The sequence below is a fragment of the Salminus brasiliensis genome, chromosome 1 (genome assembly GCF_030463535.1).
Source record: "Salminus brasiliensis chromosome 1, fSalBra1.hap2, whole genome shotgun sequence".
Lineage (NCBI taxonomy): Eukaryota > Metazoa > Chordata > Actinopteri > Characiformes > Bryconidae > Salminus > Salminus brasiliensis.
Genome location: NC_132878.1, coordinates 29,167,024 through 29,709,927, shown reverse-complemented (window position 1 = coordinate 29,709,927; position 542,904 = coordinate 29,167,024). Strand labels below are relative to the sequence as shown.

General features: G+C 40.9%; 24 protein-coding genes and 1 long non-coding RNA gene across 41 annotated transcripts; 14 read left to right on the top strand and 11 right to left on the bottom strand.

The window, feature by feature from the left end:
* Nucleotides 1–14,633: 14,633 nt before the first annotated feature.
* LOC140574648 (neoverrucotoxin subunit beta-like) lies at nucleotides 14,634–16,570 on the top strand. Its single transcript, XM_072694518.1, has 3 exons — nucleotides 14,634–14,736; nucleotides 14,816–16,458; nucleotides 16,544–16,570. Exons 1-3 carry the CDS (start codon nucleotides 14,643–14,645, stop codon nucleotides 16,568–16,570), a joined length of 1,764 nt encoding a protein of 587 aa, XP_072550619.1. The 5' UTR covers nucleotides 14,634–14,642.
* Nucleotides 16,571–19,939: 3,369 nt separating this feature from the next.
* On the top strand, nucleotides 19,940–20,647 carry LOC140558519 (verrucotoxin subunit beta-like). The gene is given in 3 exon segments (XM_072682734.1): nucleotides 19,940–20,033; nucleotides 20,036–20,105; nucleotides 20,107–20,647. Coding segments are annotated over 3 exon segments (705 nt in total).
* An 18-nt stretch (nucleotides 20,648–20,665) lies between these two features.
* Nucleotides 20,666–21,528, top strand: LOC140557458 (uncharacterized). Its single transcript, XM_072682339.1, has 2 exons — nucleotides 20,666–21,382; nucleotides 21,499–21,528. Exons 1-2 carry the CDS (start codon nucleotides 20,666–20,668, stop codon nucleotides 21,526–21,528), a joined length of 747 nt encoding a protein of 248 aa, XP_072538440.1.
* Nucleotides 21,529–22,258: 730 nt separating this feature from the next.
* On the bottom strand, nucleotides 22,259–27,475 carry LOC140553999 (uncharacterized). Of its 2 annotated transcripts, XR_011979582.1 has the most exons (4): nucleotides 27,143–27,473; nucleotides 26,564–26,732; nucleotides 25,541–26,440; nucleotides 22,259–22,824 (listed from the first exon to the last, which is right to left on the bottom strand). It is a non-coding gene; the product is annotated as an uncharacterized lncRNA (long non-coding RNA). The 2 variants fall into 2 exon arrangements; XR_011979579.1 differs by lacking the exon at nucleotides 22,259–22,824 and having other exon boundaries at nucleotides 25,044–26,440; nucleotides 27,143–27,475.
* Nucleotides 27,476–29,789: 2,314 nt separating this feature from the next.
* On the top strand, nucleotides 29,790–39,110 carry slc35a1 (solute carrier family 35 member A1). The gene is made up of 8 exons (XM_072676794.1): nucleotides 29,790–29,958; nucleotides 32,234–32,411; nucleotides 33,466–33,625; nucleotides 33,973–34,125; nucleotides 34,853–34,919; nucleotides 35,436–35,612; nucleotides 36,073–36,207; nucleotides 36,530–39,110. Exons 1-8 carry the CDS (start codon nucleotides 29,949–29,951, stop codon nucleotides 36,661–36,663), a joined length of 1,014 nt encoding a protein of 337 aa, XP_072532895.1. The 5' UTR covers nucleotides 29,790–29,948; the 3' UTR covers nucleotides 36,664–39,110.
* A 355-nt stretch (nucleotides 39,111–39,465) lies between these two features.
* On the bottom strand, nucleotides 39,466–52,961 carry rars2 (arginyl-tRNA synthetase 2, mitochondrial). Its single transcript, XM_072676782.1, has 20 exons — nucleotides 52,864–52,961; nucleotides 52,175–52,248; nucleotides 51,710–51,812; nucleotides 51,335–51,418; nucleotides 50,603–50,700; nucleotides 50,415–50,470; nucleotides 49,453–49,536; nucleotides 48,545–48,621; nucleotides 48,269–48,427; nucleotides 47,988–48,094; nucleotides 47,351–47,446; nucleotides 47,120–47,180; nucleotides 46,113–46,189; nucleotides 43,009–43,133; nucleotides 42,234–42,301; nucleotides 41,373–41,482; nucleotides 40,766–40,861; nucleotides 40,505–40,579; nucleotides 40,198–40,261; nucleotides 39,466–39,692 (listed from the first exon to the last, which is right to left on the bottom strand). The coding sequence occupies exons 1-20, from the start codon at nucleotides 52,897–52,899 to the stop codon at nucleotides 39,606–39,608; spliced, it is 1,737 nt and encodes a 578-aa protein (XP_072532883.1). The 5' UTR covers nucleotides 52,900–52,961; the 3' UTR covers nucleotides 39,466–39,605.
* Nucleotides 52,962–54,364: 1,403 nt separating this feature from the next.
* Nucleotides 54,365–59,516, bottom strand: akirin2 (akirin 2). The gene is made up of 5 exons (XM_072676772.1): nucleotides 59,026–59,516; nucleotides 56,725–56,865; nucleotides 55,461–55,610; nucleotides 55,211–55,282; nucleotides 54,365–55,112 (listed from the first exon to the last, which is right to left on the bottom strand). The coding sequence occupies exons 1-5, from the start codon at nucleotides 59,189–59,191 to the stop codon at nucleotides 55,102–55,104; spliced, it is 540 nt and encodes a 179-aa protein (XP_072532873.1). The 5' UTR covers nucleotides 59,192–59,516; the 3' UTR covers nucleotides 54,365–55,101.
* Nucleotides 59,517–63,527: 4,011 nt separating this feature from the next.
* On the top strand, nucleotides 63,528–82,802 carry syncrip (synaptotagmin binding, cytoplasmic RNA interacting protein). 7 transcript variants are annotated; one of them, XR_011979571.1, is made up of 13 exons: nucleotides 63,528–63,650; nucleotides 67,124–67,283; nucleotides 69,340–69,458; nucleotides 69,881–69,988; nucleotides 70,885–70,998; nucleotides 71,595–71,771; nucleotides 72,454–72,589; nucleotides 73,207–73,412; nucleotides 74,497–74,646; nucleotides 75,119–75,240; nucleotides 75,682–76,078; nucleotides 78,963–79,062; nucleotides 79,231–82,802. XR_011979571.1 is itself a non-coding variant. In XM_072676753.1 (12 exons), the coding sequence occupies exons 2-12, from the start codon at nucleotides 67,136–67,138 to the stop codon at nucleotides 79,002–79,004; spliced, it is 1,716 nt and encodes a 571-aa protein (XP_072532854.1). In that variant the 5' UTR covers nucleotides 63,528–63,650; nucleotides 67,124–67,135; the 3' UTR covers nucleotides 79,005–82,802. The 7 variants fall into 7 exon arrangements, 5 of the variants coding, with proteins under 5 accessions (XP_072532854.1, XP_072532843.1, XP_072532833.1 ...); XR_011979569.1 differs by having other exon boundaries at nucleotides 75,682–76,235; XM_072676753.1 differs by having other exon boundaries at nucleotides 78,966–82,802.
* Nucleotides 82,803–83,810: 1,008 nt separating this feature from the next.
* bub1 (BUB1 mitotic checkpoint serine/threonine kinase) lies at nucleotides 83,811–102,490 on the top strand. The gene is made up of 28 exons (XM_072681071.1): nucleotides 83,811–83,964; nucleotides 84,155–84,214; nucleotides 84,382–84,523; nucleotides 85,208–85,404; nucleotides 85,618–85,658; nucleotides 85,752–85,834; nucleotides 85,975–86,018; nucleotides 86,481–86,656; nucleotides 88,101–88,225; nucleotides 88,717–88,929; nucleotides 89,504–89,724; nucleotides 90,029–90,075; nucleotides 90,179–90,295; nucleotides 90,790–90,897; nucleotides 91,100–91,178; nucleotides 91,453–91,525; nucleotides 91,943–92,117; nucleotides 92,474–92,540; nucleotides 93,062–94,582; nucleotides 95,051–95,291; nucleotides 95,907–96,177; nucleotides 96,983–97,123; nucleotides 97,505–97,605; nucleotides 99,890–100,051; nucleotides 100,238–100,395; nucleotides 101,177–101,354; nucleotides 101,587–101,693; nucleotides 101,953–102,490. The coding sequence occupies exons 1-28, from the start codon at nucleotides 83,942–83,944 to the stop codon at nucleotides 102,146–102,148; spliced, it is 5,067 nt and encodes a 1,688-aa protein (XP_072537172.1). The 5' UTR covers nucleotides 83,811–83,941; the 3' UTR covers nucleotides 102,149–102,490.
* Nucleotides 102,491–173,463: 70,973 nt separating this feature from the next.
* LOC140574639 (5-hydroxytryptamine receptor 1E) lies at nucleotides 173,464–198,920 on the top strand. The gene is made up of 2 exons (XM_072694505.1): nucleotides 173,464–173,743; nucleotides 195,019–198,920. The coding sequence occupies exon 2, from the start codon at nucleotides 195,086–195,088 to the stop codon at nucleotides 196,196–196,198; it is 1,113 nt and encodes a 370-aa protein (XP_072550606.1). The 5' UTR covers nucleotides 173,464–173,743; nucleotides 195,019–195,085; the 3' UTR covers nucleotides 196,199–198,920.
* Nucleotides 198,921–200,639: 1,719 nt separating this feature from the next.
* znf292b (zinc finger protein 292b) lies at nucleotides 200,640–215,661 on the top strand. Its single transcript, XM_072676714.1, has 8 exons — nucleotides 200,640–200,826; nucleotides 203,725–203,879; nucleotides 204,318–204,396; nucleotides 204,481–204,616; nucleotides 204,963–205,168; nucleotides 207,620–207,756; nucleotides 208,007–208,148; nucleotides 208,232–215,661. Exons 1-8 carry the CDS (start codon nucleotides 200,653–200,655, stop codon nucleotides 215,111–215,113), a joined length of 7,911 nt encoding a protein of 2,636 aa, XP_072532815.1. The 5' UTR covers nucleotides 200,640–200,652; the 3' UTR covers nucleotides 215,114–215,661.
* Nucleotides 215,662–218,634: 2,973 nt separating this feature from the next.
* On the bottom strand, nucleotides 218,635–221,514 carry gjb7 (gap junction protein beta 7). The gene is made up of 3 exons (XM_072694493.1): nucleotides 221,296–221,514; nucleotides 219,977–220,395; nucleotides 218,635–218,776 (listed from the first exon to the last, which is right to left on the bottom strand). Exons 1-3 carry the CDS (start codon nucleotides 221,512–221,514, stop codon nucleotides 218,635–218,637), a joined length of 780 nt encoding a protein of 259 aa, XP_072550594.1.
* A 3,573-nt stretch (nucleotides 221,515–225,087) lies between these two features.
* smim8 (small integral membrane protein 8) lies at nucleotides 225,088–227,904 on the top strand. The gene is given in 4 exon segments (XM_072676709.1): nucleotides 225,088–225,117; nucleotides 225,120–225,153; nucleotides 225,257–225,369; nucleotides 227,370–227,904. Coding segments are annotated over 4 exon segments (336 nt in total). The 3' UTR covers nucleotides 227,529–227,904.
* A 2,733-nt stretch (nucleotides 227,905–230,637) lies between these two features.
* LOC140553890 (uncharacterized) lies at nucleotides 230,638–250,141 on the top strand. Its single transcript, XM_072676708.1, has 25 exons — nucleotides 230,638–230,706; nucleotides 232,691–232,756; nucleotides 233,206–233,329; nucleotides 233,454–233,553; nucleotides 236,342–236,464; nucleotides 236,736–236,852; nucleotides 239,495–239,655; nucleotides 240,110–240,256; nucleotides 240,523–240,625; nucleotides 240,756–240,881; nucleotides 241,156–241,335; nucleotides 241,948–242,192; nucleotides 242,544–242,978; nucleotides 243,214–243,571; nucleotides 243,770–243,936; nucleotides 244,267–244,363; nucleotides 244,446–244,801; nucleotides 245,099–246,641; nucleotides 247,622–247,744; nucleotides 248,058–248,186; nucleotides 248,319–248,511; nucleotides 248,726–248,850; nucleotides 249,031–249,221; nucleotides 249,328–249,461; nucleotides 249,891–250,141. The coding sequence occupies exons 1-25, from the start codon at nucleotides 230,688–230,690 to the stop codon at nucleotides 250,121–250,123; spliced, it is 5,595 nt and encodes a 1,864-aa protein (XP_072532809.1). The 5' UTR covers nucleotides 230,638–230,687; the 3' UTR covers nucleotides 250,124–250,141.
* Nucleotides 250,142–254,671: 4,530 nt separating this feature from the next.
* rpf2 (ribosome production factor 2 homolog) lies at nucleotides 254,672–264,034 on the top strand. Its single transcript, XM_072694488.1, has 10 exons — nucleotides 254,672–254,720; nucleotides 256,565–256,697; nucleotides 258,484–258,521; nucleotides 258,650–258,689; nucleotides 258,767–258,848; nucleotides 259,405–259,481; nucleotides 259,746–259,845; nucleotides 260,856–260,958; nucleotides 261,817–261,961; nucleotides 262,778–264,034. The coding sequence occupies exons 1-10, from the start codon at nucleotides 254,698–254,700 to the stop codon at nucleotides 262,961–262,963; spliced, it is 927 nt and encodes a 308-aa protein (XP_072550589.1). The 5' UTR covers nucleotides 254,672–254,697; the 3' UTR covers nucleotides 262,964–264,034.
* Nucleotides 264,035–274,443: 10,409 nt separating this feature from the next.
* On the top strand, nucleotides 274,444–312,748 carry slc16a10 (solute carrier family 16 member 10). Its single transcript, XM_072676706.1, has 6 exons — nucleotides 274,444–274,990; nucleotides 296,046–296,190; nucleotides 296,395–296,824; nucleotides 303,230–303,373; nucleotides 305,777–306,005; nucleotides 307,544–312,748. Exons 1-6 carry the CDS (start codon nucleotides 274,663–274,665, stop codon nucleotides 307,768–307,770), a joined length of 1,503 nt encoding a protein of 500 aa, XP_072532807.1. The 5' UTR covers nucleotides 274,444–274,662; the 3' UTR covers nucleotides 307,771–312,748.
* Nucleotides 312,749–315,881: 3,133 nt separating this feature from the next.
* On the top strand, nucleotides 315,882–325,368 carry mfsd4b (major facilitator superfamily domain containing 4B). The gene is made up of 5 exons (XM_072694487.1): nucleotides 315,882–316,313; nucleotides 320,076–320,244; nucleotides 320,688–320,804; nucleotides 321,668–322,591; nucleotides 322,819–325,368. Exons 1-5 carry the CDS (start codon nucleotides 316,131–316,133, stop codon nucleotides 323,196–323,198), a joined length of 1,773 nt encoding a protein of 590 aa, XP_072550588.1. The 5' UTR covers nucleotides 315,882–316,130; the 3' UTR covers nucleotides 323,199–325,368.
* Nucleotides 325,369–327,893: 2,525 nt separating this feature from the next.
* On the bottom strand, nucleotides 327,894–365,477 carry rev3l (REV3 like, DNA directed polymerase zeta catalytic subunit). 3 transcript variants are annotated; one of them, XM_072676703.1, is made up of 32 exons: nucleotides 363,898–365,477; nucleotides 355,839–356,028; nucleotides 354,608–354,682; nucleotides 354,313–354,473; nucleotides 353,078–353,192; nucleotides 351,399–351,493; nucleotides 350,672–350,776; nucleotides 349,972–350,056; nucleotides 349,151–349,317; nucleotides 347,541–347,669; nucleotides 346,493–346,721; nucleotides 345,767–345,909; nucleotides 341,752–345,649; nucleotides 340,705–341,627; nucleotides 340,058–340,146; nucleotides 339,206–339,331; nucleotides 337,896–338,088; nucleotides 337,077–337,188; nucleotides 336,659–336,774; nucleotides 335,798–335,916; nucleotides 335,044–335,162; nucleotides 334,823–334,964; nucleotides 334,388–334,632; nucleotides 334,156–334,264; nucleotides 333,635–333,841; nucleotides 332,894–333,003; nucleotides 332,661–332,775; nucleotides 331,922–332,059; nucleotides 331,348–331,538; nucleotides 330,279–330,525; nucleotides 329,541–329,759; nucleotides 327,894–328,905 (listed from the first exon to the last, which is right to left on the bottom strand). In XM_072676703.1, the coding sequence occupies exons 1-32, from the start codon at nucleotides 364,034–364,036 to the stop codon at nucleotides 328,765–328,767; spliced, it is 9,192 nt and encodes a 3,063-aa protein (XP_072532804.1). In that variant the 5' UTR covers nucleotides 364,037–365,477; the 3' UTR covers nucleotides 327,894–328,764. The 3 variants fall into 3 exon arrangements, with proteins under 3 accessions (XP_072532804.1, XP_072532805.1, XP_072532806.1); XM_072676704.1 differs by having other exon boundaries at nucleotides 349,172–349,317; XM_072676705.1 differs by lacking the exons at nucleotides 327,894–328,905; nucleotides 329,541–329,759; nucleotides 330,279–330,525 and having other exon boundaries at nucleotides 331,405–331,538; nucleotides 331,966–332,059.
* A 5,033-nt stretch (nucleotides 365,478–370,510) lies between these two features.
* Nucleotides 370,511–383,325, bottom strand: traf3ip2a (TRAF3 interacting protein 2a). Of its 2 annotated transcripts, none has more exons than XM_072676701.1 (11): nucleotides 383,265–383,325; nucleotides 380,231–380,332; nucleotides 379,387–379,680; nucleotides 377,006–377,242; nucleotides 376,272–376,356; nucleotides 375,981–376,150; nucleotides 375,122–375,210; nucleotides 374,923–374,991; nucleotides 374,451–374,555; nucleotides 373,974–374,048; nucleotides 370,511–373,611 (listed from the first exon to the last, which is right to left on the bottom strand). In XM_072676701.1, the coding sequence occupies exons 2-11, from the start codon at nucleotides 380,244–380,246 to the stop codon at nucleotides 373,447–373,449; spliced, it is 1,305 nt and encodes a 434-aa protein (XP_072532802.1). In that variant the 5' UTR covers nucleotides 380,247–380,332; nucleotides 383,265–383,325; the 3' UTR covers nucleotides 370,511–373,446. The 2 variants fall into 2 exon arrangements, with proteins under 2 accessions (XP_072532802.1, XP_072532803.1); XM_072676702.1 differs by having other exon boundaries at nucleotides 379,387–379,677.
* A 1,457-nt stretch (nucleotides 383,326–384,782) lies between these two features.
* LOC140570787 (probable G-protein coupled receptor 139) lies at nucleotides 384,783–388,763 on the bottom strand. Its single transcript, XM_072692639.1, has 3 exons — nucleotides 388,691–388,763; nucleotides 387,840–388,228; nucleotides 384,783–385,460 (listed from the first exon to the last, which is right to left on the bottom strand). Exons 1-3 carry the CDS (start codon nucleotides 388,761–388,763, stop codon nucleotides 384,783–384,785), a joined length of 1,140 nt encoding a protein of 379 aa, XP_072548740.1.
* A 6,059-nt stretch (nucleotides 388,764–394,822) lies between these two features.
* On the bottom strand, nucleotides 394,823–436,540 carry fynb (FYN proto-oncogene, Src family tyrosine kinase b). 5 transcript variants are annotated; one of them, XM_072676696.1, is made up of 13 exons: nucleotides 436,330–436,540; nucleotides 411,485–411,716; nucleotides 408,671–408,767; nucleotides 408,105–408,203; nucleotides 406,827–406,930; nucleotides 406,400–406,549; nucleotides 402,921–403,085; nucleotides 402,235–402,390; nucleotides 399,997–400,176; nucleotides 399,021–399,097; nucleotides 398,781–398,934; nucleotides 398,070–398,201; nucleotides 394,823–397,596 (listed from the first exon to the last, which is right to left on the bottom strand). In XM_072676696.1, exons 2-13 carry the CDS (start codon nucleotides 411,708–411,710, stop codon nucleotides 397,388–397,390), a joined length of 1,749 nt encoding a protein of 582 aa, XP_072532797.1. In that variant the 5' UTR covers nucleotides 411,711–411,716; nucleotides 436,330–436,540; the 3' UTR covers nucleotides 394,823–397,387. The 5 variants fall into 5 exon arrangements, with proteins under 5 accessions (XP_072532797.1, XP_072532798.1, XP_072532799.1 ...); XM_072676697.1 differs by having other exon boundaries at nucleotides 411,485–411,713; XM_072676698.1 differs by lacking the exon at nucleotides 436,330–436,540 and adding an exon at nucleotides 432,296–432,322.
* Nucleotides 436,541–447,305: 10,765 nt separating this feature from the next.
* On the bottom strand, nucleotides 447,306–457,905 carry LOC140574590 (organic cation transporter protein). Its single transcript, XM_072694479.1, has 9 exons — nucleotides 457,591–457,905; nucleotides 453,296–453,399; nucleotides 452,580–452,734; nucleotides 452,216–452,384; nucleotides 451,606–451,732; nucleotides 449,892–449,995; nucleotides 449,576–449,787; nucleotides 448,560–448,668; nucleotides 447,306–447,522 (listed from the first exon to the last, which is right to left on the bottom strand). Exons 1-9 carry the CDS (start codon nucleotides 457,903–457,905, stop codon nucleotides 447,306–447,308), a joined length of 1,512 nt encoding a protein of 503 aa, XP_072550580.1.
* Nucleotides 457,906–466,639: 8,734 nt separating this feature from the next.
* On the top strand, nucleotides 466,640–486,417 carry ccn6 (cellular communication network factor 6). The gene is made up of 5 exons (XM_072694465.1): nucleotides 466,640–466,684; nucleotides 472,973–473,210; nucleotides 474,134–474,361; nucleotides 475,437–475,630; nucleotides 485,998–486,417. Exons 1-5 carry the CDS (start codon nucleotides 466,640–466,642, stop codon nucleotides 486,277–486,279), a joined length of 987 nt encoding a protein of 328 aa, XP_072550566.1. The 3' UTR covers nucleotides 486,280–486,417.
* Nucleotides 486,418–488,948: 2,531 nt separating this feature from the next.
* On the bottom strand, nucleotides 488,949–498,009 carry tube1 (tubulin, epsilon 1). Of its 2 annotated transcripts, XM_072694450.1 has the most exons (12): nucleotides 497,864–498,009; nucleotides 493,700–493,773; nucleotides 493,258–493,310; nucleotides 493,036–493,096; nucleotides 492,630–492,745; nucleotides 492,429–492,550; nucleotides 491,933–492,120; nucleotides 491,243–491,415; nucleotides 490,906–491,046; nucleotides 490,573–490,713; nucleotides 490,305–490,479; nucleotides 488,949–489,522 (listed from the first exon to the last, which is right to left on the bottom strand). In XM_072694450.1, the coding sequence occupies exons 1-12, from the start codon at nucleotides 497,886–497,888 to the stop codon at nucleotides 489,364–489,366; spliced, it is 1,428 nt and encodes a 475-aa protein (XP_072550551.1). In that variant the 5' UTR covers nucleotides 497,889–498,009; the 3' UTR covers nucleotides 488,949–489,363. The 2 variants fall into 2 exon arrangements, with proteins under 2 accessions (XP_072550551.1, XP_072550543.1); XM_072694442.1 differs by lacking the exon at nucleotides 497,864–498,009 and having other exon boundaries at nucleotides 493,700–494,333.
* Nucleotides 498,010–498,680: 671 nt separating this feature from the next.
* Nucleotides 498,681–538,942, bottom strand: lama4 (laminin, alpha 4). 2 transcript variants are annotated; one of them, XM_072676694.1, is made up of 40 exons: nucleotides 538,740–538,942; nucleotides 529,964–530,065; nucleotides 528,904–529,031; nucleotides 528,384–528,464; nucleotides 527,898–528,112; nucleotides 525,827–525,927; nucleotides 525,555–525,735; nucleotides 522,820–522,903; nucleotides 521,727–521,878; nucleotides 521,274–521,384; nucleotides 520,781–520,892; nucleotides 520,491–520,655; nucleotides 520,208–520,401; nucleotides 519,518–519,634; nucleotides 519,267–519,415; nucleotides 518,926–519,067; nucleotides 518,517–518,610; nucleotides 518,235–518,351; nucleotides 517,395–517,580; nucleotides 517,001–517,140; nucleotides 516,229–516,393; nucleotides 515,079–515,224; nucleotides 514,838–515,000; nucleotides 514,314–514,447; nucleotides 511,872–512,043; nucleotides 511,644–511,775; nucleotides 511,186–511,328; nucleotides 510,470–510,599; nucleotides 510,080–510,217; nucleotides 509,199–509,332; nucleotides 506,415–506,570; nucleotides 505,627–505,765; nucleotides 505,351–505,544; nucleotides 504,982–505,171; nucleotides 504,216–504,371; nucleotides 502,608–502,776; nucleotides 502,126–502,256; nucleotides 501,358–501,451; nucleotides 500,483–500,611; nucleotides 498,681–499,867 (listed from the first exon to the last, which is right to left on the bottom strand). In XM_072676694.1, the coding sequence occupies exons 1-40, from the start codon at nucleotides 538,827–538,829 to the stop codon at nucleotides 499,722–499,724; spliced, it is 5,622 nt and encodes a 1,873-aa protein (XP_072532795.1). In that variant the 5' UTR covers nucleotides 538,830–538,942; the 3' UTR covers nucleotides 498,681–499,721. The 2 variants fall into 2 exon arrangements, with proteins under 2 accessions (XP_072532795.1, XP_072532796.1); XM_072676695.1 differs by having other exon boundaries at nucleotides 502,608–502,773.
* Between the last annotated feature and the right edge of the window lie 3,962 nt (nucleotides 538,943–542,904).

The following is a 542,904-nucleotide window of genomic DNA, read 5'->3' as shown; positions in this document are numbered from 1 at the left end:
CACTACCAGATGGGTTAAATGCAGAGGACACAGAGTGACAAATACGTGCACCTAGTTTAACTTTTTTTGACTTTTGGAAATCAGATCATTTTTTGGGAAAACTATTCACAGTAACAGACATTTTGACATTGGATGTCCAAACATTTGCATGTCATTGTGTATAAAATTGCAGTTCTATATCTATTTATATTGTTTGTTGATATTTAGATTTTTTTTTGATCATTTTTAGCCTACAGGAGTTTAGTCCTGCCCGTTCACCCAGCAGCAGTTTAACATCGCCCATTCACCCTCCTGCAGCTTAGCCTCAGTTCTTCACACTGTACTTACAAATAATTTTTCAGCCAAGATTGCTTTTTGGCACAGAACAGAGCTCATTTCCATATCAGTCGGCAGCAGCTCCACAGTAAACTGTGCCGTTAAAGATGAGCAACAGTCTGTGATTTTAGAGTTACTGCCTGCCTCTACCTGGGAGGGAAAGATAAAGTAAGCTAAGCTGTTCCAGGTGTGTAGTTTGTTGTGCTTACAAGGTAGGAATTGCTGGGGGGGTAGACAGCCCTCGGACTTCTGTGCTGTAGGTGCAGGGGAACAATCGGTGGTCTCTCCCGGGTAAATGGGGGCCGGTCAAGGGCCTTGTGTAGAGCAACAGCCAGAAAAACAGCAAGCAGCAGCAATGACACACAGGCCATTACCACTATAAACCACAGCTGCAAGTAAACTGGGGGACTTCCTGAATCGCCACCAAATCGCCCCCCTGCTGGAGTTGCCAGCGCCAGCTCTGGATGGGGAGAGAGAAATACGAAATAAACTTATAAATAAGTGAAGAAGTGTGTTCATTAGAAATAAGTCACTTCTACACTGAAAGGGGAACACATTATTAACTCTCTAACCATTTTACAGTCATGCTAAGAAATACATTTGCAAAAAATATCTGTAAAATTGTGTTCCTGGATCCTCATTTAATAACTTTTCAACTTTTCCACATGACCCAATCAGGAAAACAGTCAACTAGCAGGTCATTTTGACCAGTTAGGGTAATTCTAGGCATAAGCTAACAAGGATTACAGCAGATACTATGATACAGTGGGACTAGTACAGCATCAAGTTTACTGTACTAAATTAAACATGGACAAATATGTCCTTCCCTTCAATTATTGTCCTTGTCACACAAACATGTATCTCGTTATTTTTCACTTTTTGACATAATATGAATCTGATAGTTGTTCTTTACATGGGTATGGATCAAACTTTATAGGTTTTTCACCTCTTAGTGAAACGCCTAGTGTTCTTAAACTGAGCTCAGCTTTGATGGCTATGGCCCTAACTAAGAGAGAGAGAGAAATAATGAATACAACCAGCTTATATTTTATTACGAGCAATATTATATAATATATTATACACCAGCAATTCAGCCGGTTTGGTCATGATCTTGTGCAGTTTGTATGCATCAAATTCTGTTTACCCTAACAAGGCAACTCAACCAAGTGGTTACACATACAACATAGAAATACATTTTCTAATGTTTTTGTTCTTATACCAACTTGCAAATTAGCTTGACGTAGCCATGTGACTTTTTGATGTTTGCGCAAATTATGCCTGAGGCTGTGGGGTGGTACAAGCTGCAGTAAGGCTGTTTTGAGGAACATCAGCAGAGCAAATAGTAGTCAAAGAGCAACACTGCAGTCAAAGCTGCTCAGGTGTCAAACTGGCCCTGGCTGAGCTTTTCCAGCTTGAAGTGACCTTATTTAGATCATTAAGTGATTTGGAGATTAAACCCCTCCACTCTGTCCACAGCACCGACACTCTTTAAGCAGTTCACAAAGAGCTAGTGTGGTCACACACTGGCCGAGTGTATGAGTGTTGATGGACGTCAGAGGGGTCAGTATTCCTGTCCCTATCAGCCTTTAAATGTCGCTCATCTCCTATTTCACTGAGCAACAGCAGAGGGGCACTTCACGCTGTCTTCCTTGGAGATGTAATCACAAAGCTGGCGGCACTTTGTAACAAGATACACTCTTTCTCTCTCTCTCTCTCTCGCTCTCTCTCTCTCTCTTTCTCTGACCTACTTTGCAGTTTTACAGTCATGCAAGTACTGTTAGCATAATTGGTAAATGATATAGGTAACATACATTTTTAATAGAAAAAAGAAGTACAGAAGTTTTCTATTTTACAATTTTACATTTGGTTAAATTTGGTTCCTTAGCAAGTTGTACATTGCCCAGGTGCTTTTGTGGCCAGCAACAAGCTCATAGCAGACGTCTGGTTGGATATTTGACCACTCTTCTTGGCAGAGTTCAATTGAATATGCTAAACTTTAAGTACAGGCCACATATTTCAATAGAGTTGAAGATGAGGATCTGTGTGTGTGTTTGTGTGTGTGTTTGTTTGGAGTCTTTGGTCTGTTGCAACCCCTTAACAATCTGTCCAGGTTTTAACATCTGAGGTACACCGTGGCATTGATGTTCCAGGTCATGGCAGGCCTGTGCTTTGGTGCTTCTCGGATTGTTTCTGACCATGTGAATCAGTTTCCTCTCAGCAGAGGGGGGCATTTTATAGCAGTCTTCTATCAGACCTTTGCAAAGTGGCTATACCTTCCAATAAACTGCACCTACGTCTTTGAACTGATGATCTTGTCAGGAAGTTCAGGAAGTGTCAGGAAGTCAGGAGGTATTGACCTTGGCAAGGCACCTCATTATTATTTCTGTTCTATTAAGTTGGTGTAACTCATTCTGAGCCAGAAAAAGAACAGTTCAACAAAACCACTGAAAACCCAATACTGCCATTACGTTCATGTCCATGATGACTGTATGTAAACGTCCTACCAGAACTGTATATATGATATACACATATCAGATATGACATTAAAACCACTGACAAACTGAGTGAATGACATTGATTTTCTCATTACAGTGGCACTTCCCAAGGGGTAGGATTTCAACAACTAAACAGCTGTGGAGGCAAGTGAAGGATCAACTGCATATTAGGCAGTGGTTTTAAAGTTTTTGCTTCTTTGTGTTTATATAAAACATTAATATCTAGAATGAAGTTCATTGATAACATTAATATCCAGAATGAAGTTCATTAATAACATTAATATCCAGAATGAAGCTCTAATATCATTAATATCCAGAATGAAGTTCATTAATAACATTAATATCCAGAATAAAGCTCTAATAACTTTAATATTTAGAATGAAGTTCATTAATAACATTAATATCCAGAATGAAGTTCTAATAACATTAATATCCAGAATGAAGCTCTAATAACATTAATATCCAGAATTAAGTTCATTAATATCATTAATATCCAGAATGAAGCTTTAATAACATTAATATCCAGAATGAAGTTCATTAATAACATTAATAAACAGAATGAAGCTCTAATAACATTAATATCCAGAATGAAGTTCTAATAAAATTAATTTCCAGAATGAAGCTCTAATAACATTAATATCCAGAATGAAGCTCTAATAACATTAATATCCAGAATGAAGTTCATTAATAACATTAATATCCAGAATGAAGCTCTAATACCATTAATATCCAGAATGAAGTTCATTAATAACATTAATATCCAGAATGAAGTTCATTAATATCATTAATATCCAGAATGAAGTTCTAATAACATTAATATCCAGAATGAAGTTCATTAATAACATTAATATCCAGAATGAAGTTCATTAATAACATTAATATCCAGAATAAAGCTCTAATAACTTTAATATCCAGAATGAAGTTCATTAATATCATTAATATCCAGAATGAAGCTCTAATAACATTAATATCCAGAATGAAGCTCTGATAAAATTAATATCCAGAATGAAGCTCTAATAACATTAATATCCAGAATGAAGCTCTGATAAAATTTATATCCAGAATGAAGCTCTGATAAAATTAATATCCAGAATGAAACTCTAATAACATTAATATCCAGAATGAAGTTCTAATAACATTAATTTCCAGAATGAAGCTCTAATAACATTAATATCCAGAAAGAAGTTCTAATAACATTAATTTCCAGAATGAAGCTCTAATATCATTAATATCCAGAATGAAGTTCATTAATATCATTTATATCCAGAATGAAGCTCTAATAACATTAATATCCAGAATGAAGTTCATTAATAACATTAATATCCAGAATGAAGCTCTAATAACATTAATATCCAGAATGAAGTTCATTAATAACATTAATATCCAGAATGAAGCTCTAATAACATTAATATCCAGAATGAAGCTCTAATACCATTAATATCCAGAATGAAGTTCATTAATAACATTAATATCCAGAATGAAGTTCATTAATATCATTAATATCCAGAATGAAGTTCATTAATAACATTAATATACAGAATGAAGTTAATTAATAACATTAATATCCAGAATAAAGCTCTAATAACTTTAATATCCAGAATGAAGTTCATTAATATCATTAATATCCAGAATGAAGCTCTAATAACATTAATATCCAGAATGAAGCTCTGAAAAAATTAATATCCAGAATGAAGTTCATTAATAACATTAATATCCAGAATGAAGCTCTAATAACATTAATATCCAGAAGAAGCTCTAATAACGTTAATATCCAGAATGAAGCTCTGATAAAATTAATATCCAGAATGAAGTTCATTAATAACATTAATATCCAGAATGAAGCTCTAATAACATTAATATCCAGAAGAAGCTCTGATAAAATTAATATCCAGAATGAAACTCTAATAACATTAATATCCAAAAACTAAACTCTTATAATATCAATATCCAGTATGAAGTTCAGTAAATTTCAGAACCATGGCACCTTACACAATCAACTTTGAGGCAAAAAGGGTTATTTTCCTTAAAGTGTTTTCCGCATTGGTGTAAAACAATGAGTTTTTACAGCACTAAAAAGAGCTCACTATCGTTACATGTCAAAGAACCCTTTATCAGTACTACATAGAAGCCTTTTTACTCAGAGTGTAGTGTTTATATGTTTTACAATAATAATGACACAGTCACTGAAGTCCTTGTAACCCTAACTAAGAGAGAGAGATGGTACTCACCACTTGAGTCTTCCGTGGTTTGTGTTGTGAAGAGGGTACAGGGACCCCCGCAGTGTGTGTGGCATTAGAAAGAGCGAGAGAGAGAGAGCTGTTACTACATCAATATTTTACTGGACTGTGTCCACTGGCTGAGAGCGACACAGCAACACCCCTAACACTCAGAGCAAGAGAGGAGAGAGGAAACAGAGAAAACAGAGAGAAAGACTAAAGAGGACAAGCCAGAACGTCCAGGTGAGCATCAAACAGCAGCAGCCGTGTCCACTCAAGAGAACGAGAGAGTTTAAGTGTCACTCGTCCTCACACTAGCGATAAGTCTGTGTCGCCATGGTGACCAGAGGTGGTGAGGTATCACTTTACCTGTGAGGCAGAGAAGCCTCATAATGATACAACCCAGTCAGCCATGACACACACACACACACACACACACACAGGTAAGACTATTTCTCACATTAGGAACACAGGTTTTTTGAAGTTTATGTATACATTAGAAAAGTTTCAGGTGCAGTTCACTCCATGCTAGATTAGACTGGTCTAATTGCATTGCTTTGCTACACAAAAACCTATACATTTACATATTATTACATACACTATATGCCAAAATGTGGACGCCCTGTCTAAAGAATGCATTCAGCTACTTTTTACTTTGCTTGTCTAGTCGTTGTAGAGAAGTATTGCCTCTCAGGACCAGATGAACATGAACCTATTGGCACAATGCCAGGTGTGGGCTGGAAGGGAATAAAGCCCCCCAGCATTAAGCTGTGGAGCAGTGGAGCTCTGTTCTCTGGAATGATGATGGTGCTCCATCCAGTACTTTTGGGATGAGTTGGAGAGCTGGGGGTCCTTATTTATCACTGTTGTTGCTGAATGCAGTCAAATCTTCAGTCTTAGAAAGTCTTCCCTGGACAGTAGAGACAGTTACTCCAACAAAAGCAGGATGAACTCTTGTTTCAATGCCCTTGATTTGAGAAGAATACACATGTGGTGTATTTTTGTTCATATGGTGATAAAGCGTGTGCATGTCACATGTGCATGTCAGGATTAATAAGGCATGTTTTCCTACAAACATTATATTATTGTGATAAACTAAATTTGCAAGCAGGTTCACTCACACTATTTTCTTTACATTTGTTGACCCTTAGTGGCCAAGATACACTAAGGAAAGATAAGAAGTAAGAGCTACACATTCCTCATTTGTGCTGCACACATAGGAATTTGTCTTCTGCATTTAAACCATCTGTGCATTGATGCCACACATGCCCGGAGCGGTGGGCAGCCCTGGCTGAGGCACCCAGGGAGAAGGTGGGGGTTAGATGTCTTGCTGTCGGTTCAGTCGTGTCCTGTTGAGTCCAAGGCTGCTTCTCTAACCTTGATGCCACTGCTGCCTACCCATATGGGGAAATCAAAATGTGTTCCAATATCACTGATTGTTCAGTGGTAGGTGTAAAAACAGGTGTAAAAACTACCCCTTTTTTTTTTACATAACGATAGAAACCAGTCATTGTCTACCTCAGTTAAGGAGACGTGTCTGTTTTTTGGCTTGAGGTATATATGTGTGTGTATATGAATGTATAGCCTGTATAGGATATGTATGTGTTCTGTTCTTGAACCATGTATGTTAAGTGAAGCCCAGTCTCAAGGTGATTTTGTCATATAATATTAATTGCCTGTCAGTCTGTGTTAATAAACAGTGACAATCAGCTTTTTAACTAAGCCAGCGCTAACGTAGACATAACTGCTCAGACTGTAAATTTCTTGATGATTTCCTTCTCTGCTAACTAACAGAAACCATTTTAACTAATTGAGAATTTTAAAAATAGGTTTTGGTAATTTGATGATCTAGAATATGGTTCTCATACTGTGTGTGCGTGTGTGTGTGTGTGTGTGTGTGTGTGTGTGTGTGTGGAATGATGTTTCAGAAGACAAACTAGGCTATCAGGTAAGCTAGCATGTGAACCAATGTCTGAAAGAGTACATCTGTGAACTTATTTGTGAAGTTTCCATCTTTTCCACCACACTCTGCAGGTTTTTCAGTGCCTGAAGAAGCAAACCAGCCCCAGAGCATCACTGAGTCACCACCATGCTTCACTGTAGGCAGGGTTTTCTTTTCATTGTGTCCTTCAATCTTCCTCCTCCGCTGATCCACAGGCCGAAAAGTTCTAGCTTCGTTTCATCATTCCACAGACTAGTAACACTGCTGTTACTAAATCCAGTTCAGTAAAACTCTTGGTACCTGAAGGCTGATGACTGGAACGGGTCTGATAATTTATGTTCAATGTATGATGGCATATGGCCAGTAAGTAAGTGCTTTAAAAATATAAAGAACATACAGCAAGAGAGGACCAACCAACCTTTTCATACAGTATGCAGTGATGATTCAGTGAATTTAGGTGTAGCTGCTGATGCATGTCTGTATCCCATCTGATATCACATCACTGTAGTCCAGAATAGATGTCAGTGTTGCTTCAACAATCCTCTTTTATGTGTATTGGGAAACACATTTCAGTACAGGAAGCCGTTGTATATATCCACCATTAACACAGTGAATTAGATTAAATATTTTCCTTTTTACTTTAGTGTACTTTTACTGAAGTAAAAATGTAATCATACAACTCAACTTCAACACAACTATTAAAGTATTTATGAGTATTTATACTTTTACTTAAAATGTCCTTTGAATTATACAGACCATTTTGCAGTTTAAACCATTATTTTCAGTACAGTTTTTATTCATGATTTCTACTTTTACTTAAGTATGGGCCTTATGTCTGCACCTCTGATGTTAACTAAACTAAAGGAGGGGGGTGTATTTATTCAGACTACAGACTGCATTCATAAAGGATTGTAGGTAGATACTAGCAGAGGTTTTCTGTGTGTTAAATGCATGTGTGATAACTGCAAATGTGCTTGAAAAAATGTCCTACACATGTTTATGGTTCTGTTAGGTGCCACTGACATGGGGCTAGGCATGTTTTGGTTAGCTAGTGTATCCAGTGAGCATATCATGGGTACTGACTTGCCTGTTAAGTTTTTCGAGCTGTTCAGAGGTCTTCTTCAACCACAACATCACGTTGGTGTCAGTGTGGTTTCCCAGAAGAACTCGACAAAAATAAAACAGCAGGTTAGTGAACCCACCTGTTACAGCTGACTGTGAAAAGCTGAGAAGCTGGTATTCCCAAAAATAAGTGATGGGTTTATAATGGACATGGATGCCAGCGATAAATGATGGAGAGGAGAAGGAGGCTGGGAGAGCTTTGGCTTACTACATTTGACCTCTAATCTGTCTTGTTGGGGCTGTGGCGTGTCTTCTGTTATCTGTATAGTCTCCCGTTTGTTTAGCGTGCTGCCCATAACCTGACTTTTGAACAAAATATCAGAGTAACATATAACACACACATATATATAACAACCTGGTGCTGCGTCAAGCAATAACCATGTATTTCAGTGACCCTGCTGTATGCTACGTATCCTCAATGACCCAAAGTGGGTTATTATTAACCCATCACTTCTGGGTTTTCTTCAGGTACTCCCAGCTCCCACCAGTAGGTGGGATTGGCTAAGCTAAATTGCATCTAGCTTCTTCCCAAGTTGCCTATATGCAGCATTACAACAGGCCTCAGACCCACTTGGATAAACAGGGAACCGAAGAGTGTACACTAGCCAACTTGTCACAAGGCCTTAAATGCAAAGTAAAGGACAGTTCCACCAACTTGTCAATATTTGTTTTAATAATCTTTCTACATCTAACAACCCTCTATTAGATGTATGTAAGGCAATGTGTAAGGCAAATAACAACCTATTAGAGCCTAGCCTTCCATTCAGGCCACAAATGTCCCACAATTGTTATACACCACAGTACAAATTACAGCCAGATGAAGCAGTTCTACACATTTAGAAACATTGCAAGGTTGTTGTTTTTTTGCATTCCAAACTTTGCCTTACTAGCTGATTAGCACACAGAGGCTAATGCAACAGATAGCAAGTGCATTCTCCTTCTGCACTGTAGGTAAGCTGGAAACCTGGACCTGAACACCCTAAAGACAGTAGAGATGACTACCGAATTCATAAAGAACCGGAGGCACGAACACTGAAAGGAGGGGCTTTTTATGGCTCTTTCAGAAAGTAGGTTTTGGCTGACTTCCAGCAAAACTAACGACGCCACCTTTACTAGCTGAGAAAAACCACAAAGGATCCTTCAGTTGAATAAGTCATCCGTTTTCCTAGGAAAAGTTTTACTGTAAACATACAAAATGGAATGTGACTGTAGTTACAGTAAACACACACACACACACACACATATTGCTGCATGTGCCACTTTACTTCTGAGGCCAATGCCAGGGGCCTCTATCTATTTATTTATACAAAGACTTAAACTTCTACATTACTACACATTAGTATTGTACCATTTATTGCTTAGTGTTATTTAATATTAAATGTCCTGTACATATTGCACTTTTGCCAATAAAGCTGAACTTGACTTTGACTTTGATATGACTTTTCTATTGTATCACTCCATACAACAGGAATTATTTCATTTTTAAACAAACAAATAGAACACGATACTGTTGAGTTACCCTTTAAAATGGGTCCTGTAAAATCTATTCATACAAGTGCATCAAAAAATAAAGAATATCATGGACGTTTTTGTTCATAATTTAATTCACAAAGGTAACTGTTCTATTTGTTATATTCATTATACACAAAGTGACATAGTTCAAGCCTTTTTTGTTGTACTCTTGCTCAGTAGGGCTTATAACTGATGAAAATCTGAAATATAATCTGACATAAGGTCGCTGTAAGTGATTCTCCCGTTTGTTTCCTTCTTTACGCAGTTTTATGAGATACCGTTCTTAAATAAGCATTGTGTACATGCACATCATTTCACTGGCTAACATATTGTTGCTGAGGTTATTGTGTATAAGGCAAAGCATTCTTATTTCTCATATTGGTGACATGTTAAACTCATGTATTTAGACAATGTGTGTGTGTGTGTGTGTGTGTGTATGTGCACCAGTGTGAAGTCCTTGTTTTCTGGACCGGATGCCACAGTTAACCTTCACAGCCAAGAAAGGGCATGCAGAGTGCTTAAGGTGCGTGCCCACAAACTGTCACTACACTGTTCAGCCACTTAAGAAGTCAGTATTAATCAAATAGACTTTAAATGAAAACATTCAACTTATAAATATTCCTGTGATGCTTTTCTTTGCCTTTACATTAATCTAATAACCTGAAATTCTCCCTGTCTTTCAAAGGACTGCCAGGTGATTTATGCTGTCAACTGCAAACTGTGCTACATTGCTTCAAATTTCAAGTCATTCGAAGTAAAATAATTCCGGTTTCTGGACACCATCAATTTTAGGGCCTTTAGGTGGAAGTCAAATGTAGCACAACAGAGGCACAGCAGAGGATGAACTTCCTGTAGCTGCTGACAACATACAACTTGCCTAAGGAGCTAAAGTGTCACCTCTAACAGAGCCATCCTCTGCTCATCTATCACTGTCTGGTTTGGCTCTGCCACCCAGCATGACGAATCCGGCCTGCAAAGGATTGTCAGGACTGCATGTTGGTGAACCATCAGCACCACCCTGCTGTCCCTTGATTTGCTTACACCAGTATGTATCCTATCAACCCAGATGTGCACTGTAGGACCCACTGTAACCCAGAGGCAAATGCCTTACGTGTTCAGCATAGTCAGGCAATAACTGATTCAAACTGATTCTGATTCTGCATGTGTTTTGTCCCCTGATAGACTGGATGCTTTGGGAGGAACACTAAAAGACTAAGAGGAGAGGCTGCATTTGAACAGTAAGCTTTGGTTGACTTCCACCAAAAAAGGGCGCCACAGTTACCTACTGAATGTGAACGAATATTTGTCATCCTACTAGAATGCATCCGTTTTCCTAGGAATATTTTTTTTTATCTCAAATCTCATTAGTAAAACAGTTGTTTGTACTGGAAACTCTGTGGAAGACAAAAGCAGGAAGTGCAGCAGCTTGTCAGAAAGATGGAAAATCAACAAAGGAATTTAAACAGTTACTTACTTCTGAAAACGAGTTGGTGATCGTTTTTTGCGCTCTGCGTTGTAGTCGTGACATATATATATATATATATATATATATATATATATATATATATATATATTGACATATATATCTTTTTGTTGTATCTTTGATGAGTATGGCTTATAGCTCATAATCAGAAATCGGCTCAGCGGTTAGAGCTCTGGGCTATTGATGACAGGGTTGTGGGTTCGATACCTGAGCTCAGCAAGCTGCCACTGTTGGGCCCTTGAGCAAGGCCCTTCACCCTCTCTGCTCCCTGGGTGCTGGAGTTGGCTGCCCAGCACTCTGTGTGTGTACGTGTGCTCACTGCCCCTAGTTTACTAGTGTGTGTGTGTGTGTGTGTGTGTGTGTGTGTTCACCACCACAAATGGGTCAAATGGACACATTTCACTGTACATGTGTATACATTTGGAGTTTGAGTAAAGTACTATTCAAACAGTACAACTACAGTATATGTAGTTCAGCACACACAGTTACAATCATGGGGAGGACTGCTAACTTCACAGTTGTCCAGAAGATTATCATTGACACTCTCCACAAGTAGGGTAGGCCACAGAAGATGCTGAAAAGGCTGTATCGAAGCCTTTATAGCCTTTATATTAATGAAAGTTAATATGGTAGGAAAATATAGTAAGGAAAGGTGTATATAAATCAACAATGCTTCAACAACCCTATGAGCAATATCCACGCAGTAAAAAGCATGGTGGTGGTAGCATCATGTTGTGAAGGTGCTTTTGCAGATGAATTGGAATGGTCAGGGTTGAGGGGGAAAAGGAGCAGACAATTTCAGGCCAATTATTCAAGAAAACCTGTTGCAGTCTGCAAGTGACATAAGACTGGGGTGGTAGTTCAGCTTCTAACAGGACACTGACCCTAACCCTCCTACCCAAGCTACCAAAGTCAGCTTTCTGTCCATTTCAATCTCATAGAGTTTCAGCAGTTTTGCCAAAACTAATGAGCAACAATTATTTCAACAATCGACAATGTTGCTGCATACAGTTGGATCAAGATGCGTACTGTATCATCTGAAAGAAAGGCTGACACCCTTAATGCAATGCAAACAAATTCATTTAGTTGGAAGTTTACCTTTTCGGTCTTAAACACATTTAGATTATATCATGTAACGCCACTCCCAGTGCTGTCAAAAGGAGTGGTTCTGCAAAAAGCGAAGATATATATAAACTCAAGTTACTGCATTTCACCACATAAGGTGGGTGACAGTGGACCACAGCAGATACGGGTATGTGCATTTTTGTTACTTTATGCTCACACATATGTTTACAACTTTTACAATTTTTTCTGCTAAAATGTCTAGTATTTTTATTTGGAACTATAAACAGAGTCTGAAAGGAAAATTTCACATTGTGTCCTACATTTTATTTGAGTCTGGAAATATTGTATATAAGCAGCATTACACCAATCTTTCCTATGTAGAATAGAGAAAAGTTCAATTTAACATCATTTAAATACCTACAATATACTGACAAAAGTATTGGGACACCTGCCTATCCATTGTTTCTTCTGAATTCAAGGGTATTTAAAAGAGTTTCTCTTGCTTTTGTTGGAGTAACTGTCTCCACTGTCCACATTGCTGTGAGGATTTGATTGCATTGAGCAACAAGAGCGTTAGTGAGGTCAGGATGTTGGATGATCACCACTCCATTTCATCCCCAACTCCTCAACTCATCCCAGAAATATTGGATGGAGCCAGGGGAGTACTTAGACTGCAAAGAGACCTGGGGTTCTCGAGAAGAAATTTTGCTCTCTGAAAAATATACCAAATGTTTGTGAAATTCAAATGAAAGCAGACCTTTGCTATACTAGTGCAATTCTGCTAAAACTGTATAAATTACTACTACGTTGCACAAGTGAATTTAATATGAATACTTAACCAACACATCTAAACAGCAAATTCAAATACATGACTTCAACAGAACATACAAGCCTTTTTTGCACCATTCAGAGAAACAAACTGCAGTACTGTGCTAAACAGTGGCCTAGGTTTAATTTCAACTGGGGAGGCAGGATTGCACACTGCTCACACCAACCAACCTAACTCATCATATGGGTAGAATTTAGGTTAAATAAAACAGATTATGTTCCACAAGGAATAAATTATTTGTTTAATTTGTCAAACATCTCACCTTCAACATCTGAAGCGCCTCGCTTTTCTGACTGACTTATGCCTAGAAGCGTCCAGCTCCGGTCTGACCGCTCTGAATACCTACTAAGAAATAATGCAAAGATTATTTGTTTAATGTGTCAAACATCTCACCTTTAATCTCTGAAGTGGTGGTGGTTTCGCCGGTTTGGCAGTCAAAACAGTGCCTTTACACATGTAAACTGTTACTGACATATAATGATCGCTAAATTCTGTGTAGATACTTGGTGACTGTGTCTAATTGGCAAATTCACTATTTATATATTTTAATTGTTGTGATATGTCAGGTGATAGATATAAATTGTACATCAAACTTTAGTAGGGTTCTTCGTTTTCTCTGATTTGTGGGAGAGAATTTATGCAGTCTCTCATTTCCTTTCATGTATGTGAAAAGTATCCTGGGTGTTTTCAGTATCCCACACATTCCTAACTGTCCCACTGCAAATACATAGCCACTGCCTGGCATTAGGCATGGTGCCAATAGATTCATGTTTATCTGCTCCAGAGAGTCCTGTGCTATTGGAAGTACTTCTCTTAGGGGGATTGGATAAGCTATGTGTGTGCATTTACACATGTCAGCAAGGGTGCATTTCAAAGTAGATGAATGCATTCAGTAAAAGGGGTGTCCAAAAACATTTGGATATATAGTGCATGACAGCCTCGAGATCAGTTAGTAGGGATACACTCATTCTGTTCAGTCTGTTGAAGAAAATCCACACTTTTTACATACAGAGTGATGCATTAACATTTATTAAAAGTGGAAGCTGGGACTAATAAAGTAAAGGTGCACGTATTTGTCACTGTACAGTGTACACTGTACAGCGAAATGTGTCCTCCGCATTTAACCCATCTGGTAGTGAACACACTCACACACACACATGTGTTAGGGGCAGTGAGTACACACACACACCCAGAGCGGTGGGCAGCCAACTCCAGCGCCCAGGGAGCAGAGAGGGTAAAGGGCCTTGCTCAAAGGCCCAACAGTGGCAGCTTGCCGAGCCCAGGAATCGAACCCACAACCCTGTTATCGATATCCCGGCACTCTAACCGCTGAGCCACCACTGCCCCAATACCACCTGGATCATTTTTTTTTTAGTTTGGTGAATACATCAAATATTGGTCTGAAATATTTATCAAGTTCAGACATCTGTCTGCAGCCGATAATGTTTTTAATGATCTGCCAATACCTCCTGCCTACAAATGTCATTCTGATTTTTTGTGCATTGCTTTTACATATCTGAGAAAGTAGGCACGTCATTATCTCATACACTCAAGTGTAAATGATGGTATCTCTGTACTTAATTGCAGTAATGAAGTACATCAGTTTACTGTACATTTTCACCCATACCCCTTTTTTAGCACAATGTTCTTGAGACGTGGTGACATGAGCACTGAAAAGTCGATCGCTGTTGCAGCGGTTGGAAGACATCTTCATTTGGGGATGTTGTACGATTGCCGCAACGATTCCTACGTTCCAGGTAAGAGTCCGTTGTTGCCCCTGCCTAAGCACCAAAAACACTTCACAAGTATCTTTCTAATAAACTCTTCTTTCTTTAGGAGTCTACTTGTGGGACATGGAGAACATAGAGAAGAACAAGGTTGTGACCGAGAGGCCACAGACATTTGTTAACATATCTTTGTCTGACTCACTGGAAGAAAAAACGAAACTGCTACAGATAAGTTCCTCTCTGAGCGCCAGTTTACATGCAGGGTTAATAAAGACAGAGGGTTCGTCCAACTACTTAAATGACAGATCATGTTCTATGCGTGAGTGCAGAGCAACTATCCAGTACAGTGTTATGACCAAGACTGAGCATCTAAACTTGAGCCAGATGGGAAAGAAAAAGTCCATCCATAAATTAAGTGCCACCCATGTCATCACTGGAGTGGAATATGGGGCCGAAGCACTGATGGTGTTCAGCGATAAAGTGACAACCGAGCAACAGAAAAAAGCGGTTACGGCAAATATAAAATCTATGCTGAACAAGATTGGTATGTTTAGCGTCAGCGCTGAGGGGAAGGTTGAGATGACTGAAGAAGACAAGAAGAAAGTGCAGAACTTTGCTTGTACCTTTTACGGGGATTTTGATTTGGAAGAGAACCCAGCCAACTTTGAACAGGCGGTAAAAGTCTACAGAGACCTCCCCAAACTACTTGGCTCAAACAAAGAGAAAGCGGTACCCAAAAAGTTCTGGCTTGTCCCATTAAGAGAAATTATGTCCTCAGTTCCAAAGCTGAAGCATGAAATCAGCGAAAAGAACTGCATTAAAATCCAGGCTATAATGGAGCAGCTGGCCACTGCACAAATAAGAGCAAATGACCTGTCTAAAGAGAGTAACTCCATACAGGCCACAGATGTCATCAAGAATATGCAGACTTTCGGGACGAACCTTCAGAAATACACGCTAATGTTGAAGGAGAACCTCTTCTCACTCCTTCCTGAAATCCGAAAAGGAGCAGAGAAAGAGGAAAAGCTGGAGAAGATGTTCAAACTCCATGCAGAGTCACCCTTTTCGCACAGCGACATGGACAACTGGCTAAAAGAGAGGGAGACTGAGGTTAGCATCCTCAAATCGTACATAAAAGACATTAACGTACCAGATGTCCAGATCGTTTCTCCTGAAGACCTTGACAAAGTGCTGTATGATCCTAAGAATAAAAGTGTCTGGGCATTTGTGTTCACCTCTCTTGGAGGAGACGACCTTTACCTTTACTCCCTTAAGCTCTGCCTGCACTCGGAGAAGTTCACTAAAATGGAACGTATACCCTGTGATCTGCCAACATCTGTCAAAGCCAAATCTCAGCCTTGGTACAAATCTCCAGAAATCTCAAAGACCATGAGAGAGTCTCTTAAACTCTTTTGTAAAGGTGCTGCCGATCGCAACTTGTCCATCATCAGCTACATCAACTACCCTTACAATCGAGGTGCTGCTGTGAGACTGTATACGAACTGTCATTTGGACTACGTCAACTACCAAAACAAGTACGAGCCAGAGGTGGTAGACGTCAGCGAAAGCAGCATAACCTTGAGACATTCAGTAAAGGCAGCATCTCAAGCAATTTCATACAAGAAATTGGCTGATGGAGACAAGGCACAAGAGCAGACGCTGACGTGGCCAACTGGACAAGAAATCCTCGTGGTCTCAGACCTGCAGCCCAACAACAGCTATGAGTTTCGATTTGGCAAGCACAACTGGAAGGTAGATTTTAATCAGTTTTACCATTCTTGTGATTCTAAAGAAAAAGTCTTTATCTATATGACTAATCATGGTCTTTGCATTGCAGCTGACAGTTGCGACCAAACCCGCATGAAGCATAGGGGTCACCAAGTCAACATCCTTAAAAGCTGAGAGTGCAACTTCTATAAGCAGATATTCAACAGACGTGTGCTCTACACTCTCAGAAAAAAAACTTTCTGGGATGATGAACTCAAGGGTACATACTCAGTACCTTTAATTAGGGGACGCAACTGTAAAATATTCCTTTGCACTTATTTTCCTGTACCTTTAAGGGACACTATTGTGTCCTTAACACCAATGTACAACAATCTATCTGCACAGTACCTTTGCATAGGTGCTCCAGAGATTGCTCAGGTACTTCTGCATATTCATTTAGTATATCTGTAGTACAACTGTTTGGGCATTTTAACTGCACTGCATATATCTGTACATAGGAATCTCTCTAAGCTTGTTCTATTCTCTCCATATTTTACATTATTTTAGTTTTAGTTACTGTTGACTGTTGCTGTATTGTATGTATTTATGCATTCTTCCACCGCACCTAGATTTTCTTCTAGGTATTAATGAAGCATAAAATCATAATTCATCTGCAAATATTTATGGCATTTGGGAATTTGTTTAGGAATTTTGTTTGGAGGACCAGAGCATTAAGAGTTCATTGGTGTAAAAAGTGCATAAAGCAAATAAGCCAGCTGTGTGGGTAAGAGTAATACATTGCATGTTTCTTTATTTTGATTTCCATGAACCATGAACACAAACACACAACTCAAGGTACAAAGCAATTTACGTATATGTATATGTATATAATTTGGAGCTTAAATCGATTTTGACTCTCAATAAATGTGTTTTTGCTCAAATGCGTCTGTCTTTATGTCACCGAAAGACTTTAATGTTGCCTATATCTTAAAGATATTTCTGATATTTCTGACTTTGAATAATCATGCAATAATTTAAGCCTAATAAGCCTAGTATAAGCAAAATATCATTTTTAGTCAACATGTAACTGTCCTCATTGAATTGGTAGAAGTTGTGTGAAGAAGCACAGTGGACACAGCATCAATGCAGGTAATATAATAACTATAATAAAGATACTGCACTGTGAGGATCCCAAATATAAACCAAATGTACAAAAGTGTGAGGGCCAACTAAATCTCAACTGGAAGTCATTCCTCACTAATTCCAAACACGCACTTGGTCTCCTACCCCTAATGACTCACTGAGAACATGCCCATTTTCAGCTGCCCCATTTACTGATTCTTCTAAGCCCAAAATGAGTTTCCTAGCCATGTCTGTGCACCTGGAAACCCCATTTACTAAACTAAAGTCACTTCACCTGCAATGGAGACGCAAGCAACTGGCAGAAACATCCGCCTATGCTTTTGGGGACCTGCTTGGTTTGGCTGGATTTTGGTATGGATACATCCCAGAGACAGCCAGAACAATGTCTGGTCTTGTCCATGTCCTTCAGGGAACCTAACTTTTACTAAAATATTAATAGGCCCTACTGCTTTTGGGGTTCTAGAGAGTAGTATACACTTTTGTGCAGTCAGTGAATTAAACACAGGCTTTATACTGCAGATTCAAAGGCTGCATTCCTGTTGGACAGAATTTTCATTTGTTATCCCATGTCTGAATCACAGCCTGCCAAAGTGCTTGCACCTTTGTTTCTTAAAAATGAGTCTACTACAACTGAAATGTGACTGCAGGAATATATATATGCATGGACCATGTGCATATGCAATATATCATTTTTAATGATTCTATTTCTGATTTTGTATTACCATTGAATAACTTTTTTTGTTCCCTGTTCTTTAGGTTCTTAGACATTATGTGTTCTTTACCAGTTTAAAGGTTCTTCACACTTCACACTAAAGCTTGTTTACAGAGCTTTAATGCAGGCTCTGAAGATGTCTTGGCTCTTGTTCAGGAGGAACTCATAAGCCAGCTGGAACTCATAAGTCTGAGGTGGTAGGTGGCAGAACGGTTTAAAGACTAATGCAAACTGTACTTAACTTTAGTGTTCACAGATAATTATACCTTCATTCAGACCCAGCCCCACTGGAAGCAACAGAACAAAAGTGGAGGGCCCAACCTGCTGATGATCTTTTTTCCAGCGAATTACATGTTATTACAGGCCTCCTCTGCAAAAGCGCTAACAAAAGGCAAGGTGCAACACATCCTGGAAGAGACAAGCTGGAGAACTATATATATATATATATATATATATATATATATATATATATATATATATATATATATATATATATATATATATATGCATGGACCATAATGTACCCGTTAGAACATGATAGATGTTTCATTTACCTTGGAATTTTCTTTATAGTGTCTTTTGCTAGACTAATATAAGCTTCAGGCTCTGGGATGTCTGCACATGTCCACATTGCTACTATGTCTTTTCAAATACGTCAGGGTGTTATAACTGTGACTAGCTGTGTCGGTCACTTGAGGGTGCCTTAGACAATGCGCACTACAATGTTCATACTTGTTTACAAGGGAGAGTAGAGATGCCGACAGGTATGCACGCATGGTGGTTAGCTCTAGGTTGTAGCCTGTACATTCTGCCTACTGCTGATATCCTGGATTGTGATGAGTGGAGTGTGGGTGCTCCCCAGCCCAATAAATGGTCTCCCTTGCAGCGCACCTGCTGTATCTTGTGTGTTCCCTCTGGAGGACAAAGCAAGTACCTAACCACCCAGTAGCCTCTCTCTCTCCGGGAGCCTTTGCCCCACCAAGCCTCCATCACAGAGTGAAGCTGAGAAGACACTCTGTTTTTACTGCGGCTCTTTAATTAATTTTTAATTTCCTTTATTTTCTTTTTAAAATGTTCTAATATTTATATTATATAATATTATAATTATAATATTATATTATATATAATATTTATATTATATTCTAATAAATGTTTGGGGTTTAAGTATTATTATTATTAATATTATTTTATTATTATAGTATTATTTTTATTGGTTTAGTTATATTACCTCTAGGTCTCAGCTTTGTTAAATGTGCATTTAACCCTTTGAGACCCTGCATCCTCATATGGGAACATTACATTTCTGCTTTTCTGCACCATGATACTTCATTTTTAAAATGTTGACCCTTTGGCCTCATTAGGAAATGCAATAACGACTTCCTGTAAAAATACTAAGTTTAGTTTTTTTACTTGTTAGGTTCTACTAATTCCAAAAATGCACACCAAGCAAGTGCCAATAAATGCCAGACACTGTATTCGCATTATTCAGTGTATCCTATTTGAAAGTAACCTGAGGTTACTAAGTCCTGAGATAAAAAAAGGCCAGTATTGTTTATTGTGCCAAAATTGTTACTCTGAGATGCGTTTGATCTCTAAAATATGCACTGAAATTTGCTTTTGAATCTTGTTCCAGAATTTGGTTTACTGTAAGCACTTCTTAGAAACACTAACATGAATCCTGGAAAGTCAATCGCCATTGCAACAGTCGGAAGAAATCTTCAACTGGGCATGTTGTATGATTGTCGTGATGATTCCTTCATTTCAGGTAGGAGTCCAACATATCTTTGTCTGACTCACTGGAAGAAAAAAGAAAGATGCTACACATCAGTGCTTCTCTTAAGTTTTTTTGCTGGCTTAGTAAAGGTAGAGGGTTCGGCAAGCTACCCGAATGACAGATCGTCTTCCATGCATGAGTGCAGGGCAACTATCCAGTACAGTGTGACAACCATGTCTGAGCAGCTAAACTTGAGCCAAATGGGAAGCGTGACCTACAGTAAAATCAATCATCCTCACTTAAGTGCCACCCATGTCATTACTGATGTGGAATATGGAGCAGAAGCACTGATGGTGTTCAGTGAAATTGCTTCAGATGAACAACAGAAACAACAAATTGAAGGAAACATTCAAGCCATGCCGGATAAGATTGAATTATTTAAAATCAATGCTGAGGGAAAGGTTGAAATGACAAATGAAGAAAGGAAGAAAGTGCAGAACTTCACTTGTACCTTTCATGGTGATTTTGTATTAGAGGAGAACCCTGCCAGCTTTGAAGAAGCTGTGAAAGTGTACAAAGAGCTCCCCAAACTGCTTGGACCAAACAAGGAAAAAGTGGTACCCAAGAAAGTCTGGCTTGCCCCACTAAGGGAAGCAAAAAACTAGGAGACTTGTTTCAACTTCATGCAGTCACCTTTTGTCTACAGCAAAATGGATGGATGGTTAAAAGAAAGGGAAACAGAAGTTAGCATCATCAAGTCATACATAAATGAAGCATGCGCGAAAAAAAGTCTGATTCAGGTTGTAGCTCCTGAAGACTTTGATAAGGTGCTGTTCGATCCTCAGTATGAACAAGTGTGGGCATTTGTCCTCAACTCTCTTGGAGAAGATGACCCTTACCTGATTTCCCTTGGGCTTTGCCTGAAATCAGAAAAGTTTGCTAAAATGCAAAGTTTACCCTCTGATCTGACAGTGCCAGTCCGTCAAAAAGCTCAGCCTTGGTACAGATGTCCTAAAATCGAGCAGAACATGAGAGCATCTCTTGAAAAGTTTTTACAATGCGCCTCAGACACTAATTACCCTTTCATCATCAGCTACATCCACTACCCTTATAATGCAGGTGCCTCCGTGAGATGGTATAAAGGTGGTGTATTGTGCTGTGTAAACTACCTAAACATATTCGAGCCAGAGCTAGTGGACATTGGCGCAAACACAATGACCTTCAGAGCTCCAGTAAGTGGAGCTCCTCAAGCAATTTCATACTTGAAAGTAGCAGATGGAGACCAGGCACAGATGAAGAAAGTGATGTGGCCAAAAGAACAAGAACTCCTGGTGGTGTTGGACCTGCTGCCCAGCACTCAGTATGAGCTCTGGGTTGACACTGAAAAAGATCATATTAAGGTAGAGAAAATAAATTTATGTATCTTATTTTATTACATAAGTGACAACTGTCAGATTTGTTAGTAATAAAAATGCCCCATTTTTCAGAGTGACTAATCAAATGCTTTGCGTTGCAGATGTTCACAGTTGTGACCAAACCCAACTGAAACACTGGGCTAACCAAGGAAAGTGACAAGATGTGGCCTTAAGAAGAGCAACAGTTTTATGCAGGACAGGAAGGTTTTCTTATGATACTATTATTTTCTTTTTGGACTATTTTGCCTTCTTTTTTCGCATTCTCTGTGTCAAGTAACTGTCCTCTACAAAAAAGAACAGAAAAAAGCTTGGACGTCTTCCATGGGTTTTGAGGGATGGCGGGTCGAGCCGTACTTGAAGCTCGAAGAGCTCTTGGTACAGATCGGCTTTTGACCATTGCCATCAATTACAGAGAGGCTGGTCCATTCTTGGCTTTGTAGGCCAGCCAGGTCAGGGTGTTGAAGGCTTTGTGTTTCTGTAGATGGAGTGACCAGTGAGTTTTCAAAGGAGATGGCAAGGTCATTGTGAAGTCCAGCAGTTCTCGGGATGTACAGCAGCTCTGTTATGCTTGAGTTTAAGGTGGTGAGCCGCCATCCAAGAGGAGACATCAGCGAGACGAGAGATGCTGAGATGCGGGTAGAAACCTGTGTGTCAGACGGTGGGAAAGAAAGGATGAGTTGAGTGTCGTCAGTATAACAGTGGTAAGAGAATCCATGATTACTTTACCAAGAGAGCTAGTGTAGAGTGAGAAAAGAAGAGGACCAAGAACCAAGCCTTGTGGAACGCCAGTGGAGAGACTACAAGGAGCGGACTTGTTCCCCAACAATGTTACCTGGTCCCTGCAGGTACGATGCAATGAGAGACAGTTGGTTGTAAACGGAATGTTCTGTAGTTGCCGATGTCCAAGCTGTCCAGAGTTGGTTTCTTTAGGATAGGGACAACTCTGGCAGACTTGAAGGCGGATGGTACATGACCTGACAACAGAGAGCTGTTTATGATAAAAGAGATGAAAGGAAGGAGGTTTGGAGCAATTGTTTGGAATAGTGTGGATGGAACAGGGTCTAGTGGACAGGTGGTAGAATTGTTAGAGGTGAGAAAGTGTAGGAGGTCATCTGTGGAAAGAGGAGTGAAGCATGACAGAGAAGAGGGAGGAGGAGGAGCGTGTCTAAAGGGGACATAGAGGAAAGTATCGGTGGATCTTGTCAACCTTTTCTTCAAAAAAGGAGACAAAATCTTCCAGGGACAGGGTTGGAGAAAATGGTGAAAAGCTTGCGTGGTTCAGATGCAGATGCTTCCAGTTGTAGAATGATGCTTTTGCAGCAGCTACTTCCGTTCTAAACCTGGAGAGAAGAGACTGATAGGTGTCCACATCCTTTCAGCCATTCTTAGCTCTCTATGGTTGTTGCGGAGAACATCTATTTGCTGACCTAGATGAGAAAGGGCAGAGAAGGTGAGATGAGAGTGTTTGTAGCAGTTTCTAGAGGGAGAGGGAAGGATTCAAGATGTGGAAGAGTGGACAGGACGGTTTAGGCAAGAGCTGAGTGGAGTGACGCCGCCTCTCTCACTTTTGCCCTACTCCAGGACAGCCCAGCCCAGTTCACGGTGGGCCCAGCAGGACCCTGGCTGCTAATTTTTTGGATCTTCTTTATTTCTGAGCTAACTTAACCCGTGGCTTTCTGTGAGAAATTAAAAATTCCCTTCGGGGCTATTTCAGTTAAGCTGGACTGTGTCCCTCCTTTGGGCTTCCCCTCTGTGCCCTCTGCTGGCCACAATACGAATATACTGTCTTTCTATTTTAGAATTTCACACCTAATCAGTGTGCTACCTGGTGTTTCTGTGTAATTGTTTAACATCAAATTCATTTGTAAATTCTATTCTAAACGCCAAAGTAAAATTTACAGTCTTTTTCTTGTCAGTTTATCAGTGGATGCAAATTAAAACTAAAAAACTTCAAGTAAAAGGTTGCCTTTTGTGGCAAGTCAGAACAATTGAGAAATTTATTATAATGCCACTATCTACACCAGCTACGAATGAGCTAATATTAGTTCTATATAGTTACCTAGCTAGCTAGTATTAGTTATGCTCGAATGTGGTCTCGTTTAATGTACATGACTATCATTAATTTTAAATATGCTATTAATGTAATGTAGTATGCTGAGCTGAGGTATTGCTAACATGCTGATGTGCTACTTGGTTAGCTTAATTAAAGCACAGTTAGCTTCATTTCAAATGGGGTCATAATTGGATTAGTGATTTACATTGGATGCATTTAAGATACAAAACAGTTACATTGTTACATGATCGTTAAAGCATGAGCAGTGAGGGTTTTAGGGTTTGCATTTATCTGAGCTCAGGTTCCATTGTGTCACTAAAAGTACCTCATATATCTGTACAGATCTGGATATAAAGGAATGTATTGATACTTTTATTTGACTTCAGCTTTATCTGTTATTTTACTGTTGTGTTGTGTTGAATTCAGGGACACATTTAGTGATTTTCAGGCTTAAAAAACAGCAATGGCGCCCCCTATAGAACATTTTTAAAATCATTAATTCTGGCTCTCTCATACTGTATCTCGTAACATCCATCTGACTCTTAAATTTTGCTTTACATGTAGGGTAGGCAGACCTGGTGCACATGGCAACATTAACCCCTACTCACAATAAGTCATGCTGGTCAGGGAGATCACTTAAAATTTGGTTGTCATTTTTATCATCTTCATCAAAATCACAGTCACTGTTAACAGGTATTTCCTTATTGTCTTATTTGCCTTTTTACTGGACTGTTTTCACACCGCTGTGTCGTCTCAGACTGTAACATCATAGAATAGTTCATCACTATGACTGGGAGGGGGGCTACACTGACATCACTGACAGTTATCATAACAGAAGCAAACATTTAATAAAACAATATTTGTCAAATGTATTTGTACAGTTATGGTAAGAAATCTACCACTATTTACCACAATTAAACACTAAGCATAGCCCAGAATATCATGGAAATATTGGGCTTTCAGTATTTCTTTTATCTCTTCTTTTTCAGGAAGGGGGGGGGTGAGTATTAGACAAAAATTTGGTGTACATGTGTTTTTTTAATCAACATAGGGTCAAACACTTTTTTTTCCAAGATGTCTTTGAACATACCAAGGTCTCTTAGCTCCCTGTTCCTGTTTTATTGTCAACACATTTCCCAACACGGCCTCACACACTCTTGTTTGATTGCACTGCCTTGATATCACCTAAACCTCCACCACTCTGTAACCCACTCCGTCACTCCATGAGGGGTGTTCTTGCTGCTGAGTGCCCCCGAAATCCCATCGTAACTGATGTGGCAAATAAAACTAATCTGTAAATTAGACTATAGCTAAAGACTATTCTGACCCATTCATAACTCAAGTACATATTTTAGTGAAGTTCATGTGCACTGCCTCTATGCATGGCAACAGTACCTTTATAAATAAATAAAAACCTTTACACCATTTCATTTAATTCCAGGATTTACCACTAGAACGACTGAGGCGGTCATTTTGACCGTGTTGGAATTTTGAGATGTTTCTCGACCGCTACATCTTTAAAGCCTGTTCCAAAGTGAAGGACCCTTCAAGTACAGCCCAGAAAGAGCGATTATGAGGACACAACTGTCTATGTGCACGTACAGCGCGAATGGAACAAAATAACGACGGCAAACTGATGCTTTCTTTAGCATTGAGGCGGTTCTCCTAAAGTCAGTAAAAGAAAGTATACCAGACATGTTCTTTGAATGTAAAAAAGATTTACTCCCTGTGGAAAGATCTGTGCACATGCGTCTTTCTCCCCAGCAACCTTGCACATAGGGATGTCATTTGTTACTTCCCCAGTATGAACAACAATCAGGAACACATTTTTAACATCTTTGTTCTTGTCACTAAATTCTTTATATACAAATGTAATCTAAGGAAAACCGCTTTCAATTTCAGTATTTGTTTGGTCGAAATACAATGTGTTCGCAGTTGTTTTAAACTCAATAAATAAACTCTAAAAAAAAATCCTACAAATATTACATTCTTAAAACGTTATGAAGAAGTTGTATATACAGTTTTGTTTGTTACTGTTTATGTATGTGCAGCATGTACTGTCTTATAATTCATACAATAAAAAAACATACAGTTATACTCCTAAACTGTGCTCATCACTCCGGAGCTTCAAGACACAGCCATTAGCGCCATCTGGTGGCCAGAAGCACGAAGTGCTTTACTTATCTCATGAGGATGGGGTGCTTTTTTCCTTTCACAGCTTTTAAAACTGTGTCCCTGTGCATTAAAAACACGACGTTTCTTGTTTCAACTGATAAAACGAAATTGTTTGTTGTGTATATCTTACAAATCTCATTGCTGAGTCCATGGTAGGGCAGACTCCTCAGAAAAGTAGTGATGGCTGAATAATGTCATGTATTCAGAATAAATGAAGAATAATGAACACGCTATTGTACATCTACAGGTATTATACTCTAAACACCTGCCTACAATCTCCCGAGCATTTCCATTCGCAGCAGCTCGCTTCGCCTTGGTTTCGCTTTCGGTTTCTGTCTCTCCCTCCATCCTCCAATACTACTGAATCCGCGTCGGAATCAGGAGTCACGTGGTTGTGCGGCCAAACGTAGCTTCTGATGTCCGTGGTCACGTGATCAATGTAAAACGAATCAGGAATCGACACACTGGATCCAAGCATCCAAGCCGCGAAGCTTCAGATGATTCAAGCAAGCGTGACGTCACTGACAAAAACAAAAAACAAAACAAACATCGCCACGGAAATGGCGGGAAACGAGGCCTTCAGAGCAGAGTTCGGTTTAAAATGTGAGTTTTTTCACAAACATGAATTCAGCTCGGTTTCCGTTAAAGTGTAAAAAGGCTCGTTAATTAAAGAGCAGCCCAGCATTTCCGTGAAGAGACGAAGCTCCAGGAGGCTCATCGCAGCGGGCTGCAGTCTCCCCCACGAGGTCTCTCACAAGTCTCGCGCCGCAGTTGTAGGAGGCGGGCCTTTCTGGTGACGTCACCACGCAGCTTATCTATTAATATTATATCAATTAATATTATTATTAATATTATTATTATATTAATTATTAATCGATTCTGCGTAAATGTTCACTTTTCATTAGTTGTAAAGTTTCTAAACTGGTTTTAACGCTTACCTCAGTGATCCCGGCAGCTTCTAAATTCCATTAAAAAAAAGAAGAAGATGAACTTGCACACGACTGCAGCAGCATCCCTCTGCTGGGTGGATCGAGGGCAGGGGTGTCAAACTCATTTTCACAGAGGGCCACATCAGTATAACGGTTGCCCTCAAAGGGCCAGATGTAACTGTAAGACAGTATAAATATAGAATAAATGTAGAATAAATGTGAGTACTCCTTAATGTTAAATAACTTTATTTATTACTTATTCAGCTTATAAATATTTGCATAGATGTAAAAATACGTTTGCCTGTTGCTCTGTTAACATAACAGAAATCCTGTTAGTTTGTCAGGTTAAGAAACTCATATTACTCCATCAATCAACGATCAAACTGTCCAAGAGAACAAAGAGAAATATCATCAAACACATCTGAAGGTGTTGCCTGACTGCTGGGCTCTGAAGTCACAGAAGCGCCGATCAAACTCCTTCATTAACCGGATCAGTTTGGTAGCCAACTGAGCACATGAGAAACTGCCGGGAAATGAGGCTGAGGTGCTCTGACAAACAGGAAAGTGGGCAAGACTGTGCTGCTTCACCTGACACATCCATAGATCAGGTTTACGCTGGGAAGCGCTGATCATGTCGGACATCTGCGTGATGACTTGTTTGCGTCCCTGAAGCTTCTGACTCAGCTGATTCAGTAAAGTCACACAGCCAGTTCGGACATGGGGTTTCCTTTACCCTGCATTAAAAGAGCAATGCCTTCCCTAAGCTCAAAAAATCGTCTGAGGACTTTGCTCCTACTCAGCCACCGCAGCTTCGTATGGTCCGGCACGTCTCCGTGCTCCGAGAGAACAGCTCCTGCAAGAACAGCTGGAACTGACGGGCAACATAATCGGCATGCATTGTGGGAAATGTAGTTTAAGGTCAATGCGCGCTTTACAATTAGTGGCGGAATAATTAATAATTCAGTCTAAAAGCGTGCATTAACCATAAACTCACAATTCATGCCGATTATGTTACCCGTGAAGCGACGGCATTAAGCCACTAGATTGCAGTCAATCAGATCTTTTAAGCTCTTGCCTTAAATTTGCCTTAAATTTGACACATGTGATCTAGGGTTTTTGCTCCTGCTAGCCATGGTTGCCATTCCATCATAAGGTTGTCCGTCTCTGCTGTACCTGATGTTTATCAGCAACCAACCATCAAATCCATGTTCTCACTGACTACAGATCTAATAGTCAGGATGACTTTAACTGCTGGCCCATTTCTGTAGTAATTGCTCCCTGAAATGTTAGCAAAGAAATGCAGAATCAAGTTTTCCTGTCATTTTCTTCACAATCTTTTAGCTTTAAAATGATGATGTGAATTCAGTGTTTTATATATTCATTCATTCATTCATTCATTCATTCATTCATTTATTTATTTATTTATTTATTTATTTATTTATTATATATTCTAACTAAAGAACACTCTGTTGATTTGTTTTAAGGGCTCCAAAAGTGGCATTGCACAAACAACCTTTTTGGGTAATAAAGAACAATTTTAAGGTCCAAATTGTATTAGGCCTCAGAAACCGCTTATGTTGAGTTCATTGTTTCTGTGATAATATCATTGTCACAAACACAATTACATACATACTTACTTATTATTAGGCCTACAGCAGTGTAGCACCATCCACCCATGCTGAGCTTGTACAGTGTTTCAGCTCAGACTGCTTTTATGATAATTATAATAATGATAGCCAATCAGAAATAATTCTGAGGAATAAAAAAAATAATAATCATCATAATTTATGGTATGAGGTGTAGTCTCAAACAGACATAAATGGAGCTTTTAAGGATTGAAATAAAATACAAGAAACATGTAGAATTTGGGCTCTTTCAATGGGTTTTGCCTGTTTAGTTTAACAGAGTTTGCCGTGGTTCTTAAAGAATCTGAGAAGACAAGAGCAAAGTTTGATGAGGAGCAAGTGGATCGTCAAAAATGTTCCCCACCAAAGTGCCGCTACTGTACACACTGTGGGAAGAGTTTTTCCCAGATTGGAGACTTCAACGTTCACCTAAAAATTCACACCAGAAAGAAAACGCACCGCTGCTCAGTCTGCGGGAACAGCTTCAGAACTACTAATCAGCTCTCTGAGCACGTCTACACTCATGCTGAGGAGAAGCCTCATCGCTGCAGTCAGTGTGGGAAGGGATTTGTAAGACCTGTGTGGCTGTAAACCCATGAGAGAATTCATACTGGATAAAAGCCACATTGCTGCATTGAGTTCCGGAAAAGCTTTAAATCTACAGAAGAGTTAAAAATCCACTCACGCATTCACACTGGTCTCAAATCACACTTCTGCTTCTGGTGCGGGAAGGGTTTTGGCCGGAACGAACATTTAAAAAAAGCATGCTAATTCATACTGGAGAGAAACAGCATTTCTGCTCAGAGTGCGGGAAGAGATTTTCTGGAGCTGACCACTTTAAAAAACATCAGGAGATTCATACAAGGAACAGAGGAGGAAAAAGGTCTGCTCAGAGTGTGCAAAACATTTCAGCGACTTCAGTAACACATACACACACACACACACACACATCACATGAAATATGTTTTGTTTTGCTTTTTTCTGTATTTTTTTGTCTAAGAAGATAATAGATAAAAAGTTTTAGCTTTGTGCCTTTAAACATACAAACTTTTGTTATTTAATTTATGTGAGAGTCTGGGAAATACCTCGTATTTATATCATTTTGCCTGTTTCTGAAAGGAAGGGCAGTTACAAAAATAGTTCTCACATAGAAAAAAACTTTTATGATGTTTACTTCTTGATTTGCAAACTACAGGTTTGTGTTTTAAACTGGCCTAGAGACTTTTGTTTTGAAAACGCACTCATAGACTTGCTTGCACTGGGACTTCTATTCTTCAGCCTAAATAGACTATTTTAAAGAGTATCCTCAGAGCTTGACTTTGAAACAGTTTTAGTTGACCAGTGTCAACTAACCAGTTGACTTTTTTTTATGAAGTAGCAAGATTACCTGAGCTGACATTTGTGTAGAAACGTTATACTTTTTTTTAATTGCCGGAACAGATTAACAAATTAAACTGCAATATTAAATGATGCTGGCTGTAATGATAGCTACATTAAATAAATTAACTAAAATGTCTCCGTTAGCCAACCTGGTCTAAAATTAAAATATTTCCTACTTAATCGCGGGAGACTTTTATTTTGACCCGAGACTCTTATTTTGAAGGCTGAATTGTATTGCGCCGCTCTCGACATGACGGCTCTGTCTCTCGGCATCATTCTCCTACCGTCGCTTGTGTGAATTCGCCCGTTTTCAGCTCGACATGCTGACAGCTGCTGTACTCAACATAACATAAACAACAGACCTGACACCGTCGAGGGTACTACCAGCCATGGCGACCGGTAGGTAAACAACAGCAATAGCAGCTCATAAAAAAACAAGCGAGTTTGGCTCCTTGGTCGAGTCCTCGGTTCCACCTTAAGTGGCGCTGCTGAATGTGAATGTGCTTTAAGGTGGAATGGGAAAAAAATCCACTGGGAAGCCAAACGCAGCCTCCGGTCGAAAAGACGGGCGGGGCGTTTAGTTGCAGTGCAGCTGATCATTGTTGTCGTTGTTGAGGTTTAATCTGAAGAGCTCGGGGGTTTTAGGCTGACTCCGTAAATGCCCAGCGCACATGTCCACACATTGTGTTCGTCAGTGTAGCGAGCAGCATGTTAGCGAGCTGCTTCACTGCTGAGTGGTTGAAGAATGGCAGGGCAGGCATCATCAGACTGGCACTGGATCTGAATCAGTTCAGTCCTGGTCTGGGGTGTTTAATTACGTGCTGTTATTTAATATTTAATATCTTAGCTAGCACTAGCTGTGCGAGGGAAGATCAAAACACGACTCTGAGAGACCCTGTGAAGAGAGAGACTGGTGTATTTTGATTAGGGTGTCTTAACAAGTCTAACCCACCTCACCTGGCATTCTGGCTCAGACACTCTCACTGTTATTGACTGGATCTTATTGTTATTGTGATCCAGTGTGGAGTCATGGAGTTTGTTAATGATCTGATCAGTGCTTAATGACCAATGACCAACTGCACCATCCGCATAGTTAATCCTGTTTAATGGATACAGTGGAGAGCTTTTTTTGGAATAGATTAAAAAAAAAGCTGGTCAGCGTTATGACTGGTGTTTTTAATATTTTTATCATCTAGTCCACCCCTTGTTCAGGCTGAACCCAGAGAAATATCTGTCCATCTGTTTTTGCAAAAGGATGTTGGAGCTGGGCAATATGATGATATCTTATCATATGGTGATACACACTATGCTTTTCTAAGCATATGGAGGAGACTGTTAGTGCTTAATAAACACTGACCTGCTGCAGATTTCATTACTAACAGTGTAATTAGACTGGTTTAATTAGATGAAGAGCAGCAGATGTTGAATAAAAGTCACTGTACTCAGTAATGGAGAGTATCTGAACAGTAGTGTATCAGAATCTGTCTGTATTTTTACCATATCACCCAACCCTAGAAGACATTGCTATAGGAACATGAGAAGATGGCCAGAAGTGTGTTGTACTGGAATCTGATGCACTACAGATCATATTCCTCTTACTTTTACATTTACTCAACGGAATGTCTCAATCTGATCCTGTGACCTGATCCAGCTCTTATTTCCAGTTCCAATTGGATTCATAGTGTTGTAGCAACACACACTTTCATCCTCTCTTTCATCCACACTTTCATCATTAACAGCCCTCTGAAGTGCGGGAGGTCCTCAGAGGATAACAGGACAGTTTATAGTCTGCAGTGTGAAAGCATTCAAAACAGAGAGGTGCAGGCTCATACACTCATACACTGTTGTAGAAAACCAAATCATACCAAACCAAATACAGACTAAATAAGCCAGTCCAGACTGTCACATTATTTTTCTCTAGTATTCCAATGTCTCAATTGTCCTACATTTTTCAGTTTGTCCTGTACCTTTCTGTCCCTGTTTATCATTGGCCCTGACTATATTTAAAGATGGGAGAACCAGTTTGGGCTAGTCTAGAGTGATGACGCTCTTATGATCGGTATTAAACAGGTTCCTGTGAATGTGCATTTGGTCATCTTCCCTGTGGTGGGAGAGACACTCTCAATATTCCCATTGAATACTGCTTCAGGTCCATAGAAATAGCTGTTTTCAGGATGTGTTTGGTAAAGTCTCAGAATTCACTCCTATACTATGTGAATCTCTCTCCTGGTGGCTGTAATAGTCAACTAACAGTGAGAGATAGCCAGGCTAAACCTACAGCCAGGTAGCTTCACACACTGTAACTGTAACTAGCTAGAATCGCAAAGTACACAATCAGAGACACCCCCCCCCCCCCCCCCCCCCCACACACACACACACACACACACACAGCAGCTCAGTGTTTGAACACAGGTTGAGTAGGGATTATCAGACTGTTTAGTGACTGATACAGCTCACCCCTCACTTTGTTATAGGGCTATTTGCTTAAATGTTATAAATATCACACAGATGAAGTACATCCGTATAATATAATGTTATACTATTTATACAGTGTGTATATATATATAATGTATGTGTGTGTGTGTATGTATATTTATTTATTTATTCATTTATAATTATTTGGGTGTATATACGCCATAAATAACCAGCATGTTCCCCTGTGTTTGTGTGTCAGAGCCGGTGAGTGTAGTGTTTAAGCTGTACTGCCTGGTGGTAATGACTATGGTGGCTGCTGCATACACAGTGGCCCTAAGATACACCAGGACAGTGTCAGTCGACCTCTACTTCTCCACCACCGCTGTATGCCTCACAGAAGTCATCAAACTCTTTCTGAGCCTCGGAATGCTCACCAGGTAACACCAGCACACACCATAACCTCTCCACGTCTTCACACTACACTCTAGACACAGAAGCAGACCACCCTGTTACTCCAGCATTTCGTCTAAGGGCTTTGTACTCTTGTAGCCCAGCATTGGGCACAGTGAGCTTGGACGGTCTGATACAGTTGTAGTTGGAATTTTACATACGCTCTATCTAGGTTGTGCAATTTACCAGCTAAACCGCCCCTGGGCATTATTCCACAACAATTATGCTGAATATTTGCTGACATGCCTCACCTTAACTTCCCCAAACATCTTTTTTTTTTTCATCTAGCCTTTAAAAAAATAGGAAGCAGTGGCTTCTTCCTTGGTTTGACACCCTCTTGGTCCATGGCGACAAAAAACTTGACTGTAGACAGTGACATTGATGTTCTAGCAGCTTCTAGTTCATGACCGGTCTCTGCCTTATTGGTTCCTGACCGTGCCAGCTAATTTCCTCTTAGCTGAGGGTGACCACTTTGGTTTTGTTTCAGACGTTGTTTCAGACGTGGCTACGCCTTCCAAGTATAACTAATACTTCTGTTTGCAACAGCTTAGTGTTTGATGACCTTCGAGATAATTTTTTGTTTGTATAGAGACTGTATCTGTTTATTTATTTATACATTGTGTGTGTGTGTGTGTGTGTGTTAATGCCTTGTGAAAATAAACTCACAGCTGTCCACATTACAATTGGTTCATGTGAATCCTGTGTGCTGTTTTAAGAGTTTGTGCCTCGGCCTGTTTCGTTTTCTGTATTTAGCTTTAAACCCTTAAACTCTACTGGACAGTATGTGGGTCCACACTTTAGTTCCTCACTCTTATAACAACAAAACAAACTGAAGGAGTTGTCTGAATTGAGTAATTCAGAGTAGTGAAACTGAATAATTCATAGTAAATGTTAAATAATTTATAGTAGATAATGTGAATCATAGTAGGTACTAAGTAATTCACTCTAGCTGTTGAATAATTCACAGTAAATAAGTATTAAGAGTAGTTGAGTAATAACTGACAAATGATCCTGCAGTTTTTTCTTGTGCCTGTTCCCCAGAGAGTCGGGTGGATTCAGCAGATTGAGGAGTACGTTGATGGAGCACATCTTCAGGAGTCCTAACGAGCTGCTCAAGCTCAGTGTGCCATCTGTGGTTTATGCCATCCAGAACAATATGGCCTTTCTCGCCTTAAGCAATCTGGACGCAGCGGTGTACCAGGTACAAACTTTAATATCCTTTATTACAAAATCAAAAATATTTAAAAAAAAAATGTATAAAGTGTGTTAAAACAAGCTTAGAAAGCAGATGGAGATACAAATGCTTAGAAAAAATTAACAGATAGATTTATGTTTAGTCCTTTTACAGATATTGTTTTTAAAACTACTATCACAAGTACAAGTACTTAACCCCACAGTTCATTTGGGTGTCGTGTCCTGTAGTTCTGCTCAGCAATCCGGGGGAAAAATAGACTTTTTACTGCTGTAAAATGTAGCTGTCCCCCGGTAAAATGGTCTAATGACATCTCAGCTCTCTTTAATGCTGAAGTTCTCCTTTTCCACTGTCAGGTCACATACCAGCTGAAGATCCCCTGTACTGCGCTGTGTACAGTGCTGATGCTGAACCGCTCACTCAACCGCCTGCAGTGGTTCTCTGTCTTTATGCTGTGTGCGGGGGTTACTCTCGTCCAGTGGAAGCCTGCAGAGCTCACTAAAGTCCAGGTAAAAATCATTTTGAACGTAAACCACATGTGGCATTTCCCCATGCCATATTTAATATAGTAAATACTGAGTAATTCACAGTGGTGTTGGTAATGTTAGCAGCAGTTAGTTTAGGCTGTTGGAAATGTGCTGTGTTTTACAGTGTAATTTGGTGGCATGTTGATTCAGGCTTGTCTGTAAATGTACCCTCAGCAAACACACAAATTGTACGGCCACAGACAGGAGATAAGGAACGACACAAATATTTTTACAATGCAAGGTCCTACTCAGACACAAGGTTCTGCCCTTCACACATAAGAACTGTTTATCAGAATGTGGTGAAAATGCAGTGGAAGGTCAGAATTTGCTGAAACACTCAGCTATTTGAAGAGCCTGTATGCTGTGAATCTGAATTTCCTTCCCTTTTCCTAAAATAAGAGTGTGATGTAGTGCACACACACTGCCAATGGATCAGAACCCGGTCCATATAGATAACTTGACTGCAAAAACAGCCTGTTTTGAATTCTTTTTTTTGTGTCACAAAAAACATCTTTTACCAAACAAAAAATGTACCAAGAAGCACTGCTTACATGCACTGATGGCTTGAAGTCATTGAATTGAAGGCTCAGTTAAAACAAGAACAAAGGTCGTTTCTACACTATTTTACAGCACAATGTGTGTGAGCGGAACCGTTTACTGCAGCTGAAACATCCTGGAATTAATCTGTGCTATATAAATTTCTTCTCAGGTGGAGCAGAACCCATTCCTTGGTTTCGTGGCTGTTGCTGTAGCTGTGCTGTGTTCCGGGTTTGCAGGTGTGAACTGTGTTTTATTCTGTCAGGTTGAATCATGTCTTTTATACTGCAGACCAAAGTCTATCAGTTTGGAAACAGATAGAGTTTTTTAATCAGCCATAATAACTTTTTCTAAGAAACTCACCCTTACATGTCTTTTACTGTTGGCTAAAGTTACAATATAAATAGAGATAGAAAAGTCCAGAAAGTTCCAACAGAGCTGCCTAGGCAGTTGGAACAAAATGTTTCTGGACCTGAATTTTCCATCTCTTAATATAAAGACATTATTCATGGCCCGGACACTAACAGTAACTTTAAAAGAAATGATAACCCAAAATAATAGACAAACATATGGCCTGGAAAGCTGTAACTTGCTTAACTTGTCCATACATCAGTCAAAAGTATCTCTGTGTCTCTGTGTCTCTGTGTCTCTGTGTCTCTGTGTCTCTGTGTCTGTGTGTCTGTGTGTCTCTGTGTCTGTGTGTCTCTGTGTCTGTGTGTCTCTGTGTCTGTGTGTGTGTGTTTTGACCGTTCTAGGTGTGTACTTCGAGAAGGTGCTAAAGAGCTCTGATACGTCTCTGTGGGTGAGGAATATTCAGATGTACCTGTCAGGCATCATTGTGACGCTGGCAGGGGTCTATATGACTGATGGGCCGCAGGTGATGGAGAAAGGGTTCTTCTATGGATACACACCCTGGGTCTGCTTTGTCATCTGTGAGCACAAACACACTCACACACACACACACACACAGATTGATTTGTAAACCACATTAAATGGCCTTTAATGTCACTTTAAAGAAGTCATAGGAAGTCTGTAGCTGATCATCTGTACAGTTATTATAGATAAATATATTATAGATAATAAATAATGATATAAATTGAATTATTGTTACATTGCATGGGTTCCATTGTACATTGAAAGCAGATAACGCTTATAGTAATAATGAGCATATCGTCGCTGTCCAGTGGAAAAACACCAAAATGGAGAATTTACAGGAGAAGGCACAAATGCTCTTATCTTTGAGTGGATGTCGATGTAAAATAATAATTTATTCCAAGTAATTTAGAGAATTTCTATTAGTCCATTCATCCAGATTTGCTCCCACAGTATACAGAGCAGCTATAGGGTTCACACAATAGAGAAAATAAATGGAGGTGGGTGTGTGTTTTGCAGTTTTGGCGAGTGTTGGTGGTCTCTACACATCGGTGGTGGTGAAGTACACTGATAACATCATGAAGGGTTTCAGCGCTGCTGCAGCCATCGTTCTATCCACCATCGCTTCGGTCACGCTCTTTGGCCTGCAGATCAGTGAGTCCACCTATATCTACCGCAGGGTCACTCTTACAAACACACACATAAAGGTGGTCTAAATATGCCTAATGTCACTTTTATTCTTCATACTGATGTACTTGCACTGAGTGTCCACTTTAATAGAAACTTCTACATAGTACCTACTACACTGGGTAGGAGTGAAACAGTAGGGTGGGGTTTACTTGAACATGGAAACTGAGTAGTCTGATGTTCCTCAGTCTCTTCAGAAAGCCTCCGCTGGGCTCATCATGGTACATAATTCACAATCAGTCATAATCAAATTCCTACCTTTTTGACGTTTGCCTTTTCTCCTTTGCAGCTCTGACCTTCGCCTCAGGAGCGTTACTGGTGTGTGTGTCCATCTATCTGTACGGACTTCCTAAGCTGGACACCACCGTGCTGGCAAAAGCAGACAGCAACAAGACGGCTAAAGAGAAGCTCATTTCAGTGTGAGGACTCCTTAAACAGAGACAGTGCAATTTCTTGGACAGAGATTCCAGATTTCTTTTCTTTTTTTTCTTTTTTTTTCTTTCTTTTTTTTATAAAACAGCTGGATTTGTAGAAAAAGCACTGCTCTGGTCCTCCTGCGTGTACTGACCCTATGTGGAGAATATGAAGAGACATTTCACTAACGACGACTTTTCCTAAGGAGAAGGAGAACACATTTTCGTTTTTGTTTTCTCAGCTGCTTTTAAACAATCTGTTTTCAATTATTAAAGGAAAACTTCAACATTTTTCAGCTTAAATGAACAATTTGAGGCAAACTCGACAGTTGATCTCGGACCGCTAGAATCAGTCCGTTTGGTTTCTAATTTTTTAGAAATTAGAGATGGTAGGATTCTGTTGTAATGTAACAAACACTGGACTGACGGTCTCCTTCATCTCTAAAAACACTCAGCCAAAAACGTTTGTCTAACTTCCCTTTTCAAAACTCATCCAGATCTTTATTGGCTTGACAAATGAATGTGGTTTAGAACATGATTTCCTCCTATGACCACTAAAATGAACTTTCACAGAGCTGAGTGGTGGAGTAACCAGAAGCATACTCTAATCATTTCAAGCAGAGTTCAGTATTTGTTTACATTACTACCCTAGCATGTAAACTAAAGAAGCGCACCTCAGATATCAAACATGTCATCATTGCAGTAATTTTACTGCACTTAGGAAAGATTAGAAAACCTGCTCATGCCGAATCACTTCCATTAAAATTTCGACGGGCAGATGCTCACGCATCTTAAATCAGCAAGGTTTCTGCTCTTTGCCAATAGGGATGGACCATATGATGATATTTCATTAAACTGGTCAATTCCGGATCAATTAATAATCAATAATTTCATCCTGTTATGCTGGATTTGTGCAGCAAGTAAAGTAAAGTTACTCAGCCCTTTCAAATGCAAATTCACTGCTGTTTCAGAATGTAGTGTAATGTAGTAATCAGATGTAGAGGACAGGTACAGCAGATATCAGGCTGAAAAATGCTGGAGTATTCCTTCAGTGTTGCTGTTAGTGGCAACCAATACTGGCAACACAGCACTCATTAATGAAAGCCAAACCGGTGTTCATCACACTCGGATAAGCATGTTTTACTGTACAGCAGCAGACAGTCTCCAGTCTGCAATGAAGAGACTGGTGTGTTAAGTTTTCTGATGAACCACTGAATCCTGGAAGGTAAACAGACTCCTGGGCAAAGGGTTTTCCTCTGGATCTGATCACCATCAAGTTATGGTGTACTGTAATCTATCAAATGACTGGGTGAATCAGTGCATTAATGTTAGAATGCAAAAGAACGATAAAGAGCGCCTCCTAAATGTGCTTACTGGGTGTGTTAATTCAGCCTCAAATATTTAAAGAGCAAAGGAATGCACAGCGCTCACACACATGGTTCCATGTAAAATCAACTAACATGGTTGATCTCTGCCCCCAGATGCAATCAATGTTTGGTATCTGACTTTTGCTTAATACTATGTTAACAATAATACTTCTTAACACCTTAATTATAAAACACAGTGCGCTCTCTGTGACAACCCCCTAGTGACAATGGACTGGTTGTGTAAATCTGCCTCTAGAGGAGTTCCTGCACATGTTAATGCTGCACACAAAACAGATCTGCTCTTTCTTTTAGGTACCATGTTCATCTTGTTCTTGTTGGATGCACTATGTTTTTTGTGAGCCTGCTCGCAAGCTCATTCAGCGTGCAAGTTGGATCAGTAAACACTTACTGTTGTTTCTCATCAATCAGAGAAATGGTAAAATGAGTAGTGTATGCCTGCTTCCATATTCATGTGTTTTCTGATTCAGGCTGAAAAGAGTTTCTGTCACAAACAGAATCTCAATTGAATTGTTGAGCTTTATGGGATCACCTCCATTACTTATCAAGTAAACTGTGTTTGTTATTGACCACTTTTCACTTGTTTGGAGAATGGAGTGATTCTTGTTTGGCCTGTAATGAAGGTGATCTAAGCAAGCTGAACATTCAGTGATGTTTATTGTGTTTGAGTCTGAACCGCTGCTATGTAGAATAAAGCACATCAGTGGTGAGTGTGGGTATCGTTACTCTGATTTTAGAACAATGATAAGCTCTTACTGATCCAGACAACACTCTGACACTTTTGTATCCCATCTATTTGGCATGTTTTGGTTTTGTGCACCGTGTGCAGATTCCTTTGCTCTTTAATTCAATTTGGATTAGGAAAATGATCAGCAGCATATGTGACGCTGGATGGATTGGCCTGTATACAAAGCCTTATTGTTCATGTTTAGGATTTCAAAACTTCATTATAGATAAACTATGAATTTGGCTTCATCCCTTTTTTGCAGACGAATCTGTTTTTGTTTGTTTTTGTAAGTGTTGTCTACATGTGAAAACATTAAGCCATAAATACAAACAGTATTTTACAAGATCCAAGATCCCTGACTTTTTTTCAGGAAATACAATATGGTTACAGTGTGGGTTATTTACATACATAAACAATCCTTATAAATAATCTGAGGCCTTCATACTTTTATGTTTAGAACAAGACTATTCTTACAGTCCTATAAACAACTGACCTGGAGAACATCCAAATAAATTCTTCAGAGACACGTATGAGCATATGCTACGTTGGCCTAATACAAAACAAATAATACTCATTGACTAATGTCACTTCAACCAGCATCATACATGTCAGTATATTTACAGCTGGGAAATTAATTAAATAACAAGCTAAATAAGCCAGAACATAAACCAAACCAAAAGGATAGGAAAACTGGCCAAACTTGCTTCAAATTAGGCATTTTATTTTCTTAAAAAACACAGATTTGTTATTTTCAGCATCATTTAATGTTATAATTGTATCCTTTGTGAATATTATAAAACAAGTGACATTACAAGTGATATCAATCAATGAAATATACATTCACATTTTCTCTACTGGTGTGATGCCCAGAATCTTCATCCCATTGGCCAGGACTGAGCATGTGCAGGAGAAGAGGCGGAGTCTGGCCTGTCAGCAATTGGGTGATCAGGCATAAGAAAAGAGAGAAATAATAACATTAATATCCAGAATGAAGCTCTATTAACATTAATATCCAAAATGAAGTTCGTTAATAACATTAATATCCAAAATGAAGTTCGTTAATAACATTAATATCCAGAATGAAGCTCTAATAGCATTAATATCCAGAACAAAGCTTTAATAACATTAATATCCAGTGTGAATGAAGCTCATATAACAATAATGGTAGTGTATTATAGTGAAACACAGCAAGGGGCAAATAATGGTACTGTACCAATTACATAAGGATGTAATGGTAGTATAACACAGTCTAAGTATTTTTCAAGTGATGACAGTGTAACATTAGTGTAACCGCAACATAATGGTAGTGTAATGGTAATGTTAGTATAATGGTAGAGTAACAGTTCTGTAATGGCATTTGAATGGTAGTGTAAGTAATGTTAAGAGTGATGGTAGATTTATGGCAGTGTAATGATGGTGTATGTGTCGTTACCTGAGCCACTTCAGCAGAGCTTCCCTTCACCTGCAGTTCTCTGTGAGCAGACGACGCCAGGTGGCTTAAGGAACAGAAAGGCTTTGGTAAAGCTGAGCTTCAGATTTGGAATTAGGATACAGATGACTTTGTATGACTTTTTTTACTGACCAGTGGAGAGTAAAAATAAATAAATAAATAAACACACAAAGCTGTGTTTATACAGGAGTAAACAATGCCAGCGGGGCAGCTGTGCAATGTTCTGAAAGCAGAACTTATCACAGCATGTGGCTTATGAGGGGGTTGCTAACATGTGATGGGTTTGTACCTCAGAGTGGTGAGGAAGTTGACCAGGTGCCGTGGCTGCAGTTCCAACGCAGACTGAAGGAGAACCTCATCATACCTAAGACAGACAGACAGACAGACAGACAAGCAGATCAATACAACTGATGTTATTTAATATGCATATATACATACATGTGTATAACTTAATTAATTTACACATCTTATAGTAAACAACTGTCTATGGATGTAAAACAGTAAAGGAAGGGGACAAAGCTCCTGCCCCAGATACAGAGATCACGAGCACCTCAGAAGGTGCTGCAGGATAGAGATGCTCCTGTTGTCCTGAAGATGAGCTGGATTAAAGTGTGCGCGACTTCCACTTCCTTGCATCCTCAGCAAGCTGGAGCAAATCACACACACACACACACACATATATATATAGGCCATAAACACATTACAAATCATTAATAAGCAGTTAGCAGTCATAACACAAACTAACAGAACAGCGTACTGTCTCCTGCCAAATAGTGAGCCCATATCCATCCATTCTGTTAAAGCTCTGATCTTACTGCGTCTTCTCAGATGATCTGTGTCCATTTGTAGTGAGCTAACACTTATAAACACCAAAAAAAGGGCCATGGTGGATCACTACTTGGAAAGCAACAGGTCACTACTGCTCTTTTTTATTATTAGTAAGCAGTTATAATACATTACTAGTGTTATAACTGCTAAATAACATTTTGAAAGCGTTTATGACCTAATTATTGACCATTAATAAACACATTTACAAATATTCATTTTAAACTAAGGCATGACTATCACCGCACAAGGTAGAGGGGCCTGTGCTGCAGCAGTGTGTATGTGTACGTGTCTGTTTTATCTGTTAAGACAATAAATTTAGTAACTCTGACCTGCACAGGCGAGCATGTGTGTACTGCAGAAACACTCCAGTGTCTCCCTGAGCCTGCAGGACTTTCTGCCAGTCAAACTTATAATCTGAAATCAGCGGCCCCTTAAAATCCTGAAACACACACACACACACACACACACACATACAGATGGACGAGAACAAGCAGCATTGAACACGAGGCTGGCTTGAAGAATCCGAACATAAGTCAACAGTGAACCTCTTATTCAAACAGGCGTCTCCTCAGGGCTTCTTCACACAGGCCTGTATTCTGTTTGTACAAATGACCATATACGAGTCTGTCTGAGACAGTACTGTGTGCCTGGGTGTGTCTACATATGCTCATACAGGCATTGCAGGCAAAGACAAACATAATAGTACCAATATGACTGAAAATTAGATTATGGTTGTAGTAAAGTAACTGTTTGTACCTATATGATCAAACAGGAAGGTTTAATTAAATTGACTACAGCTTGCAGTGTACGCAAAAAAACCTGGAGGTCCCCATGCTCAACACATTATGATGATTTATCAGGATTAAAACCTTTCCACATTGACAAGAGTCCCTATTAAATATGTATATATTTTTAATTAGGAGGTCCTGAACACAGGGATCCCCTGTATTTCGCACCTTCGGTCAGAGTGTGAGGAAGTAAAGTATATTCATCTCTACAATCAGGGACCAAGATGTGGTAACGTTGATGTACTTATATGATCAAATAGAAAGGTATAGCACACTGGATGTACCTCTATGATCAGAATGTGATGATTGCACGGCAAAGAGAAGGCATGGTGGGATGGTCATGTGGACATGTGGACATATTAACACACGACTGGAGAGCGAGATATAGTAAACTGGACGTACCTGAATGATCAATGCACTGACTCCTATTTGCTCTGCTACGACCTCTGGATCACTCAGTTCTTTAGAGGCTGAAGAGAAGGAGAAAGGAGAGAGAAACGCAAAAATAACAGTGAGCTAGGTGATGTGTTTTTCACAGGAAAGATAAAAGATAAAACACCATAGTATAAATATGGAAGAAATGCACAGTGTAATTTACACTGGTGACAGTTGAATACAGTCATACACAAAGGTTTGGGTGTTAAGTGCCGAGTGTAAATAACTGAACAAATCCTCTACAGAAAGCAAACATAAATATGGCATTTTCCTGCACATTTTAGACACAGTTTCTGTTTATTAATTTATTTTGCAGAGCTAAATTAAGCTACCAAACGGTAATAATTCTTTAGAATGTGCAGAAGTGGACTAATGTAGAGCAGGGGTGGGCAATTCCAGCCCTAAAGGACCGGATTCTCTAACTGTTTTTTTGCTTTTCCTGTGTCAAGCACACCTGATCCAATTCTCCTGTTAATTGTTAGGTTTAGTAGGTCTGTTAAAGCAGGAAAATCAGCAAACTGTGCTGGACTCCGGCCCCTGTTGCCCACCCCCATTTAAGTGTAAACAATCAAACTTATTTACACTTACAAAATCAACACCACATGACATTTAACCAGGGGTAGACAAACTTTCATTAGACTGTGACATACTCTGTTTAAGTAATGTGTTTCTCTTGAGCAGTGTCTGTGTGTATATGTGTGTGTGTGTGTGTGTGTGTGTGTGTGTGTGTGTGTGTGTTTACTCTTGGCTTCCTGCATGTTCTGCAGCATCCTGTATCGAGCTTCATTAAGCACATCCTCCAACAGCACCACCTCACCCAGCCGTGAGCTCATCCCCACCACCAGCCCAAACGGCACGTGAACACACCTGTAACACACAATACACTGATCAACACATACACACACACACACACACACACACAAACACACACACAAACACACACTCCTAAACCTGACAACAACCCAAACAGGACATTGCCACAGCAGAACACACTCCTCAACAGACAAATAATGGTGATTTAATAACTAATAAATCTAGTACTACAAAAGAACAAAAGAACTACTTAGTACTAGACAGACCTGAGGCAGTACTAACCTAAATCTAGTACTTATGTAGATCTACAACAGATCTGAATTGGTACTAGTCAAAATATAGTGCTAGTATTACACAGCACTATTCTAACTCTTGTACAAAGTCATTATTAGTGGACTGTAGTAATCTAAATCTAGGACAGGTCTCAGACTTTACTCAACTGAAACTAGTACTAGTTTATCATTAGTACTACCACACAGTAAGAATGTGAATATAAGGGCAATATTATCTTAAATCTAGAGTACATAAAGTCATGGCTAAATGTTTATTTCCCTTGTTTGGATTGAAACAGCACAAAAACGCAGCAATCCAAATCTCATACTTTATCACACAGAACTCCAAAAATGAACTAGACAGAATTATTGGCACCCTCCAGTTTCTGGAGGGTGAAAAAAATAACTGAAATCATCTGCTTCCTGTAACCATGGATTATTTTAGGACTACTACTCTTTCACCAACTGCTCCAGGTCTAGGATACCTTCTCCAAACTGCTGTTTTGAGATCTCTACAAAGGTTAAGATACAGACTCAATGCTGGCCACTTCAGAACTCTCCAGCGACTCTAACACTATTTCTGGGCTATTTTTTGAAGTATACAGCAGGTTCACTGTCCTGCTGGAAGACCCATGACCTCCCCTTTCTTTGCGTTGTTACAATACATACAAAGGAAATAAAGCACCAGAGCACCAGAGCATTATTAACTGCAGCAGCGTTCTGGGGGACGAGGTGGTGCAGGAGGTGCCGATATTTCACTGTATTGTTATTATTGAACAAAATCTAATTCTAGAATTTGACTGCACAAATACAAATGTTCTGAGACAGTACTTAGTATAATAAGTACTTAGTACATAACAATACTTAGTAATAGTACTAGACGGTACCAACCTATACACTATACTATGAAAATCATTACAATTATAAGTGTTTAATAAAGTGCTATACACCTTTAATCTAACTCCAGGACAATAGTCAGTAATAGTTCAAATCCAGTGCAAGACTATAGCAATTTACATCTAAACCAATGAGTTGTACTTGCCAGTACGAGTATAGATCTGAATCCATGCCAGCATTTAAGACGTTTGTTTACACACTCGTATCCAGGGTGACATAGAAAACTTAATTTAGGGAGAATTCACTTTGGCATGCTGTGGTTTTGCTGTATTTTGCATTTCAACTCTTGTGTGTGTGTGTTTACGCGTGTTATTGAAAGCCAGGTGAGTGCACACACCTGTTCTTCAGGTAGGAGCTGGACTCGGAAGGTAATTTTGTGCCATTATTTAAGACAATATTAAATAAACACAGTTTAGTGTCATGCAGGCTGTTCTACCTTCAGTAAATAAAGGTGAGGTCATGAGATCTGGACTTTAGTTTTTTAAGAAATGATGAATGCAGTGCTGTGTGGTATCTCTTGGCCTGTGGTCCAAAGCAAAACAAGCATTTATTTTCTCTACTCTACATCTGGACTGTCAGACCACCACATCACAGTCAATACACATACTTTTTTATATGCACTTACTTTGAGGTCTCTACATTTACATTGACTCTTTGTGCAAACTGCAGTGCACAATTTTGCAGTAAAACACTAGGGCAAGGGCAAGATTTTCTGCTAAAGTGTTTCCATCTCTAATTCTGCACTGTGGGCTTCTCTGATGTGTTCATTACCTACTGATCAGAACATTATCTTCATTTGATCTGACGGTCCTCCATCAATGCAGTTAAATGAGAGATCCCATCTATCTGAGCTGTTTGTGAACTTTCCATTTAGAGCGACTGCAGCCTTTTCTGGACCTCTCTCTCTCAGTCTGTAAGAGCTGAAAAGTTGCTGTGTTCCTTTTAAACACACTCTGGTCTCCTCGTTTCAGCTGTACCTCTCCACTTTTCTGGCTGGGCTCGTTCTACTGCGTCCCAAACCACTACACTTTAGTCACTGCACTATGCACAATAATGGGGCACTGTCCTAATACACTGTTTTTTATGTGGGAGTGTACAGTTAGGACACAGCCTTTGTGTTTGGTTTAAGTGAGAAAAATCGGTTACTACATTTATGCATTATCATTTTTCTTAAGCATTATTATGTATTTCCTGACATTTTGTTTATTTGTTAATGTTCAACAGAAATTAAGTTTAGTTTAAATATGAATCTGTTCATTAAATATTATAGATAATTTGCATTACCAAAGACACAACCTCAAACTTTCTGAAGCATTCAGGCATTTGTCACAATTTGACGATGGTAGGATCTAGTGAATCCGTGGCTACTAACCTACTTTTATTTTTATCAAATTTCATATGTTTAGAAATTCCTATCTTTCCTTTCTATTTTGCTAATGTGACATTGTTGAATGTATTATTTATGCCTCTGGTTATTTGATTTAATATTTATTTTTATTTATATTTCTGTCTCTGATGCTTGAAAATGCTCGTCAACACTAAAAATGAGGACCATCTATAAATGTACTTCCGAGTTCAAGTAAAGGTTGATTGATTATCTGACCGATCAAAGTAACTGATCACAGACAGACAGAACCAGAAATAACATTTTGTACTAGCTAGTGACATACTAGTGGTATTAAATTCCAATGCATGTGGAAATTTGTCATGGCAGCACCTACTGGCGTCAGGCTTGGCTAGGGTTACAGCTGAGCTCAGCGTCCTCTAGTGGATCTCTCACTCAACTAATCTTACAGGTGAGTGTGTGACAATTTGCGGTTGGTCTATTAAGTCAATTTGGAGGCAAGTGTGTTTGTGTGTTTACTTCTCTGCCCAGTGATGACCCATCACACGCAGGATCTGGAACAGCTGCTGGAAATGGACCGACTGACTCTTATCTGTCTTATAACAGAGAAAAACAAGAGTGAAAGATTATTTTGCTTAACAGTGAAGTCACAATTATTCAGCCAGTTCACTTTATCACATTAATCAACAGTCTGTACGTTACAAGCCTGCATTCGAAGTACTGAAAATATCAACATTACACTGCTTTTTAGTCACACTGAGTGTACATAAACACTTTAATTATTACACCAAACTTTAATTATGTTCCCAGTGTTTGAGGTGGGAATATTAGGAAATAGTAAGTCTTCCATTATATGCTAACAGTTTAACCTCTCAATGCCCAACTGCCTGGCTGTAGTGTTGCTGGTAATTAAAGCCACAGTAGGTTTTTGCAGAGCCACCCAAAATCACAGTTTCATGCAAAGGTTTAGGCATTCTTGGCCAAATAACACATTATTTAATTCTTAATGTACAATTATTCTGTTTAAAAACACTTTTAAAAAATGAAATTAATTAATGTGGTTTGTGAAAAAGTTCTCATGCCTTAATCAAGATGACCCAAGAGCCTGCATGAACGTTTAACAGACAAAGAAGGTGGTGTACCGTTCCACTACACAAGCATAGTCTTTAAGAAACAATTATAAGAAAGAAACCTTACCAATGACAAAAATCCACAAAACGCAAAGTATGGAATCCAGTTCCGTAAATTTATGGAGTCAAAGCAGAACTCTTTGGCCACAATCATCAAAAGTACGTTGGGATAAAAATACTTTTTAATGAAAAGAACACTTTGCCAACTAAGAAGCATGAGGGTGGATCTATGCTTTGGGGTTGTGTAGCTACCAATCACATTACCAATATGGCACAGACATCTGTGAAATGGGCTAAAGCTGAAAAGGACTACCTAAAGAGACACAAACTGGGGCTTTTGGCACAGCCTTCACAGTCCTGTGACGTAAATTTTAATAAGATTCAGGTTTATCTTACCACATAAATCATCTCATCAAAGCTGAATCTCTCTTTCCGATCCAGCGCTGCAGCCACGTCCCTGAAATCACACCAATAAACACAATCATCCAGATACTAAACACATTCAGCCATAAACTGATAACTATTAACTTCTTTGTACTTTCTATATGCCGTCTGAAATCGAAACACACTTGCACTTGAAGGAATATACAAGTTACATACAGAGTGTGAGAGTGTGACGCTGCATACCTAGTGATGTAGAGTGATGTCCCGTCACTGCGCACTACAGTAGCGTATGATGAGAGGTCTCCCTCTGTAGACAGATCAATCACACCAGTCCCCTTCCTGTTTACATTGATATAAATGCCATGCAAGAGATGTTACTACTGTGCATATACATATACTGTATATATATGTGTATGTGTCCAAATGTTTGTGGACACCCCTCTAACGAATGCATTCAGCTACTTTAAGTTGCACCCACTGTTGACACACATGTGCAAATGCACACACACAGCTGGTCTAGTCCCTGTAAAAAAGTACTGCCAATCGAAATGGACTCTATGGAGCAGATGAACCTATTGGCACTATGCCTAATGCCCAGGCATGGGCTAGAGAGGTATATAGTGGCACTGTGTTCACTGAAATGATGGAGCTCCATCCAATACGTTTGGGACGATGATATATATATATATATATATATATATATATATATATATACACACACACATGTATATAAACATGTAATATACTGTTACATATATGTACTTACATACATGCTTTATATGGTATACATAAAGGACATATTACATATGTATAATACATATGGGATACATGTATGTTCTCACATTATGATAAGTGTGTGTGTGTGTGTGTGTGTACATACTCTGTGGTTTTCAGCAAGCCTTGTGATCGTAGGTCCTTTAATACTTCCAGGGATTGTCTCTGATGGAAGGATTCACCAGAGTAGTGATCAAAACTAACACCTAACCTCTAAAAGAGAGGGACAGAGAGGAACAGAGAGGGACAGAGTGTGTATTTTCTACATGTTGCATAAACAGATATGAGGGCTTTGCGGCTTTTTGGATTTTTAGATTCATATGTAATAATATTATTAGTCATTTCTTTCATTACTGTGTTTATTACAGTTAATGCAAATCAATCTACCTCATAAATTTTCTGGTACTCCTCAACTGTAATCTCTCTGAATTGTTTCCATAGCGACAGCGCCTGCTCGTCATGCTGCTCCAACTGTCTGAAAAACTCAGCTGCGGCCAACCGGACACTATCATCATGCTGCGCCTCCCTGTTCACCTGAACATACACCTGTAAAACACAAACACACACACACACACACACACACTTCAGTCTGGATTCTGTCTGTGAACCAAGAGCTCTTCAAAACTCTGCAAAGTGTTTTAGTGTGCGTGTTCACTCACACACCTCAAACAGGTGCTGCAGGGCATTCTCTCTGAGTTTCTCTTGCGAACCCAGCCGCAGAAACCCAGCCCCCAATAACCCTACATAGACACACGGAGGAATGAAGACTGTAGATAACTGGTCATTCCAATATTTCTGTATCATAGACCAACCTTCCATCCAATCAGGTTTAGTTTATTTACTGTAATTAAAAATAAATAATAATGATTCTAAGCTCAAACTCAGAAATAGTCCTACTGTAGAGCTCACTGAACCAGAGATACACAGACATACAGACACAGTATTAGCTCAGAGGAAAAGTACATCATTACAGCAGCAATAATGTTGCAGTGTGAATTATGTAAATATATTAGGAGGACCAATAAAAATGAGTACTTTGACAGGAACACACATGTGATGCTTTTAGAGCTTCATTATTATTAGAGCTAGATATGAATGATATTAGAGCTTCATTCTGGTTATTAATGATATTAGAGCTTCATTCTGGATATTGATGATATTAGAGCTTAATTCTGGATATTGATGTTATTAGAGCTTCATTCTGGATATTGATGTTATTAATGAACTTCATTCTGGATATTAATGTTATTAATGAACTTCATTCTGGATATTAATGTTATTAATGAACTTCATTCTGGATATTAATGATATTAGAACTTCATTCTGGATATTAATGTTATTAGAGTTTCATTCTGGATATTAATGTTATTAGAGCTTCATTCTGGATATTAATGATATTAGAGTTTCACTCTGGATATTAATGATATTAGAGTTTCATTCTGGATATTAATGTTATTAGAGCTTCACTCTGGATATTAATTATATTAGAGCTTCACTTTGAATTAATTAGCATTATGATGTTAAAAATTTACACACAAACTACAATTGGTATTATTTTTGAAAACACTCACCAAACTGCATGCCCCAGTCTCCGAGGTAATTGACCCGTATGACATCATTACCCAAAGCCTCCTTCAGGTTAGCAATGAAGTTTCCTGAACAATACCATGAAATCAGTGCCAAAACAGATACCAAAAAAGTGGGAGGTTTAGTTACAGATCCTGTGAACTGACTAAACAACTCAAGCATTATTTACAAAAGAAAAAAATCTACCTCTACTCACCACTGCAAGAACACCAACTTAAACCTGTACTGAACTTACACTACCAGTCAGTCCATCATACTACAGGCAAGTCCACCACCAAGAGTTTAATACCTCTAAAAGCTCCCTCACACACATATTATTAAAATGTATTTGCACATGGTTCAGATGGGGTATGGTAAATCCAAGGCAGAAACCACATGCTCTCAAACATGCTGCTGTGCTGCATTTGAAACTGAAAGAAGACAAAGTGTAACTAATGGGTTTAGGACCATAGGCCCTATCTTACACCCCCCAAGAAGTTTATTTTCACACCTACCACCGGCACCATTTAAATAGCAACCGTGCTCGCGAATATATCCAAGCCGTTTGGGGCGGTGGTCCAGAAATGAGGTGTGTTCTGGTAAATTTCTGGTATATTGCTGTCTTGGCAACAGAAAACACATGCTTTATATCACATTACGCCCAAACACTCATGATTAAGAGACTTAGTACATGCCGCTTTCCCGTTGTTGCGATAGCAAAGACTTGCTAAAAAAATGGGCCCTATATGTGTTCATAGCATGTAGTCACAGCAATATCTGGGTGTACAGCGAACCAGAATTTCCACCAAACCCCCACTCTGAATGTGTTCATCTCAAACACTGAATTAAGCAAGGAGAGCAAAGAGTGAGATCCTGCAACACCTTCAGAAAGGGACTTCAGTGGAATTCGCCTTTAAATGTGATAAAAAAACTGTGTACTCATGTTTACTACTTCATTTAGACTCACCAATGATGGTGGACCGGAGATGTCCAGCATGGAACTTTTTGGCGATGTTTGGTGAACTGTTGGTGAGGAGAACAGAAAACATGTTTGTTTGATGTTGAGAAGATTTGGAGGCAGTGCTTTATTTAGCTATTAGTTGTTCAGTGGTCTCTGTTTCTGACCGTATGACACTACAAACACAGCCGGGTTACCTGTACTCGACCAGTGTCCTCCCTTTCTGAAGGTTTTGGAGGATTTCACTCTTCACTCCAAAACTCTGGGGCTCTGCGTGCAGCTGCTCCAGCAGTTTCTACAGGAAAGACATTCTTATTAAAGATGTGCGACCAAATTAAGCAGCACACAACAAGTAATGATGGATACGCTGGTTATCTCTTTAACAGAAATAAACAGGAGTTTAGAAAATCTCCCCCTGTGAGATTCCAAATCCCACAGTTTCACTTTCAGTGAATGAAGCATGTGGATAAAGCCAGAAAGCATCAGCACCAGAGAGAGAAGCTCACTGATTAAGAGATATAAGAGAAATGTATTTATGGTTGTAACTTTATAACGTTGAACATCCTTGGTGTTAAATTTTGACAGGTAAGACATTAGAATTTTATTTATCTTTAATATTTAATCGGGAGAGTTCATTAAAATAGTGAACTTCTAAATAAGGGATTCATCTTTATTGTCTGCATTGTTAGCTAGCAAAACCATAAAATTACCGTAAGCTAAATTTCTAAGCTGACAGCTACATATAAGTGTTATTTTTAGTAACTGAGTGATTCATATCCCGAATAATCGTTCATGCATTTTAATAGTCGAAAGATTATTCCACCATTAAACTAGTCATTTGTCGCAGCCCTAGCGTTTAACACTGTTCATCCCTCCTCTATACAGAATGAGCCGTGTCTGCATGAACAGACTGAAAGACCTGTATTCACCTCTGCCAGCAGCAGTGAGTTTATCCTGAAGTTTATTACTCCACGACCAGCGACAACTTCCTCCACCACACCGTCCTCCTTCACCTACAGCAGATCAAACACAACACCATCTACAGTCACACAGCATACACAGCTTCCAGTCCGTGCACAACTTACTTTTACTTTTTATTAGTATTATTCTAGTATTATGACAGATTATTATTGAGATGATTATAACTGCTGATGTTATAGCTGTCATTACTGTTATTATTGTTGTTAGTAACAGTAGCAACAGTGAAGTTATGAAAACATGACAAATACAGTGTATAAAACTACACTGTGATTAAAACACTGCTCACTGCACACTGACCTGAACTAACAGTGGTCAGCTGTTACCTGTTTGGCCAGTCGCTCTGTCTGAGTCTGCAGATCCGGGTCAGGCGAGAGCGTTCCATTCTTCACCAGAGAGTTTACTGTCAAGCGGAGGCCAGGGATCACCCTGAAAGGTCAACGGTCAAACACACAACTGAGAGGCGTTCACTGTTAGACACACTAAAAGGTCCGTCACATTCTAGACACACCGGGTCCATGACCCTTTCTCTCTGTCTTTCTATTCTGGCTGTTTAAATGGCCAATGATGATTATGATGATGATGATCCCTGTGGGGTGTTTCACAGACCTGGATTTCTCAATAACTGGTGACATGGGCAACCTACTGGCGATCCAAGGAGGCTCCACCTCACAATTCATGCCATGTACATACTACATACTTTCAGAGTGGTCAGATTGCTGTACTGGTCACACTTATTCTCAGGGAATCTTGTTGTTGTAACTTGCTGTAACTCTTAACAGTCACTTAACTGTTTCTTTGATGCGGGGATGGCCGAGAGCAGGGGCACAAACACGTCTTCCTGTGCTCCACAGATCCTCGAGAGCTGCGGGAGGGACAGAGAAAAAAAACTTTTAGACTGAGAGTTCGTAGACTGACCCCTACGGCCCTACAAAGCGACCTTTGTTCTCACTGAGTGTCAAGCAAGCGATCTGATTGTCGGTGTGGTGACGACTAAAATGACCCACAGACAGTCAGTCAGTTTAAATGAGCAGACTTCTTTTTATTATGAGTTTTGATTATGAAGCACCTTCCCCAAACTCAAGGTCATTCACAAAACCTACTACAGAATGTGTAGTTCTAGAGCGTTGAGGTGCTCTTTTGTGATTATATAAGAAATCTTATAAAGTAAGCTAATTCATTCAAATCCTGGGATTCAGTGAGGGGACAGGTTTATCCCCTACATTTTGAGGTGCACTGTGGAACACACGAGGGCGCAGACTTCCTAGTGCACTACATTCAGCAGAGAACTCTCTACAGTAGGATGTCAGATACGAAGGGCTGAGCTGCACTTAGCTAGCTAGCTAGTTAGGTAGCTAGCTACACCACACAGTTCATTTAGGACACAGCCAGAGCCGCAGACTGACCCCTGACCACTACACCCGGTCATTGCGCTAAACTAGCTAACCCCCTCTTACCGCCGCGAGTACAGCGGTTTTACCTGCGCTGCAATGCTTCTTCTGAAGAAACACGCCATGAACACAAATACCCTCCTACAGCTTCAGTAACTTGCACTGTCACACAGCTCCAACTCCTCCATCTCTACACCACACACGCGCAGAGCCGCTGTGAAGCCCAGCGCGGTGAGCAGCAGCTGGCCTTCAAAATAAAAGTCTTTACAGCGCGCTCTCTCTCAATCTCTCTCTCTCTCTCTCTCTCTCTACATATAACATTCTATTATGATATCCATAATTATAAATATATTAACATTTTTTAAAAAAAGCATTGGGTTTCAAATGTAATAATATTTCTGACCAATTTAATTTTATTAAGTTTATTTTGTATCAATTTGCATCAATATAGATTGTACTTCTGTGGTTGTGTGTGTATACATAAGCATTTCACAACAGCTAAGAACATCCTTCAGATTTTAGAATTGATTTAATAATATTGGGCTTCTAACAATCATCTTACATTTGTTCTTGAGAAAAGTCCTCACAAAAAGATTCATTATGTGTTTATAAAGCTCTGCTTTAATAATGATGGATCCCATCATCCTCATAAACTGAGCAAACTCATGTATGTTGAGGAATTCATATGCTGGTGAATGTTAGAATCTCTCTGAAAACAGCTATTCTTAAACCCAAGCTGGAGCAGTTGGTTAATGAAGCCCATAGTTTTCACACATCTAAAGATTTTTTGGGTGTGATACAAAACATACTGTTTCTCTAAAGTGGTTTTAATGGTTTAGGGTTCAACTGGCTGCATTGGTGCGCTCAACAAACACACCCATTCAACTCATTTAATAAGTTTTGAGTTATGAAGTTCTTCTCGAAACATTGGCGAAACTGTCTGGATTGGCTACAACAAAATATAAATCAATGGACCCAACCTACAGAGTTAAGCTCCACCTTGAATCTAGCAGGCCTTTAGGAGCAACTGCACATTAGAGTCAGCTGTGTTGGATCTGAGCACTTCAGGGTGGTAGATCTCCAGGACCAGGATTAAGCAGCCCTGTAATATTACATTTTTGTGATTTGGTAGAATAGAAAAATTCACACTTGTGAACAATTGGCAGCAATTGTTTGTCAATATGGAGCAGAATCTTAAAGCAAAGGGAGACTCTATCCAGTATTGTTTAAAAATTGTTACATGAGTGTACATCCAAATGTTTGTGGACACTGTAAAGCAGCCTATGACCTACGGTCATGTGAGGAGAGCTAAAGGGGTATAGCACTGGGCTGTAGTCAAGTGGAATAAGTTGGAGTGGCAAAACTAACCAATCAACATCAGTATATGACTTAACCGTTGCCCTCACGCTCTGGACTGAACAAGCGTAAAGCTTTCCCAGAAAAGAGGGGAGAGGAAAGATGAGACACCCTCCAATCAATAACCCTGGATTACAAATGGACATGAAATTGTCCACATACTTTTGGCTGCAGAGTATTATGTAGTACACACATACACAAATACATTGGAGAGGAGGCAACCGTAACTGGTGTAAACAATTTATTTGTATATTTCTCAACATAAAAGTCCATTAAAGTACACAAGCTGTAAAACCATAATGCAGGAGGAAAAAAAACAAGAGAAAATAAAATAAATAAAACAATGGAGAGAAAAAAAAAAAAAAAAAAAAAAAGGAGAGTTCAATCTAAATATGCTGAGTGATTTGTACATGAGAAATCCTGAGGAGACCCCCAGATGCGTTTTTACAAAGCTAATAGGTCAGAGCTACGTGCCCTGCAGTGACCATACGGCCACCAAACACACATATGTGCGCGCGCATACACAGCCATGGTACAGTCAACTATACATGAGCAGTTTGTTTTTTTTCAAAAAATACAAAAAAATAAAAACAAAGAGGAAACCTTGTGTGATGTTAGAAAAGGCATCAAGAGGAAAAACCTAATAAATATCTGAGTAAATGAGAGAGGCCACGAATCTCAATTAGTTTTGCAAAAGACTGATGTAATTGGTGTTGACGGCAGGAAGCACTCCAAATAGCAGTCGGCTGCTGGGGGAGAAGGGGGTTTGGGGTGAAGGAGGGAGAGAAAGAGAGAGAGGGAGGGGTTTAAAATCACAGACAGAAGCCTGAGACACTCCGTGCCTGGTGGGAGTGAAGGGGACGGGGCTTCACTGGCAGCCCAAAAACCCTCACTGCATCGCCGCGGAGCCCAGATACATCCGCGGGCAACCAGGCCAAAGCAACAGCAGCAACCAGAACCACCTGACGCACTCACGACACATCTGCAGGGGGAGAAACACACCGGAGGGTTAAAGATCGTAAGGAGAAAGAGGTGGAGAATGAAGTAGAGAGTAGAGTGTATGCGTGTAGCAGAACTCACAGCTGGCCGGCTGCTCCCCAAACCGCCGCATTAACTGATCATGAGTGAACTTCACAAAAGCATCGTACTGTTCTACAGAGAAACAAACACAGAACACAGTCACACACCACATCTCTGCATTTTTACAGATATGTTATACACATGCTGCTACTACTATAATCAATTAACAGTGGAGAATGTATAAAGTGTGCGTTAAAACATTATTGAATTTATGTTTCAATTATTAATCTAAAATCAAAAATGTTTGTACCTGCAAGTTTAGTAGTAAGTATCTCATCATACTCCTCCCTCACTTTCTCCTCTCGCTCCTTCAGCAGTCGCTCACAGATCATTCCCACCTGTTTCAGAGTAAATAACGGCTGCTCTCTCCGGGGCGGAGACGACGATCCAGCAGATAAACCTGCACACAGTAAATAAAAGCTCGTCAGATACAAACATTTCTGTAAGGTACACTTTATGTGAAGTGAAAAATAATCTAAATTATTTGAGCGATTGAACAATGACTAATCAATATAGTCAGGAGCAGCGCTATTCATCAACTTCCACCTGAAAGCAAAGAGATTACTTTTTTTTTTTTTTTTTCTTTCAAATTTTACATAAAAGCTCCCCATAAACCCTTTCATCCTGAACTTGCGCCCCCTAGTGGCTGAATAATCCAGAACACACAATCAAGAGGTAAGGCCAATTAATGCTTCTGTGTCAAGTCAGTGCAGAGTCTATGGCGAAGCCTGTGCAAGTGGCCTATGCCATTGTGAGTGTTTTTACTTGTGCGTAGACGCATCTGCGTAGCTCAGCAGTCAAAAACACTAGTCTGGCGAGGGGGGAGGGGTCTTAACACCACTGTGTTGACCATGTTGGGAACGGAGCAGTTGTTGAAGTTGGAGAAAAACAGCAGTTTTGTTTTTAGTACAATTTCTTCCACGAAAGAGAGCAAGAGAAGACACCAGATGGAGAAGGCAGTCCGTATGGTCATTAAATCGAGGCAGAAGGAGGGTACATTTTCGGTGCCTCTCCAGCCACTGAGAGACATGGATGAGGAAATGGCTGTCGATTTTCATGAGCAAAATCCACTATCCATGTTTGTCAAACCACATTTTTATTTGAAAATATGGAAATCATATGTGGCAGAATTACGGCACAACCAAGCAGACATTTGCTGCAGGCTACGGTGTAGGGTACGAGTAAGGCCAACGCTGATGTTCTAGCCTATATGTCTACTGTGGTGAGCACATCTGTTTTACAAATTTCCCCCTGCCGTTACATACAAGAACCACTAACTAACTTCTGGAACCTCCTAAACCATTTTTCCAAAACTCTACATAATTCATTGTACCACAATTGCACCACTTAGTAGCCCCTTAGAGAGCACTATTTTTAACTCCTGATCATAAGCACCCACTACAGTAACATTTGAACACTGTCAAAATGAGAATAGCACTGTCCCTGCTAAGCCCCTAACAACAGTGAAGATGGTGCTACAGTTGAGGATGAACTACTACGATCAGTAGTGTTACCGTTCAGTGCAGTGTGTGCTGAGAGAGAGGTGCTAGGCTGCGACTCCAGAGGGCAGCAGGAGTCTGAGGGCTGGAAACTCTCCAGGTGTCGTCTCTTCTGCATCCGTTTGTACTCCTGCTTTATGTTAAACAGGATTTGCTCTGTGAAAGACACAAAAGAAGTCCCAATTTAAACAGATGCCTCAGAAAAAGCTGCATGAGTCCGTATCCTTTCATAAATCACTCTACTTAAACATCCTCTTTCATAACAACTGAATAACCTGTAGCGAGGTTAGCAGGTTCCAGCACTCAGGGAAACCACTGGAGTATTATTTTAAAAAGTCTGCAAATAATGAGGTACTATAAATCAGATTGGCTTAAAAAACAGGGTATTGACTGGAAAGATGTTATACTGATACGTTAAAGCAGTATGCACACATGTAAATATTGAAAACTGCATCTTCCTGCATTTGGATTCATCTTAATAAAGGTAATAAAAGGTAATATTTCTCTGGTGGATCTTATTTCTGTTTCAATAGTTCATAAACATCTACTCATCACCATAAAAATCTGGTATGGTTAGCAAAACAGAATGAATGGACCTTACTGGAACATTTCAAATAAAACTCCTCATAATGTTTTGTTTTTTGAACGTAGGTTTAGGTTACTCCACTATTTAGCACTGTGGTAAAATTTTAGTGTAAAGAATTAAGTAAATCACATTGAATCCCAAAACACATTGATTTGCAGAACAACTGAGGATCTGGATGGGTTTTGCGAGATCAACTGAGAGACGCATTTTTGGCATGTGTTTACAGAGATGAGATGATGTTAATTTTTTTGGAAACACTAGCCTAGCACCTCCCACTCCAACCTAAATCTGCCACTGGTGTCAAGAGATCAATCACACTTTTTCTGAGAACTGTTTCTTTAAGCAGCCAGAGTGTGGTTTTTAGTGTAGTGGCTTTGTTGCAAGCGGAAGAGTCCAGGTGTGTTTGTCAGAAAGCTCAGCTGGAGATGGCAGGCTAGAACATAAAGAGGTCAGCTTGACCACAGCAGGAAGTTCTGACAAACAAACCCCACAGGAAAACACACAAACTTCGGCAGACTGTCTACATTCTTGATCAGTGCATTTTCAGTGGTTAGACCGCCTGAAAAGCCAGGTGTAAACACACCCATGATTCATTGTAATCAGCTTTTGATTGGTTAACTCAAACCACATATTAAATTAAGACCTTTACCACAGTCAACCAAAACGCAAGTAGATCGTGCTTTTAATATCCGGACAGTAAATTCCTCAACTGGTCATGTCAATGAAACTCAAATACGTGTCAAATTGAACTGTTCAAACTTTAAAGTACAATATTTTAACATAACTGAAGTTCACTTCTAGTTAATGACTGCTGACTGTAGTCCTGAAGTGCCACTCTGCTGCATATCTCTTGTGCTTATCTGGCTTTTAAAGGGAAAATTAAAACAATTTGAAGTTCTCCACATAATAAAACGGCAAAAATGAGAATGTAAATCATTTAGATCAGTTTGGTGTGAAACACTCTGTTCTAGAGGATCTTACGGAGTCAGAATTGGTCATCTAAAAGCTCAGTTACCTGCACAGGACACAGTTTTGCGGTAGTTTTAAGAAAATTTGTAGGGTGGAGGGACAATGCAGGGCCTCCAAAGGATTTTCCAGCAATTTACCATCAAGGTTACATATAAAACGACACACGCTGATTCACATGTGGATTAATAAAATGGCTAAGTGTGCGTTGCAGTCAGGGCGATCCCTGTTGATCACCTCCACTGTAAAGAAATCTGAGTAGACAAGTTTCTTTACAATGAACACCAATTTCACCCCAAACCCTCTCTGTACAAACACTATGATAATTTAACTCCTGAATCATGTGGAAATTTTTGAAAAATGGTTGGTATTCTCCTTTTAGAGCTTCCAGAAGTTAGCTAGCTAGTTGGATCAGGTAGCCATGTAGCTAAAGACAGGGGAAACATCACGATCTCTAAGACAGATGTGCTCACCACAGAGGACATATCAGCTAGAACATTATCTAGAAAATGCTAGCTAGCTAACAACTACTTAAACTATTTATATATGTATAAAGTACAGGAAAGGACAGAAAGCTCACAGAACTGCAACGTTAGCTTCACTGCACTTATGCTATGTCCACTAAGGGAAGCACTGAGCTATAAGGAAGTGGCTTTGGCTAACACCGTGCTGCTTTCTCCCCTGCCGTAGCTAGCATAGTAGTCATTTATTAGATAGCTAGCTAGCTACATATTCTAGGTGCAGGTAAAAAGATTTAGTTGAACCTGTGCTGAGTCTGGACACTTCTCCAAACGGGCTGGGCTCCATCCGCAGGTACTTCTGCGGAGAGGAAGCCGGAGACACCGGGGCGCAGCGTCTCCGCTTGGGGGAAGCCGGGTTCAGCACTGGGTCCCAGTCCATAGTCCTTTTTAGGGTGGCTCCACACGCCATGGTCCTTCACACGAAGCAGCGACTCGAAATCAAAGTTATAATCCCCCACACACTGCGGATTACACCGTTGTAAATGTTTCTGAAAACGCTGTCGGAGCTCTGGGTCTTCGTCTTTTCTCTCTGTCCGGGTCTCTGGGGTGGGGACACAATTAACGTCGTTTTTGCAGCTCCCAGATCACCTACAGCGCTCAAAACCGCACCGAACGAAAAGTTAAACACCTTACAAACAGTCTGAGTTTCAATTATTGTGCGTTTGAATCTCCTAACACTCAGATTAACGTGGATTCTCTCGTGAGCGTAAACCTGCCCCCGCTAATTCCTACCAACCGGCCAGCGAATATGGCGAGGAAACAAAACATTGGAGCGAATGGGTTGATCCGCGCATGCGTAGAGTCCGCGGTGCTGGGTGGGATTTGTAGTTTCTTTACGGCCCCTTTCTCAACGCAACCGTGCATCGGCATTGTTGTTAAAAACTACACAACCCGTGTAACGCTTTGCTTTTCGGTTTAAATGGCTGGATTGGTGCTTTTGGCGTGTTGGTGAATTTAAAAAAAAAAAAGCTGAAAGTAAACAGCATACTTAGGAGCCTTAAAATCTTCTCCTAAAAGGGCTTTTAGAATATTTCTTTGGTATTTTAAATCTTTCTTAGCCTTTTAACATATCTGGCTGTATTTTATATTTTAAAGTAACGTTCATGCTCCATGTTTTGAAACGTTTTCCAGAATACTTTACACTGGGTTTCATTGAAAATATGTTTTCCTTCTTCCGAAAATCTAACAGGATCACTTTCAAGTGAATTAGATTCATTTCATTTTAATTCAGGATCACTTTCAAGTGAATTAGATTAATTTCATTTTAATTCAGAATCACTTTCACGCTGCGAATCTCCCGTTCTACCAAATCCTGTGGCTGAACAGGCCATGCTGTACATGGTCAGCAACTATACGTAAATAGTAGGTGGCATCCATATGACGATTAATTGGTATTAATGAGCCAGAACATCATATTATTAATAAAACATGTTTTTCATGACTTTTTTTTTTTGTTTCCATCTCTGTATATATATTTGTATATTTGTATTCTGTATTTTTTTTTTTTTGCTTATATTTCTATATTTTCATATTTTTCTATTTTTATTTTCTTCATTTTTATTTTATTTTTCTTTTGCACTTTTGCACTTTACTTCATTAAGTTAAGGTTTAGTTAAGTTTAAGTGTAGATTTTTATTGTATAGCTTGATGTGGGCAGACTGTCAAAAAAGCATTTCACTGCAAGTTATACTGTGTATGACTATGTATGTGACAAATAAAATTTGATTTGATTTGATTTAATTATTCCTCCCATTGTAACAAAAATAACTATGAAACACTAGAGGGCGCTCACATGGGAGGCTTTATTAAATGGGGTGAGTGGAGATAATAGAGCTAATGATATGAAATGGTATTGTGCTAAGATCATGGCAGCAGAGTTACATGTGCAGTATTGTGAAAAGAGCATTGTCACTGTGTGTTATTGCAAACAGTATTCAAATACACTGTGAAGCTTAGTGTGTATAACATGTTTATATATATATATATATATATATATATATATATATATATATATAGTGTATATGTATGTGTATATGTATGTATGTATATATATATATATATATATATATATATATAGGTACTAATAAATAGTCTTCACCCCATTGAATATTTTCCTCTTTTAGAGCTTTTATAAAAATGATTGTGGTTAATACAATTCCAAAATTATTATTTTTTTTTACATTTTTTGTTACATAATTCCTGGATTTACAAAAATTAACATATTAACATCAAAGTAAAAACAGATTTCTACAAAGCAATGTCGATTAAAGCCCCTTTAAAGAAGAGGTTCAGGCAATTGGTGCTAGTAGTCTTACAATTAGTGAAATGGAGATCAGCTGACTGCAGTGAATGTGTCTCATGTGATTGTGGTATAAAGACACCTGTCTGGAATCACTGTCAGTCACTGGTTAATCAGTATGCCTGGCTACTAAAACACCATGAAGACAAAAAGGACATGCCACACAACTCTGGGTTTCAGTTAAACCCATTATTAAGAAATAGAAGGAATATGACACTTGTAAATTGCCTAGGGCAGGTCTTCCTCACAAAGTGAGTGACAAGAAGGAGAGGGAGAGAGGCCAGCAAGGCACCTATCAAGGAGTTAAAATCTTCAGCAGCTGAGATGGGAATTCTACATGTGAGAGGCTCTAAAGTCAGCTGGAAAAGGATTCTTTGATCTCATGAGACCAAAATGGAGCTTTTTGGCCATCAGACTAGATGCTATATTTGGCGGACACAAACACTGCACATCCCACCAAACACATTATCCATGAAGCATGGTGGTGACAGCATCATGCTGGGGAGATGCTCTTCAGCAATAGGCCCCGGAAGGCTTGTGAAGGTAGAGGGTAAAATAAGTACAGTAAAATACAGGGAAATCCTGGAGGACAATCTGATTCAGTCTAAACGAGAACTACGACTTGGGAGAGGATTTATTTTCCAGTAGGTCAATAACCCAAAGCACACAGTGAAAGCTGCACAGAAATGGTTTAAATACGACAAGGAGAATGTTCTGGAGTGGCAGAGTAAAAGACCTCAATGTGGCTGGACTTGAAAAGGGCTGTAAAATGGAGTAAAATTGCAGCATCCAGATATGCAAGTCTGATTGAGCTCCATCCACACAGACTCAGTGCTGTGATTGAGGTAAAAGGTGCAGCTACTAAATACTGACAAATATTTATACCATTACGTATTTTACATTATTTGTTGTTTTTGTTTAACGGATACTTTGTGGAAATCTACTTTCATTTTCACACAGTTTTTGTGGAAATTCTTGTCAAAAAAGCCAAATTAAATTGACCATGGTTTCGTTTATTACTAAAATATATATTATAATATCTCAACCCATGTATTTTTTTCTTTTGTTTGACTTTTGGGGTGGAAATCGGTTGCATCACTGCAGTTTGTAAATGTAACTGATCAGCACAGTGAAGCTGAAGAAGCAAAATTTGGATGCCAAACATGTCTTAAAGTAAGTGGGAAAGTGTGTAAATTAGATTTTGCATTGAGCAATCTCTTTAATATACATCAGAGCTGCCACGATAAAACACTGTAAATTCGACAACATCAATACTTTAAGTGGACGCATTCGCTTTAACCTGATTTTCCCTGACTTTAGCTTTTTAGGTTTCTAAAATACTCTCCACTACACAGCTAGCTGCTTCATGAGGTCAGTTTCTGTCATTTAAAGCTACAGACACTTCAACTAATAGTGAGGACGGCTGAGAGGATCACCAGAGCCTCTCTCCCATCTATCATGAATATTTACACCGCCCTCTGCATCCGCAAAGCAACCAGCATTGTGGATGACCCCACGCACCCTTCACACAAACTGTTCTCCCTCCATAGGGAAGAAGGTACCACAGCATCCAGTCTAACGTGACAAGACTCTGCAACAGCTTCTTCTCACAAGCCATCAGACTTCTCAACTCCAGAGACTGAATAAATTGACTCCTCCATACACACACACTCATTCACCCAAGATGTGAATCCCAGACAATGTGAAAGCTCTGACTTGACTTGATCTCAAATGACTCATTATTCAAGCAGAGAATGGCATAAATACAATAGACCACACACACTTTAATAAGGGAAAGTGAAAATACCCCACTGCACTATTATGCTCACTATTATGCTAAAATTCTTGCTTGCCCACAGTTTTGCACTTATGTAAAGTACAAAAGGGATTTAAAATACTCTAATGCTCTAATTTTGGAGAAAAAAATAATTGTATCAGTTAATCGACGAAATAATCTATAGATTTAATGAATCAATAAAAAAAAATAGTTGTTAGAGGCAATCATATCCGCATGAAGCAAAACAGCCCCTTATTGGTACATTTTCCCCCTGAAAATAAATGATACATTTTGAACACTATGAATTATTGTTTTATTCTTCCATTCAAAAGAATAGAGGATGGGGTTTAGCCCTTAAATATTCAGTAAATAAATATTTATCATTTTAAGAATAGTAGTAGTGGTAGTGTTGTTACTACTAGTGTCATTACTACTTTTCAATCTTGTTATTGCATTGTTATTACTGTCATTATTATCATTAGTACCATTGTTATTAGTAATATTACCAGTATCAGCTTTACCTACATCAGCTTTAACAGTCGTGGTACTGTCATTAGTAGTGCTGTGGCCAGTATCGATGCCGCCCCTGCAGACCCCGCCCCTGCGCGCGTCCCCCAGCAGCCCCGTAGCAGCTCTCGCAGTCCAGCGTGAGCGGCACTCCGCCATTTTACACTATCTGATGAGGCGGAGCGGAGCGGCGGGGTTTCAGACCATTCTCCTGCTTTTACACACCTAAAACCCCCGGCTGACCCACACAAATACACGCTGCGCACCTTACACCACCATCACCAGGTAAATGCACGCTGTGTGCGTCGGCCCGAGCGCGCTTGTTGGTGCTCTTTCTGCCGGTGTTTTGAACAATGTGCAGAGTGGGCTGGACGCTCTGACCGGCTTTTTGAAAATGGACTCCGCTCTGAGGCTTCGCGGGGTTAGCCAGGCCCATGCGGGCGGCTAGACTCTCAGCGCTGCATAATGTGCACGTCGGTCCTGCAGAATACTGTGCTAGCTAACTGTTTTGTGTGCAGCATGGCTGGGGGCTTTGCAGAATACAGTAGCTAGCATTTAGCTAGCTAGCAGTTGGAGGTTAATGCAGCGCTAACTCCGCTATTCAACCACGTTCCCTTAACGCTAGCGGCAGAAATCCCCACTCGCCCCACTGCTCCGCATCTTAAACAGCTTCACTAATATGATCTGTACGTGCATATAAGACCTGCATGTGTTTTCTGTGTCCAGTCCCGTGGCCAGGTGTGATTTTTGACATGGAGCCCAGTGTGTGCAGCGGCTCTCATTGTGGCCTCGCACACTGCTCTCATGACTGGCTGCTTCTGAGCCGAATGACCGGGTCCACCTTAAAAGATGCCGGGGTCTAACGGACAGCCTGAGGATTTACAAACCGGCCAGTATTTTAAGGTGGACCAGACCAGAGGGGAACCTGCTACAAGCTTTTTAAAAATATATTTATTTTATTTTTTACACGTTACGTGTATTTGTTTAGCTAGCTATATCTAATCTAATCTTAATTGTGATTTTGAAAGAAGTGTCTAGTTTATTTGGTTTAATTTCTTTTGCTACTTGTTTCAAACTCAATATCTTATTATATATACATCTTTTTTATTCTTTCTTTCTTTATTTGTGCCGAAAGTAGTCACCATTGGACAGGCGGTACAGCCGTGTTTCACTTAGGCTAGCTAGCTGCTGCCTTTCCCACTGTCACTTTCCCACGAAGCTCCAGGCTGTGTTGTGTTAACGGGTCCATGTCCCACATGTGTCTTGTGATTAAACGTTGGGTTGAGGTGTGTGTGTGAGCCCTCTGAATCTGCTGGTGTACTGCAGGGTGTTGAAGGTGTGTGTTGGTGCTCGGTTTCTGTGCTGATGCCGTGTTGTTGAAGCTGGTCCTAAACGTCAAGCTACCTGCAGCTGAAACGTCCCCTCTCTCTTACCACGTGACTGAGGCTGTGCCAGGTATACCCCCCCCCCCCCAAAAAAAAAAAAAGAATAAAAAATACAGTGTTAATAAAGTTTGAGTCCAGTAGGAATCAGTCAGTCATCCGGGTTAAAGTACACAGAAACAGGCTTGACCTTTTAGTGATATGCATCTCTCAGTGTTTGGTTTTCTGAGGTTTAATGGCCTGAAACTGAAGTGTTGTGATAAATGGTCACAGTTCAGTTTCCAGTCAGCGCTGTTCATTATGGTGAGCGTTATTTATCCTGTGCAGTTGGATTTAGTGCAGCACTGTGTGTGAGAGAGAGAGAGAGAGAGAGCGAGAGAGCGAGCTTGTGGCACTTTTGATGCTGCTCCCAGTCTAGAGAGATGTAGTATACTGTGATCCATGATTTTAGGAGACTTCTTATTACACTGTTGTGTTCAGTGTATGATGGATAGGACCAAGGCTGACATGGAAATGACCAGTACTGACCGTATTTTGAATGGTTGTGCTTCTTAAACAGCAGAAACTCGTTCATTTCAAATATATAGGGGCAGATCTGGGGGCATGGTCTTTCAGTGCTCAGATGTTTGGGTTGGCTGATCGATATGGCAGATATGGTTAACATGGTACACTTTCGAGTACAGCTGGGCAATATGACGATATCATGTTCTGATAAATTTTGTCATTGTGATAATATGCTTTTCTAAGCATATGGAGGAGACTGTTAGTGCTTAATAAACACTGACCTGCTGCAGATTTCATTACTAACAGTGTAATTAGACTGGTTTAATTAGATGAAGAGCAGCAGATGTTGAATAAAAGATCACTGTACTCAGTAATGGAGAGTATCTGAACAGTAGTGTATCAGAATCTGTCACTACTGATGTTTTTAGTCTGTGATCACATGTATTGTGATAAATATCATGTATCACAAAAAAAAGGCTTTAAATATTGTGATGGAGTATTTTTACCATATCGCCCAGTCGTACTTTCAATGTGCACAGTATTTTGACAGGCAGAATGCACTAGGAGTGACTTAAAAAAAACAAGTTGATACATGGATGGATGGATGGATGGAGAGGTGGCTGGATGGATGCTTGTTTCCCAGAGGAAATTGCGTCATCACAGCAGCACAGAAATAAGACCCTGAACATTAGACATATTTTAAATTATTAATCAGAAAACTATATACAGATGGGATGTAAAACAGCACAAGGGGGTTTTATAAGGGCATAAAACCACTACTAGAAATCTGTGCTGGCAGGAAATGTGTGCAAAGGTGAGTTCACTAAAGCAGCAGGAGGTTTGTGTCCAATGTAGAGCAACAACAGTGGGTCTGTGCTGTTGGTGCTCTGTGAATGCAGGCAGCAGAATTCCTGGGTGATCATGCTGTTAGCTTGCACTGACGACAGGACATCAGACAAGTAAATTCAGAATTAAAAAAAAAATCATGATAAGCTCATGAAGAGAACTACTTAAATAGTCATATTGTACACTTATACAGTAATAAGAGTATGTGTTTTTTATGTAAATAAGTTCACATCCTCTACAGAAAGTCACTTCTGCACATTTTAAAACATCATTGCTGTTTTGTGGCTTAATTTAACATACTGCAAAGCATTAAATACATGTATTTTTTTCCATCTTTTGTTAATTTATTTCTATAAATGTATAATTCAGGCCTGTTTAGGATTTAGAACCGAAACAAAATTGCATTTGTCCAGGGGCGCCCAAACTTTTGCATATGACTGTATTTTGTTATTGGTTTCCTTTTTTGGTGGAAAAGCTCTCTGTGGGCTCCGGGTGATGCTGAGGTGTAATTAGAAAAGGCACAGATCTAAGTGATATCAGTCAGGCTCTAAATGTGATGTGATGATTGTGCATCATTGTCCACCCTGAAAGCAAGTGCTCGCTGATTAGCGTTAATCACATTTCCTCATGCTGGCTGGTGGCTTCCATTTCAGCATGTGTGATTGAGCCATTGCTTTATAAGGTTTAGTCAGATATCCTGCTGTGTGCGATACTGTTTTTTGGGTTTATTATTTTAATGTTTTAATATTGTTTGTGACACTTCTTATTTTGATCCTTTCACTGATTCACACATTTCTTCTGCTGTTTGACTCCTGGATGCAATGCTTGTTTTGCGGCGGTGTTTTTCAAATCATGTGTTTTGCTGAACTGTTGAAATGTCAGTGCATGCAGGTGAGGGTCTTTCTTTTTGCATGCACAGCTACCAGGAGCCCCTTTGGCAAGAGAAAAGTAAGCTGAGCATCACTTACTGTCCACTGTCCCTCCAAAAGTGTCCGACACTAATTTGGCTCCATTGCATTTGAACAGATATCTGGCGGCATGGCAACAGAACATGTAAATGGGAACGGTACGGAGGAACCGATGGACACGTCCGCTGCAGTTACCCACTCTGAACACTTCCAGCTTTTAATAGAGGCTGGGTTACCACAGAAAGTTGCTGAAAAGCTAGATGAAATTTACATAGCAGGTAAGAACGAGAAAAGCAAAGATACAAAATTCAAATTGACTTCTACTGTTTTTCTTTCTTCTGGATTTAGCCTTAACATTCATTGCATGTTAAACTGTATTTGATATTTCCTCTCTTCATTAAGTGTGCTATTGTTTTTTTTAAGGATTGAAGCAACTTTGTGTGGTTTCCAAATAAAAAAATGGGTACTGCAGCCCCCTAAATGACCCTAAACTGCAGGGGCTGAATGAAGGGCATCTGCTTTTACAATGAGTGAAAAACCATCCTGAGGATTAGAGTTTTATGGCTATAGACAAGGGGGAGGAGGGGGCTGTACTCCTTGATGACGTCCTGGGGGATTGATGCTTGCGTGAGAGTTGAGGGGGGGTGGAGGGCTGTTCGGTTTGGGCCGAAGCCAGCTGGGCATTTGCCGGAACAATAGTAGCAGCTGTCCTGAGGCAGGGACAGGTGATGTGTGTTAGGGGTGTGAAAACTGTAGGGGTGTAACAATTCAAAGCATTTTCATTTCAGTTTTACAGGGAGTTTCCACCCCTCCCTTTTTTAATTTATGGATTTGCTGCTCAAATCAGGGGTTGAGATGAATGCAGTCAGAGTGAGTTTGGTTTGAAATAGTTAAAACATATTTTAAAGCCAAAATCTTCTTCCCTGTGGACAGTGCTGCCTCATAGCTTCCCTAGAATGGAGTGTTTTACACCAAACCCACTCTGAATGACTGACTGACAACTGTTGTAATTATGCAGCGGATTTTGAAAAATCAGTGGAATTCCCCTTTAGTTAATTAATGGCTTTTAAATTGAAGCTAATTTTGGAGCCATGTTACACTAAATTTCTCTAAACTGTATACGTATGTTACACATTAACAGTGAATAAAATAACTAACTACTGCCAATGCATTCACTGAGATTACAGTAGAACAGCTTGCATTACACATGTATCAACCACAGAGCACATGCTGTTACAGATACACTTGTGTAATTACGTGACTCAAAGCTGAAGTTAATACATGTGTAATTACTTTAGCTGTTCTGCTGCAATCATTTTTAACGGTGAATAGATCGCCAGTAGTTACGTTGTTGCTTGTATTATTAATGTGTAGCTATGTGGTTATTAGAGACAAGTGGGGCCAGGTGTTTTACTGGAGAGGAAATTGACTAGAGGGCAGAAAAAATTCAGGCCTCTTGCTGCTGCTACTGTGTTTAGCTTTGCTCATTGTTTTAGAAGTGAGTCCTATATCGTCAGAAATCACTTAAGTGTATTAGAGATTACTGAACATCTCCACACACTTTGAGGAGAGGGGTGATTTAGCACCATGTTAATTGGTGGGGAGGAGCTTATGTTAGTTGTTGGCTACATTAGCCTTGTAGCAGAGTTGGGTTCAGTTTGGAATATCATCAAAGTTAGGTTAAGCAGCCATTAATTTACAGAAACACCGGTACTCCAGTGATGTACCTGGTGGATGGGCAGCTCATGTAACTTTGTATGTAATTTTGTAAATTTTTGTGATTGCAAGCTCACAAATTCCCAAAGTAACCGACTATTGGCTCTACTGAATGATGTGCAGTGCTTGAACCCTAATGAAAGTGGCTTACATTTGTCATGTGTAGACTCCCAGGATTCATATTTATCAATCAAGACACATTAATCCTCATTAACAGTCAGACTATAACAATACAGGCAGTTTAAGGGAGCACTCCTTCATGTGATCCACACACAATAATTCTGAAGGACTGTAGTGCACTACAGGAAGTATATCGAGGGATGTACATAGCCCTAGGTTAGCTGAAGTTCAATATTAAGAGTCTCAGCATCTCTAGTTTATAGATATATATGCGGTGGAGTGTGGGCTGTGTGAAAGACACGGTAAGTATCTCAGGCTTTGTGAAGTGTTTACTCCTCTGTCCGAAGTATGATACTGTTGAACTTTCTCTCTGAGTAACTGCAGTTACGCTGCTGGACCCTGATTAAAATCTGACCGGATGGAGGATTTTCACTGATTAGCGTCTGTGTTGGCGCTGGTGAGCAGACAGTGTGAGATTTGTTTCTGTTCTCTCTGCAGGCCTCGTAGCACATAGTGATCTCGATGAACGTGCCATCGAAGCCTTGAAGGAGTTCAATGAGGAAGGTGCACTGCAGGTTCTGTTACAGTTTAAAGAAAGCGACCTATCCCATGTGCAAGTAAGTGTGATTTGGTGAAAATGGCTGTTTGCCATTTACACTTTCAATTCAAGTCTGTGTACAAAGATTTTAGAAGTCTTTTTGGACCATTATGTCAGTCCTTTGAGACAGTGTAAACAATTCAGCAGCTTCAGGTTCTAAAGATTTATTGAACAAGCTTGAGGCTCACTAATGTTGTCTGTGTCTTTATGTTTTAAAAAGTTAAACAGACTGTTTTTGTTACTGTAACTTCAAGACCAGTATAAATGAGCTGTTCTGATGTTCTGGCTGTGCCTCATTGAAAGAGCACTTGAAAATTACAAATAAGGAATAATTACTCTTGTCAGTTGCAACACAGTGTTATTGGTATCTATATGCTATGCTGAATGTATTGTTGCTCACCTCTCTGTCTCTGTCTCTCTCTCTCTCTCTCTCTCTGTCAGAACAAAAGTGCCTTTCTCTGTGGAGTGATGAAGACGCATCGACAGAGAGAGAAGCAAGGGACCAAAGTTACAGATTCCAGCAAAGGACCAGATGAAGCAAAAATCAAAGTATGGCTGCATCACATTTAACCTTTTAATACACACTCTATATGGATTGCCGGCTTGGGCACAACTGATGTGACAATTTCATTTCCACCCACATTTTAGCTCCCATTTTTGCAATAATTAAACAGCTTTACTTGACTGATGTGATGGTCAGGTCTCAGTGGGCACACTTCTGCAGAAAAAAGTTCATTCCCTTTTATGTAGAGCTGGGCAGTATGACAATATTTTATCGTATTGTGATACATTTTGTTATGATGATAACAATATGCTTTTCTGAGCATATTGAGGAGACTGTTAGTGCTTAATAAACACTGATCAGCTGCAGGTTTCATTACTAACAGTGTGATTAGACTGGTTTAGTTAGATGAAGAGCAGCTGATGTTGAATAAAAGATCACTATTCAGTACGGAAGAGTATCTGAATAGTAGAGTCTGTTGGTATTAATGTTTTTAGTCTTACATGTATTGTGATAAATATTCTGTATCGCAAAAAAGTCTTAAAATATTGTGATATAGTATTTTTACCATATCGCCTGCTCTACTCTTATGTAATGTAAAAGCCATGGTTTATTTATTTTTTCTTTTCATCAGAGTAAATATATCTGTTGTCATTTGTGTGCTAGAGGTGAGCTTTGGATTAGTAATAATGATTGATTTGTGTTCAAAAGAATACCATATGAACCTATGAGCCAGTATGGAAGATTATCCTGCAGTTCTTTGCCTTTAAACTAAAGTATAATAGACCATATATTAAGCAAAACACGCCACTAAATATCAGCAGGATTTTTGCTGATAGTGAGAAGTGTATGGGTTGTCAATATCCAGCCACTTGAGATATTGATCTAGGCCTATGTTTTCAGACTGATGTGTATTTAAACTTGAATGTGCTGTAACACACAGGCTCTGCTTGAGAAAACCAGCTACACACTCGATGTGACGACAGGGCAGCGCAAATATGGTGGCCCTCCACCGGAGTCTGTCTACACCGGCGCCCAGCCCACAGTCGGCACAGAGGTAATGCACATCAGCAGGTTAAGGTTTCAAATAAGATAAGCACTCTTAAACTCTGTCAAAGCAGTCAATATTATTAAAAAATGTATATGAGACATTGTAGAGGTTTGAGCGCCTTAGAGTATAAGAGTCAATTCAGTATTTGTCTACGTATGTCTTGGGCATAGTTTTTTTTATATTGGTAGTTTTGAAAGCACGTGCTGTTTTTTTTTGTTTTATTGTCATGGTCCATATTTAGTTAGAAAGTCAGTTCCTGCAACCTCAGACTGGATGGTTTTTGCTGTTTTAGTGCTGCTATGGTTTGTTTTTTTTACTAGGATGTTGATTTTTGAATTTCAATACAGTCAAGTTATTTAGAAAATATTTAGTTTCTTAAGGTTTTCCAAGTGATGAAGTGTATACTGTCCTGGAGTAACTTGTGTTACGATGACAGTTAACCGCTAAGATCTGACTGGAAGGCCTTTTGCAGATTTCATAATCCAAAATGCTACTTAGTTATTAAAGTGTATTACTTTGGAATAAGTATAACTGAGGGTGTTCCTGCAGATGCACAGATATAGCCACTTTGTTTACTGTTAAAGTATTGTGTTTTTGTACAGATATTTGTGGGTAAAATCCCAAGGGACCTGTTTGAGGATGAGCTGGTGCCTCTTTTTGAAAAAGCCGGGCCCATCTGGGACCTGCGACTGATGATGGACCCGCTGAGTGGGCTGAACCGCGGATACGCCTTCGTCACTTTCTGCACTAAAGAGGCCGCGCAGGAGGCCGTAAAGCTGGTGAGTTTCTCTATAATAGGAATGCACTTTTTTTAGTCTGATGTATCAAAAAGGCTGGGTTGATATTAGTGTTCAGTCAGTTAGTCTGTCTGTACATGTGTGAATCAGTGTGTAAAACCTTACTTTCCTCCCACCATCTCATTTCTCATTCTCTTGGATCTCATGATTCAAACTTTGTTAATTTATTCTTTTTTGGACGGGCTCATAAATTCTGAAGCATTAGAATATGTACTTTAATGCAAACTGTTTATGAAAAGAATTGGTGGACAATGGGATTATCTGTAGAAACCAAAATACCAGCCATCCCCAGCGCAATACAATATTTGTATTTGTTAGTTTGACATTTTATTGTTCATTTTTGGTTAAAGAAACATGAATTTTGTCATTATTTATTCATATTATAAAATTAAAATATAAATATAGTGATATCTAGTTTGTGGTTAATAGAATTTCTGCCTTTTTTACTGTCTAGACAGTCCATAGTTCTGCACAATATTGACAGTAGTGGCATTGCAATAAGGTTTGGTGGGGTTTTTCCCTTTCTTCCCAGTGATATTAAAGATACAGGAATTGTCACCAGAATACATCAGAAATGAGAAATGAAAATTCTTGTTTTACACCTCTAAATGCTGTAATGGTGTTTAATGATTTGGTTGTTTTGTTTTTCCCCCACCTTCCTCAGTGTAACAATCATGAAATTCGACCAGGAAAGCAGATCGGTGTATGTATATCAGTGGCCAACAACAGACTCTTTGTGGGCTCTATCCCGAAGAGCAAGACGAAAGAACAGATCGTAGAAGAGTTTGCTAAAGTCACAGGTTGGTGAAAGAATTAGCTACTGGATAGTGTATAGTCCTGTCAGATCTACATCTCTTATCTTGTTGACGGAGCTAGCCCTTGTGCCTCCATCAAAGACATTCTTAACTTTCTAAGAAAATTTGTTTTGACATTGACACAATGCACCTATCAGCCATAACATTTAAAAGCACTTCCAGGTGATGTGAAAAACATTATTTTCATCTACAGGGTCATCTGTAAAGGGGTGGGATTTTTTAGGCAGCAAGTGAACGGTCAGTTCTTGAAGTTCTTGTGTTGAAAGCAGTAAAAATTAGCAAGCATAAGAATCTGATTGAATTTGACAAGTGCAAAATGATGGGTAGACTAGGTCAGAGCATCTCCTAAACTCATTGATGCGTGTTGGGAGTGAAATGGTAGTCCAGCTGGTCTGATCTCACAGAAGAGCTACAGTAGCACAAATTAGTGAAAAAGTTAATGCTGGCTACTGGAGTCTATGCATCGACTAGCCCTAATAAACATTTCCATACATAATAACTCCGCTGAGTTCAAACTAAAAGCTGTTACCAATATGATGCATTTTCATAACAGTGGGTGTGATGTAATATCATCTTTCTTTCTCCACTTGGTGTGCTTTCAGAGGGCCTGAATGACGTTATCCTGTACCACCAGCCCGACGACAAGAAGAAAAACCGAGGGTTCTGTTTCTTGGAGTATGAGGACCACAAGACTGCAGCACAGGCCCGGCGCCGGCTGATGAGTGGAAAGGTGAAGGTTTGGGGAAACGTTGTTACAGTGGAATGGGCTGACCCCATCGAGGACCCTGACCCAGAGGTCATGGCCAAGGTGAGAACTGACAAGCCTTTTCTAGTGTCTGCTTAATGTGTGTTACCGTGTTGTAAATATAGGTTGGAGATTTCCTTTAATGTCAAATAATATATGCTGTCAGAATAGCTTCATAAAAAGTTTACATTAACTAATGCACATTCTTTTTACTGTGCTGAACAAATCTACTAGAAACAGTATTTTTGTTAGCCTCAATTGTTTTATTTATGTATGTAATATGTCATTAAGCTGCATCTCTTCAGAAATGGTAGGTGGTAGTAGATCTCCAGTAGTGAGAGGTAGAGGACAACATATTTTCAGAAGCAGCATCGGAAAGTGGTGCAGAGTTAATGGAAGCGGGGTGTTGCCGAAACTTGAACAAGCCAATATTCATGTGCGGTAATGTTGGGACCTAGGATTGGAAAATACTGTATTGGAGGATGGTAGATGGTTTAAAAGAAGAACATCAGCATATAATTGTGCCTGGAACACATCAGATGTGAGAATGCAGAAGAATTTACATGTTATTCACTGAGATTTTATTCTAAGAATGACATTGCCTGAGCTTCAGGGGTTCTGTTTCTGAGCTTTTTACTGTCTAGTTTTCGGTGTTTGTTATTGCAGCCCATTTAGCCAGTTGAAGTGTAGCGTAACTGTATTTCTTGTTTTATTAGATTGATTAGAACTCCCTGAAATGAAGATGGGGTGTTTGAATTAGGGGTGGGCAATATGATGATATTTTATCAAAATTGTATTTCATTTTGTTATCATAAGACAAGTGAGCGTATTTTGGATATCATCAGCACTTATATAACACTGACATTTCATTACAGAGAGTGTAATTAGTGCTGTTTATTTAGATGATTTGCTGCAGATTTTGAACATAAAGCACTGTACTTTGTATGGGAGAGTATTTAAACAGCATTTTCTAAGAATTTGTTCGTATAGGTGCATTTTTGTATGTCTATCAAAATGTAATTTTTACCATATCACCTGAAGATGCTGATTTCTCTCTCATTGATAACATTATTGATCTAGTTCATGTTCTCGTATCTGAACATATCTGAGAGCTAATGCCTGCTACGATGTCCTGTCTCTTTTTCAGGTAAAGGTATTATTTGTCCGGAACCTGGCAAACAGTGTAACAGAAGAAATACTGGAGAAGGCCTTTAGCCAGTTTGGGAAGCTTGAACGAGTTAAGAAGCTGAAGGACTATGCTTTTATTCACTTTGAAGAGAGGGATGGTGCTGTCAAGGTAATGAGACCTCTGTGGACCCTGTTTTGATGTTTAAATCTTACGTGGTCAACACTCCAGACTTGTAGTCAAAACGGCAGTGCATTACAGCCATCAGTCGCCATTGAACACAAAATGTGACTATCTTGATGTGCTGTGGCCTCTGGATTAAGGGCAAGCTAAAATTAAGTATGTCATTGGCCGTAATTTCATCATATCAATAATTTCATTTTTCACATGCACATTATATCAGCCACTGATATTTTGTACGTCTGTTAGATATTATTACTTTTTTTTTTATATAAAAATTATGTGATGTTTTCCCCCAAAGACAATTTCATATAAATGTAACTCCTAATTAATAGGTAAATAATACATTGAAAAAGAATGTAAATTCTTTCCATTCAAGTCTTTAGTCAAAATGATTGTATGCTTTTATGTTCAGAAACTCCTACTCTAAAGTTTCTTTTTGTTTTTCCTTTCTGTTCTGCAGGCACTGGAGGAGATGAATGGAAAGGAATTGGAGGGTGAAAATATTGAGATTGTCTTTGCAAAGCCCCCTGACCAGAAAAGGAAAGAGCGCAAGGCCCAGAGGCAAGCAGCCAAAACGCAAATGTAAGTAAACAGTCAGTATTGAAACTTGGGTGTTTTGTTATTGGCACATTTGATCTGTTTGGTTGAGAAGTTGTTATTCTACACTGTTCAAGTGTTTGTTTGGTTCTCTGTATTGAGAATGATCATAGTTTACTTTTAAACAACCATTAATCCATTACTACTGACGGCTGTTCTGATTTGCTGACATGTATTTGTGACTGTCCTGGCTGAAAAAAGTACAAATTTAATATAGCCTGTAGGATGAAAATTGGGCATGTGTGTAGATGTGTATATTTATTTTAAATCACAAACTCAACAAGTAGCTATTTTTACAGCTTATTTTCAAGTTTTTGACCAAAGGGAATGTTTTGAAACATGATTAGCTTGATGTGTAAAATTGGCACTTGAAAAAAATTATTGTTTTACATGCATTTTGATTGTATGCTTTGTTCCACTCCACAGGTATGATGATTACTACTACTACGGCCCCCCCCATATGCCCCCGCCCACCAGGGGACGTGGAAGAGGTGGAGCCCGGGGAGGCTATGCCTATCCTCCCGACTATTATGGCTATGAAGACTACTACGACTACTATGGCTATGACTACCACAACTACCGGGGCGGTTATGACGACCCATACTTTGGCTATGAAGACTTCCAGCCGCCAGCGCCCCGGGGGGGGCGTGGAGGTGTGAGGGGTGGAGCCAGAGGGGGCGTGTCCCCAGCGCGAGGCAGAGGAGGGGCAGGCCCTCCACGGGGCAGGCCGGGATTTCCCCAGCGTGGAGGAGGCGGAGTTGGTCGTGGCCCGAGGGGAGGTGTCGGCGTTGGAAGAGGAGGGCCGGCGACGAGGGTCCGCGGGGTACGTGGTGCGCGGGGTGGACGCGGTGGAAATATAGGAGGCAAGCGCAAAGCTGATGGCTACAGCCAGCCCGATTCCAAACGGCGCCAGACCAATAATCAGAACTGGGGCTCGCAACCCATTGCTCAGCAGCCGCTGCAAGGTGGTGATCACTCTGGTAACTATGGTTACAAATCTGACAGCAACCAGGAGTTTTATCAGGATTCTTTTGGGCAACAGTGGAAGTAGAGGAAAAAAACGAAAAGAAAGTAGGGCTTTTGTTTTTTCTTTTTTATAAACTATATATATTAAACACTTTTTATAAAGACTTGATCTGATTAGGCCCCAAAACGTTTGTTAAGGATTCTCTCAATCTCCCCTTCCTTCCTTCCTTCCTTCCTTCCTTCCATTCCTTCTCTTTCTTTTTCTTTCTTGTTCCAATTTCTTCCTCTCCTTTCTTTTCCACATTACTATTCCCTCTGCCCCTCATTCTGTCACTTTTTCTTTCTCTCGAAGAGTTCTCTCCATATCCTGCTCTTACTTTCTTGCTTGTATAGCTCCTGTTTCACCACTTTCTCTCTGTGGTTTCTCTCCATTTATCCTTTCTCTCCCTCTTTGTCTTACTTGCTTCTTCTTTTTCTCTTGGTCCACCCCCCGCTCTCTGTCTCTCTCGCTCTCTCTGTCTGTCAAAATTGGCAAAATCTGGCGAGGTGTTTGTTTTCCTGTACATATTTTTAACAATCCGCTCTGGACAATAGTCACACTCCCATCTGCTATTTGCTGAACTGGTTTTGTTTTAATTTTTTTTATTTTAAAATTTGTTTTACAAGCAATTCCAGTTCATTTGAATCAGATTTGAAAATGAAGAAAAATTGCTTCATGTGCTGAATCTGTCTATTTGGCTGTAGTATCATGTATGTTCATAGTAAGTTTTGGTCTCCATGTTAAAGTAGGTAACAAAAACAAAAACAATGTCTCAAACGGTTTCAATCAAAAAGAAAAAAAAAATCCAAACAAAAAAAAAAATGCTATTTGTATGTTACAGAAGCTAATGCTAGTCAAATAGCGTGAGTTGTCTTTTTTTGGGGAAAAAAAAGAGGACTTTGGTCCTGTTTTTTTTGGCTTTACATTTTGGCTTGTACTCTTTGCTGTTTTGTCTGCTCAAATAAAACATACACGCACCCGTGTACAAAAACTTCAAATGTGTTTCAAATTCATGTTTCGGCAAATTGTCTTCAAATTGCTCACAAATTTCTAAAGCTGGAAGAAAAGGATGTAAAAAGGTTTGCTTATTTTTTAGCCCCACGTCTCTCACACTCTCTCTCTCTCTCTCTCTCTCTCTCTCTCGCTATCTCTCTCTGCATGTCCGTGGGTTATTGGATGTCAGCGTCCTCTTTTCGGTCCAACTTGCAGCCTTACCCAAAAGTTTGATCCCTTGTCAGAAGTTCTGCTAAATAAATTCACATCCTTTACAGAAACACACTTGTGCACACTTTAATAGACTTTAATACTTACTTTTTATTTCCAAATTTATTAAATTGGAAAGGGCAAAACTGCTTTATGTTAACACAGAAAACTGAAAATTAAAGTTTTGCTTTTAAATATTGCAGGAACGCAAAATTTGGTATTGGCATAAAGTACAATAGAGTGGAAAAAGTGTGATGATTTTCTTAACTTTGAGTGCTAAAATTTCAGTGTATAACATGGAAGAATTGGCTTAGTTTAACATTTTACAAAAATACAATAATAAAATAAAAGTTTCAGAGGATGCACTAAAATTTGTAGGGTGTGTTTTCAAGTGTGTTGGAGGATGTTAACTTATTTGCCAAACAAAATTATTTGAGCAGGAGTGCCCAAACACTTTGCACAGGACTATGTTCAGCAACATATTCATCAGTTCACTCCAAATTGCGAGTCTGTCGCTAATAAAGCAGCGTTGCTATTGGTTCTCTGAAAGCCTTTGACATTTGAAACCCCTTGTTTTGTTGGTGTTAGGAGGGGAAGGGACCTTTCCAAAGCACAGCCATAAAAGACAATAAAAGCTTATATCAGATAGACGACCCGTCTGTGTTTATCAGGACTGGAGGCTTAGGTGGTCTTGCATGTCTGTCCCAATTTGAAGCGCTGGTAGCAGGTGATTGCTGTGCATGACCAATGTTTTTCTTTGGTTTTTCATCAGTAAAATATTTTCCTCACTTTGTTAGTTAGATATGGTTAACCAGAAAACCTTCCAAAGTCCCCCCACCCCATTTTGATCACACACTAAAACAAATAATTAAAAAAAATAGCATTTCTGCTTGTCCACTGGGGGGCGCCTGATCTGCATGCCTCAATCAGTAGTGTGTCGGCAAGGAATGAATGCTCTTCACCTTTCTGCCCCTTGTCACTCGTTTTCTTAATCTTTACTGGGCTTGTTTCGCTCTGTGTTGATGTTCTGATGATGTGTATCAGGGGTCCTCAGTTTTGGCCCTTGTTTGGTGATATTTCCTGCTTTCTCACACCTGTTTCAGTTCAGCAGTTTGGTTGAGGGGGTGTGTTTGAGCTGGAAAATGAGACTTGAGCCTTTGTTATTTAAGTGCACGGCCAGAATTGATGATCCTTGTTGTTGCTGTCATATCAAAACCCGACCCAGTTTTATCCGCATTTTACTTTTGAATTGTTGTTTCTTCCATTTCTCTTATTTTTACTTAGTTGATTTTGTATTATAGCTTAAATGTATGGTTTACTTTATTCCTGTCCTTTTTCGCTGTTTAAAGAATTGTTAAATGATTATCATTTTTATTTAATTTTACAAAAATCCCAAAGATGGGTCATGAGGTTTTGTTATAACAGCGAGAGTATGTGTGTGTTTGTGTATCTGATGTGAATTTCTGTCTAATCAGTTTTCCTTTTGTTACCTGACTAGCAGGGGAAGGGTCTGGAGAGTGGTCCTGAAAAGTCCCTCTGAGAGTGGAGAGCCGCACCCAGCCATTTTCCTGCCGGACAGCATCCCCCGGAGGTCAGCGGTAAGGTCTAGAACACAGCGGTCCACTGCTATTCCTGCCTTATGGAGAGAGAAAACACAAGTTACTCCTAGACTGCCACTCAAGATCACAACAGCAGAGGCTTCACCTTTACTTTTACTATTTAATGCTGTTTTGTTTGTTTGTTTTTAACCATCTGATGTGTTCCAGTTCCCCAGCTCCCGACTGCCCCCCTTCCCCTCTCAAAGAAAACAGCCCGCTGTACAGAGTTCTGTGTAACTGAAGATGGCGCTGCTGTTTGCCCCAAGCGTTCTTATCCTTTATGTAAAAACAGAAGAATTTTTTGCACTTTTGTATGTTTTTGTAGTTGCTCAGAGGGTTTTTTAAACTGCAGCTGCATCATGGAATAAACATGTAAATGTTTTTTTTTGTTTTGTTTTGTTATTTTATTTCTTTTTTCCTTTTTTTTAAATAATGTTTTGCAGGTTTCTTAGGTTTAAAGCTCCTGGCCTGATTGGTCAGCCAGGAAAAACATGGTTCATTTAAGAACCTTTAGTTGCTTTTATTGTTGCTGTTATTGTTATTAAAGGAGCAGTTCACCCAAAAATGGAATTCGCCCACTTCAGCCCAAAGGTAGCTGAAACTTATTTGGTGTCTACAGTTTTGCTTCTTTAATTTTAGCACTGAAGGTTTGTAGTTAATGTAGCTAACAAGCTCATATCCCAGCAAATAGCCCTGGAGCTCCCGTACATGTTTTAACAGTGGTTCATACAGTGTCAGAAAGCCATAATAAACAAATCTGTTAGAGATGGCTGAACTGCACATGGTATAAAGTATTTTACTTCACATGATAGTACTTTCTAAATGAGCTGTTTCCGGTTGATTGCCCTGTATTGAGCCTGAGAAAGCAGTCCAGATTAAAACACTACTTTTTTTAAATGCATGAACAAATTATTTCAATTTAAAACAAGGAAAAGTGAGCTTCTCATGGAATGGCAAATGCTGTGATTTTGGGCATGCAGTCTGCACTACACTATTAGTTTTCATTACTTGTTAGCTACATAAGGCTTTTAGCTCCAGTGCTAATTGGTAAGGTATAAGCTTCTTTTTCTTTTTAGCTACACTAGCTGCATAGCTCCGGTGCTAATTTGTGTGGTATAGCTTAGTAGCTGCAGTGTGAAATTAAACACAAAAGCAAACTTCAGACACCAAACAGGACTTGACGGGCTTATTTGGCCAAGTCTGGTGAGCGGGTGAATTTGTGCAAACCAGATTTTTGAGTGAAGTGTTCCTTTAAAGGGTCTGTTAACTACCTCAGTGTGGAGGCGGGAGACTACCCTCTCTGTAATGTAAATAAACACACGGAGACTCTTAAAGAGCGCAGGGCTTTTCTACTCTATTTTATGCACAAAGGCAACAATGGAGCCAATCTACTTTAGTGTATTATAGTTTTATAATGCTGTTCCAATGATGCTGCGAGCAGGGTGTGTGTGAGAGAGCGCGTGTGTTTGTGTGTGTGAGAGAGAAAGTGAATGACACTCAGATGAGTCTAAACAAACCTTGCCTTTGTCTCCTCTCAGCTCTAAAAGCTGCCCCTCCTCCCAGAAGTGTGTAGTTACTGGTTGTGTTATAGTTTAGGAATGATATTTTCCCTTTTTTAGTAAAGCTTTGAACATAAAGGATAAAAATACTTTTTTGAGAAGCTTTAGCTGTTTTGTTTTTTTTTCTTTCCCCTAGATCAATGAGTCTTAATTTCTAATATAAATGACAGTCTTGGCCTGTTAATTTCATTATTTGGCTAAATTGATCAAATATTTTTGTTTGGTTGGTTTTTTTTGTTTGTTTACCAGGGTCTACTCGTGTAAACATGCGCAACATGACTGAAGCGCCGTCTGTTCTCAGCAACATGAGTTCGGCTGGTTACAGGCACAGAAAAGGCATCCAAAATTAACCCAAAGCCACAGTGGACCTCCCTGGGCCCTGCCCACTGATGTGTTGTTCTGTAGGTACTCTTGCTAGGTTGCACAGGCTTTATAGAATGCTGGAAAAAAACAAATCCCATTGAGCCCTATTGACAGACTGTAACACACACCTCAGTTTATATCACAATACCTACATTTAGAGTGTTATTAATATTCAACCCTAATGAGAGACTGTAACACACTCCTCAGTTTATATCACAATACCTACATTTAGAGTGTTATTAATATTCAACCCTAATGAGAGACTGTAACTCACACCTCAGTTTATATCACAATACCTACATTTAGAGTGTTATTAATATTCAACCCTAATGAGAGACCGTAACTCACACCTCAGTTTATATCACAATACCTACATTTAGTGTTATTAATATTCAACCCTAATGAGAGACTGTAACACACACCTCAGTTTATATCACAATACCTACATTTAGAGTGTTATTAATATTCAACCCTAATGAGAGACCGTAACTCACACCTCAGTTTATATCACAATACCTACATTTAGAGTGTTATTAATATTCAACCCTAATGAGAGACCGTAACTCACACCTCAGTTTATATCACAATACCTACATTTAGTGTTATTAATATTCAACTCTAATGAGAGACTGTAACACGCACCTGTGTTCTGTAGAGCTTCTCTGATCTCAACAGTAGCTATGGAAGAAAACCTTTGTGGATTGTGTGGAGAAGATAATTAGCTTTTCTCTTATTGGTTTGTCAGAATGAAATAGGCCCTGGCTGGTCAAACCATTTATTAGGAAAAAGATTTTATAATTTAAAATAAAGCTAAGCAGGGCTATTACAGTTAGCTAGATAACATAAGCTTAAACTCAAGCCTGTCCAGTAGGGTAAAAGCTGAAGGACATTTGTGGTCCCAAGCTTCAGGAATTTAGGTGCCGCCTACATGTTGTCAACTCATTTTCAAACGCTGAAAGTTCAACCTTATATACTGATATTGCTAACAGTGATCGGCCACTAGTAGACATTTGAGTGTTGCAAATTGGTGACTGTTCACTTTTATTAATTGTTAGGAACATTAGCATTGCTTGTCTAAGCAGTAAACTCTGCTGTTTTTCTGTGACTATATTTTTAATTGTCTGGACTAATTCCTGACCATCTGCAGTAAAGATGACCCACTATAAATTTTACCTAAAACTTAACTAAAAGAATACATCTGTTTTCTAGAACTACATCCGTTTGAATATTTTCCTTCCCGGTTTGTAGGGTTTCTTTAACATTTGAGAATTCTAATGCAGAGAGTACAGAAAAACAAACACACTTGCAGCCTATAGGCAGTTGCTTGAGCTGAAGCATCTGTCCATTGATTTCTATCATAAGTGAGTTTAGAGTTAGCTAGCAGGTTTTCACTTTGTTAAAGTGGCAGTCTGTGCTTATTGACTACGCTACAGATACAGCAGGTGGCGGTGTGGATGAAAAAGGCTGTCATATTCCTTTAACAGTGTCTGTAACCAGAAGGCTCATGAAGTCGCTTTGCTGAACAAAGGTGCCCTTTCTTAACATTTTAACACTATTTAGTGTGACACGCAGCGCCATGTTGAGCATGTTAGCGGTAACACCGTTAGCTAGCTCTTGCACAGCCTACACAGGGTTAAAGTGGTACGAAAGACTGGTTTAATTAACGATGCTGGTAGAACATGCTGACTGGACTTTGTACACAATGTTTCATCCCATCAGAACTTTGTTTTAAAGGATGTGTTTGGTTTTAAATGAACTATTGGTGCATAAATGTGTTTTTTGCATTGTTGCAAATAAAATGTTTTATACCGTAACAAACTGGTGTGATTTGGGACTCATTTGAAGCATGAAATGCTTGGGGGGGATTAAAGTCAGGGTGAAAGATAAGACTTCTGAGACTAGAAATGGTGACATAGGTATGGTGAACACTTTTTTGAAGACTAGCTCAAAGACAACTAATCAAATAATGCAAAGAAATGATTATAGTCATTTTAATGCAAAGAAGTTATACATTTAAACAACACAGGACTAATATTTGAACTTTGCGAGCACTGAAACATGGTGAAATAACCTGCACTGCCAGTCACAGCTATTATGTCTTGGCAGGTTCTCCACTAGTCTTTCACATTACTGTTGGGTGACTTTATGTCATTCATAGTCTGCAAATTCAGATGACTCAGCTTTGTTTGATGAAATGCCTGGAATAAAATAGCTACCATACACATAGTGATGCACCTTTAAGAAAAATAATGAAGTGGTCTCCTATGTTTTTTCCAGACGTGCAGCTTAAATGTGCAGGCAGACAGGCGCACTCATTTGCATATTGCGTACTGCTCTGCCAATTGAACGCAGACTAAGCCGCCGTTATGTAAATATACTCGCTTGAAACGCCCACCTGCCAGTTTTCGGATTATTAGATTAATATTAAGAATATTATTAAGAATAATAATAATATACTTGTTATATGTTTATTTGTATAAACCTAGTTCATTGAATCACATTAGTTTCCAATTTTCCTAGTCCACATTTTTTAACGAGCTTTTTGCAGAAAGGCTGTGTTATTCGTTTAAAAATGTTTAGTAAAATCTGAAAATCTGTGAATTAGTCAATGCTCTGAAGTGAAACAGTAATACTGGTGAAGAAAGGTTTATCGTTGAAAGGTCCGCTCCCATGTGAAGTGAGCCGGTTCTCAGTCTATGGTTGAGTTATGGTTTTCCTGTGTAGGGCTGGAGGGCGGGGCTCACTGTTCTCGAATTCGATTGGCGCGTTGGACCGGAGGCGCTCTGCGATTGGTCGGCGCGGGTGATTTGAAAACATTTGCTTCGTTGGAAGAGAAGAGAGCCGAGAGCCCGACGGACTTGCGACGTTTAGAGAGCTAACGATGTTAAAAAACAAGGGTTAAGTGAGAACTACGTGTTTAGGGTAACATTACGGACTGACAAGGAACAAAAGAAACAATGGATGTTAACTATTACTTGCAGTAAGTAACGTAAACCTGTTTGAGGCGGTGGCTAGTTAGTTAGCTAGCTAGGTGGATCGGAATATTTACGTAGCAACGTTTTTTCTCCATAGTCCTTCGCGAATTTGATGGGGTTATTTTCCTGATAGCTTATTGTTAAAACCCACCAACATGCTTATAACGTTACATTTCTTCAACTGTGATCTTGTAGGCAATTTGAAGCCAGTGTGAGCAGTTATGCTGGAGATGACCCTCTTGATCCATGGGATAAGTAAGTCATATCCACCTTAGTTTCTCCTTTTACCCAGAGACACTAATGTTTGACTAAAGCTGCAGTGTCAGTGGGCATCAGTGACACTGGGATGTTGTCCATATGGAGCTCTTTCATTCAGAAGATGTGTGTATCCAGGCTGATGAATCTGTTTTTATTTCTGTCAGGTTTGTGGAGTTTTTGGAGAGCAGGCTGCCAGCAGAGGAGAGGAGCAGTATGTGTGTGGTGCTGGAGAGGCTCGTTCAGACCTTTCTGCAGGATAAACGCTACCGCAATGATCCCAGATACATCAACCACTGCATCAAGTGTGTAAGTAGAGAGGGAGGAGGGTGGGCCCTGAGAACACTTTTTTTATTGTGTTTGTGAGAGTTAAAAGTTGGCATTGACTTGAAATCTGTGTTACTTATTGTCCATTTGTGTAGCTGTCTCTCATTCTCGCAATACTGTTGTCTGTCCATCTATCTGTCTTTCCAAGCAAGCGGATTGCTTGGAAAGCATCTCCTTCTGTTTAGCCACCTGCCTGTCTGTCCATCAGTCTGTTTTCGTCTGCCCGTCTTGCTTTCTATGTCTGATAATCTGTTTATATGTCCATTTTATCTATCTACCTTTCTGTCTATCTATTATGCCCTTCTGTGTATTTATTTATTCATCTGTCTGTCTATCTGTCTGTCTATCTATCTGGCTGTAGTTCACTGTCCGCTATCTACAGTCAGGTCCATGAGTATTTGGACTGACACACATTTGGGAATGTTGCCCCAATGCACCACCTCAATAGATTTGAGAGAGGGGCTCCAAGTCAAAAATGAGTAATTCATAAACTGTTAATGCAATACATTTGTTAAAGGTGAATTGTCATGGTCTGTTTGTCTACCTGCCTATATGTCTCAGTTTATCTATTTATTTATTTATTTATTTTTTCTATAGTTTATGGTATGTATTATGTAAAGTAAGTTGTGTGCGTGACCGCGTGTGCTCTGCTTGTTGTTCCTGCAGGCGGGGTATTACAGCGAGCCAATAAAGCTGTACAGTTATGTGCATGGTCGGGGTGTAGGGGCTCGGGCAGCGGGGCTGTATGTGGCCTGGGCTCAGCAGTTCGAAAACAAAGGCCAGTTCCTTCAGGCTGAGCAGGTCTACCAGAGAGCCATTGAGAACGAGGCAGAACCCATGGACACGATTCAGGAGCAGTACAGGTCAGTAACCTCAGCGTAAACCTCCTGCAGTCACTTGGGCATGTACTCGGTTGTGTTTACATCACCCTGTTGTAGAAACGGTTATTAATGCTCCTCAGTTAGCTGTGTGTGAGTGTAAGAGGGCTATTACTGTGGAGTCTGTTCAGAATGTATGTAATGAATACTTTTGTTGATACCTGAATACTGAATGAGTTTTTGTTTTTATTATTCCAGGCTGTTCCAGTTCAGAACAGGTAAAAGCCACACGGCGTCAGGTAAGAAACGACCATCGAGTAGATTAATACTGGTCTAATTAGAACCTGAGCACTCAAGTAAACTCTGTTTCTATCCCTGTATTTATGAATCAGATCATGTAAGGAATCCTCTACAGAATTCCCAGTTGATGAATCAGAATCCGCGGCACAGGGAGGCTCTCCAGCCGCACTGTAAGGTATGCAGTCACAGTGCTTTTCCTCTTGGTTGGGCTTTTTCTTTTTTTTCTTTCAGAAATGAGCTTTTTTTTCTTTCAGAAATGAGCTTTTTTTTCTTGTGGAACATGTTTTCATTGCTCCAAATATGTTGTTTTTGCAGGAGCCAGAAAACTCCCCACTTCCATCTGACCGAACCGTTCGCATGTAAGGAAATGCTACTTGTTCACGGATATTAAAAAAATGACCTCTTCTTATTCTGATTGGCTATTTTATAATGTGCCTCCTTACAACAACAAAAACTGATTGGGCAGGGCTAAACTGAACTGATGGATTTATGTTTAACATGGTCAAACAAACCCTTAAAAAAAACAACATGAAAAAACATAAACTACCTAGAATTTTAAGGAGCTCCACACCCAGGGCAGCAGTATGTATTATTGCTAATAAAGTCTATGGGTTGTTCTGTTTAATGGACACTAAGAAATGACCATTGAGAACTGATTTTTCTCAATGTCATGGTCAATAAAGCACTGTTTTAAAAATATAAATGTGAAACTTTTTAGCTGAAATTATTAAGTATCTGACTCCTAGAATCAGGCTCAATATATTCATCAGTTGAGCTCTAAAGAGCAGTACTAAAGAGTGTGTGTTTGTGTGTGTTCTCAGAATCTCTCGTTCGGAGAATAATCCAATGCCCAGTGGCAGCAGCAACGGTGCGGAGTGTGTGTCGATGTACTGCGTGAAGGAGCTGGAATGTGAAGGTTCTGAACTCTCCTTCGAAGAGCTCAGAGCACGAAGGTACTTCAGCAAACTTCAGCAGCAGGAGCTGCAGAAGAAACGGGGTGAGTTAAACGTTCTGTACATGCAGCAGGTTTTACTGGATGATGTAGAAACGCATAGTCACCCCGCCATTGATTCTTGCCATTGCCCCTGTATTTTATTTCCTCCTGAACTCCACTTATACTGATTCTACACCAATAGCTGCTTAACCCTCAGAATCATTGTGCCTGTAAAGACTGATCTATGTTAATGAGCTCTGTTCTGAGTCTTTGCTAGTAAAAATGTCATGGTCGACTCTTCATGCCAAATGTAATGAAAAAAAAAAATTCAATGCAAGACTGCTGACCGTTTAGGTGTCTTAATCTGTTGCACATAATACAGTACCAAGAGTTCAGAAGGTCCAGAGAACTGTCAGGTGGTGTATGGTAAGACCAAGAAACCACTGTTGAATATTTTAGGACTTTGAGCCCTCAGATGGCTCTGCCTGAGACCCCATTGTGTTGCTGTGATAAACATAGGCACTAGAGCTTGGGAGTACTACTGAAAACCATTGGCACTTATCCCAGTCCCCTGCCTCCTCAAGAAATGCAACCTAAAACTGAATTATGCAAGAAGAAGGCCTAAGCTTCATGTCCGAAGTACAAAAGACGAAAAGGACCAGCCAGACGTGTTGTAGCGTAGATATCCGAGGTTATAGGAGGTGCTTCAGTGCCCATGGCTGGAGTGACTTGCATATGTGTGAAGATACCATTGGCACAAAGGCGTATATTGGGATTATGGCGATGCCTATGCTGCCGTCAAGATGTTGCCTTTCCCTGGAAGGGAAATGCCAAGCCTCATTCTGCACGCACTACAACAGCACATCTTCGTAAATCTGCCTTCTATTTAAAATACATTGCAGCTTAAGTCTGCTGTTGGTTAAGAATGGGCAAGAAATCCACAATTAGTATTCTCGGTTCCAAGCTATTAAGTGTAATTAATAAGGAAGGTAAAGTATTAGTGTGGCGTAGGGCTGGGTGATATGAGAAATACTCTCTTGTACTGAATACAGTGATTTCTATTCAACATCTGTTGAACTTCATCTAATCACACTGTTAGTAATGAAACCTGCAGCTGATCAGTGTTTATTAAGCACCAACAGTATTCTTGATATACTTAGAAAAGCATAGTGTGTATCACAATATGATAAAATATCCTTGTATGTGCCACATGAGAGAGAGGCAATGTTCCATTAAATTCTAAATGTTTACGTTTACAAAATACATTAAGATTAGAAATGATTTGTCAGTTAAATGTTGGTGGTTGAGGAAAATGATGATTCCAGATTCTTGTTTTTATTGGGACAAGTAAGTTAGGTTTGGGTGTACATGGTTTGATTTTCTTTGGGACCTCACAAACAGTGTCGTTTAGGCTCTTCTTTAATGTGCTTCATACATATGTTGTATGTTACATGGTTGGCCCTTTTAAAAAGGGTCCTAATGGGATGGATGTGTGTTTTGTGTTCAGAGGAAGTGTTATGGAGGCATGAGGAAGATGAGGAGGAGGTGGTGAGGATGAAGAAGCTGCTGGAGGAGCTGAACAGCAAACTGAGTACAGAACAGCAGCAAGAGAAAAACACACACACTCAACAGGTAAAGTAACACATACTGTTACATGTTAAAAGCCAAGGAGTAAACAGCAAAGCACTTTTGTAGACATTCTGCTAAATGGCTTAAATTAAATGCCATGGCTTTAATGTTTTCCCTGCTATGACTTTCTCTGCTTCGCTGAATGTGGTGGGGTGAAAAGGGTCTATGGCTACCCTGTATTGTGCCTCATTGAGAAAGTAAGAGCTTAAACACACCTGAAAACTGTAACGAGTGGCTGAGGTTACACCCTTTTACTACTATTTTTGAGCTGCAGGTTTGTTTTGTTGGACAGATTTTTTTCACTTTTGCTGCTAGTATTATTTTGCAGCAGGAGCAACATGTTTACCAGAGGATGGGTTTATGAAACTGTATAAGGCTCAGACTGATTAGTTGGGTTACCTGTTGGCTATATTATCATTGTAGCTTTAGTTAAACTAAACTTGTTTGTCACTTCAATTTGATTGTGGACTTGTCTGTGTTTTTATTTCATTCAGGAGCTGAATGAGTCATGCAGCGTTCAAGACCCATTGGACCGGTCAGTAAGAACATCTCTAAGCCCAGCCATAGCCGAAGCTGCAGCTCCGGCTCCAGTGTTTGCGTCCGAACAGGCATCCTGTTCCTTCGTCGGGCTGCAGCAGCCGCCACCAGATCGTTCACTTCTTAATGGAAGGAAGTCCGAGTCCCACCTGCTGTGGCAGAGCACTCGGGTAGGAGGCATTTATCATGATAAATTATGTCGCAATACCTTACTTGTATGTTTTTTTGTGTACACATCAGTGTGTGATGGTTGTTCTCCGTGTGTGTGAAACAGTGAAGATTGGCATCACAAGCTTATTTAGGCCACTTTTAGAGAGCCTTTAAACAACAACCAGTGTACGGTGAATGGAGAACAATGTTCCCTTCAAGGGATGTGTTTTATGGAAGGATCCACTCCAGTAGACAAACTTGTTCAGATGTTTCCAGTAGAGAATTGTTCACAGTATTACTGAACGGAATCAGACTTCTGGCTCTAAAAGCTCCCTCACAGAAAGTTATTACACCATATGGTTAAAGTGCTAAAAAAATTTACCTTATAACATACTCTTTACAGATTTGCCACCATTTTGCCATCATAAACATTTTTGATAACATTGAAGACGTGGAGGTAGACTTGTAGACTTCTTTACAGGGGAGGTGATATAAATCACAGATCGGCATGTTTTTGTTTTTTTTATATATATAAAAACATTGAATGTCTGAGTAGCACAAGGTTGTATTTAGTGCCGTATCGCTCACCCTTAGGTCCCAGCTTCCAGACTGAGCCTCTCTCTGAGCTCTGCTTCAAGAACACAACTCGCGTACACCAGTGCGCTCAGCATTGCCACGGACAGAGCATTGGACTTGGACACGCACGCTCCAGCTCCACTACAGCCGGCAGACCAGAGGAACGTGAACGAATGTGAGAGCCAGGCTGAGCGTTCACTACTCGAAAGCTGCTCTCAGAAGCTGGCAGTGTTTGAACGGTGAGGATTTATTTATCAATTTTTAAGCGGCCTCATCTAACAAATTAACCCTAAAATAACAGCTTCAGAATCATGTTGATGCTCTGACCTGTAAATGGGAGCCACTCTGGGCCCAGCATGATGCTAACTGCACAATGTAACTCTTGTGAAGCGGGCTACTGTGTAATTCTGCATAACCATGACAATGCCTGTTGACTTGACCTACTGTGCTAAAATATGGTGTTAAAAGCTAAGCTTAAACTACTGTCTCGCATTATCTCAATTTGCTGTCCGTTTTGACTTTTCTGTTGCTGCTGTTTTTTAGAGATAGACCTGAACAAACCGAGACGGATGGAGACGCGAACACAGACGGTGAGTACAGAACTTTAATACTTCCTAGCACTCACTGTAAAAAAAACCCCACAGACTTGCTCATTCTTTATCTCCCTCTCACGCTCTCTCTCTGTTCTCTCAGCGTCTCACGGAGGTTTTAATCACTCTCATGTCACTCCTAACACCTCTCTGGGTCTGATTTCGGCGACTCCTTCACGTGCACTCCCCTCTCCTACTGTCAACACGCGAGAGGCTCTGGGTAAGCACATCATGTGTTTGCGCACACACACGCACTCTTATCTGACACCCTCACAGATTTCAGATCTTAGGCCTTGTGCTGCCGTGTTCAACTCGGCTCCTCCTTAATTTCATTAAAGAGTTGTGTTTTAAACTGGTACAAATCTTCATCAAAATAAAATCCATGAGAGGGTTTGTTTATATTCCAGTGCTGATGCCACTGGATCTGTTATTTATTTATTTTCCTTCCCCAAAATCAGGTGCAGAGCATTCTAAAAATAAACCTAGTCGTTAGTCTGCAACAGCTATATGCACGTTATCTACATACATTTTATATATATATCTTAATCATATTAGCATGTTAATTATAATGTGTATTATTGTATTGGGGGGTGTTGATTTTGTGTGTGGGAGGGTTGTTTGTTTTGTTGAGTGATTTAAAAGAATGGAGTAATTTTTTTTTTTTTTTTTTATATTTTTTATTAACTCTGACCCCACCTCTGTTTTTTGGTCTAGACGTGATCATGGACATGTTCCAGGCTCCAACGCTGCTGCAGGACTCTCTCTTCAACGCTACGAGCCAAGTTGCTGATGACAGCTTTGAGAAAAACTGCAGAGTGAATGGTGAGGGTGGTGCCCCCTATTGCCCCCTATCCACTTTCCTACCTGTTGAAGACTGGTTACTCCAGGGTGACTTGGAAAAACTGTACAGTCCACATTAAAGCCGGCCAGTCAAAGCAAGCCTGCTCTGTTTAGTTTTAGCACTGGAACTACCAGGCAAATGTAGCTAATTACCCTAAGTGCTGACTGCTGTGTCTTTTTGAAGGTTCTGTGCCCCCTTCAGCGAAAGCTCCGTCCTCTATGTCGTTTAGGATTTACCAGGATGAGAACGTAAAGATCGGAAGGTACTGGTTTCTTCCTTACCAATTTTTCAACCCCTCTGTATGCCTCAGAATTAAAGACTTTGCTATTAAGATATTAATATAATATAAAAAACTATAACTGCACCTAGGTGGAAGAGTGGGTTGGGCCAAACTGCTTAAATGTGCCTTTATCTGTGAACCTTGATGAAATTGGCCTAGTTTCTGTTTATGGATTGGGAGTTACTGATATAAAAGTTACTGAAATAAAAAGGTGAGGCAGATGATGGGACACTGGTGTGTTTGAATGTTTTTCCAGTGAGGAACAACTAGTGGAAAAGACCAAACCAGCAGCTCGAGCCCTGATGGAGATCCCAGTGTCTAAACCCAACGTAAGTGAACCAAAAATCTACTTTTACTATATCCAGAGAATCACACTGGTATAATCACTGTATCTCACTGGAGTTTGTGCTGTTGGGGCTGATCAGTATCTCTGTCCCAGCAACTGGTGTAGCATAGTGGGTATCGTCTTCCCGGTCCTAGCAAATCAACTACGCCGCACCAATGAGTCTCCTTGGGCAAAACTCTTAACACTACATTTACCTACCTGTGTAACATGATTTGGATGGACAAAAGCATCAGCCGCATGCAATTAATGTAGCATGCTAAAGTATGCACTATTTATACTATTTTATCTGTTCTTTATGCAGGATAACTGATCTATATATTATTGCATATATTATTTATTTTTATTTATATAAAAATATAAATAAAAACCGCATAATACAGTGTAACCTGTTTGTGTGTAGGTCACTCCTGTAGGCCCAGAGTCGCTGACGGACGAGAGTGCGATGTGGGGTCCTCGGTACGCTTCCATAACTGCCTGCCCGAACCATACCCGTGACTTTGCCTTGTCTGCCCACCTGGTATCCACTCCTCTCCACCCCACCGCCCCATACACTTGGGACACTGAGCTCAATCAGGGTACATACACACTTCAGTGTTATGTTCAGAAAATTACATGACAAACATGTTTATAAACAAAGACTGTAATAATTACATTACAGTCTTTGTTTTCTTTGTTTATAAATAAATAATAATTGGGTCTTTCACAAAGTGGGATTTCATGGTTTATTCAGGTAACTCGAATTGAGTTAATGATGAGTTGAGGGACATTCCTATTGGACAGTTCTTACTTTGAAGCTTAAGCTATCTGGCTTGCTGATGTCCTGTTTTGTGAAGTACACCCCAGGATGGTCTTTGTTACAGATCCCTGTAGTAATGTTAAGAGATATTGTTGGTCATTATAAATTTTGTTTGTGTGTCTTCCTGTTATATAGAAAATGCTGCCAGAGGTTTCAGTGGAACAGAGGAAAACCCCTACCAGCGCCAGCCTGCCAAACTGAGGTACCAAAATTAGAAATGTTTCTAGTTGTGTGTTTTTTTGTTTTTGTTTTTTTTTTGTTTAGTAAATAAGCAACAGATGATGTATGAAGGGGTCAAACTAGGCAAATGTCTCAGAGGCCATATGTGTTTCTTGTTTATTTTTCTTGGGCTGCATTTATAACTTGGTCAATTTTTTTTTGCACCTAGCCTTGATTTTCCTTTCAATTGAGCATGTCCATTCGGAATGCTTTGTAGTCTAGGACTAGGCTTAAGTCCTGTTTGGGAAACCTGCCCACTAGTGGTAGACAATATGGTAAAAAAAAAATGCTTTTTCTGACAATATCTTCTATAAGGTTGCATATAAGGTTTAATTATGTTACTACCATTTATTTATAATAATAAAATGTCATCTTATTGCCTACCTCTACAGCTCAACATGTAGCTATATATAACATTTTATTTAGTTAGTTATTTATTTATTCTGCTACCCTAGCTGTGCCTGTGACAGTGTTCTCATCTTTCCTCTGATTGGTCCTTCCCAGTCCGATCCTGGAGCAGAGTCCGTCTGAGGAGAAGCCGTGTGAAGGTGCGGAGTGCAGTCTGAGGGCTCAAGGCACCATCGTAGGAGAGGGAGTGAGTCTCCCTCAGAACAACCAGACGCTCTCACTGACCCACAACCAGACCAGCTGCAGCATCAGCAGGCATCCGCTGATCCCGCTGGCTTTTCACGATCAAACTGCCGAGGCAAGCCGGGCCCTTAACTCCAGCGCTAAACCCAGCTGGAGCATCTACCAAAGCCCAGAGAGAACCACTCAGACAGGTTCTAACACAGAACCCAACTCTAACAGCATGCAGTTTTTGAAACCTCACAAATCAGACCAGCTCAATTCCTCCAACCTACAGATTAATTCCAACTCCAGCACCAAACCAAGCTGGAATATCTACCAGAGCCCAGACAGAAGCAGTAAGACGGGTTCAGACAGAGAACTCCATTCAAGTAGCATGCATTTAGTAAGAGAACCCAAACATCAGATCAACTCAACAGACATGCAGGTTAGCTCCAGCTGCAGCACCAAACCCAGCTGGAACATCTACCAGAGCCCAGACAGAACCACTGAGGCCAGTTTCAACAGAGAACTCCATTCAAGCAGTGTGCTATCTATAAGAGAGCCTCAACAAAACCAGCCTAACACAAATGGCCTACAGGTGAACCCTGGCGGAAACCTCAGCTCAAACACAAAACCCAGCTGGAGCATCTACCAAAGCCCAGAAAGAGCCACCCAGACAGGTTGTAACACAGAACCCATACTGTCTGTTAAACAGCACAAAGCAGACAATCTCAATTTAACCAGCGTGCAGGCCAACTCCAGCACCACCACAAAACCCAGCTGGAGCATCTACCAAAGCCCAGAGAGAACCCAACCTACAGGTCTTAATAGGGAGCTCCTCTCAAACAGCATGCATTTAGTGGGAGAACCCAAACAAGACTGGTTTAACTCAGGTGGCTTGCAAATTAATTCAGACAGAACCCAGAGTTCTACCACCAAACTTAGCTGGAGTGTCTATCAAAGCCCAGAGAAAACCCCCCAGGCAGGTTCTAATGGAGAACCCAAATCTGACCAGCTCAACTCAACTGGCATGCAGTTTAACTCCAGCTGCAGCACCAAACCCAGCTGGAGTGTCTACCAGAGCCCAGAGAGAACCAGCCAGATGGGTTCAAACAGGGAGATCAAGGCAGACCTACAGGTTAACTCCAGCAATCTGCATTTAGTAGAAGAGCTAAAAACAGACCAACTCCACTCTTCCATAGACATGGAGTCTGATATTCTCCTGCCTAAGAGGTCTTTCCATCAGCGAAAATCAGAAAAACAGCAAAGCTTTGAGACGTTCCATGAGAACCAAGCTTTCTCGCACCAGTCCTGCATGCAGACATGCAGTCCAAAGCCTGAGCCCAAAGTAATCCAGGATATTCCCATGAGTCCAGAGTCGGGCCCGGGGTTTAGTTGGCTTAAGGTGGACAGTCCGGCTCAACTCTCTGAACCCGACCTGGATGTGATGGTCAGGTAAGGCTACCACTTGATGTACCTAATAATAATTATGGTTCTAATTTTGAATTATTTGATTTATTGACCAATCTGACCATTACTCTTCCTTTACTGCCAGTCTTGCATCAGTTTCTCATTTAATGGTGTAGTCCTAATTTTGAGTCTTGAGCCACTGTCCCCTTTGGATTACTTAAAAGCTCTGACCCAGATCTCTGTATAGCTGCTTTGTGACAACCATGCTACACATACATTTTTAATTGTTTGTTATATTTAAATGGTTTCCTAGTGCTCTATTGTAAGGTTTGGTAAAATAATTGTCAGTACAACAGCACGACCTAAGCTTTGTACCAAAGCAACCATTGCCACGAACACTGAGGTAGCAGTTGCTTAAAGTTCAAGCAGTTCTCATCTGTAACGGCACAACAACTTTGAATGTATTTGTATTATATTAAAGTAATGTTTAACTCTTTATAATCATCATCCTAGGTCATTGGTTAGGTCCCCAACGACTCGCAGAGAAACCTCTGGAGCTCAGGCTGCCAGCTCCAAACACAGCTGGAGTGTGTACCAGAGCCCAGAGAAGACATCTGAACTACGGCACATCCCGCAGAGCCCCGAACCCATGGAGGAATCGGATCAGGATCAGTTTTCATCGCTGGAACAGTCTGGAATTCTGCTCTCCAAGAGATCCTTTAACCGGCGGAAATCAGATAAGAGGGTTTTGGAGGTAAAGAGTGTGTGATTGGTGCCATCAGCACTTTTGGAACACTGGCATGGATAATAAAAAATACAGATTTAGAGCAGAGCCTGCAGAAACATATATATATATATCTCAGCATCCAACAGGGCCCAAATTTCTAAACAGTTAGGTCTTTTCCCTTCTTGATTTATTTGACTTAAAAACTTGTTTATGTAGCCTCGAAGCTTGCCACTTCTTTGTGGAGCAATTTGTGTTTATAGACCACTCTAAGTCATACCCTGATCTAAATCTGTCCACATTTACTGAGATGAGGTGGGAGATGATCTCTTATATTAGCCTACCAAACATGGATTGGCTGATTGGCTTGAGTCCTGGAATTGATGAGTGTTTATTGCCATATAGCAGCAGGATGAAGTCAGCCAATAAACTGATGTAGGACACAGCTGCATTTACCATCCATGCATTAAAACATGTCCATATTATGCTGGGGGGGGCGGTTTGTGTGTGTTGCATTGTGACCTTGTCTTGTCGAGTACCATGAATTTTTTTTTTTTTTTTTTTTTTTTTTTTTTTTTTTTTTTTTTTTTTTTTTTTTTTCCCCCCCCAAGTTTTATCTCTGTATCGTCCACCCTTATGTTGCAGGTCAGAGGTGTTCCACTTTTACAGAAATCCCTCTTGTCGAGTCCGAAGCGGTCCTCCAACCCGATCCAGGACATTCCCATGAGTCCAGAACCAACTTCAGGGCTTAACTGGCTCTGTACGGACAGTCCGGCCCGCATAACCGAGCCTGATCTAGACGTGCTGATGACTCCCCAGCAAATATCTAAACCAGTGACTGCTTCTGCCCAGCTGCTGCAGTGTGACGTTCCCATGAGCCCCCCTCAGGGATTCGTACCTGATTGCGCTCCCTCAGGTGCTGACAGCGTTAATCAATCAAACTGATTAGACTAATTAGTGTTTACTTCATTCAGTCAGATCGGTTGATCACGCCCTTGTGTTGCCGTACTGAAGGACTGAAGGAGAGGTTTAACCCCAACCCCCATTTACTATTAACAGCATTGATGTTCCTCCAGCTGTTTATGCCCTCCGCTGGTCATTAATGAGCCATTATAATCGAATACAAAGTATTCTACAAACTGAAGGTTTCTTTTATTTGTGGGAGTTTGGGGAGGGAATGAGCGTATGGTTCTCATTTGCGTTTGAGCTTTAATGCAAAAAGAAAAAGGAACCCTTGAGCTAATGGTCCAAATTGAACTTTTAATTTGCATAAATATTCTACTTATTTTGGACTTCTATATATGCAAATATACATGTTTGCATTCTTTTATAAAAATATAAATAATAAATCAATTGGAATTCGGATTGAAAAGCTTTTGATGTTTAGTTTTTGAAAGCAGTTAAAAAAGGGGGGTGGCTAAACATGTTGGTGTTAAACTGAAGTAAGAAACATTAATTGCTGGAGTCATTATTATAAAAGTGCAATATTGGAACCAAACCTGGGCTTTACTATCTCTCTAGCTTCAATCTAATATGCTAGCCTCAAATTAACACACATCACTATACAGTGTCATGTGCTGTATTATTACAGCCCTAATACATTAAATCCAAAAAGTACATTCTAATAATCAGCAAATCAAAACATTTGTGCTTGAGCAGCAAGAGATTTAATCTTTTAATGAAGATATAATCTCTTCTTTCCACCCTTTATTTCTCTGCAGTGTTGGTGTCGGACCCGTGGGATGAGGACCTGATAGCGTCTCAGCTCTCCAGCCTAAAGACTCCCCTCTCCTCGTACCCAAACCTCAGTGTCTGGAGCCGTTGCCTGCCCACTATCACCCCCAGGATGACCATACAGATGGGTAAACGCACACTTCACTTCTCTGCGGCAGGATTACCTTTTCTCGCTCTGTTTTAACTGCTCCAACATACCAAGTTTAGTTCAGCAATAGAGAAAACTAAAATACTGTAATACTTACAGTCTGTGAAACTGATACATGAACATTAAGGAGCAATATTAAGTGCTTTCTAATTCAGAACCTCACTGCCCCTTACTAGGGGTGATACCGTATGTATTTGCACCAAACAGTCATGGTATGGTTCTGTGCATGCAATTATTCAGAGAAACACTGCAAATGTGATGAATGAAAGTTGATTAACCATGTGTATCTTATGAATATTAAAGAGCACTTCTGGATTTGAGTGAATTTTAAACTGCTCCCTCCCTTCTCTCTGAATTTCAGCTGAGGAGTCTCTCCGAGTGGACTTTTTGCTGGGACAAGGTGCTTTTGCCACCGTTTATCAGGCCACCAACCTTACAACCTCTCAAAAACTCATCCTGAAGGTAAAAACTTCTCCAGTGTCTTGCACTTAAATCACATTACAGCGTTTAGGCCAAAGTACCGGAGCTATGCATCTTGAACTGGCAGGTTACACTCCAAGGCTAACTTGGCTAATGTGGATGGAAGCAATTAGCACTGGTGCTATGAAGCTATTGTAATGTAATGTATTGTAATTGTAATATTGTAAAAACAAGTAATGGGAATGTATTCCACACTTTTAGTACTTCTGCTACAGTGCCAATAAATCCAATATGTAATGGAAGCCTTTATCCCACCAGTTGGAGCTACAATGCTAAACTATCTAACAAAAGTAATGGAAGCCTAAACCTTATCAATTCGCACTAGAGTTACAAGTCTAATGAATCCAACAGGCAATGGAAGCTGGAATCATGGAATGGAATCATGCCTAAATAATCATGTACTTCAAGCTGTGTGAGTTTTAAGGCAATTCTACAGGAGTCTACAAAAGAATACTGATCTGGTTTCTAACAAATCTTTTCTCAGGGGTTCTTCATATACAGTGGGGAAAAAAAGTATTTAGTCAGTCACCAATTGTGCAAGTTCTCCCACTTAAAAAATGAGAGGCCTGTAATTGACATCATAGGTAGACCTCAACTATGAGAGACAAAATGAGAAAAAAAAATTCTGAAAATCACACTGTCTGATTTTTAAAGAATTTATTTGCAAATAATGGTGGAAAATAAGTATTTGGTCACCTACAAACAAGCAAGATTTCTGGCTGTCACAGACCTGTAACTTCTTTAAGAGGCTTCTCTGTCCTCCACTCATTACCTGTATTAATGGCACCTGTTTGAACTCGTTAACAGTATAAAAGACACCGTCCCACAACCTCAGTCACACTCCAAACCCCACTATGGTGAAGACCAAAGAGCTGTCAAAGGACACCAGAAACAAAATTGTAGACCTGCACCAGGCTGGGAAGACTGAATCTACAATAGGCAAGCAGCTTGGTGTGAAGAAATCTACTGTGGGAGCAATAATTAGAAAATGGGAGATCTACAAGACCACTGCTAATATCCCTCATTCAGGTGCTCCACGCAAGATCTCAGCCCGTGGGGTCAAAATGATCACAAGAACGGTGAGCAAAAATCCCAGAACCACACGGGGGGACCTAGTGAATGACCTGCAGAAAGTGCACTGCACAACTGCACAACTGCAGAAAGCTGGGACCAACGTTACAAAGGCTACCGTCAGTAACACACTACGCCGCCAGGGACTCAGATTTTGCAGTGCCAGACGTGTTCCCCTGCTTAAGCCAGTACGTATCTGGGCGTGTCTGAAGTTTGCTAGAGAGCATTTTGATGTTCCGGAAGAGTATTGGGAGAATGTCTTATGGTCAGATGAAACCAAAGTAGAATTGTTTGGTACAAACACAACTCGTTGTGTTTGGAGGAGAGTGAATGCTGAGTTGCATCCAAAGAACACCATACCAACTGTGAAGCATGGGGGTGGCAACATCATGCTTTGGGGCTGTTTCTCTGCAAAGGGACTAGAACGACTGGTCCGTGTACATGAAAAAATGATTGGGGCCATGTATTGTGAGATTTTGAGTGCAAACCTCCTTCCATCAGCAAGGGCATTGAAGATGAAACGTGGCTGGGTCTTTCAGCATGACGATGATCCCAAGCACACTGCCAGGGCAACAAAGGAGTGGCTTCGTAAGAAGCATTTCAAGGTCCTGGAGTGGCCTAGCCAGTCTCCAGATCTCAACCCCATAGAAAACCTTTGGAGGGAGTTGAAAGTCTGTGTTGCCCGCCGACAGCCCCAAAACATCACTGCTCTAGAGGAGATCTGCATGGAGGAATGGGCCAACATACCTGCAGCGGTGTGTGCCAACCTTGTGAAGACTTACAGAAAACGTTTGACCTCTTTCATTGCCGACAAAGGATATATAACAAAGTATTGAGATGAACTTTTGTTGTTGACCAAATACTTATTTTCCACCATTATTTGCAAATAAATTCTTTAAAAATCAGACAATGTGATTTTCAGAATTTTTTTTCTCATTTTGTCTCTCATAGTTGAGGTCTACCTATGATGTCAATTACAGGCCTCTCATCTTTTTAAGTGGGAGAACTTGCACAATTGGTGACTCACTAAATACTTTTTTTCCCCACTGTAGTGTAGAGATGTCTTAAAGAACATTATGTGAAACTGTCAGAAACCAGGAATGCGCAGTTGGCGTATCATATTTGAGCTGTTCCTGAAATTATGGCATTTCTCTGATATAAAAGTTTGATTCTCAATTGTGCTGCTGTCTTCCAGGTGCAGAAGCCAGCGAACCCATGGGAGTTTTACATCAACAGCCAGCTGAATGCTCGAGTGCAGCAGCGAGAGCGTCACCTGTTCAACAAGCTCCACTCTGCTCACCTGTTCACTAACGGCAGTGTGCTAGTGGGGGAACTGCACAACTGCGGAACTCTGCTGGTGAGCAAAGCAGTAACTTGCTTATTAATTGAGTAATTTCAGTCAGGTTAACATTTTCATATGTAGATCATAACCTTAACCTTCATTCTTTCAGTCTTTTCATTTCTCTTTTCAATTTGTTATGACCCCATTTATCATCCCAGTCACCCCTGACGTGTGTTTTATCTCCCTCTCTGCTGGGTCTAGAATGTGGTGAACCAGTATAAGAGCCGCAGTGAGAAGGTGATGCCCCAGCCGCTGGTGCTGTACTTCAGCGTGTGTATTCTGAAAATGGTGGAGCAGCTGCACCAAGCCAGCATTGTCCATGCTGACATCAAACCTGACAACTTCCTGCTCGGAGAGAGGTATGAGAAGAGACCACTTACTCCTGCGTAGCTGAACTAGATGATGCATGAAACAGTCTTGAACAATTTAACTTAAAATCTTCTTCTAAGTAATCTGAATAACCAGTTGCTATGCCTACCATGTGATCCCTGCCCTTCTCACTCAAAACATTTGCACATTTAAAGAACCTTTTTTGTGGAAGTCCTGTTTGCAAGTTTCAGGCTCCAGCATATGTACAGATGCAATCAGAATGATTTGGCCCAGAAAGTAAATTGGGTTCATTAGTAAAATGTAGAAACTTTATTCAACCCCTTCATGATGAACGTCATGGGCAACACAGAGGGCAACACTGTTGTTATGACCTGCTGCAAATGTGATGCATAGCCAGACACCTTCTAGCCAGCTTCTGCACCAGCATTTTAGACTGCGTTGCTGTTTAAAAATGAGCCACAGCCAATCAGAACAGTTCATTTTTAATGCTCTAAAATAGGCCATTACTTTTGACAGCCCTCTGTCAAGAACAGTAAAGGAGAATTCGACTTATCTAGTTCTGTCAGTTCTTTTCCCAAGGGTGTTAGCCAGTCAGAAACTGGCATTTGTCAATCATCAGTGAAAGCTGATTATATCATTGTACTTCCCTGCTCTTGATGAGCAGATAGAACCCAGACTGTGATCCGGAGAGTGCTGACTGGTGCACTGCTATAATGGAGCAGTGTTTACCTTCGGGAAGCAAACGCTTGGACTTTTGGTGAGGGAGGAAAACAGCCGTTGTTTTCTGACCTTACTCTCCCCTGTGTGCAGATTTCTGGAAAATGATGACTTGGATGCTGAGAGTATGGACCACGGCCTGGTTCTGATAGATTTTGGTCAAAGTATCGATATGACCCTGTTCCCAGAGGGCACAGCCTTCACTGCCCGCTGCATGACCTCTGGCTTCCAGTGCACAGAGATGCTCAGTGGTCGGCCATGGAACTACCAGGTAACCCAGTACACCTGTCCTGTTTAGACATGTGTTAATGGTAAACAGGTGTTTGTACAAATGTAGACTTGCAGATGATCCTGATGACCATTTAAATGTTCTACCTGTGCATTTACATGTGACCTCTTACACCTGTCTATATTCCATCTGGCCCTTCACACCTGACCTTTTACACTTGATGATTAACATCTGTCCAAACCCCTGTTGACCGTATGTGTGTTCTGGCCTGCAGACCGATTACTTTGGCATCGCCGGCACTGTGTACTGTATGATCTTCGGGTCATACATGCAGGTGAGAAACGAGGGCGGAGTTTGGAAAACTAACGGCATCTTCAAGAGGTGAGGGTTCATCTATGTTCTGACCTTACGTTCTTAAACCACACACATGTACACATGCATGCCTTGGAGCTCCACATGTCTCAGAAGAAGCACATGCTAGCCTTTAACCTAGCATGTGCTGGGGGGGGGAACCCACACATGCTTCACACAACTGACTTTGATGAATATAAACTGCTGAAGCAGAAGCTTCTCCCATTTCACTGTAAGTCAGGTCAGTATTGTGGGATGTACAGTATGATTGGTCTTTCTCCTCCTTCAGGAACCCTCACAGTGATCTGTGGCAGGAGTTTTTCCACACGCTACTGAACGTACCAGACTGTAACTCTGCACCCTGTCTGCGGAGTTTGCGCGAGCGTCTGTCATCTACACTGCAGGAGAACTACAGCAACAAACTGCGTGGCCTCAAAAACCGGCTGGTGGTGCAGATCCTGGAGAGCAGGAGCACTCGCAGATAGTTTTCCAGCCTCCGTTTGGCTGCATGTTTAAACTCTTCTTTTAACTGAAGGCCTTTTCCCTTCACCATCCTGCAGCATTTATGCCCAACACACCCAGCTCTGCTATTCAGGTACCCCTCAGTTACCTGAATAAGGTGGGTTCTAATAGAGCTGGGACTAGATCTCCAACCACTGAGGTCAGAATGATCTGCTTGAGCAGAGTTGCTGTTGCAAATAACATGGACACTCAGGATTTATCTGTTGTAGAAAAAAAAATCAACTAAAGCTTATTTGATCTTTTCTCAGTTTTACTGCTTTGAATTGAAACTGTGGAAAAAAGAGTGATTTTTGTAAAATTCAATAAATCTTTTATCACTGTTCTAGGTTGTCAAGTCATTTTGTGCCACTTTCATTGTTGTCCACTAGATGATGCTGATGCATGAACATATCCCTCCAATTTGATCAACTGTAGATAAAATTTGGAAGCGATTTGGAGTTTCAACTACTCGCACTGGCAAATCTGATCACATTCAAACAAGATTTGGGAATCTGTGGCGTTCATGGAGACATTCAGCACTTTTGTGTACTTGTCAGTTCAAGTCTAAGTGTGTCCTAGTTCTCTAAAGTGCAAAAGTGTAGTGATCCCACTAAACACACCCTTTTCCTAAATACCAGTGGTGGACAACATAATGGGAATAATGCAAAAATCCTCACTCCTCCTTGGCCATTTTTAGCAAAACTCACTATTTTTGTGGAGGTACTTCACAACACAGAAAATGTCCATTAGGTTTTTAATTAAGTGCAATGTCCTAGCATTGACCAGATCACCACTCACCCCCCCAAAGAAAGACCAATAGTGATTCCTTAACAGGTCAGTGCATATTTAACTTTTAAGTATTCTATATGTTTATGCTTGCTTACAAAAGTACTGTATGTACTGACAACTGTAAAACTTCCGTTATTTTAATTTTCTTATTTCTTACCCATTTTCTCCCCAACCCATTAGAGTAATGTGGGGGATTAGAGCCGTCTACCCACCCTAGCGAGAGCAAGGCCAATTGCGCTCTCTCTAGGCCCCAGTTGCCTATGGCTAGCAGCGTGATCAGGATACAAATCAGCGATCCTCTGATCAGTAACATCGCCTTAGTCCGCGGGACCACCTGGGGCCCAAACGTGCGTTATTAACCTCTAGGGATATCCTGTGTTTAGGTTGTTCAGTCATGTAATTCATACTTGTCTACAGCTTTTTGATCGGAGGTATGGTTTCAGCCCCTTGGAATGAATGAAGTGCAAATGTTTGTGTACTAATCTCATGACCTGACAATTTGCATATAGCGCATAACATAGAAGCCACATGGGGAACCACATCAACCAGTTGGCAACACCATAGCCATTACTTTAAATAGCAGAGCACATGTCTGAATTACCCTAGCAACTGCCATAGCACCACCTGAAGTTCAAGAGCAACTACAGTGACTGCCTAGCAACTGCCAGGATGTGGCAACTGTTCTGCGTTGCCCATTTCTAGTTCTAGATATTACTGGTTTGCAGGTGTCAGTGCAGTAATGTGAAAGGAAGCCTTCACCTCAGTGCTGTAACCGACCGCTGGGTCACTACCAAGGAACATTCAGCAAAGCAGCATTTCTCAGTTAACTTAAAGTGATAGCTGGGTTGAACATTAACCCCCTACCCTTCTAAAGACTGGTTCAGGTGAACCCTTCCCAGTGAGAACTGGCTGGGTTGAGTGATTGTTAAACACTGGCTCTGAATCACTGAGAGACAAATTTCTCACAGCAGCCAGTTTTCTCCTCCATGCAGTGAGAGTTCTGCTGCAGGTAAACAAAGCCTTCATAACTCACACATAATCACCAACAGGTGCTGACCTGAACAGCTCAGACCCTGCCACTTGCCAGGCAGCGCTGGGTGGGTGTGAGAAGTGGCCCAGCCAACTGTCTCCCATTCTCCATCTGTTTTTCCTGATGGGTCTCACCAGGTCGAATCTGGGGAAAAAAAAAAAAAAGACTAAGGCCACAAAACAGCCCAAAGACTCACATACTTGTTGACTTTTTAGAGAGAGTCAAGGATCTTGAAGTGTAGCTCGGCTCTGAATCTCTGTTTTATGTCTGGTCTGGTTTATTATGGCTTAAAATATAATAAAATAAAGACTTCTGAGAAAAGAATTCTGAGAAAAGGTCTTGCGGACAGATGAGACCATGATTAACCTGCTCTTGCCATCAACCTGTGAGTGATGGCAAGAGCAAGGTGTGGAGACCAAAGGAAACTGTCCACGATCCAAAGCATACCACTTCATCTGAGAAACATGGTGGTGGGATGTCTTATGGCTTATGGCTTTGACACACTACACGACTTGAGTCGTCAGGTCACTGTACGGTTGAAACTACACATTCTCTTGTAATTGTGAATGTTTAAGTCGCTGTGGTTTGCACACTACAAGACTGTTCAACGACTGTTCCAGGAAAAATCGTAGAGGAGTCTGTCCGCTCTTGTTTTGTCACGAAAACACACGTGAGAAGTGACGGAGGACATTGCGATACCATGCGTGAGAAAGGATTTTTATTCCGAAAAAAAGAATATAGGTGAAGGAGTGGGGTTGGGATGTGAGGCCAGTAAGGATTGTCTGTTCTGCAGAGAAAGCTGGAAGTGAAAACATAGGTATTATGGTTGAGTGTATGCCAATGTGTGCTGATAGAGACTATATTATACCCCTGCAATATACACACACACACACACACACTAACAGCCATGCAGATGCATGATATGGCTGGATTTTGGGAGTCCTCTCTCTTCTTCCTTGGCTCTCCTCTCTCCTTACGTTCTCATTGGCTGGAGTGCGACACCACAGTCACTGCCAGTCATAACCTGGTTGTGACACTTTTCACACTACAGGATTTCGACGACAGGTCCACATATTTAACATAGACTTTTCTTTAACAATTCACACATAGCAATCTAGAGACAAATTCTGAGCGCCAAGCAAACCCTGATTTACTTCAGAGCTGATGTTTATCTCGCCGACTTCCAAAACCTGTAGGCGAGCGGAAAATCAGGGCCAAAATCATGTAGTGTTAACTCGGCATTAAGCATGTATGGCTGCGACAGGTACTGGCACACTTATCTTTAAACTGAAGGCAGTAACACAATTCGTTTGAAGGTGTACAGGATCGTATCTGCTCAAGCTCCAGCTCCAAACCCTTTGGGCCATACTTCAAACAGCAAGATCCTAAGGATACTGCTCAGGCAACACCAGTGTTTTTCAAAGTAAGGAAATGGAAAGTTGCCAGTGGTTGGACATGCTGAAGAGAAAACGTAAGGGAAGAAGGCCCAAAACAAGCCAGAGCTGAAGATGGCTGCATTAGAGGCTTGGCAAAGCATCATCAACAGAGGAGATTCTTAGCACTTGGAGATGTCTATCAACCGCAGACATCAAGGGTAGTGTATAGAACAATGCTAACTCAAAGAACCATGCATTTGCTAGTTCTATGACCTGGTTAAATGATAAAAACCATTACCTTTTTAAAAGCACGAATGTTATAGATCAAAGAATCAAGTTAAAGAATGACTGTATGATATTACCCCCTTAACCAAGCAAAACACCATACAAGCATTCAAGCTGTTCTTTGATTTGTCATGGTGCTAGAACCACTCTGCATTCTAGGAGTCTGTTGTTTTAGTCAGATAAGCCCTTTTTCCTGGGTTTAGTGTATTCTGTTGTGTTGGTTTAGCTCCTGGCCTGCTTTTCCGTAGCCCACACCTCTCACTTTGGAGCTTTAGTGTTTCATTTTATACCAAAAATAGCAGAATAGAGCCGAATCGGACTTCAGTCTCTGCATGAAAAATGCTGGATGGACTCAGATGCTCGACCGTGGTTCTAGTTACTCAGCACATTTGAGCTGCTACTTCTACTTCTGACGTTTTTTTTTTAATATACTTTTTCTTATACTGCCATCCTTATTTCACTTCACCTCAGCAACAACACATTTTCATTGCTATCCTGGGTTGGTTTGGTATTAGAGGTAATACTAAGCCCTGGCCTGCAGGGGGCAGCAGAGAGAAACATTTGACCTTTACCAAAACAGTAAAGATGAGGCCTGGAGGCTAATGTGAGCAGTTGAAGGGTAATTAATAAATATAATAGCTCAGTCAAGAGGCTGTAAATATAAATGACACCTAATTTACCACAATCGGAGATTTCAGAACAGCACATTAGTTCTGCTGTGTAATAGAGCAGAAGGAACAGTTTAGAGGTGAAGCCTGATATAAACCATCTGTGCATCAGCAGCAGCAGCGGCAGCAGCTTTCTTCTCGACCATTGTGCTTGTCGCCTATTTAGATTTCATCATTGACTATTAATTCAAATGAAAAAAAAATGCCGCTAAGGGGTTTAGGGTTTAGCTCTGCTTCGTACTTCTGGCCATGTTTATAGAGAACAGCGAGTTCTACAGTGTCAGAAACCACATAAGCAAGTCTAGTAGAGACTACTGAACAACTCCACACACTTTGAGGAGTGTGTAATGAGTTAAGCATGCATTTAAAACCATGCTAAGTAGTGGTATTAGCTTTCACTGCTTGTTAGCCAGTGTGATGATTCAGTGGCGGGTGTGTAAAATGTGACATTGCTACACAGCAGACCCTGCAGTATTTTTATTCTTATTTATTTATGTATTTATTTTTTGCCCACGCTCCCAAAACCATGTGTGAAACACAGTATCGCCATGTCTCCCAAACGGCTCAAGCCTGCTCGAAACATACTCTAAAACTCTTCCTGCTTGATTTCAGGGGCAGTGGTGGCTCAGCGGTTAGAGCGCCAGGTTATCGATGACAGGGTTGTGGGTTCGATTCCTGGGCTTGGCTGCCACTGTTGGGCCCTTGAGCAAGGCCCTTTACCCTCTCTGCTTCCCGGGCGCTGAAGTTGGCTGCCCACTGCTCTGTGTGTGTACTCGCTGCCCCTAGCTCACTAGTGTGTGTGTGTGTGTGTGTGTGTGTGTGTGTGTGTGTGTGTGTGTGTGTGTGTGTTTACTTCCACAGATGGATTAAATGCGGAGGACATATTTTGCTGTATTTGTCACTGTACCGTGACAAATACGTGCGCCTTTACCTTCTCTCAACCTACAATCAAAGCTCTGGGTTATTGATGACAGGGTTGTGGGTTTGATACAAGTGTGTTTACTACCACAGGTGGGTCAAATTCGGAGGACACATTTCGCTGTACATTACGTGGCAAACAGGTAAGAGAAACATTGCGTTGATATCAGCACATACCAGTTCAGGGATACTACAGACACCACCTAGCACCACCCAATACACTATAGCTCCACAGCCCTAGCAAACATCCTGACGAGCAATATCGCACATAGCAACATCGTATCAACAACTTCAAATACTGTAGCAACCACCTAGTTACACCCAGACATGTATAAAATACTAGAGAACCAGACGTGCTCTTTCAAAAAAAGTGACTTGAGTAGAGGTAGAGGTGTTCTTTAAGCTCCAGACTTAAGTGGTACTAAAGTATTCAACATTGTACTGCAGTGCTGCAAGTAGTTTATTCTAAAATGTACTAAATAAGTACTGTGTTATTTAGTTCTTACAGAAAGCAGTCAAAAGTTTGAGTATCATTGTTTATATTATTTCTAATGCTTAGGCTTAAGGACCATGACAATTCCTCTGGCTGTGGTAGAAGGACAGGACTGTAGGAGACAGAGTTCATGAACATGAGTCTTCAGTTAACTCTCTAAACAAACTCGCCCAAAAGAGAGAAAGCTAAACAGACCTGACTCAACCTGCCACATTTCAAATGTTTCACATGTAGAAACCAGTGAGGAGAGCAGCTTAACCCACTGAGCTTCACTCTCTGTAAACTAAACTACAGCTAAAAGAGCTCAGGCCATTCGCTCACATATGAGTATTTGCAGGAGGTGAAGATGAGGTTTCTACTGGTGGATCTTCTTCTATCTGGAGATAAACTAACAGAGCTCCAGCATTAGTGTCCTCACTGCAGCAGAGGAGTGAGAGGAAGAGCGGCAGCATGCTCACTCACGGCTCGATCGCCTGTTCTGCTCAGTGTTGAGACGGCTTCATCAACCCTGGTGACAGCGCTGTGTACCGCTCTGGCCTGGTGATGATGTGGGTGTAATGATTCGTATCATTTTTAGAATTGTAGCAAGTAACCATGAAGTGAAAGTGGAGGTAGGAGAAAGAAATAATCCTCCAGTAGAGAACAGATACAGCCTTGTAGTACTGAAGTACAGCAGTGAAGTAGCTCTACTTCCTTACTGTACATCTCTGGTAACACCCTGTCAACAACCTCAAATACCACAGAAACAACATAGCAAACACTTAAAACATCATAGTAACAGTCCCACACCCAAGTAGCCTCTGCTTGATTAGGTATAATCCGGTGTTGTTTATGATACTACGGCTGAAACCCTGCGTTCTAGCTGCACCTTTTTTGTCTGTAAATAGCAGCTCAGAACTGAGAGAGGAGCAGCTAATGCTAAAGCACAGTCAACCAAAGACTTCAAACTTCCAAACAAGTCAGGGGTGATAAACTACATATGGTGTACAGTGAGCAATCAGACCGTGAGCGAATCAAACAGTTAGCAGGCATCATAGCTAATGACCTTGTAGCTTCTAAATAAAAGGTTTGGATGCTATAATAGAGTGACCAGACTCTTTTTCCTGGACATGCCCTCTTTTTGAACAATGCATCCAGCCAGGAGTTCAAAATTGCGTGAAATGTCCAGGAACTCGTACTGCTTTGTTTCTACAATGTCTTAATATTTGTTGTACGGACTGTTACAGCTGCATCTACACAGCCATTGCTCAAACTGCTTGAGAGAGAGAGAGAGAGAGAGAGAGAGAGCAGGAGATAGTTGACTGCAGTCTACAAAATGGTATACACCAGTGGAAATTGTTGCTGTTTTGCAAAAACCTTGGATCTCCAAATTTGCAACTGAAATAAGTTTCAGTGGAAGTCAGTGTAAAAACATTGTATTCCATGTAATTGTGGAGCTTTTCTATTGGCCCGTTCATCATGATTCAAATGATGTGGAAAAGAAAAGAGATGAACAGCAGAAATTCAATATTTTAGCACTGTAACGAAATCCACAAATCAATCATCAAACCAAGAGGAGCAAGTAGATTCTGAAATGTCTAAATCAATAATGAGAACTATGTCACTCACAGTTACAGCCTGTTGCACATAACAGGAGGACTGAAAGGTGTTCAGGGAAATAGTGGGGTTTTTCAGGGAGCTGACTCCCTATTCATATTTATTCATTGTTATGTATTTTTATATTGTCATACAAATAAAAACTGAAAGGAGATTATTTGGTCATATAGATCCCCTCGGAATATTAAACATTTTCCAAACATCTTCTGTGTGTTTACTGCACAACAACCGTTTGTTGTTTAGAGTTAAGAGCGTCGCTTTCTGTTGCTTCTGCCCCCTGGTGATGACGCTGCACAGAACCCCGTAAATGCTGCTATGGTTATTTATTTAATGATAGTATACTAATGTAGTTTCATGTTTTTGTAAAGGTATCTAAGTCCTCCCATCCTCACACACACACACACACACACACACACACACACACACACACACACACACACACACATTACTATCACCCCTCAACTTACACCTACTTAAAGCCCCACTGGTCACAACATTTTAACCAAGGTTTGTCCCCAGTGTCCTCTTTTATAAATCCCTTTTTCTAACATTAGGGCGTAGATCAAATCCTGTGTATATCCTCAGGCTAGGTTTTTAAGAGAGTTTTGTGAGCTCAGTGTGAGTAAACAATATAAGAAAGTGTCTAATTAACAAACACAGACACTACACAATGCAGCTAATCACGGCAGAACATGTGCGTGTGCCCGGAGGCCGCACTGAATGGTCTTTGTGGACGGCGGGCGTATATAAAAGGCCCGACACAAAGCCTTTGACACGTTCGCACGCAGCATGCGGGTCACTTTTGGCCCGTTTAAAAAAGACCTGATTGCGATTCCTCCTGATAAAAGAGCCGTGGATAAAAAAGACTGTCACAATGCATCCAGTTTGGTTTTAATTCGGTCCCTCCGGCTCCGTGGGACTGTTGCCTGGATACGAGTCAGAGAAATTCACGACTCTTTGATCAAAATTTGGTCCCTTTGAAGATCATCTCAAGTAGCTTCCCTCTAAAATTACACCTTTCACCTCTCTCTCCCCACATTTCTGCCTCATTCAGAGAGCGCAAGGGTTCAAAGACAGATCGGACGCCTGCTTTATGGGCTGGGCGCTGCCAGATGCTCCGAGCTAACCTTAATGACCCAGCACACGTTTCACATTTCTGCCTTATCACACCTCACCACTACTGAGTGTCCAGAGCCTCCTGTTCTGTTGGTCACTGTGTTTCTATGGAGATTATACAAAGCTATATTTACTCATTAAAAGGGCTGTTGGGATACTTTTGGAGACCTGTTGCGCTGTTCAAGTTTACATCTTCAAGTTTGTATGGTTTTCTCAATCTACTAGCAATGTACTAGTGCAAAAACATTAAAAAAACATTAAAAGTTCATTTTGTTCATAATTTAATTTAAAAAAGTTTAAAAAACTGTCATATATTTTATATTCATTACATGTAACGTAAAACATTTCAACCCTTTTTTTGTTGTACTTTTGATTAGTATGGCTTGCAGATCATGAAAACCCAGCATCAAAGAGAAAATATAAAATATTCTACAATATAGAAATATCCAACTTAATTAAGCACAGTAATATGATGGTCAGCAAACTGTTTGGTAGTAGTTCTGGCACTGTGGGCAGGTGCTAAGTCCTGCTGGAAAGAGAAATCAGCATCTCCATAAAGCCAGCAGATGGAAGCGTGGAGTGCTGTAAAATCCTGGTATACGCCTGTGTTGACTTTGGACTTGTTAAACACAGTGGACCAACACCAGCAGATGGAACCCCGAACCATTACAGACTGCAGAAACCTTACACTGGACTTTAGACACCTTGGGTTCTGTGCCTCTCCACTCTTCCTCCAGACTCTAGAACCGTGATTTCCATATGAAATACAAAAGAGGGCTTTGGAGCACTGAGCAACAGTCCAGTTCTTTTACTCCGTAGTCCAGGTAAGATGCTTCTGACCGTGCCTCTGCATTTAGGAGTGGCTTGATATTAGGAATGGGGTAATTATAGCCTCTTTGGACATCTGTGCGTGGTTCCACTCACCCCAGCTTCAGTCTAAGTTTTTGAATTTACTTTTCCTGACAGTCCTCTAAAGGCCGAGGTCATCACTGTTACTCATGCATCTTTTTCTACCACATTTCCCCTTCCAGCTAAACGTTCCGTTAATATGCTTTGATTCATCACTCTGTGAATAGCCAGCCTTTTCAGCAATGACCTTCTGTGGCTTATCCTCCTTGTGGAAGGCATCAAAGATTGTCTTCTGGGCAACTGTCAGGTCTTGTAATATGTTACTTTACATGTAATGAACATAAAATATATGAAAGTTTACCTTTGTGAATTCAATTATGAACAAAAATCTACCTTTGAACCATATTCTCATTTTCTGAGACCAATATATCTGACACTAATATATGTGTCATTTAATGTCATAAACACATTGCATTATTGGCTTATGTTAAAGGGTCCCCATTCTATATTTGTGTTGTATTTAAATTTCCCTTAACGTTCCTCATATAATATCTGTGTGAGTTTATGAACCAAAAAGTGTATTTAAGACTCTTTAACATTTAACACGAGCCCCCTAACATATGTCAATAATGCAATGTGTTTATGGCATTAAATGACACATATTAGTGTGTTAAAAAAAAATTATATGGTGAAAAAATGACATGTTTTCGGTACTGTCTTTAAGACCTATATGTAAATGAGCTATATTCTGATTGGCTTCCGGTTTCGTACCTGGTCCAGAAAGCAGTCCAGACTGAAACACTCGCTTATAACTTCAGGGTTAGAGTGGGTAGAGGTACAATAGCCTGAACTGGTGAGTGAATGGAAATGCTTTATGACATCACAGATATAATGAATAAAAAAATTGGGATGTTTTGCAGCTTAGTCTCCATACATGCTCTGGAGTGGCGCATGGAGTGCTGAGTAGTCCATATAGTGCACTCCTATTGGTTAAATGCTCACACCCTGTTCTTTTAAAAAACAGTCCATTATTGCATCACTTGGACCAACATGGAGTTCACCCTATTGTGATGTCACAAACAAAAACCCATATTCCCATATCTCCAAGTACTACTTTTTGAACGAGATACAGCACAGCCAATCAGAATAGAGCTCATTTATATCAGCCTTAAAGACAGTACCAAAAACAGACCCATGTCATTGTTTTTTAAGTAAAAAACTTGATGTTAATACTGTATCCTTTAAAATGTGTTTGCCCCAGTGCCCACAGTCTATCTTAAGCAGACACAAAATACATATTTGCACACTGTATATCCGCCTACTCAGTCGACAGTATATAATTAAAACTATAAGGAATGGGAGAGGGCAATTCTGGTCCTGGAGGGCCAGATTCCTGCACAGTTTTGTGCTTTTCCTGCTCGGGCACAGCTGATTCAACTCTCCTGGTAATTAGCAGGTTTAGTAGCTCTGTAGAAGCAGAGAAATCAGCGAACTGTGCTGGACTCTGGTCCCCGTTGCCCACCCCTGCTATAAGGAGTGATTCAGCTCACACTGCTTTTTGAAGGAGGCAAAAAACAGGGCAGCCCCTCAGATCAGAGTTCATTTACATATATTAGCCTTAAAGGCACAGTCTGATAAAAAGATAAAGGTGATGGAGTAAAAAAGGAATGGTGTACAAATAAATTATAATAAAAATATGTGGAGCTCATGGGTAAAATAAAATGCAAGAAAATGTATGTGAGGTCAAGAAGTGTGTGTGGGTGTGTGTGTTTGTGTGTTAGCGCCACTGCTCCACCAGGGAAGTCCAGGAAGATGCCTCTGTCCCTTAATGTCAATGAAGATTAGCTGTGGACAGAGCAGTCAGAGCTATGGTGTCACTCGAGGGAGTCAGACTCTACATGCTTGTCACGACTGGACCCTTAAAGCGATATTTCAGTTTAAAATGCAGTCAATCTACATCTGGTTTCTGTAGTTTGCTGACCGACTGACTAACTCATCTCTACAGTGTCTGTCCAAGCTTTATCATAACACACCCAATAATGTGCCTCCCTAAAATGGAGGTTCCCACTGGTTCTGCCTCCAAGTTTAACTCTATCCCTGTTTATGCCTATAGGTCAGTGTCAGTGAGGAGATATGACGAACTGTAGGGGGCGCTCTATAATGCTCTATAACGTTCATATGATTCACTCACTCATTCTGACAGACTGTAATACACTACAGGAAGTGTAGAGGACGCTCTATAATGCTCTATAACGTTCATATGATCCACTCACTCATTCTGACAGACTGTAATACACTACAGGAAGAGTAGGGGGAGCTCTGTAATGCTCTATAATGTTCATATGATCCCCACAGTCATTCTACAGTCTGTAATACACTACAGGAAGTGTAGGGGTGCTCTATACTGCTCTATAATGTTTATATGATCCACACACTCATTCTGACAGACTGTAATACACTACAGGAAGTGTAGGCAGTACTCTATACTGCTCTATAATGTTTATATGATCCACTCACTCATTCTGACAGACTGTAATACACTACAGGAAGTGTAGGGGGAGCTCTATAATGCTTTAAAATGTTCATATAATGCACATTCTGACAGACTGTAATATTCTTGTGTAGGGGGTGCTCGATAATGCTCTAGGTTAGTTGATTTCTTTTGCAGCCCTAGTTAATAGATATGAGGTGGAATGTTGGTTGTGTTAAACATGAGTATCTCCAGCTGTGCTTCAACATATGAAGGCTGCAGTGTTAAATCTGCTCCCTCATGCCTCAGGGTCGCTGCATGAGTTTTGTCTCAGTGTGTGATGCTGAGACTTTGACTCAAACTGTTGTTGTTGTTTTTGCTCTATTATGTAATTCATCCTGGACTTGGACAGGATTGCAAAAAAACCCTGCAGCAGCTGGACAAAGCTCTTCTGCAGCATTCCTGTACATAAAAACATACCGTTGAGTGCGAGCATGGAAGGTGAGCATTCACACTTGGGTATATCAGCTCAGATTGTTTTTTTCAACTGAGCCACAATATATGACAGCTAGTCAGAAAAAAGCTATGTCAGCCAGTCTTAAAGGCACAATCTGTTTAATTTTAAGTGATAAAAAGAGGCCTGTGTGAAAATGTAAAAACCACACAGACTTCATAACTGGAGCTCAGGGGAAAAAAGGAAACATGTAGGATATCATGAGTGTAATTATGTTTGAACAACAATAAGATAATTATTATTATACATGTTTCAGTGTACGGCTACATTTGTGTTTTTTTTTTTTTTTTCATCGCTCTACTCCGAAGATGCAGCTTTAGCCATTGTCTTGTTCTTCTCTCTCTTCTTTAATTTGAATGTTTTTTTCAGCAGCTGTCTTTAAGAGTCTTCGTTCCTGATGACACCAGGCTTCTACAGCATTTTTAGTCAAAGCGTGAAAAGCGTTGAATAATACAGCTCTGGTGGGCGTGTCTGAGAAATACGCAATACCAAAAGACCAAATTGTAAAACCAAAACGTACAATAAAAGGTAGACTTTGTGTGCTGTAGATGTAGATGTTGCGTCACCCCTGTCTCCCAGGGCAACAGCATTCCTTCTAGTTCTACGTGCTTTGCCTTTCTGTTTGTACAATGTAAACTACGCCCAATCAGCCATCCCTCCAAACCTTCACTGCCAACAGTTTTGTATAAAACCCATCATGGAGCCATATAAACGAACAGTACAGCCCTGTATGCCTATATTATAGCTACACTATATTGCCAAAGGTATTTGCTTGCCTGTCTTCGCGTTCTTATGAACTTGAGTGACATCCCATTCTTAATCCATAGGGTTAATATGATGTCGGGCCACCCTTTGCAGCTATAACAGCTTCAACTCTTCTGGGAAGGCTTTCCACAAGGTTTAGGAGGAATGTGTTTATGGGAATGTTTGACTATTCTTCCAGAAGCGCATTTGTGAGGTCAGACACTGATGTTGGACGAGAAGGCTTGGCTCGCAGTCTCCTCTCTAATTCATCCCAAAGGTGTTCTGTTGGGTTGAGGTCAGGACTCTGTGCAGGCCAGTAAGGTTCTTCTACACCAAACTCGCTTGTCCATGTCTTTATGGACCTTGCTTTGTGTACTAGTGGGCAGTCATGTTGGAACAAGCATTGCGCTGGGTGACGTAAGGCTTGGATGCAGCTGCTTGGCCATGAAAATCCATTCTATGAAGCTCTCTACACGCTGTTCTTGAACTAATCTGAGGCCACCTGAAGTTCGGAGGTCTGTAGCAATTGACTCTGCACGTGGCCTACCACTTCATGGCTGAGCTGCTGTCGTTCCCAATCGCTTCCACTTTGTTATAATCCCACTGACAGTTGACTGTGGAATATTTAGAACCAGAAAATTTCCATACTGGATTTGTTGCACTGGTGGCATCTTATCACTGTACCACGCCTAGGTGCTTGATTTTATACACCTGAGGCCATGGTATTAATTGGAACACCTGAATTCAATGATTTAACTGTGTGAGTGAATACTTCTGGCAATATAGTGTATATACACCCACATTACAGCAATATACAACCTCAGTACAACTATGTACACCCACATTGCAGCCATATATATCCATATTACAGCTATTTACACCCACATTAGAGCAACATACACCATAGCTACAGATATGTACACCCACATTACAGTCACACATACCCACATTAGATATATACACCCACATTACAGCCATATATACTCACATTACAGCTATATTCACCCACATGACAGCCATATGTACCAACATTACAGCGATATACACCTACATTACAGCAATGTACACCCTAATTACAGCTATATACACCCACAATACAGAGATATATACCCACGTATACAGCAACATACACCCTTGTTACAGCTACCTACAATACAGCTATATACCCCTACATTACAGCTATATACACCCCTGTTATAGCAATATACACCCTCAGTACATGTATATATTTTCACATTTCAGGTGTTGCCATTTACACCAACATTACTGCCATACATACCCACATTACTGCAGTGGGGGGAGGGTGGGGGTTATGAAAGGACTTTTACTGTAGGAGTTTCTTGCATGAGGGATTTGAGTTCGACAAGAGGCCAGTTTATTGAATTATTTGTCCAAGACGACCAAATTAGCCATCTGGAGGAGCGAGAGAAATTAGACCATTGGGACCGAACTGATGCTAAAGGAGGCTGGCACATGGTTTACCTACATTCATTTAATAAACACATTCTCTCTCCCCTCACTCTCTCTGTCTTGCTAATTCCTCATATCGCTCATTTTTACTAATGTTCTCCCCTCTTCCCTTAACCACCCCTCCCCACCCCCCACTCTCTCTCTCTGTGATGGTGTGTTATTTTTGGGCTAATTTGCAAGTTTAAGATTGGGGTCCGTTGGGAAAATGTGTTTTGGATCATTTCACATTAGAGCTGGTGTTTGCCACAAGCTGACAAACACAAAATAATAAACACACACACACATACACGCAGCATAAGGTTTGTACAGGGAGAGATGAAAGGAGGCGATGACCCTTCAAATGTTGCCATGCCCTGCTCCAGGAACAGCTGCAGCATTACGCTCTGGTCAGTCCAAGTTTAACAAATGTTATACGCAATTTCAAATTTCATCAGTTTCCATCCGCTACTGGAATATGAAGCAACTTTAGATTACATAGGTCATCATGATTGGGAGCAGCATTGAAGCTAAAGAAGATTAGCTTCTGCATTTGCTTTTAGCAGAGTCATTGTTACAGCCGCTCCAATCTTTTTATGGCTGTGTTGTTTGCAGTTCAGAGACGCCGGGCAGGACGAGCAGTAGTCCATCTACAGAGGGCCGAAATCTCAGTGCCACCCTAAAACGTTCACCATACATCCGGGAGTGCAAACACACCAGACAGTCCTGGCAGAGAAGTGCAGCGCCATTTTTCTGACGAGCTTTGGATTCAGCATTTTAGGCAAGTCATTTAAAGTTACTGGCCATCAGCAAGAGAATTACACGACTTACAACACAAATGAGATTGCACGGACTGTGCAGTTGGCATGTCCCTTTCCCTTGATACGTCATTGTTCATTCAAAAAAACTTTTCTATCATGCAGTCCGGCTTCAGCAATATTACAACATTTATTAATAATTTAGATCAAGCTTCGAATGTTCAGCCAAAAAAAAAAACATCCAAGTGCACAGCTATTAGCTTCACACTAATACACTACTAGATTTCCATAGTAAGGCTAGGACAAATTAACGTTATCACACAGGCGTTTTTCACTCGTGGCCTTAACTCAAGGCTGAGCTCTAACAGTCATTTAGTTTTTTTCCCTGATTCATATTTAATGATTCATAAATGTTTACTCTAATCTACATGTTGCTGTAAATATTTTAGTAAAATACACCAATAACAAAAATAATAAACTAATATATAAACTAAAAATATGATGTGAATATGATGATATGATTTATTAATATTAAGAATTAGTTTTAATATTAGTTAATGATAAAAAGCCTGTTTGTGAGGTTGTGCCTGCTGTAGAACTTTAGAGCGGTTAATTCCGCTCTAACAGTGCTAAAGAAAATTTCTGTTTCAGCATCTGCTTTCCTGCCTGAACCTGGAGCTGCTGATAGGAGGATTTGTAAGCGTTAGCAAAGGCAGGTCGTCTCAGTCCATCCTGGCATAGAAGGGAAGTTCTGACCGTTCTCTGAGTTTCATGATCCTCGAAATTGACCGTCATAAGCCAACTCTCATTATCTCACCCCTCTTTGGCCCTAATCTTTCATTTGGACCGCACCGCTCGCGTCACCTTCTGCAGCAGAAGGACATAGAGAAAGATTAGCTATTGACCAAAAACAGCAACAGAAAACAGTCCGTAAACAAGCTTGGCTGGACTTTAGAGCTTTAGGAAGCAGGACTGACTTGACCATGATCCGCTCTACACATAAGAGCTACGCGTTCTTTTGTAGTGACTGTTCTCTTGCACGTTCTGACCAGTTAGGCCAGGTGTACCCAGTGACCAAAAGGCCTGCTTCTGCGTAGACATTTATTCAAAAATTACCACCTTTATATTTGTGAAATATATTTCTTTATTTCATTACACTAATTATTATTGTTTTATATTTTTGCAGTGTGATATGGGTACTAATCTGGATTTAGAACTATCCATACCCTTCCCTTCACAAAACTGCTACCCAACTAGGACTTCTTACTCTGCCCAGCAGGCCCCAGACATCAGTTAGACATCAGAAAGATGTTGGACAAAACTCAACCTCAAACATTAGACAGACGTTGATTTTTAGTTGAAAATAAAAATCAGGCTGACCTCCAATGTTAGAAACAGATGTGGATTTTAAGTTGGTTGGGTTAACGGCAAAACCCAATGTTGGATTGACATCAAAACATAATGCTGGCTTAACGCCAACCTCCAACGTTGGACAGACGTTGATTTTTAGTTGTAAATCATGTTGCCGCCAAAACCTAATGCTGACTTGGTGTCTGGATGTTTGACAGATGTTGATTTTTAGTTGGAAATATTCCAAATTCTCAGTCTAACGTTGAAGGATGAGGTCAAGCCAGCTATAGGTTTTAACATCGCCCTGATTTTCTGTCCAACATTGAATTTTGTTGAAACTAAAAATCGTGTTGACGGTGCATTTTGGTTGGAAATAAGTGAAAAACAACCTTGAGTTGACATCGACCTCCAACAATAGATAGGCAGTGAAAGTGAAAATTGGATTTCTCTCTAAACCCAACAATAGCTGTCATGTTGAAAAAACATGTCATATTGGATGATGTCCTACCAAGGTTGAAAAGATCTAGTGTCAAACAGACCCAAAGCAAAATCTTACTGAATCTGAAATCTACAAATGTTTACAAAATGTTTACTGGATTAAATGACAAATGCAACAGGGAATCAGAATAATATTTTATAATAATATTTTACAAAACCTGCTGTCCAGAACCTGGACCCCGGTTTTTGAACCATCTAACAAAATTTTGTTTTTTTTTCTGACACCACCCCCCCACACCCTGTTTGGGACAGAGGGCGTCAGTCACTGCAATGTTTGCCTCTGTTTTCTAGCTTTGAATTCCAAAGAGCAAGCAGCTACCTACATTCTGACACAAAAAATGTGAATGCTAGCAGCTCTCTGTTTTAAAGACATTAAAGAATGTAAAAGACATCTATCCAACATATTTACACTAGAAATCAATTAAAAACAGTGCAATTAAAATCTGACATTTTTTGCAGGTAGCAGCCAGCTTGTTCACAGGTGACCACTGTGCTACTGTACTACGTGTTCACTAGTTTTTACAAAATCACCAAAATAGACACCAGGCAACACTGAGGTAGTGTGGGGAGATATGACCTCAAATCAATATCACAATTAACATCTTACCTCAATTATGATTAATAAACGATTATTTGAATGAACCATAGGCACAACATTGTTCTAGCATTGTTTGGTACAAGCTGCTCGGCTGGCTCTATGTTTGATTTCCCCTCCATGTTGCTTCTGTGTTGCAGACTGGAATTTTTACAATTCTGTTGGTAGAAGTTCATGTTGTGTGGATGTTAACATTATGACATTGAGCAGATGTTGGGATTTTGTCTCCATACCTTACAAATGTGTTTCAGTGTACTATGCCAAGATGACGTTTGGACGTTTTGGTCACGTGATACCATGATTTAAACCCAATAAAATATCAATGTCTAATTATGTTAGAATGTCATGTTGAGTTGACAGTAAGATTATGACGTTGACCAGACCTTGGGTTTTGATCACCATACCTCATGACTAAATGTCGTTTGCTTATGACTTTGGCTTACAACGTTTGGAGGACGCTGGATTTTGGCTACTCAACACCACAACCTAAACCCAACAACAAACCAACGTTAGCTGTTGACAGTTTGCTATGTCAGTTACCCAACATCACAATCTACTTTCAACCAGATATTAACGTCTAGCAGCTGAGTACATATCCTGTTGTGGCTCTCCGAGGACTAACCCTCTAGTTCTTCTTCCTAAGGCTGTCCTATTTCTTGCTCCCAGGATGGCTCCTGCTCTTGTTCCTGTTCCCCAGCTCCTCCAGTTCCTGTGCTCCAGAAGGCTTCTGTTTCCTGCTCGCCGGGCCACTCCAGTTCCATTGCACTGGAACGATGGACCTTCTGCCTGCTCTGGCTGGGCTTTTCACATCTTTCCAAGGCAGGTGCCGTCTCTTAGCCTCTCAGCCACTGCTCCGATCCACCACAAAATATTACACATTTTGTGAATTGCCAAACAAAAATGAGATCCAACCTTTTCCTCACCCCAAACTAATTAGAGCCAGTATCTCTTCTTTTTAAATGTTATCATGTAACCATGTGTTGTAAACATTCTTGCACTAGGAACTTGTTCATGCTGGTATTTCATTTATTTATTTTTTTGGTGTCCAAGAGTTTTATAAATAAGGAGATTTGTAAAATCTCTATCACAGATCATAAACCCATCTAAAACGGATAATCTCATCTAATCTAGTCTGTGTTTTACCACCTCAAAAACAGCAACAGATTATGACTCTACAAGATCTAGAAAACTCATCCATGTGTTTATCACCAGCAGATTACTGAATGATCTTCTTATGACCTCCCCTGAAACTGTATTGGACAGCTGCAGCTTATTCAGAATGCTGCTGCCATAATATTAACCAAGACATAGAGGTCTGAACACAGCACTCCAACTCTCAGGTCCTTCCACTCAGCGTCTACTATAGAATTAAAAATACTAATTTACTAATCTACTAGTCTGTTTACATTTACAGCATTTGACAGACACTCTTATTCAGAGAGCATAACTCTGACACTGTAGGTGCACTGTAGGTGCTACCACTGTAGGTACATTGCAGGCCTGTGCCTTGGTGGTTCCTATTTTTAACCTATTTTCTGTAAGGTGAGAGTGAAAATGTTGGATTTTCTTAGCTCTTAGACACTGTTTATACCTAGTCACTTCATGCATCTTGAGTGTGAGGATTACAGTAGCATAAAAAAGTATGTGAACCCTGACTTTTATGGTTTTCTGCATTAATTTGTCATAAAATGAGATCTCATGCAAGTCAATCATATCGACAAATATAATGTAATGCTTAAAATAATAAAACATAAAAATCTGATTATTCATGTCTTCATTGAGAACAACCATAAAAACATCATAGTACTAGTGGATAAAGCATGTGAACCCTTGAGTTAATGATCTCACAAGAGCTCATTGGAGTCAGGTGTTAGCATACCTGGAGTCTTCTTAAGAAAATGAGTTTGGAGGTGTGGACTAGAGCTATTTTGACTGAAAAAAGCATTCAAACCCGCTGCTTACTAAAAAGGACATTGCTGCACTCCTGAAGTTTGCTAAAGAGCACATTGACACTCCACAACGGTACTGGCAAAATATTATGTGGACAGATGAAACTAAGACTGAAGTATTTGGAAAGAAGATGCAGCACTTCGCTTGGCGTAAAAAAGGCACTGTACATCACCATGAAAATATCATCCCAACTGTAAGGTATGGTGGAGGGAACATCATGATTTGGCCACATCTCCCAATAACTCGTACCTCTGTACAGATTGTTTGAACTGATGATGGAATGTGCAGTTGTTTAGAAATGGTTACATGAGATATTATTGTGTAAATCTACAATCACCCTTTGTAGATGTGCACTGAAGTGCTTGGACTTTTGTAAATTATATTGGTCAATCCAGTGCTATCAAACGAACCATTTCTTTTTTTAAAGATCACAACGTTAGTGAATGATCAGAAAAGGTCTTTGTCTTGGCAAGTTGAAACTTTCAGCACCATGAATTAATAATAGCAGTGGTGTATGTATATATTAGTAAGCTCGTATGTATGATTTTGCTTATGTGTTTTTTTCAGAACCTTAGTCCTTCCATCCATTCAGTTACTTATCTGCTTCTTCCTGGTCAGGGTCACGGTGGTGCCCGGAAGCTACCTGATATCCTTGGGTGCAAGGCAGGAGTACCCCCTTGACAGAGTGCTAGTCCATTGTAGGGTACCCCACAGAGCCCCTCACTCACTCCTTGGGGCAAATTAGCATGGCCAGTTCACCTACTATTTTTGGGAGGCAGGAGAAAACCAGAGTACCCAGGGGAAACTCGCACGCACGCAGGGAGAACCCCCCCACCCCACCCCCCACACACAAGTTCTTATATTTTTTGAATGAGTGAGCATGTGTGTGTGATTGAAGGTGTGAGCATTACGACATGCAGTTAGCACTATGCTAACTGCTAACATAGGCTTCTGTTATGTGTTAGCTATATATTAGACCTGGAGCTTCAGTGTAAAATATACAGGAGCACCCAGCATTTCAGTGGTGAATGTGTAGCCTAGCTTATGGCACTCTCCACAATCATGTGAAACAATGAGCACCATGCCAGTCTGCTGCAGCACACGCTGATAAGAACATCTGTTTCTGGGTGCAGTAATACAGATATTTACGCTGCGTCTGAACTACATCTACAGCGACATCTGAGAAAATGAAAGTCACCTACTCAACAGCTAAAGCACGTATGCAGATGCAGAGTCCCTAACGTCATGAATAATTATGCTATCACAAGTTCATTAGGTCGCTGATTGTTTGTGTTCATGAACGGTCCCTGTTTTTATGGATGTAGAGGACGGATTTTACTCCACAGGCATGCAGTTGACTTTTTGCAGCACAACTGCTTTAAACACAAAACCTCAAACTGGACATTGATACTGCTTTCCTAAAAATATTACTGTAATCTAGGCACCTGGATTACTCCTGGGTGGTCTAAAAAGAGTGTGTCAGTGTTAGAGTGTGTGTGTGTGTGAGCGATCAGCAGAACAGACAGATGGTTCACTCTTCTTCCTGTCCAATCGTTAAGCAAAAACCAATCAGCTTCCAGCAATCCATCATTTAGGGTCACTGCCCATGACGTGATATCATCAATCAAAAACAGCAAAAATGATGACACTGCATCTCCACTAAGACAGATTAGTACATCATGAGTCATATGGGGTTTCACATGACAGTGTTCGATCAATGTATGTGTGTTTGTGTGTGTGTGTGATCTCTGTATGGCTGGTGACTCATTACAGCTGCGTCTCACACAGTGAACTACAGTGTTCCAGCTTTTTGAATGAGCCACAAAACAGGACATCCAATCAGAACAGAGCTAAAATAAAATACAAGAAAAATGTAAAGATATGGGTCCTGTTACATGTTTCCAGGAATTGGGGCGAAAGTTCCTATCAATCAAGGATGAGCTCCGGACAAATCAGAAATGACCTTCTGACCAATCAGGGATGAGATACAGATCAAATTGAGGAAAGTTTCTGGTCGACAATGGAAGGTTTCTGACCAATCGGGGATGAGCTTCTAATCAATCAGGGGTGAGTTTCCAGTCCATCAAGCATGAACTTCTGTCCAGTTGGGGGTGAGCTTCTGATCAGATGCTGTTAAGTTCTGACAAATCAGGAGTGTTCTCCTGACAAACTGATGGTGAGCTTCTGATCAATCTGGGGCAAGGTTCTGACCAGTTGGGGTGAACTTCAGATCAATCAGGGTAAGCATCTGACCAATCAGGGACGAGATTCAGGTCAAACTGGGGAAAGCTTCTGGGTGGGCTTTTGGCCTTTGGGGGGAGGGGGGAGGTCTTCTGACCTGTGGGAGAGGCTTCTGAGCAATCAGGGGGCAAACTTCAGATCAGTTGAAGGTGAGCTCCTAAGCAATTAGGGAGCGAGCGTCTGACCAATCAAGCGAAGCGCTTTGCTATAATTATGCCAAGGTTCAAATAATGGCAATGTTGATGATGATGCTTCTAGCCATCATAAAACCATGAGCCCGATTCATAAAACCCATAGTGCTTTTTCTTTTTATAGAACCAGGGACCCTCCACTAGGGGTAGATGGTGCAGAGTCTATAGGGGTTTATAGTTTATAGGGGTTGTTTACTCCTGGCAGTACCGTGTTTTTGGTGATCGGATCTTGTTTGGATTTCACTTGTCTGCATGAAAAGCCAGGTGTAAACACCCCTTTAGATGCGTTGTGATTACGGATTACGATCAGATCACCCAAACCACATTTAGAGGTGGTCAGAGATGTATCTTGACCATATTTAATGCCAGTATAATAGAATTTCCTTGCTATATACACAGAAAAGTAACATCGGATCTCATCCGATCACTCTGGGGACACATTTTAATGACAAGTATAAACAGAATCTGGTCAAAGTAGATCCATATACAAAACACATGTTACAGCCAGACGTAAACAGGTCCATACATTCTCATCTTGATCTAACTTCATAGCTACAGTTTAAAACGCGTCAAACATGTCTTGGCTGACTGACTACATTTGGGATGGGGGTTGTTGTTTTTTTTTTGCTGAATTAATAATTAAACACTTAATCAGGTGGATCAGTAAAGAACTGCTGAAACAGCATCCCACCCAGCTGCAGGCTTTAGTCTGTGTGTGTGTATGTGTGTTTTTGTGGACTGCAGAGTTTTCACTGGCCTGGCTTCAGCTGGTCTTGGGGCTGTAATGGTATTAGTTTGGCTAAAACTGAACATGCTGTGTTGTTTAACAGATGGTTTGAAAGACACTGCAGAGAGAAACACACCAGAGATTCTGGAGATCCTTGAAGATCAGTGACATGTAGTTGGGGGGTTCAATGTCACATGTAAGAATGAGCAAAGCAATCTCCAGAAGAGTGAGTCTGGATATAGTCACAAACCTAGAAAAACTCATTTCCAGAAAAACAGTGAGTGATTAAGTGATTAAGCAGCTTAAGCATTGCCCAGGTGGTTGCTAGAGCGTTGCTAGACTGCAGCTGTAATGGTATTAAATAGAGTTTGGCTGATGCTGAACATGGTGTGTTGTTTGACAGATGGTTTGAAAGGCACTGCAGAGAGAAACGCAACAGAGTTGGACCAGAGGGATGTGAACAGAACCCGCTGCTAGAGACGGATTCCTAATTTGCACTCCATATCGTCTACCTGAGAGCGTCATCCGTGCACTTTTTTTCTGTGTGTGAAACTGTGAAAGTGACTGAAATCACAACGTCACTAAACACCATATGGCAAGTTCCAGCAGTCTGATTTGAATGAGAACTAGTGTCTGTGTTACCTGAAAAAGGACAGTGTGATTATTAGCTTATGATTCCCAGTTTTTTTGCTCTGTGGCTCATTGGTTCAAAAAACACCATGATTTTGCACTTCCATCCAGAACTAGTGCATGGATCATTACACTAGGGGGTTGCTGTGATGTTGCAAAGTGGTTTATTCACTTATGATTCATTAAAATTGTAACATTTGGATTGAATTCATGACACTAGAAAAGTGAGTTATGAAGAGCGATTGTGCATCTTAAGCACTTCCAAGGTGGTTGCTAGGGTGTTGGTAAGTAAAAAGGTGCACGTATTTGTCACTGTACAGCGAAATGTGTCCTCCGCATTTGACCCATCTGGTAGTGAACACACACACACTCACACCCACGTGTGTTAGGGGCAGTGAGTACACACACCCAGAGCGGTGGGTAGCCAACTCCAGCACCCGGGGAGCAGAGAGGGTAAAGGGCCTTGCTCAAGGGCCCAACAGCTTGCCAAGCCCGGGAATCGAACCCACAACCCTGTTATCGATATCCCGAGCCACCACTGCCAGTGATTGGTAAGGGGGTTTCTAGGCAGCTGCTGAAGCTGACCATACACTTAAAGACTCAAAATACTTTTTGTAAGGTCCATCACTAAGGTCCGTCACTCCATCACATCTAAAGACAATTTCCCATTACTCACAGATTATGTTGCAAAGACTGAGAATCTTGCAGGGTCACTATTTGCAACATGGCAATTAGATTATTTCCCATCATGCTCCATCATGCTATCCTGACCACCTGATACCAAACGATCGAGATGGTGGGAAACTTTAGCAAAAGTCACATGATTTTATTCCGGCATTGGGAATTTGTCTGCGACAGTCATATGGCTTGGAAAAGTCATTTATTGTAGGGCTGTAAACTGCATTCCATGAAAAAAACTCAACCTCATTGCCGCAGGTCTTGGGTTGAAGTTCCTGTAGTGCTGACAAACGGGCTGAATGACTGATTGATCGATTGGCTGATTGATTACAGCTGTGGATCCCTCCACACTCTGCCAGAGCGTGCAAGAGTGTTGATGGGTGTAAATCCACAGGAGGAAGTCAGCGGGTTTTACTCATGTCATATCAGATTCTGTCAGGGTGTCAATGTGGAAAGACGACACACACACAAATAGACACACACCCCCGTTCAAACAGTGCCTGCTAATGCCTACTGGCAGGAGGTTTCCGCTGCATCATGACACAGCATAAAAGAGTCAGTCTCAGAAACAGTGCAGTGAACACTGTTCGAATAAAGGTACTGTTCAGTACATGACCTGACCCTCTCTTTTTCTGATACAGATCAAAGTACCTAAGAACATCATCTAAACAACTGAAGGCCTTTACTGAGCTCAGTGTTTAGGACTCACCCAGTAGAAAAACACTGGGCTGGACATAATAGCGACTTGCGATTTTCCATTGAGATGCGTTTTGGGACAGTGTGTTCTGGACAGATGACTCTAAGGTGGAGCCTTTGTGGGGCTGGTATGGACCCCATAATGTCTGGCGAAAACGTAACACTGCTTTTTAAAAATATGAACCGCCTACCAACTGTGAAGCATGGTGGTGGTAGTATGAAGGTTTGAGGATGCTTTGCTGCATCAGGACCTGAATGCCTTCAGTTATCACTAAAGAATCTCTAAACTCTGTTCTGTATCAAATAATTATTTAAGAATATCAGTTCATCTGTTTGTGAGCTGAATCTGAAGCACATTTGGCTCAGGCAACAAGACCATCATTTAAAGCACACCAGCAAGTCTACCTTACAATGGGTAACTATAAGACTTTTACTGAGCTGTCACTGAGCATTCTATATTTAGTGCATTTTAACATAGGAAACATCACATATGTTGTTTTTACTACAATTCCATTTACAAAGTCCACAGAAGTCTTCAAAAACAGGCAGCAACACAAGCTTAACCTGCAATTAATCTGGCAGATTATAATTCATTATAATGAACATGCCACGGACACCGACTCAAGTTTGCAATTATGTATCTTAAAATAGACTCAGCATGGCAAAACCAGACACATTTAACAGTGGCTAGATGATTTAGTCATGGGTTGCTCTGGTATAAAGATTATACTGTCAGAAACGGAGCTACAGATGGTTCCTGAGGTGTGCAATATCTGACCCAGAGGTGCTAATGAATATCTCCGGGTCTTTTTTTTTTTTACACAGAGGGTTACAAGACTTTGGAGGTAATTCAGTGGTGCTGTTTCTAATAAAGGAGCCAATGAGTGGAAACACAATGGAGGGGGTTCCAATAAGAGGGCCATCTAGGTGATGGGATGAGTGTGGTGGGGTTAAAGGTGTTGAGCTGGGTCTAGTTTGTATAGGTTGTGTGAGTGCAGTCTAGTATTGATTAGAGGTGGCTGTATGTGAAGCGTGAGGGTTACAACACTGAATGCTACTGATACATACACACACACACACAATCTGGGACAGCTGTCAAAAGCAGCAGCAGCTTAAAATGCACACACACACTTCCTCATTTACACACATACACAGAATGCTACTGAGCAGTCTTATCATTACCTTCATGCTACTGGACAGCTTTTTAATTGCTGTAATGTGTCAGCTCACATTCAGCAGCCTGGCTGCATTACAGATAATCAGCTTTTAGATGTAATCTAAGTGTTTTATTGAAATCCTCACTCTGCTTCAGCAGTGAGTTATTTATTTATTGGTGGCTTTTTGGCAGAAAATGGTGTCATAAATCTTGTAAACATTCTAAATGTCAAAGTGAGGATGAGAAGGAGGAATAAATGATGGGAGACAGTTTGAGAGTGTGCAGTTGTTTTATCACCATCTGGCCTCTGGAACACAGCGAGACACACCAAGCTTTTCAGAACACAGCTGTAGGCCGAACATTCAGCTTTACCACTGGAGTTTCTTATGGAAAGATATCCACAGATATTCAAGCACCTGGCCACTTTATTAGAACCCCCTACCTTGTGCTTTCACTGACTGACCACTTTATTAGAAACACCTACCTTGTGCTTCCACTCACTGGCCACTTTATTAGAAACACCTACCTTGTGCTTTCACTGACTGACCACTTTTTAAGAAACACCTACCTTGTGCTTCCACTCACTGGCCACTTTATCGGAAACACCATCCCTTGTGCTTCCACTCACTGGCCACTTTATTAGAAACACCTACCTTGTGCTTACACTCACTGGTCACTTTATTAGAAACACCTACCTTGTGCTTCCACTCATTGGCCACTTTATTAGAAACACCTACCTTGTGCTTCCACTCACTGGCCACTTTATTAGAAATACCTACCTTGTGCTTACACTCACTGGTCACTTTATTAGAAACACCTACCTTGTGCTTCCACTCACTGACCACTTTATTAGAAACACCTTCCTTGTACCTCCACTCACTCGCAAGTGGGTGGAGCCACAAGAGAGGGGTTTCTAATAAAGTGTCCAGGAAGATTCCACTGGTAAACACATTTTTGAGAACATTTTGTTTCCTCTACAATTTCTAGCGAAACAAGTGCATTTTAACAAGCTGAACACAAATATGGTTTTATGATGTCTGTATTAAGTACCACTTGCCAGAAAATTGTGATATTCATTAAGCATGGTCCTGTGTCTAGCAGCATACACTATGATGGCAATGTTGGCATCAGGATAGAATACTAAAAATGTTTTACTGCAGACTTTCTTTGTAATCACGGTCTGACGCTTCACGGATGAGAGTCCAACAATAGTCACCCAGCATAGACAGATTCCACTTGCCCTGATATCGTTTCTCCATCTTGGCAATGTCTTGATTAAACCTTTCTCCATGTTCGTCACTCACGGCGCCAAGGTTGTCTGGGAAGACGTCCAATTGGGAAAAATGTATCTTTGAACCTGTTCGACACGGTCAGGTGCTTTACAGTTGTCTAGGAAGTTACAAACTACATTCTTGAAGGCTGTCCACACAACATGTTCTGCACCCTGCAGAAGACCATCAAAGTGTCTATCTTCCATCACACCTCAGATTCGTGGACCAATGAAAACACCTTCTTTTATCTTGGCATCACTTATGCAGAGAAACCTCTGCCTGTTCATTGCCTTAAAGTTTTTCATAAGCCCAAGTTTGATGAGCAAAGGTGGAAGTAATATCTTTTGCAGAGAGGCCAGTCTTTTCTGATGTAATGTGAATCTCTTGCTTGATTGTCCCACTCGCAAAGAAAACAGCAATACTTGGTGGAACGAAGCTGCATGACCCAGTAGAACTGCAACTTCCTTAAGATCACTACACACGTTCTAGTTGCAGGTCGAGTACTGAATGTGGTTCAGCAGAAGTTGCATGTTCTCATCCTTTCTTCCATATGAGTACACAGTCAATATCAATATTGATATTAGTTCCTGCATTAGTGACCAGACTGAGTTTCTGGGTTTATTTTAACCAATGGAGTCTCTGCTACATGTTTTGGCCATTAAAAATGTGATTTTAACCAAAATAAACCCAAAAAGAACAAATTCGACATACACAAGATTATCTTTCAAAATTTCACAATGTTTGTAAAACAAACCTGTCCGTTTCTCAAAAACCGTACGTGATATGACAAATTCAAGGTTATTTCTGTGATCAGCATCAAAAAGTCCATTTGGAACACCAAGAATTGACAAAAACCTTGTAAATCAGTGTTATCTGTCTTCTCCCAGACTCAGTCTCATAACTGTTGGTTATGAGATTATAATCCCCTGAGTCCATTCGTCACTAACTCCTGTCCGTCTGTGCACTGGTAATAATATCATGGCTTTTGATTTGGAAGGATTTTGCTTATTGCTTCTCTGTTCCTCTATATTTCATCACCTCAGCCACCTCAGATTACTGTCACTCATCCAGTCTAATCAACCAATAGCAGGATAGAATTTCAACTGGATATGGGTCTAATCTCTCTCTGTCTTGATCTCTCTTTCCATTTCATTTCATTATGAAGCTCAACACAAACCATTATTACACCAAATGCTTATGAATTTACAGTCTAATGCCTGACACCGTTTCACTGTAGTTCTGAGAAGATGTGGTGTCTAAATGTGTATTTAAAATTGCATATCATTAAAATGATGGAGGGATATGTGCAGAGTCCCTCACAAAAAATAGGTTAATTTAAGTTATTGTAATTCATGTTATTTGTATACTTCTTTTACTACAACAACAAACAACAACAAGTTGAGTTTTTCAGTTTACTGTTTATGCACTTATCAGAAATATACCAACCAAAATTATACTTCAAATATACTTCAGTTGTGCTGCCAAGTATACAGAAAAGACACGTTTATTTAGGCCAAATATACAGAAAGGTTTATGAGATTTGTCTCAGTATGTATGTGTATGTGGTAAATATACTAGCATGTTTATGTACAGGTGTAAAATGCATGAATATGATGCTTTCATCAAATTCTTGCAAGTAAACCTTGATTGCATAAAATATATTTGTGTTGAAATAGACTTTTGTACTTTTTTCTTTAAGTGTAAGATATACTTTACTGTACTGTGTAATACTGTGCTTTATATATATATATATATATGTGTGTGTGTGTGTGTGTGTGTGTGTGTGTGTATTGTATGCAAAAGTCTGTTGTCTGTAAACTAGGATTTGGAATAGTTTTGAGTTGAACGTTTCTCATTATTTTACAGATCTTGGAGTCAACATAAAATTCTTGCATTTTTCCAGTTGCCGTTGGCGAATGGATAGTGATTGGCCCATGTAAGCTTAAAAACAACACACCCAACATATAAGATGCACTGATGTTGGATTTACTTGTTTCTCAACAAGTCTAGTAACTAAGTCAGCCATGCTGGTTCAATATATACAGTGGATTTATGTGTAGTATTCTACCTACTTGAGTAAAAAGCTTTCCTATTGGGTCCGGACACCACCTATTTGCATACTGGGCATATCTTTCCCCCTTCACTCACCATCTGTATGAAGTCATTCCTCCCAAGCTACCTTTCCCCTATGTATTTATTATATTCTATATACTGATGTAGCTGTTTGGTCTCAGTAGTTAAAGGATTTAGGAGCAAATCACCACTTTCTCTGCTGCTAAGTATAGCTTTATGCTGGCTGAATTCTGCAGTGATCACTCATGCACTAATGCAGAATTATTACTATTTATGACTGTTACTGCATGCCACTTCTAGTGAGAATAAAATCCAGGACTGGGAACTGGATTGAGTGTCTTAATGTAAATACATTTATATGTATATTTTTAATATATTTCTAATACATTCAGTGTATAAATGTGATGTAATCAGAATACTTGTGTAAATAAATGTGTTTTAATTTTACATTTACAATATGTAAAATATGGTTTTAAATACATATGCAGAGGTATTTTAAAATCTACCTACTTCCATTCCATTCAGCTTTTGTTCTGTTTCTGTACAGTTAAAATATAATTAATAATAATATATTTTACATTATTATATTTAATATTGCTCTTATATTTTGCCATCCAAACAATTTGTTTGAGTTTTTTATTTTATTTGAGGAAAACATATGTATTTAACTTTGAATATGGCTTAACATGTAGTCCACTGATAGTGTTTGTAATAGTTATCAAAATTTATACTATGAATAACTATGAATAGTATGGTAAGTTACTAGTGGTTTACAGGTAGTATACTTAAAATTGAACTTTCATAAACTAAAAAGTGGGACAGAAGTGTATAACTAGGTAACTATCAGCATACCTGTTCAATTTTAAAACCTAGATGTTATCTAGTTAGGCGGCATGGTGGCACCTCAGGCAGTGTGTGTGTCGCACAGCTCCAGAGGCCTGGGGTTGTGTGTTCCAGCTATTGTCTATTTGGTGTGCTTTCCCAGTGTCTGTGCAGGTTTCCACCAGGTATCCCAGCTTCCTCCCACCCTCTAAAAGTGCCTGAGGTAGGCGAATTAGCCATGCTAAATTGCCCTTAGGTATGAGTGCCCCAGGAATAAGTTGATAAGACGATGCATTAATATAAACTAGTTGTATATTTAAATGTTACTGCTCTTACACCTAAAGAATACTTAAAAATATACTTTTATAGACTAAAAAGTGGGCCAGAAGTAAGTAACTAGCACCAGCCAAGTCATAGTGTACTTCACAGAATAGTTGCAGTACAAAATATAGTATACTTTCATAAACCAAATGTACACTATCATAATCTTTACTTAAAAATATACTTTCATAAAAAAGTAGGCAGATTTAGTCTCAAGAAGCATATAAACAGCACACTTACAAGCATACTACTAGTACATACATAATACTACATAAAGTATTCTTCAGTATACTGCAGTTTTATTGAAATTCACATAATACAATGAACTTTGAGTAAACATTTTTTTTTTGTAAGTGGTGTTAAAATAATCAAATCAATGTAATTATATAGTGCTTTTTATAACCAATGTTGTGGAAAAAGTCACTTTACAGAAATCCATTAAACAAAAGATCAACAGAACATAAAACACAACACCCACAGTGAGCAAGTCGAAGGTGACTGTGGCAAGGAAAACTCCTTTAAAGCTGGAGGAACCAAGACACACAACAGGGGACAAGCTTAATTCACCGTAACAGAAATTAGTTCTGATTGGATTCATGGAGTACATAGAATATGAACATTATCAGAGTATGGGAAGCGACTCTGGCAGGTCTGACTATAACAGCCTAAATGAAAAGAGCCAGAAGGTAACACAGACACGGGAACACCGGCATCTATCCATTCCACTGTCCACGAACCTTAGTGATGACGTGGGACGACAGCACCAGCTTCTCAGTTTACCACAATGTTCTTTGTCCATGATCCCCTGCATCTGCAATTGTTATTTTAAGGGAAACATTAATTTGACTAAACAACTGAATGTCCTTCCTAACCTTAAGAATTAAGACTGTGCCTGAGTTCTGAACATTATCTGGAAAGTTATTCCAGAGTTGTGGGGCTTTATAAGAAAAGGCTCTTCCCCTTGTTAAAGACTTTTAAAATCTGGGAACTAATAAGAAGCCAGCACCCTGTGATCTAAGGGTTGATATGGTCAAATGTTTTCAGTTTAGTAAGGACCCTGGCTGCAGCATTTTGAACTAGTTTGAAGTTTATTGAGGTTCCTGCTGGAAAAGCCTGACAATAGTGTGTTGCAATAGTCTAGCTTTGAGGTGATAAAAGCATAAAATGCAGGAATAAGGCATTTCTTAGCTTTGCAATGGTATACAGAAATTGAAAAGCCGTCCTAGTAATATGTGTTGATTAAAGCTACTCCTCTTTGTTCAGATTTGCAACTGTTTTCATCATCATTGCATATAAACCTCAGAAAACACATGTAGGTTCACTGAAGGTTTTGCATGGTAAATAAAATGTTTAAATGGGGGTAAGCTGACTTCCTGAAGGTCACACACACACATGCACACACATACTGCTGCAATGCAGTAGGAAATTCAGAAAAGGTCAGACTGACAGAAAGTGATGAACGATTATGGACAATAGCCCTCTGTGTCTCCTATCTCTGTCTCCCTCTCTTTCTCAGTCACTCTCTGACTCTCAGTCTCTCTTTCTCTATTTCTTTCTCTGAGGTTCTGTTTAAAGTTAAGTCGTCACCCATCTAAACACCTTCCAGACCACACACACATATACACACATGCACACACACACACATATCCACACCCTAAGCTAGAAATGAGCCTCAAGTGTATGTGTATGACTGTGTGTGTGTCCCCTTCAGCTCTTTTCTATTACCTTGATGTCATTTAGCCCCACCAATACAGCTTACACCTATTTAGCCCCACCCCTTCCACTTATAGCTGGTTAGCCCCACCCATTTAGCACTGCCATAATGCTCTTTTCAGATTCTTTAGATTTACTTGTAAAGTCCTTTTCACAACTGGTGCTGTCACAGAGCAACTTTAAAATATGATAAATACATTAATATGATGCTTTCATTCAATGCTTGCAAGTACACTTTGATCACACCTTCTAATATACATACTAAGGTATATTAGTAATACTACTAATGTAGTATACTAATGTATCTACTAATTAATTACACCTAATAAACTATAGACCTTTATAGATTTTGAAATGTAGATTTTGAAATAACTTGAAATGTCACATAATATAAACTGAATCCTGAAATAAACATGAAATAAACTGTAATCCTTAAAGCTGTTTCTACCCAAATAAATAAAGTCTGTTGTAGGTAAAACTGGATATACCTACATACTACTCAACTGTTTGAGTTAGGTGAACATTTGTGAACAGAGCTTTTGAGCTGAATCAACTCAAAACAATTGAGTTTATTCAGTTTCCATTGTAGCTTCCAGGCCTTATTGATCCTAAGGTCACATAGGCAAGTTACCACTTTCTCTGCTGGTGAGTGTGGCTTCATGTTGATTAAATGCTGAAGTGAGCACACTGCTCAAATTTAACTACTTTGAGTTTGACTTCAAATCTGGACCTTAAAACCCTTGGCAGGTGTGACACTATGTGGCCAAAGTACTTTAAATTCTAGTGAGGGCAAAATCCAGGACTGGAAACTGGATTGTCTGACTTGTAAATATATTTAATGTATATTTTTTACTATATTTCTAATACAGTCAGCAATGCAGTTATAATACCTAAGTGTGTTTAAATTACACTTTAAATTTACAGTATGTAAAATATGGATTTTCAGTACTGTATTCAAAGTTTATCTAAGTATACTTAAAATATATCAGTTTTAAATTTTAAGTACATTTAACACAAACATACTTCTATTTTAGCACTCTTTAAGTTTTTAAGTGCATTGGTCATTAGTGTGGCTATAAGAATACTTTAGTGCACTGTAGCATAATGAAGTTTTACATACTTGAGTCAACTTTTTACTAGGGCAGGGCAGCACAATAACAGAAAGCAGGAACAGGTCATCTCAAAAATAGGAGAGAGACAGAAAGAAAAGAAAGACGATTGTGGCAAATTCAAATTCATATGAAAGGAGACTACAGGAGAAACTGATCCAAAAGAAAGGCAAGCAGCAGCACCCAGCCACAAACAGACTCATACCAGCACCAGCGCCAAGCGGATAGCAGGAGCAGGGGGTGGCTTAGGACGTGGAAGAGGGCGAAAGAAGGAAAAAATAGTCAGGTGGACAGTGATGTGGTAGTAGTATTAAACAGTGGTAAAAGAATAGAAAGATAACAATAATGAATCAAAGCATGGATGGTTAGTGACAACCTTTTGTATAGAAGTATGTTTTCCCCAACTTTTTTCCAAACTTGGGGAGCTTTACAAGAAAAAACACTTCCCCTCATTTTAATTGTAAAATTTGAGACAGTTGGCCAGCATGTTTTGAGCACAGTAAAGAAGTTGTAGGAATCAATGAGTGCGTTTTCATGCATTTAATAATCCCATAACTGCAGAAAATCAGATATTGTTAATTATCTGACCATCGCATTTACATGCACTTAAGTAATCAAATAATGGGAAATCTCTGACAAAACATCTACATTGCAACCTGTCAATAGTCTCACAGAAGCATGTGATGCAAACTTCAAACTTTCTGCCGTGGCTATTTGTAAACATGGACACACTGTACGGGCAAATATGGATCTTCATTTTTAATGGCTTCTAATAACATGCAATGCTGCCCTTCTTACATATTTCCCTATATTCCTGCGAAGATAGATATGAGCTTGTCTGAATGAGCATCTGTATACCCAGTTAAGTTTGCATACACACGCAGACTGAGAAACCTGAAAGAAATCAGAGCAAGCTTATACATGTACTTGTGAGCACTCTAGCCTTCTGAAATGTCATTCTGAATGAATTGGAACTTGCAGCCAAAAGGGCATTACAGTAGTCCATCTTAGTATAGTCTTCCTAATAAACTGCTTGGTCAGTGTAACTGTCTGGTGTGTCTGGATAGATTCCTGGAGTAGCACCTTCTCGATGTTGTCCGGGAGAACAGTGAAACCACGGCTGCTTAGGTGAAGTCCATCTCTTCGGTAGAAGGCTGGGCACTTCTGAAAGGTCTCACAGTGATCACATATAAAGGGGCAAATGTCTTCGTACCAATCCAGGAGCCAGCAATTGAGTACCATTACACTTGATCTAGCTTTACCTTCTGTAGGTGAGCATGGGGCCGGAGATGATGGCCCTCTGTAAATCTTAATCTCTATAACATTTGACGAATAGACAGGCCCTCTGGGCTCAGTGTCTGATCTACCTGTGAATTACACTATTATCAGTGCTGATGCTGCTGCTGGGGCTGCTGGGAACATTTGGGCTCCAAGGGAGCATCCCAGGGATCACAGGGTCACAGGCAGAGAAGAGAATAAAACCAAAACCCTCCTGAAGGAACCGTCTCCACAGTTATTACACACCCCTCACACCACCACCATTCAGCAGGAAATTAAACCCGCCAAAAGAGAAAGAGAGAGAGAGAGAGAGAGAGAGAGAGAGAGAGAGAAATGAAGGAATCTATTAATATAGAAATCAGAACATCAATTTTCTCAGACATTCAGCTTCCGAAAGGAAAAAAAAAATGTTCAGGGCTCATTTGAGAGAAATAAGTGTGAAGTGACAAGAGAGGGAGAGAGAGAATGTGAGATAGCAGAGACAGTGAAGGGGGAGAAAGAAACAGCAGAGAGAGATAAAAGTCGGATTAAACAGAGGACAAATTTGGAGAGAAAAATAGAAGCAAAGACAATGGAGGGTGAGCGGGAAAATAAAATGAAAATTGAGGGAGAAAGAGGAAGAGAGATGAAAGCAGAGAGTGAGCAGGCAAATGAGAGAGGGAGCTATAAAGAGACATATACTGAGTCAACAATCAGCTTTAGTTCCACTAGTTTATCTAACCTGCTTCCTCCAGCACACGGCACGACTCTACAACGCTGCCGAAACACAGCAACACCTGAATTAATCAGCGTCAATTTGCCAGTCATACTGGGCACACACTTGCTTTGCAGGGGCCCTGCCAAATATTTTGGGCCCCATAAAAAGATAATACACTGGGCCCCAAGACCCCACAATTGTGCCAAAATACTCAATTAACAATTTATTTTTTTGTCACAGGCCTGTCACAGAATCATCCTACCCATAATATAACCACCAGTGCTATTCAGTGCCGATTTATAACACTGTAAAAAACAAAACAAAACATGCCATTAAAATGACAATTTCACACTTTTTTATATCAGTCAGACAGTTCATTTTGACATTTTGTAGTAGTGTTTGAAAATGTAGTGCAGAATTTTGAGTGCGCTGTAATGCACCGTAATATATAGTGTACAAACAATGTACACTAAACAGACATGAAATTCCAATCATTTCAATTTGAAGGTGTCCAAAACCATTTATAACCTTGAAAAACTCTGTTCCTTATAATAGTGTTGCATATAGTTTCTAAGGTACAAGTATTTGTCACTGCACTCTGTCTGCATCCATGCTCAAGGGCCCAACAGTGGCAGCTTGCTGAGCCCAGGTATTGAACCCACAATCCTGTCATTAAGAGCCCAGAGCTCTAACCGCTGAGCCACCACTGCCCCATTGGGGGATAGGATTCCCTGTTGATTCCCTACACTGCTGATTATGTACACTGTTGGCCAAGTATGGTCAAGTACAATTCCATGAGGAACTTTTGGAGGTTCTTCGATTTGAAACCTCTTAAGGTGCTTTGAGGAAAAGAAAAGGCATTTTGAGAAAAAAAGGTACCTTGAAGGTTCCTTAATGCACCTCCACAGTTTGAAACTAAAGAACCTCCAAAAGTTCCTCAAGATATTTCTAGAACTCCCCACTGCTCCTGCCAAAAGAACTGACAGTCCGAACTTCAGGATATTCAACTAGAACTTGCTTGTGAACAGAGCTGACTCAACTGGTGGAGATGAGGGGAGACAGGGAGATAGGAGAAGGACTTAGAGAGAGTTGGTGAAAAAAGAGAGTGAGATAAATGAAAGAGAGTGTGAATGAGAAGAAATGGGAGGAGAGAGATATCCAAATAAATAAGCAAGAGATAAAAAGAGTGGTGAAGGAATGGAGAGACAGACAGAAGGAGAGGGTGAGCTTGTGGTGTTTAATGGCAGGGTTGTTTATCTGAATGTGTAATTGTTAATCAATATCTCCAGCAGGACAGCAGTAGACGGTCCTCTGCGTAAGACGATCCATACTGGGATTAATTTCTTATCAGATTGTAAACACTCAAATGAAGGAGAACTGGAAAGATTGTCCTCCAGCCTCATACTGCTGCCTTCATAATTAACCCTGTAAACTGCAGACGAATTGTTCAGAAACAAATAAAATGATGCTGTGTTTTTATTTGTTGCTATTGTAAGATGTGTGGTTCTGTGCTTTCCTGCTAAATCGGTGGAAACGGTGGAAATTCGCAACTGACAGAGGCATGCAGGCATGTACCTGTTGCCGTGGTGATTGAATTCCTGGTACAGCAGTGCCGTTCCTGCTGGTGTGCAGGGTGTTTTGAACACTGATGAAAGGGCTAACACACACTTTGCCACAGTCTTTAAGGGCGGTCTGTAGCGCTTCCGAGCACATTTACCACTTAAAGTCCGGTTTATTTGACCAGTGTGATCACGCCATACTGTTTCTGGGCATGCTAAAGGGTGTGAGCTCAGGTATAGTTCAGTTAGGCTCTTGCACAGTACTCATCTAGTGTGACTGTTAACTGTTCCTGAGCATGGAACTCAAACATGACATCAGTGATCCTGCCTCTGTTTAAATCTTCTGAACATTGCTGAACATTGCCAAAGATGTCAAAAGTATTCACATTGATTACTCAGGTAGAAGTTAAGATACTAGGTTTTAAAAAGACTTCTATACAAGTTGAAGTATTAACTGAAGCTTTATACTCAAGTAAATGTGTAAAAGTACTGGTTTCAAAACTACTTTAAGTATAAAAGTAAAAGTAATGTAAGCCACAGGGGCATATAGTGCACTACTCCACCTCCCCAAAAACATTTTTTCAAAAGCCATAATGACCAAAATGCTACACTGCTCAAAACAAATAAAGGGACACTCAAATAACACATCCTAGACCTGAATGAATGAAATATTCTCATTGAATACTTTGTTCTGTACAAAGTTGAAAAGTGCTGACAACAAAATCACACAAAAATCATCAATGGAAATGAATTTTTTTAACCAATGGAGGCCTGGATTTGGAGTCACACACAAAATTAAAGTGGAAAAACACACTACAGGCTGATCCAACTTTGATGTAATGTCCTTAAAACAAGTCAAAATGAGGCTCAGTATTGTGTGTGGCCTCCTCATGCCTGTATGACCTCCCTACATGCCTGGGCATGCTCCTGATGAGGATCTCCTCCCAGACCTGGACTAAAGCATCCGCCAACTCCTGGACAGTCTGTGGTGCAACATGGCGTTGGTGGATGGAGCGAGACATGATGTCCCAGATGTGCTCAATCGGATTCAGCTCTGGGGAACGGGCGGGCCAGTCCATAGCTTCAATGCCTTCATCTTGCAGGGATTGCTGACACACTCCAGCCACATGAGGTCTAGCATTGTCCTGCATTAGGAGGAACCCAGGACCAACTGCACCAGCATATGGTCTCACAAGGGGTCTGTGCGGCCCTCCAAAGAAATACCACCCCACACCATTACTGACTCACTGCCAAACCGGTCATGCTGAAGGATGTTGCAGGCAGCAGATCGCTCTCCACGGCGTCTCCAGACACGTCACGTCTGTCACTTGTGCTCAGTGTGAACCTGCTTTCATCTGTGAAGAGCACAGGGCGCCAGTGACCAATTTGCCAATTCTGGTGTTCTCTGGTAAATGCCAAGCGTCCTGCACGGTGTTGGGCTGTGAGCACAACCCCCATCTGTGGACGTCGGGCCCTCATACCATCCTCATGGAGTCAGTTTCTAACCGTTTGTGCAGACACATGCACATTGTGGCCTGCTGGAGGTCATTTTGCAGGGCTCTGGCAGTGCTCCTCCTGTTCCTCCTTGCACAAAGGCGGAGGTAGCGGTCCTGCTGCTGGGTTGTTGCCCTCCTACGGACTCCTCCATGTCTCCTGGTGTACTGACAGACACAGCAAACCTTCTTGCCACAGCTCGTATTGATGTGCCATCCTGGATGAGCTGCACTACCTGAGCCACTTGTGTGGGTTGTAGAGTACGTCTCATGCTACCATGAAGGTGAAAGCACCACCAACATTCAAAAGTGATCAAAAGATCAGCCAGAAAGCATAGGTATTGAGAAGTGGTCTGTGGTCCCCATCTGCAGAACCACTCCTTTATTGAGTGTGTCTTGCTAATTGCCAATAATTTCCACCTGTTGTCTATTCCATTTGCACAACAGCAAGTGAAATTGATTGTCAATCAGTGCTTCCTAAGTGGACAGTTTGATTTCACAGAAGTTTGATTTACTTGGAGTTATATTGTGTTGTTTAAGTGTTCCCTTTATTTTTTTGAGCAGTGTATATTAAAATGTTAATGTTGAAAATTGTTGGGATGCACTCAGCTGCCTGTTTCAGCTGTAGATCTGCCCATTGAAAATTAATTCATTTTAGTAATATCAAATATATTAAAGGATCATCTCTGTGCACTACTGAGCATTAACATGTGCTTCATGGAGGAAAAAATACAATGAGTAGTTGCCTATGGGTACTGTAATGGTGCAACAAGTCAGACTTCAGACGTATGTGATCAATAAGCTTTGTTGGAATGTAAATGTGGTGCTTAGTTGGGACATTTTGCCCGAGTTCTCTTGAGTCTCTGCCAACTGACATCTTCATACTTGACTACATACGTCTGCTGTGTCACACTTTTTTTCTTTATGGTGCAATTTATCTAGATAGGGTTTTTTGTTTAGTTTAGTTTGTTTTTTTTAACAAAGACCAGCCGGAATGAAAACAAACTGAACTGAAATAGGATTAACGAGGCTAGTTTTAAAATATAAGTAGTAGAAAGTACAGATAATTGTGGGAAAATGTAAGGAGTAGAAGTAAAACGGCTCAAAAATAATGACGCCAGTAAAGTATATATAACCAAAATTTCTACTTAAGTAAGGTAACAAAGTTTTTGTACTTTATTACTTGACATCTCTGAGCATTGCTATGTTTCATAACTGATAAATCTTTAAGGAGTGAGAGGGCCGTGTATTAGCACCTAAAACCACTCCAAATAAGCCACAAAGTAAATACAATCACATGCTCCATTGCACTGTGCAAGAGAGAATCACGAAAAGGGGCATTGTGTGTAAGTGCGCTCAGGTCCGGAACGTTAGGCACAATGTGAGGGCAGACTGAAGGGGGTGTAAGTGGGGACAGTTGTGCTTGGGAACGGTACAAGGCAACTGGGCATAGCATTAGTACACCCTAATTACACGCAAGGTAAAACTACAGCAGAGGGGTTTCTGATACAGTGGCTGGGGTTGTAAAACTTCAGTGCTGAAAATGTGTCCGTAGAAAATGAGGGAGCTGCTCACTCTATGATAACGTGGGAAACAGCTATTATACACAGAAAAGCATTTCATAACATAAAAAAACTTGAAACTTTATTATGACCACATGTGGAAAACACTACATGTAAACATATATATATAAAAAAAAACCTTTATTACGTTAAAATAACATTTGATCATATTGGAAACCATGTTACTACATGTGGAATGATGTAGACGAACATGTTATGTGCAAAATCAAGCATATTATTATTAGAAAAACATGGCATTGTTGGTGCACATGAAATGTGTGGTCAGTTTGTAGAAAAGCATTGCTATGTGTAATTACATGTGAGACATGCAATCAAGTGGCAACATTGCATGTAGAAAAATGTTATGTGTGAAATGTGTTAATGTGTTAGCATGTGTGCAAAGACTTATTACATGTGGAAAATGTTATGTGTAGTTATTAGTTATTATATTAATAGTACATGTGAAAATGTATTGCATTTATGGAAACATGTTATTACATGTGGAATAGTGTGATCACCTGTCACAAAACATTATTGCATTTATAGAAAACATGTTCATACATGTGGAATAGTGTGATCACCTGTTCAAAATGTATTGCAATTAGGGAAAACATGTTATTACATATGGAATAGTGTGATCACCCATAAACAACATTGAATGTAGGGAAAACTTGTTATTACATGTGGAATAGTGTGATCACCCATAAACAAATCATTGGAGTTAGGGAAAACATGTTATTACATGTGGTATAGTGTTTACCTGATGAAAAATGATTGCATTGAGGGAAAACATGTTATTACATGTGGAATCGTGTGATCACCCATAAACAAATCATTGGATGTGGGGGAAACATGTTATTACATGTGGAATCGTGTGATCACCCATAAACAAATCATTAGATGCAGAGAAAACATGTTATTACATGTGAAATCGTGTGATCACCCATAAACAAATCATTGGATGTAGGGAAAACATGTTATTACATGTGGAATCGTGTGATCACCCATAAACAAATCATTAGATGCAGAGGAAACATGTTATTACATGTCAAATAGTGTGATCACCCATTAACAAATCATTGGATGTAGGGAAAACATGTTATTACATGTGGAATCGTGTGATCACCCATAAACAAATCATTAGATGCAGAGAAAACATGTTATTACATGTCTAATAGTGTAATCACCCATAAACAAATCATTGGATGTAGGGAAAACGTGTTATTACATGTGGAATCATGTGATAACCCATAAACAAATCATTAGATGCAGAGAAAACATGTTATTACATGTCAAATAGTGTGATCACCCAGAAACAAATCATTGGATTTAAGAAAAACATGTTATTAAATGTGGCCTGTGAATAGTGAATAGTGTTTACCTGATGAAAAATGATTTTGTTTGGGGGAAGCATATTATTACATGTGGAAGAGTGTGATCACTCGTCAACAAATTATTGGATTTTGGGAAAACATGTTATTACATGTAGAATAGTACGATCATCTTTTTTTAAAAACATATTGCAATTAGGGAAAATGTATTATTACATGTAGAATAGTACGATCATCTATTCAAAACATATTGCAATTAGGGAAAATGTATTATTACATGTGAGATAGTGTAATCACCTGACAAGAAATTATTTCATTTAGGGAAAATATGTTATCACCCGTCAAAAACATACGTTAGTTAAAACGTGAACATGTGTATATAATATAATCACTGTGAAGTTTGAACTGGTTTGATAAGGCTAATTTGGTGTCTGATGGATTTATGATGGTGTTTCTAATGCAGTAATTGTCACTCAGAGCCATTAGGATCTGTTTGATAAGTGCTTTCTCCTGAACGCTTTCTGATGGTATGGCAGGCATCGTTAGCAGATAATTTGCATGGAATAAGAAAAGCAGCACAGATGCTAAAGGCCTGCTGTGGACAACTCTGTTTTAGCTTTACTTACTGGAATGCTGGCTGGAGTCGGGTTACCATGGAAATCCAACAAGAATTTCCTTTTTTTGATGAAAAGGTATTTACACCCACACATTAAATATCGCTAAAATGTTTCAGAGGATAAAGAAAAAGCTTTTTTGCAGCTAAGCAGTGTGACCTTGCGTGTGTCGGTGTCTGACACAGAGCTGTAGAGAGACGAGAAGTTAATGGAGGCTCATTCACATTCCCTCAGCACTGCTGATCTCTCTGCAGCTGAGCATGTGAGTGTGTGTGCTTTAGAGAGACGGTGTCGACACAGCTTTTCACATTTCACCTCACACTTTACACACAACAACCACTCCCTTGTAGCACAGCATTGCTGGTGTACAGGTAGAGAGTCCATCTGTTCATACAGTTAGCATTAGCCACAGTTTGTGCTGAGGATGATCTACCACCCCAAAAATACCTGCTCAGTGGTGGGCCTATTATTATCCCTTCAGTACCTCTGCCGTGAGGAGTGGGGTTGAGGAGATTAACAGATGAGTACAGTCTGTAACTGTACACCAATATGCACTGGGGGAGCATCAGTATAGAAAAGTCATGGTTCGGTTCATACCATGCTTCATTCCTACCCAGCTACATCATTATTTTGGTTGAGGTTGAAATTTTGATATCTGCATTACTTTGGATCAATGGTACAGTCTCAATGAAAGTTGGTGGTTCCTAACATTTGCAGCAATGACACTAAACATATATTGAGTTATAGTTGACCGGGAGGTCATGTGACATGGGACGTGTGCGCTCACTCTTGCAATTCAAAAGAGGGTTGATTGTGAACAGTTATGTGAGATTTGGACAGGAGAACAGTCTTTGATTGGCTGAGGTGGGCGATGCGACTGTGACGGGAACTATGGGTATTCTAGTTGGGCTGGTCGACGGAGGCGGAGGGAATACATGGCAGCGTGATACAGAGTAGGAAAGTTGTCAACTGGACTAACAAGACCAAAATATATATACACTTGTAAACTCATTGGTTATTTTTTTTACATTGAAAATATGGATAATTTGGTTCATGTAGGTCTGGTTAGATGTTTACGTAATCTGGTTTGGGTTTCAATCATATATTTGTAACAAAAGGTTGAGTAATTTTCCTTCCAGTTTTATGACAAACACCCTCCTCCAGTCCAGCCTGAACATGGTGGAGTGCCACTAGAGGTCACATTAATGGCCAGGGCTAATGCAGCACCAGCATGCCCCAACATCCTGGAGCTGTTGGAATGGTTTGACCAGCTGTCGCACTACATCATGATCCTGGAGTGGCATGCCAGGACCTAACAGCCTTCTGTGAGTACCACAGCGGTTGTTGGACTGAGAGTTTGGCTCATAAGGTGATGCTGCAGCTTGTGAATGTGCTGCACCAATTTAAGACACATGGAACGCCCCACTGGGATGTGAACCCTAAAAAACAGTCTGACATCAGTCCATCCGTCCATCCATCCATCCATCCATCCATCCGTCTATCTATCTATCTGTCTATCTATCTGTCTATCTATCGATCTATCTCTGTCTATCTATCTATCTGTCTGTCCGTCCGTCCGTCCGTCCATCCATCTATCTATCTATCTAGTTATCTTGTGGTTGTTTTAATTATATGACAGTCCTAATATATGTGATGGGAATCTTTCTTGACAACATCTAATTTTTACACCAGAAGTACTTAACTTTGGATGAACATACATTTTTAAGCATTTCTGAGAGTTCATTTATTATGATCTGTTCACATAATGTAAAGAGCAGCTTTGAAAGTTTTACAGTTTTTCTCAATTGCTTTGGCACATTTCTCTGATCAGAATTAAAATTCTCATAACTGTTAGTTCAACCTTCAAAAGATGTAGTCATTTGTGCACATCATTGTAGCAGTTCCTTCCAACAAATTGCAAATGCTTTTGGACATGCGTCAATTGCTTCCATTCAATTATCTGCTGTTTTATAACATTATCATTTACTCATAGTTATAATAGTAACCAATGATAAGTCACTTCTCCACAGTCACAAAGGGCTGAATCCCAATTGACAAGCATATATGAACCGAGCAGGACCATTTTGACGATACTGTGACCCAGAAATGGAAGGTCAGCACCACGGAAGAGGGGCGAGGATGCATGGAGGAAAGGGAAGGGGACAAAACAGGCAAAGCGGAACAAGAGGCCAAGTACATAAGCAGATTCCTGATGAAATTAGGGCTACAGTCGTGGACCATGTATTCAATCATTGTGAGGCCGCTTGAAGGGTGCAGCCAAATGTTGGGAGAACCACTGTAAATTGTTTTTTTTTAAACATTTCGTCAGGAGAACAGGTGTTTATATACTATTGTCACTGTGTCACTGTGTCATACATAAAGCTTACACAGGGACAACAACTTGTCACATTTTACATTTTACATTTGGACTTGCAGCTTAATTGCAGCACCGATACTGTATTGTAGTGTGAAGTAGTGTTACAGTAAAGATTTGCCATATTGCTTTTTTAGACACTCTTTACAGGGACATAATCCCTGAGAATGAGAGGGGTCTAAATGAAAGGATGCTGGTAGAATTATCTCCCTCCCTATCCCCCATTCCTTAATCCAATATGGGATATAAGTTCTTCTCTAGGAATGTAGGAATGTATATAACCGGCATCCACCAACCCAAATGGCCCTTTTGGTGGCCATGGATGCAACATATGATGACATCACAGCAGAGTGCTGCAGAGGGTGGCTTTGCCACTCGAGGAGATACTTTCCTCCTGCATTGCCAGGGATGACATTCGCTGTGATCTCGATGAAAATATGTGGCCAGACAGACAGGAACGTCTGGATGTGCAAGAAGGATTTACAGTGCTGTGTATGTTGTATGTTCCAATTCAGTTCCAATATGGACTGCAGTTGTGTTTCTTATGTCTGTGGTAAATTAGTTTGTACAGCTTTGGCACAATGCTTAGAATTGCAAACAGCATATGCAGTAAAAATGTGAAACGTATGAAAGCATACCTCACTAAATACATTTCACATTTTAAATGGGATTTCAGCTGGATGTGCTAAAAGTGTATAGTGCTGTTTTGAGCATTTTCAGGTGGTGTCACCATTATCTGACTATCTTCATTACCTATCATAAACAATGGTGTCAGGACTTTTTGTTTTGATGACACGGACACTTTCATTGACATGAATACTTGTTTTTGAGGAATGAACTATCCATTTTGAGCAAGTGACACGGTTTTGCAGGTTATCAACTAGTTTGTACTAATTGTTTTGAGAAATGCACTTACTGTTGTGTGCAATAGTGATGTGAAAAAATGCACCAAAGCCACTGAGAAAAACTGTAAAAAAAAAAGGGCAGATTAATGCAGTTTGAATCCGACAGCCAAGAGGAATATTTGTAATCAGTTTTTTCAGTCATTTCAGTAATTTCTTCCCACTCTTGGCTCCTGATTTCTTCGCTGGAAATGTGGCACATTGAGTTAATTAAGGCAATTAAACTGTGGGTGGTTCTGATTTCCCACTATGGATTCCCGGTTCCGCTGGTGGATCCGGTTCTGATGTGGTTTTCTTATTTGCAGAGAGAAGAATGACACCATCTCTTTACCATCATTCCTCCCTCCCTTTCTTTATGTGGCCTTTAGAAACCTATAAGAGCACTGACAGACTGCAATACACACACACACTCACACACACACACATACACTCACAGGTTCTTCCATTTCTCCAGGGTCAAGTCCATACACGTGTGTACTCATTGTCGCTTTTGACGATGGACATGGGTCAGCATGGGCACTCTGACTGGACAGCAGCTTCGCAGCCCCATACACAGCAGGGGATGCTACACTGTTTGTTGGGACATGTTCCTCCCGTATCTGTTATTAAGCGCTGCACTGTAGCCCTTCTGTTGATTCCACCCAGAGGGGATAGTGTTTGTTGCCGTTGTGCATTTTCAACGCTGAACTGGACGTGGGTTAGTCCACATGTTCAAAACACAGTGTAAAAGTGTATTAACCTTTAAGCTAAAGTTAGCCTGTGACCTGAAAGAAATATTTGCAAGGGTTAGTATTTTGCAGCCTGAATTAAATCTGTTAGCCAGAGCAGTTGGTAGGTGGTATTAGCTGGAGTTATTACCATTTGAGCCCTGTGGGCTTGCATTAGCCTATTCGTTCTACCTTAGCAAGTTAGCATGCATGATAGTTTAATCACATTCATAGCTACTTATTGGTTTTGTGGGTGCTCCCAAAGTTGTTTATTGAGGACTCTGATGTGCAGCTCATCAAATAACATTGGAAATCATTGAGAATGGAGAAGTAAGGGAAGTAAGATCAGGATGGGGTGCCAACACTGGCATTTTGTTTTTGCTTCACTCAAATTTGGTTTATACCAACAAAACCGTAGACAGAGCAGCCTATAGCAAGTTAGGTAATGCTGCTAACCCCAGTCAATAGTGGTGTAACATCATGCACTACAAAAGTTTTGCAATAACTTATATATTGTTTTGCGTAGAGTCTAGGTGCACTTACACAGTAACAGCACCACCCATTAGCCACATTAGCCTGTTGTAATTTGGGCAAGTTTGGGGAAAACAGGAGGCCCTCAGTAGGTAAAGAAAAGGGGAGTAGGGTTCACAGACAGAGAAAATACTCTTGACCAGTGTTTAGTTCTTTGTAAAGTTGGAGTGGCGTCTGCACACACTGTGGCGACTCATTTTCCAGCTCTATTGGAAAACTGAAGATGCTTCTTTTCTGAGGTGGAGTTGCTTTCAGTGCCATCCTGACCTACAGACTGAAATTTCCGTTAGCATGTGTTAAGCCGCAGTACCTCTAGGCTTTGGGTGATTGTCCTGCTTGAAGACCCATGGCCTCTGACGGAGACCCAACAGACACCGGACCCTATATTGCACTTTAAAAAGTCTCTTTTTTCTCAGAGTTTAAAATGCCTGCACACAGTCAAGTTTTCCAGTGCCAGAAGCAGCAAAACAACCTCAAAACATCTTTGAACCTCCATCATGTTTGACCAAACGGGCCATGTTCTTTTCTTTGAAGGCCTCATTTCATTTTTTGGAAACTGTACACCAATGTGCTTTACCAGAAAGTTCTATTTTTGGAATCTACCACAGGATGTACTCCCAAAAGGGTTTGGCTTCCTCAGGCAAGTTCTGTCTTGGTGTCAACAATGGGGTCCTCCAGGGTGTCCTACCATAGCGAATTTCATTCAGATGGCAAGCAGACATTTGGTTCATTGAGGCCACCATTTGAACTTACGACATTCCGTACAGTGGAAGCAGGAACATTTCGTTCTCTAGAGATGGACCTGTAGCCTGTTTGGACAGGCTAAACAAGTCAAAATGAGGCTCAGTATTGTGTGTGGCCTCCACATGCCTGTATGACCTCCCTACAACGCCTGGGCATGCTCCTGATGAGGATCTCCTCCCAGACCTGGACCAAAGCATCCGCCAACTCCTGGACAGTCTGTGGTGCAACGTGACGTTGGTGGATGGAGCGAGATGTGCTTAATCGGATTCAGGTCTGGGGAACGGACGGGCCAGTCCATAGCTTCAATGCCTTCATCTTGCAGGAACTGCTGACACATTCCAGCCACATGAGGTCTAGCACTGTCCTGCATTAGGAGGAACCCAGGGCCAACCGCACCAGCATATGGTCTCACAAGGGGTCTGAGGATCTCATCTCGGTACCTAATGGCAGTCAGGACAAACAGGACAAACCAATGGCAGACAATTGAGGATTCTCACAGCATTGTTGACTAATGGCTCTGATATGTGCAATTGATTTAGTAACATTGTGAAAATCAAGAGGGAAGTAAGATCAGGATGGGGGTCTGCCAGATTCAAATTAAAACCTTGGTTAAACTTGTAAATTGTCTTTGTTGGATCATTTGTGGACAGAGCTTATCAAGAAGGTGTTTGTAGCATCAGGATAATTGCGCTAACACCTCCCCAGCATTTCGCAAAACAATTCCGGCTCATTTTGAGCTTTGGAGGTATGAAACACTGCAAATTCCTCTGTATTGTTCCGAGATAAGAAGGCAAGTCTGGAGAACCTCCTAGACAGGCTTCAGTAAGTTTAATTGGAAAGTGTAGGCTGGAGTAATTTCCTATGGCACCACCTGGATGACTCCGACTCTCCATTACTTTTTCAACACACACACATACACACACACACACACACACACACACACACACACAGTCATTCAGTCATAATTTTCCCTCTCGCCCACTGACTTGAACAGTAAGAGAATGGTGCTAGGCTATAGTACGAGCCGTATGAATATGTAAATAGCATTTTCACTACCAACAGCATTCTAAAACAGATTACAGTCTGTGGGAAAAGCTGAAATAGGCTCCTGACTGGGATGATGTGGAATAAGTGCTAGTAGTTTAGTGAACTGCGCAATGTCATTTTATCAAAGTGTCACTTTATTTAAGCCATTATTTTATGCCAAGTTTTGATGTAGCCATTTCTATCCATGCAAACAGTTGTTTAGCATATGCTATCAGTGCAGATGTCAACAGCTGAGCCAGTATTTGTTCAAGCACACATAAATCTGCAGACGTTTTTCCTGTGAGTAAATTGAGGCTGTTGTGTTGTACACTGTTACCTTCAGCAGATCATTTCTGCTTCTAAAGAACTAGTCATGACGACAGTGGGCTAGTTTAGGGTTTCTTGTGTTTGTCTTACAGCTCATGACTCATGATGCAATATCTGTTTTTGCTGTAGTGGCTTCGCTGTGTGTGTGCCCGAGGACTTCTTTTAACAGCTGCTGAAAAAGCAGAAAACCAAAATAGCTGCCCCAGGTACTGGTACTGTGGTTATTAATAGATAGCACATTGTTTTATGAGTTGTTGCTGAAAGGTGCTAACACTAGCCAGTTGCAATCATGCTGATTATTTTAAACAATTCTGTGTACACTCCCTGGACACTTCACAAGTACTCTATATCTATGAAACCAGACAAAATTCTTTCCCATCAGTCTTGACTACTCTGTCAAAAATTCCTCTGAACAGTAGCTGCACTGACCAAAGCTTTCTCCTTTGCTGATGCAGAATATCCACAAATAATTGTTTGTTTATTATCTAAAATTTGATAGTGTATAACAATAAAAATGGAGAGGAGAAATGAAAAGTGACACTGGGGACACGTTTAAATGAAGCACATAAACTGAATTCAACCAAATCTGGCATGTACAACGATTGTGTGATGTTTGTGTGATTGTTTCTTATATGCTTCCATTAACTATACTTTTTTACCATTGCTCAAAAAAATCGATAAAACTATACAGAAAGTCTTTGTCCAGTCAAGTTTCCTAGTCTAACTAGACTAGGACTTAGACTTAGTCTAACTAGACTAGAGTTGGACTGCTATGTAAATGTAAAGCCAAAAAATACAGACAAGAGAGGGTTTGTGGTCAGAAACTGACCTCTGATTATGAGCTATTGAGAGGCTAACTAACACACTGTGACTGTGCATCAGCAGGGAGGATCTACAAGAGTTTCTGATAAAGTGGCCAGGGACTGTATGTACTGTACACTACGATTTCATTTTGTATGCTGTTTCTGAATGTAGCTTTAACATGGTTCTAGGGTTCAGCTGCAAGATTCTCACTCCCGCAAGCCGTTTTCATTTCTCTGCCAAAATTAGAAGAGGCTGGAGTGCCTTCCTTGCACGCTCTCCCAGCGGATCAGCATCTGCCCCAGGGCTGTTGGATGTTAGAAATCAGGAAGAGCAAGAGTGACTTGGCATAGCTTTCTAGAAAAACACAAACACTTTAATTTGGCCTTTTTTTGCTGTGTGAGTATCTTGACCCTGTCAGTTATTTTATTTATTTATTTCATATATTTAACAGATTTATACACCGTGTAAGTCAACGAGTTCAAGGTCTTGTTCTAAGAAGGCCCTGTTTCCATATCAACAACAGCGAGAAGCACTTTACACAAGTAAGAATAAAAACCGCAGAGCCACGCCGTTCAGCAGAGTCTGTCCAGAGAAAGCTGAGTGAATACAGCACATTACCAGTATCAACCAGTATAACCACTATATACAGGAAATACAATTCTCTAATTGTGTTGGAAGATTTTGTACCTTTATTGATACTGGCATGTATGTCCTGGTATTTGTATTGGTGCTGGGATTGGTACTTTCATTTGGAATAGTCTTTATGTTAGCACTGGGGTTAGTATTTGTGTTGGTAAAGCTTTATTGGTATTGGGATTGGTTCTGGAATTGGTACTTTTTCTGGAATTGGTATTAATAACATTTTTGAATTTGTACTGGGATTGGTGCCTTTAGTACTAATATCCATGCTAATCTGTACTAAGATTGGTACTTTTATCGGTACTGGTGTTTGTGCTGGTACTGGGATTGGTAACTTTATTGGTGCTGGTACAGTATTTGTATTGGTACTGGGATTGGTGATTTTATTGGTACTGATATTTGTCTTTTTACTGGGATACACCGTGTAAGTCAACGAGTTCAAGGTCTTGTTCTAAGAAGGCCCTGTTTCCATATCAACAACAGCGAGAAGCACTTTACACAAGTAAGAATAAAAACTACAGAGCCACGCCGTTCAGCAGAGTCTGTCCAGAGAAAGCTGAGTGAATACAGCACATTACCAGTATCAACCAGTATAACCACTATATACAGGAAATACAATTCTCTAATTGTGTTGGAAGATTTTGTACCTTTATTGATAATATTGATAATCTGTACTAAGATTGGTACTTATCGGTGCTGGTGTTTGTGCTGGTACTGGGATTGGTAACTTTATTGGTGCTGGTACAGTATTTGTATTGGTACTGGGATTGGTGATTTTATTGGTACTGATATTTGTCTTTTTACTGGGATTGGTGACTTTATTGGTACCGGTATTTGTATTGGTACTTTCATTTGGAATAGTCTTTATGTTAGCACTGGGAGTTAGTAATTGTGTTGGGGCTGGTACTTGTGTTGGTACTGTTAGCTTTATTGTTACTGGTATTGGTTCTGGGATTGGTACATTTCTGGGATTGATATTGATAACATTTAGTATTTGTACTGGGATTGGAACCTTTATTGGTACTGATTTGTGTAATAATCTGTACTGAGGTTGGTACTTTTATCTGTAATGGTATTTGTGCTGGTATTTGTATTGGTAACTTTATTGGTACTGGTATTTGTATTGGTACTGGGATTGGTGACTTTATTGGTACTGGTATTTGTATTGGTACTGGGATTGGTGACTTTATTGGTACTGGTATTTGTATTGGTACTGGGATTGGAATTTACATTTGGAATAGTCTTTATATAATCACTGGGGTTAGTAATTTTGTTGGTGCTGGTATTTGCGTTGGCACTGATAGCTTTCTCTGTACTAGTATTGGTTCTGAAATTGTATACCTGTATTCATAACATTTGTGTATTTGTACTGTGATTGGTACCTTTAAGGTATTTGTACTAATCTGTACTTAGACAAAGTGGCTTTATACCTTCACTGTGTGGGAGCATACACATATCGATATCTATCAGTACTCTGGTGTCTTCCTAAAGACAGAACAAACAAATAGACAGACAGACCGACAGACAGACAGAAAGACAGATGGGTACAGTCTCTAAAGTGCCCATTTACCTCAAATACAGTCTGTTATGATCCCTCACACACATACATGCGCACACACACACACACTGGCAGACTCTGGAGTGTCTGGGCTCTGTGTGTTTATTGGAATTAGACAAGTGTTAAGAAGAGCTGAGAGAGCAAGCAATAAACAGCTCAAGCATGTGTGTGTGTGTGTGTAGGAGAGAGAGAGAGAGAGAGAGAGAGGAGAGAGAGGGAGAATGGGAGAGATAGCTGTTCTAAGCATTGTGTGGAGAGTGTTGAGAGCTGTCTCTGTATTGACATGTTCCAGTTCATTGATGTACAGCTTCTTTCAGATTTATTCACTTCTGTGCTAATGTCACTGCTGTCACGTCTGAAAGCTCTGGAATGAATACACTTCTAACAGGAGAGAGAGAAAGAGAGAGAGAGAGAGAGACTCTAAACAGGCATTGATTTTAATGACCCACAGAGATCAATTGCGCTAAAGCCCAGTGCACATCAGTCTAGACTGAAAGTGTGTTCCGCACCTGCTCCAGTTTACGGCTGCAAGTGTTTCATTTAACCTGAGCGCTTTGATCTAAAGAGAGATTTAAGACTATGCATTTATTTCTTACCTTGTGCAGTATGATAAGATAAAATAGATAGATAAATATATCATACATATATAATATGAACATAACTGACCATAACACTACCATAACCATACCAGATCATAACCACATATCTTCATAACTGATCTATGATTAGAGCAGAGTTATGGTTATGGTGAAGTTATGGTTATGTTACATTAATGATGAGTTATATGGTAGAATTAAAGCAAGCTATGGTTATGGTAGAGTTATGATTATAGTTGAGTTATGGTAGATTTATGGTTATAATAGAGGTATGGTTATGGTAAAGTTAGAGTTTTGGTAGAGTTATGGTTATAACAGAGGTATGGTTATGGTAAAGTTAGAGTTTTGGTAGAGTTATGGTTATAACAGAGGTATGGTTATGGTAAAGTTAGAGTTATGGTAGAGTTATGGTTATAATAGGTATGATTGTGGTAAAGTTATGGTAGTGTTAAAGTTATAAAAGAGGTATGTTTATGTTAGAATCATGGTTATAGTAGAAGCGCAATAAGTTATGGCTATAGTAGAGTTATTTTTATGGTAGAAGTGGTGGTGGGGCAGTGGTGGCTTAGCGGTTAGAGCCCTTACCCTCTCTGCTCCCTGGGCACTGGAGTTGGCTGCCCACCGCTCTGGGTGTGTGTGTACTCACTGGCCCTAGTTCACTAGTGTGTGTGAGTGTGTGTTCACTACCACAGATGGGTTAAATGCGGAGGACACATTTCGCTGTGCAGTGTACACTGTACAGTGACAAAAATATGTGCACCTTTCGAATATGAGTTATGGCTATAGTAGAGTTATTTTTGTGGTAGAAGTAGAATGAGTTATAGTAATTATATAGAGGTATAATGGTTATGGTAGAGTTATGGTAGAATTATGGTTATGATGGAGTTATGGTCACTGAGTCATGGTAGATTTATGGTTATAATAGAGATATGTTTATGGTGGAGTTTTGGTGAGTTGTGATTATGGTGATTATGGTGAGTTATGACTGTGGAAGAGCTATGATGAATTATGGTAGTTGGAGTGTGTTATGGAATTATGGAGTTATGTAGAAGTATGATGACTTATGGCTATTGTAGAGTTATGGTTATGGTAGAGTTATGGATTATGTAAGACCCTGTTAAGCTACTGCAATTTACAGCTACTGTGCTATGTCTGTCACTGTACCTGTAATGGATTTAGCACTGTTAGCAGTGGACAAAGCTGCCTGTTACATTCATCATTATCTGCACTTCCTTTCCTCATCTTTCTCTGTACTCAGAGCTAACAACAGCTTCATTAGGCGGTAACGATCTGTGGATCCGTGTCCATGTGGCGGACGTACCTTTTCTATAAACAAACAGCCAGTAATCATTAGTGGGCTGGAAGCAGGGATCTCTGGCATAGAAGCTTTTCTAAGGTGTAATGATATGATCGGCCATTTCTGGCAAGTAGACTGGAGCTGTGTAAGTAGCACTTCCGACTCTCTGTGAGCTTTATGTCTGTTGTGGGGAAGCTTATGGAGGTCAAGTGCCTCATAAAATAAGTCCATCCTAAGAACTGTTGTAATGTCACTCACACACAGTTATTTTACTTCAGCCACCTATGTATCTATAGATATTATGTATCTCAGGTTTTCTTAACAAACTATCTGTTAAGAAATTCTGTAAACACAGTTGATCCTCAATATCCAGTATTTCACTGTTACAGTTCGGTTGCAGTTGGATGTTAGGAAAGTCCACATAGTTTATAGGTTTCATTTAGTAATTAATCTTGGCCAGCTAAAGCCTGGTTCTAGAGATGCAGAGCTTTGCCCCAGCTCCATTCTCACACACTTCTCACTTCTCTAATATCGCATTACCTGATGTAGACCTTCAGGATCATCTGAATAGAATATTAGAGCCAGGGGTGTTGGATATGGACTACTGTCTGGGATGGCCAATCTACAGGACCTCTAGGTCTAGGCCGTAAGGCGAGTAATGATGAGAGTGAGCTTGGCAAACAGATTGAGAATTGCCCTAAATTCCTTGCTATAATGACATACAAATGAAACGAAAGGAGTTCCTTTTATGACCACAGGCTAAGTCTATGGGTATGCAGGGGTCAAAAACTTGAAACAGGTGTGGAGGGGGAGGGTTTTAAGAAGCTGGAGACATATCATGAAGAAAATGTGTCATGCACAGCAAATAACTGTCCAGTAGCAGCAAGCATTCCAAGTTCTCTGTTCCCTGGGAGAATGGCTATGGGATATCACCAACAAAAAGAAACACAGAAAACCTCAAATCTACTGATTATGTGAATGTGAATAAACTATCTGCCTGACCGAAAACCAAACAAAGCATACATACACATGTGGCATCTGCCTGCTTACCTGGTGTATTTACCAGTAGGCCTGTTCTGCTATGTATAGGCATGCCCAAGCTAACATGCTTGTTTCCCTGTGTTACAGATTCAAACTCACAGAAGCTACAGTTTAGTAACAAAGTGAAATGTCTTTTAATAAAAAAGTCTTTTAATAGTTAAGGTTGACAATCTACAGACTGTCTTTGAAGAGGTTGTGACAGCAATATGTGTAATTACAAAGTGTGCACTTACAGCCAGCAGCAAGCACGATGCAGTCGAAAACATGCCGAGAGACATTTTCATGATGCACAATATTTATCGTGATATATTGTCATTCATACAAAATTCACCAGTAGCTGTACGTAGATTTTAAAAACCGCTATCCAAATATTCTTCCACCCAATTAAACAGGATTAGTTACACTCTCTGTCTTGACATTGTAGTTAGTCTGTGTTCCGACTATATTGGTAATATATATAAGCATACTGTCAATCACGATAACAAAATATATCACGAGTCGATCATTATATTGCCCATCCCTCTCCGGGAGCCCCTAGTTAAGCCCTTAGAACCTATAAATAAAACTTCCAGGGAAAGGTGGAAAATATTCCCTGGAAATAAACTAATTCGCATAAATACAAATTTTAGACTGATCTGATCAGCCACAGAGTATCACTGTTAGTCCATCTAGTTGGTTTTGCATAGCTTAGCAACTGTAACTACACCCAAGATATCTCTGAACACTTAAATATGTTGCAGGTCTTTGTACGGAGTATTTGTCAATCTGCAAATCTGAAGACAGGTTAGTAAGATCTGGATTAAAGTGTGGAAGAGTGCATCACCAGTCGGAAATTCTAGCTGTGTAGCAAAGCTAGCCACCTAGTAAGAAAGTAAGATTAGCTAACTGCAAAATGCTGTTGATTATACAGGGAATTGGGAAGCAGTTTGACCAACGGTTGATGTAGAGGCAGTTACATATAATATCCATGATATGTAAAAAAACATGCTTTTAAGTGGACATTTCCAGGAAAAAGAAGACATATGGACCATAGTTAGCCAAGCTGCCTTTGAGCATTTGCATTGCTATGCTGAACAAATTAGCACTCTGTCAGTGCTTGGGTAGCCAACCAGTGATGGGCACAAGGCCTTTCCAATTGAGTTGAGTTGAGTCTGCTCTGGCTAATGAGGTAGAACACATGTGGGCTGTATATGTCATTAGCTACAATATATGGACAAAAGTATTTGGACACCTGCTCATTCACCGTTTCTTTTAAAATCAAGGCCAATTAAAAAATAGTATATCCTGCTTTTGTTGGAGCAACTTTCTCTACTGTCCAGAGAAGTCTTTCTACCAGACATCGGAGCGCAGCATTGCTGTGAGGATTTAACTGCATTTCATTGACAAGAGTGTTAATGAGGTCAGGATGTTGGATGATCACAACACCCCTCATCCCCAACTCCCCAGCTCATCCCAAAAGTACTGGATGGAGCACCATCCACCATTCCAGAGAACACAGTTCCACTGCTCCACAGCTAAGTGCTAGGGGGCTTTATACCCCTCTAGCCCACACCTGGCATTAGGCATGGTGCCAATAGGTTCATGTTTATCTGCTCCAGAGAGTCCTATTCCATTGGAAATACTTCTCTATGAGTTGTAGAGTAGCTAAAGTAGCTAAATGCATTCATTAGGAAGGGGGTCCACAAACAAAGCTTTTTTCCATTTAACAGTTTGTTGAGACCAGAAATGTTGCAAAGATCTGCATTAGAAAGAGAGCTATTACGCATACAATTAGTGCGCCCAGCGAGCAGAGTGAAGAGATGGAGCTGGACTGAGGAGGAGACTGGAGTGTTTGCCATTGTTCAGCTCTTACAGAAAGAGAAAGAGAGACAGAGAGAGAGGTCCAGAAATGGCTGCAGTCAGTCTAAATAGAAAGCACTCAAACAGCTCAGAGAGACAGGATCTGTCACTTAACAGCACTAATGGATAACCCTCAAATCAAATGAAGAGAATAGCAGATTATGGGAATGGTGTCAAACACCATTTTTGTATCCATGAACCAAAACCTAAGCAGGAAATGATGTCACAATCATATTGCAAAGAATCAGGTTGAAGGAAATGAGCTGCTGGCCAGTAAAATCATAAACAGCAATAATGACGTTGTAAGAGTTAAATCATGTGGGCCACCTGTTCATTGAAGTGCTTTTACTTATTGATTTTCTCACTGCAGAAGGAAGAAATGATTCATCTGCCGGCTGCAAAAAAATGCTCAAGAATGTTCACACCTCAAAAAAAGACACACAGCGTTGTAGCGCTTTTATCAGGAGTGTTTCTGACACCTCAGCCACTTGTCACAGAATCATGATCATGGAGATTCGGTCACCACTGAACCCATTTGGGATGAGTTGGAGAAATGGAACGCCACTGAAATTATTTGGAATGAGTTGGAGAAATGGAACACCACTGAACTCATTTGAACTAGTTTTAGATGAGTTGGAGTAATGAAACTCCACTAAACGGATCTGGTATTAGGTGGAGGGAAGAAGCAAAATTTTGAAGCAGCACTAAACTCCGTAGGCGCCTGAATGGAACCGTCTATGTGACATCACAAAAGAGCTGCTTCTCCAGTATAGTTTCCATATATAGACTGTATGGACTGGGTGTGAACTGAAACTTTAACATGCCACATGACACCAAAGAGAATGTGATGCTCTTTAATACCCTTGATCTTGCACAATTTGGGATTGTCAGACAAGTAGGCGTCTTTCTGCATGCTAATACATAATTCTGCTTCATTTTTTACCCTGCTGGTGATGCTATGGGTGTTGGGGGTGGAGGGAGGTGTGGTTTGGATTTTGTCCTGAATCTCAGACGTCAACATGCTATAATTCGGTGTGACAGTTTTGCTGGACCACCCGCCGTGCTGTTACCATCACTCTAATAACTACTGATACAATACAGGACCACAGGCTTCACACCAAATGTGTGTGTGCGTATACATACCACACAGGCCACAGTGTTCTTATAGTGTACACAGATGTGTATGTGTGTGTGTGTTTGTTATTTATGACATCTGCTGCATTAGCAAACCAGACCAGCCCATAGAACCTATATCATATTGTATGAGTACTGTATCACAGTCTAACTCAATTAAAGAGCAGAAACTGTACTATAGTGAAAGTATGAGTACTGTATCACAGTCTAACTCAATTAAAAGAGCAGAAACTGTACTATAGTGAAAGTATGAGTACTGTATCACAGTCTAACTCAATTAAAAGAGCAGAAACTGTACTATAGTGAAAGTATGAGTACTGTATCACAGTCTAACTCAAATAAAAGAGCAGAAACTGTACTATAGTGAAGGTATGAGTACTGTATCACAGTCTAACTCAATTAAAAGAGCAGAAACTGTACTATAGTGAAGGTATGATACTGTATCACAGTCTAACTCAATTAAAAGAGCAGAAACTACTATAGTGAAGGTAAGAGTACTGTATCACAGTCTAACTCAATTAAAAGAGCAGAAACTGTACTATAGTGAAGGTATGAGTACTGTATCACAATCTAACTCAATTAAAAGAGCAGAAACTGTACTACAGTGAAAGTATGAGTACTGTATCACAGTCTAACTCAATTAAAGAGCAGAAACTGTACTATAGTGACAGTATTAGTACTGTATCACAGTCTAAATCAATTAAAGAGCAGAAACTGTACTATAGTGAAAGTATGAGTACTGTATCACAATCTAACTCAATTAAAAGAGCAGAAACTGTACTATAGTGAAAGTATGAGTACTGTATCACAGTCTAACTCAATTAAAAGAGCAGAAACTGTACTATAGTGAAAGTATGAGTACTGTATCACAGTCTAACTCAATTAAAAGAGCAGAAACTGTACTATAGTGACAGTATTAGTACTGTATCACAGTCTAACTCAGTTAAAGGGCAGAAACTGTACTATAGTGACAGTATTAGTACTGTATCACAGTCTAACTCAATTAAAGGGCAGAAACTGTACTATAGTGACAGTATTAGTACTGTATCACAATCTAACTCAATTAAAAGAGCAGAAACTGTACTATAGTGAAGGTATAAGTACTGTATCACAGTCTAACTCAATTAAAAGAGCAGAAACTGTACTATAGTGAAGGTATGAGTACTGTATCACAATCTAACGCAATTAAAGGGCAGAAACTGTACTATAGTGAAAGTATGAGTACTGTATCACAATCTGACAGTGTGTGTGTGTGTGTGTGTGAGAGAGAGAGAGAGAGAGAGAGAGAGAGAGAGAGAGCTCACTCCTATTTTTAGCCCCATACACACTGACACAGTCCAGTCTTAAAACACCTCCTATCCGCAGACACCATACTAACACAAATGGAATTCTACAGAAGACATGAAGATGTTCTGCTCAGTGAGGAACTCTCAGGGCTTTCTAAGTGTTTACAGAAGGCCTAATGATTTCTCAGAATTAAAAAATGCCTGATGTCTTCTCTTTCTTTCCTTTTTTATCCATTTAGGCCTAAACTCTAGAAGTGTAATAGTACTAGTCTAAAAACATTACACAAAAACATTATTATTGTCCTTCTAAAGTTTTAGATGGACTGTGAATGTAAGAGCTAGTCTGAAGTGGTTTTAGTCAGCCGTTAGAAATGGACAACAGCAGCAGCAGCTCTGTGTCAGAACTCTTTACCGAAAGAGATGCTGTTTCACTGCAACAGACAAGGTAGAATGCATGATAACACTGTGTTACACAATGTTACAAGATTCAACTTGTGTTTAATCTAGAACAGCCAAAACATGTTCCTGTGCATTGCATTTAGCCAGCACATATTAGCATTAGTGTGGATTTAAGTAATTTAATGACCACATTTGTGGTGCAAACTGAAGGCTGAACTCTAATTGTCACAGTTCACCCCTGGTTAGACTAAGCCTCTTTTGTAGATGATTCAGTTGCTGCTCTTTGTCTGATGCTACCAAAATGACTACAAAAAAACAAAACATGCTGTCAATTTTGGCCAAAGATGGACATATAAATTAAACACAGTCAAAACTCTGGGTGAGCTGGATTTGCACAGACAGAAAAGCATTTGGACATCAGTATAGTCCAGTGCTATGTCAAGCCAAAACAGCAGGCCAGTTCGTTAGCTAGCTAGTTAGGTGTGTGTGTCCACCGTCTGACTCTGCTGCTGATTCATTCACTAGTTTCTGGATCACCTTCATCTCACTGTCTCACACAAATGCACTTTTCACCTACACATTCACACTCACACTTTTCATCCACCCACCCGCACACCATCACCACCACCCACCCACACACACACTATGTGCTGGTAATGGGGTATAGTACCAGTATAAAGGCTGAAATGAAACACCCTGATCCTCGGCAGCTTTCACTCGTGATCTCCAGATCGTCTCAGATATCAAAACAAGAGTAATCTTGTCACTTATTATGAAAACCACTCAGCCAAAACATTATCCTCTTATTGTCCACAAGATCGCACCTGTCTTGCCTGATAGTAAACACACAAAACCCAAACCAAATACGTGTAGTCCTGAGGATTTACCAAACAACTAATTGTGAGCTCATTAGGGAGCTGCAAAAATAAATGCTGCTACATGCTAAACTAACACTGCTGCGTACTGAATTTACAGCATAAGACTGAACCTCACCAAAGTACACCAAGCAGGTGAATGATAGGCTTTTTTAATGATATGCAATTTTTCAAAAATGATCTCTGGAATCAGACAATGTGTTGGTGATCATTTAAGGAAATAACTTTCTGTGAGGGAGCTTTTAAAGACATTAAACTCTTCAGATGTCTGGTTCTATTTACCACATGTGTCAATTTTGACATAGTATGTTTGTGTAGCAGGGTGTGTTTTGCACCAAATCACTCTGAATGACTTCTTAAAGCAGCTTTATGCAATAATTGCCATTTCTTGCTTCTGGGCTGCACCTATAGTCGGGAAGTGAAATTTACACTTCAAGCCACTACTAAAGGACACGCTTTTCATGTGCATTTTACAATGAAAATCAGGGAAGCACATGGACTGACAAAGTAAAGTAGTTTACGGTACCGGAAAATACTGACATGGGAATGACAGAAATGCTATTCCCCCTTTTACCGTTCAGTAGATAATCAACAGGATTAGAGGCTGCTATTGAGCAGATAAAACACGATATAGTGTTGCTTTAAATGTTTGATTATACATCAACTTTTCATAAATCCATGGAATTCACCTTAAAAATGCTGTATAAGATTCTGGAGAACAACTAGATATTAAACTCAAATAAAACAAACATCTTTTTTAGGTCTTCTTGGCTACACCATGACATAACATTAGAAAGAGAAACGTCATGGCAAGTAATAGCTAGGTTAGTATTAGCTAGGTTGGGGGTTAGAAAACTGTCGCTGCAGGTGGTGCTGTTAAGCAAACCAGCTGTAATTATCTACCACAAACATTCCCAAACGGCTTCTCTCCACTGTCCAACCACCTCATCAGTGTCTACACGTGTCCTCACCCTTGCCTGATCTAAGAACTTTTTGTTTTGTATATATATTTCTTATGTTTTAATTGTATACAGGACCTTTAATTGAACTTTGAGACATACCAGACCCCGTCTGTGATTGGTTACTTTGCATGTCAGTCAAATGGCCCTCTCCATATAAATTAGGCAGCTCAAATTCCATATTAAGAGACCAACTGACTCTCTGATGACGCAAAGACTGACAGCAGAGTAATCTGTGTGTGTGTGTGTGTGTGTGTGTGTGTGTGTGTAACTGACAGACTTTCATTTTTCAATGTGAGGACAGTACCACACACACACACATGCTCAGCTGAGCTTCAGCCCCCAGCTTTCTTTGTTAACCCCCACACACACAGTGTTGGCTCAAGGCCAGCATTTTCTTTCTGTTTGTGTTTGGTATTTTTGTCCTTACAGTACACATCATCCACAGCAGAGGTGAAGAACTGAAGAGAAGTGAGCAGAAGATACAAGAGGGGGATCTGGAAAGAAGAGATTAAATAAAGGACTGAAGAGACAGAAAGAAAATGAGAAAAATGAGGAGCCAGAATGAGGCTGTGGTGCATGTGTGTGTCATACAGAAGTACAAGAAAATATACCTCAAAATCATACACCAGAGTCTGAATCAGAATCTGAACTAGAGGCTGAAACAGGGTCAAAATATGAGGATGAATCTGAATTGGAGACTAAATCTGATCCAGAATTAGGTAGATTTAGAATCACAGGCTAAATCGGAATTATAGGCTGAAACACAATCTGAATGTGAATCGCAGCCAGAGGCTTTTTAAGGAAAACAGTCACAATCATAACCTGCATCTGAATTGGAGAATGCAAAACTCAGGGGGTGATACTGAATGCTGAATCAAAAGCTTAATCAGAAGGCTTAATCAGAATCAGAGGCTGAATTACAGGCTTAATCAGGATCAGAGGCTGAATTACATGCTGAATCAGAGGCTTAATCAGAATCAGAGGCTGAACTACAGACTGAATCAGAATCAGAGGCTGAATTACAGGCTTAATCAGAATCAGAGGCTGAATTACAGGCTTAATCGGAATCAGTGGCTGAATTACAGGCTGAATCAGTGGCTTAATCAGAATCAGAGGCTGAATTACATGCTGAATCAGTGGCTTAATCAGAATCAGAGGCTGAATTACAGGCTTAATCAGAATCAGAGGGTGAACTACAGGCTGAATCAGAATCAGAGGCTGAATTACAGGCTGAATTACAGGCTGAATTAGAGGCTTAATCAGAATCAGAGGCTGAATTACAGGCTGAATTACAGGCTGAATTAGAGGCTTAATCAGAATCAGAGGCTGAATTACAGGCTGAATCAGAATCAGTGGCTGAATTACAGGCTGAATCAGAGGCTTAATCAAAATCAGAGGCTGAATTACAGGCTGAATCAGAGGCTTAATCAGAATCAGAGGCTAAATTACAGGCTTAATCAGAATCAGTGGCTGAATTACAGGCTGAATTAGAGGCTTAATCTGAATCAGTGGCTGAATTACAGGTTTAATCAGAATCAGTGGCTGAATTACAGGCTGAATTAGAGGCTTAATCAGAATCAGTGGCTGAATTACAGGCTGAATCAGAGGCTTAATCAGAATCAGAGGCTAAATTACAGGCTTAATCAGAATCAGTGGCTGAATTACAGGCTGAATCAGAATCAGTGGCTGAATTACAGGCTGAATTAGAGGCTTAATCAGAATCAGTGGCTGAATTACAGGCTGAATTAGAGGCTTAATCAGAATCAGTGGCTGAATTACAGGCTGAATTAGAGGCTTAATCAGAATCAGTGGCTGAATTACAGGCTGAATTAGAGGGTTAATCAGATGCATAATCAAAAGCAGATGCTGTAACCTCACATTGATTCCCAGTACATAGGAAAAAGTTCTGGTAGCCTACAGGAAAATGTAGAAGTGCCAGTACTGTGTACTAATGTGTTCAAGCCCACTTCAGTGTTTGTGTGAGTGTGTGTTTGTGTCAAAGAGAGAAAGAGATAACCTGTTGTTCTATATGAACACCACATAAACCCAAACCCACTCTTGTTCCCACCTGTTGTACACCGGCTGTGTCCATGCAGTAATTAAATCTTTACACCACAACTATCAGCTACAGTAATGAGAGAAACAGTCCTGCATTCAGCTTCACCAAAAAAAAAACTTCTAAAGAGCATGTGTGAGTTAATGAAGGTAAAATATGCATGTTGTGTGTTTAGCAGCGCAGGCGGTGGACGCTACGACGTTCCAGAACAATGGACACCAATTACAGGCTAAAACACACTGCTGAGTTGAGAGACACTGAAGTTTTATCTTCACTCACACAAAGCAAGACTCATTAGTTGATGATTACACAATAATCCACTGCCTGTTAGCTAACCCTGTTCTGATTATTTCATGCAGCTGCTAAACGGCTAAACAGAACACGTTACTGTTGAAAATAGCACTGAGGGTCAGAGATTAGCATTTGCATAATAGGCAGGGATGGAAGTTAAACAGTGGTTCAGCAAGTGGTTCAGTTCAGTTTTTCTGCCTCTCACCTCAGCTATAGTCAGTCAGCCAAGACATGTTTGGTGTCTTAAGTTCACTCCTTAAATTTTAGACCTGTGCTACGAAACTAAAGCTAATAGTATAATGTGGCATAGTGCTAACTGCATGTTAAATAACCCACACTTGTCTCACAGTGTGTGTAGTTGTTAAGTAATTATTTTTCTCTTTCTCTTCCATGTCCTTCTGTCTGCTCAATACTGGTGTGAGTCTGCTCATGGTTGGGTACTGGTGCCTGCCTACCCTCAGGTTCAGACTCTCCCACTGTGTAAACTCCCAAATATTTGCCACAATCCTCCTAACCCTTTCCCTTTCTTCTCCAGATACCCCTGGGTACTGGTACTGCTGGTCCCAGCTCTCCACTACCCTACTGCCTGCTGCAATGTCCCTGTTTTGGATCCTTGCACTAATTTATTCACACTGCTCTCATTATTTATATACATGAACTCACATTCTTATAAATTTTGACCTGCATTAGCCTTAGCTTTTCATGATCTCCCTCTGTCTGTTCAGTTATTCCTGTTCTTCTGTTTTTGTTGTGCTTAGGAGGATGGATTTCCCTTTTGAGTCTTGGTCAAAGTTTCTCCATGTCATTGTCACCTTTGTCTTGCCCAAAAGAGGCTTTGACCCAGATCTCTGTAAAGCTGCTTTGTGACACCAGTCATTATGAAAAGCGTCAAACAAATAAAAATATAATATATAACAAATAAATAACATAGTTAAATAGAAAATTTAAATGTTCATGGATAACAGTCTAAAGCTTACTGAACAACTCGTATTGAAGAGAGTGTGTGATGGTTTAGCACCATGCTAATTGGTGTTCTAATGAACTTCTTATCAGAATCGTTTTGTATCCTCATAGTTCCAAGGCTAAAACTAAAGAAATAAACTTTAAATGCCAAACAAGCCTTGGCTAAAAGGAGAGATTATTCACCAAACTATCAATTTAATGCTACAAAGAGAGAGACATGGCAAAAAGCGAGGCCCGAAATCTCTCCTTTTGTGCTGCCCTTAAACATCAGTCTGAGAAATCATCAGTGAAGAGATCTGTAGATGAAAAGTGTGTATGAGATGGTCAGATGAAGGTGAGTCAGAAAAGAATAAATGAATCAGAGAAAGGGACAACACACACACGTTAGCCTGCTCTCATACACAGCACAAACACATTAATCCTCCTACACACACACACAGCCCATCTGTGTGTGTGGCGCTGTTACTAGTGTATCAGGCACAGCGGTGTTGCTGGGGTTTTTGTACACTGTGTACACTCTCCCCCTGGCCTCTTTATCAGAAACCCCTCCTTTGTTGAGTCATCAGGTAAGTGTTTCCAATAAAGTGGCCAGCAAGTGGAAGCACAGGGTAGTTTGCTGTAGCTTGGGTCAGTTTGGCTGTATTCCCCCTACTTGGGTCATCAAGCTACTCTCAGTATATCTCTTCTAAACCCAAGCTGCCTGTGTCACCGGAAACCTCATGGCCTTTGTCAATAAGAGGACAGTAACTGACCTCTTGGGGCTTTGTGTCAGCAGATCAATGCAAGCTAAGGTTCTGTCGTAACGACCAACATAAGAACATCATTGGAAGGATCTATAATAAAGATTTGTTTTAATGGATCTGCTGCTGTAGTTAATTTTTCATGATCATTGTAAAAAAGCTCAATAAATGTTGATGTTTATTTATGTAAACCTGCTGGGTGAACATGCTGTTATCTATTTACTACACTACTACAATGACTTTCTATGTCACTTTTATTTTTGCCACACATTCACATAGTTTTTCAGGTATTTTGTGTAAAGTGGCACTTTTTAATGATTGCATGCTACCTGAACATTATTTTCCAGACACACACACACACATACATATATGTATATCTATAGTATATTTAGTATATTTTAGTTCTGTAGATTTAGTTCTGCAATTTTACTGTACTAGTCTCCATTATTTTGGTGCCAACAAAAAGTTAGTTACATTTGTTTAAGGGATAAACACTATGTGGAAATTTGTCCAATCAGGATTGGTTTCTCAGTGGTATCTGGGTAGACACAGCTAAACGAGCTCTCCAGTGGCTGAAACAGAGCTGCCAGCCGAAATCCAACTTATCCGTATATCTAGATTGTATCCTGATTTTTGATAGCCTGAACAGCCAAAAACTACACAAAGATCTAAACCACATTTGGAGGTGGTTTGAAATACGATTCCAATCAAAGTGTTTTAGTCTGGCCACTTTGATCGCTCAAACACAGTCTCAGATTAACAAGCTACAAGCATAATGCAGAATCAGCCAATTCTGGTGTACAGTCGGTGGACCAGTTTTGTGTGTAAAAACATCACTTCTGGAGGTTCTAGATAGGCAGGGGCTTTTGATGACAGGGTTGTGGGTTCAATACCTGTTTGGCAAGTTGCCACTGTTGGGCCCTTGAGCGAGGCCCTTCACCCTTCTTGCTCCTCGGGCACCGCTTCAATGACTGTCCACCGTTCCGGGCACATGTGCTTGATGTTAGTGTGTGTGTTTAATCACTAGTGTGTACAGTGGGGAAAAAAAGTATTTAGTCAGTCACCAATTGTGCAAGTTCTCCCACTTAAAAAGATGAGACAGGCCTGTAATTGACATCATAGGTAGACCTCAACTACGAGAGACAAAATGAGAAAAAAAATCTGAAAATCACATTGTCTGATTTTTAAAGAATTTATTTGCAAATAATGGTGGAAAATAAGTATTTGGTCACCTACAAACAAGCAAAATTTCTGGCTGTCACAGACCTGTAACTTCTTCTTTAAGAGGCTTCTCTGTCCTCCACTCATTACCTGTATTAATGGCACCTGTTTGAACTCGTTAACAGTATAAAAGACACCTGCCCACAACCTCAAACAGTCACACTCCACACTCCACTATGGTGAAGACCAAAGAGCTGTCTAAGGACACCAGAAACAAAATTGTAGACCTGCAATAGGCTGGGAAGACTGAATCTGCAATAGGCAAGCAGCTTGGTGTGAAGAAATCTACTGTGGGAGCAATAATCAGAAAATGGGAGACCTACAAGACCACTGCTAATCTCCCTCGATCAGGGGCTCCACGCAAGATCTCAGCCCGTGGGGTCAAAATAATCACACGGTGAGCAAAAATCCCAGAACCACACGGGGGGACCTAGTGAATGACCTGCAGAAAGCTGGGACCAACGTTACAAAGGCTACCATCAGTAACACACTATGAAGCATGGGGGTGGCAACATCATGCTTTGGGTTGGGCTGTTTCTCTGCAAAGGGACTAGGACGACTGGTCCGTGTACATGAAAGAATGATTGGGGCCATGTATTGTGAGATTTTGAGTGCAAACCTCCTTCCATCAGCAAGGGCATTGAAGATGAAACGTGGCTGGGTCTTTCAGCATGACAATGATCCCAGGCACACTGCCAGGGCAACAAAGGAGTGGCTTCGTAAGAAGCATTTCAAGGTTCTGGAGTGGCCTAGCCAGTCTCCAGATCTCAACCCCATAGAAAACCTTTGGAGGGAGTTGAAAGTCTGTGTTGCCCACCGACAGCCCCAAAACATCACTGCTCTAGAGGAGATCTGCATGGAGGAATGGGCCAACATACCAGCAACGGTGTGTGCCAACCTTGTGAAGACTTACAGAAAACGTTTGACCTCTGTCATTGCCAACAAAGGATATATAACAAAGTATTGAGATGAACTTTTGTTATTGACTAAATACTTATTTTCCACCATTATTTGCAAATAAATTCTTTAAAAATCAGACAATGTGATTTTCTGATTTTGTTTTCTCATTTTGTCTCTCATAGTTGAGGTCTACCTATGATGTCAATTACAGGCCTCTCTCATCTTTTTAAGTGTTCATTGCACGAATGAGTTGCTACTACTACAACACTAGTGCTGAATATGGTTGTCTTATCTACAGCTGTGAGACACTGTTTCACTGCAACCTGACCACGTCAAATACATGATAATGACTGTTACAAGCTTCAGATAAAGCTTTGAATGTTCAGGTTAAATGTAGAACATCCAAAACATGTTCCAGTGCATTTCCAATATCTCAGTGCTAATATAATGCTAGAATGCTGTAGAAGGGCTAGCAGAAGCATTTACACACAGGTGTTTTTTTTTCCTTTTTGACCTTTGTGGCCTGAACTAAAGGCTGAACACTAACTGTCACAGTTCACTATTACACTACATGTTGAGGTCATGTCCAAAGCGCTCTGAATGTGTCGTGTTGTGTAATTCCAAACTTCTTCAAACACAATCTGTGGAGCATTAGCTCTTTGTAATTAAAACAAGTGTAGATTCTGTCAGATTTACATAATATAATCAAATATAACTGTTGCCATGTGGCAAAAGCATGTGCCAGCAGCTGCAGTCTGCAACATGTAGAGCGGGAGTAAATACATTAACCGCCACTGCACACACTGGCCATTTTCACAGGTTTTTATATGTGAGTTAATGATTTTATCAGAGTGAAAGTTGTTAGACATTTCCTAAAACGCTATGGTAATAAATTGCCTTGATGCAGGTGTTGTTATTCAGATTTGGACGATGAAAGTGACCCATGGTCAGTGTACTGGTTTACTCCCACTGCATGTACTGCAGACTGCAGCTTCATTGGCACATGATGTTGCCGTGGCAACAAAATACAAAGGACTTTTTTTCTTATTTCTGTCAATTATGACTACTATAAGTGTCCAGTAAGTGGAAGGACGGGTGTCTCTAATAAAGACAGGTCTTTCTAATAAAGTGGCCAGTAACTGAAAGCATTATTCTATGATCCATTATTTCATAATAGAAAACAATGAATAATTTCAATCATTTGGGGCCAGCTGTGGCCTGGAGGCAAGACAAGTGGCTTTGTGACCGAAAGGCTGCCGGTTCGATCCCCTAAACCGACAGGACTTGGCTAAAGTACCTTGAGCACCTAACCTCCAACTGCTCCCTGGGCGACCCCACTGACCCAGGCACACCTTGGGCCAATAAGAAAAACTATTAAATAATTTTTTTCACAGGTATTTTATAAAGGGTTAAATTAGTGAAGCTAAAACATAAAATCTGATTTTATATATATATAAGTCATAAGTATATGACTACCAAATTACCATCATAAAACCTACTACCTAATACACTTACTGACTAAAGAATGATTATTTAAAAACTAAAAAATATAAATTAAAATCCTCTTGCTTTAAAAAGTACTGCCTACAAATAAAAAAAACACAAAAAACTTATTGACTAAAAAATTACTTACTAAAAAATCTAATAACTAATAAATCTGCTGTTTAAAATATTACTGCCTAAATATCTACTTCTAAAACATTACTGCCTAAAAATTTACTGACTAATAAACTAATAACCAAAAATATACTGCCTAAAAACCTGCTGTCTACAAAATGTTTAAAAACGTACTACCTAAAAAGCTGCTGCCTAAAACTTAATGATTTAAAACCTACTACCTAAAAAGATACAACTACAAACCTACTAAGTAAAAACATCTTACTGTCCTGATGATCAAATCTAAAAAAAACACCCAAATCATTCTTCATTTTAAAAGAGGGTTCTCCAGGTGTTCTTTAGTACAATCTGTGGTTCTACTGAACCATGAGAAAAACCCTTTTGAATGGTTAAATGGTTCTCAGTCTGATAAAATGGTTTATTATCTACAAGGAAAACCTCTTGTAGACAAAACATGATATAGGGCCACAATGTCCTACATTCATTACACGATGAATCGACTGAACCAAATGAATCAAAACTAAAAGCTACTCCTCTCTACACAGTGTGACGTTCCCTTCCAAAGACATACTGTCACTGTGGTTCGGAATAACCTGGTTTGAAATACCCTATACATAGAGTAGTCTACTCTAGTCTGGTTAGAGTGAGAACAATGTCAGCAGACTTGTTTTGAAACAGGACTCAACACAACTCTGGTCCTTCCTGAACTTTTAGAGGATTGTAATTTGAATGTTTTGTAATTTAATTGTAATTGAAATGATGTAGAACACTGAAGCATTCTAGTTGAACCAGGGTTATTGTCTGTAGAACGTGAGAGTGTTTTATCTTACCCTAAAACATATTACACGTATTGTGGTTTCCTCTACCCTGATAGCAGGAAGATAGCGGACCACTGTTGGCCCACTAACTGGAGATCCACTGGCATTTAGCACAGCGTTTCCTTAGCAGCCTGGCAGTGGTTGAGTATTCGACAGAATGCCACTTTTCATTGATCGTTTTCCTCCAACAATCCAATGTTATCTTTTAGAAATGAGTTCAGTAAATAATATTCAGTTTCATCAGCATTTTCATTATTAGACAGAGTCATTGTTATTTGTTGAAAGGCTGCCAGTTCAATCCTCTAAATCGACAGGACCTGAGCACCTAACCTCCAACTGCTCCCTGGGCGACGCAACTAAGGCTGCCCCACTGACTCAGGCACACCTTTGGCCAATAAGAAAAACTATTAAATACATTTTGTTCACAGGTATTTTATAAAGGGTTAAATCAGCCAAAACATGAATCTGAAGCCAAAACATAGAATCAGATTTTTATATATGTCATAATGATGACTAATATATAACTAACAAATTACCACCATAAAACCTACCACCTAATACACTTACTGACTAAAGATGGAAAATATGGAAAAAACTGACTAAAAACTAAAAAATATCAAATAAAATCCTCTTGCTTTAAAGAGTACTGCCTACAAAAAACACTAAAAACTTATTGACTACAAAATTACACTTACTAAAAAACTACTAACTAATAAATCTGCTGTTTAAAATATTACTGACAAATAAACTAATAACCAAAATACACTGCCTAAAAACCTGCTGTCTACAAAATGACTGTATAAAAACCTACTACCTAAAAAGATACAGCTACCTTATCTTATCTTAGTTGTTTGTAATGTTTGTCTTTTTGTTTATTAATAAAAAGTATTATTTCAAATCTGTTTGAGGAGCCTAGCTAGAAAACTAGTTTAGTTAGATCTTGTGCACATGACAGGTGTCTGGGTGTGTTCGCTTTCTGGTAGAACGTCAGTGTTATAACTTCAACTAAACATTATATAATGTTCAGATATTCTATCTGCATGCAGAAATCTGGTTCTTCTAGACGTTGAAAACCTGAAGTGTTTTATCCAGAACACATTTTTCTACATCCTACAACACTGGATGTAGATAACTGGTTCCTCTGGAAGGTTAGCAGAAGTATCAAGTAATGAAGTACAAATACTTTACTTTACTTAAGTAGAAATTTTAGTTATCTATACTTTACTGGAGACTTTTTTACTTCTAATCCTTATATTTTCACGCAATTATCTGCCCTTTCTACTCCTTATATTTTATTCCGGTTTGTTTTCCTTCCAGTTTGTCCTTATTAAAAATAAATTCATGAATTAAAAACCCTTATCCAGATAAATCTCGCCACCCGGAAAGTGTGAATTTGATTGTGGTTGGATGAGAAGCATAAACCTATACCATTCTGACACCCTATTGGTTTGTAAGCAATCCACCGCACCTGCAGATGTCACGTCACACTCCAGCAAGGACACAACAGACGTATGTAGCCTATTATGAAGATTTTTGGAGGAGGTGGGGTAGTGCACTATAGGCCCCTGTGGCACGGCCTTAGATTTTGGCCTTACATGACTTTTTTTTTTTTTTTTTTTTTACTTTTTTACTTGAAATAGTTTTGAAACCAGTACTTTTGCACTTTTACTTGAGTAAAAAAAAGCTTCAGTTAATACTTCAACTTGTATAGAAGTCTTTTTAAACCCTAGTATCTCCACTTCTACCTGAGTAATGGATGTCATTGCCTTTGATACCTATGAAGGTTGGCTAGTGTTGCTCCTTGAACTGAAATGTACTACTAGAGCGTTCAAGTGTTCAAACATGAAGCAGAATTCAGAGATTCACAGAAGTACTCCTCTCAGGTGTGCTTTTCCCGTCTCATAAACCTCACACAAAACACACTAATGAAAGGGCTGTTCCGTGTGATTCAGAAGGTGTGTGTGGGCTGGGCTCAGTGAGCAGCGCCCCCTGCTGGCCGTGCCCGCTCTTCCTCCTCCAGTAGCACAGCGGCGGTGGTAGCAGCAGCGGCAGCAGCAGCAGCAGCAGCAGTAGTAGTGCGCTCGCGGTACAGAAAGCTCGGTAAACCCGACAGACCGCGACACGGGGGGCGCGAGGACAGACAGGTGCGCGAGGATTTCTGTCTACGGATTTACGGCGCGCGGTGCTGGCTGTGTGTGTGTGTGTGTGTGTGCGTGTGTTTCTGTGTGTGAGGAAGATGAGGAGAAAGAGGAGGAGAGCGTGATGGACTTCTGGACGTGTTCTTCCTCCTCCGGACTCGCGCTCGTGCACGGTGGACACACACAGGTGAGCTGAAGTTCCGTCTCTGCTCCCGTCACGGGGCGCGGATGGGGGGGATGCTGTTGCTCAGGACAGGTGGAGGGGAGGGGGTGAAGGTGACTGGTTCTAATAGAGAACCATGACAGCTACAAGAAGGCGTCAGTGAAACAGTTCTTGCCTCTTATTTCTTTAAGATCCTCAATAGAACCGTTAAAAAACAGGTTCTAGATAGCGCAAACCAGTGTTTAAAAGAACCCTTTTTTTAGAACTATCTAACAGATCTAACACACACCCTGTATCAACTGCCAAACTCAAGCATGGGTCTACATTCATCAAGGATCTTTAGTAAAGGCAGTAGTCTTGTATAGAACCATGACAGCAGATGCGTAAAGGGTTCTTCACACTGATGGAAAACATTTTGTAAATGGTTCTACGTAGAACTTGCTACCAAATAGCACCAGAAATGGTCAAAGAACCCCTTTTTCATATAGGAACCCTTTTGCTATAAAGTGTTTATGGTACTGAATAAGGCTAGAAACCTCCTAAACATGCAAATTCACCCACAGATAACAAAAAAAGTTCTCTATGATGAAGAACCAACCGTAAAAAGATGAGCATAGAGTCAGAGAAGCATTTTTCAGTACTACGTAGAACCTTGTAGTCTTGCGGTAAGAGTAGGAGCTGATATTCTGCGTCTGTCAAATGTACTTAAATGCACACTCATAGCAGCAGGGTTCTGTGAAGTACTTCAAATGGTTCTTTGATCTGGAACAGTAGCATTTCTGACTAAAAGGGGTTCTTTAACCTTGTGTTTCAATATAGAACCATTTCAAAATGCCAAGAACGGGTGGCTCAGCAGACTAAGACGGCCAGAGAACCACGTGTTTGAACCCTGGGTTATGTTGCATTGCCATCCGCAGCCGGAGCCCAAGTGAGCACAATTGGCCATGTCCCCCTTACTGGCACAGGGATCCAGGGAGCGCTTTCCTCCGAGCACGACATTTCCTATCCCCCCCCCCCACACACACACACACACACACACATCCTGCCCTCTCTGACATCATCTTACAGAAGGACCATTTAGGGCCCAACACGTTAGCCATACGATTTAGCTAGCATGCTACTTCTTAGTCAGCCGAGTTACCCCACTTCACACTGTGATTTATCTAGTGGTTGTTTTTATTTGGAAACCCAGTTATCTGCTGATCTTGCACAAGGTTAGCTCGATAGCGGATAGCAAGTGCACGATAACTAGCTTTACCTGTAGCAACTACAGTATCATATGGTTGAACTTGCTTTATCCAGATAAAAGCCTCTCAGCAGTGATCAGTAAATGTCTTTAGATAAATTTGAATCTGGCATATAAGTATAACAGTCGTGTGAAGATGGACAATTCATCACATGCGTGATTTTAACCAATGGAACAGTCAGGGGGGTAGGATGTGTCACGACACCGGGACATTGCAGGTGATGGGGAAGGCACACAACTACATTTAGTAAGTTCTCCATTACAGAGAACTCTTTCACCAGAGAAAGGAACCAATTTAGCGGATTTGAGTCAGTGTGGTTCATGGCTGTTGTTGTTGTTTTGACTCTAATCATCAGATACCGTTCCTGCTAAAGCCATTTGTATTTTGAGGGAATTTTCTTTGAAAGCAAGTACAAAACATTCTGGAAAAGAGGGCAGCCCATAATACGCCCCGGTTCTAGGCGATGCTGCAGCATTAAAGGTAGGAAACAGAAGATTTGAATAAGAAGCTGGTAAATAAGACACCAGTTGGCTACAGTGTAAAACTAACATGGCCTGGGTGATTTGGGGTGATGAAGGGGGCAGCTGGGTAATCAGGACTGTTGGCTGAACTGTTGCTTTAATGTCAGACTGCTGAGCCTACCCACACCTCCCCCCCCCCCCCCCCCCCCACCCCCCGCCACCCCGGATTGTGCCAAGAACCTGCACATGATCAGTGTGACCGACAGCAGCCGTGTCACTTCCTGTCACACCTGTGTGAAGTGGAGGTGTCAGCACTGATACTAAGCACTCAGAGAGAGAGAGAGAGAGAGAGAGAGAGAGAGAGAGAGAGAGAGAGAGAGAGAGCGAGAGAGAGGACAAGACATAGGAAAACAGACAAGATGAAACAAGAAAGAAAGAGGAAAGAGAACGTAAGGAGAGGGAGCAGAGAGAGAAAGGGACGAGAGAGCAGGAGTGTGAGAGAGGAATGCGAGAGGGCGAGAAAAAGAGAAGGAGAGAAAAACAAAGAGAGGAAAGGGGAGACGGAAAAGAGAGAGAGAGCGATAAGGAGGGAAAGAGGGTTCAAAAGTAGAGAGAGAGAGAGAGAGATTGTGAGAGGAGCATAAAAAAGAGAGGAAGGCACAAAGACAGTGAGATTGATAATTTGTGAGAGAGTGTAAGAGAGATCGAGAGGAAGAGGAAGGTGCTATAATTCTGCCTCAGATAGAAAGTGTTAAAGAAAATGTGTGAGTGTGTATGTTTATAAGGCTGACCTGGGTCAAATCCTCAGCCTACTCAATGTTAGCATTACTCATAGCAGAACACGGTCTCTCTCTCTCTCTCTCTCGCTCTCTCTCTCTTTTAAACACACACACACACACTCCACAGTGAGCTCACAGAAACAAAAGATGCAAAGAAGAAAAGCTGAAAATCTGTCGGTCCCCTCTGTGCCGTCTGAACCCGCATGAACAGATGCTCCCTGATTACCGTATGTTTTACTTTGTTAAACTGTGCTTGGGCAATATGGCCAGACATTAGAGAAATTAGCTAGAACATCTGGGCAGTGCTTACGGAGCTGATGCTGGTGTCGACTGTATAAACATGTCTGATCATACACCAACTTGCCACTTTATTAGAAACACCTACCTTGTGCCTACACTCACTGGCCACTTTATTAGAAACCTCTGTCTTGTATGTCCACTAACTGGCCACTTTATTAGAAACCCCTGTCTTGTACGTCCACTAACTGGCCACTTTATTAGAAACCCCTGTCTTGTACGTCCACTCACTGGCTACTTTATTAGAAACCTCTGTCTTGTGCTTCCACTCACTGGCCACTTTATTAGAAACCCCTGACTTGTACATCCACTCACTGGCCACTTTATTAGAAACACCTACCTTGTGCTTCCACTCACTGGCCACATTATTAGAAACACCTACTTTGTACTTCCACTAATTGGCCACTTTATTAGAAACCTCTATCTTGTACGTCCACTCACTGGCCACTTTATTAGAAACACTTACCTGTTGCTTCCACTCACTGACCGCTTTATTAGAAACCTCTGTGTTGTGCTTCCACTCACTGGTCACTTTATTAGAAACACCTAGCTTGTACTTCCACTCACTGGCCACTTTACTAGAAACCCCTACCTTGTGCTTCCACTCACTGGCCACTTTATTAGAAACACTTACCTGCGTGCCGCAGTGTGATTAAAGGGAAAGTTTTGAGGGCTGTGTAACACGTGCAGCATTCCAGCACTCTGACACTTCAGGGATTTGGGAGAGGAGCACTCAGAGTCTTCCTGACGGGTCAGTGTGTGTCTGGACCAAGCAACAGCAAGCACAGATCCCCTGGAAGCAATAGTGTATATCTGTCTTCTCCACATCCAGACTGTGGGGGTCGTGGAGGGTGGAGGACGAACGAAAGGACGGGAACATGCTATCAGATCCGCTCGGAGCTCAGAGCAGCCCGCTGCCGATTAGCTTCTGCGATAAATGTTATTGCGTTTCCCTGCAGCATTAATCGAAACCCCCTGGTCTGCATGTAAAGAGCCCAAGCTAAAGAAAGGCAGGGGGATATAAAAGTCGAGAGAGAGAGAGAGAGAGAGAGAGAGAGAGAGATGTACAGTGGTAAACGAAAGCCATCCTGCAGTCCTTGCATGATTGCTAAACTGGCTGAACAGCGTAACTAATTTGTTTACCAGTACAGGATGTGTTTCCACCTGGATGGCCAGCTTTTCATCCACCATGACCATCAGAGACTAGCTTTGACCATCAAATCAGCTGGTCCTGAGCAGGGAAGTGTCTGCTTTGACACTTTTGATAAAAATCGTTAAGACCCAACACTTTTCAAAAAGTACCAAAAGACTTCTCCATCTGTAGCGTGATGCTGTCATGACTTTTCCCTGCTAGCTTGTTACTAAGTAGTGAGCTAACGGTTGCACGGCTAACAACCACATAAATAAAGGCTACAAAGCATGTATCACAAAATTCATGCATCCTCTGTTCAAATTCCATCAGCCTTGCTGCCTTGCTGATTAGCACACTGAGACTAGCCTGGCTAGTTTGTATCGGCTAGGATCCAAAAGATACCTCTAAGCTTAGACGCTACTAAATACAAAAGTCAGTATGGAGACCACAATAGTCCCAAGGCCCAAGTACTCTTGGAAGAGGTGGGTATTTCGTCGGCATTTGATGGACAGCGAACAACTCTGCCATTCAGACACCCAGGAGTTCCACCAAGTTCGCTCCACCACTTCAGTGCCAGGACAGAAAGCAGTCTGGATGCTTGTCTTCCATGGATCTTAAAGGACGGCAGGTCAAGCCGAGCCAAACTTGAAGCTCAAAGGGCTCTTGACCATTGCCAGCAAAAGCTTCCCTGTTCTCCTTGTTGTTCCCTGCTGACAAATCCAGCTTTTGCTGGTAGCTGGTCTTTGGTGGTACTAATGCTACATGCTATGCCGTTAAGCTAGCTGACTAAACAGCTCTTGGTCTTGGTCTTGGTCTTGCCACGCTGGTCATGCTGGTTAACCTGCTTGTTCATGTTGGTCTTGCTGGCCATGCTGGTCTACCAGCTTGGTTTTCCTGGTCATGCTAGTCAGCCAGCTTACAGGTCAACCAGCATTGTCAAGCTTGATCATACTGATGGTCTAGCTTGTTCTGGTTGATAGTGCTTGTAGACCAGCTAAACCATCAAACAAAAAAATATACCCTTAGCTGGTTAATCATCTTAAGCTGGCCAGGCTGTTTTTTTTCCCATCAGAGCCTTAAAACGTTCAGGCCACAGGTGATGATTTAACCTTGCTACCTAGTAAACCCCATGTGTTAGTTACATTAGGCTCATAGCTCCAGAATTAACTGGTGGGGTATAAGCTTCCACAACTTTGTAGGTGCATTGGTTTTGTAGCTCCAGTGCTAAAACATAAGACACCAAACATGTCTTGGTGGGTTGGAAAGCAGAATTTGGAAATGAAGTGTGTTCTTGCTGCTTTGTGACAACAACAACTGTTGTAAAAAGCACTATACAAATAAATTTGACTTGACTTGACTTCTTATCATACATTCCATGCTCATGTCTAATTAACACGTAATTCAAATTGTAATGTAATTGTAATGTCAGATTGAGTTGTACTATCCCTGTCTTTTGTTGAGCAGATTGAGTAGACCTCCACAGTGCAGGCTAGAAAAAGTAAGTAAGCATTGCTTCAATCATTGCAAGGCATCCAGGTAGCACGGCAGCCCCAAACGATAATGCTCACACCACAATACGTCACATCTACAATGAGGTTTTGGTATTGGTTTTGTAATGTTCTTTTTCAACCATAGCGTTGTGCATTTGTGCTACAAAGACAGCCTTTATACTGATATACAAATATGGACAAAAGTATTCAGACACCTGCTCATACATTGTTTCTTCTTCATAATCTCTGTGTGAGCTCACTCCATATATATTTCTGCGGCGTGATTTTGACAAGTGTTGCGCTGAGAGGTTTGTTGTTTAATTTTGTGACATTTCAGCTTTTCACTTTAGTTTCAGTTGACAGCTTGGAGAAGAGGGGGATACTGAAACAGGACAAAAATATGGCATATGAAAGCAGAAGCAGCCATCCTGAAGTCCTTTCTTTCGTTCTTTTGGCAAGTTTGTAAAACCCAAACAGATGATCGGTCCTGAAGAAGTAGAAATGTGAGGAGAAACTCATCTTATACTCTTTGTTTTGGCCGCCGGGGGGCTGAAAGGGGGCTCCAAACAGCCCGAGGAGAAACACCCCAGGGCCGTAAACAGACCGGCAGGCTTTTAGTATCAGACCAGTAGAAAAGCAGAGAGAGCAGTTCAGCTCTGATCGAGAGCCTCCATGCATCTACAGCTTTCAAAGTCACACACACACACCTGGCCATGTGTGTGTGCTGTACCTTCCTACCACTTAATGTTAAATCTGTTTCTCTCTCTTTCTCATTCTTTCTTTGTCACTATTTGTCTCTTTGTTTCTTTCCTTCTCTGTTTCTCTCCCCGTCTCTTACTTCTGTCTGTATCTCTTGCTTTCACACAGTCTCTCCTTCTCTCCTTTCTTTCTCATCCCTCTGTTTATCTCTCTGTCTTTTTTGGAGAGCGGAGACTGCTTTGAGGGCCGTGAGCAAGGGCATGTACCACGCATAAATTACAACAATGTGGTCTGTCAGCCAATTTCAACAAAAGCTCCTCTTCTTAATTGATAAAGAGCAATTGCTTTCTAAATGGCTTTATGGTGTTAGACTATGTGTGATCAGTCTGTGTTCATTTTAATTGCACAGTAGATATTTAACACAGCAATCGATATGAAATCAACATGGAGATCATACAAGACATGGTTCTCTAAGCATAACAAGAGAAAAGAAATAAATAAAATAAATTAAGTAAAATAAAGAAATAATAACTAAATGAAGAAATCATCATCAAAAAATCATCAAAAAATCTAATTAACAGATTAAATGAGTTACCTTCCACTGCATTTGCACACTCATTGTAGGGACTTCCTTAACATCTTTTATTTTGAAAAGCAGTAAAGTGAGGAACAGTTCTTAGACATTTAAATGTAGAGATGGACTGAATGGGCAATTAGTTTGGAGACGGACTGAGTGGACGGTTAGTGTAGGGATGGACTGAATGGGTGGTTAATGTAGAGATGGACTGAATGGACGGTTATAGTGTAGAGACGGACTGAATGGACGGTTAGTGTAGAGATGAACTGAATGGACGGTTAGTGTAGGGTTAGACTGAGTGGACGGTTAGTGTAGGGTTGGACTGAGTGGACGGTTAGTGTAGGGTTGGACTGAGTGGGCGGTTAGTGTAGGGTTGGACTGAGTGGACGGTTAGTGTAGGGTGGGACTGAGTGGACGGTTAGTGTAGAGACAGACTGAGTGGACGGTTAGTGTAGGGTTGGACTGAGTGGACAGTTAGTGTAGGGTTGGACAGAGTGGACAGTTAGTGTAGGGTTGGACTGAGTGGACTGTTAGTGTAGGGTTGGACAGAGTGGACGGTTAGTGTAGAGATAAACTGAATGGACTGTTAGTGTAGGGTTGGACAGAGTGGACGGTTAGTGTAGAGATAAACTGAATGGACTGTTAGTGTAGGGTTGGACCGAGTGGACGGTTAGTGTAGGGTGGGACTGAATGGACGGTTAGTGTAGGGTTGGACTGAATGGACGGGTAGTGTAGGGTTGGACTGAGTGGACAGTTAGTGTAGGGTTGGACTGAGTGGACGGTTAGTGTAGGGTGGGATTGAGTGGACGGTTAGTGTAGAGACAGACTGAGTGGACGGTTAGTGTAGGGTTGGACTGAGTGGACGGTTAGTGTAGGGTTGGATTGAGTGGACGGTTAGTGTAGGGTTGGATTGAGTGGATGGTTAGTGCAGGGTTAGATTGAGTGGATGGTTAGTGCAGGGTTAGATTGAGTGGACAGTTAGTGTAGGGTGGGACTAAGTGAACTGAGTGGACAGTTAGTGTAGGCTTGGATTGAGTGGACGGTTAGTGTAGGCTTGGATTGAGTGGACGGTTAGTGTAGGGTTGGACTGAATGTAGGGTTGGACTGAATGGACGGTTAGTGTAGGGTGGAACTGAGTGGACGGTTAGTGTAGAGACAGACTGAATGGACTGTTAGTGTAGGGTTGGACTGAGTGGACGGTTAGTGTAGGGTTGGACTGAGTGGACAGTTAGTGTAGGGTTGGACTGAGTGGACGGTTAGTGTAGGGTTGGACTGAATGGGCGGTTAGTGTAGGGTTGGACTGAATGGGTGGTTAGTGTAGGGTTGGACTGAGTGGACAGTTAGTGTAGGGTTGGACTGAATGGGCGGTTAGTGTAGGGTTGGACTGAGTGGACGGTTAGTGTAGGGTTGGACTGAGTGGATGGTTTGTGTAGGGTTGGACTGAGTGTAGGGTTGGACTGAATGGACGGTTAGTGTAGGGTGGGACTGAATGGACGGTTAGTGTAGGGTTGGACTGAGTGGACGGTTAGTGTAGGGTGGGACTGAATGGACGGTTAGTGTAGGGTTGGACTGAATTTACAGGTAGTGTAGGGTTGGACTGAATGGACGGTTAGTGTAGGGTTGGACTGAATGGACAGTTAGTGTAGGGTGGGACTGAATGGACGGTTAGTGTAGGGTTGGACTGAATGGACGGTTAGTGTAGGGTGGGACTGAATGGACGGTTAGTGTAGGGTTGGACTGAATGGACGGGTAGTGTAGGGTTGGACTGAGTGGATGGTTTGTGTAGGGTTGGACTGAGTGGACGGTTAGTGTAGAGACAGACTAAATGGATGGTTTGTGTAGGGTTGGACTGAGTGGACGGTTAGTGTAGAGATAAACTGAGTGGACGGTTAGTGTAGGGTTGGACTGAGTGGACGGTTAGTGTAGGGTTGGACTGAGTGGACGGTTAGTGTAGGGTTGGACTGAGTGGACGGTTAGTGTAGGTTTGGACTGAGTGGACAGTTAGTGTATGGTTGGACTGAGTGGATGTTTAGTGTAGGGTTGGATTGAGTGGATGGTTAGTGCAGGGTTAGATTGAGTGGACGGTTAGTGTAGGGTGGGACTAAGTGGACTGAGTGGACAGTTAGTGTAGGCTTGGATTGAGTGGACGGTTAGTGTAGGGTTGGATTGAGTAGACAGTTAGTGTAGGGTTGGATTGAGTGGACAGTTAGTGTAGGGTTGGATTGAGTGGACAGTTAGTGTAGGGTTGGACTGAATGGACGGGTAGTGTAGGGTTGGACTGAATGGACGGTTAGTGTAGGGTTGGACTGAGTGGACAGTTAGTGTAGGGTTGGATTGAGTAGACAGTTAGTGTAGGGTTGGATTGAGTAGACAGTTAGTGTAGGGTTGGATTGAGTGGACAGTTAGTGTAGGGTTGGATTGAGTGGACAGTTAGTGTAGGGTTGGACTGAATGGACGGGTAGTGTAGGGTTGGACTGAATGGACGGTTAGTGTAGGGTTGGACTGAGTGGACAGTTAGTGTAGGGTTGGACAGAGTGGATGGTTAGTGTAGGGTTGGACTGAGTGGGCTAAATGTCTGTTGACAAACAGCAGCTTTCTAAAAGACTCAATAGCTACCTCATTTTGTGAAGCTTTTTCAGACTAACACATCTTCACCTGGGCAAGTCATCCCTTTCTCTGCACCTGACAGCAGATTTATGCTGTGTGTCCGGTTTGTCTGCCATGTGTGTGTTGCCTCACTAAAACTGATTGTTAATCAGAGTGAGAACTGCAAGATGTTTCAGTAGGCTGCTGTAAACACACTGTAGGTGACTGAGTGTTCTGTACTTGCCCACATGATGTAGTTCCAAGTTGATGTAGCAAAAGTGCACAAGTGGCTACACACACTTATGAGCCAAGTCTACACACAGATGATGTGAAAACATACTGGAATTGGTCTTTTACGTTACAGTAAAAAATACATATACATTTTTCAGTATGTTATGACTTTATTCAATTTCTGACATACCTAAAAATACTTGACATACTTTTTTGACATATTCCCACATTTCATGATGACTGGACCACAAAAATGCTCCAGGATTCTTGGAATACAGTCCCTTTACGTTATCTACATTCCTGTAAACATTATAAAAGTTTCTAATGTTTCAAACAGGGTGTTAATAGCTTTCTAATAGCAGCAGGGGTGGTGGCAGATGCTGTGTTCTGAGGTTGGAGGTCTGCACTACAGTCAAGTTTCTCACACACTGTCTAATGTAAACATCCTGCTTAAATCACCACAGATCGCAGAATCTCACCTCTCACATAGAAGGTACAGACATAGTTGATGACAGGATCATACAAGGCCTGCAGCCTTTATCTTTTGTCATATTAGCAGACTAATGCGTGCTCTGTTCTTTGTGGTTAGCAGAAAAGCTGTTTTCTATTCTGTCTGTGCTCTACAGTTTATGCCTGCTATGTATTTCAGGCACTGCCCTAGATGAGCTGACTGCTGCCTACAGCGCTCAGTAGTGGAATTATTAGTCGAGCGGTGAACTAGTTGAATAGTCTATTACAGCAGACACCAACACTGCTCCTGGAGGCCAGCTCTCCAGCACATTTTGCGGATGTTTCTGCCTCTAGTACACCTGACACAACTATCTAACTTATTGGCAAGTCTTCACTGAGTTAAATTAGGCATTAAAGTGGGGGGGGGGCAGAAGAAAAGGAGGCCTCCAGGATCAAGGTTGGGCACCTCGAGTCTGTTCCTAGTCCACATACAGACACAGAAGCGAAAGTATATGTCACTTCATTCTGCTGCTGAACCAACTAGCCTCTCCTGCCGGCAGCACTCAACTGTAATGTATGATTTTTTTAGAGCTCTATTGTCCACTGAGGCATTATGTGGATCATAATTAATGCTGTGGTGCTTTGATCAGCCTGAAGTGTAATGGTGTGCTAAACAGAAAGTTGAATTATGCATGTGCCCCCCCACCCCCCCGCCATCATCTGACCATCACTGATGGCTATTAATGCTTAATGAGGCTGTTAGCATAAGCTAATCTCAGAGCCACGTTCACAGTGTCTCTAGATTAATAATGATTAATAAAGTCATCTGTGGTGATCAGTGTGGAAAACAGCAGACTAATAGCATAAAATTAATTAATTAAATAAATAAATACATGGATGAAAATCACAGGTTCACACAGAGGCCTCAGCAATCAGCAATCAGCTTTAGCCTCTTTTTTTTTTTCTTCGAACAGGAGCTGCTGTTTTAGGGGGAGGGGTGTTGCCTTCATCATTTTAACAGTAAATCAGCCTCCTCTTGCACTTTCGTGGATGAATAATACTTACCAGAGTAATAAAATAATCATAACTTGCTAATGGCTCTTCATCCTCCACTGGAACACTCATCGATCTGGCTTTATGTACAATCTTTCATGTGGGAGCAGCTGTCTATTTTCGTTTTGGTGTCATTGCAGGTCACATGTAAGAGATTTGTTCCCTGAAGAACACTGACTCCTGCACAGAGCAGGGGGTAGCCAAGGACCTAGCACAATGCTAACAGTCTGTTGCAGAGTATGACCACCAGATTCACGCAGTATGTTTTCATATAACTACAGTCTCTCATTAGGGTTGCATATTAGGGTGAGGTTTAGAATCAGGGTTAGGTTTATAGGAGGGAATTAAAGTAAATTGATCAATTAAAATGCTGAATATCAAATCTAAAGCATCTAATTGATGGTTATTATGGTGTATTATTCAAATACATTTCTACGGTTATTTTTAGGAACAATAAAAATTACAAAAGTAAAACCTTACAACCAGAATAAAAAAAACCCAGAATAATAGAACAAAATAAAATGTGCGTATGAGGAGACAAATAAATAAATGACACTAAAAGACAACTAATGAAAAAGTAACACTTCCCATCGATCATGCATTCACAATGCTTCATAAATGAATCAGTGAGGTGCTACATGACCCACAAAATACCCCACACTGTGTGTCATAAGCCTGAACAGTTGATCCCAAGGGGTTATAATGATGTGTATAACACGTCATACAGTCAGGCTCCATGACGCATTACAGCATCTGTTCATATGACTACTGTAAACACCAGTGTTGTAATGCTAGTGCTGCTTGGACAGCGATACCAGGACACCTACACATTACACCTGTAGAAGCTTTTTTTGACATCCCATTCTAAATCCATAGGCTTTAGTATGGAGTTGGTTCCCCTTTGCTGCTATTACAGCTTCCACTCTTCTGGAAAGGACTTCTGGATTCCCACACACTCCAAAATCTTGTAGAAGAACATTTGTGAGGGCTGACACTGATGTTAGGCAAGAAGGCTTGGCTCGTAGACTCTTTTCTAGTTCATCCCAAAGGTGTCAGATGGGGTTGAGGTCAGGAGTCATGTTCTTCTACACCAAACTCACCCCAACCATGCCTTTATGGACCTTGCTTTGTGCACTGTGGCAGAAAGGGGCCTTCCCCAAACTGTTTCCACAATTGGAAGCATACAGTTGTGCAGAATGTCTTATTCATTCCAACCCTTTGCATATGGCTATGCAAAAGCATTTCTCCTTACTGGAATTAATGGGTCTAGGCCCTGAAAAACAACCCCATAGCATTATCCCTCCTCCACCAAATGTTACAGCTGGCACAATGCAGTCAGGCAGGTGATGTTGTAGGTGACGGTAGCATCCTGTTACAGTACCACACTGGAATTCGGTGAGTTCTATAGAACCACCCATTCTTTCACTAATGTGTGTAAAGGCAGACTGCATGGTTTGCTGCTTGATTTTATACAGCTGTGGGAAAGGGACTGGATGAAACATATGCATTCAGTGATAAAGAAGTGTGTCCCAATACTTTTGTCCAAATAGTGTATATGTAAGCACTGTGCAATGTGTTGTTTTTTTTTTTTAGTTTAAAGAAACCTGGATATTAATGTTATAAAAACTTAATTCTGGATATTAATGTTATTAGAGCTTCATTCTGGATATTAATGATATTAGAGCTTCATTCTGGATATTAATGATATTAGAGCTTCATTCTGGATATTAATGTTATTAGAACTTCATTCTGGATATTAATGATATTAGAGTTTCATTCTGGATATTAATGATATTAGAGCTTCATTCTGGATATGAATGATATTAGAGCTTCATTCTGGATATTAATGTTATTAATGAACCTCATTCTGGATATTAATGTTATTAGAGCTTCATTCTGGATATTAATGTTATTAATGAACTTCATTCTGGATATTAATGTTATTAGAGCTTCATTCTGGATATTAATGTTATTAATGAACTTCATTCTGGATATTAATGTTATTAGAGCTTCATTCTGTATATTAATGATATTAGAGCTTCATTCTGGATATTAATGATATTAGAACTTCATTCTGGATATTGATGATATTAAAGCTTCATTCTGGATATTAATGTTATTAGAGCTTCATTCTTGATATTAATGATATTAGAGCTTCATTCTGGATATTAATGTTATTAGAACTTCATTCTGGATATTAATGATATTAGAGCTTCATTCTGGATATTAATGTTATTAATGAACCTCATTCTGGATATTAATGTTATTCGAGCTTCATTCTGGATATTAATGTTATTAATGAACTTCATTCTGGATATTAATGTTATTAGAGCTTCATTCTGGATATTAATGTTATTAATTAATTTCATTCTGGATATTAATGTTATTAGAGCTTAATTCTGGATATTAATGATATTAGAACTTCATTCTGGATATTAATGTTATTAGAGCTTCATTCTGGATATTAATGTTATTAGAGCTTCATTCTGGATATTAATGTTATTAGAACTTCATTCTGGATATTAATGATATTAGAGCTTCATTCTGGATATTAATGATATTAGAGCTTCATTCTGGATATTAATGTTATTAATGAACCTCATTCTGGATATTAATGTTATTAGAGCTTCATTCTGGATATTAATGTTATTAATGAACTTCATTCTGGATATTAATGTTATTAGAGCTTCATTCTGGATATTAATGTTATTAATGAATTTCATTCTGGATATTAATGTTATTAGAGCTTCATTCTGGATATTAATGATATTAGAACTTCATTCTGGATATTAATGTTATTAGAGCTTCATTCTGGATATTAATGATATTAGAGCTTCATTCTGGATATTAATGTTATTAGAACTCGGTAGAATTTGGTCATTTTGTAATCATCTTCATATAGGAATGCTGAAAAATGATCTGCGTTCAGGCTACACTCCCTGTTGTCTTCAAGGTTTTGAGCTCATTCCAGCATGTTTTGTGTTTTCAGAATTGTCTTTATGTGCATGTACCGTAAATATCAGCTTAGTGAAGCAGTTGAAGCACTCTCTTAGTGGGGAAGGAAATTGAATTCTGTGGTTATTTATGAGTCCCGTTGTTCATTGTGTGCTGAGTTCATGTTCGGCATTCCTACTGTTGTGTCCTCTGCTCCACATTTCTGCTTTTAACAGTGAATACATGTTGTTGAACTAACCAGGGTCATTTACGCTTTTACATAATGTATTTTACCCAAAGGTACCTCCTGTAATAGAACCCTGCTTCTTCAGCTCCAACTACTTTCTGCCTTGGCTGAGTCTTTAAATGGGGTTCCTCTGTACTGTTTGCCAGTTTATTATATGAATTGTCCATTCCAAATTAAATGGAGAAATTAAATAGGGAGCCAGTCTCAGTCTTTTATGTCCTATGCTGATAAATCCTGGATGTACTAAGAAGCTCCTCTATAGTTCTAGAAGTTGCTTAGGAAGTAAGTTCTTTAGGAAGTAGTCTGAGATGCTTATTGTTTGTGTTGCATCAAAAGCTAGAAAAAAGAAGCCCCAACCCCAAGCTTTTATTTTCCAGCTATTGAATATTAATGTCATAAATCATTTACTGTGTCTACTATGTATATTTTCATCTATTTTGGACTGCTTGTGTTTGATAGTGTGGTGAATGCGCTATGATTTCTGAACTGCTTGGTTATCTTGGACTTCTATCTTCTATCTATTTATGGAGCCCTAACACAGAAAAGCAGTGGCAAAAACAAAAGATAGAATGTGGATCAAATATAATTATAAATAAAAATATGACTGAAAAATATGGCTGGATTGGACCCCAATTCAGATTTACTGGACCTGATCAGGACGTCCCTAGAGCACCTTTATTGGGGATGTGTTTAGGATGCTCTAATCGCCTAAGAACTTTCTACTGGAGATCTACCACCCTGAAGAGTTCAGTTGCTCCTGAAGGCCTCCATTATCTTGATCAGGTGTATTAGATTCAGGGTGGAGCTAAACTTTGCAGGGTGGTAGATCTCCAGGACCAGAATTAAGCAGCCCTGTATTGGCACAAGTAGTGCTGCAGTTCCAATGCAGAAACCTCAAGTGACAGCTGCAGTTCTTAGAACATTTTATTCAGACTCCGAGCATCATCACGCTCACACACCCACCAGCGTAAACTCACAGCAAGGTACAAAGCACCTTGTCTTCAGAGACAGGGGCGCGCTTATTTTCTCCAGTGCTATCGCTGCCAGGCTGCCATATTACAGCAGCTAATTACTACAATTATCCCACAGAAACAACAGCCTCCTCCTCCTCCTCACTGTAGAACAGTGTGGCCAGGGTCAGTCCAGCCCCTTCTGGACACACTTTCTTCAACCGTGTGCTAAATCTGGACAGTCTTACAGCTGCTGGTTTGAGCATGTTTTCTGGAACTGTAATCGGTGGAGACAGTTTTATCGCTGAACAAAATCGAATTTATCTTTTTCTCCTTGTAAACCAAAAACAATTGGTCAGCTAAGTTTAGAAATCCAACGTACGCAATTAAATAAATCACGGCCACACATTTTTTAGATTCCAAAAAGAGGACATTTGGGGAGAAAGAGGACATTTGGACACCATACTGCAAATTATACAACCATAAGCAATGGTTAGTTGTTAGTTCTAGTCAGGGTCTAGCGCTCATACACTGATAAACTTAAGTAGTCTTTCAGTTCAATGGCAATGTGCCAACCAGCTAATTCCTGATTATTGCATTCCAGTGTCATGCAAAATGGCGTTGTTGAACATGTCACGCCCATGCCGCTGTGCCCGCCCGCCCTAACTGAATAACCTGGGTGCATGCGGTGCATTACGAGTAATTCTCGGCAACCGGCAGCTGGCACTAGCCCTACTTAAATACACCAGCCCACAGGTGTAACACATTAACCAAACAAAGAATAGTCACATGACAAACAATCAAAAACCAAAATGGCGCGGAACCCCAAGAACCCCTCGCAAAGCTCTGGATCGCCAGAATACGTATCCAGAATGCCCATCGGATACGGACTGGTGACTTGGCGGGAAAGACTAGCGGGCTCCAACGAAGTCTGTACTAGATTCGTGAGCCCTTGGATGTCACCCACTAGTTGGGCGACTAGCTGCCGTTGGTTCGCCGGTTGCTGCCTCAGGCAACCAACGGCCTCAGAAACACTCTGTAGAGTTCATGTTGGTCAACAAGCCTGGTCATGCTTGTCGTGCTATTCAACCAGCTTGGTAATATAGGTCATGCTGGTCAATCAGCGAAATCGTGCTAGTCATGCTGGTTATGCTCAAACAAAAACATTCTCTTTGCTGGTCAAGAGCTAAGCTGGTGAACGTGAGCTGACACAACCTAAGCAATTCTCGGAATATTTACTGTACACAGTACAGTATGTCTTTTAATGGAGCGTCAATAGTCTCAGAATTTTTTGTATCCGTGTGCATGCAAACAGTTCAGTTTACCCACTGAAGGATGCACTTCCCTTAGGGAGGACCGGGACAACTCCCGGTGGGCTGCTATGTGTGTGGGCCGCTGAAAGCAGCTGCTGCTAATGTAGGCTCATATTAAATCAATGGAGACCACCAGACAAACGGCAACCACCGCTGCACAAATGCCAAAGCATAATGATAACAACCAGAGAGAGTAAACCCTGAAGACTAGCTAGAGAGAGATGAACTCCAAAAAGTGTGAAAGCAAGGTGTTGGGGGGGGTCCAAGACCTCCTATTTAACCCTTTGCTTCTCTTGGGCCCAGTACTCACTCCATTATATAGCCTCAAAATCTATATTCTCAGCAGTCCCGAGAGGCACAGACGTCATAAGTGTAAGCCTCAATCTTTGGTAGGATGTCCCTCTCTCTACCCCATCCCTCAGGACTAGCTGACATAACTGACATGGTGCTTAGTGTTTTCCTCCAAGCGGTGGAAGCCCATGCTAGCCTTCGCCCTCCCAGTGCTGGTAGAACCGTAAAAATGGAAATGACTAAAATGGGGGGAAAATAGTTTTTAAAAATGTAGGAATAAAATCTCCCTAGACAAAAAAATCCTGAAGGCTGCTTTGCGGCCCATTTCCCACACATCCAACAAGACATTCACTGTGCTGTACCACCTCTTCTCAATCCATGAATCCCGTCACACACCCTGCAAATATATATAGCCCCATCATCCTCATGCAACACCATTTGCAGGAGTCTGCAAGTTACTACAACCTTAAACATGCAAGATGACTCATTTTATTTATTAGTTATTAGTAAATACATGCATAGCAAAGCCTGCAGCAATGACACCACACCACAGGGTGGCGTTGCAGCAAACTAATTCAGACAGGTAAACACCAGCATGTCAATTTTAACTTAACCCATTACATCAGACACCTCTCTCTCTCTCTCTCTCTCTCTCTCTCTCTCTCTCTCTCTCGTTCTCACTCTTTTCTGTTTCATGTCCCTGTCTTTTTTTTTCTCTCTCTCTCTCTCTCTCTCTCTCTCTCTCTCTCTCTCTCATTCTCACTCTTTTCTGTTCCATGTCCCTGTCTTTTTCTCTCTCTCTCTCTCTCTCTCTCTCATTCTCACTCTTTTCTGTTCCATGTCCCTGTCTTTTTCTCTCTCTCTCTCTCTTTGTAATGACAGAACAGCCGTCTGTTTAATCTGATATTTTGACAGTCTATCGCTGTGAGGAACTATGAGTTTGGGGTGCAGTTCAAACACTCTGATGCATGAAAACAGAAACCGATGAAGCAGCTTCTTCTCTCGTGTACAGAAGGAGCGATATGTGTGTGTGAGTGAGAGAGAGTGAGGGAGAAATGGGTTTATTTACAGCGTATCCTGGAGACACAGGGTATCTTATCATTCTATTATCTGAAGTGGCTTTATCTTTCTCTCTCTCCTACACACCCACACACACTGGTTCTCGCTCTCGCTTCAACATCTCTCATAGAGACAGACCAACCGTCTCACTCTGTCACACACTCCCTCTCTACTTCCACCCTGTGGATGATCTGTGAACCTTTATTTAATGAAGAAGAGCTTCATTCACTTCTTCATCCATCTCTGGTTCTGAACATTCTGGACAAAAGACAGAACTGATGATGATGATGATGATTTTGTCATGATTTTACATTTAATTTCTGTCTCTGTGAAAATCAGGCTTTTTCAATTGTTACGCTTATTATTGCTGTTGCACAAAAACATTGTATCTTAGCATTATAAACAATTTTAATTTTAAACTGCAGAAACTCAGCAAATCCCTCACCCAATTCATCAACCAAACCTCAGATATTCTCAACAGATCCCTCACCCAAAACATCGACCAAACCTCTGAAACCTTCAGCAAAACCAATAACTAAATCCAAGAATCACAAAACCTAAACCAATCTCCAGCCAGCATGTCCCCTGTATTCTTCAGTAGTATGTTTCCACATTTACTACATTGTACCCATGTCTCTTTTTCTATCTTCACTTGTGGCTGTGTCCCATTCCCTCCTAGACCCCCCCCCCCCCCACGCCTTGAAACCTCAGAAACTCAGCAAATCCCTCACCCAAAACATCAACCAAACCCCAGAAACCTTCAGCAAACCACTCTGCCAAACCATCAACCAAACCTCAGATACTCTCCGCAAATCCCTCACCCAAACCATCAACCAAACCTCCGAAACTCAGCAAATCCCTCACCCAAATCTCAGGAACTCAGCAAATCCCTCACCCAATTCATCAACCAAACCTCAGATACTCTCAGCAAATCCCTCACCCAAAACATCAACCAAACCTCAGAAACTCAGCAAATCCCTCACCCAAAACATCAACCAAACCTCCGAAATTTTGCAAATCTCTCACCCAAACCATCAACCAAACCTCAGAAACCCTCAGCAAATCCCTCACCCAAACCATCAACCAAACCTCAGAAACCCTCAGCAAATCCCTCACCCAAAACATCAACCCAACCTCAGATACTCTCCGCAAATCCCTCATCCAAACCATCAACCAAACCTCAGAAACTCAGCAAATCCCTCACCCAAAACATCAACCAAACCCCAGAAACCTTCAGCAAACCACTCTGCCAAACCATCAACCAAACCTCAGATACTCTCCGCAAATCCCTCACCCAAACCGTCAACCAAACCTCCGAAACTCAGCAAATCCCTCATCCAAACCATCAACCAAACCTCCGAAACTCAGCAAATCCCTCACCCAAATCTCAGGAACTCAGCAAATCCCTCACCCAATTTATCAACCAAACCTCAGATACTCTCAGCAAATCCCTCACCCAAAACATCAACCAAACCTCAGAAACTCAGCAAATCCCTCACCCAAAACATCAACCAAACCTCCGAAATTTTGCAAATCTCTCACCCAAACCATCAACCAAACCTCAAAAACCCTCAGCAAATCCCTCACCCAATCCATCAACCAAACCTCAGATATTCTCAACAGATCCCTCACCCAAAACATCGACCAAACCTCTGAAACCTTCAGCAAAACCAATAACTAAATCCAAGAATCACAAAACCTAAACCAATCTCCAGCCAGCATGTCCCCTGTATTCTTCAGTAGTATGTTTCCACATTTACTACATTGTACATTGTACATGTGTCTCTTTTTCTTTATCTTCACTTGCGGCTGTGTCCCATACCATCCTAGACCCCCCCCCCCCCCCCATCCTTGCATGACCTTGGCTGAGTAGCCTGCAGAGGCCTGGGCAGGCACACAGTGACAGCTGCTCCTGAAATATTCCACCTGCCTTTAATGAATAAGCCTCTGCAAACAGCATGGCCATAGCACAAGGAAAGGTCAGTGTGTTCTGCTTTCTACTGCACGAGAGACCTGCTGTGTGCGGTGCAGCAAGGAAGAAATGCTTCATTTGAGAACCAGAGTTTTAACCTTTAAGCACGCATACACACACACACACACACACACTTTTATTTCTTGTAAGGATGGGTGCCCATCTGGTTGGTGGACTATTCTCACTCCAGCAGTGGCACTGAGGGGTTTAAACACTCCAGCAGCACTGCTGCTATATATATATATATACCACTCTGCAAAGAACATTAGAACATTAACCCCAAGAACTAAACACAAATGGTTTTGACTCTCAAAATGTACAAACACGCGTGCACAAACACACACACACATTACAGCAGGCCACTTCTGAAGCCTGAGTGATTATAGAACAGTTTGATTTGTGTTTAATGTGTTTGTTATAGTTTACTGTGGCAGCAGCACACAATGGTACAGCTGCCATCAAAAAGGCATTAGAGACCGGGAGAAGCTGATAGCTTTCATTTCCCCTTAAACACACTCACACACACGTTGAGCACTTAGTCTCTTCCACTGTCTAGTGCACAGAGCAGCTGTTTGTTTTTGACAGTGTCTGATTGTTTTCCACTCCAGCGCATTCTGTGTGTGTGTGTGTGTGTGTGTTATGGTAGGGGGTGTACAGCAGTATACTTGCTGTTGATGTTGTTTTTTTTTGTTTGTTTTTTTTTAGTGTGACCACAGCTTTATACACAGTGCCGTGCCCTAGAAACACAATCACATTTTTATTTGTTGAACCCTCCCAAACACACCTCTGACACAGAATATAGTCAATCAGCCAGGTTTGATGTTTGAGGTCTTCAGTCTTACACTGGAGCTATGAGGCTAATGTTGCTAACAAACAGAGTGCAAATTATACGACGGCAACCAAAAAGGAACTAACTCACAAAAACAAAACATGGTAAATTATGCTAAATAATTAGCATTACAGTTATTGTTGATACTCCAACTTATTCCTATTGACACTGTTCATTAAAGCTCTTCATTGTGCACATTATTATGGGGCATCATCTTAAGTGGAGAATTACTGAATGGTAGACCTTTAACCTCTTAGACCCTGCATGTAAGCCCACTATATTACTGTCAGAATTAACTTAAGATTCATAGGCCTTAAAATTGAACCCTGTGGGACTCCTGAGTTTCATAAATGATTAATAAACCAAGTGTTCAAGAAGTTAAATGTTATAATTCCCAAAAAGAACATCATACTGGGAAATATTCTAAGTAATCTGCCTGTGTAATTATTCCATTTACTAATGACTGTTGGTATAACTTAGTGGGTTTGGTGTGAAATTTTGGTTCACAGTAGGGTACTCAACCATTGCAATGATTATTTTTATATCCATAAAAAAAACAGAGTTTCAGGCATCAGGCCTGATGGAACTTTTAGAGGTTCCAACAGTTGGTCCAACAGTAACCTGACTTGGTACGTTTTTCTAGAACTGTGTTTCCTTTTCCTTTTTAATTGAATGAACGATGTGTGTTTGTGTCTCCCTCAGGGCGTATAATCAGTGCCCCCTGGTGGCCAACAGTGGCCTGGCAACAGTCACCCGAGCTGGGGAAGAGATGGAGCGATACCTGTGGGAAAGCTCCGGCACACCCCCTTCACTCAATGGCACCAATGCCACGTCCACCCCAGGGGCAGCGGCTCGTGCCGGCCTAGTGACGGAGCGCCTAGCAGTGGTATCTGCGCTGGGCTTGCTGGCACTGCTGACCGCTATCATGAATGGCGCCGTCATCACAGCCATCTTCACCACGAGAAAGCTCCAGCTTCCAGCCAACTACCTCATCTGTTCTTTGGCCGTCACGGACTGCTTGGTGGCGGTGCTGGTGATGCCACTGAGCATCCTGTACATCGGCACGGAGACGTGGTGCCTGGGCCAGGTGGTGTGCGAGGTGTGGCTGAGTGTGGACATGACCTGCTGCACCTGCTCCATCCTCCACCTGTGCGTGATCGCGCTTGACCGCTACTGGGCTATCACCAAGGCCATCGAGTACGCCAGGAAGAGGACCCCCCGCCGCGCGGTCACCATGGTAACCAGCGTGTGGGCCATCTCCATCTTAATCTCTGTGCCACCTCTGTTCTGGCGGCACCGTGCAGAAGGTACCAACGGAACGAGTGAGTGCTTCATAGAGCACGACCAGGTTGGCTACAGCATCTACTCCACTTTCGGCGCCTTCTACATCCCCATGACGCTCATCCTTATCCTGTACTCGCGCATCTATAGCGCCGCCAAGACACTGTATCAGAAGCGTGGCTCGTCACGCCACCTCAGCAGCCGCAGCACAGACAGCCAGAACTCACACCTCAACCACTGCCGGGTTACTCACGCCTTCTGCGTTTCTGACCTGTCCACATCCGACCCCACCATGGAGTTCGACCAGCTCAACATCGACCCGCTGGCGGACGAGCGCAACCAGATCTGTAGCTCCCGCGAGCGCAAGGCAGCGCGGATCCTGGGCCTCATCCTGGGGGCCTTCATCGCCTGCTGGCTGCCTTTTTTCATCAAGGAGCTGCTGGTGGGCCTGAAGGTGCTACACCCGTCCCGTAAGGTGTCGGACTTCCTGACCTGGTTGGGCTACGTCAACTCGCTGATTAACCCACTGCTGTACACAAGCTTCAACGAGGACTTCAAGCAGGCGTTTAAGAAGCTGCTGGGACGCAAGGAGCACACATGAACACAGCTTCTGGTGGTGATCTGAACGTTTAGGCACCCCTGTTTAAATAACATGTATTGTGTAAATATGTGAACAAATCTTCTACATTTTAGACAGAATTTCTATTTATTTCTATTTAACGCTTCAGAAAAACATAAAACGTTGGATTTACCTGTTTCACTGTTTTGATAGACTAGGTTAGATCACGGCTCAGCTTGTTTTTGTTTTTTTAAGTTAAACATTTTTTACCATGTAAACATTTTGATTTACCAAACACAAACCCATTTTGAACAATAAAAGAGATTTGTAAAAATGAAAGAATTTTACAAATGTTAATCAAATGTTAAAAACTGAACAGTGTATACAGACTTTTGCAGGAATGTGAGAAAATGAGCTGCAAAACAACTGGAATCAAGTACTTAATTTGATATGGGGGCTCGTAGTTGGTTGACTAAGAGAAATTTCACAAGCATAGTATAAATCGACTCCTGTGATTTTGTGAGGAAAACTGCAAGTCCCAGAAAAACGGAGATCAGAAAACAAACCAAAATGGCATAAATATGCCAGATTTTTGTACATTGCAAATTTTATGTTTTATTTTCCAATCTGTTAAATTCAGTAAAAACAGTGATTGTGTATTTAAATATGCAGAAGTGTGTCTCTATAGAGGATGTGGTTTATTCACACTTACAGCTATACGTGGATTTTGAGCAGGCGTGCACAAACATTTGCACAGAGCTGCAGGGAACGTTTAGAGAAATACCAAATGTACTGTTTCTCGACTTCCTGTGGATCTTCCTGTGCCCAGCATATTTCAACGGCTCTTACTGCAAATGTTCGTAACAGTTCGTAACAGTTCTTAACAGTTCTTACTGAAAATGTTGTCGATAAGACACATAAGTCTGATGTGACAAGCCTAACACAGCTAATATTTAATCATGGGAGCTGTGCTAAGTGCTTAAAATAGACGTAATCGACTTAGTGCACTTGCTTACGTGGTTTCTGAAAGTGATGACACAAATATCAACTAAACATCACAAAATAAATCAGAATCAGAATCTCGCCAAGTGTGAGCAACACAAGTATGACATGTAACAAACACACAAACTGTTTTTTACACTAAGAGAGAAAAATACACTAAATTAAGAATAGAATAAGAACAATATGTTTTAAAAAGTACTAAAAGTAATAAAGATCTGTTAAAAAAATAACTGTTTACAGATATAATTATTTAAACAGTTACAGAAAATTAACATCTGTACAGCTGTGCAAGTTGTGCATGTTATTTATCAACTTGTCTGCACTCTTATTTATGTAGCTGTTTATAAGTAACTGTCGGACAAATTGTTGTGTCTAAAGTTAGCTTCTTTGGTTTCAAGGCTAATGTAGCTAAAAAGTAATGGACGCTTATACCCCACCAATTAGCACTGGAGCTACAAGGATAATGTAGCTAATAAGTAATGGAAGCTTATACCCCACCAATTAGCACTGGAGCTACAAGGCTAATGTAGCTAACAAGTAATGGACGCTTATACCCCACCAATTAGCACTGGAGCTACAAGGATAATGTAGCTAAAAAGTAATGGACGCTTATACCCCACCAATTAGCACTGGAGCTACAAGGATAATGTAGCTAACAAGTAATAGACACTTATACCCCACCAATTAGCACCGAGCTACAAGGATAATGTATCTAACAAGTAATGGACGCTTATACCCCACCAATTAGCACTGGAGCTACAAGGATAATGTAGCTAACAAGTAATAGACACTTATACCCCACCAATTAGCACTGGAGCTACAAGGATAATGTAGCTAACAAGTAATAGACACTTATACCCCACCAATTAGCACCGAGCTACAAGGATAATGTATCTAACAAGTAATGGACGCTTATACCCCACCAATTATCACTGGAGCTACAAGGATAATGTAGCTAATAAGTAATGGAAGCTTATACCCCACCAATTAGCACTGGAGCTACAAGGATAATGTAGCTAACAAGTAATGGACGCTTGTACCCCACCAATTAGCACTGGAGCTACAAGGCTAATGTAGCTAACAAGTAATGGACGCTTATACCCCACCAATTAGCACTGGAGCTACAAGGATAATGTATCTAACAAATAATGGAAGCTTATAATACAGTAATACAGTGTCAGAAACCACATAAGCAACAGACATCACCTAAGAACCTGGTTTAAGAAGAGTGTGTGATGATTTAACCGTGCAGTTAGCATCATGCAAATTGATGAGCATGCTTCCATTGCTTGTGCTTCGTAGTTCCACTAAAGCAGCACATTTCAGAAACGTAAACATGTCTCATCTAAGGGGGTAAGACAGGAGGGATCGGGATACATTTGACATTTCTCTAAACTCTGGAACTGAACTTTCACATCATTCTCACCACAGTGCTGATGGGGGAGCACAGAGTGAGGGTCATTGGGTTCCGTGCATTAAAACCCCAAACCCTGCGGTAATTCACACACCACCACTGAATCCACCACTGTCATCCTGAAAACAACAGTACTAATGCAGCAGCCCCAATAAACAGTTTGGGTCTGTGTGTTAACTCAGCTAACACTCAGGGTGGCGTTGTTCTACAGTTTCTGACTGGATCTCACCAAGAAGGCCTGGATCAAAAGTTCATTTGAATGATGAAGGTTGAGGTTTGGGTTCCTGTATTCTGCCTATGATATCATGTGCTGTGTTACCACAAGTGAGCTGTGTTGGACTTTTTATCCAAACAAATAAAGAACAATTCAAATTGCTTTCATGCTGTTTGACACACACACACACACACACACACACGGTGTTGTTGCTGAACACATTATTTTGATATAAGGCAGTATAGAAATGTATTACTTTAGACAAGACTATCATATTCAGCATTAGTGTTGGACACAGATGGAATTTGGCCTCCACCTTTAACCCATCCGTGCACAGCAGTGCAGTGAGGTAAGCGTATGTGCCTGGAGTGGTGGACAGCCATTGCTGTAGTGTCCAGGGAGCAGGGAGATCGAAGGGCCTTGCCCAAGGGTCCAGATATTGAACCCACAGCCCTGTCATCAATAGCCTGGTGCGCTAACCGCTGAGCCACCACCGCCCCAAGCTCAAATCCTCCTCAACAAATGTTAGTATGTAAAAGAAATTAGTGATAGAGGGCAAGATTATTCCTTTAATTATTAAAACTGCATTCCTCAGCTGTAACGTCATCAAAGGATACCGCTGAAAAATGCATTCTTTGTTTCGGAGAAATCATAGGACACGACTGGTGTATCCTTTAAGACCTTCAGTGATTCTCCAACAAGATGCTGCCGGGGAAGTGTGTGTGAAGCCATGGAGCATCAATTTGAATGTTTTCTAACATGTCTTTTTAACGTGTTGCCATGGTTAAATGCTGAGGAGGAGCTTTTGAATACCGGTGCTAGCAAGATCTACAAATAGGTCTTTTTCATAATGCCATGGGTTTTCGGCTGGTGTTAAACTCTGCTTCACTATTGTCACACCTATTAGCTGAAGATGGGAAAAGGTAGTGGGCAGTTAGAGCGCCGGGCCATCAATAACAGGGTTGTGGGTTCGATTCCCGGGCTTGACAAGCTGCCACTGTTAGGCCCTTGAGCTCTCTGCTCCCCGGGCACTGGAGTTGGCTGCCCACCGCTCTGGGTGTGTGTGTACTCACTGCCTCTAGTTCATGTGTGTGTTCACAACCACAGATGGGTTAAATGCGGAGGACACATTTCACTGTACAGTGACAAATACATGCAAACCTTTAGCCTGAATGAAGCTGTGTGTTGGATATTCACGACTCATCTAGTAACACTGGCAAAATCCCGACCAGAAACCGAAGGAAGTAAAGATCAGGAAGGGGGTTTGTGTATAGTGTGTAGTTGACCCTTGAGATGGATGACGAGGGCCACCAAGCTAGCTTCTGCACACGGCAAGATCGTCGTGAGGCTCTGTAGCTCGAGAGATGTACAGCAGGTGGGTCTTGCTAGGCCCGAGCTTCAGGTAAAGGGCTGCCATCCATGAAGAGATGTCAGCTAGACGTATCAAGACTGTGTTAGGAGGCAGGAGAACCCAGGAGAGGATATTACTGCACCAACAGAGCGAGTGTAGAGTGAGAGCTGAGGAGGACCAAGCACAGAGCCTTGCGGGACACCGGTAGGGGGGTCTGTACGCCCTCCTGTGTGTGTGTGTGTGCTTGCAACGAGGGTCACATGACGCCCGCTGCCGTAATACGGGTGTGAAATGAAACTGCAGCTAGAACAGCGCGCGCCCAGGGGGCGGGGCTTGATCTGAAAGCGGTTGAGAAGTGAGACTAATAGAAGCGCTACGCCGCCAGAGGGCGGGGCTTCCCCCGAAAACGGGCGTGAAAGGAAACTAATCGCCTCCCTGAAATACGTGCAGACGCAAGCGAGTCTGGCGCGTCACGTGATGACCGTTGTGCGTACGCGGCCGAGCGGGATGTGAAGATGGCGGACGGGCAGGAGGAGCTAGATCTGGGCGAGGAGAGTGCGACCGGGCTCGGGGGCAAAAGCGCCGGCCTTATGGATCTTACGGCCCACCTGCAGAGGTTGGAGGAGCGGCTGAGACAGCGGGAGCAGGCTGCCGAGGAGTCCGCCGAGTACTGCCGGGCCTTCTGCACGGTGAGCGCTCCCATCCCCCATGCTAATGTTGTTAGCCTCGCAGCTAGCGGCTGTAAACACGGAGCGATTTATGAGCACGACTGAAAATGCAAGTCACATTTTACACTCTGGGCGAACATTTAAAGACCGGGGCTGTTAACAGCTACTGCATGTCTTGCGTGTTTACTCAGTCTTTCTCGTTGGATGAACGTAGCTAAAGAACCGACCCTGTGTCCAGCAGCAGCAGCAGCACCACCACCACCAGCAGCAGCAGCAGCAGCAGCTGCTCTAGCTCTAGCTGTAGCTCTGTCTGTCTGACGGGAGCGTGGCTCAGGAGATAGGGGCTTCATTTCAGAGAAGCATGAGTTTATCACACCAAATTATCAACATTTAAGGCCTTAAGTATATTATTATGTAGTAGCTTTAGCAGCTCTACCTCAGGTTTAGCCCCATATGTGATAAGATTTCCTAATAAGCTACGATTATAACCACCTTCACAACTAACCCTCCTTAAAGGAGTAGCTAGCTATCCTAGCTGATTGACTGCAATTTTCACTTTGTCAGACATTTCCAATGAACCAAGACATGTTTAGTGTTTGAAATTAGCTTCTTTTGTGTGTTTTCTTTAAGCTATGAGGCTATATGTGATGAGCAGTGAAAGTCAGTGTCACCAAACACCCGCTTTTATTGGATGACATTAGCCTCGTAGTTAGTTATGCTAGCTAGCACTAGTATAAAACAGCGGAGCTTCAGAGCACAAGGAGTCGTTTTCACAAGTGTATTATCTATATGTGGCTGGGTTCAGATCTCCATCACTTGTCGTAAAAGGCTGTGGAGTCGTCCAGTTTGGAGGATGTGGTGTTGAAATGCTGTCATTATTCAACCCGAGCTGGTGAGATCAGTTCATAGAGAAGTGACTGGTCCTGGGCGGCTATTTGCTCTGTATTGATTCAGCGGCTCAACCCATTACTATGAGTGCACAATGTCCTCGTCCTCAGTGTACAGTATCTGCAGATCACTGCTTCACAAGAGAACCAGGTGTTCAGACATGTTATGTACTTCTGTTATGAACTCTGAACGAGAAAACTGAATGCATGCCTTTATGATCATTGATTTATCATTTTAGTTTGAGGCATTTAAAGTGCTGTCATCAGGTTGTTTTAATGTAGCTGGTATAGAAGTGCTTTTAAAGAACCAGTTTTTAGTTGATCCACCAAGACAAGCTTGGTGTGGTGCAACAGAGAACACCACTACCTGCCACTGAGCTGCCACACCATGTGGGAGACTGGGGTTCGATTCACGGGCTGGGTGACTGTGCTGCGCTATACCAATAAGAGTCCTTGGGTAAGACTCCTAACACTACACTGACTCACCTTTGTATTACAAGTAACCTTGTAAGTCGCTCTGGATCAGAGCGTCTGCTAAAAGCCATAAATGTAAATGTAAGACATGTTTGGTATCTGACTTGTGCTTCTTTACTTTCTAATGGTAGATGATAGGCTTGCGCTACTACCAAACACGAGACTTTTCTAGAGCCGGTCACATTTACAGTATTTGGCTGACGCTCTTATCCAGAGCGACTTACAAGGCAATCTAAGCCAATATGGTGTGGGCCAACATTGTGTTAGGAGTCTTGCCCTGGACTTTTATTGGTGTAGCGCAGCATAGCCACCCAGACTGGGAATCAAAATCCAGTCTCCCACGTGATGTGGTAGCTCACTGGCAGGTAGTGGTGTTATCAACCACGGTCACCAATCTCATCTCCGTAAATAACCAACTAACCAACACATGCAGATACTCTTGCTCAGCTGCCATGTGCACAACGCAGCCCTCTGTGCAACGTCTGCAGTTGTTCGCTTTCTCTTACAGTTGTGTAATTCTGCTCACCTGGTGAACAATGTCCAAGGCCTTAAAAAGGATGCTGAACAGAAGAGCCGCTCAGTAATTGTTTCTTCCTTGGATGCAGATGTTCTGACATCATGTTCCAACCTGAAAGATGGGAAACAAATGTGTATATATATTAAAAAATGTTCAGACAGCTAAGTAACTGAGCCAATTCTTAAATGGCCAACAACTACCAGTGACCCCACACTCACTCACCCCCCATAAAACAGTGGTGGCAAATATTATATCTTTATAGCATTATCACACGCAGATTGTAATACTGTTTGTCATTCCTACTTAGTTGGTTTCACTTGGGAAGGAGCAATAATACACCTTTGTTAGGACGTTTACTCACTAGTTCAGCTGTGGCTTCAGTGCAGTCTGATGAGAAGCTGTTTAATGGACATTTTCATTGGCTTGGTTGTTGCTGTTACAGAGCTACAAATCCAGCTCAGTCAGATCAAATTTTTAAAATGTTCAATATTCTAATATTCTGATAGCAGTAGACTAGTCAAACTAATTGATTAATTGATTAGTTAGTCGTGTTACTTTTTTAAAATAGTTGCAGTTTTTAAATAGTCAGAAAATGTCATTTCTGCCAACGAGTGGTACTGCCGAAACAGATTAATACTCTTTATATTGGTAATAAACAATAAAATGCACCAACCTTCTACCTTTTTTTAATTAATTGTTTGGTTATTCATTCCATACTTTCATCTGTATTTTGTAAATAGCCAATATTTTTTATTGAATATTAATTATTAATATGTATAATTGTTGCTAATATTAGTGCACACCACCCCAGCATTCATTCACCTTTTCATGCATAATACTGTAATTTTCTTCATATTCTCGATCCAATCATGAATTTAATTAAAATATGGGCTGAGTGTATCATGCCCCCTCACTAGCCAACACATTATAATAAATAAATAAAAATCACAAGAGTATAGTGTTATGTTTATGATCTTGCCCCCATCTACCAGTACATTTTCATTTGTGTTTTTACTGAATACTGTCTGTCTGTCTGTGTAGACTCTGCTGGAGTATGTGGGACAGTGGAGGAGCGATGAAGACCCATGGCCTGTTCTGGAGGGATATGCTGTGGCTCTGCTGAGTTTTGCCCGAGCGTCCACACACCTCTCTCCACAGTGCGAAAACGCCCCAGTTCTGGTTGAGAAACTCTCACAGTGAGTACACAGGGATCATCTATTCATTCATGGATATTTTGCTCACAGTTTGCCAGAGAAATAATTGAGGTTGGGTCTAGAACCGGATACTGGGATGTCCCAGGTGTTTTTTTTTTTTTTGTTTGTTTGTTTGGTTTTTTTTTTGTACCGCTGATCTGAACACTTTATTGTTGAGCTAGCGATGCTAATCCAGTTTTTGTGTTTTCTTAGATAATATGGCCCCACAATTTAGGAAGAATATGCTTATTAATTCTTTAGTAAAACCGCTTTTATATAAATGTTTGATGTCCCAACCTATTTTCATAATTTTCACATTCTATAACAAACTGTATGAGTAGGATGTTTTATCGTTCATGATGCGACTGCAACTAATGACTTATTACTTTTACAATAATGAATGTTATTGACTAATCATTATATTCCTGCTTTGCTTTTCAGGAGCTGTGTGGAGCTTCTGCTTTCGTTACATGCCGCTTTTCCAGATGTATTTTGGGCGCAGTTTCGAACCTCTGTGGAGGTACGGTATCCAAATGTTGCTGTTTCTGTTGGTTTTCCTGGTGAAAGTGTAAAATTAATTTGTTTAATCATATTTTCTGTGCAGATGGCCCATTCGCTCCTGCAGGAGAATGGCATCCCTCAGCTGCGGCTGCTTTCTGCAGTCACTCAAGAAAACGGCATCTGGGCTAACAGCACACTACTTGGCATTCTCAACAACGAGACTCCTCAAGAAGACAAAGGTGCTTTTCCTGTACAGTGATCAATAGGAGTGGGAATCATTACAGACAGAGTATTTCCAGAAGCCCCATCTAATGCACAGGGACTAGACAAGCATTTGCACATCTGTGTCAGCAGTGGATGCAACTTAAAGTAGCTGAATGCATTGCATTCATTAGAAAGGGTGTCCACCAACTTTTGGGCATAAAGCATATTTTCAGTATGTTTTCAATTTGTGTTGTCTAGTGTATATTGTGTAGCAGCAGTTGCAGGCATGGTGTTACCTGTGGAGATTTGATATGATATACGAGGACAAGCCTTCATGTGTACCTGTCCCTTTAACTCAGTCTTTTCTTTTTTTTTCCTTAGTCTATGAGTTCCTCACTCATGAAGGTCCAGACCTGCTGCACATGCGAGTGAAGTACCTAATTAAAGAGAACTGCATGGACAAGGCTGCTCTGCTGGCTAAAGCCTGTGCAGATTTCCCAGAGTTTGATGGAAGGAGGGTCTACTTCAAGCAGATTTATCTCGTTTGCCTGTGCACTGTTGCTCAGCAGCAAACACTGATGGATGAGGTGAGCAGTGTCCTACTTGGATACCTGTAGTTTGTGTGCAGGTGTTACATTTGTTGTTTGGAAATGGGGTTGACCTTTAGAAAATACCAGTTATGATGCATTTCTCTCAGTTTTCATCTAAATGTCCCACTTACAGTCTGAGAACCAGTGGTGTGGTGTGAATTGAGAGCAACTGAAACACTAGAGCTTTTACTTCATGTTTCTCAGTGTGGCGGTGGTATAAACCTCACAGTGCTGGTAGCTTGGCTTTGCATCCAAATGTGCTGTAAAAACACCCTTTGCTTGTAGTCAGTAATCTGGCTCTTATTTCACGCACAGAGGCTAGCAAACATTCAGAGAACACTGCATTACTATAATAAATGGAGGAAGTTGTGAAAGAACGGTTGAATGCTCAGTCATTCTGAACAAAGTCATATGCTTTGGGTTCTGGTCGCCTTTTGCCTTAGTTAATCAAACATCGTAAATTAATAAGCATAAAATTAGCGTCGCTCCTTAGAGCTGCACCCTGCTCTTTTTACTCAGACACACTGTTTTAGCATATAATGATGTTGGGAGATTGGATGGGGAAAAAAGTTTAAATGGTACATATGTCAGTGGTTGTTTAATAACCTAGTCCAACAAGATCAAGGTTATCATACCATGGCAAAGAAATCCAACAGTAACAAATATTGTTAAGATCCTAATAATAATAAAATAAAATAATAATAAAATAACAACCTAATAATTATACTTTGGTGGATTCCTGGTATTCTCATGCATTATGATTACAATGTAAGAAATCCCAGGTGAGCTTGAGCAGCATTTCCTTCATTTGTTTGGTGATACCTGTGCAATTGTTTGTGCATGTTGCATTGGTCACTATGCTATGATGTGTTTGTGCAACGGAGTTGCTTAGTAAAATGACTTAGAGATTTATTTTATTTATTTTTTTAAATTTTAAAATTAAAGTTAAAATTCCAAATCTTGCTAATGAGCTGATTTCCATGTTGAATCTATGTAAATTGTAGGCCTGTCACGCTAACTTTTTGTATTTTGATGGGTTTGTTTTTGAACTAAATATTGTATTATCATAACATGACGAGTAATTGCGATTAAGTGATACTGATATTCCCCCACAGGAATGTGGCTTTGAAACCAAGTCCAATTAGACTTGCTCATCCAAGCTTTCTGGCTGGAATGATGCAGTCTTCGGAAAAACATCAGTTATCCTGGAGTAACACGTCTTCACCTGTTGCAGTCTGTTCTGTGTGCATAGAGGCTCCGTTATTAATGTATTGGTCATTACGCATGCTGCACTCTTTTTCTACATGCGAGATGGCGCGGTCTGCTCACAGACTTGTGTCCTGCTTCTGACAGAGCGCAGACGAGAGAACAGAACAGTGTGACTGGTTAAGATATTGGTGACATCTCTTATGTAAACAGATGTGCAAGTAAACACGATGGGCAATATTGTGGTCGCGCTGATTATATTGTATGATAAGTCTGTAATGTAATAATCGCGACAGGCCTAGTAAATTGCCATTAAAAATGCTATCTGCAGTTACCAATTTGAAATGGGCAACATTTAAGCTGCTCACTATTTACAATGCTAATGTTACAGGTAGCAAAGTGCTTTTCAAATGAGGGAAATTTCGACAGCAGTAAAAGAAAATAATGTTAAATAAATGAGTAGTAAGTAGTGTCTTAGACTAAGGCAGTAACAGGAATTTAATTATTATAATAATATTATTTTAGACCTTAAACACTTGTGATTTAGCATAAAAAAGCAAATGTTTTCCTGACTGTCTTCAGTCTCTTTTTCCTGCACAGCAAATAGCTAATAGGTCTAGAATGAATAATCTGCCTAGCCTATAGAAATTACTAGGCAGCTGTGATCATCATTTGCCGTGTTCTGATGAGCCAAGCAGAGATATACAGAGTGTGTATTTTGAATTGGCTGTAAATAAAACGTACTGCCTGTATTAATTCTGCCCAGATAATTAGAGAATGTGTACAAGCCTGCATTTAAGTTTGTTAGAATTCTCCTTTAAAAATGTTTCCATACTTTAAACCTTTTCTGAAACATCGTCATTGCTAGCCTTACTTACCACCCCCTCCGCCTCAGCTTCTTGGTGTCTGCTTGCCTCAACAGTGAACCACCAGTGCATGTTGTCACATACATTTTCTTTTAGCAAGTGCGCCAGATAGCCCTGCTAGAATATATAAAACTATGACTCCCACTACTTTTAATTCTTTATTAAATGTAATTACTGTGAATTTTGTGGGGGAAAAAACAAACTAAGATTTTCAGTCGACTGACTGATCCGACTCAGTGAGCAGCCCTGAAGCGAAAGAAATTTTGAACCATTGCTGGCATGTTGGACCTCTGGACCAACTCTTGGTTGGTTAATATTTATTTAAAAAAAGTGTCAAACAGTAAGTAGTAAACCTTTTATGCCTCCTTCTCTTTAGCTGTCAAAGGTGGACTGTCGGGATGCCCTAGAGATGATTTGTAACTTGGAGGCAGATGGGGATGAAAGAGGAGCTTTCACCCTGTGTTCAGGCTTTCTGAGCAAACAGCTCCTCCAGGAGGACACCTACTGTGCTTGGTGAGTCATGCAAACTGCATGAGTGGATAGCGGGCTTTGTCAGGTTTACAAAATCAACATTTAGGCAGAAGAAACAAAAACTTCCTTTTTAAATTGAACTCCTACGGATTTAAAAAAGACCCACCAGACAATTCAGGTGGAACTGAATTGGAAGCATTGCCGGGTGATGGGTGGTGATGACTAATAGCTATTGTTGGACATAATCTTATGATTATTCACACACTACCTCTCCTCTCTCATTGTCATTCAGGGAATTGACTCTTTTCTGGAGCAAACTTCTTAAGCGATTGGAGACTTCGGAGCAAGGGTTTCTCGAGAGGTGCCGGCAGATGTCTCGCCTGGCCAAAACTGTGTTTCACCTGCTGTTTTTCATAAAAGTGATCCAGTCAGAAGTGAGTGTCTTCTCCACCACTTTTTATTTAGTCTGTGTTGGGATAGCAAAATGATTAATCATGTGAAAACCTCTGATCTGCAGATGGACAAGATTGGATTGCCGGCCTGCATTGAGATGTGTTCACGCGCTCTCCAAATGGAGTCCTGCGATGGAGCCAACAAGGCCACCATCTGCAAAACCATCTCATGCCTGCTGCCTGCTGACCTGGAAGTGAAACGGGCTTGCCAGCTGACAGAGTTTCTTCTGGAGCCAACAGTTGACTCATACTACGCTGTGGAAACGCTCTACAATGAACCAGATCAGAAGCTTGAGGAGGAGAGCCTTCCGATACCCACCTCTCTACGCTGTGAACTTCTCCTAGTTTTTAAAACCCAGTGGCCGTTTGACCCGGAGTTCTGGGACTGGAAGACACTAAAGCGGCATTGCTTAGGACTAATGGGTGAGGAGGCATCTATCGTGTCCTCCATCGATGAACTAAATGATGATCATCCAGAAGGACTAGATGATCCAGGCTTACCTCAGGAGTTCAAGGATGTTTCTGAGTACTTTCTGGATGCTACAAATGAACTTAAGGAAATCGCAGACCAGAGGCAGAAAAATAGAGAAATTAAAAAGTTGAGAGAGAAAGGGTTTGTCTCAGCTAGGTTTCGAAATTGGCAAGCTTACATGCAATATTGTGTTTTATGTGACAAAGAATTTCTTGGCCACAGAATAGTGCGTCATGCACAGACTCACTTTAAAGATGGATATTATACCTGTCCGATATGTATAGAGACTTTTGAAACGAGAGAAACTCTGGACCCACATGTTGCGTCACATGTAAAGCTGTCTTGCAAAGAGCGCCTGGCAGCGATGAAAACCACTAAGAAACTGGCAAATGAAAAAGTTACCATCCCTGCCATTTCTGCGCTGAATGCCAAAAGTGGAGAAAATCAGGCTCGGAAGGCCAAGCCGAAAAACAACTGCAATGGAGACTTTGATGGCTTTTACAATGGAGATATGATGGGCTCTCAGTTTGAAATTGCTGAAGTCAAAGCAGATGGGAAAGGGGGCAACATTTGTCCTGTCCCAAAGTGCAGGAGGGGGTTTAAGTACTTTCGTAATCTTATTGCCCATGTGAAGGATCACGGGGAGGTTGAGGAGGCAAAGCGTTTTCTTGAAATGCAGAGCACAAAAATAGTTTGTCAGTATTGCCGCCGTCAGTTTGTTAATGTCAGTCACCTCAATGACCATCTTCAGGTCCATTGTGGCACTAAGCCTTATATTTGCATTCAGCTGAATTGCAAAGCTAGCTTCGACTCCAATGCTGAGCTTCTTGTGCACAGAAAAGACCATCCGGTGTTCAAGGCAAAGTGCATGTTTCCCGGCTGTGGAAAGATTTTCAGTGAGGCTTTTAAACTCTACGACCATGAGGCACAACATTATAAAACGTTCACTTGCAAAGTGCCTGGCTGTGGTAAAGTGTTCCATGCTCAATCTCAGTTAGATTTGCATGAGGAGAGCCATGACACTAAGAAAGTAGAAGTACATAATCCCGAGAGCCAAAGCGCTCATTCTTTAGAGCCTCATCCAGACCAGTCCTGTCAACTATCTGAGGACGCTGACCAGCTGGACACCTTTGCAGGGCCCCTATTAAACTCCAGCTGTGCATTGAGCCCTTCAAATCACATGACTGGCCTGGTGAAAGTGAAGCACTCCATTGAAAGCATGCTCAATAGTGCTGGTCCAGGACCCACACAAGCATTTGACCCTGGAACACACAAAGCTGAACCACCCGATCCAGATCTTGATCAACAACAGACCCCGCACATGGATGGCCAGCTGATTCAGACTCCTGTCAACCCTTCCATGTCTCACTTGAATGAACCCAGACCAGAAGATTCCTTGCTTGATGTGCTGATGAATGACCCAATCCTTGCCTCCTCATGCCCAGTTTCCCAAACATCCTCTTACCAAAACATTTTAGAGGACTTTCAGACAGCCCCCTCAAAAGATGTGTTGCAAGGACAAATGCAGGCATCAGATTCTGTGTCACAAACCCATAACTTGCCTCTTTACAACAATGACAACACGGAATATGGACAATATAGTCCTAATCCTGTGGCCCACGTTCAGACACCGTATCAAGTCCCATTTGGGAATAGCATGGCATCCCTAGCACCGACCACCCATAGTAGTACCCCAGTAATGCCAGTGTCTCAGAGGCTTCCTCCTCAAGTGACTCCCTTTCCCACCAACATGCAGGTTTCTGAAAGCAGACCAGCTCAGCCACTGCACACAAACAGCTTTGGACCAGCAGCAGAGGAGAAGGAGAAATTCAAATGTGCTTATGAAAATTGTTCTCGGGAATATTGCTCTTATAGAAGCCTAACCAAGCACATGAAAGCAATTCACCCAGAGTTTTACACCCAGTGGAAACTAGTGAGAAAGAATAATAGGGCGCACCAAATGGCAAGCAAATCCGCTTCTATGAATGGGAACCCAAATTCAGTAGCACCCCTGCAGAACCAGCTGGGTCAAAGAATTCCTGCTCAAACAACGCAAATGCAAAACCTTACTTGCCACCCTCCCTACCCAGCAAGCTGCCCAACCACCAGTTATCCCTCTACCTCTTCCCACTTGCCAGTTCCCACTAGCCAGCCTTTCCCCAATCAAATGGAGAGTATATTAGATCCCATTGTTCTTGCACAGTTGGGACACACTGCAAATGAGTCTCATATAGCACTTGACCCTTCGTGGAATTCTGTCCCCGTGAACAATTCGAGTCAACAACGGACCAGTCACTCCCAAGCTTTGACTTCAAACGTCGATGTCCTTTCGAGCAGCCACCTCTCTTCACATATGAACATAGCTTCACAAGGCCAAGGGGCAGATGCCCAGAGTCGAATGGTCTACCCTACTTTGCAGCCTCAAAGTAATCCCCCATGTAATTTCATCCCCCCACAGACAGATGGCACCCAAAGGCTAAACAATCCAGCTATAAGTGGCCACCTCAACAATTCAACTGCATCTTCCTATACTCAGCCGGCCAAGAGCAATTCTGTACCTTTTGTCAAACATTCTGATTGTGTGGTGAAATTGGAGAGAAACACACATTTGGATTTGCCACAACTAGACAGTTCCCAGGAAAGTTCCTCTTCAGCTCTACTGAGTTCTCAAGATGGTGGGGTCAGTTCCACAAATGGTGGGGACATCAAAAAGGCAAAAAGGAGCAGAAGAACGAAGTGGCCTGCCATCATCAGAGATGGGAAGTTTATTTGCTGTAGGTGCTTTAGAGAGTTCCAGAGTCCTAAATCCCTTGGTGGACATTTATCTAAACGTTCTCACTGCAAAGCCTTTGACGACGCAGACCTGACAGCAGACCTGCCCATCTCATTTCTTGATCTCCTAAACTCTCCTGTGACCACGCCCCAGCCCAGTCCGTCTGGACATTTGAGTTCCAACCAGCCTTTTCACACAGTGAGTAAAGGTCCCCTTGACCCAAAATTATTCCCCAATGTCACTTTTCTACGTGGTAAGGATTCCCCGTATGCTAACGACAGTAAGCCGACCACTGAGGCCATCAAGCAAAATTCACCCCATATGTGCGAGCCTGTTGGAGTAGGACAACCGGCATTTACCAATACATCTGTCTCGTACCCTCAAGATGGGCAAAGCAGTGTGATTCAGCACACTGGGAATATCAAAGAAAATAGCAGTCAGCATCAAATGAGTTATACCCAGTCCTTAATAAGCAATCCCTTATATTCCGACAGTGGTCTTTCAGATCCACTTCTGTCTCGTTTGCTAGGCGAAGACATCTCTCCTGCCTCCTGTAACCGGGCTGATCCTATTGACAAAATTCTTCAAACTGAAACACTGAACAAAATGAAGGAGGTCACTGAGAAATCTGCCAGTGTGAGTACAAGTGGATTATCCAATGATGGTCTCCTGGCTGCCATGGCTAGTCTTGCTCATAATCTGGTGTCTGAAAAGAGTGTTAAGGAAAAACTTCGTGAGCAGATATTAGCTGGAGATTTTCACAAGAAAAGTAGCTTGTGTCAAGGTCAAGGTGCTGACAGTGGAAGTTTTCAAAGCTCTGCTGCATCAAGTCCTGCAATGGGTGTTCCTCAACAAGCAACTCAAGTAATCCAAAAGGTGCCTCCAAGTGATCAACATCACTTTGGAAACGGGGCTAAAGCTTTCCCTGAGCACGTAACCTCAACTGATGGCTCGGCACAAATATCTGTGGCGTCTATTTCTGCAGACAGCACCATAAGTGATGTGTCCACTAAATCACCTATACAAAAAGAGGACGAAATGACAGAAATTCAGAAAGCACTTGAAAGACTGGATTTGGATAGGGAAGTCTCTGAACCAGACATGGTCACAATTGAACCTTCAGAAAATCACGGGTTAGCTAAAACCTCAGACGTTGCGAACCCCACTGTGGAGATCCCAGGCTACTCCTGCGACAGCAGTAGTTGTGGTTATAGAGCCATGACCAAGGACGCCCTGTTTAAACATCTCATCAAACTTCACAACTACACTGACGACATGCTCAGTCAGTACAGGAAAGACCAGGTTAAATTGGCCCCTTTTAGTTGTCAAGTATGTTCCAAGAACTTCACACGAAACTCAAACCTCAGAGTCCATTATCAAAGTGTTCACAATTATTCCCAAGAGCAGATCGCGAAGATGCGACAGAAGCAGCAGCAGTACATTCGAAGATCCCTGGAGGTTGATGGAAGTCCTTGTACCACTCCAAACATCACAGATTTGCTCAGTCCAAATGATAGTCCGGTAGAACGGACAACCTCTAATGGTGGGCAGCAGCAGCAGCAAATTGATGGTGCTGGTCAGAAAGGCCTTGTGGCTGCTAATGAAAGAATTAAATCAGAATGCAGTCCTCAGACCTTTGTGCAACCGTCTTGCGTCGGCCCAGTGGACCATATCCTCCCAGGGCCTATGCAGACAGCCCCCTCCCACAGTCAGACAGCCATTTATCCATCAGTGATCAAATCCGGTCCTTCTGTGATTACGACTTCAAGCATGGAGCAGCAGTTAAATGGGCAGTTTGTGTCAAGACCTGTTGCACCTAGCCAGAATATCCATCAGGTGCCACCTGGAGGATTGCTGCACACAGGTGCTCCCCTGGTGACTACCCAGACTACACCATTTATTGCGTCACCAGGTTCGCTGTCCCTAGACAAAAAGGCTAAACTGGGACGACCTCGACTGCCAAAACCCAGAGAAGTACCCAAAAAGCCTAAAGAAAAGAAAGCAGACCTAGACGATGTTTTCAGCCCCTACAGGCCATATCGCTGTGTCCATCAAGGCTGCGTCGCTGCTTTCACGATCCAGCAAAATCTGATTCTCCATTACAAAGCTGTACATCAGCCTGACCTCCCCAAATTCGAAGTCAATGAAGATGAGGAAGAGAACGAAGAGGAGGAGGAGGAGGAGGAAGAGATTAACGAAAACGAAGAGGATCAGGACGTAGTTGATGGTGAAGTAAATGAAGTCGAAGAGCTTCGGTGTCAAGTCAAAGACTGCTCCCGAATATTCCCGGTGGTTACGGACCTGCTGCAGCATTATTTACAGCTCCACAAGCTAAGCCTCGACAAAGCAGGCGCTATGATGTCTGGCATGAACTTGGGCAGGTTTCAGTGTGACCAGCCAAATTGTGCAGTTACCTTCACGGCATTCTGGAAGTATATTGGCCACATTGACAAAGAACATAAGGACGCCAAGGTCCCTAGAGCTGAACCTGTAGAGGGAATGTACCGGTGTGAGGTCGAGGGCTGCGAATGCACTTACTCGACAAGGTCAAATCTGCTGCGGCACACCATGAAAAAACACCAGGATATTTACAAACTCCAACTGATGAACTCTAAAGGTGTCAAACTCGGCCGTCCTCGGAAGAACCCTTATCCTTTCCTCGAGAAGGAAAACCGAGAAGTTAATAAGAAACCGGACAAGAAGTTGGGAGAGAAGAAGAGAAGAGAGAAAAAGAACAACCACTGGACGAAATATGGGAAGCCTATTTTGAAAACCAAGGAGGAAGCTTCTGCTGTGTGCACCAAGAGGTTTCCATTGCAGTACCCCTGCATGATCAAAGGCTGCGAGACCGTGGCTAGCTCTGAACGAAATATAATAAAGCATTACGTCCAGCATGGCCTGCCCAAACAGTATTTGGAGGAGCAAAGGAGCAACTACATACACTGCAAGAAATTGCCCCGCTCAAGGTACAAGCGCATAACGTCAAGGAGCGACGACACGGATAAGTCCGAGGAAAGCTCTGTCGAGATGTCTGAGAATGAGAAGGCTCCCAACATGGCACAGAGAGAGTCCGAGTTTTCGAAGCCGACTTCCGAAAAGGAGAGTGCAGAGGATGCAGAAGTTTCTGACAGCAAACCGTCCACTGACACGAGCTCCGATATCTCCGTGGCGGTCAAGCGCAGAAGAGGACGTCCACGCAAGGTGGCCTGTAACAGGAACAAGCCTTTCGCTCACAAGAGAGTGACGAGGTTAAGAGCCGCACACAGTTACACAATCAACTATGCCGACATCAACTCGGACTCCACGTCGTCCAGCGCCACGCTGGCGCAAGAGGAAGCCTCCGAGCAGAACTCCAAGTTGAGCTCGTTTAAGCCAATGGGTTTTGAGGTGTCCTTCTTGCAATTCTTGGAGCAGTCCAGACAGTCCTCCGGAAAGAGGAAAGCTTCTGTGACCTTGGACGCTAACCCACGCAAGAGACTTCCTACCGTGCAGTTAAAGACCGCCTCGGTCGTGTGCAGTAGGTCTGATGTGCTGAAACTTGTCGAGTTCAAAAACCCTCAGAAGCTAACATGTCTTAGTAACGTGACGTTTGAGGTGCACAGAGGGTTTTCAAACGTGTTCGAACTGTTGCTCAAACAGCTGCATGAAATGCGCCCTGCTGTGGTCATTCAAAAGCAGGGGTCTGGCAGTCCTCAGTGTTAAGGGATGGTACTCAGGGCACCATAAACGAAGATGGTCCCTGTGTTTGGACGGTTAACGTGCTAATGGAGTGGTGTTTGTCCAACAAACTGCTGGAATGTGTTTTTTATCATTATTATTATTATTAGATCTTTTTTTTATGAAACAGTACACACCCTTGACGTTACTAGACGCCCGCTAATCACTCAAGAACTGTGTGTATTAAAACTCATTTTCTAGCTGACAACTAAAACAGCCGATAATTCTATACCTCTAAAGCATGCCCTTACAAAGCTACACATTTTGTTGCCTTTGGAAAAGAACTTGTAAAGTAATATACCACGGGACATTATTTACTTTGAAAGTGAAATTAGCCCCTGTTCCAGTTGGATTGGAAACTGTAGTGCAGTGTGTAGATGATAACTGTTCTGGTCTCGTTTATCTTGCATTGTAAATTTGAAATTGTCTATAATGTTGTCTGTGTGCACATAACGGTTCTCTGGATAATTACTGCCACCAGCAGTCTGTACCTTAAACAACTGAGACCAATTTATTACAGCTTGCGTTTTGTACCTCTGCGTTGTTGTCCTTATTTACCTGTTTCACCAGAAGCCATGATTTGTCGAGGCACGTCCATTTTTGTTTACATGCACTGCTTAAATTAAGATCAGATGAGTCCACGCGTTAATCGCAAGAAGCGCCGACACACCGTATTCCTTCAGGCTTTTGCATAAACTCAAGATTCTTTTGACCGGTTTGGCTCTGATGTGTACAGGGCACCTTTTTATATTTGATACTAGGTTTGTGTTTGGTAGTTTGGCAGATGGTGGGGGGTATTGTATTTAAAGTCTGATCACAGTGATGCACAGTGAGATGGGAATGCCACGTATAATGGAGTCTGAGGTGAAATGTGGTGTGTGTGTGTGTGTGTGTGTGTGTGTGTGTGTGTGTATACGGTTTACTTTCAGGTAAGAGTACAGTGGAAATGAGGAAGGAACCACGGTACTTCAGCGCTGCTGTGTATATACATGTTCAACACATGGTACTTTGTGCAGATATGCATTAAAATATTAATATATAACATTTTGTGGTCTACTATGTCTAGGAGAATCCAGAGATTCAAAGCAGGAGTTTAAACAGGCATTGTAAATCAAACTGGAAATGTCCTACATCAAAAGTAGCCAATCGGTGAAGTTATCTGGCTTTTGCTTTTTTAGTCTAATGTTTTTTAGTCAGCTAATGTTGGTAACATTTCTAAAAACTAAGTAACTAAAGAACTTAGACTAGGTAACATACTCCTCATAACTCCTGACTCCTGCTAGGTAATCTCCAAGAGACTTGATCAGACATCCTGATTCTCCCGCATGTTGATAGTGCCGGCAAATCTGTGCTGCGTTCAAGTGCTGATCCGGAGGTTGTGTTTACCAGATGGTTAACTTCAGAAGCTTGTCGAAAAATCCACCCATCCAGCATGGAGATCTGTAGGATAAATGACATTTCAATCACAAACTAAACTGCGAAATATCAAACTAAATTAATTTATATTTGATTTGTAAAATTTGGCTCTTCCAGTGCATGGTACAGGTCTTACAAATAGAATTTCCCACCACTCGTACACCGCTTTACATACAGTATGCCGTATTTCGGGATTTGTGCACTTTTTAGGAACCAGGGAGAGTGTGAAACCGAGCATACAGCTTGCTCTTTTAGCTCAGTAGACCAATCCATGTTTTCTGTAGGTGGGATTTACAGGCCACCGCTCTTGTTCAGTTTAGTCAAAGTCCTTATGGTTTAGTTCAGCTGTGTGGCACCGAAAGATTCACCAACAGTATTGCATAAGAAGAAATAGGATTGTAGGATTAAAAGGGACCTTATATATGTTGCTTGGTGCTACCTCAGGATACAGTAAATAAATCAGACAGACTGAGACTGTAGTGAAAGTGAGTACAGTAGTACAGTTAGTACAGTACTCTAGTAGCTACTTTTAAAATAAATAACAACTAATGTGCAAAAATGCAATGTGCAGCTATGCACAATATATGTGCAAAAGAGTCCAGTGATGCAGTGAGGTAGTATTTAGTGCAAATATGCTTTCACATTGTCTGGGATTCACATCTTGGGTGAAGGAGTGTGTGTGTATGGAGGAGTCCATCAATTTAACCTCTGGCGTTGAAGTCTGATGGCTTGTGGGAAGAAGCTGTTGCAGAGTCTTGTCGCGTTAGACTGGACGCTGGGATACCTTCTTCCCTATGGCAGGAGGGAGAACAGTTTGTGAGAAGGGTCAGTGGGGTCATGCACAATGCTTTGCGGATGCAGCGGGCGGTGTAAATGTCCATGATGGAGGGGAGAGAGACTCCGATGATCCTCTCAGCCGTCCTCACTATTCGCTGGAGGGTCTTGCGGTCAGAGACTGTGTAGTTCCCAAACCAGGCAGTGATGCAGCTGCTCAGGATGCTCTCTATGGTGCCTCTCTAGAAGATGGTGAGAACGGGTGGAGGGAGACGGGCCTTTCTCAGCTTCGGGAGGACGTAGAGATGCTGCTGGGCTTTCTTGGCTGTTCAGTGTGATGGTGCTGGAGATGCTGTTGCCAATCCGGACTGACTGGGGCCTTCCAGTCAGGAAGTCCAGTATCCAGTTGCAGAGAGAGGTGTTGAGGCCCAGCAAGGTTCTGTGGGACAATGGTGTTGAATGCTGAGTTGAAGTCAATGAACAGCATTTTGGCATCAGTGTCCTTCTCTAGGTCGGAGAGAGAGAGATGAGGGTAGTGGTGATGGCATCGATCGTGGAGTGGTTGGGATCATATGCAAATTGCAGGGGGCCAGTGAAGGGGGCAGTTAGGTCTTGATGTTCCTCATGACTAGTCTCTCGAAGCATTTCATGTTGATGGGAGTGAGTGCAACGGGACTGTAGTCATTGAGGCAGGACACTAATAGACTGATGTGTCACACTATTCTCTTTAAAAAGAGACGTTTGGAAGGAGGGTGGATCTTCTGCAGGTATTTTTAGTGACGTCCCTGGATCAATTTTTCCTTGTAGCCCATGTGATTGTGAAAGGGCGAAGACGGGGAGCCTACGTTTCAGAATCGGAATTTGACGTACAGTGTGTGTTCAGAAATGTGTGTTGGTATGATGGAAAATGCACTAAATTACAGTTTATATAATAAAACTGATGGGATGTCATTTTTAAGCCGTTTCAAAACATACTGTACATGCATACCTTATATATACAGACTAAGCAGAGCCTGTAGAATTCATTGTTTGTGTCACCTAAACCCTCCTATTCATCCTTAAGACATTTAGCCACACCCACTCACTCTAAAGCTGGAAGTAGTGTATTTATATTTATATTGTTTTGGTTCATAAATCCACACAGACCTAAATGGAGCTCAGGGGCAAAGAATAATGTTCAAGAGAAATGTAGGATATGGACTCTTTAATGATGGTACATAAATAAACAGATACTTGTATAAACACACCTTATATACACAGTATATACATTTCTGTGTGCAAATGTGCAGAAACTGATGTGAAGTGTAACACACTGCTCAGGTCGGTTCCTTCACCATCTGTTGCGACTGAAGCTCATTCATATCCTCTTTACTCTTGGATTCAGGCTTTGGTCCAGGTGAGCCAAGGGTGGACGGCGGGTGGCAACGACACGTCCCTTTATGATCCACTGGAATGTACCTATTAACAACAATAATAATCATTTTCATTTCAATCTGCAAAAAAAATGGCAAAATGTAATTAGTTATTAAAAAAACAATTAATTAAACATTAAAATACAGTTTGAATGAAATAATGAGAACAAAACTGTTTCTTACAATCCAGACCTTTGGTGTAATTCATTGTAATCAACAGTAGTAAATAAATAAAATAAAAAAAAACTAATAAAAAATTACTAAATAAAACCAACACAAGTAAATTTAAACTTAATCGCTGAGTAAAAGTGCAACAAAAAGTGCGACAGATGTCTAGCAGGTTTGCTATCTGGACCTCTAAATCTGGTTGTGTGAAATGACTGTGAGATGAAGTTAGTGCGGTGACTAACTACAGCAGCAGGATTGTGGAGAAAGCCAAGGGTGGAGTTTTACATCATCAGCAAGTATGGCGACAAGAGAACAACCTGTCTGAAATCATTCACTCCCTTGATGAACTCTGTTCCCTATTAAAGTGCTCCATGTAGTGATCAGGATTTTCACACGTAGGGGATAGTGAGTAGGGCACAGCTCTTGTAATTTGTGCCCCCTTGATGAGAATTTGCCATTGGCGAGTCTATGGTGCTAACAGACCTTTGACATTGATGAGTCTATAGTGCTAGGAGGTCTAAGGTGTTGGTGACTCTACGGTGCTAACAGGTCTTTGCCATTGGCGAGTCTATGGTGCTTACGGACCTTTGGCAGTGCAGATTCTATGGTGCTAACGGGTCTTTGCCGTTGGTGAGTCTAGGGTGCTAACAGGTCTATGCCATTGCTGAGTCTATGGTGCTTACTGGCCTTTGCCGTTGGTGAGTCTATGGTGCTAACAGGTCTATGCCATTGCTGAGTCTATGGTGCTTACTGGCCTTTGCCGTTGGTGAGTCTATGGTGCTAACAAGTCTATGCCATTGCTGAGTCTATAATGCTAACATGGGCACAGTTCTGAACACAGCTCTTGTAAATTGTGACCCCCTAAGTTGTGTAGTGTGAAGAGTACAACAATCTGGCGTAGTGTGAATCTGGCATTACCTGTGGTGCCACCGAGCCACCATTTCTGGATAATCTAAGTATGAGTATGCATATTTCTGACACTGTGTGGAAGTCAGGTTAAAAAAATCAATTCTTGTTTAGTGTATTTCAGACACATCACTGACCACTATCTGAATCACTGAGTGAGAGCTCCACACACCTCTTGCTGAAGCACTTCCAGAACTGCTTGGATATGATGTACAGTGTCTCGGTCACGTTGAGTATGATGCACAGTATAGAGGTGCAGCCCATGATGTAGAGAAAGATCTTCTTCTCTGTAGCTTTGGAGATGTAACAGTCGACCGTGTTGGGACAGGGGCTCTCCTCGCACTGCAGCAGCCGGGGCACGTCAAAGCCGTTGTACAGCAGGTAGAAGGTGGTAAGAGTCCCCACTTCAAAGGCTGTTTTCAGTGTCAGACTGAGCAGATAAGTGCACAACAGGCCCCCATCTATTCTGCCTTTATCCTCGTACAGCTTCCTGCCGTATTTGCTCTCTCTGTGCTCACGGTACGCCACGTGCAGCGCCACCAGCAGGGAAGGCGTTGACACCATGATCAGCTGCAGTGCCCACAGTCGCACCTGAGAGCAGAGGCAGTCACAAAGCACATCAAAAAATCCACTCCACCTTCTGTTCCATTCTGTCTTATAAAGCTGGGGAGCACTCTGCTAACAGGTCTATGCCATTGGCGAGTCTATGGTGCTAACGGGCCTTTGGCATTGGGGAGTCTATGGTGCTAAGAGACTCACCAACGCCATAGACCTATGATGCAAATGGCTATATGATGCTAACAGATCTATGCCATTGCAGAGTTTATGGTGCTAAGAGGTCTATGGCATTGGTGACTCTATGATGCTACTAGGTCTTTGCCATTGCAGGGTCTATGGTCCTAACGGGCCTTTGGTGTTGGTGAGTCTATGGTGCTAAGAGGTCTATGGCATTGGTGACTCTATGATGCTACCAGGTCTATGCCATTGCAGGGTCTATGGTCCTAACGGGCCTTTGGCATTGGTGAGTCTATGATATAAATGGTTATATGATATTAACAGACCATAATATTAACAGGGCCATGGCATTAACATGCTGAGGGTGAGTCTATATTACAAACAGGGCTGTGGCGTTAACATGCTACTCCAACAGGCCAGTCATGCTAACAGAAATATGGACTCTTTACTAACAAGTGGGTCTATGATTGTAACAGGGCTATGCTGGTAACATGTCTATGTGGTTGGTGTGGCGCACCACTACTTGCCACTTGAGCTACCCCACCATGTGGGAGGCTGTCCTGCACTAAGCCAGTAAAAGTCCTTGGGCAAGACTCCTAACACTGCACTGGCCCACCTCTGTAATATGGGTCAGTTCATAGGTCTGATGATAACAGGGCTAGCGTCTGTGCTATTACTCCAATAAGACGAGACCATTCAGAGGAAAGTGGGCTTGAAAGTGTGTGTGTGTGTGTGTGTTTTCTTGCTGTTCCGTGCCTGAGAGATGGGGAAGAAGTGGTCGAAGCAAACGTTCTCACAGCCGGGCTGCTGGGTGTTGCACACAAAATCCTTGTGTTCATCTTTCCACACCTGCTCCGCAGCGGCCACAAAGACGAGGATGCGGAAGACAAAGAGGACGGACAACCAGATCCGTCCCACCACAGTGGAATATTTATTCACTCCACTCAGAACGCTCTCCAGAAAACCCCAGTTCATTGCTGGAAATGCACACGCACACACATACACAATCAAGAAACGTTATTTTACAGTTTGTTGCCATCTAGTCTGAGCAGGACTATAGCAGCAGCAGCAGCTTTTAAGAAAATTCAGACTAGTTTGATTGATCAATGACCCCAAATGCAGCCGGTCAGCCAAGATATGTGATGTCTGATGTGCATCCTTAGCTTACAAGGAGAGATGCTAGGCTAATGTTGCTAACAAACACTGGCCTTATATAGTCACCATTCTCTCCATAAACACACAATGTCTTAATTTATTTGCTAAAGTACGTTATCATTCACATAACGTCCCGCTTTGTAGTGCTATTCCACTTTTGTAATTGGACCACAGCGTGCAGACTGATGCCACATATTGTGCTGAGGTGAAGGTGGTCCGCCGTTCAGCCCTGAGAATATTAGGGTTGGGCAATAAATGGAAAACTAATCAAAACTGATATTCCAAAACCTGTAATCAGCGTAATCTTGCCCATGTTAAGGATTTCTTTTAGTTCGAATTGTGTGTTCACATGATCCGGCCCGTCCAATCTGCGGCATGGAAGCAACATGGAGGTGAACTCTAACACTGAGCCGGTTAATCTCTCATTAATCGTAATCAAGGTCAAATGTTAATTGTGATGTTGATTTGAGGTCGTATCGTCCAGCACTAGTTTATAAACTAAAGGAATCATACCGTGTTTTGAATTCTGACTAATTAGGAGGGATGAAAGGTCCGGAGTTTATTTCAGGTGCATTGATTTTGCATTCAGTAGTTGTTCATGGGAACTGTCATCATTAGACTGGTAAAACCAAACACACCCATCAGAGAAAGCCGAAACTTTATGAGTTGCTAAACAACTTAAAGTGGTTAGCTGTACAGGTGAGCTCAGCAACACCAGAACACCTGGAAGACCACAAAAGACAGTTAAGGTAGGTAAAGGCAAAATTCTTTTCTTGGTGAAGACAAGCCCTTCACAACATCTAGTCAGGTGAAGAACACTCTTGTAGAGGTGGGTGTATCGTTGTCAAAGTCTTAAATCAAGAGACACCATCATGCTTTTCATTCAAGATGCAAATCTTTAAGAAGAGAAAAGTCTGATCAGACTGATAGAAACCATCTGAAAAAGCCACCTATCTGGTTCTTTGGGCAAATGAAACTAAAAAGAACTGGACAACACTGCATCGCCTGTCAAACATGGTGGAGGCATGCATCGCTGCCAAAGGAACTGGGTTACTGGTGTTTACTGATGATGTGACTGCTGATAGAAGCAGGGGGCCGGATTCTGAAGAGCTACACTTTCTGTTCAGATTCAGTCAAATGCTTCAGGACTGATAGGAACATCCTTTTAGCCATCGCACAGCAGTACCATAGAATGTAACTTCCGCATTGAACCCATCTGTGGCATCAAACGCACACACTACTGACTGGAAGCAGTGAGGTGCACACGCGCACACACACCGAGAGTGGTGATCAGCCACATCAGGCACCCAGAAAGAAGCCTGTTGTTGGGTATCCTGCTCAAGGACACCTCTGTAATGTCTCACTCTGCTGACCTCCAGTGCCCTTTACCTGAGGCTCTTCTCCAGCACTCAGGTGCTGTTCATGGTTGGACTGACTAGGACTCCTCTTAAGCGCCTCAGTTTTGGATGTTTTTGGTCAGGTCACTGTGATCCTACCAAGTGTTTAGTGAAACAGGCCTCCCTGACTGTCCTGAAGATGAGTATTGCTATAGCCCTAACAGAGTCTCTCTGCAAACGCAGCCTGCCTCAACCCATATGTTACAACCTCAGCTGTGAATGTAGAGGGAGGTAAGAGCACCCCCTACTCCCTGCTGGTCCAGGGGATCAAACCAGTGACTCAAAACATGCAGCAAATGCAACCCAAGAGCATCTAACGAAAAAGAAATGTGTGTTTTTAAAAGGTCAGGTCAGTCCCCTGACCTCAACTCAATAGAGCAGGTTTTTCGCTTAGTGAAGACAAAACTAAAAGAACCACAAACAAGCAGCAACTGAAGGTGCTTGCAGTATACACCTGGCAAAGTGCCTCAGCGCAGGAAACTCGGCATTGGATGTAAGTGGGTTCTTGACTGCGGGGGCAGTGGAAAATTTGGCTTGATGCAAACTCGTCCAAATAATTATGAATTCAACTGTATAAACAGCACAAACGCAAAGAAAACCTACTATTTCCATGATTACAACCCCAATACCTGCTCCAATTGTCTATTTCTGTTTATTCATCCATTTTATCCAGTTGTGTTTTGTCTGCACTGCCGATGTGAAGCAGCCAGCAGATGCTTCACTCCATTACGTCTCACAGAACTAACAGTGAGTCTGCTAATAAGATGTCAATGTTTTACTCATCACTGAGACACTATTACACTTTTTGATGTGTGTGTGTATATATATATAGAAATATATATAGAAATATAAAGCATCATCCTGACCTTTCTCTGGTTCTCTGTCCGTGCAGCCCTTTAAGGAGGTCTCTCAGTTGAATGCAGGGAAACCCGCTGCAGGCCACGACTCTGTGCTGTTTGGAAGCCAAACGCACCTGGCATGGGTGCTGCACCTGTTTGCTCACCATAGCAACGTCTCTTACGTCTCCAGCTACAGTAAACACAGTCTGTAAGCGGACACCTGTGTTTTACAGCCTTCGTTTTATATATATATATATATATATATATATATATATATATTTTTTTTTATGACACTTCCCAATAAATGTCCCACAGTGCAGCAGAGGTGTGACAAAGCTGTAAACCAAAGAGCTTTAATGGACATTTACTCGTCCACTAAAAGCACACCTGACCTCATACTGTACCGGAGAACCAGCAGCTGTTATATATATATATATATATATTTTTTTATGTGATTATTAGTAGTGGGTAGTAGTAGTATTGTGCGCATAAATGATTTGAACTAGCTAAATAAGGCTGCAAACTGTGTGTGCGTGTGTGTGTGTGTGTGTGTGTCTGAGCTGAGAGGAATGGTCATGCAAATTTAACCACAGGAGTGGGGTGTTTTTACCTGTTCATACATTATGAATAACATCAAGGTCAACCAGCCACACAGAGACCCGAGCAGTCTCTTCTACAGCTGCTTTATTCAGCTCCACTATCATTAACATATGTGGTCATGTTAATACAGACGTGGGCAACAGGGGGCTGGAGTCCAGCACAGTTTGCTGATTTACCTGCGTTAGCAGAGCTACTAAACCTGCTAATTAACAGCTGAGATGAATCAGCTGTGCTTGAGCAGGAAAAGCACAAATGTCATGTAATGAGATATATCATGCATGTAATGGGAGTATGGTGCCTGGTTGGTATTTTATTTTACCCCACAAATTTCCTTATGTCAACTAGAGGACACATTTACACTTCTCTGACATAGATTTTATAATAATAATAATAATAATAATTTAAAAACAGTACAAAATAAAGCATAACTCTTTGTGTAGTTCTTTTGCACTCTTGCAGAATGAAGTGCTTCTGTTTTTTTACTAAAATGGTGCAATTAGAGTTGGGGGCAGTACATGAGTGTAACAGGAGCTGTAGAGCAGTATTCCGGTCAGCAGATGGCGCTGTGGCGCTGCTGCTCTCCGGCTCTGTGTTTTGTTTGGACAGCAGAGAAGAAGCGCTGGGTAAGTAAAAAGGTCGTTAGACTGATGATGAGCTCTGCTTTCATTACAGCTGCAGTTTAGGCCAATTAAAGCTCTGTTCACTGGTTAAATGGTGTGTTTGCAGTGTCTGCAGTGATGGAGCCGGACAGTAAAGAGCAGTACCGCAGTCCCGGACTGAGAGGAGTCAAGAGCACAACTCTGTTCAGAGCAGTGAACCCAGAACTGTTCATCAGACCTGTGAGATGAACCCCTCCAAACACACGCTGTACACACACACACACACACACTATACACACCTTACACACACTATACACACCTTACACACACTATACACACCTTACACACACTATACACACCTTACACACGCTATACACACACCTTACACACACTGTACACACACACTACACACACTGTATACACACCTTCCACTCACTATACACACCTTACACATGCTGTACACACACCTTACACACACACTACACACACCTTACATACGCTATACACACACCTTACACACGCTATACACACCTTACACACGCTATACACACACACACACACTATACACACACCTTACACACGCTATACACACCTTACACACGCTATACACACACACACACACACTATACACACCTTACACACGCTATACACACCTTACACACGCTATACACACCTTACACACACACTACACACACACTACACACACTGTATACACACCTTACACTCACTATACACACCTTACACATGCTGTACAAACAATATACACACACTATACACACACACCTTACACATGCTGTACAAACACTATACACACACACCTTACACATGCTGTACACACCTTACACACACTATACACACACCTTACACATGCTGTACACACCTTACACATGCTGTACACACCTTACACACGCTGTACACACCTTACATATGCTACACACACTATACACACCTTACATATGCTACACACACCTTACACTCGCTATACACACACCTTACACATGCTGTACACACCTTACACACTATTCACACACCTTACACACGCTGTACACACCTTACATATGCTATACACACCTTACACACGCTATGCACACACCTTACACATGCTGTACACACCTTACACACACTATACACACCTTACACACGCTATGCACACACCTTACACATGCTATACACACGCTATGCACACACACCTTACATATTCTATACACACCTTACACACGCTATGCACACACCTTACACACGCTATACACACACCTTACATATGCTATACACACCTTACACGCGCTATACACGCCTTACATATGCTATGCACACCTTACACACGCTATACACACCTTACACACGCTATGCACACACCTTACACATGCTATACACACGCTATGCACACACCTTACATATTCTATACACACCTTACACACGCTATGCACACACCTTACATATGCTATACACACCTTACACGCGCTATACACGCCTTACATATGCTATACACACCTTACACACGCTATACACACCTTACACGCGCTATACACGCCTTACATATGCTATGCACACCTTACACACGCTATAGACGACTTACATATGCTATGCACACCTTACACGCGCTATAGACGACTTACATATGCTATACACATGCCTTACACATGGCTATACACGCTTTACACATGCTATACATACCATCACAGCAATTCATCTAGAACTGTTTATCAGACCTGTGAGATTCACCCCTCCAAACACTCACTATACACACCCCTTAGGCAGGCTATACACCCCTTACACATGCTATACACACCTTTACAGCAATTAATCTGGAACCAATCATTAGACCTGTGAGATTAATCCCTCCAAACACTCACTATACATGCCTTACACACGCTATACACACAGTCACAGCAAGTAGCCCAGACTTATTCACCAAACCTGAGATAAGCACATCTAACACACACTATATACCTTATACATATCACAGCAGTTGATGATCAACTTAATTTACAGAGCATGTTTTATGTGTATCAGCTATGTGTATCATTAAATCTGTTAATTATAACACCTAAACACACCTTACAAAAAAATAACATTGACACATGAGCACAAGGCACATATTCAGACACTGTAGTCTCTCTGCTGTATCAGAACATATTAAATGTATTGTTTTATATCAACCATATCATGTATCGTTGCACCCTTATTACGTTGTGTACACAGTAAAGGTCTTTTTCTCTCTCTCTCTCTCTCTTCCCCAGAATAAGCCAGTGATGGCGTTTGGCCTGGTCACCCTGACACTGTGTGTGGGCTATCTGGGGTATCTGCATGCGGTGAAGGAGAACACACAGGAGCTTTATGAAGCCATAGACAGCGAGGGAGAAAGATACATGCGCAGGAAGAGCTCCAAATGGGACTGAGGGATTCTTATCGGTGGAACCTGCTGCCTGATTCCTGTTCCACAGACTTCTTTCTTTATAATATGATGCAGAAATAATACACTGTAGCGGTGATTGTGTATGAATTGCTGTTTCTCAGCTCCCGGCCTGCAGTCCACCACACACCCCACCCACCCCTGATTCATCTCCAAAAGGACTTTACAGTTCGCTCATAATGAGGCCTATTAGTGTGGATTTCCAGATAAACAGGTCAGAATGATTTTGTGTCTAAACTGTGTTTGTGGTCAGATTTTGACAGAGTCTCATGTATAAGAGTGTGTTTGTCAGTGCTGCTTTGGGCTCTTTAAATGGAAAGTCTGATTTATATTAAATAAAGTAATAAAGTTGTGTATTCATACAGTTTTATCTGTACATGCAAGTGCTTACAGATATTTTATTTATATATATATATATATATGGAAGTGCTGCCCCCACTCCATGTCCAACAACAGACTGAAACCTGCTTATGCTCACATTCCCAACCCATATTGAACCTGTAGAAGGACTAGTGATGTTTTTTCCCCTGAACTCACTACTACTCACATTCACATCCTATCTAAAACATTCAAAGGATTGGAGTGATGTTGGTGGTTAAGTGATATCCTGACTAATGGGGGAGCTTGTTTAACTGTACCTCCTCAGATACCACTGACCTTTAGCTCCTTTCAAAACTGAATAATGTAATCAGCACTGTAACAGCTTAAAAACAGACACCATTTTCCTAATAAAAACAAATAAAAATAGACTTTTTATTATTATAATTCTTAGGAATCAATATGCCTTATATAAATGTCTAGAAGGTTCTCTGACTAATTCTGACCATACCCCCCCCCCCGGCAAGGTTAATGGCAACAGAGCTGTATCAATCACCAAACAGTCTGAAAATCCCATACAAACACTATTAATTCAGTGCCGTTCTAAGCTGTCTGAAGCAGACAAGCTTTCCCACCTAAACTCCTCAAAATATCTGTGTCCAAATAAATCTGACCAGTGAAAAGAGTCTGCTGTCCAACACTGACACACTTATTTTAACACATCAAATCTCAGCCCCATCAAACTCAACATTAACATCACATCTACTTCACATCATCTTTACAGTTACAGTATGTGAAACTACCTCCACCATGTGTGGGGGGCTGTAGTTTAGCCTGGCTAGCTCTCACTGTGGGCTACTGATATGCTTCAAAACACAGCTCTGTTACAGCCACAGACTTCTACAAACTCCTTAGTCACCAATCACACGTGCTATGAAAGAATACACTGTTAGGCTTCAGAAACAGAGCAGTCTTGAAAGGGAATCTGGGGAAATATCTGTCTGACCACTGGGAAAAATGGTGGACGGTGTTGCTGTGGGAATCTGAGAAGATGACCGAAAGCAGGTTCTACTGGAACCTGTTCAGCCACAGAAAATATCCATGTTTGTTTGTCCTCCACTCTCCACTAACAGGCCTGAGGCACCTGAGGCAATACAAAGTAACTTATCCTGTTTGTCCACCAATATTACTGAGAATATTTTTAAGGTGATGTCAACAGTGTGAGAACACACACCAGTGAAGCGTGGAGCCGAAACCGCAACAAACCTGAACCAGACAAACATGTCAGGGTTTCTGAAAGGTGGCCGAACAGAAAGGAAGGAACAGTAGTTGAAGGGTAATGTGGCAGTAATGCCAGACCGCAGTGAAAAAGAGCTCGAGTCAATGACCTACACACACACACACACACACACAGCAGTGAGCTGGAAAAAAGGCCCTGCAGGCAAAACTTATTGTCTGCAACAAAAAGCATATAAACATACCTATAGGCGATCCCTGGCCACTTTATTAGAAACACCTACCTTTATACTTCCACTCACTGGCCATCAGAAACAACTACTGCATGGGTGGACCTAGTACGGTTACAGATGCTTGTTGCTGTTACTGCAAATGTGAGTCGAGCCTTGATGGAAATTATACCAAAGTGAGGGATCATGGTTCTGCGGGCACACGGTGCCATCGCCACATTTGTGGTGAATGCATCACTCTGATGGTAAACGCAAGAGTGAGTTAATCAGCCTATCAGCTTTGTGTGGTTCACTTGCTCCTTGAATATCTAAGGAAGCGCTATATACCTTTTCCACATACCTGAGACCCCTGAGATCACCGGTTTCAGACCACTAAAAGCAATTCTAAAATCATATCATTAAAATGGTGGAAGGATACATGCAGGGTGTGGTGTGGCAAGAAAAAGTCCCCAAAGAAAATGTATACATGTATTTTACTCAGATTTGATCTATTTTATCATCGACATCACATATAAAACCACATTTTAGAAGTACCACTGGCTATGCAGGCGTCCATAAATTCATACACTATATGTCCAAATGTTTGTGGACACCCCTCCCAGTGAATGCATTCTAGTCTCTGTAGAGACGTATCCTTGCCTAATGCCAGGTATGAAGCCTCCAGCACTGAGATGTGGAGCAGTGGAGCTGTGTTCACTGGAATGATGGATGGTCCCTCCATCCCATACTTCTGTGCTTTCAATGAATGCAATCAAATCCTTACAGCAATGCTCCGAAATGTAGTAGAAAGTCTTCACCCCTGGCCAGTAGAGACAGTTACCCTAACAAAAGGGTATATATATATATATATATATATATATATATATATATATATATATATATATATATATCATATATATATAAAGGCAGGATAACCTCAAAAATGACATTTTTAATACCTTGATTTAATAACTTGATTTCAGAAGATGCAGTGAAGGAGCAGGTGTCCCAATACTTTTGTCCATATAGTGTATATACAGTACTAAAACATATATGAAAACACTAGCAGCTATGAACTGCTTCCCTAATACTAACTGGTGGAACTAGGAATGTGTGTGTGTGTGTGTGTGTGTGTGGGTGTGGGGCTGGCGCTGCTGTCTCCGCCCTGCAGGCCCGGAGTTGATAAAGCCGCTCCTCCTGCACCTCTCTCTCCCTCATTCCCCTTCTCTCTCTCCCTCCCTCCCTCCCTTCCTCCGTCACTCTCCATCCACCATGGCGGCCAGACGGAGCATCACCCTATGTCCCGAGGCTCTCCCTGCGGCTTGAACAGCCTCGTACCCGGCCTAAACCCCTCCAGCGTGTGTGAGAGAGCGTGTGTGGAGATGAGCGGGAGTTCAGCAGGTAAGCAAGTGCAGCAGGAGTGCTGTGTGTCTGGACGCTCGCCGCTTTCTAACTTAGTCCAGAAAGAGAGGAAAAGCGGAGCTGTGTATGATTCAGTCCCTGAACTTGAGCTTCTCCTCGCTGGTACGTGAGTGTGTGTGTGTGTGTGTGCGCGCGCCTCTGTAGTGTCTCTGCTCCTGAAGACCCTCAGTCTGGTGGGGGTCTGGAGTTTGGTGGCGGTGGTGGTGGTGGTGGTGGAGTTGCTGCTCTAGCGCTAGTGTACTGGGAGAGCTGGGTTGCCAGGCGGGTGTAAACTCCCCCTTTTCTTCCACACACGGGCGTTAGTTTAAATGGATGCTGTAACTTTTAGCTGGCGAGCTCTGTTTATTTATTAATTCATGTTAAAATTAATTGTAATCGTATTACTGTGGGAAATATATTCAAGTAGCTAAATAAGGATCTTTGCCGGTACAGACCAAAGCAAAACACGATGAATATTAACTGTAGTGCTTAGCTGGATATCTTGAGGGGAAAAGGCAGCTAGATAGCTGTAGTATTACTGAAGACCAAAACTTTGGCTTGCTTTTAATTTTTAATTAAAATATAATATTTTTAAGTAATGTAAATGATTCTGTGGCACCTCAGTTTCTTAATCTTGAGTAAGTAATGAACAAGGCCTGGTTGTATAACTTCTGGCACTACTACTGGTAAGAATAGTGGGAGTGCTGTTTCCACTTCTGTTAGAATTTTTCAAGATGGGCCCTGACTGAGTTTTGGGGCATGTCCATAAGAAACACTGATTTCAGTTTTTTATGTAATGGTTTATTCTCATTTGCGCATGAAAATGCATGCTGCATTGCTGTTGTCACGTCCATACTTTGCTCGCCTAATTTTCAAACTCTGTTCTTTGTTAAAGTGATGCAAAAAAAAAAAAAAAAAACAACTTGAGAACTTGCTCCCCTGGTGCCAAAGAAAAGGACTTTCCCAAGGTGCCCATGTTAACAACCAAAACCCCTGGAATAGAAACCTTCACTGAAAACCTAAGAGAAGGGCTTGGAGGAAGCGCTGCTCTCGGACCCTTTCTACTGAGAGTTCAACATTGCGTGGTCTCTGTGCCATTCGTTCAATCTGTCTGCAAGGACACGGACTTTGTCGTCGAGATGCAAATTCTGTTAATGAATCGATGGAATTTTAAATATTTTTTTGATCTGCTCGTGGCTATTTATCTGATCATAGTAGTAATTTGTTTGACTCTGCCATCACAAGCTCTCTACTGGCATTTTAATGCCATTTTGTACACTATTGCAATACTCCAATTTAGGGTCTGTGAAAATGAATCTGGGCTTGGTGAGGGATTTCATTAGGGTGTGTATTCAAAAGGTTCACTCAGTGATCGCTCTCTGATCTTAGTTAGCTAACAAAATTGTCATCAAGAAGGAGCTTGTGCATAAATCTAGAGCAGAGTTTCAGATTTGGAGATCCAGACTGAAGGAGCCGAAAGCCTTGTAGTCAAATCTCACATTCTTGAGGTTGGCACTGACCAAATGGATGTTAATGAAGCATTTCATACATCCTCAGTTAGTTTTCTGATGCTATTCCGGTGGTTAATTTGTTCAGATATCTTGGAGCAGGGAAGTCCCCTCCCTAAATGATGACGTTAATCAGTCAAAACTGGTCCCGCTAATACAAATTATTCATAATTGGGCATTAATGTCAGTTTCTGGGACCAACTATTTGGTTTCGATACCTGTTTAATGGGAAATGTCCGCTTATTGAGCTTACCTCTATTTAATGTGGTAATTGGGGTGAAGGATTTGCCTTTAGTAATGTCCCCCCCTGCCCCACCCCACCCCCCAAAAAAAAAAATCCGATTTAGGTATTAAATTGGATTTAGGCCACTTTCACCTGCTGTATGGATTCACTCAAGATTGTTTGGATGTTTAAGGTAGTTTAATGTCCAATGAACAATAAGGTGCTGATGCAGAATGTTTGCCTGTGTTTGCAGAAGTGCCCAGCAGGCTGGTTTTGCCTCGGGATCATGTGCTTCGTTCTGGTGCAGTCACATACCCAGGTAATCTATTCACTTGCATTTGTGTGTGTGTGTGCGTGTGAGACCTCAATTTTGTATCCTATGGTTTTCCATTGTTTCGACCAGAAGATATGAAATTTAGCAAAAATGAATACAGGAATAGTCAATTGTACATTTCATCAGACCTTCAAAGTTAACAAATGCAAGATTTTAACATGTTAACCAGTTAGGGGCCAGCTAAAAAGCATCTTGTACGAATGTTCACCGGTGGTCAGTTGTAGCCTCTGCATACGCCAGCATGTGTACAAGTTCTGGAGTTCAGTTAAATGTTCCAGGTGTCTGTATTCCAATACTGAAGCCTCTATTGGCTGAGCTGAAACCAAACCTGTTGGTAATGAGAAGTTTGTGGCTTACTGGAGTTGTTGGCGTGATGTAAACTGCTGTAGCAGGCGTTAGCTTTTTGTATGTATTGATTTAATTTTTGCCCACAGGTGTGTTTGACCAGCATGGCTGCCCTCTGGTCATGTTCCCAGCAGAGTCTCAGGATAAGCTTGTGTCCGATCTGACCAAAGAGGAGGTGGCCGACTTCATCAGCTACTTCCTGCGCCTTCACAGGTGTGTAGGAGATGGTGCACCGGTAGCGCTGCAACTGATGATTATTTCCATAAAAAAAAAACCTGAGCTTTTAATCAGCTAATCTACCTATTCCATTTTCTTTTATTCCTCTCTCTTCTCTCAGTAAAAGTAAAGAGGAGTGCTTGGTGTCAGTTGTTGCTGATCTAAGAGAAGCCAACCTCAGCATCGCCAGACGAGTGGCTGAAAGTCTTCTGTTGTTGGAGGTAAACTCTCCTCCTGATTGCTGTAGCTGCTGCTTCAGGGCATATCGGAGCACGAGGGCTGCACACGTCACAGCTCAGACCTCACTTAACTCATTTAAGTTCAAGTTCAAGAGGCTTTGTTGTCTCAGCCACATACAAGTACACAGTGAAGCGCAATGGTGTTTCTTCAGTGTAGTGTTGTGGTGTTTTATGGTGCAACGCATAACGCAACACTATGCAAGGCTACTTGCAGTGTAAATAATACATTTGGAGGATAGTATGCACAATAAACAGACAGGACAGAGCAGCACCAACCAAGGTGCAGAGATGAATCGGTCAGATTGTAGCATATATGAACCCAGCGGTTACTGGCATACTGCTAAGCAACTAACTACTTGGATGTCCTCACTATTCACTGTGGGGTCTTGTGATCAAGGAAGTTGCAATTCCCAAGGCATACAGGGATGCAGCTGCTCAGAATGCTATCTAAAGTCCCTCTGTGGAATATGATGAAAATTGGTGGCAGAAATGAGCTTTCCTGGAAAGTAGTAGGTGCTACTGGGCTCTCTTGGCTATGGCTATGAACCTTGTAAGGTAATTCGCAATGTGAACAGCAAGTAACTTTGTGTTCCTGGTCTGTGGCAGCCGTTTGAGTGTAAGGGAGAGCAGGCAAACCTGGATGAACCAGACAAACTAAACATCCCTGAAAAGTCAAATGGTACTAAAAACATTCACTTGACTCTGTGCTTCCATGTATGACCCTCTAAACGTGTGATTTGAGCCTCAGTTATCGGGGACATAGTCTGTGCTTTGGTGTTTAACCTGTTGGTTAACTTATCTAAGCCTATATGGCAAGTCCAAACAGATGGCAGAACTGATCTCATTTTGCCTTTATTCCACATCAGTCGCAGATCCTGGCTGTTAACATCTGTTCCAAGCCGTCTGGGTACTTGTGAATAAACGGGTTCTCCAAAACTGCTGGAGACATGAGTACTGGTTGGGCTGCCTTGTCAGAGCATGCAACCTTGGTGTGTGTTTACAGGTAATAATGCTTTTAGTCAGCAGGTAGGGAATTTCAATAGGATAAAAGCACCATATGAGCAAATGCTCCTAGCGAAAGTATAGGCTGGACATTTGGATAGCCTTGCTGTTCAACATTGTGGGTCTGTGCTTGAGCAGATCCTCAAAGTAGCGCACAAGTACTAGCACCGGCATTTTCTTAAAAATTGTGACCCTCTGCCCTTCGAAATGCCAGGATCAACTTGGATCCTTGTGTGATCCTTGTGAATGCCTCATTTGTTTTGGTTTGACCAGAAAAAATATGACCTGCTAACAGAAACCAGCGAGTCTTTCTCCTTTAAGACGCATGTTATTCCACAGCTGTATTGAGAACATCAACGCATAGTGACGTGTTAATTTGATTAACTGGGTTCCTTAAATGCTGTGGAACTTTGCAAATTGATTTACACAGCAAAGGTTTCTGAAGGGCTGCTTCCGCTGTTTTCTTTTTACTAGTGTAGCATCACATCTCCTCAATCTGTCCCCCCGTAATCTCATTATATAACTGTCTTTGCTGCTTATTGTTCTGAGGACACCGTTGAGTTCTCTCCACCCGCTGTGCGTCATTTCCCTCCGCCTCTAACAGAGTTTGGGAGGTGTAAGGAGTCACATGTGTGAGGAGAGGGTCATATGCCTACACTTATCTAATGAAGAGTTCAGACTGAGTGCCCTTATCTCCCCTACATCACTGCAGAAACAGTCCACACGCACACTCCCCCTGCTGCTCAGTAGCAGCTAATCACCACACCAGTCAGTCTAAGGTGGTGTAATGTGTGTACTTTTCTGATTTACGGTCCAATTAACCAAATTTCCTCTACAGTTTAAATGGGTAACCAGAATGTAAAACGTGATGGTCTTTTGAGATGGTCCTCATTATTCCATTCACTTTACAATGCCAGTTCCACGCTCAGCAAAACAGACCCTGAGCATGATTCTACCACCACCATGCTTAACAGTTGGTACAGTGGTGTTTGAGTTGAATGCCTCACCTTCACTTCTTCAAACATACCTTTTAGTCATTGTGACTGAACTTGCTCCATCTTTCTCATCTGACCATAAAACATTTCTCGAAGGCTGTAATGGGGCCTTGTGAAGTTAGAGGTTGGAAGTGATGTGTAGTATAGTGTATGTATAGTTTTTTTACTAAAGACATTTTCACATTTGAACTTCAAAAAATATCCAGAGAATCCGGTCAAAACATTATCCGGAGTTGCCCTTTCATGTGTACTGTGCAGCCAGAGATCTTCGATGTCGGACACCTTTTCACTACAGGATCTGTTCCACAGGCAAGGCATGACTTGCTGTGAATTCTACACAAAATGACGTCTCTATTCACACATGGACTCTCTTTGATATTACGCCCACTCTGTACTGGATGTCTGGCTAGATAAAGTGCAACATCCTCACAGTGATGCTCCAAAATGTATTAGTAAGGCTTAAGGTTTTTTAAAGTTTTTTTTAAAATAAATAAGTGTATGAGCAAATGTCCTCATATTGTTGTCCCTATATTTTATATTGTACACAGTGTAAAGAAATTATTAAAATCCAGATATTGCCATGATTTAGGTCAATGATTAGTGTATGGACTACAACTGTACAGTTAAATCATGAACCCATTAAATGATTACTGTTTAAGGAAATGTATTATTAGTTTGAGTTGTTGCGGGTTGAGGATTAATGATTGAATTAGTTAATGTAACTTTATCTTGAGGGTTTATGATTTGAGATTTTATGGTGTTGAATCCGGTAGCTGCACAGGCGGACGGTCCACTCTGTGTACGTGGTTCAGCCCAGGAAGCGAGATGTGCTGAAGCTGCTCCAGAAGCTGCTGCTGCCGAAGAAAACCAACCACTCCACGCACAGCGCTTACAAGGTAGTGTCTGATTCCTCAGATATCTTTCAGTGGGGAAGGCTGTACACACAGCATGTTGAACCCTGGTTTGGTCAATGTATAGTAGGCCTCGGCCATAGAGCGATATAATCTGACATTGGTGATGACTGCCATGTAAGCTTCCAGTGCTTTAGGTGGGATGTTTGTGTTGGGAAGAGAACTGGTTGTCAAATAAGGATTCTGTGCTCATGTGGGAATTGTTCTTTCTGGTGTGTTGACAGACACTTGTGTGTATGTGTTTTTGTTGAAACAGTGTGTGTTCCTTAAAGAAGTCTGTGAGCTGTGGAACTACATTGACCGTAGCCAGTTGACGGCCAGTCTGGGAGGATATCTTGTCTACTGCCACAGCAGCTGGGTCAGCTTCGTCAAGGTCAGCACTAATCTCTATGTTCAGTCTGCACTCAATGAGGCCCTGTTCACACCAGGTCACTTCATTCATCTTGAGGATCAGGATTGTATCTGGATAAGACAGTCAAACATGGCAAGTGTAAACGCATCCAACACTGATTTATAACAGATACAAATCCCATCTCACTTCAGGAGGTAGTCTGAGACGCATTTGAGCCACGTTAGAGCAGCATAAACTCATTTGTCCAAGAGACCTTCAACAACTGAAACACCTCCCCTTGCAGTATGTCACTGGGCAGTGGTTGGTGTAAAAATTTGAATTTCAAGGTAGCAAAAATCTTTAGCATCTTTGATCATCTGACCAGACACGCAGCGTAAAAGCATGTGATTAAAATCTTATCAGAATACAATCCAGATACAAGTCACATGAAGTGACCAGGTGTAAGCTGGGTCTGAGTAGTGTTAGTTTTATTGTGCGTGTGTCTGTGTGGGATGTGTGAGTGGGCAGAAATACGTATAGAGTCTCAGAGTTTGATGCAGACATTCTGAATGAACAATGCTGGAAGCTGGATGGCATTAACAGGCAGAAATGCATTCTCGTGAGGGACCTGTATGGCAGACATGCATAACAAACAGTCCAGTGTTTTAGCCATGTTGGCCTGGCATCTCCTGTAGTAAACTAGAGAAACGCACATCTGAGAACATGTTTTGGCTGATCCACTGAATCTGAGGTCAGTGATTAGTCATGTTACTTTGTTTGTTTCAATTAGGATTTAATTTAAAATGATTCAACGCATTAAAATGATTTAAACACTTTAGATTCTCTTCAGTTTGATTTTTTTTTTTTTGCATAATGCTTGGAAATACAGCAGATGCAGTCTTGTCTGGAGAAACCGTTTACTTGGTAGTGAAGTATAGACAATAAGACAGCTTTAAAAAAAGAAAAAAAACAATTCTGTTTAACAGTCATTTTTGATGTTCCTAAACTTTAATGTTTACCATTTTATTCATTTTAGGTTGCAGATGAGATTTTGAAAGCTGATGTTTAACATTTTTATTGGTATTTTAGTTTGGCCAGTAGTGATTGTCCAAATTCCGTGCAGTCCTTTAAAGCATTGCTGTTTGTTGTGCGTCTGTATATGGAGCAGAATGTGCATTTTCAGGATCATGTGATGCATGCTTCCCACACACACATCAGTGCACAACAGACCATGAATGCCATAATTTGAGTCATGTGAGTTTGTGGGTGTGTGGGAGTCCAGGGAGGAGGTGGGGTTCAAGCCTTAATGGCTGAGACTCTTGGCCAAATGGAAGAGCGGGAGACTTGTTGCATAAGTCTTGTGTGTTTACACAGATACACTTTCAGTCATATGATGTGTGAGAGCTGGTTCTGCACGCTGCTCTTCCTCCGCACACTCCAAGCAGCTGAATTGAATCTCATACAAAACTACAGCTGTGAATCAGCACGGACACGTTACTGTCCAGTACTTAATGATTTGGGTGAATCTGAGGTTTTCTGCTTCAGGATATACATGTACCATACCCTTCTGCTATGGCTGCCAGAGAGACAGAACATACAAGTAAAACAAGACAAGTTTATGCCACATGAGCGCTCTTGAACCAGTCAGGGCTGAGCTTCTGGTCACTCAGCTGAGTGTCCCTGCTGGTCAAGCTTTCTGATTGAGATGGACACCTCCGGTCTTTTCAGTCTTCAGTGGAACAGTGGTTCAGTGGTGGTTCCTGGTATAAAAACCATATACACTTATCAGTAGTGTTTGAGTTTGTAGAGTTGCTAGGGTGTTGCTATTCTGTCCCAGGTGGTTGCTTGGATGTTGCTAGGTGGTTTCCATGGTATTTCTTCTGGTTGTTGTAATGTTTTGCTTGCTAGTTGCTCTGGTAGTCCAGGGGGTAAGATTTTACTACATAGTTGATGCATGTCTGATGGTTGCTGGGGTGTTGCTTCTAGGTGGTTGCTATGGTGTCCCACAGGGTTTCTAGGATGTTGCTGTTACATGGCACAAATTCTGCTGCCCAAAGTGCTACCATTTGTTGCTATGGGGAGAAAATTTGGTTGGATAACTGTGTTGCACAATCCGGCATTTGTGTATGTTTATAGATGACCCTCCTGCACCTGCGTCACCTGCTGCGTAAGAGCTTTGATCCTGCAGCTCATGAATGAAGCTCCACACTACTGTTACCATGGTGAATCACACACGCTGGTCATTCACCTCATTAGCAACTGAATTGCATGCTCGCGCTCTTTCCGGTTCTGGTCTTGCGCGCTCGCTCTTTCATTCTGGCTTCTTTTGCTCTGCATAGTCAGACATTTTGGATGTTGCTGCGGCGGCTGTCGGTGTGTTCTGTCTTATGCAGTTCTGGTGATGCTTTGCTGATTTACTGAACTGTAATCAGAGCATTTGTAAGTGTTTTCATTAATGGACTGTTTGGCTGGACCGGTTTTTATCGTGTGCTTGCCTGTGTCTTCTGCGGGTGAGTAAATATTTAAAACTAGCTTTGGCCTAATTCTGCGTTCAGCATGTAAGTAGTTGTAGATGGTGCGTGGGCGAGTGGGGGTCTGGAAATGACTGAACTAGGGTGAATTTTTGGAAGGGGGGGAGGAAGGCGTATAACCACATTTGTAACATTTGGTGTGTGTGTTTGCAGGAGATAGACAGTTTTGTGCAGGAGTTTGTGGCGGTGGTGCGGAGGTTACCGGTATGCATCAGCGCTCTGCAGTCTGTCTCCGTGCTGCCGGTTCCTGCAGACCCTAGCACACTCGCTCACTTCTACTCCAGCAACCAGGCTCAGCTCCAGCAGATACGCAGGTAACGCACACGTGCACACATGTCCCATACACAACTTACTCTCACATTTTCTTTAATTCTGGGGGTCAATAGACTTTATAGAGCCGATATCAGTAGCAACTGAATTGAAAAAGAATTGATTGATGGTGGTTTAGCACCGCCTGTTTGGCCTGTTGCAGTTTAGCCTGTCCATTTAAGGTGTTTTGCTGACGGTATGTATCGGAGTTTGGAAAGGAAGGTATTGGAAATGAAGTGCTGTTGTGTTCCAGGCTGTTGGGAAGCAAATGACTCGTCGCAGCTTATTCCATGCAGCTGAAGACAGTCAGCTTTGTTAAACCTCAAGTCATCCATGTGAAATTAATGTGCAACGTTGGTCTTTGTTTGGCTGCTGAATGCTGCTTTTGTCTCTGACCACAACCACCCCCCCAATCTCACACTGTACCTCTTTCACGCTTGCTGTCTGTCTACGTCTCAGTGATCTGGGGCTGGATGAGTTGTTGAGGAGGTGCGAGCGTGTGCTGGAGAAGTTTCGTTGCCCCGAGAGTGATCAGTGTTATCAAGCCATGGTGGGAACTCACCTCTACACACACACTGCGCTGGAGATGCTGCACAACTATGAGAGGTATGCACAAGACGCTAGCTGTAGTGCAACAACATGGCACGCCCATGTCATCCCAAGCCATACCTGTACCCCCCCACCCTGGTTACGCCACACCAGTGTTCCCCCAGGTCCCCTCTGGTCATGCAAGACTAACTTCAGAACTGTGTGCAATTGGAAGTCCGGTGTGGTGGATTAAGAGTGCGCGTTGTCCACTTACCCGTCTACTTATCCCTCTGCTTCCCTTTTCTCTCACACACTCTATCTTGTGCGTTTTGCTTCTAATGTAGAATAACTGCAGCAGTGGAGAAGGTGGAGTTGCTATGGCAGCAGGCGTTCTCTAAAGCACGAGTCCAGTTGCAGCTCCTTAACCTTCAGAAAGAAGCACAACAGGTTGCAAACAACCACATGCTTTTTAAAACTAAAACTTCACTTTCTGTCCATGTCCTTTCTTTTCCCTGTGCATTGAATATTTCATTGAAACTTGATTTAATTCAGATTTAATGTGGGATTTCACACTCAGGTGGAGTCTCAGATGGAGGGTGTGTGGCAGAAGCTGCAACCGTTTAGCACTGAGACCATTGCAGACGGCAGCAGCGCTGAAACACTGAAGCTGGAGTTTGAAGCATCTGTCTACACACATGCTATGGTAATGCAGCACTGCACTGTGGGAGGCTGCTCAGACCAGCTGTATACACGAGCGAAATGAGCTATTACTTATTTACATAAGCATTGTAGCTTCATAATTGCTGGGGTATAACCTTTCGTTACTTGTTGGGTACATTAGCCCTATAGCGCCAGTGCTACATTAGCCTTGTTAGAAAAAGTATTTTTTTCACTGAACTGTTGCTTTAAGGGAGTAGTTTTAGTGATGGTGTATTTAGTTGCTTACATGAATTGTGTGGTTTGTTGTAACTGTGTAGGCCCTGGTGCGGCGTGCAGAAGATGTGATCCACACATTGGTGGAGAATGTGGGTGAGCGCAGCGTTAAGGAGCAGTGGGTGGTTGAGCTAGAGCAGAAGAAGGAGCGGTTTAGATCAGCGGTGGAGCTTCAGTACAGCAGCATCCGCACTCAATGTATCTTCCACCAGTGCTACAATAAAGTAAGCTATTGATTTATTTTTTATTATTATTTTTTTAAATAATAAAATCTGTCTGTTTTGAAGTTTGTGTAGCTTGTTTGCGTTTTATACGCCCTGCAAACTGAGTTGATCTAAACTGTGGTTGAGCTGGTCCTGACAAAGAAAAAGCAGCCTCTTTCAGGTTTTGCTGGACTTTGCTAGCAGCATAGCGCTCAACTACGCCAGCAAGCCAAATACCCCCAAATACTTCTGTAAAAATTTAGGTCATCCTCTAAATTGATGAATTTAAGTTTGTTGCATTACTAGAGAAAATGTTGGATTTGTGCTTATGTAAGAAAAACAATGGCTTTCCAAGGAGACTTTGTTCCTGTTTTTATTGGTCTATTGGTTCAAATATTTTTATCACTAGGGATGTCCCAGTGGCCCAGGATCAGAATGATCCTACTGGTCACTGTTGAAATATTTTTTACATTTTTATTTCATTTCATTTTTTTATCCGACCCATGTAAAGGCAGCCGCAGTCTTTTTTCAAATTGCCACTGATGCAGCATCAACCTGATTCCTACAGGATTTTTTTATGCTAACACTATTAGTGTTATTAATTTGTTACATCATATTTACGGATGTGTGTAGATCCAGAGCTGGTACAGTCTGGCAGTATGTGAGAGTTTTCTGCAGGACCTGCTGTGGGAGACCTGCTGTAACGGGCAGGATAGTCCAGGCGACGTTTTGGCTGGGCGAGAGTGGAGACCTGCGCTGGAGTCGTTTCTCAGGGTGCATACCTGTCCTCAGGTGGAGGAGCTGGTCCACCTAGCACACCTGGCTAACATCATATCTGACCCACAGCTGCAAAATGCAGGCAAACAACTGGCTCACAGGTGTGCCACTGTTCATAGCATTTTCATTTTTTAATCTCCTCTATTTAACATTGTTAACCTGCGTTTTATGCATATCTTAAGCCATGAGCCGCATTGATAAGACTCTACAGTAATGACACTTAGCCATGCCATATGTATAGTGCACACTTGAGTCTTATTCATGAAGTTACTGTGGCAGTGCTCAGCACACTACTGTCGTAAATCTGACGTTCTGTCAGCACGTTCTTGCATATTGCATATATTGTGACTGTTCACATTACAATCATTTAATTATACAGAGACTTTAGAGAAATGGACACTTACATTTACTAAAAGCGTGGTAATAGTGGTGGCTTAATGTGCTGTCTGCAGGTGTATGAACTTAAGGAAGTTGTTGACATCTCCTGGTTCAGCGACCCTTCGTGACCTCCAGCTAGCCCTTCAGTGGCAGTATGAGTACCTGAAGGGCAGTCGTGAGACTGTGAACTCTGACCTCCCTCCTGGGAGAAATGAGTGTGCTGTAACTGTGGACGGGGAACGCAGCGCTCAGAGAGACTCAGGGTTTGTGTCCATCATGCCTCCACTGAAGGCTTCTTCACACCCTGACTTAAATAAACAGGACTGTGCAAAGGATGGTCCGTTGTTCCGGTCAGCAGTGATGCCAGATGCTGGGTCCCTGGTGGGAAAACCACCGTCCCTTAGCTCTTTTGATTCTGGCTTTGAAGGAGCAGGTAGTGGTCAGGTTGAAGGAAAGGAGGGGCCGGACTGCTTACCCAGAATGCTGTACAGCAGAGAGGCAACATCCAGGTAAGAAGTGCACTACCTTTCTTTGAGCTTTAAAAACTTTGAAATGTATAACACAAACAATTAGAGTCTAGCAGATCATTTACTCATTTTTTTTTTTTTGGGGGGGGGGATTAAAATGCTCCTGAATAAAGTGGAAGGACGCCTTTTAAATTGTACTATTCCTCTTGACTTCCATTAAAAGTTAAGTAGGTTTTAGAATGATAAACTTGTTCATATTGGTCACCCCTTTGTCCAGGCTGAAGGTACCCCACCTGCAGATCAGTGAGGAGAATGTGTCCAGTGTGTCTGACTCGGAGGACCTTGACCATGGCACAGCTGGGAGTAATTCTTCAAAAGCGAGTATTCACATCATCCCCAGAATGACCCCAGACTCTCTGAACTTTGAGATAAAGGTGCAGCGGTCAGCCACTCTGCCCAAGAACCCCTGGCTCAGCCTCCCGATGGACAACCTGGAGAGTTCGTACACAGTGACAATCACCCCTTGCTCTCCTGCTCTGCAGAGAGCCATCAACTGCCCCAGCCCCTTAGACCGCTGCCGTGACCAGCCCACTCAGACAGAATCGCGGAGGAGCGTCTACAACACTGAGCAACAGGTACAGTAACATTCATTGGTAGACTAATAAAAACTAGACTAGAACTGCAACTACTGCCACTAGGACTGCAACGATTATTTCTGTAATTAGTTCATGTGACTTCTGCTGCTCAGGTAAGCCCCATCGCCCCCCTACACTACAGAAAGTATATTATGGTCTGTCAGAATGAGTGTTAATTACTGTGAGGGTGTGTTGCAGGATCATGAAGGTAGTTTCCGGGAAGCTGAATTAAGTCCGATCCGAAATGTCCTGTCCAGCACAATGGCAGAGGGTGGAAACGGAGCTGATGGCACAGCAGATGCGTCACATACTCTGCTGTGGGACACCTATGACCTGCATGATGTCAGACACGACACTTGCGACAGGTGTTTTGGTTTGGCTTTAATATTTGAATTGCACTTCTTTTGGCTGTGGATTTTTGCTATGTTCAAAACCTGTTTTGAGGGGGATGTGTGCATGTGATCTGTGTTGAGGATTGTTTTATCCTGCGTTATGAAGACCAGGAGGGGCGTTTTACAAAGCAGGATTTCTCAGTTAGCCAGATAAGTCAATCCTATCCAGTAGGAAAAGATGACGTTCCTAATGGACAATGCTGAACTTTATCTGACTTAAATCCTATGCTGTGAAAAATTGAGGGCTGTGTGCCATTGAAACAGTGTCTTTAGGATTACTTATGTGGGGTTTTGTTTTTGTAGGTTATCTGACAACTCCCTGGGTAACTGGGAGCTGGAGGAGCAGCAGGAGCTTAGAGCTGTGGAGGAAATCCTGGGTCGCACAGCAGGGATACTGCAGGTCAGATGCATCTAATTTTTATTTTTCTGTTTTATTTAATACCCTTAACTTTTCATTTCAAGTTTTTAACCTTTTTTCACAGGAAGAGGAGAACATTTTGGCACAGGAAGTGGCCCTGGACGTTCTGCTGAAAACTGACCATGTGGACAGGCAGTGGCCGCCTTGGAACCACTTGTCTTCCAGTGATCTGGTCGAAGCAGGTGTGATTGGGCTAGAGGATGATCCGGTCTCTCCCCTTCATTTCAGCTACCATGACAAAGTCTCCTCATCTGGGCCGAGTTCTGATGCTTGTTCACCTGCTGACCAGTTCCTGGACCCAGACAGGAGCAGAGTTCTCCAGGAACTCAAAGACCTGCAGGTTCTGGAGGAGCGGATCGTTGAGGAGAAGCTAAAGATCCAGGAGCTGCGGCTCTCTGAGAAAACTCCAGAAAGGAGGAGGTAATGTTGTTAAAGGATGTTAATGTTGGCGGGTTTAAAGACCTTGCTGTGGAATGAAGTCTAATGATTATACAGTTTTGAATTCAGTCATAATCAAACATCAGCGTTATTTTCATGGCAGAAAGTAAATGTGTTTACCCAATTATAATCTAAACGCAGATTTGCACAGTTGATCCGAACAGTAAACACAATTACATTTTCATAATCTAAACAGTAAAATACATGTTGAACAATCATAGGTACAGTACAGACATTTAACCTGTGCAATTTGTTTTTAACCTGGTCTCTTCCTAAAAGGAGGTTCCTGGAGGAGCTGGAACGGGAGAAGAAGGAAGTGGAGGAGATGGAGAGAAGTTTGAGCAGAGAGGTGAAGAGGGAAATGAAGACTAAAAAACGGCCTAGGGGTCCAAAGGTCGTGAAGTGCTCAATCATGGAGATGACCTCGGCGCTACAAAGCTTTAAGGATGAGGATGCTGTGTGCGATGAAGCTTTGCTGATGAACTGCAGACGTCAAACTCAGGAATCGAAAACGTTACAATCTAGCACTTATGTACAGTTATGTTCACCCACACATGGAGCTGCCAATTCCAGACCGTCAGATTCAACCACGGATGAATGTATTCCCTGCATGGACCAAAGTCCACCTCGTACAGCCAAATCTATAGATTTGACAACGGCCGAATTTGATGCCTGTTTAGACTTGAATCAGTTGCATGAAGAATCCACTAATCCCAGGCCTTCTAATTCAGCCCTTGATGAAATTCAGTGTGCAGATGCAAATCAGCCCCCCTGTGAACCTCCCTGTTTAACCATAGATGATTCTACTAAAGCCAGGCCTTCTAATTCAACCCTAGATGAAATTCAGTGTGCAGTCTCCAATCAGCCTCATGAAACACCACTTTTAACCACAGAAGATTCCACCAGTTCCCGGTCTTCTGAATCAGTCCTAGATGAAATAATTCAAGACTTAAATCGGATAGTTTTAGACCACCTTCATAAAGATGCAGACGCTGTTACTGATTCTGTAATGAAGGAACCCTCCAACAGTGACTTATATTTGAGTTCGGATTATCAGGATAAACACAGCGATATTTTACCATCAAGTGATCCTCCAGTAACTTGTACTGGACCTGAGAAGAACGAAACATCCAACTCTACTTCCACCACTGGAGTTCCAGAGAGCCCATCTGAAACTGGTCAGCAGATGGAAGATACCCTTTTGGGTGCCTCCGGATCAGGCATGAATGAAAATCCATCTGAGAGCGTGCTAGAAAGCTGCAAAACCACAACGTCAGAAACCCATTCAGAAGGCGATTCAGAGCTTTTAGAGGCTTGTCCGGAAAGAGCGGCATTTGATCCTGGTGGTCCTGAACCACATCCTCGTGTGCACAGGCTGGAAAAGCCTCGAACACACAGTGGGGAAAGCTCTATTCCTGAGCAAAACATAGAAATGGACAACCACCAGGACTCCCCTGTAGTTTTAGTATCCACTTTGCTGCCCTCTAGTGGCCCAAAGCCCAAAGAACGCAGAAATCCTCCACCTAGAATTTATCCATCTGCAGCTGAGCACAACCGAAACAATAACAACCCTCGCTGCGCGGATTTGTATCTGCCTGACTCCAAAGCCTTTCTGGCAGAGCCAGTAGCAGAGTGTGTGCATGAAGCTGGTGATCAGGCAGAAATGGAGTGTGAGAGTCTGATGTCTGGGACAGAGTCTAATGAAGTGTGTGAGGAGGCCCATTCCGAAGTGACAAACGCAATGAACGATGAGGGACCCTCAACAAGAACTAGGTGCAGGTCACCTGTCCTGCATCAGCAGCTTGAGATCTTCAGCAGAGAGGTTTGGATTTGAAACTGTTAAAGGAACCGTTTGATGTTAAAACATAAACAAGTCACTGATCCCACATGCAGTCAATCAGCAAAGACCTGTCTGATATCGGTGTGCTTCTTTAGTTTACCATGGGAGATGCTAGGCTAGCTGTGCTAATAAACGCTTAGATTTCAGCTCTGCCTACTCATACACGCAATGTTTTAGTCAAATGGCAGATATTTTACACATTCAAACTAAACCTGGAACATTATCCTCATCTTGTACCTCTCTGAACGCCTCACTTAGTAGTACTACTACACTTTTAAACTGACCGCCATGTGTGGAGTGATGCCACATACTGTGCTGAAGATTAGACTACTGTAAATCATATAATGGTCACCAATCTTCTCTACATAAGGATGCATCAGACGCCTCTCAACTTGCCTTCAGATATTTGTTTGGCAAATCTGTGGTGTAGAACCAGTCCAGTGTTGGCGGCGTTGGGTAGCCTAGCGTCTCCTGTTGTAAACAAAAGAAGCACCCGTCAGATACCGAACATGGCTTGGCTGGTTGACTGCATGTGGAGTCACTGATCAATCCAGTTAATTAGATTTTTGCCAAACTTCTTCCTTGAAATCTGTCACTAGAGTTTAAGATGTGTAAAGCTGTTTTCACTCTGAATCTGGAAAATTCACTACGTGGGGATCTATAAAATTAATATTTTCAACTTTTCTGTGATGCATTAACCAACTCCCAACCCTGCCAATGGGAAGTGCAGTGGTATCTGGTAGTTCCCTCCAACATGGAGGAAAGTCTGAAAGTTTTAGCTGAACGCGAGCGCCTCACTTTTGCACCCAATGTGCCTGCGCTGTTCACTGTGCGGACAGCAGCGAGCGCATACCCTGCGTTCAGGGTGAAAACAGCTTAATAGATTCATTGGAATCAGTTGGTTGAGGTACATGGATGTAAATAATAGCTCTAACTTTAAGTCTGTGTCTGTCTGTGTGTAGATGCGTGATTTTCTCACCCCTGTAGTGCTGGACACTGGCTCTGGATTGGTTAAGGCTGGATTTGCAGATCAAGATCTTCCCTCTTTAATCTTTCCCACTGCCATCGGTGTGCCCAAATACGAGGTATCTCAGTCCTTGATCGATCACTGCTGTGGCTAATCTAATGTGGACTGAAAGGGTGGGCAAATGTGTAGATTAGTGATCTTAACTTTAAAATTGCTTGGTTTTGTGGGAGGTTTTGTTCTGTTTTGTTTCCATATATGGAGTTAATTGTTTTGGAAATTTGAACGAAATGAGGTGGAAATGATTAATAATAAGAGCCAACTTTTTTTTTTGTTGTTGTTGTTGAGTCCTTTAATATTCTAAGATTTTAGACTAATTCATATTGGACAGTAGACTGTTATCAGTCAGTAAAGGTCTGTGTGTTTCTTTGCAGGAGGTGATGAGTGGCAGTGCGCAGCGGGATGTGTATGTGGGTCATGATGCCCAGCACATGCGAGGTGTGCTGACTCTTCATTACCCCCTAAAAAATGGCATCATCAGCAACTGGGATCAGATGGAGATGGTGGGTTTGGGCTGCAGATGATCGTGATCCTATTTTACGATACATTTAGAGGGTTGGACAATAATATTGTACGGTCACGCTGTTGAGTGAGAACTCTACAGAACTCGTGTGTGATTGTGTGTGTATGTGTAGATCTGGCAGCATGTGTTCCAGCAGCTGTGTGTTGATGCTGAGGATCACCCGGTGCTGCTGACGGAGGGCGTGATGAACCCGCAGGTTAACCAGCAGCGCATGGTGCAGCTGATGTTTGAAACCTTTAACGTTCCTCTGACCTTCATCGCTTTGCAGCCTGTACTGGCACTGTATGCTGCTGGACGCACCACAGGTCAGTATGTATGTGTGTATGTATACACCTCAGTACATAGCTATTAATCACGTCTGCAGATAATCAGCAATCCCCACTTCCTGTAGTGTATCACAGTCTGTCAGAATGTGTAGCTTACGAACATTATTTTAAACAATAGAAGATCCATATCACACTTTTTGTAGATTATGGGTTTTTGAGGGTTTACTTGCACTCTTATACTGCTTGTGTGTAGGTGTTGTGTTTGACTCTGGGGATGGTGTTAGCCACAGTGTTCCAGTGTTTGATGGCTACTCTCTGCCTCACGCTGTCCAGCGCTTCACTTTGGCTGGATCTGATGTCACCCTGAAGCTCAAAAAGGTACAGAGAGGGGCCAGACCCCACACACACTGCAGCCTTCCCATCCGGCTTCACATGACCAGATTTGCAGTGCAGTGTCGTTTTAATGTTCATTTCAGACACACTGAACAGTAAAGTCTAGAAATCAAGGCTTTAGCTCCACCCGATGGTGCCACAAATTAACCTTTATTTTGTGTGTAGCTGCTTCTGGAGCAGGGCGTGTGCATGCGGACGTCAGCAGAGTTGGAGATTGTGCGCGAGATCAAAGAGAGATGCTGCTGCGTTGCTTTGGATTATGAGGCGGAGCTTAGCAGAGGGGGTGAGGCCAGCAAGCAGGCACATTACACTCTACCTGACGGACAAGTAGTCTCCCTGACAACAGAAAGATTCAGGTAATACGTTTGCTCTTTTTTGGCTTGTTCTTTCCACTTTCTCTAAGTCTGTACACTAAGGTTTTTTTGTTTGTTTTTCCCATGTTTTCATTTTCTTGTTCTTCAGGGCTCCTGAGATCCTGTTTAGGCCAGAGCTGATTGGCTGTGATCACTATGGGATGCACGAGAGCATTTTCAGATCTGTACTGCAGTCTGATATTGATTTGCGGAGGAGTTTTCTGGGAAACATAGTTCTGTCTGGTACGTATAGGACCTTATCTATTATGTGCTGTGTTGATGTTTTTGGTCACGTTGTCAATCAGTAATTAACAGTTGTGTACATTTAGCTAATGCTGAGTTTAAAGTCTGAATAGCATTTGAGAAATATTTTGGGGGCATTGTACTTTTTACAATTAAGACCATGTGTGTGATTACAGTGGCATTTGTTGCTCCTTCTGCCGTATTGTTTTCTTATGCTTCTTACTTTTAACACTGAAAATGGCTCCTCTATGCAGACAAAACTTAACGAGTTAGTAATACTGCTGCCTGAGAATAGCTAAAGCTAGCAAACACTGCTGTTTCACTACAGAACAGCCTTGCCACTAAATAAAAAAAAAAGCACTGTGGTTTTGTCTACTATTGACCGATTGGTAACGCTGTCCTTATTCTCGTTCATTTTCTCGCACTCAGGTGGTAACACACTGCTGGCCGGTTTGCCAGAGCGTCTGCAGTTGGAGCTGGCTAATTTGGCCCCAGCGGGGGTGGCCGATTGTGTGAGGGTCATTAGCTCCCCTGACCGTGACTTCTCTGTGTGGAAAGGGGGCGCCATTCTCTCCGGCATGCAGACTTTCAGCTCTGCCTGGATCAGCCGTGCGGAGTATGAGGAGTTTGGACCAAACATTGTCCACAGAAAGTGCTTCTGACAACCTGACTTGCAAAAGGGTTGCGACAACTTTTTTTTTTTTTTTTTTTTTTTGGGGGGGGGGGGGGGGGGGGCTTCTGTGACAATTTAGTGCCAAACATTATGAACAGTATGACAATGAACAGTCCTTTTGGGGGGGGAAGGGGTAGGAGGGGATTGACCTTGTCTAGCTCAGGTAGACTTTTGCTCTTAAGTGATGTTTGCTGTATGAAGAGGATGAATGAATGGGTTGTTTTTGAAGTGTTCTTGGAGGTGCGGCTTGTGTTTAAAGTTGAATGTGAACATGGCCTTTGATCTCAACCTCTGAACTGGTGCTGATGAGATCTATTTTTTAAATGATAATGAAACTGGGTTAATATTAAATATGTATTTATGTGAATATAACCTAATTCTATTATACTTTTCAATGTGGTCTGTTTGTGTTTTTTGTTTGTTTGTTTTTCCCCTCCCCTTTTTCACTTCTAATATCTACAGGACCCAGGATAAACTGAGCTCTGCCATTTGCCTTCCACCAGTATGAATTAGCGGTGGTCTTCCACTGTGCCCATTATACCATTTGCACTGGGTTTCATAGAGAGCCATTATGATCATCTCACCTAACTCTTAACTTTGTTTTTTCTTTGTTGTTTGCTTTGAGTGTGAACGTTCATGTTTTTTTTGGGGGGGATTCTGCACCTGTTGCCTTTATGAATATAATTTTTTCCTATTTATCTTGAGTTCAAGCTGTTAATTAGAGGTGCTGGATGTGGAGTTTACTGTATGCTGTGAGACTGATTTTGATCTAAATGCTCTCTCTAAGCCCAGAACCTGAACCCCTGTGGTTTGCTGTGAGTGAAAGTGTTTTGCACATTTGTGTTTTTTGAATTGTTTAATTTTCTCACTTTGTGTGCACACTGGGGGTTAGTCGTGCTAGGGTGTGGTCAGTGGTGGAACTACTCTAAAATGCTACTGGGAAGAAGGTCAGAAGGCTTTTAGAAAGGGAAATGTGGATAGCTCAGTGAGTGTGCTAATTTTGCACCACCGCCTGTTTATACCAGATACTGTGTGTTTTTTTTTTTTTTTTTATTTTTTTTTTTTAATAAATATTTTAATAAGTGACCATTTCACAACTGACTGCTGCTTGATCTAGGTGTCCTCTTTAAAGCAGTGTTTTCCAAACTGCAGTAAAATATGTGCTCAGCCAAGATGTGTTTGGTGTCTGAGGTTTTCTTTAGTCTGTCACTGGAGCTGTGAGACTACTGTAGCTAAGAAGTAATGGAAGCATGTACCCCATCAATTAGCCCTGGTGCTATAGCAGTATGCTGTAGCAGAAGTAATGAAAGCTAGGATGACCAGACATTAATTTTTCATGTCGTGTGTTGCATCTGGCTAGGATTTCTAAATTGCGTATGATGTCTGGGAATTTGCTATGATATTGGGTCTGTGTTGGTGTCTACAGTCTCCTCACTCCGTATACTGATTTTTACAGCTTTAACTTCTCTTGAAATGCCACTTTCTCTTCACAGTAGTGGCAAGAACATCGATTGCAGCCTTATTTACCAATGTAAATGGCTACTGTCGCTTAAGCCTTGTATCTCCACATTTACAAGAAAAAAAACTCAACATACAATGAAATTCAAGATTTTGTTCCAAATAATTTTATACCATGTTTTTCTATTGGTCATTCATTGTGATCCCATCTCCGTATGAACTGCTTCAAATGAGGTCAGTTAAATGAAGAAGAAGAAACAGCAAAATTAGGTTTTAGGACCTCAGCAAAATATGCAGATCAGTCATAAAATCATGTGTTCCAAATATTCTGAAGTGTCCAAATCAATGTTACAGTAAGATTAGGCCACACATACTCCATCACCAAGACCACAAATGACTTACAGTGTATGTTTAAGTGGAAGTCCCTCATACACCACTATTGTCTAACAGCTTGGGCCTACTTGAAGCCCCATTGCCACCATATCCTACCTATGGTCAATGCATGTGTCCAAAATAAAAAGAAAAAAGGTAACCCTATGTAAGCTTGTACCTCGCCAATTATCCAGAAGGTTAATGTAGTAAACAAGCAATGGAAGCTTTAGCGATTACCAAATAGTATATGTGGTCTGTAATCTCCAACAGATTGTGTAGTTTCTAATATTGTACTATTAATATTATATAATATTTTTCTGTGTGGTTAGGATGACCATGTGTCTTCTATGTCCCCAGACATGTCCCCTTCGTGATCGCATTGACTCTACATCAGTGTTTGTTCCTACAGTTGCCACGCTTCTAGATTTTTACAGCCAACAAATCTTTAACACATGTGAAATGTCCAAAAGCAAACAAATGATCTGCTTGACACACCAGGAGCGATAGCCTGCATCTACAACAGGGCCTCAGAGAGCTCTTTAGATCTGACCATGGGGATGACACTTGCTTTACCAATCAAGAGCAAAGCAAACTAAGTGTCTGAGGTCTAGATAAGACAGGCTCCTCCAGAATTCCCTCTACTCTTCTGATCATCTGCAGCTGATGTGCTGCGCCTGGGGTGACCACCTGTGCCGCAGTTTTGCCCTTTGTAAAATTGACCCAATGGAAAATAAACACACGGACACGTCCGTGGACAGGCTTCCTCTTGCCCTCTGTTCAGTAGTTAAAGGGGGAGCAGTAAAAGGGGTAGTCGACAGGCTGAGTCGTATGTCGTCTTTTTAGACCCCTCTAGCGACTGTTTTCTGGTGTTACTGGAGACTTTTGGAGACTCTGAGGTGAACACACATCCTCTTCAGTTACTGTCTCCAGCAGCGGGCGCTGCTGCGATCCCTGTCCCACAACCCTCCCAGTGTAATAATAAATTAAGTAAGTAAAAAGTAAGTAAGTTAAAGTAACTCTGACAAAGGGTCTGTTTTAAGGTGACTTTGTCGGTCCCAAGCCTGGATAAAGGAGGAGGGTTGAGCGTAGAGCATTACAACATAACAGTCTTTTGATGAAATCTGATATGCTGACATTTAACACCAAAGGACAACATTAATTTATATAATGTGGGTCTAGACTGTAGCACCTTTGGGCTATCTTTAGGGTCAGGTAGTGTCTTAATCTTTTGGTAGTTGGGGTTGAAAAGCAAGAATAAATATTTGTTAGTAAATTAGATTAGATAGACATTATATCTTAAGCTTAAAGTTGTTAAGACTGTCCCACCCCCCCTGTAAACATGCTACTTGTCCCACAGTTTGTCTGTCTGGAGGTGATCACCCTAGAACTGCTCCTCATTCTAATTCTAGACATTTTTCAGTTCATTTGTATGATATTTATATAGACATTTATCTCCCAATATTTAAATGTCTTATTATTTCACATGACTGTGAGCTATCAAGGCTAGTTACATGGTTTTAGAGGTATTTAACGTTCTCCCACCATCAACATATTCACATTGCAGAGGTCCTACAACGTAGGCCTACCTAACCCCCCCCCCCCCCCAACCTCCCAGCTTCAATGTCCAAGCCTTAGCAGATGCCCATGTGTCTTTTCTTTTTTTGAGAGCCAAAAATACGGTGCCTCTTGTGCTACAGTTGTGTTTCACTCAAGATTTTGTGTTTTTGAGTTTGTTTTAATTACGTTACTCAGCAGTGCCAAACTAGATCCATGTACATGTGAGCATTTTACAAAAAATATTTAAAATATATATAAAATGACTAAAATGGCCTATTTATGTAGCAGTGCCCATGTTGAGTGCATGCCTGCAGCCGATTCCCCAGCCTTCTCTAATAAGATTTTAGTATCACCAGTCCTTCTGTCAGTACAGTCACATTAGCTCTTCTTGTTTGGAAGCCTGATTTGGACATAGACTGCAGGTCCTAAGTTTTGCCAAAATAAAGGCAGAATATTAACATATTATCTTATATCATGAGCTGGAAATCAACACATTTGGAGCAAAGGTGTTAATGCTTTATTAATCCATAAAGGTTTTGGTGTTGTGCTGTACTGTTGTATAACTTGGTCACTTATACTTATATTGTCTGAGGAACCAATGAATCTGGTCAGAGTTCAGCATTTGCATTATTAAAATTTAAATGAAATATATGCCATACAGTCAATGGTGTATACAGTACCCCCCCCCCCATGTGCAATTAAGAGTCATTTGCAATAACCTGTAAATAATATTGTTATAGCTTTTTTAATTCTTATTTATATTGTGTATATAGTGTAAATTATTTATCTACATTTTTGTAACTGAGTGTCTTGCTATCCCTTCCTGCTGTGAGAATTGTGAGAACTGAGAATTTCCCCACTGCAGGACTAATAAAGGATTATCTTATCTTATCTTCTGTATATCAAGGGACATATTATATGAATAAATGCAGACCAGTGTCCCCCTCTAGTAGAACACGTGTTTAACTGCTTTTTGACTATTGTATTTGGGCTTTTCTGAGTTAATTAAAAACATTATTTAAAAAAATATAATCGTGTTATTTTCTTTTGTTGACCACTGACTTTTATTTTGTTCTTTTTTATTTGCTGGTTTTATTTCTTTGTGGGCGTCGATCACAGACTTTTATTTTGAAAGCCGCGGCCATATTTGCCCCACAGCAACAAGCAGCGTGTAAAATGGCGCAGCTGGACGGAGTGGTGTGAGTGTGGCTTTTAATAAGTTTCATTTTAATGGTTATATGTGTTTAAATCTGCGCGTGATGTGCTTGTCGGGATTTCATGCAGGGCAGGAGTTAAACAGCAGCACTGTTGATAAATAGAGAAGGGTTTCGGAGTAGCAAAAGGCTAACTTTAGCTTCACTGAGTTGTGGCTCTGTCGGCACGTGGGTTCAGCTTCGCACTGGATGTCTGGCAGTGTTTGCATTTGAATCAAAATAAAGTAGCTAGTGTCTGATCACACCTAACGACCGGGTTCAGACTCTCTTCTGACTGAGTTTTATTTATTAAAGGGGGCCGGTCTGACCCAGAGTGCAACCCAGACACGTCTACAGCCGGGGCTGTGTGTCCTCTCTGTGAGGAGAAGCTCCGGGTCTCTGGAGTGGTCATGATCTTCTGGTTTAAAGACCAGCAGAATAAGCCGTTTGTGGGAATGTGTGTGATTGTCTGAGTAGATCAGCTGCTTTCCAAAAGGCATAAAAAGTGAAATACCACATTATTTTCAACACTTCAGCAAAATTAGGGTATTATTTGTGTTCTGTACAATTTTAGAGTGGAGGAATGACTAGAGCACCATGCAGAGGTTTAGCTTAATTAGCTGCGTTGTTCAGGCTATGGCTTGTTCACAATCAAGCAAAATACTCGAGTCCTTCAGCCTTGTCCCAAGAATCAGCAGCCATAGGCTGTGTCCTAAACTGAAGGCAGCTGCCTCGATGCTCTCTCATAGGTCAGGACCTTAGAAGACAGCATCGTGTTTGAGGTGGTTGGTACCTGCCACTGAGCTTCCACACAGTGTGGGAGACCAGGGTTTGATTCCTGGGCTGGGTGACTGTGCTGCGCTACACCAATAAGAGTCCTTGGGTAAGACTCCTAACACTGCATCGGCCCTCCTCTGTAATACCAGTAACCCTGTAAGCCGCTCTGGATGAGAGTGTCAGCTAAAAGCCATAAATGTAAATGTAGATGAGATGTGTGTGTTGAAAGCAGCGTACGGACACTACTGTCAGCTGGTGGTGCGTCTAATTCAAACCAATAGACATAAAAATCCAAAATTCAGCGATTTCGCATGTTTTTCTCCTCAGGAATTAAATATTAAGGACAATTAATCAAATTAAATAATACATTTTTACTTCCACTGTGTTGCTGTTTCTCTTGAGATGAGCTGGCGCTAACCCAGAGGATCATCGGATGCGTAGGGCGGTGAAGGCTGCATCTATGCTCCCTTCACAAATCAGCAAGATGATGGTAGCTTAGCAGGCGGCATTTTATACGGCTGTTTGATTCAGACATGACTCCGTACCTTCCTGCCAGACACAGCCATGGACTCCTTTAAGCAGCTTTCTTGCACTAGCAAAATCTTAATATTTGAGATGCCTCTCCAGGTGGTACACATTGGGGTGTATTGGTCATGCTTTGAGCTCATGTGTTTTGTAATGCATGCTGGGTATTGTAGTGGGGGAACACTGATGGATGAAAAAAAACAATAAGAAAGTAAAATTGTTCAATCAGTTGACCTGATGAGGCGAAGGGATTCAGTTTTGCACTGTTTTCCAATCTAGTCCTTCTGTTATTAGTATAATCACTATATTAATGCTATATTCCCAGTCCAGCTTCTCTGTAACTTTAATACACACTCCACAAGTTAATATTTGTAATATTTAGTTACTTATTATGCACACAGCTATTCTTTTATTAAACAGTTTCTTTCCTTTATAACTCTGAGTTACAGCTTGGCTATGTTTAGGAATGAGCTAATGTGTAAAGATTTCCATCGTTATTATTATTATATTTTTGCATGTTTTAATACTTTGCACATTCTTCTCTGTAGAAAGCCGAAGACGAAGCGGTCCAAGCGCTTCCTGGAGCACAGAGCACCAAAGCTGGTGGAAAACTCTAAAAATGCAATGATTATGAAAGGCGGGAACACGAGTGAAACTGTCACTCAGGCTCTTAAAGACATAGTAAGTGTTTCGTCTGTACAGTTGGTCAGAGACGGCAAGAAAGTGCTCTTTAATGTTCGTATGATCCACACACTCATTCTGACAGACTGTAATACACTACAGGAAGTGTAGGAGATGCTCTATAATGCTCTATAATGTTCATATGATCCACACACTCATTCTGACAGACTGTAATACACTACAGGAAGTGTAGGAGGAGCTCTATAATGCTCTATAATGTTCATATGATCCACACACTCATTCTGACAGAATGTAATGCACTACAGGAACTGTAGGAGGAGCTCTATAATGCTCTATAATGTTCATATGATCCACACACTAATTCTGACAGAATGTAATGCACTACAGGAAGTGTAGGGGGAGCTCTATAATGCTCTATAATGTTCATATGATCCACACACTCATTCTGACAGACTGTAATACACTACAGGAAGTGTAGGAGGAGCTCTATAATGTTCATATGATCCACACACTCATTCTGACAGACTGTAATGCACTACAGGAAGTGTAGGGGGAGCTCTATAATGCTCTATAATGTTCATATGATCCACACACTCATTCTGACAGACTGTAATACACTACAGGAAGTGTAGGAGGAGCTCTATAATGTTCATATGATCCACACACTCATTCTGACAGACTGTAATGCACTACAGGAAGTGTAGGGGGAGCTCTATAATGCTCTATAATGTTCATATGATCCACACACTCATTCTGACAGAATGTAATGCACTACAGGAAGTGTAGGGGGAGCTCTATAATGCTCTATAATGTTCATATGATCCACACACTCATTCTGGCAGACTGTAATACACTACAGGAAGTGTAGGAGGAGCTCTATAATGCTCTATAATGTTCATATGATCCACACACTCATTCTGACAGACTGTAATACACTACAGGAAGTGTAGGGGGAGCTCTATAATGCTCTATAATGTTCATATGATCCACACACTCATTCTGGCAGACTGTAATACACTACAGGAAGTGTAGGAGGAGCTCTATAATGCTCTATAATGTTCATATGATCCACACACTCATTCTGACAGACTGTAATACACTACAGGAAGTGTAGGGGGAGCTCTATAATGTTCATATGATCCACACACTCATTCTGACAGACTGTAATACACTCTAGGAAGTATAGGTGGAGCTCTATAATGCTCTATATTGTTCATATGATCCACACACCCATTCTGACAGACTGTAATACACTACAGGAAGTGTAGGGGACGCTCTATAATGTTCATATGATCCACACACTCATTCTGACAGACTGTAATACACTCTAGGAAGTATAGGTGGAGCTCTATAATGCTCTATATTGTTCATATGATCCACACACTCATTCTGACAGACTGTAATACACTCTAGGAAGTATAGGTGGAGCTCTATAATGCTCTATATTGTTCATATGATCCACACACTCATTCTGACAGACTGTAATACACTACATGAACTGTAGGGGGAGCTCTATAATACTCTATATTGTTCATATGATCCACACACTCATTCTGACAGACTGTAATACACTACATGAAGTGTAGGGGGAGCTCTATAATGCTCTATATTGTTCATATGATCCACACACCCATTCTGACAGACTGTAATACAGTGCAGGGGACGCTCTATAATGCTGCATAATGGTTATACAGTACACATGGGTTGAATATTGATATACCCACCTAATTATGGTGGATGTAAAAGGTTTTTGAAGCAGTGGGTGTGTTAAATTGAAGGCTTATAATGTAAGATGTTGTTCTCATGTTGGTTGTTCTCTTCACAGTATGCCTTAAAGAAACCAAATGCAGTGCTGTATAAGAAGTAAGTCTCTCCCCTGACTTTTTTTAAATATGGTTATAATTTTGCAATTCTATACAATTCTCTCTGGTTTTTGTTATTTTGGCAAATCTTTAAAATGAAACTTAAATGTAAATGTATCTTCTCTTCAGGAAAAATGTGATGAGACCGTTTGAGGACTCCACGTCACTGGTATGTTTGCGACCTCTTGTTTGTACAAATTGAGACACTTGCATATAAGTTGTTTAATTTTACTGTTTCTCTCTCAGGAATTCTTCTCCAAGAAATCAGATTGCTCCCTGTTTTTATTCGGCTCACACAACAAGAAACGGCCCAATAACCTCGTATTCGGTAAGAATTCATCTCCATCTTGACCTTCCTATTCCACAGATAGAGTTAGTTAAGATACACACTTTAGATTTTGTTAAAAATTATGTTGTATTGTTGGGCTGCAACTGCTCATTATTTGCATAACTGACTAATCTATTGGTCTAAGTATTCTGCTTTCTTCAGTTTTCCCTGTGTTCTGCTGCTATCACACACATTACATTCCCTCTGCTCCCCCCACACATAAAAAAGACACTTTATAAGTGAAACAGTAGAAGCCTTTATCTTCCTGTAGGGTATTATCTGTAAGAATGACGGTGGTGCTCATATGAACATTATAGAGCTCCCGCTACACTTCCTGTAGTCCTGCACTTCACTCTGTGCTCATACATCTGCCATTAACGTGTAAAAGTTAAATAAATTGGTTTTCATCATTTACTTTACTGTTTACATATGATTAGTGTTTCTCAACACTTCTTTAACACTGTTAAAGAGGTTTCTCTAGTACACAAGTGTGTATGCTGTGGAATCTGAATTGCATTCATGTGTATCTCATGATTGTGTGTGTGTGTGTATACAGGTCGCATGTTTGATTTCCATGTGCTGGACATGTTTGAGCTGGGTATTGAGAAGTTCACCTCTCTGAAACACATCAAGGTGAGGAAGATGTTTTGTGAATGTGTGTAAAAAGGGCAGATCTGTGAAGGCAGTGGTGGGGAACTGCTAATGTCTTGTTTAGTGGGTAGGTGGAAAAAGCTTAGCAGTTAACAGCAGCGGAGACCGCTGGTGATATAAGGACCTGGGTAGAAGACTTTTGAGCCAGTCAGAGTGTGGGCGGCTCTCACTGTTCTGCGTAAAGGAAAAGACATTTTAAATGAAACTCTTAATGTCTCTGAAATATTTGCTCCTCTTCCCATGCAGAATAATAAGTGTGCGGAGGCCACTAAGCCAATGCTGGTGTTCGCAGGCGATCTTTTTGACACGGATAACGAATACTTGCGACTCCGGAACGTCCTGACAGGTGGGACACATGCACACCTAACACACCCTCCCTGACCTTTACAAGAAACTCCCTACCCTTCATTAGAATTTTCATTTCCATCAGCCGGAACAAGACCAGTGGTCATTCTGCATTAGTGATTATTATGTTTCCTCCCCAGTTTAGTCATTTCCACTCCAGTGCGGTAGTGAGTAACCTCCATGCTCCATGTTTTAGTCGTTTCTTGACGTTTTGTTTCCTCAAATAATGGAGAAACGTTTTCTTGATGGAGGTTCTTTTGTAATATTTATGCCAAGATATTCAAAACCATTTTTAGAAATATGGAATGGTAGAGTGTTGTCCTGAATCTGAAGTGCTAATTAATAAACCGGGCAGCATTGATTTTTCCTCAAGTTTGGCTTCTACCATAAGAATACCCCGATTTTCTCTTATGGGATGAACAATGTGATATACACAGGGTTTGATCTATATAATTATAAATCGTCTGCCTATGGAGATGTAGGTGTTTTTAGGTGTGTTGACAGAGATGACATTGGTCTGTAGCTACATTAGCCTGTTGGAAGGTCCACTGATGCCCAAGCTTCAGCTTCTTCACAGAAGGCCTGATGTTTTGCCTCGGATTTACTGATACTTAATTGAATCCATGTTGCCCTACACATGCTGCAGGTATTGGCATTGGACATGCCAAATAAATCAGATGGCTGAAAGAATGGGAGTTAATATGTTTGAGGCTGTATGAGAAAGCTGAAGTCTTCTCACACCAGTGTGAGGAACAAAACTGTAATAGATTTTAGAAACACTAAGTTTGTCAATAAAACCTTGTTTTGCTTGTTTATTATAATGGTTGTAACAGTCAGGTCCATCAGTAGCTGTTTAAAACACTTTTATAGGTGGGTCTCATAGACCTGGCTTGTAAAAAAAATCTCTTCTAGGGGTGCCGTTAGCACTCAAGAAGCTTCACCAGTGACCCTGTCCCTATTCTCTCTCTCTCTTTCTCTCTCTCTCTTTCTTTCGCTTTTTTCCCCACCTAGATTTCTTTCGTGGTCCCACTGTATCTGCAGTGCGGCTAGCTGGTCTGGAGCATATTCTCCATTTCAGTGCGGCGGACGGTAAGATCTACATGCGGAGCTACAAGTGAGTGGCCAGGCCGGGGCTTTCTAATTTTCTTTTACTTAGAAGAAGCCTGCAGTAAGCAAATACTTAGAAAGTTTACTCGTAAAGGGTTCTCTAAGGAGTTCTTAGTAATGGCAGTGGTTCTATGCAGAATCATGACAACTCAGAGAACCATTTAGATGTTTTACCTGTTTAAAGCTTTTTTTTTTTTAATTGTTGGAAAACCTCTTGTAGAGGTTTCTTTGAAAATGATGCCACATAAGGGGTCACAAAACCTTTAGTACTACATAGACCTGTTTTTGTAGGGCAATAATAAATATGCTGACTGATGTCTGAATTAACATCAGACAGTTCTAGAAAGTCATATAATTGGAGCTTAACAGCATTTTAAAAAATCTGTTCTGTGTTGAGGAATTGAGCAGTTTTCTGTATTAAAATCTGTTCCTCCTGGGCTTGCTCACCGTCTAATGTCTGAACAAATCGGAATACATTATCTAGTGGTAGCTCTCTTCACTACAAGCTCTCTGGTATCAGTGTCGTTTTTCTTGTTATCATAAGCTTGTCAGTCATTTGCTGATTGGCTCTTGACAATGTGCTGCATATTTTCATTAAAAATGGGTAGCTGCATGTCCGTAGGGCGACAGTCAGAACTTACATTGAACTATTTGTTCAATGTAAAATGGTATTATAGTTTTATGAATATTGCAGCGTTCTAAAGGCTTTTACTGCAAGCTTCATCTCCTCCAGCTCTGAAGCCATGCCCAGATAATATCCAGCTAAATAAAAATCACTGTACTGAGAGTGTCTTCTATTCCTAGAAACATTTCATATAAAACTACAGGATTTCTAGGCTTTAACAGTGTATTTGTCTTTGGTCAGAGTGCTGCTAAAGAAGTCAGGGTGCCGGACACCTCGGATTGAGCTGGAGGAGATTGGCCCATCGTTCGATTTTGTTATGAGGAGAACTCACCTGGCTTCAGACGACCTGTACAAGACTGCATTCAGACAGCCCAAAGGACTGAAGGTACATCACAGGGCACCAAGCAGAGCCTGCTTATGACTACTCCTCTCTTTTATCTATATTTTTTTTCTTTGATGAATCAAGTAATCAATTTTAGATTAAATTTTGATTCATTTTAATTTTTTTTAAGCTGATGGTCTAAAACACTTTTCAGCAGAAAGTCAGGTGATTTCTAGAGCTGTCTGCTGGGGTTCAGTAGTAATACAAGTTCCCTAGTGGCCTATATCATGCCTAAAAGACCATAAACAAGTTTCCTGAGCGAAATAATTCTTACAGCCCAGATAAACAGCTTTTACACAGATGTACGTGGTGATTTACTTCTATGCTTTTTCTGTGCAGTGTAGCAGTTTGTGGAAAACTTTTTTTCTTGTAAAGGTTCGGTGATGCCGGTCGGGACTCTTGTTCGCGTGCATAATCCTAGTGTGTGGTGTATCATTTGTGTAGTGTGGGGACTTTAATGACTGTTATTATGTGTATTAATTTATTTGCTTCAAAAATTGGCCACATAAACTGCTACATAAACATAAACACAAAAAAATAATTGACATGAATAGAAGTTATTTTTAGTGTCAGTTTCTGTGTGACTGTCGTACCCTGTCTGCCAAATAATGACATGGATGTGTTTTTAAGAGACAGTTCAGTGTTTGTTAGCACCTCCTGTTGTAAACTTGAGAAGCGCACATCAGATACCAAACATTCCTTCACAAACCTTACTAGAGGCACTGAAGACAGACCGATACTGTACTACTATACTGTAGCTGTTAGTTGGGTCTTTTGTTTATAAATATTAATAGAGAACCCTACTCTCTCTCCTTGCAGCCCAAGAAGAAGAAGAACGTTTCCCATGACACCTTTGGCACCAAGTACGGCCGCCTGCACATGCAGAAACAGAATCTGGACAAACTGCAGACGAGAAAGATGAAGGGGCTGAGGAAGAGGAGAGGACAGGAGGTTGCAGAGAACGGAGAAACGACGTCACCCAAAAAAGCCAAAACTCTGGAATAGGAGCTTTTCTCAGTGTGCTGATGGACATTACTGACCAGAGAGCGCTGTGTGAATTGAGCTGGACTGGCTTTCCCTAAAGCTTCTTGGCACAGAGATCACTGATCAGTGGTAGAGCGAGCAAGTATCACTCTAAACCCTCTCTCTCTCTTTAAGAGGATCCTTGTGCTATGACGCTTTTGTGGAGCTTTGTTGGGACTCCCCAATATGTCTGATCTTGTTGATGTGCATATCTGTGGATGGTGAGACATAAACCTTTCTAAACCCACCTGGATCAGCATCACAGAGAAAATGAGCCTTTATTAGCACAGTCTTCAAATAAAAGGAATTCTTCAGGATGTTGTTTAATAAAGGTGATACTTGTATGTAGAGACATGGCATCTCAAAGAGACATCTTTATTGAAAGATACTGAAGGGTTCTGTACTTACCATCATTAAGGAACATTTCTAGACTGCAGTATCCATCAGAGTAATGCCCAGCTGCTGTTCTCTTACAGCACACGTACTGTTATACCCTTCAGCAGGGCTGCTTAACCCTGGTCCTGGAGATCTACCACCCTGCAGAGTTTAGCTCCACCTTGAATCTAACACACCGGATCCAGATAATGGAGGCCTTCAGGAGCAACTGAACATTAGAGTCAGCTGTGTTGGATCTGAACTCTTCAGGATGGTGGAGCTCCAGGACCAGGATTGAGCAGCCCTGGCCTATAGATACACTGGGGTTAAAGCGGTGGAAACCAACAAGCAGTTCTTTTCTCCATGGCTACTCCTGCATACATTTATATGAATACACATAGCTTGTTTCCATTGCTAAACTTCACTCTTATAAATATTCAATGTTCATTCTCACAATAACCCTGCAGTTTTACATTAAGTACCCTGTGATTATTTTATACAGTTTCCATAATGACTTTTTGCTGCTCCTGTAAAGTTGCCATTCTTGAAATTGGAGGCGTGGCTTCTAAAGTAGCATCGTATGCATGATGTGAGCTCTGATAGCGTGTCAACAATGTGTAACGATAGTCATGAATGTTCTGAACTGTGTATTAAATGGGAGCTCCAGTGATTTTTAAATGGTTCTCTGCATAATTCAGTATTCGAGATAAGCACATTCAGAGTGGGTTTGGTGAGAAATTGTGCACTGTTGAGAAGTGATAGCAACAGGGTGCTGCCATGTTTTTTGTTCATGAAATATATTATGATAATGTGTGATTTAAAAATCATATTTTAGTCCCAAAATCTTGTCTAAACTATGGTAAAACAGTCTCCGACGTCATAACCATCTGGTGTAATAACTTTCTACTAAGGGGTTCACGCTTTACTGTGAACAAATGTTCAGTTAGTTATTATTATAAAACATAATCAGACAGAGCATAGCACCTAAATTTATAATTGGTAGGTGATAAATGATAGGTAATTGTTAAAAACATGACTAACTAGACATGAGTTAAAAAAAATAGCTTGAAAAATCTAAATAATATGATTGGGTCACTAACCCCAGATACAATTCTTAAATTAACAAAGGGAGATGCTAGGCTACCGTTGCTAACAAACACACAATTCATCGAGCTCATCTCTGTAATACACGTCCAAGCACACATCAGATATCAAGCACGTCTAGTATCTGCTTCCTGGCTTACATCATTTGTTGAATTGTCAGGATGAACCCTTAACCATTAACTGCCCATTAGCTTCACACGTGTTTTAACTGTACAGGTTACTACTGAGCGCTACGGCAGTATAGAGGGTATGCACTGACGCCACATGTCCACGGGAACACGCCCCCTTCAGTCGGACAGAGTGGCCAAAATTCTGCTCATATTAAAGGCAGTCGGACTCCACAGCGATCCATCAATGTTACCAAAGAATCAACGGTCCATGAACATGTGTAGCCAGGCTCAAATCACACCCGTTTAGAGGATAATGCCTCATATCTGAGAGCAGAGTTTTCAGGCATATTTAGTAGACTGGTTCATCCAGGTTTGCTGGCTTTCCCTTTTATTTTTATCTTAGCATGTTGCTGAATTCGCAACTACAGTTGGCCCACTTTTTCCACGCCTGTTTTCAGAGCGTGACTAGGCCACTCTGTGAGCCTCCACACGTTTCGGTGCCTGGATTCTAGTTGCTTCTGCGAATTTCCGTAGGTCATTAGTTTCTCCTCTCTTTAGCTTTCAGCAGTCTGTAAAAGAAAAACGCCAATTTCCTGCTGAATCTGTTTGTACAGTCAATCACACAACAACTCTTTCTCAGTTCTGTGTTTGTGGCATTCACACTGAACGCTATCACTGCCACACAGATGATCTTTTGGCCGCAGGGACTCCCACCATCGGTGACACCACGTGCATACCCTCGTCTATATAGTTAGGTTTTCTGCTTTTTAAGGAAATGTAATGCTGATACATCAGATAGAGATTAGCTTGATAAAGAATATTCTTTAAACTGTTTCACACCAGTAAACATAGTTGGTAAGTGGCCACAGATGCAAATACACCTTTAGTGCCACTAGGGAATTGGTGTGATCAAGGGTGTTAATGTGCTGCAGACGACTGAACACCATGATGATTAATGTGCCAGGCGTTCACATGTGAATGTTGTTTATCGTTTTGATGGTTGCTTGTTATTATAGTGGATTGTGGATCTCAGGCCACATTCACAAGGATATCATACTGCATTTATTTATATCCAAACTTACAACAAAATGTAGTGCTTGGACACCTCAGGATCGCCATGGCAATGTGTTTTAAGTTAAAAATGTAAGTAACTTTCTTGCCTTGTTTTCTTTTTCAGTGATTACAGATCATCTGAGACTATTTAAAATAGTTTGCACAGTAAAATGTCTGTATTAACCGAAAAACAACTTATATTCAACCAATTAAATTTCTACACCAGTATTATAGATTACTATACTACAGGACATTACACCAGTATTACAGATTACTATACTACAGGACATTACACCAGTATTACAGATTACTATACTGCAGGACGCTACACCAGTATTATAGATTACTATACTACAGGACATTACACCAGTATTACAGATTACTATACTGCAGGACGCTACACCAGTATTATAGATTACTATACTACAGGACGCTACACCAGTATTACAGACTACTATACTACAGGACGCTACACCAGTGTTACAGTTTATTATACTACAGGACATTACACCAGTATTACAGATTACTATACTACAGGACATTACACCAGTATTACAGATTATTATACTACAGGACGCTACACCAGTATGATAGATTACTACACTACAGGACATTACACCAGTATTACAGATTACTATACTACAGGACGCTACACCAGTATTATAGATTATTATACTACAGGATGCTACATTATACCAGTATTACAGATTATTATACTACAGGATGCTACACCAGTATTATAGATTATTATACCACAGGACGCTACATCAGTATTACATATTACTATACTACAGGACGCTACACCAGTGTTATAGATTATTATACTACAGGACGCTACACCAGTGTTATAGATTATAATACTACAGGATGCTACACCAGTATGATAGATTATTATACTACAGGACGCTACACCAGTATGATAGATTATTATACTACAGGACGCTACACCAGTATTACAGATTATTATACTACAGGACGTTACACCAGTATTACAGATTATTATACTACAGGATGCTACACCAGTATTACAGATTATTATACTACAGGATGTTACACCAGTATGATAGATTACTACACTACAGGACATTACACCAGTATTACAGATTACTATACTACAGGACGCTACACCAGTATTACAGATTATTATACTACAGGACGCTACACCAGTGTTATAGATTACTATACTACAGGACGCTACATCAGTATTACATATTAATATACTACAGGACACTACACCAGTATTACAGATTACTATACTACAGGACGCTACACCAGTGTTATAGATTACTATACTACAGGACGCTACACCAGTATTACATATTACTATACTACAGGATGCTACACCAGTGTTATAGATTATTATACTACAGGACACTACACCAGTGTTATAGATTATTATACTACAGGACGCTACACCAGTGTTATAGATTATTATACTACAGGACACTACACCAGTATGATAGATTATTATACTACAGGACGCTACACCAGTATTATAGATTATTATACTACAGGATGCTACACCAGTATTACAGATTACTATCCTACAGGATGCTACACCAGTATGATAGATTATTATACTACAGGACGCTACACCAGTATTACAGATTATTATACTACAGGACGTTACACCAGTATTACAGATTATTATACTACAGGATGCTACACCAGTATTACAGATTATTATACTACAGGATGTTACACCAGTATGATAGATTACTACACTACAGGACATTACACCAGTATTACAGATTACTATACTACAGGACGCTACACCAGTATTACAGATTATTATACTACAGGATGCTACATTATACCAGTATTACAGATTATTATACTACAGGATGCTACACCAGTATTATAGATTATTATACCACAGGACGCTACATCAGTATTACATATTACTATACTACAGGACGCTACACCAGTGTTATAGATTATTATACTACAGGACGCTACACCAGTGTTATAGATTATAATACTACAGGATGCTACACCAGTATGATAGATTATTATACTACAGGACGCTACACCAGTATGATAGATTATTATACTACAGGACGCTACACCAGTATTACAGATTATTATACTACAGGACGTTACACCAGTATTACAGATTATTATACTACAGGATGCTACACCAGTATTACAGATTATTATACTACAGGATGTTACACCAGTATGATAGATTACTACACTACAGGACATTACACCAGTATTACAGATTACTATACTACAGGACGCTACACCAGTGTTATAGATTACTATACTACAGGACGCTACATCAGTATTACATATTAATATACTACAGGACACTACACCAGTATTACAGATTACTATACTACAGGACGCTACACCAGTGTTATAGATTACTATACTACAGGACGCTACACCAGTATTACATATTACTATACTACAGGACGCTACACCAGTGTTATAGATTATTATACTACAGGACACTACACCAGTGTTATAGATTATTATACTACAGGACGCTACACCAGTGTTATAGATTATTATACTACAGGACACTACACCAGTATGATAGATTATTATACTACAGGACGCTACACCAGTATTATAGATTATTATACTACAGGATGCTACACCAGTATTACAGATTACTATCCTACAGGATGCTACACCAGTATTACAGATTACTATACTACAGGACGCTAGACCAGTATTATAGATTACTATACTACAGGACACTACACCAGTATTACAGACTACTATACTACAGGACGCTACACCAGTGTTACAGCTTATTATACTACAGGACATTACACCAGTATTACAGATTACTATACTACAGGACATTACACCAGTATTACAGATTATTATACTACAGGACGCTACACCAGTATGATAGATTATTATACTACAGGACGCTACACCAGTGTTACAGATTATGATACTACAGGGTGCTACACCAGTATTATAGATTATTATACTACAGGATGCTACACCAGTATGATAGATTATTATACTACAGGATACTACACCAGTATTACTGATTATTATACTACAGGATGCTACATTATACCAGTATTACAGATTATTATACTACAGGACGCTACACCAGTATTATAGATTATTATACCACAGGACGCTACATCAGTATTACATATTACTATACTACAGGACGCTACACCAGTGTTATAGATTATTATACTACAGGACGCTACACCAGTGTTATAGATTATAATACTACAGGATGCTACACCAGTATGATAGATTATTATACTACAGGACGCTACACCAGTATGATAGATTATTATACTACAGGACGTTACACCAGTATTACAGATTATTATACTACAGGACGTTACACCAGTATTACAGATTATTATACTACAGGATGCTACACCAGTATTACAGATTATTATACTACAGGATGTTACACCAGTATGATAGATTACTACACTACAGGACATTACACCAGTATTACAGATTACTATACTACAGGACGCTACACCAGTATTACAGATTATTATACTACAGGACGCTACACCAGTGTTATAGATTACTATACTACAGGACGCTACATCAGTATTACATATTAATATACTACAGGACACTACACCAGTATTACAGATTACTATACTACAGGACGCTACACCAGTGTTATAGATTACTATACTACAGGATGCTACACCAGTGTTACAGATTACTATACTACAGGACGCTACACCAGTGTTGTAGATTATTATACTACAGGACACTACACCAGTGTTATAGATTATTATACTACAGGACACTACACCAGTATGATAAATTATTATATTACAGGACGCTACACCAGTATTATAGATTATTATACTACAGGATGCTACACCAGTATTACAGATTACTATCCTACAGGACGCTACACCAGTATTACAGATTACTATACTACAGGACGCTAGACCAGTATTATAGATTACTATACTACAGGACACTACACCAGTATTACAGATTACTATACTACAGGACGCTACACCAGTGTTATAGATTACTATACTACAGGACGCTACATCAGTATTACATATTACTATACTACAGGACACTACACCAGTATTACAGATTACTATACTACAGGACTCTACACCAGTATTACATATTATTATACTACAGGACACCACACCAGTATTACAGATTACTATACTACAGGACGCTACACCAGTATTACAGATTACTATACTACAGGACGCTACATCAGTATTACATATTACTATACTACAGGAAACTACACCAGTATTACAGATTATTATACTACAGGACGTTACACCAGTATTACAGATTATTATACTACAGGACGCTACACCAGTGTTATAGATTACTATACTACAGGACGCTACATCAGTATTACATATTACTATACTACAGGAAACTACACCAGTATTACAGATTATTATACTACAGGACGTTACACCAGTATTACAGATTATTATACTACAGGACGCTACACCAGTATTATAGATTATTATACTACAGGATGCTACACCAGTATTACAGATTACTATCCTACAGGATGCTACACCAGTATTACAGATTACTATACTACAGGACGCTAGACCAGTATTATAGATTACTATACTACAGGACACTACACCAGTATTACAGATTACTATACTACAGGACACTACACCAGTATTACAGATGACTATACTACAGGACGTTAGACCAGTATTACAGATTACTATACTACAGGATGTTACACCAGTATTATAGATTACTATACTACAGGACGCTACACCAGTATTACATATTACTATACTACAGGACGCTACACCAGTGTTATAGATTACTATACTACAGGACGCTACATCAGAGTGATACAGATTACTATACTACAGGACACTACACCAGTATTACAGATTACTATACTACAGGACGCTACATCAGTATTACAGATTACTATACTACAGGACGCTACACCAGTATTATAGATTACTATACTACAGGACGCTACATCAGTATTATAGATTACTATACTACAGGACATTACGCCAGTATTACAGATCATTATACTACAGGACGCTACACCAGTATTATAGATTATTATACTACAGGATGCTACACCAGTATTACAGATTACTATCCTACAGGATGCTACACCAGTATTACAGAGTACTATACTACAGGACGCTAGACCAGTATTATAGATTACTATACTACAGGACACTACACCAGTATTACAGATGACTATACTACAGGACGTTAGACCAGTATAACAGATTACTATACTACAGGATGTTACACCAGTATTATAGATTACTATACTACAGGACGCTACACCAGTATTACAGATTACTTTACTACAGGACGCTACACCAGTATTACAGATTACTTTACTACAGGACGCTACACCAGTCTTATAGATTACTATACTACAGGGTGCTACACCAGTATTACAGATTACTATACTACAGGACTCTACACCAGTATTACATATTACTATACTACAGGACACCACACCAGTATTACAGATTACTATACTACAGGATGCTACACCAGTATTATAGATTATTATACTACAGGATGCTACACCAGTATTACAGATTACTATCCTACAGGACGCTACACCAGTATTATAGATTACTATACAACAGGACGCTACATCAGTATTATAGATTACTATACTACAGGACATTACGCCAGTATTACAGATTATTATACTACAGGACGCTACACCAGTATTATAGATTATTATACTACAGGATGCTACACCAGTATTACAGATTACTATCCTACAGGACGCTACACCAGTATTACAGAGTACTATACTACAGGACGCTAGACCAGTATTATAGATTACTATACTACAGGACACTACACCAGTATTACAGATGACTATACTACAGGACGTTAGACCAGTATAACAGATTACTATACTACAGGATGTTACACCAGTATTATAGATTACTATACTACAGGACGCTACACCAGTATTACAGATTACTTTACTACAGGACGCTACACCAGTATTACAGATTACTTTACTACAGGACGCTACACCAGTCTTATAGATTACTATACTACAGGGTGCTACACCAGTATTACAGATTACTATACTACAGGACACCACACCAGTATTACAGATTACTATACTACAGGACGCTACACCAGTATTATAGATTACTATACTACAGGACACCACACCAGTATTACAGATTACTATACTACAGGACGCTACACCAGTATTATAGATTACTATACTACAGGACACCACACCAGTATTACAGATTACTATACTACAGGACGCTACACCAGTATTATAGATTACTATACTACAGGACACCACACCAGTATTACAGATGACTATACTACAGGACTCTACACCAGACTCTGCAGCCCTTCGGCTCGTGTCTGCCTCCTCCCTCTTTTATTCTGTTTGGATAAATAAATGAATTAAGAGCAAAATAACTGAGCCGTGAACGAAACCATGTCACACATTTTAATGTGATCATTTCCTTCCGCCAAAGTATAGTTCCCTATCAGGCGGCTCGTTGTCAGTCCGTCATGGGAGCGAACTGCTGCTGCAGCTCCTTTCACACAGACCCACTAATTAAACCCAGGTTCCAGCTCCCAGTCTTTTCCCTTATCCGCGCTACTGAGTAGTCTTCTTTTAGCCCTTTTAGTTTGGTGTGATGTCGGTCTTGTTGTCTTTAGCTCTGGGCTTTTTTCGTCACTTCTTGGTTGATGAAGTGGTTCACAGCGGAGTGATACAGTGTAAAACAAGCCGGAGCGACCTGTCCCATAATTAGTGGTAGTAGTGAAACAGGGAGACCGTGTCTGGAGGGCGCTGCGTTTACTGCCTTTCCTCGCCAGGTGGCGTTGTCTTCATTGTACATTAACGTGAACTCAGGTTACTCACTCGGTCTCGGTGAACATCAACGTGTATGTGTGTGTGTGTGTGTGTGTGTGTGTGTGTGTGTGTGGTGTCTGGTATCAGACCTTTGGGAGCTGAGGAACACCTATGAAACATGCTCACGAGGGAGGCCAGTGGGCAGGTGCTGAAGATAAGCAAGGCATCTGCCCATTCATCTAACTTCTACTGTGAGTGTTCTGTGAGGCTTTCTGTTCTTTTCTGAAGGCAGGGAGTTACTGTCCATGGTAATGAACTGTATGATACAGATACACAAAACAGAGATTAGGATGAAAAAGGTCAGATTATTCTTTACACCAGTTACTTCTAGGTAGGACCACTGAGAGGAACCAGGAGAGGAGCCCATCGTTCTCTGGGCTGCAGTTAGGACACAGATAAGATTAGATAAGAGAGGGAGAAAAGGCTGGGGCTTTGTTCAGCTAACAGTCAGTCACCTGATGACACACTGACAACTTGCTTTGTTAACACTAATGTTATCACTTTTAGTAGCCGCAGTAGCTTTAACCCCCCCCCCTGCCCCCTGCTGAAACTAATCAATTTTTAATGTGGAAATCAGGCCTAACAAAAGGCTTCCTGGCCTAATTTGCATTTTCCAAAGCATTTCTAACTGTCCTTAAACTGTAAAGCAAATGCTTGTGCCCAGTGGTGGGTTATATGCATTTAAAGAGTCAGTTTGTTGTGAAGCTGAAACTGTGGTTCATTGTGGAGAAACTTTCAGACAAAATTCATTTTTGCTGGTTTCCAGTGGTGGAGATAGGAAACACTGATATAACAAACACACACAAACCCCATTTTATTACCATCCAGCTCCACCAGCTACAGATCTTCTAAGGTTTATATGTGATGTTGATGATGATAAAATAGAGACAAACATGAAGAACAATTTTTTGGGGGTGACAACTATTTTTGCCATGAAACGTGCTGCATGTATCCTTCCACCATTTCATTGATAAGTATTTTTAAAAACAGTGTCTCAGGCATCATGCAGCATATAAATGTTTAAAAAATAATTAATTAAATGAATATTTGTGTTAAATGAAATTATTAATATTAAAATATAAATATAAATAAAAAATAACAATAAAAAAGGGGCAGTGGTGGCTCAGCAGCCACTCAGGCTCAGGTTGTGGGTTCCAAGTGGGTTCAATACCAAGCTGCCATTGTTGGGCCCTTTCTGCTCCCCGGGCGCCGCAGCAATGGCTGCCCACTGCTCCGGGCATGTGTGTTCACTGTCCACTGTGTGTGTTTCACTGCTGTGTATGTGTGTGTTTACTGCATGGATGGGATGAATGCAGAAGCCAAATTCTATCTGTGGTTGTTTAATGTTTTTAAATGACTATTTGGACTCATAACTATAACTTTCTGGAGCATTAAACTCTTTAGATGTCTGGTACCATTCACCATCTCTCAGCACGATCTTGAAAGTTTCTCTAGAACGGAGCATTTCACACCAAACCATTCTGAATGACTCTCCGTCTACTCCAGTGAGAAATGGCACCTACTTTTCCCTCTATTTTAGTCAGTATCTAGTTCCTAGTTCATTCTGCCATGCAGGTTGACCGCTTGACTGTAGCTCACACCTCTCACTTAGGAGCTGGAGCTTTTATTTTACACCAAAATGATATAAACAAAGTGTATACGTGCTGGATGTTTCACTGCAGTCCTTTTTGGACCTGATGCTTTCTACTGTTACTCCTGTCATTCATTACTTTTTGGCAGAACCGCTCACTCCTCTTAACACGCCTGTGGTTGTTTAACCTTGTAAGAGGAGCGCCTGCGCGTCGTCCAATCACACGGCGGCTAAACGTTCTACTGCTGAATATGAAAGCAGTAGGGCAGCGCCTTGCCCAATCACACGCGGTTTCAGCGTTCTACCGCTGAATATACATATGTGGCCACGCCCTTTCTATATTTATACATGAAGACTGCAGTGCAGCGTTGCAGAGCTGGCAGCAGGAACAGCTGCATCAGATCTAAATATAAGGAGGCTTTTAAGGAGGCTGCTGGCGACATTTATTGCTTAGGGTACAAAGACATAGCTTTACCAAGTGTCCAGCCTTCCTGGTGCTGTTTTGGGTTATCATCACTGGCGGCAGTTTGAGTCAGTCCTCTCCAGCGTCTGCTCGGTTGTCCAGCTGCAGGAGGGTGTCCGTGTGCGTCGTTTGGGAATGACAGAAGACAGAAACATGACCGAAGAGGAGACCGGTTCTGCCCCGGAGCAGACTGAGGTGAAAGCCGATGAGGGGAGGCTCGACGAGGCGGAGGAGAAGAAGAAGGAGAACGGATGGGACGGTACAGGAGAGGCCGCGACGAAAACCGACCCCACTGAAGCCGAGTTTGTGCACCCTGAGGGCGGCTGGGGCTGGGTGGTCATGCTGGCCTCCATGTGGTGCAACGGCTCTGTCTTTGGGATCCAGAACGCCTTCGGCATCTTGTTCGTTTACCTTCTGAAAGAGTTTGGCTCGGAAGAAGACCCAGACCTGCGGTTCAGGACAGGTAACGTGGACGTTTTACCGCACCTCTAACTTAGCTGGCGCTAGCTGTCCGGGTCTGCACAGAGATTTCTCTCGAGAACTTTTCAGACTCCTGGTTAGTCCATCACGACTGGCGGCGAGGTTGTTACTGATCGCGTATAACGTAGCTGGCTTTTCTAACGAGTGTAATGGTGGTGTTTCCGCACAGAGCAGACCCACACGAACCGAAGAGTTGTTGGGTTGATTGTAGATAAAGCGCAGTGGAGATCATCTGTGGAGCGACAGTGAGCGTTAGTGCTAGTCGTTAGCTAGTCCTAGTCGTCGTGTCTCCTTCTCAGACCCCACAGACGACGGTTAAACACAGGCTGCTCGCGCGCGCACGTGGAGCTGTGAACGAGAAGTAGAAGACCGTCGCGCGCCAGATGCGTTAGCCACACGGCTAACCCGGGAGAAACCGAGGGGTTACTGCCTCTGTAAACTCCTGAATTACAACTCATAACCGACCTGACCTGTGATAGATATGCCTTTTATAACCAAATCCATATTATTCGATCCTCTTTAGCAAAAACTAGCGAAAGTGAAACGGTGTGTTTGTGTTCAGTCAGGTACAGAGCGGAGACGCGTGCTGTGGTTCACTTCTCAGGGGTGTGTGTGTGTGTGTGTGTGTGTGTGTCTAGTCTTGTATTTACGTCTTTGTGAGGACCTCATGATGATAGGAAAAGTGGGAAAACTGTGGACGCGAGGGGAATTTTGATGGTCATCAAAGTAACACACTGTTTGCACTACAGATGCACCTTTTGGAAAACGTTTGGCCTTCGGGTTACAGCCACTAAGCTTAATGTTAGGGTTAGGTGTTGGTTGCCTCCTTAAAGTTTTTAAGGTTTACGTGTGAATGGCTAGGTTTAGGTGTGGGTTACAATGGTTACACCCAGGATTAGGTGTGGGTTACTATGGTTACACTCAGGGTTAGGTGTGGGTTACTATGGTTACACCCAGGATTAGGTGTGGGTTACTATGGTTACACCCAGGGTTAGGTGTGGGTTACTGTGGTTAAGGTTGGGTTTAGGTGTGGATTGCCATGATTTAGGCGATTAAGGTAAGGTTTAGGTGTGGGTTACTGTGGTTAAGGTTAGGTTTAGGTGTGGGTTACTGTGGTTAAGGTTAGGTTTGGGTGGGGGTTACTGTGGTTAAGGTTAGGTTTGGGTGTGGGTTACTGTGGTTAAGGTTAGGTTTGGGTGTGGGTTACTGTGGCTAAGGTAAGGTTTTGGTGGGGGTTACTGTGGCTAAGGTTAGGTGTGGGTTACTGTGGTTAAGGTTAGGTTTAGGTGTGGGTTACTGTGGTTAAGGTTGGGTTTAGGTGTGGGTTACTGTGGCTAAGGTTAGGTTTTGGTGTGGGTTACTGTGGCTAAGGTAAGGTTTTGGTGGGGGTTACTGTGGCTAAGGTTAGGTGTGGGTTACTGTGGTTAAGGTTAGGTTTAGGTGTGGGTTACTGTGGTTAAGGTTGGGTTTAGGTGTGGGTTACTGTGGCTAAGGTTAGGTGTGGGTTACTGTGGTTAAGGTTAGGTTTAGGTGTGGGTTACTGTGGCTAAGGTTAGGTGTGGGTTACTGTGGTTAAGGTTAGGTTTAGGTGTGGGTTACTGTGGCTAAGGTTAGGTGTGGGTTACTGTGGCTAAGGTAAGGTTTAGGTGGGGGTTACTGTGGCTAAGGTAAGGTTTAGGTGTGGGTTACTGTGGCTAAGGTTAGGTGTGGGTTACTGTGGCTAAGGTAAGGTTTAGGTGGGGGTTACTGTGGTTAAGGTTAGGTTTAGGTGTGGGTTACTGTGGCTAAGGTTAGGTGTGGGTTACTGTGGTTAAGGTTAGGTTTAGGTGTGGGTTACTGTGGCTAAGGTTAGGTGTGGGTTACTGTGGCTAAGGTAAGGTTTAGGTGGGGGTTACTGTGGCTAAGGTAAGGTTTAGGTGGGGGTTACTGTGGTTAAGGTTAGGTGTGGGTTACTGTGGCTAAGGTAAGGTTTAGGTGTGGTGTGGGTTACTGTGGTTAAGGTTGGGTTTAGGTGTGGGTTGGCATGATTAAGCTTAGGCTTAGCTGTTGGTGCAACATTACTTAGCTAAAGTACATCAAAAGTCAGTGGACGCCCTTGAAAAGATGCTGGGTCTTCTCACTGCTGTCTTGTTTGCTAAGCAGATCATTTTAATAAAGCCTGAGTGGTCAAAGGGAAAGTAGCACTTCATGTTGTTTATAATGCTGTAAAGTAAAAGTTCTGCTCTCTGGAAAGTTTATGCAGTTCTTTAACAGGTCCCAAGAAGCATGGGATTTAAAAGAGAGAGAGAGGGTTGCTTTGTCTGAATGTTTATTGCACTGCAAAAGCTCTAAAATCTATTTGTAATATATATCACAAGACATGTGTTACTATTGTAGCTTTCACACAAAACCTTTTAATCTCCACATTTTGACATCATCTGACAGTTGTGTCAACATTTCAGGATGAATGGACCAATAGAAATGGCCCTAAATAGCGTACATATAAACAGTCTAAATATCTAAATCTGGAAGCTAAGAAGGTTTCTCTCCTACTGTATCCTTTTTGCTTTACAGCGACTATATTCATCATTTAGCTAGTTAGGTTGCACCCATTGCTGACACAGATCGTCTAACGTCTGCACAGCTGCCAATAATTCTATTGCCAATAGAATAGGACTCTCTGGAGCAGATAAATATGAACGTATTGGCACCATGACTAATGCCAGGCGTGGGCTAGAGGAGTATGAGGCCCACAGTATTGAGCTGTGGAGCTGTGTTCTCTGAAGTGATGACGGTGGTGCTCCATCCAGTACTTTTTGGGATGAGGTAGTGATCATTCAGCATCCTGACATCACTAACACTGTATTTTTCCACAGGTTTGTATAGGTGCACAATTGAGTGATGGATTATTGTTATGACAGAGTAAACAGGAACAGTGTATGCAGTATGCAGTGTACAGTATGGTGTGTATTATTAAATGCTAGGTGTCGTTTATTGGGGTCCTGCATGCATGCTGTTATCTCTAGTGCTAACTGGTGGGATATAGGCTTCCTGTCACTTGTTAGTTACATTAGACTCATGGAGTAGGAGAGGTTATAGCGAAACACTGTTTTTCATCTGCACTGAAATTGTGTGGAGGTGTGGAGTTCTGTGTGAGTTTACACACACTAACACTGTAAATGTATTTGATTATTTTAATTAAATATTACGAGGACGTTTTGCTGCAGTGTGTGTGTATGTCTGGAGCTGATCAGATCAAACTCAAATGATTAAAGAACACAGGAGTGTGTGTGTATTAGGTGTTTTATCTGTAACAGGGGTAAAGATTGCATCAGCATAGGCCTGGCCAGCTGTCTTCCACCCACACACACACACTCCACCGAAAACCTTCGCCCTTGTAGAACAACTTGCCAAAAACGTCTGCTGGACTAGAGACACCAGTGTCCTCTCTCTGTCTCACTCCTTCTCCTTATTTTTCCTCCTCCACTTTTCCTGTCTCTCTCAGAGTTCAGAACAACAGTAATAACATTTTTAATAATAATAATAACAATATTTATTACAACTCCTCCGTGTACACACGCTGCTCTGGAAAGTGTTATTAGTGGGTGAATGTGTGTGTCAGGTAATGATGTTGCCTTATGACAGTCTATACAGGTGTCATTACTGTAATCACAGATTTCTTTATTCTTTTAGCTAAAACAATAACAACACAGTCTATACAGGTGTAATTACTGTAATCACAGATTTCTTTATTCTTTTAGCTAAAACAATAACAACACAGTCTGTACAGGAGTCATTACTGTAATCACAGATTTCTTTATTATTTTAGCTAAAACAATAACAACACAGTCTGTACAGGAGTCATTACTGTAATCACAGATTTCTTTATTCTTTTAGCTAAAACAATAACAACACAGTCTGTACAGAAGTCATTACTGTAATCACAGATTTCTTTATTATTTTAGCTAAAACAATAACAACACAGTCTGTACAGAAGTCATTACTGTAATCACAGATTTCTTTATTCTTTTAGCTAAAACAATAACAACACAGTCTGTACAGAAGTCATTACTGTAATCACAGATTTCTTTATTCTTTTAGCTAAAACAATAACAACACAGTCTGTACAGGAGTCATTACTGTAATCACAGATTTCTTTATTCTTTTAGCTAAAACAATAACAACACAGTCTGTACAGAAGTCATTACTGTAATCACAGATTTCTTTATTCTTTTAGCTAAAACAATAACAACACAGTCTGTACAGGAGTCATTACTGTAATCACAGATTTCTTTATTCTTTTAGCTAAAACAATAACAACACAGTCTGTACAGAAGTCATTACTGTAATCACAGATTTCTTTATTCTTTTAGCTAAAACAATAACAACACAGTCTGTACAGGAGTCATTACTGTAATATAGATGAATAACACAGTCTAGGTGCAGTCCATTGGGAAGATGGCATTTCCTTTGACAGTCCTTCTCTTATTGGCCAACATTTTTAACAAAATGGAAACCTTCAGCCCAAGCCTTTATAAAGGCTGTGGTTCTCCTTTCTCCTTTGTCTGGCTAGCAGACCCCAGCTGGTGAAAATATGGGACTTAACCTTTACTACACTCCCTGTTTACACATAACTGTGCAGCCAGGCGCAAATCCAACATAGTCTTTTTAAGACTTTTTAAGTTTACTATTAATATGACCATCCTCCATCACAGACAGACGAGAGCCTACAGAGACAAGGTCAATGCTCTGTCAGAGTGGTGCTTTGACACCTTTGAGCTGAGAGACATTGGCACAGACTTAACTACTGTCTGGTATGGCAGCTACATCACGTGCGACTCAAATGCCCTTTAGAAAGTGGTGAAGACAGCAAACTCCACCATGTACATTAGTCCATCAGTCACAATACTTGAGGAAAACCCTCAAAATCAGGTCACCCAGTACACAGTATGTTTACAAGTAGGCAGTACCACAGCATCCAGTCCAGAACTAACAGGCTAAAGAACAGTTTCTACCCACCGACTGTCAGACTACTGAACAAACCATGAAGCTGCAAAAAACAGCTACTTCAGCTTTGTGAGGAAGATATAGATGATCTAATTAATTCCATTGGAGAATTGATTGACAAAGATACTGACAAAGCAATCAGGCATCTCACAGTCTCAGCCTTACATTTGTATACCCACAAAATGGAACAGTCAGATTTTAGCAAATCAGGCAAGTTGAAATCGTTGTCCACCAGTGTACACCAAGACAAACCATAACCCTTGCTGTTGCTGACAGCAGTGACAGTCATGCTGTAGTTTTATCTGAAGGATTTCTGACCCCTAGTTCCACTGAAACAAGTGTAGAAACTTGTGTCTTTATGTTTTGCTAACATAAGTAATTAAGAAGCACATAATCCAACCGGTAAGTCACAATAACTCAGCACTTTTTAAGCAGTAACTCTTCATGTCTGCCGTTCGCACAGACCTGGCCTGCAGTCAGAGCATCCCAGGCATGTGTGACCTCTGGCCTTTCGGGAAATTGAGGGTTATTCTAGTCGTAACGCATGCCGGTCCCAACACCCGTGCTGGTGTCACAACCTTGTAATCTGTCTGTAATCTCTGTGAGTGAAGTGTAAATCCTGTTTAATTGAGTCAGAAGGATCTGGCCTTCTTATTCAGAGTGGCTTTGGGCCTTTTGTTGGCATTGTGAACCAAAGCAGCTTGGTGTCCATTGAAGCTGTTGAGTCTATTGAGGCTACTCAGTGAGGGGGATCAGTTTGTGATTGGAGGCTAATCGGGGGAAGCTGGGGGGGGTTGTGTAGGGGGCTGGAACACAACTTCATTAAAGTCTGCTGAAAACTGTGCAGGAGCAACAGCTTGTAGAGCTGCCTCTAACAAATAGCATGTCATTTTATCCACATTTTGCAAAATGGTGAGAAACAGCTTCTAAAAACTTTAATCCAGCGAGCTGCTAAAATGAACATTTGAACTGTTGACAAACTGCAATATGATTTTAAAAAAGGAATATGATCACTGACTCCAGATGCTCCAGACAAACACTGGATTTAGACTTTCACCAATCCCAGTTAAAAAACTCTCAAAACAGATTCAGATCTTCATTTGTTTGGCTAATCATGAATTAGAACATCATCCATGCTGATTTTAAGAACAACTTGTTATTACTTTAATGGTTTTTGTACAGAGATGGGATTTGTGACAGTCTTAGTCCAGTGATTTTCTAGCCACATTAGCCTAGCATCGTCTGTTGTAAACTAAAGAAACACACGTCAGTTATCAAACAGTTTAATGCAGTTTTGAAGGTCGATAAAAGATGTGACTGGGGTGTGTCTGAAAACCAGATGATAATAATACAGTAGGAATAGTAATAAAGTATACCAAATACCAAAAGTATTTAGACACCCACTCCTTCAGTGTGTCAACAAGAGTATTACCAGGAGTTTGACCCCTTTGCTTAATCAGTGGGTAGAAATCATTCTTTATCCTGTTCATGACCCCCTTTGCTGTCTTTACTCTTCTGAGAAGGCTTTAAACTAGATGTTGTAACATCACTGTGAGGAGGATTTGATTGCGTTTAGTCTGAATGATTGGAATGATTGGAATGACTAGTTCTGCCACTTCAACTCACCCCAGAGGTCTTGGATGGAGCTCCATCACTCCAGAGAAAACAGCTCCACAGCCCAGTGCTGTGGCCAAGATGCTTATGCTTGCTCCATAGTGGCCCCTACTATTCATCAGTGCTTTTCTGAAGATATTATATATGCTGTGTGTGAATGCCTGTGTCAGCCACACACTCATTAGAAGGGCTTATGGGTGAGACTTCTGGACAGATAGTGTGTATGCTTTTCTCCCTCCAGTGTAATCAGACCCTTCCTATTCCCAGCAGACTCCATGGTGTGAAACGACTCCGAATTAGAAATGCGTATTTGCCAACTCATTTCATTCAGAAGAGCAGGTTTGTTTCTGTAGCTGTCGCGGAATTTTCTGGAAAAACCCGGCATGGCTGCTTTAAGCCTCAACTTGACTGAAAAGAGCTAAAGGTTGTGACCTATGACAGCAAATATGGAAAGATTCTGTGAATACCAGCGACATGCAGAGCCACGAGACTGCGCAGCAGCAGAGCTCATTCGTCCTACAGCAGTTTAGTTCCACCCATTCGGCCGACAGCAGTTTAGCTCAGCCCATTCACACTCAAATTATAAAGAGTGTTTAAGCCCTGACTGCTTTTTTAATGAAGCAGCCAATCAGAACAGAGCTCATTTACATACATCAGTCTGAAATGCATAGTCTGTTTAATTCTAAGTGTTAAGGAGAGGTTGACTGTTTTTGGTTCATGAACTCTTTAAGTGGAGCTCAAAAAACGAGATACAAGATAAAATGCACAGGTCTTTTTAACTTAGCATGTGATAAGTAAAAAAAAAGTAATTGCTTAGTTAAATATTCTAGTAAAACAATAATAAATTAATAAAGTGATTAATCCGATTAAAGGGCACTTCAATCGGGTTTGTGAAGATTGCTGAAACACGTGGACCGCAGGACTCCAGTATTTGCAGTTGAAGCAGACAGTGGTTAACATTTAACACCATGTTTGATCTGAGCCTCGTGTGAGCGTGACCTTCGACTCAGGTGAAGGTCGGCGGCTATCAAAGGGGTGGGCTTAGTCACACACACATACACATACACATGCATGTGAGCATCGGCACATACATTCGCACACCAATACCTTTCCACGACAATCGCAAATATGTCAACATCACTCTATGCCCCATATGGGATGGCCTACAAGAGTCCCAGAATTAGCCAATCAGAGACAAGAATGATATTCTGCTTTAGTTTCACAAATCTTTGGCCTTCACCGCAGTTTCCTTTAGCAGAGGTTATGTAATTAAAAGGCTAGTTTGGCGAACAAATTTAATTAAAGTCAAATTTATGCTATATTTCTGAGTACTGAACAACTCCACACACTTTGAGGAGAGTGGGTGAGGATTTGGGCGGGCAGTTAACACCATGCTAAATGGTGGGGCACATGCATCGGTTGTTTCATTAGCCTGATGGCTTCAGTGCTGAAACTAAAGCTAAACTTAAAAATGTAACTCTTTTTTTTATCTAATGCTATTTGTAGCCAATGAGGCTAATTTAGTGACTGTTTAGGTAATGCTACTATAGCTATGTGTTAGCAATGTTAGTCTAGCGTCTCCGACCACAGAAGCACACGCCTGGGCTCAGTGATCAGACAGTCCTGATCTGATAATGTAGTGCAGCTCAGCAGGTTTAACTAAAGAGGCAAACTTCACGCTCCAAGCATGTACTGGCTAATCAACTACAGTTGGGGGTAAGGCAGGAAACTTGGTCTTGTCAAACTGTTGCTTGAACTGGTTCAGGATTTGTCATTTTTCTGTTGACTGCATCTATTGAGTGGGAATGTGCGGGTGTGCTTTTTACCTCAGTAAAATCAACAAAGGAAGACCTTTAGACCACAAAGACATTAGCTCAGATCTGATAAAGGTGCACATATTTGTCACTGTACAGCGAAATGTGTCCTCTGCATTTAACCCATCTGGTAGTGAACACACACTCACACACACACACACACACACACACACACACACACACACACACACACACACACACGTGATAGGGGCAGTGAGTACACACACACACCCAGAGCGGTGGGCAGCCAACTCCAGCGCCCGGGGAGCAGAGAGGGTAAAGGGCCTTGCTCAAGGGCCCAACAGTGGCAGCTTGCCGAGCCCGGGAATCGAACCCACAACCCTGTTATCAATATCCCGGCGCTCTAACCGCTGAGCCACCACCCTGATAGTCTAACCTCTGGAATAAACATTAGGTAACAAAACCGGCGAGGATAAAACATCCACTGAAAAAACCCATGAAGCAGCTGTGGATTTAAATGGTCTCTGCTCAGTAACTGTATCCTTAAATAAACATGTGTTTGCACAGTCATGTGCATGCACACACACGCGCACAGATGAGGATTACACACACAGATATGTCAACACTGTTTATCTCTGCCTGCTGGAAAACAAACAGTGTGTTCTAGATATACATAGAATTCTTAATAGGTTCACACGAATTCTCCAGCAAAGCTTAAAGTAAGTCTAATAAAACATACCGTTCTAAAATCTTGCTGGCTGTGCCGTATGCATACTTACACAACTAGAACACAGTGATTGCGTAACTTGAGCAGATCCCAAAACATGTCTAGGTTCTACTGTAGTTAACGAAGCTAATTTAGTGACTGTTACAGAGCTAAAGCTACTATAGCTAGGCTAACCCAACTAGTTATTGTTAGTTCCCTCCACTAGTCAGGATTTCCGCTATCACGCGATGCTACCAACACTGAGAGGGTGGAGGCTAGCATGGTCTTCCTCTGAGACACATGAAGCTCCAACTGCATCTTGTGTAAACTGCCGTTAACACAACACCACTGGAGCTCCAACAGACGTGGAGGGGAGCATGATTAACCTCTTAATTGATGATGTGTAAATTCGGTAGGTTTAGACTGAGTCTCAGAAAGCAGCTCAGCGGTTCTGAACAGGAACTATGTGCAGAATTTGGCACGAGTCTCTCACTGCTGTTTAAGGAATGGTGTTTCCAAATCTTGAATGCCACCCCCGCCCTCCACTGCAGGCCCCCTCCCCTCAATTACTTGAGTGCATTATACTGGAATGTCCAGCTTCTTACCAAGCCAGTTGTACTGTTTTGTGTAACATTAACTTCGTTTTATGCACACAAGATCCTCCAGCCCGCATCGAGCAGACCAAGGTGGCCTCTGAGAAGGCTGCTAATTGGCCGAGACCCTCCCAATACAGAACCTATTGCAGAGCCCGCCCGTAACGAGCGCCAGCTGCGGATCGTCTTTAATGACTGCACGTAATGACCTGCCCAGGGGGAGGAAGTGTGTTCAAGATGAGTGAGCAGTTCAGTGTTTCTGCACCGTCATCTCTCAAAATCAGGCAGCCAGAAACCTTCTTCCTCCCTACGTCTGCTGTCAGATCTGTAGATTTATACAGTCTATTATCTGACTGCTCCTAAATGATTTGTCCTTACATATATGATGTGTCCAAATGTTTATGGATACCCCATTTTATTAGGGAAATCATCTGCTGTTAAGGAGCAGTTTGGCAGAACATCAAATGAACATTGATGAGTGATCACAGATGCAGTCGACCAGCTAGTACAGCCCAGACAGCCAAGACATATGCGCTATATATACAGTATATACGCTAGACTGATTAAAAACTAAGCTAGAGCTCGTAATGACTTGAAGGAATGAGGAATCTGCATTTTACCATTTTGCTAAATATCTCGTATGATAACAGTGATTGAGGATAGAAACACTGTTTTTCGGTTTGCACTCCACCACAAACATGATCAGAAGATTTTTTACATAGATAGGATTCTGAGGTGATGTTGCACTTTCTGCACTTTCTAGTGGGAAACTATGATTTTACCATGACCCCCAACGCCGACCTTCAAGAACACACTAATAATTGTTTTGTAATTGGTTGTATTTTCGTTATTGAACCGCAGCATGTGAACATGGTAGTCTAAAATCCTCTTTATTCTCATCCCCATGCAACAACAAAAAAAACAGATGCTGCTGATGCTTCTTACTGGATACCAAATTCTCAAACTCTGCTCTTTGATTTGTTGCAGTAATACCAAATATCCGTGTGCTTTATTCGTGACAGAGCAAATACATTTTCCTGGGGCGTTCATGTTGTTTTCAACCAAAACCACATGAACAAAAATCATGTCGTACTTACAAGCTCCAAAGTCGTATATAGAAACTTTAGAGGAGGACCTGAAGGCAGCATAAAGCAGCCGTTCTGAGAAAGTTATGAGCAAGCCGAGGTGATTGTTTTCCCCCCCCCGACATGTTCCAGCATGTGCCAGTACAGATCTGTACCAGAGGTTTGCATTGCAAATACTTCCCCTTCCTCTCCACACCTCCTCTGTTTGATTCCGTTTTGGCCTCACATCTCTTACATCTCAGAAATAGCATAACTTACTGAATGTGTTTACATGCACTTAATAAACTAATCACTGCAGAAAGTTGGATTTTATCAATCATTCAAAATCCCAAAAAAAGCACATTTCCAAGCACTTCTGATAGTAATCTGATAATGAAAAATCTTTTTATTATTTTCACATGTACCTTTACGGTTGCTTAGCAACTTGCCAAGAAACTCATGATGAAAAACTTGTTTGTCTATTTACTGGGAATCTCGTCTATTTACAGTTTGGTTCTTTCTGTAACTGTAAATGTAACTTCCTGTCACGAGAGCGGCTAGACGCGAGCCAGGCGCAGACCACATCATTGCAGCTGTGGTCAGAGGTCACAGGGGGATTACTTCTAGGTCGCTGCTGGCCGCCGCTGTCCTCAGATGACTGCGAGCCCCCTCAGTGCTTTAACTGCCCTCTCTGTAGGGGGCGCTGGAGCAGAGCCAGTATGTCAGCGCGGAAGAGATTAGCATAGATCAAACACATGCACCCCACCGAGAGGCGGGACACACTCTACCTGCGCCCCACTTTTCAAATAACTCTAATAAAACTAGATTTAGACTGGATTCTCAGGGTTCCTCCGACTGGACCACATGTTGGTTCCCTTTCATGTCCAAACACACCTGAAGCAGGTATCTAAAAGTGTATCTGTCCATTTATTTTTGTCCTTTTTCCTTTTCAGTCCATTTATTTTTGTTCCTGAACATAATAAATAATTGCAGCATGAGAAAATCTCTCTCTGAATGAAGTAGATAAACCTTTAGCACTTAGAGGGCTGAGTCATGTCAAAGCTTTAGATTAAACCTCCCTCAGAGAAATAAGTGTAATACTGATGAACTGCAGCTGTTGATGTTGAATAGCTAGCTAGCTAGTCGCGGGCAGCACCACATATGAGTGAAGTCATGCCCCAGATCTGGCCAAGCGCAGCTGCTTTACAGAGAAGAATCTGTACAGTACCTGTGTAGTGAGACTAGATGACAAGGCTCTCTGAAAAATAGAGGTTTTAGAAGCCTGCTCTGTGTTTATGGGCGTGAATGGAAAGAGTAAAAGAAAATATTGCAACCGTTCAGATGTTGTTGAGTTCACCTACTTAACCGCTTACAGGTGGTGTTTCTGAAATCCTGACTAATGCCCCTTTAAGGTGTGTAGATGGCTGATTACCCAGTCGGGTACCTCTGGGATTTTGTCATTTTTCTTCTCGACTAGGTTTGAAGTCTCTCAGAGAGTTTTAGTCAATCATTAGTTAAATCCATATCATTGCATTCAACATTCTTGTTTCTCTGTAATCTTTTTACCTGTCATCTTTAATCGGCTTTCTAAAATTCGACTACGTAGCTGAGTATGTGGTGTAGTTAACCAGTAACATCCCAGCATGTTTAACCCTCCCCTGATATAAATCAGCCCCTATTAGAAAATGTGTACTACAGTAATCAGTGTAGACGACAATATGTAAATGATTTGGAAAATAATGTAGCGATCTGATCAGTGGCCGCTGTGAGCTTGTGTGTGTGTGCGTGATGGAGACAACTGGTAAAATGTCTCTGTTTCCCGCTGTCTTCTCAGAGCGAGAGTTATGCCCAACTTCCTGTCAGCCAACTTCCTGTCATTCCACAAATAACCTCACAGCTCCAAACACACTTTGAGAGAACTGTGTTAGGACATTTAGCTTTAAAAACAGAGTGAGTCGGTTCGTTTTATTGTTTAATTAAGTTGAATTAATGAAACATTTCAAATGCAAAAAGTTCATTAACATTTGTCATTTAAAGCACCTATTTTTACACAGTCAATTTGTACAACGTTTGTACAACCCTGGCCAAATATACTTGAGGTTACGAGTGTGAATAACAGACACACTTCTGCTCGTTGTCATACACAGTTACTTATTATTAGTTTATTTATTGAAAATATAGTCATGTTTTCAAGTATGTTTCATTCAGTAAATAATGATATATTGTCATAAATGTGCAGAAAAATGCTTACACTCAGGTTTATTGTTTACTGTAGAGCATTTGTTCACTTATTTATACTTTCAGCATTACCTTGTTAGTTGAACAGAGGTGCACAAACCTTTGTACTTGATTGTGGGTACATGAACATAATAAATATAGAGCGCAGGCGTTCATATAGTTACTCACATCTCGTCACTCTAGCTCAAAAAACCTTGTATCTCTAAAATGGCAACAGGAGAAGAATGTAACCCCTTGGCACAGTGTACAGAACAACTGCCAGACTCACATACCTTTGAAAAGTGGAAAACAGCAAAAATGGAGAAGTTTTTGGGTGATGGCAACAATACATACATACAGATGAGACTTATTCTTATCTATTTATCTGTTTAATACATTGAAACACATGAACAAACGTTTGTCCTGACGCTGTATGAAAGCTAGTGTGTGTGTGTGTGAAGGAGAAATTAAACACACACACAGGCTGTAAGGTCAGAAGTTGAGTGGAGTATTTACGTCTCCGTGTGAATGGGATGCTCCCACCCTGAGATATTTATCAGGAGTGTGTAAACGTATGCTGTGTTGTTTATTCACTGTAACACACCACCTCCGGTGTTCTCCTGCCTTTCCACACAGTTTAACAAAACAAAGAGAAAACAAACACAAAGAATCCCCGAACATTGTTTTAAATAAAAAACAAATGCTTTCATTAGGCATGTCCTGATTTTGTCCCCCGATCAGATATCCCGTATCTTTTTTCTGAGTATTAGCCCCCACTGAACGTCTGATCTGAGTACTGTAATGGTAAGTATTGGCCAATACTGATCCAGTCTGAGTACCATTATACTCAGTGTTGTCTGATACTGATCCGATACGATTACTCACAGACGGCCAATACCGATCCAAATGAAGTATGTTAATGCTGAGTGCAGTCTGATAACAATCTGATCTGAGGACTTTATTGTATAGTACTGTGCAATACCGATCCAATCTTAATACTACAGAGTATTGTCTGTAATCTGATCTGATTCCATTTGATTAGACATTTCCTTGAGCTGTTTCTTTAAGACATGGCTGCATGTGTGAATTTGGTTAATAAAGACAGCTGTGTATTGATATTTTAGCAGATGGAGGGTGTTTGGTGAAACAATGTGGAGACAGCACTCTGAGCTGTTGCTAGGCTCTTTGTGTGTGTGTGTGTTCTTATAAATGGCAACGTATCAGCCGTAGAAGACAGTGTTTACCTCCGAGCCCAGCCTGTCTCTGAGAGTTTCCATTAACTGTATCAAAACATTTACACTGTTTGTCTCTGCTGTAGTGAATTAGATAGTGAAGACAGACCTGATTGTTGTGAGCAATTAAATAATGATACGCTTTTCAGAGTGATGATACAGATTCAGGCAAGAATAGGAACTAATTGTAGCTATCCCTGCAGTTGAATCTCCCATTTTCCATTACATCCCATCTCAACTCTCAGTGCTGCTGTTGTAATTATTGTGGCCTGTAATGAAGGTGATCTAACAAAGCTGAACATTCAGTGATGTTTATTGTGTTTGAGTCTGAGCTGCTGCTGTGGAGAATAAAGCACATCAGTGGTGAGTGTGGGTATCATTACTCTGATTTTAGAACAATGATAAGCTCTTACTGATCCAGACATCGCTCTGAATACCATCTTACATCCTCACAGAATGAGACTGTGCTCATGTGAGACCGTGCTCATGTGTGCTATGTAGTATTGGAGAACACAACTGCTTAAACCCTAAAGGTTCTACATGCAAAAAAACAAATGCTTTGCAAAAGTGCCTTTGCCACGGCTAAAGTGCACACATGCATAATTTGGCTTTGTTCATTTTCAGTTATTTGGAATATGGAATTGAGGACCACCCTTATTATAAACTCACTGAGTACTTTTTAGGAAGACCAGTACACCGACTCATTCATGCAATTATCCAATTATCCAACCAGCCACTGAGTGCAGTACCTAAAACCATATAGATATGGACCAACAGCCCGATTGTCATCCCAAATCTAATCAGCGATCAGTCCATAATTCAGCCGATCCTGGGGGCTGCTAAGATCATATGATCCAGATTGTGTGAGTTGCTGTGCAGCTCTGTGCGAGGTCACAGCACGCTGCCGTTCCTCATGCTTGTGCTAGATGGCAATACATACCTCAGCCATAGCTGCAGAGCCCAATTAAATCCAGAGCTGAAATCTCTGCTCCCTGTGTCTTATTCTGACTCAATGTAAGAATCAGTATTGGACCCATAAACACTGATTGGGCCATCTCTAGTGATTTTGAATGTGTCATCAGATGGTGTTGATATCAGAAGGGCTTTTATGAGTATATCTAGAATTGCTGATCTACTGGGATTTTCAGCACAGCAGTCTCTAGAGCTTTCTCAGAAAAAGCATCCTGTGAGGTGCTGTTCTGCAGAACACCTAGTTGATGAGTGAGAGATCAATGAAGAATGGCCAGACTGATTCCAGCTGACAGAAAGGCTACTGTCTCTGAGCTTACTACTCTTGACCAGAAATCTTGTGGAATACATGCCACAAACATTTCTGGATTGTTACCTTAGCCAGTATTACCCCTACCCAGGATTAATGTAGTGTTCCTAATAAAGTGCCTAGAGAGTGTACATCCAACTGAAAATAAAGATAATTGATCGATTCATTGAGATAAGCCCTTCATTCCTGCCTAGCATGAGCATATTTTCCAGAATTCTCAGAGCACTTTTATATTAGCTGCAGATGCACCAGAAACGATTGTAGACCCGCTTATATGTTCCTAATACCTACTGTTGTTCAGTTGGACAAACTTCTTAAAATGCTGGTAAAAATCACATTCAACCCTGTAACACACACCTCAGTTTATATCACAATACCTACATTTAGAGTTTTATTAATATTCAACCCTAATGAGAGACTGTAACACACACCTCAGTTTATATCACAATACCTACATTTAGAGTGTTATTAATATTCAACACTAATGAGAGACTGTAACACACACCTCAGTTTATATCACAATACCTACATTTAGAGTGTTATTAATATTCAACACTAATGAGAGACTGTAACACACACCTCAGTTTATATCACAATACCTACATTTAGAGTGTTATTAATATTCAACCCTAATGAGAGACCGTAACACACACCTCAGTTTATATCACAATACCTACATTTAGAGTGTTATTAATATTCAACCCTAATGAGAGACCGTAACACACACCTCAGTTTATATCACAATACCTACATTTAGAGTGTTATTAATATTCAACCCTAATGAGAGACTGTAACACACACCTCAGTTTATATCACAATACCTACATTTAGAGTGTTATTAATATTCAACCCTAATGAGAGACCGTAACACACACCTCAGTTTATATCACAAAACCTACATTTAGAGTGTTATTAATATTCAACCCTAATGAGAGACTGTAACACACACCTCAGTTTATATCACAATACCTACATTTAGAGTGTTATTAATATTCAACCCTAATGAGAGACTGTAACACACACCTCAGTTTATATCACAATACCTACATTTAGAGTGTTATTAATATTCAACCCTAATGAGAGACCGTAACACACACCTCAGTTTATATCACAATACCTACATTTAGAGTGTTATTAATATTCAACCCTAATGAGAGACTGTAACACACACCTCAGTTTATATCACAATACCTACATTTAGAGTGTATAACAGCAGTCTCAGAACAGGAGTGTTCTGAAGGGCTTTTTAGGCACAAGTTCAAACAGCAGGGTGTCTGGAATCCCGTACTGTAACATACTCTACTGAGGTAAATCTGTGTGTGTGTGTTGGAGTGTGATGTGATTGTTTCAGTCAGTGTGTGGGGTTATTGAGTTCACAATCTATCTTTCACACCTGGAGAACCCCCCCACCCCTCTCGCTCTCAGTTTACTCTCCCTCTTTTCCCTTTCTGTCTATTTATGTTTTCTCTCTTTTTCTTTCTTCCTTTTTCTTTTTATCTTTTTTCACTGGTTATTGTTTTTCACTGTCTTGTTTTGTATGTGTTATATCTGTCTCTCAATATCTCTGACTGTAAGTAAAAGATTTTGTGACTCTTGATCTGGACAGAGAACAAAAGAAGAAATATGAGAGGATGATAAAGGCGTGTGTGTGCTGAGTTTGTGTATTATAGTCTTTGTGTGTTGGTTTGATGTGCAAATCAGCACAGTATCCAGCACAGGTCAGTAATACACAGTGGAAACGTGTTTCTGCAGGGTAGAAAAGGGCAGGTGTGAGATTCATGTTCTACACACAGTACTCAGACTTCATGATGTGTGTGCACAGTTGTACACACTCTTAACTGCCATTTCTTAACTCACATAACATAACTACAGTATATGGACAAAAGTATTGGGACTGCTCATTTATTGTTTCTTCTGAAATTAAGTGTATAAACAAGACTTTTCTCCTGCTTCCTGCTAAAAACTACTGACTACTAGATTTCAGAGCACTGATGTGAGCATTTGATTGCATTCAGCAACAAGTGTTAGTGAGGTCAGAATGGATGGTCTTTACTCTACCTCATCCCCAACTCCCAATCTTATCCCAAAACGTGCATTTGTGATTAATCATTTAATCCAGTTAACATTTATAGTTACAATATAAGGCACAGTAGCATAATCTATACAGTTAAAATAGGCCTGACAGCTTTGAAGAGATGAATATGAAACGTCCAGTACTCTCCAAAAATGAGCAACACATAGACTTATAAGCAAACATACATATTCCCATAATTTTATAACAAGGACTACATTTTAGTGATATACAGCACCAAAAAGCATAGATTTCTTTCTAACCAGCTGTGATTCAACAGTAAAGAAAATAGACAAATGCCTGGAGGAAAAGCAGCTGTAGCGCAGTTAAAGTTCTCTAACCACAGCTGTTATGTTTTCTTCATGGTTTTCATGTTCCACTGTAAAACACGTCCACACTGCCGACCCTAAACTGTTGTGGAACGCTCTGCTGCCGCTGGGGGATAATGTCCATTAACTGCACCTAAAGGATGGCAGAGGGCTAAAACACAGTGGTAAAAACACTAAAACATGCCTGAATCCACCCTGATTGCTGCTGGCTGTGTCTGTACAGTGCAGTAAAGCTGCTCAGATTGTGGAATCAGTTCTGCTGTTAGGACGAACACTTTCCCTGTGTTCAGCTGTTTTAAAGGACTAAACTCATCAGCAAAATACTGATGTGTGTATGTGTGTTGTCATGACACTCCTCCCCACTCATACAGTTACTTCCTCTATGAAACTCTCTCGTCACCCAAAAAATGTTCAAAGTCCAACCCAAAAAGGGTAAAGCACACTCAATCCAGAAGTATTATTATTTTTATTGTTGTTGTTGTAGTTGTAGTATTTTTCCCAGCCAGCCGGTACAGGAACCAGTAACCCTTTAATCCTTCACCCCCGGTGGGGGTGAAAAATGCTCATGTCACAACCCTGTTATTTTGCCTCAGAATAATTCATTCTTATTTTCATTTTTAAATTCTTTTATGAAGCTTTTTTCCCTAAACAAATTTGTTTAACAAAAATAACCTGGTGCTTTCATTTCTGCAGTGTCTTCAGCCCTAGTTTAGCTAAGGTATTCTAGTTTGAGAAGAGAGAAGAGATCGTAAAAAGTATCGCTAGATAGTGCTAGCTTTTAGCCTAGCTCGGGATTTTGGTTGAGCCCAGAAAAACCCACACCTTTTGTATTGGCTCCCGACTATCTATTTTGGCAGTCGATTAAGACAATTGTTTTTCTCAAACCATTTGGGGTTACTTAACTCATCAGGTTTTCCAGTGTTGTTTTCTTTTCTCCGCTCTGTGTTCACTTTTTTTGTACTCTAACAATAAAGCCTGGAAGTGATCCATGTGCTTTCTGCTGTGTTTTTGTGGCGTTAATAGATTATAAACCCAGATCACACACTGCAGCTCTATCAAACACTTATTACCGTCGTAACCCATAACCTCAGTTACAGCGTGATTTTTTTTATTTATTAAATTATTAAATTTATTAAATTTATTTAAATGATCTTTTAGTTCGTGATCTGATGTCAGCTCTGATTAGCGCTGTAGGTTGAGCACTCTGTGTGACTTTGACATGATAAACCTGGCAGTTGGTTACTAATAAATAAAATCACTGCTGTCTAGACCTTCTTGGGATAGACATAAAGATTTTGCTGTTTGTGCCGTCATAGCTCCCATTTCCCATTATTTAACCTGATCTCAGCACTGCTGTTCTTATTTTTCTTATCTGTGATGAAGGAACAAAGCTGAATATTCAGGGATGTGTATTGTCATTGTATCTGAACTGCTACTGTGGAGAATAAAACACGTGAACAACCTAGTGCTTCACATATCAGTGGCTCTGTATCATTACACCCATTGAAAGGATCAATAATAAGCACTTACTGGTCCAAACAACACACTGAACGTCAGTTGAAATCAAGAGGCTTGTTTCGTTGTGTTGTTGGTATATATGTACGCAGTGGAGCAACAGTAAAAAAACAGACAGCACCGACACACCACTCAGTACTAACAGTGGTGAGGACAAAGGACGGATGCCATGTATCGGTTACATGAAGGCTGAAGGAACGCAGCTGAACTGCTAGACCTTGTGTAGGTACATATATGCACAAGAAAACAATGAATGGTGATTCTGTCCGCCCTGCACTCTGCCCCTAACAGCAGAAAGTTTCCCACATTAACCTCCACTGCTCAGTGATTCAGTTACACAGCGCTAATCCAAACAGTCCTCAGCAAAGATTCACATCAGAATATACGTGTGTGTGTGGCCAGATGTGGCTGACTGTGCCAACAGGTTTAGAGTAACTGTTGACTTGGAGTGGAGTTACACACCTCTAGCTGAGCGAGGGGTCAAAATATTTTGCTTCATATATCGTACGGATTAAAGAGGTCATATCCCGCATTATAGTCACAGTTTATTTTCCACCTTAAACTCTACCTCATGGTGTTTTGGAACAAAAATATATATATATACATTTTCCAACCTCTCTTTAGCCCTTAGACTGTTACTGTGAAATATATTAGCTCTGATCTGATTGTGTCATATTCAAACAGCAAACTGGCCTCCTTCAAAAACAGTGTAAAACAGTGAGGCTAAAATGCTGTAGGCTAAAAGGGTAGATATATGTAAATGCTAGGGATGTCTCGATCCGTTTAGATAAGATGAACTGCTGATTGATACTGAAGTAAAAAATCCTTTATTTTTAGTAACAGTTTCTATGATGAGACTTTCTGGACGGATTGATTTGGTTCAGTTGAGACTTTTCTTTAAATGACTGTTTTATAGTGTGTTTAATATTATATAATCTAGTCTGACTCTCCTCCCTGACCAATCAGCTCACAGCTCCTTTAAAACACTGCAGTCTAATCACACTGTGTGTGTATGTGTAGCGGTACACACTCTGGACCAGTATCTGTTGTTGTCTGTGGACTACTGAACTGGTTAATAAATGTAAATGTGCTGTTTATTGCTGGTTTAAAAAAAAGAAAGGCATGCAGTTCTTCAGTCAGGAAAGTATGTTAAAAATCTAAACATTTTAATATCAACCCTGATCCAAAGCCACTGGATTGAGTTGGAACATCCTTAGCAAATGTGTTAGTTTCTTTGATATCACAAAAACAGTGAAGGTTCAAACTTCAGATATTTTGCTGTTTGAATGAAGGAGCCTACAGTTTATTACCCCCCCCCCCCCTGAGCTTCACTTACAACATTTACATAAATGGTACATTTGGGAACTAACAATGATAATATGATAAATTAGTCTCTATTGTTTAATTAAAGAGGGAAATTTATTATTTCTTTCCTTTGATGTGAGCCCTTTAACTCTGACTAACTGTCCTGGTTGTTTTTAGAGTATCTATATTTTGTAAAACTAGAGATGTTGGGCAAACAATGTATAACATATATATCATGATTTTTCTGACAGTTCGCACAACAGATTCAGGCATTTGGTGTTGAATATGTCATCTTACATTCTCTCTCTCTCTCTCTCTCTCTCTCTCTCTCTCTCTCTCTCTCTCTCTCTAGCCTGGGTGGGCTCTCTCTCCATGGGTGTGATTTTCTTCTGCTCTCCAATTGTCAGTGTGTTTACTGATTTGCTGGGCTGTAGGATCACAGCCGTTGGTGGAGCCGCCGTTGGACTTGTTGGGTTGCTGGCCAGCTCATTTGTCAAGTAAGCATACCAACATCATCATCATCATCATCATCAACATCCACACAGTGTTATAGTGTGTGAGCTAAAGACAGAAACAGATAAGGAGTTCAGTCTCTTCTGATATAGTTTCCAGTGAGTGGAAGCACAAGGTAGGGGTTTCAGTGTTACTGTATTCCCCAAAGAGACATCTCCCTATCTCTCTCTCTCTCTTCTGTCCTGCAGGTCTCTGGGCCCTCTGTACTTCACCTATGGGGTTGTATTTGCGTGCGGATGCTCGTTTGCGTATCAGCCCAGCCTGGTGATTCTGGGTCACTACTTTAAACGACGGCTTGGCCTCGTTAACGGAATTGTAACTGCAGGCAGCAGCGTCTTCACCGTCTCCCTTCCACCGCTGCTCTCTGCCCTGCTTGCCCGCATTGGCCTCCAAAACACGCTGCGGGTGCTGTGTGTGTTTATGTTTGTGCTGATGCTGGCTGGACTGACTTACAGACCTCTCCTGCCACCACCGGTCAGCAGTGGTAAATCCGGGGGGCGCTGCTCTGTGATCCACAGGGTCTTCAACATCAAGATCTGGAGAAGTCTGGGGTACAGAATCTGGGCTTTCGGAATTCCCGCTGCACTCTACGGATACTTTGTACCTTATGTTCATCTGGTGAGTCTTACATTGTGTGTCTGTGTGTGTGAGAGGTTTATGTCTACAACCACTGGAAACACTGTTACCACTTTTTTACCTCTTTTTTCTGTCTTTTCAGTTTCTTTCTCTCTTTTCATCTAATGCTTCTTTTTATTTACTTTTTTTTTTTCCTTTCCTTTTTCTCTATTTTTTTCTTTCATTCTATCTCTCTCTCCCTCTGTGTATTCAGTGACTCTTGTTAGGTTCATACTGGGTTTGTTTTTCAATGATAAACTCTGTTACAGAAACACTCTGTGTGTTATTTCAGTATCCTATATTATTTGCAGCCTGAGAGCAGCTTGTCTGTTTCTCTTAACTTGTGTTGACCCAATCAGTTGGGTGAGTGTGATGTTTCTGGGGACTGGGGTGGGTTGGGGTGGTCCATGTTTATTTGGATTTTGTGTCTTTGCTACGGAGGACAGTCTGGCTCCGCTGTGGGATCTGACACAGAGCTCCTCGGACCCCGCTGGCAAGTTGGTCAGCTCAGCAGCTAAAATCACAGCAGGTCACTCGCAGAAGCAGTTCAAGCAGATGACCTTTTTCTGCTATTTGAGCATTTAACCTCTTGACTCTTGGAAAACACAGCTTGGATGTTTTTTCTTTCATCCCAGATGTAGTTGATCAGCCAGTTTGGTGTCTTCATCGTGCTGCTTTAGTTAGTTTTGCACTAGAACTACGAACACTAGAAGTCGATAGTCACCCATTTCATTTTGAAATACATTCACTGCTGCTGAAACCACATCCAGCTCTTCTTTAAAGAGAAGTCATGCAGTTTAGAAAGACCCTTAGTTCCTTTTCAGTACAGGGAGGATTCTCTCTTGATACGAGAAGTCTCTCCGATCTTCACCAGATATTATATATGCATCTCTAAGCAACAGATCAAAAAGCAACCACAAAGGAAGTTCAGGCCTTGTACATCATACACAGGAAACATTAAGATTTTGTCACCCACAGAATTAATTTATGCCAACACTGTGTTTGTTGATTAATTCTGAATATGTGATCAGTATAAAAATGTAGCAGATTGCTAGAAACTAAACATTGATATTTTTCCCACACAGCTTTGTTGATGTGTGGTAAGTTCACACTGTGACTTGCTGTGAACTATAATATATAAATAGACAAAACCTCATTGTGTGGCTAAATGCTGGGGACAGTTATGTTCTAGACACATTCAATTCAGTGTGAGCCTTGGTGCGTCCTAAACCACATGCACTCATCTGTTCAACCTTAAAAAAGAGCTGGATGTGGTTACAACACATTCACAACAGAGAGGAGGGACTAATACAAACACATTAGAGAAATCCAAATCATAGCACATTCACAACTCTATAAACATTCTCATAAAATTTCAGTCAACAGAGAAAACAGTTCAGAGTGTGTACCACACATATAACGTTTTTAGATTTTACTGCAGAAATCTAAAGGAACTGGGAGCTGATGATCAGGGAGGTGAGTCAGGCTCTATTATAAGATATTAAACACACACTATTAAACAGTTATTTTAAACAGTCATGTCCCAAAACGAAATAAATCAGTGCAGAATGTCTCATTATAGAAAGTATTAGCTAAAAACAAAGGGATTTTACTCCACTATGAATTAATATTGTGTCTTATCTGAACTGTGTATTATTACTCAGATTGGTTTGGGAGATAAAAAAGTGGATAACGGCATCCCTAGTTAACTTATATAGTGCCTTTCTTAAACTCAAGGTGCTGTACCCTAATTACAAACCACAGCCTTTGCATTTTCTCACAACAGAACTAAGCATTCCTATTTTAAGAATTGACTAAGTATGAAGTTATGAGTCGTACAACAGTAAATAAAAAGTGATTAAAACTCTGTGATTAAAAACTTATAATAAGAAATGGAGCCTAATGGACAATGGGCTAATTTATATACATTATAAACTCCTACAGTTTTACAGTATTTCAAAAGAAAGTCTAGTCTTTGTTTGTTTATCTCACAAAGTGAACTCAGCTTGCGTTTGAAGAACCGTGATCCTGCCTGGGTCGTGCTTAGTTTCTCTTTGTTTGTGTTTTTCTACTGCGGTCAGCTCTCCCATCGTCTCTGGACGGCCTGCTGCAGCGCAGGCCTGGGAGTTATAAAAACACCACCTCCAAAACAGCAAAAAATGAATAAAAAAACTCAAAGCTAAGTGTGAGAATAAGCACATTGCATTATTCTAACTAGTTAACTCGTTATTAAGTCATCATTTTCTGTTAGAAATGTTGGGATTTTTAGGGGATGTTGATTCTGACAAACTCTGAATCAGAGCTGGCGAAAGCAGGGTCTGCACTGATTAACATTACTGTTTAGAGTCGGAGTAAGCTCTAATTGATTTTTTATTGAGGAACATGTTCACATATTCCTTGTAGGATTTTGTTAGAACAAGTTATTTGTCCAACTAACAACAGCCATGTTTTGCAAATAATGCCACTTATGCTGTTGCAAAACCTGAGTAGTGCGCCCCTAAGAGGCTGAAAATTCAGTTCTGCTGAGTCTGTAATTCCTTCTTAATTGATAATGTAATAGATGGGATTGTTCCCTCTCTGACCCTCTGAATGTTAACGTTCCCACTGCTCACCGCTGCAGAATGCTTTGTAGAGGTGTACATCTTCTGTTTTTTTTTGGTTGCTGCTGGTATACATGCCGTGGTAATGAGGTTTTAGCTAGTTCAGCATCTTGCTGTCCTTAGCACTCTCTGCTTCTGTACTAGCACCCATACTTTTTTGTCTTCCCTAATCTTTAGTTTTCAACAGAGTCACTATTTTAGTTGCCTATTTGTTTATTTTAGTGTAGCGTGTTTTATGTGTGTGTTGTGTTCTCATGACTCAGGTGAAGGCCATCAGCCGCCCTGCAATAGGACTTACGTTCCAAGTGTGCGTGATTTCAGACAGTGACGTAAACGATTTTTAGAGTTTACTGAGCTGTTTATTTAATGGTGAAACATTAGTTTAGGTGTAACAGAGTCTTGGGCAGCTGCCTAATTTGATCGGTTGTATTTAGGTTTCCTCCTCTTTTGGAGAAATCTGAGGTTCAGAACAGACTGTCCTTAGCATGTATTAGAACAAAGTCCATGCTAAGGAGCGTATGCAGTAAACTCATTAACATAGAGATAAAAACATGCACATTGAAAGTATCTCATACTAGAACAGGGTGTGTATGGGTACTCAAGTACTCCTCTCCAATACGGAAACACTGTTCATGTAGATCAGATTTATGGGACAATAAAAATAATTGTACTTACGGGTTTGCTAACACGGTTAATGTTTATTGGACCAATATAACACATTTTGTATCAATTATTTAACAACCAAAATGCTGATTAGTGAGTAAATAGTAGCATACAAAAAGACAGTGAGCACATCTAAACATTCACAGTTTGATTAACTAGATGCTACTTGTTGATGTTGGCACATCTGGTACTTCACTTTTCCTCACTGGGTTCGGCTCTACAGCATCTCTGCTGCTTTTAGAAGCTGGAATACAGGCCACACTTAAACCTGATCTGTTCTGTGATAGAGTTTACTCAACATCGCTACCACAAAACACTGGATGCTACCGTTGCAACAAGTCAGTTGGTGAAATCTCTTCCCTCCTAGATATTCCACTGCAACTAAGCCATGAAGTGTCAGACCTCGTAAAGTTACAGAGTGGGGTCGCTGAGTGCTGAGATACGTAGTGCAGAAAAGTCTTCAACTCTCTGGGAACTGGCATTTACATCAGAACAGAAACTGTGCACCAGGAGCTTTATGGCTTGGGTTTCCATGACCGAGTAGCTGCAAGCCTTACATCACCAAGCAATGCCAAGCATTGAGTGGAGTGGTGTGAAGCACACCACTGGAGTCAGCGTGTTCTGTGGAGCTTTTCTATCTGGCAGTTGGACAAGTCCAGTACGAGGGACGGGTTTGGCGAATGCCAAAGAAACGTTACCAGTCTGACTGCACTGTTAAGTGCCTACTGTTTGGTGGAGGAGGGATAATGCTATGGGGATGTTTTTTGGGGGTTGGCCTAGGCCCCTTAGTGCCAGTGAAGAGAAATGCTTCAGCATACCAAGACATTTTGGAAAGCTGTATTCCTTCAGCTTTGTGGAAACAGTTTGGGGAAGGCCCTTTTCCACATTAGCATGACTGTGGCCCACTGCACAGGTTCTAATCGTGGCCACTCCAAACACAAACAAAAAAACACATGATCTGAAACCATGTGCAGTAACTGAGGAGTCCAGAAAGGAAAGCTGCCATGACAGATGTAACCCACTTGTTCCCACACTGCGCCAAAAGAGGCTGGGGTTGCGTTTAGAATAAGCTGTAAACTCAATATCAACCCTCCTTATCTTATACAATCTGCAGCCCCTGAGCAAAAAGCAGTGCTGTGTTGCTGCTTGGTCAAAAGTCACAAAAAGTAGGAGAACAATAAGCACACTGCGAGGAACGAGCTGCGACCTGCTGAAGCAACCAGTCAGAGAATGTTTTTCCGAAACAATCCAGAGCGAAAGCAGCAATATGAGATAAGATACCACAATCTTTACGCACACCAATCAACGAAAAGTAATAAAACAGTAGCAGTTAATGAGTATAGACTGGACTCTGACTTTAAAAACTACTCAGCCACTTTTTAGTCATATGAAGTCCAAATTGTCCACCTCAGTGGCCAGGAAGAGGAAGTAACATCACGCCTCAATCAGCGTTAGCAGGACTGCCAACTCCGCAAAACAGAAATGGTCACAAGACCAGAAACATCCTCAGACACACTGACCCAGATTCTCTCCCCACAACCCTTAATAACCTCCTTCTCTGCTGCCAGTCATAATTACCCTAACTTTACATTAGTAGTTGAACATTCAATGATGGAGAGCTTGTCAGGCCCAAGCTTCATTTGGCCAAAGCGCACATTATTCCAGAAGTCCTGGTCTTGGCCTACTGACCTGTTTGACAGCGAGGGTTTCCTCCTTGCACACCTCATGAAAATCTTGTTTGGTCTCTTACTGTTGATAGATGTTGTACTTAGACGGCAACTGGAGCAGGAGCTTTTTACATGTTCTGCAATTATTTTCCAGATGGCTTCTCAAAAATCCCCTCCAATGATGTTCTAATCATCTACAGCTGATGTGCTGCACCTCATTCTAATTTTGCACATTTTCTGATTTTTATTTAAGTATAAAAACTAGTTTCCTCAATCTCTCTATATTGTTTAAAAGAAGATCAAATGACCATTAAAGTATGTTAAATAAGACAGGGGTTTTCATGGGATATCCTAATTGTTTTACTGGACTCTCTATATCAATACATTTATGAATTACATTTCCATTCTGTTTGGACATAATTGACTATTTTCTATTTGTTTAAACATCAGAAGGCAAGAAGAAAAATTCAAAAGTAGAAGAAAAAGAAGACTTTAAAATAGATTCAGATCAAATATTTTGTCTTAAACGTAAAGACACTGATGTGGTTTGGAGGAAAATTTTACAGTTTACACAAAGTTTCTGGCATGTGTGTGTGAGAGAGACCTCCCTCTTTCTGATTGGTTCTCTCAGGGAGGAGGAACCTGCATCCATCTGCAACACATTTACACTCTAAGTGTAGTTGTGTGTGTGTGTGTGTGTGTGTGTGTGTTTTGTGCATGTATGTGTGTGTGAGAGAGAGAAAGAGAGGTGGGGGGTGTATAATTAGGCTATGGGGACCTAGTATTTGTGTATGCATAGCATAAGTACATACAAGGGGGTCAAGATGTTTGTGGACTTGTTTTTAATTTGGCTAAATCATTTGGAAGTATTGGATTAACATGAATAATATCTATACATAAGCACCCTAAATATCTCTTCTGCACATTAAACACAAACTGTGTTAGAAACTTTGACTGTTTTGTTTATGAACAATTGAATTGAAATTAAAATATGTTCAAACAGTGCCATAGGTGGGGTAACTGTAACAGATAATTCTACACAAACCCTATTAATCTGTGTGGAGGCTGTAGGTTAGTCTGGCTAGCTCTCACTGTGAGTTTTTGATCTACTTCAAAACATTAACATTAGCTCCATTACAGACACCAAGAAGAAGATTTACATAGTCTTCTGCACACAACTCAGTAACCAAACACACCATTAAATAACATAGTGTTATAGTAAATAAAAATAAAATTTTGGGGAATCTGGAGAAATATCTGTCCCAATACTGGGAAAATTGGTAGACAGTGTTACTATGGGAACATGAAAAGAAGCTTTTTAACTACAAAAAGTATCTGTATCAGTTACCCCAGTTAGTTTGTGCCCCACTTACCCCTATTCCTTTGAAAGCCACCTGCAGACAAAGTTATTGTAGGTAACATGTAAGTGGATGAAATATGAAATATGAAATTCACTGTGTGTGCACATATTTTCCCAGATGAAACATGTGGAGGAGCGTTTTGGAACTGATGCGAATAAGGAAGTTTTGCTGATGTGTATCGGAATCACATCCGGAGTCGGCCGGCTCATTTTCGGACGCGTCGCAGACTATGTCCCTGGAGTTCATAAAGTATTCCTGCAGGTAAGACACACACACACATTCGGTGCTCGTCAAAAGTTTGTGGACATGCTTTTTTTTCCTTTAGGAGAGGGGGTCAATACAGGATCTCTCAATAATGTTTTAGTACATTAGGAAATCAGGAAACTTTCTCTCAGGGAATCAGAGTAGACAAATGTCTTTGAACGTGAAATTTTGTTTTAAAAACACTAACCCACCTAACAGTGCGCATCACATTCACGTGCACTGGACTTCGCAGTTACAGAAAATAAAGCAGTGATTTTATTTAAACTATCAACAACTTTTTTTTATTTTATATCAATCTATTTTCAGTGTTTTTCTTAATACAGACAATTTGACATCCAACTCATTAGTGTACAGACATCATAACACACTTCACAGCAGAGACAACATTGCCTTTTTTTTCTGCATCACACTTGTCCGATAGCTAAAAATAAGGCAACATATCAATGTTTTACTACATTATGGTAAGCACATGGTGTGCATTTCCCCACACTTCATTGTTGCCTGCTCTCGTTAGCTCTGCTGGTTGGCTGAATACTGGATAGCAGCATTTATGCTCTGTTCTTTTACAGGTTCTTTGTGAACTTCAATAGTTGTGCTGCACAAACAAACACAGATAGCAAAAGGAAGGTCTGTTATGTTTATGTCCATCGTCCTACTCAGAGCTGCAAAATATGCCTTCACACATCAGAATGAACACTTGACGTCTATGAAAAAGTACTTGTAGTCACACATCGCTGCACCTTCCAACACTGTTTTCCTTTCTGATTAATGTAGTCTGAGGAGCTAGCTAGATGACATTTTACTGCAATTTATGCATGCAGTCATCTGTGCCCAAGTGTTGTGGCCAAACATTGTGGCATACTGTGTGTTTACTAAAAAATAAGGAAGTGAAGATCCTTTGCTTCGTTTTCTGTTACTACTCTTTGAATTACTTGTAATTCTTTATCTATATGTAATTCTTTATCAGCTGTGTTCTCAGCTGCTAATCGAGGCTGAGGCCTCAGTTGTTATATGGAAAAAGGTCACGTGATCAAAGCATTTCTAGGCGTTTCCAATGTCTGTTTATACTAAAACACTCCCAGCAGCATTACTAAACTTCTCTGTGACCACTGGAAAAGACCATCCTACCCACCCATAGACAGTGAGGCCAGTAATGCTCTCTGGGAGTCCCGACCAAGGCTGGCTCTGGCATCACAAGAGTGTGCCAACGCTTTGAAGCTCTCGGGAGCCGTCAGTCTGTGTTTTAACTCAAGCTTTAATCATTAATTAAATTTAGTCAAATAAAATGTATTTATGTAGCGCTTTTTACAATTGATGGTGCAAAGCAGCTTCACACAATTCCAGAAACAGGACAAAGGACATAAAAATGGCAAAACAAAAAATGTAATGCCAAGAGAGCAAGGCGACAGTGGGAGGACAAATCTGGAGGACCAAAGTGTTTCTACGTTTACATTTCATTCATAGCAGAGACACAGTCTCAATACCCTTCAGGCTAGATGACGTCTTAAGGCAGCTCGCAGATCTTTTAGCCTGTTTGTCTTAGGCCTGGTTTTGGCTGTGGATTGTCAGCAGCTGTTTACACTAGAAGACTATAGGCTATGCTGCAGGAAAGTAAATTGGCACCCTGCCACATGCGGTGCACACCGTTTCTGAATAGGAGACTGGGCTTGCCCTCTAACTTCGACCAAATGATTCATTGCTATTAAATACGTTCATTATTAATCTCTATATTACTATATCGCTTATTAGCAACAACTTAAGGTTGCCACTAATGTCCAGTGCTCTGGCTCCCTTAACACAGCAAACTGTTAGTGCTGGAGCCCCTAAAGTAGTAGCTAATTTCTCCTTTAGGCACACAAGGTTGCTGGTAGCGAATCCTGCTCTCTATCCCTGATTAAACCTAGGGTAGATTAATTAGGGAAAACTTGCGTTTCAAACCAAGGATTACACTAAGGCTCTGTAGATTTGGTTGGACAGGATTAAATATACATGCATCCGTGGGTCTCACAGGAGCTGTGGAAATGAAAGTGAATGTAAGGGATATTTAGTTGAATGTAAGTTAAAGGTACTCTAAGTATCTACAAAGCCTCTGAAGTGTCCTATTCCTATCCAAAGTGACGTTCACCTAAACTAATCGCAGCCCAATAGGGCTCTTGATGAAAATGAAAGATTGCCATAGAACTGCTTTATTATCACTAAATGGAAGTGCCATTAGAAAGCGAGCTGTTTTAGCAGAGGAGACTTCCACATTTGCTGTGTTGTCTAAGGGGATTGCTGCCACTGATATATCTGCCCAGTGTGACTCAAGAAACAGAAGTGAAGCTTCCTGAGGTATGCTCTCATGACTTACTCCAAAGATCACTCAACAGCACTAATCTCTGTTTATCTGTCTCTTTGTAGGTGGCCTCGTTCCTGGTTATCGGTTTGATGTCAATGATGATTCCTCTATGCAATGTATTTGGAGGTCTGATTGCAGTGTGCTTGCTGATGGGTCTGTTTGATGGATGTTTTATCTGTATAATGGCGCCCATCGCTTTCGAGCTTGTTGGTTCTCAGAACGTTTCCCAGGCCATTGGTTTCCTGCTGGGCATGATGTCTGTCCCCATGACCGTTGGACCTCCTATCGCAGGTAAAGCACTATAGGATGGACCATCATACACTACACGACAGATTGCAACATAGGACAGACTGTATTCTGCAGGTCTAAGTAGTGTACTATTAGACACGTACTTTAGTACTGGACACTTAGTAAGACACTACGTACACATTGGGGATTCATGTAGATTGCTGATTCTGAATTCTGCACAGCAGAATTTTCTGCTCTGCCACGCCCACTTCAACATCAAGGGCTTGTTAATGAGCTGATTGGTTGGATCAGGTTTATTAGAGAAGAAAAAACTAACTGGGTGCTGATGCAATAGTGCCCCCTGTTGCATGAAGCCACCTCAGGGAGAAATGCTTCATATAGGTCCTTAAATTAATAATACACACAAGACCTTCTTTTCATAATGCTTAAAAGCTAAGGCTCACACATTCTTTTAAACATGGACTTCAGCAAGGCTGTATTTCATTTTATTGTGCAAATTGTTCTGAGCACTCATTAGTGTTGGGCTGATACCAAATACATTTAATTATTGAGCAAAATTATCCAGCATTAAATATGCTTGTTGCTAAAAGTATGTGAACCTTTGCTTTCAGTAACTGGTCTGACCCCCTGTATCAGCAATTACTTCAACCAAACGTTTCCAGTAACTTTTAGTAAATTTAGCCCATTCCCTCTTATAAAGCAGCTTTACCTCAGTGATATTGGTGGGCTTCTTGCATGAACTGCTCTTTTTATGGTCCAACTGTGTTTTAGCCTGGACATGAATTTACATGCATGCTTATAGTCTTGCTGCATGACCCACTCACGGTTAAGCTTTAGTTCATAGAGAATCACCTCAAAATTGACCTGTAGAATTTGCTGGCTCAATTCAGATTTCATAGGTCTGTCAATAATGGCAAGCAGTCCTGGACCAAAGGCACAGAAGCAGCCCCAAACCATGATATGGCCATCCGCATGCTAAACAGTCAGGATGAGGTGCTGTTGCTTGTAACACTTTTCAAGTTAAATATCTGTCAACAGAACATCCAGGTTTCTGGCTTATCCATGGGGTTCTGAGCGAACTTCATTTGGGCAGAAATGTTATTTTTTGAGACTGAAGAAAGAGATTTCTTCACTAAAGGTTTTTTTCAGGAATTTCTTTTGTTCACGGCACAGAGCACTTCTGAAAATCTGTGTGCTGAAGAGCGGATATTGATAGTGAACTTCATCTACATCTTTAAATTAACTCATACTCCTAGATGTTCACATATGTTTCCAAACTAAGATACTCAGTTACAAAAATGTAGATAAATAATTTACACTATATACACAATATAAATAAGAATTTAAAAAGCAGTAACAATATTATTTACAGGTTATTGCAAAATAATAACATTAATAAACTATCTATCGTTTTTTTGTGTGTCACAGGTAAACACACTCTTGCACTGCTTCTGCAATACACTGGTCTCACCATCACAAGAGCTATTGAAGAGTGTTTCACCCGACACATGAATTCGGTCATGTATGGCTGTGTTGTTGGTGTAAATCAAATTCTGTATTTGTTTCTGTGTGTGTGTAAGGTTTCCTGAGGGACCACCTGGGCAGCTATGATGTGGCCTTCTACCTGGCAGGAATCCCCCCCATCATAGGGGGTGCTGTGCTGTGTCTGATCCCCTGGGTAGAGCAGAGGGAGAAGAGAAAACAGCAAAAGAAGAAAGACGAGGATGCAGTCCACACTATGCTGGACCAAGCGCTGGGACCACACGGAGATGCATCCAAGGCAGAAAGTCCAGAATCAGTTATATAATTCATAATACACACACACACGTGCAAACATACACATACACACACACACACACACACACATCCCCAAATCAGCATAGCTTTTTATTTAAGCTAACACACAAACACACACACATACATTGATGAAGGAGAGACAGAACTGAACTGTGTGTGTGTAGAACAGTAAGTGCTCTTAGTGATCAGCATTTACACCAAAAAGAGGAAGTGAATCAGACCCATCAGCGCCATGGCAAGTGGGGTTCGGTCAGAGCTTCACCTTAATCTCCCACCTCAACGTTTCAACAGGAAAAGGGGAAAACTTGAAGAAGGGGAACGTTTTTCACAAGGGAAAGCATGTTTTTGTTATGGTGCTTTAATGATGCCGCTGGCACTTTTTCTTTCTTTTTATGTTTTTACTTTAAAATACGTTGTCCAGCACACATTTACATCTAATATAATTGAGTGTTCAAACGACAGCGTGCTATTTAAACTTCCAACTGCTTATTCAGTTCCACACGACACATACAATCAATGTATGGATGCGTAGCATTGCTTATACAAAGTAAGTAATGCAAATATATTTAATAGACTTTTTTATTTGTAGTTCCCTACCTTAACCATTTATGAAAAAAAATTATTCAAAGTAAATTTATTTTTATGTCACCTGGAAGTAGTTGTAAAGGTGCACATTTTCATTACTTTTTCATTCTATTTCTTGCAGATGGACAGAAATGAGATCCTGACTTAAATTGCCTTTAAATAGAAAAATCGTAATGAGTCCTTCAAATCCATCAAAAGTGAAATATGTTTATATTTAGGATGATAAGTAAAGTTTAACCACAATTCGAAACAAAAAATCAAGCAAAAATAGCAAAAATCAAACTGTATCACCTTACATTCACAATAGTAATCTGAAATGGCCTCAGGCATTTATTCCTATTTGAAGGTTTTACCTAAGCAATAATTTAAAGAGTCAATGCAAGTATTTGCTTCTTTTTTTTGGCTGGTGGATTTGATACTAGGAATGTACAATGATATTGGAGTCATGATGGTGGTCTTCTTCTGGAAGAACAGAACAGTTTATGGCTGTTGTGTGAAAATGCCACCATTTAGTTCATTATGAATTTGCAACATTTCCATAATGCAGGGGATTCTAGTGCCACATTGCTACATTTTATGAAGGATTATGTTTTTGGCATGTTTTTGGTTTTAATTTACCAAGTGCCTTAAAAGTTCGATTTAATCGTACTTTTCCTTCAAATTATACTTTAAGACACTGATTATTGTCATTATAGATTATTGATTACTAGATGTTTAATTAACTCAATGTCAAGGCAGCCTTTTTAGGTTGAAAAACGTTTTTTCCAGTTTATTAACCAATATGTGCACAGAAAATATCTGATGGCGGCATTGACAGACCTTGTGCAGGAGTGTTAAGTTTGGAAATCTTTAGTAGGATCTGTTTTCACCTATGCAGCACAAACATCAGGCTTCTAATTATTTTCAGAATTAGTGGTGGGCAATATGACTTTTATCATACTGTGATCAATTTTGTAATATGATACACAATATGCTTTTTATGAGCTTATTATCAGTGCTTATAGAACGCTCCCCAACTGCACATTTCTTTACAAGTAGTGTAATTAGTTTTGTTTAATCAAATGGAGTGCAGCAAATATTGAATTTAATTTACATAATATTTGGATAGCAGTGTTTAAGATCTGCTGTTACTGGTGTGTTATGTCTGTGTAAATCACAGTAAATATAGGGTATTCAGAAAATGTCTTTAAATATCGTGATTGTATCATATTGCCCACCCTACATTTCCACTGAATGGTAATGCAGCCTGATAAACGTGGCCTTTTTTTTTGGATCACACGCAGGAGGAGAAAAAGTCATAGTTGATGGAATAGTTAGTTCATGGTTTTTGGTTTGTGCCAATAATAACTAGAGGGGGTAAATTGGCACATGCCTGAAGCCAGTTCTCTCGTTACAGGTGCATTTCTTGACCTCAGTATCCATCACATTTCACACAATTTTAGATATTTATTTGTCTATTTGTTTTTAACAATCACTTCCTTTGAATATTTCAGTATTTTCCCTTCGTCTGTGCTAAAGTCTCTTGCTTTAAGGTGCTGTGCAATAAATTAAGACAGCACAGCATAAATTCAGGACATTACAACATTTCTTTAAACTTTAATTAGATTAGAGGTTTAAATCTGAATGTTTATTGCACAAATTGTACTTTTTGTTTTTGCCATTTTTGCAGTTTACATTCATTAAATGAATTGGGCTTTTTTTCCGCTGTAACTCACACTGGTTGTTCCACAGGTTTATAAGACGAGTATTTGTAATATAATCTACCTCAATTAACGTAGTTGCTGAGATGTTCATCATACAACCAGAAGGGACATGCTGCAGTTCACTCGGTTCATGCTTGACTATCACGCTGTTCATGCAGCTCTTCACCCATTTTACTTTTATTTTTGATCATTTTTTAGCACTTTTTGCGAATGGAATCAGTCTGTTTTGTCCTGAGGTTGAGACACGCCGAATCACACAGACGTATTAAATGTATTATAGCAGTGTTAGTGCCTTGACAATCCCAGTACAGGGTGAATAAACAACCCAGGTATTGTGTGTGAATGGAAGGAATTAAAACCAAAGGCACAGTATGTATAAAAGCGCAACATACAGTGGCACACAGTAATTTTGTATGATTTTAAATGAGCACAGCAAACTACAGAGGAACATTGTGGAAATAAAGTAGAAAAGCTTTTAAAGAAAATTGAAAACTCTTACAAAGCTTAAACTGAATCACATTTAACGCCCATATTTACTGTCTTGTAAGTTGAAAATATGCTTTAACGTACCTCATTTTAGAATATCAAGTGATATTCATCCCAGCAATACTACATTTTCATCTTTCTTACTTTTACACACCCACTCCTAGCTTAGAACTGTTTAAAAAAAACAGTTCGGCCTAATAGCAAAGAAGCATAATTGATCGCTGTTCCCCAGATGCAGTCGATAATAATCCAAGATATGTTTGGTATTCAACGTGTACACCTCTTTAGTTGCTCCACCAATACTAGTCTAGCATTTCCTATTGTGAATTAAAGAGGCCTACATCGGATAGCAAACATGTCCTGGCTGATCGACTGTATCTGGCGTCAATGGTCAAACATGTTACTTTGATTTTTTGCAGAATTAACTAAAACTGGAGCCTTTTTTTGTTTGTTTATGTTGGAATTCTGGTGAATTCACTTAGTAGAAATTTCTAATGAGAACAGTTCTTTTTTAACTAAGTGTAAGTAGTTTTTAGTTTTGTTTTTGTCTTTTTATGCAACTTATTCAAGTTATACCACTACTAGTATGTAAAACGTCTTGATTTCAGAATATGCTTGTGTATGCTGATGTGATGAAACTCTTTATGGCCAGCTTTACTTCAACACTCTCAATGATGTACTCAGGTAAACAGCCCCCACACTCTTAACAAAAGAGGTGAGGAGAAAGATTCTTTGGAGTGATTTCAAACAAACCACTTTTAGTTCCTTAAAGATATTTCAAGTATATATATATAAACAGTTTTCATACGTTGTAAAACCTGGTTTGTCAGTTCAGTTCAAAAACGTACTTCATATGGGATCCCAAGTAGCGCATAGCTGTCGAAATGCTGGCTCTATCATTGGAAGGACACAGGTTCGATCCCTGGTGATGTCACTGCCATCTGCCAATCCCAGAGCAGAACTGGCCCTACTCTGTCAGGACCTGCCCCCCCCCCAATGCTAGCCAATGCAGGTGTCTGTTACCTGATCTATCAGAACTAGCAGTTAGTGTTCTCCTCCAAGCATGTTGAGCTCCAGTGGCAGTGTGAAAAGATGTGGTGGAGCTTCACATGTCTTGGAGTAAGCACATGCTAGCCATTACCCTCCCAGCACTGGTAGCATCTGGCAGATAGTGGGAGTCCTAGCTAATGTGAACACTGGAAATGACTAAACTGGGGGAAAAAATAATTTTTTTAATCGTCTAGCAAGCATCACAACACACGTCTTAAATACAAAGACAGTACTGGGAAATGTGAATTGAGTTCAGTACATCAGTCCAGCTATTTGTTACCACATGAAGTAAGACTTTAGGTGACTGTGCAAATGTGAGGAATCTTATTAAAGTGAAGTGACATTCTGTGATAGTACAAACAGCGGAAACCTTTTCAGTTCTATAAGAAAGCCTTTTGCCTTTACAAAAGAGCTCTTTTAAGAGCTATGGGTATAAGCGAGATTTCACGCATTGTGAAAGTGGTTCCAGTTACTCCATCGTTCAGATCTGTGGAGAAGTTTAGATTTGTGTTTGGAGACTAATGTATGTCATTCTGTGTTCTAAATGTATGGGTTCGGAACATGTGTGAGAGTTTAGCATGAGGTCTTTAGCAGAGGTCTGTACATCGAAGAACTGTTCAGGAACCTCTACTTTTGAGAGTGTGGGGAATTTACAGGCTTGAATACTGGTTAATGCTATCAGCTTGAACCACAACACGCTGAAAACTTGACAAATCGTTCGAAACATTGGGAATGTTTACCCCCCCCCCCCTCTGTCCACACAGCGTCATCTGAGAGTGTTTACTCTTGTGTAGTTAGAGTTGTAGGTAATGGCCAGCAGCTAGCGATATGCCGCACTGGCGGAGAAGCTGTACACTTTAAAATTGGATTGTAGTCTCGCTACAGAAGGGGAGGAATGTGGGCTATTTCTGTGTATTAAAGTTGAATCTAAAAACAGCAACACACTAAGCTGCTTATATTTCTGCTACCGTGATCAAATCACACAGGTGATGAATTGCGTCGCTGAGCGTGACTGATTCACATGATAACCTGCCTTTTGATTCTTTTCCTAATTCTTTTTTAGTTTCTTTCAGCTTGTATGTATGACGTATATGACATGCATGGGATAGCTAATTTTGTAATATGCACAACACAATAAATCTTATGCAATTTTTATAAACCTAACATGTGTGATGGTGATGATGTGCTGCTCTTTTTTGGTTTTGTGTTGTTCCATTCCACCTTAAACTCTTATAAAAGAAGTGGTTTTATTTTTGGAAGCACAATCATGTGAAAAACAAAGTACACCCTTTTTAAATTCTATGGTTTTCTGTTTCAGAACAGCATAAAACAATATCTGGGTCTTAGAGGTAAACTAAGGTACCTTTGAATAAAGTACTAGAGACCCAGACGTCCCAGACTTGAGTAGAAGTAGAGGTGTTCTTTAAGCTCCAGACTTAAGAGGAAGTACTGAAGTATTCAACATTTTCTGTACTTAAGTGCTGCAAGTAGTTTATTCTAAAATGTACTGCTTAAGTACTGAAAGTAAAAGTACAACGTATTGTGTTAGGTTGTTCTTACAGAAAGCAGTCAAAAGTTTGAGTATCACTGTTTATATTATTTCTAATGTTTAGACTTCACTAAGACGTCACAATTCCTCTGGCTGTGGTAGAAGGACAGGACTGTAGGAGACAGAGTTCATGAACATGAGTCTTCAGTTAACTCTCTAAACACTCGCCCAAAAGAGAGAAAGCTGAACAGACCTGACTCAACCTGCCACATTTCAAATGTTTCACATGTAGAAACCAGTGAGGAGAGCAGCTTAACCCACTGAGCTTCACTCTCTGTAAACTAAACTACAGCTAAAAGAGCTCAGGCCATTCGCTCACATATGAGTATTTGCAGGAGGTGAAGATGAGGTTTCTACTGGTGGATCTTCTTCTATCTGGAGATAAACTAACAGAGCTCCAGCGTTAGTGTCCTCACTGCAGCAGAGGAGTGAGAGGAAGAGCGGCAGCATGCTCGCTCACGGCTCGATCGCCTGTTCTGCTCAGTGTTGAGACGGCTTCATCAACCCTGGTGACAGCGCTGTGTACCGCTCTGGCCTGGTGATGATGTGGGTGTAATGATTCATATCATTTTTAGAATTGTAGCAAGTAACCATGAAGTGAAAGTGGAGGTAGGAGAAAGAAATAATCTTCCAGTAGAGAACAGATACAGCCTTGTAGTACTGAAGTACAGCAGTGAAGTAGCTCTACTTCCTTACTGTACATCTCTGGGTGTTTGAGCTGATACGTTTTGGAAAAACGTGGCACTAAACATGTCCACTTGAGATTCCAGGGGTCTTGTGGTTTGTTCAGAAGCAAACTTTGCAAAGTTGCTAAGCAGTGCTGCCATGTTCTTATTAGAAAGAAGAGGCTTTCTCCTGGCAACCCCTCCAAACAAGCCATACTTGTTTAGTTGTTTAGTACGGGAATGAACTTGAACATTTAACCTGCTAACTGAGGCCTGTAGTGTCTACGATGTAATGGTAAAAGGTGCACATATTTGTCACTGTATAGCAAAATATGTCCTCCGCATTTAACCCATCTGTGGTAGTGAACACACACAAACGTGAGCTAGGGGCAGTGAGTACACACACACACCCAGAGCGGTGGGCAGCCAACTCCAGCGCCCAGGGAGCAGAGAGGGTAAAGGGCCTTGCTCAAGGGCCCAACGGTGGCAGCTTGCCAAGCCTGGGAATCGAACCCACAACCCTGTTATCGATTACCCGACGCTCTAACTGCTGAGCCACCACTGCCCCTTGTAGCTCTTGAATTTATTAGCTGGAACAAAATTCCTCCATCCTTAATTAAATGTTTTCCCATGCAGAATGATCAGTCAGACTTCTGACTGTTTGGCCTAATAGAAACTGCAGTGGCCTCACTGCTGGTGTCTTTCAATCTTGGCATTGTGTTAACACACACCTGGGTGTACTTAGTTTTGCACACACTGCTTCTGCATTTTCGGGCCTAGTCTTTATTATATAATGATACAGTGGTGTTTTTCATCTGAGGATGCATTTACCTGATTTTAAGACCTGCTAAAGACCATATGCTTTTTTACGGTGTCCTAAAATGTATAACTATAGAAGTCAAATAGTGTATTTTGTTTTCCACATAACTGTACAATGTAGAAATATGATTATTGCTGGTCCTTTAAAAGGCTCTTTATAGCTGACGTGGCTTAGAAGAATCATTTAAAACTGTTGTCGTTCCATTCCACCTTAAATGGGACCTTATAGCTGAACAGGCTCTGTTCTGAGAACTAGACTCACACCACAGCTATTGCACAGCAGAATCGAGCCTCCCCATCTGTGGCAGTGAACACACACACATTTACACAGGTGAATCATGCAGTCAGAACAACTGGAGCAACAGGTAGATGCCCAGAGAGCAAATAGGGGTTAGGTGTTTTGTTCAAGACCAACTCAGTCATGAAGGTACTGCCCCCAGCCTTCTACTGGTCCATGGGATCACACCAGCAACCTTATAGTGCCTTTAGACCACAGCTGCAAAATGATGAAGTAAAGAAAGTGTCTCACCTCATTTACTGGTTGACTTTACAGAACCAGTCACCAGCTATTTCAATTTATGCAAATATTTGCCTAGATCTGCACAGTCGCTGTTCCAAGGCACCACTTAAGGTGGAACTAGAAGTCAGCTCTAACTATATTGAAAAGAAATTTCCCAATAAGAAGCCGACCTCAGCTATAAGACAGCAGAACGCAACTGCAGCACCATTTAACATGGGCCGTAAATAAAAATGAAGACACACTCAGCTATTAAGCTACAGGCCATCAGGCCACAAAGAACTATTTAAGGAGGAATGGAAGACTGGAATAAGCCTCATCCTGCACCTGTGAGGCACCTGAATGTTAGTTGTGCACCACTGAAGGTGTTACAGTGAAATATGGGACAGTTTAGAAGCCACTTCCATTTAAGGAGGAATGGAAAATGGCAACAAGAAGCCAGATTAAAACACGAGGCACCATTTAAGGAGGATGAAGCCAGCTTTTACTGTGAGGCTTCAAGGCACCAAGGTGGAATAGCAAAATCTGAATAGGAACTTTTTTTAGACACATTTCACAACATAAACCATTGACATATAGAACACTGTGAAATATGAGGCATGAGGAAACTTTAAGTCTATTTAAAAATAAATAATTTTTCTAAGTCTATTTATCAATTGATGAGGGCTTTTACTTGCTCGGTCGTACACCGTCAGTCCCGTGCACGCGTCACCGGAAGTGAAGTTTGAAAACTTCCGGTGACGCGTGCCCGGGACTGACGGTGTATCCTCCACCGGAGCTCAGGACAGTATTTGTATTTTTGAGCTCTTTTTTTTTTAGCTTGTTTTTGTTTATTTGTTTGTCTGGTCTCTGGATTTTCGCTATCGATGATAAAGCGCGTGTAGAGCGTGGGCGCGCGCTGATCCCGCAGGCGCGCACTGGCGGCTGCAGAGACAGTGTGTGAAATTAGAGCAGTGATTATATGTGTGATACATTTAGAGTTCAGTATCATATCTAATGGCTCCCGGCGGCGGGAAGAAGAAGCGCGTTCGCTTTGCGCGCGCGGAGGAGGAAACGCTGTTCGAGCAACGCGCGATGCCCCTTGAGCAGCAGCAGCAACAGGCGCGCGCCGAACGAGGACACGGCTCGTGTGGCCGGTGGATGGTTACCATGACGCTGTGCACCTCGTTCCTGGGACTGGTAATGACATCAGAAGCACACGGGTGGGGGGGGCATCCGGGTATTGAACGAGGTTGGGGCTGCTTCATTCTAGGAATGAGAGCAGTCCTTTGGGTTCTAGAGTGAATTGCTCCTTTGAGTGGGGATTCTAGAATGAAGCAGTCCTTTGGGTTCTAGAATAAAGCAGTATCTAGAATGAATGAGAAGTTCTAGAATGAAGCAGTCCTTTGGGTTCTTGAGTTAATTGCTCATTTAAGTGGGGATTCTAGAATGAATGAGAAGTTCTAGAATGAAGCAGTCCTTTGGGTTCTAGAGTGAATTGCTCCGTTGAGTGGGGGGGGTTCTAGAATGAATGAGAAGTTCTAGAATGACTCAGTCCTTTGTGTTCTTGAGTTAATTGCTCGTTTAAGTGGGGATTCTAGAATGAAGCAGTCTCTAGAATGAATGAGAAGTTCTAGAATGAAGCAGTCCTTTGGGTTCTTGAGTTAATTGCTCCTTTGAGTGGGGATTCTAGAATGAATGAGAAGTTCTAGAATGAAGCAGTCCTTTGGGTTCTTGAGTTAATTGCTCATTTAAGTGGGGATTCTAGAATGAAGCAGTCTCTAGAATGAATGAGAAGTTCTAGAATTAAGCAGTCCTTTGGGTTCTGGAGTGAATTGCTCCTTTGAGTGGGGGTTCTAGAATGAATGAGAAGTTCTAGAATGAAGCAGTCCTTTGGGTTCTAGAGTGAATTGCTCCTTTGAGTGGGGGTTCTAGAATGAAGCAGTCCTTTGGGTTCTAGAATAAAGCAGTATCTAGAATGAATGAGAAGTTCTAGAATGACACAGTCCATTGGGTTCTTGAGTTAATTGCTCGTTTAAGTGGGGATTCTAGAATGAAGCAGTCTCTAGAATGAATGAGAAGTTCTAGAATGAAGCAGTCCTTTGGGTTCTAGAGTGAATTGCTCCTTTGAGTGGGGGTTCTAGAATGAATGAGAAGTTCTAGAATGAAGCAGCCCTTTGGGTTCTTGAGTTAATTGCTAGTTTAAGTGGGGATTCTAGAATGAATGAGAAGTTCTAGAATGAAGCAGTCCTTTGGGTTCTAGAGTTAATTGCTCCTTTGAGTGGGGATTCTAGAATGAATGAGAAGTTCTAGAATGAAGCAGTCCTTTGGGTTCTAGAGTGAATTGCTTGTTTAAGTGGGGATTCTAGAATGAAGCAGTCTCTAGAATGAATGAGAAGTTCTAGAATGAAGCAGTCCTTTGGGTTCTGGAGTGAATTGCTCCTTTGAGTGGGGGTTCTAGTATGAATGAGAAGTTCTAGAATGACGCAGTCCTTTGGGTTCTTGAGTTAATTGCTCGTTTAAGTGGGGATTTTAGAATGAATGAGAAGTTCTAGAATGACGCAGTCCTTTGGGTTCTTGAGTTAATTGCTCGTTTAAGTGGGGATTCTAGAATGAAGCAGTCTCTAGAATGAATGAGAAGTTCTAGAATGAAGCAGTCCTTTGGGTTCTAGAGTGAATTGCTCCTTTGAGTGGGGGTTCTAGAATGAATGAGAAGTTCTAGAATGACGCAGTCCTTTGGGTTCTTGAGTTAATTGCTCGTTTAAGTGGGGATTTTAGAATGAATGAGAAGTTCTAGAATGACGCAGTCCTTTGGGTTCTTGAGTTAATTGCTTGTTTAAGTGGGGATTCTAGAATGAATGAGAAGTTCTAGAATGAAGCAGTCCTTTGGGTTCTAGAGTGAATTGCTCCGTTGAGTGGGGGGGTTCTAGAATGAATGAGAATTTCTAGAATGACTCAGTCCTTTGGGTTCTTGAGTTAATTGCTCGTTTAAGTGGGGATTCTAGAATGAATGAGAAGTTCTAGAATGACGCAGTCCTTTGGGTTCTTGAGTTAATTGCTCGTTTAAGTGGGGATTTTAGAATGAATGAGAAGTTCTAGAATGACGCAGTCCTTTGGGTTCTTGAGTTAATTGCTCGTTTAAGTGGGGATTCTAGAATGAAGCAGTCTCTAGAATGAATGAGAAGTTCTAGAATGAAGCAGTCCTTTGGGTTCTAGAGTGAATTGCTCCTTTGAGTGGGGGTTCTAGAATGAATGAGAAGTTCTAGAATGACGCAGTCCTTTGGGTTCTTGAGTTAATTGCTCGTTTAAGTGGGGATTTTAGAATGAATGAGAAGTTCTAGAATGACGCAGTCCTTTGGGTTCTTGAGTTAATTGCTTGTTTAAGTGGGGATTCTAGAATGAATGAGAAGTTCTAGAATGAAGCAGTCCTTTGGGTTCTAGAGTGAATTGCTCCGTTGAGTGGGGGGGTTCTAGAATGAATGAGAATTTCTAGAATGACTCAGTCCTTTGGGTTCTTGAGTTAATTGCTCGTTTAAGTGGGGATTCTAGAATGAATGAGAAGTTCTAGAATGAAGCAGTCCTTTGGGTTCTGGAGTGAATTGCTCCTTTGAGTGGGGGTTCTAGAATGAATGAGAAGTTCTAGAATGAAGCAGTCCTTTGGGTTCTGGAGTTAATTGCTCATTTAAGTGGGGGTTCTAGAATGAATAAGAATGAGGAGGGGGGGCAGTTAGCTAGGATTAATTATTAATCTGGTATTGGTAATATTGAGCCCAAAGTTATTATAAACGACTGTTTGGATCTTATCTGGATTAGCAGTTTGAATGGAAAGGTTGTAAAATCTGCTGCTTCCACTAGGCCACAACCTTTGCCCTGCACTGCCTCAGGCACCTAGAATGAAGCAGTCCTTTGGGTTCTGGAGTGAATTGCTCCTTTGAGTGGGGGTTCTAGAATGAATGAAAAGTTCTAGAATGAAGCAGTCCTGTGGAGTGTAAAAGTGAAGTACTGAATGTGATTCATTCATTCAGATTAACTCATGTTCTCACATTTGTGTGTGTGTGTGTGTGAGTGTGAACTTACGACAGTGTTGTTATGCCAAGCAAGCTTTGCTGCAAAAGAGTAAAACTGTAAAGACAAGAACTTTATTATGGATCATAAGTTGATAGTAACCATTATTGCCAACTCCACACACTGAGGTGTACTGCATTTAAGTGTCCGTGTCGGCACTGATACCATACTGTATTTAAGTGTCAGTATCTGCACTGACACCATACTGTATTTAGGTGTCAGTATCTGCACTGATACCATACTGTATTTAGGTGTCAGTATCTGCACTGATACCATACTGTATTTAAGTGTCAGTATCTGCACTGATACCATACTGTATTTAGGTGTCAGTATCGGCACTGATACCATACTGTATTTAGGTGTCAGTATCGGCACTGATACCATACTGTATTTAAGTGTCAGTATCTGCACTGATACCATACTGTATTTAAGTGTCAGTATCTGCACTGACACCATACTGTATTTAGGTGTCAGTGTCGGCACTGACACCATACTGTATTTAGGTGTCAGTGTCTGCACTGATACCATACTGTATTTAGGTGTCAGTGTCTGCACTGATACCATACTGTATTTAGGTGTCAGTATCGGCACTGATACCATACTGTATTTAGGTGTCAGTGTCGGCACTGATACCATACTGTATTTAGGTGTCAGTATCGGCACTGATACCATACTGTATTTAGGTGTCAGTGTCGGCACTGATACCATACTGTATTTAGGTGTCAGTGTCGGCACTGATACCATACTGTATTTAGGTGTCCGTGTCGGCACTAATACCATACTGTATTTAGGTGTCTGTGTCTGCACTGATATCATACTGTATTTAATGGTTTTGCTAATCTGTTTCTAATGTTTCTTATGAGTAACAGGTGTGTGCTACTGTCTGCTGTGTTTTAGGGAATGTGCATCTCAGTTTTGGGGCCGACGTTGGAGGACTTGGCCAAAAACGTTAATAAAAACATCAGTAACATCTCCTACATCTTTGCCGGCCGTGCCACAGGATATATTGGGGGGTCACTGGTTGGAGGCATCCTTTTTGACTTTGTCAACCCTCATTTACTGCTGGGTAAGAACAAATATCACAAGTGAGAACAGGTTTTGCTTACAGTAATAAGATATGCTACAGAGCATATACTGATGAGTTTAGTGTAGAAAAGCTAAGCCACATGCTAAAAGTGCTGCTCTGGAAGGTTCTCACATTTAGCCACAAAATAGACTTTGGAGCTTCCTGTTTTCAGTTGCCTTAAACAGTCAGGTGCTCTTCACATTTTACTTTGCATGCCGAGCCGGCAGCGTTTTCATAATTTAACTGAACGAATGAGAATAAATAATAAATAATGATATTAATAATGAATCAGAAACTTGTATTCCCCCTGGCCCCCTTCATTAGCTTCATTAGCTTTTTTGGCTGAACTTTCACTAAATTCATTACTTGTGTAAATATGAAGAGCATATAAAGTGTAAAGTTTAGCTCTGGGAGCTGCGATTGGTGACTGTGTGTGTGCACAGGCTTTTCCATGCTGGTGACTTCATTTGGGATGTTTGCAATTCCGTTCTGTAAGAAGGCTCTGATCCTCACTGTGCTTGTGTCCAGCGTGGGCGTGTCCATGGGCATCCTCGACACAGGTAAGAACAAGTGTTCGTCCAGCAGCCGGCAAAGTCTTTCACTGCCATACGCTTTTTAAGTTCATCAGCTTTTATATTAATGTTTTAATATTATATACAGTGCATATCTTTTTACTGATGTTAATGTACTAGAACCCTACTTAATGTTATTAGAACTTCATTCTGGATATTAATGTTATTAGAGCTTCATTCTGGATATTAATGTTATTAGAGCTTCATTCTGGATATTAATGTTATTAGAACTTCATTCTGGATATTAATGTTATTAGAGCTTCATTCTGGATATTAATGATATTAGAGCTTCATTCTGGATATTAATGTTATTAATGAACTTCATTCTGGATATTAATGTTATTAGAGCTTCATTCTGGATATTAATGATATTAGAGCTTCATTCTGCATATTAATGTTATTAGAGCTTCATTCTGGATATTAATGTTATTAGAGCTTCATTCTGGATATTAATGTTATTAGAACTTCATTCTGGATATTAATGTTATTAATGAACTTCATTCTGGATATTAATGTTATTAGAACTTCATTCTGAATATTAATGATATTAGAGCTTCATTCTGGATATTAATGATATTAGAGCTTCATTCTGGATATTAATGTTATTAGAACTTCATTCTGGATATTAATGTTATTAGGTTTTGAAAGTTTTTTCTTTAGTAAATGAATTATGGTTGTTCAAAAACTGCATTTATTCATTCTGTATGATGATGTGAAATAATTCATTTCTTATTTTGATTAATTTGCACAATAGAAGAATAAATTTTTTTTTTTTTTTTTTACAATTCAAAAGTTTTTCACTCCACTATATATCACAGTAATGATCCTATTGATGTTGTTGCTTTTCCTAGGTGGGAATGTGTTGACCTTAAACACATGGGGCGACCAGTCCGGACCTCATATGCAGGCCCTCCACTTTACCTTTGCTGCTGGGGCCTTTGCCTCACCGATTGTCGCCAAGATGCTCTTTGGTCACGAGTCTGTTCTAGACCGGAACGCGTCCGTAAAGATTGACACCACCACTAACAGTTCCAAGGCTGTTGCCTCGGTTCTGCCCTTTTTCCACGGCAAAGGATTCACCCTGGTGTCCATGTGGGCTTACATTGTCATTGGTGCTTTTGTCATGCTGGCGTCCCTCTTCTTCTTCATCCTCTACTCCCGAAGCCCTGCCTCTGCGGAGAAGGCATCCTCTTCATCGGGGAAGCAGCTCATCGCCAAACACCACATTGTGCTGATCGTGCTGCTATCCTTTTTTTTCTTCTGGTACGTCGGTGCTGAAGTGGCATACGGTTCGTTCATCTTCAACTACGCCAAGGACTACGTGGGTATGAGTCAGTCCCAGGCTGCAGGGCTGAACTCACTCTTCTGGGGCTCGTTTGCAGCCTGCCGTGGCTTGGCCATTGTTTTTGCAGCCTGCATCTACCCAGGCACGATGATCCTGCTCAGCCTGGTCGGCTGTACCATTTCAGCCGTGCTGCTGGTCCTATTCAGCCGCCATGAGGTGGCGCTGTGGTCCTGCACGGCTCTTTATGGCGCATCCATGGCGACCACCTTCCCCAGTGGGATCTCCTGGGTGGAGCAGTACACGGAGGTGACCGGAAGGTCCGCAGCAGCTTTTGTGGTTGGCGCGGCGCTCGGTGAGATGGTACTTCCAGCTTCCGTGGGTTACCTACTGGGTCATATGAAGGATCAGCCGTTACTGATGTATTTGGCTCTAATAACTGCCACCATCACCTCCATCCTCTTCCCCGTCATGTACAAAATAGCGTCACCAGGTGAGTTTCTATTTAATTAGACCTAGCTACACAAGAAGTGGAAGCATATAACTGCCCAATTAGCACTTGAGCCATGAGTCTAACAAAGCTACCAGTAGTGGGAGTAATGTATAAGAATACTGTATTAATAATTATTATTAGTAGCGATTCTTAAATTTCAGAATTGTCAACCTTTCAGATGTGTTTACTGTGTTTACATATGGTTTGTTCCATTTGTTTGGTTCCAGGCGGAGCCACTACACTGAGGAAGCCACGAGCCAGAGGGAGTGCAGACGCAGATGAAAGCGACCGGCAGGCGTTGCTCGATTCCGCGGGCAACGATGACGAGGAGGCAGAGCCGGAGGAAGATGGTGGTGGTGGCGGTGGTGAATCGGAAGCTGACCAGTGGAACGATGCTGACTTTGAGGTGATTGAGATGGACGACACAAGCCTCGTCAACTCCCCTAGTAAAGGTAGCACATCTCCACCTGTCAGCACCCAGAACGCCACGGCTTCCTCCACAACTGCAGCCGACAGCCCCAGACTCATTGCCCCAGATGACACCGTTTCCCTTCTCAGTGACTCCCCGAGGCGCAAACTGATGCTCGATCGGGAGAAGAATGACTGATACTTAGGAAGCCAATCAGCGATTAGAACCAGCGGTTCGGCTGTGTAGAGCCAGTTCTGATGCTCTGTTCAGGTGCTGATATCGATCGGGACATCCCTAATTAAAACACGTCTGCCGCCTGGTGGTAACACAAAGAGTTGCTTCTGTATGACAGAGTCTGGCTGTGAGCCTGAAATGAAATTAAGCACTGCAGTGTGTGTGTGTATATATGTGCGTGTGGACCAAGCACAATGCTGCCCCCTGCCTTGTTTACAGGTACTGCGCCTGTTTAATCCCTGTTGATCCTGCATGAAAAAAAACAAAACAAATCTGAACAAATCCTCTGTCCTGGTAAATGCAGAAGTTGACATTACAAAAACTGTAATGTCATCTTTTATAGTTGTTAACATTTAAACATCAATGATTTTACATTTCAGCCTTTCTACTGGTCCGTTCATCGAGATGTTTGCACAACATCAAATCTAATAAAACCGAGACAACGGTGCCCTGCTCCAGTGGTCCACTGTAGCTGTTCAAGCTAGTAGTGGGAAGAGTGCACTGGCAAAAAAAAAAAATAAATAACACTACATGAACAATCTGCTGAACTAGAAAATGAGAGACAATTACAGCAAAATCAGTGAATAAACAATCAGCAAAGCATAGTAGAAACATTCAATGTTTGTGTGTGTGCGTATTTCTAATGCTGTGAGTCCTGGGCAGCTGCTGTGAGTCTAATTCAGGTGTAAGGGTTAAAGTTTGGTTCCTGTAGGTTCCTCCTCCGTCTTATTCTAAATGTAGTCGATCAGCCAATACATGTTTGGTGTCTGAACGTCGCCTCGTTGGTCCTACACTCACGGAGAGGTTAATGTAACAAGCAGTGAAAACGTAGACCCCACCAATAAGCATGATGCTAACTGTAGGCCTAGATATGACCCACTATGACTCACCTGTACAGTGAGAAGAACTGCTGTAACTGCTGTAGCTGTTTAAGGTGGAACAGAACATTCAGATAGGAAATCAGCAGCCTCCTTTCAACATTCAAATGAAACTGGTGGCTAATCATTTAAGGGGGACCGGGAAACACCTCTCGTACAAACATGGACTGAGAAGTATAGAGTGAAGCTAAATACAGTAGTGGCATCTTGAGACCATGTTCACAGATACCTCAGAAACCACATATTTCTACTAAAGTCTGCTACTGAAGAACACAGTTTAAGGGGCGTGTGATGCTTATTGGTGAGGTCTGAGATTCTACGCTACATTGGCCTTGTAGCTTAGCTGATCGACAACAGTTGGCTTAAGAGGAGGAAACAAGCCACAGCTTCCTCCACAACTGCAGCCGACAACCCCAGATTCATTGCCCCTAGTGACACCGTTTTCCCCCCCTCAGTGACTCCCCGAGGCACAAACGGATGCTTGACCGGGAGAAGAATGACTGATACTTAGGAAGCCAATCAGCGATTAGAACCAGCGGTGTCGGCTGTGTAGAGCCAGTTCTGATGCTCTGATCAGGCTGTTTGACTCCACTGTGCTGGTGCTGTAAATGGAACCTAGCCTGATATTGATCGGGACGTCCCTAATAAAAACACACCTGGTGGCTGAAGGACCGCTTTTAACATTTTTTGAGTAGCTGAATGTTTAACGGCTGATTTGATTGTTGGGCTTCCCCTGTGTGTCGAGATTGTTTTTTGGGGGTATCTGAGCACTTTTTAAGATTTTAAGAAGTTTTTTTTATAATCACTAAATAATAGAAGAAAACCACTACATTGATTATGAAGAATCATGATGGGATTAAAGATTAAACTGCTCAGTCTGATTTGGCTGTTTTACAGATGAAGGTACTGTACGTAACGCCGTTACAGAACATTTCAGTAAGGGTGGAGTTTGTTGTATTGAATATGTGTTGATTTTTTTGAGACTATGTTGATGTTATTTTAAAACGTGCTACCTGTTGTTTTCCTTATCTGCTTCAGCGCTGTCCACGTTAAGCCCTCTCTGGTGTTTGCTCTCCGTCTGTCCTGTCTGCCTCTGGTGGAATTATAAGCCTCTTGCACTTTACCTGAACCTCTGAAGATGTTTTATTTTAAACTGCCAAATGAAACGTTTAGATGTTTAAAAGTAATCATGTTTAAAGTTATTGACTGTCAAATGTTTGATTTCTTTTCTAATAAATTATTTAAATAAGAATAAAAATGCTGTAAATGGAATCAATATTGTGTGTATGTATCATTGTTTGGGGGGGGGGGGGGGGGGTTGCGAGGGCAGTTGTGCTCTCTCAGGCTTCGGCTGCTGATGGCAGACAGCGTGACCCGGGATTCGAACCAAATAACTTCTTAACTTTCAAGAACTGACAATGACCTGAAAATACAGATAGATCACTTTACCATCTTAAAGACATTTACACATCTAACTGGCACATTTAAAAATAGGCAGCACACCAGCACTTCCTGAACCAGCCAACATGCCTACCGGCACATCTAAAAGTAGCCGGCAAATTGACCGGCACATCTAAAACCAGCTGGCACACCAAATGGCACTAAAGCAGTCGGCACATTGACTGGCACATCCTAAAGCAGGCGGCACACCAACCAGCACATCTAAAAGTAACCATCCCACCGACCACCAGAAATGAAAACAGCCGGTATTCCAACCAACACAAATTAATAAATAGTCATCACACGAGCCGGCACACCAGCCAGCAACTCTAAAACTATACATCACACAACTGATACTACGTCCTGTAAGACCAGGTACTCCAACCGGAACATCATGAAGCCCAATGTGACCAGCATACCAACCAGCACAACAACTAGCACATCCTAAAGCAGCCAGCACTCGAACTGGCACACCCAAAAACAGCTGGCACACCAACCGGCACATCCTAAAGCAGCCTGCACACCAACCGGCACATCCTAAAGCAGCCAGCACACCAACCGGCACATCCTAAAGCAGCCTGCACACCAACCGGCACATCCTAAAGCAGCCAGCACACCAACCGGCACATCCTAAAGCAGCAGGCACATGAACCGGCACATCCTAAAGCAGCCAGCACATGAACCGGCACATCCTAAAGCAGCCAGCACACCAACCGGCACATTTAAAAGTAGCCAGCACATCTTACAGCACCTGACGCACATCTTTAGCGTATCGAAGAACGATTGCAGAACCCACTGTTTACAGAACACAGACTTCACTGCTTCCTTTTTGCATGTAGTGGATATGCGATAAGGCAAGGGTTATAAGAAGAGCCCTTAATTTGTTTTTGAACCTTTTTCACTACATGAAGTATCTATTCTGAAGTCTATGACTTAGTTTGAGTAACCCTTTATGTCCATTTACAAAAACGAGATGCATGCACAACCAGTGGACAGAAAGCAACAGAAAGCATCAGCCAGAAAGCAAAACTGACAATGATGGAATGATGCAGAGAAGATGGAAGATGGAAAATGTCTCAAATTCTCACATCCCTTAGCTAAACATCGGATCAGATGAATGTAAGGGCGTAGGTTTGAGGTTGACATTGATGGGAACATTAAAGCTGTCCACAGGTGGGCCTCTGGATGCTGACCAACATTTCAGGTCATCTAGAGCCTTTATTTAGGTATTTATGGTAGCAAACACCTTCCAAAAGTGCCGTCAGTGTGTTCCTCAGACAATAATTCCATAACTGTGATTATGTTCACCAACAGCATCACAGCCAGCTTTCTGTTCTTAACATCTAAACATGCAAACGTTCATACCTGAACAAATACGCTCTGTTAGATGTGGATCTGGACTGAGTTCAGGAATATGGTAATTAGAGAATTCTGTAAGGTTAGAAGTTAAATGTAACTAATGAGGTACAAACTACTTCCTGTCAAGACTGCTTCGGTCACCTGATCGAATCCCACACTGATGCAGCCATATGTGCCACAGTAAAACCTGATCAACGCTCCGACTTCAAACACACTGATGAAGCACTGAACATCATCAGCCTGACACCTGCCCCAATACTGAGTCTCACTACCAGCACATCACCAGGTCATCAATCCACTTCAGCTGCGACCCTGCCTCTCCACCGGCCTCTCCTCCGGCCTCTCCGCTGTCTGAGCTGCTACATGGTCAGGTTGTTAGTGTCATCTGACCAGTGAACACACATGCAGCCATGTGAACAGTGAACGGAAGCATTCATGGCTTTGTTGAGTATTGCTGACTCTGCACATTAGCTGCTGAGATTTGTTTCTTTGACTTGTTGTAAAGCAGCTCCTAATGTCCACCTTTCTTTATCTGGCTGTCCTAATGACTGAGCACATCACACACAAAGTAGTGTTTAGGGTTGCCAGCAGTTGTGTATGATGGCATGCAGACTTGTTCCTGATTTACTAATAAAATACAGTCTCTTACTGAGTGTGTTTTTGCAGACAGCTGCTGGATGGAGCCCCTCGCTCAGTCTACCTGCACATCTAGTTGAGCTTTGACGCTTCTTTCGACCACAGCCTCTCACGCGTTAGAGACGCTAGACACTGACGGACCTGTATTTTAATTGTTTTTGTCAGACAGCAATACGTGCAAACACAGAATATTTTATATATATTTAAAAAAAGCACATGAGTTTAATACATCAAGATTTATTATATCAATCTTAAGCCTCCACCCAAAGATGATCATTTAAAAAAAACAAAAGGAAAAACACTTTGTTGCTTTGTACAAGTTTACAGATCCGCTTTGTCGTCAGTAAATTACTATTTTTTTTTTTTTTTTTTTTTTTTTTTTTTACACAGGTAGATAAACACACTGGGTTTGGTTCTTGGAGAAAGCATAAAAACGTCTGTAAAAAATACACAGAGTAATTAGCAGTTAATTAGTGTCTCCTTTCTCCAGCTTAATCAGATGGGTTCTTACAGCAGGTTCTGCATCTCAACAAAACCCAACACACTATAATCATTCAGAACGGAGAACCCTGACATTCTTCTTTCGGTTAGAGAGATTCTGGTTGTTTAATTTTTTCTTTTCTTTTTTTCGTAAACACTTACATACACAGAACTGCAGACGGTCACTATACAGACGTATTTACACACGGCTTACGTTCAGATGAATGAATAAAAAAAAGAAAGAAAGTAAACGGTTGCGGTGTCGGAAAGTCATTTGTTCAGTCCAATTCAGTCGTATTGTTACAGCGCAGGAGTTAAAGTTCTGCCTCTGACCACATTGCACCCGCCACGTTATCACACCCCCCACAGAACAGACTTGGATACAAACCATTAAAATAAAAATAAATCACTTTTTTTTTGTCTATAGCAGCGAACAATGAGAACTCTAATGCTTAGGAGGCTAATGAATCACCACAGCAACACGTCTGCCCCCTTCAGTCCGACTGAGCAACTCGGCATGCTCACCAAAAAACCCTCCAAAAAAAAAAAAAAAAATCAAAAACAAAAAATACAGGACAAAAACGCGAGACAGAACCCTTGGGGTTAAAAAAAAGAGCGGGCAAAAAGCACCAATTCAGACAGACAAACACTGAGCTGCTTAACAACAGTCTTTTTAGCACCAGAGAGCGGGGGGGGGATAAGAGGGGGAGAAAGAGCAAGGGGGGGTATAGCAGAGGTCAGAACTGCTCCAGGAGCTGGCGAAGGTATGGCGCTCTGGAGAGCTGCCGGATGACCCGGGTTACTTTGTAGAGAACTGGACAGTCCAGAGAGACACACGGAACCTGGCGTTCCACACTGCCGCTGCACGCCCGACAGATCTGGACAAAAAAAAAAAAAGCAAGAAAGAGAGGTAAATATAGGTGACTGACATTTCAGTTAATCTGTTTTTGCAGGTGTCAGTACAACATGCATTTGGTCGTCATCTCCTGTTTCCATAGCAACACGGTTTCTTTTTTCATGGTATGTGTGATTGGTGACCGAGGTGTGTGTAGAAGTCTGTATTATGTGAATCTCCCTCTTTTGGCTGTAACAGAGCCGTGTTTTGAAGCATATCAGTAGCTCACAATGAGATCTAGCCAGGCTAAACTACAGCCCCCACACATGGTGGAGGTAGTTTCGCACACTGTAACTGAGACCCCCCAAAGTACAGAGACCCTCATATCCATCCACAGCAGCTCACTGTATGAACACAGGTTGAGTAGATGTGATGTTAATTAAATCTGGTTGAGTTTGATGAGGCTGAGATTTGATGTGTTAAATAAGTGTGTCAGTGTTGGACAGCAGACTCTTTTCACTGGTCAGATTTATTTGGACACAGATATTTTGAGATGCTTCAGACAGCTTAGAACTGCACTGAATTAATAGTGTTTCTATGGAATTATGAGGTTTTGACAACCATCGGTTCAGATAAAGACAGACTGCGTTGTGTTATTTTAGCAGTGTGACATCTGACCTTGAGCAGTTGCTCTTGCTGGCTCTCCCACTGCCTGAGATTCTGCTGGAGAGTGACGACAACGCGCTGAGGCTCTGCACGACACCTTTCACACACCCCAAGCTGCGTGAGCTCATCACACACCGGGCAGTGCAGTGTGGTGAAATACTGAGAAATGGTGCCCTTCCTTCCCACCTCCTCTCCTACAGTGCTCCCTGAGGGACAGGAGGACTTCTGGATCTACAGGAGGAATTAAAAAAACAAACAAACAACTAAACAATTCACCCACTCACACTTACAGAAGCAGCCACCAGATGGCACCAGTATGTTATGCTTGTACAGTGTTGGACCAGCAAAGACTGCAAACCCCCTGTCTTGTAGTTACATTGTCCACTTTATCAAAAAAAAAATCAAAAACTGTCCACTTTATCAAAAACACCTACCATACAGGTGTGCAGTTACAGACTGTATCTCCTCTGTTGCTGCACAGTTCATCGGTCCCTCTTTCCCCCATTCATCACTGAAAAGGGGCCACCATAGGACCACCACTGTCCAGATACTACTTGGAATAGTGAACCGGTCTCAGCACAGCAGTGTTATTTGTAGTGTAAGCAGTGCTGCTTTCTAATGAAGTGACTAAGTTTACAGTGGTTAGGCTTCCGATAAAGTGGCCACATTGCATGGTCTTGTATTTACTCAATTTCCATGAGTGCGACATTTATTAACCTAGAACCTTGGTGTGTGATGTGCGGTCCTCACCCGGGGAAGCTCCTGGTACCAGCTGAACACGTCCACCCCGATCAGGCTGAAAATTCGTGCAACTGGGGGCAGGATCTGCTTGGTGATATAATATGTGGCATTTAGGCGCAGACTGGGGTCCTGCAGAACCTCCAGGGGCCGCCGCACCAGCTGGATCAGAGGGACCCCTGGGGTACCATACACTATAACATATGGTACTCGTTCTCCCACACGTGGCTCTAACCTCCGGTCGTAGGACATCATCCTCCTGAGGCGAGAAAGAAAGAAAATGAATGAATGAGAGAAAAAGGGAAGAAAGAGAACGGGAAAAAAAGCAAAGATAGAGGAAGGTAGAGAGAGGTAAGGATGGTCAGTATGGGACAGTATGTGATAAACCTGAATCAGTAGATCAGCATCTCCACCTAAATCTGTTACAGCAGTTTATGTTACTTCTCTAACAGCTACACTGGCCCTGCAGCCTCACTGTGTATGTGTATGTTTCCTCTTGCAGCTGCACGGTGGGAAATTTCTGAATGCATTAACTAATGTGTTGCTAGGCAACAGTCAGGTACAGTATTCACAGTAGAAGAAACACTCACATACCACGTACACTCTCACACACACACAGTTTGCATGTTTAATTTTTCTAAACTACCTTAAATGGTGTTGTTTTGTTCCTAGCATAAAAATAGCATATCTGCTGCACCGTCTAAGGTAATATGGAAAATTTAATATAAGAACATGGCAGTATAAATTAATAAAAGTTAATATAATAACATATTGGCTAACTGCATTGTATGCGCTGTGGTGCCTGAGAAGCAGAGAGGGTTAAGGGCCTTGCTCAAGTGAACCCGGGTATCAAACCCACAACAATATCATCAATAACCGCTCTAAACACTGAGCCAAACCTGCCCCATATGTTAGCTAGAACAGATTCATTACTTCAGTGCTAATTGGGAGGCTAAAAGATTCTATTACTTGCTAGATATATACTGATAGCCTTGTAGCTCCAGTGTAAAATGAAAAGAAGCACCAAACATGCTTTGGTTGGTCCACTATATTTTGTGGGTAAGGTGTGGGACCTGGTTACCTGGTTAGCTCCAGCGCTGGTATGCATGCTCCCGGCCTGTAGGAAGCGCTGCCTCTGTATTCTTTAGCGAAAGTCAGATCCTGCAGACTAGCTTTAGCCTCCAGGACCTTCACACACTGCCGCTGCACATACTGCTTCACCAGGCTGATATCGCGTGTCTCAAACAGCAGCTTCACAGAGCGCTCCAGGATCTACACACACACACACACACACACACACACACTTCAACATGTTTTTTTACAGTCATGAGGAAAAATAAACAAAAACTGCGGTAGGCAGACTGGCTGGGCACAGCTAAATTAGTACTACAACATAACATTTGTAGTTTTAAACGACTCTCTCTCACACACACACACACACACACACACACACACACACACACACACACACACACACACACACACACGGCTGTAAATTCTTCCAGGGTCTTACAGGCAGGCTGCTTTGATTGACAGCCATGTAAATGTGTGGTCACCGTACCGTGACCCCGGGAGGAAAGCCAGGGGGACACACTTGAGCACATGTGGGCGCTTTCAGACTCAGACACACAGACACACACACAAAAGCTGGTTACCTTGGCAACAGCGGGGCAGCCATCTCTCCTCACAGTCTCAATACCTTTAGCGTCGAACACAGGATCCTTCTGATCCTCAGTCTCATACATATAACCCACGTAACGCTTCTTAGTCTGCAGCACACATGGGAGATACACCTGCACGCACACGCACACACACACACACACACACACACACACACACACACACACACACACACACACACACACACTTACTTAGTACTTTCAGTACTTTTATTTTAACTACTTGCTGAATCTTTTTTATGGGCGTGGTCTTATTAGTTGTGGGAAATAATAACTAAATGTATTGCTAATAGAATTCTTAAATTATTCTTTGGTTAATTTTCTAAATATACAGATTACAGACTAGATCAGCATATGCACTGGCCAGGTTTTGCATGCAAGTCCAGTTTTATAATAAAAGTAGGCTATATTAATTAGCACACAGCTCCTGGTTTTGTAACAGAGATTTAAATGGTCTGTCAGTTTATGATTGTGTAAACATTGTTTAGATTGCCATGGCCAAGGAAAAGACACTGTTCACGGGGGATACTGGACGTCATGATGTATTATGGCTCAGAGGAGCTGTAACAGCAATACCTTTCATTAAGTTTCTATTTGGTTAAAATAATTCCCAGTGAGAATTACCTTCAAAGCCTAATGTTATAAGTATTGTGTAAAAATGACAATTACTAATTTGAGAAATCCATTCAACCACTGAGAGTAAATCAGGCTTTACCTTCTCGAATTTCAGCTTGACAGGTTTGGGGTTGGTGGCTGTTACAGCTTCAGCGATTTCATGTCCAATCTTAAATGCTTGCTCTTTAGTAGCTCCCTTCAACAGTACGAACATACTGAGAGAGCGAGAGAGAGAGAGAGGATTATGACCTATGGTTACCCATGATCCTTCTTTGAGTCTTGAAGTAAACATATTCTTAATATTAACCAGCTGTTAGAGGTGTGTGCGAGTACCTGTCTGTGTCTCCATACACTACTCGTGCTCCCCACTTTTTTGTTTCATTCACCAGTTTGATCGCCCTCTCCAGTGTCTCCCTTGCTTTGTGCACAATACTGTCCCCAACCTACAAACAAGCATACACAGACCTTGAACTCAAAAGTCAAAAAACAAGACTACAGCACATAAAATATACATTTACTAATAAACACATCCTAATACAGTACTAAACCAGATTAACCAGGATCAGTGTTTCCAGGATCAGTGTTTCCTAACTAATTACTAATTAGAGATGCCACAATGCCACTTTCCCCATCAGTAACACACATCTTTATCCTTACTTAATACCCATCCAACTAAACCTATACTTATCATTACCCTTACCCATCCATACCAATCAACACTGTTACCCACCAATACCCATACTACTCAATAATCAGTCATCTTTACCCATCTGTACCCACCCATTTAGACCAATCCTATCCCATCCATATACGTCTACACCAATTTGTGTCCACCCATCTATCCCCATTACTTTTCACAGCCACCAATCTATACCCATACCCATTCATAGCCACACATTTATGCCCATACTCACCCATCTACAGCCGTACCCAACTATAAGAACTGTAATTTGGACTTAACTGTTCTATTAGCATTACACTAGACATAGATATTCTGCTATAATATTTCTAAGAAAACTTTATAATTTCTGGCCAAACTGCTTTAACATTAATCGTTCAGCAATGTGTGCTCACCTCCACACTGGGCATGCGGCCGGAGAAGTTAGCAGAGGTGTAGCCAAAGGTGACGTTAGCGATAAGTTTGAGTCCGAGCTGGCGAGCGTCCAGCAGGCGCAGCAGAGCTTTATCCTCACGATAGGATTTCATTACACCCTTCACCATCAGGCGCGTCTGCAGGATCTCCTCCAACATCCTTGGCAACACACCCTTACGAACTGATGCCTAACACACAGAAACACACCAAAGTTATTATTTCATTCACACTCAAACAATGGAAACCAGTGGGCAACTATGAGCATGACTTTATTCACCTAATTAAGTATAGTTTAAAAATATATACATTTGAGTATATTCATCATATATTCCTCATTCAACATTTCATATTCCTTTTATACAGGTCTCAATTTACTTATACTTTAATTCAATTTTAACACTGAAACATTGCCAGGGCTTTTCTGAATGTGAAATCTGGGAGGGGACCAAATAGCAATTAATTAATGTAATTAGATGAATTAATATAATGACTAGCTAATTACCTTAACAAATGCGATTCCGTTAGGAGACACAGTGATGTCATTACGGAGCTGATGGAGGAGATCAGGAGGAACACGGAGAGACGTACAACCGAACCGAAACTCATCCGACCTGAGAGAGAGAGAAATGAGGAAACAGGGAGTTTGAAAGGCTGAGGCCATATAAAAACGCACACATACTGTCTAAAAGTGTAAGTAAAGACAGATTGGAAAAAAAAGCACCCCGGCTGCTTACGTTCCAAGACTCTCCACATGTCCGAGGCAGGTGGAGAAGCAGTAATTGTATGCAATGACAATGGAGGGATACAGGGACTGGAAGTCCAGCACCACCACAGAGTTGCTATAGAAACGAGACTCAGGCTCCATGACGAGCGGGATGCACTGTGGCGCCCTCTGTTGAGCGCGCTGTTGTGTACTCGGGGTGACAGGGATGTAGTTCATCGGCTTGGCGATCCGCAGCATCATTGACTCCACACGATACTTCACAGACAGAGAGAGAGAGAGAGAGAGAATGATGTACTCGGTCAGCAAAGAGATGTTTGGTGGCTAAAGTTTTAAACTATAAAGGTAAACTGTAGCCAAGTGAGCAAGTAAAACTTATATTTCACCAATTAGCACTGAAGCTACATGGCTAATGTACAATTAAATAAATAACGAAAGATGTTCATACCTGAGATCCTCTGGTCAGAACGTGGTAGAACTGGATCCCGAACACACGCGCAAACTCACTGGTCCGACCCACAATGTCCTGCTGCTGGAGGAGCTGGACCACTCCACACACTCTACTGACATAGTGATCCACCACTTTCCATCTGGCACAAAACACACATCATAAATCAACAGACCTGAATAAAATGAGTATAAAAATAAATGAAGGCTAACATGTCCCACCTGTACAGGTGTGTTTTGTGGTCAAACCAGTCAGAGAGTGTGCGCGGGCTGTACAGCGGGAAGCGCTGGTGCAAAAGGTGAAATGCCACGTTCTCAAAGCTGTAGTTACTCAGTGCAGCCTGCAACACACACACACACACACACACACACACACACACACACACACACACACACACACACACACACACACACACACACACACACACACACACACAAAAATGAGGAAAGAAGCCCATATTCTACATTTCATCTCACACTGTATTTCTTTTCCATCCTAACCCTTCAACTTTATTTATTAAGCAAAAACAGCCATCATTCATTTTTACACCTACTTCACTTTATCCCCCAGAATTAAACAGACTCTTGCTTTAATAGTGATCTATGAAGTCCTGTGACTTGTTTGAACGGACAGGGCTACACTACCGTAGACAAAATGGGACAATGGGCAGGACTAAACAGCTGTAGTCTAAATGTGTAGGGCTAAACCAATGTAGGTTGAATGTGTAGGGCTAAACTGGTGTAGGCTGAAATACTATTATAATATTCTAGATTAAATGTTATGTTATTATTATGTCCATTTGTATCCATAGGGTAATTACTTTTTATTTGCTTTTGACGGGTCCTTTTATCCAACAGCTAACTTTAATTTCCATGATTTTAAAAGCAGTCTGTTGCTTTAATCCAAAGAACAAATGACGATCCAGTCAGTTCAAGTCAGGTGTGTCTCTGAATAAAGGCAGAGCTAAAAACGTACCTCTGTCTTCATGATTCTCCAAAGGTTGATGGTGATGCGCCCCACAATGTGTATCTCTGACATCGTGTCTGCGCCATATTCATCCTTGTCTGCAGCAAAGCGGTTCTCCTTTGCATCTCCTTCAAGGAAGGGAGACTTTACTACATTACACATAAAACACTGTAATAAGGTGTTAAACATTCAGGCTCCAGGCTCAGATTGGAGGGCGGTTTAATGAGCTTTAAGTATGGGCTGATGGTAACAAAGATTATTTGAGGGTATTCCTGATTTATACCTTTTATAATGCCTTTATTGCTAGATGTTCCTCAGTCCAGCATCAGCACCAAATACATAAACAGTGCTTCAACTACTTCAGTACAGCAGGTGGCACTGTGTGCCTATTTTTAAGAGGTCTAGCCGTTTACTAAGACATTACACAAGCAAGGCAGTGAGCACATTTAGGTGGTGTTGGGTGTTTTATGGCCCCCACTAACAAGGACTGTCTGGGCCTGCTTGTTGTTTTTTTTCCCTGCAAAAGTAAAGTGTCCTTGACTTTAAGAAAGCCACTATATTAACTTATTTTTGAATTTGCACAAAACTAAAATAATACACTAATAAACAGTAAATAAAAAGTAATGACAAGAACTGAAACTGATAAAACTGAAAGTGTCATCGTTAACTTTGAGTAGAAGATGAACTGATCTCCAAAAGGCACTGAACTATTTACACTAGCATATATTGACTGGGGTGACCAAACTTTTGTGTGCCACTGTACATGACCTCTATTATCACATCTAAAGTGCTGGCATATGTCAATTTGTTAATTTGATCCTTACGCTCGTTCTGACAGACTGTAATACACAACAGGAAGCATAGTCATACCTGGCACTCGGGACAGCTGTTGGCACAGATCCACACCCAACGCTGATGCTCGCTGCAGCAGGTATCCCCATGAATGCATTTGCACCTCATACCCCACTAGGATGTCTGGGTCATACCTACAAAGAGAAGGGGAGCATTCAGAAATGCACAATACAAATAAAAATCCCCAAATAAAGGTAAATTAAAATCCTGAAAATTAAACACACTCCAGTAGCACTCCTGAGAAAATCCTGTAGAGTGTAAGGAGGAAGCCCAATGCAAATAGCAAAATAGGATCTAATTGACACTTTAGGAAATGATCCAATGCATCATAGCATTTTAAAAAGCTGTTCATAGCATTAATTTCATTGAATTTTAAACTGCTACGTTTACATAATACACTAAAGGACTGTATCACTGTGATTTAATGTGTTCTTACCTCCTCATGATGTTGCAGACTTCTTCAAACAGCTCCTTTTCCTCAGCAGCGTAACTGACCTGCAGCCCCGCAACACCGGACCTGACCAGCAGGGGTGCTGTGTGCCTTGAACCTGAACACCATAGGTGGAAGAGTTGCTAAAATGATGTTCCTGCTGCAATTTAATCTGAAATCTCTCTGACTCAATTCACTAAAAGCAGGGAAAAAACGATTGTGAATTATCAATTTATCCCACAACAGTGTCTAAAAGCAGAAGAGATTTTAATATATTCAATTCAATACTTTTCCAGTGCATTATCAACCAATGCATTGTAAAATTTTGATTTAGATTCTGAAGGGTTAGATAAGTATCTATACTAGATTTTGATATGTGCACCTCCCTGAATTCCCTGAAAAAGCTTGGACAGTCATAGTAATTATTTTCAATTAGTCTATAAATTAATACATTTGGCCAGACAGGCAAGACAGACAACTTGATGTTTCCCTCCAATGTTTGCTGGTACTTCATTGAATATACTCTTCCCTCTACCAGTGAAATGTTCCATGTGCAACTGTTAATTTTCAACATTCCACAGGACTCGTTTTCTAAATAAATCAAGCTTAAGATGTTCTTTAGAAAACTTTGTTACTTTCACTGTATGTAAAGACCAGGTTGAAGTGAAATTTTATTCTGATTTGAATTTGATAGTTCTGATTGTGTTGGTATAACATAACAAAACAATCCGGAAAAAAAGTTTGGTTTAAGGCTGATTTCAGACCAGTCTTCACAGCCTGGAGACCAGATATAAATCTAATTTATTATGTAACGGTCTGTCTGACCTTGTCCTGCAGAGTGGCAGTCCTTGTCAATGATGACGGCTCCTGTAAACTGCGTTCTGTCAGAGTCTGGCAGTGTGCTGTCTGAGATGAGGCAGTAGAATAAGGCACATATGGGGTCAAACTCAGGGTCAGGCTCCAGGTCACGGCGAGTCCGAGCGTGCAGCTCCATACTCATTACGGTCAGATGCTGGACCTGCGGAAGAACAGAAGAAAAGATCAAAATCACGCCACAGCACAAAAAAGCCCTGAAGCACAGAAAAGAAAACTATAAAATGAAGAGCAACCAACTGTCAAAACAGTGGCAGGTCTACTGGTCTTTACCTATCAAACATGTAATGAAATAAATTCATACGTGAAACACACTCGCACATTTCCAGTACTTTCAGCCAAAGTCGCAATATAAACAACACTCTTTGCTCTTTAATTGGCTAAACTTTTTAAAGGAAACATCATTTACTTTAAACTATATCAAATCAGATAAAGAGCTACACTGCTGCTATAAAGTTTGTGAACCTTTTACAACTGCCTTTATTTTTGCATAACTTGGCCTGAAATACGATCAAATCTTTATCACAAGCCCTAACACTAGACAATTAAAACTCAGTTAAACAAATAATAACAATAAATATAGCAAAATCAAACATTAAAGAAACGTTGCGTGAAAAGGTATGTGATTAATTTGGAGTACAGAATTTGTCCCAAACTTGCCCTTAGAGTGATTTACTGAATGACCTCTATTTGTAGATCATCTGCCTCACAGCTGATTGGTGCACAGCATGACACACTTTCCACAAGTGAGAAAGACCTGACTTTGCTAGTGAAAATCCAAATCACTCTTGAAATATGGAAGAGCCTGCTGAACTCTTGATTGCCATTCTCGTCACTGAATTGCTGACTTTAGGCCTACTTCAAGAAATTCATGTTTTTTCTGGATAAGATATTTAATGTTGAAAAATTGTGTTCAATTAACTACTGTAAGAACTATAATGGTTTTGCCCCATTGGTTTCATTGCTTTCTCATTATCTAGATTGAGAGATCATATGAAGATCAAATTACATTTCACTTCCAGGCAGAAATATAAACTAATTAACTGCTTGCTTGCAAAAATGTTTGCCAGTTCTACAATAACACAATAACAAATAAATACATGAAAATATATTTGCCAATATGCACAGTTATCAGTATTTTAGACCTTTAAAAGCAGTAACTATATAAGGGTTATTCTTGAAGAGCAATGTAGGCTGACATCAATTAGCAGGACGTTAAAATCCTTTTTTTTTTTGGCTTATATAAGAACTTTATTTCCTACCTCATGCAGCGCTTTAGCCTCCTGCAGGTTCTGCATGCTGACTTTAAACCCGTACGAGTTGCAAATGGATGGACCCTCGATCTGAGAGCTGTCCCTTTTGGGTACATTCAGACCTGTGAACTGATTCTACAGTGGAAAAGCAGAGGGTTAATACAATTGTAAAAAAGCATATCACATCTGGAGAGGACACAAATAGTGCTAAAAGATAGCCTTTGGAGACCAGACATGTGGTGTGTTCTATTTGGGAGACAGCTGCCCAAGTAGGCAGCACTTTTAGGCAGCATATGTGGCTCCACAGACAAAGGCTGTACAGTTGGAGTTTGGAATTCGGGGTGAATGGAATCGCATTCAGGATACTCTTGAGATCATAGCTCAAACATTTTTGTACACTCTTACATCTAAATGTTGTTGTGGTACCTAAGAAAAGCTGACTGATGCTGCGATAAAGACTGAGAGAGGTACCTTTAAAGGCAGGGTCTAACTAGGGAACTTCGTCCCAAAAGGAACCATATACCAATGATCTTACAATAAGAATAAATGTCAGAAAACAGCTTTTTAATATTTTGTTAGCATATTTTGTTAGTATGTGGCTGCAAAATCGTCTGTCTCCAGTCTTTTAGGAGTAAAGTCTATTACACTGACGTGTTGTCAGTAAGAACCTGAAACCATTCACCGTGGGGCAACAGAAGGATTCAGAAAGAATTCAGGTCTATAAATCTATCTGAGTTTAAGCCAAATTTAAGCCTCAGACTTGAATTCTTGTTGCGAGATCACATTTGGAAAATAATGTTTGATGAATGATGATTTACAGGCAAGCAATAATAAGACTTATTTGTTATTGTTTAACTGGACCTTGAGCTGTGTAGTCAGCAGCACCCTCCGTAATGCATCTGTGTTGCTGTTTCGCCTCTGCTGTGCTCTTCTAGACTTCGGCTCCACATCTGCAAATAAAAAAAGATGAGTCAAAACAACATAAATTTATGCTCTTATGACAAATATTTATATATATTTATGACAAATATTTATTTTCCTATTATTTACATTTCACACTAAACTTTTTAAACCTTTGTTTTAATGAGGCACTAACCAGACTGCAGAGTGATGTGTTGTGACACTGAGATATTGACCACTTCAGAACAATACCAGAACAATAAAACTCAAAACACTTATGTGGTTGGAAACATAGCCTAGTGAGCACATTGCTACTCTATGCAGCACTGCACAGTGTGTGTGGTGCATTAAGAAGTAGATGGAAATATGCATGTTTGAAATGTGTCACCACATCCTTTTAAACTACTACTGTTGAGTAGGGGCTTGCATTCTGACTAGCAGTTCTATTTAGCTAAGGAAGAAGGGGGAAAAAAGTTTATATCACAAAGCATTAATAACAGAGACTTTAATCCTTTAAATAAAAATAATCTAAAATTAACAACTAATAGAAACCAGAAATAGCTACAATTATCAAAGCTATTTGCTAATAAGAGTACAACAGTCACTACCTTCTGATCCAGGAGGACTGTAATCCACCTCAAGGTCACCTCTGCTTCTCCTCCTGCTGAGGACAGGAGTGCTGTGGAGAATGCAGGGACTGTCTCCCTCCTGGGTTTTCATGGGAAATGGAGAGGGACTGAGGAAGTGCTTTGGTTTGATGCTATCTGGAGACTCACAGGGAGAGTTGATGGATCCACCGACCCTGGGAGATGCTGATCCAGCAGCAAACTCTTGCTTGTCATCATCTGGATGTATATGATCAAAACTCTGATCCGTAGACTGCTGCCATGGTGGCAAGGCAGCTGAATCTGGAGAAGGAGTCTGTTTGAGGGAGTCCTCCTCTTCCTTTTCTTGCCCTTTGTTTCCAGGATCCATGATTTGCTTCTTGTCCGTTGGGCTGTTGTCAGACATAGTACACTCTACCGGTGATATGTGGAGAGGCAAACTCAATTCTTTCCTCCTGAGAGCCTGCAAGGCAGACAATCCTTCAGAACTTTCATCTTGCACCTCTGAAATATGAGACCTTTCTAATTCCTCATGGTGAGATGGCTTGCTTTCCACTTGCAGGGAATCGCCCTGGTCCATCATCACCAACTTAATATTTTTTGCACCGTTCCTTTTCCTATCCTTCTGAAGGCACTCATACTGTCTCTTTGCATGAAGCCAAAGCTGAACCCGGTCCCGGCTTGGAGCACTTTTGCAGGGCAGAAGGATTACTTTCTGATCGTTGGTGGGGGATGGACTGCGGTCCTTTCGGTCTTTGGTGAATTTTGATGAGTCAGCACCATGGTAATGCAATGATCCTGGGCATGTCATGGCAGAGAATGCGGTTTTCCAGAAGTGCAGACCCTCTTGAGATAAATCACTACTGAACTCAATCAGATCTTTTGCAAGCCTTGTTTCCAGCACCAGCTTGCGCCCACCGATTTCTCTGCACAAAAACACAACGTTATATATATTTATTCACCTACTGGCAACAAAAATGTGTCCAAGTTCAGTTTAGGATGTTGTTCATACCTTAAATTAAGACAAGTATACAGTATTTGCGCTCTTACCTTGGCTTCAAGGGTGCGTCTGCAGGATCACTGCAGAAAGGTTCCTGGTAGGTGGCCTCCGAGAGGTCCAACTCTAGTAATGTAGTGAGTATCTCCTCTCGGTTGGGGGGGGACATTAAGGGCTTGAGAATGTGAGCCCCTGCACTCTTCTGAGCCTGACTGCCATTTCTCAGTTGAGACAGAGAGCTGACAGACCTTGGGGAACTGCTGGGAGTTGTTGACGTAAACGCATCGTTTCCATCCAGCAGGTCCCCAGTTGGAGACACGCCATTATCAGCAAAAGAGACTGAGGTTAAGGGTAAAAAGTGATCAGGACCATATAATAGGTCACTTTTTTCACAGTGGAAGTCTTGAAAGTGACTTCCATGTATTTTACTCAATGACACTCCCCACTCCTTGCTTCGCAAAACCTTCTCAGAGTCCAGCAGGGACAGAGGGAACTCGTTGGGAAACCCTTCTCCATTCCCGCCCGAGGACTTGTCAAAGAGCTCAGGGCTAAGAGATCTGGGCTTCTGCCACAAGCTTTCCTCAGCATCCAGCACCTTTTCTTGTTTGTTTTCCAAATCCAGAGTGGATATGGCCTCTTGCTTGACATCACTGAGAAACTTTTGAGGTAAGTTTTTGTCTGTTAAAACAAATCGGCTACTGGAATACAGGCCAGAGAAGTCAGCCTGCCCAACAGCATTGATATCAAAGCTGTAATTATGAGGACCCTCAGGAGATAAACTATCTTCAATTGAGTAGCAGCTATCAAAACCAGGATCAGACAAAAAGCCAGGGCTTCCATCTGAAAGAGGAGGTTCCAGTTTAACGGGGCTACCCGGTTTAGCATTCTTTCCTTTTCTGCTTCTTGGCTTTGACTCCTTTTGCACCTGAGTTCTCGGGATCCTGGGTTTCCTTGGTGTCCTTGACGGTGCCCTTCTAGGTTTGGCAACATCAGAGGCTTGCTTTGTGGTAGGAACACTTTCTGGCACAATAGTATCTGCACCCTTCAACTGCCTCTTTTGAAGAAGTTCCTTCAGGACAGCAAGGCCAGAAGGCATCTCTGGACGAGACAGTGTCTCTCCATTTCTTGGCACTGACTGAGGTTCGACAAGATCTTTGTGAGGTCCATCTATTGAAACATTCACTGATGTCATAAACTCGGGAGGGTCTATCACAGAGGACGCATTTTCTTGCATTTCTTTCTTTTTGGGTGGCCGTCTCCTGGGTTTGCTCGAGACCTTTGGGGCTGCCTGTGAAAGTTGTATCGCTTTAGGACTGTGTTCTGCACCTGAGGGCTCTGTTGTAAATTCATATGGATTGGGAGAAATGTTTCCATCTTGACCAACACTCTCTGACATTGAACTGGATCTACTATACGTTATGACTGAGCATGTTTGTCCAGTAGTTTTTGCGGCTGGGGAAAGAACACTGTTGAGGGATTTGACAACAAACGGATTAGCAGCATTCTGAGAACACTGAGAATCTTGCTCACCTGAGGCAGGCACGTTAAAGCCAAACACATCCCCAATGTTAGCTTCACACTCCTCTGACTTTGGTTCAACAGCCGATGGTACCGCTTGTGAACTTGAAATACGCTGGGGAAGATCCTTTTGGCAAGAATCTGGACGCTGGTATGGAGTCAAATCGTCAGATGAGCTCTGTGTCGTAGGAGGCTCATCAACTGAATGCAAGGTCTGAGAATGGAGTGATCCAACAATCTTTGAGGAGTTTTCAGATCCCTCAACTTCCTTCTTCTTGCGTGATCTCCTACCCTTCTGAGAAGACTCACCAGAATTGGTTCCTTCTGTACCTTCAGTGTCTTTCTTTGGTCTTCTCGAAGTTCTGCGAGTGCTTTTTGTCTGCGTGTCCACAGTTATTGCTGGACCCCCCTCAACTAGCTTACTAGTGTTTTTCGTTTTTCTTTTGGGGATTATACCAGAATCCTTTTTTGATCTGGTCGTTTTGTTTCTGTTGCGAATGCCTCGACCATAAAGGTTTGTGGACAGTCCTTCATATGGCGAGGCAAGACAAGGATCACTATGCGGATTTATTAAGTGATCATTAACATTTGCCTCTAAAAGGGGGTCAGTAGGAGACCAGCAGCGAGGTGGAGTTGAATCAGTGGGACTGGGTGCTCTCTCAGAGAGATAACCTAACTCTGTCATTACATCGGAGTACTCCCTGCAGAAGTCATCAGTGCTGTCATTATAGCATGGCCAAGGAGCAGCCAGTTTTGGCAATGATAACACTGTTTTAGGCTTCTTAGTCCTTCTCATTTTACTGCTCTGTATATACTTTGCTTTTGGGGAGCTACCGATTTTCCCTAAAGGTGGTGTAACCTTGGCCTTCCGTTTGGGGTGTTTCTTTACCTTTGGCTCTGGAAGAGGGTATTTGACAGCTGTTGACTCAGGAACCTTAGGCCAGAAACTTTTCAGAGGGGCAAGTTTGTTATATTGATCAAGCTTCTCTTGTGTCAACAGCACATGTGGTTCATCTGCACTGATCTTGGCCATCTTTACTAACATGTTCTTCTGCCCTTTAAACCTGTTGATTATGATGTACTTGATAATGACTGGTGGCTCTTTTTTTGACAGCTTCCTCTTTTTTTGACTACCAGCAAGGACACCGTTTTCTTTAAAGCTGTCTCGACGCACCAGGGCTTGCTTGAAAGAGCGTGTGCTTGAGTGATCACCATCCTCACTATCATAACTCATAGCTTTACGTTTTGTACGCAAGGTATACTTGCTACCTGGCAAACTGGACACACTGGTGCAGGCTATTTTGGCAGGAAGATCTGTCAGTTGATCCTCAAAGAAACCCTCGGTCAAACCTTTGTCCACAGCTGGATCAGTCTTTGCAAGGTCTGAGTTTTCCATCTCAACCTTCTCATCCGTTTCCTTGTTTGTATGGACTGGTGAGACGGCAGTAGACAGTGTGACCCCCGGTGTCTCATTTTCAGGGGTTTGGGAGTTTTCTATCAGATTTGTCCTCTTCTGACTTGCTGGACTGTTCCTCTTTTTGTTCAACTTCAACCTGGACCTTCGTTGCTCTGAATGATCCAGGCTACAAGAGCCATCAACAACAGTCTTACTTCCAACCTGCTTTTTCACAGGTCTTGAGAGGCAGTTTGAGAGAATAACACTAGGAAAGAACTTGTAGTGTGCTTCCTGCTGGGCCACTATGGTTCTTTCCGTTTTGTTTTCCTGGTAGTCCTCATACCTGATCTTTAGCTCCCCAACATCACCCTCCTCGCTCTCCTTCCCCATCTCACCTTCATGAGGTGCCAAGGGTTCCATATCCTCCATTGGACTTGGGGTCTGCTCAAAATTCCTCACCATAGGGCTTCTGAAGTCTTTTTGACTCTGCTCGAACTCCGTCGTGGAAGGACAGCTCCTAAGCTCAGAATAACTTACCGACAAACTCTTGACGGATATGGGATTCTTCTCCGCATTTTTAATGCTGCTGTACTTTTTTCTGCTCTGGGAGAGTTTTGAGTTGCCAAAGCCCAAACCATCTGTATCTGTCTGGTTAGGAACAACACTTTTGGTCACACTAGTGTAGAGTGGGTGCCCGCCTACTTTCTCAGCAGCAACCGGTAATGCATTTGCAATATTGCATGGGATTGGGTGCTTGACTGGTGGGATGTATGGGATCTCTTTATTCACCTTCAACCCAGTCAACCGTTCATTGCCATCTTGGCTTTTAGTAGGGATGTTCTTGTCCACAGGCTCCTCATTATCAAGTGGAAAGGACTGCCTGTGGTCAGGATGTTTGCACTCAAGAAGAACTTTAGCTGAGGATGGAGGCTCCAGATGAACGGTTTCATTTTGGAAGTGGTTTCTCCTTCCCAAGATCTTGTCATTTGCTGTAATTGAGGAGTGACTTCGGGATCCCTTGTCAGTTAATGATGAATCTGAAGAAAACAAACAAAACAAAACTGGTGGTTATAAACAAGGATGTGCATCACACATAAACTACTGCAAATCATACACCATCAGCAGCTCAGCTGTGTAGCTGTTTTAATTCATACCGCTGTTCTCATCTGCAGCCCCATCCAGTTGGGGAATACATAGGTCAGCAAAGAGGTCATTGTTTCCACTCCAATCCATCTCTTCATCTGATGACTCCTGCTGCTCTTCACTGGAGCTATCATTTGCATCCTTTAGGATCAATCTGCAAAACGAGGCACATAAAAAAAGACTTATGTTCAAGTCAGTTGCACTTCACAGGACAATACCTAAATCTGATTAATTAATTTCCTGAATATCCATGTTCAAAATAAAGAAATTATTTAAAACATCTAGAAAAAAAAATTAAAGTACAGCAATGACTTTAAAACTAGGGTCATACAGCTGACCAAACAACACAAAACAAACAAACATACAAAAACGTTCACTTTGTCTTTGTGCAAAGCACCTAATCCCCAGTTGCTACTTAGGTGCTGAGGTCTTTGCCCACTGCTCCGTGTGTGCACGCTCACTGGGTTTTAAATTTCTGGTAAATGAATATGACCATAAAAAGATGCACATGGTCACCAACTATTCTCAAACAAGCTGTGGCATTCAAACAATTACTGATCGGTAACTGCAAATAAACTGAAATTGTGCTCTAAAATATTTAACGGTAAGGATATCAACAAAGCATGTGATTTAAACAGGTGTGTCCAAACTATGATCACGTCCATATTTGCATACAGCTACATGTAAATAAAAGTGTTAACATGCAGAACAGGAAAAAAAAGAAAAAATAATAATACCGTGTTGAGGGTGCTGGAATATCAGTGTCCCATCTCTGTGACATCAGCACGCTTAGTTCTGCTTCCTCTTTCTCAAACTCAGGCACCGCCTCCTCCTCGTCACTGTTGTAGGGACAGGTGGCGCTGCTTGACATCTGCCGACCAGAAGTGGTTCTAGTAACCTCTGGCTGAAACCCGTCATCTGCTAGCCCCTCGAGCAAGTCCACCATAGCCTGGTCCTGGCTGTTGTCTGCAAGCAAAAAGCCAAAATGTAATTCTTCTGGTCACACTTTAGTTTAAAGATCTCACATCTACAAATGTTCAAACTACTGAACAACTCAAATCAGTCACTTCACTGATAATAAATACCATTTGAATGAAGTTTGGGGTTGAGGTTAAAGGTTTAAAGAAATAAACAAACAACAGAATGTCTATAATGCAGGAATAACATTATTCAAATGAGATCAGCTGCTTCTACTAGCTGCCATTTGTGGACAGCTGTTTGTTTTAAAGGAACCTTATATTAACATTTATATTTCATTCATTTTTACTCATTCATTTTAATCCCTAAGCTCCAATTATACCTTTTGTGTGGTCATAAATCATTTGTACACAACCATTTTTCAATCTCTCTTCATCCCTCTTATTTATATAAAATTAACAGCCAGTTTCTGTTATTGTGCATTTAGGACATGTACATGTATACAAGCTCTGTTCTGATAGGCTGCCCTGCACTGTGCCTCATTCAAAAAGCACTCAGAGCTGAAACACTCCTGAGAACTGTGATTATGAATGGGCAGTGCTAAACTGCTGTAGTATGAATAGGTGGAGCTAAGCACATGAGCTAGTGCCTCTAAAAACATCAGACAAACAGGGATTTAAAAACTGTGTTTTCACACCTTAGCTTCTATATGTGGGCGGGCGGTATGAACTGGAACAGTTGTGGTTAGAAATCTTAAGTGTTTAAATTGTGTCCCTTTAACACTTTACGAGATATTGAGCTGAACACAATGTGAACCTCTATACAAGAAAAGAAGATGGGTAATTTACTGTAGCAGTGAATATGTACCGAGTAAAGCGGACTGGTTGGATCTTTGAGACGCTGGGAGGAACGTCTGGCTGCTTTCCAACAAACTCAAAATGGCCTCCTCATCTACGATGGCCACTTCTGCGCCTCTTCCACCTGACCTTTTATTGTCTAGACAGAGAGAGAAAGAGCGAGACAGAGAGAAAGAGAGAGGCATGACATCAGACATCGTCACCATCATTAGTGCCCAGCAGTAAGAGAATGAGTGTGTGTAGTAGGAGAGGCACATACACACATGCTGGTGGCACACAGTGAGCTGTCTAGCACAAACAAGTTTCTCCTTCTGGAGGCTTGGCAGCAGATTTAGGGAATCCGGGTTACACAGAGCTGCTGTACCAGTGACTGGTGATTTAACATTGCTTTTACAGCAGTGTAAGGCATTAATGATGGTGCTGTAGTTGTTTTAAAACATATGAAAACTCATATAAATAATAGACTGGAATATGAAAAAAAAACAAACAAGGAATGTCTGAAGCTGTCTTATGATAATACCTTTTATCTTAAGGGCTAATGCAAAAAATATATTTTCACACAACATTTCCAATGTTTTTGTTTTTTGCACATTTTAAGAAACTGATAAAAAGCGTTCAAACAACAAGCTGTCCAATAAAATGCCGACTTTGCTTTTTTTGTTTACAGGGAAAATGTTATACTGAGGTTATGCGAGGAGATGGTTAACGGAAGCACAGACAGCAAAATATTTCCACGATTTTGTTTTTTGTAAATAAAGGTCATGAAGAAAGACACCATAGAAATAAATTCTGAAAGCTTCTTAAGAGCTTAAACAAACAGAGCAGTTGCTTGTGGCCGGTATGAGATGCTAACTTGCACCAGTCGTCATATTTTGGTGATGTGCTGTGGAAAGGCAATCAGCAAATGTATTTGATAAACCAGTAGAACTGAAGGCTGATTGTTGCAACATGTTTGAAGCTGAATGTGATCTCACCAGTGCTTTCAAACGTTCTGATCGGGTCAATAATACGTTTTTACTGATCTGAATTCCTAGACTGAATTGGCTAACTCTCTTGCTCAGAAAAACACAGTACAACAACATAAGGACACCCTGAGTATTTTATACAGTAAGGATTAAATCCGGAAGCAAACTGAAATCTCCAGAAGCTCCGCATGGAAATTCAATTAGGTAAACTTATTTCACCATGGCCTAAGATTTTTTTTTTTTTACTCAATTTTCTCTCAAACGTAGTACATTTTAAGTTCTCTCCACTAGCTAGGACTCCCCCATAACACAATGCTACCAGCACTGGGAGGGTGAATACTAGCATACACCTCCTTTAAAACAGAGAAGCTCCACCAAATCTTTTTACTCAACTGCCATGAACACAACACTACTGGCGCTCAACAAGCCTGGAGGAGAACACTAACGGCTAATTCTGCTACAACAGCTAACAGACGCCTGCCCTGGTTAGCTGCACGCTCACTCATGGGTGTGACCATCCTATCCACCCAGAGAGCAAGAGAGTGGCATCACCGGGGATTGGACCTGTGACCTCCAAATGACTTCCCAAAACCAACTGCGAGACACTGGAGCCCCCGACAAAACTGCATTTTACTCAATTACATTTGATCCTCACCAGAAGACTGTGGTGTCTCACCGGGGGGCGTGTCTTTGTGCACCTCCACCTGGCTGGCAGGAACGGGGGGCAGGTCATCTGGGCTCAGAACATCAGGATGGAGTGACAGTTCCGGAAATTCGTCTTCGTCATCATCTTCCTCATCAACAACAGAGCCACTCTGAGTCCTGGTGAGAAAAACAACAAGGTTCCCAGATCAGTTCGGAGGTAGAAATATATGACGTCTGTCATTCAGCTTTGAAATATAAGGCTACGTGTTATCTGGGTCCACTGTAGATTATTACCTTACATGCAAGGAAATGTTTGGGAAAATATCAGAAGAGAAATGCTAATGCAGGCTCTTTAACCTCTCATGTTTAGCACTGAGCTGAGAGCAGCTGAACTCAGGAGACCTGCTGCTGTAGGAGTGTGTTCATGCTGCGTTAATTAATCTGGCTGCTAATGAGTTTAGCGGCACAGGGGCGGCTCCATGCCGGCGCCGGGAAATCCAGAACTGATTAAAACATCTTCCTTAACTCTGTGTGTCTATTTCTGTCTGGCCCCCACACTGGTGTGCGCACAGTTATTCTGGTGTTTATAAGTAATTAAACAGAAAAGGGTTCAGTGTGAACACGACCCGAAGTAAAAATTCTGGTAAAGCGGATCTGGCAGCTCTCCTTGCAGGAGAGCCGGTACGATTCCTGGGAGATCAGTGTGAGGCTCATGTCTCATGTCTGCATTACCAGCTTAGTGTTTAGTTTAGTGTTTGAAGTGAAACAAAGCGGAAGGGAATTTAATACATGATTCAGAAAATAGTTAATGAAAGAAATGTTGATGCTCACACATCAAACTGGTTTTCCCTCAGAATTTGTTTAAATCTCTTCATGAAGATCCGTTCACTCTCCACCTGCTCCACACATGGCCGATCTGTAACAAACCAGAAAACACACTCAGACGGCACACACACACACTGATTGTTAAGGTCACCTTAGCTGGTGCAGAGAGTGTTTAGTGTTTAGCGTTCGCTTGACCATGCAAATCCCTGCATTCAGGGGAACCCAGCCCAGTTTAGATTTTAGACTTTAAACACTAGCTATGTCCAAAACTGTCTTATTCACTCTACAGTGCACTACTTTGGAGTTCTGCCATGTTGTAATGGTGTCTGAAAAAGTTTTCAGAGCACAGTAACAATCCCACACTGCACTACGATAAGTGGTGTATAGATGATGCTCCCCAGCGGGACATGGAATACCCATAACTGTTTTGTTAGTTTTTTTTTGGTTGGAAGATGTGTGTGCAGCTTCTCTAAGGAAGACTTGCGTTCAGACTGTTTATGCAGCGTATTTTGCCGTCACACAGCAATGAGCTCACTCACAAAACGAAGTGTCTAAAATCATTCACTACCTTGACAAACTCTGTTCCTTATAACAGTGTTCTGTTCTATGTAGTGAGCTGGATTTTCACTTGTAGGGTATAGTGAATATGGCACAGCTACTGTGTCTTTCCTGTAATTAATGTGATGTAACTACTTCGACCACTCACCCTGTGACTGAGGAGTGTCTATCTGTGAACTCTCATTTCGCTCTCTCCTTCTCTGCTTTTCATCCTCCCAGATCGCCTGCAGACCCGGATTCCTGCCGATCTGATCTGCGAACACACACAGTCAGACTGTGTTATAAGACTATAAAATGATCATTTAAAAGCAAGAATGTCTCTACTAAACCAATCAGTCAAGAACAACACTTTACATAAGAACAATTTAAATAGTGTGATTTTATATAACCATTAATGAGCAGTGCATCTTACCTAAATTCAGTTGCTATGTTAGTTACAGAAACACAAAGAATTTGGACCTCCCTTAGGTTTGAATATACTTCTAGATAACCACTGAAATGCATCTACACTGATTCAGGACCTGCCCTGAAATTCACCTGTGCTTGACACAGGACATGACTTGAGACTTACCTGCAACTGAGATGGGACTTAGGTTGCTTAGGTTTGGGACCTGGACATATTCTTTGCTTGGTAAGGTAGGGTGAAAAGGTTTTAATGTCAGAATTAGCACCAACATCTGCATTTGGCAGTATCTTAACTCCTAAAGATATCTAAAAGTTATCTTTGGACATATAATTAAATACATGGTCTTTTTCTTCAGTCCATTTATTTTGCTTTTACTTTGTCTATTGTTCCTGGTTTGTCTTGTACTGCATTTTCAGTTTCTATAATAAAGTAATAAAGCGTATCTGTGGTGATGATAAAGTATTCTTACTCTCTATTTCCAACCGGTTCAGAACATCTGCGGCCACAGCGTCAGCCTCCAGCTCACACACACTCACCCTTGCCGCATCTTCTACAACCAGAGAACTAAAACACACACAAACAAATAATAAATATAAATGATACTACAATCATAAATGTAAACTGAATGGGCATACTGAAGGTTTATGTACTGACAAATAATGAAGTAGAAAATATAATTCAATTATTATTTATAGTTTACACAAAGTGCACCCCAGATGTGTTGGTGGTGTTCTAGGTGTACATAAGTTAACAAACATAGCATTTTTACTGAATTACATAAATTAAACATGGCAGGCGTCATAAGTGATTAAGACCATAAACCGTAAACTGTGACATTAATATATTGATGAAAATCTACAGTTATAACACATAACAGTATGTACCAAATGTTTCAAACAAATATATTGTTTTGTATATTTAATATTATGTACATATTAGCTGCTACCAACTAATGAAAGTAAGTACCCTCCGATGCTACAATTGGTGCATGCCAATGTTCATTCATTATTAGCAACATAAGCTCATAAGCAACATAAGTTTAAACACCTGCTCACTTAGCCTCTCCCTTTTGAAGTATCCCTGATTCTTTAAGAGCACACCAAGGCTAACTTAGCCTTGGGAGTTCCAACTTAAAACATTATAGTGGAAACATTTCCTTTCAGGAATTTAAAAATTAATTTAGTGCCAAGTGACAGATTTCCCTCACCTTCCTCTTACAGGACACAAGCACAATAAATTGTATATAAAAATAGGGCCTCGCCATTGCACTTGTTAGTACAGCAAATGAAGTTTGAAGATTGGGACACAGCAAAACAAACTTAGCCAGTGAAGACATGGAGCTGGGCCGAGGAGACCAGATGGAGTTTAAAAGGGACTGCAGTCATTAACTGAAAAGTTCTTAAACAGCTCAGATGGGATCTCTCACCCAACAGCATCAATGGTGAAACATCAAATCACATGAAGAATGTTCAAATCAGTAGACCAGGAAGTCGTTACAATGTTGTTACATAAAGGGCAAAAAATTTAAAAGTGAGGTTGGAGGAAACAAGCTGGAGAGCAGCAACAAACTTCTTTTCTGACACATTTACTGTTTGTGCAGCACTGTGCAGAAAGCTGACAGAATGACTTCCATTGGAACTTATTGCTCTTACTCTTGTAAAGTTTGTGTAAAATATTTCAGTGCGTATGAACAGCTTATGTCAATATTCACAAGATGGCATTCTATGTATTAGAAGGTAAATGACATTTCACTGTCACAAGGGCTCTTAAACTAAAGTGATGTGCAAGGGATGAGTTTCAATGGGTTCCATTTAACAAACGCTATTTACTGCATTCAGGTCCAAGAGATCTGTTCTTATTTACAGAAAATGATCCTTATGTTTCTCAATCAGACGTATAGGCTCTGTTACACAGGAACAATGTGTAATAAATATTGAAGTCAGTACAATGTAATTTCCTTCATTGCACATCAAATGCAGTCTTGTATTTGTCTAACTGCCATAAACTGTTCCTAAAAATGTAAGTCCTGCTTTTTATAGCTTATGCAATGCTTATGTATGTAGGCAGTTGTGTTTTACTGTGTATTTTGAATACCAAATGGTGTGATGTGTGTAACATGGTGTGTGTGTGTGTGTGTGTGTGTATAACCTGGGTAAATTATCCTCGTCCCACCGAGCAAAGGTTCCCCCCTGAGCACTCTCATTGAGTTTGGAGGTGCAGGAGCTTTTCCACGGACTTCTGCTCTCCAACACACTGTTACCTTCTAACACACACACACACACACACACACACACACACACACACACACACACGTTAATACAGATATAAAAGTACTGTATTTTATCAGACAAAAACAAAACCTAGCATGAAATTATCTGAATTACACTTAATGACAAAGACAATGATGAGGGATACATCTGCAGTGTCAATATGTCTATAGTGCACATGCGTGCACACACACACACAGGCAGTTTATCAAAGCAATGCTTGCCGTTTCCTCTCTTTTGTTCTGTAGCAGCTTTAGAGAATCTTTGTCGGTTCTTGACCCACAGCAGAGCAAGCATGCATGAGCGAGCACACATTCACACAGAATATTAACATTACTGATTCAGAACGGTTCATATTTGTTTCTATTCCAGGGATGCTTCAGCAATATTAACTGTCACACTACAACAGTAACACAGCTAACTAAAACACAGTGAATGACTCTGAACCCAAACTGAATTACTGAATTACCACATTATACCACATTATACAGGACACAAGCACAATAAATTAATATACCAAATTATACCTGAATTACCAAATTATAATGAATTAAATGTAACTACACTGAATTAAAGAGAAATTATTACATTTAAATTACACTGAAATGCACTGGTTTAAATGTATTAAAATTAATTCTGAATTGCACTGAATTAAACAGAAAACGTGAAAGTAAACTGAATTATAATGAATAAGTAAATTACACTGCATTAAACTGAGCTAAACCAAAGTAAATTTTATTTAAACTAAAATACAGGTGTGCACAGAGCACAACACAGAGCTTAATACACACACACCTTTGTCCAGAAAAAGCTTGGTGGGCAGTGTATATATGTGTGTGTGTGTGTGTGTGTGTGTGTGTGTGTGTGTAAAAATCCCCGGATGGGATTTTCTGCTGCTTCATTAACTTTGTAACTGGCTGAAGTCTCACACCGACACAATGAAACACACACATACTATAGTGTGGAATACTTTAATCTGTGCCAAAGGATTACACACTAGTCTAACATCAAATATCCCAATCCAACCACATACACTCTAAATGTAGTTGCCTGTTTTTTCTTATTTGTGGCCAGGTACTTTAGACAGTTTTGAGCGTCTGTGTGTTTGAGAGTTACCTGATGTTTTGCGTTTGCGGAAGCGCACTGCAGACAGACTGATGAGGTTCATGCCATACAGGTTGTAGTCGATGAAGAGCTGAAGGAGGAAGGGGATGTGTGCCTCATGAGGCTGGAAACACTTATTCATTACAGCACCACCCTGTAACAGCTCACACACTCTGTGTAAACAGACAAATACAAAATATTACAAACCAAATCAAACTAAAAGATTAAACTCACTGCCACTTTATTAGAAACATCTAACTTGCACTTTTGTGATAAATAGTAAATACAGATTATAAATAAAGCCCACCTTTTAACCATCTGAGGGTTGTAGAAATAGATTTTCATGAAAGGCTTCTCCTGAGCATGATAACCATAGAAAGGCCTAGAGACAGACAGAGAAAGAGAAAGAGAGAGAGAGAGAGAGAGAGAGAGAGAGACATACAGCAGCATTTATTAGCCTTTACATAAGGGTGAAATATATATATATATATATATATGTAATTATTATGAGACAGAATAATTTACTAAATTATTATTTAGTACTAGGCCTACACACACTAAATTAGGGGGGAAAATTACGTTGCAATAAGGCTGGGCAATAAGGTCAAATATATAATATTGCGATATTAAATGACATTATCACAAAACACAATATTAAATCACGATGCACACAATAGCAAAACCAGATTTTCACCAGATTTAACCAGAAGTCAATGATTCAACATGTCATGATATTAATAATACACTGCAGGTGCTGAAAATTGAAGCAAAATAAATGATACTGGGAAGGTATAATCTGAACAGTGTGAATTTTCCTTTTGTATCAAGCAGCAAGTTTTTTTTTTTTGAGACACTGCATGTCCTGCGGTGTAACTACTGCACATGTGCAAATTACAATAACGATGCTGAAGCAATATATTGTGCAGCCCTACTTAGTACTACTACTACTACTACTACTACTACTACATGTACATACACGGTCAGAACATATTAGAATGTTATGACCACCCCTCGTTTGGAATTAATTCGGCTCATTATATCAGCTCCACTTATTACTTATTAAACTGTACTCCATCTGTTTCTCTGCATTCTTTGTTAGCCTCCTTCCATCCTGTTCTTCAATGGCCAGGAACCCACAGGACCACCACAGGTATTATTTGGGTGGCGGTTCATTCTCAGCACTGCAGTGACACTGACATGGTTGTGGCACGTTAGTTTTGTGTGTGTGTGGTACGAGTGGATTGGTCACTGTGTTTACTCACTGTCCACTGTATTAGACACTCCTACCTAGTTGGTCCTACCTGTGGGGTCCTGACCATTGAAGAATAGGGTGGAAGGAGGCTAATAAAGTATGCAGATAAAGAGATGGAGTCTGGAATTATAGAAGTACACAGTGCTCCTATATGGAAAGTGGAGCTGATCGAATGGGCCCAGAGTTCATTCCAAAGCAGGTGGGGTCACAATGTTCAGATATGTATGATTTTAGTACAGTAATTACTTAAGTATTTAGGTAAGTGTGTGTGTGTGTTTGTACGCACATGCCGGACACCACAATGATTTTGTGGATGTGCTGATTAGAGGAGGCGGGGTTTCCCAGGCTGATGTTGACTGCACGGTCAATGCTGTATGCCACCTGGCGCAGATAACGCTCTGGCTGCTGCCCGAAACCATCATATGGCACGTAGATATACGGCAACACGCCATGCAGGTGCAGACACGTCTTCTGACCTACACACAGAGCGAGAGAGAGGGAAAACATTTACACCCTGTGTCCAAAAGTATCTGGACAGCAGGTCTATTGTGCAATCTATTAATCATTCATTAAATCAATAGTGTTCTGTGTGTTTTGTCATGTCAGTGTCTGATTTTACACTCAGGAAAAAAAAACCTGAAACCACGTAAAGACAACCACACACAAACAGATCAGCACAGGAGGGAAAGGGAGAGAGCGTGCGAGAGAGAGCAAGAAATAGAAAGGACAGAGAGAGAAAACGAGAGAGAGAGAGCGAGAGAGCGAGAGAGAGAGAGGGAGAGAGAGAGAGCGAGAGCGAGAGCGAGAGAAAGACAAAAACAGAATGGGGAGAGACAGACATACAGAGGAAAAAAAAAAGGCTGCAGTTAAGAAAAGCAATCCGGGCCAACCAGCCCCACACACAGAGAGAAACAGCTCTGATTGGGCACGCAAGAGAACACGCAGGATGTTGCTGTGGTGATGATACGCTGTGCTCAACTGACACACACACACACACACACACACACACACACACACACACACACACACACAGAGATTGATTAAAGTTTCATTTGCATATTGTAGTCTCCCACAGTGTATGTAATAATTGACTACATAGTGTACAATTTACACACACCTGTTTACAATAATGATAATAATTCAGTAATATGAATCATTTTGGGAGATAAAAGAAACTGTACTTTACATGAACAGCCCAAAATAAAAGAAATAAACAAACAAACAAACAAAAAAAAAAAAACACAACATAAAAACATGACATGCTCCAGTGACAGAACTGTACTCATCTGTGCAGCAATACTAACATGATCTACCTGAGCAGGAATTACAGCAAAAGGTACTGAATCACTGGCAACACGTTCACACACACACACACACACACACACACACACACACACACACACACACACAGAGGGTCTGCTAGGTGTGTGTAGCAGAATAATAAGATGTAAACATGATGCCCCCGTGTTACCTGACAAATCTTCTAATTTTACTCTCTCACACACAGCGTAAGACTGCACGTGCTCACTCAGATGCATCCCGGCAACACACGAGCTGCAGCTGTTGCTAGGCAACCGTCCTGCCGATGGGCACTAGAGACTAGAGCAACACTTACACAGAGAGAGCGAGTGAGCGAGCGCAAGAGATTGCGAGGGTGGATTAGGATGGGCTTGGCAAATTCATATGTTCTCAAAGAAGAAATAATTAAATAAATGTGTGTGTGTATATATATATATATATTATTTTTTTCCCCCAAATTTGCCTCCATATTACCATCATCAGCAACACAAAACTCTGACACTGTGGTGGCTATGGAGAGTAAATAAAACATGTCCAAATATTTGTGGACACTCTTTCTAATGAATGCATTCAGCTACTTTACGTTACACAGACGTGCAAATGTGCGTACACACACACGCACGCACGCACACGCACGCACACACGCACGCACACACGCACGCACACACGCACGCACGCACACACACACACGCACACGCTTTGTTTACTGCCTGTAGAGAAGAACATCGAAGATAAAACCGATAAACCGGATAAACCCAAACTTATTGGCACCATGCCTAATGCCAGGCGTGGGCTAGAGGGGTATAAAGCCCCCCAGCATCGAACTGTGGAGCAGTGGACCTGTGTTCTCTGGAATGATTCCTCACAGCAATGCCTGAAATCTAGCAGAAAGCCTTCCCTGGACAGTTTATCAACAAACAGTATTACACGATTATACGATCAGTCTATTAACCAACGGTATCGTTCAATACCAATATAATCAATAAATCAGTCTATTAACCAATAGTATCGTTCATTATCAATATAATCAATCTACTAACAATGTCATTCCTCACCGATAATATCAATCAATAACAGTAGTCGATTTAGCCACTTTAATCCACTGCCGTCTTATCACACCTGTCTCACATTAACTCCCACAGCTCACTCTCCCTCTCACACACACACACAATAGCAGAGCTGGCACCATTCTAGTGTGCGAGTAGGTTGTTAAATGTGGCATCAGTTTGTCTATCAATGCCCTCTCATCATGCAATCACTGCAACACACAAACCAATAAAAATATCTGTAGATTATTTCGCATATTTTCTAGTGAACATTATGATGATTCATTATAACGATGCCAAGTGCCTAGTTCCTCTTTCTGCTGCCCCTACAAGGTCTCTGAAGGTGTTGTGTGCAATATCTGGTACAAAGACGTTATCCATTCAGAACCCCTAGTGAGTCTTGGTTTCCACCAAGGTTTCTTCCTCCAGCTCTGAGGGAGTTTTTCCCTTGCCACGGTGGCCTTTGACCCAAGACACTGGGGGTCATAGGTTTTTATGTCTTTTTTTGTTGTTGATCTCTCGTCCTCTTACTGGTTACCGATTGTGTAAAGCTGATTTGCGACAACTTTCATTTGATCTGATCTCATCTGAATGGGTCAGCATGGGCACTCTGACTCGGACTAGTCTGCAACTATGCAGCCCCATACCTCACCTGCAGCGGGTCCACACACTGCACTGTGTAGACACATTCCTCCTGTGACCACCATTAAAACTACTGTCACCTTCTAGTAGACCTTTTGTCGATTCAGCCCAGATGTGATAGCCTGACCCAGTATTCAAACTGTAACGAGCAGGAAAGCGTATCTGCCCGTTTTTCCACATCCACCACGGCAACTAAAGGAACTGACCATTTAGTCACTGTCTAGGAGTTTGTGTGTGTGTTACCAATGTGTTTATTAGAGGTCCTGATGAACACAAAACCTGCCCTGATTGGAACAAAAGTTCCAATCACACACACACACACACACACACACACAGTAGGATAATTCACAAAATTATCCTATCCAAAAAAATCCTCCAACCTGAACAGAACAAGACATTAATGAAAATGAATGATTAAAATCCTATCAGCTTCCCTGTTTCAGTTCAAGTGTGTGAATGTGTGTTTGGCATTACACTCTCGTTTCTTGTTTCAAATTGAAGGTCTTTAGCTGCCAAATTCCTCCAGAACAGAACACACCCACACGTTTCTTCCTCGGGTGACAGAAAACTAAGGCAGTTCTCAGACAGAGGTGTGCGTGTGTTTTCTCTGTCACTCCCACATTACACAACCATGACTGAGTCTTCCACTGTATGAAAGCTCCAGCCACTCTGTTCCAGCAGCCAATCAGAGCAAGAGATTCGTGTCTAATGAAGCAAAACAGTGAACAGCAACTGAAGGACAAGAAAGCAAGATATAACAGGATAGAGGGAGAGAGACTGAGCAAGAGAGTAAGAAGAGTGCGTGAAATTAAGAAAGAGAAACACAGCTAGATAAAGAGAGATAGGGAGAAAGACGAAACGTGAAAGAGAGAGAGAGAGAGCGAGAGAGCTGCTAATGGATGATAAATTCCAGAGCGGCAGGGTACCCCAACATCAAACAACGCTTTACTCCCCACCACCCCCACCAATTCTCCCAAATTACTGCAGTGTCAAAGAACCACTGCAGGATTACCCCTCTGAGTCGGCACTAGGGGTGCATTCCTGCTTCTATTTTCAGAACTGAACTCTCACTCTTACACACACACACACAAAGCGATTACCCTCACACACCTCTACAGGTCCTCTCACGACAATTCAGGTCCAGTGTCATGCAGGAACCTTGTTCTTCTCTCTCGCTTTCTCTAAATAAATATATTTTTTATTCAAGAATTCAGGAAGTGTAATTCGCTCTTTGAGCCTCCTCTAAAAGACACACTACACATTGATTTCTGTACAGGACAGAGAGGTAGTGAAAGAATCATGTGGACCCAGTCGGTACATTCATATAGCAGGATTTTACACTTATATGGCTTAGGTTACGCAGTGCTACAAAGTTCCTATGAGTCTTATACTGCTCGCTTCACCAAAGTAGTAATGACAGAGACGCTGTTCTCCCTATTACAGGTCAGTGGAGCATTGCCATTATTCTTAAGCTGCTATTTAAAGGTAAAAATACTACACAGCATTGCTTCATTGCATGTATTCCATGTATGTTATCCAGTTCCTGACAGGTCCCTGATTGATAGACCCCCCACTAAAACACACCCACCCTTATGCTAATGGGCTAACGGCATCTAATCCCACACCAGAGCTCAGAAAGTGCTACACAGTAACTAACCACACACATCAGGCAGAAGGCTCTGCTAAAGGGATTTTCCGGCCCTGGGGCGTCCTGCTTTTACACCCCAACACACACACACACACACACACACACACACACACACTCCTGTCATTAATAAACCCAGGGCAGGTCAGTGTGACGGGGAGAGGGAGGGAAGGGGAGAGAGAGAGGGAAAGAGAGGAAAAAAAGGGGGAGAGAGAGGAAAGAAAGGGGGAGAGAGAGGAAAGAAAGGGGGAGAGAGAGGGAGCGAGAGATGTTAGCATGTGTGTTTACAATGCTGTGCTGTAACTCGTCGCACATGCAGACGCCACTCTGCTCTCAGGGAGAAACACACGTCAAAAAAACAAAACAAATCAAAAACAGCCCCTCTCTCTCCCTCTCTCTGAGTTCATTTAAGGATTTAAGGCGCAGCTGCCTGACCTGAATTCACTGTCCTGCTGGAGTGACTGGCAGCACTCAGCTTTACACACAAACACTGCAGCGTGGTCCACGTCATGTCATTAAAGAGCCCATGTGCCACATTTCTCTTGTATTACCCCCCCCACCCCCCGCCGCTAAACTGCGGTAGAATGAATAGGCAGGACTCACAGCTCCAGCACCAATCAGTCGGGTATAGCCTCACAACTCCAGCGCCAATCATTCGGGTATAGATTCGGAACTCCAGCACCAATCAGTCGGGTATAGATTCAGAACTTCAGCGCCAATCAGTCGGGTATAGATTCAGAACTTCAGCGCCAATCAGTCGGGCATAGCCTCACAGCTCCAGCGCCAATCAGTCGGGTATAGCTTCAGAACTCCAGCTCCAATCAGTCGGGTATAGATTCAGAACTTCAGCGCCAATCAGTCGGGTATAGCTTCACAGCTCCAGCGCCAATCAGTCGGGTATAGCTTCACAGCTGCAGCTCCAATCAGTCGGGTATAGCTTCACAGCTCTAGCTCCAATCAGTCGTGGTATAGCTTCAGAACTCCAGCGCCAATCAGTCGGGTATAGCTTCACAGCTCCAATCAGTCGGGTATAGCTTCACAGCACCAATCAGTCGGGTATAGCTTCAGAACTCCAGCTCCAATCAGTCGGGTATAGCTTCACATCTCCAGCTCCAATCAGTCGTGGTATAGTTTCAGAACTCCAGCACCAATAAGTCGTGGTATAGCTTCAGAACTCCAGCACCAATCAGTCGTGGTATAGCTTCAGAACTCCAGCGCCAATCAGTCGGGTATAGCTTCACAGCTCCAATCAGTCGGGTATAGCTTCACAGCACCAATCAGTCGGGTATAGCTTCACAGCTCCAATCAGTCGGGTATAGCTTCAGAACTCCAGCACCAATCAGTCGGGTATAGCTTCAGAACTCCAGCGCCAATCAGTCGGGTATAGCTTCAGAACTCCAGCGCCAATCAGTCGTGGTATAGCTTCACAGCTCCAGCTCCAATCAGTCGGGTATAGCTTCAGAACTCCAGCGCCAATCAGTCGGGTATAGCTTCACAGCTCCAATCAGTCGGGTATAGCTTCACAGCTCCAATCAGTCGGGTATAGCTTCAGAACTCCAGCACCAATCAGTCGTGGTATAGCTTCACAGCTCCAGCTCCAATCAGTCGGGTATAGCTTCAGAACTCCAGCGCCAATCAGTCGTGGTATAGCTTCAGAACTCCAGCGCCAATCAATCGGGTATAGCTTCAGAACTCCAGCGCCAATCAGTCGGGTATAGCTTCAGAACTCCAGCGCCAATCAGTCGGGTATAGCTTCACAGCTCCAATCAGTCGGGTATAGCTTCACAGCACCAATCAGTCGGGTATAGCTTCACAGCAGCAATCAGTCGGGTATAGCTTCACAGCTGCAGCGCCTATCAGTCGGGTATAGCTTCACAGCAGCAATCAGTCGGGTATAGCTTCACAGCTGCAGCGCCTATCAGTCGTGGTATAGCTTCACAGCAGCAATCAGTCGGGTATAGCTTCACAGCTGCAGCGCCTATCAGTCGGGTATAGCTTCACAGCAGCAATCAGTCGGGTATAGCTTCACAGCTGCAGCGCCTATCAGTCGTGGTATAGCTTCACAGCAGCAATCAGTCGGGTATAGCTTCACAGCTGCAGTGCCTATCAGTCGGGTATAGCTTCACAGCTGCAGCGCCTATCAGTCGGGTATAGCTTCACAGCTGCAATGCCAATCAGTCATGTCAGTTGGGTATAGCTTCTGTTACTTGTTAGCTACACTGGCCTCACAGTTCTAACGCCAATTAGTTGGCTATAGCTTCAGCCCCAGTGCCAATCAGTCTGGTCTGTCGGATACAGCAGTCTGTACTTGTTAGCTACATTAGTCTCATAGCTCCAGCATCAATCAGTTGGGTAAAACTTAACAGCTCCTGCGGTGAATCTAAAGGATCAAAACATGTCTTAGCTGACTGACTACATTTGGAGTAAGTCTGATTTCCATCCAAACTACAACCATACCCTCATCATGATGGAAGAGCCGGGCTGTGTTTCTGTTTATGTGTAGAATAACACTTCCTTCTGAGTGTAAACCCAGTGACAGGTGGGCTGCAGGGGTGAATGGCTCAAAAGATAAACACACTCCCATGGGTGCTAACTGTCCAACTGAATCCTCCCATGTCAAGAAACCTCACTAAGAAGAGCAATACACCATGTTCTGTAGGAAGGGGCACTGTGGTCCAGTTTGAATAGTAATACAACTAAATTACATTTTTTGCGGGTGTTAACTGAGAAAAGATCAAGGACAGTCCAAGTCCAGTGTTTGTTAGCAACATTAGCCTAGCATTTTTGTTTGTAAACTAAAGAAACTCACATCAGATTCCAAATATGTCAGGCCAACTTGGATAAGTGGACAAATGAGATCTTTCAGTGTTGTGTCCTTACATTTTAATATGCATATGGTTGTGACAGAGGGCAAATCAGCCATTTAGGTACTGAAAAGAGAGCCCTCTGATTTGCAAATTTGTGTTGAATGTGGAAAAAGCACTTCTTTTATTAGTCATGTTAAGGTGTGTAAATTGTTCTTGTTTGCCTGGTTTATTGCAAACAGCTGAAATTTTGTGCTTAATGACCTTTTTAGGATTGTGTCTGAATGTTTAACATTATTAAGGTGGTTTTTAAGGTGTAAAAAGACATAAAAGTGCTGCATGATTGTACAGAATAAAGCTGCATGTGAAAAAGGTAAAGGTAAAGTATTTGTCACTAAATGTGTCCTCTGCATTTAACCCATCTCTGGTAGCGAACACACACACACACACACACACACACTAGTAAACTTGGGGCAGTGAGTACACACACACCCAGAGCGGTGGGCAGCCAACTCCAGCGCCCAGGGAGCAGAGAGGGTAAAGGCCTTGCTCAAGGGCCCAACAGTGGCAGCTTGCTGAGCCCAGGAATCGAACCCACAACCTTGTTATCGATAGCCCGGCGCTCTAACCGCTGAGCCACCACTGCCCCTAGAAGGAAGGTTTGTGCATGCGTGTTGGGAACAGCAGGCCTGTTAATATTAAATGTCATATCAACTCATTAATTCGCAGAACATTTCAAAGAAACCGGATAATTCAGGCCCAAAGTGGGTCTTCCAAAAGGAGTATCCCTGATCCCTCCTCCTATTGGACAGGTCTGGGTTTAGGCTTGAGTAGTTCACCTGCGTGAGAGAGTGCGACACCCCAGACAATGGAGATTACAGTGCATATTAACACAAAGTACACACGTACCTGCAGGCGTGGAGCCGAAGATCCGGACCACTGGCACCCGCTTCACCTCGCTGTCCCTAAACTCAGAGTAACACACGTCCAGCCCAGCCAGGGGGGCGGCCATATAGTAATCCGCGCACACGATCCGCACAGAGAACATGCTGCCAGAGGATTGGGGTGATTACACACGGCACTGCTGCTGGGGGAGTCTGTGTGGCTGCCGTAGGTGCTGCTGTTTATGCTGTAGGTGGTATTTGTGTTGTAGACACCGTAGATGGTGTTTACGTTGTAGACGCTGACATTGTAGATGGTGGTTGCGCTGTAGATGCTGAAGTAGATGCTGTTTGCATTGTAGATGCTGGCGTTGTAGATGCTCACATTGTAGATGGTTTTTACGCTGAAGACTGTTCATATGGCAGATGATTGCATTGTAGATGACGCTGAATTTGCTACTGTTGAGTTCACACTGCAGACGGTGTTTCTAACAAAGTAAGATGCTGCTAACCCCGTAATGTTTATGTAGTAAACACTGGTAATTATGCAAATGGTGTTGCTTACATTGTAGCTGTTAACACTGTAATGCTGTTGTTTACTTGGCAGATGTTGCGGTGTTCAAAGTGCTACTGTTGTGGAGATCAGTGTTTATGTTGTAGCTGACCCTGTTGGTGATCTGCTTATGTCTGTGGTAGTTTGTGTGTGTGTGTGTGTGTGTGTGTGTGTGTGTGTGTTAGTTACAGCTGCTATTGGATTTTTTTTGCTGTTGTTGCTGTAGTTGCTGTGTTTGTTGTGGTGCTGTACTAAGCTGGCAAGACTTGGGCAGCCAGCCTGCAGCATCCAGAAAATGAGGCAGTTTGGCAGGAGGCAGGCTTTAAAACCAAAACCAGCACCGCAGGAAATCCTCGAAATCCTGAGCTTTCGGTAATTCAGAGACCCTGGTCCTCTGGTGCGTTTAGCGCTGTTGTCAGTATTTCAGAAGTCCTCTCGTGTTCTCGGTCCGGTAGAAATCCTCTGGCGTGTTCAATATTTCAGGAATCCTGTGGTGTCCTCAGGACGGGGGGAAGCGCCGTGCTGCTCCACAGCTCTGACTGAAATGTGATTGTGCAGTGGCGCTCTGGCTGTGGTCCCACAGCTGCAGCAAACAACCAAAAACGCTCTCCACTCGCACTGACCGCTAAATATTTACACAAAATCAGCGGTTTGGAGCACCGTGTGTCTTCAAAATCGACATGACAGCGTTCCCGTTTCTTTTATTTCCAAACACACGGCGGGGAGATAGCCTGGGTTAGCTCGGTTTAGCTTACCTTAGCTTAGCCTGCTGCCCATAGGAATTCTGCATGGCGGCTAAAGCTAGGTTAGCCAGCGGGCTAATCCGAAATCTCGCTCCCCTCAGTCCTCTCGGCGGTGAAAAGCTCCTTAATGCGACGTTGTCTTGCTCTCGGGTCGACGCTAAAATGGTCCGAAGGGCTCTTGGAGACCATGCTTCGTGTTTTCGGGGCTTAATCCAGTGTTTGTGTGCGGGCGCTTGGTTCACCTCAAGCCCCCGGGTGTCCGGGCTTTCTGTCCCCGGCTCTGGCGCCTCGCCGCTCCGTGTCTCCCTCTCTCTTTCCCCGCCTGTAATACGATCACAGCGCTGCCCGGGCTAGCCCCGCCCTCGCAGGCGAGACGAATAGACTAATTAGAATATGATTTGCATTTTAGATATGCGATTGGACGTTGTTCAGAGTACAGCGCGCTGATTTGCATGTTTGGTTTGTGATTGGATATTTAAAGAACCATGGCGTACTTATTTGCATTGCAGCCGTGCGATTGGATGGCATGAGAAGTCTTGCATATTTATTAGTGTTTGTTTTGCGATTACTGGGAGCGTAGCTTGTTTATTTATTTATTTTGCACATGTTTTATAATCGGACGTTTTGTGGAGCACAGCACAAGTCTGCATTTTTGCTCTTCGACTGTCCCGCAAACTTTTCCATCTGAAAGTGAAATACAAATGAGTATGCTAATTTGCGCGGTGTGCCCCGCCCACATGTCAATCGGCGGATAATTCATTGCATAAATCTGGCGGGGTTTTACACAGCAGGATTTCTCAGTTAGTCAGACAAGTGAAGCCCAACGTTAAGCACTGTAGGAATGAGCTTAGCTCTCAGTTCTACTGTTATACAGAGGTAACTTTAGACTTGAATCATTTGGCTGATTTTAGTCAAATTAAATGGTGAAATTAATGGGAAAACAACGAGTGAAGGAGAACAAGGACAAGCTCTGCTTCCAATACATCAATATCAATAGAAAACTAATCAGTAAACACTGATGTAACCGAAACAGAAAGTAATGGCAAAGCAGAAAGGGATTACACATCTGATTGGATTAGAGGAAAGGTAGTCGTTTGCTGATTGGTCAAGTAAGAAAAGGGGCGGTGCGCTTCTTAGAACGATTAAAATAAACACGAACGCCCTCTAGTGATCATTCAGAGGAACAAAGGGTTTGTTGCTGATTATGCAATTTGTTAATATGCATTGATATCCATTTAATATGTGAATATATAAGAATATAAACCTCCAGAATGAAGTTGCAATAATTCTAATCAATATCCAGAATGAAGCTCTAATATCATTAATATCCAGAATGAAGTTCTAATAACATTAATATCCAGAATGAAGCTCTAATAACATTAATATCCAGAATAAAGTGCATTAATAACATTAATATCCAGAATGAAGCTCTAATAACATTAATATCCAGAATTAAGTTCTAATATCATTAATATCCAGAATGAAGCTCTAATATCATTAATATTCAGAATAAAGCTTTAATATCATTAATATCCAGAATGAAGTTCTAATATCTTTAATATCCAGAATGAAGCTTTAATATCATTAATATCCAGAATGAAGTTCCAATAACATTAATATCCAGAATAAAGCTTTAATATCATTAATATCCAGAATGAAGTTCTAATATCATTAATATCCAGAATGAAGCTCTAATATCATTAATATCCAGAATGAAGTTCTAATATCATTAATATCCAGAATGAAGCTCTAATATCATTAATATCCAGAATGAAGCTCTAATATTATTAATATCCAGAATGAAGTTCTAATATCATTAATATCCAGAATGAAGTGATCAACGGAATTCTATAAGTACAGCAGATATGAATTAGGATGGAAAGCAGTACTGAAAGCAACAGCCAATTGATTTCTATTGTTCTTTTAATGGGTTTATAGTAAAGTAATTTTTGTGTGTTTTTTTGGTTTCTGTGGTCTGTTGTCAGTTCAGGGAAGCGTGTTGATACACCAGATGGAGATTAGGAAAGTCGTGGAGTACTGCTTTAAGGCCTGTTTAAGCTGTTCTGTGCGGAAAGTAAACACTCTTCGTCCTTATCTGCGGGCCTGTCCCAGTTTACTGCCATCAATCATTTACACACTTCACTGATAAACACACACCAGTTCCGCTTTACACATTTCCTCAAAAAATCCTGCACACAGTGGTACGGGGGAGTTGGGCTGATGTGTGTATCTGTGTGGATGTGTGGATGTGTGTGTGTATATACTACAACATAACTCAACACAGTTTCAAGGGCAAATACCTGAAACGCCCTCAGTTCTTTTTAAAGGGCCAATATCCTCCATTTCTCCTCTAACTTCCTTCTGAGTCACACCTATAGCGTCCATGTGGGTCATAATTCAGCCTCTCTTTCCCCCCTTATAGTGAAACAGACTCTGCCTTTAAGACTCATATAAATAATGAGTTCTGGCTGTACCTTATTTTATAAAGCGAATACTCTCCTGAGAACTAAAGTGTGAATGGGAGGGGCTAAAACAAACAGGCAGGGATATGTAAATGAACGTGTCATCACAGTAACGGTCAATTCAAAACAAGCTGTTTTTGCAGCGTACATGGACTGTACTCTTAACTGCTTCGTTAGTCCCACTTTATAATAACCGCCTCTAAAAACTCTTTATTAATTAACTTAGCCAACCTACTGCTACAGGTGGCTTACAGTAGTACAGCTTTCATAGTTGACCAATTACCCAAGAGTATCTTTATAGCTATACCAGCATATGCACAATATTGTGATTATAAATGTGTAATAAGATGAGGGTAATTACATGTATATGAACTGCTGCTTTTCCTGTTAGAACTGCTACTGCTACTGCATACAGTGGCTACAACACCAGCAGTTACATTTTATTATATTGCATGGCTTATTAATGTGCAACCACACAGCTATTAGAGACATTTCTGATACATCACGCTTCTTCAAACTTCATGTAGCTTCTTCATACTCACAACTTATTGACAATGAGGTTGAAAGGTTCTTTACAGAGCCAAAAGCAGGTCTTTCTTAGGCGTTGTTTTTTTCTTTTGAGAGCTGCTGCAGCCATGCTGCTAATTCTTTTCTCACTGCTGAATATTTTAAAGGCACATCTGTCTATATATAAGGCACCTATATGGTATGTGGAGCTAACATAATTGTGGTCATAATATTCTGATAATTTGACCACCATTATTTCTTTGTAAACCTCCTTTCACACTGTTCCTCAAAGGTCAGGACTCCACAGGACCACAACAGAGTACGTAGGATCATTCTCAGCACCATCCTCATAAATGTATGAATGGTTTATTTTATATGATTTGTTTTTTAATGGTTATTAGTTACACACGTGGACATAATTGTTGGTACCCCTCAGTTAATGAAAGAAAAACCCACAATGGTCACAGAAATAACTTGAATCTGACAAAAGTAATAATACATAAAAATTCTATGAAAATGAACTAATGAAAATCTGACATTGATTTTGAACCATGCTTCAACAGAATTATTTAAAAAAAATAAACTCATTAAACAGGCCTGGACAAAGATGATGGTACCCCTGAAAGTAATGAGCAAAGGGACATGTTGAGTCAAGGTGTGTCCACTAATTAGCATCACAGGTGTCTACAATCTTGTAATCAGTCAGTGGGCCTATATATAGGGCTACAGGTAGTCACTGTGCCATTTGGTGACATGGTGTGTACCACACTAAACATGGACCAGAGGAAGCGAAGAAAAGAGTTGTCTCAGGAGATTAGAAAGAAAATTATAGACAAGCATGCTAAAGGTTATAAGACCATCTCCAAGCAACTTGATGTTCCTGTGACTACAGTTGCACATATTATTAAGAAATGTAAGATCCATGGAACTGAAGCCAACCTCCCTGGACGTGGCAGCAGGAGGTAAATTGATGACAAATCAAAGAGATGGATAATACGAATGGTAACAAGCGCTCAGAAAAATGTCTAGAGATTAAAGGTGAACTTCAAGCTCAAGGAACAAGTGGACTCAAGTGGACTTCATGGGAGACGACTAAGGAGGACACCATTGTTGAAAACAAATCATAAAAAAAGAGACTGGAATTTGCCAAACTACATGTTGACAAGCCCCAAAGCTTCTGGGAGAATGTCCTATGGACAGATGAGACAAAAATGGAACTTTGATGTGCCAAGGCACATCAGCTCTACGTTCACAGACCGAAAAATGAAGCATATCAAGAAAAGAACACTGTCCCTACTGTGAAACATGGAGGAGGCTCTGTTATGTTCTGGGGCTGCTTTGCTGCATCTGGCACAGGGTGTCTTGAATCTTTGCAGGGTACAATGAAATCTCAAGACTATCAAGGGATTCAAGAGAGAAATGTGCTGCCCTGTGTCAGAATGCTTAGTCTCAGTCGCAGGTCATGTGTCTTGCAACAGGATAATGACCCAAAACACAGCTAAAAACACCCAAGAATGGCTAAGAGGAAAACATTGGACTATTCTGAAGTGGCCTTCAATGAGCTCTGACCTAAATCCTATTGAGCATCTTTGGAAGGAGCTGAAACATGCTGTCTGGAAAAGGCACCCTTCAAACCTGAGACAACTGAAGCAGTTTGCTCACGAGGAGTGGGCCAAAATACCTGCTGAGAGGTGCTAAAGTCTCATTGACAGTTACAAGAATCGTTTGATTGCAGTGATTGCCTCAAAAGGTTGTGCAACAAAATATTAAGTTAAGGGTACCATCATTCATTTCTTTCATTAACCGAGGGGTACCAATAATATTGTCCACGTGTGTAGGTCATAAACATCTTACAAATGATTAATAAGCAATTATAGCTGACAAGCAGAACACTGACTGATATATAATTTCACAAGGCAAAGTTCCTTACTGTCTAGCTGACCTCTGTGCTTTAAAGTCACTGTAAACACTCTGTTAAGACTGTGGGTGGGACATGAATATTCCTCCATGGCAGGAGGGATGAATGATGGGTGTTGTGGTTCAAGCCCCTCCCCCTGTCCCAGCTCTGTTGTTTGATAAATGTGTGCGTGACGGCCTTCCTGCAGGCCTCTAAATCACCCGAGGCCCACTGTGAATCACACTGCTGTAAATTACAGCCATTTAATCACCCAAAGTTGCACACATCTCCCCGGACACACACATACACACTCTGTGACAGCAGAGTGAAACCGATGAAGAAGGAAATGAAGGTTAAGCTTTATGGTCAGATTTTACTGTATGCAGCTCTGATAAATAAGGGCAGATGCTCTCTTTCCAGTCAAGCTCAATGCCTGTGAAGATGAACCCAAATGGACAGAGGATCAGTGATCAGTGCTGTTCATTCATATGTGGTATTTAATTGTAGCACAGTTTTTAAAGCTTTTATACAGCATTAATAAAGTGTTCACACAGTAAAGTACAGTGTTTATGAAGCACTGATATAGTGTATTATACAGTGGTGTGTGTGAAGTATCAGACAGTGAGCAGTACACCGCATGCTATTGGTCCTGTTGGCCTGAAATCGACCAGAAATCGACAGTGTTGCATTTACTTCTAGTGTGTTTAGCGTGCACACTGACATACTTAACACTGAACCGAAACATGCGAGACAAGAGCTACAGGGGGTCGGCATTATGCAGGCGGTCTGACACTTGGGGGATCTGTGAAAATGAGTGGCATAGTACAACAGATTAGTGTGATCTAATGTGTGTATATGGAACACTTTATCAAGGCTTTGTGCACCCAGGCCTCAACTGTTTTATAACCACAGATGCAGAGCTTATTTAGTTGCTCCTGGTTTTGTTGTGAAAGAACTCACACTACAAGGTTCATTGACCAGAAACTGGAACATGATGAAAATTATGGCGACGGCTCTGATGGCTCTCAGACCCTCTGGTAAGTGGTGATTGGCTGGCATTCTGTCTACCCAGTGCCGACTGGCTGGCATTCTGTTTACAAAGTACTCATTGGATGGCACTCTGGCTCCTGAGTTTTGACTGTCTGGCATTCTGGCTACAGAGTGCTGATTGATTGGCATTCTGGCTGCAGAGTGCTCGTTGGCTGGCATTCTGACTACAGAGTGCTCACCGGCTGGCATTCTGACTACAGAGTGCTCACCGGCTGGCATTCTGACTACAGAGTGCTGGTTGGCTGGCATTCTGGCTACAGAGTGCTCATTTGGAAGCACTCTTTCTACAGAGTGCTCGTTGGCTGGCACTCTGGCTCCTGAGTTTTGACCGGCTGGCATTCTGACTACAGAGTGATGGTTGGCTGGCATTCTGGCTACAGAGTGCTCGTTGGCTGGCATTCTGGCTACAGAGTGCTGACTGATTGGCATTCTGGCTACAGAGTGCTCACCGGCTGGCATTCTGACTACAGAGTGCTGGTTGGCTGGCATTCTGGCTACAGAGTGCTCACCGGCTGGCATTCTGGCTACAGAGTGCTGACTGATTGGCATTCTGACTACAGAGTGCTCATTCGCTGGCATTCTGACTACAGAGTGCTGGTTGGCTGGCATTCTGGCTACAGAGTGCTCACTGGCTTGCATTCTGGCTACAGAGTGCTGATTGATTGGCATTCTGGCTACAGAGTGCTCACCGGCTGGCATTCTGGCTACAGAGTGCTCACTGGCTGGCATTCTGGCTACAGAATGCTGACTGATTGGCATTCTGACTACAGAGTGCTCATTCGCTGGCATTCTGACTACAGAGTGCTGGTTGGCTGGCATTCTGGCTACAGAGTGCTCACTGGCTTGCATTCTGGCTACAGAGTGCTGATTGATTGGCATTCTGGCTACAGAGTGCTCACCGGCTGGCATTCTGGCTACAGAGTGCTCACTGGCTGGCATTCTGGCTACAGAGTGCTGATTGATTGGCATTCTGACTACAGAGTGCTCATTCGCTGGCATTCTGGGTACAGAGTGCTCACTGGCTTGCATTCTGGCTACAGAGTGCTGATTGATTGGCATTCTGACTACAGAGTGCTCATTTGGAAGCACTCTGTCTACAGAGTGCTCATTGGCTGGCACTCTGGCTCCTGAGTTTTGACTGGCTGGCATTCTGGCTACATGAACCTGTGAACATGAACAGTGCTGGCCAATGAATCGTGTAGTGTGAGTTCCTTCACAAACTGAATACATTGGGTCACTACAGTTTTCTGTTAGAAGTATAGGATGTGTATAACTGCTCTAAAACATGAGGGGCATCTTGTGGTCAGATGCTGCTACTACATCGCAATGTGCTTTTCTTTTCCAGTGTACAGATGAACTGGAGAGCTACAGTGATGACATTCATGTTAAAATGTGCTGTAAAAGTATTTTAGATGAATATATGTACATTTAAAAAAGGGGTTCTGCAGGGTTTCTTAGAGCAGTTATAATGAATCATAAAGGTTGTGGGCCTGGTTAAAAACATCTTGTATATGGTTCTTTATGGTACCTTTTAAAAATGTTTTTTTTATCACAGCAAAAAAGGGATACACTAATTTAACATGTCAAAGAACACTTTTTTCAGTACCATACAGAATCATTGTTTATAATGTACATATGTATGTCAGTACAATTACTATAAGAGCTGATGGTAAATTATGTCCTATATTAGTCCACAGATTGTTTGATTAGGTTCATTTGCCAGACAGAAGCTAGACAATCATAAAAACATAGATCATGCTAACTGCTAAGTGCTGCTTTGCAATTACGAATGACTAGCAACCCTTAATTGAACAGTTCAGCAGAACATCTAAGTAACATGATTGATTAGTGACCCCAGATACAGTTGATCAGCCAAGACGTGTTTGGTATCTGACCTGTGTTTCTTTAGTTTACAGTGGAAGATGCTGGGCTAAAGTTGCCAACACACACCCAAAAGTCTGTCTCTCAAAGCAAATCCAGATTTCCATTTGATTGGTAAATCGATGTGGTTTAGAACATGGTATGATTTCTGTAAACTTCTCCACAGAGCAGAACGGTGGAGTAACCGGACCTCAGATATGACCGTGTGTGCGGTGCAAAATATTATGGGCGTGGTTACATGGAGGTAGTCCAAGTGACAGCCTTGTGAAGTCCTGTGTTTTATAGCCAACATGTCATCTCCTGTTGCAAAATAAAGAAGCACTACTTAGATCCAAACATGTCTTGGCTGATCGACTGCACCTGGGATCAGAGCTCAGTCGTGCTACCACCAAACTGCTGCTGTAAGTTGCTGTTGCTATACAGTGTCCTTATAAGATACTGCACAGCAGTTTGAAGGTGAGGGTGTAACGTTATGCAGAATGTTTTATTTGTGTGTTGTGTTGCATAGTGGTTTGATGGTGAGGGTCAGCTCCTTCCCCAGTGGAGGAGGGATATATCTCTCCTCTCTCAGTAGCCGAAGCAACAGGTCCTGAGCGTCCTGTGGCCAGCGGAACAGCCGGGTGCTCTGCAGCCACATTGGAACATGACTCTGTGGAGAGAGAGATAATGCGAGAGTAAGAGAGAGAGAGAGAGAGAGTCAGGATTAAAGAAATGTGCAATATTTTTCTGTATTAAATAAATAAATAATATGGCCAGTATTCTGATATGGCTAACAATGAATGGGAGCAAGTAGAGCACGAGCTTCATTATAATGTGACTATGCTAAACACTGGCTGTTATGCTTTGATAGCTTACTGTTAGCCATGAGTTTTGCAGCAGTTGTGCTAACTTGTGAGAGATGCTTTTTAGCCACATTAGCCTTGTAGCTCCAGTGTAACCAAACATGTCATGGCTCAAGGACTCTATTTGGTGTAAGGGGAAGGGATTTAAACAGGCTGCGCTCTTACTCACCTGGTTAGCATTGGGGAAGAGTACAGGAACGAGTCTGAAATTCAGACAACGCTGCTGGATAAACTCGTTCTGGATCTGAAAGTAATAAATCATCTTTGTGACTAATTACTAAAACATATTCAGACACATCAGAGCTGCTCCCTACCACAAGCAAACCACAGCTTCTTAAACAAATAAAACTTCTCAGAAACTCTGCTATTAATTACAAGACATGTTGGAACAGCTGCACAATGCATTTTTTTTACTTGTGTTTTTTTTACTACAATAAGCACTTTTGCTCACCCTACCCACATCCCTTGTGCCTTCTTGTGCAAATTCATTTATGCTTGATGATCCAGTTTCATAATACTCTGCGTAACGGTGCAACACCACACACAAAAAAGTGCAGCACAACATTAAGGGCAAAACAAACAAAAAATAAAAGATCAACAATTATATTAACGAGGGCAACCTAAGAGTGTGTGTGGTTGGGCTCACCTGTGTGTGTATATATTTTGTGTGCAGTCCATGCTGGTCTGACCCGTCCCCTTCCACGTCGATCTTGTATTTGGGACTGATGACCACAATGATGAGTACAGATTTCTACAAAACAGACCCATATTATAACATCCGACCACTAGTTATTTGAAGCAATAATCTGTCCCCCAAAAAAGCTGTGACTGTAGTCAATCAACTGAGCAATGTTTGGTGCTTCTTTAGTTTTACACTGGAGCTACAAGGCTACTGTGGCTAACAAGTAATGAAAGCTTATACCCGACCAGCATAAAGCATGTGGAGCTTTTTAGTAATCTCTTAAAGATTCATAATAGACTCATAATAGATGTGGTTTCTGACACTGATGCTTTTGTCCTGTTTGTTCAGCCCTGCAGTACGTTAACAGGCACTGTGCTGAGAGCAGAATAGATGATGAATTAACAAGAGTGGAATTCAGTAAATGAGTAACTCTTACATCCTTTAAATAGCCATCCATCCACTTATTCATGTCCATCTGCCGCACGGCGTTATCAAAGATATCAATCTGTAGGACAGACAGAGCACAGGAACTGTCACCATCACAGTGCGTGTTGCAGAACACGGCCTGTAGAAACAGTACTAGGAAAATACTGTAAGCTGTTGTAGCGGTTCTCCATGGATGTTGTAAGACTCACAGCAGGTCTAAAGCCTTGACTCATTAAGAATCTCACAAATGGAAACATCTCCTTTGCCGTGTCCACGGAATAGGTGATGAAAACATTTCCTAAAATGGTTAATCAAAAGCAATGATGTTAATAATAAATTCTGTTCACATATTTTAAATATGAATAATATTCAAACAATGGAAACAATGGTGTATCACTTTCACACAGTTACTAAATCATGTGTAATTTTACCCATTTATCAATTATGCACATATTTGACTTCTGTAAATTCTGTAGTAGGGTATTTACTCAAAGTCCGGCTCTCAGACCTATTCATTTCTGTAAAATTAACCCCACTTACTCATTACTTTAACTTAGTGGAATATCCCATTAAAGCTGATATACTTCTTGTTCTGTGTTTTTTACCAAGTCAGAATTGTGCACAGAGGTCTGAACCAATTAAATCTCCCTTACAGAAAGTTATTACACTAAATGGCCATGAATTTGCATCCTGATGCCTACGACACTTTTTACATTTTGGGTATATCATTAACTTGGTGGAGGGATATTTGGGAAAACATACTTTGTTCAGATTTGCAGCTGTTTTATCATCATCAATATCACATTTAAAACTGGTGGTTTTAGTGATTGTATTTGTGTAATAGTCAAGTCTGGTTCCTATTACTACCACTGTAAAGATATCCCAGTTGATGAGTTTCTCTTCAATGAATTAAAGTAAATGAGTTCATCTAAAGTTATGCAGAGAATGTGAAAAATTGCTGTAGTTCTTCTTTAAGTGTGAATACAAGAACTGAAACTATATTTAAACTGTTAACACTAAAAGCAGTGTTTCAATTATTGTCAATAACTTTAATAACGTGTCACTCACGGCAGTCATCAGGGAGACTGATGGTCCGCCTCACTTCCTGCATTGGCATGTGGCCTGTGATTGGCTGAGAAGGGAGGACACACACCTCTGACATCAGCTCTCTCACAGGTGCTGTGGACTCAGGGGACGTGCCCTGTGCCATTGCCATGGGAACCCCATGAAAAGGTGGCCTGTGGAGAACCAGATATATAACAATATACTGTAAATACTTCAGGGTACGTTTTAGGGTAAACCTATTTACATCATGTTTAAAATCTGACCACCTTGCCTGGTATACTGTATGTGTGTTACCTGGCCTGTGCTCGAAGGGGCTGGTTGGGCCAGGCACGATTTACAGGGGCTGGCTGACATGGACACCATCTGGGGCATCGGGCTTCTGCAGAATAAAAAGCAACACGTCATGATACAATCCCAGATATTAAAACAATTACACAGAATTCGTTTTTACGACAGATAAAATGAATACTTCATAGTGGATACATCAGCATCAGAATCAGCAGATTCTGAATAATTCACAGCAGATGCTGAATAATTAATACTAGATTCTGAATAATTCACAGCAGATGCTGAATAATTAATACTAGATTCTGAATAATTCACAGCAGATGCTGAATAATTAATACTAGATTCTGAATAATTCACAGCGGATTCTAAATAATTTGCAGCAGATGCTGAATAATTCACAGCAGATGCTGAATAATTCACAATAGATGCTGAATAATTAATACTAGATTCTGAATAATTCACAGTAGATGCTGAATAATTCACAGTAGACGCTGAATAATTAATACTAGATTCTGAATAATGCATAGCAGTTGCTGTGTAATTCACAGTGGCTGCTGAATAATTTTACAGTCTGCTGAATAATTTACAGTGGCTGCTGTATAATTCACAGTGGCTGCTGAATAATTCATACTGGATGCTAAATACTTCACAGCAGATGCTGGATAATTTAAAGTAGGTGCTGAATAAATTATATTGGATACTGAATAAGGAGACTGCAGAACAGCAGAATCTTTCCTTACCCATAGCGTTGGCCGGCAGCTGGCAGCAGCCAGGATGCCCAGGCTGTCTAGGGTGATTAAGCAGTCTGTATGCATTGTCTTCAACATCTGATCGAAGAGGGCCCGGCAGCTCCAAGCTTTTGTCGTCGTCCTCACTGGGAAGGTTCCACCGCTCGCGAGGAAACAGAGCTGAGAAATCTTCACACAGGTCATCCATCGGGGGACGCTGTGGCTGCCTGTAACTGTCAGGGTTGGCCACTGAAAAGCAGGCAACATTTAAAAAAGTCAGTTGTAGGTGCCTTCTACATACAGTTGTAATTAATCAAATTTCATAGAAAATATTCAGCAAAAAGGTTGGACATGTTTTTGTAGTCTATATTCCTCTGCTGAGTAAATATCACCCACTTACTGTACTCTATTTAATGTATGCTGAACATACAGGCAAATATTGACACCCCTGTGCATCTTATTATTGTTGTATTATGTGTTATTCACACATTCATTTCTTAACCCTCGCATTGCATAAAAAGTCACATGTAACATCATTCCACATAAAACTCCGGATATGGACTAGACAAAATGTATTTTCTTAAATTGTAAAAAAATACAGATGTAAATAATGTGTGAAAGCAGTGCTGGTGTGCCAGTAGCTTTGGCCATGATGTAATTCCAAATGTAGCAGTGCTACCAAACAAACAAACAAACACCAGGGAGCGTCTATAATCTTAAACATGTTCTTACTTTTAGTCCATGTTTATAGATAACAGTGAATCTTAAGTGTCAGAAACTACATTATCCAGTCTATTAGATATTAAAAGTGGGCAACTTGTCAATATACACTATATTGCCAAAAGTATTTGCTCGCCTGCCGTTGCACGCATATGAACCTGAGTGATATCCCATTCTTAATCCATAGGGTTTAATATGATGTCAGGCACCCTCTTCTGGGAAGGCTTTCCACAAGGTTTAGGAGGAATGTGTTTTTGGGAATGTTTGACCATTCTTCCAGAAGCGCATTGAGATCAGATACTGATGTTGGACGAGAAGGTCTTGCTCGCTGTCTCCGCTCTCCGCTGCACTGGCATGAAAGTGACCAAAATCTCTTGGTGTCCTGAAGCATTAAGAGTTCATTTCACTGGAACTAAAGAGGCAAACCCAACTATTAAAAAACAACCTCACACCATAATCCCCCCTCCACCAAACTTTACACTTGCAGTCAGTCAAGTACCGTTCTCCTGGCAACCGGCAAACCCAGACTCGTCCATCAGATTGCCAGACGGAGAAGTGTTATTCGTCACTCCAGAGAACACGTCTCCCCCGGCTCCTAAGTCCTCCCGAGTCCAGTGGCGGCGTGCTTTACACCACTGCATCCGGCAGCTGATCTGCCGTGGAAACCCATTCCAGGAAGCTCTCCACGCACTGTTCTTGAGCTAATCTGAAGGCCACATGAAGTTTAGAGGTCTGACTCTGCGAAAGGTGCCGACCTCTGCACACAATCGCCTCAGCATCCGCTGACCCCGCAATGTCATTTTACCACTTCATGGTTACAGTTGACCGTGGAATATTTAGAGTGAGAAAATGTCCATACTGGATTTGTTGCACCGGTGGCATCCTATCACTGTAACACGCTGGTATTCACTGAGCTCCTGAGAACAACCCATTCTCAGTCTGCATACCTAGTCGCTTGATTTTATACACCTGAGGCCATGGAATTAATTGGAACACCTGAATGATTTGGATGGGTGAGTGAATACTTTTGGCCATATAGTGTATCTATTTATTTACTTAACTAAATTTATGAAGCACTACTAGGGGTGTCCCGATCCAGATTTTTGGCCCCTGATTCGGAGTACCTTAAAGAGTAGTATCAACTGATACCAATATAGGGTGTGTTTCAAGATTAATTCATGAAGTGATCTATGAAAAACGTAACAATTTTTCCTTAGTCTTCAATATTCTGAACAGGTTTTAAGTACTCATTTGCTGACTCCACCTCTGCATTTGCATCGGATAGTCAGCCTCCAGTCAAAAACTACATTTTAATTTAATTATTATACCACAAAAGTATATGGCAAATAATTATTATAAAAAAAAAACTAATAACCAATAAGTATTTAAATAACTGCCCCTGGTAAAACTGAGGGTTTTCACCATAGTTTGGGTTTTAACCAGCTGTAAATCAAGAATACGTAGATACTTGATGCGTTAAAATACATCTGGACGTTCCCCAATCCCAATCCACTGGATCAGATCAGGACATCACTAGAGGCACTACTGGTGCTTATCTCTTCCAACTTGTCAGACCTCTAAAACATGATCTATGATGACATCCATCATGTGTCATGTACTAAAGGTTACCATATCGCCCACCTCTAGCACAGATTAATCGAGTGTGTATGTACTTAGGGGGCGCTGTGGGTGATGTAAATATCCGTCCATGGCCTCACGGGACATCCAAAGCTTGTCAGAGGGGGGAGTGGTTAAAGGGCAGCCCGGTTTCGTGACCTTTGATTCCGACTCAGGATGCCCCGGGTAATCTTCTGGGTACTCCACTTCGGCCACGTCATTAACAGTGACATTAACGCCGTCCGCTTGGGCTGAACACTGCACACACACTGGCCAGGCCAGGTTCAGAGATGATGAGGTCATCGACTCGTCCATCTCAACCGGGACACTCAAGTGAGGACAGGACACTTCTAACACAAAGAATGAATAAAGGAACAAGAGGACAAATGCTTATTTCACCTCCTATATTTGTGTAGTGTTTTCACTTTCAAATAAATGACTTCTGATAAAGTCATTAAACAGACTGTTGATGTACTGTGCCTTTAAAGTATGTAAATGAGCACTGTTTTAATTGGCTGCCTTATTTACAGCAGTCCTGTCTGAAATACTCCTAATAACTTTACTGCTGTAGGTTGAATGGGTTGACCTAAACTGCTGTAGGCTGAATGGGTGGAGCTAAACATATATAATTTATAATATAATCGATATGTTTCTTGGTTTCATAAGTTATTGTATTGTTTTTATATTATACTGAAAGTTATTAAAATTATTCTTTTAACAGGAATATTGGTAAACATATAGTACATCTGGTATAGCGAGGGCCTAATTTCAGGAACTTTTATGGCTTGTTGTTCTCTTGCTCCATTTCCTCAGGTCCATGTATCTTCACTGTAGGGTGGAGGATTCTGCACACTTTAACTGTGTCGAGGTAAACTGAGCTGGGAGGAACTCTTGCTTTACCCGTAAATGAAGCCATCGCTGTGCGGGTGCTTTATTCAGTAGTTGGCGATGTAATACAGCCTCAGTCCTGCCTTTGCTGGAACAGCATTAACACGACACCATCTTGTGGACAAAAAAAAAAAAATCAGAAGAAAAACAATTAGATCCACCAAATATGATTACATTTTTTAACATAAGCTAGACTAAGCAAGTCTGTACAGAAAGCAAATGTAACCAACTAATCTACATGTCTAAGCTAGAATCACTATTGCTAATGACTAAAAAAGGTCAGAATGTGAAATATAAACAATATAAAATTTGTTTTTTTTTTTTTTTTGGGCTTGGTCTGGACATTGATTCCGCCTTCTGGTATAAAACAAGCCTGGGATAGCTAGCATAATATGAGCTGTCATTTTTTATTTATTTTGTTCATTATTTCATTCACATTCATTCATGTATCATGAATGTAACATTAATTATAAACACATAATTTTTTGTCATGTCATCTTTTTGTAATATTTTGTTGACACAGTCTTGCCTCAGATTAATTAAAAAATATTTAATAAGTCAAAAACAGCAAAAATGGAGATAGCTACATGATTTTAGCATGACATGGACTTTCTACAGTGATATAGCGCTGGCTAGTGAAAAATGCTGAACAGCTGTTAATGAATGGGACTATAGGCTGTGTCAGCGCCAAGCCTGTGTCAGGGATGAAAGCAGGGACAGTGTGTAGAACTGGATCCTGAATATCCAAAAAATCGTCTAAAAAGCCTTGTGGTAGTTCTAATACTTTAATATACGCTGAATAAATCATATTATTATATTACTATCTGAATATAGGTCATCCCAAACGTCTGAACAGCAGTTTAAAGACATGAAGCACTGCGAATATACGAGCTTCACTCGGTCCTGCTGCTAGCTCTAAACTAGCCGCTGTGCTAACAATTCATCCTACCTCTCCAACCGTCCTCCCAACGGCCAGCCTATAATTACATCCTACTTTTATTTATTTATTTAATTATTATTATTATTATTTTTTTTACAGTTTTTAATGTTAATAGCTTGATTTTTAGTTTATTACATAATCCCATCTACACGTTACTGTTTGTTTCATCGATTCAATTGTGAACGTTTGTTCAGAATAAAAATAATAATAACAGCAGTCTATCAGATTATCCTACCTGTAGTTTTAGCTACTGCTGGAAGCGCTTTCTGATGAGTCACTGTAATCTATCAGATTATCCTACCTGTAGTTTTAGCTACTGCTGGAAGCGCTTTCTGATGAGTCACTGTAATCTATCAGATCATCCTACCTGTAGTTTTAGCTACTGCTGGAAGCGCTTTCTGATGAGTCACTGTAATCTATCAGATTATCCTACCTGTAGTTTTAGCTACTGCTGGAAGCGCTTTCTGATGAGTCACTGTAATCTATCAGATTATCCTACCTGTAGTTTTAGCTACTGCTGGAAGCGCTTTCTGATGAGTCACTGTAATCTATCAGATTATCCTACCTGTAGTTTTAGCTACTGCTGGAAGCGCTTTCTGATGAGTCACTGTAATCTATCAGATTATCCTACCTGTAGTTTTAGCTACTGCTGGAAGCGCTTTCTGATGAGTCACTGTAATCTATCAGATTATCCTACCTGTAGTTTTAGCTACTGCTGGAAGCGCTTTCTGATGAGTCACTGTAATCTATCAGATTATTTTACCTGTAGTTTTAGCTACTGCTGGAAGCGCTTTCTGATGAGTCACTGTAATCTATCAGATTATCCTACCTGTAGTTTTAGCTACTGCTGGAAGCGCTTTCTGATGAGTCACTGTAATCTATCAGATTATTTTACCTGTAGTTTTAGCTACTGCTGGAAGCGCTTTCTGATGAGTCACTGTAATCTATCAGATTATTTTACCTGTAGTTTTAGCTACTGCTGGAAGCGCTTTCTGATGAGTCACTGTAATCTATCAGATTATCCTACCTGTAGTTTTAGCTACTGCTGGAAGCGCTTTCTGATGAGTCACTGTAATCTATCAGATTATCTTACCTGTAGTTTTAGCTACTGCTGGAAGCGCTTTCTGATGAGTCACTGTAATCTATCAGATTATCCTACCTGTAGTTTTAGCTACTGCTGGAAGCGCTTTCTGATGAGTCACTGTAATCTATCAGATTATCTTACCTGTAGTTTTAGCTACTGCTGGAAGCGCTTTCTGATGAGTCACTGTAATCTATCAGATTATCCTACCTGTAGTTTTAGCTACTGCTGGAAGCGCTTTCTGATGAGTCACTGTAATCTATCAGATTATTTTACCTGTAGTTTTAGCTACTGCTGGAAGCGCTTTCTGATGAGTCACTGTAATCTATCAGATTATCCTACCTGTAGAGTAATTTACGTTAATGGCATTTTTCTATTAAATCAGTGGTGTAAGCAGGAAAAGTAGCTAACAGAGAACGGGTTGTATAATTCCTCTATGAGTTACTGCCTCTCTGTCTGTAAATGCGCGCTGTGGTGGACATTTGGATCAGGTAGGACAGCTCGACAGATCACCGGTCTGTTTACTGCCTCCGAGCCCTGTTCATTCTCTGTGCCTTTTCGCTTCGCCATCGCTCACGACAGCTGTAGTCTTTAGCTGGATCACGTTATAAACACGATATAAGCGGTTACAGACGGTTAAACCGAAAGCAAACTGCATTCTTCACTATTCATCAATCGTTGTTTTTTTTTAGCTACAGTGTGAATGTAGTCTTGTTAGCCTGGTAGCTAGCTAGTGCTAACAGTTTCACTCTCTTAAAGCCCAAACCTCACCAAAACTCAGTGTCTCACTCACACTGTCGACGAAAAATCAACAAGTACAGCGTGAACACACACACACACATATATACACACACATACACACATACACACACACCTGCTCAGGTAACTAAGCAGCACTTCCGCCATCTATTCAAAGTGAACTCCTCTGTGCCCTCATCCAGCAGTCATATTAAAGTGAACTATGGATAAATGAGCTATAAAAGTGGTAAGTGTGCACTTGTGTGTGGCCGTGTTGTCTCTCTTACCTGCTGGTGTGTGTTACCTGCGCAGGTGTGTGAGCACTCTTCCTGTTTCCACAGCTTCCCGGAACCCCGAGCAGTGTGTATATGCAAATCAGCCCTCACCTTTACCTACTGGAGCGCCTTTGGCTGGTTCCGCGTGCTGGGTAACGTTCCTAAACCGCTTGAGCTGACAGCGAGCCACAACAAGTCACTGAACAGGTAGGTTATGCAAATTTACACAAAAATGGCGCACACTGCCCCACAAACACATACCTACACCGGTCAGCCCTAGTGTTAAAACCACCTGCATGGAACTGTGTGGGCTTCCCTCGCGCCACCAAAACAGCTTTGTCCCGTCGGGGCATGGACTTTGCAAGATGTCTGAAGTGTCCTATGGTATCTGGCACCAGATCCTTCAAAGTCCCAGGGTAGACGGTATTACATACTCAAATTGCTCGTATCCAGCAAACTTTGGACCAGAAGAGCTGGAAAGAAAAATGTAAAAAAAAAATGTCTGGGCATGATCCTAATATTCTAAGGATCACGTTGGACATTCCTGTAAAGCCCCCTGACCTGACACCCAGTAGAATTATAAAGTGTGAGCAGTGAGGAACGAGTGAATCTTGCTGCCAGGGAAATGGTCATGGCTGGTTAGTCTACAACCACACACACATTCACACTCACTCACAGTCTGTTCAAGAATTCCAAGTTCAAGAGTGAAGATAATTCACTGTCCTCAAGTGCTGCTGACCACTTCTCTCCAAGACAAGTGCAAGACTATGCCTGGTCGACATTAAGACTGAGCCCAAACAAGAGGAAGACTTAACTCATTGCGTCTTAACTCTTTTTAAAGATTTTGGTGGAGGCAAACCCCTACAGATTCCCCCAGAACAACAGAATGCACACCTTAAAAGAGTTTTTTTTTATTGTATGAAGGTATACTGTACAATTACACAATTAATTACATAGTTATGTACATTGGCTTTGTGTATGGACAGGTTTAAGTCTGTACTTCTGACTTGTCGATTGGGAAGGTCGCAAAGACAATTGTGGTCGAGTCCCAGAGAACATAAGTGACCTCGCTCTCTCTGGGTGGGTGGGATTGCCCTCCCTCTCATGATGTCCTGATGTAACAGAATTAGCTGTTAGTTCTCTCTTCCAAGCGTGTTGAGCTCCAGTGGTGTTGCATTAGCGTCTCACAGGAAGGCTGTGCAAGCCTTAGTCCTAGCTAGTGAGGGGTAACTGGAAATGACTAAATTAGGGAGAAAATCTGATGAAAAATATAAATATATTCATATTATTTGTGTTTGTACTGATTTACCAGCTGTTCCAGCCAGTTGACAGTTTATAGTCTGAAGCATAGATGAATAATAATAATGCTCAAATATTTAAGAAATGGCTAAGCTAGCACACTCACCCAGAACAATCACAGTGAATTGTTTATTATGTATATTTATTTATTTATTTATTTGGGTCCTTTAAATGTGAGTGATTTGCACAGCACTACGTACCCCCTGGATAATTGATTTGGTGACCACCGTTCTAAAACGTGCTGGAAAAGTCAGAGGCCTGAGCCGGGCGGGGGTCGCAGGGGGCCAAATCATGAAAGTGTCTGAGCTTGGTCAGCACAACAGAGACAGGGTCTTGGCCGGGTATGTATTTGTGTTCGGCCACCGAGAACACTTTCATGGTGGTGTGCGTGATGTAGGAGCTCAGCTCCCTGACCTTGGCCCGGCAGGTCAGAGTGTTGACCAGCTCCTGGCGGAAGCGGCGGCTGACCATGCAGTACAGCAGGAAGTTGGTGCTGGAGTTCAGGTTGTGCAGCATGTTCGCCACGTCGCTCAACGTGTTGATGGGCATGCCGTAGTCATCACGGTCGAAGTCTTTGTGGTTGTAGGTGGTGCGCAGGATGCAGTAGGTAATGAAGCGTGGCAGTGTCAGCACCACAAACGCCACCGAGATGGTCCCCAGCAGCAGCAAGGTCCGGCGGATGGACCCCCGTGTCCTGGACCCGTGGATGGTCCGGCGCTCCTCTTTGGTAAAGAGCCGGCTGGAGCAAAGCAGCTGGTATGCGATCAGAGAGTTGAAGATGATGACAAGCATGATGGGGACGCCACTGGACAGGAAGGACATTATCCACACGGCCACGGTGGAGTACAGGGCCTCACGGTAAATGCACCGTGGCATGCTGACCACCTGACCGTCCAGCGTCAGGTTCACCTGCAGCGGTGGAGGAAGAGGACAAAGCATTTATTTTAACAACAACAACAGCAATAATAATGTTATAATGTATATTACTAAATTATTAGCATTTATTATACATGAGTATACATGTATTATTACATTATTTCATAACAAAAACAATAATGATGATATAAATATTAATTCCCCTAAATAAAAAAGTGATGTAAAAACACTAAATTGTAATGGAAATGTATGTTTATATATTTTTGTATTAAAGTAAGCTTAATCTATTATTATTATGACATTTAAAATGGATGTAGTATGTTTTATAAAACAAACAATTGATATAGTATATAAACTATATTTACAGTCTGTAGTACAGTACAGTAGAGTACAGAGTGCTGTGTAATAGAATTGTGCAGTTGTGCAGTAAAGCAGTATTGCAATAGTAAAGAGCAGTAGGGTAGAGCAGTGGTGGCTCAGCGGTTAGAGCGCCAGGATATTGATAACAGGGTTGTGGGTTCGATTCCTGGGCTCGGCAAGCTGCCACTGTTGGGCCCTTGAGCAAGGCCCTTTACCCTCTCTGCTCCCCGGGCGCTGCCCACCGCTCTGAGAGAGAGAGAGAGAGAGGGGATAGATGTCTGCTACAGAGAGAGTAGGGTAGGGTTTCTGGAGGCCAGCATGTAAGCCACCGCTCTGGGTGTGTGTGTGTACTCACTGCCCCTAACACATGTGTGTGTGAGTGTGTGTTCACTACCAGATGGGTTAAATGCGGAAGACACATTTCGCTGTACGCTGTACAGTGACAAATATGTGCACCTTTACCTTACCTTTAGTAAAGAGCAGTAGAGCAGTAGTAAAGTAGGGTAGAGCAGTAGTAAAGAGCAGTATGGTAGAGCAGTAGTAAAGAGCAGTAGGGTAGAGCAGTAGTAAAGTGCAGTAGGGTAGAGCAGTAGGGTAGAGCAGTAGTAAAGTAGGGTAGAGCAGTAGTAAAGTGCAGTAGTAAAGAGCAGTAGGGTAGAGCAGTAGTAAAGTGCAGTAGTAAAGAGCAGTAGGGTAGAGCAGTAGTAAAGAGCAGTAGGGTAGAGCAGTAGTAAAGTGCAGTAGTAAAGAGAAGTAGGGTAGAGCAGTAGTAAAGTGCAGTAGTAAAGAGCAGTAGAGCAGTAGTAAAGAACAGTAGGGTAGAGCAGTAGTAAAGAACAGTAGGGTAGAGCAGTAGTAAAGTGCAGTAGTAAAGTGCAGTAGTAAAGAGCAGTAGGGAAGAGCAGTAGGGTAGAGCAGTAGTAAAGTGCAGTAGGGCAGAGCAGTAGGGTAGAGCAGTAGTAAAGAGCAGTAGGGTAGAGCAGTAGTAAAGAGCAGTAGGGTAGAGCAGTAGGGTAGAGCAGTAGTAAAGAGCAGTAGGGTAGAGCAGTAGTAAAGTGCAGTAGTAAAGAGAAGTAGGGTAGAGCAGTAGTAAAGTGCAGTAGTAAAGAGAAGGAGGGTAGAGCAGTAGTAAAGTGCAGTAGTAAAGAGCAGTAGAGCAGTAGTAAAGAGCAGTAGGGTAGAGCAGTAGTAAAGAGCAGTAGTAAAGAGCAGTAGAGCAGTAGTAAAGAGCAGTAGGGTAGAGCAGTAGGGTAGAGCAGTAGTAAAGAGCAGTAGTAAAGAGCAGTAGAGCAGTAGTAAAGAACAGTAGGGTAGAGCAGTAGTAAAGTGCAGTAGTAAAGAGCAGTAGGGTAGAGCAGTAGGGTAGAGCAGTAGTAAAGAGCAGTAGGGTAGAGCAGTAGGATAGAGCAGTAGTAAAGAGCAGTAGAGTAGAGCAGTAGTAAAGAGCAGTAGTAAAGAGCAGTAGAGTAGAGCAGTAGTAAAGAGCAGTAGTAAAGAGCAGTAGAGTAGGGCAGTTTAATAGTGCAGTGCAGTAGAGTACTACACTGCTGATACTAGCAGTAGAATAGTGCAGTAGTGTAGTGCAGTAATGTAAGGCAGTGGAGCAGTGCAGTAGAGTACTACACTGCTGATACTAGCAGTAGAATAGTGCAGTAGTGTAGTGCAGTAATGTAAGGCAGTGGAGCAGTGCAGTAGAGTACTACACTGCTGATACTAGTAAATTGCAGTAGAATAGTGCAGTGCAGTAGTGTAATGCAGTAATGTAAGGCAGTGGAGCAGTGCAGTAGTAAAGTGCAGTGTTGTAGTGCTTTAGTGTTGTAGTGCAGTACATCAGTGCAGAGCAGTGTTGTACTGCAGAGCAACAATATAGAGCAGTGTTGTAGTGCAGTAGGGTGGTGCTGTGCAATAGTATTGTGCAGTAGAGTAGTGCAGTAAAGCACTAGTGCAGAGCAGTGTTGAAGTGCAGTAGTAAAGTGCAGTACAGTAGTGTAGTGATGTGCAGCAGTGCAACAGTGCAGAGCAGTGTTGTAGTGCAGTAGCTCACATCCGCACCTGTGACACCACACTGATCCAACCTGCTGGTATCGAGGCCAAGTGCGACAGCACTATGATGCTGGTGCAGGTGAGCAATGCGTGTCTGGTGTGCAGGGGGCGCTGGCAGCCCGCTGTCACCCTCAGCACCAGGAAGCGTTCAATGGTGAAGGCCACGACAACCCACGCAGAGCTGAAGAAGGTCCCAAACTGCAAGATGTTTAGGATCTCACACCATGGATGGGAGTGCCAAAAGGGCTGGGTCTGCAGGAAGGTCAGGCACAGGTCCAGCAGGATGACCCACACCAGGTAACAGGTGTCTGCCAGCGCCAGGCAGCTCAGGTAGATCTGGGCCGAGTCCGACATGCCACAAGCACGGAAACGGATCATGTAGAAGGTGAAGAGGTTCGCTGAAAGACAGGATGGGACTGTATCACACAAATGCTAATCCCCCTTCCTAAAGGCGAGTGAGTGTGTGTGTGTGTGTGTGTGTGTGGGTGGGTGGGTGAAAGAGTTACACACCAGGTCCTAAAGTCAATTCATGAATTATACATGAGTAATAATCCTAAAAAGTCCAATAAATTCAGGTTAGGAATCCTGAATCCTGAGAGGTTTAACACTGACTGGGTGGCTCATTATATCACATTCCATCCCATTTTATTTGTGCTATAACTGCTTATTAATGATTCCTAACATGATTAGTGTTTATGACCTAATTAATGACCCTTAATAAACACATATCCAACCATTCATATTTTGAAGTGGCACCCTATGTTCTTTAAAGCTGTCTCAATGTGAGCCTGGTGGCTCAGTGAGTCACAGGATACGTGTCAGTGCTGTATCTGTGCCCATTAGCGGGTATTGGGACTGACCTGGAATACCCAGAATGCACAGCAGCGGGTAATACACCTTTTGAAAGGTGATGAAGACGATCGCGCCATCCATCTCCGGCTCCTCAGAGTCAACAGGCCCCCGCAGCACCCAGCGCTAATGCTGCAATAAAGCCATTACAGAAAGCCCCTTCACACGCATACACACACACACACACACACACACCATCAGTCAGCAGATAACACCAAGTGTTAGCCTATACGCTCTCATGCGCTCAGTTCTGTTTTACTCAGTAAATAAGGAGTCTCTGTCTGAAATGTGCAGAAGACATATTATTAGGAACCAAATTATTTGACCAAAACCCCAAAATAAAAATGACTGATCTCTGAATCCAGATGCAGTCGATCAGCCAAGACGTGTTTGGTATCTGATCTGTGCTTGTTTAGTTTACAATGGTAGATGCTAGGCTGACATCGCTAACAAACACTGGACTTAGACTCATCACTATGTACACACACCGGGCTGAGAGACAATGTTTGCCTCTCTACTCGTTTCTCAGAACTCCGATTTGCTTGGCAAACCGATGTGGTTCAGAACGCGGGATGACTTAAGCTACATTCACACAGCAGGTAAAGTGGCCCGAATCTAATTTTTACTTTAAAAATCTTTTTTTTAGGCTGTTTTCACTATCATTTTTATGTGGTCTGAAGAGTTCATGCTCCTAAACCGATGCGCATGCGCAGAAGAGCTCTGCTTCACATGCTCAAATTGGGCAGACTGTGCAAATCAGCTAGTGACAATGCTGTCGTCCATTTTCCCTTTTTCTCAGCGTGCATTTACAAGGAAGTGGGACTGACGTAAAAGTCGCACGAGTTCTAATTTTTTTTCCATATTTAAATATGGGCTTTTCAAATTTGGTAGGCTAGTAAATTTAAAAAAGTAAAATAAATAAATAAATGCAAGAAATAAAAATACAAATCAAATAATAATGCAAGTTGATCCTTTACATTTACATTGAAGGCATTTAGCAGATGCTCGTATCCAGAGCGACTTACAACAGTGCTTCAGTTCAGAAGCTAGTTAGAGTTAGTTCAGAACTAACTCTCTTTTTACCTTCTCCGCCACCCAGCCTGACCTGCTGGAAGATTGCCCGCTGAGGTCCCCTCTACCTGCGTCAGACCAGCTGCCACCTACCAGTCCAACCAGCAGGCCCCCCACCCACCACCAACCATAGCAGACGAGCTGCACACCCTCCTACCGCTGCTACCTGTTTAATGACCATGTTAAAACCTAAATGGACTCGTAACTATCTGCCACTATTATTATCACCACTATTAACTATCTGTTGTATCTGGTTTGGTCATTTTTTTCATTAATGTTTAAATAGTTCTGATCAGAGGAGGACGGGTCGGGTCCCCCTTGTGAGTCTTGGTTCCTCCCAAGGTTTCTTCCTCCAGCTCTGAGGGAGTTTTTCCTTGCCACTGTCGCCATTGGCTTGCTCAGGGGGGTCTTTGATCCATCATGTCTTACATTATTTTCTTCTTTCTTCTTTGTCTCTGTCTTTTATTAAGTACTAATTATGTAAAGCTGCTTTGTGACGACAACAGTTGTAAAAAGCGCTATACAAATAAATCAGACTTGACTAAACACAAAAGCCAGTATGGAGACCAGGATACTCGGCACTACACTTTGCCCAAGAAGACGTGGGTTCTCAGCGAGTGACACCCAGGGGAAGTTCGCTCCACCACTTCGGTGCCAGGACAGAAAAAAACCTAGATGCTTGTCCTATGTGGATTTTGAGGGATGGAGGGTCAAGGGCTCCTGGTACTGATTGATCATTTAAACCTTTTATTATCAGTGTAAATTCAGAGAATATTAAATTCTACATTGAAATAAATGCTCCAGTTCCAACTTTAGTTTGGAAAATATTTTATGACACATTTATTAACCCCTTAACACTCTAGGGTGTATTACGCAGAAACTACCGAGACTTCTGTACAAACTGGTGGAGCTATTCTTTGGTAATAGAAGTTTGTAATAACAGTTTCAGCCTGCCGGCAGTCAATAGGCTTTTAAATGGGTTACATTTGAAATGATTTATCAGTGTTATTATGTATCAGTTTTATTGTACTGTATTTTAATTATTCTGTTTTAATATTGGGAAAGTTACTTCAGATGTTTCCAGAATGTTTGTTTTTGTTTAACTGGAAATGTTGTGTAAAAACATAATAATAACATTGTGATACCATCCATAATCACCTCACCCGTGTTCAGAACACCACAGGTTAACCTTCCTATGTTCTGTTCTTTGCTAGCAGGCATGTGTCAGATTTCAATACTACATATGGGAATGGAAGAACTCGGACTTGATAATGTCAGACACTGCCACACACATAGCACATCTCTGTCACATATGAATCAAAAAGTTTTACCTCTGAACGCAACAATTAACTTTTTCACACAGCTGGACGTGAAGTGACCGCAACCCCTTTGACCTCTGCCCAGTGTGTGATATCACTCCATGCACTGTCCAGTTTGAAAGTGGAACAACACTCTGGAGTGTTGCGAGGTTACATTCTGAGCGTCAGCGTTTATAGCAGGTCTAGCCATGCTGGGTTACTGAATCACTTTTATAAAACTCCTTCTTGAAGTATTTTAAAGAAAGTGTGCAGAAAAGAGCAGAGGTGAGATTGGTGACAGTCTAAGTCCAGTGTCTGTTAGCAACATTAGCCTAGCATCACCGGTTTTAAACCAAATTTCAGATACCAAACACGTCATAGCTACTAACAGTATCCAGACTTTTCTGAGGACTTCTGAGCAGCTTTTTGGTGTTTGGTGTGAGCTTTTGTTTTCCATCACACTGACCTTTTGCAGTAAAAATGTTAATAAAAAAGTATGATTAAGTTGTAGTTTATGGATATATTGGTGTTTGATGTGTTTTCTTCTCTAATTGTGTGTGTGTGGTAAATGACGCTATGGGCTTCCCTGATCTCTCCATAATTTGCTAAGTGTTCGGTTCATTTGATTTGATGTTTCTCCATTGATGCTGTCGGGTGAGAGATCCCGTCTCTGAGCTGTTTAAGAACTTTCCATTTAGAGCGACTGCAGCCTTTTCTGGATCTCTCTCTCTCTCTCTCTCTCTCTCTCTCTCTCTCTCTCTCTGTCTCTCTCTCTCTCTCTCTCTCTCTCTCTGTCTGTAAGAGCTGTAAAGTTGCAGTGTTCCTTTGAAACACACTCCTCCTCTGTCTAGCTCCACGTCAGCCATGCTGGCTGGGTTTATTCTGTTGCATCCCAAACCACACACTTCTACACTTCACTCACTGCACTATCAAGTGCACTTCTAATGCTGAGTCACTATTTTTATATACTGTTTAGCGTGAGCGTGTGCAATTTGAGGTTCAGCCTTTGTGTTTGGTGCAAGTTTGGGAATTCTAGACAAAATCTATGCATAACATTCATGTGCCAGAACTTAACAGAAAACATTTTGTCAACATTCATTTCATAAGATGGACAATTTTTAAATTGTAAATATTTTAAGAGATTGTAAAACATCCTTTCATATGGAAATGTAGCTGCCGATACATACACACACAAAAAGGAGCCACAGCGATACACCTTAGAACCCGCTTGTAGCCCCATTGCCTTAATTTGAGATCCATTGTTATATCAGGAGAAGCATTTTTTCATAAGTTGGACTTAATCAATGGTTTTAGTTCAGGGAGAGCTGGTGTATGGGCAAGTTCTCAGTAACAAAAAAACAAGCAAACTCTACACTCAAGCCTCTGAACTCTGATCTCACATCTCTCAACTTCATCCCTGTGTAATTGTCTAAAATCAAGTGACTGAGGAGCTCACCACGTTTACAATATGAAGAGAAAAAAGTCAAATAATTCAAATAATTATTTGAGTAATAGAAGTTTGTAATAACACTTTCAGCCTGCCGGCAGTCCCTAGGCTTTTAATGGGGTTACATTGATATGATTTACAATATGAAAAGAAATAAGTCAAAAACACCAGAGTACAAACAAACAGTACACCAAACAGAGCTTTACAATCAGACTAAAACCAGAACCTCTTATCTACATCAAATGTATCAATATCAGTGCATCATAAAAATATTACAATGAGTGTAAACACTTAATGATGTAAATAAAATAATTATGTCATTAATATACATGTATGTATAAAGAGTACTCACTGTGATGGATCTGTGATGGAGCTGAGAGACTAAACAATATAGCAGGCGGAGCTTACATGTCATACACACACACACACACACACACACACACACAGTAGAGTAGAACAGTAGAACCGGGAGTTGAGCTTCAGCAGGAAATGGCAGGAAATTGTGCTGTGTGTTATTGATTTTGTGGAACCTGCTGTTGCGTAATATTGATTGAATGAGAATTCACAGCAGGCTGTTAAAAGCATATAAAATCTGATTCCAAATTTGTCCTTAGAATATTGGAGCTGTCAAAGCTCACATGCACTGCAGGCTGAACAGTACATGCAGCACAGCAGCTTCCCCTGCTGGAAAACCACTGAAGCAACTTTGAGGAGGATCTGGGTGGAGCCACATAAAGCAGCAGTGGAGAAAATGCCTTGAATGAATGCAATTAGCTCCTTTGAGTTGCACCTATTGCTGATACAGATGTGCAAATGCACACCCACACCCACACACAGCTTGTCTAGTGCCTGTAGAGAAACACATCGAATAGAATAGGACTCCCTGGAGCAGATCAACATGAGTCAACTGGCACCGTGCCCAATGCTAGGCATGGGCTAGAGGGGTAGAAAGCCCCCCAGTGTTGTGCTGTGGAGCAGTAGAACTGTGATCTCTGGATTGGTGGTGCTCATGGATGTGTTGGGCAGTTGGGGATGAGGTAGGGTGGTGATCATCCAACATCCTGACCTCACTAACACTTTTGTTGCTGAATGCAATCATATCCTCACAGCAGTTCTCCTGAATCTAGTTAAAAGCATTCCATGTGACTTAGCTTTAAATCCAAGTCACAAATTGGCAAGTCTAACTGTCTTACTGTCAAGTCAAGACTAAGTGACTTACTGTCAGGTCAATGAGACTGACTGTCAAGTCTTAAGGACTTACTGTCCGGTCAAAGTGACTTACTGTTAGGTCAAGATGACTTGCTGTCAGGTCAAAGTTACTTACTGTCAATTCTTAAGGACTTACTGTCCGGTCAAAGTGACTTACTGTCAAGACTGAGTGACTTACTGTCAAGTCAAGATTAAGTGAATTACTGTCCGGTCAAAGTGACTTACTGTCCGGGCAAAGTGACTTACTGTTAGGTCAAAGTGACTAACTGTCCGGTCAAAGTGACTTACTGTTAGGTCAAAGTGACTTGCTGTCCGGTCAAAATAACTTACTGTCAAGTCTTAAGGACTTACTGTCAAGTCAAGCCTAAGTGACTTACTGTCAGGTCAAAGTGACTTACTGTCAAGTCTTAAGGACTTACTGTCCGGTCAAAGTAACTTACTGTCAGGTCAAAATGACATACTGTCAAGACTAAGTGGCTTACTGTCAGGTCAAAGTGACTAACTGTAAAGAATAAAGGACTTACTGTCAGGTCAAAGTGACTAACTGTAAAGAATAAAGGACTTACGGTCAGGTCAAAGTGACTAACTGTCAAGTCTAAAGGGCCTACTGTCAGGTCAAAATAACTTACAGTCAAAGAGTCAAGTCCAAGTCACTTATTGTCAGGTCAGTGCGATTTACCTTTAAGTCCAACTCATGTATGTATTGTCAAGTCTAAGGCACTTACTATCAGGTCAAAGTGACTTACTGTCAAGTCCAAGTCACTTATTGTCAAGTGCGACATATGATATGATACATTTTTTGTTTTATCTATTGAATTATCTATTGAATTATCTATAGCTATTGAATGAAGTATGAGCTCTTTTTCTGTTGACAACAAAATGGTATATTTTATCATTTTAAAAATAAGAGGGGTGTAACCCACTTATATAAATAGTCTCATTTGTGTTTGTATAAAGTGCATTTATTTAAATAAATAATAAAAAATTAAGAGAAACATTAAATGATTCATAGTGTATTTACACAAATCAGAGGAAGCAGCATTCATTTCAAGTCCAGGTTAAGCCTTTAACTACAGGTTGAGCTTTAATCTACTGATAAACGAGTCTGCAAGAGGGTGTAAAATACTGTATTTTATTTCCAAATGGTAAATCAAAGCATTAACAAAAAGAAATGTTAAAAAACTAAGATGGAAACAAAGTGGATTTCCTGATACAGTAAAGTTACTGTTAAAGCAAACACAGAAACCTTCAGCGCATCCTTCATCACCCAGCTCTGACACTTCCTTCAGCTCCACCCCAAGGTTATGTATAGCTGATCATGAAGAGTTTCTGAAGTTCACTGTGGTCCGTGTGTTAGAATAACAGTGCTGATGTTAAAACTATAAAATAACATGGAGTTAAAAAATCTTCACAAACTTCATGACTTTGATGTTGTTCTGAAAGTAAATACACAGGCATCAGGTTCACTATTATTTGTTTCGGAAACAAATGTCAAGCATTTCATTAAAAACCTCTAGATCAAATAATATAAAACGCTCATTAACTCAAGGTGTGCACACACTTTCGGCTGGAGGAGACACAGCAGAGCCCCCTGCCACATTCTCTTCAAAATTCACTCAGTAATAAATCTATCTCAAGGTTAAATATTAAACATTTTGGCAAAGACAAAAAACAAACAAACAAAAAAAAGAAACAAACAGACAGAAAATGGAAAGAGTAATGTCCATCCTGCTAGAGAAGACGTGAAGATGTGGACGAGTCGTCCATGAGGGTCCTTTTGAGGGTCTGATCGTCTAAACACCTGAGAAGGGGAGTGGGGTAAAGTGCCACCACTGAAAGCGTGGGCGTCCAATATTTCTCCTTCATTTGAAATAAAAATCTGGTTCTAGTTATTCTTCACTCTATCCGGCCAGGCTGAGGATAAGTTTAAAGGTACTCTCATAACATTTGGCTGAAGACAGAAAGCGGCATATATTATTCATTTTAAATAGATTCTGTAATCTGGGTTAGGGAAAACCTATACTGCTTTAAAGCGATAGTCTGACAAACGTCTACCTCCCCCAGTCCCTTTATCACAAATGTAGTCAATCAGCCAAGACATGTTTGTTGTTTTGATGGAGCTACGAGGCTAATGCAGCTAACAAGTAATATAAGCTTACCCCACCAAATAGCCCTGGAGCTCTGAGGCTCATGTAGCTAACAGGTCACTAATACAGGCTCATACCTCGTCAGTTAGCACTAATGTAGGCTAATGTAGCTAACAAGTAACTAAAGCTCATACCTCATCAGTTAGCACTAGAGCTATGGGGCTAATGTAGCTAACAAGTAATGAAGGCTCATGCCCCGTCAGTTAGCACTAGAGCTATGAGCCTAATGTAGCTAACAAGTAATGGAAGCCAGAATGTGCCTGCTGAACCATTTAAGTTGAATATGAAGCCTCTGAGTAAGAGGCCAAATTCAGCCTTGTTTCTCAATTCAATAACAATTATTGTTTAATAATCTCTACTAGACTTGCTTATATAGTTTCTGACACTGTGTGACTCACTGCTATCTATAAACATGGACTGAAGTACAGATACAGTTCAGGCTTTAAGCTAGGAGATACGTCCACTGCTGAAGATATCTTGGCTAATTGACTACATGCACAATTGACACACAACAACAGAAGAGAACAAAAACAGGAACTGAAAACAATGGGAAAAAACATAAAGCAGATGCAATTGACATGTTTACATGCTTCCTTATTGCATCATAAATCATCTGGATGCTTTTCTCAAAGTCGCAAAAATGTCACGTCACCAACCGTAACTCTCCCGATCCGTGCAGTGCTGTGCAAAAGTTTTAGACTCCTGAGAACGTTCTTTAAAACTGATTATCTGGGCAGAGAGGACGAATTTGTCAGAGAAACACTTTATTAGCAGTCCCTTCAGAAAGTTGTAATGCTGTGAAATTCTCAAATCAAATTGAAGAACTGAGAACACCGGAGGGTTCTAAAACTTTTGACTGGCAGTGTAGCGGATTAGACTGAGATGCTATTAGATTTTGTCTGAAATAATGAACTTTTATATAGTATCAAAGTGAATCAAACGATGAGCTGAATCCTTGCACCCCTAACATTTACCATGAACTTGATAGATTGTTTGTTGCTTGGGCTGTTGTGTTGCCATGGTAACAGAGAATGTTCTAGCAGGTGCAATAGAATATGTAGAACCATAAAAAAAAAAACAACCATTCAAATGTCTAAGGGGTTCTTTAAGTTGTCATGAATCTATCTAGAACCACCTACAAAAGCAAATAAAAAGAAGCCTTAATCGGGCAAAGAACCATTTAAGCATCCAATTGTCATGATTCTACGCAGAACCACTGCCTTTAAAAGAACCACTTTTTAAGAGTGTATTTACTCATCACGAGTCTACAGGGATAATAAAAAATGCAAACAACCACTGTACCCATCCTGCCCATTTCCTCACTCACCCACAAATCCCCTCCTTCACCACCCCCTTGTGTCTGATTTGTAAATCCAGGTGGGTCGAAGCGTGTCCTAACTTTGAAATTTTCCCTTCGCCAGAAGCACCAGCTGCTTCACGTCTGCAAGGTACAGTTCAGTGAAGCTTCACTGTGACTTGTGGACAGGCAGGTAGGCGCTAGAGGGGTGTCCCCAGCGTGGGTCAGTGCGGGGTGGGTTAGAGGTTGTCCCCGGGCTGGTACTGTGGCTCTGTGGCGGTGAAGTAGTCCTCCAGGAAGGCCTGTAGGTACTCGAAGGTGGGCCGCTCTTCTGGATCCTTCTTCCAGCACAGAACCATCAGCTCGTGCAGAGAGCTGGGGCAGTCAGACGGACACTGCATACGGTACCCACGCTCTACCTGCTCCAGAACCTCCCTATTATTCATTCCTAAACACACACACACACACACACACACACACAAAGCACTGCTTTTAACTGACCTTACCTACACCATATAGAAAAAAGCCAATACTTCTCTTCTCTGTATCATTCATTAGAAGGGGTGTCCACAAACACTTGGACATATAGTGTACTATTCATATTAGAATACATAGAAGTGAGGCAATTAATATGCAGAAATATGGAGCTTAATGGCAATACATAGGTTTAATATTAGTAAAATTAAAAGTGAGCATACAAAATTTTGTGTATATATATTAATATTATATTTATTGCTGTCTCACTAAAATAAATCAATAAAGAACACAGTAATTTCATTAAATGTTATAAAAATGAATAAAAGCATGGCACTAAAAATTAGAAATACATATATATATAATTATCACAATAATGTGATAAGCGGTAAAATACTATGTGTGTGTGTGTGTGTGTGTGTGTGTGTGTGCTATTGAGGAGCCCACCTGGGTATGGCACTCTGCCTTTAGTCACGAGTTCTGTGAGGAGGATGCCAAATGACCAGACGTCTGATTTAATGGTGAATTTCCCGTAGAGAGCTGCTTCTGGGGCCGTCCACTTAATGGGGAACTTAGCTCCTGTGGCACAGAGACATCAGGGGTCAGATGTGATGGGCAAAATGAGTGTATGTGTGTGTGCTTTATATAGATATATTAAGCCATGTTTATAAAGACAGGTGTATTAAACCAGGCATGTTAAGCCAGGTGTATTGAGTCATACATAAGCCAGGTGTATTAAATCATATATATTAATCCAGGTGTATGCAACTGGATGTGTTAAAGCATGTGTATTAAGACAGGTATATTAAGCCATGTGTATTAAACCAGGCATATTAGGACAGGAATATTAAGCCAGGCATTTAAAAACAGGTGCATTAGGGCAGGTTTATTAAGCAAGGTGTATTAAACTTGTGTAGTAAGTCATATATATATATATATATATATATATATATATTAATCCAGGTAAACTAGGCATGTTACCACAGGTGTACTAAGACAGGTATTTTAATCCAGGTGTATGAAACTAGGCATGTTAAGACAGGTGTATTAAACCAGGTATATTGACTGGTAATATAAATAGGTGTATTAGTCCAGTTGCATTAACTGTGTGAATGTGTTAGATGCTCAGGTATATTAGTGCAGGTGTGTCTCTCTAACCTTGTCTGGCTGTGTACTCGTTGTCCTCAATGAGTCTGGCCAGACCGAAGTCTGCAATCTTGCACACCAGATTGTCTCCCACCAGGATGTTGGCCGAACGTAGATCTCTGTGGATGTAGTTCATCCTCTCAATGTAGGCCATACCTGCAGCCACCTGAACACACAAACGCACCAGATCACCAGAGTGTTCACACTCCTCAGATGGGTTGATATTTTGGAGAGCAGAACATGCTGGGATACCTGAGCAGCCATATCAACAAGGTTGGGCAGCTTCAGGGCTCGTCCTTCTCCATCCTTCAGGAACTCCAGCAGACTTCCTACAGCAAACACACACATTACCACAAACCTGATGGTTACATCCCAATACCTGATAAGCAAAAGCCATTCAGAGTGGTGTGAAATGCTCCATTTTTAGAGACACTTACTGAGTCAGACTTGTTTACAGTGGTGGTAAATGAAACTTCTAAAGCTCTAAAAGCTCCCTTACAGATAGTTAGCATACCAAGTGTTTATTAAATACCATGCCTGGTACTTGAGGCACTGTTTCACCAGAGCTTCGAGAAGATTTATGGGCTAAAACAGGGTTTTAAAACCGCATATGATTAACTTGGGGATACAAGGGCATAGAGTGGCAACCCTTCATCTGTCCATCCATCAGTCTTCTTATCTGCATCTTCATGTTTAAAGGGCAACAATGGGTCCGGAACCCTACCCAAAACATTGGGAGCAAAGCTGAAATACTCCGTAGTCTGGGCGCCACTCCATCATAGAGTACCGCACACACAAATTCACTCATTAATGTTGGAGGTGGGACGAAAATGGGTCCCTGAAGCTTTGCAACACACGCACTACCTGCAGCACCACTCTGACGCCTTTAAAAAAACAGTCTCAAAGGAAAATGTATTTATTTGGATTTGCTGCTATTTAACCATCATCAACATTGCAGAGAACACTCAGAAGAAACGTGTAGCGTCACCTGTGGTTTAGGGAGTGAATAAAATGGATATATCTGTGGTGTAGTCATAGTGATATCTGATTTCTATCACCACCACCACCACCACTGTAAAGAAATCACAGCTTCTCACAGCTTCTGAATGTGTTCATCTGAAACACTGAGCTATGCAATAGGCTACAAGAAAATACAGTGGAACTGCAAACACCAAACACGTCTCAGCCGAAATTAACTCTTATAGCCTGATTTTGAATCTCCTCTGACCTTTTCCCATGTACTCTGTGACGATGTAGATGGGTTCCTCAGAGACGACAGCATAGAGCTGCACCAGCTTATCATGACGGAGTTTCTTCATGATCTGAGCCTCTTCCAGGAAAGATTCGGGGGACATGGTGCCGGGCTTCAGCGTCTTCACCGCCACTTTAGTGGTCCCGTTCCAGGTGCCTGCGGTTAGCACAAAAAAAACACCAATCAATAAATAAACAATGTACTAATTCATTAATGGTGGTTCTCAACCAGTCACACAGAACCCAGACTATTCCTGATAATACAGGACACTGACAGAATGCTCAGTTTATCATTACAGGAGGATCTAGATATTTGTTCTATTATAGGATCTAGAAAGATGTTTTATTATCTGTCCTGTTTATTTTTACATATGTACCAATTCCATCAACACAGACTCTTACAGCCAGGCGTACGCAGTGAGAGTCAGATTTAGTGCACGTTTAACTGTGTCTGGATTCAGGACTGAGCAGAAGTGATAGAAATATGAGGTTGCATCCTTTACACTGCAGCCTACCTGCCTTTACAACCACTCGCACCAAACACTCAGTTCAGCTTCACAGAGTGAGTCATTTAATTACAATTATTATTTATTATTATTAATTATTTAATTCCTTGACTCTGATTCTCTGTCTAACTCCAATTCTCATTCCCTGACTCTGATTCTCTGTCTAACTCCAATTCTCATTCCCTGACTCTGATTCTCTGTCTAATTCAGATTTTCATTCTGACTCTGATTCTCTGTCTAACTCCAATTCTCATTCCCTGACTCTGATTCTCTGTCTAACTCCAATTCTCATTCCCTGACTCTGATTCTCTGTCTAACTTCAATTCTCATTCCCTGACTCTGATTCTCTGTCTAATTCAGATTTTCATTCTGACTCTGATTCTCGGTCTAACTCCAATTCTCATTCCCTGACTTTGATTATGTGTCTAACTCTGATTCTGATTCTTTTCATTCTGACTCTAATTCTCTGTCAGATTCTGATTCTCTGACTCTAATTCTCTGTCAGATTCTGATTCTCTGTTTGATTCAGGGGTCAGGAAGTTGGGCAGACTGCAGCACTATGGATACAGAAACAAATGACTATGGGTAGAGAGAGAAATAGACAGAGAGAGAGTGTGTGTTACTCTCTCTCTCTCTCAGTACTTACTTACATCCAAATCTCTGAGTTAGAAACACAGAGGACTCTGGTAAAGTGCTGAATAAAGGGTGCTGGGGAATTCATTCAGTTAACAGAGCTACATTAGCTATTAGAAATATGGATTATTAATATTTCAGTGTGTTTAGCCTCTGTCTCAGTGTGGCTTCAGACAAATGATCACTGTCAGTCACTGCTTAAAAGTGATTTATGAATTCAATTAAAGAGACTGAATCTGAATCTAGTTTTGCTGTTTAGGTCAGATGAACAGATTGAATCACCCTTCATTATCACATTACCTGCTCTGATCAGATTCAGAGGACAGTGGAGACTGTGGTGAGTAATTAACCCTTAGCGCCAAGCTGCAATTTAATCTGAATTCTGCAATTTAATCTGAAATAGAATACATGATGTAACTGACTATGTAGTGAACTACAGTGGGGTCCAAAAGTCTGAAAGCATCAGTGAAAATGCGTCAGTCTAAAGTCATTCATTATATTATATATACAATATTACTGCCATCACAATCTGAGTGAGAAGTAAAGTGTTTGAAATTTGAACACTGAGTTGTTTGAATGCAAGCTCCAGAGGAAGAGATCAGACTCAAACACACATCTGATCTCATCTGCTCCAGGATAAATGGGAGGAACGGGTCACAGTGGGGAGCCTGTCTATGGAGCTCCCCATGCTGACCCCTGTCCAGCATCGCCTATAATGGACAGGGGAGCGATGGAAGAAGGTGGCCTGGTCTAGTGAGTCCTGTTTTCTTTTCCATCGTATGAACAGCTGGGTTGACTGTGGGAGTCTGATCCACGATGGCTCTACCTCACAACCTGCAGGATTTTAAGGATCTGCTGGATCGTCCTGGTGTCGGATACCACTGACACTACATTCAGAGGGAACTTTGAGATAAAGAGTCCTAAAAGTGCTCGCAGGCCTTTGAACCCCACTGTATTTAACTGTTATATAGATTTTTTTTAAATGAGGTAATGCAACTCGTATGGAAAGCAAATATGACAAAAATGACTCTAAGGGTTAATTAATTAGTGAGTTGATTTAGTAACGTTGATCTTACCATACCAGACATCTGCAAAACATCCCGCCCCCAGCTTGACCTCCAGCTGCAGAGACTCACGTGTGATTTCCCAGGCATCGTGGGTAAGGCCCACCGTGTCTGGTGTGTAGTTCACACACACGCCCGTTAAATGATAGCACAAACCATCCGCATGCACTATAGGGAGGGAAGAATGGGAAGGGGGGGTTAACTGCTATGAACACAAGGAGGGGGACAGGGCATGCAGCCGGAGAGAGACGGAGAAGGTACCGGGCAGGAGAGTCCCACTGTGACCCTACAACTCAACTAGCTGCTTTAGTCTTAGCACTGGAGCTATGAGCAATAGAAGCTTATGTACACCTATTAGCAAGGTGCTACTTACTCAAAGCCTAAATCATAACATGAACTTTTCATTCCACCTTAAACGACGCACCTGTTACATTCTGGTGAATTTTCTCATTTTGTCTTTCACCTGCCAAATTCTCTGTTCTACCTTAAATGCCAACTTAATTCAAGCCAACTTCAGCTTCGCCTCAAACCGGGTGCAGTTGTTTAGCTAGCCCTGCTCTACTAGAATTGCTTATATGGACTCCACCCTTTCGAGATGTGAACCCCTCCGTCTCTCCAAAGGTGGTCTTTTCTAGCCACGGTTGCTACAAGCAGCCGTTACTAGGGGTTGGTGTTAGGCTTTGTGGAAGTGGCCATACCCATCCAGACCTCCCCAAACTGGCCGTTGCCCAGCCGCTTTATGAGCTGCAGTGACTCCCGCGGGATCTCCCACACGTCTTTGGTTTTGACTGACAGGTCTGTCAGGCGTGGCATTCCTTTATGACACGGAATGATCAAGCGGCAACACAGACCTGCGGCCCGTTCTGACTCGTATCAGCACCCATACGCATACACAGCATTTATGCAAATACACACATACAGAAAGGAAGAAAAGAGTTGAAGAGTTAGGGAGGGCTAAACACTGCAGAAAGCAAAGCCTTTGAAAAAGAAAGGAATGATTAAAGCCTGGTCTAATAAAAAATACACAGATAAGCAACACAACCCAATGCTTCCCAACCTAATGTGTGTAATGTAACCTGACTGGTGATGAAATGCTGAAAACAGGTGTGGAAAAAAATAGCCCCTTGCAAGCTGCTAGTTTATCGAACTTCATGAGTCAGTCCAATTGAAAATGGTTACAAGCGAACCTGGATGAAATACTCTGCTAAAGATGCCTCAAAACACATGTAGCCAAACATGGAAACACATCCAACATTAATTTCTATCTAAAAATGCTAAGCCAACACAAGACAAGCATATTCACCATTAGTGTTGGACACAAACATCAAACACACACAAAGTGACAGTGAGCACACGTGCCCAAAGTGGTGGGCAGCCATTGCTGCGGTGCCTGGGGAGCAGAGAGGGTGAAAGGCCTTGCTCAGGGGTCCAACAGTGGTCAGCGGCGGCTTTGGGCATGTGCAGTTCATTTGCAGTGTGGACGTGGAGCGGCGTGAGTCTACTCTGACAGTGGTACTGAGCACTGTGAGTGTTGTGGGATGGTTGACACCCCGCTTACCATCAGAGATGGTATGAAGTCATTAAAAAAAAGTGAATAGCACCCAACCCAACCAAAACATCTTAACCCAATGCATCCCACCCAATCGGCGCAATCCAACTCAACCAACATATCTCAAACTAACCCATGCATCCCAACCAACACAGCTTCACCCAAACGTACTCATCCCAAACATATTGGTCCAGCACTACTACCACTGCCCTCATCACACATGCTCATCCTTACTGCAAGACAAACACACACAAAAACTCTTACACACTTAAACCAATGGACCAGACACACCACTCAAATACTCTCTCTTTCATACACACACACACACATATACAAACTAAAACAACCCTCTATCCCTGCTGTTTGCTCTTCATTGATTAGCCAGTCTGCTGGTGCCCCCATTAATGTTGGTTTGACATTTAATGCTTGCCTGGGTGTGTGTGTGTGTGTGTGCGTGTGTGTTTGGTTAAGTAACTCATAGTGTTTGTTTAGAGCAATGTAGAGCAGATAGTGGAGTAGTGCTGCACTAATGGCCTGCAGTGATTCTCTCAGCAGTGACCGAAGTCCAGCTGTGACTGGCTGTGAAAGATCAGTCACCCTGTCAGTCGTCGATGGCGTTAGCAGCACCATAAAGTGGCTCAATACGGCACTCAGAGCACGGAGGATGTTCCCCTTAGAGACACTTCATCATAGCAACAGAGAGATTATTCACACTCATCTGTGAAAGCAACAGTTTTATGCCGGATCTATGAGGCTAATGTAGCTCACAAATAATGTACAGCATCAGTGCGAAGAAATGTGTGATGGTGTGCATTTGAAGGATAATGCAGTTGCAATCAGAATGATTCAACCTGCACTGAACATTAGGTTCATTGGTAAAATGTAGAAACCTTCAGCTGCTTACAAAAAAAAATAAAAAATCAAACAAGCTTAACAACAAATACAATGAGTGCTTTCTCCTAGAGCTGGGCAATATGACAATATTTTATCGTCTTGTGATGAATTTTGTTATTGTGGTACACAATATGCTTTTCTGAGTGTATCATGAATATCGTCAGTGATTAAAGAGCACTGATTAACTGCACATTTCATTACAAAGAGTATAATCAGTCTTATTTAATTCAATGGAGGGCAGAATATTTTGAGTAAAAACCACGGCCCTCTGTATGGTAGAGTGTTTGGATAGCAGTTTTTAATTCTAATATTAGTCTAATATTTTTCCATATCGCCCAGCTCTACTTTCTCCACATTCAACATACATTGACCCTTTTAATGACGACTGCAGTCTCAGAATTATTCAGCCCCTTAATGACTTAAGCGTCTTTAGTACTTAGTAGAGACCAGTTTTCCTATTATGACCTGCTGCAAACGTGATGCATAGTCAGACACCAGCTTCTGGTGATAGCTTCCTTTTCACGTCCAGGTAGTGTAGCCAGTATTCCTGTACTCTGAACTTGGGAACTCTGCTTCCAGCTGGATCTCTCACTTGGGAACACTCAGTGCCTTTGCTCTCGCCCTGTATCCTTTTCCTTGCGTGTGAAGGCAATGATCTTTCCTCTTTCCTCTTTTTGGACTCTTCTTTCTAACATGCAAGCAAACTTCACAGTCGACAAACTCCCCCCAGCCAGTCCATGTATTTGAAGTGTTTTATCAAGCACACCTGATACAACTAATGAGGCCCTTGATTTACCCCCTGATTTGCCAATATTTGCTCTTATTAGAAATTCAATTCAGGGGAGCAGTGGTTAGTAAAAGGGTCAGTGTGTGTTGAATGTGGAAAAAGCACCTGTTCTATTAGTTGTGCTGAGAGGTTTACATTGATCTACATTTTGGTATCAAACCTCACTTGTTTTCTGTATTCTGTGGGTGGGCTGCACTAAATGCGTCCAGTGTTAGCTAAGCTAACTAACAAGTTACACATTATACCTAGACCTTATACACAAACGAGATGGGGCATCTATACATTTCACCCCTTAGGAGCTTTTATGACATATCCCATGCTAAATCCATAGGCATTAATATGGAGTTGATTGTCCCTTTGCAGCTCTAGAGGCGATCTGTAACTCAGCAGCTATTGAGTGAGGAGAGCGTCGGAGACTTTTATGCACTCTGCGACCACGCTCTGTAACTTTACGTGGTCTGCTTTACGTAGTGTTCATAAATGCTTCCACCTTTTAAGAACACCACTCACAGTTGATGGTGGAATATTTAGGTTGGAGGAAATGTCATAAACTGGTCTGTTGCAGCGGTGGCTCCTATTACAGCACCACACTGGAATTCAGTGAGCTCTTTAGAACCCCCCATTCTTTCACTAATGTGTGTAAAGGCAGACAGCATGGATAGGTGCTTAACTGTATACAACCTGTGGGAATGGGACTGAATGAAACACCTGCATTCAATGATTAAGAGGTGTGTCCCAATACCCTTGTCCATAAGGTGTACCTTGGATTGTGGATAGACTAGAACTTTGTCACAACCACACACACCTGACCCTCCAGAATTCAGTCTTCCAGGGGGTCAAACTGAGATGGGTTGAATGGGATTTTTCATTTTTTTGATTGTATTATTCTAAAAATGATAACCTCATTTATTCTAACTCTATAGTGTATAGTGATCAGTATGTCGTACCTGAGTAATGCTGAACCAGCTGCTGCAGTGTTTCAAACTGGGCGCGGGTGGTGATATAATACCCACCACTGTCCAGCTTGCGGATCTTATAGTGCTTCACATGGTCACCTTTAGCCTCATCCCAGTCCCGTATAGACAAGGAGAAGGCACCTGCACACCAAACACACACACACACAAACATACACAAATTGGAACAGACACATTAGTGCTTTAAATATTTGACTTTTAATACAGAGACTTTAACAATACTAAGGAACTGTGAGGGTAGGTCTGTACCGTGTGGTGCAGTATTGGGGCACATGTGGGTGTATGGAGCATAGTTTTTGAGGTATATAGAGGACTATGGGGATTTCTGTGGCATATGGAGGGATACAGGATCTTTTGATGGTTTATGGAGATATACTGGGGTCTTGGCAGGCAAACTCACCTTTTGTGGTTTCACTCTCACGAATCAGGTAGGTGCCTCGCAGGTTACCTGATGACAGTAGCTGCCTCTCTGCATCTTTGCGGCCCAGCTTACCGAAGTACCAACTGCAGACAACAGCAGGGGGAGACGGTTGTGTACTACAGAAATTTATAACTGGTTCTGGAGTAGACAGTATGATGTGTTTTCAAACGTGTCAAAACGAATAAGGCAGGCATCCATTATTAGAATCTGCTGACACCGTTGACGAGGCACTAAAGGCATTTTTCCTAAGCAGTTATTATTCTCATTTACACTCACTTAGCACTTTATTAGGAACCTCTACTCATTCATGCAGTTGTCTAATCAGTCAATTGTGTGGTAGCAGGGCAATGCAGATATTAGGCTGTTTAAGCTTATCTTTGAGATGTTTTAGGTTTGGGATGCTTATGTTAACAATGTTTATGATGTTTAAGTTTATGATGATTAGGATGTTTAAGTTTAAAGTGTTTATGATGTTTAAAGTGTTTTAGTTTAGAATGTTTACATTTATGAAGTTTAAAATGTTTAAGGTTAGGATGTTTGAGTTCACATTATGTAAGTTTACAATGTTTAGCATAATTCCATTTTGCATGCTTACATTTAGGCATTACATTTTATGTCTATGTTGATCAAGTTTACAATGCTTATGGGAAGGATATTTAAGTTTGGGATTTTTATGAGTAATTTGAATATGTTTAGGGTGCTTGCATAATTTTTAGTTTAGGATGCTTGCATTTAGGACGTTTCAGTTTAGGATGATTATGTTTAGGATGTTAAAGTCTAAGAAGTTTAGAATGCTTATTTTTACGATCATGCTGAGTACAGTGTTTAAGTTTTGGTTTTGTAGGTGTATGATACCTAAGTTTTGGATGTTTAAAGTTAGAATGTTTAAATAGTAGGATGAATAAGATTAGAATTTTTTAGGTTTTAGATTTTTAGAGGCTTTAGGTTTTAGGTTCTTGAGTTTAAGATGATTTAAGTTCAAAACTGCACAGCTGTGCCATACAAAAGACCTGATACCGCCTTCATTGTGAAATAAGGAACAGTGAATGGTGAATCTGGAGTTTAAACTGTAGTTAATGAAGATCACAGAGTTACAGTCACGCAACTGTCTCAGCAATGACATCACGCGCCCACCCTGTTGCCACGGCAACAGCATCAACACAGCTGGTTCATTTCAGAGTGAGGCAAAAAAAATAAAATAAAAACATGCAGGGATGCATAAACACCCACACATACGCACACACACACTTTACTTACTCCTCTGCCTGGATGGAGTCAACAGGAGCGACGTAATTACTGGGAATGTATCCAGTTCCTCCAGTGGTGAGCGAACGAGCATCCCACCAGTCTCCCTCACTGAAAGAGTGAATATCATCACCAACAAAATTCATATCACTATTCTGATATAACTCAGAGCCAAAAAGAAGCTTTCCTCTCACTGAAGTGTCTACTGTTACATTTGAGACAGGGATATGAGATATGACATGAGATAAAGACATAGGAAGAGAGACAGAAAAAAGAAAGAAACATCAAAGCATGAAAGAGAGGGAAGAAAGGCAATGTAAAAAAGAGCAAAAGAAAAGAAAGAAAGGATGGAAAAAGAAACAAAAAAAGGAAAGATGGACACAGCTGGACACTGAGATGTGTGTGTATGTGTGTCTTTTTGATTAAAGTGGTTATAGTGCTGGTGCAGCTGTAATTCTGTGACCACCAGAGGGCAGCAGAGAGCCACAGAGAAGTCAAATAAAAACAGACTGTGTGTGTGTGTGTGTGTGTGTGTGTGTGTGTGTGTGTGTGTGTGTGAGAGAGAGAGAGAGACTTACGTGCTGTTAATGATCTGAAACTTCTCTCCTTTCTGGAAGCTTAGATCATCTTCTGTCCGAGCCTCATAATCATACAGTGCTACAAACAGAGTAACACCTGAGAGAGAGAGAGAGAGAGAGAGAGAGAGAGAGAAAGGTAGGGAGAGCAAAAGAAAGTAAGAGAGTCAGAGAAAGTGGGAGAGAGGAAGAATTGACTACAAATCGACTACATGTGTGGTAAAGGCTAAAACTGTTGCCGAACCATCTCTGTAAGAGTGAAGAGAAACTACAGTGTGAGCTGTGAGGGATAAATGTGTGTATTTTGGTCAGTGGACAATTTTGCCCATATCAGATTCTCCCTCAGACCTGCAATTTAGTGCCTGGGGAAGTAATCACGTAGACGGACACACGACACGCACACGAGCTGCGGCAAAACACACCGCCAAAGCCCAGAATGTGTGTGTGTGTGTGTGTACATGTGTGTTTAGGTTCAGCTGGGGATGACGTTCCATATTTTAAAGAGCTCATTTCATGGTTAGTTTTCCATGCAATGAGCTCTTTAAAATGCGGAACGTCATTTCCAGCTGTTCCTCACTGTTTTCCAATAAAAAAGTTAGTGTTAAACAAACATAGTGTTAACTCCCACGTCTGTGCAGTCCACATATGGAATCTAAAGTATGCAGAGTCTGTTTTGAACTTTTAAATGTGATGTTTTTCATCAAAACAAACAAATACTATATACATTCACCCATTCAGCATATAGTAGTTTAGCCCACTCATTCAGCCTCCAGCAGTAGCCCTACCCCCTTTATTATACAGCAGTAACCCCAACCTCCTTTAGCATACAGCAGTAACCCCAACCTCCTTTAGCATACAGCAGTTCAGCCCCTCCTCATTCAGCCTACAGCAGTTTAGCTCCTCCTCATTCAGCCTACAGCAGTTTAGCTCCTCCTCATTCAGCCTACAGCAGTTTATCCCCTCCTCATTCAGTCTTCAGCAGTTTAGCCCCTCCTCATTCAGCCTACAGCAGTTTAGCCCCTCCTCATTCAGCCTACAGCAGTTTAGCCTGACCTCTTCAGCCCTTTTTTCAAAATAAATTAATAATAAAAATAAAATAATTAATAAATAAATAAATAAGCTCACTGTTGGAGCCAAATGTGTAGAATAGTCCCTCTAATTGAAACAAACAGCACAAACAGCACAGCAGCAACGTAAAACAGGCTATGTGTGTGTGTGTGTGTGTGTGTGTGTGTGTCTGTGAGCGTAGGAGGAAATTAAAGTGCTGCAGCTACAGGTCTGGATTATTCAGGCCAGAGATAATCCCTAATTTCTCTCTCTCTCATGGGTCAGTGAGGGCAGTGAGAGCTGCTGGGTTGGAGTTAAATGCTAAATGGAAATTCTGCCTGGGGACCAGTCACACACGCACGCGCACACACACACACACACACACACACACATATATACATTCAGTTGTGAAGAGACAGTAAAGGGGAGTTAAAGATGATAAATTCTGCAAACAAAACCATGACTATCAAAGTAAAAACACTGTAAAACCAACAAGATACAGACGTAGACTTTTCTTTTGTATATGCTACCACGCAGCACTCTAAACTTTGTGTTGTGTGTTCATCAAAAAACAACAAATACTTAACCTCCTTTACCCTATAGCAGTTCAGCCCCACCTTTTTCAGCCCCTCCTCATTCAGCCTACAGCAGTTCAGCCCCTCCTCATTCAGCCTACAGCAGTTCAGCCCCTCCTCATTCAGCCTACAGCAGTTTATCCCCTCCTCATTCAGCCTACAGCTGTTTATCCCCTCCTCATTCAGCCTACAGCAGTTTATCCCCTCCTCATTCAGCCTACAGCTGTTTATCCCCTCCTCATTCAGCCTACAGCAGTTTATCCCCTCCTCATTCAGTCTACAGCAGTTTAGCCCCTCCTCATTCAGCCTACAGCAGTTCAGCCCCTCCTCATTCAGCCTACAGCAGTTTAGCCCCTCCTCATTCAGCCTACAGCTGTTTAGCCCCTCCTCATTCAGTCTACAGCAGTTTAGCCCCTCCTCATTCAGCCTACAGCAGTTCAGCCCCTCCTCATTCAGCCTACAGCAGTTTAGTCCCTCCTCATTCAGCCTACAGCTGTTTAGCCCCTCCTCATTCAGCCTACAGCAGTTTAGTCCCTCCTCATTCAGCCTACAGCTGTTTATCCCCTCCTCATTCAGCCTACAGCAGTTCAGCCCCTCCTCATTCAGCCTACAGCAGTTTAGTCCCTCCTCATTCAGCCTACAGCAGTTTAGCCCCTCCTCATTCAGCCTACAGCAGTTTAGCCCCACCCATTTAGCATTCAGCACTTTAGCCCCACCCATTAAGCCTTCAGCAGTTTAGCCCCATCCATTTAGCCTTCAGCAGAAAACTTTTTTTTTTGCTACACAAAAGAGAAAGAAACCAAATCTAGAAAGTTGCTGCTGTAAAATAAGGTGTAAAATATATGGCTTTTCAGTTGCTAGATATATTGTTCCATTAGTTCCACTGTTGCCTAGTTTTATCTTTAGGAACTAGTCTAGTAAGACCTTTAGTTACTTCTTAAACTGCTTTTATTTCTAATTAGCGCTTAGCTACATTTGCAGCTTAGTTTGGTCTTTAGTTAGTACTACTAGTCTCATTAAAGTCTTTGCATATTAGTTACATGACTAGTCTAGTAAGCTCTTCATTTACTAGTGTATTTAGGCATTTACTAGTTAAACGGCTGCACTGCTAGCTTGTGTAGCCCTTTAGTTATTAGTAGCAAGCCTGGTCATCCCTGTCATTCATTTTGTAAACACAGTGTGTGCATGTGTTTACCTGTTCCTCCTCTCGTGCGCAGTGTTCCAGTATGTGTGCTGACTCCTCCAAATACAGTAACACCCTGAGCGCCCCCTGCTGAATGGAAATTGTTGTAGTTGGGGATGGCGCTGACTGCGAGCTGCTGGGGGTCGTTAAAGCGCACACACACCGGCCCAGCGCCACACTGCTCACCCTCAGCATCCACCAGCTTAGAGTCCTTATCTTTACACTGCACACACCCCATCTTCTACTAAGAGAGAGAGAGAGGGAAAAGGGGGGGATTAATTTTTTTATTATTAGTTTCACAATATCACTAAAGCATCAACACTCACTCTCATACACACACAAATAACAGAGCTCTTCTCTTGAACCTCAGTGGAGCTTCTTAGTCCATCCAGTACCTATTAGCACAGAAGATAAAGAGTGATAGCATGCTTTTACACCTACCAATGGTCAATCAAAAAAAATATATATATTGACCTGCTTTCAAGAGCTGTACTGACTGCATAACCCACCTGCTTAGCTTTTACCTCTTTACAGACACTAATATGGCTCTTCCCAGTTTGGTCATTTTCAGTAAACCCCATTATCCAGGACCCCCCTTTACGTAATGCTAGCATGTGCGTCCTCCGAGACACAACCTAGATGAAGGACTGTATCATATTCTGTAAATTTTTATGATATTATTGCAGTGCATTGTAAAAGCATTGTACCTAAAGTTTAATATAATTGCATATTTCTTTGTTATATTGTAGCTGAGGTTTCATAACATACTGTAAACATTTACTTATAACATTGTAGCTGACGTATTATGTTAATTTCATATAAGTGTCATATAAGTTTCATTTCATACAGTACAAATTTTGTCATAATATTGTATCTAAAGTATTATGGCAATATTGTAAGTATTGTCGCTGAACTATTATAATAATACCATTTGTTTACAATACTGATACAATACTGCAGATGAAGTATTGTTTCATACCGTAGAAGTTTTGTTTGTTCAATATTATTTCTGAAGTATTAAGATAATATTGCTTGTTACCAATACTGTTAATATTGTAGCTGAATTAGCATTTCATACTGATATTATGACGATTATGATCATACATATTTTGTTTCATTTATAATGTTTTAGCTAAAGTATTGTTTCATACTGTAGAAGTTTCATTACAACATTGTAGCTGAAGTATTATGGCAATATTGTACGTATTGTTGTAGCATTGTAGCTGAAATATTACGATGATGCTGTTTTTTGCTATACTGATACAATACTGCAGATGAAGTATTGTTTCATACTGTATGAGATTCATTATATTATGATAATATAGTATTGTAAAAGCATTGTACCTGAATTTTCATATAATACTGTAAACATTTCGTTTTAATATTGTAACTGAAGTTTCGTTTCATACTGTAGCTGAAGTAATGTATCGTACTGTATAGGTTTTGTGATAAGACTGTGCTGATGTATTATACTGTTTAAGTATTGTGATAATATTGTAGCTTAAGTGTCGTATCATACTGTATAAAACTGTAGCGGAAGTATTGTAATAATGTATAAATATTGTGAAAATATTGCAGCTAAAGTAGGGTATCACACTGTATCAGTATCATGATGCAGCACATAGCTACATGATGCTACATGCTACATGATGTTGCATTTTGCAAGATGAAGTATTTTGATAATATAGCATTGTAAGTATCATGATAATATTGAAGCTGAAAGATTGTTATGATAATATTGTATAAGTGGCAGGATAATACTGTTGAGGTTGAGGTATCGTATCATACTGTATAGGATTTGAGATCATTTCCCTGTACAAGTACAGTATAATATTGTACAGTATAATATAGAAGTATCCTTGATAATGTTGCAGTTGTAGTAATGATGAAAAGATCAAGGATCATGACAATATCATATCGCGGCTGATGTGCTGTTATACAACTGACTGTAACTCCAAACACACACACTGTCTGAGCTCATTTGAGCACACTGTGCTCCACAAGGACAGGAACACCCAGCAGCAGAGGAGCAGAGGGGAACTGTGTGTGTGAGTGTGTGTGTGTGTGTGTGTGTAATCTCTGTCTGGCTGTCAGACTCTGAAGCAGCTGAATGGTGTAAACTGATTCACTCACTGGCAGTGAGACAGAGGAAGTGTGTGTGTGTGTGTTTGAGAGAGAGAGAGAAGGAGAGAGAGAGTAGTGTGTGAGTGAGAGTGAGTGTGTGAGTTTTCCGGTGCTGTTTATCTGGATGCTCTGATGGCCTGCTGTGGCGTCCGGCAGAAAATAATTGCCGCCGGCGACCACAAAACTCCACGGCAACCACTAAATGCCATGGCAATGGCAAAAATGCAACAGCACAAGTAGAGCACTGGTTGTGTGCGCACACACACACACACACACACTGTCCTCCCATTTACAAAGCTGTAAGTGGCTTACAGGATGAGACCCGTCTCGGCTGTGACAATTTAGTATTAGTTATTGCTGAGAGTCAGCATTAGGTACTGTGTTTAAACACACACACATACACACACATACACCATAGCAGATGACATCAGCACTCAGCTTGTCCATCAATCAATTATGCAGGGCGCTTTGACTGTGTCAAATAAACTCAACATCAGAGGGAGAGCAATAGCGAGAGAGAGAGAGAGAGAGAGAGAGAGAGGGCGGGGAGGAAAGAGTTAAGACAGTAAAAAAGAGAATGGGGGGGAAAAGGAGGAGAGAGAGAGGGAGAGAGAGATAATGAGAGAATCTTCTGATTTCTGGATTATGTGAACTATGGTGCTAACCTCACAGGGGTCAAAGATCAGACTGCGGTGAGTCAGAAATAAACAGTGGCTTTTAAAAAAAAACACAACACAGGAAGTGATATCATCACTGACCTTCAGCTACTGCCACAGCTGTCTATATATAAATATGAAATACTCAAGGGTGCGTCTTAGCCAGCCTGTATTGAATGGTTAGGGAATGGAGGTACAAATATTTAATGAAAAAAACTGTGCTGATTGGCTGGCGTTCTATATACTGAGTGCTGATTGACTGGCATTCTGGCTACTGAGTGCTGATTGACTGGCATTCTATCTACTGAGTGCTGATTGGCTGGCTTTCTATCTACTGAGTGTGCTGGCTACTGAGTGTGTTCTGGCTACTGAGTGCTGAATGGCTGGCATTCTGGCTACTGAGTGCTGATTGACTGGCATTCTATCTACTGAGTGCTGATTGGCTGGCTTTCTATCTACTGAGTGTGCTGGCTACTGAGTGTGTTCTGGCTACTGAGTGCTGAATGGCTGGCATTCTGGCTACTGAGTGCTGATTTACTGGCATTCTATCTACTGAGTGCTGATTTACTGGCATTCTATCTACTGAGTGCTGATTGACTGGCATTGTATCTACTGAGTGCTGATTGACTGGCATTGTATCTACTGAGTGCTGATTGACTGGCATTGTATCTACTGAGTGCTGATTGACTGGTATTCTATGGCTGCATTCTGGCCACTGAGTGCTGATTGACTGGCATTCTATCTACTGAGCGCTGATTGACTGGCATTCTGGCTACTGAGTGCTGATTGACTGGCATTCTATCTACTGAGCGCTGATTGACTGGCACTCTGGCTACTGAGTGCTGATTAGCTGGTATTCTGGCTATTCTGATTCTGGTATTCAGGCAATCATGTTGCATCATGGCCATAGAATAGAATGTATCTTCACATAGAATGGATCATGGATATCCAACCACTAGACCAGTTCGAATTAGCAAAAAAGAAAAAAAGGGATGTAGGGATGAAGATGTGTGGCCATGCTGGATGGATTACCATATAAAGATGGACCAGTCGCTTTTTGTGCTGTTAGTGGTGTTCGCCAGTTCTGCTGTGTTCTGATACTATACTGAGTGATGGACACTCAGTGTGTATCCGGTTAGCAGTGTCTGGACTCGTTTTACACATATCTTACAGTAGCTTTGGATGAAGTCAGATATAGTAAAAACTGACAGACTGACAACTGACAACTGACAGATCAGCCACCAACAAAGAGCGGACAGGAGAACAGAACAGCACAACCGGACAAAATACTGGTGAGGTTTACCTTCAGCTTTGATCTTGATCCATGGGCAATAACTGAAATGTTATAGAATGAATAAATAAAACAACCTAAATAAATGCTACATGGTGGTGGTAGGGCCTCTGGTGGTTTGGGGCCCTAGGTGACTGCATATAAACCGGCCCATCAGTGAGGGTAGGAAGCCACATTTGAGTCGTATAAACCTTTCAGAAACACTTCAGACTTCCAACAGCGTTGCTAGGAGACCAGACAGCTCCAGACGCACTGTGGTGTGTGTGTGTGTGGGTACAGCTCTCCATAGCCAAGCGAGAGAGAGTGAACTCCATTCACTGCAATACATTTATAACACTGTGTGTGTGGTCTTCCCTCTATGGCTCCTGTGTGTGATGTAGCCGCAGTCATTCTGTAAACAGCATTAGCATTTTAATTAGCCTACATTACTTTGTTTTCAAGCATCATACATCATTTTATGACACTGAGGAAAAAGACACGGGGTAAAATAACTTGGACCGATTGTACGTTCCTTTAATTACGCACTTTATCAGCTATTAGTTAGGACCACTAGAGCTGACTATGCGAACTTTAAGAATGACAGCCAATCACAAGGTGACTAACTAGACTGGAGGTGAACAGGAAACACCACACACACACACACACACACACAGTTCCATTCACTCTGCTGCAAGGAAAAAAACATACCAGTCAGAGCGGAAAAAAATGATAAAGTTCAGGCCATCGGCCTGAAGACGAGAAAAGTCACCCACCCACCACCCACCAGTCTACTCAACGTACAGAAATATCGACCTGCTATCCATCAGCCTGACTGGTTAAGTAACGTCAACACAAGGTACAAAAACATCCAGCAATTAGGTCACCCTCTTCTCCAAATGCAAAAACACCTACAGCAGCCCAGTTCTTCAGCCGGCTGACTTAATTAACCCGGATAATTCTGGAATGAGCTCGGCCTCGCTGACTCATAAAACCGCTGGAGTTAAAAATAACCATAGTAGATTATTTGAGATTAACGCACAGCAGGGCTTCTGCGAGGAACAGCGCAATAAGCACAAAAATAGATTTTGTTCAGGAGATGATGCACATGTTACATGTTTACCAGCACCCAACAACATAATCTGAGCCTAGAATATGATCAGATAGACGTGTAAATACATTTATACTGAGTGCTGCCTGACTGAGGGATGTCTGGCTAGCATTACTGCTACTGAGAGCTGACAGGTTACCATTACTGCTACTGAGAGCTGACAGGTTACCATTACTGCTACTGAGGGATGCCTGGCCAGCATTACTGCTACTGAGTGCTGACAGGTTACCATTACTGCTACTGAGGGATGTCTGGCTAGCATTACTGCTACTGAGTGCTGACAGGTTACCATTACTGCTACTGAGTGCTGACAGGTTACCATTACTGCTACTGAGGGATGTCTGGCTAGCATTACTGCTACTGAGTGCTGACAGGTTACCATTACTGCTACTGAGTGCTGACAGGTTACCATTACTGCTACTGAGGGATGTCTGGCTAGCATTACTGCTACTGAGTGCTGACAGGTTACCATTACTGCTACTGAGTGCTGACAGGTTACCATTACTGCTACTGAGGGATGTCTGGCTAGCATTACTGCTACTGAGTGCTGACAGGTTACCATTACTGCTACTGAGGGATGTCTGGCTAGCATTACTGCTACTGAGTGCTGACAGGTTACCATTACTGCTACTGAGGGACGCCTGGCCAGCATTACTGCTACTGAGTGCTGACAGGTTACCATTACTGCTACTGAGAGCTGACAGGTTACCATTACTGCTACTGAGGGACGCCTGGCCAGCATTACTGCTACTGAGTGCTGACAGGTTACCATTACTGCTACTGAGGGATGTCTGGCTAGCATTACTGCTACTGAGTGCTGACAGGTTACCATTACTGCTACTGAGGGACGCCTGGCCAGCATTACTGCTACTGAGTGCTGACAGGTTACCATTACTGCTACTGAGGGACGCCTAGCCAGCATTACTACTACTGAGTGCTGACAGGTTACCATTACTGCTACTGAGAGCTGACAGGTTACCATTACTGCTACTGAGGGACGCCTGGCCAGCATTACTGCTACTGAGTGCTGACAGGTTACCATTACTGCTACTGAGTGCTGACAGGTTACCATTACTGCTACTGAGGGACGCCTGGCCAGCATTACTGCTACTGAGAGCTGACAGGTTACCATTACTGCTACTGAGTGCTGACAGGTTACCATTACTGCTACTGAGTGCTGACAGGTTACCATTACTGCTACTGAGGGACGCCTGGCCAGCATTACTGCTACTGAGAGCTGACAGGTTACCATTACTGCTACTGAGGGACGCCTGGCCAGCATTACTGCTACTGAGAGCTGACAGGTTACCATTACTGCTACTGAGGGACGCCTGGCCAGCATTACTGCTACTGAGAGCTGACAGGTTACCATTACTGCTACTGAGGGACGCCTGGCCAGCATTACTGCTACTGAGTGCTGACAGGTTACCATTACTGCTACTGAGGGACGCCTGGCCAGCATTACTGCTACTGAGTGCTGACAGGTTACCATTACTGCTACTGAGGGACGCCTGGCCAGCATTACTGCTACTGAGTGCTGACAGGTTACCATTACTGCTACTGAGGGACGCCTGGCCAGCATTACTGCTACTGAGAGCTGACAGGTTACCATTACTGCTACTGAGTGCTGACAGGTTACCATTACTGCTACTGAGTGCTGACAGGTTACCATTACTGCTACTGAGGGACGCCTGGCCAGCATTACTGCTACTGAGAGCTGACAGGTTACCATTACTGCTACTGAGAGCTGACAGGTTACCATTACTGCTACTGAGGGACGCCTGGCCAGCATTACTGCTACTGAGAGCTGACAGGTTACCATTACTGCTACTGAGGGACGCCTGGCCAGCATTACTGCTACTGAGTGCTGACAGGTTACCATTACTGCTACTGAGGGACGCCTGGCCAGCATTACTGCTACTGAGTGCTGACAGGTTACCATTACTGCTACTGAGGGACGCCTGGCCAGCATTACTGCTACTGAGTGCTGACAGGTTACCATTACTGCTACTGAGTGCTGACAGGTTACCATTACTGCTACTGAGGGACGCCTGGCCAGCATTACTGCTACTGAGAGCTGACAGGTTACCATTACTGCTACTGAGAGCTGACAGGTTACCATTACTGCTACTGAGGGACGCCTGGCCAGCATTACTGCTACTGAGAGCTGACAGGTTACCATTACTGCTACTGAGGGACGCCTGGCCAGCATTACTGCTACTGAGTGCTGACAGGTTACCATTACTGCTACTGAGGGACGCCTGGCCAGCATTACTGCTACTGAGTGCTGACAGGTTACCATTACTGCTACTGAGGGATGCCTGGCCAGCATTACTGCTACTGAGTGCTGACAGGTTACCATTACTGCTACTGAGGGACGCCTGGCCAGCATTACTGCTACTGAGTGCTGACAGGTTACCATTACTGCTACTGAGAGCTGACAGGTTACCATTACTGCTACTGAGGGATGTCTGGCTAGCATTACTGCTACTGAGAGCTGACAGGTTACCATTACTGCTACTGAGGGACGCCTGGCCAGCATTACTGCTACTGAGTGCTGATAGGTTACCATTACTGCTACTGAGGGACGCCTAGCCAGCATTACTGCTACTGAGAGCTGACAGGTTACCATTACTGCTACTGAGGGACGCCTGGCCAGCATTACTGCTACTGAGTGCTGACAGGTTACCATTACTGCTACTGAGGGATGTCTGGCTAGCATTACTGCTACTGAGTGCTGACAGGTTACCATTACTGCTACTGAGGGACGCCTGGCCAGCATTACTGCTACTGAGTGCTGACAGGTTACCATTACTGCTACTGAGTGCTGACAGGTTACCATTACTGCTACTGAGGGACGCCTGGCCAGCATTACTGCTACTGAGTGCTGACAGGTTACCATTACTGCTACTGAGAGCTGACAGGTTACCATTACTGCTACTGAGGGACGCCTGGCCAGCATTACTGCTACTGGGCACTGACAGGTTACCATTACTGCTACTGAGAGCTGACAGGTTACCATTACTGCTACTGAGTGCTGACAGGTTACCATTACTGCTACTGAGAGCTGACAGGTTACCATTACTGCTACTGAGTGCTGACAGGTTACCATTACTGCTACTGAGAGCTGACAGGTTACCATTACTGCTACTGAGAGCTGACAGGTTACCATTACTGCTACTGAGGGATGCCTAGCCAGCATTACTGCTACTGAGGGGCGCCTGGATAGCATTAAAGTTACTGAGTGACTGCTGATTGGTCGTCTTTCCTAGAGGTAAAAATGTTAACAATTCGGACGGCAGTGTTGAAGTATTTAATGCAGTTATCTCTAGTGTCTTACCAAGCTGGAAGACATTATTAAGTGGCAGTGCTCACTCCATGGCCCTGTCCCAAATCTCGCTGTAAGTCCTAAGCACTTCCTGAAAGTGCACTTTTATGACGTTGTCGAAGAGCTGCTGAAAGGGGCATGCGTGTTCAGGGCATCTGAGAGTTTAGAGCAGAATTGGGACACAACGTCCCTTCGCCTACATGACACTGCTGCATAAATGTCAAATACTACAGTTGACACGATGCTGGATTTAACAGTTACTGCTATTTCCGCTGTGCTGCTGATAAAACGAACAACTGGTCGTTGGCAGAGAATCATTTCAAGGATAATAAAATGGTAATGTGGTAATGAATTTTTTTATGCAACCATTTTAAATCTTGATAAAGGAAATGATTACAGATTGCACTCATACTTTATGCAAGGAACATCACAGAATCACAGAGGAACATGGGTAATTGCCTTCACGAAAGAGAACACACTTGTGAGAGGGGCGCATCAAGTGCTCATAGGGGGGCGCTCGCACAAACGAAGGTTGCTATGGTGCAAGTGCTGCTGTTCCTGCTGACGGTCCTGTAGAGTTCCAAGCAGATTCCCCTGACTCCTGCATTTACACGTGCCTGAAGCATCATCAGCTCAGGCAGGTGTGTTACATTAGGAGTGGCGTGTAAAACAGCTCAGAGTGTGAGCTGATCCCCAGCCTACCAAGTCACTATATTACAGAACACACATTCAGGATCAGGTTTGCATGCGTTTAATAATTATGCATAATGTGTACAGCTACTTTGATTTCATTACATTGCTATACATTTCATGGGGGCAGTGTTTTCATATTCGTCTTGCGTAAATGACAGACATAATAACTGCCTAACAAGCAAAGACAAACTGTTCAACTAAAACCAAATCTTTTAATATTTATGCTTCTTTCCCCCTCAGCTGCAGATATTCTGACTTGTTTATTTCAAAATGTTAAGTACAGATGAAAAACAATAGGAAATAAACTTTACAGAGACGCACAACACATAAAATCTACTTAAAACGATAATTACAAATATCAAATAACGAGCTACCACTATCGGTGACCCTCCAGTAAGGCGGTGGGCTGTCAGGCCTCCATAATTTCCCTCCGCCTCCGTCAACCAACTCAACTACAATTTCCACAGTTCCCCGTCTCATGACGTCACCATTACACCCACCCATTACACTCACTCAATCAAAGACTGGTTTCCCGTCACACACACACACACACCTGTTCACAATCAACTATCTTTGTAGATACACCTGTTCTGTTTGTTTGGCACTTTGTGAGGTATTGCCAACCCCCTTTTTTGTTGCATACTGAGCGTTAGCGCTTGTTGTTTACCTTATCGTGTTCTGTTTGATCTGAATCCTGGTTTTGGATTTGGATCTTGGATTGTTTTGTGGTTACTGATGTCAGCATTCTAACTTCAAATCAACAACCCGGTTCGATGTTTATAATATCATTTTTTACTATTAAAAAAATAAAATATATAACTCAAATCTACACAAAATGCACAAAAAAGACCACCTAGCACTGGGGAAATTATCCAGCAAAATGTCCTAGGTTGGGTAAGAAAATAACCACCCAGCAGTTTTTAGAGTGCGTAAAATTCACTCAGAGAAAGAGTACAGCACTGCAGCACCACTTAATCATAGTGACTTAGCTGTAAAACAAATCTGAAACTTTATCAAATCACTGCTTATTTCGATAGTACTGGGCAGTTGTGTACAATCAATATGAATGTGTCTATTATTATACGTGGGTTTGGTTATTATTTGATTTATGTTGTTTCTTTTGCTGTGCAATGAATGCATATGCAGTTAAGAAATCAGCCAGGACCCTTCTCAACATGGCCCTGTGTTCATGTGGTTAAACGCTACTTATTCTCAACTCAGTGTGGTAACCATCCTCGTCAGCAGCAGAATGGTGCAAACAGAGGTTCTGCACTCAGGCAGACAGCGTACCAGAAAAAAAACATACAGACAGACAGCTCCAAAAATATATCACAGTTATCATCTACTGGAAATACTACACTAGACTAAATGATCAAAACAAATAAACAAGCATTATTTATTTGTACGGTTCTGAACTTTGATTCAGCTATTCAGCTTACTGTAAAAAATTGTTATATTGCAACCATTCACAGAGAGATCAACATACACCAATGATGCATCATTTATTCCTTGATACAAACCCTGTATACCACATTCCCAATTCCCAATATACACCATATGTATAGCATTTTCCCAATATACAATTTATAGGCCGCATTATATCCAACATACATCTTCCATCATATCTTTATCCCCAATATACACCCTACATACTGCATTATCCCTGATAGGCACCATTTGTACAGCATAATTCCCAATATACACCCTAATATACATTATTATCTCTAATATACACCCTATATACATTTTTTTATCTCTAATATACATCCTATATACAGTATTATCTCCAATATACACCATATACTGCATTATTTTCTCTAATATACACCCTATAGACAGTATTATCTCCAATATACACCATTTGTACAGCATAGTTCCCAATATACACCCTATCAACAGTATTATCTCCAATATACACCATTTGTACAGTATAATTACCAATATACACCCTATATACATTATTATCTCTAATATACACCATATACTGAGTTATTATCTCTAATATACACCCTATAAACAGTATTATCCCCAATATACACCCTATATACCGCTTGATATACACCATTTTTACAGCATAATTACCAATATACCTCAGCATCATCACATACACACTTAACTTTCTTACTCGCAATGCTTAAGTAAGAGAGCAAAGCTGTGGGTCATGGGGTCACTATAATCTAGCTCACCTGCTTAATACACACACACACACACACACACACAGTTTGATATTATGTGCTGCTACAAATGCTTGTGTTTCCACTCACTGTCCACGTTATTAGAAACCCCTACCTTATGCTTCCACCTCCAGCCCACTCTATTAGAAACACCCACCCTGTGCTTCCACTGACAGCCACTTTATTAAAAACACCTACCATGTGCTTCCACTCACTGGCCACTTTATTAGAAACACCTACTTTATGCTTCCACTCACTGGCCACTTTATTAGAAACTATCCTGTGTTTTTATCTTGTGTTCCCACTATTATTTGTAATGTAGTTGAATTCAGTAATGAGAGAGAGAGAGAGAGAGAGAGAGAGGACAGCAGGGAAAAGAAGAAGAAGAAAAGAAAGAGAAAGAAAGATTAGGAAGAACGGGAAACGGAAAGTTGTTGTGTGTGTGTGTGTGTGTGTGTGTGTGTGGGTGGGTGGGTTTGTGAAGTGGGACTGTGACATTTACATACACACACTTTCAGTGGTGGAAAGACTGAATGAGTAGAGGTGTTGCATGCACATATCTGTTCACATACACTAAAGGTGCATAAAATGGAAAGAAACATCATAACAATCATTTCATGACAAACTGTCCAAAGTATCCGGACAGCCATTCTAATGAGTGAATTCAGCTGCTTCACAAGTGTTCACACTGCTTCAGTAATCTCTATAGAAAAGCACTGACCAATAGAACGACCCACTCTAGAGTGCCACAAGCCTAAGGTCAGCATGCCCAATGCCAAGTGTGGGCTAGAGGGGTATAAAGCCCTATAGCATTAGGAGCAACTGGTGCGCTCTATGGACTCACTATTAGTACTCTTGATTTTAGAAGAATGGGTGGAGCTAACTGCTGTCTTCACTAATGATATGCTCTCTTCATCCCCTCTGCAGTAGTACACTACTGAGATCTGACAGAGGAATACACATACACACACACACACACATTTATGCACACTGAAGTGCTTTGATGTTTTCAGTCCTGTAGTCATTACCCGGCATGCCACTAAATGCTGAGCATGCAGTTTCACACAGAGAGAGAGAGAAAAAAAGAGAGAGAGAGAGAGAGAGAAAAAAAAAAAAAAAAAGAGAGAGAGAGAGAGAGAGAGAGAGAGAGAGAGAGAGAGAGACTGAAGGAATGGTAACACAGTTTTTGTACATGTAATGTGAAATCAAAATATTACTAATATTTTTGTACCGGGCAGAAAATTCAATTACAAAGCTTTAAGCATTTTTCCCCTTCTGGAAAACACCAAGACTACTTAAAAAGGGCAGGCCTAGTGGAATGAACCATGACTAGTCAAAAGCAGGTAAGACTTCCAGATGGACTACTTAAAAGGAGGGTGGGACTACCAGGGGAACCAAGACCATGTAAAGGCGGTGGGACTACCAGAGGGCACTAAAACTATGGTAGAACTATCAGATGGAACCAAGACTACTCAAAAAGTGGTGGGACTAACAGATAGAACTAAGCCTACTTAAAATGGGTGGGGCTATCAGATGGGACTACTAAAGGGAACTAAAACTAGTCAAAAGAGGGCAGGGCTACTGAAAGGAAACACGTCATTAATCTTAAAATGGAACTCTCTCTCTCTCCATTTCCTCCTGCTTTTCTCTATAGTTATTTCTGGCTGCAGTAATGAGGAGTGTGTATGTGTGTGTGTGGTGGGGAGGGGTGGAGATTAAAAGAGAGAAAGATGAACTAAGCAGCACTCACTCAACATCACTAACAGAGAATCATCATCACATTACACCCAGGATCACCCCATCCCCATGTTACCACAGTAACGCTGGCCTATGCATCTCCATATTCATTTACATCTTACTCGTGTAGAAGACGAGAAACATAAACACACACACACACACACACACACACACACACACATATTGCTAACTCTATAATGAACCTAAATTAAAGAACTGTACCTTCAAATTAGAGCTCTAAAAAAACTTCTGAGTCTTGCTGAAACCCATCACATCTGCCTCATAACTACATTCCAGTGGTGTCTATACTGAACAGGGGGACGTTAAAGCGACAGTTCACTCAAAAATCTAATTCTCCCAGTACAAGAAATGTACACTCACCGGTTAGCACTGGTGTAAGTAAGTTAGGTCAGAAATGTTATAAATGAGGAGATCATACATAATACCCAACATGCTGTCTGTTTATAGATCAAGTCCTGCAATCTGCTTACTTGCTACAGATCAAGTCCCGCCCTTCATCAAAAAGAGCCAGTCAGCTTGCTGATTACAGATAAAGCCCCGCCTTTCAACAAAAAGAGCCAATCAGCTTGCTGGTTACGCCACAGGCAGAGGAAGGTTGATGATACTGTGGTTCTGGCCAGATCATCACTAATCCAAAAAAAGAAGTAACCCAAAATACTTTCATGCTGGAAGCTAAAATTACTGTTTCACATTTGTCTCCCTTTTTTCTTTTAATCTTTAATATTGAATCAGGACAGTTTATTAAAACAGTGAACTTAAGATATTCATCTTTATTGTCTGCATTGTTAGCTGGCAAAAGCATGAAACTACCTTAAGCTAAATTGAAGGATTATGATCTGAATAATCGATTATTCATTTCAATAATGTACAGATTATTGGACTATCAAAATAGTCCTTTGTTGCAGCCCTACCAACAAGTAACAAAGTTTGTACCATATATCTGCCCAATCAGACTGGCACTAAAGGGGGATCTACAAGTTATTGAATAAAGGGGGTTTACTTACTGTTTTCTAGCCGGCACTGTGGAGGTTTACTCAATGTGCTCAATAAAAGACATGAACAGTACAACTGTACAACTGTGTGTTATTAGTTTAGCGTATGTTTATGTTTAACTAACTTTATTAGTAATCAATGCAGACGTCCACATAATTCCTAAAGGTTCACTTACTTTTTCTTGCGTTTGTAAGTGGAGCTCAGGGGGGAATAAAATAAAATACAGGAGAAATGGAGGATATGGGCTCTGCCCACTCCGCTACCGGAGCCCTGACCTGCATGGCTGCTGTGTATGTGTGTGTGTGTGCGCACTATAATTGTAGGTTATGTGTATTTTTAGAGCTGTCTGGCTGAAGTCAGCAGTAAGAGAGCTGATTTTTACTCTGTCTGACAAACCATGTCTTCCTCTACACACACACACACACACACACATAGACACACACACACACACACACACACATTTTCTGTCTCCAGACACTCCAGAGGATGTTTTGATCAGGGATGTGATTTCTTCACTACTATTTTGCACTGGCGTCAGTGAGAATTTCGCATAGCTGTAAAAGCAGAAGTGCTTTAATATCGGTGAGCTGGCAGCTGATTGGAAGATCAGGGGAAATGTGGAGGTGGGTGTAGCATAAGTTCTTGAGCAGGGTGGTGGACCGCCGCTCCTCTCACAGATTCAGTATTAAAGGATACAGTGATGACGCGTGTCTAGATTGTAAACACACGTCTAGATTTACACTAATGTGCAAAACCCCAGCAGATCCATGCATTGGTGATGCAAGTGTAAATAAGTAAACATCAACAGGCTACATGAGGAGGCTCAGCACGTCCTCACTGACTTTCTCAGACTGAGGAGCTGAGGGTCAGAGACAGAGCTAACATCAGTGTCCACCACCCAGTGTCCAGTTTTGAGTGTTTAGAGTCAAGTGTTCAGGGCAGTGTGTCCTGTGTTCAGTGTAAAGTGTGAGTGTTCAGTATCAAGCGTTCAGTGTTGAGTGCCAAACACTGAGTCTCCAGTATTGAATGTTCAGTGTTAAGGGTTCAGTGTTGTGTGTTTAGTATTGAGTATTCAGTGTCCAGTGTCAGGGTCAAACGTTCAGTGTTAAATGTGTAGGATCGAGTGTTCAGTGTTAAGGGTCCAGTGTTGTGTGTTTAGTATTAAGTATTTAGTGTTGAGTGTTTAGTGTTGAGTATTCAGTGTCCAGTGTCAGGGTCAAATGTTCAGGGGTGAATATTGAGTGTTCACTGTCTGCTGTCAAGCGTTAAGTGCCTGGTGTCAAATGTTCAGTGTTAAGTGTCCAGTGTTGAGTATTGAGTATTCAGTGTTGAGTGTATAATATTGAGTATTCCAGTGTCAGGGCCAACGTTCAGTGTTGAGTATTCAGTGTGGAGAGTTCTTATTATTAAGTATTACAAGGTCAGGGTCAAACGTTCAGTGTTGAGTGTCCAGTATCAAATGTTCAGTGCTTAATATTGAGTGTTTACTGTCTGCTGTCAAGCGTTGAATGTCTGGTGTCAAGTATCCAGTGTTAAGGTTTCCAGTGTTCAGTGTCCTGTTTCAAGCTTTGAACGTACAGTATTGAATGTATAGTGTTAAGTGTCCAGTGTTGAGTGTTCAGTACCAAGTGTTCAATGGTAAGTGTCAAGCATTGGGTGTCCAGTGTCACAGGTTCAGTGTTAAGTGTCTAGTGTCAGGCATTCAGTGTCTGGCGTTTAAAGTTCAGTGTGCTGAAAGTTTATCATCAGCATTGAGTGTCAAGTGTTCAGTGACGACTGTCAAGTGTTCAGTGTCGAGTAATGTTTCGTTTCACTGCTGAGTAAAGCAGACTGTGCTTCATTAACAGGATGTGGCTCAGTACAAACTACTGAGCACATATACAATTCACAGCAGTGTGTGTGTGTGCATACACATTCTGCAGGCTTTGCTGGCAACCCTTTACTGAGTCTGAAACCACTTCCTTTGAAAGGTGTGCATGTGTGTTTGAGAAAGAGAGCCTTTAACCCTCAGAGGTGATGCTGCTGATGATGATGATAATAGCGAGCACACATCCTTTAGTAATCCACTTTCTTATGAGCCTCTAAAGCTGAACTCAGGAGCCTCTTGCTCCAATCACTAATATTTCATAACACATTAAGATCGTTACTTTGATTTAAACAACCAAAGTCAACTGCCAAGAGAACTACACGCCTACAATCAGGACCCGTCTGATACAGACATCCGCACATATCACATTCAGACATCACACACATCTACACATCTACACATGAGGCTGATCCTCACTCCTGTTGCTGTTCTTGATTTGGTGCTGCCATTTGTTTCCATCAGCAATCCATAAAAAAAAATCGCATAACCTACCATTTCCTTCTGACCGACTGTCTTTCAATTCCCACAGAGTGTAGTTCAATTACTATAAACTAATTACTCAATTACCTCACTGCCTTCATTTGCCACCCACAGCCCTCCACTGCACTTCATTAGTCCTCATTTTCCTTCACAGACCTTCACTGTTCCTCACAGCCATCCACTGCCCTTGACTGGCACCCAGTTGTTCCTCACAGCCCTTACTGTCCTTCATTTGCACCCAATTGTTCCTCACAGCCTTCCAACTGCCATCCTCACTTTCCCTTACTGCCTTCCACTGTTCCTCACAGCCCCCACTACCCTTTACAACCACCCAATTGCTTTTTGCTGCCCCCACTACCATTCACAGCCACCCAATTGCTTCTTGCTGCCCCCGCTACCATTCACAGCCACCCAATTGCTGCTTGCTGCCCTTCACTGCCACCCAATTGCTCCTTTCTGCCCCCACTACCATTCGCAGCCACCCAATTGCTGCTTGCTGCCCTTCACTGCCACCCAATTGCTCCTTTCTGCCCCACTACCATTCACAGCCACCCAAATGCTGCTTGCTGCCTGTCACTGCCGCCCAATTGCTCCTTGATGCCCCACTGCCGTTCACAGCCAACCAATTGCTTCTTGCTGACCTTCCCTGCCACCCAATTGCTCCTTGCTGCCCCCACTGCCACCATATTGCTTCTCACTGCCTTTCACTGCCGCCGCTGCCCCATTGCCATTTACAGCCAACCAATTGCTTCTTGCTGCCCTTCACTGCCACCCAATTGCTCCTTGCTGCCACCACAATGCTCCTCGCTGCCCTTCACTGTCACCCAATAGCTGCTTTCTGCCCTGCAGTTGCCCCTCACTGCCTATCACTGCTACTGCCCACTGCTTTCACTGCTCCTCGCTGCCCCAACTGCCCTTAACTGCCCTCCTGCCCTCACTGACCCCCAATGCCACAGTAAAGTAGCTGAATGAGGCAGTGATCTGAACACAAAGCAGCACTGTTACACACACACACAAGCTCTCTATCTCTCTCTCTCTCTCTCTCTCTCTCTCACACACACACACACACACACATAGGATTCATGATGCAGTACAGAAATTCTTGACTTGTGCATTAAAAGCCTACAAACATCACACACACAAACACACACACACACACTGTGATCTCTACTGTTTTAGCCCGAAATGATGAAAACACTGGGTGCAATCAACCGCCATGGAGATTATGATTAGCATAAAACTGAGAAAAACACATACCATCCCTCACCCACTGAGAGAGAGAGACAGAGAGAAAGAGAGAGAGAGAGCACGATGAGGAAAGGACAGATGAATAGTGCAGTTACAGGAGTCTTGTGTCTGTGTCCCGTGTGGAGGAGCAGATTGACAGGGGAAGTGGGTGAAGGCCTGAAGGAGTGCTGAAGGAGACACACACTGTCCACTCTCTCTTTCTCTCTCTCTCTCTCTATCTCTCTCACAGACACACACACACATAGATATCATTTCCCAAAAAGGTATTTCCAATAGATCACCATACCTATCATACTTACAAGACCATTAACTGATCATGGCAGTACTGGTGGGTAAGAAACACATGAATAGATCCATTCCTTTCACTAGACTGCCATTCACTTACTATAGATAACTACTCTTTTCTCATAGATTCACTGATTTCCCATACAGATCTATTCATTCCCTATAAACTGCCAGTTCTTTCCATTAGACTACCATTTATTTACTATAGACAATCATTCAGAAATCCATAAATCTAATGCAACCCATAATTCATTTCCCATAGACTGACATCACAGACAGAGATTCACATAGATTCCCATAGACAGATTCACTATTTCCCAGAGAGATCCATTAATTCCCAATAGACTGCCAGTTTTTTTCCATTAGACTGCCATTGCTTTTTCTATATACAACCTTTGATTTTCCACCATTTATTTCCCAGACATATCCTTAAACCTCCTGCAACCTATGTCAAAGTTCCTATAGACTGCCATTCAGGCTATACATTAGGGATGCACCGATCTGGCTTTTTCAGTTCCGATACTGATACAGATACATAAACTTTGCACATTGGTCAATACCCGAAACCAGTCCGATACCACTGTTGAATTAATAAACCATATACCTCACCATGTGGGAGAGACTTAAGGCGTCAGGATTGACTTAAACATTACTTTACTAACTTTGTACAAACAAAATATAACAAATTAACACATAGATATACATGTACTAAATTGTACAATTGTAAAATTTGTCACAAAAATAAACAATTGTGCAGGACCTTGACACAGCATTCAAATTCAAAATCAAAAAGTCTTAAAGAGTCTTCTTAAAAACTATTCAAATACATAAAATGTATCAGCCAAAACTGAAAATAAGTAGCTTCACTTTGTCAAATACACAAACAGTAATCAATCGTATTTTTACAATTTTAGCATTCAATTCAAAAATGAAATCTAGCAGCTGAACCTGAGAATAAATACGGAACTTGGTCAAACATACAAGCAGCAATCAAAAATTGCAAACATCTAAACATTTAGTGCAGTCTTACACCAACAAATTAAAGTGAAAAGACTGCAGAATCCAGCTAATTTTTGTAATATCGAGACCAATATCCAATACTAAAATAGGATTGGTGCATCTCTACTATACATACTATAGACAACTATTCATTTCCCTCACAGATCAGTTCAAGTCCATTCATGTTTTACCATTAAGCATCACTGTCTGCTTTCTCTTACAGATATATTGCTTTCTCTTACACATTAGTACAGTCCTATAGAGATCCATTCATGGCGGTCGTGACATCATTTTTTTTCTCCAATAGTTAAACTAATTGGCTTGTTTGGAAAGATAGAGACAAACAGATCACACAGAAGGCTAAATCTTCCCCTTTGTTAAAACACACACACACACACACACACACACACACACATATACAACCACCCCTAACATTAACCACTCAGCACATCTTGATAACATAACAGGTCTGCAGGTTTGCACCAACACCAGGGCTGTGTGTGTGTGTGTGTGTGTTGAGCAGGTTTTCACCATATGCCACATTCTGTCTCTGAAGGCAACACTACTAACTGCTCTACAGCCTAAAGGCCCCCTGTACAACACACAGACACAGACACACACACACACATAACGGGGTGGATTTCAGCTCTCTGGCCGCTGAAGCACAGAGCGGGTGATTGTTGAGTCCACACCCACGCAGCACTGCAGACCAGCGGCATCCAACAGTGATGACGCAACCAGCAGCTGAGGACTGCACATTAAAGCGATAGTTCAGAGAACAATCTAATTCCCCCAGTACTCCCCCCAAACCTTCCCTACCAACCCCACCTCAAACGTTGTTGATCAGCAAAAATATGTTTAATGCTTCTTTAGTTTTACCCTGGAGTCATGAGGCTAATGCAGCTAACAAGTAATGGAAGCTTATACCCCACCAATTAGCACTGGAGCTACAAGGCTAATGCAGCTAACAAGTAATGGAAGCTTATACCCCACCAATTAGCCCTGGAGCTACAAGGATAATGTAGCTAACAAGTAATGGAAGCTTATACCCCACCATACAGTAATATTAAACTTAATTTAAATTAAAGTTTTAATTATATATACATGTATATATGTATGAAATTTGAAATTTTATTTAGAACGGTACCTTTAAGCTCACTTACAATAATTGATCATTAATAAACTGAAGATATATGGTCTTATGGACATTAACATATAAGCCAGTGATAGATATGATGTAATATATGGGTGTATGACACTCTTATATGACTAGTATGCTAACTAGGTACTGTAGCAGCTGTGCTGTATCTCTAAAACAGTCTCTTGATTGAACTGTTTCCCACATTCAGCATTTAATTAATCACTGAAGTTTGCAAAAGGTGGCTAGGTTACCTAAACAACAAAAGGAGAAACCAGAGCTAAACTAAAGGTAAAGGTAAAAGCTTATATTAAGGCTAGCTGTCTATAATACACAATAGATGCAGAAAATAATATCAGATATTGGTTGCTCTTTAAAATCAGTATCAAAAGTAGTATAAGGTTTAGACTCTAATTTGAGTGTGAATGAAGCAAGGAGGTTAATCTCTGGCTAACTCTGTACATCTCAAGGTGAACAATACAAGCAAGTATGTGTTAGCTGCCACCAGACGCATTCCATTGAAATTCCACACACACACACACACACACACACACACACACACACACACACACATACACAAAAAACCCCATACAAGATTACAACTACTACACAACCCCACCACTAACCTCTAATTATATGTAGAATAAGACAAACTACGGAGCTAAAAATCGGTTATTGACAGAACCGAAGTGCATTTTTTACCATATTGGAGGTATTCTGGGCTCAAGGCTGTCCGGTAGTTAGTCTTGATTCCTTTCATTTTGTTGGCTTCCTTTTATAGGTGAAACAGTGTGATCTTCTTGTGAGTTGTGAGTCTTCTAATCGCCCCAATGTTATATATATATACATATATATATATATATATATATACATTGTCTGGATTAGTCCATTAGTATGTTAGATGTTGGTTTGTTTCATGATGAGGATTACTAGGTAGTATCCAAGTTCGAGGTTGGAAGCAGCAGTGATGGCATTCCAACTGAATTAATGCTGTTAATAAAGTCTTCGCTGAGTTTGTCTCAGCGTGGTAGCGTCTCACTGATTCTGCATCTCCAGGTGTATTGCTTTCAAAACTACCAAAGATGAAAAAAGTAAGTTTGTTGCTTCTTCTGCACCACGCACTGTAATAATGCCTTCACAACAGCGCTTCAGTGACAGCTAAGAAAACAAACACACGCAACTGACAAAGACTGAGAGGAATAGCAGCTTAGTACAATGCAGTTAGTACTAACTAACCGCATAGTACTAGTTGCACAGTACTAACTGCACAGCGAAATCATCTCATACTCTTCTCAAACCGTATGGAGTTGGATTTTTTTTTCATCTAGGTTTGAGGAGCAATTTGATTAGCATTAAATGTGCTATATAATTAACATTTTATAATGTTAAAAAAATATATAATAAAATATAATACATATAAAATACATGACAATAATAATAATAATAATAATAATAATAATAATTATTATTATTATTATTATTGTTTTTGTTGTTAATCCTGAGATGGGGGTATTTATGCCTTGCACCCAATAATTGCAGGTAGGCTTTGAACCCACTGTGACCCTGACCTGGAAGAAATAAATTAAAAAGATGAATGTATTATTATTATTATTATTATTATTATGATCAGCCCTTGCTTGCTGCAAGTGCTTGCTCCCGCTTCTCTGGGTTTTAGCCAACTTCTACTGAATGTTAAAAAATATGTAATAAAATATAATAAATATTAAATATATGACAATAATAATAATAATAATAATTATTATTATTATAATTGTTTTTGCTGTTAATTTTGAGATGGACTGGAGCCCTGTCTTGGGGGTATTCATGCCTTGCGCTCAATAATTGCAGGTAGGCTCTGAACCCACTGTGACCCTGACCTGGAAGAAGTAAATAAAAGAATGAATGTATTATTATTTTTATTATTATTATTATTATTATTATTATTATGATGATCAGCCCTTTAGAAAGTGCTGTTTAAAGGCTCGGTCCGCTTTTCTGGGCTTCAGCCAACATCTTCTGAAGGGCTGAAAATGTTTCGGAAGCTAATTACAGCCTGCTGCACGTGGCCTAAACCATGCAGGAAAATCTGACGCTTTCCTGGACATTACGTACAACACTCAGAGGAAAACACACACGCGCCGTTTCTTGAGAACAATACGATAATGAAGCGTACCGCGGGCAGGAAACCAGAACACAGGAGAAGATAATACGCTCACAGCTACATCCTGTCAGGATGGCCTAGCAACGACGAAATTGCGCCACACGCAGAAACTCTTTGATTATAAAGGGGAATTCCACCAAGTTTTAAAAGATCTCTGCATAATGAAACAAATCACCAGTCATTCAGAGAGGTCTTGGTGTGACGCGCTCCCTGCTAGAGAGTGAGATCTGTTCACAGTCCAAACACGCCTGCACGCGACCTTATTACAGCGCAGGATTAAGAACATGTTGACTAACGGTGGAGGGATACACCGATACAGGGCGTTGGATTTGGATAGTGCATAAAATCTGTATATTGTGCAGCCCTGCTACAGATGATGAGTGCTGTTTGTGTATGTGTGTGTTATTGTTTGGGGTGTGTTGAAGAGCGTCTGAGTGCATCTGACCTCAATTATGGGGGGAAAGGGCGATGACAGGCCAGAGAAGAGCTGGCAGTAATTCAGCACATGCACAAACACACACAGAGCTGCCACTAACAAACACTCAGACTTCACTAAAACAAGCTGAACTGGGAGAGAGATACAGTCAGACAGAAAGAGAGAAAGAGAGAAAGTGAGTGAACTGAACCAGTGAAAAGAGAGAGAGAGAGAGAGAGAGAGAGAGAAAGTAAACATTATGAAGAATTATGAAGAACAGAATGAGGAAAAAGAGTCAAACGAAAAAGACAAGCGTTAAAAGACAGAGGTGTAGAGAGAGGGAAGGAGAATGGGATAGAGAGGAGGACAGAGAGGAAGCGAGAGCGAGATAGTGTACTTCATCTTGCTGTATGCGTTTTTGGCTGTCCCGGCTTTGGCATGTAGCTTAAAGACGTGGCCTCAGAAACATCAGAAAGCAATTAAAACTGTCTGAAATATTGAACACACACACACACACACACACACACACATATACACACACACACATCCTGCTTCACTCTCCTGCAGTCGTTAAAGCCTTTACTGGAGCCCTCAGGACCATCTGTCCACAGCCAGCTTATTATATACACTATATGTCCAAATGTTTGTGGACACCGCTTCAAATGAATGCTATCAGCTACTTTAAGTTCCACCCATTGCTGGCACAGATGTGCAAATGCACACACACAGCTTGTCTAGTCCCTGTAGAGAAGTATTGCCAATAGAATGGGACTCTCGGGAGCAGATAAACCTCCCAGCACTGAGCTGTGGAGCAGTGGACCTGTGTTCTCTGGAATGGTGGATGGTGCTCCATCCAATACTTTTGGGATGATATTGGGGAGTTGGGGCTGGGGGGCCGGGGGGTTGGGGCGGTGGTGATCATCCAACATCCTGACTTTAATAATGCTCTTGTCGCTGAATGCAATCAAATCCTCACGGCAATGCTCTGCTCTGAAATCTATTAAAAACCTTCCCTGGACAGTAGCGACAGTAACTCCAAAAAAAAGCCCTTCATTTCAGAAGAAGCAATGAATGAGCAGGTGTCCCAATACTTTTGTCCATACTAAAGTGATTGTTATAGATAACATTCGGCATAAGTCTCCAACAATCCTAAAATGTCAACAGCTTCTACCACCAGAAAGAGATCATACACTTTTTTTCACACTTTTCATACAGTAACAGAGCACATGTTTGGCGTAAACCAGCACCAGCATAAGAGCACAAGGACCCATATCAGCTGTGAAGCATGGAGGGGGAAATGTCATGGCTTGGGGATGCTTTTCTACAGTAGGGCCTGGAGAGCTCTCCAACACAGAATCCACTAGGAAGGTTGTATTGTATCAGAGGTCGCTTGAGGAAGATGTGAAACCCTCTGTCTAAAGACTAAAGCTGACGGGTCACACAGCTGAAAGAATTCTGCATGGAGGAGTGGGAACAACTTTCTCCCAGTGGATGTCAGAGACTGGTAGATCATTATAGAAAACCTCTGAACTGAAGTTATTTCAGTTAAGGGGGGAAATATCAGTTATTAGGGCATAGGGTGTCCTAATCTTTTTCTCACCAAATTACATCAAAAAAGCCAATGTACCAATAGTACCAATATTGCAAATAATCACAGTACCAATATTAGTACATACAGATAGTGTCAATATTGGGCATTTACTCTCTACCACTCTACTAACACAAATGACATAGAGTACAAATATTGCAATAATGACCACAGTACCTAAATCAACACATTCGTACCAATTACTACCAGTTTTAGGGCATAAATATAGTATTAATGTTGCAGATTACCACAGTACCAATGCTGCAAATCACCACAGTCACATTATTAGGACGTAAACACACACCGCATTACGGATATGGCCAAGACGGGCTACCACTGCTCCACCACAGTGCCGATATTAGAACAGACACACTAGCTACCAATATTTCACAGAACCAAATGAACCCATAAGCAATAAGTGTCGATGTCGCACAGATCCACACTTCGTAACTTATAGGTGAGTGTACGTACACACATGCCCCACTACCGCGCCATCAGTTCTGCTTAAATTCACGAGAAATCATGAAACCATTCCTCCACTCTCCACCACAGACTGACCCCACTGCTCTTACCCGCTTGCGGACGCCTACAGCTCGGCGTGACCGCGTGCCATCGCTCGGGGCGCCCGGTGGTAAAAAAAAAAAAAAGCTAACAAAACAAAAAGAAAATAGAGCTGTAAATGAGTCTAGTTCATTAAAATGCCAATAACATCTGCGCGTGTTTCTCTCGCTCCGCTCTCCACTGGAACAGATGATGGTGAAGATGATGGCGAGAGGCGGTGTTTTTTTCCCCGCCCGTATTCCGCCACGCCACGCCTCGGTGTTTGGGGTTGGGTGGCGGTAGTCCGCCCGTCTGCGCTGAGATTGGCCGGCGAAGAAGGGCGGGGCTTTGAGGAGACTGGGTGAGCACTGGGTGAGCGATAACCTGCCAGCCAATGGTGACGGAACTGGCGTGATTGACAACTCTCTGAACCAATCGAATGGCGAGGTTTGCTCAACTCTAGGTTTGTAAACAGCTGAAGCGGTGCAACGAACAGATGGAGCGTTTTAGAGGAAAAATGAGATGATTTGAGGAGAAATCACGCGCGCGCACACACACACACACACACACACACACACACAATTAAAATGGTGTGTTAAAATTGACCTTATTATTGTTAGGTGTAATGTGTCTGTCTGCCTGCTTGCCTAACCGTCTGTCTAAAGTGACAAGCAGAAGTTTGGCCATATCTGTATCACGATAGTTAAATGAAAATGAGATTAAACATTTCTTTACTATTTTAAGCAAGATTATTATTTTTTATTTCCATCAGTTTCAAAATAACAGTAATAACAGCACCCTCCGTGGTCAGTACTTAGTAATAGCCCTTTGGCTATAGACTTTTCTCACTTCATTAATGAAAGCGGAAGCGCGGTAATGGTCTTTTACCACAGCTTGCAAAAGGCTTTTGTATCCAGCTAAGAGTCGGTTCTTGTTAGCAGGATTTTTAAGTTCTTGTTTGTGGGATTTACGGATTTACACGAATTGTTGTCTGTTCACAGAGTTTTGATGATGTTCAGGTCGTGGGACTGTGAGAGTCATGGCGAAACCTTCATCTTGCACCCCTTGAGGTAGCTAGCTCATACTGCAGAGTTTGCTGGTACCTAATTGAATCCAATCTTCCCTCTACCTGTATCTGCAACACAAGACCAAAGCATGGCAGATCCACTCCCATGCTTAACCATAGCGGATATGTGCTTTTCATGACAGTCTGCACCGCTTTTTCTACATACATATTTTTGCTCGTTGCGGCCAAACCTTTCTTGGAAGCAAGAGGCCACAGGACTTGTCTGGTTCCTTGGAAAACGTCTGACCCTACATTTTGTGGTGAAGACACAGGAAATGTGTTACAAGGGTCATATTCGTGCAAGTGTCACTGCACAGTAGAACAGTGCACCACCTCTCCAAGCTACTAGTGTTTCATTTTGCATTAAAATGGGAGTTTTGAAATGTATTAGTAGAGATCCTATGAATCGTTCTCTCAGAAACTATATCTATCTGTCTCTCTGGCTGTCTGTGTATTTATCCATCTGCCTGCATTTGGCAGAAGTATTTGGTTCGCTGCTGCCCCCTGGTGGCGTAGAGATTATGGTACACAGTTCAAAACAAGAATCAACCATCTAAGAATCTAAACAAAAACATTAATATCCAGAATGAAACTCTAATATCATTAATATCCAGAATGAAACTCCTTAATAACATTAATATCCAGAATGAAGCTCTAATATCATTAATATCCAGAATGAAGCTCTAATATCATAAATATCCAGAATGAAGCTTTAATAACATTAATATCCAGAATGAAATTCTAATAACATTCATCTCCAGAATGAAGCTCTAATATCATAAATATCCAGAATGAAGCTTTAATAACATTAATATTCAGAATGAAATTCTAATAACATCAATATCCAGAATGAAGCTCTAATAACATTCATCTCCAGAATGAAGCTCTAATAACATTAATATCCAGAATGAAGCTCTAATATCATAAATATCCAGAATGAAACTCTAATATCATTAATATCCAGAATGAAACTCCTTAATAACATTAATATCCAGAATGAAACTCTAATATCATTAATATCCAGAATGAAACTCCTTAATAACATTAATATCCAGAATGAAGCTCTAATAACATTAATATTCAGAATGAAGCTCTAATATCATTAATATCCAGAATGAAGTTCATTAATAACATTAATATCCAGAATGAAGTTCTAATAACATTCATCTCCAGAATGAAGTTCTAATATCATTCAAATCCAGAATGAAGTTCTAATAACTTTAATATCCAGAATGAAGCTCTAATATCATTCAAATCCAGAATGAAGTTCTAATAACATTAATATCCAGAATGAAGCTCTAATAACATTAATATTCAGAATGAAACTCTAATATCATTAATATCCAGAATGAAACTCCTTAATAACATTAATATCCAGAATGAAGCTCTAATATCATTAATATCCAGAATGAAGTTCATTAATAACATTAATATCCAGAATGAAGTTCTAATAACATTCATCTCCAGAATGAAGTTCTAATATCATTCAAATCCAGAATGAAGTTCTAATAACTTTAATATCCAGAATGAAGCTCTAATATCATTCAAATCCAGAATGAAGTTCTAATAACATTAATATCCAGAATGAAGCTCTAATAACATTAATATTCAGAATGAAACTCTAATATCATTAATATCCAGAATGAAACTCCTTAATAACATTAATATCCAGAATGAAGCTCTAATATCATTAATATCCAGAATGAAGCTCTAATATCATTAATATCCAGAATGAAGCTCTAATAACATTAATATCCAGAATGAAATTCTAATAACATTCATCTCCAGAATGAAGCTCTAATATCATAAATATCCAGAATGAAGCTTTAATAACATTAATATTCAGAATGAAATTCTAATAACATCAATATCCAGAATGAAGCTCTAATAACATTAATATCCAGAATGAAGCTCTAATAACATTAATATCCAGAATGAAGCTCTAATATCATAAATATCCAGAATGAAACTCTAATATCATTAATATCCAGAATGAAACTCCTTAATAACATTAATATCCAGAATGAAACTCTAATATCATTAATATCCAGAATGAAACTCCTTAATAACATTAATATCCAGAATGAAGCTCTAATAACATTAATATCCAGAATGAAGTTCATTAATAACATTAATATCCAGAATGAAGTTCTAATAACATTCATCTCCAGAATGAAGTTCTAATATCATTCAAATCCAGAATGAAGTTCTAATAACATTAATATCCAGAATGAAGCTCTAATATCATTCAAATCCAGAATGAAGTTCTAATAACATTAATATCCAGAATGAAGCTCTAATAACATTAATATTCAGAATGAAACTCTAATATCATTAATATCCAGAATGAAACTGCTTAATAACATTAATATCCAGAATGAAGCTCTAATATCATTAATATCCAGAATGAAGCTCTAATATCATTAATATCCAGAATGAAGCTCTAATATCATTAATATCCAGAATGAAGTTCATTAACATCATTAATATCCAGAATGGAGCTCTAATAACATTAATATCCAGAATGAAGCTCTAATATAATTAATATCCAGAATGAAACTCCTTAATAACATTAATATCCAGAATGAAGCTCTAATATCATTAATATCCAGAATGAAGCTCTAATAACATTAAGATCCAGAATTAAGTTCATTAATAACATTAAGATCCAGAATGAAACTCCTTAATAACATTAATATCCAGAATGAAGTTCTAATATCATTAATATCCAGAATGAAGCTCTAATATCATTAAAATCCAGAATGAAGTTAATTAATATCATTAATATCCAGAATGAAACTCTAATAACATTAATATCCAGAATGAAGCGCTAATATCATTAATATCCATAATGAAGCTCTAATAACATTAATATCCAGAATGAAGCTTTAATAACATTAATATTCAGAATGAAGCTTTAATATCATTAATATCCAGAATGAAGCTCTAATAACATTAATATCCAGAATGAAGCTTTAATAACATTAATATTCAGAATGAAGCTCTAATAACATTAACATCCAGAATGAAGCTCTAATAACATTAACATCCAGAATGAAGCTCTAATAACATTAATATCCAGAATGAAGTTCATTAATAACATTAATATCCAGAATGAAGTTCTAATAACATTCATCTCCAGAATGAAGCTCTAATATCATTCAAATCCATAATGAAGTTCTAATAACATTAATATCCAGAATGAAGCTCTAATAACATTAATATTCAGAATGAAACTCTAATATCATTAATATCCAGAATGAAACTCCTTAATAACATTAATATCCAGAATGAAACTCTAATATCATTAATATCCAGAATGAAGCTCTAATATCATTAATATCCAGAATGAAGTTCATTAACATCATTAATATCCAGAATGGAGCTCTAATAACATTAATATCCAGAATGAAGCTCTAATATCATTAATATCCAGAATGAAACTCCTTAATAACATTAATATCCAGAATGAAGCTCTAATATAATTAATATCCAGAATGAAGCTCTAATATCATTAATATTCAGAATGAAGTTCTAATAACATTAATATCCAGAATGAAGTTCATTAATAACATTAATATCCAGAATGAAATTCTAATAACATTCATCTCCAGAATGAAGCTCTAATATCATTATTATCCAGAATGAAGTTCTAATATCATTAATATCCAGAATGAAGCTCTAATATCATTAAAATCCAGAATGAAGTTAATTAATATCATTAATATCCAGAATGAAGCTTTAATAACATTAATATCCAGAATGAAGCTCTAATATCATTAATATCCAGAATGAAGCTCTAATAACATTAATATCCAGAAAGAAGCTCTAATAACATTAATATCCAGAATGAAGTTCATTAATAACATTAATATCCAGAATGAAGCTCTAATTTCATTCAAATCCAGAATGAAGCTCTAATATCATAAATATCCAGAATGAAGCTTTAATAACATTAATATTCAGAATGAAGTTCTAATAACATTAATATCCAGAATGAAGTTCATTAATAACATTAATATCCAGAATGAAATTCTAATAACATTCATCTCCAGAATGAAGCTCTAATATCATTATTATCCAGAATGAAGCTCTAATAACATTAATATCCAGAATGAAGCTCTAATATCATAAATATCCAGAATGAAGCTCTAATATCATTAATATCCAGAATGAAACTCTAATAACATTAATATCCAGAATGAAGCTCTAATAACATTAATATCCAGAATGAAGCTCTAATATCATAAATATCCAGAATGAAGTTCTAATATCATTAATATCCAGAATGAAGCTCTAATAACATTAATATCCAGAATGAAGTTCTAATATCATAAATATCCAGAATGAAACTCTAATATCATTAATATCCAGAATGAAGTTCTAATAACATTAATATCCAGAATGAAGCTCTAATATCATTAATATACAGAACAAAGCTCTATCTTTTATATCCAGAATGACGCTCTAATAACATCAATATCCAGAATAAAGTTCATTAATGACATTAATATCCAGAATGAAGTTCATTAATAACATTAATATCCAGAATGAAGCTCTAATATCATTAATATCCAGACTGAAGTTCTAATATCATTAATATCCAGAACAAAGCTCTAATAACATTAATATTCAGAATAAAGTTCATTAATATCATTAATATCCAGAATGAAGCTCTTATATCATTAATATCCAGAATGAAGTTCTAATAACATTAATATGCAGAATGAAGTTAATTAATGTCATTATTAACAATAACAATATTATTCAGGTTAGGTTCCTAATAGAATTTACAGCAATACAGAAATAAACATCTACTCTATACTACATACATACAGCATGTTTAGTCACACCCAGCTCGACTGTTCAAATTGGAAAAGCCACAGACTCTCGTCTTTCAGTAGAAAAGCAGCATTTTATTGTACAGATATATCACTGCAGAACACATTCACATACATCAAATACTGGAATAAGTCCACTTCCGTTTATAAAGACAGCTGATATAAAACATGGTCAGAAATGTGAAACACTGACTGCAGGTAAAGTACTAATGGCTGTGCTGCACAGTCACTGAAGCAAAGGTGTAATCACACACCTTTCCCCAGCAGTGGGCAGCAGACAGCTGTAAACTGATAGACTTTAAAGGGCCCATATCCCTGACAACTGACCTCTCTTTTTTTGAGCAAACAGTGTAGCATGTAAACACAGCCCGGGCTGCTTTCTGAACGAGGCACATTACAGGGCATTTACATATATAAGTCTTAAAGATGCAGTCTGTTTAATGAATTATCACTGAGTTTTTTAGTTCATAAAAAGAGTAGAAAGTGGAGCTTGAAGGACATACATGTCAGCATCATTGTCGTATATGGGCTGATGTCCTCACTGATTGTCCAGCAACTGGACTGCCCTGGTTAAACAGTATTTACAAATACTACCTGCTCCTCTATTAGAGGTATAGGTGTTAAAAACAACACATTTGAAGGTGGTAACTGAACTGCGTTGATTTTGTAATGATGTAAACAATTTGAATTGATTCTAATAATTCTAATAATATTCAAGAATATTAATATTCAAATTATGTGTTCACCTCTGACCAAAGTAAAAGCACTTTTCAAACGTAAAGACAAAAAACAATGTGATGTACTGTTTTATATCCCACATTACTATCCGTTGAACGTTATTCTAAATCACAGCAGAAGATTTGTATCCAATCCAATCATGGTCATATTTAAAGTTCAGGTCAGTATTCAGTAAATAATGCTTCTGAAAGAATCATAATCATTTTTTTTGTTTGGGATGCATTAAATCATTTACCAAAGAATTAGAATCAAATTAAACCAGAACAAATAGACATTTAATCAAATTGAAATGTCAAGTATCTTACCAAACAATCAGAATCAGATCAAATCATAGTGAGTTTTGAATTATTGAGATGATAAGAGTTACTTTCTGAATGAATCAAATATCTTAGACTATTTTGAATTAAACAATAAACAGTTTCTTAAAGAGTTATAATCAAATGAAATAGAACTGAATTAAACTGAATCTTGGTGAAAGGTGTGAGATTATGATACACTGAATTGTTTACTAAAGAATAAGATTAAAATCAAATTGAATCAAAGTGAATCATGATGGATTTCAGAAGTTTCATGATGCACTGAATCAAGTCTTAAATAACTGTAATCTAACTGAATGGCTACACTTAATGCAACCAAACCAACCAGGTTTGATCTGTTAACCTGAGCCAGACATTACAGTGAGTTCAAACTGTATAAAACGGAGAGTATAAAACCCTGGCCACTGTCTAAAAGAGTGTCAGAAACCAAAGAATAAAACATCACAAAATATCTATAGCCTGTAAGACAGATCTGAAATAGAGGCAGGTCCATAAGTATTTAAACAGTGATACATTTTTTACTTCAGTACGGAGAATGAAAGGGAGGGTTCTTGATCTGAAGCTTGTCAAAAATCAAACATGGTGGAGGCACAGTTATGGCATGGGCCTGTATGGCTGCCAGTGGAACTGGGTCACCGGTGTTTACTGATGATGTGACTGCTGACAGATGTAGCAGGATGTATTCTGAAGAGTATAGGGCTTTCCGTTTTTGCTTAGATTCAGTCAAATGCTGCAAAACTGCTAGGAATGGAGCTTCACAGCACAGATGGATAATGACCCAAAATATACCGCAAAAGCAATTCAGGAACAACCTAAAGCCAAACAGTGAAATGTTCTTAAATGGTTAAGCTGTTTTTTTTTAGTTACTGAAGACTGAACTGAAGGCAGAAAGACCCACAATCACACAGCATATCAAGGTGGCTGCAGTAAAAGACTGGCAAAACATCTCAATACAGAAACCCAGCATATGATGATGTCACTGACTGCAAAGGATTTGCATTCGAGTATTATAAAGATTCATTGTATTTATAACCATGTTAGTTTGTCTGTGAATAACTGTGTGAAAACATGAATAATTCCTAAATAGTTAATAATAATAATAATAATAATAATAATAATAATAATAATGCAATATTGTTTAATGTAACACCTTAAAGCTGAAAGTCAAATTGACTGAGGTAATGCAAAACAATTACACAATATGTCACTGTCTAGACACCTATGGAGCTGACTGTATACAGTATACACAGAGCATAAAGTGCATTTTTTACATATCTACTTATTGACTTGAATAATGCATTGTCTAATAACACATTTTTAGAAACACTGAAGATGGTCTAATAGTCATATCTATACATGTAGTAATATGAATAAGAGAGTCCGCTCTGGAGAAAGAGCATCTGATAAATGTAAATATGATAACACCACAGTGTTCTAGATAAAAAAAAAACCTCTTAGTTTCCATTCTGGAAACATTCTTAGTGAGGAGAATCATAAAAGTCCACACAGTCCCACACTGGCATAACCGCAAGGCAAAAACCTAACATTCTCAGAATATTTCATGAACAGATGCAATCAAACTAATTCAACCTCCATTGCAAATAATTTTTTTAATTTAAATATTTCAACACTATAAGTGCTTTAACTACTATACGTGCTTTCTCCAAATTCAACACACATTACCCCTTTTAGTAGCAACTGCATTATTCCCCTCTTCATGGCAAGCATCTTTAGTACTTAGTAGAGCAGCCTTCTGCAGTTATGACCTGCTGCAAATGTGATGCACAGCCAGACACCAGCTTCTGGCAGCGTTCCTGAGATATCTTATCCCATTCCTCATGGGTAGTGGCCTCCAGTTCACTAATACTCTTGGGTTTGATGCAACCGCTACCTTCAAATCCCACCAAAGAATTCCTATGGGGTTCAGGTCAGACGACTGTGACGACCACTCCAGAATCTTCCAGGACTTCTTCTGAAACCAAGCCTTGGTGGACTTATGATCATTGTCCTGGAAGGTCCAATGAGGCCCAAGCTTTGGCTTCCTCACAGAAGACATGACAATTTTCCCTTTGATTTCCTGAGACTTTGGTAAAAGGCTTGGTTTCAAAAGAAGTCCTGGAAGATTCTGGAGTGGCCGCCGCAGTCGCCTGACTTACACCCCATTAGAATTCTTTGGTGGGATTTGAAGAAGGCAGTTGCAGCATGCAAACACATTAACATTTGTGAACTGGAGGCCACTGCCCATGAGAAATTAACGCAAGCACTTGTTCTGTTAGTCGTGTTGAGATATTTAAATTGCACGTTTTAATTAGTTTATTGCAAATTTCTACATTTGACTAATAAACCCTTACATAATTTGCAACAGGGGTTAAATCATTTAGGTCACAACTGTAATGTGTGAATATTTCAATACACTGAGTTTAATTCCCCTGTGTGTCCTTCCACAAAGACAAGAGAAAAGCAAGATATGGGCTCTTTAAAATGAAGTGTGAGGCCAAAAACATACTGGACTCAAGTGTGCAAACACAAATAACGAACCCAATGTGCCAATTAGCACTCTGTAGCCAGAATGCTAGCCAAACAGTACTATGTTGCCAGAATGCTAGCCAATCAGCACTCTGTAGCCAGAATGCTAGCCAATCAGCACTCTGTAGCCAGAATGCTAGCCAATCAGCACTCTGTAGCCAGAATGCTAGCCAAACAGTACTCTGTAGCCAGAATGCTAGCCAATCAGCACTCTGTAGCCAGAATGCTAGCCAATCAGCACTCTGTAGCCAGAATGCTAGCCAAACAGTACTCTGTAGCCAGAATGCTAGCCAAACAGCTAGCCAAACAGTATTCTGTAGCCAGAACACCAGCTATTTAGTACTCAGTAGCCTGAATACTAGCCAAACAGTACTCTGTAGCCAGAATGCTAGCCAAACAGTACTCAGTAGCCAGAATACTAGCCAAACAGTACTCAGTAGCCAGAATACTAGCCAAACAGTACTCTGTAGCCAGAGTGCTAGCCAAACAGTACTCTGTAGCCAGAATGCTAGCCAAACAGCTAGCCAAACAGTATTCTGTAGCCAGAACACCAGCTATTTAGTACTCAGTAGCCAGAATACTAGCCAAACAGTACTCAGTAGCCAGAATACTAGCCAAACAGTACTCTGTAGCCAGAATGCTAGCCAAACAGTACTCTGTAGCCAGAATACCAGCTATTTAGCACTCAGTAGCCAGAATGTTAGCCAAACAGTACTCTGTAGTGGTAACTGTAACTGGCTGGTAAGTGTTTCAGTGATGTTTTATGTAGTTCATTCTTCTATTTTCCTAAAGTGAAGAAATTGTGCCTGAAAGACTAGTAACATACTTTTTTTAAACACCTGTACCTATTTAGCTCCTTTCACCTATATTTAATCCGGACCCCTTCAGGCACACACTCAAGTGTTTGTAAGTCACTGCATGCTGCAACTGACTGGAGTAAGGTGTACTAGCAAGAGAGGTACAGCCCAGCCAGACTTAGCTGTAGATGTGACGTCCCCCTGCATCAGTGATCAGAATGCTTCACGCTGTGTTATGAACTGTGTTCACGTCCATGTGTAAAGTATGTTTCTGGCCTAAACGTGTGTGTGTGTGTGTGTGTGTGGTTGTTAAGGTTGAATGACATTCTGAATTGTCCTTCAGAACAAACCCACTGAGTCTAGTCTTCAGATGATGTCATCAGGGTTTTGTGTCTTGCTCTCTGCACTTTAAAACAGAGATGAAAGATCTTGTGAGCGACAAAAAGCAAAGACAAACAAACTCATAAACTTTAGCTAGAAGCATCTTTACACAACAGTGCAAGTGTTTGTCCTGTCAAATAAATAAATCTGTGTTTGGAAATCAATAAAAGCTGCACTGTTAATTGGAGCGCTCATTTGGTTTGAGACAGGTGTGTTAGGACTGATATAGGCATGTTAGCACAGAGCCAGGTGTGTTGGAGTTCAGCCAGTGGTAGTAGCGTTAAGCTAGGTGTGTTGGGACTGAGCCAGATGTGTTAGGACTGAGGCAAAAAAGTTCAGATCTCACTTGTTGCTGGTCCCTTCCACGTCCTCAATGGTGTCTGGCAGGGGTTTACGGGCCGTCTCAGGCAGGAGAATGGTCAGCAGAGCACCCACTAGTGGACATAGGCCGAACACCACCATGGGAGCATGCAGGCTGACACGTCTCAGGAGGTAGATAATGGGTGCAATCACCCCGCCTGCGCGAGCGCACATAGAGCTCATACCAATACCGTTCTGCCTAGATAGAGTGCGAGAAAGAGAGAGAGAGCAGGACGGTGGGCCGTGGTTACTGCAACGTCATCATGCTAACAGTGAGACATTATGATGTTCCATTGGTTTTCAGCCAAATGGCTTAGAGAGAGAGACTGACTCATATTCATCATATGGACAAAAGTTTGGGGACACCTGCTCATTCATTGTTTCTTACAAAATCAAGGGCATTGCAAAAAGATTTGATCCTGCATTTGTTGGAGTAACTGTGTCTACTGTCCATTGCTGTGAGGATTTAATTGCATTCAGCAACAAGAGCGTTAGTGAGTTTCAGGATGTTGGATGATAACCACCCAACTCAGCCCCAACTCTCCAATTCATCCCAAAAGTATTGGATGGAGCAGCAATCATCATTCCAGAGAACACAGTTCCACTGCTGCACAACTCAATGCTGGGGGCCTTAATACCCCTCTAGCCCACACCTGGTATTAGGCATGGTGGCAATAGGTTCAGGTTTATCTGCTCCAGAGAGTCCTATTCTATTGCCAATACTTCCCTACAGGGACTAGACAAGCTGTGCGTGTATCTGCACATCTGAGTCAGCAACTGGTGTAACTTAAAGTAGCAAAATGTATTCATTAGAAGGGGTGTCCACAAACATTTGGACACAAGTGTACGTTAAGTCTTTTATTCTTTATTCGTCATTCGTCAACTAAACCTAACCTAACCTAACTAAACCTAAACCTAAGTATTTCTGGCATTCTGACCATTCCCATCTTATTTCAACTCATAAATAAATCATGATGGATTGGACAAGGATGGTGTGTTGGTGTTGTTGGACAGCTGTAGGGTTTACATTTTACTGTCTTGTAAACTACAGACTGAAGCAGCTCCCTTGTTATTTAGTGTTTTCAGTGTAAGCTGATGAAGAAGAGTAGTTTTGGATATTGTTTGGTGTTAATACTGTAATCATACTCTCAAGTGAAAATATTATATTTCATAAACATTGGTTAAATCACCAGCAGGTTGCTACCATTAGAATCCAGAAGTCAGTCCGTTCAGTACCTGATGACAGTGGGGAACACCTCCGCTGAATAAACATAGACGATTGACAGCGAGGCTGTAATACCGAACTTTCCGAACATGGCCAGGACAGTACGGACCACTGGCAGATCTACAGGACAGAGAGAGAGAGAGAGAGAGAGAGAGAGAGAGATTAGATAGAACAGCAACAATCCAAGTCATTTGAATATTTTGTATGCTGTTATTTTAACAGCGGGTGTTTACTTGCTGGTGTTCATGTGCTGAGGTTTCTGTGCTGGTGTTGATGCTGTATATTGATGTTTATGTGTTAGTGTTCATATATTGATGATTATGTTGATGTTTCTATGTTGGTGTTTATGATGATGATCATATGTTGGTGTTTATGTTCTGGTGTTTATATTTTGGTGTTAATAATATTGATAATCATATGTTGGTGTTTATGTTCTGGTATTTATATTTTGGTGTTAATAATATTGATAATCATATGTTGGTGTTTATGTTCTGGTGTTTATATTTTGGTGTTAATAATATTGATAATCATATGTTGGTGTATATATTTTGGTGTTAATAATATTGATAATCATATGTTGGTGTTTATGTTCTGGTGTTTATATTTTGGTGTTAATAATATTGATAATCATATGTTGGTGTTTATGTTCTGGTGTTTATATTTTGGTGTTAATAATATTGATAATCATATGTTGGTGTTTATGTTCTGGTGTTTATATTTTGGTGTTAATAATATTGATAATCATATGTTGGTGTTTATGTTCTGGTGTTTATATTTTGGCGTTAATAATATTGATAATCATATGTTGGTGTTTATGTTTTGGTGTTTATATTTTGGTGTTAATAATATTGATGATCATATGTTGGTGTTTATGTTCTGGTGTTTATATTTTGGTGTTAATGATATTGATGTTCATATGCTATGCTGGTGTTTTTGTTCTGGTATTTCTATGTTTGTATGCTGGTGTTCAAATGCCCCTGTTTTTATATGTTGGTCTGTGCCTCTTGGAGGTGCAGTGGTGACTCACTTTGGGGGATGAAGATGGTGAGAAGGCAAGCGAGCCCCCCCACGGCGAGGAAGGAGAGTTGAGAGACCCTGCGGGAGCGGTTCAGGGTGAAGAGTGTGATGGTACGCGCCGGCATCTCCACCAGCCCAAAGATCAGCTGTGTTAAGTAGATGTTTGTCCCAAAGTCTGAAACATTTAGAGACAGACCGTAGTAGACCAGCACGTTCACAAACCTGCAACACACAGGAGAGAGCCTGCATCACCACAGCTTTGGGTATTAGAGTCATGTCACTGCGCCAGGGCTGATTATTAGTAGCTAAGATAAAGAACTTCTAACCACAGATAGAAGAGGATGAGTGACTGTTTCCTCATCTGTGGCGTCCGCAGCAGATCCAGCACTGTGTGTTTCTTCTGTAGCTTCTGTTCCATTTTAAAACTGTTCTAAAACAAACAAACAAACACACAAGCGCATTACACAAGCAACCTGTTTGATTTTTTTCCAACGTGGTTGCAGGGGAGAAGCTAGTGTACCAGTATCACAACAGGACAAATTCCACAATATTCTGATGGGGATGCAATTTGCACTTTACATTAATCATGCTTATCTTTAACTGCACACTCCACTCCAACATACGTTTATGTACATATTTTCTGTGTATATATATATATATATATATATATATATATATATATATATATACACAGTTGAAACCATGGTTTTTTCTCACTGTCTCACATGAAATCAGAAAAAAATGTTTCCCGTTTTAGGTCAATTAGGATTAGTATTATTTCTATTTGCTAAATCCCAGAATAATGAGAGAGGGAATTTTTGAAGGCAATTTCTATTACTTTCCTCAAGTCAAAAGTTTAAAGACACTAAGATTACTATGCCTTTAAACAATTTGGGACCGCCCATATGATGATGTCATGTCTTTAGAAGCTTCTGATAGATTTATTGGCAATCTCTGAGTTAATTAGAGACACACCTGTGGATGTATTTTAACACAAACCTGAAACACACTGCCTCTTTGTGTAACATCTTGGGAAAGTCGAAAGAAATCAGCCAAGATATCAGGAAGAGAATTGTGGATTTGCACAAGTCTGGCTCATCCTTGGTTGCAATTTCCAGATGTCTGAAGGTGCTTTGTTCATCTATACAAACAATTATACGCAAGTACAAACAAGATGTGAATGTCCATCCATCATATCGCTCAGGAAGGAGACAGGCTCTGCGTCCCAGAGATGAATGTGCTTTGGTTTAAAATGTTTCCAAATCAACCCAAGAACAAAAGCAAAAGACCTTGTGAAGATGTTGGCTGAAGCTGGTAAGCCTGAGAACACCATCCCAACTGTGAAACACGGGGGTGGCAGCATCGTGTTGTGGGGTTGTTTTGCTGCAGGAGGGACTGGTGCACTTTACAATAGATGGCATCATGAGGAAAGAACATGTGGAAATACTGAAGCAACATCCCAAGACATGAGCCAGGAAGCCAAAGCTTCGGCGCAAATGGGTCTTCCAAATGCACAATGACCTGAAGCATACTGCCAAGCCGTTTACAAAATGGCTTAATGTTTTGGAGTGGCCATCACAAAGCCCTGATCTCAATCCTATTGAAAATGTATGGACCCAAGTCATACAGTTAAATACTAATGAAATGTATTTAAACTTTTGATTTTGAAGAAAGTAATAAAAACTGTCTTAAATCCCCTCTCTCTCATTATTCTGGCATTTAGCTAATAATTTTGGTAATCCTAATTGACCTAAAATGGGAAAGGTTTATTCTAAATTATGTCAGACAGTGAGAAAAATGCATGCGTCTTTTTATACCCTGATCATTTATGTTATATATTCATGGTACATCTTTATTAATCCATCTTGTTGCAACCGAACAGTTATCAGAGCATTTCACTACTAGCTGTACCATACACACTCACTAGTCAGTTATAGTAATAGTATTTACTATTTTAATATACATTTTGGACACAGAGAAGAGTGTTTTACTCAGTCTAAGAAAATGTGTATATCGGTAAAAAAATCCTGTCTGACTCACAAGCTGGAGCTGCATGTTGTTCTCTTTCAGAGGTTTTCCGTTGATGAGTGCAGCTTTACAGATCAGCTCCATTGCCTCCTCCTGCTTTCCATTTGCCATCAGCCAGCGGCCCGACTTTGGGAGCACCCTGACAGTACAGGAACAAGCTCACTCACAATTGCGTTTTCACCACTGTGAACAAATCTTGTCGTATTCCCATTGAAATGCCATCTACCTATTGCCCCAGTCCCATATTCACCCTGAACACCATTTCTGAACCCTAACAGTAACTCTTTTTTTTTTTTTTTTGTTGCTGTGTTTGGTAACCGAGGTCTGTGTATGAGACTGTGAATCTCCTTCTCGGTGGCTGTAATAGAGCCGTGTTTTGAAGCAGATCAGTAGCTTATAATGAGAGCTAGCCAAGCTAAACTACAGTCTCCACACATGGTGGAGGTAGTTTCACACACTGTTACTGTAACTAAGACCCTTATATCCATCCATTTCTATATTGTGGTGCGAAGTAAACGTGCCAGTGTTTAACAGTGACTCTAACACCTGCTTATGTTCATAAACGAAACCTTGCAGTTTAATAAGTAGCAGCGATGTGCAGACTGCTTGTGTTTCTTCTCACCAGATATAGAAAATGAAGATGAAGCCAGGGGCAGAAATGGCGAGCTGGAGTTTACGCCAGTCCCGGATCAGATACGCTACTCCAGCCAATAGGATGTAGCCCACACCAAAGAAATAGTCTGTTATGATACCTGCCAACATCCGGTGCTTAGGGCCTGTCCACTCAGTACCTGAAAAACACCTTTACTCTCAGCATTAAGGGGGCAAATTCAATCAAAAAGGCATGTCTGGTGGGGCTATGAGGCTAATGCAGCTAACAAGTAGTGGAAGCTATTAACACTATATATAACTCTTTCAGGTGAGATAAATTTGACATCCAGTAAGTATATGTGTGTGTGTGTGTGTGTGTGTGTGTGTGTGTGTACCTAGTACAAACGCATTCATGATGACTCCTGATACAGTGGTTCCCACTACGAAGCGCAGCAGAACATAGATGTAGAAGTTGGGAGCAAACGCAGCCCCAACACCAAACACAGCCTGCAAAGCCAGACCCACCAGGATAATGATCCTGCGACCGTACCTGAGCACACACACACACACACACAGGTTATACCTCAGATACAAGACACATCGCAAGATTGTTACAAGAGTAATGTAGCCCACATGTAATGGACACTTATACCCCACCAATTAGTAATAGAGCTTTCAGGCTAATGTAGCTAGCCAACAAGCAGTTGAAACTCATACCCCACCAATTAGCACTAAAGCTAACAGCTTCAGTCATCACACGCTGACACATCTCATTTACAGATTTTTTCTTTAAGAATTATTCACTGAAATGTTCTTAAAGGAACCCTACGATGCTATCATTGTGAGCGTGGTGTATTTAACAGTACAAATGTCCACTGTTGGGTCAGCTATTTACAGGATGACTCAACAGAAATGACCGCACACCTGTCCCATAATTACAGAGAGGATATGTGTGTCACTGCGGTGGATCTCCGTCCACCTTAGAGTTCCTTTTCATGAAACGCTCAAAAACATTACACCTACCAAACCGAACCACTGGATGAACTTGGTGTAAAGCTGCCACACATTTCCACTTAATCAACAACTGAGTGTGTGTTTGTGTGAGACTTGCCTGTCAGCTAGTATACCAAACACCACAGCGCCAACCAGCAGCCCGAACATGTAGATAGACGAGCCGATGTTGTTCAGAGTGGCACTCTCACACACTAGATCGAACTGAGAGAGAGACAGAGAGAGAGAGAGAGATGTGTACACTGTAAATCAGCATGATTTACCTGTTGAACCATATTTAATGACAATCAGTGGTGCAGTATAGGTCAGAGATTATGGATCTGTGAGCCACTGCCCCTTCATTGGCCTGTGGTGGTACTGCTTTTGGGCTGTTGCATGTGGAACCCCACAAGATCCAGCTTTGGGGTACAGTACAATGATTATAGGGCAAAGGGCAAGGGCAGAAACTGGCTCTTGGTATGAGGAACACTAGTTTGTTGGAGGCTTTGTAACCAAACCCCTTCGACAATGGATGGCCTACTAAGGGGTGAGGTGTGGGAATACTTACAAGACCCTTGTAAGCGGCCATACAGTTGCAGTTTGTCCTGGTAGACGATAGGGTCACCCTAATGTGACCTTGTGTTGCAGAGAGGAAAACTCACAAATGTGCCCCACAGCTGTTCAGAGTATTCAGTCTTCCTAGAGACAAACAGGTGGGATTCTGAAGAGGGTCCCAAGTACTGCCTTTGTTTTTCTGCTGGGCAACTTCAACTCTCATGTGGATAATGACTGGGCAACCTGGAGAGGAGTGAATAGGATGAACAGCCTGCCTGATCTGAACCCGAGTTGTAGGATGTTTTGGTGAACCTTTGGAGGTTCTTTAATTTGATCAGCATCTGGTGGTGAGTTGGATCAGGTGGTGTGGAGAACTGCCAGACAGACCTCATTCACCCAAACGAGTAGTGAGGGTCTGCTGTGAAACATCGCACATGTCCCAGAGGAGTTTGGGGACATGGAGCCTGAATGCATTGTGTTCAAGACCTCCTTCGGGGAGGTGTACTCTTGATTCAGCTGATTGGTTTTGGCAGGTAAAAAAGGTAGCAGCTTTGGCAGGGGCAGAAGTAAAATCCTGGGCATTGGAGTTTGGAGAGGCCATGCAGAATCACTTTTAGGCAGCCTCAAGGAGGTTCTGGAAAGCGTTTCAAATCAGTTGGGAGGAGAAAATCAAACCTAAACCCAAAGAACATGCCTCCTGTCCAGGAGGTAAGGCTGGAGGCTACAAGGGCGTGGGAATCCATCTTACTGGCCAAAGTCACTGAGGTTGTCTTGCCTTTGATGTGCCTTTGCAATGATGCATGGACCTTGGACTGGCAGCAGTTGAGGATTCCGTCCTTGGTGTGGAATGGTGGACCTGTTCTTCACCCTTTCACAGATAGTTATGTGAGGCATGGGAGTTATTTACTCCAGTCTACATGTGTTTTGTGGACTTGAAAGAGGCCACAAAACATGCCACTAGATGGCACCTCCAGCACTGTTAGCAGGTTTTACAGTGTATGGAACCTGTGCGTTCTAAGCAGTTGTGTGTTCTGTAGCACTATGTAACACACAAGTGGTCACCCACATGTCTGAGAAAGTGTGTAAGCACATTCAGAGCGCTTTTACGTTGCCCGTCCTCACATAACTAAAACTCACATACAGTCATCTATTTCTTTAATGAGTGTCACACAGTCCAACCGTTTCATACAGTAAGAGCTTTGCTTCCAGTTATGTGTGTGTGTGTGTGTGTGTGAGAGAGAGAGAGAGAGATTGTATGCTGGGGGAGCAGCAGATATGGTTCATCAAAACCGGCTCTACTGGACCTCATGCTGCGAGCTCCAGTATAACACTGTCTCACACACACATACTCACACATACCCAGCCCCCCAAGTTAAGGTAGCACACAGGAGTGGTGTGTGTATCATTTGCACATAGTGTGTGTGTGTGTATGTGTTCAGTTCCAGCTTGGTCTGGATCTACAGGCCAAGGAATGTAACTCCTGCGGTGAAGGCATCTCTCTCTCTCACACACATACACACACACATACACACGTGTAAACGAGAAGGTTTCTGTTCAGTACAGAGAAATGAAGCCCAGTGAGTGCTGGGTCCGACTGGATTTCGGCCAGTTTTAGGCCCGGTGGTATCTCTGATGCATCCTAATCACAGGATCAGATCAACATTTTGGGTCATTTGGGCTCAATTTGGGTTGTTAGGACTGGGTTTGGGTTTTAGGCAATAGAGACTCAGTTTGGGTCAAACTGGGTTTAGCTCAGACTCAGTTTGGACCAGTTTTGACCCAGTTTTGACCCTTTTTGACTTAGTTCAGACACGTTTTGAGTAAGATCAGCCTCTGTTTTAATTATTTAGACCTTGATTGATTCAATGTAGAATGTAAATGGATTTAGGCTCAATGTGGGTCATTTAGGCTAGTCTGTGTGATCACACTCATCAGTTTAGACTTGTACTGGATCTGTTTAGGCTTGAGAACGTTTGGACTTGGTTTGGGCCGGTTTAAACTGGAGTCAGGTTAGTTGAGCCTAAATTTGGAAGAGTTAGACTCAATTTTGGTCACTTAGATTCAGGTTTGGCCAATTCATTCTATTGGCAAATTATCTACAAGGGAATGGGACTTGCAAGTAATGGAAGCTTAATTGTATTGAGCATGTAACTGCATGCATAAGCCACTATACACTCAAACTGTGTGGGTTTGTTCAAGAAGTTCTATTAGATGTACTTATGTGGTTTCTGACACTACATACTGACCGTCTAAGGTGCAGACACAATTCAGGCTTCAAGATAGCTGCTGCTGTTTGTAGCTATGCTAACGTATATTAGCCTATCTCCTACAGTGTGGTTAAAGTGGCTCCAGGTGACTTAACACCTTAACATGCCCAGGCTTATTGCACACTAAGGTGTATTACTCAGCACCTGCAGGGACGTCTGTGCAAACTGGTGGGGCTATTCATTTGTAATAGAATTTCATAATAAGCCCGTAGGTTTTTAAGCTGTTAATCAAACACAGCACATGCTTTAGTAACACATGGCTTTTTCCTCCACATACCCTGAACCCAGTGCGCTCCAGATAAAAGGCAAATTAGTCTCTTATACAAAAGAGAAAGGGACAGAGAGAAAAGAGATAAAGGCTACAGAGAGAACATAGAGTAGCCAGGCTACACACTAGTAGCTTTAACAGTAATGTTGTGTAGATTGTGTCTTCTACATTTGTAGCATGGTATCTCAAACCTCAGTTCATATCACAATACTTACATTTAGAGTGTTAGAAATATTATAATAAGAGTTTTGCATTTGACCATTTTTTCCAGTTGACACCATAGTAGGGGTTCCAATAAGAGCATCATACCAGCTGTCAAACAGGGTGATGGTAGTGTCATGGTGTGAGAGTATTTGCTGCTTCATGGCCTGGTTGAATTCTTATGATTGACAGAACCATGAATTCTGCCTTTTACCAGAAATTCCTGCAGAACACAGTCCAGTCTGTTATCTAAAGCTCAATTGTATTGGGGGCTTGCTGCAAAATAATAAACTAAAAATCAAGAGCAAGTCCACCTTCGCACAGCTCAGAGAAAACAAAATGAAGCAAATGAAGAAGAGAAACAAAGTTATGTCTTCAGCCTACTTAAGATGCCAGTAACCGGCCTTGAAAGCCCTCCAGGGTGGATGAATTAAAGCAGTTCTGCAAAGAATTTTGCAGAATTCCTCCACAGCAGTGTGAAAGACTGATCTCCAGTTTGGAGGTGTTTGGTTGCTGCTAAGGCGGCACAACCAGTTATTAAGATTTGAGGAGCAATTACCTTTTGACATGAGCATTGCAAAGCTTCTTTTCTTCAATAAATGCAGTGTTCACCCATAGATGCACAAGTATCTTCTGTTCCACCAACAGCTCACTTAATATACTTACTATAATGAAATACTGATTAGATAAACTAGGCACTGGATCAAAACTACAGATAATACTGGTCTAAACAAGAACATCTTTGAAATGAGCTTTAGTGTAATGAACACAGTAACAATAAAAATCACATCTTGCTAAATTAGCATTATTTGTCTTTATTCTAATATGAGTATTATTTTATGAGTAAATAAACACAGTACATATCATTACACATGAAGTAGAATACAACTCTTTTTCATTGATTTCCTTTCAAAAAGTAGGGTTTTTTCCTCCCCCTGAAAAGTTAAAAATGATGTAGTATTATGTATGTATGTGGTTTTGTGATTGGGTCTCCAACTTTGTCTTTTAGGCCTTTAAGAACTCCCTTTTCAGAATGTGAACAGGTGATACAACTGAGGGTGTTTAAAAAGTGCCAGTGAATAATTTTGATCCATGTGTCTTGTCCCACCCCAGTGTGCAACTCACCTCAGTGGCAACAGTGCTGAGGAACACATCCTTGCTGAACTCCCAGCCGTCCCTGCAGGCCGTGGTGTGTGTGCTATGGCTGCTGTTGGTGTGTGTTTGACCGCAGGCCTCGCTGGCACTCTGGCTGAGGGTGAAGTTGAAGTTGTGAGAGTGTGTTTGCGTGTCTCGGCACAGGTGAGGTGGCACAGCTCCGGTGAAGACAGACACCAGCATGTGGAAGGCCAGGAAAATTTGAGGGAGGCAGATCCACACATACAGAATCTTCTGGAAGCGGCCGAACCCTCCAATCCGAACCAGAACCTCGTCAAAGTTCATCCTGGACTGGATTGGAAAGTGTGTGAGGAGTGAAGTATGTAAGGTCAGGATCCTCCTCACACCTGTGCAGAGAAAGAGAGATGTGTTGGAAGAGGTAGAGGTGGAGGACGGCAGAGAGTGTGTGTGTGAGTTGCACAGTGTGATATAAACGGCTGGGAGTGACTTAGATATGGGGAGGAGTCACACACAAGTATGTTTACTACACTTCTCTCTCTCTCTCTCTCTCTCTCTCTCTCTCTCTCCCTTTCTGACTTTCTCTCCCTCTTTGTTTTTCAATCACTTCTTCTTCCTCTCTCTATTTTTATCACTTCCATCTTCCAACATCCGATACAGTTTCCTCTGAAGACACAGCTCTACATTCAATGTCCTCTCACTCTCACTTACACTCTATTACACAAAAACAGAAAGGAAGAGACAGAGAGCATGGGTTTCACTCTTTTCTGGCTTCTCTGTGGGTACAAGACAAGAAAACCACAGTGCTACATTCCTACAGCAGTTTTCGATGGTTACTTTTGCAGAAGTGTGCCACAGAGGAATTCCCCTTTCAGACAGAACTGTGTCGACTACAGTCAGATTTAGACATAACTGTGTCGACTACAGTCAGATTTAGACATAACTGTTTTGGTTACAGTCAGATTTTAGACAGAACTGTGTTGACTACAGTCAGATTTTAGACAGAACTGCGTCGACTACAGTCAGATTTAGACATAACTGTTTTGGGCTACAGTCAGATTTTAGACAGAACTGTGTTGACTACAGTCAGATTTTAGACAGAACTGCGTCGACTACAGTCAGATTTAGACAGAACTGTTTTGGGTACAGTCAGATTTTAGACAGAACTGTGTTGGGCTACAGTCAGATTTTAGACACAACAGTGTCGACTACAATCAGATTTTAGACAGAACTGCGTTGACTACAGTCAGATTTTAGACAGAACTGTGTTGGGCAACAGTCAGTTTTAGACAGAACTGCGTCGCCTACAGTCAGATTTAGACAGAACTGTGTTGGGCAACAGTCAGATTTAGACAGAACTGTGTTGGGCTACAGTCAGATTTTAGACAGAACTGCGTCGCCTACAGTCAGATTTAGACAGAACTGCATCGCCTACAGTCAGATTTAGACAGAACTGTGTTGGGCTACAGTCAGATTTAGACAGAACTGTGTTGGGCAACAGTCAGATTTAGACAGACCTGTGTTGGGCTACAGTCAGATTTTAGACAGAACTGTGTTGACTACAGTCAGATTTAGACAGAACTGTGTCGGGCTACAGTCATATTTTAGACAGAACTGTGTCGACTGCAGTTAGATTTAGACAGAACTGTCGGGCTACAGTCATATTTTAAACAGAACTATCGGGCAACAGTCGGGTTCAGACAGAACTGTGTTGGGCTGCAGCCAACCCAAATACAACACTGGGTCTTTAGCCAAACTTGTCTAAACTCTAAAAATAGCTGTGCATATTTTTATGCACCTGGCAAATGAATCAAATAATTCGTTTTTGTCTTAAAAGTTGCAGAAATACAGTTCAGTACTTTCTCCCAAAGGAGAAACTCATGTTAGTTTTGGAAGATCAGCACTGCCTGGGACTTGACTGGGGTTTCCTAAGGTTTTGCATATATCTAAGTATATGTAAAATACATGTATATATGCAGATAAAATTATACCTATGCGTTACATGTAACAGTTTACTTTGGAGTCGCCTTCATCTCCTAAATAAGGGACTTCACTTGAGGCATCAACCAAACCCAGATAAATCAAGACTCCTGAAACACTTTACAAGCACTTTGGGCAAGCATGAACATGAACACCCATCAGATATTATGTTGAATATCTGTTGAGCTTCTGCTGGAAGTTGTTAAAGTGAAAAATCTAATCCCCCCATTTAATATATTTAATCAGCAGAGACATATTTAGTGTTCATTTCTTTAGTTTTACTCTGGAGGTACTCTGAATGCTAATATTGCCAACAAGTAATAGAAACACATACCACACCAATTAGAATGGTTATAACTCCTCGCATACTTGCCTCAATGGATTTGACTTCTTATTTGCTGGCTAACCGCTGCCCCATTTAGGGTAAAACAAAAAAATGATGCATAAGAATTCTAGGAACAATGTTTATTAGCTGTGTGGAGTTGTTATGTAATCCCAAGAAACCATCTGGAATATAACTGTGATCCTAGCAAACCGGGGCTACTGTTTCAACAACCTAGCAACACCCTAGGAACCACGTGGGAAACTACAGCAACCACCTGGGAAGCTAAAGCAACCACCTGACAACCCCTAAGCAACAATATACCACCAACCACCAGAGAATTGCTAAAGCTGTGCTTTGACTGCATTTTTTCTGAAGGAAGTATCAGTGCTTGCAAAGCAAAAATTTTAAAACAAAAGTGAAATAAAGAAGTAGAGAGTGCAGCTCCTGCAGAAACTGTGAGTATGACTGCAGCTTAACAGTCAGTGTTCCTATGATATGGGTGTTAATTGCTAAGGTGTTGCTAGGTCAGGGTACAGCTGTGTCCAGAAACCTTTGGCTTAAATGTAGCGTGCCAAAATCTTTGCTCAAAAATGTTTTGGGTCAAGAGCTCGTCCAATACATCTGGCTAAACGGTAGGGTGCCAAAACTTCTTTGTGGCCTTTTGTGGACCCCAGTATCAGGCCACATCTCAGTCCCCACCCAACAACTCCACATTCAGTCATTAGTGTAAAGGTTTGAGATGCTTAAATATGGGAGTGTACAGTTTTTATACAACACATAAGAATGGGAGCGGCCCTCTAACTGAACTGGCGGTTCGCCCTCTTCTGCTGAGTTGGGGTAAGTACAATTTATGCAACTTTGCTGGTGTTACAAAACGGCTGAGTTGGGTATATGTAACTAGTCTGGCTAATAGAGCTGTGCCCACAAACTTTTGGCTATGTAGGGTGTCAAGACTTTTTTTTTTCCCAAAAGATGGCTGGTCCAAAAGCTCATCCAGTATGTTTGGCGAATACAGCAGTGTCCACAAACCTTTTGGCTAAAATGTAGGCTACAGACAGACAGACTCCAGTAATACAGTGCTATTGAGAGGGACAGAGAGAAAGGGAAGCTTAACCTCAGCTCAGCGAGAGTGAAGAGCCGGTTCAGGCCGGATTATGATGATCACAATGGCCCATGGCCCATTATAAATTGCCTTAGTTTAAATAAATATATATTTTAAAAAGTTTATTTGCTCCAACTATTGAATGAAGTTTCTATGTGAAGCGGTTCTTGAGTTATTAATCCTGTGATGATAATAATAATAATAAAAATAATAATAAGCTGAAGAAGAAGCCATGGGATAACAATGCAGTGCTTTGCTTTGCAAGCACTGTAGTAATAACTGAGACACTGCAATATAACTGCTGCTCCCTATTGAGTAGAACCCAAAATTCAAGAGAAAGCTGACTTCACCCCACCTCACAAACTTCCCTCCATGTCCTCAGGCATTAAGTTCAATTTGAGTTTTGGATTGCCTTCAACTAAATAGCTTCGGACTCACTCACTCTCTCTTTCTTACTCTTTCACACACACACTCACACACTCCAACTGATATTCTAAAGAAATGCAAATGTTTTTTTTATATGTTTAATCTTTCAATCTTCAAATGAACGACTGGCCTGTTTCACAGAGCTGGAAGTGGTGGAGGCCAGAGAGAGAATGAGAATGAGCGAGAGACTGAATGAAAGAAAAGACAAAAGAAAAGAATTGAGAGAGTGTAAAATGGAGAAAGAGAGAGAGATAAAAGAACGTGAGTGTGAAAGCTACGGCGAAAGCTGCCGAGAGGTACCGTGAAAACAGATTAAAGTTTTATTTCCTGCCAGCTGCTCCTGAATCAGTGCCCGTCTATTCATTTCTTCATCCCGCTCTCGCTCTCTCTCTCTCTCTCGGAATCAGACACAGACACTTCAAAGGGAAAGTTAAAGGCACATTTCACAGATTCTCCTAAATTCTCTGCATAACTCAGTGGCTGTGTGTGACCACTTTCAGACTGGGCTCGGGGTGAAGTGGTTTATTTATGAGTCTGGTTTCTTTACAGTGAGTCGACACATGTCTCCTGAAGTTTTCTATGTGATGCTGATGATGATGAAGCAGTGGTGAATCTGAACAGAATACCTTTTCTTTGGGGACTATGTTTCCTGCGTAACATCCTGCACGTATCCCTCCACCAAGTTAATGATATTCAATTTGATTTGGTAAACACATTTTACACCCAAAATCTTCTCAGAACTATAATAAACTACGATAAACTCCACTGTGTGTGTGTGTGTGTGTGTGTGTGTGTCTGTTCTGACTGAACATGATTGGTATTAAAATCCTTACTGAGCCTCATAATCACACACAAACACACATGCATACTGAGCTTATTCTGCCCTGGAGCATTTGGAATGACTTAAGAACATCACCAATTACAGTCCTTACTGTAATGTGTGTGTGTGTGTGTGTGTGTGTGTTTATGAAAAAAAAAAAAGTTTGGTTGGGTGAAGGTAGGTGGAGCTTGTTTAGTGCATGCAGACATGGTTTGCCTGGAGTGGCTGGTTTTTAAAAGGTTTGGCTGGGTGCTGATAGGTGGCATTGATTTGCAGCAGGCGGGCAGGGTTTGGTAAGGTGTGGGTAGGTGGGACTTGTAGGTGTAGGTAGGTGGGGCAAATGAGGCCTGTTCTTCTCTGTTTTTGAGCTTGGTTCTTCTCACAGTTCTCAAGTCCTGCATTAATATCTTAGAGGTCATTTCTCACCACTCTCGTCTCTGGCTCAGTTCACACTGTTTTGACTGTGTCACAATGACCCTTGATGATCCATAGACCGGTGTTTGTGTTTCTCCGGGGGCTGATATGTGCTGCTGAAGGCTTTTATCAGAATGCTTTGGCTGTGTTGAGAGGACTTCTGTTGGAAATGAAAATCTGCTTTCAGGCCACATCTCAGTCCTCCCAACAACTGCACATTCAGTCATGAGTGTAAAAATGTGAGATTTGTAAAATACATATGGGGATCTATAGTTGTTATAAAACAGAGCTCATTTGACTGGTTTGATTTACATATCATTTGTATAAAGGTACAAACTTAGTTAGAAACGGATCATGTTTCCCCACTCTCTGTCTTCTCTTCTCTCTCTCTGAACAGACTCTATCCTGGCCCTCTAACTGCACTGGCGGTTTGCCCTCTTCTGCTGAGTTGGGGTAAGTACACTTTATGCAACTTTGTTGGCGTTACAAAACGGATGTGTTGGGTATATGTAACCACAGCACACCAGTGTAGTATTTCATTCACTCTCACACACACACACATATTTGTTTTACTATATGTAGCGAGGACCACTACTGAATTTTTTAAAGCTTAACTACAGCCATACTAACCCTAAACCTAACCTTAATCCTAACTATACTAACTCTATACCTACCCTTAATCCTAACTATACTAACCCTAAACCTAACCTTAATTCTAACTATACTAACCCTAATCCTAACCTTAATCCTAACTATACTAACCCTAATCCTAACCTTAATCCTAACTATACTAACTCTAAACCTGACCTTAATCCTAACTATACTAACTCTAAACCTAACCTTAATCTTAACCCAAACCCAAGTCTTAATGCAAAAGCTTTCTGCTCTTTTAGAAAAGAGGGGCAGATTACAGACCTCACTGTGGCTGATTTGTCATGCTGTTTTATCAAATGTCCTCACAGTGATACAAGTATAAGAAATACAAACACACACACACACATACATTATAATCTGTCTAAGACCTTGAGGCAAACAGTGGGAGTGAATCCGTAGAGAAAGGACACACTTTCTTTACGTCACTCCTTTTGTCTCTAAATAAAGGAGTGGATTAAGTGTGCATGTGTTTTGGAACATGTGAAATTTGTAAAATGTGGTGTATGTGTCTGTGCATGTGTCAGGGTTTGTGTAATGTGTGCGTGTGTGTGTGTGGGGGGGGGGCGGCGTTGTATAAGCTGTCATGTGACAGACAGGAAAAAGCACAGTGTGTAAAGTGTTAAAGTGTACATGAGCGATACCGGATGTTGGCTTGTCTCAGGCCAGGCGCAAGAAAGTGGCTTCTGTACTTAGGGTGGAGTGAAAAATGTGAACATCAATTTCTAATAAACTTGGTTTCTGACACTATATAAATCACTGATTTCTGTAAAACATTACTGACACTCCTTAAACCGCATGACTTTATAGATATCAGTGTCAGAAACCATGTGATTTAGGTATGCAGTTATTGCAGCCTTCAAACCACATTAGCTTTCATCTGTGACTCACCTGGAGTGGCTGATAATCCAAATGATCAAACCTGCATAATGCAGTCTGTGAGTGTGTGTGTGTGTGTGTTTTCTGATTTATTGCTGCTGTCTTGTGTGAAACGGGAGATGGGATCAGAAGCCTTGCATTGCACACACACACACACATTCCTCAGATAAGTCATTCACGGCATGAAGCATCTACAGGGTCAATTCTAAAACACAGATGGATGTTGTTATTATTATTTTATATTATTAATCATATAATCAAGGCTAAAGAATTAAAGAGCTCCTCCATTTCTCATGTCAGCTATTTACCCCTCAGCTCAGTATTCGTCACTGTACTACGTACAGTGAAATGTGTCCTCCGCATTTCACCCATCTGTGGTGGTGAAAACACACACGTTCAGAAAGGTCTAGCAGTTTTCATATGTGAACTGGGAGCAAATAGGATTTGCTACAAAAAGAGATTCATTGTAGTGACTTCCGGAGCAAGCTTCACATGAAAAACTACAGTGAGTTCAGCTTTGGGACAACTTTGATTGGCACTTTTGGCAAATGCACATCCACGTCTGAAGGGGTTTCCGAGCTCTAGGAGATGCTAACATTAGCAGTGTCTAAGCATGAGCATTTCTTCTCCACTGACTCTAAATAAACTAAAATCATAAAATCACAGACGGCCCCAAGCACTAAGACTCACTGTGCTGCACTGTGCTGTAGCGAGTGTCTAATTATCTGGCAACATGATCACTTCCGATTGTCTCTACTTGTGGTGACTGAGTCAGCCAGCATGCTGATAGCTAAGTTGGCTCTTTACTTTGGCATAGCTGAAAAATCTGAGTTTGCAACATGGCATCCAAATAAGACTGAGAAACTCACGACTGGAAACCGAGGAAATGAGGATCAGGACAGTTGTGGGGCAGTTGTGGTCTAAAGGTTAGAGAAGCAGGCTGGTTTGATCTCCTGGACAGACATGGAAGTGGGGCCGGGGGGAACGAAGCAACAGTGCTTTCTCCTCCCTCAACATCTTCTGATAGGGGCTCGTGAGCAAGGCACCCAACCACTCTCTGGGCACTGAGGTGGCTGCCCACCACTGTGTGTGTGAGTGTGTGTGTGTGAGATCACTGCCCTATGCACTAATGTGTGTGTGTGTGTGTGTGTGTTTTTAACTGTGTTCACTGCATGAATGGATGAAATGCGGAGGCTGAATTGGGTTGTACTGCTTTGCAGTGGCTATAAAAGTGTTTTGAATTTCTAATTTTGGAGCAATTAATATTTTGTGGGCGTGGTTTAACAGAGATGAGATTGGAGACAATCTAAGTCCAGTGTTTGTTAGCAATGCTAGCACAGCAGGTCCGTTTTACGTTGTAAAATGAAGAAGCACACAGATACCAAACATGTCTTGGCTGATTGACTGCATCTGGGGTCAGAGGTCAATCATATTACTTAGTTACTAAGTTACGTACTGCTCCTTTAAGTATGTTCAAAAGCTCACAAATCCCCAATAATCTTAAAGCAACACTGGGGAAAATGAATATATCTTGCTCTTGGGCTCCCCCTACAGTCATGAAGTGAAATTGACGCTTTGAGCCACCGCTGAAAGACAGGATTGTCTGGCTGATTTGAGAGATATTTTACAGGATTACAGGATTACGACTCTTTTCCGCCCACTTTACCAAAGTTACACAGTGCAGTTAGCAGCATGCAGAGCCCAGAGTAGCAGCGACAGAGACGCTATTCTCCCTATCACAGGCGGGTGGCCCATCAGCGTTGTTTTGAAGCTGTTATTTTAAGGTAAAAATGCTACATAGTGTTGCTTTAAGCAGTGGAGCCGTTTCAAATGAAATGGTGTAAAATTCAGTTTTCCATGATATGGACCTTTAGGATGTGAGAAAACTGTAATTTGAAAACATCCGCTGAGGCTAAAGTACTGCCAACGATTACGTTTTCAGGTCAGCAGTGTGTGTAGGGCAGCGGTTAGCGATGCTGAGAGACATTCTGGGCCTACAGGTGGAGAGAGAGAGAGGCAGAGACGGAGAGAGAGCAGGAGAGTGAGATTTTCACGCTGAACAAACAGCAAAGGAATGCCAGTGTAAACACAGGAGTATTTCTGATAGAGGCGGGACTGTACTGATTCTGAACGCGAATGCCGTGTTTACACACACACACACACACACACACACTTACACCCTTTTACAGCTCATTCAGCACAGAGAGGGATAGAGTGCGAGAGAGAGGAGTAGAACTAGGCCGGAGAACTATTTCTATGTGTGTGTGTGTGTGTGTATATGTGTGTGTGTGTGTGTGTGTGCAGCAGTAAGCCGAGGGAAAGGTGCGTTCAGAGAGAAGACAGAGGGGAGCTTTGTATCCTTCCTCACTCTCTCTCCAACTGGTCAACTCAGTGAGCTCAGTCTCTCTCTCTCTCTCCAACTGTGAGCTCACTGTCTGTCTGTCTCTCTCTCTATCTCTATAAGATGCTCTTACTGCTGTACGGCTGCCTGCTGCTCCTACTGCCCCAGGTAAGACCTCACTATTCTCTCTCTATATCTCTCTACCAACTTGCCCTCTCTTTCTTTCCTTTCTCTTTTTCTCTGTCTCTCTTTATCCTCCACTCTCTCTGTCTGTGTCTCTTAACCTTCCTCTCTTTCCTCCATTACCTTGTTTTTACTGGACACCCTGCTATCTTCCCTCTCTCTGTCCTTCCTCCTCCTCCTCCTCCTCTCTCTCTCTCTCTCTCTCTCTCTCTCTCTCTCTCTCTCTCTCTCTCTCTGTAGCTTTATGCTAATGCTGCTCAAGCTGTAAGCCTCTAGGTACTGCTCCTGCAGGGGTAATGTTGGGGTCTGTGTGCTCTGAAGTCCGGACCCTCAACACCGAATGTGTGTGTTTTCAGAACTTTGGTCTAGAAACTGATGACAGGACGGAGTTAGTTACAAAAAGTTGATGCCTGGATAGGAATTGATTCCCCAAACAGCACATTTGATATGTAATATTTTGTATTAAATATATCTATATTTGATATGTAATATTTAAACACTTTCCCTTCATTCCTCCACCGGAAGTATATTATCAATGCTAAACACAGTAGCAGATTACTGAACAACTCCCGCGTTTTAAGCAGCGTGGGGTGATTCATACCCACGGTTAGCACTATTAGCTAATTGTGCTAATTAGCGGAGTGTAAGCCTCCACTACTTGTTAGCTACACAGCCTCATAGCCGCAGTCTAAATCTATTCCTATAAGATTACAAGGGCTCTAGGGTGACTATGCTAAATGTGCTAAAGCTAACCACGTTAATTCATAGCAAACAGTCAAGTACTAATATTAGACCTTAACTCCTTAAGCTGATGTTAGCTAGATGTTAGGTGCGCTAGTCTAGCTAATGTTAGATGGATGCTCTAACTGTTCTAGCTGATGTTATCTAGGTTAACTATTCTAGCTGATGCTAGCTAGAAAGTTAGCTAGCTAGCTAATCCCTTGGATGTTGGCTAAAGTTGAATTTTCTCCATTTGTTTAATACTTTAATGTTTACATTAGCTAGATGTTAGCTAATTACTCTGACTGATGCTAGCAAGAGGAGCTACTCCAGCTGATGTTAGCTAGACCTTAACTACTTAAGCTAGCTAGATGTTAATTGCTCTAAGAGCTACATGTTAGCTGCTGTTAGGTAGAGCTAAATCATAACCATCTAGCCTGTGTAAGTTAGATGGTAAATATTTTATGTTTATTATATGTTAATATAATATTATAGATGTTAGTTAAGGATTAACTTCTCTAGCTCAAGTTAGCTAGAGGTTAACAATTCTAGCTGATGCTAGCTAGAAGTTAACTAAGCTATCAGATGTTGGTTAGAGGGGAATACTTTTAGCTTACATTAGCTAGATGTTTATTATTCTCAAGATGTTAGCTAAAGGATAACCAACTGATGTTAGCGATTCCAGGTGATGTTAGCTAGATGTTGATTTTAGTACTCTTGCTTATGTAAGCCATATGTGAACTACTCTAGCTGACGTTAATTAGATCCAGAAACTGGGAAGATATGTCTGTGATTAACAGATCCCAGCCAACATGCACCCATGTTTAACTGGTCTCATCACTGACCCTGATAAGCATCCATATTTTGGACCAATGTCGAATCTCGTGACAAAACTTTCTGATTCCCAGTTGAGCTACCCCTACAGGCTCCACATGGACATGTTAGCTGGCACATCATCCACTGAAGAGAAAAACTCGAGGTTTAGCTTTAGTTCATCAGAAGAGACTTCTGTTTCTCATCCCAAAATCTGCAGATCTTTCTTGGCTTTTTCTGAATAATAATATAGGATGTATAAATGTATTATTACAAATATAACGAACATTAACATAACAACAAGTAAGCCTATAGCCATATGTTTTTCAACATCAAAATTAGATGGAATGCAGCTATGATGACACCAGGGTTGGGTTGCAACAGGCTACATGTAACAGCGTTAAAAACTGTAACTGTAAGCCGTTACAGTAAAAAAGTGAGTAATTAGATTACAGGTACCACAGTGGAGAACCTTGAGCTTCATTTTTAAAACAAAAATAATATCAGTGCCCAATGCCAATGAGCTCTTCCAGCAGTAAATATCTTCTCAGCTTCAAAAGACTTGAATTTAAAGAAACTTGAAGGTAAGAAAACCACCACTGAAACCATGTAGACGAGCTGGGGAGCTCACAACCTTTTTGATTACTACAAACCAGACCAGACCAGCATATACCAGTTTAGACTAATTTATTATTTCTTTATTTTTTACATTAATATTTAAGTTAACATTTTGGAGAACAGACTTTGATCTAGCAGCAATGGTACATATTGTACTCAAGGGTTCTTTGAGCGATGCCATAGAAGAACCATTTTTGCAAAGAAGCTGTGAGTGTGAAGAACCTTTACATTGGTGAAGAACCTTGAAATTGACTGCTTTAGATCTTTAAAAGGTTCTTCACGCTAACACAATCTCGTTAACAAAGAAAAGGGAACCAACCTTTATGGAACCAAAAGTGGTTCTTCTATAGCATCGCTCAAAGAACACTTTATTTTTAAAAGAATGTGTGTTAGACGAGGCATAGGGTTGTTGGATATGGACATGAGACTGTTTGGTGTAGACACACAGGACCTCAAGTTTTTCATTTGAATTTAAATATGGTGTTTTAAAAAGACACATAATGCAAAAGTACCAAAAAGTATTCAGATTACATTACTTTAATATAGTAATCCTTTGTACAGTGATCGGATTACATTTTTAAAGTAACCCTATTAGTGCGGGATGCACTAATAAATAGATGTACTTTATAAAGTTGGAAGGTGGAGGACCTTACACCCGCCCCTATGTGCACACAACACAAAGTACAGGAGAAAACACCAACTCACATTTACTGTTGTTTGTGTGTGTGTACGTAGTGCAGCACTGTGTACACAGATCCACTGCCTTTCTGTGGAGTGTGTTTTTGACTTCAGTGTTTGCTCACACACTGTGAGAAATATCTGACCGAGGAGTTTCAGAGGGGTCTCACATTTTTGCTGTGACCTCCAGCAACCCTGGAAGTGGAGCTGAGAACAAACACACAATATAAAACCTTTATAATGTAGGAACCAGTAAACAACATCAATACAACAATGTTTATAGTGGTATAAATGACTGCAGTTTACTACAGGACCCTACACTGGTACTACAGTTCACTGCACTATAGATTCACTACTAGTACATGAATAATACATGGCTATAATAGCACTAACACACTCAGGTGTGTAAATATAGAGGAATATAGAAGTATTACTTAATACAGAAATCTGACTTTATAGATCTAGTGGTATTACTGTAGCTCGTAAAGCATCATTTATTATCTGTGGGGATAAACTGTGCTTTCTACTGTTTAATATAATGTAGCATACAGAGTGAACTTTATTCCAGCCGGTGTGCAGTAAAACAGAGCGCAGACTGTGAGCTCTTTCTCAGCAGAATGAATGCTGATACTCAGCAGGCCTCAGTGTGTGTGAGTCAATCTCACTGCTGCCTGTGTCTGTTTGGGGTTTTGATCTGGCCAAGGTTCAGGCTTTTCCTGTGAAGACATTCCACCTATAGAGCAATTTTTGGCCACATCCCATGTTAAAAGATCCCATATCCACCATTTCTCAGGATTTTATTTCACACCGGTTAACGAACCAAAGACAGTCTTAATTCATAAGTCTGTTTGTACTGTGCCTTAAAAACTGACATATGTAAGTAAACTTGGTTCTGCACTGCGCCTCCGGACACATTCAGCAAACTCAGCTGGAGTGGTGGTGCACTGTTCTACCGTGCATCGACACCTGCACTGATGACCTTTACTGAAGAGTCATCAGTGGAAATTTTTCCTGTGTCGTCACCATATAACTTGAAAATGTAATGAAAAGAATACATTGCTAACTGTTAAGCACAGGGCTTTGGACTTGTATTGCAGCCAGTGGCACAGGGAACATTTCACTGGTAGAGTTAAGAATGGATTTAGTTAAACAGCAGCAAATTCCCAAAGCAAACATTGCACCATTTACCGTCTGTAAAGAATGAAAAAGGATCCTCAACACTCCTCAACATCCATTATGGACTACCTCAAGAGATGCAAGTTGAAGGTTTTGCCATGTCCCCCGACCTAAAAATCATCAAAAATCTGAGAATTCAGGCACACCTTTTGCAAGGAACAATGGGAGAAAATCCCCTCAAACAAGAACTGAAAGTCTTGCCAAAAGAGTACTGGCCAATCAGGTTGCCCAAAATGTAAGCTTAAAGCCCTTTTCCATTTTTGGAATTATATGTTAATAAAATAGTAAACTTGTCATCTATAACTTCATGTCTTTTGGAAATCAGCATCTTTTACTTTCTGGACTATTCACAGTAACAGAAATATTATGTGTGTGTGTGTGTTCTTTGAAGGTTTCTTATGGGATAATAAATGTACTGTACAGCTGGAATGTTTCTGCTGTTTTCTTTTCCTCGACTGCTCAGCAGCAGTGGGGCAGATGAAGGAGCTGCCTGTTTACCCCTGGCCCCACCTGTGGGTTTGCTTTAAAATTTGCACACACACACACACACACACACCCACACCCATATCAACAGGGTTGTGAGGGGAACTCTAAAAATGTACTGTTACAAATGACTGATTATCTGTTAAATGTGTAATGATAACATAATCTACAGAATTACTGTATTAAAGTGATGTAATCTCATTCATATCAATTAGTTTGAATTTATTTTTATAGCCCCATTTTTAAATAAAGACTTAATAAAATCCTCATGAAACCTTCCCCTGTATCTGCAACAAATACCTGACAATCTGGTGTCCTCATGAAGCAAATCCATTATCTACTACATTTCTTACAGCAATGCTAGAGAGAAGCCTCATCTCCAACATGTAAGAAGATTGTAAAAAGTTAAATGATTGATTTATTTCTACTGGTTTATTCATCATGAAATGTTCAAACATCCCACTGAAACAAACAGTTCAGGCCAGCATGAGTTCCATGTTCATCTAAACTGGTCTAAACTGGAGTATGCTGGTCTGGTTTGCTGGTGTATGCTGGTGTTTCTAGCAGGGCAGTGTAAAAGGCTGCTGGCTTGTTTAGAGGATGTAAGAAATGGAGTATTTGAGAAGGGTTCACTGTGTCAGTTTTCAAGATTTAGCTGACAGGTTGTTGTGATTAATAATAATAATAATAATAATAATAATAGTAGTAGTAAAATCTCCCACAGAAACACTCCTGCACTCGCTTTTAACCCCAGCCTTTCATCCAGCAGAAGTTTAGCCCCAACCAACAGTTTAGACCCACCTGGTCTGCTTCAGTTGAACTACAAACTACATAGGTTTAGCCTCACCAAGTGACCTAGTAATGGAGTTATAGAGTCATTTTCTTGTATTGAAAAATATTACAAATATGAATAGTGCTGTTCATGTGTCACACAGCTTACCTTTCTTTTTTGTGCTTATTCAAGGAAAAGCAGAATACTGCTGTGCCTTTTCATAGTTATGACATGCCCACCCGTTAACCAGCAAACTGCTAGCAAGCGGCTTATATCAGCCACTTGTATATGAAGTAGTTAAAGCTGTCATGAAAAAAAAAATCCAATAAACATTTGACCATTTTCTCTGCTCCCAGCACTCCTGACAAAACTCTAATCAACTCATTAGCAAGCGCTTTCTGACAAACAATGTGCAGGGCAATAGGTCCTCTGCATTAAGAGCTAGTAGTTAGCTATATCTATGTCACATATGGGGCATTGAGCAAGGCACTTCACCCTCCCTGCTCCATGGGCGCCGCAGGAGTGGCTGCCCACCGCTCCAGGCACATGTGCTCACTGTCGCTGTGTGTGTTTGATCACTAGTGTGTGTGTGTGTGTGTGTGTGTGTTCGCTGCACGGATGAGTTCAAGGCGGAGGCCAAATTCCATCTGTGTCCAACACTAATGATGATTATGGTCGTCTTATCTTAATAAATACCGATATATCTATAAAAAAAAGCACATCTAGCAAAACTAGCAAAAACTAGCACATCCATTACATTTCATTACAAAGCCATTACAATTTGTATTTCTAACTAGTATAAATAATTGTAAATAATGGCATTATTTATTGAATTTGTCCATTTTCCAATTTTCTTTTTAAATAAAGTATAAAAGAGAAAGCTTAAGCTGAGAGAATTGGAGAATTGGTGAGATTGGTGGCAAGAGCTATCTGGCTAAATTTTTAATGATGTTGTGCTTTTCTCTGTAGAGGTAACTGTGTGTTTGTGTGTGTGTGTTTGTGTGTGTGCACAGCATGTGTGCAGGGTGCAGGCTAATGCTCCACTTTGCAGCTGGCCGTGCAAGTGCCCCAGTGTGCGGCCACAGTGCGCTCCTGGGGTCAGCGCGGTGCTTGATGGCTGCGGCTGCTGTAAGAGCTGCGCCCGGCAGATTGGAGAGCCGTGCAACGAGAGGGACGTGTGTGACCCCCACAAGGGCATGTACTGCGACTTCTCCAGAGACAAACCACGCTTCCAGAAAGGCATCTGCGCATGTAAGCAGCAACCAACTGTCAAAAGGCTCAAAATAACCCTGTACTTGAACTGTTCTCCATTACACTGGCATAACCATAACATAAATGTTATGGCAGATGTTATGACAGATATGGCATGAGTTGTCATGACAGATTATGCCCTTTCAAATCACTACTGTTACCTAGTTGAATGTGATTCTAGCCAATCATGATTAGCCTGCGTTACTGATTTCCATTTCTCTCTAAAGACGTGGATGTAGCCAAAGTGGCATAATTGTGGAGGAAGCCGTGGGCAGAGATCGCTTCAGAGGGCTGCATGTGAGGGCATGCACCACATTTAAAATGTGTAACAATGTGATCAGTCTGTCCAAATCCAAATCTAAATCCAAGGAATGATGAGCTATTAGCTTAGATGGCAAACTTGGTCACAGCTTGGTTTAATAGGTGATGCCCCGACACACTGCTTAATCTCTAGATATGTGCTGTTCACAGTGCAGTCTGGACCTCATGGATCAGGAACCCCCCCTCCCCACAGACACACACACACAAAAAAAACACATAACCCTTTCATTTAGGTTGAAGAGTTGTGCAGCTGAACAGAACAGCTACCATGTAACCATGTAATACAATGTAAGGTACATATGCTTGTGAAATCACTGTATTTACCCTAATAGTGCGTACTGTGTAGTCTCTGTGTGACATGCACTGAACATATACATGTACCACTACATCCCTAATATATATATATATGGCCCCAGGACCACCCATATTTTGCACCATGTAATTACTACGATACTATACTGGTAAGTGTCATGACAGATAACCATGCTAATTACACAGTTTTTCAAATGGATATAACACCTGCCATAACATGTTTGTCAGTAATAACAATCATACCTTTACAATCCAAACTATCCCTTTAAACTGTTGAACTCCTCCTGCAGATATGATGGCAGTTGGCTGTGACCTGAACGGTGCTCACTACGACAACGGCCAGTCCTTCCAGCCCAGCTCGCTGTATAGGTGCGTCTGCATTGCCGGAGCCATTGGGTGCACGCCGGCGTTCGTCCAGAAACCTGCGGCCCTGATGAGTCCGGCCGGGCTGCAGAGCAGCGTCCCTGCGGGACTGCAGGCCAAAAAGCAGCAGGACACCACCTACAAGACCATGTCAGGTGAGTTTCAGTGCCAGAGGCTCCACTCAAAGTGGTAAGAGTGTCACAGAACAAATACACAAACACATGGAATGATATATAACTAGCAAACAGTGACACAGAGTAGGAATTTTCGTTTTTCTACAAATGTTGAAGCTGAAACTCACACACAGCTCAAGTCTGTTACTCAATCGAAGCTGTTTCACCTACCATGAAGCACAGCACAAATTTAGAATTTTTAGAATCGTGACTCTGAAGCACAGTGGCATGGCTGGTGTGGTGTCTTTTCAATTGACTGAAGTTATAAGAACCTAATGATATCCAGAGGACCACCTTGGCAAGGGGACTGCCTTGGCAGGTAGACTGCTTTGGCAGTGAGACGACTACAGAAACCTCACCAGCAATGCAGAGTGATTTTGCTTTTCCAGTGAGTTTCAGTTGTCAGAATGCAGCTGATTACATTTCAGTCTCGCTCTGGGGGGTTTCCCAAAAGCTTTGTCACTCTAAATATTATGTAAACTAGTAGCTTTAGTAGTATTCTTGTAGTAACTACCAATAGTAACAATGAGGTTTGTTTATTTATTAAATTTATGGATTCAGTCTAGATTTTTGTTGACGTATGCAGTCATATGTGTGTGAGTATTTCACTTTCCTCATATCCTGTTGATCGGGAAACTCACCCCTGATTGGCTATCACAAGTCTGCTACACTCTAAATGGATATCTAGACCTCAATTACACTCTTATTTGACATCACGTCAGCTACACTTTGATTGGCTAGCGAATGTCAGTTATGCTCTAATTGGCTATCACAATTCGTTCCACTCTGACTAGCTAACATACTTGTTGCGCTCTAATTGGCTATCACACTTTGTTTACACACTGATTGGCAAATCCAATGTCTGGGTTCTGACAATCCTTTATACTAGTGACCATTTCTGGGGAATTTCTGGGCTGATAACAGGTAGTGAACAATGTGTGGTTATGATCCATATACAAGGTGCAGTGAGTGTGTAACGCAGGTTACACATGCTAGCTTGCTAGCATGTTGTGTGTTGTCGAGGAGTGTGGTGACTTTGTGACTATAACATGGCAAGCTTACAGGGATCCTCCTTTAGCCTGGAAGAAGAACTGTCTGGTGCAGACCACATCCTGGTCTCCATGCTCTCAGACCTGTGGCACCGGCATCTCCGTCCGCATCTCCAACGACAACGGCAAGTGTGAAATGAGAAAGGAGCGGCGGCTGTGTCTGCTCAGACCCTGTGACAAAAAGATCCTGAAAACCATCAAGGTACATTATTAAAGTAGCAGAAAGCAGAACATTCAGCGGTGTGTCAACCACTGTGGTCCCTGTGTTGATGAGCTGAAATTGTTCTGTTTTGCCTGTAATCTAGAATATGACATCACAACAATGACATAATATTCTGGGTGGATAATGCTGCCTGACATGAGTACATTAATATCCAGAATGAGGTTCATTAATAACATTAATATCCAGAATGAAACTCTAATATCATTAATATCCAGAATGAAACTCTAATAACATTAATATCCAGAATGAAGTTCTAATAACATTAATATCCAGAATGAAACTCTAATATCATTAATATCCAGAATGAAGCTCTAATAACATTAATATCCAGAATGAAGTTCTAATAACATTAATATCCAGATTGAAGTTCTAATAACATTAATATCCAGAATGACGTTCTAATAACATTAATATCCAGAATGAAGTTCTAATAACATTAATATCCAGAATGAAGTTCTAATATCATTAATACCCAGAATGAAGTTCATTAATAACATTAATAACCAGAATGAAACTCTAATATCATAAATATCCAGAATGAAGCTCTAATAACATTAATATCCAGAATGAAGTTCTAATAACATTAATATCCAGATTGAAGTTCTAATAACATTAATATCCAGAATGAAGCTCTAATAACATTAATATCCAGATTGAAGTTCTAATAACACTAATATCCAGAATGAAACTCTAATATCATTAATATCCAGAATGAAGCTCTAATAACATTAATATCCAGAATGAAACTCTAATATCATTAATATCCAGAATGAAGCTCTAATATCATTAATATCCAGAATGAAGCTCTAATAACATTAATATCCAGAATTAAGTTCATTAATATCCAGAATGAAGCTCTAATAACATTAATATCCAGAATTGAGTTCATTAATATCCAGAATGAAGCTCTAATATCATTAATATCCAGAATGAAGCTCTAATAACATTAATATCCAGAATGAAACTCTAATAACATTAATATCCAGAATGAAGTTCTAATAACATTAATATCCAGATTGAAGTTCTAATAACATTAATATCCAGAATGAAGTTCTAATAACATTAATGTCCAGAATGAAGCTCTAATATCATAAATATCCAGAATGAAGTTCATTAATAACATTAATATCCAGAATGAAACTCTAATATCATTAATACCCAGAATGAAGTTCATTAATAACATTAATATCCAGAATGAAACTCTAATATCATTAATATCCAGAATGAAGCTCTAATAACATTAATATCCAGAATGAAGTTCTAATAACATTAATATCCAGAATGAAGCTCTAATATCATTAATATCCAGAATGAAGCTCTAATAACATTAATATCCAGAATGAAGCTCTAATAACATTAATATCCAGAATTAAGTTCTAATAACATTAATATCCAGATTGAAGTTCTAATAACATTAGTATCCAGAATGAAACTCTAATATCATTAATATCCAGAATGAAGCTCTAATAACATTAATATCCAGAATGAAACTCTAATATCATTAATATCCAGAATAAAGCTCTAATAACATTAATATCCAGAATTAAGTTCATTAATATCCAGAATGAAGCTCTAATAACATTAATATCCAGAATGAAGCTCTAATAACATTAATATCTAGAATGAAGCTTTAATAACATTAATATCCAGAATGAAGTTCTAATATCATTAATATCCAGAATGAAGTTCATTAATAACATTAATATCCAGAATGAAACTCTAATATCATTAATATCCAGAATGAAGCTCTAATAACATTAATATCCAGAATGAAGTTCTAATAACATTAATATCCAGATTGAAGTTCTAATAACATTATTATCCAGAATGAAGCTCTAATATCAATAATATCCAGAATGAAGCTCTAATAACATTATTATCCAGAATGAAGCTCATTAATAACATTAATATCCAGAATGAAGTTCATTAATAACATTAATATCCAGAATGAAACTCTAATATCATTAATATCCAGAATGAAGCTCTAATAACATTAATATCCAGAATGAAGTTCTAATAACATTAATATCCAGAATTAAGTTCATTAATATCCAGAATGAAGCTCTAATAACATTAATATCCAGAATGAAGCTCTAATAACATTAATATCCAGAATGAAGTTCTAATAACATTAATATCCAGAATGAAGCTCTAATAACATTAATATCCAGAATTAAGCTCTAATATCATTAATATCCAGAATGAAGCTCTAATAACATTAATATCCAGAATGAAGCTCTAATAACATTAATATCCAGAATTAAGTTCATTAATATCCAGAATGAAGCTCTAATAACATTAATATCCAGAATTAAGTTCATTAATATCCAGAATGAAGCTCTAATAACATTAATATCCAGAATGAAGCTCTAATAACATTAATATCTAGAATGAAGCTTTAATAACATTAATATCCAGAATGAAGTTCTAATATCATTAATATCCAGAATGAAGTTCATTAATAACATTAATATCCAGAATGAAACTCTAATATCATTAATACCCAGAATGAAGTTCTAATCACATTAATGTCCAGAATGAAGCTCTAATAACATTAATATCCAGAATGAAGCTCTAATAACATTAATATCCAGAATTAAGTTCATTAATATCCAGAATGAAGCTCTAATAACATTAATATCCAGAATGAAGCTCTAATAACATTAATATCCAGAATGAAGTTCTAATATCATTAATATCCAGAATAAAGTTCATTAATAACATTAATATCCAGAATGAAACTCTAATATCATTAATATCCAGAATGAAGCTCTAATAACATTAATATCCAGAATTAATAACATTAATATCCAGAATGAAGCTCTAATAACATTAATATCCAGAATGAAGTTCTAATGTCATTAATATCCAGAATGAAGTTCATTAATAACATTAATATCCAGAATGAAGTTCTAATATCATTAATATCCAGAATAAAGTTCATTAATAACATTAATATCCAGAATGAAACTCTAATATCATTAATATCCAGAATGAAGCTCTAATAACATTAATATCCAGAATTAAGTTCATTAATATCCAGAATGAAGCTCTAATAACATTAATATCCAGAATGAAGTTCTAATAACATTAATATCCAGAATGAAGTTCTAATATCATTAATATCCAGAATAAAGTTCATTAATAACATTAATATCCAGAATGAAACTCTAATATCATTAATATCCAGAATGAAGCTCTAATAACATTAATATCCAGAATTAAGTTCATTAATATCCAGAATGAAGCTCTAATAACATTAATATCCAGAATGAAGTTCATTAATAACATTAATATCCAGAATGAAACTCTAATATCATTAATATCCAGAATGAAGCTCTAATAACATTAATATCCAGAATGAAGTTCTAATAACATTAATATCCAGATTGAAGTTCTAATAACAATAATATCCAGAATGAAGCTCTAATATCATTAATATCCAGAATGAAGCTCTAATAACATTAATATCCAGAATGAAGCTAATTAATATCCAGAATGAAGCTCTAATAACATTAATATCCAGAATGAAGTTCTAATGTCATTAATATCCAGAATGAAGTTCATTAATAACATTAATATCCAGAATGAAGTTCTAATATCATTAATATCCAGAATAAAGTTCATTAATAACATTAATATCCAGAATGAAACTCTAATATCATTAATATCCAGAATGAAGCTCTAATAACATTAATATCCAGAATTAAGTTCATTAATATCCAGAATGAAGCTCTAATAACATTAATATCCAGAATGAAGTTCTAATGTCATTAATATCCAGAATGAAGTTCATTAATAACATTAATATCCAGAATGAAGCTCTAATAACATTAATATCCAGAATGAAGTTCTAATAACATTAATATCCAGATTGAAGTTCTAATAACAATAATATCCAGAATGAAGCTCTAATATCATTAATATCCAGAATGAAGCTCTAATAACATTAATATCCAGAATGAAGCTAATTAATAACATTAATATCCAAAATTGAAGTTCAGTAATAACATTAATATCCAGATTGAAACTCTAATATCATTAATATCCAGAATGAAGCTAATTAATAACATTAATATCCAAAATTGAAGTTCAGTAATAACATTAATATCCAGATTGAAACTCTAATATCATTAATATCCAGAATGAAGCTCTAATAACATTAATATCCAGAATGAAGTTCTAATAACATTAATATCCAGATTGAAGTTCTAATAACATTAATATCAAGAATGAAGCTCTAATATCATAAATATCCAGAATTAAGTTCATTAATAACATTAATATCCAGAATGAAGTTCTAATATCATAAATATCCAGAATTAAGTTCATTAATAACATTAATATCCAGAATGAAGTTCTAATAACATTAATATCCAGATTGAAGTTCTAATAACATTAATGTACAGAATGTAGCTCTAATATCATAAATATCCAGAATGAAACTCTAATATCATTAATACCCAGAATGAAGTTCTAATCACATTAATATCCAGAATGAAGCTCTAATATCATTAATATCCAGAATGAAGTTCTAATAACATTAATATCCAGAATGAAGCTCTAATAACATTAATATCAAGAATGAAGCTCTAATAACATTAATATCCAGAATGAAGCTCTAATAACATTAATATCAAGAATGAAGCTCTAATAACATTAATATCCAGAATGAAGCTCTAATATCATTAATATCCAGAATGAAGCTCTAATAACATTAATATCCAGAATGAAGCTCTAATAACATTAATATCCAGAATTAAGTTCATTAATATCCAGAATGAAGCTCTAATAACATTAATATCCAGAATGAAGCTCTAATAACATTAATATCCAGAATTGAGTTCATTAATATCCAGAATGAAGCTCTAATATCATTAATATCCAGAATGAAGCTCTAATAACATTAATATCCAGAATGAAACTCTAATAACATTAATATCCAGAATGAAGTTCTAATAACATTAATATCCAGATTGAAGTTCTAATAACATTAATATCCAGAATGAAGTTCTAATAACATTAATGTCCAGAATGAAGCTCTAATATCATAAATATCCAGAATGAAGTTCATTAATAACATTAATATCCAGAATGAAACTCTAATATCATTAATACCCAGAATGAAGTTCATTAATAACATTAATATCCAGAATGAAACTCTAATATCATTAATATCCAGAATGAAGCTCTAATAACATTAATATCCAGAATGAAGTTCTAATAACATTAATATCCAGAATGAAGCTCTAATATCATTAATATCCAGAATGAAGCTCTAATAACATTAATATCCAGAATGAAGCTCTAATAACATTAATATCCAGAATTAAGTTCTAATAACATTAATATCCAGATTGAAGTTCTAATAACATTAGTATCCAGAATGAAACTCTAATATCATTAATATCCAGAATGAAGCTCTAATAACATTAATATCCAGAATGAAACTCTAATATCATTAATATCCAGAATAAAGCTCTAATAACATTAATATCCAGAATTAAGTTCATTAATATCCAGAATGAAGCTCTAATAACATTAATATCCAGAATGAAGCTCTAATAACATTAATATCTAGAATGAAGCTTTAATAACATTAATATCCAGAATGAAGTTCTAATATCATTAATATCCAGAATGAAGTTCATTAATAACATTAATATCCAGAATGAAACTCTAATATCATTAATATCCAGAATGAAGCTCTAATAACATTAATATCCAGAATGAAGTTCTAATAACATTAATATCCAGAATGAAGCTCTAATAACATTAATATCAAGAATGAAGCTCTAATAACATTAATATCCAGAATGAAGCTCTAATAACATTAATATCAAGAATGAAGCTCTAATAACATTAATATCCAGAATGAAGCTCTAATATCATTAATATCCAGAATGAAGCTCTAATAACATTAATATCCAGAATGAAGCTCTAATAACATTAATATCCAGAATTAAGTTCATTAATATCCAGAATGAAGCTCTAATAACATTAATATCCAGAATGAAGCTCTAATAACATTAATATCCAGAATTGAGTTCATTAATATCCAGAATGAAGCTCTAATATCATTAATATCCAGAATGAAGCTCTAATAACATTAATATCCAGAATGAAACTCTAATAACATTAATATCCAGAATGAAGTTCTAATAACATTAATATCCAGATTGAAGTTCTAATAACATTAATATCCAGAATGAAGTTCTAATAACATTAATGTCCAGAATGAAGCTCTAATATCATAAATATCCAGAATGAAGTTCATTAATAACATTAATATCCAGAATGAAACTCTAATATCATTAATACCCAGAATGAAGTTCATTAATAACATTAATATCCAGAATGAAACTCTAATATCATTAATATCCAGAATGAAGCTCTAATAACATTAATATCCAGAATGAAGTTCTAATAACATTAATATCCAGAATGAAGCTCTAATATCATTAATATCCAGAATGAAGCTCTAATAACATTAATATCCAGAATGAAGCTCTAATAACATTAATATCCAGAATTAAGTTCTAATAACATTAATATCCAGATTGAAGTTCTAATAACATTAGTATCCAGAATGAAACTCTAATATCATTAATATCCAGAATGAAGCTCTAATAACATTAATATCCAGAATGAAACTCTAATATCATTAATATCCAGAATAAAGCTCTAATAACATTAATATCCAGAATTAAGTTCATTAATATCCAGAATGAAGCTCTAATAACATTAATATCCAGAATGAAGCTCTAATAACATTAATATCTAGAATGAAGCTTTAATAACATTAATATCCAGAATGAAGTTCTAATATCATTAATATCCAGAATGAAGTTCATTAATAACATTAATATCCAGAATGAAACTCTAATATCATTAATATCCAGAATGAAGCTCTAATAACATTAATATCCAGAATGAAGTTCTAATAACATTAATATCCAGATTGAAGTTCTAATAACATTATTATCCAGAATGAAGCTCTAATATCAATAATATCCAGAATGAAGCTCTAATAACATTATTATCCAGAATGAAGCTCATTAATAACATTAATATCCAGAATGAAGTTCATTAATAACATTAATATCCAGAATGAAACTCTAATATCATTAATATCCAGAATGAAGCTCTAATAACATTAATATCCAGAATGAAGTTCTAATAACATTAATATCCAGAATTAAGTTCATTAATATCCAGAATGAAGCTCTAATAACATTAATATCCAGAATGAAGCTCTAATAACATTAATATCCAGAATGAAGTTCTAATAACATTAATATCCAGAATGAAGCTCTAATAACATTAATATCCAGAATTAAGCTCTAATATCATTAATATCCAGAATGAAGCTCTAATAACATTAATATCCAGAATGAAGCTCTAATAACATTAATATCCAGAATTAAGTTCATTAATATCCAGAATGAAGCTCTAATAACATTAATATCCAGAATTAAGTTCATTAATATCCAGAATGAAGCTCTAATAACATTAATATCCAGAATGAAGCTCTAATAACATTAATATCTAGAATGAAGCTTTAATAACATTAATATCCAGAATGAAGTTCTAATATCATTAATATCCAGAATGAAGTTCATTAATAACATTAATATCCAGAATGAAACTCTAATATCATTAATACCCAGAATGAAGTTCTAATCACATTAATGTCCAGAATGAAGCTCTAATAACATTAATATCCAGAATGAAGCTCTAATAACATTAATATCCAGAATTAAGTTCATTAATATCCAGAATGAAGCTCTAATAACATTAATATCCAGAATGAAGCTCTAATAACATTAATATCCAGAATGAAGTTCTAATATCATTAATATCCAGAATAAAGTTCATTAATAACATTAATATCCAGAATGAAACTCTAATATCATTAATATCCAGAATGAAGCTCTAATAACATTAATATCCAGAATTAATAACATTAATATCCAGAATGAAGCTCTAATAACATTAATATCCAGAATGAAGTTCTAATGTCATTAATATCCAGAATGAAGTTCATTAATAACATTAATATCCAGAATGAAGTTCTAATATCATTAATATCCAGAATAAAGTTCATTAATAACATTAATATCCAGAATGAAACTCTAATATCATTAATATCCAGAATGAAGCTCTAATAACATTAATATCCAGAATTAAGTTCATTAATATCCAGAATGAAGCTCTAATAACATTAATATCCAGAATGAAGTTCTAATAACATTAATATCCAGAATGAAGTTCTAATATCATTAATATCCAGAATAAAGTTCATTAATAACATTAATATCCAGAATGAAACTCTAATATCATTAATATCCAGAATGAAGCTCTAATAACATTAATATCCAGAATTAAGTTCATTAATATCCAGAATGAAGCTCTAATAACATTAATATCCAGAATGAAGTTCATTAATAACATTAATATCCAGAATGAAACTCTAATATCATTAATATCCAGAATGAAGCTCTAATAACATTAATATCCAGAATGAAGTTCTAATAACATTAATATCCAGATTGAAGTTCTAATAACAATAATATCCAGAATGAAGCTCTAATATCATTAATATCCAGAATGAAGCTCTAATAACATTAATATCCAGAATGAAGCTAATTAATATCCAGAATGAAGCTCTAATAACATTAATATCCAGAATGAAGTTCTAATGTCATTAATATCCAGAATGAAGTTCATTAATAACATTAATATCCAGAATGAAGTTCTAATATCATTAATATCCAGAATAAAGTTCATTAATAACATTAATATCCAGAATGAAACTCTAATATCATTAATATCCAGAATGAAGCTCTAATAACATTAATATCCAGAATTAAGTTCATTAATATCCAGAATGAAGCTCTAATAACATTAATATCCAGAATGAAGTTCTAATGTCATTAATATCCAGAATGAAGTTCATTAATAACATTAATATCCAGAATGAAGCTCTAATAACATTAATATCCAGAATGAAGTTCTAATAACATTAATATCCAGATTGAAGTTCTAATAACAATAATATCCAGAATGAAGCTCTAATATCATTAATATCCAGAATGAAGCTCTAATAACATTAATATCCAGAATGAAGCTAATTAATAACATTAATATCCAAAATTGAAGTTCAGTAATAACATTAATATCCAGATTGAAACTCTAATATCATTAATATCCAGAATGAAGCTAATTAATAACATTAATATCCAAAATTGAAGTTCAGTAATAACATTAATATCCAGATTGAAACTCTAATATCATTAATATCCAGAATGAAGCTCTAATAACATTAATATCCAGAATGAAGTTCTAATAACATTAATATCCAGATTGAAGTTCTAATAACATTAATATCAAGAATGAAGCTCTAATATCATAAATATCCAGAATTAAGTTCATTAATAACATTAATATCCAGAATGAAGTTCTAATATCATAAATATCCAGAATTAAGTTCATTAATAACATTAATATCCAGAATGAAGTTCTAATAACATTAATATCCAGATTGAAGTTCTAATAACATTAATGTACAGAATGTAGCTCTAATATCATAAATATCCAGAATGAAACTCTAATATCATTAATACCCAGAATGAAGTTCTAATCACATTAATATCCAGAATGAAGCTCTAATATCATTAATATCCAGAATGAAGTTCTAATAACATTAATATCCAGAATGAAGCTCTAATAACATTAATATCAAGAATGAAGCTCTAATAACATTAATATCCAGAATGAAGCTCTAATAACATTAATATCAAGAATGAAGCTCTAATAACATTAATATCCAGAATGAAGCTCTAATATCATTAATATCCAGAATGAAGCTCTAATAACATTAATATCCAGAATGAAGCTCTAATAACATTAATATCCAGAATTAAGTTCATTAATATCCAGAATGAAGCTCTAATAACATTAATATCCAGAATGAAGCTCTAATAACATTAATATCCAGAATTAAGTTCATTAATATCCAGAATGAAGCTCTAATAACATTAAGATCCAGAATTAAGTTCATTAATATCCAGAATTAAATCTAGTTGTAATAGGTGAGGAGCATGTGTCAGTGTTTAGCACTGTGCTGCTAATGTCGGCTAGCTGTTATCCAGTGAGAAGTGTCCTGATGTTTGATTAGTCATGAATTGAGTCTGTTGGTAAAGTGTTGGAAAGCAGGCTGATGTTTCCTAGTTCTAGCTTTAGTCAGTTTGATGTTTGATGAGTTTGCACATGTAAACTTCACTGGGTTTTAGGATTGAGGGCAGAGTGGATAGAGAGCTACCGATTCTCTTTTTCTCTTACAGATTCCTGCTGGTAAGGCCTGTAAGCCCACGTTCCAGGCCAGGAAAGCAGAAAAACTGTCCCTGTCCGGCTGCACCAGCATCAAGAAGTACCGGCCGACCTTTTGCGGAGTGTGCACCGACCAGCGCTGCTGTGTCCCCAACAAGTCCAGGGCCGTGCAGGTGCAGTTCCGCTGCAAAGGGGGCGCCACCGTGAATTGGAAGATGCAGTGGATCACCTCCTGCGTGTGTGAGCGGAAATGCAACCTGCCGGGGGACATGTTCTCAGAGCTATACTTACTCTAACACACACACACACACACACACACACTCAAGTTAGTTTAAACATGTCTCAGGACAAACCGGCCGTATTTATGTAACTTATGTATTATATTATCACTGATAATAATCTACTGACATCATTTTAAAACTCTGCTGTTGAACTGACCAACAGAAATGATTGAAAATGACTTTTAGAAAAATGTAAAAATGTAATAACTATATCAATTTACAATAAAATGTGTTTTTTCTGGCACAGCAGGATACAGCTATGTGCAAAGGTTTGCGCACACCTGTTTAAAGCATGTGGTGTTGATGTTCTAAGAGCAAGTGTAAAAGACATTTAAGATATTAAAGATTAAATTACACGTAACATACAGTCATGTGAAAAAGTTAAGACACCCTATGAAAACCTAACCTAAAGTCTTTTTGAATAGATTTAAACATATGGACATTTGATCTTTACTTGAACATATACATAATATACATATACATAATTCATAACATACATAATACATAAAACTGAAGAAATGTCGGTTAAAACTAATCTGTTAAATGTAATTATTAGGAATGCACTGTTCATGTGAAAATAAAAGTTAGCACATGGGTTTTAATGGGGGTGTCCAACTTTTTTTGACATGAATGTATATGTGTTCTGTTAAATCTGTGATATCCAGTAAAAATGGTGTGATTGTGGAAAATATGCAGAAACAAATTGTTTCCTGTAAAGAATCTGTTCACTTATTTACACCTAGAACATTAACAACCTCATACAGTTAACATGGGTGCACGCACAACAATCTGTGTGATCTCAGAGAGCATATTTTCAGGGCAACGTTCCCAAACACACACTTTTTTCAAACATCCTGAAACGAGTATGTTAGAAATCCTTCCTGATGCACAATTCTCTCTCTCTCTCTCTCTCTCTCTCTCTCATGCGGTGGGGAAACCTCAGGGTGTTTTAGGCATTCAGGGAAATCCTAATGAATTCTGTGAATAAAAAAAATACATATCTGTCCTTTTGTAGTCAGTAGAATGATATTTAAACTATGCAGTATTACAGCTCTAGTCTTGTTCCATGGGAGCAAAACACTAAACCCAAAACTGCCCAATCAGGATTGGTTTCTCAGTGATATCTGCGAAGACACAGCTCAACAAGCTCTCCTAGTGGTTGGGACTTTGCTGGTCGAATTGCAGGCCTTTAGAGGAACCACAAGAATAATTATGATTTAGTCAACTCCTCACGCTTTGATATACAGTGGGTGGGACCTGTTCAGGAGGTTCTAGATAGGTTGTGAACGTGAGTTGTAGTGTGAGCAGATGCGACGGTCTGTTAATAGAGTAGGTCTCACTCTGTTCTGTCAGCAGCTCTGTGTCAGCTCTTTACTGAGAGAGACACTGTTAAGCTGAGGTCACTGCAACAGGTGAGGTCAAATACAGGCTAATGTCTGTTACTTAGATAAAGCATTGAATGGCTGTGTGTAATCTAGAACGCTAACATATATGTAGTTCTAGCAGAAGTTAGTATTATCGTACAGGTGGGCTTCTTCCTCCTTCATTGAGTTTTGACACATGTGACCTGAGCTGTAGGCTGAGCTCTAATAGTTACGGTTCTCCACTGCTTTCATGCAGATCCACAACACCACACACCACACTGCCTCAGCCTAAAGCAGAAGGAAGTGGAACCTGATTATTTATTTGTAAAGAGAACTTGTACAGGAGCCGCTGTCTGTATTACACACCCTTCTGATTCTTGCTCACAAATGTAATGTTTTCTGATGTGTCGAGTTAGTGTGGTTAAGTCCTATCTGTCTATTATTATGTATGTTTATTAAAATGTGAATAGTTGTAATAACTGAAGTCTGTATTTAACCTAGATGGTGCAGTAAGTACGGGTCTAAAACCCACGTCCTGCTGAGACAGGCTGTTTATTCACATCTGAAATAATAAACAACTTCTCAATATTTAAGTGTGTTGAATAAATGAATTCAGTAATTGTTTATGAATAATTATTTAGTTTTGTTCTTTTATATACAGTGATAACTCATACAATATAGAATACATCAAACAGAATCTGAAATGTATTCTGGTTGCATTTTAAAATGTTTATTCCGGATTTTAATGTTATTAGAGCTTCATTCTGGATAATAATGTCATTAGAGTTTCAGTCTGAATATTAATGATATTAGAACTTCATTCTGGATATTAATGATATTAGAGCTTCATTCTGGATATTAATGTTATTAGAACTTCATTCTGGATATTAATGTTATTAGAGCTTTATTCTGGATATTAATGAACTTCATTCTGGATATTAATACTATTAGAGCTTCATTCTGAATATTAATATTACTAGAACTAATATACATAAAACTAATAATTGTCTAATAGTACTTTCAAACCTATGAAGGTTTTAATGTTTTTTTATACATTACCAACTGCTTAACCATTGAAAACACAGATTCATTTTTTATTATACTGTATAAAACACAAAATCTAGACTTAGAGTGACTCTCCATAGAGTGACTCTACAAATTGTATTTCTTCATTTCTTCAACTTTTTTGTTTAAACAGGTTTTAAAGAGTGTAGTATGATGAATCAGTGTTTACACAAAAGACAACATTAAAACATATATACGTATATATACATATATAAAACATATATACAAGTCAATTCTCAAAAACACCTGATTTTACTTGTTTATTTACTTACTTGCAAACTTCATATTAACATGCACAGCATGAAATAACGGACCAGTAATTTACTGTTCATACGTTCAGTCTGTACAGTCAAAAGACAAATCTTAGATATGATATGAAAAAAAAAAAAAAAAAAAAACACACAAGTATACCCAACTTTTCATAGTACCCATTCATACTGCATATGTCCTTAACCAGCTAGTTTAGGTTTCTGACACTAGATGACGTGTGAATGTTATTAATAAAAAACAAACTGAGGCATGGAGCAGAACTGATCACAGTAGCAACTGCAAGAAGTCTACATTCGGTCTGTGCTCTTGTTTCGGTTGATCAAATACATTTTCTGGCAGTCCTACTTCTAGCATTTCTGAGCCAGTACTGCAAGGTGGAGGGCCGGTTTTGACCTGGGCATTAGCAGGCGATGTTCAGTCGGGGGGGCTCCTGAGTGGGAGCTGTTTTGGTAGAGTCCAGCTGGCTGTACTCGTCTATAAGAGCAGAGAGAGAGCTCAGAGCCTCACTGAAACCAGACACATCCATCCCGTCCACACCTAGGTAGTGATGCAGGTGAGCCTATAGAACACACAAAAAAAGCTGTTATTAAGGGTTCAGTGAACTGTCAGCATTTTATTAGAAACACCTACCTCAAGCTCCTACTCACTGGCTAACTGACTCTAACTGCATTAGAAACACCTTGTGCTTCTATGCACTGGCCACTTTATTAGAAACACCATGAATTCTGCCCATTCTGCCAAAAAGAGTGATCATATACAATTCGAATTCTGCCAGAAGCTTGCTGATGACTACCAAAAGTATCTAGTCTAGGTACAACATGCTAAGAGATATTTAAATACTTGCACACCAATTTCTATTAAAGATAGAATTCCATTCTCACTCATTCTGTCCCAGAAAAAGAATGATTCAAATATATCACTAATAGCTAAATATTGCCATGACACTAATGTACATGATGAGTGTATGTAAACTTCTGACCATAACTGCATACAGTCTTATGCAAATGTTTTGGGCATCTCAGTTTACACGTATTTATTGATTTTCAAAGTGTAAATAGGTCACATTCTCTACAGGGACACACTTTTGCACTGTTGCTGTTTAAGTACTGAATTTCAACATAAAATCTGTTAATAATGGCATATTTCATGTCACATTTTCAGCTGTGACTCTAATCTGTTGCAAAGGCAGTAAATAAATACAAACCGTGTGCAAAATGTACAGAAAAATATCATATTTAAGCTTATTTAACATATTTCAACATTTCATTTCTCATTTCGCCAGGGGTGTCCAAACTTTGCATACGACTGTACCTACATCTACCTACATTACATGCCATGTACCTTTTTGCGGTAAAGTCGAACGAAGCGCTCCCTGAGATCCATAAAGGAAGGCTTGACACAGGTGTTATTAGCCAGAGCCAGCAGAGAGTGTGTGTGACCAACCGGAGGAACTGAACACAGACCAGTCTTCCATCCTTCAGTGTTCCACTGAACAAACGACAGAGTCGGCCTCAGTCTGAGTGAGAGACACAGAGAGAGAGAGAGTTCCTACAGAATATCCGGGACTTACGAGAGAAGAGATTAAAGGAAAAGAGAAGAGGACAGTAACCTCTCAATGTTCCGGCGGAGGTCAGAAAGCTGGACGTTGCCCCTCAGCATTAGAGCACAGGCAAGATACAGGTTGTGTTTAGGGTCAGCTCTCATTAGCTGGTGATCCTTACTGAACGCATCAGTGAACATCTGATCCAGCCTAAACACACACACACACACACACACACACACACACACACACACACACAGACACACACAGACACACACAGACACACACAGACACACACAGACACACACTTGTGGGGACCTTCCATTGACACAATTATTAAATGACTGAATAACACTACACGTATTTGTTTTAGTTCTCAGTATGGCAAAAAAAGTTGAGTACCTGCGAGTGGGTATATTAACATCTGCCAGTGTATACAGGGGAGTAAGGCTGGACACCAGGTAGTGTAACCGTGGAAATGGTACGAGATTCATCGCGATCTCGTTCAGGTCCATGTTGAGAGAACCTTCAAACCGTGCAGAGCTGCAACCCAATAACAAACATTCAAAACAAACAAACACTGTATTCATTATTAGAGATTCATTAACAGCTCCACATGCTTTGAGGAGTATCTTGTAGCTCTAGTGCTAACTGGGTATAAGCTTCCATTACATGTTAGCTACATTTTCCCTGTAGTCCCAGTGCTAATTGGTGAGGTATAAGCTTACATGTTAGCTACCTGGTAATGTTGAGCAGAAGGTTGGCCACAATGTTGTTCATGGCATCAAAGGGTTTCTCGGTCTTGGACACGCCCCCCTGCCCGGAGATGATGGTACTGTCCTTCTTTATCACACTCCCTGGTTTTCCAGTGTGAGCCATGTGCTGAATTTTACTCACAATGTCCATCAGAGACTGCAGTTGGGAGACAAAACAACCAAAACACCAGTAATAATTTTTACAAACTTTAAAAACTGTTAAAAACAGCAGATCAATTCTAAATATAATTGAATAATTGTACTTACAGGTGGATAACACTGTTAGCACTGCACTGATATAACAGGATTTTGAACCAATCCTGAGGGATATTTAACCAAAATACTGTAAAAATAGTGAGTAAGTGATTAAATAGTAAAATGCTTCACTTTCCCTTACTAGACTCAGCTCGCTCCACAGCAGTAGAGCAGATCTACTGCTTTCACTGACCCTAACAGCCCCATTAACATTGTATCACTTTCACCAGGTTGCTGTGGTATCCAGTGTATCTGTGGTGTCCCGTCTTCCACAGTATTCAGTGTTCAGTGTAAGTTCAGACTTAAGAAAAGAAGTCCCAAGGCAGTCCATTATAGAACTAGACAAAGCAACCTCTCAATTACAGCTATCTGTAGAAGGAAAGGAAGAAGGTACCTAATACACAGAAACATACACACACCTGGTTCTCTATGGGTAGAACGCAGTCTGCGTGTTCCGTTAGCTCCCTCATGGCTAGGACACTGTTATAGGGGGATGTGATGACATCATCTTCAGCAGATGGATAGACTGCAGTGACGAGACGGCAGACCTCTGGGAATTCGTCCTCCAGCAGCTTTAACACACGTGTCCCCAAACCTGAACCGGTTCCTACACACAAAGACAAACAAACATACATAGCATATCAGCATAAATTATGGCACCTCACCCTTACCCACTGAAAATAACTACTGCATATGTTAAGGTGGAACAGCAAATTCCAACAACAAGCTGGCAAATAAGAAGGAATCAGCAAATCTAAGTGCTGGACTATTTAAAGTGGAATAAAAAAATTAAATAAAAAAAACTTCAGACTTCAGCTTTACTGAGATGAAAGCAAAGTTGAACCCCCTTAACTCCCTACAGTTTAGGTAACACGGGGGCTTTTCATCTGAACTACTGCTTTACTGCACACTCACCTCCACCCATAGAGTGTATGATGAAGAAGCACTGGAGGCAGTCGCATTGTTCTGCTGCCCTGCGCACCTGTTCCACTATCTGCTCACGATACACACTGCCATAGGAGTGGTGGCCCACTGCCCTGACACAGACACACATATATATTACGACATCATCAATTCATCTTAATTACCATCTGCCCTGCAGGGGGTGCTCCTTACCAGTTGTTTCCAGAGCCAGACACATCACTAATAAGCTGAGTGGAGCTGAAAAGCTGCCGCAGGGGGCCCTGCAGGACCTCACTGAGAACGCCTTCTTCCATATCCACCAACACCGCCTACAGAACAGGGACAGAGGAAGTGAGACCTTGTGTTTTCACTCAGTGCATCCTTTATTACAAATGTGCTTTCTCACACTGGTCACTGTATCAGAAACACCCACTATGTGCTCCTATTTAGTGGCCTTTATCTATCTATCTATCTATCTATCTATCTATATATATATATATATAGCAGCTTTCTAGAACACACAGTGTATGTGTACGTGTTATGGTTCTCAATCGAGGTACCCCTTCCTTTGTGAAAAGTCTACAGACTCCATGGTTGCAGGGAAAATAGAAGCATTTACCCGAGCCCTTAGCCCAGAGATCCTGCTGCCCGGAGCTCCTCCACCTCCTCCATCACTCCTCCTACAGAAACACAGCGCTCAGCTTCTCACTTCAGTAATACAGTTTATAAATATGAAGGCACTGATTCCACTGTTATGGAATGATAAATCAGTTAGAATTCATTATAATAATATGTAATAAAGTATGCACTCATTTGTAAAAAATAAAATGCTTTGTTTTACCTTGGATCTACATTCTGAAAGAAGCTGCTCAGCGCCTCGTCATAAATTCCTTTCTGTGGAGTATAAACAACATTTTACTGTGAATAAAAGAGTTCTAGAAATACCCAGTATACATTTATTATGTATTAAAGCTATTAATTTGTTAAAATCCCTGTGTGGTCATGAAATAAGCACTGGCTGTTACACTGCTTGGCAACCACCTCCAACTTTGAGACAGATACTGTAAGATACTGTTTAATTTTAAGTAATATGCTTAATTTTTTTTCATACTTTTATCATACTTTTTTTTTATAGCTGTTGTCATGTGCTACAATATAGTTACTTTTTTTTTTAAGTTTCTGGGTCTTTTCCAGGGTTTTCCCAAAACTCTGACTGTATTATGTTGCTATGAGACAGGAACAGGAAATGAGTGTAGTGTAGTGTGTGCGAGGGTGTGTCTTACCTTGTTGACATGCGAATGCTCTCTCAGCGCCAGGTCCCAGAACCTGCAGCCTACCTGGTTACCGCACTGTCCAACTGACAACAACACAGCACAGATGGTTACTGCACTCACTGGCATCACAACATACCTAATTACTGCACTGACTGCCTGGCTTGATTTGTACACTGTCCAGCTGACAACACCACCACATCTGGTCTAAATACCAGCACAACTCCACCGTTTACCTTACTGACTCCGACTACCAACAACACACCACGAGTCATCACACGATTTGATAGTCAACACAGCTGGTTGTCACACTGTCCGACCAACAACACAGCACAGCTCATTACTGCACCGCTAAACTGACAACAAAAAATGCTGTTTACCTTACTGTTCAGCTGACAACAACACAACTAGTCACCGCACAGTTCACCTGACAACAACACACAACTAGTCACCACACAGTTCACCTGACAACAACACACAACTAGTCACCGCACTGTTCAGCTGACAACAACACACAACTAGTCACCGCACAGTTCACCTGACAACAACACACAACTAGTCACCACACAGTTCACCTGACAACAACACACAACTAGTCACCGCACTGTTCAGCTGACAACACACAACTAGTCACCGCACTGTTCAGCTGACAACACACCGATAGTCACCGCACTGTTCACCTGACAACAACACAACTAGTCACCGCACTGTTCACCTGACAAAAATGCCTGTTTCTCACACTGACCACAACACAACACAGCTAGTTACTGCACTGTCTGACTGACAACACATGTGGTTACAGTCCAACTATCAACACAACACAACACAGCTAGTTACCACAATGTCTGACTGACAACACCACACAAGGCAGCCAGTTACAGAACTTGTGTGAATGACATCACAATTTCGCTGATTACTTCACAGCTAGCTACCTCACTGTCTAACTAACAACACAACACAGCTATTTACAACACTGTCTAACTAACAACACCACACAGCTAATTATAACACTGTCTAACTAACAACACCACACAGCTATTTACAACACTGTCAGACTGACAACGCCACACAGCTATTTACAACACTGTCAGACTGACAACGCCACGCAGCTATTTACAACACTGTCTGGCTGACAACGCCACGCAGCTATTTACAACACTGTCTGACTGACAACACATGTGGTTACAGTCCAACTATCAACACAACACAGCTAGTTACCACAATGTCTGACTGATAACACTACACAAGGCAGCCAGTTACAGAACTTGTGTGAATGACATTACAATTTCGCTGATTACTTCACAGCTAGCTACCTCACTGTCTAACTAACAACACCACACAGCTATTTACAACACTGTCTGACTGACAACACCACGCAGCTATTTACAACACTGTCAGACTGACAACACCACGCAGCTATTTACAACACTGTCTGACTGACAACACCACGCAGCTATTTACAACACTGTCAGACTGACAACACCACGCAGCTATTTACAACACTGACAGACTGACAACACCACGCAGCTATTTACAACACTGACAGACTGACAACACCACGCAGCTATTTACAACACTGACTGACTGACAACACCACGCAGCTATTTACAACACTGTCAGACTGACAACACCACGCAGCTATTTACAACACTGTCAGACTGACAACACCACGCAGCTATTTACAACACTGACAGACTGACAACACCACGCAGCTATTTACAACACTGACAGACTGACAACACCACGCAGCTATTTACAACACTGTCAGACTGACAACACCACGCAGCTATTTACAACACTGTCAGACTGACAACACCACGCAGCTATTTACAACACTGTCAGACTGACAACACCACGCAGCTATTTACAACACTGTCAGACTGACAACGCCACGCAGCTATTTACGACACTGTCTGACTGACAACGCCACGCAGCTATTTACAACACTGTCTGACTGACAACGCCACGCAGCTATTTACAACACTGTCAGACTGACAACGCCACGCAGCTATTTACAACACTGTCAGACTGACAACGCCACGCAGCTATATACAACACTGTCTGACTGACAACACCAGACAGCTATTTACAACACTGACTGACTGACAACACCACACAGCTATTTACAACACTGTCTGACTGACAACACCACGCAGCTATTTACAACACTGTCTGACTGACAACACCACGCAGCTATTTACAACACTGTCTGACTGACAACACCACACAGCTATTTACAACACTGTCTGACTGACAACACCACACAGCTATTTACAACACTGTCTAACTAACAACACCACGCAGCTATTTACAACACTGTCTGACTGACAACACCACACAGCTATTTACAACACTGTCTGACTGACAACACCACGCAGCTATTTACAACACTGTCAGACTGACAACGCCACGCAGCTATTTACAACACTGTCTGACTGACAACACCACGCAGCTATTTACAACACTGTCTGACTGACAACACCACACAGCTATTTACAACACTGTCTGACTGACAACACCACACAGCTATTTACAACACTGTCTAACTAACAACACCACGCAGCTATTTACAACACTGTCTGACTGACAACACCACACAGCTATTTACAACACTGTCTGACTGACAACACCACACAGCTATTTACAACACTGTCTGACTGACAACACCACGCAGCTATTTACAACACTGTCAGACTGACAACGCCACGCAGCTATTTACAACACTGTCTGACTGACAACACCACGCAGCTATTTACAACACTGTCTGACTGACAACACCACACAGCTATTTACAACACTGTCTAACTAACAACACCACGCAGCTATTTACAACACTGTCTGACTGACAACACCACACAGCTATTTACAACACTGTCTGACTGACAACACCAGACAGCTATTTACAACACTGACTGACTGACAACACCACACAGCTATTTACAACACTGTCTGACTGACAACACCACACAGCTATTTACAACACTGTCAGACTGACAACACCACACAGCTATTTACAACACTGTCTGACTGACAACACCAAACAGCTATTTACAACACTGTCTGACTGACAACACCAGACAGCTATTTACAACACTGACTGACTGACAACACCACACAGCTATTTACAACACTGACTGACTGACAACACCACGCAGCTATTTACAACACTGTCTGACTGACAACACCACACAGCTATTTACAACACTGTCTGACTGACAACACCAGACAGCTATTTACAACACTGACTGACTGACAACACCACACAGCTATTTACAACACTGACTGACTGACAACACCACACAGCTATTTACAACACTGTCAGACTGACAACACCACACAGCTATTTACAACACTGTCTGACTGACAACACCAAACAGCTATTTACAACACTGTCTGACTGACAACACCAGACAGCTATTTACAACACTGACTGACTGACAACACCACGCAGCTATTTACAACACTGACTGACTGACAACACCACACAGCTATTTACAACACTGACTGACTGACAACACAGCACCGCACCTTACCACCTTGTTGGACTGGCAATGCTACACAGCTTGTTACTGTTAGATTGACAAGACAATACAACTGGTTACCACGCTGTCTGACTGACATCAACCCAAGACGACTGGTCACCGTGCAGTCCGACAGACAACAAGTGTTTACATTTCAACTGACAACACAGCACAGCTGCTGCTGCTGTTCAGTTTAATACACTTTAGTCATCATCTAAATTCCTTAAATCCAGTCTTCAGGCGAGGCTCTTTGTCTTTTGCTATGATAAGCGCAGCGGTCAGCAAGAAAAAGCAACAAGTGGAAGCAAAGAAACTCTTAACAAAAGGACGAAGACTAAAACTCAAACTCAACAGACGCTGAAACCCTTCAGCTCGAGTTAGTGCAGCCCTGCTGATAGCGCTGTTACACTGTTGCTATGGTAACCGACAGAGCTTCACTAAAGTTTCAAACGGCCGTGCTAACTAGCTAGCTAGCTAATTTCCACCAGACAACAGCGCGGGATTCCCGGAGACACTGGTTATTAAACTAACACACTAATCAGGAGTGAAAGCTACGTTACATTAGCTAGCGCTACCATTCTTAACAACTGGAGCCGAACGTGAAGCTGTGTGACCAGGCTAGCTAGCTAGCTAACAGTCTGCTGAACTCGCTTACCTTGAACAACAACCGACTGAGTCATTCCAGCCGCGCAGGATTAAAGTCTATCAGCGCGATTTTAAGAGAAAAGTCCAAGTTTAATGACTAATGAATGATCCCCGCTATAATAGACGCTTTTAGCTGCTAATGCGCGCCGGTACCATTCAAACCAGCCTGCCGCGCGCTGATGACGCAATGAGGCAGATCACGTGACTATTAATGCTGCTGCAGCGCATGTAGGAAGCTGCCGTTTACACTGGCAAGGGGCACCTGCAGAGGGGCATTTTACAGAGTCATTAAACTGACTCAATCTTACATTCATAAAGAAGTTATTTTTAGTAAAAGTCCTAAACAGAACCACGAACCTGTTTGGATGCTTAGATGATCTTAGTTGTCTGATTAAATGGTTCTCATTTGTAGCTTGTTCTATATAGAAGTATGGTTCCACTATTGTTATAAGTCAAAGAAATGCACTTTATTAATTTTTATTTTTTTGTTTAGATTGTATTAAACTAAATTCTGCCTTATTAAACAATAAGATCCAATATTTTCATTCTTTGCTACCAGTATTGTTTCTGTTGGCCAGTTTTTTTTCTTTCCATCACCAGCAGGGGTGTAAAAAAATACTGTACCTAGGTAGTCTGTCGGTGTGCTATAGGTACCTGATGTACTGGGCAGATTGAAAGTTGAGAAGTAACTGATCTGACAGCAATGACATCAGTATAAATATATTTATTTATTAATTTAATTTAATTAAATAAAAATGTCACCGATTCTCAGTGAAATGTGGTTGTATCTTTGGAGCAGAAGTTAAACACACGGCAACACTCCGAGCAGCTGTTTAAAACAGGTACATTTATTGGGAAGGAGGGACACTTCAGTAAAAAAAGGACAGGTTTTAATAAATGTTTAATAAGAAGGCGTGAGGCACAACCAACAGAACTGTGACACAGCCGTTCACTGTCTCAACACACAGGTTCACAATCTTCACTCTTTCAGTTGGACCTTAATGATTGATCACTGTCTGCAAGGAGATTTTTGGAGCAAATCAATCATCCCCCAAACATGTCTTAATTTAAGGAGGAACCAGTGACCCCAGTGACCTTAAATTCAATCAACACAGATCTGCGGTCAGCACTGAACATTTAACACAGGCTTGACAGGGTTAAGAAGTGCACAGTATTAGTTATGATATATAAACAGCTGCGTCCAAAACCTGCAAACACCAAAAACATCACCAGTACCAGCAGTGGTGGAACACGTTGGAGTACGTGTTACAACATAGGTTACAAGATCAGAAGCCAGCAGCATCTGAGCTTTAACAGTATGGAGGAATGTGGGCTCTCTGCTGCCTTTTTCATTCATGTGTCATAACTGCTTACTAATGATTTCTACGGTCTATATTTATGATATAAATAAACACATTTTAACCATGAATAAGCCTTTCATAAGGATAGTCTGTGATGTCATAATGGGCTGCGATCCAACCTGCTTCTTCTTACTGTAACTTCTTACGTTACACTATTGTTTACAGGCTCTTCATAACTGGTCTAAGCCTCTTGTTTATGATCTATGCCGATATTTAGTTTCCTAAAAGTGCTGGCCGCACCCCTCACACTCATTTAGAGAAGAGTATCAGGGTGTAAATGATCACAGTATTAATAAACAGCCCTGATCCTGACACACTGGGTACTTCCCGTTTACCTTTGGGCACCAGATTCTGATTCACTGTTTGCAGTAAGATGATGCGATTTGGGACACAGCCAGAGTTGTGTAATTTTAAAAAGTGCAGGGACGTTGAATGAGGGACGAGGAGACAAGGAAATTATGTAACTTCTTGTGTGCTGTTTACTGAAGACACAGTGGAGGCAGGGGTTCAGGCAGCGGGGCAGCTGCCAAGGCTCACTGCTCCACTGACCAGTGCTGCTTTGCTGAGGTCGACTGCAGATTCACCCACAGACAGGTTCCTCATGCAGCCTGCGAAGCCCCGTCTACTGCTAATGCCCGCAGGAAGCAGAGAATCTGCAGAGGAGTATTAGAATTTAGAATTATTCTTCAACATTAAAGGTTTAAATAGTTGTAAATTCAGAGCTACTCTAAGCTCACACAATCAGTCACTATCACTGTTTATTACACCAGTTAGATTCACCACAACATCGCATTGGTATTATTTTTATTATGTATTATTTAATAATAATAATTGTATATAAAATGTAAAGAATCATATGTTGTTCTAAAAATAGAATACATATAAATATAAGTGTAATTATTCATTCATTGCATTTATATTATAATTAAAATGGGTTTAAAAATAATTCTAGTTTTTATATTTTATTTTAAGCTTTACCAATTAGGATATGAAATAACACCAACAGCAATACAAAAAAAATACACAAATGAAGATGAAAAATTAAGATAAAAATAAACCTGTTTAAATATATCAATAAATATATAAATAAATAAATAAGGCTGTCAGAAAGATAAATATTGTAGGTATACTGGGAAAAGAATGTTAGATACAGGAGTCAGACAAGTCAAGTTGCAAGTTGCAAGTTATTTAAAAAGACCGGGGTGGAGGGGATGGAAGGGAATCAGTTTTGGGCTGAACTGTCACTCAAAGTGTTTGTGTTTACTAACCTGGAGCTCCTCCGATGAAGACAGGTGCTCTGAGGGACTCCGTGTTTGGGGTGTTGGGGCTAACGGGTCCCACCACATGGGTCACTTCAGAGTCCACATTCAACTGCACTACGTTAGAGTCTCTGATCACTGCAGACACACACAGAGTGTATACATCACAACACACAGAGAGAGCGAATCCACAGAACCTCTACTGCATGTGGAAAGTGCTCAATACACAAACACACGGATCAGCCAAAACATTCTGACCACTCCCAGAAGGCGTGAACAACGACGATTATGTCGTAACAGAGGCGCACGTGAAAGTCTAGGAGGTAAGTCTCAGTGGGACTGTAATGGTTGGTTCTCATTGTTGACGTGGGCAGAGTGAAGACTTGAATGCGCTAGGGCGATATCCCGGCTGCGTCGAACCAACAGAAGAGCCACTGTGGTACAAGTCTCAGAAGTGTTTAATGATGAGTATGAGAGAAGTGTGTCCCAACATATAGTGCAGCAACCCCTGCTGCATATGGGGCTGCGTGCAGACCAATCAGAGTGCCTATGCTGACCCCTGTGCACCAGCACCTACAAAGGACACGCAAGCGTTGGAACTGGACCTTGGAATGATGGAAGAAGGTGGCCTGGTTTGAGTCCAATCCGTGGCAGCACCACTTTACAACAGGGTTTTAAGAATCTGCTAGTTCATCTTGGAGCTCCCTCTACAAGGTGGTCATTAAGGTTTTGGCTCATCTGTGTGTTCTTTCTTTACAGATTTTTCTACAAACAGATGATTAATGTAGCATCCTCATATAAATCTGAATCAGGTAAATTACAATCACTATTATTTTGCCAGTGTGAATGTGCCAGAGCTGCTGTGTGACCTCTTGACGTCTTACCTGTGACTCTGTGCCAGTTTCCGTCACAGACTGCCCCCCTGGGTAAAACCTCTGTGGAGAACACCCCGACTCCACTGTTCACCTGAACTGTCACCTAAAACCAAGAGTAGACCATTACAGTCAGGGTGAAATTATGGTCTGAGCATTAATTCTCCTCTTTGGATGCACAGACTCTTTTGAGTCTTATCTGTCCTCTAGCCCTTCATCGGTGGTCAGCTTCTGTCCACAAAGCTGCTCCAGAAATTTGTGGAGTAATAAAGTGGTCAGTGAGTGGAAGCACAAGGTAGGTGTTTCTAACAAAGTGGTCAGTGAGTGGAAGCACAAGGTATGTGTTTCTAATAAAGTGGCCAGTGAGTGTAAGCACAAGGTAGGTGTTTCTAATAAAGTGACCAGTGAGTGTAAGCACAAGGTAGGTGTTTCTAATAAAGTGGCCAGTGAGTGTAAGCACAAGGTAGGTGTTTCTAATAAAGTGACCAGTGAGTGTAAGCACAAGATAGGTGTTTCTAATAAAGTGGCCAGTGAGTGGAAGCACAAGTTAGGTGTTTCTAATAAAGTGGCCAGTGAGTGGAAGCACAAGATAGGTGTTTCTAATAAAGTGGCCAATGAGTGGAAGCACAAGGTAGGTGTTTCTAATAAAGTGACCAGTGGATGAAGGCACAAGGTAGGTGTTTCTAATAAAGTGACCAGTGGATGAAGGCACAAGGTAGATGTTTAAAGTAGACAATGTGTTTATTGTGCATGATATAGTAATGCTGTGTTTACTGTTACCTGGCCCTGGTGGAGGTAGACGGTCAAGTACTCATCTGGTGAGGAGAAGACATGCAGTAGAACACCTGAGGCCACACGAGGGCGCACCTCCACCACCACCTCAAACTTCACCCCTAGGCTGAAGGAGTCATCTGCAGACAGACAGAATACAGATAAATGATTACAACAGGATATTTTACAGGAACAGCTTTACCACAATATGAAAGCAAGCTAGCAGCTACCAGTTAGCATGTCACCTTTTTTATTAAGCTAACTGGTGGATATTTGTTTCCATTCACTATTAGCAACATTACCATTAGACATCAGCACAAACTCAGCTTTTAAAGGAAAAACTAAAAACAGCCTTCAAAATGGAAGTTCAGTGTCATTGCTGGGGTAAAGTTAGGTTTAGGTTTTATTAATGTTAGGGTTAGGTTTAGGTTTTCATTAATGTTAGGGTTAGGTTTAGTTTATATAAATATATTTATAAACAGTACAATTACCCAGCACCACATAGCCCCCCTCCTCAGAGAAATAGGCCCCAGGCTCAACAGGACCCTCTAAACAAGGCGTGACTCCAAAACTGCGGGAAACCTCTGCAGTCGAGGAGATCCGGCGTCCGTTAAGCTGCAGATTCTTCACACAGCCCGAGAGACTAGACACTGAAGTCTTCTGATCAGAAAAACAGATTTAGATATTTTAATAGATCATAAATGCCTATCAGAGAAAGATAAAGACAATAGCGCTTCGGCAGGACAATATTGAGAGCATATACATATCATAACATAAATACGTTTCTGTGAGTGTGTGTATAAGGTTAATCATGTCAACAAAATGTTTTTTTATTCATCAGCGTTAACAAGAAGCCAAAAAATCCGCTTCAACTCCAAAACATCATAACAAAAGAACAATTTCCTCTTATTTCTACTGATCTCCTAATAGACAGGATGTGGTGTCTGCAGTAGCACCCGTCACACTTGCCCCATTATTACATTCCACCTTAAATGTACCAGTTACATTCAGGTGTCTGGTCATTTTTGGTGGAATGGAGAATGTGAATAAGATGCTGCAAATAAGGATCCAGTTTACTCCATAAAAATCCTGGGCTTCTCTGACCTTCTCCATCCTTTGAGTTTCTCTGAGTTTAGGTTTTGTTGAAGAAGACCAGTAACACCTGGACTTCAGGCATGAGCTTTTAGCGCCAAACAAAAAGTGTCCAGTGTATTACTGCACTGCAGCAGGCAACTAAAGCTGGGAAAATTAAACTCCTCATGTGTCCTGTGAAGCCTTGCTTGTGTTCCAGTCTGGGCTGTTTCAGGCTCTTCTATGTCATGGTCTGCGCCCTACTTCAGAGGACACGCTAAAAGAAATCACAAAAAGCTCCCGCTTTTGTCTCAGCTCTTATCGGCACAAGACCCTGCGAGTCACTATGAGTGCACCAGAGGTGTAGATGGGTGGGAACATCTACACTTAGACATCTCCACCCACTGTTAAACCAGTAGCAATCACATTTACTTCTGTAAAGAGTTGTACACTCGTAAAAATAAAGGTGCTACAAATGGTTCTTTGAGCAGGGCCATAGAGGAACTCTGTTTTTCCATGAAGAACCCTGTTTGTCATAGACACACCGTGTCAGTGTGAAACCCCTGATAGATAAAGAACGGTCTTCACAACCACACATCTCTATTACAAACGTGGTTCTTTATGGAACAAATTTGGTTCTTTTATGGCACCTTTATTTTTAATGTGTATGCTGTCCAGTTATGGTAGGAGTCTTCCAGAGGCTTCAGCCTAATGGCTCTCTTTGGGTGGATGAAAAACGCACATGAGTCTGTAGGCTAGTGTGGGACCAAAGCTAGGGACCCTGCACTTTCCTCAAGTGTGTGTTGGCTGCCTGGCAATGCCACATTGCGGTAGTTGGAAAGTGCCAGTAGCTGGCTTTTAATGGCTTTACCTTCCCAATGTCAGCTGGCTAGCACACGGGGAAGCTACGAATGGGTGGGTTAATTAGCAGTACCAAATTGGGAGAAAGGTATGTATAAAATGTATAAAAAAGACTTAAACTGTGACAATAAAATAGGAATAAATGAACACTTTAAGTGTATGTGTACCGGTATGTGTTTGTGAGCTTGCCCAGGTGGGACTCCTCCCACGTAGAGCGGATCCTGGAGGAGCAGAGAGACGTTTCTGTTCGGAAGTTTCTGCTCCACCACCAACAGCTCATCCACTATCAGCTTGCCCACAGTACCGTCTCTAATCACACTTATCTAGAACATACAGAGAGACAGAAAGAGGGATTATCTATGTGTTTACATCTTTCTTTAGCATGGTGTTGTATTACTAAAAATATGACAAACATTCATAAATATACACACATAGTAGTTCATAATTATCAAAGCTATGCAGTAAAACGAGCACTCTGGTCTATGCCCTATCTGTACCAGCAAACCCACTTAACTCAAAATACAGTTAAATAACCGCAATTATTGGCTCCTGGTCTTTTTGTGATGCCACAGCCTCCGTGGCTGGGAGTCCCAGAGAGTAACTGAACTGGCTCTCTCTGGATGAGCAGAGAGGCCCTCCCTCTCCCCCATCACGGTAGTGTTGCATTAGTGGCAGTTCGAAAAGATGCTGGAACTTCAGGGAGCATTGTGTGATAGAGGGTGTCCTAACTAGTGGGGAGGCATCATAAAATCTTCCAGCAATCTGTGTAATCAGCTAACCATGCTGGATAAACCTGATGGATAAAGTCAGCCCGATTTAGGTACCAACAGCGTCCCCTTTACTTGTCAAACAGCTGCTTTGAAAAGTTGTGCGGATCGCTAATAGTAAAAGAGGGTAAGAGTGTATGTATGTCTGTCTGTGTGTTTGTCTTACGTCATGCCACTGTCCATCGTTGTACGTGTCTGTGGTGCGAAGGCGGAGCTTCTGTTGACCCGAGCCGAAGATAAAGGTGAGTTTACCGTGGAACAGGTAGAGGGACAGGAAGTCCTCCTCAGGCTCGTCAGACATGTACAGCAGCACACCCGACGCTGACCGTGTCTTCAGAGACATGGAGAAACGAGACCTACACACACACACACACACATAATTTGACTTATTTGACTAAATTGAAATGCACCTTCAAAAATAGTTGCATTAACCTGAATTACATTCATTTAAATTCCTAGATGAGTCATATAATAAATATAATTAAACTAAATTATGTAATAAAATAATAACAACAAAAATAATAACATCTCTCACCTCTCTCTGATGCCCTCCGCGATGCCTTCATACTCCTGTCTGCTGTGGGCGGAGCCACTGTACTGGTGTGCATGTCTATTGGCCTGTGGGTGTGGCAACATGTAACAAGGCGTGGCCTCCGTCTCTGGAGCTGCTAGAGGGTCACTCTTCTGTCCCAGAATGCTCTGCAGCAGGCCGGGTTTATCCCTGCCCACCTGAGGAGCAAAAAAATTTTTTAGAACCATTAGTCTGTATGAGATGTGTACCCCCTGCTGTTGGCGTGTGTGTGTGTTTTACCTTGCGGGCCGATGTGGAGTGTGTTCTGTCTGCAGACAAAAGAGCAGCTGGTGGTCTCTCCACAGGACAGTCCTGCAGCGACACATTTCCGTTCTCAGTGTAACGCTGGAAATCCTCTGCTTCTATATCACGGTTATGTCTGCAGAGAGAGAGAGAGAAAGAGAGAGAGAGAGAGAGAGAGAGAGAGAGAGAGAGAGAGAAATAGGGACAGATATTTCTCCAGATTCCCTCAGAGGTTTCTGTACCATCGTAACTGTTATTTAATGGTGTGATTGGTGACTGAGGTGTGTGTAGAAGTCTCAGAATTCCCTCCTATGCTAAGTGAATCTCTCTTTTGTTGGCTGTAAGAGAGCTGTTCTAGCAGAAATACTCACAGTGAGAGCTAGCCAGGCTAAACTTCAGCCTCCACACATGGTGGAGGTAGTTTTAAACACTGTTACTGTAACTAAGACCCCCAAAGTGAACAATGAGAGACCCTCATATCCATCCACAGCAGCTCACTGTTTGTTATAATGTTAATAAAATCTGGTTGAGTTTGATGGGGCTGAGATTTGATGTGTTAAATAAGTGTATCAGTGTTTGACAGCAGACTCTTTTCACTGGTCAGATTTATTTGGACACAGATATTCAGTCTGTTACAGTTAACTCTGCTTATGGGGGAAGGTGGCTGAAGTGTTCAGAAACAGTAGGAGCTAGGACATAGTTCACAATGCTACAATCAGACATTGTTGCTGTGAAAGTTAAATTATTATCATTGTGTGTGTGTGTGTGTGTGTGTGTGTGTGTACCTGCTGATGTAAGTGTAGCTAATGCAGCCGCTGAAGTTCTGTATTTTATTGTCTGGAGATCCTCCATAGTAGAACATCTTCGGAGTGTTTTCAGACTGAGAAGAATCTGGATTCTTCTTTTCCTGCTTATCTTTGTCATCAACAACCAGCTGATACCTACAAAAAGAGCTAATTAATCACACACACTCTGCAAATACAAACAGGTCAATCCTGACCTACCATCTCAGATTGGCTTAATGGGTCCAGGAATAATGCCACTGAGCCTGAAAGATGGCATAGGCTTACTGTTCATTTAAATACAAATATAGGTGTAATCTATTCAATTTATTATATATATATATATATATATATATATATATATATATATATATATATATATATATATAATGCTCCTTTCATTTATTTGTGTATATATATATATATATACAGTGAGTCCAAGAAGTATTTGATCCCTTGCTGATTTTCTTCGTTGGCCCACTAATAAAGACATGATCATTCTATACTTTTAATGGTAGATGTATTCTTACATGGAGAGACAGAATATTAAAAAGAAAATCCAGAAAATAAATCTAAGGAATATATATTAATTGATTTGTATTTCATGGAGTGAAATAAGTATTTGATCCCTTAGTATTCATTAGCAGTTCTGGCTTTTACAGACCAGTTAGACACTTCCAATCAACTTGTTACCTGACCTGAAGCCACCTGTTCTCACTAATCACTTGTGTGAAAAACACCTGTCCACAGAATCAGACAGATCACACAGATTTCAAGTCTCCAACATGGGTAAAACCAAAGAGCTGTCACAGGACCTCAGAGTCAGAATTGTTGACCTTCACAAAGCTGGAATGGGCTACAAAAAGATTAGTAAGGTGTTGGATGTGAAAGTAACAACTATTGGTGCAATTATCAGAAAGTTTAAAGAGTATAACATGACAATCAACAGACCTCGGCCCGGTGCTCCAAAGAAGATTTCGCCTCGTGGGGTGGCAATGATGCTGAGAACAGTCAGAAATCGTCCTGCAACCACTCGGCAGGAGTTAGCAAATGACCTGAAGGCAGCTGGGACCACAGTTTGCAAGGAAACAATTGGCAACACTTTGCGCAACAATGGATTCACATCCTGCAGTGCCCGAAAGGTACCCCTGCTGAAGAGAGCACATGTGGAGGCGCGCCTCAAGTATGCCAATGATCATTTGAAAGATGAACCAAGTTATTGGGAGAAGGTTTTGTGGTCAGACGAGACCAAAATTGAACTTTTTGGCCTCAACTCCACCCGCCATGTGTGGAGGAAGAAAAATGCTGCCTATGACCCCAAGAACACTGTGCCCACCGTCAAGCATGGAGGTGGAAGCATAATGTTTTGGGGGTGTTTCTCTGCCAAGGGTACAGGGCTACTTCACCGCATCACTGGGAAGATGGATGGAGCCATGTACCGCACAATCCTGAGGGACAACCTCCTCCCCTCTGCCAGGGATCTGAAAATGGGCCGTGGTTGGGTCTTCCAACATGATAACGACCCTAAACATACAGCAAAGGCAACAAAGGATTGGCTCAAGAAAAATCACATTAAGGTCATGGAGTGGCCCAGCCAGTCGCCAGACCTCAATCCGATCGAAAATCTATGGAGGGAGCTGAAGGTCAGAGTTGCCAAGCGACAGCCCACCAACCTTCATGATTTAGAGAGGATCTGCAAAGAAGAGTGGGCCAAAATTCCCCCTGGTGTGTGTGCTAAACTTGTGGTTAACTACAACAAACGTCTCACCGCTGTGCTTGCAAACAAAGGCTTTGCCACTAAGTATTGAGTGTGTTTGGCAAGAGGGATCAAATACTTATTTTCCTCATTGAAATACAAATTAATTAAAATATATTCTTTAAAATTATATTCTGGATTTTTGTCTTGATATTCTGTCTCTCCATGTTAGAATATATCTACCATTAAAAGTGCAGAAGGATAGTGTCTTTATTAGTGGGCCAACGAAGAAAATCAGCAAGGGATCAAATACTTCTTGGACTCACTGTATATATATATATATATATATATATATACACACACACACCGACTAGCCACTTCATTAAAACACCGGCCTTGTTTCTACACTCATTGCCAATTATATCAGCTCCTCTTACCCTATAGGAGCATGTTGTAGTTCTATAATTACAGACTGTAGTCCATCTGTTTCTCTGTATACTTTTTTAGCCTTGTTTCACACTGTCCTTCAATTGTCATGACCCCACTCAGATCAGAACCAACTGAGTGGACAGTGAGTGGCCACAGTGTTTAAATACTCCAGCGGCACTGCTCTGTCTGAGCCACTCATACCAGAGCAACACACACTAACACAAAACTACCATGTCAGTGCAACAGCAGTGCTGTGAATGACCCACCACCCAAATACTACCTGCTCTGTGGTGGTCTAATGGGGTCCTGATTATTGTATAACAGGGTGAAAGGAGAGCTACAAAGTGTTTGTGTATGGTAAATGGAGCTGATATAATGGACAATGAGTTTTTTAGTTTTAATGAAGTGGCTGGACGGTGTGTGTGTATATATATATATATATATAGCTCAATTAGCCTACAGCAGTTTTGCCCCATCCACCCACACTGACGTTATAAGGAGTGTCTCAGCCAGGCCTGCTTTCAGAATGAGACACAATACGGGGCATTTAATTAGAATACGTAAACAAAAGATACAAACAAAACCTTGCATCTCCAAAACGGCAACTTGGGGACAGCAGAAGAAACCTGGGAAAACAGAGTTTAAAGAAAAAAAGTTCTTACTTCTGCTTGTTCACAGACACCACCAGGAAGTGAGATCGTCCGTCGCTGTAATTCTTTTTGTGCGATCTGACTTTGGTTCCCCTGGAGTGGAGCACAACGGCACCATTCTCCAGCGAGAGAGAGAACTCGTCCGACTGAAACACACACATGCAAGAAACACCCTGAAATTCTGCACCCTCTTTTCTACAAACTTTTTTCAGGACAAAAATCAGACGTCGACTTGATGGTCTTATTATTGCCATATCTTAATTACGTTACAAACTGAGGAAACTTTTTGCTATTTTCTTATGGCCTTCTCCTTCTTTGTTGACATCAATTATTTCAGAGTGATAGGCAGATTAAAGCCCATTGGTACGTTTTATTGGGACAAGGTTTGAGAAGTCAGAGTATTTATAAAGCATTGAAATTTGGTCTGTCTTAACAATTATTATGAACAAGCCATAGCCCTTGCAAGCTAATTTAGGTCTAAAAGTTTTCTAGGAGCTCTATGGGTGTCCCTACATTTGCCTGGTGCGCCTTTCATTTATTTAGCTTTAAAATTGTACAAAACAAAACATAATATAGTAGTCTTGTTTTAAAATGCTGAAAATAATGTTTTGACAAGAGGTGTCCAAACTTTTACATACCACAAAATAGTGGACACCACAGATGGACACCAAAATACACCCCTTATAAAATACTCGAACCTTAAAGAAATGCTATTACTAATCAAAATCCCAATTAACAATTATTTCGCCAAGTAATGTAGTCCAGTCCAGATTGGCAAATTAATAATAAATATATAATTAATAAATAATAAACATTCTTTAGCCAAACAGCTTTTTAAACCAGAACTATCCATCTTATGAGTGTTCTTATTAGTATTATTAGAAGTAACGCACCCCCTCACTGTGGTAGAAAAGCAGGCCGGAAGGCTGCAGCGTTCTGAAGTTCAGTCCTCCTTCAAACAAACTGAATGGGGAGATCTTCGCTGTGGAGCTCAGGTAACCCTCACCTGTGAAATACGCCTGACGGGACATCTGTACACAGAAAACAAACAAAATACTTCAGCAAATCCAGTTCTCTAAAATTCTGTCTACAGTAGTTCAGCCCCACTACATCACTTTAGCCTCTGCCCCTCAGTCTACAGCAGTTTAGCCCTTCCCCTTTTAGTCTATAGCACTTTAGCACCACCCATTCAGCCTACAGTAGTTTACATTGTGTTGCTGAAAGGTTGATCACTGAGAATCTAAACAGTGCATAGAATAGAAATAGTTTTTTGAGGTACGCACAAAAGATTCCTCTGGGCAGCCGCTGCTAATGCCAATGGTTCCCGGCTCCTCCAGCAGGTTAAAGTCTTTCTTCTGGAACTGGAATCCCTTCACACAGCCCTTCAGTCCCACCAAAGAGGACAGTTCAGGTCTGCACACAAACGCACAAACATTTATAGACCAAATCAAAGTGTTTGTAAACATGCAGGTTTACAGTTGCACTGGGTGGATAACTGTGATTCGATCAGTGGGTGAATGGCAGCAGTTACTGAACCAAGAACCAAAACTGTTATTCAGTTTTATTCAGTTATTCAGTTATTCGGTAGTATTCAGATCCCTGTTTGACCTTGTGGAGTCGCCAGTAATGACAGAAGTATAGATATATACCATCTATAGGGTATATCATAAATACTGGACACCAGAGACACACTGGACACCACAGAATCACTGGATATCACAGAATCACTGGGCACCACAGAATCACTGGATATCACAGAATCACTGGATATCACAATCACTGGACACCACAGAATCACTGGATATCACAGAATCACTGGATATCACAATCACTGGACACCACAGAATCACTGGATATCACAGAATCACTGGATATCACAGAAACACTGGACACCACAGAATCACTGGATATCACAGAATCACTGGACACCACAGAATCACCGGATATCACAGTGTTAGTTATGAGAGTGTATACACTGAATACATGAGTGTGTGTTTACCTGGACAGAAGAAGGCTGGATGGAGCTCCTCCAATGTAAATATCAGAGAAAGGCAACGGTTTCTTCTCATTCTCCATGGATTTCACAAATCCTCTGTCCACCAGCAAAACAACCTTCTTAGAGAAGTGGTAAATCACCGACACCTGGGGCAATTACGCAGAATGAGGTAATTACTAAACTTAAGAGAGTAAAGATAATGGGGTAGGTACAGACTCTGGAGGAGTAGTCAGTCGAGTAATAACTGACAGTGGAGGAATACTGCTATCACTGACCATATGAAAAAAGCACTGCATTGCATTGCATTCTGCATTGACTACTAATAAAATCCTGAAGCTCCAACTATAGACAAAAACAATCTAACTGAACCCACAACACTTACACTAAGGGTAACCTGTGATTATAAGGCCTTTGAACAGGTGTTTTACAGGATATAGAGGTGCAGATGACAGAAAATGAACCTCGTGATATCGGGCGTCGTTTATCTGCAGTTTGGCCAAGTTGCTCTCCATGACGATGGGGCCGTTACTGAAGCCAAAATCATACACCAGACGCAGGAATCCATTTTTCAACTCGAGTATGAAGAAATTTGTCTGAAGAAAAACAAACACAACGGCTGTGTTTACTCTGTTTACAGTCTTTTTTAGACGAGTTTACCTGATCAAAGACTGTAACGAATTAACATCTACCTGATTAACCATAAGGAAAAGGATGCCGTTGTTGGCTACTGTTCGGACTTCAATATCGAACCTGGTGACCACTCCAATTCTGCCCCGTCTCTCAATGTTATTGATCAGAGCATAACCCGTACCGTCAAACAGATAACTCGTCACTCTGCCCTGAGAGAACGCCAGCTTGTACCTGCAGAGACAGACAGGACATTGATAATATAATAATAATAATATGTAGACAGTGTTACACAAAAAAACCTTTTTTGTTCACTTTTTGACATAATGTTCTTTACATTGGTTCAAAATTTCATAAATAATGGACCAATAGAAATGCCTTAAAAATGACATTGAAAGTTATGATCTTTTCTCCATATCTGGTCCAGGTTGTTCATGTTGGTTGGAGGAAGTGTGATATTCCAATAGTACCACTGATTCAGAGTTCGTCTAGGAGCTGCACTTTGCTGGACTGCTGGACTGCAGCAAGGTTCTCTTGTATCTTTCTGTATTTATCCATCCTTCAGTGTTAACAAGATGCCCTGTCCCCAATGAGGAACAGCATCTCCACAACATGATGTTGCCACCACACTGTTGGGATGGTGTTTGTTGAGGAACGGGCAGTGTTAGGTTTGTACCACACGTAGAAATTTAAGATTAGTCCAAAATGCTACATTTTTCATCTCATAAGAGCACAAAATCTGATCCCACACTTTAGCTGGGTCACCCTGATGGCCTTCTTCTAGCCACTGTCCCATTACACCTTGATTTCCTGCGCCTTTTAGGATTTTATATGTGGTATAGTGTAGCCCTGCTTGAGACTGGGGTGAAGGTGCACCAGTAATGATTTCAAGAGCTCTTCACACAGAAGTTCTAATCAAAGTGTCATCTGTAATCTAGACTACTCTGATGGCTTACTACTCTGAGGTGTAAAATGAGTTTAAGGACTGAGAAAGACTCTGTGGTTAAGTTATAGACCATGTTCTAACACAGTTAAAAAGAAAAAGAATTGCTGTATTTAGTTTCAACAGATGATCCACTGTTATGGAGGGAAAGGGTGAGAGAGAAACAAAGAGACAGAGTCAGAGAGAGAGAGAGAGAGAGTCTTTGTTGAAGTGTGTTTCCCTGTACATAGACTCTCTACATAAAAAGTGACACCATGGAATCTCTATCCACTCCGACCCCTTAAAGTCACAGGTCATATGCAGATTTAGAGAAATGCCTCAGATTGACCTTTGACTCCGGACAAAACAGACAAAAACATGCAAATGTAGGCAAGGCTGGTGGAAAAGAGACAAAGGAGGATTCTACAGCCATATACATATACAGTTTCTTCCAAAAGTACTGGAACAGCAAGGCCGATTTCTTTGTTCTCCACTGAAGACATTTGAAAAGTCAAATGAGATCACAGCTCAGAGCTAAACTAGACGTGTTGAACAACTTACAGTATGGCAGCTTTTGTTTGAACCCATCCATTTTAAAGTGAGCATAAAAGTGGAACAAGTGACTGGCAAATGTTTCTTGTTGCCCAGATGTGCTCTGTCAGATTGTTAAAACAGTTAATAAATCTGACTGTCTGCTTCTGAAGACTGGACTTGCTGTTAAAAAGGATAAACCAACATAAAGACCAAACAGTGGTCTACTGAAGAAAAGCAAGTCTGAAGCTAAAAAAAAATCAATCAGAGCTGCTGTACCAGCTTTGGTCAGAGCCAATATCTTGATTTAGAGTGGCCTGGAAAAGAATAAAAACACCAGTGTACTGATAACAGGTTGGCCAAAGAAAATGACAGCAATTGATTACACAGAATCATTCTGATAGCCCTAAAGAAAAAACCCAGAAACAACAGGGTGAAGGTCTTACAATCCAATGTTTGAAGAAGACTTCTAGAAGTTCTAGAAGCTATATCACAAGATGCAGACCACTGAACCACTCAGTATAAACCAGAAGCTGAGCCACAAAAGCTCTGGACTGATGAGACCAAGATGAGCGTCAACCAAAGTGATGGAAAGACCAAAGTGTGGAAAAATAAAGGATCTGCTTGTGATCCAAAACACATCAGCTCATCATTCAAGCATGGTGGAGGTAGTGTCATGGCTGGGGCTTGCATGGCTGCTTCTGAAACCAAACTACAACTGAAAGAAGCTGGAAAAGCATTGTAAAAGAAGAACTCAGCAGTTCGGTGACATCAGTGGGTCACTGGCTTCTTTCAAGTATCATAACAAATATGAAATGGTAGTCACTTGAAGACAATCAGTTCCAAATCAGTTTGTTCATCTACAAATAGCTAAAATTCAGATCTATTGTTCATTTTCATCTTGTAATGTCTTCAGTATAGAGCAAAAACGGCTGTTCCAGTTATTTTGGTTAAGTTAAATAACTATAAACACCTGTTGGCAAAAGAGTAGGAAAAACAGGAGTACCAAATAATTAAAAATAAAAAAATGCCAAAAGCTAAAAATACGTACCTCGGACATGGCATGGATGTGGCGACATTCATCTTGTGCAGCTTTTTGAAGTTATACAGGCTGATCACTTCATTATTGAGAGTTGTCAGTTCAACACAGCCGACGAATGGAGCCAGACTCAGAGCAGGGGGTAGCTACACCGCAACACACACACAGCATCCTGTTTTGTAGGCATGTCCGGATTGAGCTCATATACCTAAGTGTTGCACCTACTAGGTTATTATTAACACATAGTAGCTCGCAGAAAGCTACTTTACCCTGATCAACTTCACTGTGTGCAGTGTGAAACTTGCTGTAACACCTCCTAAGTCCTGCAGTAAACATATATTCAACCTGTATGTTTCTATTTAGCTGGTGGGACGGCCACTAGAGGGCCTAAAGGCTAAGCAACATATTGGACCTTAGAGGGAACATTTATATTGTTGGTCATGCTGGAGAACAAACCTGTATCTGTACCTTATTCTCTGACAGTGTATGTGGAAGCCCATCTGAACAAAGACAAATATGTAGAAATACGCACTGACCTTGATGTCTTGAGGAACTCCCCCAACAATGAAGACAGCGTCTTTGGGGTCCAGGTGGAAGAGGGAGTCCGTCCCATCAGCTTCACCTTTCTGGATAAACTTCTGTTCAGCCATCGTCTCTTGACTGGGCACAGTCAGGAACACTTTGCCATGACGACCCAGCCTGGATGAAACAGAGGAGAAGGTCACTCATCACATCTGAGCATCCACAGGCTGTGTGCTTGTAGGTGTGTATACATACCTCTCCACTCTAATGAGGTTAAACACAGGAGGCCAGGAGCTTACGGGTTTGGAGCTCAGAGAAATCTCCACATCCTCTCCTCCAAGATTATACACAAACACCAGGTTGTCGTTCTTTATTGCCAGACCCATGTAGTCCTTGCGGCCCTACAAGAACACACGCACGCACAGAATCAGAATTGTATGTAATTGTATTACTTGAGATACCAATCTCTTTAACTTTCTTTACTCAGTGTCTTTCTTTTACTTAGCTTTACTTTAGTTATATATATTATACTTATTATGTTTCTCTCTTTTTATATTGATATTTATTTATTATTATTAGTTTATTATTATTAGTTTTTTATTATTATTATGTCGGTAAATGGAGGAACTGCAAAGTAAGAATTTTGTTGTACAGTGTAACTGCTTGTTTCTGCTGTGCACATGACGATAAACTCTTGAATCTTGAAGGTTTCTAGTACCTATTATACAGTATATAATAGGTATATATTATATATATATTTACACCCACATATGCTGATGTGGCGAAAAATGTTCAGAAGTAGTATGTTTTTAATATGTATTACAATGTAATATTTTTCTACATTATACCTGTATCATTCCACTCACAACAGGCTTCTAAGCAAATACACCAGTTCAACATCCACTATGACTACAAATTTTTCAATTATTTATACTATGAATTATTCAGTAACTACTATGCGTTATTCAGTATTTATACTTCAGTATTTACTATAAAATTATTCAATATGTATGAGGAAATATTCATTATTTACTATGAATTATTGTAACTATGGATTAGTATTTAGTATCTAATACAAATTATTATATATCTACTATTCATTATTCCGCATCTACTATGAATTATTCAGTATCCAATAAAAACTATTTAATATTCAATACGAACTGTTCAGTATCTAATAAAAAACAATCAATATCTAAATTAAATTTTTCATCATCTAATATGAATTATTCAACATTTTTAATAGGACTTGTGTATGTGCTTTCTGACTCTGTATGACACACTGATAACTTTGAACATGCACTGAAAGCACTGAGCAAAGCTTTTTTGGGCTGACTGATGGCTATGATTTGTGCATAAGTGAGTGGATGTTGTTCCTCTCCCATCCCTTAGGTGCTGCCCTCACATTCTTGTCTCCGAGGTAGAGCAGGAATCGATCCTCAATAGGGTCCTTGTCCGGATCGACTCTAACATACAGGCTGATTGAGGTCACAGCCTTCAGTTCCTCTAGATTGGAGTGAGGTTGAACCTCCACCGCTGACTGGCCATTAAACTTCATTGACACCTGGACCTGCAAACATGCACAACTAATATTACTAACACAGATGACACACTAACATTCCTGTAATTCACAGCTACCAACAAACAGTGCTGTGCCTGGCTGTCCAGTGTAAAGGCAAGCTGTGATTGGCTGTATGAGCTATGATTGTGCAGTGTGAAAGTGAGCTGTAATTGTGCCGTGTGAAAGCAAGTTGTAATTGTGAGCTGTGATTGCTAAGATGCATCTTTTCAGTGTGAAAGTGAGACGTAATTGGCTGTGTAGTGTAAATGTGAGCTGTGTGAATTGGTGAGATGCAATTGTCCAGTGTGAAAGTAAGCTGTACCTGTGCAGTGATGTACAATGTAAAAGTGAGCTGTGGTTGGCTGTGTAGTCTTAATGCGAGTCATGATGGGCCATGCAGTGTAAAAATGAGATGTAATTGTGTGGGCAAAGTGAAAGAGAGCTGTGATCGACTGTGTAGAGTTGGCTGTGAAAGTGTGAAACTGAGCTGTGATTGGCTGTGTAATGTGAAAGACTGTAAATTGTGAGTGTGAATGTGTGATTGACTGTGGAGTGTGAAAGTGAGTTTAAATAGGCTTTGCAGTGTAAAGGTAGGCTGGGATTGTCCATTCTGTACCTTTCGGGCAACACTACGAGCCTGGGCAATCAGCTCTCGAATCCTCATGATGTTGGTGGAGGCGTTGTTGACCGGCTTTTTCTCCTCCACAACACGCAGCTTAGTCAACAACTCCGGCACAATCTCAGACAGGTTCTCCACTAATACACAGACACAAACACACACACACGCATAGCTGACCCAGTGCAGTCTTATATTTCTAAACTACACATTCACATCCTTCCTACCACTGGACAGTCACTGATGTGACACTATGCTATATGCCAATATGCTGATTGCGGCCTGTTTTGACTATTTAATTTATTTTATTATTTAACATTGGAAGAGTTTCATTTTATAGTGTAGTGTTCGTTAATGACAAAGTTTTTATTTTATATTGCGTGCGTGTGTGTACCTGTGTCCCTTGCGGAGGTAACAGCCTGTTCGTAAGCATGTGTAGAGTACTGGTTGTTCCTCATGTTTCTGTTCCACTCTTCCACTCTCTCCTTGATTGGGGCCACTGTGTCCAGCACCTCGGCCGACCGGTTCAGGCAGTCCTCTGCCACCTCTTGAGTCACCTGCAGCTGCAGTGGCCTGCGAGCTGACCAAACACACATGCACACATTCACATTAATGAGACAGTTCAGTAGCAAATACAAAATTCCACTTTTCTTACTCCAAGTGTAATCAGTCACCCAAGACATGTTAGGTGCTTTTTCAGTTCATCAGTTTATGGAGCTAAAAAATTATGGAAACATATAACCCACAAACTAGCGCTGGAGCTACAGGCTTCAAGAAGCTAAGAAGCAATGTAAACTTATAACCCATCATTAGCACTAAAGACATCAGGCTAATATAGCAAGTAATAATAACAAGTAATCCATAGTATAGAGTACAGTAGCTATAATACATATAGTATATGGCATGAACAGGTTATAGTACAGTAGATATAAAAGATATAATGGAAACAGTATTTTGTATTTAAAGTATATAGTACAGTAGATATAATACATAGAAAAGGATATAGTATCTGGTATAGACAGGTAATAGTACAGTAGATATAACATATATGAAGGATATATATATATATATATATATAGTATATGGTATATACAGTTTATAGTATAGTAGATAAAAGAGATATAAAGGATATAGAATATGGTATATACATATACATGTTATAGTACAATAATTAAACTCAGGCACAGAGCGTTAAATGTGATAGTACTCTTTGTAAGAGAAGTGAGCATCTCACCTTCCTGTATTGTCTTGATGTCTTCAACAATTTCTGCCAGTTTTTTGCTGGATGCGTCCATCATTTCTTTGGTCTCCTCTATGTATTTTTCAGTGTCGGTGACAGTCGACTCCACCTCTGCAATTTAGAGAAAAACATAACACAAAAAAAAATGTTACAGTGCTGGTCTTACTTTTTTATTTTTTTTTTGTGGCAGCAAAAGGGTTACATTAGTGCATCACTAAGCAGAAAAAAGTCAGTATCAGTATGTATACAGCGGTTGTGTTGCCTGTGTTATCTTACCCTGCTGCTCCGAGTGCAGTGTGACAGACTCCTTGAACATGTGGTCACTCTCTGTTTTGAGGAAATTCAGCTGGGACTTGATGCCGTCGATGGCCTGGCAGAGAGCAGCAGCAAATCCAGCGTTCAAAACAGGAAATCACATTTTACTCTCAGAAAAAGCCTAGTAGTAGATTTTGTGACGCTGGTTGCTTGATGCTTGATGATTTCTCTTTGTGTGGTTTCTTATTTTGGTAATCATTAATAAGTAATACTTTTTCTTCTCTAATTATAAGTCTTCATATTTAAACATTTGTAACAAATCTCTGGAGGTCTGCACATTTTATATAATTCCAACAATAATTATATAGATTGCAAAATGTGTGTGTGTGTGTGTGTGTGTGTGTGGCTGAAGGGTAACCCCATCGCTCACATCTTCAGCCCGTCGGGACAGGTTGTGTGTGGTCATGCTGGTGATGTTGGCATCGTCAATGTATTTGACGATGTTGTCGTACACGTTGGAAGCATCCAGAGCTTTCTGCACAAAGCCGTTCGCATCACTTCCCTTCAGATTACTGCGGACACACAGATTCTAGAGTTAATAGAGTTTATGTGATTATGTCTGTGAGTTAGAGTTTATGTGTATAGACTTTGAGTAAAGGTTTGTGTTTACACATTGTGGTTAGTTTATATGTATAGAATTTGAGTAGAGTTTATGTGTATAGACTTAGAGTAGAGTTATGTTTAGAGTTGTGTGTGTGTTGTTGGACTCACTGCTTGAGCTCGTCTGCATGTCTCTGTAGTTCCTGAGCGTGCTCAGTTGCTCTCAGCACCAATTCACTGTCCACCTCAGAGAGCTGGTCAATCTTGTTCTGTAGAGACGCCAGCGCACCATCCACCTCCGCATGGTACTCAGTTACATTCTACACACACAAACACACACACACACAAACATGTATGCTAATGAAATCTTGCTGCTGGAAATCTACAATTTATAAAATATAAAAATTTAAAATCTTACTTACTGTTACCATGACGCCCAGCTCCTCCACACCAACATCCGCCTCATCATAGACTTCAACGGCTGTCATCATGGTTTGATTGACTGCCTCATAATTCTCCATCAGACGCTGCTGCTGAAACTGTCACACACACACACACACACACACACACACACACACACACACATATATCTCCCTCATTAACACTGCTGATTAAACTTGGCTCTAACCTTTATTGCCATGTTGCGCTGTTGCACCTGTCCTGATCCAGCCAGCTGAACAACGTAGCAAATGCTTAACAACCATATAGCAACTGCCTGGGACATACAACACCTAACTGGCAACAGCATAGCAACCACTTGGAACAGCATAGCAACTGCCAAGCAACTGCCTAGTAACTGCATAGCAACAATATAGCAACCACTTGGGACATCATAGCAACCACCTAGGATACAGCACTTAAAAATCTGGGTTAAAATATCTGTTATTGCATACAACAATTCAGAGTAAATATTGCAGTCTAATGAGGGGGTTTGTGTTAGTGTTAGTGTAATGTTGTTATGTTGAATAAAGTGCTTTATTGAAGCCCCAAGAGGATCATCCACAGCACATGATCTACAGTAACACATACACAGGGTAATACACACTGATACACCAAAGATCAATGCAAAACTGTGTGTGTGTGTGAGTGTGTGTGTGTGTGTGTGTGTGTACCTGTAGACGCTGTAGTCTGAGCTGGTTAGCAGAGTATGTGGTGTAGCTGTGCTGTAGTGTGTCTTCTGCTCTGCTGATCAGGATCTGAGCATTAGATGTTTTAGAGCTGAAGCGGTTCAACAGCTCTCTCACTGCTGGAACCCGACCTTCAGTCCCCATTACACGCTTCTCCATCTGCCGCACCTGCCGTAGGACTGCACACACACACACACACACACATTTGTTTCTACAATATTTTGTAGAGTGATGACCAATGTAAATGTTTTCATTCATACACACTTACGTTCATGAGCCTGTGAGGACTCCTGGGTAGTGAGTGGTTCTTTAGGTGAAAGGTCAAGCTCTCTGATCCAGTTTAGCATACGCTCAGCCTCCTGCTGCTTCTGCTTCTGCACCTGCGGGTCAGTCTCCTGCTGGACACTGTACAGCTCCCAGTCACTGATCATAACTAAAACACACACACACACACACACACACACACACACACACACACACAAATACATAAGTAATGTGCAGTGTAATGCATATAAATATAAAAGATATATATTTAGATTTGTGTTTTGGCTGCAGTACCCTCTATTAGGACATTCAGGGCAGTCAGATTAGCCGTTAGCATCTCAGCTAGTGTGGAGCTGTGCAGAGTTTCCTCATCCACCTGTCTCCCTACAGACGCCACATCATCCTCCTGAATACACAGCTCAGCATCAGTAAACAAACCTCTGAACACCCGTCAGCACCAGCTAAGGAACCTTTACTTACCTCCTACACACTTTATTATAATTATATACCTAGGCTTAGCTAAGCATGTCCAGGACTAGAAACTGGATTCAAGGTCTAGATTTAAAGACCGTAGAGTTATCGAGTGACACAAACTGCTTTAGACTGAAATAGTGACAGAATGGTTACAAAGCAATTGCAGAGAATCACAGTGACCTAGAGTGATTATAGTGGTATATTCTGCTATAGTTAATACATAGTGATATGCAGAATGATGTAGCTGCATGTCCATGATCAGAGCAATACCCAGACTGATAAAGTGATGAGAGTGATAATAACGGAGTGAAACCTGTAGTGTAAGTAGCTCCATGTCCGATAGCAGTACTGCTGCAGCTTCTTCCAGATCCCCCGTCTGCCTCCTCAACACTGAAGACTTATTCCTCCATCCTACAAACTGAGCCTAACACATACACAGTCACACACAGTCACAACCCACTTTAGACCACTGATTTATTCCTCCACCCAAAAACCTGTGTGAGTGTCTAGCTGTGGTGTGAGAGAGGTGTAGTTGTAGTATTTGATGCAGTCGCGTGTATGTGACTGAGTGTGTGTGTGTGGGTGTACCTGTAGTCTGAGAGCGGTGTAGTTGTAGTATTTGATACGGCCGTGTGGGTGCGGGTGTACCTGTAGTCTGAGAGTGGTGTAGTTGTAGTATTTGATATGGTTGTGTGTGTGTGTGTACCTGTATTCTGAGAGCGGTGTAGTTGTATTATGTGATGTGGTTGTGTGTGTGTGTGTGTACCTGTAGTCTGAGAGCGGTGTAGTTGTAGTATTTGATACGGTCGTGTGCTGCAGCTCCAGTGGAGATGTTTAGTACACTGTTCCTCAGCTGCTCCACGGTTTTGTTGGACTGCCGGACATCACCAATCAGATGCCAGATACACTCGTCACAGTCTGAGAGGAGATCACAACCGCACACATTCAGTAATAAACTCCACAGGAGACACATATCACTGTTGTCGAATTTGGTGACGTGTGTGTGTGTGTGTGTGTGTGTGTGTGTGAAATGTGTAAATAGTGCATGTCTATTCTGGCACATCCATAAACAGAATAACAGGCTGAATGATAAACATCCATCTGGAGTACATCTGGTACCACGGTTATACTACACCCATTTGCATAAATATGCTACAAATGTTTCTATAGTTACTCTACACCCATTTTCACAACTGTTTCTACGGTTATACTACACCCATTTCCATAAATACATAAATGTTTCCATAATTACTCTACACCAATTTTCACAACTGTTTCCATGGATATACTACAACCATTTTATGTATTCATGGAAATGCGTGTAAAATAACAATGGAAATAGGTGTAGTGCATCCATTGTTATTTTACACGCATTTCCATGAATACACTACAATCATTTTCTATAGTCACATTCCTCCCATTTCCATGACTACCATACATTTGTTCTATTATTATGCTACACACATTTCCATGGCTGTGCTACCCCTGTTTTCATGGTTATACCACAATCACTTTCACGGTTGTTTCAGTGGTTATGCTTTAACCAGTTCATTGTTTCCACATTTTTCTATACCATTTGCATGGATGTGCTACACCTGTTTCCGCGGTTTTTCTATACCATTTGCATGGATATGCTACATCTGTTTCAATGGTTATACTACATTATGTGCATATATGCACTACACCTGGTTTTATTCTAAACTTCTTCCAAGGATACTTTACACTAATTTCTTAAGGTTACATTACACCTATTTTTGTGGATATGCTAAACAATTTCCATGGTTTTTCTACACTCATTTCCAAGGTTAGACTTGATTTATTTATGTGTGCTTGTTTGTGTGGGTTTCTTTGTGACTCACCAGTGTTGCACTCGCTGATTTGAGAAGTTTCTGGTAAACACTCTCCAGTGTGCATGTCACAGCTTCCCTCAGGACAGTCACATTCTGTATACACACACACAAACACACACACAAACAAACAAAAAAGACGTAAAAAACATATAGTGAAACACAGCCACTTCAGATCATTTGAGGAGCAAAACTAAAACTAATGTGTATGAGTGACATCTGAGTTATTGGAGTTAATCTGCTCTCCTTCAGTGTGACAGGGCTGAGCTGAAGCATACTAACACACCAATAACGATGATGTCACAGGAAGTGCATTAGGAGGCTATGCAGCTGGCCAGCAGCTGCGAGGGTGGGAATGTGTGTGGGAGTGATTGTGACCGTGACCTCCAACATTCTTCTGCCAACCTTACAAATCAGAATCACACACACACACACACACACACACACACACGGGAAAAATAGTATTTAGTCAGTCACCAATTGTGCAAGTTCTCCCACTTAAAAAGATGAGAGAGGCCTGTAATTGACATCATAGGTAGACCTCAACTATGAGAGACAAAATGAGAAAAAAAAATCAGAAAATCACATTGTCTGATTTTTAAAGAATTTATTTGCAAATAATGGTGGAAAATAAGTATTTGGTCAACAACAAAAGTTCATCTCAATACTTTGTTATATATTCTTTGTTGGCAATGGCAGAGGTCAAACGTTTTCTGTAAGTCTTCACAAGGTTGGCACACACCATTGCTGGTATGTTGGCCCATTCCTCCATGCAGATCTCCTCTAGAGCAGTGATGTTTTGGGGCTGTCGGCGGGCAACACGGACTTTCAACTCCCTCCAAAGGTTTTCTATGGGGTAGAGATCTGGAGACTGGCTAGGGCACTCCAGGACCTTGAAATGCTTCTTACGAAGCCACTCCTTTGTTGCCCTGGCAGTGTGCTTGGGATCATTGTCATGCTGAAAGACCCAGCCACGTTTCATCTTCAATGCCCTTGCTGATGGAAGGAGGTTTGCACTGAAAATCTCACAATACATGGCCCCATTCATTCTTTCATGTACACGGACCAGTCGTCCTAGTCCCTTTGCAGAGAAACAGCCCCAAAGCATGATGTTGCCACCGCCATGCTTCACAGTTGGTATGGTGTTCTTTGGATGCAACTCAGCATTCACTCTCCTCCAAACACAACGAGTTGTGTTTGTACCAAACAGTTCTACTTTGGTTTCATCTGACCATAAGACATTCTCCCAATACTCTTCCGCAACATCAAAATGCTCTCTAGCAAACTTCAGACACGCCCAGATATGTACTGGCTTAAGCAGGGGAACACGCCTGGCACTGCAAGATCTGAGTCCCTGGCGGCGTAGTGTGTTACTGACGGAAGCCTTTGTAACGTTGGTCCCAGCTTTCTGCAGGTCATTCACTAGGTCCCCCCGTGTGGTTCTGGGATTTTTGCTCACCGTTCTTGTGATCATTTTGACCCCACGGGCTGAGATCTTGCATGGAGCCCCTGAATGAGGGAGATTAGCAGTGGTCTTGTAGGTATCCCATTTTCTGATTATTGCTCCCACAGTAGATTTCTTCACACCAAGCTGCTTGCTTATTGCAGATTCAGTCTTCCCAGCCTGGTGCAGGTCTACAATTTTGTTTCTGATGTCCTTCGACAGCTCTTTGGTCTTCACCATAGTGGAGTTTGGAGTGTGACTGTTTGAGGTTGTGGGTGTCTTTTATACTGTTAACGAGTTCAAACAGGTGCCATTAATACAGGTAATGAGTGGAGGACAGAGAAGCCTCTTAAAGAAGAAGTTACAGGTCTGTGACAGCCAGAAATCTTGCTTGTTTGTAGGTGGCCAAATACTTATTTTCCACCATTATTTGCGAATAAATTCTTTAAAAATCAGACAATGTGATTTTCAGAATTTTTTTCTCATTTTGTCTCTCATAGTTGAGGTCTACCTATGATGTCAATTACAGGCCTCTCTCATCTTTTTAAGTGGGAGAACTTGCACAATTGGTGACTGACTAAATACTTTTTTTCCCCCACTGTATATACACACAGTACACACACATACACAAACTCAGCACTCTGCTCGGAGAACAGGCACTTGTAGAACTAAGCTACACACTGTAAACACAGTGTTTGAAGGAAATAGTGGGTTAGTCTGCAGTATGTAGCTTCCAGTTGAAGTTTTAGTGTGTTTAAAAGCATCTGCTGGGGGAAAAACAGCCTAGACCAGTATGAATTCCTGGAATGTGCTGCTGGAATCTGGTGTTGGTTGACCAGTACAGTGCTGGTAGACTAGTATACCAGTGTTCAAAATACAATAAATACTGGTGTAAATTGGTCTGGTGCTAATATGGTACTGGTTGACCAGTATACCAGTGTTCTAAACACAATCTACAGTATGCTGGTTTAAACTGGTCTAAACTGGTCTCTGCTAATGTGCTGCTGGTTGACCAAAGGGCCAAAGAAGATCGACGAAGAAAGACGGTAGTCGGGCAGATTTGTTCATCAGTCTGACTGCCTGGAGGAAGAAACTGTTTATGAGACCTGAGGACTCAGCCAGTGTCCAGACTGCAGGTGTCCACAAAAATAACTGTAGTCTAAAAACCCCCCACCCCTAAAACATCTCTCTTTTAGAGATCGGACAGAAAAAACATTACTTATGTTACATATCTGATCATTATTTTTGTTCTATATGTATTACTCTTTAACTAAAGGAGTGTGTGCAGTGTGTGTGAACTCACTCTTGCAGCCGTTGGGGGTGTAGTCCCAGTAGCCCGGCAGACAGCGCTCGCAGTACCGACCTCCGGCCCCCGGGTGGCACTGGCAGATGTGCGTGAGGGGGTGGCAGGTGGCCCTCAGTGCTGCGGGAGCGCATTCACAACGACTGCAACCCTGACAGCTGCCGAAACCTGAGAAACCCTCCTGCACATACATTTACCACACACGCTATTAATACTATGAATAAAAAACATGGAAAACTCTGAGTGTGTAGTTTGAAAGAGTTTTGCCTCACTTCACACTGGTCACACAGTCGTCCTGTGACCCCGGGTTTGCAGTGGCACACCCCCGTTCGATCATCACACGACGATGTTCCACACTTGTTACACTGACACTCTGAAACAGATAGAGAGATACAGATACAGAGAGCCCGAAATCACTATTAGCTCTGTTCTGATTGGCTGCCTCATTCAGAAAGTAGTACAGACTGAAACACTCCTTAAAACTTCAGCATCAATGTGTGGGGATAAACTGCTGTTGACTGAGTGGGTGGAGCTAAACTGCTGTAGCTTAAATGAGTGGGTCTAAACTGCTGTAGGCTGAATGGGTGTGGCTAAACTGCTGTAGGCTGAATGGGTGGAACTAAACTGATTTAGGCTGCATGGGTATGGCTAAACTGCTGAAGGTTACATCGATGGGGCTAAACTGCTGTAGGCTAAATGTGTGGGACTAAACTGGAGTGGGTGGAGCTAATTTTTTTAGGTTGATATGGGTAAGGATTTCCACGATGTAAGCTTAATGGGTGAGGCTAAACTGCTGTTGGCTAAGTGGCTGGAGCTAAATTGTTGAGGTTGATATGGGTGAGGATAAATCGCTGTAGGCTGAATGGGTGGGGCTAAAGCATTGTAGGCTGCATGGGTGGGGCTAAACCTCTGAAAGCTACATGGGTGTGGCTAAACGTCTGTAGGCTAAATAAGTGGGGCTAAACTGCTGTAGGCTGAATGGGTGGGGCTAAACCATTGTATGCTGCATGGGTGAGGCTAAACTGCTGTAGGCTAAATGGGTGGGGCTAAACTGCTGTAGGCTGCATGGGTGGAACCAAACTGCTGTAGGCTGCATGGGTGGAACCAAACTGCTGTAGACTGAATTGGTGGGGCGTAACCGTTGGAGGTTGAATGGGAGGGGTTAAACTACCATAAACAAAATGGGTGGGGCTAACACACACACACACACACAAGGGTAACAATAGCTTTAAGGATATTCTTATCCTGAGAAACTGAAAGACAATACTGGTGCATATTAGTCACCACTGTGGCCTCACATACACATTCACACTGAGCAACTGTATAAACACTTGACTGATGTTCCCAGGATTGTGTTTCCCACACAGCTCAGGGATCAGCTGTGCAAGACCTATACAGTGTGTAAGTGTTGGCTACAGTCAGATGGGCGGGGTCTTACAAGAAAAGCCTCCTGTCCAAGCACACAGCAATATATCGGTAGTTTAGCGGGAAGCACAAATACTGGTTAATTTAACGACTCATATTTACTCTTAAAGTCCTGTTAATAGATGCAAAAATAAACCGCTGTTAAAGAAGTGTTCCACTCTCCCGACTGTGATTTAGAACCTCAATGTCTTTCCTGCTAATGTAACAGCTTCTGTTCACACATGAGCCTCACACTGTTCCCAGGTCCACATCACCAGAACAGACTAGAGTGACTAACCAGTTATGTGGTCATTAGATTCTTGCTATGTGGTTGCTAGAATAATGCTAGATGGTTGCTAGGGTGTCGCTAGATGGTTGCTTAGGTGCTCCATGTGATTGCTAGAGTCTTACTAGATGATTGCTATGGTGATCCAGGTGGTTGCTACCATTGTTGCTAAGGTAACGCTAAGTGGTTGGTAGGTGGTTGCTAGGGTGTTGCTAGACTAAACACTTGTGGTTAAACTAAAGTGCTGCAGAAACGCTGCACCCTGCTGGCTGTGATCTAGAACCTCCTAGAACCTCCCTGCTAATGTATCGTCTTCTGTTTACACATGCATCCCACTGATCTTCCGGGAATGGAAGCAGGATCCACTTTACCGGGATCTCCACTCCAGTAATGTTAGCAGTTAACATTACTTTTCCATGAATAAAACATATTTAGTGGCTCTAAAGTTTATATAAAATAATTAAAAATAATTGCTATGTGGCAACAGCATGCTACAGCAGAACTGCAATCTACAAAACAGTTTTATCAGAAATAATTACTTTCATAATCTTCTATGCCCTAAGTGCCACCACTTATGCACAAATGACCTTCATGCAGTTCCCTTTATTCAAACCAGTATGATGAAAGAGTCCAGTGGTCACCCCGACACTCACCCCGACAGTCTTTGGCACTGATGGCATCGCCATAATAGCCAGGGGCGCATCTCTCGCAGTTGTGTCCAGCTGTGTTGCCCCAGCAGTGGAGGCACTGCCCCGTCACGTTGTGGCACTCGTTAAAGATCAGGTTGGGGTCAGAGTTCCCGTTACAGTCGCACTTCTTACAGGAGTTGCCAACGTGCATGGGGTTACCATAGTAACCAGGGGCACACCTGGTGAGGAAGGAGGAGAGGAAGCTGTCAGCCATGAGAAACAAAATCACCTTATGTTATACACTAGGTACACTCATCACAAACCAGGACTCCCTAGACTTAAGGGGGTTTGACATACTGTTCACTTCCCCAGTCCATTCAGTACGTACATGTCTACTAATCTGTGAAAACAGGCCTTTTTGACTGATATGCAAAGTAACCAACCACAGAGCACTGTTTGTGAAATGTTAGAATTTGTAGCAGGAGTGAACAGGACTTTGCAGGTACTGACCTCTCACAGTAATGTCCAGCATAGCCGTCCTGGCATGCACACCGCAGGACAACACCCTTCTTATCACAGTAAGCAGCAAAGCTACACATAGGTGAAAACCCACAGGTGAAAACACAAAGAAACACAGGTTAGGATTTTTTATTTGAATCATTAATTAATTAATTTATTCTGATCTAAATTGAATGGACAGTGTCTTGCTTATATAAAGAAAAACATTATTCTTTACAAGACAGAAGATCAGATATAAATATGATCACGTTTTATAAAGTATGTAACTATGTTGCTCATAACAGCAGTTACTCTTCTATGGGTTAAAGATAGGGCCCCACCAATATATTCTGTATTCAATATACAATATACTCAATATACTCTTAATATACTGATTGGCTGATTATATTGGTTAATTTAGACAATCGGTAGTTTTATCTGTCAACAATTCTGAAATAATTATACAAATCTTCAAATTGGTATCAGGATCAGTTGATAAAAGATTGTGGGTAATGGAGTGTGGGACTCGTACTTGTTGGACTCCAGAGAAATGGGACAGGCACATGGGCGACACTCATGACGTCCGTCTGGGAAAACCTCTAAAACATATCCGTCCTCACACTGCTCACAGAAATCTCCTACACTGTGGTCCTGACAATCCTAAAAATCACATACACACACACACACACTTCAGGGGGTACACTGAAATACGGTAAGTGCCAAGTAATATCTAGTACTCTAATAAGTGTGTAACACTAAAGACATAGATGATACTGAAACTGATGGTGTCAAACTGTTAACACCTATTTAACAATAATTAAATAATCAAATATTAAGAAAATCAAAATGTTGCAAATATAAATAATAAGAAAAAACAAACTCTTTATACATTCTGCTCGTCTGATTCTCATTCCAGCTTTTTAATGTTTTACTGATGGCTTGTGTTAGATTAGACTTCAAATCAACACAAAAAGTTACTGTATATTTAAGCATGGCATATATGATCTGCCTGTAGTTACATATGGTAGTCTAGAAATACTGGACATGCCAACAAAATGATCTAGAACTAATTCATTTTAATTTAGTTCAAATGAATAATTAAATAAAAGGCTTCACTTTATTGTTGCATTATAATGTAGCTTGAATAAATGAAAATAATATGAATTTACTTGAAGTTATATTATGTGTGATAAATAAAATAAACTAAATCTAATTAACCTAATTATTATAGCAAACCGTAGAATTTAAATAAGCCATTGTCTTCCAACAAATAAATACATTTTATAAGCCTTTTATTTATTTATTTATTGGCATGAGTATTATTTAGGCTTAGAAAACGATGTGCAAAAATACCGCCAGCTTAGCCACCAGTGGGCCAACACAGACCCGCTATCCTATTGCTATCAGGGTAACAGAAGCATTATAACATCAGTGAGTTAATCAGTGTGATTTTTAGTTTAGTAAAGTGAACGCAGGTTTAGCCCTGAACCCAGCCTTGTTTCCTCCCTCTGAGGAGCTGAAAGACAGTAAAGAGCACAGGATACAGGAAAAAAAAATGTGATATTCAAAGTGATATAATGGAAGAGGCGTACGATGCAGATGCCGGTGATGTCCTCGCAGGTGTGAGCGTGGCCTTTACAGTTACAGGGCAGACAGGTGAGCTGTTCACTCATGAAGAAGCCTCGAGCACATACCTGCAGAGAGGACATTACAATATCAGCCCTACACAAAGACATACACACTCAACCCTAACCTCTATTTGGCATTATTCAACATTATTGTAGCACATTCATAAATTCCAGTTGTGCGCATGTGCGTGAGTATACATGTAGGTAGGGGGTAAAGAGAGAGAGTGAGAGCAAGAGAAAGAGTGAAACGTGAGCAGAGAGTGAGTTGTTGGAAGAGCTCTGCTTGTGTTTGGTGTGGCTGTGGTCAACACAGCTCCCATTCCTGTGTCTCAGAGCTGCTGGTTAACGACCTCACCTCTAATATCGTAATCGTGACTTGGCTGACAGCAGCAGTGGGTTTATTTAAAGCTGGCGGATGTGGAAACAGGCCCGAGGTTCTTGGTGTAGTGAGCACATGTGTGCTAGCCTACTGTCAAGTTCAGTGTTTGTTAGCAACATTAGTCTAACATCTTCCATTGTAAACTAAAGAAGCACATGGCAAAAACAAAAGATGTCCTAGCCAACTGTCCGAGAACAGTCACGTTACTTAGTTTTTTCATGAAACTGCTTCTTTTAAAGGCTCAGCAAAAAAGCAAAACCACACTCAGAAACATGATGGCCGAAGAGTCATATGGGAGTAATCCACACACACACGGGCCATGTGGAAATGTTTTAGTGGGGTGGTATGTGCTCAGAGTCATTCTTCCACTCGTTTTTACTTCATATTCTCCGCAGCCTGCATTCTTTCCCACAGTCCAGCTCTCAGTAATAATAAACGCACTGAGGACTGAAGCCAGAGCTGAACTCACACAGACAGCACAGCTCCCAGCCTCTCATCTCTGCCTGCAACTCACACTGAGAGTACATATAATCCCAACACAAAGCCAATGTAACCTGAACAGACTGTGTGAGGGCCTTCTGGACAAATCCATGTCAAACAATGCCGATGGAAGGTGTAGTATGCACTAGGGAAAACTATACAACATCGATTTTTACAACTCCAAATCAAATTACTGCCAAAACACATTCCTATGGTTTATATAGTTACCCAATACCCCTTGTTAAACTTACAGTCTCTCATTAGGGTTGAATATTAATAACACTCTAAATGTAGGTATTGTGATATAAACTGAGGTGTGTGTCACAGTCTCTCATTAGGGTTGAATATTAATAACACTCTAAATGTAGGTATTGTGATATAAACTGAGGTGTGTGTTACAGTCTTTCATTAGGGTTGAATATTAATAACACTCTAAATGTAGGTATTGTGATATAAACTGAGGTGTGAGTTACAGTCTTTCATTAGGGTTGAATATTAATAACACTCTAAATGTAGGTACTGTGATATAAACTGAGGTGTGAGTCACAGTCTCTCATTAGGGTTGAATATTAATAACACTCTAAATGTAGGTATTGTGATATAAACTGAGGTGTGTGTTACAGTCTCTCATTAGGGTTGAATATTAATAACACTCTAAATGTAGGTATTGTGATATAAACTGAGGTGTGTGTTACAGTCTCTCATTAGGGTTGAATATTAATAACACTCTAAATGTAGGTATTGTGATATAAACTGAGGTGTGTGTTACAGTCTCTCATTAGGGTTGAATATTAATAACACTCTAAATGTAGGTACTGTGATATAAACTGAGGTGTGAGTTACAGTCTTTCATTAGGGTTGAATATTAATAACACTCTAAATGTAGGTACTGTGATATAAACTGAGGTGTGAGTCACAGTCTCTCATTAGGGTTGAATATTAATAACACTCTAAATGTAGGTATTGTGATATAAACTGAGGTGTGGCTTTCATTAGAGTTGAAGGGGTTAGAATTTTTAAATGGGAGTTCTGTAAGGCTTGTCCAACTGAGCAACAGTAGCTATGGAAGAGGGCATTAGTGGGAGGCGTCTGGAAAGGTACATTAGTATGGTGTGTGTGTGTGACTCGGTCAGTACAATAATGCTCTGTTCCAGCTCTGTCTGCTACTGCCAGAGCGTCTCGCAGATTCAAACGAGCATTTGTGCTGCTCTCCCTCACATTCACACACACATGCACATGCACACACACACACACAGACATACACACACACAGCTGTGCTGCATATTTTCCAGACTGTAACAGTGAACAGTGGAGCAGCTGTGAGGAAGACTCATATTTGACCTTGATCATTATTTCCTGTCTTACAAACTGGACTAGGAGCTACACACACACACAAGCGTTAGTGTAAAATACAAAATTATTGTATTGTTATTTTTATTGTTTTTATGTTATTAGGCTTTTTTTGTAATGTTATACAGAGTTTTACAGTTTCAGTTTTACTGTAGTTCTTTTTGATTTGAAGGTGCAGCTGACTTGCAGTTTGCCTGAGGCCTCAGTTGCGATAGTGATGATTTGTATTGACATCTGTGAAGCTCTGATCTGTAAGTAAGCATTGCTGCATTTTAACAGTGAGGAAGGGTCATACAGCTCTCTGTTCTTCACCTCATTTAATTTGTAGGATTAGTTGTGTTTGTCCAGCCTCTGAGAGGTACAATTTATTGCTGAATTGTTTATCTCTGATATCTCAGGAGACGTATTTGTGATTTCAGTCATGTCTTATTCAGAGATAAACTTTGTCACAGACATTTCTACTATGATGGTTTAGCAGACAAAAAAGAGGCCGAAGATCTCTTCTCTGGTCTTGATCTCATTGTAACCCTTATTAAACACATTAAGTTCTGCCCAATCAGGTTTACCTTTTATTTCTCCAACAGAAATAATGTTACATAGTAAAAAAATCATATAAACAGTGTTTCTCCAAAGTATGCTGTCCTTTATTGTATCTTCAGGTTTATTAATAACTCATTCATGATTCCTCTGTTTACATCCTTCCTATCTTGTTGCTGGTCATCCTCTTCCTCTTTTACCTTCAACTGTTCTGAGCCTAATTGTTTTGTTTTTTTTCCAGTGAATTGTGTCTTCTCATAATGTGTCCAAAAATAAGAGAGCTTCAGTGTGGTTATCTGGGCTTTCAGTGAGTTGCTGCAGAATTGCTGGTTTATTCAAATGTTCAGGTGTTCAGCTATTAACATGAATATAACAGCCCAAATAAAATAGTAACTCAGAGCATCAGAACTGAAAGGCTTGTAGTCCTGAATGAGAAATGGGTGAGTTGATTTTGAGACTCATGTCTTTATCAAACCAGTGTTATTATCTTGGCAAATCTGAGCACAATGTGAGGCTTTATGGAGATCTGTGCTAAAACTCAGGAGGAGACATACGTGAGATTACTACATTTTGAATATTAGGAGACAATTGAGCAGCAGGAGACTTACACTAAAGTCTCCTGTGTCTTTTCATCTACAGAGATCACTGGAGGTCTTCACTGCAATGTTTTTGTGGAGGAGGAACATCGGCATGATGCTTCAAACACAAAATGGGATGTCTGTCCAAACGGGCACTCTGCAGCTGGCGTCTAGAGACACACTATAGTGGTTTGTGATGTTTCTGAGTGTTTGGGTTTGCCGTGGTTGTTTGTCATTTTAATTCTGGATGTATACTTAATATATTACTTTTTACTGCCTGTTGGTCTTTGCCAGTGTACAGAAAAGTAAAGCAGACTGATACTTTGGCTTGACGTTGAGACGCAGTCAAATTGCCATCATTGTGACTCCTAGAAGGCCTCTCAGCCAATCAAACTGTGATGTTGGAACTAACTAGTATAACTGACTGCTGTAGTCTGTATGTGATTTAACGTCATTTACTAATCCTTATACATGGGCATGTTTCCACTGCAGTAACACAAGCACATCTGCACATTTGTTGTGCTTTTGTGCTTGTTCTTAACATTTTGTGCTGGTTCAGGAGGTTTTTCATCTCTCCTGGAACACTTCTTGCCAAGACAGAGAAGTTTAGCTGGAGTGGACGGGGCCATAAGTCAGGACCTTCTCACCAATGCAGCAGTCTTCAGTTTCAATAACTTAAAAATGAATAAAACATATCATTTGAAGGTGACCTGGCTTTTATCTTTGTTAGCGTACAGCAGCACTACACTACTAATTCTGCTGTACTCCGCAATCCCTATAAAATATACTGAAATATGAATATCTCTGCAGACCAGAAGCAGATAAACAACCTCACCTCCACAACCCATAGAGCACAGGACTCCTAATGCAGCACTATATACTGCTTAATGTAATTTAAACCCCTCTGCATTTACTGCTGCATGCAGGACTATGTGTGTATGTGTGTGTGTGTGTGTGTCTAAAAAGTCTGAACAGCTGGACCCAGTGCAGCAGGGAATTCCAGAGCAAAGGATCGTGGGAAACTGGAGAGATTCTCATTTTGAGTCATCTTCAGAGCAGGAAGCATCTGAGACCAGGATGTGTGTTTGTGTGTTTGTGTGTGTGTGTGTGTGTGTGTGTGTAAACTGGTCTATATTAGTAATGAGAGTAGTAGTTTATTTATATAAGCATATAGCCAATAGAAGAAGAAGGAGGTCTGATTTACAATGCTTATATATTATATTTCCTACAATAAAACTGGAGTACCTTAAAGAATCAGTGCTGCAAAAATGAACGAGTGATCATTGACCCCAGAGGCAGTCATTCGGCCTAGTCATGTTTAGTGTCTGACGTGTGGGTCTGTAGTTTAGAGAAAGTCACCAATCTCACCGCCAAACCTATAAATGTGCACACACAGTACATGGGGGGGGGGGGGGGGGGGGGGGTGGCAACCTGGCTAAACGCTGGCTCTGTCACCAAGAAGATGCAGGCTCAATCACTGGTGAACGCCATTGTGGCCCTCAAACTGGACCACCGTGTGTGGAGTGACAGCACATACTGTGCAGTGGTCAAAGCAGTTCTGATTACGCCACTGTTCAGCTCTGAGAAGAAGAGCTTTTTTTTTTTACTAATGTAAATCATACCATGTTCAAAACCACATTTTTGGGCATGTTGATTGATGAACTGCACTGCTGGCTCATTAGATTCATCACTATCTACTACTGCATTGCTTAGCTCTGGTTTAGTGGTAGCTCATTTTTTTCATGTCAAGGAGCCTGTGTTAGTCAGACTAGTATCAGCTGTTTTAACCAGCGCTCATAAATAATTCCACACTGCTATTATCCTAATAGCAATGTGAAATTATATTATCCTAATAGCTAATAAGTCTGTTTAGCATGCTAACACCATTGCGCTGGTTTACCCTGAGGTATACAGTCAGTACATCTAATGATGTATCTTTTAATATCTGAAATAAATGTAGAATTATTATCATTGCCATGACTTTTGAAAAAGCATAAAGGACTTCTTCAGTGAAATCAGACAGTGAGCATTTCTCCCCACTATCACCCAGAACAAAGCTAGCTTTGACTCTGCTTTACAAGTCTGTTATTGAGCAGAGACCCCCTCACATCCGCAGATCCCTAAGTGTACCGTGCCCCACACTGCTTTAGCCCCCATTAGCAATCTACAGCACACAAACATTGAGGATAAGTTATTATTCTGTAGTTTGCTATTAGCATCGAGGTGACCCCAGGTCTGAGCTGTGATTTTCTACAGAGCAAAGGGGAACAGGGTTTTGGAAAATCTTCACTATCTCACCCTGCGGTGAACACACATGCTCCAAACCCTGATAAACAGCCTCACCACCACAGCCCCCTAAAGCACATGATTCCCATTACAGCACTATATACTGCCTAATTTCATTGAAACCCCTCGACCTCCACTGCTGCATGCAGGACTGTGTGTGTATGTGTGTGTGTGTGTGTGTGTGTAACAGTCTAAACAGCTGGATCCAGTGCAGCAGGGAATTCCAGAGCAAAGGATCGTGGGAAACTAGAGAGATTCTCATTTTGAGTTGATGGGTTCAGGGTGTGTGTGTGTCCATTTCAATGATGGGAGTAGTGATTTAAATATGCTAATCCAAAAAATTATATCCAAAATGACATCATCATGCACCAGTGGGCGGGGCAAAAAAATAATAACCAACAGAATAAAGAAAATCTATGAATCACAATGACTGTGGGTTATATTTGCTACAATAAAACATATCAGGAATGCTAGGCTAACATTGCTAACAAACACTGGAAATAGACTGTCACCGGCATCTGTAAAAACTTGCACAAAATTTAAACAGGGGACTCCCAAATGGTGAACCTGTTTAAGTGCTGGCTCTGTTATTGGAAACTTTGGGATTCACTTGCCGGTGATGCCATAGTCAACCGTAAATCTGAGAGTATCTCTGGGTTGGTTGAAACGTGTGTCCAAACCACCTTGATATGCCAAATTAATGTAGATCTGGATGTGCTGGAGAGATGAATCAAGAGACAAATGTTTTTGGACACATTGATTAACTACAGTGCTAGCACTAGCCCACTGGATTCATTACTATCTACCACTGCTTTGGTTAGCTCTGGTGTTAGTGGTACCCCCACATCTACAAACCCTTCAGCTTCCTTATCCAGAGAAATGGCTCGGTTATGAAGACGGGTGCTTGTGATTCGCTTAGGTTAGCTCTGAGGCTAACGTCTTACAAGACGTCTTAAAGAACCCGATGTGTCTGCTTCACTTTAGAACTGAGTTTTCACTCCACAAAATAGTAAGAGCAAACATATGGACGTTTGGGTGGAGGTTTTAAATTTAGGGCCTCCAACCACAGACGCAGATCCTCTTTTTCTTTGAATATTATGCCCCACAACACTCCGCTCTTTTTGTGTTGTGTTGGAAAGCTAGTTAGCTCGGCTCTAAAGAGCTCTAAAGAACTTCAATAGCCTGTTGGGATGTTGGGTTAGCACAGTGAGCTACTTCACCTACTATCAGTGTCTATAGCAGTAGCCTACTTCTGACTGCCTTCACTTTAAATCCAATAAGACCATAAACCATTCGATACAAAATGACCAACAATTCTACACAAAAGAGGAAGAAAGCAACTCTTGAAAGCAGTTGTGGCAAAATAAGGTGAATTAGCATCAAGACGACAGGACTCAAGAGAAAGGTTTTTAGTCAGAGACATGGAGTATAACGTATATACATAAAAGTATAACTTTTAGCTTGTTGAGTTAGTTTTGCTGGAGTAATCTTCCTTCTTTCCACTGTAATGATTTAAAGTATGGTATACATACACAATTGCAATATGAGATATACATTTCCTTATATTATTGGTCACTCTCTGAAATTGTGTCAACATTCTGTTTTGTCAGAGGCAAGCTGGATTTCTGTCTGACAAAAATGAATGGGGTTTGAAAAGTCTTCCTCGCACCTTACGCAAACATGGCCTACATTTTCACTCGTATGTACAATTTCCCCTGAATGTCTCTGGATCAGCTGATTTAAGGACTTATTACGGAGTTGGAATATGAACAACGCTCACTAAACTACCCTAAAAAGTCCAGTCCAGTGTGGTCATTGCGAGGTTTTGGTAGTTTTAAGATCATGTTTGAATGGTGTTGTTCTGTAACAGTTTTGGAGTTTAGTGTCGAGCGACATCAGTGTTAACTGATGCAGCATGCAGCATGATCGCTGTATTTTGTTAGGCTAGCTTTAGCATCTGAAGATGAATCTGGCTGCAGGGATTTCTGGAAAACCAGGAACTCTACTTCCTGCCTGAGCTCTGTTCTCTCTCTCTCTCATACACACAGATGAGATGTTTATTCTAACAGGGTGAAGAAGAGGTTCAGCTGTAGGGTCGCTGACCTTCCTACATGCTCAGGAAAGGAGACACGTACACACACACACACACACACACACACACACATACACAAACACTCTTCTCACCAAACCAAACAGGGTTTAGCAGACAGACTGAGGCAGGGGGCTGAAACAGTAAAGTGTGTGTGTGCAGTTCCACTCCGAAATTTGGACCCACATGATCAACGCTCGTGATCTCAAACACATTCTGACTGAAATGGATAGAATATTTTCTATGACAAACAAGATTTAGGTCATGATGATGTGTTTCATACATGTGAATATGCATGTATATACATTGACATTGTCTCAAAGGTTTGTAATGGACTGATCAATGGGAATGTTCCAAAATAACCTAAAGTTAATCTTGTTACACTGAACGCTAAGAATGTAATGTTACTTTTTAGGAGATTTGAGATTTTGTTCCGACAGTGACAACCTGGTTAAGAGTGTATGTTCTTCATATCTGCCGTAAGAAATGGTAGAAACTTGAGTGCTTTATAACAGATACTGAAAAATTCATACTTACATAACACATACTGGATCATTCAAAGTAGAGCCTGAATTCTCCCTAGTACATACTAAATAATCTATAGTAGTTACTGAATAATTCATAAGATACTGAATAATTTATAGTAAGTACTGAATTCTTCCTAGTAGATACTGAATAAATAATGATAGATACTAAATAATTAATAGTAAATACTAAATACTTCAATATATACTGAATACTTCATAGTAGATCCTGAATAATTCACAGTAAGTACTGAATACTGTACAGCAGATACTGAATACTGCACAGTAGATACCAAGTCATTCAAAGCAGTTACTGAATACTTTCCTAGTACATACTAAATTCATAGTGAATACTAAATAATTCAGAGCAAACTGATACAGATACTGAATACTCCATAGCAGATACTGAATAGGTGTTAATAAGTAAGTAATAAGCTGCAGTTAGTTAATAATGGGTTAATCAATTAGAAAATCACAGTAGCTGTGTACAAGTGGTGCAACTGTAGTCTGGACTTACAGTAAAGACGTCATCCTGCTGAGCGCTGGTTAGAATTAGTCCAGAAAGAGTGGTCAGTAAACACAACGAGAGAGTGGCCAGACACGCCATTTCCCTCCCTTACTGCTTCTGGTCCAGAGTGTGTATGCGTGTGTTTCTCTCTCTTTCACTCCGTTACTCGTCTGATCCTGCCGTTTATACACACCCTCTCTACACTCGTCCTCTCTCTCTCTCTCTCTCTCTCTCTCTCACACACACACACACACACACACACACTAAAGCCCTGTCCTGCCTGCAAAACAAACTCTAACCCTCCCAGCTTCCTCTCCCTCTCTCTCTCTCTGTCTCTCTCTTACACACACATGCACTGAACTGAGCTTGGATTTAAATCACATACAGATGGAAAAGAAGAGAGAAAGAGAGAGATGGAAAAAGGGGTGAAAGAGAAAGTGACTGCAGAAAAGAGTTAGATGGTTTCCGATGTAAATGTCTGTGAGTGTTTGTATATGAATGGGACTAGAATTCACTCTGAAGTGGCCTCGTCTGGGTGGCACAAAGTGACTGACAGCTCAGGAGTCATGATAGCAGCCTTTAACCTTGACAAGTGACTTCCCACAGTGACACAAAAAAATCCCTGTAAACCACACACACATACAGGCAGACAGACACACACTCTCACACACACACCCTTGGGTCAGAGTGCAGAAGGTGTTAAATGTATGCAGTATGTGTCAGGAGTTAGACTTGTGTTACCATAGAGACAGAGGTGGAATTATTTATAACCAAAAAGTCAGGACCCTCTGAACCGCAACTCACACCACAATACAGTTTACAACAACTCACACCACAATACAGTTTACAACAACTCACACCACTATACAGTTTACAACTCACACTATTTCACAGTTTACAACAACTCACATCATACCAGTTTACAACTCACACCATATCATAGTTTACAACGACTCACACCATAACAACAAAGTTTACAACTCACCCCATAAAAACAGTTTACAATAACTCACACCATAAAAACAGTTTACAATAACTCACATTATAATAACAGTTTACAACTCACAACATATCACAGTTTACAACTCACAACATATCACAGTTTACAACAACTCACACATAACAGTTTAAAACTCGAAACATATCACAGTTTACAACTCACAACATATCACAGTTTACAACAACTCACACCATAACAGTTTAAAACTCGAAACATATCACAGTTTACAACAACTCACACCATAATAGTTTACAACTCACACCATAACAGTTTACAACTCACAACATATCAAAGTTTAAAATTCACACCATATCACAGTTTACAACTCACACCATATAACAGTTTAAAACTCACACCATAACAGTTTGCAACTCACCCCATATCACAGTTTACTAACTGTTTAGAACAACTTACACCATAACAACACAGTTTACAACAACTCACACCATAGTAGTTTATAATACTGTACACCATAACATATCATCACACATAGTAACAAAACAGTTTACAATTCACACAATAACAACATACGCCAGAACAACACACATTACAACAACTTAGGCTTGTAATATTGGTGTAAAACGGCCAACATGATTGTAATTAGTAGCCAGTCAGTTAACGTTAGTGTAGTTAGACATGTTGGATTCGGTACTGTTTTTACTCAAACCTATATATATTTTTTAATCAGCACCAGTGCCAACCAGGGGACCATAGTATCTTTGGTCTAATGAAAAATGTAAAGCATTTCGTAATAAAACACATGAACTTCACTTTTACTGTTGAAACATGACACCAGACAAATTGGGCATCCAGTTGAAAAAATGCACTTCTGGTCCTTTGAAGGCGGTCTGGGGGAAGGGGGCGGGTCTACCAAATGAGTGGGTGTGTCTGGCTCCGCCTCTGGTTTCTATTACACAGACTCTGGTTGTAAATTTCCCAACATGTCGGACAGCTTTGGCTTCATTTCTACAGAACAGAACCACAGCATTCATGTTTTCTCCAGTCTTTGCTGTGTAGAGTAAAGCTAAATCTGTGTAAATTTAGGCTAAGATAATGTATAGTTTTTTTAGTTAAAGTTGTAGGGTTATTTAATGTTGTGTAGGTTAGCTAAAGTTTCTATATATGGGTTTTTATGCACGTTTTGTAGGTCTTAGCTTATGTTGGGTAGGTGTTCTGCTGATACTTATACTACAGTGGAATTGGCATTGGACTGTAGGTCTAAATATTCACTGTGGTAAAATCTGCTTTAAAGTTAATGGTTAATGTGATGTGATAACATGGACTATCCAGTGACATATCAGGCCCCAAATCCACCTAGAGCTGTGTTCACACATGTGTTAACATTGCAGAAGGGATGAGGAAACAGCTACTAAAACTCTTACACACATTCACAGTGTATTACCCCAAAGGATCTGCTTAGTTTTGACTTGAGCTTCTGTGACGATCCTTAAATACACAAGCTTCTGATATCCGGTGTGTGTGTATGTGCAGCTGGAACAACAAGAAACAGAAGAGGAAACCATATACACACATGTATCCTTTCTATGTGTGAATGTGTGAAATATTCCAGTGTTGTTTGGCTGCCAAGTCCTTCGCCCAAGCAGTATAGGTAGTTAGTTAGGTAGTCTGCATAAAATTTACTCACAGTCTGGAACACTTTCATGGTTCTGATTATTTTTTGTGATTTTTAATCTAATATGTTTTAGATCTGTGAACAGAAGCTAAAAAAAGAACAATGTTGGCACATGTGACCTGCTCATCAAGCATGTGAGCCTGCAAGCCTGATCTTCACTACACACAATTCCCAGATCCCTTACTACTGTTACTGAGTTTATTGTAGCTCTGAACCTCAAAAACAGTGCTAACAGGATACAGAGCTAACAGCAAACTTGTAAGCTGTTACAGCAATCTAAGTAAGTTAGGTGGGGCATGGTAAGAGTAGTAAAAGCAGTGTTGCTCCAGCATAAATGTGTGGTTATCATGTTAATGCAATAATATAAAATTTAGTGTATGTGCCACTCTGGATCTGGATTCAATTCTTCCATTTTAAGCTAAGAGTTAGCTAACAATGATTAGCCTGTGTTACCAGTGCAGGTGTAAACTGTGGTACTGGAAACCACAAGCTCCTTTCAGTTTCTTTAGCCTCTCTTGTATCCCTTACCTCAACTGTATTGCAGAAGGGGGCAACGCAAGCAGGAATTCAGCCAAATGCTGAAGGCATGATTCTGCATTAGTGCATGAGTGGACACGGTCCACTTCTTTGTTAGCCTCTAGCCAACATAAATCCACACTCAGCAGCAAAGAAAGTGGTAACTTGCTCTTACAGCCTTCAACACTGAGATCAGGCAGGTGTACCACAATACAGATTACAGCTGACTGCATAGGGGGAGGTAGCCTGGGGGGAATGAATACACAATGGTGGCGAGTGAGGGGCGAAGACAGGCCCAGTATGCAAACAGACCCATGCCAGGAGCCAATAGGAAAAGTGTCAGTTTTACTCGTCGAGGTTGTACTGCACAAACTTAAGGAACATCCTAAAGGGGACCATATACCATGTACGTAACAAACCAGGTTGATTTTGTTAATGAAAGTTGCCTTTGTGCCTTTGTAAACATTTTTTAAGGTTTTTGAACATGGTTATATCTCACTTATATCCCCAGATATATTCTCCATTGGTCCACTCTGAGCACACTCTCAGCTTCTGAGGCCAACATCGAGACTACAAAGAAGAAACACAAGGCAGAAACACTAGGAAAACACCCACTAATACACTAAGCATAGATTTCACACTGTTGCATGGGAGACATATTCAATCTGACCTGTTACTCTACAGAAACAGTGCAGGTATTTGACATTCTACTCTTCTTGCTGACAAGAAGCTTTTAGAAATGTGTGGTAATCAAACTATGAGACAACTCCACCTTGACACCTCACATACATTTTTATCAAACTGGAATAAACATGATTAATGGATCTGAATCAATCCTTGAATCGTTTCAGATCCCCTGCGTCAGCAACAGGTGCTGTGGCATCTACCTCACCCCCACACACAGCTTACAATCCTGTTCTACTGCCAGCCCTGTGACTCCCAAACACCTTCAACAGTAAAACACATTTATTCCTAGAGGTGGAGTTAATGGAACTGAGAGAAGATCTTTTATGAACGATGTTCTC

Bases quoted from the DNA above. Each gene is read 5' to 3' on its own strand.
- LOC140553890 (XM_072676708.1), top strand. The intron at 239,656-240,109 runs GTAACGCACACG...TCTACGTCTCAG, and splicing joins CAGCTCCAGCAGATACGCAG to TGATCTGGGGCTGGATGAGT. The intron at 240,882-241,155 runs GTAATGCAGCAC...GTAACTGTGTAG, and splicing joins CTGTCTACACACATGCTATG to GCCCTGGTGCGGCGTGCAGA.
- LOC140557458 (XM_072682339.1), top strand. From the start codon at position 20,666: ATGCAGTCACCTTTTGTCTACAGCAAAATGGATGGATGGTTAAAAGAA. The intron at 21,383-21,498 runs GTAGAGAAAATA...TTTGCGTTGCAG, and splicing joins CTGAAAAAGATCATATTAAG to ATGTTCACAGTTGTGACCAA.
- LOC140574590 (XM_072694479.1), bottom strand. From the start codon at position 457,905: ATGAACTTTGACGAGGTTCTGGTTCGGATTGGAGGGTTCGGCCGCTTC. The intron at 452,385-452,579 runs GTACACACACAC...GGTGTTTTTCAG, and splicing joins CATGAATGCGTTTGTACTAG to GTACTGAGTGGACAGGCCCT. The intron at 451,733-452,215 runs GTGAGAAGAAAC...CTGTACTGTCAG, and splicing joins ATCTTCATTTTCTATATCTG to GGTGCTCCCAAAGTCGGGCC.
- rpf2 (XM_072694488.1), top strand. From the start codon at position 254,698: ATGGCGCAGCTGGACGGAGTGGT. The intron at 259,482-259,745 runs GTGAGGAAGATG...CTTCCCATGCAG, and splicing joins CCTCTCTGAAACACATCAAG to AATAATAAGTGTGCGGAGGC. The intron at 259,846-260,855 runs GTGGGACACATG...TTCCCCACCTAG, and splicing joins ACTCCGGAACGTCCTGACAG to ATTTCTTTCGTGGTCCCACT.
- slc35a1 (XM_072676794.1), top strand. The intron at 34,920-35,435 runs GTGTGAACTGTG...TGACCGTTCTAG, and splicing joins GCTGTGTTCCGGGTTTGCAG to GTGTGTACTTCGAGAAGGTG. The intron at 36,208-36,529 runs GTGAGTCCACCT...TCTCCTTTGCAG, and splicing joins GCTCTTTGGCCTGCAGATCA to CTCTGACCTTCGCCTCAGGA.
- traf3ip2a (XM_072676701.1), bottom strand. The intron at 376,357-377,005 runs GTAAGGAAAGAT...TTTATTCTGCAG, and splicing joins GCTGCCGGCCAACGCTATGG to AAGCCCGATGCCCCAGATGG. The intron at 374,556-374,922 runs GTAAGAGTTACT...TCTGTTTTGTAG, and splicing joins TGGATGGCTATTTAAAGGAT to AAATCTGTACTCATCATTGT.
- LOC140574639 (XM_072694505.1), top strand. From the start codon at position 195,086: ATGGAGCGATACCTGTGGGAAAGCTCCGGCACACCCCCTTCACTCAAT.
- mfsd4b (XM_072694487.1), top strand. From the start codon at position 316,131: ATGGCTCCCGGCGGCGGGAAGAAGAAGCGCGTTCGCTTTGCGCGCGCG. The intron at 320,805-321,667 runs GTAAGAACAAGT...TGCTTTTCCTAG, and splicing joins CATGGGCATCCTCGACACAG to GTGGGAATGTGTTGACCTTA. The intron at 322,592-322,818 runs GTGAGTTTCTAT...GTTTGGTTCCAG, and splicing joins GTACAAAATAGCGTCACCAG to GCGGAGCCACTACACTGAGG.
- syncrip (XM_072676724.1), top strand. From the start codon at position 67,136: ATGGCAACAGAACATGTAAATGGGAACGGTACGGAGGAACCGATGGAC. The intron at 67,284-69,339 runs GTAAGAACGAGA...TTCTCTCTGCAG, and splicing joins AGATGAAATTTACATAGCAG to GCCTCGTAGCACATAGTGAT. The intron at 71,772-72,453 runs GTGAGTTTCTCT...CACCTTCCTCAG, and splicing joins CGCAGGAGGCCGTAAAGCTG to TGTAACAATCATGAAATTCG.
- slc16a10 (XM_072676706.1), top strand. From the start codon at position 274,663: ATGACAGAAGACAGAAACATGACCGAAGAGGAGACCGGTTCTGCCCCG. The intron at 274,991-296,045 runs GTAACGTGGACG...CTCTCTCTCTAG, and splicing joins AGACCTGCGGTTCAGGACAG to CCTGGGTGGGCTCTCTCTCC. The intron at 296,825-303,229 runs GTGAGTCTTACA...ATATTTTCCCAG, and splicing joins TTGTACCTTATGTTCATCTG to ATGAAACATGTGGAGGAGCG.
- bub1 (XM_072681071.1), top strand. From the start codon at position 83,942: ATGGATGTTAACTATTACTTGCA. The intron at 84,215-84,381 runs GTAAGTCATATC...TATTTCTGTCAG, and splicing joins CCTCTTGATCCATGGGATAA to GTTTGTGGAGTTTTTGGAGA. The intron at 89,725-90,028 runs GTGAGGATTTAT...GCTGTTTTTTAG, and splicing joins AAGCTGGCAGTGTTTGAACG to AGATAGACCTGAACAAACCG.
- fynb (XM_072676696.1), bottom strand. From the start codon at position 411,710: ATGGGGTGTGTGCAGTGTAAAGATAAGGACTCTAAGCTGGTGGATGCT. The intron at 398,935-399,020 runs GTATCCCAGCAT...TTGTGTGTTCAG, and splicing joins TTGTTGATATGGCTGCTCAG to GTGGCTGCAGGTATGGCCTA. The intron at 398,202-398,780 runs GTTAGAGAGACA...TCTGTGCCACAG, and splicing joins CGAGTACACAGCCAGACAAG to GAGCTAAGTTCCCCATTAAG.
- rev3l (XM_072676703.1), bottom strand. From the start codon at position 364,036: ATGTTCTCTGTGCGGATCGTGTGCGCGGATTACTATATGGCCGCCCCC. The intron at 333,842-334,155 runs GTAATTAGCTAG...TCTGTGTGTTAG, and splicing joins ACGGAATCGCATTTGTTAAG to GCATCAGTTCGTAAGGGTGT. The intron at 330,526-331,347 runs GTAACCAGGTCC...TTCTCGCCTCAG, and splicing joins CCAGCGCTGGAGCTAACCAG to GAGGATGATGTCCTACGACC.
- LOC140570787 (XM_072692639.1), bottom strand. From the start codon at position 388,763: ATGGATGGCGCGATCGTCTTCATCACCTTTCAAAAGGTGTATTACCCG. The intron at 388,229-388,690 runs GTCAGTCCCAAT...CCTGTCTTTCAG, and splicing joins GTGCATTCTGGGTATTCCAG to CGAACCTCTTCACCTTCTAC. The intron at 385,461-387,839 runs GTGCGGATGTGA...CCACCGCTGCAG, and splicing joins GGATCAGTGTGGTGTCACAG to GTGAACCTGACGCTGGACGG.
- tube1 (XM_072694442.1), bottom strand. From the start codon at position 493,816: ATGCCAGTGAGTGCAGTAACCATCTGTGCTGTGTTGTTGTCAGTTGGA. The intron at 492,121-492,428 runs GTGAGTGTGCAG...CTTTGTGTGTAG, and splicing joins CATACACTCTATGGGTGGAG to GAACCGGTTCAGGTTTGGGG. The intron at 491,416-491,932 runs GTGTGTGTATGT...TCCCAACTGCAG, and splicing joins TTCTACCCATAGAGAACCAG to TCTCTGATGGACATTGTGAG.
- znf292b (XM_072676714.1), top strand. From the start codon at position 200,653: ATGGCGGACGGGCAGGAGGAGCTAGATCTGGGCGAGGAGAGTGCGACC. The intron at 200,827-203,724 runs GTGAGCGCTCCC...CTGTCTGTGTAG, and splicing joins ACTGCCGGGCCTTCTGCACG to ACTCTGCTGGAGTATGTGGG. The intron at 205,169-207,619 runs GTGAGCAGTGTC...CCTTCTCTTTAG, and splicing joins AGCAAACACTGATGGATGAG to CTGTCAAAGGTGGACTGTCG.
- lama4 (XM_072676694.1), bottom strand. From the start codon at position 538,829: ATGGCGTGTCTGGCCACTCTCTCGTTGTGTTTACTGACCACTCTTTCT. The intron at 517,141-517,394 runs GTACACACACGC...TCTGTGTATTAG, and splicing joins TACCTCCGCAAGGGACACAG to TGGAGAACCTGTCTGAGATT. The intron at 511,776-511,871 runs GTAGATGTTAAT...GTTTTTCTTCAG, and splicing joins TTTTCCTTATGGTTAATCAG to ACAAATTTCTTCATACTCGA.
- ccn6 (XM_072694465.1), top strand. From the start codon at position 466,640: ATGCTCTTACTGCTGTACGGCTGCCTGCTGCTCCTACTGCCCCAG. The intron at 466,685-472,972 runs GTAAGACCTCAC...GTGTGTGCACAG, and splicing joins TGCTGCTCCTACTGCCCCAG to CATGTGTGCAGGGTGCAGGC. The intron at 473,211-474,133 runs GTAAGCAGCAAC...CTCCTCCTGCAG, and splicing joins CCAGAAAGGCATCTGCGCAT to ATATGATGGCAGTTGGCTGT.
- rars2 (XM_072676782.1), bottom strand. From the start codon at position 52,899: ATGGCGTGTTTCTTCAGAAGAAGCATTGCAGCGCAG. The intron at 49,537-50,414 runs GTGAGTCTAAAT...GGTATTGTTCAG, and splicing joins TCTCCGGTCCACCATCATTG to GAAACTTCATTGCTAACCTG. The intron at 48,622-49,452 runs GTGAGTGTTTTC...GTGTCTATGTAG, and splicing joins AGACTGGGGCATGCAGTTTG to GGTTATTGGGGGCTGGGTTT.
- gjb7 (XM_072694493.1), bottom strand. From the start codon at position 221,514: ATGAACTGGGGTTTTCTGGAGAGCGTTCTGAGTGGAGTGAATAAATAT. The intron at 220,396-221,295 runs GCACGGAACAGC...CTCTGCTCTCAG, and splicing joins ACTTCTTCCCCATCTCTCAG to GTGCGACTGTGGGCACTGCA. The intron at 218,777-219,976 runs GTGTGTGGAGCT...TGTTGTTAATAG, and splicing joins TGGAAGTGCTTCAGCAAGAG to GTACATTCCAGTGGATCATA.
- LOC140574648 (XM_072694518.1), top strand. From the start codon at position 14,643: ATGAGCACTGAAAAGTCGATCGCTGTTGCAGCGGTTGGAAGACATCTT. The intron at 14,737-14,815 runs GTAAGAGTCCGT...TTCTTTCTTTAG, and splicing joins CAACGATTCCTACGTTCCAG to GAGTCTACTTGTGGGACATG. The intron at 16,459-16,543 runs GTAGATTTTAAT...TTTGCATTGCAG, and splicing joins TTGGCAAGCACAACTGGAAG to CTGACAGTTGCGACCAAACC.
- akirin2 (XM_072676772.1), bottom strand. From the start codon at position 59,191: ATGGCGTGTGGAGCCACCCTAAAAAGGACTATGGACTGGGACCCAGTG. The intron at 55,611-56,724 runs GTAACACTACTG...TACTGTGTGCAG, and splicing joins AGCACACACTGCACTGAACG to GTTTATCTGCTGGATCGTCG. The intron at 55,283-55,460 runs GTACAAACATTT...GTTTCTCTGTAG, and splicing joins ACTTACTACTAAACTTGCAG to AACAGTACGATGCTTTTGTG.